Below are 576,716 nucleotides of genomic sequence, written 5' to 3'. Positions count from 1 at the left end.
GCCCTGTAGGAAAACCCTGATTTATTTCCCAAACCCAGCCTGGGGTGGAGAAACCCCCAGGAAGAACTTTTGTTCCTGGCTAGGCTCCCATCTATTATAAGATCCCTGTGGTATAAAACATTTCTTCTTGCACCGAATATGGCTCCTGTAGTTAGTATCTCTTTTTCCTGAATTTTTCAAGGCCAATGAGAATACTCTCTCTGGGCCAGGATCACAAGGACAAGATATGGGGGCAGAAATCCACAGGAACCCACACTGCATGAAGAAAAAGCTTCCAGGAGGTGTTCTGAAGGGGAACATCTATTTCTACTAGTAGGAAGCAGAGTAAAAGACGATGGTTTGGCACAGATGTGTATGTATATGTATGAGGTGCCTCTCGCCTGCAGGGACTGTGCATAAGGTGTTCTGTCCTAGGTCTTGAGACTAGAGCAGAGTACAGTTGTTTCCCTCTCATAGGGCCATGGGAATCCACCCTGACAGAGCCCTACGGAGAAAAGCAAGGCTCCTTATGTCTTCCTGTGAGAGTAAGGAGAACAGTCTCTCTTACACAAATCTTTATGAATCACTACCAGCGATCTCTTAGTATTTTGGCATATGTTACCTTTTTTGGTTCCTCACAGCAGAGACAGTGGAAAAACACACCGAGGGGTTATTTTCTTTTTTCTACAGCTCCAGAAGCCCAGGTTCAGGAGGGGGTAGGTCACATAGGTATTCAGTGAGTGGCAGGAGCTGGACTAGAACCTAGGTCTCTTTCCTCCCAGCTCAGAGCTCTCTCCACCACATTATACTCCAAACTGACAAACAGGCCACTCAGACAAGGTCCTTAGAAGAAGTACTTCCCCTCTTCTATGAAGCTATTATAGGACAGTTGTCCCTGTGTCCAGTGAACTGGCATGCTGACATGATGGAGCCCCCACAGCTCTAGCCTTGGACTCCTACTTTTTGCGTGCATACTAAGTCACTTCAGTTGTGTCCAACTCTGTGCGACCTATGGACTGTAGCCCGCCAGGCTCCTCTGTCCAAGGGATTTTACAGGTGAGAATACTGGAATGGGTTGCCATTTCCTTCTCCAGGGGATCTTTCTGACCCAGGGATTGAACCCAGGTCTCTTATGTCTCCTGCATTAGCAGGCAGGTTCTTTACCACTAGCTCCACCTGGGAAGTCCCTCCTGCTCTTTACTTCCTCTCTTTATCCTTGATGCAGGAGACTCAGGTTTGATCCCTGGGATGGAAGATCCCCTGAAGGAGAGCATGGCAGCCCACTCCAGTATTCTTGCCTGGAGAATCCCGTGGACAGAGGAGCCTGGCGGGCTACCGTCCATAAGGGTCCCAAAGAGTCCGTCACTAACTGAAGTGGGGCGTCCCTGGTGGCTCAGCAACAAAGAAACTGCCTGCAATACAGAAGGCAATGGTTCAATCTCTGGGTCAGGAAGACCTCCTGGATAAGGGAATGGAAACTTACTCCAGTATTCTCACCTGTAAAATCCCATGGACAGAGGAGCCTGGTGGGCCCCAGTCCATAGGGTCGCAAAGAGTGAGACACGACTAGAGAAACTTAGCATGCACAGCAGAGTGGCTAATGTTTATCTCTTACTGTGTGCCAGGCACATGGTAGGTGTTTTATGTGGATAAACTCATTTAAACCCCACAATAATCCTATGAAACAGGTACAATTGTTAGTAGCCACATGATGAAGAGGAAAGCAGCAAGGCTCAGAATGGCTTAATAACCTGTCCCAGAATTCACAGTAAGCCATGGGGCCGGAGTTTGACATTAGGGCCCCTGACTCCAGACCCTACATGCATACTCACCATAATGTACTGCTTCTTGCACTTACCATTATCAGATATAGATATCAATGTTGCTAGAGATGATGTGGGCATCATCTATGTCTTAGGTAAGCCCTAGCCAAGCCCCCTGATAATGAATCTGGATCTCTGGTTTGCTTTCTGGGAACTGCTCCAGCTAGCTCCAGAGGAGTGGATAACCTGTCTCTTTGAAATTCTATAGTCGTCTCTTCCACTCACTAGTAAGTTTTATGAGGCTAAGACTCATGTCTGATTCATCTTGGCATCGCCTACCAGGTCATGTTGTTCAGAGGCCACCCACCTGTGCCCAGGGAGGGATACCTACCCATGCTGGAGTGCCATGCGCACAAAGCCCTTGCGCTTCTGGAGGATGAGCCTGGTGGTGTTGGGCACACTCTGCAGGGCCTCTCCCACTCCTCCAACTACAATGCCCACAAGGTTGCCAGTGTCATGGCTCAGCAGGTACTCAATAGCTGGCTGACTCACGGAGCACACACCTGAGGAGAGCCAAGGAGCAGAGAGAGTAGCAAAAGGATCAAGAGAGGGGAGAATGGCTGAGGGGGAATACCCTCTGCTTGACTCACTGGCTTGTGTGCCCTCCTTTCCCATGGGACCCAGAAGGAGAATCAATGAATGGAACAAAGGGTGTGGAGAAAAGAGGGTTAAGACAAGCAAATGCAACACATTTCACTTTGAGGCAATATTTCCAAGTTCACAGGAGGCACTGGGTCAAAACTATAGTAGGAAGGTTTTCAGTGGGAAAAAAAACAGAAAGACTTTCTAAATCCCCAACTGTAATTCTACCTTTTTCTTTTCCTGGATTGCCACTAATAGCAACAGCTATTATTTATGAAGCACATACTCTTTGGCAGGTGCTATCTTGGGTGTTTTAGTTGTATTGTCTCATTTAATCATCACGCCACATCTGAGGTCAGACTATTATCATCAGCAACCACTTTACAAATGAGGAAACAGACCAATGGAGCTTCAGTAGCTTGCCAAAACCACACAGTAAGTGGCATAGCCAGGATTCGACCCCAGGCAGTTTGCTCTACAACATATGCTTTTTACCTACTGTAATATGATGGCAGGAGGCTGAGAAGGAGGGGTGGGGCCTAAAAAGGTGTATTTCCAAGTGGGGAGATGAGCCAGAAACTCTAGTAAGTATGGTCAGAAGCACCTTTGGCCATGAGGTAGTCCCTAATAAAGGGGATCTTGAAGAACCAGGACAGCGTGGCCAGATGGGGAGTGATGCCTGGAAAGATCTTCGAGAAGCCTGTGGCCTCAGTGCAGAAGTTACAGAAGGCGCCGAAGGTCAAGAGGCCGTGGGGGTGAACTCCCATGAGATAGTTGTGCTCAGGTGACAGATCTTTAGTCTTCAGGATCTGCAGCCACAGAGAGAAATGTCAAAGGTGACGAAATGAGATCACACGAGAAAGCAAGGGTGAAGATGCCTTAGAGGGTTCAGGGAGCTCTCTAAAGCAGAACTTTTTAACAGAGGCCAGGAGTGGCGTTGAGGGGGTCAAGATATCTGACTCCTCGCCCTCTGGGAGGCCAGTAGGATCGGGGGCACCTACAACTGCTGGGCTCCTTGCCTGTGGCCGGAAAGCAGTCTCCGCCCTTTAGGCATGGGATCATTTTCTGTGAATGCTGTCATATGAAAAAGGTTGGCTAAAATCTTGACAGTATCTCTTATCTACTCCAAAGAGTGCACAGAGGAGCAGCATAGTAGTACATTTCTACAACCTCTTCCTGGTATTTTCTCCCCGATCTCCCTACCAGTGCTAGTTTACTGAGCTTTGAAAACCAGCTTAGACATCACTTTGTTTATGAAGCCTTTCCTTACACCTCATCTGAACTACTTATGTACCATGTACCAAACCATGAATATGTACTCATCTGTCCTCCCCATTGGACATGAACTTTTTTAATGGCCGAGGACTGCATCCTACTCACTTCTCTTTACCCCAAACTATGTGGTACAGAGTAGGTTTTCAATCAGTGTTAAACTGATCTGAACTGTACTTGTGATTCTGCCTGCATCATCTGGTAGGTAGGTCATGCCTACCAGGACATTCAAAGTATATTAGCAGTGTAGCAAATGCCCTGTAGCAATGTTGGACCCTGAAGTCTGTCTAGCGTGCACTGAGACTTCTCTGAGATGCTCACTTTCCTTATGGACAGCCCTAGTCATTTAGCATCAATGCCTAGTATTTGGGGAACTGTGAGGGATGCTGGGGAAGAGACACTTACGGAAATGGGAAAATAGTCCCTGATGTGGGTCCAGGCACACCAGTTCCTTACCCAGGCCGATCGCCTGCCACCTGAGATAGAAATGTCAGTAGGGGATGTGTCTGTAGGATGTGTGCCAAGCCCAGCCCTCTCACTCACCCAGAACTTCCAGAGCAGCCAGGAAGGACTATGGCTCTGCTAAGGAAGTGGAAAAGTTAGAGACCCCAGGATGGTCCTGGCTGGCCCAGCCCCTCTCTGAGAGGAGCCAGCTCCTGGCTCCGAGAACTTGTATGAGAGTCCTGTGGCATGGTAAGTGGAACTCCTTTGTTACAGGTTGAGATGGAACATTCCTAAATCCTGTTATTTCTAGGTCCATGAGTCTTACCTTGCTCTGGGGTCTTCCAGTCCAGGAGAAACCAGGCAAAGTAAAGGGCTGGTAGTGGCCACCAGGATGTAAACAGTAGGTAAATGGCCAATGGCTGCAAGATCCAAACTGATGAGGGAGCAGATCAGACCAAATTTGTGTTGCCAGCAGAACTTGACCATGTCCAGCTCTGTTAAGAGCCCTCCAAACTCTCCAAGCCCCTGGTCCTGGCCTTCTGCACAATCCAGCTCCTGCCTGTCCATCAGCCACATCCACCTGTCCTTCAAACTTTCCCTCTTTCATCTACCGTACACACCAGCCCTATTTCTTTGTTTACCTCTCATCTCTGTCCACCTGCCTGCTCACTGTCCCCCTACACCTGCTCCCTGTCTGCTACCAGCTTTTCACCCACTGCTTCCATTAATACACAGTCTTCCCCCTCGTCTCCTATTTCCTTCCCTATTCCTCACCCTTGAATGCTTGTTAAACCACTAGCTCACCCTCCCTTGCCCATATAGTGTCGATATCTCTCCATACTCCTTGCATACAGCATCTGCAGCCCTCTATTCTTGCCCGTTCACCATTCCTTCCATTATCTCTGTCTCCCCTTCCACTCCAACCATGCTACTAACACTCCCCTCCCAGAATGGAAAATCCAAGGGTTCAAACACAGGTTATACTTCTCTGTCTTTAATGCTAATGCTTCTGCTCCACTCCCCATGCTACCTTGAGATTACGGATGTATCATTTCATTCCATGGGCCTCATTTTTCCTCTCCAAATAGTGAGGGTTAGGGAGGGGCTGAAATTAGCTAGATCTGCTCAGAAGTATCATGACTCTGTTCTACCTCCCCCGACCTGTCTTTACTGCCTGCAAGGTTCTATCTTTTCCTTCTCAGGGTACTTAGGGAGCTCAAGACTCCTTGACCAGAGATGAGACTTCCCATGAGCATAAAAATTGCCCCAGATCTGGTCCTGGCCTCTGATTATGGCTTCTTGCCATGCTCTCTTGGATCAGTACTCACATATGCCAAGGTAGCTCAGGGGCCAGTGCAGAAGTAGCAGACTCTGGAAGTGCTTAGGCTGCTTGAAACAAGGCATTGTGCCTAGGAGCCTGAAGGAAATGAAGATCCCAGAATGGTGTTCCAACCCAAGGTGCCACTAGCCTCTGGAAGCTCGCTCAGTAGCGAACATATATGATTATGAGGATTTTCACCTGCCCTATCCGTTCTTTGTCCTGCCCCACACCTACCACCCACTGAAGGGGGCAGGCCTTGGAGTATAAGGACAGTCTTAACAGATGTGAGCCAGCCCTGGGCCCTTCCCATTTGCCGTTTGATTCTTTTTCCTGGGATTATTAGGACATCAGGATGGAGAAAAGGTGAGAAGGGCTGTTATCCAGTCCTAGTGACCCAAAGGTCCAGAGAAGGAAAACATCCCTTATATCACAGGTTACTCTGAGATTGTAGGTATTGTGACCTCAGAGACATGGCTAGTGGGAAGGGAGCACTGCGGGTTTGTGGAGTTGGGGAACATCTAGAGCTAGGTGTCTGTTGAAGCTGTTGCCCTGAGACAGCCTGGTTTGGGGATGTCCCTCTTTTACAATTTTCTATTATAAAGATTTCCATGTACACACAAAACTAGAGAATGCAAGAAATTTCCATCTTTGTATTCATGTTTCATGTTCATCTTCAACAACTATTAACATTTTGTCATACTTGTTTCATCTATCTCCCCACTTTTTTTCTTGGAGTATTTTAAAGCAACTCTAAGACATCGTGTCATTTCACCCCTAAATTTCACTATGCATCTACAGAAATTTGGATGTTTTCTTCAATAAGAAATACCATTATCACCATTAAAAAAATTAATACTCCTCTATTAATATCTATCATCCAGTCTATATTCAAATGTCTTTTTCAGTTCAGTTCAGTTCAGTCACTCAGTCGTGTCCGACTCTTTGCAACCCCATGAATCACAACACGCCAGGCCTCCCTGTCCATCACCAACTCCCGGAGTTCACTCAGACTCACGTCCATCGAGTCAGTGATGCCATCCAGCCATCTCATCCTCTGTCGTCCCCTTCTCCTCCTGCTTTCAATCTTTCCCAGCATAAGGGTCTTTTCAAATGAGTCAGCTCTTCACATCAGGTGGCCAAAGTATTAGAGTTTCAGCTTTAGCATCATTCCTTCCAAAGAAATCCCAGGGCCGATCTTCAGAATGGACTGGTTGGGTCTCCTTGCAGTCCAAGGGACTCTCAAGAGTCTTCTCCAACACCACAGTTGAAAAGCATCAATACTTTGGCACTCAGCCTTCTTCACAGTCCAACTCTCACATTCATACCTTGCCAACTCTCACAACCATAGCCTTGACTAGACGGACCTTAGTCGGCAAAGTAATGTCTCTGCTTTTGAATATGCTATCTAGGTTGGTCATAACTTTTCTTCCAAGGAGTAAGCGTCTTTTAATTTCATGGCTGCAGTCACCATCTGCAGTGATTTTGGAGCCCAGAAAAATAAAGCCTGACACTGTTTCCACCGTTTCCCCATCTATTTGCCATGAAGTGATGGGACCGGATGCCATGATCTTAGTTTTCTGAATGTTGAGCTTTAAGCCAACTTTTTCACTCTCCTCTTTCACTTTGATCAAGAGGCTTTGTAGTTCCTCTTCACTTTCTGCCATAAGGGAGGTGGTATCTGCATATCTGAGGTTATTGATATTTCTCCTGGCAATCTTGATTCCAGCTTGTGTTTCTTCCAGCCCAGCGTTTCTCATGATGTACTCTGCATAGAAGTTAAATAAGCAGGGTGACAATATACAGCCTTGATGTACTCCTTTTCCTATTTGGAACCAGTCTGTTGTTCCATGTCCAGTTCTAACTGTTGCTTCTTGACCTGCATATGGATTTCTCAAGAGGCAGGTCACAGGTAGTTAATTTGAATCAGGATCTAAACAAGGTCCACTGATTATATTTGGATGTTATGTCTCTCTAAATTTTCGTTGTTAAAAAAAGAACCTGGATACAGATACCCAGATGTCTTAGAATTGCTTTTAAAATACTCCAAGAAAAAAATGAGGTAGATTAAACGAGTATGACAAAATGTTAATAGTGGTTGAAGATGACCATGAAACATGAACACAAAGATGAAAATTTCTTGCATTCTAAAACAAATGCATGACTTAATGAATTATTATAAGACAAGTACCTTGCAACCACCATTAAGTCAAGAAATAGATGTTTTTCACCCACCCAAGAAGCCTCTCACATGCCCCGTTACAATCACAACCCTCTTCCTCCTCCCAAAGTAACCATTATCTTTGACATTTAGAAAAATCTTTCCCTTGCCTTTCCATGGTTTTATTACTCAAACACACTTCCCTAATTACCATAGTTTAGTCCTGTCCATTACAAAAATTATTATGTACCTTAGGTTCTCTCTTTTTAAAACTTTTTATTTGGGAATAATTTTAGATTGATAGAGTTGCAAAGTTCCCTATGCCCTTTACCCATCTTCCTCTTATGTAACCATCTTATGTATAGTAATCAGAGCTAGGAAACCAATACTGGAACGTTATTGTTAACTCCAGACTTTATTCGAATTGCACTAGTTTTTTCTACTAATGTCCATTTCTGTTTCAGGGTGTCATCAGGTCCCATGTTGTATTTAGTCATCATGTCTCTCTAGTCTTCTCCAATCTATGATGGTTTCTTGGTCTTTCCTTGTCTTTTACGACTTTGGCATTTTGTAAGAATTTAAGTCTGTTTTAGTTTCCAGTTTCCCCATCCATCTATTTCTTTTCCTGACCATTTTGACCTAGAGAATCTCCCACAGTCTAGACTCTGCCTGTTGTGTGTCTGTATTTCCCCCAGATTGGCAGCTGGATTCGAACACTGGATCAGACTCAGGTTTGAGCCCTTCAGCAAGATCATTTATTTTTAATACAGAACAATCCTACTTCCTATTTTCCTTTACCCCCTGCCATTGACCCGTCGAAGACTATTTCCCTTGGAGTAAGCCAGTCTTCAGACCTCAGAATCAGCTCTCAGAAGCAGGAATGAGGGTGTAAAGCCTGTTGCATAAGTGATCACCACATACAGGCCAAAGTGAGGGGGGCAGCAAAGCCCTCATTCTTCTTTGTGATTTTCATCTCTTGCCTTGTTATAATTTCATGTCTGCTGAAACAAATTGAACTGTTGGTGTTTTGTTTTCATTTGATGTTCACTCTTAGAGTTGGTATGCTTCTAAAGGGGTAGGGACCAAATCTTATTTTTTAGTGCATCTGCCCATAATGCCTGGAAAGTCTTAGGCCCTCAGTATTAAATGAACAGTGAATGAGTATTTTAGTTTGAGGTCTGTGATTTCTTATGGGTAATGAGGTCATAGGAATCCTGTGGAGGAGTGTGTCCTGGGTAATGAGTTGGGGAGACAAAAGGTTATATAGAAATAGAGGACAAGGGACACGTTGCAAAATAAGAATGAGAGGAAGGAAGGCAAGTGCTGACCTTTGAGTTAGTTTGGCAAAAGACAGAGTTCTACATACTTTGCCTTCTCTGCACCTGGAGGGCTGTTCCCACTTCAGCTCTTCCTGCTAATTGAACATCAACCTTGCCGGGAGCAAGCTGAGCATTCAGGTATTGCAGCATCTCCTGCAATCCTAGTTGACATCCCTGTACTTGGGGGTGAGGACTAGCCCCTGGCAACATAGGGGAGATTAGCGTTCTGTCTTTCCAGAACAGAATTTTCTAGGCCAACATCAACTCCCTGTCCATGCCTTTTCGTCCTTGTAAATTATCTTTTTCAGGACTCTTCCTGGATTAACTTCTAATAATTTGTGCATTTTTAGTTTTTCTCTTTTATCCTCCCACCAAAAGGAGGTAAGTTGTTGAGAAGACTCTCAAGCTACAGAGAGTATATGTGTACATATATTTTTCCTTTTAGTAGCTGATCACATCCTTTATTTTCCTATTTTAATGTTTACAATATCATAGACTTCCACAACTATTAAAAATAGTTGTATTTTTAACATCCGTTGATTGAGATATATAGATAGATAGATAAAACAAATGACAGCACTATGGCTATATATCATGACAGTATACATCAGGACATTTGAAAAAAACATATGTGTAAGCATATTGCCGGCGGCCAGCGTGAGGAACTCTGCCCATGGCAAAGGTCATGAGGAAGGAGGCTTGGCATACGCAAAGGCGTGATCAAGCCTCAGGAAACCCCCTGTTCCCGAGCATCTACCCCCAAAACCAGAGTCTGTTTTATGCTCTCACCTACACCTCTGACTTTACGGGGGGCTCTCCCCCATCACCATTTCTCTCGGAGAAGGAGTTAATTTGCAGCTCCAAGTCAATAAAAATTCCTGGGCATGACAAGAGTGTTTCAGCTTACGGACTCCTCTGAAGGTTATGTAGCCCGCCTGTATAGGTTCGTCCGGCCACATGTGATTGTTTACAGCCTCCCAACCTGAGAGGCACGAGATGTTTTAGACTTACTAAAGGCAAATTCTTTCAGGAAGTTAGAAATTATTAGTATAGTGGGTTGGTTAGGAATCATATTGGTGAAGGGTTTTTTCATTTGTTGTGCCAATAATTGCTGCTAATTCCCTGCACTGGGTGTGACAAGGATGTCTCAGGTCAAACCTCTCTGCTGACAGACTAGCTTGTGTGACAGGATTATCCATACTCCTGCCACTACACACATGATTGTTTACTACCTCTCAACCATAAACAGCACAGAGAGTTTTGGAGTATTTTGAGAGTCTTAATTAGCATAGGGCTTTTCTCATTGTTGAGTCAATGATTGCTGCCAGGCCTCCATATCCTTAGGCACCTGGGAATATATTAATCAATGTATTTGGAATATAGAAAAGGAAATACAGTAGTTTTTAAGGTTAGCAATACTAGACTTTTTGAGTTAATGAATTTTCTCTTTTGTAATAGATCACTGTACTTTGTTATAAATCACTGTGTCTTTGCTATGTAAAAATGTAACTTTATCACTATCTTAAGACTAAATAGATCTTAAGGGGAACATTGGTGAAAGGATTTTCATTTGTGAGGTTGATGTTTGCTGCTAAATCTCCATGTTCCCTGCCCTTATAATGAATATAACTAGCATATAGGAGAAATAAGCATTAACCTTTAAAGCATATAGGAGAAATAAGTATTAACCTTTAAGATTAATCATGTTAACCTTGGGTTAAATAAATTCCTTTCTTGATCGTAACTCACTACACCCTCACCCTATAGGAATGCAACTTTATTTGGAGGGTGGTGCCTGGTTTAGGAAAAAACACCCTTGGAAAAAATAAGTTTTTTGGTTATCAGAAAGAAAGGATCATAAAATGTCAGCAGGTCTCATGGCCAGAAGATGATGTAAAATCCCTAAGACCTTTTTATGTGAAGCACCTGATTTTGATAAAGGTCAGGAGTGCTGACCCCCGGGTGACTCTGTATTCATCCCTATGTGTAACAAAAGGTATATAAGCAAACCCCAAAATAAAGAAATCGGATCAGTTTCCGGAAAGACTGATACCCCCATGTCGTTCTTTCTTGCTTCCCGTTTATCTGGCTGAATTCCCATGTGGAGCATGGATGCTATTCCACGTAAACCAAGTTATTCAGCCTCTTTTTCTCCACTAATTTTCCTACCTCACTATCCGTTTCTAATCTCTCTATATATCTGTAATTAAATATGTATTTTTCCAAGGACGCTGACTCCGTCCCCACCTTCGAATCACCCTGGATCCACCGGGGCTGAACCCCGGCAGCATATTTTTTATTCATTCTAGACAGTGCTTGGGCCATATAAGAATTTCCAGAACCCTTGTAATAATAAGTTAGTCCCCCCACCCTCACCTACCCACAGTGGTTTGCTGCTTACAGGTTAGAAACAATGGTTTATTTGCTTTTTTTTTCAAAATGGAAATTGATTTATTATTTTCCCTGATTATAAAAATAATCCATGTAATTACTAAAAATTTCACACTATACAAGAAAACATAAGGGAAACAAAAGTCACTCATAACCTCACAATCCAGAAATAACAACTGTTAACTGTTCTTATCCTGGTATCTCTCTTTCTTGACTTTTTCCTGTATGAATATAGAGATAAATATTGTGTCACTGTGAAGAGTTTAGGCTCTTGAGTCCAACATATCCAGGTCTGTATCTCAGCTCTGCCACTTAAGGGAACTATGACCAATTACTTAACTGCTTAGTGCCTCAGTTTCCTCATCTGTAAAAGGTGAGTATAATACCTACTTATACTGTTGATTTGTCATGAGGGTAAGTAATTAATGTAAAGCATTTTCTTCAGTTCCTTGTTTATTTATATGGTCATATTTAAAGCTCAATAAATGTTAGTTATTATGTATAATTTCTTAATCAAAAGAGAATCATAGTCTCTGTACTATTTTTTTTAATTAATTTATTTTTGGTTGGGGTGGATCTTTGTTGCTGTATGTGGGCTTTCTCTAGTTGCAGTCAGTGAGGGAAACTCTTTGTTGCAGTGCTTGGGCTTCTCATTGCAGTGGCTTCTCTTGTTGCAGAGCACGGGCTGTAGGTGCGAGGTCTTCAGTAGTTGCAGCTCCCAGACCCTGGAGCATAGGCTCAGAATTTGTGGCACATAGGCTTAGTTGTTCCACAGCATGTGGACTCTTCTTTCTGCATTGGCAAGCAGATTCTTATCCACTGCTCCACCAGAGAAGACCCTTTATACTGGGTTTAATCTGCTTTTTCACCTACAGTATATTATGGACATTTTTCATGTCAGTTTTCTTCTATAACTTCATCATTTCATTGTATGGCTATGCTGTGATTTGTTTAACCAATACCCTATTATTGAGGAAGCAGTCATTTTTAGATATGCCTCTTTTACTAATCTGGTCAGACTTCTAGGTCTTTTAATGGTAGGTGAAAAGTCACTGGTCAGAAACACTCACTTACCCACAGCCCTTTCAGTGGGCACTGCTCAGTTTCCGCCCTCCCAGTTTTTAGGATTTACTGGTGCAAAAAATGGGCCACTTCCTCAAGCCTCAGTTAACCTGGGTAAGGTCCAGGGACCAGGTAATGTGGTCAGCAGAATCAGCCTCTCTCTCTCCAAAGAGACAGCTAAGTCTAAAGAAAGGGCTTGACCCTCTTCTCCAAACGGCTCAGGAAACAGGTTTCTTGAAGGCTCCCAATGTACTAGACCTAGAAGGGCTGCTGATTAGTTTCACTTCCGCTCAAACTCAGGAATGTTTAAACACAAGCCAAGTCCAGGGCTGAGGTGAAACCTGAAAAAATGGGTGTTGAAGGCTGTGGATCACTGAGATCAGCCTAAACTTAGGAAAGATCAGGGAAAGAAATCTGCCGTGTCAACACGTTGTTTTCTTTGCTTTCGTATTGTTTTCTTTTTGAGGAAAAAAAAATCATCTAGTCTTACCTGAACTGAGGAGAGTGATTGCAATTCCCTAGGCTGGGGACTTTCTTGGTATATAGGTGGTCCTGGCCACTATGAATTGTATCAGAGAAAATGAAGTATGGACAAAAGAAATTAGGAAACCTGGGAATGTGAGACGTGACTGTTAGTAAATATACTGATCCTTTCTTTTCTACTCCCACCCTTTTTTAAACATTACCTCACAGAATTGTACTAATTAAAATTCTTGGTTGGTTAGACATTCTCACTGTTTACGGATGTCCCCCTTCCCTAATTATCCACTTACCTATGTACGTATGTATGTATGTATGTATGTACCCACCTTTGCAGTAGGAATTGCCCTCTTGAGCACTACACATGAGAAGTACTATCTTGCCTCTGGGTCACAATTTAGCAACTAATTAGCTGCTCTTGCCCTTCACTTCCTTCTCATATGTCCAAAGGTATTTTCGTCCTTTTTAGTTTATTTTTTTGAAGTATAGTTGATTTACAGTGTTTTGCCAATTTCTGCTATGCAGCAAAGTGAGTCAATCATTCATGTATATTTTTTCATGTTCCTTTCCATTATGGTTTATCACAGGATATTGTTCCTGTGATAGTCCCTGTGCTACACAGTAGGAGCTTCTTGTTTATCCATTCTATATATTGAAGATATCTTCTTGATACTACAGCTTTGGTAATAGAACTCCTCTTTTCCATATCTTCAGTCCCTGGCCTAGTAAGGTTTCATGACAGCAGCATCAAATCCTTAAGTGAGCTCTCTCACAATAGGAAGTGGACAGCATATAGCCAAAGCAGGTCAAGGGGAAAGATGGACAGGCGTCAATAGTCCCCAAAGCTAAGCCTGGTCCTACGGAGAGCTGGATAACAGAAACAAGTTGAAGTGTTAAGATCTGGAAAGTCAACAAGGTGTGGAGGTCAAAGCAAGAATAAACCAAGAGAGAAGTCCATTCCATAAGGTAACATGGCCAGTAGAAACCACCCAGGTCTAGGGCTAGGTCAGAGGTGAGTGGAGGTCAGAAGTTCAAATGATCTCCATCTTTCTTTTCATGTGATAAGAACAATCAGACTGCAGCCTTGTGCTTTCCCTACCTTCTTTTGCATTCAGTGCCACCAGTCAGCCTCAGTTTATTCCCCAAGTGACCCTGCCTGCCTCTGGCTATCTGCCTAGTCCTTTATAAGCCTATTTGCATGCTAAACAATTGGATGTATTCATGCTGTGTGGTGTGTGCAGAAATAGGCAAGCTGGGGGTGGTAGGAATCAAGGGTTTGTTTAGTGCAGTGTGAGTGCTGCGGGAGTGAAAACCAGTTTGCAAAGAAACAACCTGTCATATCACCAAATATGGCTGGGCAGATGCTAACTGGGAAGCTGCTTCAGTTTTCCCGGTGCCACTAGACTCTGTGGGGCTAAAAACTGATCAGTCTGAAGAAGAATAGTTTATTGGCTGCAGATTCTCTGATGCCTAAGTACCTTCAAGGGATTTTAACTCACAAGTCAAGGCAGAGGTTACAGGCAATTATCTCATACTTTATATTCCTGATACAATCGTTAACCTCACGGGCCCCTTGATGTTGCTGGAAAATTTTCCTTTCCCATCCTTTTCACCTTTGATGCCAGAAAGTCATATAGACTCATTGATTTCTTCCTCTTATCTTCTAGGAGAAACTAGCTGGCATGGCTAGACTTTTTCAAGGCCCCACCTTTATCTCATAAGGTGTAGTGCACTTGCTGAAATTTTTATAACTGCTGGGAGGAGGGTGAAGAGGACTTCCCTTCCTATTGCAGGGTAGTGGGGAATTACATTAGCTTGTATTGTCCTCTCCTAAAAACCAAACTTCACATATGGTTTGTTCAGCCTGTGGGAATGGCCAGACCAGCCATGTACATGCAGGAGACAAGGAGATGCAAGAGGGACCAAGACCTACAAGCTGAACTACCAGTTGCAAACTCAAATGTCTCTAGGTACCAGATGTACTAGAAATGAGGGAACAGGCTAAAGAGTTATAATAGAGAATGGTGCGAATTATGGTGAATTAGAGAAAGCATGTTTCTTCTAAAGGACTTCAAAGTTAGTTTTTCCAGTTAAAAAAATTCAAGCATACAGGACAGTTGAAAGAATAGTATAATACACATTTGTATATCATCTATCTCTTCAAGTCAGTAGTTGTCAGTATTTTGCATGTTTATTCTGTCTCTCTCTATAGGAATATATAGGGCTTTCCTGGTTGCTCAGATGGTTAAGAGTCCGCCTGCAATGCAGGAGACCTGGGTTCGATCTCTGGGTTAGGAAGATCCCCTGGAGAAGGGAATGGTAACACACCCCAATATTCTTGCCTGGAGAATTCCATGGACAGAGGAGCCTGGTGGGCTACAATTCATGGGGTCACAAAGAGTTGGACACTACTGAGCACTCACAGACTTTTGTGTATACACACACACACACACACACACACACACACACTTATATATGGTATTTCTCTCTAACTTGACTGTTTCCACTCAACCACTAAGATTTTGAGTTTCATCTTTGTTGACATATGTAGCTCTGCTTTTTTGTATTCTATTCTATGAATATGGATGGATGTACTGTGGTTTATTTATCCATGGTCTTATTTGATGGACATTTGGTTTGTTTCCAGCTTATTTTTGCTATCATAAACCTTGTTTCTAGGACATTCTTATCCATGTTTTGTAGTGCTCATGTGTAAAAGTTTCTCTAGGGCATATGCGTAGGAGTGGTACTGCTGAATCATAGGTTTGGGGCAGATTCTGTTTTACTAGGACATGCTAGATTGTTTCCCAAAGTGATTACATCATATGCTTTCAGCAGGGTGTGGGTTCACGTTGCTCCATATCCTAACACTTGGCTTTAACTTTAAAGTTTTTGCCAATTTAGTGTCACATGCTACCTTTTGCAGTTTGAGTTTTTATTTCCCTATTTACTAAAGAGGTTGAGTGTTGGTTCTTAAACTTATGGGTCACATTTCTTCTGGAAACTCCTTGTTTACATCTTTTACTCATTTTCCTAATAGTTATCTTTTACTTGTTGATATGTAGGATCTCTTGATAAATTAGTATTTACCAATACTAATCCTTTGTCAGTTGGGTGCTGTGAATGTCAATATAGTCTTTGGAACCAGATTAGGTTCAACTCCCAGCTCCTCCCTTCAATAACTGTGTGATCTCTGGCAGTAAATCTCTGTGCTACAGTTTCCTTAACCTCTTTGATCTACATTTTTCTCATCTGTGGAGTACTTAACTCATAGACTTGTCATAGACACACATATACATGTGTGTGTGCCAATTAAAGGAGTTAATATATATATAAAGTACTTAGGATAGTACCTGGGCCCTTTTGCTCAACATATTATGCATTTCAATAGAATGCTCCTTAAAGGCAGAAATTTTGTTTTGACTTGTCTACTAATTTATCCTAAGGACCATTACTGTCCTGTTATTGGTGCTCAATAATATCTGTTGAATGGATGATCTTTATCCTTGTTTGTAGACTGTCTTTTCTCTTTTTTAAGAGATTTTTTAAAGTTCTTAATTTTAATGTGAATGTATCCATCCTTTCCTTTAAGGTTTGCATGTTTGAGTGTTGTTTTAATAAAAATTTCCCTGAGATTATGAAGAATTTTTTTCTATACTTTATTCCAAAATTTGAAAACTTTGTTGTTTTTAAAAAATTTTTATACCTTTGGGAAAAAGAAATGCAAAAATGACAGGTTTAGTTAGTTACAGAAAACATTAAAATCACCACAAATTTGATTTGAGTGCTTTTCAGTCTATAATTGGGATTGAGCTAAGCTTCTTAGCTCCTTTTCAAGCTCATTCTTCCATGCTCTTCGCCTCAGGGCTGACCATTCCATCCTAGGCCTTCCCTCCTCACCTTTTTTTTTTTTTTAAGAAATTAATTTTTACTGGAGTATTCCTCCCTGCAAAATCCCATGGACAGAGGAGCCTGGCAGGCCACGGTCCGTGATGTCACAAAGAGTCAGACATGACTAAGTATACACACACATGCATATAGCTGCTTTACAATGTTGTGTTAGTTTCTGCTATACAGCAAAGGGAATCAGCCACACGTATGCATATATCCCCCCTCTTTTTTGGATTTCCTTCACATTTAGGTCACCATAGAGCACTGGCCTTCCTCACCTCTTTTGCCTCATGTTTTCTCTAAAAATTTTTAAAGTCAGTTACTAGTATAAGGGCTTAAGTAAGTCTATTTTACTTAATCTCATTAATTCATTCATTCAACAAATATTTATTGTGTGCCAACTATTGTATGCAGTGTTCTATGTACTGGGGTTTCAGCACTAAACTAAACAAGTTCCTTGTCCACATGATGCTTGTATTCTAGGGAGGGATGACAACAACAAAGGAATATATAATGCCAGATTGTGAAGGGAGATGGGACAGGGGTGCCATTTTAGGTAGATTGGTCAGGGAATGTGTATAGATATCAAAGGGAAGAGCCATTCTAGACAGAGGGATCAATAAGCACAAAGGCCCTGAAATAGGAGCATATTTGTTCAAGGAATTTATTTCAGTTCAGTTCAGTTCAGTTCAGTTGCTCAGTTGTGTCCGACTCTTTGCAGCCCCGTGAATCGCAGCACACCAGGCCTCCCTGTCCATCACCAACTCCCAGAGTTCACTCAGACTCATGTCCATCGAGTCAGTGATGCCATCCAGCCATCTCATCCTCTGTTGCTCCCTTCTCCTCCTGCCCCCAATCCCTCCCAGCATCAGAGTCTTTTCCAATGAGTCAACTCTTCTCATGAGGTGGCCAAAGTACTGGAGTTTCAGCTTCAGCATCATTCATTCCAAAGAAATCCCAGGGCTGATCTCCTTCAGAATGGACTGGTTGGATCTCCTTGCAGTCCAAGGGACTCTCAAGAGTCTTCTCCAACACCACAGTTCAAAAGCATCAATTCTTTGGTGCTCAGCCTTCTTCACAGTCCAGCTCTCACATACATACATGACCAATGGAAAAACCATAGCCTTGACCAGACAGACCTTAGTCGGCAAAGTAATGTCTCTGCTTTCGAATATGCTATCTAGGTTGGTCATAACTTTTCTTGAAAGGAGTAAGCATCTTTTAATTTCATGGCTGCAATCACCATCTGCAGTGATTTTGGAGCCCCCAAAAATAAAGACTGACACTGTTTCCACAGTTCAGTTCAGTCGCTGGAAAAAACATAGCTTTGACTATGCCACATTTGTTGGCAAAGTAATGTCTCTGCTCTTTAATATGCTGTCTAGGTGCGTCATAGGTTTTCTTCCAAGGTGCAAGCATCTTTTAATTTCATGGCTGCAGTCACCATCTGCAGTGCTTTTGGAGCCCAAGAAAATGAAGTCTGTCACTGTTTCCATTGTTTCCCCATCTATTTCCCATGAAGTGATGGGACCAGATGCCATGATCTTAGTTTTCTGAATGTTGAGCTTTAAGCCAACTTTTTCACTCTCCTCTTTCACTTTCATCAAGAGGCTTCTTAGCTCCTCTTCACTTTCTGCCATAAGTGTGGTGTCATCTTCATATCTGAGGCTATTAATATTTCTCCCAGCGATCTTGATTCCATCTTGTGTTTCATCTAGCCCGGCATTTTGCATGATGTACTCTGCATATAAGTTAAATAAGCAGGGTGACGATATACAGCCTTGATGTACTCCTTTCCTGATTTGGAACCAGTCCCTTGTTCCATGTCCAGTTCTAACTGTTGCTTCTTGACCTGCATACAGATTTCTCAGGAGGCAGGTAATGTGGTCTGGCATTCACATCTCTTGAAGAATTTTCCACAGTTTGTTGGGATCTACACAGTCAAAGGCTTTGGTGTAGTCAATAAAGCAGAAGTAGATGTTTTTCTGGAACTCTCTTGCTTTTTCTATGATCCAATGAATGTTGGCAATTTGATCTCTGTTTCTTCCACCTTTTCTAAATCCAACTTGAACATCTGGAAATTCATGGTTCACATACTGTTGAAGCCTGGCTTGGAGAATTTTGAGAATTACTTTACTAGAGTGTGAGATGAGTGCAATTGTGCAGTAGTTTGAACAGTCTTTGGCATTGCCCTTCTTTGGGACTGCAGTGAAAACTGACCTTTTCCAGTCCTGTGGCCACTGCTGAGTTTTCCAAATTTGCTGGCATACTGAGTATAGCACTTTCACAGCATCATCTTTTAGGATTTGAAATAGCTCAACTGGAATTCTATCACCTCCACTAGCTTTGTTCATAGTGATGCTTCCTAAGGCCCACTTGACTTCGCATTCTAGGATGTCTGGCTCTAGGTGAGTGATCACACCGTCGTGGTTATCTGGGTCATGAAAGTCTTTTTTGTATAGTTCTTCTGTGTATTCTTGCCACCTCTTCTTACTATCTTCTGCTTCTGTTAGGTCCATACTGTTTCTGGCCTTTATTGTGCCCATCTTTGCATGAAATGTTATGCAAAGATACCTTGGTACCTCAATTTTCTTGAAGAGATCTCTAGTCTTTCCCATTCTATTGTTTTCCTCTATTTCTTTGCATTGGTTGCTGAGGAAGTCTTTCTTTTCTCTCCTTGCTATTCTTTGGAACCCTGCATTCAAATGGGTATATCTTTTCTTTTCTCCTTTGCTTTTCCCTTCTCTTCTTTTCATAGCTCTTTGTAAGGTCTCCTCAGGCAAACATTTTGCCTTTTTGCATTTCTTTTTCTTGGGGAAAAAGAAATTATACTGCCTCCTATACAATGTCACGAACCTCCATCCATAGTTCTTCAGGCACTCTATCAGATCTAATCCCTTGAATCTGTTTGTCACTTCCACTGTATAATCGTAAGGGATTTGATTTAGGTCATACCTGAATGGTCTAGTGGTTTTTCCCTACTTTCTTCAATTTAAGTCTGAATTTGGCAATAAAGAGTTCATGATCTGAGCCACAGTCAGCTCCCGGTCTTGTTTTTGCTGACTGTTTGGAGCTTCTCCATCTTTGGCTGCAGAGAATATAATCAATCTGTATTATTATACTCAATCTGTATTTTTGGTATTGACCATCTGGTGATGTCCATGAATAGAGTCTTCTCTTGTCTTGTTGGAAGAGGGTGTTTGGTATGACCAGTGCGTTCTCTTGGCAAAACTCTGTTAGCCTTTGCCCTGCTTCATTCTGTACACCAAGGCCAAATTTGCCTGTTACTCCAGGTATCTCTTGACTTCCTACTTTTGGATTCCAGTCCCCTATAATGTAAAGGACATCTTTTTTGGGTATTAGTTCTAGAAGGTCTTGTAGGTCTTCATAGAACCATTTGGCTTCAGCTTCTTCAGCATTACTGGTTGGGCATAGACTTGGATTACTGTGATATTGAATGGAACTCCATAAGCATTTGTTAAGATAGTAAAAGAATAGTGTTGTGATAGCTTGAGTGCCCTGAGTGATGCAGCACAGATAGCAATTCATGCTGACACATTTGCTGAACTGCTGATCCTCTAGAAACAGTGTGTCCTGTGATGCTCTGTATATGTCATATGGTGGGAGAGATCTTGGGGATAAGGAGTGAGGCAGCTCCCAGACTCTGCATATCCTCAGGGAGGACGTTTTTGCACAGATGCTTTGGGGCTGTGTCTCCAGACTGTTGGGTTTGTCAAGGGGGTGGAGTTCCCCTCCAGCTAGCTATAGGCGTGACTGCTCTGTCTTCAGAGAATGCAATGGCACCCCACTCCAGTACTCTTGCCTGGAAAATCCCATGGACGGAGGAACGTGGTAGGCTGCAGTTCATGTGGTCGTGAAGAGTGAGCAACTTCACTTTCACTTTTCACTTTCATGCATTGGACAAGGAAATGGCAACCCACTCCAGTGTTCTTGCCTGGAGAATCCCAGGGATGGGGGAGCCGGGTGGGCTGCCGTCTATGGGGTCACACAGAGTCGGACACGACTGAAGCGACTTAGCAGTAGCAGCAGCAGCTCTGTCTTCCGACTCACCAGTTCCCAGTCCTGGGCCATCCCTAAACTCAGTTTTCTGTCAGTTACTGGGGTGGGGGTGGATAGTAGGGGGTGGAAATCAAACTGGTTATTGAAAAGCAATATTGGAAAGCAAACTGGTTATTGAAAGTTTGGAAAGCAAACTGGTTATCAGGTCATCAGAGCCAGAGATTAAGCTCTAAAAACTTCTTAGTTTTTCCTCAGACATTATGCCTTGAGACTGTGGTGGTTTCTATGTGTGTATGTGTGGGTGCTCAGTCATGGAGGGTAGCCCACCAGGTTCCTCTGTTCATGGGATTCTCCAGGCAAGAATTCTGGAGTGGGCTGCCATTTTCTTCTCCAGGGGCTTTTCCCAACCCAGTGGTCAAACCTGTGTCTGCTGTGTCTCCTGCACTGGCAGGTGGATTCTTTTCCACTAGCACCACCTGGGAAAGTGGTGGCTTCTGTGTGTGTTCAGTTCAGTTCAGTTGCTCAGTTGTGTCTGACTCTTTGCAACCCCATGGACTGCAGTACGCCAGGCTTCCCTGTCCATCACCAACTCCTGGAGCCTGCTCAAACTCGTGTCCATTGAGTCGGTAATGTCATCCAACCATCTCATCCTCTGTTGCCCCCTTCTCCTCACACCTTCCATCTTTCCCAGCATCAGGGTCTTTTCAAATGAATCAGTTCTTCGCACCAGGTGGCCAAAGTATTGGAGTTTCAGCATCAGTCCTTCCAATGAATATTCAGGAGTGATCTCCTTGAGGATGGACTGGTTGGATCTCCTTGCAGTCCACGGGACTCTCCAGAGTCTTCTCCAACACCACAGTTGAAACATCAATTCTCCAGCCCTCAGCTTTCTTTATAGTTCAGCTCTTACATTCATATAAGACTACTGGAAAAATCATAGCTTTGACTAGATGGACTTTGTTGACAAAGTAATGTCCCTGCTTTTTAATATGCTGTCTAGGTTGGTCATAACTTTTCTTCCAAGGAGCAAACTTTTAGTTTCATGGCTACAGCCACCATCTGCAGTGCTTTTGGAGCCCAAGAAAATGAAGTCTCTCACTGTTTCCATTGTTTCCCCATCTATTTGCCATGAAGTGATGAGACCAGATGCCATGATCTTAGTTTTCTGAATGTTGAGTTTTAAGCCAACTTTTTCACTCTCCTCTTTCACTTTCATCAAGAGGCTCTTTAGTTCTTCTTTGCTTTCTGCCATAAGGGTGGTGTCATCTGTGTGTGTGTGTGCGGGTGGGGGGGGGTTGTCTAAAAAAGGGGGGTTTCCCTGTGACAGCCTTGGACCTGGGGGTAGCAGTGAGTCTGAAGATCTCTTCCAACCCCTAACAAGGCACTGTCCTCCTCATCTGTATCCCTTCAGACCTCTTTGCTTTGTTCCTCTTGATACCCTCTTGTTAAGCAGCCATTGTAAAGAAATGAGTGAGGGCCTGTGGCACACTTGAGCAAAGCCTTTTCAGAGATGTCTGTGCACAGATCCTATTCAATTCTTCAGTTGAACAAGTTCTGAGGGACCTTGGGCACTAATTTTGCTGTGCACTCAGATAATACTGTTGTGCTATTGGGTTGAGGTCCTGTTTTGGTCTAGAAAACACCAGGGTCAAGGATAAATCTTTGTAGGTGCTGAGGAAGCCCTCTCCATTTTCTCCAGAGGGAAGAATCCATAAAGGAACTGTAAGCAGAGAGACTCAATCCTGTCAAAAGCTGAAATTCAACTGAGTTAATTTGAAAATCTAATTTGCTTTATTTACTAGACAATTCATTATTCAGTCAGCATTCCACCTAACAACTAGAAGGACCCTCCCAGTAGCAGTACAAAATGGAAGGTTTTTAAAGAAAGTTGGGGAGAGGAAGTTATTAGCAAAATAAAAGTAAGGGTTATTTTAGGCCAAGACATCTTTTTATGGGAAAGGGAATTAGGAGATTGCCTCTTCCTACTCTTAGGGAGGAGAAGTGGGCAAATAGAGCAGTCCCAAGTGACAGGTTACCTCCTTGGTACTGACAAAAAATTTCAGATTGGTTGATTAGATCACATTTCTGGGGAAGGTCAAAACTGCTATCTTGGGCTTAGGATTGGCATCATGGGTTTTAGCACAAGTAATGCCATTTTGGCCTCACTTTTTCTCTTTAATATTTCTCATTGGTTATTAATAGTATACAGGAAAATTTGATTTTTGCATATACTATCTTGTATTTAGCCACTTGATTAAACTCTATTATTAAGTCTAACAATTAGTTTATTCTCTTGAGTTTTTATTTTTAAAATTAACTAATTTACTTATGGCTGCATGTGGGCTTTCTCTAGGGTCTACTCTCTAGTTGTGGTGCGGGGGCTTCTCATTGTGGTGGCTTCTCTTGTTACCGACAGAGCACAGGCTCTAGGCACACAGGCTTCATCAGTAGTTGTAGCACATGGACCCTAGAGTGCTCAGGCTTCAGTAGTTGTGGCACATGGGCTTAGTTGCCCGGTGGCATGTGGGATCTTCCCAGACCAGGGGTTGAATCAGTGTTCCCTGCGTAGGCAGGCAGATTCTTTTACTGTCTGAGCCACTAGGGAAGCCCCTGGCAGGCAGATTCTTAACCACTGGACCATCAAAGAAGTCCCTCTCTTGAGTTTTTAAATTAAGCAATCATATTGTTTGCAAATAACTTGTAACCTATTGGTTCCCAAACCAAATTCAGGCATTAAGCTATCATAAGGTAAATTCATATCCTAGTGCAATATAATACATTCTAATTTGTTCCTGAAAACTCATTTGATACTTAAAATACCAAAATTGATATTGAAAATAAATGAACAAGGAAAGAAAATCCAAATATATGCTTTTAAAATATCCTTATTAATTATATAATAAAAATATTAAATAGAAATGCTACAGCATAAATGCTTCTTTTGGGGAGAGGTTATTTTTCCTCATGGGCTGACCTAAGATGACCACTGTGAATATATGAAAGACCACTAAATGGTACACTTTAAAAGGATAATTATGTGGTATGTAAAGTACATCTGAATATTTTTAAAAAGAATAAATATAGTTCTTGAAGTTTGGGATGGCGATGTCATATTTTTTTGCTAAATATTCCTCAAGTGAACATAGGCATTCTTTATTACTCTTAGGACCTTCCAAGTGCCTTTTAAAATAAGATCATCTCTCTGGAAAGTTTTCATTGCCAATGAGCTGAGTATATATTGGTAAATATTTGAAGAGGGATAATTTCTATGGCAACTTGAGTAGTGACCCCTTGCTCTCCTATTTCAATAAAGTCTTCATGGCTGAGTTCCTCTGAGAATCTAACAATCTAACAATTCAACCACCTCTGCTTTATAGCCAGGTCTTGATTTATATTTCTTGACAGCAGAGATTTATGACAACTGTAGATTACAAAAATTCCTGCTTTATTGGTATTAGACACCTGTATGGAAATAGTAACCTTCCTCTTCAATGATTTCAGTTAACTTTTCCAGGAACTCCTTCAATGCTTTTGTGCCAGGACTTGCAGATATTCCCTCCCCCGATTCTGATTTTGTAGCAAAATTTATTTCTCTCTTGAAAAAAAGATGCATCTAGTCAAAGCTATGGTTTTTCCAGTAGTCATGTATGAATGTGAGAGTTGGACTACAAAGAAAGCTGAGCACCGAAGAATTGATGCTTTTGAACTGTAGTGTTGGAGAAGACTCTGGAGAGTCCCTTGGACTGCAAGGAGATCCAACCAGTCCATCCTCAAGGAAATCAGTTCTGAATATTCATTAGAAGGACTGATGCTGAAGCTGAAACTCCAATACTTTGGCCACCTGGTGTGAAGAACTGATTCATTTGAAAAGACCCTGATGCTGGGAAAGATGGAAGGTGGGAGGAGAAGGGGGTGACAGAGGATGAGGTGGTTGGATGGCATCACCAACTCAATGGACATGTGTTTGAGTAAACTCTGGGAGTTGGTGATGGACAGGGAGGCCTGGCGTGCTGCAGTCCATAGGGTCACAAAGAGTCAGACATGACTGAGTGACTGAACTGAACTGAACTGAAACAGAAGTATACTTTCGTCAGGATGAAATGCTTTCTTTTAATCACTCACTCTATTTTTATGTGTCCTTAAGAGAGATAATGTTTTTGTCAAAAATTATTGCTTGGCTCATTATGCATTAATGGAGTCAAAGTATCTTATTTATTTATTTATTTTTGGCTGTGCTATGTGGCTTGCGGAATCTTAGTTCCCCAACCAAGGATTGACCCTGGCCATGGCAGTGGGAGCCCTGAGTCCTGGACCACCAGGTCATTCCCTAAAATATTATTTTTAAGTTATAGTCTTTCTTGATTCTTTATTGATTTGCCATTACTTTTCTCATATATTGGGGAAAGTGAAATTTTTTTTTCAAATTTGAAGAAAACTGATCAAAAAAAGTGACGAGTAAAGGGGATCAGATATTGTCACTTCCTTATTCAAAACTTTTCAGTGCTTTCCCATCTCACTCAGACTAACATCCAAAATATTTACCATGACCTCCAAGACCTTATGTAATTGAATCCTTGCCTAACTCTCCCACTCTGTTTTTATTCTTCTCCTTTTCACTCATACCTCAGCTTATTATCAATTGCTGTTGTTGTTGTTCAGTTGCTAAATCGTGTCTGACTCTGCAAACCCATGGACTGTAGCATGCCAGGCCCCTCTGTCCTTCCCCATCTCCTGGAGTTTGCTCAAACTCATGTCCATTGAGTTGGTGATGCTATCTAACCATTTCATCTTCTGCTGCCCACTTCTTTTGCCTTCAGTTTTTCCTAGCATCAGGGTCTTTTCCAATAAGTCAGTTCTTCGCATCAGGTACTCAAAGTATTGGAGCTTCAGTTTCAGCATCAGTCCTTCCAATAAATATTGGAAGGGTTGATTTCCTTTAGGATTGACTGATTTGATCTTGCAGTCCAAGGGACTCTCAAGAGTCCTCTCCAGCACCACGATTCAAAAGCATCAGTTCTTTGGTGCTCAGCCTTCTTTATGGTCCAACTCTCACATCCGTAAATTACTATTGGAAAAATCATAGCTTTGGGTGCACAAACTTTTGTTTGCAAAGTGATCTCTCCTTTGTCATATTCTGTCTAGGTTTGTCATAGCTTTCCTTCCAAGGAGCAAGCATCTTTTAATTTCATGGCTGCAGTTACCATCCACAGTGATTTTAAAGCCCAAGAAAGAAAATCTGTCACTGTTTCCACTTTTTCCCCATCTATTTGCCATGAAGTGATGGGACCATATGACATGATCTTAGTTTTTTGAATGTTGAGTTTTAAGCTAGCTTTTTCAACACTATTTTTCAACATCATTAGCCATTAGGAAAATTGTAGTGTAAGTGCCTGACAATTAGCTTTTTTATTATAATGTAAATGCCTGTCATCAAGCTTTTGATTACTGAAGTGTCCATTTTAAAAACATTCATCTCGAATAAACACATTGCCAGCTACACAAAGAGATAAAGAGCCAGGCTGTCCCACTCCTGAAGTTCCCCTTTTAGAAAGCTCTGGACGACCTAGATAACTGAAAGCATGAGTGACCCTGTTTTTTCCTTCCTGTACTTTGATCCACACTTTTAAGTTTTAAATTCACCAATAAAGAATGAGCTTGTGAAATCCTGAGTACTCCATCCTCGATCCCAATAAGGGCAGAACTCCAGATTCACATGCTGTCTCCCCATCCTCCACTCCCCATGACCTCTCTGTGTGGCTGTTATGTGCTAGGTACCATCCAGGACTTATGAGTAATGAACCCTGTTTTTCTAAAGTTCCCTGATGGTTCTTGCTAAGATTCATCTTACAATCATAATAAGAACCACAAGAGCTGGTCTAGCCACAACATCAGCTCTGCTTAGGGAAATGTTCTTGTGGGCTCGTCCTCAATAGTAGGGCCTAGGTGAGTGCCCCAAGATATTTTAACTGAAAACATCACCATTGGTGTGCTGAAACTGATCCTCCCAATTTCAAATTAAAACTGCAGTGAGATATCACTACATGTGTATCAGAATGGCTAAGACAAAAACAGTAACAATACCAAATACTGGCTAAGATGGAGAGAAACTTACTCCTTCATATATTGCTGAGGGGAATGTAAAAATTATATAGTCACTTTAGAAAATTGTGTGACAATTTCTTATAAAACTAAATACACAATTACTTATATAGCCCATGATTGCACTCCTAGGCATTTATGACAGAAAAATAAAACATGTTCCCTCAAAAACTTGTACATGGTTGTTTATAGAAAGTTTACTGATAATACCCCAAACTGGAAGCAATCCAAATATTTTTCACTGGGTGACTGGTTAAACTTTTGCACATTCAGACCATGGAATACAACTCAGCAATAAAAAGAAATGAACTGTTGATATATGACACCTTGGATGAATGTTAAGGGCATTGGCTTCAGGACCACTCCCCACTTCATCCCCTTGCAAATATCCAAATCTGCAAATATTTAAGCCCCCTTATGTAAAATGATGTAGTATTTGCATATAACCTATGCATGTGTGTGTGTGTTAATTACTCAGTTGTGTCTGATTCTTTGCAACCCCATGGACTGGAGCCTGCCAGGATCCTCTGTCCATGGAATTCTCCAGGCAAGAATACTGGAGTGGGTTGCCATTCCCTTCTCCAGGGGATCTTCCCAACCTAGGGATCGAACCCAAGTCTCCTATGTTGCAGGCAGATTCTTTACCATCTGAGCCGCCAGGGAAGCCAAACATATGCATATCCTCCTTTATATAGTATTATTTTAAATTTTATTTTATTTATTTTATTGAGGTATAGTTGATTTATAATATTATATTAGTTCCTGGTGTACAACATATTGATTCAAAATTTTTATGGATCATATTATTTTTATAGTTATTATGAAATATTGGCTATATTCCTTGTGATGTACAATATATCCTTGTTTGTTTTTTTTTACTGTGGATGCATTTTATTATTTTTTTATTATAAATTTATTTATTCTAATTGGAGGCTAGTTACTTTACAATATTGTATTGATTTTGCCATACATCAACATGAATCCGCCACGGGTATACACGTGTTCCCCATCCTGAACCCCCCTCCCACCTCCCTCCCCAAACCATCCCTCTATCCTTGTAGTTAATTTATTTTATGCACAGTAATTTGTATCTCTTAATCCTCTACTTCTATCTTTTCCCTCCCCTCTTCTCTCTTCCTATGGTAACCACTAGTTTGTTCTCTATATCTGTGAATCTGTTTCTTTTTGTTATATTCACTAGTCTGTTGTAGTTTTAAGATTCCACATACAGGTGGTAACATACAATGTTTGTCTTTCTCTGTTTATTTCACTAAGCATAATACCCTCCAGGCCCATCCATGTTGTTGTAAATGACAACATTTCATTGTTTTTTATGGCTGAGTAGTATTCCATTGTGTATATATACATATATGCAGGCTTCCCTGGTTGTTCAGTTGGTAAAGAATCCACCTGCAATGTGAAAGATTTGGGTTCAATCCCTGAGTTGGGAAGATCCCCTAGAGGAGGGAATGGCAACCCACCCCAGTATTCTTGCCTGGAGAATCCCCATGAATAGAGGAACCTGGCAGGCTACAGTCCATGGGGCTGCAAAGAGTTGGACATGACTGAACGACTAAGCATAGCACTATTTGCATACACACACACTATATGTTGGACTTCACTGGTGGTTCAGCAGTAAAGAATCTGCCTACCAATGCAGGAAACATGGGTTTGATCTATGGGTTTGTTGGGAAGATCCCCTAAAGGAGGGCATGGCAACCCACTCCAGTATTCTTGCTTGGGAAATCTCATGGACAGAGACTCCTGGAGGTCTACAGTCCCTGGGATTGCAGAGTCTGACAGGACTGAAGCCACTTTGTGTGCATGCACATGGCAGTTCTTTTTTTAGTTTTTTGAGGAAAATTCATACTATTGATACTTTTCCATAGTGTGTTAGTCGCTCAGTTGTGCCCAACTCTTTGCTACCCCATGGACTGCAATCCACCAGGTTCCTCTGTCCATGAGATTTTCCAGGCAAGGATACTGGAGTGGGTTGCCATTTCCTTCTCCAGGGGATCTTCCCAGCCCAGGGATCGAACCCGGGTCTCTTGCACTGCAGGCAAATTCTTTACCGACTGAGCTACAAGGGAAGCCCAAATTACATTCCCAGTAACAGTGTACAAGGATTCCCATTTCTCCACATCTTTGCTGATGTTGGTTATTTGTATTCTTTTTGCGGATAGCCAGAGAGTTGGACTGTGAAGAAGGCTGAGCGCCGAAGAATTGATGCTTTTGAACTGTGGTGTTGGAGAAGACTCTTGAGAGTCCCTTGGACTGCAAGGAGATCCAACCAGTCCATTCTGAAGGAGATCAGCCCTGGGATTTCTTTGGAAGGAATGATGCTAAAACTGAAACTCCAGTACTTTGGCCACCTCATGAGAAGAGTTGACTCATTGGAAAAGACTCTGATGCTGGGAGGGATTGGGGGCAGGAGGAGAAGGGGACAACCAAGGATGAGATGGCTGGATGGCATCACTGACTCAATGGATGTGAGTCTGAGTGAACTCCGGGAGATGGTGATGGACAGGGAGGCCTGACGTGCTGCGATTCATGGGGTCGCAAAGAGTCGGACACGACTGAGCGACTGAACTGAACTGAACTGATACTGACAGGAGTGAGGTGATATCTCATTGTGGTTTTTATTTGCATTTCTCTAATGATTAGCCATGTTGAACACCTTTTCATGCACCTGATACATCAGTTCAGTTCAGTTGCTCAGTCTTGTCTGACTCTTTTGAGACCCCATGACTGCAGCACACCAGGCTTCCCTGTCCATCACCAATTCCCAGAAGTTACTCAAAGTCATGTCCATCGAGTCAGTGATGCCATCCAACCATCTCATCCTCTGTCATCCCCTTCTCCTCCCACCTTCAATCTTTCCCAGCATCAGGGTCTTTTTCAGTGAGTCAGTTCTTTGCATCAGGTGGCCAAAAGATTGGAGTTTCAGCTTCAGCATCAGTCCTTCCAATGAATATTCAGGACTGATTTCCTTGGGGATGGACTGGTTGGATCTCCTTGCAGTCCAAGGGATTCTCCAGAGTCTTCTCCAACACCACAGTTCAAAAGTATCAATTCTTCAGCATTCAGCTTTCTCTACAGTCCAACTCTCACATCCACACATGACTATGGAAAAACTAGCTTTGACTAGACAGACCTTTTGTCAGCAAAGTAATGTCTCTGCTTTCCAGTATGGTGTCTAGGTTGGTCATAACTTTTCTTCCAAGAAGCAAACATCTTTTAGTTTCATGGCTGTAATCACCATCTGCAGTGATTTTGGAGCCCCCACTCCAAATAAAGTCTGTCACGATTTCCATTGTTTCCCCATCTATTTGCCATGAAGTGATGAGACCAGATGCCATGATCTTGGTTTTCTGAATGTTGAGTTTTAAGCAAACTTTTTCACTCTCCTCTTTCACTTTCATCAAGAGGCTTTTTAGTTCTTTGCTTTCCACCATAATAAACCTGATACATAATACCTAATACATAATACCTAATATAATGCCATGTAAGTAGTTTTTTGCTTGTGGCTAATTCAAGTTTTTCCTTTTGGAACTTTCTGGAATTTTTCTCTGACTGTTTCAAATATTTTTGACCTGACAATATTCTTGATCTGTGGTTGAATCTGTGGATGCAGAAATCTTGGATACAGAAGGCTGACTGTAATATCCTTGAAATGACAAAGCAATATAAATGGAGAACAGGTCAGTCATTGCCAAGAGACAGGCATGAAAGTGGAGGTGTGTGATTATACAGGTGTATTATGAGGGAATTCCTCTGTGGTGATGAAGCAGTTCTATATCCTGATGATCATGGGGTTACACAAATGTATATATGGGATCAAATTGTGTAGATACACATACACACACACAAATGAGTATGTATAAAAATTGTGAAAACTGAATAAGGCCTGTAGTCTAACACGTGTGTCAATTTCCTGTTTTGATATTGTCCTACAATTATATAAGATTACCATTGTGGGAGGCTGAGTAAAGGGCTAAATGGACTCTATTTTTTGCAGCTTCCTGTGAATCTACAGTCATTTCAAAATAGTAACTGTTAACATTTTTAACTGTGATTTTGAAACTTTAATACAGCTCATACTTTTCCCCTTAAACTAAAAGGTTACTTTTTTGAGGTATAATTCCTATTACAACCAAGCAGGACTGTGTGAGGCCCTCTTGGGAACAGACCCTCCCTTCTGCCAGTGTCCCCTGCCTGCATCTTGTTTGTAGAAGAAACTTGGCACCTCTGCCTCCATAATGTAACTATGTTTTCTGCTACTTAAATCCCTGAGTCATAAACCTCTGCTTAGCCCTGCATGTAGACATGTTAATCACTAAAGGAATTTTGCTTACAGCTTAGGATTTGTGCAAACATTGTCTTACCTGAAACTTGTCTCTCACAGGGAACTAAGGAAGTATGAACAAAAATTGTCTTATTAAAATTTACAGGAACATCATGACCTGACTCACATCAACCAAAGTCAACTGGCTAAGAGCAAAGAGTTTTCACAACCATCCTTGGACCCTTCTTGGCTCCTGGATGTCACTTATTGATCTTAATCCCCTCTGCGTCCCCTTTCTTGAGAATAAAAAACGTTTGAATTCTACCGTGAATTGAGATGGTTCTTTAAGACATCAATTAGCCACCTTTTTGGTTTGCTAGTTTTCTGAATAAAATAGTTTTTCCTTGCCCCAGCACCTTGTCTCAATTTACTGGCCTGTTGAGTTGTATGTAACTTGGTTATAATATATCATAAAATACACCATTTTAAAGTGTAAAATTTAATGAATTTTAGCATGTTTGCAAGGTTGTGCAGCCATTGTGCATGTGTGCTCAGTCGCTTCAGTCCCGTCCGACTCTGTGACCCTGTGGACTGTGGCCTGCCAGGCTCCTCTTTCCATGGGATTCTCCAGGCAAGAATACTCGAGTGGGTTTCCCGGCTCTCCTCCAGGAGATCTTCCCAACCCAGGGATCGAACCTGAGTCTCTTAGGTCTCCTGCATTGGCAGGCGGATTCTTTACCCAATGAGCCACCTAGGAAGCCCTGTGCAACCATCACTTCTATCTAATTGCACAATATTTTCTTTTTTTTTTAATAATATAGACATTTTTCTTTTTTTTTTCTTCTTCTTCTTTTTTTTTTCCCCCAGAAAAACATCTATTTCTGCTTTATTGACTATGCCAAAGCCTTTGACTGTGTGGATCACAATAAACTGTGGAAAATTTTTCAAGAGATGGAAATACCAGACCACCTGACCTGCCTCTTGAGAAATCTGTATGCAGGTCAGGAAGCAACAGTTAGAACTGGACACGGAACAACAGACTGGTTCCAAATAGGAAAAGGAGTACATCAAGGCTGCATATTGTTACCCTGCTTATTTATCTTTTTTTTTTCGGTTTTTTATTTTTTAAATTTTAATATCTTTAATTCTTACATGCGTTCCCAAACATGAACCCCCCTCCCACCTCCCCTCCCCATAACATCTCTCTGGGTCATCCCCATGCACCAGCCCCAAGCATGCTGCATCCTGCGTCATACATAGACTGGCGATTCAATTCTTACATGATAGTATACATGTTAGAATGTCATTCTCCCAAATCATCCCACCCTCTCCCTCTCCCTCTGAGTCCAAAGGTCTGTTATACACATCTGTGTCTCTTTCCCTGTCTTGCATACAGGGTCGTCATTGCCATCTTCCTAAATTCCATATATATGTGTTAGTATACTGTATTGGTGTTTTTCTTTCTGGCTTACTTCACTCTGTATAATCGGCTCCAGTTTCATCCATCTCATCAGAACTGATTCAAATGAATTCTTTTTAACGGCTGAGTAATACTCCATTGTGTATATGTACCACAGCTTTCTTATCCATTCATCTGCTGATGGACATCTAGGTTGTTTCCATGTCCTGGCTATTATAAACAGTAATTGCACAATATTTTCATTAGCAGTCACTCCCCATCACTTCTTTGTCCAGTCCCTGACTGGACTCTCTGTTTCTCTTTCTGTCTCTCACTGTATCTGTATATTTGCCTACTCTGAACATTTCATGGAAATGGAAATATGCAGTATATAGCTTTATTTTTCTGGCTTCTTTTTCTTAGTATAATGTTTGTAAGGCTCATCTTGTGGCATGTATCAGTACTTCATCCCTTTTATGGCTGAATGATATTTCATTGTATAGCTGTACCACATTTTGTTTCTCCATCCATCAACTAATGAACCTATGTGTTGTTTCCACTTTTTTGCTATTAGAGGCTCATGTTGGAGATGTTGTGGGTTCAGTTCCATACCACTACAATAAAGCAAATGTTGCAATAAGGTAAGTCACATGAATTTTTTGGTTTCCCAGTGCATGTAAAAGTAATGTTACACAATTTATTAAGTGTGAGGTAGCATTATGTCTAAAAAAATGTACATACCTTAATTAAGAAATACTTTATTGATGAAAAAGGTTATTATCTGAGCCTTCAACGAGTTATAGTAGTAACATCAAAGATCACTGACCACAGATCACCATAACAAGCATAATAATGAAGAAAAAGCTTGAGGTATTGCAAGAATTACCAAAATGTGACACAGAGACAGGAGTGAGCAAATACTGTTGGGAAAATTGTGCTGATAGATTTGTTCCACATAGTGTTGCCACAAACTTTCAATTTCTAAAAATTGCATTATCCACAAAGCACAATAAATTGAAACACAATAAAATGAGGCATGCCTGTGTAAATAGTTGTGCTGTAATCATCCATATACAAATGTTTGTGTGACCATGTGTTTTCAGTTCTTTGAGTATATATGTGGGAGTGGAATTGATGGATCATATGATGGACATGAGTTTGAGTAAGCTCCGGGAGTTGGTGATGAGCATGGAAGCCTGATGTGCTGCAGTCCATGGGGTCGCAAAGAGTCAGACACAACTGAGCGACTGAACTGACTGATGATAAATTTGTTTAAATTTTTGACAGACTGCCAAACTGTTTTCCAAAGGGGCTGTACTATTTTATGTTTCTATCAGCAATGCCTTAAAGGCTCCAGTTTCTCCATATCCTCACAAACACTTGTTACTGTCTCTTTTTTTTTTTTTTATTAAAGTCATCCTGACCCTCTTACACTGTTGGTGGGAATGCAAACTAGTACAGCCATTATGGAGAACAGTGTGGAGATTCCTTAAAAACTGGAACTAGAACTGCCATACAACCGAGCAATCCCACTGCTGGGCATACACGTCAAGGAAAACAGAATTGAAAGAGACACACGCACCCCAGTGTTCATCACAGCACTGTTTACAATAGCCAGGACATGGAAGCAACATCGATGTCCATCGGCAGATGAATGGATAAGAAAGCTGTGGTACATATATGGAATGGAATATTACTCAGCCATTAAAAAGAATGCATTTGAATCAGTTCTAATGAGGTGGATGAAACTGGAGCCTATTATACAGAGTGAAGTAAGTCAGAAAGAAAAACACCAATACAGTATACTAATGCATATATATGGAATTTAGGAAGATAGTAATGATAACCCTGTATGTGAGACAGCAAAAGAGACACAGATGTAAAGAACAGTCTTTTGGACTCTGTGGGAGAAGGCGAGGATGGGGTGATTTGAGAGGGCAGTGTTGAAACGTGTATATTATCATTTGTGAAGCAGATCTCTGGTCCAGGTTCGATGCATGAGACAGGGTACTCAGGGCTAGTGCACTGGGATGACCCTGGGGGATGGGATAGGGAAGGAGGTGGGAAGGGGATTCTGGATGGGGAACACATGTACACCCGTGGCTGACTCATGTCGATATATGGCAAAAACCACTACAATATTGTAATTAGCCTCCTATTAAAATAAATAAATTAATTAAAAAAGTAAAGTTACCCTGAAGTAAAGAAGTGAAGTGAAGTGAAGTTGGTTAGTCATATCCGATGAGGATGTGAAATGGTATCTCATTGTGGTTTTGTATTGGCTATGTGAAAGTCATTTAGTCGTGTCCAACTCTTTGCAACCCCATGGACTGTACAGTCCATGGAATTCTCTGGGCCAGAATACTGGAGTGGGTAGCCATTCCTTTCTCCAGGGGATCTTCCCAACCCAGGGATTGAACCCAGATCTCCCACATTGTAGGCAGATTCTTTACTGTCTGAGCCACCAGGGATGCAAAAAGCCCAAGTTTTGTATTACCTGTCTCTAATAGTTATTAATAAGTGAGCATCTTTGTATGGGCTTCCCTGGTGGCTCAGCAAGTAAAGAATCCCCCTACAATGTGGGAGACCTAGGTTAAAGACCTGGGTTCGAGACCTGGGTTCGATCCCTGGGTTGGAAGGATCCCCTGGAAAAGGGAAAGGCTACCCACTCCAGTATTCTGGCCTGGAGAATTCCATGGACTGTATAGTCCATGGGGTCACAAAGAGTCGGACACGACTGAGTGACTTTCACTTCTTTCATTTGTTTATCTTCCTTGGAAGAATATGTCTAGTCAAATACTTTGCCCATTTTTTTCCTTTGCCCATTTTTAATTGGATTGTAATTTGTTGTTGAGTTGTAAGCTATTTACATGTTCTGGATACTAGATTCTCATCAGATACATTATTTGCAAATTTCTCCCATTCTGTGTATTGACTTTTCACTTTCTTGATAGTGTCCTTTGAAGCACAAAAGTGTCCATTTTTATATAATTTTATTTATTTATTTTTGGCTGTGCTGGGCCTTTGTTGCTGTGTGGGCTTTTCTCTAGTTGCAGAGAGTGGGGGCCACTCTCTAGTTGTGGTGCATGGGCTTCTCATTGCTATGGCTTTTCTTGTTGTGAAGCATGGGCATAGGGTGCACAGGCTTCAGTAGTTTGCAGCATGTGGGCTCAATAGTTGTGGCTCCTGGGGTCTAGAGCACACATTCAATAGTTGTGGCACACGGGCTTAGTTGCTCCGAGGCATGTGGGATTTTCCTGGATCAGGGATTGAACCCGTGTCTCCTGCACTGGCAGTTGGATTCTTTACCACTGAGTCACCAGAGAAGCCCTAATTTTAATTCTAATGAAGTTCAACTTATCTGTTTTTTTTTTCTTTTACTGTTTGCGTTTTTCATGTCATATATAAGAAACCATTGCCAAATCCAGGGCAGCAAACTACCCTAGGTTTTCTTCCAAAAGTTACAGTTTAAGCTCTCACTGTAATCCTTTTTGAGTTAATTTTCATATATGGTATGAGGTAGGGTTCCAACTTCATCCTTTTCAATGTGAATATCCAGTTGTACCTGTATCATTTATTAAAAAGACTACTCTCCCTGCACCATTGAATTTTCTTGGCACCCTTGGCAAAAATTGACCATAAATGTAGAGTTTGTTTCTGGACTCTCAATTCCATTCTGTTGTTATAAAAAGTTTATTTAATTAACACATTATTTTCCATGAGGCTTAACCTGGGACCACTTGGAGTAGAATCCATGTCATTTTACCCACACTTATGATCTAATTTAAGTAGGGTGCAGTTCAGTTCAGTTGCTCAGTCGTGTCCGACTCTTTGCAACCCCATGAATCGCAGCACACCAGGCCTCCCTGTACATCACCAACTCCCGGAGTTCACTCAGACTCACATCAATCGAGTCAGTGATGCCATCCAGCCATCTCATCCTCTGTCATCCCCTTCTCCTCCTGCCCCCAATCCCTCCCAGCATCAGAGTCTTTTCCAATGAGTCAACTCTTCGCATGAGGTGGCCAAAGTACTGGAGTTTCAGCTTTAGCATCCAGGGCTGATCTTCAGAATGGACTGGTTGGATCTCCTTGCAGTCCACGGGACTCTCAAGAGTCTTCTCCAACACCACAGTTCAAAAGCATCAATTCTTAGGCACTCAGCCTTCTTCCCAGTCCAACTCTCACATCCATACATGACCACAGGGAAAACCATAGCCTTGACTAGACGGACCTTAGTCGGCAAAGTAATGTCTCTGCTTTTGAATATGCTATCTAGGTTGGTCATAACTTTTCTTGAAAGGAGTAAGCGTCTTTTAATCTCATGGCTGCAGTCACCATCTTCAGTGATTTTGGAGCCCAGAAAATAAAGCCTGACACTGTTTCCACTGTTTCCCCATCTATTTGCCATGAAGTGATGGGACCGGATGCCATGATCTTTGTTTTCTGAATGTTGAGCTTTAAGCCAACTTTTTCACTCTCCTCTTTCACTTTCATCAAGAGGCTTTGTAGTTCCTCTTCACTTTCTGCCATAAGGGTGGTGTCATATGCATATCTGAGGTTATTGATATTTCTCCTGGCAATCTTGATTCCAGCTTGTGTTTCTTCCAGTCCAGTGTTTCTCATGATGTACTCTGCATATAAGTTAAATAAGCAGAGTGACAATATACAGCCTTGATGTACTCCTTTTCCTTTTTGGAACCAATCTGTTGTTCCATGTCCAGTCCTAAATGTTGCCTCTTGGCCTACATATAGGTTTCTCAAGAGGCAGGTCAGGTGGTCTGGTATTCCCAAGTCTTTCAGAATTTTCCACAGTTTATTGTGATCCACACAGTCAAAGGCTTTGGCATAGTCAATAAAGCAGAAATAGATGTTTTTCTGGAACTCTTGCTTTTTTCATGATCCAGCGGATGTTGGCAATTTGATCTCTGGTTCCTCTGCCTTTTCTAAAACCAGCTTGAACATCAGGAAGTTCACGGTTCACGTATTGCTGAATCCTGGCTTGGAGAATTTTGAGCATTACTTAGCATGTGAGATGAGTACAACTGTGTGGTAGTTTGAGCATTCTTTGGCATTGCCTTTCTTTGGGATTGGAAAGAAAACTGACCTTTTCCAGTCCTGTGGCCACTGCTGAGTTCCCCAAATTTGCTGGCATATTGAGTGCAGCACTTTCACAGCATCATCTTTCAGGATTTGAAATAGCTCAAACTGGAATTCCATCACCTCCACTAGCTTTGTTCGTAGTGATGCTTTCTAAGGCCCACTTGATTTCACATTCCAGGATGTCTGGCTCTAGGTGAGTGATCACACCATCGTGATTATCTGGGTCGTGAAGATCTTTTTTGTACAGTTCTTCTGTGTATTCTTGCCACCTTTTCTTAATATCTTCTGCTTCTGTTAGGTCCAGACCATTTCTGTCCTTTATCGAGCCCATCTTTGCATGAAATGTTCCCTTGGCATCTCTAATTTTCTTGAAGAGATCTCTAGTCTTTCCCATTCTGTTCTTTTCCTCTATTTTTTTGCATTGATCACTGAAGAAGGCTTTCTTATCTCTTCTTGCTATTCTTTGGAACTCTGCATTCAGATGCTTATATCTTTCCTTTTCTCCTTTGCTTTTCGCTTCTCTTCTTTTCACAGCTATTTGTAAGGCCTCCCCAGACAGCCATTTTGCTTTTTTGCATTTCTTTTCCATAGGGATGGTCTTGATCCCTGTCTCCTGTACAATGTCACGAACCTCAGTCCATAGTTCATCAGGCACTCTATCTATCAGATCTAGTCCCTTAAATCTATTTCTCACTTCCACTGTATAATCATAAGGGATTTGATTTAGGTCATACATGAATGGTCTAGTGGTTTTCCCTACTTTCTTCAATTTGAGCCTGAATTTGGTAATAAGGAGTTCATGATCTGAGCCACAGTCAGCTCCTGGTCTTGTTTTTGTTGACTGTATAGAGCTTCTCCATCTTTGGCTGCAAAGAATATAATCAATCTGATTTTGGTGTTGACCATCTGGTGATGTCCATGTGTAGAGTCTTCTCTTGTGTTGTTGGAAGAGGGTGTTTGTTATGACCAGTGCATTTTCTTGGCAAAACTCTTTTAGTCTTTGCCCTGCTTCATTCCATATTCCAAGGCTGAATTTGCCTGTTACTCCAGGTGTTTCTTGATTTCCTACTTTTGCATTCCAGTCCCCTATAATGAAAAGGACATCTTTTCTTGGGTGTTAGTTCTAGAAGGTCTTGTAGGTCTTCATAAAACCGTTCAACTACAGCTTCTTCAGCATTACTGGTTGGGGCATAGACTTGGATTACTGTGATATTCAATGGTTTGCCTTGGAGACGAACAGAGATCATTCTGTCATTTTTGAGATTGCATCCAAGTACTGCATTTCAGACTCTTTTGTTGACCATGATGGCTACTCCATTTCTTCTTAGGGATTCCTGCCTGCAGTAGTAGATATAATGGTCATCTGAGTTAAATTCACCCATTCCAGTCCATTGTAGTTCACTGATTCCTAGAATGTCAACGTTCACTCTTGCCATCTCTTGTTTGAATTTGCCTTGATTCATGGACCTGACATTCCCGGTTCCTATGCAATATTGCTCTTTACAGCGTCGGATCTTGCTTCTATCACCGGTCACATCCACAGCTGGGTATTGTTTTTGCTTTGGCTCCATCCCTTCATTCTTTCTGGAGTTATTTCTCCAGTGATCTCCAGTAGCATATTGGGCACCTACTGACCTGGGGAGTTCCTCTTTCAGTATCCTATCATTTTGCCTTTTCATACTGTTCATGGGGTTCTCAAGGCAAGAATACTGAAATGGTTTGCCATTCCCTTCTCCAGTGAACCACATTCTTTCAGACCTCTCCACCATGACCCACCCATCTTGGGTTGCCCTGCGGGCATGGCTTGGTTTCATTGAGTTAGACAAGGCTGTGGTCCTAGTGTGATTAGATTGACTAGTCTTCTGTGAGTATGGTTTCTGTGTGTCTGCCCTCTGATGCCCTCTTGCAACACCTACCACCTGACTTGGGTTTCTCTTACCTTGGGTGTGGGGTATCTCTTCATGGCTGCTCTAGCAAAGCACAGCCGCTGCTCCCTACCTTGGACGAGGGGTATCTCCTTACTGCCGCCCTTCCTGACCTTCAACGTGGGATAGCTCCTCTAGGCCCTCCTGTGTCCCTGCAGCAGATGGGTTGCTGCGGGTTGCTCCTCCCGGCCACTGACCCTGGCCTCGGGAGCAGGGTGGCTCCTCAGGGCCACCGCCCCTGGCCTCGGGCGCAAGGTGGCTTCTCCCGGCCGCCCCTGGCCTCAGACGCAGGGTAGCTCCTCTCGGCAGTTCCTGCACTGTTGTAGCCTGGCACTCTCGGCTGCTGCCCCTGACCTCGAATGTGGGGTAACTCCTCTCGGCTGCGCTTAGTGTGCCAGGTCACGGCCGCCCACACTTAGTGCGCCATACCTAATTTAGTATGAATTTAGAAATGAAGCTGATTGATTAATAGGTCTCCAGGAAATGAGGAATGGGAGGTGTGGTGGGTTTTCTATTAGAAACAGCTTTAGAGTGGCTTTGGGCAAATTACTTCACCTCTAGGAGTTTTGTGTGTGTGTGTGTGAGTCACTCAACCATGTCCAACTCTTTGCGACCCCATGGACTGTGTAGCCCACCAGGCTCCTCTGTCCATGGGATTCTCCAGGCAAGAATACTGGAGTGGATTTCCATTTCCATCTCCAGGGGATCGTCCCAACCCAGGGATTGAACTTGGGTCTCCCACACTGAGGGCAGATTCTCTACTGTCTGAGCCACCTGGGAAGCCCCAGCTACTGTGAAATGGAGATGGTGGCAATCTTGAGGGATGTTAGCATTCAGAGACAGAGGCTGTGAAAATGATGGCATAGTCTCTGGTACATGGTAGGTTCTTTATTATTACTTTTTTTTTTGGCTATGCCACGTGGCTCATGGGATCTTATTTTCCCAACCAGGGATTGAAACTGGGCCCTTGGCAGTGAAAGGGCTGAGTACTAACCACTGGACCACCAAGGAATTCCTCTTAGTAGGTTCTTGACATAAAGTACACTCACAGCTGGTACGTGGTCTTGTAAGTGCCCTCCCTCCTGACCCAGGGTGGTTATGTGGGATCAGGAGAGATGGGCTACTCAGGTTTTCATGGTTCTACCCTGTGTCCTACACTGTACAGCAGTTTTGATTCCATCCCACCACCTTTCTACCGGGTGCAGAATAAAATGCGCTTCCCAGGCAGCGCAGTAGTAAAGAATCCACCTGCCAGTGCAGGAGATGCGAGTGACGCAGTTTCAATCCCTGGGTTGGAAAGATCCCCTGGAGAAGGAAATGGCAACCCACTCCAGTATTCTTGCCTGGAAAATCCCATGCACAGAGGAACCTGGTGGGCTACAGTCCATAGGATCGCCAAGTGTCAGACATGACTGAGTGACTGAGAACATGCACACATACACAAGAGGAAAAGTGTTCTCCACAGACCGGCTTTCTGGTTGGGTTTCAGGAAATCCCAGTAGTGAACCATACACAGTAATTAAGAAATAATTATATCTAGATTTATATATCTAGAGCTTTATTTCATAGAAGAAACAGCATATTTTTTTATTTTAAAATTTATTTTTATTATTTTTTTACCGAGTGGCACAGCACGTAGGATCTTAGTTCCTTAACCAGGGATTGAACCCATGCCCCCTGCATTGGACGCATGGAGTCTTAACCATTGGACTCCCAGGGAAGTTCAAGAAATGGTATAATTTTCAGTAAACTTTTTGCCAGTGTAGAAATGTATCATAGCTGAGGGAATCATGCCTGCTTGGATTAGGAACTCACAGCTCAGGTCACCGGTTTACCTTGTGGTAGCCCCTAAATTGTAAGGAAAGGGCCTAAAAGGAAACAAACCATCCCTGTTCTTAAGAAGGTTTCTCAGTGGATTGCCACAAAATATCATGGAGGACAAATGCAAGTTTCAGAAAAGTATTCTTCATATGATCCCATCATCCTTATTTTAACTAAAACAATGACAAAACTATTGGCATATAAACGTATATGTATATATCTAAAATTCACAGACAAATACAAAATAGCCAAACATAAAAATAGGAAACAAGATTGACAATGATGGGAAAAAGTATTTATTGACATAAATGAGATGGTTTTTAATTAATGAAAATAAAAGTAAAAATCTAAAAAAAAAAAAAAAAAAAAGCTTCTAAGCCTCAACCTAAACAGTGATGGTGTGGTGATATTAAGGCTGAGGAGGAAGAACATGGTATTCTTTGGCTTCTTATTCCTCTGATCAGAGTTGGTTGGAATTAGGAAGCCAAAATAACTGGCACACAGAGACTTACAAGACTCTGTGTACTCACAAGAGACTGCTTGCTAAACTGGGTTGTTGCCCAGTCTTCCCCATAACTCTGGTTCCTTCCTCAGACTGACTCATTAAGTACTTTCTGGCTTGGCTGGCCTCATCATTCAACCCCAAGATCCTCCCCTCTTCCCAGATTCTCCTTTCCTTGTGGCCCTTCTTGGATCCCTCAATGCTTTGGGAGTTCAATAATGGGGAAATCCAACTCCTGTTAGACGATTGTCAGCTCCTGGGTCTCAGACAGACCATATTGAACTTTGTGCTCATCAAACAGCTTCCGAAGGGCATTGATGTAGAGTGCATGGTACTTGTCCACTGTCTCCTTGTTTGGCTTCTTTATCTTGGGAATTGGCAGGGGCTCCCCAACTGTGGGGCAGGAGAAGAGACAAGCATCAGACCTTCCCCCTCAACTCAAGCTACCATCCCTCAGAGGAAGTTACATACTGATACTCGGTATCTTGGTCCCCTCTACCTCCTTTATTCTTTCTCCCTGCTCCAACCCCACCCTGTCCCATGTTCTCCAAATACCTAATCTCATGCATGCTTAAGAGAATGAGAGTAAACTTAGGAGAGTGCTGAAGGCACGTGTGTGAATAATGATGCCCTCATGGCAGCAGTTGAACACTGTCCCTCCTGTCCCTCCTGCCACAACTCTTATCTGCGTAGTTGTCCTCCCTACCCTGCTCTCAACCACAACCACCGGAATTCCCATTGCCCATCCCAGCTGTGTGCCAGGCCCCCTGGGACTTGAGGGCTGGATGGGGGGAATCAAGGACCAGGGTGGTCCAAAGATGCTGGAAAGCTTACCAACTGTGGTAATGGGATGATTGAAAGGCAGGAATCCCCAGGATCCTCGAATGAGGCCCCGGCCATGGAAGGTACAGAAATTTAGTCCCAGGATTTTTTTGAATGTGTTCTGGAAGGTTTTTTGGAAGAACCTTTTCCACGTGCCCTCAGGGAAGGTCTCTTGATTGTGAACTTCATTCTGTCCAAAGGAATAGGAAGGGACAAGGTATGCTCTGCAAAGAGACAGGCAGAAGTGTGAGTTCTTCCAGGAAGCTCCCCACAGTGAAACCCTCTCCAAGGTAGGAAAGCTTTACAATGGCCCCATTATAGGACAAGAGTCCAAGCACCCAAGCATCTCCAGCCTTGTGTATTATCCTTGCTATGCTCCACATCCCTCCAACTGAACATTTTGAGGGGAGTTGCTGCACTTTGTCCTGTGATTGGAGGAAATGAATCACTAATCTCAGGAAATCTAATTGCCTAAATTGTACACATCCAGAGGATCTTCCTAAACTGTGTGTCCGGACATGTCACTCCTCTCTTGAAAACTCTTCCCAGAGCTCCTCACTTTGTACCAGGCACTTAGTGTGGCCTACACGCTCCAGCCTTGCCTACCTGGCTAGCTTCTTCTCTCCCCAACGCTTTGTCACAGTCTGCTTAGCCATACTAAGTGTGCTAAGTTCGCACTCGTCTATGAGTCTTTGTACATACCACTCCCTCTGCCAAAAATGCCTTCCCCCTGTCTTCACGTGGCTTATTCTGTTTCACCCTTCACTACTCAGCTCCAGTTTCATCCCCTTGAACGAGCTCCAGTTCTTTGACCTCCTCCAACTTCTCCCACCCCCAACCCCTGCATCTAGTGCTTGCTTCTTTGCTATACTAACACTACCCCAACTCTGTACTCCTTCCTGGCTGACTCCCAGTAGACAGCAAGCCATTTGAAAATGTCTTATTGATCTCTGAACTCATAGGGCCTGGCATAGTGCCTGACATATTGTCATAGGTCCTTGCTAAATACCAGAGTTATCCCCTTTGGTCAGACTGACAACTCCTACTAATATTTCAATTCACAATTCAGATGTCACCCACTTATGAAACTTCTACTTTGGGTGAAAGGCTTTCCATCAATTGGTGCTCTCATAGTGCTTTGTACATATGTCTATCATGACACATCTTTCATTCAATATTTATTGAGTTCCTTCTATGTGCCAGTGCTTTTTTCAAGCCCTCCGGATACATAAGTGAACACAGTGGATTAAAAAAATAATCTCTGTCATCATGGAACTTATCTTTTATTAAGGGAAGACAGACAATAAATAATAATGAACAAATAAAAAGCCATATATGTAAAGAAATAAAACTGATGACATATGAAAAGATAATACATACAATGGGAAAAAACAGAGCAGCATGATCAGGATAGACTTTATTGAGAATAGACATTTGAGCAAAGACCTGAAGGAGGTAAAAGAATGAGCCAAACAGCTATTTGGAGGAATAATGTCCTAGACAGGGGAAACAGCTGGAGCAAAGACCCTAAGAGAGGAGCATGTGGCTTGTTTGAGGAACAGCAAGGAACAGCTCTAATGGAGGGAGCAAGGGGGATAGCAGTGGGTGAACAGATCAAAGATGTGGCTAAGGACCAGATCATTTAGGGTCTTGCAGGCCCTTTAAAGACTTTGGTTTTGCTCAGAGTGAAATGGGAGCCATCGGAGCACTTGGAGTAGTGACATGATCTCATCTGACTCATGGTGGATAGGATCATGCTGGCCACAGTTGAGAACAGACTCTGGAATGTGAGGGAGGCAAGGATAGAAGCAGGGAGAGCTCTTAGGAGACTTGCAATAATCCAGGGGAGAGACGATGGGGTGGAAAACCAGGGGGTGATAGTTGAGATGCTAAGGGGTTGACTTCTGGATATATTATGTAATTATACATGACTATGTCTGTTTTCCATTGGACCAGGAGACCTTTAGGGCAAGGACCAAGTCTTATTTATTTTTACATCCTCAATGCTTAGTACCATGCCTGACACAAAATAGCTGTTCAATAACTGCCTTCTACTTTTCAAACCAGATTATGTGCTGTTTGGGGGCTGTATCCATATCTTCTGCATCTTTGCAAACCCCACAGCATCAAGTTCAGTGCCTTCCTTCCCCTGGATAGTTTCTCTGGGCCTCACAGTGCATGGGGTGATATAGTCTAAAGTCCCACTTCCCCAGACCCCCAGCCTACCAGGTAATGTGCAGAAGATAAAGGTCTTTTACTGTTCTTTCTCCAACTTCAAGTTTTAACAGAACCCATCAGAATGTGTCTGAAGGCCCAAACACCCTTAAGGCGCAGTGTGAGGGAGTAGAAAGAAGCAATGAGGGTGAAGAGGGAGCCCCTTCTAACACATTTCCAAGAGAGGGCACCATTTTGGAGAGGTGCTACAGAGTACCTAGGATGCCCTGACGATAGGGCACTAGAACCTGGGGACCCACCCTGTCTTCAGTGCCACCTTCACAAAACCTTTACGCTGTTTAAGGAAGACAGTAGAGGCTCCTGGGTGGCACAAGAGGGCTTCAGCAGCTCCACCCACCACAATAACCACAGCATTGCCTGAGCCTTTCTGGGTCAGCAAATACTTCAAGGCCAACTCACTCACTGGGCACACACCTGCAAAACCAAAGAGCCAAATGACATACCGATGTGGTGCTTGAGGAGGGGTAAGGTGTTCCTTGGGGCTCTTTCTGCTCGAAATAGTTCTACTGTCTCCTGGCTGTGATTGTTTCCAATCTTCTGTCTTTGACCTGCCCTCCACATCTTGGGTTAGCCCTAGCCTGAGGTCGGTCCTTAGGGCCAGCTGCTTGCCTTGGGGCTCTGTGCTACTTCAGTGGGAGCTACACTGAGTTCTTCTGCCTGCTTTCTCTTAGTTCTATAGCTTGTAAGCCCATCCTTTCTTCTCTACCCCGGGAACCACAGTGGTCTCCCACTCTCCCCAGGCTGATGTCACTTGAGACTCTAGAGTTCTCTTTCCTGAGGGTAATCAGGAATGGCCACCACCAAACTGCTTCCTTCTTAGAGTAACCTGGTAAAGGTAAGCCATTCCCTGGGGTTTCTAGAGAGTAGGCAGACCCAGGATCCTGTCCAAGCCAAACTGGCATGTAGATGAACTGTGGAATGAGGATGACATCCTGTTGCTCAACAACAGTCACAGAGTCTTTCCTTACCTCTGCTTCCCATCTCTACCCTGTGCTTACTTTCTGTTCTCTCCTGGGATGGCAGACATTGGCTCCAGGCCACAGTCCTTAAGATCCAGATTCATGCCAACCTGAGAGGTGAGCAGAATTATCCCCTGGGACTCCAGTGGTCCCACTTGGCCCCTCCAGATATAAATGTATCTTACCTTTTTGTTTGGCTTCTGTTGTTTCCTGGTGTCCAGAGGATGGATATTCACCCAGAGAGAAGGACATTTGGCACAATACCCTGGCTTGAAGCCTGGCATGAGGAAGTTGCCCTGGATTCTGATGGATGCCTATCCTTTTATCCCTTGATATCTTATACAAATTCAAAGGGGTTCTCAGGAAATAAAGGTCATGGGCCAGGAGGGTACCAGCTAGTGTGAAAGTCTCAAAAATGTTTTTGAGTTGCTCCTGGATGAGACTTGCTATATAAATGACCACCCCAAAGAAGCCAATTGACATCCCAGAAACAGTCTAGCAAAGTATATCTGAGCTGTTCCATTCATGCCTGATTTTCCGTACATTTGGTTTTGATATTTGACTTTTGCCTTTTCCTTTCCACTTTGGCTTTGATCCCGAACCCCAGGCTTCTGCTTCCTCCTCTGAAAGGATTTTTGGCAACTCTTATGAATGCCTATAACTTACCCTCCTACCTAATCAAACCCTGCCTCCCGGATTAAACCTGAGGCTCAGCCACATATTCCTGTCACTGGCCCAGTGTGCTCGGGACTTATTTTCTACTAAGTGTTCTTCCAGCAGGGAGTGAGTACTGGACTGACTGTCAAGGCTTATTAAAGTTGGAGCCCCAAGGTAGGTCAGAGAATGGAATGATCTCTTATACTCACCCATTGACATCACATATTCTCGCACAATTGGGATCCAGAAGATCCCTTCCAAGGTCGCTATATAAGGAGTGATGGCTGGGAAAATCCGAGCAAAGCCAGTGGTCTCAGTGGCAAAGTTGATGAAGATACCATAAGGGAGTATGCCATGGGGGTGGCTGGCAATGATATAGTTTTGTCTGGGAGAGAGGTCATGAGTCTTCACCAGCTGTCAGTGGGAGATTGAGCCAGAGCAGTAGATAGAAGGAAGAGAGGACATATGGACTCAGAGGCCAGCAGGTAGCCTGTGTTTCCCTTGGGGAGCCCCTAATCCCTATTCACTGGGATATTGTCACTCTCATAGAATTGCCAGGGTTATGATGCTCGGTGAGGCTGACCTGAGTTTGCCACTGTGAGGCTAGGTGCTATTCATTCATTTCCCCACCTGCCCATCCATCTTGGGACCATACTCTATATTATGCCTCTGGGCTTTGACCTCCACTGTTGGCCACAAAAGCCTTTGAAAATATGGAGCTGAGTGGGGAGGGAGAATCTGGGTAACAGGGAATGAGGCCCTTCAGAGGAAGGGTCATTACCATTACTGGGAAGTAATTTTGGAAATATTTCCAGATTGTCCAGTTTCGTACCCAAGCTGAACGTCTACCACCTGCAAATACAGAGGGAAGGGAAGAGTGGGTGAGGTCTTGCCAATCCCTCTACTTCTTCTGGAGGTGGAGGGATCTTCCTAATGTCCTCGGGTCAGGAGGGGGTTCCTTCTCACATTTCCATGTTTCTTGGACATAGAGCTATAAGGTCTATCCATGAATCCAATCCCCAAGAAGACACAGGCAGCCCCTGCTCTTCTGGAGCTGCCAGAAAGGTGAGAGAGAAATAGCATGAGGCTGGGAGCACCCGCTCAGAAACCAGCCTCTTAATTCTTCCTGGGCAGCCTGGCCAAGCCCTCTGTTCCTGCTGAGCTTTGCACCCCTGCCTCTCTTCTCTTCTCTGTCTCCTTTGCCCTTCCTCCTCTCTCCCTCACTTCCACTCCCTGCCCTCCTTTCCCTTTCCCCTTCTTTCCTCTCCTCACCTCTTCTCCCCCTGCCTCTCTCACTCTTCCCTTCCACCCTCACTCCGTCCCTGTGGTTCCCTCCTTGACACAGACAGGGATCACTGCTCTTCCCCTGTTTCTTACCTTGACTGTGGGTGTTCCAGTCATAGGCGAGCCAGGCTAAGGCGAGCACAGACACCATCCAGAACTTAGTGAACACCAGAAAGTAGGGTATAAGGATAATAGGAATAGCTCCTGAGGGGACACAAGGGGTTCATGCCCTTTAGTTCCCTTCAAGTTTAATACACATCTCATTACCCCAGTCTCTGCTCTGTAGTGAAGAAGCAGGTCAAGGCCAGTGTGAGACTGTTTTTCCCTCATCTCCCCCACCCCCCATCTCCCTCTTAGCTCTGCTGCAGTCCAGGATGACCTCTGAGTCCCTGAATCTGGGCCCTCTTGATGGCTGCGATCTTAACTGAGGAAATGGCAGAACCATGGCATTCTCAGAGTAGGTCCTCATCTGGGGTCAAAGGACAGCACTACTTGGCAACTGAAAGGAACAGCATCTTGTGCCAATGGCTGACATCCCCATTCTGAGACCTCAAGAAGTCCTCAACCCTCCTTCCTTTGTCACACTGCTCTGTCAGCACATTCCAGTGGAGAGGGGCTGCCTGCACTGTATAGGCTGTTTGATGCTGAGAGGAAAATACATATTAGAAACTGCTTTACTGTGTTCAATTTCATCCCATTCAAAATGGGTCAAAAGTTCAGAAGGGGGAAAAATCATCTCTGTTATCAAAGGGTCACAGCAGATTGTGAAATGTGAATGTGATACATCTTACAGCCGTGAGAGTTGAATTCCATTTTAAAATCTGCATCCATGAGACAGGGGCTCGTACCCATATTGTGAATTTTAAAAAATTCGGCTAAAGGAATCATTTCATTGACCAGATAACCATATCACAGTAGATAAAAAGTTTCAGAGAAGGGGAAGAAACTCAAGAGTTACCAAACAGCAGATATGTCTCTTGCATCTTGGATTCTGATGGAAACAACAAGAAAAAGATGGAATGGGCATTTCAAAAAAAAGTCATGTTGTGGGGTAGAAGAAATCTTAGTGATAGGCTGAATTCCCCTTATAAGATCTGGCTGAGATGGCTGTTGTAAGCATGCTAATTAAATAAGAAATAGTAGGGGGAGGAATTTTATGGGAAGCTTGCCATGGATAAAAATCCTGCTACCTCTGATCCTCATAAAAGATGAGAGTAAATTTGCTGGGTAAGCCTCAGAAGAAAACTCAGATAAAATTAAATATGAATCATTATTAATTAAAGGGAGCCTAAGTATATAAATTTCTCTTCTATCTTACTTCTAATAAATTTAGTTTGTATCACCAGCAATTAGAAGAGTGCTTTGCATGCAGTAAGTATTCATCAAATATCTATAGATTGACTGAAAGATGAAGAAATGTTTTCTCTTTTCAATATTAGGTAAACTTAAATGATTAGTGTTTAGTCAGCATTTGTGTTGTTTAAATCCAATGTTGTTTTGAAAGTATAGATGGGTTAATTTCATGCCTTATATCTAATCATTTTCAGTAATCCATCAGTCCTAAAAGTAGTCTACTGAACTGGTCTATTCCAGTTGAGCTATTTCAAATCCTAAAAGATGATGCTGTGAAAATGCTGCACTCAATATGCTGGCAAATTTGGAAAACTCAGCAGTGGCCACAGGACTAGAAGAGGACTGGAGTTTTCATTCCTATCCCAAAGAAAGGCAATGCCAAAGAATGCTCAAACTATTGCACAATTGCACTCATCTCACATGCTAGTAAAGTAATGCTCAAAATTCTCCAAGCCAGGCTTCAACAGCCTGTGAACTGTGACCTTCCAGATGTTCAAGCAGAGGAACCAGAGATCAAATTGCCAACATCCACTGGATCATCAAAAAAGCAAGAGAGTTCTAGAAAAACATCTACTTCTGCTTGATTTACTATGCCAAAGCCTTTGACTGTGGATCACAACAAACTGTGGAAAATTCTGAAAGACTTGGGAATACCAGACCACCTGACCTGCCTCTTAAGAAATCTGTATGCAGGTCAGGAAGCAAGAGTTAGAACTGAACATGGAACAATAGACTGGTTCCAAATAGGGAAAGAGTACATCAAGGCTGTATATTGTCACCCTGCTTATTTAACTTCTATGCAGAGTACATCATGAGAAATGCTGGGCTGGACGAAGCACAAGCTGGAATCAAGATTGCCAGGAGAAATATCAATAACCTCAGATATGCAGATGACACCACCCTTATGGCAGAAAGCGAAGATCTAAAGAGACTCTTGATGAAAGTGAAAGAGGAGAATGAAAAAGTTGGCTTAAAACTCAACATTCAGAAAACTAAGATCATGGAATCCAGTCCCATCGCTTCATGGCAAATAGATGGGGAAACAGTGGAAACAGTGACAGACTTTATTTTGGGGGCTCCAAAATCACTGGAGATGGTGATTGCAGCCATGAAATTAAAAGACGCTTGCTTCTTGGAAGAAAAGTTATGACCAACCTAGATAGCATATTCAAAAGCAGAGACGTTACTTTGCCAACATAGGTCCATCTAGTCAAGGCTTTAGTTTTTCCAGTAGTCAAGTATGGATATGAGAGTTGGACTATAAAGAAAGCTAAGTGCTGAAGAATTGATGCTTTTGAACTGTGGTGTTGGAGAAGACTCTTGAGAGTTCCTTGGACAGCAAGGAGTTCCAACCAGTCCATCCTCAAGGAAATCAATTGGAAGGCCTGATGCTGAAGCTGAAACTCCAATACTTTGGCTACCTGTTGTGAAGAACTGACTCATTTGAAAAGACCCTGATGCTGGGAAAGATTGAAGGCAAGAGAAGTGGACGACAGAGGATGAGATGGTTGGATGGTATCACAGACTCAATGGATGTGAGTTTGAGTAAACTCTGGGAGTTGGTGATGGACAAGGACGCATGGTGTGCTGCAGTCCATGGGGTCGCAAAGAGTCAGACACGACTGAGCAACTGAACTGAACTGAGAGCCATATCTCAATAAACATCACTCCCCTTGTGAAATCTGTTAGAACTGCAGATGTGGCACCTCAGAGGACCATAAGTGTCCTTTGAGGGCAATCTTGCCAGACCCAACCTGTTTGAATATCATTGGTGTGACTTTTGGTGACAAAAGGGAGATTTAAAGAGATAGGAGAAACACAGGCCAAACATGGAAGGGCTTGACTTTGTGAAACAAGGAGTTCCGTGAAAGAAAGCAAGGGTGTCTGAGGCAAGAATAAAGGACACATTTGTGTATGTGTATGTGTATGTGTGGCACTATCTTAGACATTATGGCCTTGACACAGAGATGCTTCCAACCTCTTATCCATGTTCAAGTGAGTAGTTTTGGAGTGGATTATCAAGGAAGAAGTTCACATAAGGCAGGCTCTTAATTTAGTTTGTACTGAAGATGGCTAAACCAGTCTAATAGATATGTAGCATGGTATCTCATCATTGTTTTTATTTCGTTTCTCTTATACTTAATCATGCTCAACAGTTTTTTATGTGTTTAACTGTCTTTTGTATATCCATTTTGGTGCAGTGTCTATTAAAATATTTGGCTCATTTTTCAACTGGGTTGTTTGTTTTCTTTGTGAGTTTCTTTATACGATCTGGATACAATTTCTTTTGTTTGGATACAAGTCTTTTATCAGATATGTGATTTGCAAACATTTTCTCCAGTTTGTGTTTATCTTAAAATTTTTGTTTGTTTGTTTTTTTGGCCATGCAACAAGGCTTGTGAGATCTTAGTTCCCAGACCAGGGATTGAACTCAGGTCCTCAGTGAAGCACAGAGTCCTAAGCACTGGGATGCCAGGAAATTCCCTGTGTTTATCTTTTTATTCTGTTAACAGAGTCTTTCTTAGAGCAAAAACTTTTAATTTTGATGAAGCCCAATTTATCATTTATTTTTCTTTTACAGATTGTGCTTTTGATATTAAATCTAAGAACACTTTACTTAACCTCAGGTCATGAAGATTTTCTTTTGCGTTTTTACTACAAGTTTTATGTTTTACTTTTTAGATCTGTGATCCATTTTGAGTTAATCTTATAATAAGGTGTGAGGTTTTGGTCAAGATCCATTTACTACATATGGATAACCAATTGTCCCAACATTGTTTGTTGAAAATACTGTCTTTCCTCCGTTTAATTGCTTTTGCATGTTTGTCAAATATCAATTGGCCATGTTTGTGCAGATCTGTCTGGACTCTATTCTTCTTTTTGTGGTTTTTTTTTTCCCTGTTGTGTTTTTTTTTTTTTTTTTGGACTCTGTTCTGTTCCATTGATCCATGTGCTTATCTCTTCACAAATACATCACTGTCTTGATTACTATAGTTTTCCACTAAGTCTAAAAACCAGATAGTGTGATCCTCTAACTATTCTTTTTTCAAAATGGTTTTAGATATTGTAGTTCTTTTGTTTTTCTATATAAATTTTACAATCATCTCATCGATGTTTATAAAAACACTTGATGAGGCTTTTCAAATTAAACTTTTTATTTTGAAAAAGACTTAAATAGAAAATTTGCAAGAATATTTTAATAAAATCCCACATAAGGTTCATCTAGCTCTCTTTATTATTACCATTTTGCATTTGACTTATTCCTAAATATAAGTATATAAATATATGTTTGTATTTATAGTCCATTGCAGAGATCACAGTGCTTTGCTCCTAAGTAACTGTGTATTTTCTAAAAATTAAGGCACTCACAGTGCCATTATCAAATTTGGGATATTTAGTTTTAGTATTTAGGAAAAACTGTTATCAAATGCACTCTGTTGGGATTTTTATTTGAGCTGTGTTACATTTATAGATCAGTTTTGGGAAGAACTGACATCTTTGATGGAGAAGGCAATGGCACCCCACTCCAGTACTCTTGCCTGGAAAATCCCATGGATGGAGGAGCGTGGAAGGCTTAAGTCCATGGGGTTGCTGAGGGTCGGACATGACTGAGTGACTTCACTTTCATTTTTCACTTTCATGCATTGGAGAAGGAAATGGCAACCCACTCCAATATTCTTGCCTGGAGAAGCCCAGGGATGGGGGAGCCTGGTAGGCTGCCGTCTGTGGGGTTGCATAGAGTTGGACACGACTGAAGTGACTTAGCAGCAGCAGCAGACATCTTTGAGTTTTCCAATCCATGAACACAGTACATCTCCATTTAGGTCTTTACTTTTATTAGCTTGTTATAGTTTTCAGCCTACAGATGCTGTATAGGTTTTATTAAATATATTCATAAGTATTTTATTTTTGAAGGCATTTAAATAGTATTGTTTTTAAGTTTTTATTTTCAATCGTTCTCTGCTAGTATATAGAAACATGGTTGACTTTTATGTGAGATCTTGTGACCTGGGACTTTGTTAACCTCATTTGTTAGTTCTTAGAGGTATATATTTTTAGTATATTTTAAAAATAGACTTAGAAATATGTAATCGAATGGGATTTTCTACACAGATGATCATGTCATCTGTTAATTAGTACAGTTTATTTCTTACTTTTCAATCTGTATGCTTTTCTTTCTTTTTCTTTTTGCTTTATTGCTAGGACTTTTAGCATGATGTTGAATACAAATGGTGAGTGTGGACATCCTTGCTTTGCGCCCCATATTAGGGAGAAAGCTTTCAGTTTTTCACCATTAAGTAGCTGCAGGTTTTTTTTTTTTTTTTTATAGATGCTGTTTATCAAGTTGAGAAAGTTGCCTTCTATTCCTAGTTTGCTGGGAGATTTTGTCATGGATTAAAGTTTGTCAAGTGCCTTCTCTTTCTTTTTTGCTTAAATCCAAGATAGCAAATTTTATTAAGAAAAAAATTTTTTTCAAATGCTTTTTCTACAACAATTGATATAATTGTGTATTTTTCTCCCTTAGGTGGTTAATATGGTTAATATTGTTTTTCAAATATTTACTTTTGCATTCCTGGAATAAAGCCTACTTGGTCATGGTATATTACTCTTTGTAATATATTGCTGAATTTGATTTGCTAGTAGTTTGTTGAGGATTTTTGCATCCATATTCATGAGGGATATTGGTCTGTAGTTTTCTTTTTTGTATTGTTTTGTCTGGTTTTGGCATCAGGGTCTGGCCTCATAAATGAGTCATTAAGTGTTCCTCCCTCTTTGATTTTCTGGAAAAGATGATGTAGAATTTGTGATATATCATCTTTAAAATGTTTGGAAGAATATGCCACTGAAACCATCTAGGTCTGAAGATTTCTGTTTTGGAAGTTTACAATGTTCCAAAATTAAAATTTAATTTAATTAGTAGTTATAGGTTACCTGTTTCATTTTGGGTGAGTTTTGGTTGTTTGTAGTTTTCAAATAAGTCATCAAATATAATTGTTAACTTGTTTATTTATTTTTTCAGTTTCAGAAGTTTTCACTTTGAAGCTCCACTGATAGGTACATAGACATTTAGGATAGTTTAAAAAGATAAACATGTGGAGCCTCAAATTACTAATGATTACTAGCTTTGGTTAAAGATGGTTCCAGTATGAATCTAAGTGGGTCCTTTCTTCAAATCATCTCTGATTCACCTTTCTTACTAACTTTCCCATATAGTAACAGCAACATTTATTGTACACTCATTGTGTAAAGCTAAGTATTGTACATGTGTATTTTATTTAATCTTCATAAAGACCCCATCAGGACAATAAGCATTCTCATTTTGTGGACGAGGGACCCAGGTTCAGAGAGGTTCAATAAATACTTAAGGTCACACAGCTAGCTGGTGGGTGAGCCAGAGTTGAGAACTCACACTCTTCCTCCAGAGACTGAGCTCTCCCAAAGGCCTCCATCTCAACACTAAGACCAGGAGACTGTACTCTTAACTACTGAGCTCGAATCATTGCTTTCCTTTAGTCAATTATTACTTTCTGTCAGTTCTGTCCTTCAAACATCTTTCAAATTATTCTGTTCCATACCTCCATGCTGCCACCAGTCCAAGTTACCACCTCTCTTTCTAAGCCAACTGCCAATGTCTTCTAATAGGTTCCCTGCATCCATTTGAGTCATGATGCAACCAGAAGGCTAAATGCAGATCTCTGTCCTTCTACAGCATATAACCAAGAACATGGCTGGCTTGTGAAGGAGACATTTCTGCGGCTCAGTGATTACTTTATGGATCAAAAGTGATGATAAATATGAGAACTGATGGGGTTGGTGGTAATTTAATGATTCAATAACTCACATGGCTTCTAGTGACTCTTAGGATCAAGTCCAATCTTGTAACCTTGGTTCTGAAGGTCCTCTGTGAGGGAGCGCCTGGCCACCCCCTTGCGCTCTGCATGCCACCAAACTGTTCTATTGTAGATTTCTTCTACCTATTCTGTTCTCCAGCCTCCAGGCTTCTGTGCATGTTGTCCCCTTTGCCTGGAAGACTCTTCCCTCAGCTTTTTGCCTGGCTAGTTCTTATTCATATTTCAGGCCTCAGGATAAATGTCAGTTTCAACATTTTGGAGATATCTTCAACTTCTCTCCCTTTCCAAAACAAAAAAAAAAAAAAAGAAAAAGAAAATCTCTCCCATTCATCCTTCTGCCTCTGTCTCCATTGCTACTGCTGTGGTCCAGAACTTGATCTCCTCTGGTCTAGACTGCAGTCTTTTGTCTATTCTTGCCTGCTGATCTCTCCCCCCTACTCTGTTTTCCATGCTTCTGCCAGATTTATTTTTAACTAAGCACAGTTGTAGTGTTGTTTGCCTCCTATGAAACCTTCAGTACTGTCCCACTGCTAACAGGATAAAGTCTGAACATGTTAGTCAGGCATTTAAGGCCCTCCATGGACCGGCCCCACTCACCTTCCTAGCCTCATCTCTCAGTACCAGGACTCATACCCCATATGATCTAGCATGTGGTCCCCAAACAACTGTAGGGACATGGGGTGATCTGAAGTGGTTCATAGATGGAAAGTTATTTTAATATGTAGTGAATCAAAGTGAGTTCATGGTAGTGGTATAAAGTTTCCTATTAAAATATATTAATTTAGGTTATAGGAGTGAATCAGTTTGGGGAAAATGTTAAGTAATAATAGGATAGGTGGTACTCAGCTGTGGAAAGAACCAGAAGGTGGGATGCAAATGACTGAAGAATGGGAAACAGAGGTTCAACCACCTTAGTCTACTCTCCATTCCCTCAACCCACCATGCAATTTCACATCTCCATGTCTTTGGTGATGCTGTTCCTTGTTTCATTTGCTATTTGTTTGGTTAGCAACTTACCACACAGTAGGCCCTCTGCCTACTAGACAGTAAGCTTTTTGAAAACAGCCTTTAGCACCGTGCCAAGCACAGGGAGATGACTCATGATAAATATATTTGTAACATTCTATTGAAGTGCACAGAAGTTTGATTTCAAAATTCTCCTAGTAGCAAGTGAATGTTAACCGGGAGAGAAACCACCAGTGCCCTTGTTCTAAATTAGGAAAGGAGCTTCTGATGTTCCAGGGTGTGCGTGAGTGTGTAAGGTTATGGAAGCCTGTCATTTCCAGAATAAAATGAAAACTAAGATTTTTAATCAGTTGGCTCAAAGCCTTCAGAAATCCAAGAACATGACTGGTTTGTCAAAGACGAATTCTGTGGCTTTACAATTATTATATTGGATTTGTATAAGAACCAACGGGAGTGAAAAAGATAACTTGATTCAACACACATAGACTGAGCACACATCACATGAAATCCCTGTGCTAGAAGCAGTGGGGGCAGGGTTGAGGCACTGAAGGAGGAGGATGGAGCATACGGAAGTGATGAAAAGAATGTCAGTATGATCACCGATGCCTTGTATGGAGGGAGCATTTATTGTCAACAAGCACTCTGTTTAGCACCTAATGTGTGTTATTTCATTTAATACTCTCACGACCCTGAGAAGTAGATAATTTTATTATCTCCATTTTACATATGAAGAAACTGAGGCTCAGAGAGGTCATGTATCTTCACTCCATGCTTTGGGAGAAAAAATAGGTAGTATTTGTTGAGTCTTTAAGAACCAAAAACTATTTTAAGCACTTTAAATATGCTTGATTAATTTTAAGTCATATTAAAACATAAAAATAAGGTTCCTGCCTTCCAGAAACTCATAGTCTAGAGGGGAAAATTGATACCATAAATAACAGATATATCCCAGAGGGTGAGAATGATACAGTCAGGGTTCAAATGTCATTATATGAGAACCATTCTTTACTACAACCTAGAAAGGTTTATGGGCAATCTAGAAAAGTTTCTTGCAGAAGGTACGACTTAAATTGAATCTTGAAGGAAAAGTAGGATTTTGACAGATGGATTAGTGGCAAAAGGGCCTTCCACAAGCAAAGAAGAGCTCCAACAAAGGCCTAGATAGGGAAGAGTTCAAGGTCTGTGAGTAACATCATAACTTGCAAAAGTACAGGGAGTATGGGAAACCATGAAATAGCAGATGATGCTGGGAAAGAAGCAGAGGAGCTCAGGTCTGATGCTTAAGGGAATGAGAACCCAGATTCTCATCAAAGAAAGAGCATGATCATATTTGTCCGTCAGAAAGATTGTTTGAAGTGACTTTGGGAGCAGGAGAAACTGAGGGAGGGAGGTCAGCTAAGAGCTGCAGTGTCTTAGATGAGAGATAGTGAGAACCTGAAATAGGCTACTATTTCTGAAATCAATTTGAAAGATACTACGGAGGCAGAATTTTCAGGGTTTGGCAGTTGATTGTATGCAGGGGAGTGAAGAAGAGGTAGTAGGGAGTGATGCCTTGAAGGGGCCTGTTTAAATGCTGGGAAGGTATCAAAATTTCTATTTGCCTCATTTTCTAGGATCTGGTTACTCATTATTCTTCTTGAAGGTGCAATGAAATCAGAGTCTAGGGTGCTTGTCTGAGAAGTGGTAGTCACTCTTCTATTGATCAGATTGATACATGGCAGAAACCAATACAATATTATAAAGCAATTATCCTTCTATTAAAAATAAATACATTTTAAAATGACCAATAAATGCATAAAAACATTAAAAAATGTCTTATGAGGTGGAGTAGTTGAGCTGCAAGTAATGTCAATTCCTATAAACCCCCAAAATAAAATGAACACCTGTTGAGGGTTTTCTTTGATTATCAGAGTGGTCTTGGGAGCTCTGTTCTACAGTGGTGGAGGGTAAATAACTTACTTGCACAAGGTCACATAATAAGTAAAAGGCAGACTTAGTCTGTTTGACTCCCAAGACTATGTTCTATTTTTTGTAGTATCAGCAACCAGAGAAAGGAGGCAGGTCCATGAAAAAAAGGATTTCCAGCAGAGGGAGAAAAGAATAAGAGGTAGACTTGTTTTACTGAGGAGAGGTCTTTACTGAGGAGAAGAAATGTGGAAGAATCAACTGTGTCAAGCCTGGTCTTGCAAGAAATATAATATTGACAAGGCATGACTCCTGTTTTCATGAAGCCTATTGGGTAGAGGAGACAAAGGGTGTAAAGGCTGCTGCTGCTGCTGCTGCTGCTGCTGCTAAGTCACTTCAGTCGTGTCCGACTCTGTGTGACCCCATAGACGGCAGCCCACCAGGTTCCTCCGTCCCTGGGATTCTCCAGGCAAGAACACTGGAGTGGGTTGCCATTTCCTTCTCCAATGCATGAAAGTGAAGGCTGCTACTCAACCAATTTTTACAAAGTGCAGAGATTTTCAGAGACAATGTAGTCTCAGGTTACCAGGAAAGGGTTGCAGAGAAGGTATGACTTGAGCAATATTTCAAAGAAGGGATTGTCCATAGATAGTCCAGGAAGGGTGATCAGGAAATTTTTTAAGTGGAGGAAATAGAGCAAAAGTAAAGAAGTGGGAGAGTAAGTATCCTTCCCATTTGTTCTGGGAAAAAGATACCTGGAATGCAAGCTTCAAATAGGGGGATGAGCTGGCAAAGAGTTAAAACCAGAGAGTGGAGGAGGTCCTCAAATGCCCCGGATGACACATTTTTACTTCATCAAGTAGGCAAGGGAAAATCAGTGACTATTTTTGAGCAGTAGAGGGCTGTAATCAAAGACACATTTGAAGGACTCTTCTGGATGTAAGCAGTGGAATATATTGGAAAGGATGGAGAGTAGAGGGCCAGGAAAGAGGATATTGCAATAGTTTAGATAGCTGGTGATACAAGCCCAGAAAAAGAGAGACAGATGGAGAGCCATCCTTTAACTGGAAGCTGGGCCTCAGAGAGGCTCTCAGGAGCATTGCTGAGTTCCAAAGGTCATAAACATTTGTTTTCCCCCAAACCATCTTTTTTTTTTTAAATTTTTATTTTTACTTTATTTTGCTTTACAATACTGTATTGGTTTGCCATACATTGACATGAATCAGCCACAGGTGTACATGAGTTCCCAATCCTGAACCCCCCTCCCACCTCCCACCCCATATCATCTCTCTGGATCATCCCCGTGCACCAGCCCCAAGCATCCTGTATCCTGTATTGAACCTAGACTGGCGATTCGTTTCTTACATGATAGTATACATGTTTCAATGCCATTCTCCCAAATCATCCCACCCTCTCCCTCTCCCACAGAGTCCAAAAGTCCGTTCTATACATCTGTCTCTTTTGCTGTCTCGCATACAGGGTCATCATTACCATCTTTCTAAATTCCATATAATACAGTCTACTAACACAGACCATCTTTTCATTCCTCTCTTCTCACTTCTTTCCTCCTTCTTGTCCCTCTGCCTTTTCTCGTTCTCTCTTCCCTACTTCCTCCCCCACCCCACTGCCAGTCATCAGTCACGATTCTGACCATCATTCAGGAAGGAGGAGAAGTGCTGAGGACGACTCTGAGCAAGACAGAAAGAATGAAGGAAAGAGTGAGAAGGAGAAGACAGAAGGGAATTAGGAAGGAAGAAGGGAGGGAGGAAGGAAGGACACTTTTTTTGTATGGAGCGTTTATTGTGAACCAGCCTTGAGAGGATGGGGATATGGAGGCTTAGAAGGGTTATAGTACGTGTCTAAATTCACACAGCTAGTTGTTAACCAAGTTTGACAAACTGCAGAACCCATGTCCTGTTTACTGTGACATTGCTGCCCTTTCCTGCCTTCCCTGATCCTGTTAACCTTGTGTAATATTCTCTAGTGGCTTCATTGTGTCTGTTCATTTCACTTAACACACTCAATCTTACAGTGTAATGATTCACTTATGTATTCAGCACTGACACCTGGAATGGTAGAATGGTGGAACGAATGATTATTTTCTCTTTGTTACCACATAGAAAGAGCCTATACTGGACTCATTGTTGTAGTGTCACAAGGACAGCCAAAACCTTATACTTTGTAATTGCTCTGTAACTGTTGGACAGATTTGACTGTCTTAGGCATCTCTGTGGGTATCATACACTGTTACATGTTTTAGCTACCTTGATAACCTCCAAGATCCAGGATTTGTGTTGTAATTTCTAGCATAATCACTAGAAGAAGGGAAAGAGGATGTATAGTAACCTAAACTAACAGAAGACAAGTGGAATGATAATCGATGTAAAAGAAGTCAAGACAAATGGCCACTGAGTACATGAAAAGATGCTAAAGTTCACTAGTCATTATGGAAATACAAATCAAAACCACAATGAGATATCATCTCATTTCATTAGGACGACTACCAAAAAAATAGACAATAAAGTAGTGTTGGTGAGGATGTGGAAAAACTGAAACTCATGCACACTGTCGATGGAAATGTGAAATGATGTAGCTGCTATGGAAAACAGTGTGACAATTCCACAACAATTTAAAAAATGGAATTACCATATGACCCAGCAATTCTACTTCTGGGTATATAGCCAAAAGAATTGAAAGCAGGCTCTCAAGGAGATATTTGAACACCCATGTTCATAGAGCATTATTCACAATAGCCAGGAGGTAGGAAAAACCAGAGTCCATTAATGGATAATGAATAAACAAAAAAATGGTATATACATATAATACAATATTATTCAGCTTTAAAAAGGGAGGAAATTCTGCCACAACATGGATGAATGTTGAAAACACTGTGTTAAGTGAAAGAAGGCAATCACAAAAGGACAAATAGTACATGATTCCACTCATATGAAATGGGACAGAGAGTTTTTCATTCAAGACACATAGGTGCCATAGCTCTTCTAGGATGGCTGGAAGCTGGTGAGATTGGAGGAAGGGGGTGTTACCAGGAGGCTAGTCCTTATCGTCGTGGATCTTTATGTATTTAGTGCTGAACATACCCTTTATCCTAGCTCATGTCCTTTGAGAGGGGAAAAGGAAGAAGGAGAAAAAATACTCAAGAAATGTGATTTTCTGGGAGAAAAATGAACATTATATTGAGAAGCTCTCTCCAGAAGAGCCAGAACAATCTAGGCACTTGTGTTCAAATACCATACAGAGGTTTTCCAGGATGGGACTGATCCTACACCTAAAAGGCTCAGCTCATACAGCTCTTCTCTGGGCCTCTTTTCCTTGCTCTCTCTGCCCATCTTTGCCCACTCTTTTTGGGGTCCAGACTTGAAATGACAGATGCCACCACGATGTCAAGTCTCTTAGGACATTCCAGTGGCCCCCAGTTTCCTAACTAAGGGCTGGAACTTGTTAAGGGGTCTTTTTGAGGAAGTTAAACATAGATGCAAAGGACAGCAACAATAAAAAATGAAACACTAGAAACATAAATTTATAGAAAAATCACTTCCTTCTCTTAATGCAACTAGAATCAAGTTATTGATAGGCTAAGGGCTTAGCATGATTTGATTTCAATAAGGCTCACTAAGTCTTTATCTTTGGGTGGCCATGGATTCCTTTGTTAGTCTGGTGAAACCTATAGATCACTTTTCTGAATATTATTTTTAAATGCACAAAACAAAATACACAGACTCACAAAGGAAACTCATCATAGTAAAACACAGTTATCGAAATATTGCAAAAAATGTGGTACAGTAACATGAATTCTTGATTTATGCAGTAGATAACCACACCTAATGGTAGTTCCAATAACTATTGGAATTCAGAAGTGGTAACAAGCATAAATGAACTTTTGAGATGCCTGCAACAACTGGCATGTGAAATTTAAATCTCTATGATGTCTGTTACCAACAAATTGTTGTTTGCTGCCTACATTCATCTATTCAATATGAAGTTAGTGAAAATAAAGAGGTAATTTTTTCCTTCCAAATTCAACATTGTCCCTCCCCATCTCATTCTATGTCTATGTGCATGCTAAATTGCTTCAACTGTGTCCGGCTCTTTGCAACCCCGTGGACTATAGCCTGCCAGGTTCCTCTGTCCATAGGATTCTCCAGGCAAGAATACTGGAGTGGTTGCCATTTCCTTCTCCAGGGGATCTTCCTGACCCAGGGATCGAACCCGTGTCTCTTAACTCTCCTGCATTGGCAGGTGGGTTCTTTACCACTAGTGCGACCTGGAAGGCACTAGTGTCTGTAGGTCTCTATTTAAGAACCTCTGCTCTACAGGGACATATATCCTCCCATAAATTGGACTGGTCAGCCTCCTATCCTGTCCCATCCTTCAGGATGAAATTTTTCCATGCCCAGTTTCCAAACTTGGCCCCATAATCGGCTGCCCACAAAGACCTGGTTTCTGACTGGGAAGGGCTTGGAACTCTCAGCCCATTTGCCCAGCACTGATGACTGTGATTTTTTGTCTGTTGAAGAACTGGCCCCTTCTCAAAATTCCATCTAATGAGTCACTCAGGCAGCCCCCAGCTTTTCCATAATTCTCTCATCGTAATAAAGAAAATCACCTTACATCTGCCCAGTACCAATTCTGCCCCTGTCCCCAAACAAGACTCTTTTCAGCTAGTTCACAGAGGGGCTGTCCTGAGAGAAGGCTGGGGTGGACTTTAAACCAGAACAACTGCAGCTTCACTCCTGGCCTTCGTGTTCCTCGGTTGGGAGGAGAGATACCTAGTGAACTCAACAATGGCCGTCTCTCTGGGTGGAGAGGCACAGTCCTTCCCAGAGAGAGGAGACCGACCAAATGATCTCTTTAGAACCCTCTCAATCATCTGGAGATTCCTGCTCTCTTTCTTCATCTGTTCTCTGTGCTCTCAAGGCCCTAGGGTTCACTCACCTAAAAAGATGTAGACTGGCACCCACTGCAAAACAGAGAGGGTCTGGAGGATTTCCTGAAGGTTCAGCCGGGAGAGGAAGGCCATGGCCATAGTGCTGTTCTGTTGTGGCAGGAAGCCCAAACAGAAGGCCAGTGCCTCTAAAGCTGAGCTGATTACAGGTGCTTTGCTTTAATCTCATTACTGAGTCCTTTTATCTGCTGGAGGTTTTAGTCTTGACCTAACCTTTTCTCCAGTCTTCCCTGTTCTCAGCCCCACCCTGATATCCTTACACACACATTCATCTCCCTAACATGCATCCTTTCCCCATCTCCCTAACATGCATCCTTTCCCCACGGGTACTCAATTGCCTCGCCTTGGGGTGGTTCTAGCTCTGTGTGTGTGGGAGGGGTTCCCCGATAAATTAGTGCAGGAAAAGGGAATGGCTTAGGCCTCAGACAGGATCTCTGAAAAGGAGTCTGCTACTTTTCCCTGCTTAAGGAAAAGCACCTGGTGATCACACTTGTTTCTGCCCTGGTGGATGTGCTTTGACTCTGCCTGGCTTCCGCTGAGAGCTACCTAGTTGACTAGAGCCTTTTTCTGAGTGAATATCTAGACTTCTCAGATTCCTCCTTGTGCCTCTGTTCCCAGGGTCTCTGTACCAGCGATCAGTGGGAGAAACACTGCACAGAATGCAGACCTGGCTTCCAGTCCAGGTTCCACCAAGTTCCTCCCAAGACACTAGGGGGAATCACGCCATCTCTCTGTTGTTGGAAGGCAACCCAGCAGTTAAGGGCATGGACTTTAGAGCCAGATTGTTGGCGTTCAGGTCTCAGCTCTTCCACTTATAAGTTGGCGAACCTCCGTGCTTCGGTTTCCCTACCTGTAAAATGGGGATAATAACAGTACCTACTTCATCAGGTTGTTCTGAGGATTGAGTGAGTGAATGTAAAGCACTTAGCACAGGGCCTGGCACACGATAAGTACTATTATGTTTCCTGTTATTAATATTCTCATTAAATTAATGTCTATTAAATATCTATTATGTTTCAGGCTAAAAGAGTTAGTTAGAATTAAAGATTGTCTCCAGATCCCAGATCCGTGGATCATTTTTTTTTTTGGTAACTTAAGTGATTATTGTTTGCCAGGTGCTGTTCTATGTGTTGAGGATTCAGTGTGGAAGAAGATGGGCATCATTCCTGCCTTTATGGAACTCACAGTCTAGTGGAGGAAACACATTAAAAAATCATGAAACTGTCTATACACTTGAATTTGTGATAAGTGTCCTACTGGAAAAGGCCAGTAATTCTCAACAGGAGGCTTTGAATGTAGGCTCTCAAAAATATCTTTGAATGTAATCAAAAAGGTTACTAGGAATACCAAATACAAAGATAGTATCAAGTGTCCTATTAGTGCAAGAAAATGTTAATTCCTTAGCCTTGTCCAGAAAGGTTAGTGAAACTGTGTCTCCTTCCCCATATCCCACTCTGGTTTGGGGTCCTTGATTAGACTGACTAATATCAATCTTCAGAGTTGGGCTTAGGGAATGTCTTTGATGCACTGTGGGATGCACTGGCCTTTCCCAATGTACTCTCTATGGCCATGTACCCCAATGTACCCTCTATACCCCTCCTCCTCTTTCTCATTCTTTTTTCCCTCTCTGTCTAGCTGAGGTTTTCAAGCTGCTTCTTGGGGCTATTAATACTTGGCCACATACAGAGTGAGATGTGTTAGAGCACATCTGCTCAGAATTTGTAGGGGAGGAGGGAGCAAGGTACAATGTGGGGCTGGGCTCTTCTGGGGGAAAGCACAAATGTGGGGAAGGTGAGAGCAACCTGTATAGATGAGTTCTCAATGTTGACAGATAAGGCTGCTTACAAATCAGGTCTCTACCTCGCTTTACTTTCAGATGGGCAAATGAAAGAGACCTAGAAAAGGCTCACATGAGGTGCTAGAGGTAGGGCAAGGACACACAATTTCCATCTCTGTCTCTCTAATGTCTGGCTCAGGGCCTGGTACCATGTAGTCATTCAAGTAAACACTCTTGGAACAAATAATGAGGTCTAGTCTCTTGGTTTCCTAGGCAAGATGGACTGGCAGGGCTGGGGCATGACCTTGATTGGCTACACTTTCCCCCACAAAACAAAGAGCATAGTGTCTGAGCTGGAACCTTCTGAGCCAAATGGATAAGCACAACATAAACACCAGTGTATGTAGTAAAAGCAAGAAGAGGAGAAGTAGGTGAGTGACAAATCTTGAACAACAAGCACTCATGATTTCCCAATGACAATCCAACCAACCAACAAGCAAAACCTTAGCTGTCTTGGAGTAAGCAAAGGAGAGGCAGCTGAGAAGCACAAAATGGCCCATAAATTTCATTCATAAACATTTAGGGCTGATATGATTCTAACCATCAAGAAACACACAGTCCAGCATGTGAGGTGGGCGTAATCACAGACACCTATATGGGGTGCTGTGGGGTATGCGAATGCAGGTGAGGGAAGCATCCAGCAGCCTGAGGAGGGCAGGGAAGGCTCTGTGGAAGCGATGGTGGTGGGATTGTTGCAGTGAGGAGAAAGGGCAAAAAAGGCATGGGGAAGGGTAGTCCAGCAAAGACTGCAGTTAGTGTGCCAAACCAGAAGCTAAGAAGCTTTGTAGGAACAACAGGAAAACAAAGCAGACTGGAAGGAAAAGAAGACCAAGGGGACCAGGTAGCTCAGAAGGGGAGGAGTGGAAGCCAGGGAATCTCTGAGAAAGAAGCAACAGCTCTAGGATTCTTCTTCCTGATTTCTGAAGTTTCACCCTCAGCCTTCAGAATGACTCATTTCTAGAAAGCTTTGGACAGCTGAGGTTTTGTCATAACAGGCTCTCTTCTGATTGCTTCCCTTCAGTCACGCCCTCATTTGGTGTGGTCCTGCAATTTCAGCAATATCGGAATTGCTGTTTGGTCACTCAGTCAGTCTGAGTCTTTGCGACCCCATGGACTGCAGTACGCCAAGCTTCCCTGTCCTTCACCATCTCCTGGAGCTTGCTCAAACTCATGTCCATTGAGTCGGTGATACCATCCAACCACCTCATCCTTTGTCGTCCCCTTCTCCTCCTGCCCTCAATCTTTCCCAGTATCAGGGTCTTTTCCAATGATCTGGCTCTTTGCATCAGGTGGCCAAAGTATTAGAGCTTTAGCGTCAGCATCAGTCCTTCCAATGAATATTCAAGACTGATTTCCTTTAGGATTGGCCGGCTTGATCTCTTTGCAGTCCAAAGGACTCTCCAGAGTCTTCTCTAGCACCACAGTTCGAAAGCATCAGTTCTTCAGTGCTCAGGCTTTATGGTCCAACTCTCACATGTGTACATGACTACTGGAAAAACCATGGCTACGACTATCATGCACCCATGTTGGCCATGTGATGTCTCTGCTTTTATCTATGATGTCTAGGTTTGTCATAGCTTTCCTTCTGAAGAGCATCTTTTAATTTCGTGGGGGCAGTCACCCACCATCTGCAGTGATTTTGGAGCCCCCCAAAATAAAGTCTGTCACTGTTTCCATTGTTTCCCCATCTATTTGCCATGAAGTGATGGGACTGGATGCCATGATCTTAGTTTTTTGATGTTGAACACTAAGCCAGCTTTTTCATTCTCCTCTTTTACCCTCATCAAGAGGCTCTTTATGTCAGCTTCCAAAATGTTTACTGATTTTTATATTTCTATTATTATTTTAAAATTTTGAACAACTTTTGGTTCTGCATTTTCTATACCTTATGATTTTTATTTTATGGATGTGATAGCTTTGCACATATCTTTGAGTATAGTATTTATAATTTTTTGATTCTTCTATTCTTGATATCCTTGCAATTATTTCTGCATTGTAATATGTGTTTACTTTGGTTATTGCTTTTCATAATGAAAATTTTACAAAAATATCTGGTGATGAGTATTTTGATTTCATAAAGACTTCATAAAATTCTTATTACAAAAAAAAAAAAAGAGGCTCTTTAGTTCCTCTTTGCTTTCTGCCACTAGAGTGGTATCATCTGCATATCTGAAGTTGTTGATATTTCTCTTGATTTCAGCTTGCGATTCATCCAGCCCAGCATTTCGCATGATGTACTTTCATATAAGTTAAATAAGCAGGGTGATAATATATAGCATTGACATATTCCTTTCCCAATTTTAAGCCAGTCTGTTGTTCCACTTCCAGTTCTAACTGTTGCTTCATGACCTGCATACAGGTTTCTTAGGAAACAGGTAAGGTGATATGGTATTCCCATCTCTTGAAGAGTTTTCCACATTTTTTTGTGATCCACACGGTCAAACTTCATTTAGTGTAGTCAATGAAGCTGAAATAGATGTTTTTCTGGAATTCTCTTGCTTTTTCTTTGCTGAATAGGAGATCCTATCTAATACCAGGCATTGTGTTAGGTACTACACAAGGGACATATCGATACATAGTCCCTTCTTTCACCAACTTTTTATTGGGGTTCTACTACAAGCGTGGAATTGTTCTAGGTTGACAGTTGTGTGTCTGGTGGGTCATGGGGCTGGCAGGGTGTGAGAGAAATGCACACAGCATCAATACAAGGATTAGGGCCATCAGAGAACTATGAAGAAGACAGAGGGGAAGGCTAGTAGCTGTGTGACCCTGGACAAGACATTTCCCCTCTCTGAGTCTCCTCTGGAAAAAGGGACTAATCATATTTATTTGCTGTGAGGACTAGTGGTAATGTTTGAAAAGTTCTCAGGCAGTGTGTGACACCCAGGAGCTGCTTCATGGTACTGGCATTCAGCTATGGAGAGGTGCTCTGACAAGCAGAGATTCATGTTGATGTATGGCAAAACCAATACAATATTGTAAAGTAATTAGCTTCCAATTAAATAAATTTAAATTAAAAAAATAAAAATAAACTCTGCCCAATCAAGCAGAGAAGCAGAGAGCATGATCTGTCTTGAGGTGGCCTGGGAGACCAAGAAGTCTGCAGCTTTGCTTTGGCACAGGGACTACTTTCATTTGGTGGGAGCCTCAGGTTTGTGGAGGGGAACAGAAGGACAGAAGACTGGACTTTGGTGAATGGGGATGTTTTCCTTATAAATCACTTTATGTCTGGAGATCAGCAGCTCTAGAAAGAACCTATATGTGTGTTGGTCGCTCAATTGTATCCAACTCCTCCTGACCCCATGGACTATGGCCCACCAGGCTCCTCTGTCCATAGGATTCTCCAGGCAAGAATACTGGAGTGGGTTGCCATTCCCTTCTCCAGGGATCTTCCTGACCCAGGAATCAAACTGGGGTCTCCTGCACTGTGGGTAGATCCTTTACCATCTGAGCCACCTGGGAAGCCCAGAAAGAACCTACTGAAAGTAAATGAACCCAAGAGTAGTGGCTGGAGAAGGGGACAGAGGGGGCCAGAAATTGATATTTCAAAATGTCTTGGAAGTCGTGAGATCATTTCTCAGAGCAGGCAGGCTGGGGAGAATGCAGTATCTAGTGTCTTGATTCAGGCTAGAATGACCTAACATGTCTATTTGCCAGAGACTGAGGGGTTGCCCAGGACACAGGACCTTCAGTGCTAAAACAAAGGCTCACTGGGACAGCTGGTCTCCTACATAAGGCCTTGGTCACTGTCTCCTGGACTTCAGCAGGCTGCTCCCTGCTGCCCTCCTTTCCTTTGATCCTTTGCTGCCAGAGGATTGCTGTCAAACAGAGCTCTTACCCTCTGCCCTATTTCCAACCCTCCAAAGGCTCCCATGGCCTCTGCGATCAAGTTTGAACCCCAAAGCCTGGCCTCCAGAGCTCTTTCTACAATGGTTTCTGCCCTCCTTGAAAGACTCATTTCCCATAACTTTCACAACACACCGGATACAGTCTCTTTTTCCCAACCAGGAAGTGCCCTTTGCTATTCTGGGCCTTGGCCCATGGTGGTCTATTTATTAGCCTAACTCTTACCCATGCTTCAAGGTTCAGTGAAAATGTCATTGTCTGAAATTCTCCACCCTGTTCTCTCCTCTGGATTCCCAAGGTACATTATACATATTTTTAGGAGAACACATATTAGGAAGTTAGTGTAGATTCCAGTGCTGTATCAAGCTTCTAGTGGGATGCTCCATGTACAGTAAGTTTTTGGCATATATATCTTGGATTATCAGCATATTCACATGATTCAAAAATTAAAAGCGCCTATTGGAAAATTCAATGAAAAGTCTCCTTCCCACTCCTGGCCTCTAACAACCCCACATCCCTCCTCCTCCAGGGATATTTTGTGTGAATCCAAGCAAATAAGGTAATTTGCTTTGTTAAATGAATAAAGGAAATAGCATGAGAAACCTGGAAACAATCCAAATGTTCAAAATCTGGGCCTGGCTAAGTAAGCTATTATATAGCAATCTTATAGACTAATCAGCAGTCATTAAAATTATTATAAGGCAGACTCTATAGTATATGATACACTAAGATTTCAAAGTCAAGTATAAAGCAGACCTCTTCACTGATTATACTTTGTGAAAATGTGGTCCCTTCAGTGATAGGATGAAAGTAGGTCTGAGAGAGAAATGATTGCTGCTTTAAGGTGAAGGGATACTAGGTTTTCTTTTATGGAAAGTTGTTTGAATATGAAAAGAAAGAGGCTGCATTATGGTGAATCTGCCTGACAAAGAAGCATGATTCATGATGGGATTCATTCATTCAGCAATTCATTCTGCAGACACTGAATGCCGGCTTTGTGAAGGGGAGAAGGCCAGACACAGTGCCGAGCTTCTCAGGAAGAGAACTAAATAGGCAAAGGGGCCCTAAGAAGCTCTAATGGAGCCAGAAGGGTGGGGAATGAGGAGTGGAATGAGTTCATTGCCAGGCTGTTGAATTTGCATTTTTGTTCATCAAGAGGCACTGTGTGGTAGATGATAGGATATAGGTCAGGGAGCTTAGCAGAAAGATCAGGGCCATCAGCACACATGTGGTCAGTCACGGAGGGTGGAGGCGGGGTGAGCTCACCTAGACAGAAGGTAGACAAGGAAAGGAAAAGACAGGTTCCATAAAGCTGGTGATGAGCCTTTCTGCCAATCTCTCAATGTCTGAGCCCAGGACAAGGGCAGCAGGATAGCAGACGTGCTATCTATCGCTGAGTGTGGAAGGGCCTCAGAATTTAGGCAGAAATCTGCCCTCCCGGCCCCTGGCTGAAAAGTCATGTGCTCATGGCCTGGGACTGGTCTCAGTTGTCCAGGAGGGCCTGGTAGATCAAGAAGGGGAGAGGGCTTTGACTGGCTTAGAAAATATGTAGGAACCCCTAGGTGAGGGTGGAACAGAGGTTTTGAAAGATTTACTTGTACCAACATCAGTTAGGGCTGGGAGGGGAGAGCAGGTGGGCCTGGCCTTGGGAGCAGGAATATTCTACAGGCTGAGGGATGTGGGGCCCCAGGAAGGGGAGATTTATGAGTCAGGGATGTTCCCTTGGTGTGCAGGTCTCAGATGCACCCTTGAAGGGCCTGGCAGGCAAAACTGATGGAATTGTTGCTCAAAATTTAGAGAGAGGAGGGGAGTGGTTATCACTAGAGCAGGGTGTCTCACCCACCTTCATATGTCCTCCTTGCTTTGTACTTCCTAGGGAGCATGGTGGACTGGAAGGATGTGGCCTGTGGAGTCAGGCCCACCTGGAATCCAGGCCCAGCTCAACTCTGAGGACCAAGTGATCTTTGAGAAATCCCGTCTCTGAGCTTCAAGTTCCTCATTTACAGACTGAGGCAATAATATGATCTACCATGGGCTTTTGTTGTATTAACTCCTTGTATACAGTAGGTACTCAATACATGGCAGTTATTTTTATTCATGCTCCCACACAGGAATAGGCTAGCCTAAATCATTGCCATGTTGTACTCTCTTGGAGGGACTTATTGCCAGGTGGAACAAGAAACTGAAATTAAGACTTTGTTTACCATCCTTTCACATACATTTGTCAAGGGTGACCTGGTGGGCAGATAAGCAAAATCCAGTTCTCAATTTCTACTGCATGTAACAATTCTTTCCTATGCTGGTCATCTCCAGCCACAAAGAAAAGCATGTCACAAACCTTTTCGCTGGTGGTGATATATGTGTGCTCTGTCGCTCAGTCATGTCCAACTCTTTGTGGCCCCATGGACCATAGCCCACAAGGCTCCTCTGTCCATGGGATTTCCCAGGCAAGAATACTGGAGTGGGTTGCCATTTCCTCCTCCAGGGTATCTTCCCGACCCAGGGATCGAAACTGCATCTCCTGTGGCTCCTGAATTAGCAGGCTTCCCTTGTGGCTCAGCTGGTAAAGAATCTGCCTGCAATGTGGGAGACCTGGGTTCGATCCCTGGAGAAGGGACAGGCTACCCACTCCAGAATTCTGGCCTGAAGAACCCCATGGACTTATAGTCCATTGGGTTGCAAAGAGTTGGACACGACTGAGTGACTTTCACTTTACTTCACTTCACTTTACTTCTTTACCACTGAGCCACCTGGGGAACCCCAAAGCAATGGGGGCATAGGGGTTATAGTTGTGAAACACTGAATCAAAAAAAATACATCCCCTCCTCTGGCTTCCAAACTTACAAATAATTGTGCCGTGTTTTATAATTGTTCAAAGTGCTTTTCCATATTTGATTTCATTAACTCCTCATTCTGGCCTGTGAGGTAAGTAGGCCAGATACTGTTAGCATCTGACAAAACACACATCTCCTTTCTATGGAGTGTGAGGGAACTGAGCCAAGGTTAAACTGTACCTTGGATGAATGGGTGAAAAGTAATATGAGGAAACGACATGCAGGTGTAGGAAGGGGCTGTTTTGCAAGGAGGCAACGGTCACAGTGCTATCTTGGGTGTCCGACAGAACCAGGTGGCAGTGTGTCTATTGTGCTGATGAGCAAACTGGAGGCCCACAGCAAGCAGAGGAGGATTTTGGCTTTCAGAAGACACAGAGAGGTGGATCAAGTTTCAAAAGCTTTATCCTTTACATGTTGTTTTAAATGACAGCAGTGACCCTGGTGACCTGGGTGGCCTGGGTCACCTGGCTAGGGAGCAGCAGAGCCCAGAGGATAGACTCTAACTCAGAACACTTAACTCCAGTTTCTTGAGCTTGGAATCTGCTCACTCAGTCCCCTGCCCTGTATTTCTTACAGGGATGTTGAAAAGAATGAGTGGAAAGGACAAATCACCACATAATGGCTTTAAAAGAAATAGTGCTCAGTATTCACCTTTTCTAAATAATTGTCCTCCATGTGAGAGCTACAGAGGGCAGATACTTTGGCTGCACTGATATTTGCACAGTCCATGTATTTATTTAGCTGTGTTACTGAACTAAGTCACTCACTGTATTTCCCCACGCTGGTTTCCCTCCCTGTAAAATGAAGGCATCATCTCCTGCCCGACAGACTGTGAGAATGAAATAAGCAGCATAGATGAAATAAACATAGTGCAACCTACTATTATTAATATCTGTGGAATGCTTTGAGTCCTGGCTTCCTGAAGTGCACCAAACAGAACTCACTCTAGGACCCTGAAATGCCTTGTTATGGTGAGAAGGTGTTTTTTGTTTGTTTGTTTTTAGCAACCCGGTTGGCAGGAGCAGAGGACTGGGGAGGAAAATGGAGGTAGATGGGTTTGCTCACCGCCTCTGTCTTCTTATCCTCCATCTGAGGGGGAAATGGCAGGGGGGAGGCAGGCTGGCATAACCTTTTGTTTGGTGAGTCAGCTAAAAAGGAATTTCTAGAGTTCCAATAACGTGTAAGTGGTGGTTTGGGCTTGAATTTTTAAAGCTGCTCCCTTTTTAAGCCCTTTTAAGATGCATAACAAAAGCACAAGCAATTGGGAAGCACATGGAAAATGATAGAAGCAGAGCTTCTTACTCATGTGAACTTGAAGAGATCATTCAGCTTCTCTGGGCTTGTTTTCTCACCTGTAAAATGGGGACAATGCCACCTATTTTGCAAGGTCACTGAGTGTTAATAGCATGTGAAAGTGCTGGCTCCAGTACCTGGCACAGAACAGAGCTCCCCATATTTATCTGTCCATTTCCTTTCCCGTCCTAGTGGACAGACTGTAGTCACTGGGCTCAGATGAAAACACTTCAGTCTGTTATACATTGAACTCTTACAACAATCCCATGAAACAGCTCACCTGCAAATGTAAGAAAACAGAGGAGCAGTTCAGAGATTATATTGCCCAAGGTCACACAGCTTTCAACTTTAAAGCCAGAATTCAAAACCACCTTGTCTAGTTTGCCTCTTAGATATCAGAATGTGAGGGGGCTTAATCAAGCTGATCTTCTGAAAAGACCATCTTTAAATAGACTCGGACCAAGGGGAAAACCCTAACCTGGCCCATTTGGGGAATGAGCTCAGGGTGGAGTTTGGAGGGCAGGAAATAGGCCATTGCTAGAGGCAGCCTGGCAATAATTGGAAGAGAACTAAAAAAATGAATGTTTGCTTCCCACATCCTTGGAGAAGTTAATCTGTGCTCCACCAGTTTCAGGAGCTTATGTTGTGAGGGTGACATGAACCCTTTATTAAGCAATTTACAAATGTATTATTGGTAGTTTTCTGTCATCTGCCACTAAACACAACCTCCTACTCATCGCCTGACAGCACTCCACATAACACCCTGCAAAGGAAAGGGAACTAAGTCTCCTTTTCAAACCCCTCTCCTAAGCTAGACTGCAGGAGCTAGAATAGGAAGGCTGAGTCATCTTCTTAACAGAAAATCTAAGTGTACCAAAGCCACATAGAACAAAAGTATGTTTTCTATACAGATCATTTGTTTCAACACATGGTTGCTGTTCTAGGGTATCAACTCAGGAGCTGAGGGTGTCTTCTCTTTACTGCAGAAAGCAGGTACTTTTCCTTGTCATCGTTGCCGTCCCCTCTTGTCCACTCCGTTATTGGCATGACTGCAGGCACCTTATTACCAGCAAAATGACCACCACAGCACACTGACTGCTTGGGACCATGCCAGGTATGCATAGAACAGGCAAAGAGGGCCAAAATGATCTTCTTGCAGCCCGCTTAAGAGTTAGGCTATAGCCTCAACTATTCTTTACCCTAAGGGTTTCAGATAATTCTAGAGTAAAGGCCCCAGTCTCAGATGCACACACAAGGATGGCTCTCATAGTGCTTTATGTTTCCTCATTTCTCATGGCTGAGGCAAGGAAGACTGGGTAGATAGGATTATTGTGATCAGTTCGTTTATAGCTAAAATTCCTGAAAACAGGGTCATATGACAGGAAAAGTCCTGGCTTTTGTGCTCATTCCTATAAAGCAAGTGTTGGGTTAGTTCACAGTACCAGGGCAGGAAGGAGAAAGCAAGCTCCAGCTAGCCTGGGCAGCTCTGATGCTGGGTAACTCACGGCCTATGTCGAAGAGAGATGACCAGGATCTTGCCATAAGCACAGGGACCCACAGCTGACCCCCTTCCCCCAAGTCTCCCAAAAAAGCAGCTGATACCATTATTTCTGCACAGGTGCATGTGATAGAAGGGAACCTTTATTTTATTATTTTTTTTCAAGATAATTCATACAGTCTTGATTGATTATACAGAGTCATTTCTCAGTCTTTTCTTTCCACTTAAGAAAATTAAAATATACCATGATGAGAATGATTAATGCCAAAACAAGATTTCTGGCTTATCATTTAGGGTACAAATACACACTTCATTGCTTGACATTTTATTGAACACTAAGCAAGACTAAGCATCTCTGCCTTCGTTGTACACAGCTGAAGCAGAAGACCAGGGATGGGGAGACGGCATAGTTGTCCTTGGCAGGCAAGATGTAAGCCCCTGTTGTCCTGTCTTGTTGTGGGGAGGCTAACCCATGTTCTGCCGGTTGCCATAACCTCTAGGATGGGTGTCCTTCCAGTCATCCCACTCTCGAGCTTTGCGGACTGCCTGATCATCCTCTTCCTCCTCATGCTCCTGATCTTCTTGTTGCTGAGCTGCTCTTTTAAACTCTGCCCAATCAAAAATGAGAAAGCAGGGGTGAGGAAAGGAGGGACTGTCATGGGCCCCAGCTCCACTCTGAATGCGACCACATAACATGAAGACAAGGAAAATATAGCTAGCTGTCTACCCTGGGACAAGCAGAATTGGGGACAGTACTTAATATTACTTAACAGGTGACATGTAAGACAAAATTCTCTGAGCTGTTTTCATAAGAAGGCAAACGCATAAAAGTTGCCCCTCAAAATGAATTATATTTTGGGAAAGAATTGCTAAAATGGCTAAGCCCTCACAACAGAAAACAAATGCCAACTGACCAACAAAACCCCAGCAAACCAAAAACACTGAAGTATTTCCATAGTATAGTGGTTATCCCACTAGCATTACAAAACATTAAAGTAAAAAATATTTGATTTTATGATTTGTGATTTGACTATAGGTGACTGCTCCTCCTCCTTCCATTTCCTTTATTACAGTTCAAGAATTTTATGTGTAAAACTGGGTATCACAGGGCAGTTGAACCCACCAGAAATTAATGTATGTTATTTTGCACATGTTTGGAACAGGGTGTGAGGTCCAAATGGCACTTGTCATGCAGTGTACACTCAAAAGAAATGAAACTAAATGCTCCATTTCTCTTTTGCACTGAATTTTTCTTTCTGCTGTGAGGTAAGGGGAACATTTCCTAGCTACCTTGAATTTGCCCATGAGAAATACTCTCATCACTATGATAAAGAATGAAATATGTAGGGAACCTGATCTCTTTTAATAGCTTAAGAGTCTTGTGTTCTATTTAACCCTTTTATTGTAAAATAAAAGATACTGGAAATCACACAAAAATACATATAACTTAAACTTTCATAAGGAGGCTATACCTTTATAGCCTCCTCTTGGGTCAAGAAATAGATTTTCTGTACCCATCCACAAGGCTTCTCTATGAGCATCCAAATCATATCCTCGCCCTCCAAAGGTAACCACTATATTACCTTTTATAGTAATAAGTGTTTCGAGTTTATTATCCAAGCATGCATCCCTAGACCCCAGAGTTGTCCATTTCTACATTGATTTTTTACTCAAAGATCTTTAGTACAGAGTTGTGCAACCATCACTACAATCCAATTTAAAAAATTTTTACCACCCCAGGACTTTCCTGGTGGTCCAGAAGCTAAGACTCCATGCTCCCAGTGCAGGGAGCCCAGGTTCGGTCCCTGGTCAGAGAACTAGATCTCACATGCTTCAATTAAGACCCAACACAGCCAAATAAATATTAAAAATTGCTGTCTCAAAGAAATTTTCTATCACCCCTAAAAGATTCCTTGTACTCATTTGCAGTTAATTCTCATTACTTCCTTCCCTGGAAATCATTAATCTACCTTCTATCTCTACAGATTTGCTTATTCTGAAGATTTCACATAAATGGAATCAAGTAACATGTGGTCTTTTGTGTCTGACTTCTCTCACTTAGCATTATGTTTCTGAGGTTAGTTTTACCCATTTAAAAATATTTTGATATATATATTTTTTTCTAATAGTTATTTTTATTTTTATTTTTTTATTTTTATTTTTTCATATTTCTTTTCTTTTTTTTTATTTTTAGTTTTTTATTTTTTACATTTTCTTCAATCCCTTTCTTTCTTTACAAGTTATCTATCGAAGAGGCTGGAGCATTTGACCTGTAGTTTCTGAAAACATCTGGATTTTGCTGACTACATAGTAGTGATGGAGTCCAACATGTTCTTCTGTATTTGTGCAGATTGGCAAGTGGTCACAGAGCTTGATGTGACTCAGGGTTGATTCCTTCCACATGAAAATAGGTGGTGTTGGCACACAGTATTTGTGCCTCACATGCTGTGATGTTAGCAGCTGTTGATGCTCAATGTCTATATTCATTAATTTTCCTGGGGTTTCAAAAAGGTGATACTCTTAACTTTAACATTTTTTTTTTTTTTTACTAAGTAGAATGCTTTTATAAAGACAGGCTTCCCCTCATCTACTACTATTTAGTCACCCAGAAAAAAAGGACAAGATAAATGCCTGATTCTTTCACTTTAATTTACCATTTCTCAAGGCACTAAATTAGCTCCTTACCATCCTTTGAAATTGAACAATTATTCTTTTTAAATACAGTTATGGACTCATGGATTTGGTGGGACTCATATTTGGTGGGTTTCAATGAATTGCAATGACTTCTAAAAGATGTTCCAACTTTTAAATTTTAGAATAGTTTTAATTTACAGAAAAATTGTGATAGTACAGAGTTCTTATACATCTGTACCCCATTTCCCTTTATTGTTAACATCTTACAGTACTATGGTTTGTGTGTCATAACTAATGAACCAATACTGATACATACATAATTAACAACTAAAGCTCATACTTTATTCAGATTTCCTTAGGTTTCACCTAATGTCCTATTTTTTTTTTCTCTTGGTTCCAGGATTGCATCAAATATTCCATATTACATTTAGTCCCCTGTCTCCTTAGTCTGCTCTTGGCTGTGACAATTTCCCCCTTTCCTAGTTTTTGATGACTTGGATAGTTTTGAGGTATACTCAGGTATTTTGCAGAATGTTCCTCAACCTGGCACTGCCTGATGTTTTTCTCATAATTAGACTAGGGGTTATGACTTGGAGGAGAATAACACAGAGAGGCTCCCTCCTCATCACAGCAAATCCAGGCTATATACCTTATTACATGACTTATTACTGCTGATGTTAACTAGGATCACTTAAGGTAGTGTTTGTAGGGTTCCCAACTGTGAAGTTACTGCTCCTCCCTTCTTCTACATTATAGTCTTTGGAAGCAAGTAACTAAACACAGCCTACTTACAAAGTGAGGAGTTATGCTTCACCTCCTTGAGACAGGTGTAGACAGATGTATACACACAAATTTTGAATTTTTCTGTACAGTTTAGTCATTTATTTCTATCACTATACACTCATGGATACTTGTTTTATAATTTTTGTTATAATCCAATACTGTTATTTTCCTGCTCACATTCTTCCAGTTTTGGCCAGTGACAGTTCTTTCAGCAGGCTCTGTGTCACATTAACACCTCAATAGTTTGTTTGCTCTTATTTTTTCAGAGTTTCTTCATTTTCTAGAGTACAAGATATTTCAGGTTCATCTTTTACATTCCCTGCTCCAATACTAGAATTACCCATTTCTCTAAAGAGCCCTTGGTTCCTTTAATTGTACCCAAGTTTTGGGTACTAGATGTACTCGTTGCTACTGGCAATTATCCTTTTGGAAGCCAAACTGTCTGGCCTGTGGAAACATCTTCAAATTGGCTTCTGAGACTTTTTGATATGACTGTGGTAGTCTTTTAAAGCTTCTTTCCTATCTTCTATGACAAGATGTTCCAAGTTAATCTTATTTCCAGACCTGGAATTAGCTATCTCTCTAATACATCCTGGTTTCTTTGAATGGGATGGTATTTCAAGAACACAAACTGAGTTACTAGGTGTGCTCACTGCTTCTGGGCTATTCATTATTTCTAAGTCTTTTCAGTGGATAAAGCAGAAGTGTGTCTGTGTATGTTTACTTTTAAATAAAATTCCTCATGAGTTCATATTCAAGACTACAGGGCTGTTTTGTTTCTAACTTAAATTCTTTTGAAGTACATCTGTATTCTTCCACACTAAAAGTCTTAGCCCTCAAAAGACAGACGATAATGGAATTTGAATAATTACCCATAATTACTCAGTTGTATTATCTCACAATACACAGTCTTGGAATAACAATAATACTGCTACCAATATAACTGCTGAGAATAGTTCATTTTTTTTCGCATGTGCTTTCCCCATTTCTTCATTAAAAAAAGTTATGCTATGTTATCAGAGCCCAGGGTATACAGGTATTAATACTCTACTCCCTCCCTTTTAAATCTCATTTAGTCTTAGTTCTATATGTAACTATTTATTTAATGTTAACCACCAGTCCTGATATCAGTGTCTTTTATTTCGGTTGTCTTATGTTCATTCTTCAGCAAATTTCTCAGTAAGGGATTATGGAACCAATATTTCCTGAGTTCTAGCAGCATGTTGATAAATACCTGTGCCATTTATACCTAAAAGTCATTTTTACCAGATATAATGTCCTTGACTTACATTTTTTCCCCTTGAATATCTTAAATGTTACTCCATTTTCTCCTAGTACAAAGTATTGGTGTCAAAAAGTTTGAAGATGATCTAATTTTCCTTCCTTTACAAACTACCTATTGTTTTTGCTGAAGTATCCAAGACATTTCTTCTGTTTAAAAAGAAAAATCTAGTAATTTTATTAGAATGTGAATTTTGTTGTTGGTCATTCTGGGTCAAAATTCTCAGGTATTGTGCTTTTTAAAATCAAATGTTTTTTTTTTTAGTTCCAGGAAAGTTTCCTCAATATTACTTTTAAGCATTTATTTCCTTTCCTTGCTTTAGTTTTCTTTTTCAGATAATCTTATTCCATATGCTTCTGCTAACTTTTCATGTTTCACTTTTTCTAGAATTCTGTTTATCGTTGTTTCTTTTTGATTTAAAAGTTTCTTACTTTAGAAAGGTATTTTCTGTTGTGTTCACTCACTCGTTTTGTTTCTTTTTTCTTATTCAAATTGAAGTATAGGTGATTTACAATATTATATTAGTTTCAGGAGTTTAGTTCAATCACTCAGTTGTGTCTGACTCTTTTTGATCCCATGGACTACAGCACGCCAGGCCTCCCTGTCCATCACCAACTCCCGGAGTTTACTCAAACTCATGTCCATTGAGTTGGTGATGCCATTCAACCATCTCATTCTCTGTCATCCCCTTCTCTTGCTTTCAATCTTTCCCAGTATCAGGGTCTTTTCAAATGAGTCAGTTTCAGGAGTACAAAATAGTAATTCAGTATTTTATAGATTATACTCTATTTATAGTTTAAAAATATTGGCTGTATTTCCTGTGCTATGCAATATATTCCTATAGCTTATTTGTTTTATCCATAGTAGCTTGTACCTCTTAATCCCCTACCACCTTGCCCTTCCCTCCCTTTCCTCTCCTCACTTGTTACTACCTGTTTGTTCTCTATATCTCTGACTCTAGTTCTCATAGATATATTTATTATTGGATTATTTATGTTATTAGATTATTTATTAATATATATTTAGATTCCACATATAAGTGATATCATACAGTATTTGTCTTTCTCGACTTTTTTCACCAAGCATATTACCCTCTAGGGGCCATCCATGTTGTTGCAAATGGCAATATTTCATTCTTCTTAATGGCATTGCATATATATATATATAGCATATATATATCACATCTAATTGCATATAAGATATAATACATTGCATATATATACCACATCTTATCTATTCACTTATTGAGACTTTAGGTTGCTTCCATATATTGGGCAATGTAAACAATGCTGCTATGAACATTGGGGTGCAAGTATTTTTTTGAATTAGTGTTTTCATTTTCTATGGATTAAAAATCCAGGAGTGGTAGCCATAAAAAGGAATGAATCTGAGTCAGTTCTCATGAGCTCGATGAACTGAGAGCCTGTTACACAGAGTGAAGTCAGAAAGAGAGAAACAAATATCATATATTAATGTAGATATATGGAATCTAGAAAAACGGTACTGATTAACCTATTTGCAAGGCAGGAATAGAGACGCAGACATAGAGAACTGACTTGTGGACACAGTCGGGGAAGGAGAGGGTGGGACGAATTGAGAATAGCACTGAAACATATATATTACTGTATGTAAAAACATATGTAAAACAGCTAGCTAGTCTGAAAGAGATGGGCATACCAGAGCACTTGACCTGCCTCTTGAGAAACCTGTATGCAGGTCAGGAAGCAAGTTAGATCTGGACGTGGAACAACAGACTCGTTCCAAATAGGAAAAGGAGTACGTCAAGGCTGTATCTTGTCACCCTGCTTATTTAACTTATATGCAGAGTACATCATGAGAAACGCTGGGCTGGAGAAAGCACAAGCTGGAATCAAGATTGCCGGGAGAAATATCAATAACCTCAGACATGCAGATGACACCACCCTTGTGGCAAAGTGAAGAGAAACTAAAAAGCCTCTTGATGAGAGTGAAAGTGAAAAAGTTGGCTTAAAGCTCAACATTCAGAAAACTAAGATCACGGCACCTGGTCCCATCACTTCATGGCAAACAGATGCGGAAACAGTGGCTGACTATTTTTCTGGGCTCCAAAATCACTGCAGGCAGTGATTGCAGCCATGAAATTAAAAGACACTTACTCCTTGGAAGGAAAGTTATGACCAACCTAGACAGCATATTCAAAAGCAGAGACATTACTTTGCCAACAAAGGTCCTTCTAGTCAAAGCTATTGTTTTTCCAGTGGTCATGTATGGATGTGAGAGTTGGACTATAAAGAAAGGTGAGCACTGAAGAATTGATGCTTTTGAACTGTGGTGTTGGAGAAGACTCTTGAGAGTCCCTTGGACTGCAAGGAGATCCAACCAGTCCACCCGAAAGGAAATCAGTCCTGGGTGTTCATTGGAAGGACTGATTTTGAAGCTGAAACTCCAATACTGTGGCCACCTGATGCAAAGAGCTGACTCATTGGAAAAGACCCTGATGCTAGGAGGGATTGAGGGCAGGAGAAGGGGACGACAGAGGATGAGATGGTTGGATGGCATCACTGACTCGATGGACATGGGTTTGGGTGGACTCCGGGAGTTGGTGATGGACAGCGAGGCCTGGTGTGCTTCGGTTCATGGGGTCGCAAAGAGTCGTACACGACTGAGCAACTGAACTGAACTGAGTGGGAAGTTGCTGTACAACCCAGGGAGCTCAACCTGGTGCTCTGTAACAACCTAGAGGGATGGGATGGGGTGGAGGTAGAGTAGGAGGGAGGTTCAAGAGGGAGGGGACATAGATATATACTTATGGCTGATTCATACTGCTGTGTGGCAGAAACCAAAACAATGTAAAGCAATTATCCTCCAGTTTAAAAAAAATGAAATTAAAAATCCAGGAGTGGAATTGCTGTATCATATGGTAGTTCTACTTTAATTTTTGAGGAACCACTACACTGCCTTCCATAATAGCTGCACCGATTTATATTCTTACCAACAGTGTACTGGGCTTCCCTGATGGCTCAGCAGTAAAGAACCTGCCTGTAGTGCAGGAGAACGGGGTTTGATCCCTGGGTTGGGAAGATCCCCTGGAGGAGGGCAGGGCAACCCACCCCAGTATTCTTGCCTGGAGAATCCTATGGACAGAGAAGCCTGGCAGGCTGTAGTCCATAGGGTCTCACAGAGTCAGATACGACTGAACCAACTAAGCAGCAGTAGCAACAGTATACTAGAGTTCCCACTTCTACACATCCTTACCAACACTTGTTATTTGTAGACTTCTTGATGATAGGCATTCTGACAAGTGTGAGAGGGTATTTCATTATGGTTTTGACTTGCCTTTCTCAGACGATTAGCAATGCTGAGCATCTTCTCATGTACCTGTTTGTTAACTGTATATCTTCTTTGGAAAAATGTCTCAGGTCTTCTGTCCATTTTTTTTAACAGGCAGATAATTGCTTTAGTGTTGTATTGATTTCTGCCATACAGCTATGTGAATCAGCCATAAGTATATATATATCCCCTCCCTCTTGAACTTCCCTCCCACTTCCCATGCCAGCCCACCCCTCTAGGCCATCACAGTGCCGGGCTGAGCTCCCTGTGTTACACAGCAGGGAGCTGTCTATTTTACACATGGGGGTGTATATATGTCAGTGCCACTCTCTCAACTAGCCCTATCCTCTCCCTCCCCTGCTGTTTCCCCAAGTCAGTTCTCTACATCCGCGTCTCTATTCCTGTCTTGTAAATAGGTTCATCAGTACCATTTTTCTATATTCTGGAACTATGGGTTAATATAAATATTTGTTTTTCCCCTTCCGACTTGCCTCTGTATAGTTCCTTACTTCTTTTTTTAAAATTTATTTAATTGGAGGATAATTGACTTATAATATTGTGTTGGTTTCCGCCATCCATCAACATGAATCAGCCATAGGTACACATGTCTCCTCCCTCTTGAACCTCCCTCCCACCTCCCACCCCTCTAAGTTGTCACAGAGCACTGGGTTTGAGCTCCTTGCATCTTCTGTCTATTCTTAAATTATTTTTTCCATATCGATTATATGAGCTGTCTATGTAGCCTGGATATTAACCCCTTATTGGGCATATCATTTACAAGTATTTTCTCCCATTCTGTAGGCTGTTTTTTCATTTTGTTGTTGGTTTCCTTTGTGGTGCAGAAGTCTTTAAATTTAAATCAGTTTCGTTTGTTTATTTCTGCTTTTGTTTCCTCTGCCTGAGGAGACAGAGCTTTAAAAATATTGCTATGATTTATGTCAGAGAGTGTGCTGCCTTAGCCTTCATTTCTGAAATGATTCTTTCCTCTTATTGCCCCAAGTTGTCACTACATTTCTGAATTTTTCTAATCCTGCTACATATTGTTCTTCTATGTCTTCTTTAATTTTATTAATGTCTTCGAACTAATTTTTAAACAGTATATTTTAGATTTGTTGTTCTTTGAATGTGTCTTTCTGGAATGCTTTTTTTCCCTTTTTAAAAAATTGAAATATAGTTGATTAACAAAATTGTTAGTTTTAGGTGTACAGCAAAGTGATTCATTTACATATATCTGTATTTTTTCAGATTATATTCCTTTATATAACTTACATGTGGAATCTAAAAAATACAAATGAATCTACATACAGACAGAAACTGACTTACAGACAGAAAACAAACTTATGGTTACCAAAGGGGAGAGGGAGGGAGGGACAAATGAGGAGTATGGGATTAACATATACATACTACTTACATAAAACAGATAAGCAACATGGAATGCTTTTCATTCTTTTTTCTCCTTATAATAATTTTGTGTGGCATTTGATCTTGGTAATCTCCCATTCATTTTTCCTACAGCTTTCTTGAGATATTATTCACATACCATAAAATTCACCCATTTAAAGTACACAATTCAGTGGTTTTTAGTATATTCAGAGTTGTGCAACCATTATCACAATCTGTTGCTCATTCTTCAGTGTGCTAAGCTTTCCTGAACTTTCAGAAAGAAGTATGGTTCAGAGTGGCTTTTCTAACTTCACAGAGGCACACTTTCTGTTTTGAATGTATGTTAAAGGAATATAATGACTTACTTGATTAGAGTCTTGGTTGTGGTCCTCTCTCCCATTCTCAGACCTTCTCTTTCCTCCTCCTTTATTGTCCCTGTTCTGCTCATCTGAATTCTATTCTCAACAATTTCTCCTCAGTGTGGGACTGTGTGAGTAGGGAGATCCGGTGCCTCATTTTCAAGAGTTCATTAAAGGTTAGACAGCTCCATCCCTTTCAGACCTTCTGACAAGAGATTCCTTGTATTCATTCAGTTTTTATTGGAAGGTAAAACCCCTCCCATTTCAATTACTGTTCTTAAAATGAACTGCCACACTTATTTTTTTTTAATTAAAATTTTTTAATTCAAGTATAGGTGACTTACAATATTTGTTTCAGATGTACAACACAGTGATTCTATATCTGTACAGGTTATGCATTATACAAAGGTATTATAATATTATTGACTATATTCTTGGTACCATAAGTTACATCCTTGTGCCTTATTTATTTTATAACTGGTAAATTGTATCTTTTAATCCCCTTCACCTATTGCACTCTTCCTCCCATTCTTCTCCCTTCTGGCAACCACTAGTTTGTTCTCTGTATCTCTGAGTCTGTTTCTGGGTTTTGGGGTGCTCATTTTTTTATATTTTTTAGATTCCACATATAAGTGAAAACATACAGTATTCATCTTTCTTGACTTATTTCACTTAGCATAATACCCTCCAGATCCACCCATACTGTCACAAATTGCAAGATTTCATTCTTTTTTATGGCTAAGTGGTGTTAGGAAAACAAGATAGCTATATGTAAAATAAAACTAGACCATTTTTTCACATCGTTTACAAAAATAAAGTCAAAATGAATTAAAGACTTAAATATAAGACCTAAAACCATAAAACATCTAGAAGAAAACATAGGCAGTATGTTCTTTGAAGTCAGTCTTAGCAATATTTTCTTTTTTGATAAATCTCCTCAGGCAAGGACAACAAAAGCAAAAGTAAACAAATGGGACCATATGAAACTAAAAAGCTTTTGCACAGCAAAGGAAACCATCAGCAAAACAAAAAACTACTGAATGGGAGAAGATATTGGCAAATGATATGTCTGATAAGGGGTTAATATCCAAAATATATTAAGAACTCAGACAACTCAATACAATTTGATTACAAAATAGGCAGAAGATCTAAACAGACATTTTCCAAAGAAGACAAACAGATGACCAACAGGCCCATGAAAAGATGCTCAACATCACTAATCATGAGGGAAATGCGAATCAAAACCACCTCAAATGCAATGAAACAGCACCTGTCAGAATGCCACACTTATTAGCGAATACTGTTTGCTGTTTTGGAATTCTCCCGTTTTCAGGTCTTTCAGATGGTCAACTCTTTCTGCTTACACAGATGCCCGTTACTAGTTGATCTTGTGGTTATGATGCTCTTCCCTTACCTGTTTTTGAATTTCATGGGAACACACTGTCACTTAGTCTTGTTATAAATATTATCTATGAATTTTTTCTTTTGTGTTTTTATTGAAGTATAACAACATACATGCAGAAAAATACACAAACACAGGATAGCTAAATCAGTTTTCACATCTGAACATATCCATATAATCAGTGCCCAAATTAAGATACAAAACATTACTAACTCCTCAGAAGTTGCCCTCAGGTCCAATTTCACTCATAATCTCCCACTAAGAGTGAACATCATACTGGCTTTTAACCAGCATACACAAGTTTCACCTGGGTCTGAACTCTATGCTCTTCTGTGTTTTTTTTCCCCCTCAAATTATGTTTGTAAAATTTAACACATTAATATTTGTTATTACTTATAACTGAAGAACTATAGTCTGTTTAACCTTATTGTTAACAGTATTTCACTGTGCAGATATGCCAAAATTTATTTATCCATTCTATAATGTATGGGCATTTAGAGTAGTGTTCACTCTGGGGTATTACAAATAATGGTGCTATGAGCATTCCTGTACAAACCTTTTGAAGACAGAAGGCTCTCATCCCTCTTAGGTATATACTTGGGAGTGAAACTGTCATGGGAGTATATATATGTTCAACTTTTGTACAATACTACTATCACCAACCCTGACCCCCAGGCTGTCTTTATTGTTTCCTTTCTTTTATATACTTTAGGCTTATTTTGTTCTTATTTTCTCCAACTTCTTAAGGTAGTATCTTAGTAACTGATTTTACCTTTCTTTTTTCTAATATAACTACTGAAAGTTATACACTTCCCTCTCAGCACTGCTTCAGTTGTACCTCACAAGTTTTCATGTATTTCACTATTATTCAGTTACAAATACTTCCTAATTTTCTTTGTGATTTCTTCTTTGATGGGTTATTTAGAAGTATGTTGTTTAACTTTAAAAAATTTAGGGACTTCCTAGGTACGTTGTTGTTGTTTAGTCACTAAGTTGTGTCCGACTCTTATGACCCCATGGACTGTAGCCCACCAGGCTCCTCTGCTCATGGGATTTCCCAGGCAAGAATACTGGGGTGGGTTGCCATTTCCTTCTCCAGGGGATCTTTCTGACCCTTGGATTGCACCCATGCCTCCTGCTTGGCAGGTGAATTCTTTATCACTGAGCTAGCTACCTGGGAAGCCTGGTTTAGTCGCTAAGTTGTGTCTGACTCTCCCGCAACACCACAGACCATAGCCTGCCAGGCTCCTCTGTCTATGGGATTTCCCAGGCGAGAATACTGGAGTGGGCTGCCATTTTTTTCTCCAGGGGAATCTTCCCGACTCAGGGATTGAACCTGCATCTCCTGCATTGGCAGGTAGATTCTTTACCACTCCAAGGAAGTCCCAGGTATGCTGTTATTGACTGCTAATTAAATTAGATTGTAGTCAGAGAACACAGTGTAATTTCTATCTTTGAAAATTTATGGACACTTATTCGGTTGCCTACAGCATAGTCTAAGTTGGTGAACATACCATGTGCACTTGAAAAAAAGTGTATCTTGTAGTTATTGGATATATTTTTCTGTAAATGTCAAAGAGGTTAAGGTGGCTGCCAGTGCTGTCCAGATCTATGTCCTTACTGATTTTCTGTCCAGAAATTTTTCAGTTACTGAAAGAAAAGTATGAAAATCTCCAACTATGGTTGTAGATTTGTCTATTTCTCCATTCTGTCAATTTTTCCTTCATATAATTTGAAAGTTGTTATTAGACACAAACACATTTAGGATTCCTGTGTCTTCCAGATAAACTGACCCTTTTATTAGCTCTAAATGTCCTTTTGAAAGTCCAGTAACACCTTTCGTCTTGAAGTCTACCTTATCTGGCATTACTATAGCTATTGCAACTTTCTTATGTCTATTGTTAGCATGGTATTATTTTTTTAATCATTTTATGTTTGACCAATCTGTACCTTTATATTTAAAATGTATCTCTTGATAGGAGATCAAGAGGGTGGAGAAAGATGTGGAGCTCACCTTTCCCCATGAAAACATCAAAAATAAATCTACACGTGGAACAATTCTCACTAAAAACTGGAAATTGGCAGAAAGATTCCTGTACAATCAAGGTTGTAAGAAAAGAAAAGGAAGTCCATAGAGAAGCCTGGGCTCCACTCATGAGTAGAGGATAGGTGGACTTCCCCCAGGCAGGACAGAGAAAAGTTTGGCTTAGGCTACTGCTTTCCTGCAACACACTGTGCACAGCCATGCTATGCTCTCCAGCCAGAGCTGAAAGAATGCTCCAGCCCTGTTCACTTCATGCCACAAGTGTGGTACTGGAACTAGGGTGGCCAGGATCTGGGAAAAACTTGACCTTGAGATGGAGAGGTGACCTGGTCCTGAGGCAGAGCCCAGGCTGGGCAGCAGTGGCAGGATTTACTCAAGAGGCATCCCAGAAGCACCCTTGACTTCTGATGGCAACATAGCTGCTGGGTTGCCCACAACCACTTTGCCGCATGGGTGCCCCACTCCAAGCTGAGAGAATGCTCTGGCCATGCCCACTCCATGTCACAGTGTGGCACTAGCCCTAGGGTAGCCACAACTGGGGAAAAGACACAACCATTGGCTGCATCTTAGGGAAGCTGCAGACCTCTACAAAGGCAGAGCATTGGATCTCTGTAGGCACACAAGCCCTACTTGGCTCGGCATTCTCCTCCTCTATGGCAACGGTCCCAAGTATGGGGAGCAGGGAAAACACAAACTTAATGGGAATGGAGCCAGCTCAAGCTCATCCCTCAGGACTTCCACTCCCGTAACTTGGGATCAGACTCAGTCCCTGACAGGGTGGTGACAGACACTGAGCAGAGAGGAAGTCCCACTTCCCACCCTGTGCTAGCACCTCCATCTCCAGCCACACCCTCTATCAAGGTGATAGCTGTGAGCACACCCTGAGGAAAGACATGACTGGTGTCCACATCAAATCCATCTCTCATGAAAGGCACTGGGCATACACAGTCTGCAAAGGGATGCTCCCACATAGGAATACCCCTTCCAGACCATAAGAAGTACCTGTTTATCTAAATTCAGAGGCACAGAAAGTTAGGTAAAATGAAAAGGCAGAATAATTGCTCTCAATTGAAAGAGGAAGAGAAAATCCCCAAATAAATAGTGAAATAGAAACAATTTACCAGAAAAAGAATTTGAAACATTGGCAATAAAAAATATTAACTGAAATAGGGCAAATAACTGATCTGAACACTGATCATTTTAACAAGGAATGATCATATATTAATGATCACAGATTATATTTAAAAGATTCAATCAAAAAACAGATAATTTCATATCTGAAATAAAAACACTACAAGGAATGAATATCAGACTAAGTGATACACAAGAAAGCACAAAGGATCTGGAAGACAGAATAATGGAAATCACCCAATCAGAAGAGCAGAAACACAAATGAAAAAAAAAAAGAAATGTAAGGAATCTATAAGATCTTTGGGATAACACTAAGCTCACCAATATTCACATTATAGGAGTTCAAGAAAGAGAGGAGAGAGAAGGGGATCAAAAATGTACTTGAAGAAAAGTATGGCTGAAAATGTCCCCAACCTGAAAAAGGAAACATATTCAGGTACAGGAAGCAGAGAAGGTCCCCCCTACAATGAAACCATATAGACCCACACCAAGACATATCATAATTAAAACAGCAAAAGTTAAAGATAAAGCAAGAATTTTAAAGGCAGCAGCAAGAGAATAATAGAGTCACATACAAGGGAATCCCCAAAAGGCTATCAACTGATTTTTCCACAGAAGCTTTGCAAACCAGCAGGGAATGGCATTATATATTCTAAGCCTTGAAAGGGAAAAAACTGCAACCTAGGACACCCTACCCAGCAAGATTATTCCACTTATAATTATTCCATTTACAAGGAGAAAGAACTTTTTAGACAAGTAGAAACTTAAAAGAATTCATCAATATTAAACCTACCCTAAAAGAAACAGTGAAAGGTCTCTCTAAATGGAAAAGAAGAATCTATAGGAAAGAGAAAACCCCACTAGGAAAGACAATATATAGTAAAGATCAAAGATAATGAGCCAGTATGTAGATTAAAAGACAAAAAAATTGTAAAAGCAACTACAATAAACAGATAAGTATGAAGATGAAAAATATGACATCAAAACCACAAAAGGTGAGGGAGGACAGTAGAAATGTAGATCTTTAAGAATGCATTTAAACTTAAATGACTACCAGTTTAAAACATGTAGATATAATTACATGTTAACTAACATATATGGTAATCACAAATAAAAAATCTACAACAGATACACAGAAACCAAAAAGAAGAAGGAACCCAAGCATACTACAAAAGAAATTGAAACCACAACAGTAGAAACAAAAAGAAGAAATGAATAGAGAACTACCAAAAAAAAAAAAAACAAAACCCTGGAAAATAAGTAATAAAATGGCAATGAAGTACATACCATAATCATAGGACTAAATGCTCCTACCAAAAGACATAGGCTGACTGGTTAAAAAAACAAGACATTTCAATATGCTCCATGTGAGAGACTCACTTCAGGGCTAAATACATACATAGACAGAAAGTGAGGGGATGGAAATAGATACTTCATGTGAATGGAAATGATAAGAGGGAAGCAAGACTCATTTCAGACAAAATAGACTTTAAAATAAAGCTATACCAAAAGAGAAATAGCAGCATTATAAAATGCTAAAGGGATTAATAAAAGAAGCTATTACACTCATTAACATATATGCACCCAAAACAGAAGCACCTATACATATGAAGCAAATACTAACAGACATAAAGGAAGAAAATAACAATAATACAGTAATAGTAAGAGACTTTCACAACCCACTCACATCAAATAGACAGAGCATCCAGACAGAAAATCAACAGGGAAACGGTAGTTTTAAATGACACAATATACCAGTTAAACTTAATAGATATCTATAGGACATTATATCCAAAATCAGTAGAATATACATTCAAATACACATGGAATGTCCTCCAGGAGAGATCACATACAAGGAGAGGTCACAAAACAAGTTTCAACAAATTGAAGAGGACAGGGGACTTCTCTGGTGGTCCAGCAGTTAAGAATCCACCTTCCAATGCAGGGGGTGCAGGTTTGATTCCTGGTCAGGGAACTAAGATCCCACATGCTGCAGGGCAACTAAGCCTACATGCTGCAATTACTGAGCCTGCCGCATGCCACAACTACTGAGCCCACACACTACAGGGCCTATGTGCCACAACTAGAAAGAAGTCCATGCCCCACAACAAAGGGTCCATGAGCCACAAAGAGCCTTCGTGCCGCAATGAAAGATCCTGTGTGCTGCAACAAAAGATCCCACATGTTGGAACTAAGATCTGATGCAGCCAAATAAATAAATATGTTTTAAAATTTAAGAGGACAGAAATTAAATCAACCATTTCTTTCATCACTACAGTATGAAAACCAGAATCAATCACAGAAAGAAAAATGGGAAGAGAACAAATACGTGGAGGCTAAACAACATACTACTAAAAAAAAAAATGGGTCAACGATGAAATCAAAGTGGAAATCATAAAATACTTTGAGGCAAATAAAAATGGAAACACAACTTTTCAAAATCTATGTGATATAGCAAAAGCAGTTCCAAGAGGGATATTTAAAGCTATACAGGTCTTCCTCAAGAATAAGAAAAATCTCAAACAACCTAACCTATGACCTGAAAGAATTAGAAAAAGAAGAATAAAGCCCAAAGTCAGCAAAAGGAAGGAACTGATAAAGATCAGAAAGGAAATATATAAAACAGAGACCAAAAGAGCAGAAAAGATCAATGAAACCAAGAGCTAGTTTTCTAAAAAGATAAAACTGATAAAACTTTAGCCAGGCTCATTAAGAAGAAAAGAGAAAGGACCCAAAAAAAAACCAAAATAAGAAAACAGGAGAAATGAAAACCAAAACCACATATATACCAAAAGTCTTAAGAGGATACTGTGAACAGTTAAATGCCAACAAATTGGACAACTGACAAGAAATGAACAAATTTCTAGAAACTCTACACCTGCCAAAACTGAAACAAGAAGAAACAGGCAATCTGAACAGACCTATCATGAGACGTGAAGTTGAATCTATAATTTAAAAACTCCCAGCAAGCAAAAGTCCAGGACCAGATGACTTCATGGGGGAATTCTACTGAACATAAGGAAGAACTAATACCTGTCCTCAAACTTTTCAAGAAATTGAAAAGGAAGGAACACTCTCAAATTCATTCTACGAGGCTACCAACACCCTGATACCAAAACCAAAGACACTACAGAAAAAGGCCACAGGCCAGTATATTTGATGAAAATAAATGTAAAAATCTTCAACAAAATATTAGCAAATCAAATCTAAAAATATATAAAAAGGATCATACACCATGGTCAAGTTGAATTTATTCCACGATCACAAGGATAATTCAATATATGCAAATTAATATGATATACCACATTAACAAAAGGAAGGCTAAAAATCACATGATCATCTCAATAGATGCAGAAAAGCCATTTGACAAAACTTAACATTAATAATAATAACTCTGAAAGTGGGTATCAAGGAAACATATCTCAACATAATAAAGGCCATTTAAGACAAACTCACAACCAATGTCATACTCAGTGGTGAAAAGGTGGAAGCTTTCCCACTAAATTCTGGATCAGGACAAGTATACCCATTCTTGCCACTTCCGTTCAACATAGTATTGGAAGTCCTAGTCACACCAATCAGACAAGAAAAATTTTTAAAAAGTATCCAAGTTGGAAGGGAAGAAGTAAAATTGTCACTATTTGCAGATGACATATCATATCTAGAAAACCCTAAAGTCTTCACCCATTAGAACTAATAAAACTATTAGAACTAATAAAGGAATTCAACAAGGTTGTCAGATACAAGATCAATATACAGAAATCTTTTGTATTTCTATACACTAATAATAAAATATCATAAAGAGAAAGCAAAAAAAAATACTGTTTAAAATTGCATCAAAATGAATAAAATATCAAGGAGTAAACTTAACTTAAAAGGGATAAGCTACCCACTCCAGTATTCTTGGGCTTCCCTGGTGGCTCAGATGGTAAAGAATCTGCCTGCAAAGCAGGTCTGGGTTTGATCCCTGGGTTGGAAAGGTCCCCTGGAGGAGGGCATGGCAACCCATTCCAGTATTCTTGCCTGGAGAATCCCATGGACACAGAAGCCTGACGGGCTACAGTCCATGAGTTGCAAAGAGTTGGATATGACTAAGCACAGCACACAAATTTAACCAAGAAGGGGGAAACATACTATACTCTGGAAACTACAAAACATTTATGAGGGAAACTGCTGGGAGCCAGCGTGAGGAACTCCACCCATAGCAAAGGTCATGAGGAAGGAGGCTTCGGCATACACAAAGGCGTGATCAAGCCTCAAAAAACCCCCTGTTCCCGAGCATCTACCCCCAAAACCAGAGTCTACCTACTTTACTCTTTCATGCTCTCACCTATACCTCTGACTTTACAGGGGGCTGACCCCCATTACCTCTCTTGGAGAAGAAGTTAACTTACAGCTCCAAGTCAATAAAAATTCCTGAGCATAACAAGAGTGTTTCAACTTATGAACTCCTCTGAAGGTTATCTAGCCTGCCTGTACAGGTTCATCTGGCCACGTGATTGTTTACAGCCTCCCAACCGTGAGAGGCACAAGATGTTTTAGACTTACTAAGCAGAGACACTACTTTGCTGACTAAGGTCCGTCTAGTCAAGGCTATGGTTTTTCCTGTGGTCATGTATGGATGTGAGAGTTGGACTGTGAAGAAGGCTGAGCGCCGAAGAATTGATGCTTTTGAACTGTGGTGTTGGAGAAGACTCTTGAGAGTCCCTTGGTCTGCAAGGAGATCCAACCAGTCCACTCTGAAGGAGATCAGCCCTGGGATTTCTTTGGAAGGAATGATGCTGAAGCTGAAACTCCAGTACTTTGGCAATCTCATGAGAAGAGTTAACTCATTGGAAAAGACCCTGATGCTGGGAGGGATTGGGGGCAGGAGGAGAAGGGGATGACAGAGGATGAGATGGCTGGATGGCATCACGGACTCGATGGACATGAGTCTGAGTGAACTCCGGGAGTTGGTGATGGACAGGGAGGCCTGGCGTGCTGTAATTCAAGGGGTTGCAAAGAGTCGGACACGACTGAGCGACTGAACTGAACTGAAAGGCAGATTCTTTTGGGAAGTTGGAAATTGTTAGTATAGTGGGTTGGTTAGGAATTATATTGGTGAAGAGTTTTTCATTTGTTGTGCCAATAATTGCTAATTCCCTGCCCTGGGTGTGACAAGAATGTCTCAGGTCAAACCTCTCTGCTGACAGACTAGCTTGTATGACAACCTCTCAACCATAAACAGCACAGAGAGCTTGGAGTATTTTGAAAATCTTAATTAGCATAGGGCTTTTTCTCATTGTTGAGTCAATGATTGCCGCCAGGCCTCCATATCCTTAGGCACCTGGGAATATATTAATCAATGTATTTGGAATATAGAAAAATAAATATAGTGGTTTTTGATGTTAGCAATACTAGATTTTGAGTTAATGAATTTTCTCTTTTATAATAGATCACTGTACTTTGTTATAAATCACTGTGTCCTTGCTATGCAAAAATGTAATTTTATCAGTATCTTAAGACTAAATAGATCTTAAGGGGAACATTGGTGAAGGGTTTTCATTTGTTGGGCTGATGTTTGCTGCTAAATCTCCATATTCCCTGCCCTTATAATGAATATAACTAGCATATAGGAGAAATAAGTATTAACCTTTAAGCATATAGGAGAAATAAGTATTAACCTTTAAGATTAATCATGTTAACCTTGGGTTAAATAAATTCCTTTCTTGATTGTAACTCACTACACCCTCACCCTATAGGAATGCAACTTTATTTGGAGGGCGGTGCCTGGTTTAAGAAAAAATACCCTTGGAAAAAATAAGTTTTTTGGTTATCAGAAAGAAAGGATCATGGAGTGTCAGCAGGCCTCATGGCCAGAAGATGATGTGGAATCCCTAAGACCTTTTTTTATACATTGATGTGAAGCACCTGATTTTGATAAAGGTCAGGAGTGCTGACCCCTGGGTGACTCTGTATTCATCCCTATGTGTAACAAAAGGTATATAAGCAAACCTAAAAATAAATAAATCAGATCAGTTTTTGGAAAGACTGATTCCCTCATGTCGCTTCTGTCTTGCTCTCCGTTTTTCTGGTTGAATTCCCATCTGGAGCGTGGGTGCCCGCCACGTCTGCTTACTTGCCCGGTTTTTAAGTTCCATACGAGAAGGAGCCCAAGGAGGGGCACCTTCCGATATTCAAGTGGCACCGGTGGCCCAATGTAGATGGTGCAAATTCCTTGTCTTGGAATTTTATTGGTATCCCACGTAAACCAAGTTATTCAGCCTCTTTTTCTCTCCTACTATTTTCTGGCCGAATTCCCATCTGGTACATGGGTACTCACCAAGCCTACTAATTTTGCCTGGGCTTCTAAGATCGGACCAGGGAGGCCTCACTACCTCCTCTCCTTTGGGAGAACGGAAAGACGCCTGTGGCCTACGTAGGTGGTGATTGGTATTCCATGTAAACCAAGTTATTCAGCCTCTTTTTCTCCGCTAATTTTCTAATCTCTCTCTATCTGTAATTAAATAAGTTTTTTCCTAGGACGCTGATTCTGTCCCCACCTTCGAATTACCCTGGATCCACTGGGGAAGGACCTCGGCAAGTGGCGCCTGAACAGGGCTGTTTTAAGAATTAAAAAAGGGGGAGATGCCGGGAGCCAGTGTGAGGAATTCTGCCCATGGCAAAGGTCATGAGGAAGAAGGCTTCGGCATATGCAAAGGCATGACCAAGCCTCAGGAAACCCCCTGCTCCGAGCAGGAAACTAAAGATGATACAAAGAAAGGGAAAGATATCCCATGCTTGTGGATTGGATGAATTGTCAAAATGGCCATACTATTCAAAACAATCTACAGATTTAATGAAATCCCTATCAAAGTACTCAGGGCTTCCCCAGAATGGCTCAGTGGTAAAGAATCTGTCTGCAATGCAGGAGATGTGGGTTCGACCCCTGCTCCAGGAAGATCCTCTGGAGGAGGAAATGGCAACCCACACCAGTATTCTTGCTGGGAAAATCCCATGGACAGAGGAGCCTGGCAGGCTATAGTCCATAGGGTCACAAAGTGTCAGACACGACTGCCTGAGTGAGCACACAAATCAAAATACCCATGTTTTCACAGAATTAGAATAAACAACCCTTAAATTCATATGGAACCACACAAGACCCTGAATTACCAAAGAAATCTTGAGAATGAAGAACAAAGCCAGAAGTATAACCCTCCCAGACTTCAGACTATACTACAAAGCTATAGTAATCAAAACAGGGTGGTACTGACACAAAAACTGACAAATAGATAGATTAAATAGAATAGAGAGCAGAGAAATAGACCCATTCACCTATGTTCAAATAATCTATGACAAAAAAGGCCAGAATGCACAATGAAGAAAAGACAGTCTCTTCAATAAGTGGTGGTTGGAAAATTGGACAGCTACATATAAAATAATGAGATTAGAACATACCCTCACACCATATACAAAAATGAACTCAAAATAGATTAGAGATGTAAATTTAAGACCTGAAACAATAAACCTCCTAGAAGAGAATATAGGCAGAACACTCTGGCATAAAAATTGTGGCAATATTTTTTTTGATCTGTCTCCTAAGTAAAAAGAAATAAAAGCAAAACTAAACAAATGGGATGTAATTAAACTTAAAAGCTTTTGCAAGGCAAAGGAAAATATTGACAAAACAAGAAGACAACCTACAGAATGGGAGAAAATATTTACAAATGAGGTGACCTATAAGGGGTTATTATCCAAAATATATAAACAGCTCATATAATTCTTCATCAAAAAACAAACAACCCAATGGAAAAACGGGCAGAGACCTGAATAGACAATTGTCCAAAGACATACAGACAGCTAAGAGGCACATAAGATGCTCAACATCATTAATTATTAGAAAAATGCAAATCAAAATCACAATGAGATATCATCTCCCACCAGTGAGAATGGCTATCATAAAAAAGTCTACAAATAACAAATGCTGGAGACAATGTTGAGAAAAGGGAACCCTCATATACTGCTGATAGGCATGTAAATGATACAGCCACTGTGTAAAACAGCATGGAGGTTCCTAAAAAACTAAAAATAGAACTACCATATGATCTAGCAATACCACTCCTAGGTATATATCTAGAAAAAATGAAAACACTAAATCAAAAAGATACATGCAACCCAATGTTCATAGCAGCACAATTTTCAATAGCCAATTATACAGAAGCAACTCAAGTACCCATCAACAGACGAATGGATAAAGAAGATGTGGTATATAGATACACATACACAATGGACCAGCTATAAAAAAAGAATGAAATTCTGCAATTTGCAGCAACACGGATGTACCTAGGGGGTATTATGCTTAGTAAAATAAGACAGAGAATGACAAATAATGTATATCGCTCATATGTGGAATCTAAACAATAATACAAATGCATGGATATGTAAAATAGAAACAGACTCATGGATATATAAAGCAGAGGGACAGGGGGCAGAGGGAAGTGGGGAGGGACAAATTAGGGTTATGGGATTAACAGATACCACCTACTATGTATAATATAAATAACCAATAAGGATATACTATATAGCATAGGGAACAAAACTCATTATCTTGTAATAACTTATAATGGAGCATAATTTAATTAGGGTTATGGGATTAACAGATACCACCTACTATGTATAATATAAATAACCAATAAGGATATACTATATAACATAGGGAACAAAACTCATTATCTTGTAATAACTTATAATGGAGCATAATTTACAAAAATGATGAATACTGTACACCTGAAAATAATATAATATCAACTATAATTAAAAAAAGAAAATGTACCTCTTGTAGACAGTATACAGGTGAGTCTGATAATCTGATTTCTAATTTGAAGGTTTATTCCATTGATATTTAATATAATTACTGATCAGCTGGATTAGAATCTACCATTCTATTGGTTTTCTGTTCATTTCCTATATTTTTTGTTGCTTTGTTCATTCTTTCTTGCCTTCTTCCCTTTTAATTTCTCCATTGACTTTATCTCTTTGTCTCTTTGCATTATTTTTCTTTTAAATAGACCTTATTTTTAGAGCAATTTTATTTTTTTTTCTTGGTCATGCTGTGCAGCTTGTGGGATCTTAGTTTCCCAACCAGGGATCAAAACTGTGCCCCTGCAATGGAAGCACAGAGCCCTAACCACTGGACTGCCAGGGAATTTAAAGCAGTTTAAGGGGCTTCTGTTTCAAGATGGCAAATAGAAGGACATGTACTCATCTCCTGTGAGAGCACCAAAATTGCAACTACCTGCTAAACAACCACTGACAGGCAGACACTGGAACCCACCAAAACAAGATACCCCACATCCAAAGACAAAGAAGAAGCCACAGTGAGACAGTAGGAGGGGCATGATCATGATAAAATCAAATCCCATACCTGCTGAGTAGGTGACCCACAAACTGCAGAAGAATAATAACAAAGTTCTCCCACTGTTGTGATCGTTCTAAACCCCACGTCAGGCTCCCCAGCCTGGGGATCCAACAAAGGGACTGGGAATCCCCAGGGAATCTGGCCTTGAAGACCAGTGGGATTTGATTACAGGACTTCCACAGGACTGGGGAAACAGAGACTACAGTCTTTGAGGGTACAAACGAAATCTTGTGTGCTCCAAGACCTAAGGGAAAGGACCAGTGACCCCACAAGAGACTGAACCAAAACTACCTGCTAATGTTGAAGGGCCTCCTGTGGAGGCATGGTTTGGCAAGGGATCACCACAGGGACAGGGGCAATGGCAGCAGCAGGCTGGGAAAGTCCTGCTTGGTGTACACCCTCTTGGAGGTCACCATTAACTCTACCATAGAGCCCACAGACCCCAGGGCTGGGTCACCTCAGGCCAAACAACTAACAGGGAGAGAGCTCAACCTCACCCATCAGCAGATAATTGGATTAAAGCTTTACTAAGCAAGGCCCTGCCCACCAGAGCAAGAAAAACTTGGGAGTTTTTCCCATTGCTAGTCCTTCCCATCAGGAAGCTTACATAAGCCTCTTAGCTTCATCCACCAGAGAGCCGACAGAAGAAGCAGTCTTACAGCAGCTACAACCAAAACCATATTATAGAAGGTTAATCATGATGAAAGAGCAGAAAATTATGGCCCAGATGAAGGGACAAGATAAAACCCCAGAAAAACAACTAAATGAAGTGAAGATAGGCAACCTTCCAGAAAAAGAATTCAGAACGGTAGTGAAGATGATCAAGGATCTCAGGAAAACAATGAAGATGCAAGAAATGTTTACCAAAGACCTACAAGAACTAAAGAACAAACAAATGGAGATGAACAATACACTAGAAGTAATCAATAGCAGAATAACTGAGGCAGAAGAATGGATAAATGACCTGGAGGACAGAATGGTGGAAATCACTGCTGTAGAACAGAATATAGAAAAAAGAATGAAAAAGAATGAAGACGCCTAACAGATCTCTGGGACATTAAACACATCAACATTCATGTTATAGGGGTCCCAGAAAGAGAATAGAGAAAGGACCTGAGAAAATACTTGAATAATAGCCGAAAACTTCCATAACATGAGAAAGGAAATAGTCAACCAAGTCCAGGAAGCACAGTGTGTCCTAGACAGGATAAACCCGAGGAGGAACACACCGAGACACATAGTAATCAAACCGACAAAAATTAGAGACAAAGATAAAATATTAAAGGCAACAAGGGAAAAATGACAAACAACATAGAAGGGAACTCCCATCAGGCTATCAGCTGATTTCTCAATAGAAACTCTACAAGTCATAAGGGAATGCACAATATATTTTAAGTGATGAAAAGGAAGAACCTACAACCAAGAATACTCTACCCAGCAAGACTCTCCTTCAGATTTGATGGAGAAATCAAAAGATTTCCAGATAAGCAAAAGTTAAAGATAATTCAACACCACCAAACCAGCTTGACAACAAATGCTAAAGGAACTTCTCTAGGCAGGACACACAAGAGAAGGAAAAGATCTACAGAAAATAAACCCAAAACACTTAAGAAAATGGTAATAGGATCATATATATCAATAATTACCTTTAAATGTAAATGGATTAAATGCACCAACCAAAAGACACAGACTGGGTGGGTGGATGAAAACATGTGCATGTACACACTTCCACTTGCCACATCCCTTGGCTTGACCCCCCTCAAATTCTATGTAATTATTTTATATAGTTAAGTTAATCATGTTCCCATTATGGTGTGCAATTGTAATTACCTTTTATTTTTTGGTCTGGCTACTGATGTGAAACTGATAAGTATCTTTTACTATTGTGATTATTTAACTATTACTCACTTAATACCATTGTATCATGATTGGTCAACAGAAAAATAGAACTCTGTATCACCAGAACTACAATTTAATGGAAAAACCTGTAATCACTTTTTAAAAGCCATGCAATGCATATCAGAATTATCTTGAATTTTTTTTGAAAAATACAAATGCCCAGGTATTGCTTTTTTTCTCCAGAGCTCCAGATATGTTTCTAATGAGTAGTCATGCTTAAAAACAACTGAACTATATGATGATCTTTTACTTTTATCTAGTTTTACTTTTTCTATTTCATTGAATATGAAATATTGCTCCCATTTCATTTAGTTTATGTTTTCCAATTTCTCCATCTTTTTGATGTTCTTTCTCAAGTGTTTATCTAGTAGAAAAGCTTTTGTATACATAAATATGTAAAATATATACATTTTATAAAACTTATGAATTTTTGCCTAATTAAAAAATTATGACATTTTGATTCCACTTGTTTGACTTAGCATGAATAGAATGCTAGATTTCTATTTTAAAAAATAGATATGAAACACGCAACAAAGGTTTACTGCATAGCATAGGGAACTATAGTCAATATGGTTCCTGGTGGCTCAAATGGTAAAGAAACTGCCTGCAATGCAGAAGACCCAGGTTCAATCCCTGGGTCAGGAAGATCCCCTGGAGAAGGAAATGGCAACCCTCTCTAATATTCTTGCCATGGACAGAGGAGTCTGGTGGGTTACAGTCCATGGGGTCACAAAGAGTTGGATACAAGTAAGTTACTTTCACTTTTCACATGATGGAAAATAATTTCAAAAATAATGTATGTGTGCATGTATAACTAAATCACCTTGCTATGTACCTGAAAAACATTATAAGTTAACTATATTTCAATAAAATATATATATTAAGAAAAAGAATAAAGCAGTTTAAGTACACAGTAAAACTGAATGCAAAGTACACAGTGGCTGTGTACCCTGTCCCACACAGGCACAGCCTCCCCAGAATATCAAGCATCACAGTGGTACATTTGTTATAATCAATGAACCCACAATGATGCATCATTATCATGCAAAGTCCATAGTATACATTAGGGTTCACTCTTCATGTTGTATAATCTATGGTTTTGGGCAAATGTATAATGGCATGTATTCACCATTACGGTATCATTCTGAATAGTTTCTCTGCCTTAAAAATCCTGTGTTCTGCCTATTCATCCCTCCTTTCTTTTAATCCCTGTCAACCACTAATCCTTTTACTGTCTCCATAAGTTTTGCCTTCTCTAGAATGTCATACAGCTGGAATCATACAGTATGTAGACTTTTCAAATTAGCTTCTTTCACTTAGTAATATGCATTTAAGATTCCTCCATGTCTTTTTAGGTCTTGATAGTTCATTTCTTTTTAGCAATGAGTATTATTCCATTGTTTGTATATACCACAGCCTATCCATTTGCCTACTGAAGGCATCTTGGTTACTTCCAATTTTTGGCAATTATAAATAAAGCTGCTATAAACACTTGTGTGAAATTTTTGTGTGGACCAATTAATAACTTTTCAACCCATCTGGGTAAAAAGGAGCATGATTGCTGGATTGCAGGATAGGAGAATGTTTCTGACAAACTGTCTTCCAAAGTGTCTGTACCACTTTACATTCCCATCAGCAATGAAGTTCCTAACACTCCATTATCCATGCCAGCATTTGGTGTTGTCAGTGTTCTGGATTTTGGCCATTCTTTTAGGGGTGTAGTGGGGTTATTGTTGCTTTAATGTGCAATATCCTAATCACATATGATTTTAACATGATTGTGCCCCTCCTACTATCTCCTTGTGGCTTCTCCTTTGTCCTTGGATATGGGGAGATGCTCTACACAGTAAGCAAAAACAAGACCTGGAACCAACTGTGGCTCAGATCATGAGCTCCTTATTCCAAAATTCAGACTTAAATTGAAGAAAGTAGGGAAAACCACTAGGCCATTCAGGTATGACCTAAATCAAATTCCTTATGATTATACAGTGGGAGTGACAAATAGATTCAAGGGATTAGATCTGATAGAGTATCTGAAGAACCATGGATGGAGATTTGTAACATTGCACAGGAGGCGGTGACCAAAATTATCCCAAAGAAAAAGAAATGCAAGAAGGCAAACTGGTTGCCTGAGAAGGTCTTACAAATAGCTGAGAAAAGAAGCAAAAGGCAAAGGAGAAAGGGAAAGACAGACCCAACTGAATGCAGAGTTCCAAAGAATAGCAAGGAGACAGAGGAAAGCCTTCTTAAGTAAACAGTGCAAAGAAATAGAAGAAAACACTAGAATGGGAAAGACTAGAGATCTCTTCAAGAAAATCAGAGATACCAGTGGAACATTTCATGCAAAAATGAGCATGATAAAAGACAGAAATGGCAAGTACCTAACAGAAGCAGAAGAGATTCAGAAGAGGTGGCAAGAATACAAAGAACTATACAAAAAAGGTCTTAATGATCCAGACACCACAATGGTGTGGTCACTCACCTAGAGCCAGACACTCTGGAGTGTGAAGTCAAGTGAGCCTTTGAAAGCATTACTACAAAGTTAGTGGAGGTGATGGAATTCCAGGTGAGTTATTTCAAATCCTAAAAGATTATGCTGTTAAAGTGCTGTACTCAATATGTCAGTAAATTTGGAAAACTCAACAATGGCCACAGGACTGGAAAAGGTCAGTTTTCATTTCAGTCCCAAAGAAGGACAATGCCAAAGAATGTTCAAACTACCACACAATTGCGCTCATTTCACATGCTTATAAGGTAATGCTCAAAATTCTTCAAGCTTGGCTTCAACAGTATGTGAACCAAGAGCTTCTAGATGTACAAGCTGGATTTAGAAAAGGCAGAGGAACCAGAGGTCAAATTGCCAACATCTGTTAGATCACAGAAAAAGGAAGAGAATTCCAGAAAAACACCTACTTCTGCTTCATTGACTATGTAAAAGCCTTTGACTGTGTGGATCACAACAAACTATGGAAAATTCTAGAGATGAGAATATCAAACCACTTTACCTGCCTTCTGAAAAACCTGTATGCAGGTCAAGAAGCAACAGTTAGAACTGGATATGGAACAATGGACTGGTTCAAACTGGGAAAGGAGTATGTCAAGGCTTTATACTGTCACCCTCCTTATTTAACTTATATGCAGAGTACATCATGCAAAATGCAGAGCTGGATGAATCATAAGCTGGAATCAAGACTGCCAGGAGAAATATCAGCAACCTCAGATATGCAGATGATACCACTCGAATGGCAGAAAGCAAAGAGGAACTGTTGATGAGGGTGAAAGAGGAGAGTGAAAAAGCTGGCTTAAAACTCAACATTCAAAAAACTAAGATCATGGCATCTGGTCCCATTACTTCATGGCAAATAGATGGGAAAAAAATGGGAACAGTGGCAGACTTTATTTTGGGGGGCTCCAAAATCACTGTGGATGATGACTGCAGCCATGAAATTAAAAGATGCTTGCTTCTGGAAGAAAAGCTATGTCAAACCTAGACAGCATATTAAAAAGCAGAGACATCACTTGGCTGACAAAGGTCCATATAGTCAAAGCTATGTTTTTTCCAGTAGTCTTGTACAGATGTGAGAGTTGGACTATAAAAAAAGGCTGAGTGCCAAGTGATGCTTTTGAATTGTGGTGCTGGAGAAGACTCTCGAGAGTCCTTTGGACAGCAAGGAGAGCATACCAGTCAATCCTAAAAGAAATCAACCCTGAATATTCACTGGAAGGACTATGCTGAAGCTGAAGCTCCAAAACTCTTGCCATCTGATGTGAAGAGCTGACTCATTGGAAAAGACTCTGATGCTGGGAAAGATTGAGGGCAGAAAAAGTGGGTGAAAGAGGATGAGATGGTTGGATGGCATCACCGTCTCAATGGACATGAGTTTGAACAAACTCTGGGAGATAGTGAAGGACAGGGAAGCCTGGTGTGCTGCAGTTCATGGGTCACGGTCAGACATGACTTAGCAACTGAACAACAAATGGCATACGATGTTGAGCATCTTTTCATATGCTTATTTGCCATCTGTATAATCTTCTTTGGTGAGGTGCCTGTTAAGGTCTTTTGCTCATTTTTAAATTGAGGTGTTTAATTGAGGCAGTAGTTCTGGAACCCACTGTTCCAAATGGGAAGGTAACAACAAGTCATATCATTGCTCTTCTATGTGTAATATGTACTTTATCTCTGACCGCTTTCAAAATTTTACTTTTGTTTCAGCAGTCTGACTACTACATGCCTATGTGTGGTTTGCATTGTATTCAACGTGCTTGCTTGGGGCTTACTGAAATTTCTGAATCTCTCAATTTGTCTTTCACAGATTTGGGGAAAATTTCAGCCATTATTTCTTAAAAAATTTTTTTATGTCCCCTTATCTCTGTTTCTCCTCTCTTACTAGTATTCCAAATGTACACATGGTAAACCTTTTTACATTTTTCCACAAGTCATTGAGACTCTTCGTTTTTTTCTAATCTTTTGATTTTCAGATTGGCTAATTTTTATTGATCTATCTTCAATTTAACCATTTCTTCTGTCATTGCCAATATGCTACTGTTGTTTAGTTGCTTAGTCCTATCTGAATCTTTTTCAACCCAATGGACAGTAGCCCATCAGACTCTACTGTCCATGGGATTTCCCAGGCAAGAATACTGGAGTGGGTTGCCATTTCCCTATCCAGAATTTGCTATTACGCTTATTCAAATTTTAAAAAACTGAAATATAGTTGACATACAATATGTTAGTTTCAGGTGCATTACGGTGGTTTGACATTTGCATATATTATAAAATGATCACCATAAGTCTGGTAACCATCTGTCCCCACAAAGTTATGATATTATTGACCACATTCCTTATTCTGTATATTACATCCCTGTGGCTTATTTATTTTATAATTAGAGGTTTGTAGCTCTTCTTTTTTTAAGATTAATTATCTGATTGTAGATTATTTGTGAATTTTTTTTTTTACTATCTCTAGTTTCCAAATTTTATACAAGGAAGAATGCCCTTTTCTGCAATGAGAAAAAAAGAATATTAATTAAACATCTCTCTTATCCCGTAGGGTAAGTTTGACCTTTTAGACTATAAGATTATGGAGTTGGTAAGTCCATCTGTATGACAAAATTATTTACAGAGTCTTAGCTAAGACACAGACCTTACACCTATCACAAGATTTAACTTAAAATGGATCATAGACATAAATATAAAATATAAAACTATTGAAGGTAACATAGGATAAAATCTATATGACCTTGGTTTCCCTCCAGTAGGTAATGAAGACCATAGAAATTTGCTGCCAAGTGAGAGTCACGCTCAGACTGGTGTTGTGTAGAAGTTGCCTGGACAGACTGGCATAAGCAAAAATGGCCCAAGATCATGCAAGGGGCAGTCTCTGCAATCTTTTCTCTATGTGTGTGCACATGTGAGGTTTGTAGCTCTTATCCCCTTCACCTATTTCACCTCTGCAACCTCCCTCTCCTATGGCAACCACCCATTTCCCCCTTTGTATCTATGAGTCTGTTTTAATTTTTAAACTTCAGACATTATATTTTTCAGTTCTAGAATCTTTGGTGTATAGTTTCTACTTCTTTGAGATTTATTACCTTTTCATTCATTACAAGCATATTTTCCCCTATGCCCTTGAGCATAAAAATAAGCTGCTTTAAAGTCCTTGTCTGCTGATTTCAACATCAGAATCACCTTGGGGTTGGTCTCCACTGACTGCTTTTCCTCTTGAGCATAAGTCACATTTTCTTTTTCCATATAGTAGTTTAGAATTGAATCCCAAACTTTCTGAATGATATGTTAGAGATTCCAAATTCTGTAAAAAGTACTGATTTTTTATTTAGCTATTTCTCAATTTCTCTAGAATGAAAATTCCAAGTTCTCTATCTCTGTATTGGGTAAAGCTGGATTATCCATTCATTATTTTAGACTTACTGAGGGTGCTTGGAATCAATCCTATGCATGCATAGTTTAGCAGTCTGCCAGAGATTTGGGAAGGGTTTATATAGAGAATTAGGGCTCCTCCTCAGTGGTTTCTCTCCTGGGATATCTCCTCAGTTTTCAGAGGCTATAATCATCCTGAATCTGTTCTCTCATTCCTCAAACTATAAGACTGCAGGTTTCTATCCAAGTTTTATTTATGTCCATATTACAGCAACTGCAGCCTGCCCATGGATGAAAAGCTATAAAAACACAGAAAACCCTTTCAAATGAGCACTTTTCTCTGTGCTATAGTGGAAACGGCATTAGAACTGGGAATTTTAGGGCCTGTATTAAAATTCTAGCTTGGCCACTTTCTAGCTATGTTTACTTTGGGTCACTTCTCAGATACCATTTCCTCATTCTAAAATGGGAATAAGAATGTTTGCTTCATGGGGTTGTTAAGAATATAAAGTCAGTTAATACATGAGATATGGAAAATAGGCTCAGAGGGGCTATGATTGTCCTATTAAATGGTAGGAGTCATTGGTTACTCCAGATCTGACCATGCTTTTTCTGGACTATCATACTGCTTCCATCTAATAACTACCAACTCTACCTTTCCCTCCTAAAGACACCTGCAAGTACCTAGTATGATCTAATTACCAAGGTGAGCTCAAAGAACACAGTAAGCTAAAGTTCTTACCCACAAGAAGATCCAAGTACCATTACCTTCTCATTGGTGACTGCCCTGCCGTCTGTGTCTCCTTTTGGTCACTCTCAGGGCCTCCAGATAGCTGTTTTGTTATATTCTGCTCAGTCTGTAACTGTTATCTATAGGAGGGGTTGGCCTGATAACAACCTACTCTGCTCTTACCAGAAGCAGAACTGCTAACTGTGGATTTTTGGCTTTGCTATCTATCTGTTCAGTCTGTTTTTATGCCATGATATATGGAAAAATTAAAAAAACTATGCTGCTTCACTGCCTCCATCTTCCCAGAATCACATGCTATTTACTTTAATAATAAATGAAATAAAATACTCACTAGAATCTGTTACTCAGAATCTTTGTCCAGATTTCTTTTGCTCTAAAGGGCAATGATACGTGGTCTGAATTTAACTGCTAGAGAGTTAGGGACCAGTAGTGTAGTAGTATAACTACTTGCCTCCCACCCCTTCATACCTGACGTTGTCTTGGCTATTCCCTGATCTGGTAATGCTCCAAATTTCCGATGCTGTTCATACCAGTCATTCACTGTCATAGATGCCAGACTTGGATAACCAGCTCCAAATACTCTGTAAGAATCACACTACATTTAGAAAAGTAAACATAAATAGCACTATTAATAAGCCTCTTCTGTTTAGTGGTAAAGCTTGTATCTGTTTCCTCCTTGCTCCCTTATCCAGCTATCCTCTGAGGAGTTGTGTAAATTCCTGTGAGGACAGTGAAGAGAGACATCCAGGGAGGAGAATTAAAGGCAAGAGCTTTCACAAGAAGATAAAGGCCCAGAGTTATCTCCCAATAAGCAATCTCAGAGGCTAATGCCCCACAGAATGATGATATAATGGAAGAAGTATTTATTCTTGGTGGGTCTAAAAGATACACAGAGGAAGGAGATTCTTCTGCAACCTTATGGAAGAGGTTCATCTTTAATCTCAGAATTAAAACCTAGATAGGCAAACATGACCATTTGAGAATTGCAGCTGAAGGAAACAATGGGAAACAACTTTAAGGGCTACAATTCTTCTTTAGTTTCTTTTTTCCTTCTTTCTGTATTTAATTCATTCATTATTTATTTTTGTTGGCTTCCTTTTGAGCCTGGTTTTAAGCTCAAGTTTGTAAGGGAAATGTCTGATGATGAGAGCTACAGAGAAAGTATTGGAAGAGATAATATTCCTCTGATGGAAGAACAGTTACCCCAGGTGAAGCCATGACCTTTATTTAACAATGCCCATTCTGTTACTCATGCACTGTAAATGAACCATAAAAATAGGGGGCTTGCAAAGGCAACCCACTTTTTAATACCACCTACTTGGCTTGGGCCATGTTCCGAGTGAGAACAAACGGTTTCATTGGAGGCCTGTCCTGACGAGATGACTGCGAAGTTGATGCCTAAAAAGGAAATTAATTATCATAAGTGTATTTGTCATTGTGCCCACCCCACTATGCAGGTTCTTAAGTCTTTAGGTGCTTGAAAAACCCTGTTTATCAGACTCTAGGATATATTAGCAGAATACCAATGGTGGAGGATGGTTAGCTCTCCTGAGATGGCCCAAGTATCATGCTGGAAAGGGAGGAAGAGAAAGCTCTTCCAGGAATCATTTCACAAGTGAAAAATTACTTGACTTTAAAACTCTCCCCTCCAAAGAGGCAGATTCCAAAGCTTTCTTCCATGTTCCACCTAAACCTCTTGAGCTGAATTTGAAGCCCCTTTCCTCAGCCTGGCTTTCAGGGCCAAAGCTGAATTATGAAGACCTTTCTGCTAAAACCCTGTCCAATGTAATTATGCTATTAAATGTCAAGAGCTCCCTAGGGTGTTTTAGAAGTGGATGTTCCTAAATGCAAGAGGGGGAGGAGGAATGGGTTAGTATCTTTCATATACAGGTGTACAGAAATGTTTCAAGGAATCTTGGCTGTTCAGGGGCATACCAAAACAAACTATGGTCTAAGAAAAAATGTTCACTTTGTAACATCACTTACATAGCCAATCCCAATACCAAATGAGAGAGAATAAAAACAAAAAACAAAGAAGGAGACAGGAGGATCCAGAATAGTCCAGCCTCATAGTAATGGGTTTGAAACCCATTCATCTAGATATAGTCAAGGGGCCTTAAAGCTTTAGAATATTAATTGTTCGTTCTTTGATCCCTTAACAGAAGGAACTAGGTTGATGTTACCCTGAGGCAAAAGCTCCTGGGCTAATTAGTACAAATCAAATTAGCAAGAGTTCTCTGAGGACTTAAATGGCTGCAGCTAGTTGATTAATACAACTCAATTCATGTTATACCCTGAGCCAAAAAGTAACCGGTAGCAGAGCCAGATTTTTTTTTTCTTTTCTATAATTCTTCCCTTTTTTTTTTAAAAAAAACAAACCCTTGTGTTGAGGGCTGACTTTCAATAGATCACAGTGAGGCAGCTGCTCTGCTATGTACGAAACCCCAACACAGAGCCCAACATTTTGAAAAATCAGCTCCAAAACACAGTTATGGTCTTCAGGTACAGCCAAAGTGGTATTATACCAAGTTTTCTTTACCATTATGCCTAACAGTTTGTGCATAGGGGTCCTTGCTGTTTCATACTTGGGTGACCTATGGTGTCAGTATATCACTGTGTAAGGTTAACTTTTGATTTCTCCCCCAAACAAAACATATTTCATGTCTTTTATCTTCTTTTTAAGTTTTTTCTCTCTCTTCTCCAGTCCCACTTTTCTTCTTCATTCCCATCCTATCCCTCTTCCTGTTTATTACAGTCAAGCACAGATTTTCAAGGCACACCTCCCTATGCCTTCCTTCAGCAGTCATGATTGCGTGTGTGCTAAGTCACTTCAATCATTTCTGACTCTTTCTGACTTTATGGACTCTGGCCTGCCAGGCTCCTCTGTCCATGGGATTCTCCAGGCAAGAATACAGGAGTGAGTTGCCATGCCCTCCTCCAGAGGATCTTCCTGACCCACAGGTCAAACCTGCATCTCTTATGGCTCCTGCACTGGCAGGCAGGTTCTTTACCATTAGCGCCACCTGGGAAGCCCCCACAGTCATGACTGCTCACAGCCAAAAGCAGTTTTCACTTCAGAGAAGACTCCCCCTCTCCTGGCATGTCACAAAATTACAGAAGACTAGAACTGTGTTACAGTCAGAAAGCACTAGGGAACACTACTATAAACTAGAGAGAAAGCTATCCTAGAGAACCTTCAGCCTTCCTCCACTAAGGTTAATAAAAACAGTGATTTCATGGAAACATGAAAGGATTTTAATTTGATTACTCTCCTGTAGAAGATTCAAATCTCTGACAGTAGCTTTTTGAGCTGGTTAGGCAGTGACCAGGCTTACCTCTTTTGCAGAGTCTTTTTCTCTCAAGATCTTTATCTCCTGGTCAATGCTCTCAATCTCTTCTAAGCTGATACCAATCCACCTTCGAAGGTGAAGGAGGTAATATTCACGAACATGCTCATCATCTGCTTGACCACTTTCCACAGCAGATTTCAGTGCAGACAACCTATGCTCCACCTCCTTCTTCTGCTTGTATCTGTTCCACAGAAAAGTATTTCCCATGAACTTAAAAATAAAGAAGTGCTCCTTGAAAAGAAGGCCAAAATATGATTTTACCTTTGCAAATGATCAGGTCGTAAGGATGATGATTTTCACTTTGGCAAAAATAATGATTTTATACCTCAGAATTTGCCATCAAGGCCATTCTCACAAGACTACAAGGCGAGGAAGGGATCAGTAGAGGCGGAGAAATACATTCTAAAGCCAGAGAAATATAGAGGAAACCTGATCTGAGCAACTCTTCCCATCATCTTTCGAGATGGGAGTACTTTAGTAATTTTATGACATCAACCTTTATTAGGTCAGGTGCTTAGTATCATACAATGTCCATTTGGGAATTATAGCTTCAAATAATCATAGACTTTTTATTTACCTGCCATTGATGCAGGAATTCCTAAAAAATGGTCATCTCTTCTTTTCTTCTGGGCAAAATGTTTCCAGCTCTTCTGACTCATCCTGTATAATTTAAAGACTCATATCCACCCTGCCTGCCTTTTCCAAGATGCATTCTAGTATGTCATCTATCACTCACTGGACAACTATTTACTGAGTACTTATTATGTGACATGCACTGTTCTCAGTGCTTGAGCCACAACAGTACTTACAAAAGAGTCCTTGCTCTCCTGAGGCTTTCATTCTAGTGTGAGCAGTCAAAAAGAAATAGATGTCAGGTGGTGATAAGTCCTCTGAACAAGCCCCCCCCCCAAAAAAAAAGGCAAGGTAAACTGGATAGAATGATGGTGTGAAAGTAGGGGTGTTCAGGAGAGACTTCTCTAAAGAGGTGACACTTGAGCAAAGACTTCAAGGAAATAAGTACAGAAACCATGACAGGATCTGGAAGAGTGTTCTAAGGGGGAAAAGCAAATATGAAGGTCCTTGGGTGGGAGAGTGCTGCCCTGACATGTTTGAGGAATAGCAAGGAGGCCAGTGTGGTTGGCATGGAAGATGATACGAAATGAGGTCAGAGAGATAGCCAGGGCCATATAGAACCCAATAGGCTAATAAGACATGAAATATCAGATGTCAAAATGTTTTGAATGAGAAGAGAAAGTCACTGGAAGCTTTAAAATAGAATACATGATGTGAAAACTTTTTTAACAGACTACTCTGACTGGACTGTGAGAGGCTGGAAGGCAAGGGTGGAAGCAGGAAAATCAATTTAAGAGGGTACTGCCATAATCCAGGTTGAGAGTGACCTGAAATAGGGAGGTGGTAAGATCCAGATGTAATTAAAATATAAAGCAGTATTTGTTGATTTATTGGATGTAAGGGCTTGAGGGAAAGAGGAATAAAGGAAAAACTCCACAGTTTCCAAGAGAAGTATCTTGAAATACCTATGTCTAGAACTCCACTCCAGACCTCCGGGATCAGATGCTTCTCTGCAAGTGTTCACTCAAATCTGGAATTCTTAACTTGACTTCAATGGACAGAATTTGGGGAGGAAGGGTGTCTTTGAACTCCCTCCAATTTTGTATAGAACTCTATTTATACGCTTTTTTTTTTTTTTTTTTTTTTTGCTGAGAAGACGTTAAAGGAGGTCCATGACCCACAAAAAGTCAAGAACCACTGCTCTGGAAACATCCTTTATTATAAAAACTTTTAGGCTCTTCTATTCCTTTTAATTAACAAGTGGGTACTTTATGCAACGTTACAAATAAATGTCACAGCACCATCATAGGTGGCCTTCTGAGTAAAACACTACACAGGTCAATCCTAGTTCATGAATGCTATTACAGACATCGCTTGAGAACATTAAACTCTGATGCCACTCCTACCCCACCCTCTTTCCTGATGTACCTAAGTCAGGAAAAAAAAGAATACCAGGACCTTAAATGTATATAACCTGGGGTAAATTCTGTGTTAGTCTGCTGGGCCTCTGAACAAGGTTCTTATGCTTCCTTTCCTACCCTCCACATATATGCAGTCTAATCACACTCTCTGGTCTTTCTTCTCTACTTCCTTTGCTCCTATGACTTTGTTCCTAGTCATCTTTGGGACTTCTAAGCTCCTGAATACCTGATCTTTGAGGCCAGTGTTTTTTAAACCTTTCTTAGCAGAAGAATCCTTGCTTCTTATGAGAGCTTATTTTGAACGCCAATAAGCAATAAGAGATAAAACTACCTTGGTTAAATCAGAGAAAGGCTCCCAACATCTCTCCTACCCAAGCACTGTGACGAAATCCTAGGGCTCCAGGAACAGACTAAAACACTGTCCTAGACTTCATCACTGTTCTAGATTCCCCATGGTGAGCCATTACATGCAAACAATCTTTATCACCCAGTGCCTGTCACCCTTCTGACTCTGGGCAACTTTCATCATTCCCCTTTCTGTTCCCAAGCTGCTGAAGAGAGCTAACCATTTAAAAATTTGTTGTCAAATGAGTCAATGACAAATTTGTATGATTAAACTTCAGTGCAATGGTCACTCTTGTTCAGTTATCATCTTCTTCATCTTTTGTGAAATCCATGCCACCATCATGCTAATCAGATGACCAGTCAATGGAGAAATTCAATTTCCCTTTTTACCTTCAAATCTTTATAGTGTCAGCTTTCCTCCTCTTCTCTCGCCTTTAAGGAGGCACTGTTGTCTTTACCAAGGAAATGTCTTTACCATTCCACTGTCAATCCAGTCCCCATCCACATTCCTCCAGGCCTCACTCAATCAACTATCCTCTCTGTCATTTGCAGTTACAATTTTTCACTCTACCAGTGCCTTTCCCCTAACCTGTTCTGTCTTTTCAAATGACCACTCTTCTCTCTGTTCTAAACAACACTAGAATTGGTAATTTGAAGACCTGACTTTAAATCCTAGCCTGACCACTTACTAGCCATGTAACTTTGGACAAGTCAATACTGAGAGCCCATTTCCTTATTTCTAAAATGGGATAATATCTGCTTCATGGCACTGTTAAGAGGATCAGATGACCAATACTCATGAAAGTGCTTTGTAAGCAGCAATATAAATATCGTTAGCAGATGAGAAAAATTAAAAGTTGAGAGGGGCTAGATGATGCCCCATCTATTAGGTGGCAGAAATTGGATGGGTCACCCCAGGTCTGACTCAAAAGCCCAGGATATTTCTGCTACACCATATTGCTTCCATCTTTCTGATGACCACTCTGTCCTTCCCAAAGATACCTCAAGTACCTACCATGATCCAAGTACTGGGTTGGGTACCAAGGATATACAATGACATAATTACAATACTAAGGATACAATTAGTCATGGTCTCTGACCTTTAGAAGTTCCAAGTCTAGAGAATAACAGATAGTTATGCCCAGATAAGTAACAAAAACTAAATGCTATAGTATCTGGGAGGGGAGACAGGTAGGGAGAAACTTCAAAGAAGACATGACATTTGTTCTCTATCTTCCCCGGGCTTCTTTCTATAAGTACTCCCATCTGTACCTTGTTGAGTCTCTTATCTCTGACTGCCCTTTTCTTTCTCATCCTTCTTCTTTAATTTGCCCCAAGGTTTTATCCTTGGGTTTTTTCTCTCTGCATGTTTTTTTTTCCATCTAGTCAAGGCTATGGTTTTTCCAGTGGTCATGTATGGACGTGAGAGTTGGACTGTGAAGAAGGCTGAGCACCGAAGAATTGATGCTTTTGAACTGTGGTGTTGGAGAAGACTCTTGAGAGTCCCTTGGACTGCAAGGAGATCCAACCAGTCCATTCTGAAGGAGATCAACCCTGGGATTTCTATGGAAGGAATGATGCTAAAGCTGAAGCTCCAGTACTTTGGCCACCTCATGCGAAGAGTTGACTCACTGGAAAAGACTCTGATGCTGGGAGGGATTGGAGGCAGGAGGAGAAGGGGACGACAGAGGATGAGATGGCTGGATGGCATCACTGACTCGATGGACATGAGTCTGAGTGAACTCTGGGAGTTGGTGATGGACAGGGAGGCCTGGCGTGCTGCGATTCATGGGGTCGCAAAGAGTTGGACACGACTGAGTGACTGAACTGAACTGATCCATATCCATCGATGCTCCTGAATTTTTATCACTAGCTGCAAAACAGTCTCATAAGTTTTAGTTACACATTTCCATCTGTTTATGGACACAGCTGTCCAGTTGTCACATCATGACCTAAATTCAGTAAGTCCTAAACTAGACTCATTATTTATCCAGCTTCTACTTCTCCACTTCTGTCAAAAGAATGTAGGTTCAATTAATCAACAAGACTTACACTTACTCCTCAAAGATGGGAATTAAGAGTAGAGAAGATACGTCAAGAAACATGCTTTGAGAGAGACAGAGAGGACATACTACTTAGGTGTTTTATGTAGGATGACCTCAGTGTGTAAATGAGGCAGAGGATGGAGGACTTACAGAAATTGAATAAGGATTTAAACAATTTGTTTTCTAATCATATAAATGCTTCTTGCAAAAGTAGTATCTGACGGTTGTAACTTCATTATCATCTCTTCCCAGTTGGAGTACTATTATAACATGTTAACTTGTCTTTCTGCATCCCTCTTCCTTTTCAGTGTTCTATACACATCACTTCCCTAGAGTCCTCTGACCATACTACTTTTAGCTTCTGCCAAACCAGACTCTTCTCCATTTCCTGTACATACCTCAAACTACCTTGCCTTAGGCTTGTTTTGCTCATGCTGTCCCCACATGCCGCTTGTCAACAAGACATGTTTTTTGAGCACCTTCTATATGCCAGGCCCTGTGCTAGACACATCACAGAGAACAAGAGAGAAATGGCTACTGCTCTCATGGAATATACATTTTAGTAGTGAAAAAAGACAAAGCCCAGAAAGACATAAATGAAGAGCATTTCCCCCAAAGAGAACAACACATACAAAGATTCTGTAGAAGGAAAGAGCTGGGTCTGTTCAGAACTGAAAGAAGGCTATTATGGCAGGAGTCCAGTGAACAGGGGGAGTACAATATATGATGAGACCAGAGAGACAGATGCAGATCATCCACATCTTTATAGCTAACAGCTTGGATATTTTAGATAAGACATGCTGCTGGCCTAAGTGAAGGTATGACTGTGGAGAAAGAGATAAGCAGAAGGACATTAGGTATATTTTGTAGCTGGAATTGGTAGGCCTTGTTGATGGACTGGATGCGGCAATCCAGAAGGGAGGAACTGAAGCCAACTCCTAGGTTTCTAGCTTAAAACAACTGGGTGAATGGCAGTCTCTTTATTGAGATCCTTAGGACTTGAGTGTGAGGGTACATTTGGGGATTAAAAAGCCAACAATTCAATTTATGGCAAGTTAAGTTTGAGGTGGCTGTGAAACATCCACAAACAGTGCTGGAAGCACAAGTCTGAAGGTCAGGGAAGGCCTGAGCTAGTATATAAATATAGGAGCCATTAACAAAAACATAATGTTGATATCTCCTCTGTTGGGCATTAAAAAAAAAAGTTCAAAGATCAAGCTTTTAACCAAAGAAATACAAATCAAAACAGTGCGGGGTGGGGGTGGGGAGGGATATACTTTGAAACTTTGTTACTATGGAAAGCAATACTGTTACCATCAAGAGTCTTAAAATATTCAAACCCTTTAATCTAGGCACTTACTGGTCCTTCTAGAAATCAATTCTAAGGAAACAGTGAGAGATACATTTATTTTCTTTGTAGCATTACTTAGAATAACAAAATCAAATAAAAACCTCTACCCATTAACAGTCTAAGCATTTGACAATAAAAGATTAGCTTAAATAATTATAAGACTGATACTATTTAACCATTAAATATCTTGGCTTCAAAAGACAAAGGAAATCACAACAGGATGTCAGGTTTTAAAATAGAAAAAATGGCATTCCTCCAAATGTATTAACTAAAATAACTATATATCTGAAAGGAAAGACATCAGGAAGTTAACGAAGATCATCTCAGTGCTAAGATGAAAGCTTATTTTTAATTAAAAAAAATTATGTTTTCCAACTTTCATGAGTATTAATTACTTTTACATTCAGGCAAACCTGTAATTTACATTTTTAACCAAGCTTCTCCTCTCATCTCAAATGCTACTACATTGTGAAATCTTTCCCTTATCCCTCCAACCAGATATGATCACTCCCTGGTCATTCTCTAAAACACCATTTGTATCTCTCTATTGCGTTTAGTTGTTTGTTTTCTTTTTTTTTTTTTGATACATTGCAATTATTTGGATGCCAAATTCACTGTTTAAACTGGTATAAGCCAACAGACTACCTCTACCTTCTTACAGAGGACATGACACTAAATTCCACTTCATATCAGTCTATCCCATTTCCTCAAAAATCATTCTGTTGCTCACTAGCTCTTAACCATACTTTATAATTTAAAGCCCTTACCACTAAAGTCACATTTTTATTTACTAGTTACTGTCTGTCTCCTCCACCAAAATAAGAACTCCATGAGGGCATGGACTCTGGTTCTCCATTACCTAGAACAGTTCCTGGTACACAGTAAAGGCTCAATAAATATGTTAAATGAATCAATCAATTTTCAGCTCTCTAGACCAGGCCTCTCCAGAGTTTCATGCTAGAGATACCTCTACTTGGATGTCTTCTAGGCATCTTAAATGAAACACGTCTCAATACAGAATTCATACTCTCCCCTATCTACTCTTCCTCTTCTATTCCCCATCTCAATGAGTTCCACAGTCTTCCAACTACATCAGAAACATAGACATCTCCCATGCTGCTTCCTTCTACCGTACCTGCCAAAACAAACTGATCACCAGGTTTTCTGCAGATTCAATCCTATAAATAAATATATCCCACCATCCCTTCTGCCATTGGGATAGTAAGGCCTCCATTACCTCTGTGACCTAATTGGATCTAATCTTCTCCCTCGGAATGCTTCCTAATTGCTGCCAGATTATGCAAGTTAAAGTGCAAATATGACCTTGCTACTCTTTGTGGTGGGATGGGGAGGGGGGGGGACCTCCAGTGGATCCCAAGTCACCAACCAAAGTTCAAGCTCTTTAGCATGGCCTAATAGTAGGTAACATAGAATATTTACTATGTGCCAGATACTGTGCCAGCTGTTTTACATGGTTTATTTTATTAATGCCTCTTAACCCTATGAGATAGCTACCATTGTTACTTATACTTCACATATGAGGTAACCTGAGGCTCAGGCAGGTTACACAAGTTACCCAAAGTTCAATGGCTTATAAGTAGAACTGAGTCTCAAACCCAGGTTTCTGACTCCACCACCTGTACTTTGCTACAAAGATCTAACAATAGCTGACTGAGTGCTTACTGTATCAGACACTGCTGAGTTTTTAAAATTCATTTCTCTTCTAACTACTTTATAGGACCTGTTATCATCCAGTGTTACACCTGGGGAAATTAAGGCAGTGAGAGGCTAAGCAATTTACCCAAAATCAGAATGATTAAATGCTGGAGCTGGGATTCAAACCTCCTTCCCAAGTTCCCAGAACAAAGTTGTTCCTTCACCTTCCTCACACCCCAAGCTCTCCCTGGTTTGAACCCTACAACATTTTTCGGTATTCTTTCCCCCTCTTCACCACCCACTTTGTGTTCCAGCATCACCTAACTGTTTACAGTTGTTCTTCACCCCAACACTGTGGTCTTTAATGCCCCTGTAGCTGTTCTACTGCTATTATCTCTGCTGGCTAAAGCCATCCTTTCCTCTTCCTCTAGATAATACTCTTATGCATCCTTTAGCAACTCACCACAGGAGTCACCTCTGCCAGGAAGCCTTCTCTTCTCTCCTGCTCCCTCTTTGGTTAGGTGCCCTTTTTCTCTGCTCTCCCAATACTTTACACATTTTCTTATCACATCATTCTATAATTTATATCATTTCTATGCTTCTTTTCCTCACCAGATTGTATGCTCTTCCAAGGAAGAGACCACCCACATTCATACAAATGCCCATACCCAATTTGAATCCCCACTGCCTAGCACAGCTCCTAAACACTGTGAGCACTTTCACATGATGAAGCTATGCCAGTATTAAGATTAGTTCAGGATGTTACACACCTGATCCAGTATTGTTAGAACAGAGCTTCTCAATCAATGGACCAAAAATGGACTATAGTTATAAGATATCTGTGCCTTTCAAAGATACTTACCCCACTGCGAAGTGAAGTGAAAGTTGCTCAGTCGTGTCCGACTCTGCGACCCCATGGACTGTACAGTCCATGGGGTGCCCGACTGTACCGTGTGAATATTGCTATGCTGTGATGTGGGAGAGATTGGGAAACACTGCTAAAACTATATTGTTGCTGATGGCAACCATAAGGTGCTAGAAGTCTGGCAGGGATGATCATTTCAACCAAGACAGAGGCTTCTTGAAAAACTGAGAGTTTGCTCTTACCAGGGCCTATGCTCAATAAGAACCCAAAGAATACATACACCATTGTTTCCCACCCCCCAGGAAAAAACATGCACCCTTCCCCAATAGCACTGCCATTAGGCAGTCCTCAAATGACCCACCTCTCTATTTTAGCCTGTCTGTGAGATGCCATAGCAACGATGCTAGGATAGGCCATGGAGGAATTAGCAGTGTTATTTTCAGCTGAGTTGGTCTTGGTTTTGGGCAGCTCAAACTCTGCCACATGATAGTACTGGCACTGCGTTAAGTAGTTTAAAAAGTGTTCTCGAGCCCACTGCAAATGATCTAGACGCTTGCTGGGATTGACTTGTTTCAGGGCGAACGCTCCTTGAAATGCTGGCACCATCAGGTACTTCAGGTCGGTGGACGCGATTTCCTCCAAATCTTCATTTTGGCTGCAAAGAGCAGAGCAGGCTGTGAAGTCTGGCTAGGCATTCCAACTGCGGCCCTTGCTTCCTGGGGGAGGGGAGGGCTGGGATCGGGGTGGGACAAAGGGAGGCGGCACCTGGAACAGCTGCCGGCTTTCTTCAATGAAAGTGGCTGAGCACTCACATCCAATGCCTCTGCAAATAACCGAAACTAAGGAGGAGAGTCGTCGGAAATTAACTATCTTGGAAGAGAGGTAGAGAATGCAAGCAATGTACACAAGATCGCAGGGGGAGGTAGGATAGAAAGGCTCCCAGTTTCAAAGGTCTCCTCCACCCAGGCTCAATGGCTCCACCTTTGGTGATCATCATTACATACGTTCTCTGCCTTTGGTTACTACCCTCTCGCCCATACCTGAACAACTCGAGCTGCGACAACATTTCTGCAGCCTTCTTCAGGAGATCCAGTCCTTTGAACACCTTATCTTGGATTATTCGGGAGCCGGTGGGTTCAGTTGAGATTTCCACTTCGTCCAAAAGCTGCTTGCTGGTTTCGAACAGCTCGGGGAGCCGCGGTAACAGTAACTCGTCTTCGACTGCTGCCATTTTAGGGAGGGAGGAACCCGGAAAACCTCACTTCCGGGGTCAAAGGCAACCCTGGGAAAGCTGAGCTAGGCGAGAGACGAAGAAACCGGAAGGGGCGCCGCATTGGTCCAGCAGCTCCATTGTTACCTAAGCGTCTGAAAATTTCCGTAGGCTGCTGTTAACTCAGCCTAGCAACCGTTTCCATGGACTCATTTTGTTATGCTGCTTATTACAAGTAGTAGACATCTGTTACTGAAACACACACGCAAATAAAAAAGCAAACCCCAGGCGCTGCTTTTCGCGTGACTCCTCGTCGCCGACCCGGCCCTGGACTGTGTCATCGGCTCTGAGGACCGGGTGTGACGAGGCTGAATTCGGAGCCAGGGCGGGCGCGAGAAGGCAGGAGCAGGAGCACTCCAGGAGCCGGCCAGGCGAGCGCCTTACCTCGTGAGGCGCTCCCTGGCCACAAGGGCCAGGGCGGTCAGGGGCTCCGAACTCCGCGCAGCTTGCCGGGTTCGCAGGTCTGCGCGCGTGAGAGCGAAGGGCAAGTAGCGCCCCCCTCCGGCTTCCGGCAACCCAGCAGCTCGAGCTTTGGGTTCCTACCTGCCAATCCTCGCCCTTCCTCTTCCCCGTGACGTCACCCCTCTTACACACACACACACACACACACACACACACACACACACACACACACACACCAGTTACTGTCACCCCTTTACACACATACACAATCAAAAATCACCCCTCCTATACACACACACACACGTTTTCAAAAGTCACTTGCTCTGAAAACTTCCTTGAGCCCCTTTCTCCTGCCAAATGAAAATTTTTGGTGCATCTCTATCAGAACACCTACCACATATTACAGCTAGTGATTTACAAATCTATCTCCCTTACCTGTATGAGTCTGATTAATCTTTGCGCTCCTCTGCTAGCCCAGTGCCTGGTACTTATTACGTGCCCAATGTCATCATAGGAATAGAAAAATAAGTGTTCGGTTTGGAAAGCAGATCTATTATGCAGAACGGCGCTGTTCAATACGGTAGCCACTTGCCACATGGGGCTATTGGGCCCTTGAATGTGGCTATTTGAATTGAGATGTGCTGTCAATGTAAAATATGCACCGGATTTTGAAAAAAAATTATGAAAAAATAATACAAAATATCTCAATTATTTTTACACTGACTACATGTTGAAATGCTAATATTTTGTGTATATATTGGGTTAAGTATATCATTAAAATTAATTTCACTTGTCTTCGCTTTTTAACTATGCCTACTAGAAAACTTAGAATTACATATCAAGTTCACGTTTGTGACTCACATAATTTTTTTAATTTTAAAATTTATTTATTTTTAATGGAAGGATAATTGCTTTACAATATTGTGTTGATTTCTGCCATACATCAACATGAATCAGCCATAGGTATACATATGTCCCCTCCCTCTTGAACCTCCCTCCCACCTCCCACCCCTTCCCATTCTACTGCACTGATGTAAAAATATAATTCCAGGACTTTGAGAGAAGAGATCTCATTGCTTTGAACAAATCAATAAAATATATTCTGATTACCTTAGGATTTCCTTGGTAGCTCAGCTGGTAAAGAATCTGCCTGCAATGCAGGAGACCCCGCTTTGATTCCTGGGTCAGGAAGATGCCCTGGAGAAGGGATAGGCTACCCACTCCAGTTTTCTTGGGCTTCCCTCATGGCTCAGCTGATAAAGAATCTACCTGCAATGCAGGAAACCTGGGTTGGGAAGATCCCCTGGAGAAGGGAACAGCTACCCACTCCAGTATTCTGGCCTGGAGAATTCCATGGACTGTATAGTCCATGGGGTCACAAAGAGTTGGACATGACTGGAGACTTTCACTTCACTTCACTTCACTTCACCTTAGGACACACCCTGAGTTGTCCTAGGAGATTTAAGTTAATTAAAATGCATATTGCCTGCCATGGAAAATAAGATTTTTAACTAAATATAGCTTAAACTGTCATTGAGAAGAAAAATTTTTCATGTAAAAACAACTAGAGGGCAATATAGGACAGTATATAACCAGGGGATATGTTGTATTGCCCAGATTGTTGGAAACCCAAAAAATGACAAATCATTCTATGCTAGGAGTAGTCTGAAAGCTCCTTTGACATGACATGCAGTCATAGAATTTCAAAGTTGGAAGGGAATCTCAAAAATTAGAGGAAAAAAACCTTGAGATCAGATAAGTTAAGTGACTTGCCCAACCAGTTGTGACAAAGCCAGTGTCTTCTAAGTTCAGGTGTCTTTACTCCATCTACCTTAAATTGAGTAAGAGTTTAGAAGATGGAGAGATCTTTTATGTGGGACAGAATGAAGCCCCAAGCTAAACCAGTGCTGCTGCTGCTGCTAAGTCGCTTCAGTGTCCGACTCTGTGCGATCCCATAGATGGCAGCCCACCAGGCTCCCCCGTCCCTGGGATTCTCCAGGCAAAAGCACTGGAGTGGGTTGCCATTTCCTTCTCCGATGCATGAAAGTGAAAAGTGAAAGTGAAGTCGCTCAGTCGTATCTGACTCTTCGTGACCCCATGGACTGCAGCCTACTAGGCTCCTCCATCCATGGGATTTTCCAGGCAAGAGTACTGGTTCAGTTCAGTTCAGTCGCTCAGTCGTGTCCGACTTTTTGCGACCCCATGAATCGCAGCACGCCAGGCCTCCCTGTCCATCACCAACTCCCGGAGTTCACTCAGACTCACGTCCATCGAGTCCGTGATGCCATCCAGCCATCTCATCCTCTGTCGTCCCCTTCTCCTCCTGTCCCCAATCCTTTCCAGCATCAGAGTCTTTTCCAATGAGTCAACTCTTCGCATGAGGTGGCCAAAGTACTGGAGTTTCAACTTTAGCATCATTCCTTCCATAGAAATCCCAGGGCTGATCTCCTTCAGAATGGATTGGTTGGATCTCCTTGCAGTCCAAGGGACCCTCAAGAGTCTTCTCCAACACCACAGTTCAAAAGCAGCAATTCTTCGGCACTCAGCCTTCTTCACAGTCCAACTCTCACATCCATACATGACCACAGGAAAAACCATAGCCTTGACTAGACGGACCTTTGTTGGCAAAGTAATGTCTCTGCTTTTGAATATGCTATCTAGGTTGGTCATAACTTTTCTTCCAAGGAGTACTGGAGTGAGGTGCTATTTCCTTCTCCAGTGAGTACTTGGCAAGAAGGAGAAGGGCATGTGTGGGTTGAAAAATCTCGCCAGGTGATTCTAATAAGCCTCCCCTTGCAACACTTTAGAAGCTGAGGAGGAAAGGAAGCTCTGGTGAATTACCAGTCTGATTTGTCTGGCACTTCTAATGAGTCTGGTAAACCGAACTTTCAGGGTCTGCCTTGACAAAGAATACAAAGAAGAAAGATACTGTACTTGCGAAGGAGACTTAGACACAGTAATTGTGAGGCTAAAGATAATTCATTCCTGCACATTTGTTTGAATTAAGACATAGATTTACTGTTGCCTAAGAGAAAAAAAAATATACAGAATTTGAATTTGGTCTTGAGCTTTTTGTAAGCCATTTTTCTATGGCTTTCAACATACAGTCTTCATGAGAATTGCCAATCACTTTCAAAGTGCATATGATATATTCACATCATCATGTTAAGTATTGCATTGCATCTTATTTTGAGATACTACCAAGATTAAAAAGTGGTTAGAAAAAAGTAATACTAAAAATGAGCTGTTTATTGTGTTTCTGTGTGTAAACATTTTATCACATTAAATCCCTGTTGTGTATGGGAAATTTTTAAAAAAAATCCCAGTTTAGGGGATCTATAAGGGCCCTTAGAAATCTTATAAATGTAATATTAAACTTTGTGTAGTAGCAGAACTTTTTCCAAATCGAATTTTAGAGAGGACCATAATTTCTAAAAGGGCTGCTGTATTTGAGGTGGATACCCAGAAGCCTGCCAACTTAACCCATCTTTCCCCCAGCTTCTGCAGTGGCACCCAAGGCACCAAAGCACCTCTGAGGGACTCAAGTGCATGTGTGTGTGCTAAGTCGCTTCAGTTGTGTCCGACTCCATGTGACTCTACGGATGGTAGCTCCCCAGGCTCCTCTGACCATGTGACTCTCCAGGCAAGAAGACTGGAGTGGGTTGCCATGCCCTCCTCCAGGGGATCTTCCTGACCCAGGGATCGAACCCACGCCTCTTACGTCTACCTGCATTGGCAGGTGGGTTCTTTACCACTAGAGCCACCTGGGAAGCCTGAGGGACTAATCTACTAATAGCATAGCCCCCTCATTTAGCAGATGAAGAAACCGAGACTCTGAGAAGTTAGGTAACTTGCCCAAAGTCACAGAGCTAAGATGACTAACTGGGCAACAGTATATAGAGTAAGTTGAAATCGAGAGAAACTAGAATCCAGGAAAATAGTAGGAAGCATTTGAAGTAATCTATGCATGAATATAGAAAAGAGATGAACTTTTTAAGTATTCCCAGTTGTGACTCCCTGTTTGAAATGATGGATATTCATTTGTCATGTTTGAATCAACACAGATTTGTTATCTTAGATAAAATTTGTGAGTCATGAGAGAAGTGTTGTAGTCGGCCTTTTCCTGCCTGTCTGAATTGGGGCACTTGGCAATTTGTATCTTTGACCTATGCTGTTTTGTCTTGAGTGAAGAATAGTCCACTGATATTCGTACCTGTAATGCCCACAGTAACACTAGATGAGATCAAATTGTGAGCGGCATAAAGCCAAGAGTAGGTTGTAATTCGCCAAAAATTATTTACGGAATAATGACTTAATCCTTAGTTTTCAAACTATCTTCACTAAGTATTTCTGAGGTCTGACTTTGCCTGACTAGTAGCAAGATGTTCATTGAGCCATGAAAGGAAGAACTCCAGTATGATGAAGACATAATTAAATGAAAGGGTGAAATCCGTACTTTTATATCCAACTCTGAGGAATGTGGTACAGCAGTTAAAAACACCCTGGAGACCGATATTTGAGACCTACCTCTGTGACTGAGTAGCTGTGTGACCTTGTAGAAGTCCCTTCCTTCCTTCTTTCCACATGTGTTATGTGCAACCTGAATCCTGTGTACATGTGTGTATGTTAGTCGTTCAGTCATATCCAACTGTTTGTGACCCCATGGACTGTAGCCTACCAGGCTCTTCTGTCCATGGGATTTCCCAGGCAAGAATACTGGAGTGGGTTGCCATTCCCTTCTCCAGAGCATCTTCCTGACCCAGGGATCAAACCTTGGTCTCCCACATTGCAGGCAGTTTTTTTTTTTTTTTTTTTTAGATTTATCACAATTTTATTACCAGTAGTCAGTGAGGGGGAAAAAAAAAAAGCTTCAGGTTGTTATTTCTGCTTTTTCTGTGTCTTAGTTCGTCTACTTTATTTCTGTCCTTGCTTTTTCTTCTTCATGAGAACAGCTTTTTCTCCAATAAACAAACCTTTAGAATTCTGTGCACTTTTTGAAGCAAGGTTAAGTCCATACTTAGGTTTACTGACATTCTTCAAACTAGGAATTGAATTTTGTTTTAACTTTTCTTTATGGACAGAATGCATGACTCTGAGTCATGCGGGCAGATTTTTTACCATCTGAGCCACCAGAGAAGCCCACCTGAACTCTAGACACTGAGAATTCAAAGAACAAGACACTGGTTTTGAGCCCTTAAGGGATCCATAGTTCAGTGAAAAAGACCAGTAAACAAACAATCAAATAGGAATTTGGTAAGAATGTAAGGAATAACTTTAGCTCGGTTGGGGGGGGGGGGGGGGCACATCCTGTTAAAGGGCAAACTCCATCCCTGACTTCCTGATATCTCTGCTGCTGATATCCTTTTCATTCTGTTCACCCATGGATCCTAAGCTCCACCTTCAGCAGACCCTCATAGTTCTCTAAAACGATCGTGTCCTCTTAGGCCTTCATGTATTTGCATGGTGGTGCCTTCTGCCGGCAGCGTCCTTCTCTCCCTTGTCTGCCTGGCAAATTTTTATTTAGTACTGACAACTTAAATGAAGGAAGCATTTCTTGATCTTTCACCTGCAGGTGAGGTGCCCTTCTCTTATTCATCTCCCTATGATAGTGCTGGACTCTGGTTTTCTTTATCCACAGTCGTGTTTCACTAGCCTGAGGTCAGGGAGAGGGTCTCATTCAACTTTGTTTGCCTCAGCACAGCACCTGATACCTGTTAAGTAGGGACTCAATGTTAAATGAATTACAAAACAATAAAAACCTTACCTTCTCTGAGTGCTCATTTACTGTCAGGTGACTGTGCTGAGTGTTTTATATGCATTTTCTCAATGAATCCTTACAACTGCCATAAGAAATAGGTGTTGCTATATCCTTATTTTACAGATGAAGAAATTGTGGCTCAGAGAGATTAAAATAACTGGCTCAATAGTGTTCCTTTATCATGGGATTTGAACCCAACTCCACTGAATCCAGATCCTATCTCAGAGCCCATGTTTTTAACCACTATCCTACACTACAAAAGAAGGGGGAAATTACATCCCTAGAGAAGAAGGAAAGGGGGAATGGACATGTAACAGACTGTGCTAAAAAGTAAAAGGAAGTAAGGTTGCATCAGTAGGCTGACCCACATTATGGAGGATGCAGAGTCAGCCAGAAGTGCGTAGAACTTGATGTGCTGTAAGCAATAGGGAGGCATTCGGTTTACTTCAATACTTATTAAGGACCTATTATGTGCCAGCCACTGTGCTAGCAGCTGGGATATCAGTATGTGTAGTCTTTGTTCCTGGGGTACTAACTGCTAGGTGAAGGAGAGAGACAATCAGTTCAGTTCAGTTGCTCAGTCGTGTTCGACTCTTTGCGACCCCATGAATTGCAGCACGCCAGGCCTCCCTGTCCATCACCAATTCCCGGAGTTCACTCAAACTCATGTCCATCGAGTCAGTGATGCCATCCAGCCATCTCGTCCTCTGTCGTCCCCTTCTCCTCCTGCCCCCAATCCCTCCCAGCATCAGGGTCTTTTCCAATGAGTCAGCTCTTCGCATGAGGTGGCCAAAGTATTGGAGTTTCAGCTTCAACATCAGTCCTTCCAATGAAGACCTAGGAATGGTCTCCTTTAGGATGGACTGGTTGGATCTCCTTGCAGTCCAGGGGACTCTCAAGAGTCTTCTCCAACACCACAGTTCAAAAGCATCAATTCTTTGGCGCTCAGTTTTCTTCACATTCCAACTCTCACATCCATACATGACCACTGGAAAAACCATAGCCTTGACTAGACGGACCTTTGTTGGCAAAGATTGCTTTTGAATATGCTATCTAGGTTGGTCATAACTTTCCTTCCAAGGAGTAAGCATCTTTTAATTTCATGGCTTTAATCACCATCTGCAGTGATTTTGGAGCCCCCCAAAATAAAGTCTGACACTGTTTCCACTGTCTCAGTGTAAAGTGGTATATGATTTTATAGTGATACATGGTAGGTATGACAGAAACACCAAGAAGGGAAACTTATTCAAAGGCTTCATAGACTCTCAAAAGAGATGATGCTTGAGTCTTGAATAGGGACAGGATGTATAGGGAACTTGAAGTTTTTCAATATTATTGGAACTTACAGTTGGAGGCAACAAGAGGTAGGTAATTAATTCATTCAACATGCATTCATTGGATGTGTGGATGTGCAAGACACTGTTCTAGGTGCTGGAACGAATGAAACAGACAAAACCCCTGCTTCCATGGATTGCAAGGCAAGCAGGAGCTATTGCATGCCCATTTGTAAGGCACTTATTTCCAAAAAACTTAGATAATGTCTTAGCTGCCCCCCATACAGTAGCTCTGAAGGAGACTACAGTAGGTATACTAGTCAGTCTTTCCAACGTGTGAGGCATACTGGTGATATGAGAGATGAATTTAGGTGCTATATGGAGAAACATTTAAAACATTTAAATAGCTCTAAGTGAACTCCTAGCAGCTTTCTAGCATGATAGAAAGCTTTACCACCTGCTGTTCCCTGGGTGACTCCACCCCTTCCCCATCTGTTGCCATGGAGATGAGTGGCTTCATTTCTCTAATTCCCCTACCTCCATCCCTAGATGAGGCTCAGAGTGTCCCCACCCCATCTCCATGGAAAGAACTCTATACTCCCTAACCTTTCTTCCAGATCACATCCTGCTTTCAGGCAGTCACCATAGAAACAGAAATCTTGTCCCCATCCTTCCAGGCATCTCCATGGTGACCCTCAACCCTACCCCCAGGACATAACCAGAATCAATCCCTACTAGAGGTCTAGAAATCAGGGTGAACTGGAAGGAAGGTAAGGGTGACTCCCTGCTGTGGCTGTAATCTTTGTCTCTTTCCCTCTGGCTCTGAATGAAGGTATGGTGGCCCCCCTCTCAACAAAGGGAGTAAGGAAACTACAGTATTTTCAGTTTATAAAATACCAGTTAGGTGCCAGGCACTGGGCTAGGCACTTTACATACTCAAATCAGCCATTTTAAGTTAGAGTTTAAGGAAGAGAGGCCCACAGAGAGGGAGGCACTTGACCTTGTTTCCCCTGCTGAGCCTCTTATCATCCTCTCTAAAACCGGGAACCAAGAGGATTTAATTCTATCCTTCTTCTCTGCTGTATGACCTTGGCAAATAGCCTCCTGTCTCTGAGCCTCATTTCCCCCATCTGTAAAGTAAGAGTATTAGACTAAGCATCATCTTGACTATCCCCTTATTAATGTCAGAATATAAGTAGTTCTGATCTTTTCTTGAGGAACTGACTTTTTTGGGTATCAATGCTATTAAATCTGTTAAGGTGTTTTTGGTTTTTTTAAAAAACTGACATAGTGGAGATCTTCAAACTTTTTTGATCAAATACTCTGAGTTTATTGTTTAGAATCTTGAATGGTTTCTTCTAAGATTTTTGTTTGTTTTGCGATCTCTGTTTTAAAGTAATTCACAGGAAGCTGCAAGGAGGTCTTGTACATCCTTTACCCCACCTCTGCCAGTGTTGGCATCCTCTCTATCTACAATACAGTATCAAAACCAGTTAATGGACACTGATACAATCCACAGAGCTTATTCAGATTTCACCAGTTTCACATGAACTCATCTGTGTGTGTGTGTAGTTCTAATGCAATTTTATCAAATGTGGAGATTCATGTATCCACAGCGTGGGTCAAGACACAGAGGTGTTCAATCATCGCAAGGAATTCCTTGTGTTGTCCTTTTATAACCTACTTCCTTCCCTTCATTCTTAGTCCCTGGCGATCATAAATCTGTTCTCCATGTCTATAATTTTGTTATTTCAAGAATTTTATAAAATGGAATCACATAGTATATAGCCTTTTAGAATTGGCTTTTCTCACTCAGCATAATTCTCTGGAGGTTCATCCAAGTTGTTAGCTATATCAAGAGTTCATTCTTTTTACTGCTGAATAATAAGTATCCCATGGTATGGATGTATCAGTTTGTTTAACCATTCACCTGATGAAGGACATCTGGATTGTTTCAGGTTTTGGCTGCTATGAATATTCATGTCTCTTTGTGTGAATCAAACATGTCTTCCACATAGCAAAATGTTTAATTTTGATGAGGTCCAATTTATCATTTTTTACTTTTATGGATTGTGCTTTTATTGTCAAGCCTAAAAACTCTTTGCCTAGAGTCAAAAACGTTTGGTTCCAAACATGTTTGAGTCCTAAAGATGTTCTCCTATTTTTTCTAAGAGTTCTATAATTTTATGTTATACATTTAAGTCTGCAATCCATTTTTTTGTAATTCATTTTTTTATAAAGTTGGGATTTATTTTTTTCCCCTATGGTTGTTCAATTGCTCTACTACCATTTGTTGGAAAGACTATCCTTCCTCCATTGAGTTGCTTTGTACCTTTGTCAAAACTCAGTTGGAAAGATATGTGTGGGTCTATTTCTGGGTTCTTTTTTCCCACTGCTCTATGTGTCTATCCTTGTCAGTACTGCAGAGCACCGGCTTTCAAGACAGAATGCCTAGTGCCACTTGCTAGCTTGGGTGATCCTGGGCAACTTACCCTTCCAGTCTCCCACCATCTCACTCAGTAGGTATGTAAAACAGGTCTTCAGAGCCCCACCGGATCTAACCCCGCCTCCCTCTCCATCAGTGAGTATGTGAGTAAGTGAAAGTTGCTCAGTCGTGTCCGACTCTTTGCTACCCCATGGATTCTCCAGACCAGAATACTGGAGTGGGTAGCCTTTCCCTTCTCCAGGGGATCTTCCCAACCCAGGGATCAAACCCAGGTCTCCCACATTGCAGGCAGATTCTTTGCCTCTCCATGTTTATCTCCTATTAGTGGTGGTGGTTTACTCACTAAGTCATGTCTGACTTTTGTGACCCCCATGGACTGTAGCCCACCAGGTGCCTCTGCCCATGGGATTTCCCAGGCAAGAATACTGGAGTGGGTAGCCATTCTCTTCTCCAGGGGAATCTTCCTGACCTGACCGAGGGATTGAACCCACGTCTCCTGCATTGCAGGTGGATTTTTTATCACTGAGCCACCAGTGAAACCCCTTATCTCCTATTACTCCTCCCCTTATTCACTCTGCTCCAGCCACTGTGATTGCCCCTCAGTCACATCACATATGCTCCTACCTTAGAATCTTTCCTCGGAGAAGGCAATGGCACTCCACTCCAGTACTCTTGCCTGGAAAATCCTGTGGACAGAGGAGCCTGGTAGGCTGCAGTCCATGGGGTCATGAAGAGTTGGACACGACCGAGTGATTTCATTTTCACTTTTCACTTTCATGCATTGGAGAAGGAAATGGCAACCCACTCCAGTGTTCTTGCCTGGAGAATCCCAGGGATGGGGGAGCCTGGTGGGCTGCCATCTATGGGGTCGCACAGAGTCGGACACGACTGAAGCGACTTAGCAGTAGCAGCAGCAGTAGAATCTTTCCTGGGCTGTTTCATTATCTAAAAACCTTCTTTCCACAGACATCTCTATTGCTACCTCCCTTATCTCCTCGAAGTCTTTTCTGAAGTTTCATCTTCTCAGTGAGACTTTATTTAAAATGGCAAAGCCTTTGCCTCTCCCCTTTCCCTGTGTTTTCACCATAGCGTTCATCACCATCCTGGTAGCCCAGCTGGTAAAGAATCCGCCTGCAATGCAGGAGACCCTGCTTTGATTCCTGGGTCAGGAATATCCCCTGGAGAAGGGATAGGCTACCCACTCCAGTTTTCTTGGGCTTCCCTGGTGGCTCAGCTAGTAAAGAATCTGCCTGCAATGAGGGAGACCTGGGTTCGATTCCTGGGTGGGGAAGATTCCCCAGGAGAAGGGAACAGCTACCTACTCCAGTATTCTGGCCTGGAGAATTCCATGGACCGCATAGTCCATGGGGTCGCAAAGAGTCGGACACGACTGAGCAACTTTCACTTTTCCTTTTTCACCACCATCTAATTAATACTCAATGTCATCTACTTATTTATCTTTTGTCTGTCTCCTCCCACTAAACTATGAGCTCAGTGACAGCAGGCATTTTTGTTTTGTTCACTGCTATACTCCCAGTGCCTAAACTGTGCCTGTTGTTGTTGTTTAGTTCCTAAGTCGTGTCTGACTCTTTTGTGACCTCATGGACTGTAGCCTGCCAGGCTCCTCTGTCCTTGAGATTTTCCAGGCAAGAATACTGAAGTGGGTTGCATTTCCTTCTCCAGGGGATCTCCCTGACCCAGGGATCAAAATTACATCTCCTGCATTGGCAGGCTGATTCTTTACCATTGAAGTCATAACATCGCCAACTCAATGGACATGAATTTGAGCAATCTCTGGGAGATAGTGGAGGACAGAGGAGCCTGGTGTGCTGCAGTCCACGGGGTCACAAAGAGTTGGACATGACTTAGCAACTGAAAACCAACAACAAAACTGTGCCTAGTACAAAACACCTTTGTAAAATGAAGAAATGAGTGGATAGATAGATGAATGAATGAGTGAGTGAAAGAATGCTGTGAGCCAGGACCAGCAGTCTTTCTGCCTCGTGGCTTGTGCCAAGACAGAACCCCAGCCAGCCCCATCCATGTATCTCTCTAAGGTGACCACCAGGTGGCAGTTGGAGCCTGAACTCTGGTTTATTTGCTCGCCCCCCCTGCCTCTGCCCCTTGATTTTTCCCTGCTGGCTGTCAGTCTTGCCCAGGACTGTTTGACCTTCTCTGTCAAGTCTGGGCCAGGGGATTTTGTGTGAGCTGTTGAAGCAGGCAGCATTAGCGCCTGAAGCCTTGCATCTTTTTCTCCTAAGAAAGGTACTAGTTTCTTTCCAGAAGCCACAGATACTAGGCGCTGGGCTGCTCCAAGGTCATTGTCTGCAGCCTCTAGGACATCAGGGCATAGGGATCTAAAGATATTTTCTCTCCACTTCTGCCCAGCTTCCACAAGCCTCTGCCTTAAGGGATGTTTAGGGGTAAAGGCTAGGTGCTTTTAGTGCCAGGGTGAAGCCTTTTGAATCAGCCTGGGTTTGGATCTCCACTGTATTAACTCTTATTAGCCCTGTATCCTGGGTGATGTTGGGTAACTGACCCAGATTCTTCAAGCCTTAGTTTTCTCAGCTGTAAAATGAGGATAATAATGGTTCCAAACTCACAGGGTGGTAGGGTGACTTAATGGGATAATGCTGTATGTATACAACATTAGCAGAGTGCCTGGTATGGAAGAAGGCTCCACTGAAGAAAAATCAGGGTCAGGGATGGGGATAAATAAGACTAGACTTGACAAGAACTGACTAGCGAGTGTTAGTAGGGTGCCGCTTAGGTGACTAGAAGACTGAAGCCAAGAGAAGGTGGGAGATCAAGGAAGGCTTCACATAAGAGACCATGTTTCAGCTGTAGCTCATAGGTCAGGTCAAAATATGCCAAGCAATCAAGCTGGAAAGAGAATCCCAGCAAGAAAGAATGGTAGATGCAAATAGACAGAGGCATGAAACAATATGTGTATATCCCAGAGTACCTGTAAGTAAAGTATGACTGAATGTTTTTTTGTGGGGAAGTGACAAGAAATAAAGACAGGGGCCAGATCCCAAAGGGCCTCATGAGAAGGAGAGTGGGACCTAATCCGGCATGCAGTGGGGAGCCATCGAAGAGTTTAAAGCAAGGAAAAGGATGGTTACATTTGCTGGCTTGGTGATCCAGCTACCTTGAAGAAGGACAGAGACTGGAGGGAGGTGAGAGATGAGCTGGGCTCAGATGCGAGAAGTTGCAGTGGGGATGGAGACCAACAGATGAAGAGTATGGATTCTTTTCAGAGGGAGAAATCAATAACCAAGTTTTTCTAAAAGCTTGCCTGAAAAAAGAAGGAGTGCTAGGGCCAGGGAAGGAAATTATGGTACAGGTTGTTGTTGTTTTTAATACAGGTGAGACGAGGCTCCTCATTCCCCACAGCACCTGATACTAATTAACGGAATAACTGGAGGAAGGGCCACCCAGCCCTTTGCCTGCTAAGTGGTAGAGGCTTATCCCTGATTCGGCATGGCTCCCACCCTCTGACTTCCCTCTCATCTTGGAGCCAGAGTCCCATGATACAGGGGCTGAAAGGCTGGTGAATTTACTCAGAGCCTGCATTTCCCTTCCACTTAAGGAGTTTCCCTATAGCAGTCCCCAAGGACTGGAGGGAAACTCATAGGCCAGTCCAGGAAGGTATCCCAGTTTATTTCCTGGCATTCGGAGAGGTTAGGAAAGTCCAGCACTTCTCCTCTGTTTCCTTTTCACTTTCAATCGCCTTCATCCTCTCCTCTGCATTACTTTTACCCAGGGCGTATTGTTGGTTCTTGCTTTTCCTGTCTTTTATCAGCACGTCCTGCCCTGGCATGGGAGTATTTAAAATTACCCAAGGTCCAGCCCAGGTTCACAGTTTGGAGGAAAACTAAAGGAACCCAACTGCAAGGCCCAATTAGGACTCAGACTGCTTCTGGCCTGGCTGTCTCTGCACCTCATGGGCAGTAGTAGAAATTCTGCCCCACTGCCCCAAGGCTATCTTCCCTGTACTGGAGACTTTTGCCTTTCTGGCCCACTCGGGTGAAAATATATGAGTTTGTCGTGGATAAGAAAGGGACAAATGAATACTTATATGTGAGTACTTTGTGTTGAGTGCTTTATAGATGTCATCGCGTTGTATCTCCACAACAACTCTATGAGGGAGGTATTACCATCCCTATTTTATAGATAAGGAAAGTGAGGCTCAAGGCAATGACAGAATTTGCCTACGATTGTTAGGCTAGCTAATGGTAAAATCAGGAATTGGACTCGTGTTTTTACCCCAAGATGAATTTTTATTCACTAAGTTATTTGGGGGAGTAGTGTCATGGGGTGGGGGGGTGGGAGGAGAACTTCCCTGGTTGACCTTTCTCCCAAGACAAAAGGCTAGAAGTAGGTTTTTCCTGTCCTGGATGGGTGCCCCATCCCCATGAAAAGAGTAACCAGGGGAAGGCAGGGTCTATCCGTGTATAAACGGTCTATACACGGATCCATCGTTGCCTCTCCCTCTTCTTTGCCCCTACTTGGTGAGTTCCTGGGGAACAGGGTGAGCGGTCAGATTCAGACTCAGGTTTGCTGTCGGCTTAGACAAACCTGTTCCCGTCTCTGAGCCTTTCATTGTTCCAGCTATAAAATGAGAGTATTGTCAGAGAGAAATAGTCTCGAAGGTCTCTTCCAGCCCTAACATTCAAGGACTGTATTGATTGTATTGTACTGTAGGATCGCCTGATTCATTCATGGATGGAAACAAATTTCCTGTTGCCATAGAGAACAAGGGCTTTTTGAACTAGAAAAAGATATGCTCAAGGAGGCAAGATAAATAGTGGAAAGGGCATAGGTTTTGAGTCAGCCAGACTTGAGTTAAAATCCTGTACACTGGACAGGTCACTTTACTTCTCTGAGCTTCTTTCATTATCTATAAAGTAGGAACAACCACTCCTGTTGCTTGGAGTGGGGTAATGTTATGTCGCAATGCCAAGGGAAATGCTCAAGACCTTGTGTGCCTCTGTGTGTGTGTGTGTGTGTGTGTGTGTGTGTAAATGGGGTTTAGCTCTTTCTCCCCTACTCCACCCGACTCTGTCTATTTCGCAGGATATTCTTTTCTCTCCTCCACCCTGACGGCCAGGCTGAGTGTTTCTTGCCAGGGTCTTGGCTTCCAAACTTTTCTGGCAGGGCTAACATAGAGTGTGGAACAGCTCGACCTCTCTCACAACCTCGTAAAAGTCCTAGAGGGGATGGTGCAACCAAGGCTTGGACCTCAGGGGTAGCCAGCTGGAGCTTCTAGCCTCAGAAGCCCTTGGCCAGCTTTGTCAGCTCAGCTCCCTCACCCTGGCAGCCAGTCTCTTGGACCATAACCATCTGGCTAATGACAGAGCACTCGAGTTCTTGTGTTACCCTCGGGTTCTGGACCTCTCAGTCAATTACCTCATCAGTGGCATGACTGCTTACCAGGTGATCAAACTCAGCTCCCTGGAGAGCCTAAATCTCTCAAACAACCACATGATGTGCCTGGCTCGGGGCACCTTCTCAGATCCCCTTCTCTGTTGGACATCAGCCTGAGCAACAGCTACACTCTGGAAATTTGCTGGCTTGCCCATGGTGTAGTAGCTCACCTCAGCCAAGAATTCTCTTCATTGCATTTCCATCTTCAGCCTCCCAACCTGTGGCAGCTCCACTGGAGCCTGGTGGCCTGCAGTTATCCATAGCTGAGGGCATACAAGTTTCAGGTATAGACTTGGGTCATAAGTGACTGAGTACTTCCTACTTCTACCCATCCAAAACCATCTCCTCTATTTTAACCTGACAACTCCCTGGTCTTTCTAGAATCAAGTCCCCTATCCAAAGCTTAGGGGGTTGCAGTTGGTACAATGATATAATGTTCAACCTGAAAGTATTATCTTGGCATATCACACTTGACCTAAGTAGGCAGCATCCCCCAAGAGATTTCCCTGGTAGGCTTCCTGCCCTTCAGCACCTCATAATAGCCTGGAACCATTTCCAGAATGTGACAACCCATGGCACCACTAGTTCTGAGGCCAGTCCCTACTTCTCCACTGTCCATTTGCCCTTGACAAATCTCTGGACAAATATTATTCATTTAGTCTTCACCCACCTGATTATTTGAGATTATGTGGACTGGAGGAACAAGGGGTTGCACCTGTGTTGGGGGCACAGAAGCCAGAGGGGAGAGCCCCTCAAAAGCCCCCTCCACAAAGTCTTTTCAGGGCAGTCTTCCTAGTGAAGCATCTGGGCCTTCATGGAACAAGCCCAGGATCTCACATTCAGGAGTCTTCCCTCACCACCATTTGCTCCCTGGCTCTCTCAGGCAACATGGAAAGTGAAAGTGTTAGTTTCTCAGTTGTGTCTGACTCTTTGCGACCCCATGAACTGTAGGCTTCTCTGTCCACAGAATTCCATGAAATTCTCTAGGCAAGACAGGCAAGCATACTGGAGTGGGTAGTCGTTTCCTTCTGCAAGGGATCTTCCTGACCTGGGGATTGAACTTGGGTCTCTTGCATTGTAGGCAGATTCTTTACCATCTGAGCCATGTGGGAAGCCCTCAGGTAACATGGTCGGGCAATGTGGGGATGACTTTAACTCCAGGGACCTTCTGAGGCCTGCGCTTCTCTCCATGGAAGCTCTTTCTGAAGGGCATGAAGGACTCCCAGTCACAGCCTCCCTGCCGACAGGAGCTCAGTGCCTTGACTTCTCTAGCTTCAAGCAGAGTAGCCTTCCCAAGCAAGGGGCTTGGCTGCTCTCTTGGCCAGTCTGGACCTTCACTACCAGAGCTTGAAGGCTATGAAAGGGGTGACCCTGAGGGCCATGCCTGACCACCTCACAAGCTTGGCTGCTTCTAGCAATCTTCTTCACTGCCAGATGCTCTGCTTTGGGCCAGACTTAGAGGAAGGCCAAGAGTATTTATCTTGGCAGTCAGAAGAGCACCTGGGTTTGATAAATGGGTGATCACAGTTCACCATGTATGAGGCATAAGGGTCTTTTGGCTATGTGGACCTGGCTTGTGGTGACTGGTCTGTTGGTCATCTGCTACAGTCTGACCCCTGATTGAGAAAAAGTCACTGCTTGACTCTTGGTCTGCAGTTTCCACAGCAAAAATGTCAGCCCAAGGCCTGAGTAGGAAACTATGGGGAAAGACTGTGGTGGTATTCTTTTGCAAGACATGGATGGCCCAGACTCCTTGGGGAGGGGTAAGAGAATTGGGAAATGTGTGAAGGAAGATGAACACAAACACGTCACAGGGGCTTCCTGTGTACAGAGGGAGACACATTTCTCTTTGGTAACAGAAGTGTAGATCCCCAGAGGACTTTAAAAGTATCATGTTTGGATCTTTAAGCCAGTGTGCAGCCAGGAAATGGAGATGTGCAGCCTGCCACAACTACGAGAGCCCTTTAGACACATTCCCCCCTCTTCCCTTCCTGAATGGTCATGCAGCCTCTGCTTAGACATCCCTCTTCCTCCCTGGGAAGCCTGTTCTAGACATGGACCACTCTGACTCCTAAGACAGATTTTCCCCCCTTGTAGTGATTCCAAGTGTGCATTCATTCCTGGGTTCCAGCTCTGCCCTCTGGAGCCACATACGTCTGTTCTCTTGGGCTCGGACAGAAGTCTGAAGACAAGTGACCCACAAATCCTCTCTTCTCCAGGCTAAAGAGCCCTCTTTCAATAAATCTTCATGGTATTAAACTGTCACAAAGTGTAACTTCTCTGGGTTTCTGTTTTCTCACCTGTAAATGGGAACTAAACCAGATAATACATGCAAAAGTCTACAACAGCATTAGCCATATTGGAAGCAGTTGGTGAGTGTGGATTATTATTATTAAACTCATATTTCTAGATTGGATCACTCTTTGAAGGCAAGAAGCTGTGCCTTATTAATCTACGTGCGATACTTAGTCCAGCGTCTGCACAGTAGGTACATAATTTGTGTCAGCTGTGAGATGGTGATATGGCCTCGATTCCCTGTTCCATTCTACTCACTCTTCTCTGGACATAGTCTGGTTTGTTCCCTTTAATGTATGAAGCCCAGAATTTAATACTGTGATTATTTCAGGTTTGAGTTAAGTTACAAGCATAAAATCTTAGAATCTCACATCAGGGATAGATAGACTTTAAAAGTCTGTTATCTACTCCATGAAGTCTAGCTTCATCTCCCAACTCCTCCACCTGATTCTACCAGCCCCAGGAAGTTGTCCAATGCATGAATATCCCAGTTAGCCAGGTTCTGGGAGGACAGCAGTTTCTGTGGCAGCTCAAGCCCTGTGGCCTCAACACATACCAGAAGAAGAGTTAAGGGCTTAACATCCTGACTGGGCAGTATCTGTGCTTTGGGCCACATTCCTTCCTCTTTATTTCTAAGTGAAAAGTGTGGGTTTGTCAAAGGGAAAAAGTGGTGTTTCTGTATCTGGGACTGTGAAGTGAGCAGTGAAGGAAGAGAGACAGAGAAGAGAGAGACAGAGAGAGATGAGAGAGCAAGAATCAGAAAGAGCAGAGAGAGGAGTGAGTGGGGGTGGAAGAGAGGGAGAGAGGAGAGAGACAGACTAAGAGATTGTGATACAGAGAAACCAGAAGAGACACATGTACACACATAGAAAATAAGTGAAAGAGAGAAAAGGACTGAGAAAGAGAGAAAAGAGAGAAAGGAGAAACAGATAGTATCTATATATTAATACACACACACACAGAGTTGGAGATGGGGACTGAACATGAGAGAGACGCACACACAAGCCAGCAAGAGCAAGCGAGCATGAGATTCAGGCTGTGTGTAGAGCCTGGAATCCTCTCCCACCTGAATGATGGTTCTGCAGCCTTTGGGGCAACCCAGAGATCAGCAGCCTAGATTTTTCCACCTGGAAGAACTCCAAAGGTCAGTTGCAGGCCCTCTAACTAGCTAGTTTCTGATCTCCCTACTATTAGGTGGCCCCTGAATGTGGTTCCTTCAGGTCTTGGTCACTGGGCTGGGGATCAGAGAGAGCACTCATATGGCCCTTCTTCCAGCTACCCCATGGTAGAAATATATATACAGGCATCTCAATTGACGCTGACCCACAAGGAGTGTGCCAGTCTCCCAGACCAGAGTGATGTTAAGGTGCTTGGACCCACTGTCCAGACAGAAATCACCTATGCCTACATTCTGGCTGAGCTTGGACTTGCTGCTACATATTGTCCCAGCCACCACCAGATCTGGTCCATGGCTCCCAGCGCTTTCATTCTCAAAGAATCCACTAAACATTTGGGCAGGAGTGGGGATAGGGCCTACGCTGCATGAATGGAATCCAAAGCCAGGCCTAGGCTCACAGAGGGGAACTAGAAAGAAACAGCCGAAAGGCTGCTCCTGTGATTAACCAAGCAAATAGGTAACCAGGGCAGAATGAATAATCGACAAACACATCTACATTATGTATAAGAATAAGGGTAAATGCTTACCTGACAGCAGAGAGCGAGCAGGAGAATAGGCAGGGCAGAGTCAACAATTTGGCCACTCTTCTAACTAATCACAAGAGGCTCTCTGGATAAGGTGGAATTTCAGATTGCTAAGCATGTCTGCCCTCTCTGTAATGTGATTAAAATTGGTTTAGAAATTTGTGCTATATTTCAAGTGAGTGCTGTGCTTAAAGTGTAATTGCATTTGGCCGCGTATTTGACATTCTTGAAATTAGAGCAGCTTGCATGCAATAAGGAAATTTGTCTAGAATGGAATTTGATTTTTAAGCCAACACACAGAAGAGCAGTTACAATCTGAGCCTCTGATGGATGGTTCCTTCAGGGCTGCCTCTCGGCTGGCTCTCTCTGTGCTGAACTTCCTGTTCATTCTGAACTCTTCTCCAGCGCTCAGTGGGAGGGGAGCTTCTTGACCTCTGACTCCAGAAACCACATTTCTCCTGGCAGTCACAGTCTGAGCTATCATGACTCCCCAATCTAGGCCTCTCCTACACATCTGCCAGCCTGGGACTGTACACCAGGCGGGGCAATTAAGGACTTTATCTTTGTTTCCCAGGACTTAGGACCTTGATCTGGTATCTGAAACACACAGAGCTGGTGCTATGTTTATCCTGGCTTGCTCTCCTATGTCAGAACCCAAAAGAGCTGTTAGAATCACTGGATAATTCAGCAGAGGCTGAATGGTGATGGTGATGAGAAAGGAGAGACAAAGAGAGAAAGGAGAGAGAAAGAGGGGAGGAGATATTTCAGGGTATCTCAAACCATTCCCAGAATGGACTCTGGCTAGTCTGCCATGGCCTTGCCATTGGGGGTTTACAGGGGAATAGCCTGCCTGTGTGACACTAGAATCCTAAGACTGAGGGGGACTACAGGCATCATCTAGTCAGTCAACAATTATTCTGAGGACATACCATGTGCCAGGTGCTATGCTAGATGCTGAGGTGATAGAGGTGAACAAAACAGGCCCTGTCTCTCCCTCAGGAGCTTCAAGCCTAGCAGGGAAAACAGTCTATATACAGAACTGTGTGATCCTTTCATTACTTGTCGGTGTGCAAAGTGTTCTGGGAAAGTATAGCCTAGTTTGATTGTCTGGAAAGCTTCCCTGCAGAATTAACGTTTAAAGTTGAGGCCAGCAGGAGGGGAGGTTATCTAGGAGAAGGATGGGGAGAGGGGATTTGTACAGGAGCGAGCAAAGTTCAAAGTACATCATGGATTAATTAGCTTCACAAAGAGAAACCGTTCCTCAGGCCAGCAGTCTTGCAAATGACTGCTTCTGATCACAAGAAGAACAGACTGTGACATGCCTGGCATAGAGGTATGACTCCTTCAAACATGCCCATGGACCAAGTGGATCAGCTATGCATTTGGCAGGCAGACAGCAGCTTTACTTAATGTTCTTCTGGTCTTATTTTTGTTTGGGGGGCATGGTATCTAGAGGCCTCCAATTTGATACCAGTCGGAAGGATAGGGTAGGCCTCTGTGTATCTCACCTGTCCTTAGTAAACATGTTCTACCAAACCAAGGGAAGGGAAGAAACACTTATGAGCACAAGCTCTGCGTCAGGTGCTTTTACAAAAAGTGAAAATGTTAATTGTTAAGTCGTGTCCGACTCTTTGTGACCCGTGGACTGTAGCCCGTCAGGCTCCTCTGTCCATGGTATTTCCCAGGCAAGAATACTGGAGGGGGTTGCCATTTCCTTCTCCAAGGGGATCTTTCCAACCTAGGGATCGAACCCAGGTCTTCTGGTGGCTCAGATGGTAAAAAAGGCGCTTTTACAAATACCTCATTAAATCCTCATAGTACACTGAAGTGGTAGGTACTTTTTTGTTTTCACAGATTAGGAAACCGAAGCACAGAGCAGTGAAATAACTTGCTCAAGGTCACAGAGCTAGAAAGTGGGGGAGCCGAATTCCAACCTAATGGGATTGATTTCCAGAGCAAATTTTTCCTGCAATTCAACAGTCTCTCTTCACCAGCTGGATGTTCCGATGAAGCAGGCCACCTGGGAGCAGAAGCACCTGGGTCCTTCTGGTTCTCCATCTTGGGGCTTACCGTCATGACTGGCCACATTCTCATCGCACCTGTGAAGGGCCAGCCTCAGTTCCTTTAAGTTCTCATCAGTCTTGACCCAGCACACAGAGGAGCAATTTAAGGGGGATGGTGTGGAGAGATAGGCCAGTAGAGGTCTCACTTGACACTCCTCAGAGGAGAGGGTCCCCCCACTACCACAGTGTCCAGGGCAAAGTGTGAGACAGATACACCCTGGAGCCTTGGAAGCAGCTTTTCCTCCCCTCAGGGGAGGCAGCTAATTCTCTGAGCCCTTTTCCCTTCTTGGCATCCTTGATGATTCCCATTTGTGGCTCCTTTGGCTCTGTGCCCAGGCTGTGTGCAATGATGGGCTGCCCACTCTTGAAAGTTAGCACCATTCCTTTCCAGGAGGTGCTGGTGCTGCCATTGTGAAAAAGGGCTGGGGCTGTGAGAAAGTGAAGCGCGCTGTCCTGTCTCTTCTGTGGGATAGCTGGACTTGATTCTCCAGTGCTACTTCCCAAGGGACCAAGGGGGTTGAGGGGGGTTTCCTGTCCCTGGTCATAAACCTGGGATTAAGCCTTCTGCCATATTGCCATTTTTCTTACTGGATGGGCCTCTTGTGGAAGAACAATACATCTCACTGAGCATTGTGACTTCTGGCACCTGACCCTGACAGAGAAATCAGGCCGTGAAGTCTTAAAGAGCCCACAGTCCCTGAAGACTAACTTATACTCAAGAACAGTGTTTTTCTGACAGCTAAAATTCTTGCTTAGGGGAGAAAAGTCACTCAGGAAAATAAAGGCTAACCCAAAAACATGCTTAGGGAATAGAGAAGACATTAAGGTGTCGCTGAGTGGGAGGTGGCTGTGGTGAGTGGGATGAAATGGCACTTTGTAAGATCTCCTCCATCTGGGAGATTCAGATCAAAGGCAAATATTCGCAGAGATCATTTGATCTGGCTTGAATGACAGCTTGAGAAATCATTTCCCCTTCCAAGGAGTTTCTCTCCCCAAAACTAGGGACAGAGTGCTCAGCTGAGACTCTGCCGTCAGGCCTTTGCCCAGTTCACCTCTTACCCCTCTGAACTGGGCCCTGTGCTGTAGTCTACTGGCCAAAAATGCCCACAGCAAACCTTTTGTTTAATGTGCATGTAGGAGGGCATAGTGCTAATTAGCACCCAGTGCTTATTGTGTTGAATGAAGAAAAATGAACCCTTTGTTTCGAAGCAAGAAATCTGAGCAAAGTACCAAGGAGGGCTTTACTTCTGCAAGAGAGAGAGGTGCTCTAGGCCCAGGGGGTCTGGAGGCACCTGAAGAGTAACCGATTTAGCTTTTTGTTCCCCCTCAGAACCCCTGGGACCTCCACCAAACTGACATCAAGATTAGAGGCTTCTCACAAAGAATTACACACACATGCAGAGCGGATGTAGACTCCCACAGCTCCTGAACTGGTGGCTGCTAGGTGTCTACCCTCTGTATTTGGTGCTATGTGCCTGCACGCTCAGTCGCTTCAGTTGTGTCCGACTCTTTGTGACCCAGTGGACTGTAGCCTGCCAGGCTCCTCTTCCATGGGATTCTCCAGGCAAGAATGCTGGAGTGGGTTGCCGTGCCCTCCTCCAGGGGACCTTCCTGACCCAGGGATCCAACCCGTGTCTCCTGTGGCTCCTGCACTGCAGGTGGATTCTTTATAGCTGAGCCACTGGGGACACCCTCTATTTGGTGCTATGCTGGGTCTCAATCCAAATAGGTTAGAATTCATTGTTGTATATCTGCCTTCTCTCACCCACTTTTATTAATGCTGATGGGCATTTGAGTTTGCAACCCTTATTACAACTCTGGCACGAAACAATGAATGATAATCGCACTGGTAAATATAACCACAGCAACAACCCTCCTATTTGTATAATGATTTAGATTCATGGACTGGGCTAATCATTAGCACCTGGAAGCTTGTTAGAAATGCAGGATCTCAGGCTTCTGAACAAGAATCTGCATTTTAACAAGATCCCAGGTGATTCGATGCACACTAAACTTTAAGAAACACTTGTTCCGTAGACCATGGACAACAGCCACGGGCACTTGGCCAGAGTTCTTGGGCCTCTGGATTACTTGCCATGATTCTTGTTTTGTCACCTTCCATCACTGACTCTATACCCTAGATCCTGAACAGCCAATGAGTCTGTTGTTGGCCAGCTAACAAGCTGGGAACTAGAGCAGAGTAGCAGACTTTGTAGGCAGTCTGGGAGGGGAGAGATAGAAAGGAGAGACACACGTGGATCCACACAAGGCCTATGAGAAACTCAGAGTGCTCCCCAATAGGTATTCTCTAGTGTATTTCGATGGGCTTCCCTGGTGGCTCAGTGGTAAAGAATCCACCTGCAATACAGGAGCCGTAGGAGACACAGGTTCGATCCCTGGGTCAGGAAGATTTCCTGGAGGAGGGCACGGCAACTCACCAAGAATACAACCCACCAATACAACCCTGTATTCTTACCTGGAGAATCCCATGGACAGAGGAGCTGGCAGGCTACAGTCCCCAAGACTGCACAGAGTTGGACATGACTGAAGTGACTTAGAGTGCACACATGCAGTATATTTAGATATGACCTGGTTACCAGATATTAAAGCAAGGTTAAGCATACCAATGGTTATGGAATGAAACCATGCTGTTGAACAAAAGCACAGAACAAGTGTTTTAGCTATAAAGGTTAACCAGACATTGAAGTGTTCTCTACTATCAAGCTATCATCCAACTTCAGCTTGCACTTCAGTGTCCGGGAGCTCATTACCTCACAAGGTATCTATTTTGATTCATGGATGATCAGTTCTGTTAGAAAGTCAACTCCTTGTGTTGAGCTGAAATATGCTTTCCCACTGTTTCTATCCATTTATAAGCCCTAGCTCTGCCTCTTGGGACTCCCACCCCACCTGCTTTTGCTGTCCTGTAAGAGCCCTTTAGAGATACAGGTACCACACTGCCTTCAGTCTTCTCTTCTCCAAGCTAACAGCTCCTCCTTCAACTGCTTCTTATGGGACCTGGATTCCAGCTCTCTTCCCAGCTGTCTGGGCTCCCCTTAACTAGAAACCTAGCAGGATTAAGTTCAAAGGTGCAGAAAGAGAGACCAAGAGGCTAAGCAGCAGCCTGAACCCATGGCTGGAGGGGTCTGAGTGTATGTCCAAGAGACTTGGCTTAGAATCTAAGGGCAGGCCTTTAGTCAGATAAATAATAAAGGACTTTTCTTCATTTGAGAATATTTTAGAACCTGGTACTTTCCACCAGAGGAAAATCAAGGCAGCTTTTAAGCAGTTAGTCCTTGATGCATCCTGGTTCCTATCCCCCCGGAGAGGGAATGCCAGCACTTCCATCTCTCTGCCCCTCCCATTCCCCCCACTGAGCCTTGCCTCTCTAAATCAGCAGGGTGGAGCTCCAGTGCACTTGGTCAGTGACTGTCTTTGCCAGCCAGGAACCCCAGTAAGGCCAGCCAGGACAGGGAAAAGCCCTCATTCTGCCACCTTTCTCCTTTCTCCTCGTGAGTGCTTCTTTGGTCACAAGACTGTCTTTTTTACTCTCTGGGTGATTTTCATGAATCTGCCTGAACATTCCATTGCCTAAGCTGCTCTTCATAGATCACACTTTCAGCGGCCATGGGCCCTGCAACTATGGTGAATAATAAAAATAGCAACAATAATAGCTATTATTTATTGAGTGTTAAGTGTTTATTATGTTTCAGACATTTTACATACATTAACTTATTTAATCCTTACAACAACCCTCTGAAGTGAATACTATTATTAGTCCCATTTTCCAGATGATTAAATTGAGGCATGGAGAGGTTAACTAACTTTGCCAAAAGTGGCATGAGAGATATATAGTATTAGTTAGACAAGATCGGGCATGTTCAGGGTGGTATGGCCGTAGACTCTAGTACTATTTAGAATCCAGCTCCAAAGCCTACATGCTAGCCACTGTTACTGTAGAGGAAAGATTTCCCAGTATATCCACAGACCACCTCTATCAGAGTCACCTGTAGAGTCTATTAAAAGGTTGCAATTCTAGGGAAAACTATCCCTTCATGTTGTCTTACACGGTGGACCCATCTTTGCTTCATTTCCTGAGGCCTGTGGATTTTATAAGCCAGTATGTCTCTCAAATTCAGGGGCTATCAGAACCTCCTTCGGAGCTTATTAAAAACGTAGGCACTGGGGCTCTGCCTCCAGAGAGTCTGATTCGGCAGGCCTGAGGTGGGATCCAGAAATGAGCAATTGCCATAATTTTCACTGTTATAAACACTGAGTAATCGTCACTGCAGGTTTTCTCCAGCTCTCTTTACCCACTCCTGGCCTCCTTCTGGCCCAGCAAAGGCTCTTGCCATCTCCTGATGTTGGGCTCTCTCGGCTCTTCACTGCGTAGACCTCTCCTTTCTTCAGATCTTAAAAGGTGCCTTTCTCTGGGCAAAACTGTACCAATATGGGTTCTTGATCCATCCCCTCCTGGGCTTCTGGGGAGGATTAAGCACCTTTGCTCTCTTTCCCCTCCTCTCTCTGGCTTCTGACTCCTCAAACCATAAATGCACTCAACTCTGCCTAGACCAACAGAAAAACAAAAAACAAACCTTCCTGCTTCCTACATGAATTACTGTTCTCATTACTATCAACTTCTAGAAAGAGTGAGGCTTCCCTGGTGACTCAGATGGTAAAGAATCTACCTGCAATGCAGGAGATCCAGGTTCAATCCCTGGGTCAGGAAAATCCCCTGGAGAAGGGAATGGCAACCCACTCCAGTATTCTTGCTTGGAGAATTCCAAAGAGTTGGACATGACTGAGCGACTAACACTTTTACTTTTCACTTTCTAGCAAGAGTAGTTTATAACCTCCTTGGACAAGTTACTTAACCCACGCTGTACATTGGCTTTCTCAACTGTAAAATGATGATTATGATAGTGAATACATATAATGAGGATTATGATAGCACATACTTCATAGGGTAAGGAAGGATTTATGTTGATGTATGGCAAAACCAATACAATATTGTAAAGTAATTAACCTCCAATTAAAATAAATAAATTTATATTTTTTTAAAAAAGGAAATATTTAATTTAGTAATGTATGCAAAGTGCTTCAAGTAATTCCTGGCACATGGCAAGTGTTCAATATAATAATTATGAGCCATGTACATGGTAGCTATTATGATTATTCACAATAGCCAACAATCTAGTCTCAGTCCTCATCCTGAAATTCTATGACCTTCAATTCTGTTTGACTTCCCTCTTTTTAATATTATTTACTGAAGAATAATACACATACAGAAAAGTGCCCATTTCATAAGGGTACAACTCCATGAGTTTTTTCAAATGAATATACTTATATTACCAGTGCTCAGATTAAGAAATGGAGTAGTAGTACCATTACACTCAGAAGCCTCCCCCCACTTTTAGTCACTTTTCCCATTGTACAAATTAATTTTTTAACATTTTTTGTTTTAATATAATACCTAAAAATTTAGAACAATTTATTTTCTTGTAAATTATCTATTTACTTATATGGTCTCATTTTACAAATTACTTTGAAGCTTCATTTTTCTGAGTACTTAAAATATGAAGCTACTTTTAGGAAAACACTGAATTTTTTATTTGAATTATTCATTATAATGATTTTCAGTGTTTTAAGAAAGAGTTTAACTTTTAATCATGTTAGCTTTGTGCACAGAGTTAGCACACTATAATACTGAAATTTGTAAAATTTAACAATTAGAGCAAGCCTGTTAGGGAAATTTTTATTCATTGAAAAAAAATCATGGCTGATTGTTTTTTCATTAAAAAAGGAAAGCATTTGCAATTTTAAATGATTTTTTTTCTTAACTGAAAAAAGGTATTTTGTTTGCAGAAAAAATACTACAAAATAGTTTTCATGAGTCTCTTACAGTATTTCTACACTGATTTGTTTTTATTGAAATATAATTTAAAATGAAACTGTAATATATGCTGTAAATAATCTGGAGAAGTTAAACTCCATAATTCCACTGGGAGAAAACCTCTGTTAATACTTTGTGTCTATTCTTACCATGCATATTCTACACAAATGGAACTGTTAGAGAAACAACAGGCTCAAAATGGAATTGCCTGTGCTAAGTTCCATATCAGTAAACCCAGACTTAATACCTACCCAAATTGCAGCTTTAGCCCATCCCAGGAAAGTGACTTTAACCAGCCAGTCTGGAATTTCCTGGCCAGTACTACTGAGATAATTTGCCACATAGACCTCTGCTTTTAAAAACCTTCCATTTTGTACAGTTCTTTGGAGCTCCTCTCTACTTGCTAGATGGGATGCTGCCTGATTTATGAATTGTTGAATAAAGCCAATTGATCTTCAGATTTACTCAGGTGAATTTTGTTTTTTAACAGAATTCTAAGAGGTGCTCCCTGCCATCCTGTCTACCTATCACCCTTCCTACCTCAGCCTCTGGGGACTTCCCTCTATCTTCAAAGATCAGTGAGGGAAATACATCAAGGCTAAAAATTTTTTTCAAAGTAAAAAACAAACAAACAACAAAGCAAAACAAAAAGTTATTAAATTTCAAAGCTTCTGCTGCAATTTCTTCGTGTCACCACAGTTTAGTGGTTCTACTTTTAGACAAGGCATTGTAGTGGGCCTCAGATCTCTGTATGAGTAGAAGCTGAAGAAAGAAATTTTGCTTTGCAAATGATGCAAAACTCAAAACTCATTGTGGGTTTGAAGTCAGGAAGAAATTATATTGCTTTTATAATAGGGAATTCAGACAATTATCTCTGAGAATTCATTGCTTTCCTTGAAAGCAGTGGGATGTACATAGGACAAAGAAAGAGGCTGTGCACTGTGGTCAAATAGTTATCTACTAGAGAACTATAGGAAGAAGGATGCAGAGCCCTCCCTGCATTGTCCTGCTGCAGTTCTTATTATTATCAACTGAAAACTTCCAAGCTTGGTGACAGCACTGTTGGGTGACACACACTTGGCTTGCTACTGCTTTTATTTATTATTATGCAGTTTGTGATATCTTAGTTCCCTGACAAGGGATTGAGCTGGGGCCCTTGGCAGTGGAGCACGAATCACTAAAAGTGTGGAGTACTAAACTAACCACTGAATCACCAGAAATCCTGTACTGCTTTTTAAAATTTTGATTATATATTTAAAATTTTAAACTATACTTGTATTTTGAATAAGCAATGCATTCCCACCCTATTCCCAGCTGCTGAGTTCATCTCCTGGGAGTTTCTTGTGTATCCTTTCTAAGATAGTCTGCTCACTCACACAACTCCTTTCAATTTAGCTCAGAGGTACAAAAAGGAAAACTGGGGACATGCAACTTGATTGGCAATTGAGGAATTTTTAAGGGCCTATCTTAGTGGACCATTTCCTGAGTTACTCCAGCCGGAAACCAGGGAATCACCTCTGTTCTCTCCTTTGTCTTTACCCTCTACATAAATGTTAATTCTACCCCCAGTGTCCATCGCTTTGGTCCCCTGTTCTCTCCCTGCTGTCACAGCCCCAGGCCAGGTCAGTGTCGTCTGTCATGGATTAAAAGAGAGCCTCTCAAATCATCTTCTTGTCTCCAATCTCTGTTCTTACAATCCTTTCTTTCCCCTAAGATTCCTTATCCCCAAAGCAGAGCTCTGATGTCTCATTCCTTCTGAAAAACAACCTTTTAATGGATTCCACTGCCTCTAGTGTAACACTGTGACTCCTCAGCACAAAAGATTTTTTTCAGGAAGGGTGGAGCAAGTGGGGAGCTTCCCAGGCGGTGCTAGTGGTAAAGAAACTGCCTGCCAATGCAGGAGACATAAGAGATAGGGGTTCGATCCCTGGGTCAGGAAGATCCCCTGGAGGAGAGTGTGGCAACCCATTCCAGTATTCTTGCTTGGAGAATCCCTAGGACAGAGGAGCCTGGTAGACTACGGCCCATAGGGTCGCAAAGAGTTGGACACGACTGAAGCGACTGAGCATGCATGCACGCAGCAAGTGGTAGAAATATTCTCTCTTCTCAGGTGTGGCTGGTTACTACATCTGGGCCCTACAGGAAGGCAGCTCATGATCAGAAACTCATGATAAGGATCAGAAACTGGATACTCCTAGGATCCCCCAGTGATACTTGCATTCCTGGGACTGGAGAAATACTAATTCACATCAAACTGCCACAGGTCCCAGAGTTCCCACTTACTCCCTCGAGAAGCTACTTGCCAGGGGTTAGAATACCTTGCGTAGCTCCTTCTTGGTTCCAAGGTAGCCGAGAAATCCAGATAAAACCGCTTCAAGGACATGGGAAAACACTGTTTTGCTACCAATCTCCTTCCTCTTTTCTTTCAACCAAAATTCTGATTGGGATTTTCTAAGAACTTTGAACTTGCCTCCGGTTCCAGGAAGGCCAATCTTATTAGCCTCCTCTAAGAGCTGATCCCGGGGAAGGCAATGGCAACCACTTCAGTACTCTTGCCTGGAAAATCCCATGGATGGAGGAGCCTGGTGGGCTGCAGTCCAGGCGACTTCACTTTCACTTTTCACTTTCATGCATTGGAGAAGGAAATGGCAACCCACTCCAGTGTTCTTGCCTGGAGAATCCCAGGGATGGGGGAGCCTGGTGGGCTGCCGTCTATGGGGTCGCACAGAGTCAGACACGACTGAAACGACTTAGCAGCAGCAGCAGCAGGAGCTGATTCAATTTGGTGATATACCATGGTGGCTTCACCCGAGCCGCCCTGGTCACTGCAGTCCCCCAGCCCCCAACTGAACAGATCTAAGATGGCTGGGGCTCCAGATTTTGTTTCTCACAGGTTCAAAAGTGCATGTGCCCATCAAACAATGGGCTTCACTCTGATTGGACGGGCCCAAGCCATAGATTCACATTGAGCCAATCACTGTGGCCAGGGAGAATCAGTGCTTTGATTGGCAGACCTGAAAGGGGAGAGCCCTAGGGGGTGAACCACTTTCACCCCAAGTGGGTGACAGAGGGATAGCACCCCCAAAAGGAAATTGAAGGCTTTTGTGGGGATGGACGGAAACAGATGTGAACAACCCTTCTTTACTTCGTGCCTTGTCTACTGCCACTTCTGGTATTTGCCTACTGGGATCCTCACAACCTGGGATGCCTTTCCCTGTAGTGCTTTCCCCCTAAATCTGAGCTGAACTTTCAAGGCTCCCGGTTCCTTCTTTTTCCCCACTCCAAGCTGGCCCAGGGCATTCCCATTTCATTTCCTCATCTTCTTGGTGGACCACAGCACTTAAGGGTGGGCTTTGGGTTGGCAGTCACTAGGATTTGTATGGTTCTCATCTCCGAGGCTGTAAGGCCACCTTGGAGAGCACAAACTCACTCTTAATTACTTTGGGGCTCCTCACTTGGCCTTCCTGGGCCCCTACGCAGCCAGCAGTGCCTGCTATTAGAGATACTTAATGCATTTGGTTGAACTGATTAGGATACTTAAACTGTTTTCAAGGCCCCTCAAATATTTCAGAAGCACTATTTACACACTTAAGAATGTATTCCAGTGTTTCTAGGCTATTCGTTAGAACAGGTCCCTTGGGCAACTCTCCAAGCCTGCTGAATCTAGTTTTGCACCTAGGATCATGGGCTAGAGTCAATATTGCCGTTGTAGTGTCTCCACCTTAGGCTCTTCCTGCAGCTACCCAATACTGTTGTGTTCCCAACTCAAGACTGATTAGGGCCTGGAGGAGGGATTAACATTTCTGTGGTTCTAGAAAGAGGACTCAATTGAGTAAAAAAGGCCTAGCAAACCTCCTTCAGCACTCCCCCAGCTCCCAGCCCAGCTGCCCTGGGGGTTCTGTGATTCTCTTCTGGCTCACTCCCTACCTCTAATTAAAAGAAACCTATTTCATTTTCAAATTGCTTAAAGTGGAGATCTTCTAAATTCCCATTAAATGCTTGAATGGCCTGAAAACCTCTGTGAGGTGATGGTTATCCAGCCTGGGCTCACACACCTCCGATAACGGAGAACTCACCACCGTGAGATGATCCTTCATATCTTTGACTAGCTCTGATGATCAAAACTGCTTCCCTATTGGTTCTGCCATGTGGTGTTGCAGGAGTCATATACAATGTTCAGAGACAGGTCCTAAATTTGTGTGTGCATGTGTGTATGTGTGTGTGTGTGTGAGAGAGAGAGAGAGGTGGGGGTGACCAAAACAGACACAGAGGGAACTGGAAGGGCCTATAGAGATCATCTAGGTCTGTGGTTAACGGTTTTTGGCAAGATTAATTCAGGAGCAATAAACATATTTTGGGCTTCCCTGGTGGCTCAGGTGGTAAAGAATCCACCTGCAATGCAGGAGACCTCCTTGCAAAGAGTTGGACGCAACTGAGTGACTAACACACACACACAAACATATTTAGGGGGCACATTTTTCCTATTCAGAGTGAAGTTGGGACTTGATGGTTGAGTAAATGTGCATTTGCACAATCTCCCTAGGAGATACCACTGAAAAAAGAATCAAAATGGGATAAGAAAATGTCTTCTTTTTCAAACTAGGAACAGGCCACAGTCGCACAGGACAACCTTGGTATCTCCATAGGCAAAATAATTTAAACCAAAGTACAAGAACAAAGATACCAGGAAAAAAAGGCACAAGCTACCTGGCTTCTCCCACACCCTCCCCTACCCAATGACAAAAGGCAGTCCACTGTTTATTTCTGTTTCCTTTGTTTTCTATCTGTTGCTCCAAGGGCTAAGTTTTCTCTTTTCTTCTTTTTTTTAATCTTCTAAATGGGAGCATAGGCAATTTACTTTTAGTTTCTACTAGTTATTTTTATGATGGTAAGCACCATGCTTAAGCCTCTAATTCTCAATTTTTCAATTTCAAAAGTGAAATGGTATCTCTGATACCCTCTGAGAGATAATAAAAAGTTCACACTTATTCTTTACCTCCTGATTTTTGTTGTCTAATTTTTGTCCCTATCTATTTTAGATTAATTATGATTGTTTTTTCATCACATAGCTTTTCTTCCAAGGACTGTACTGACTGCCAAAGAGTCTCATTCATAAAAAGGTCCAGGCCTAGTTTCACAAGTGAATGGACTATTTCAAACTTTCAAGAAACAGATAATTCCTATGCTATTTAAATTACTCCAGGACAGAGGAGCCTGGTGGGCTGCAGTCCATGGGGTTGCTAAGAGTCGGACATGACTGGACGACTTCCCTTTCATTTTTCCTTTCAGGCATTGGAGAAGGAAATGGCAACCCACTCTAATGTTCTTGTCTGGAGAATCCCAGGGATGGGGGAGCCTGGTGGGCTGCCATCTATGGGGTTGTACAGAGTCAAACACGACTGAAGCGACTTAGCAGCAGCAGCAGAGGAAGAGGAAGAAAGGAAATAGTGTTTTGAAATCATTTTTTCTATTTTGTAGAGGATACATAGGTAAAAGTTTCTACTTAAAAATTCAGTGATATCATTATAAACAAAATGTGGTATATACCACAATGGAATATTAGCTTTAAAAAGGAAATTCTGACACCTGATACAGTGTCCATAAACCTTGAAGACATTATGCTATGTGAAGTAAGCCAGTAACAAAAGGGCAAATACTGTATGAGTCCACTTATATGAGTTACATAGAGTAGTTAATTTGAGAGACAGAAAGTAGAATGTTGGTTGCCAGGGGCTAGTGGGAGAGAGAATGAGGAGATGTATAGCTTTACAGAAAAAAAATTAAACTATATCGAAGTATATAGTTTAAAAGCACAACACCTTTCTCCTTCTACTCACCCATTTCTTTCCCTCTCCCTAGAGGAAACAATTCATATGGATGATCCAAAATTTACTCAGCTAGTCCTTACTGAGGATATTTAGGCTATATCTAGGTTTTTGCTTTGACAAACAACACTGTAATGAATACCTTGAAATAACTGTTGCACAATATGTATATCTGTAGTATAGATCCCTGGATATAGACTGCTAGGTCAAAAGCTACATGCATTTTATTTAGATTTATTTATGAATTCATATAGTTCAAAACAGTTTAGCTGTTTTACATATTACACAGTGCAAAGCCCCCTCCCATCCTTTTCCCCAGCAACTTGGTTCCCTTCCTCAAAAGCAACCAGTCTTATCATTTAAAATATATTCTGTAGTCATGTACAAGGGAAACAGTATATTTATATCTATGAAATATACATATATATATATATATATGTAGTGGTTTTTCACACTTTATACTTGGTATCTATTGCCAAATTGTCCTCCTGCTTACATATCATCAACAATATTTGAGAATGCCCATTTCTGCATTCTCCCATGAACACAGCATATTATCAAACTTGACTTCTTTGCCAATCTGGCTGATGAAAAATGGTATCTAATTTAATTTGTATTTACTTAATTTGTAATATTATGGGTAAAACTGATGGTTACTAAAGCTGAGAGACCAGCTAGCTTCTCCCTGCAGCCTCTTTTCCACAGCTCCCTTACCTTTCACCTCTATCCTTCAGCTCCAGTGAACGTGAGACACCCTGTTCTGTCACTCCTGCCTCTGGTCTGGCTGTGTTCCCTGTGAGCTGCTCCTAAGCCTCCCTGCAACCCCCAGGTCTGATGAAGTGTCCTTCGTCTGTGCTTCCTTGCATCACAGCACTGGTCACGCTACTTTCTGTTTATTTATATTTTCCTATCTGCCACCTCTACTGGATGGTGAGCACTAGGATTGGATTTTTTATCTCTCTACCTCTATTGTTTATCATCATTCTCCTTAATAAATATGAAGTGAATGGATGAATAGACAGCTGGCAGTTTCAAATGGAGGTCACTGGAATGCAGCTATTCTGTGTGACTGGACTGAAAAGCAATCTACCCTCTCATTAAGAATGGAATATATGTGGAAGGTGGCACTTCAAATCAGTGGTGAAATGGTAGATTGTCAATAAGTGGTTTGGGCTAACTGCTTAATTACTGTAATTGGAGAAAATCAATTTATGTCTTTATCTTATACCCAAATAATTTCCAGGTGGATATGCTAGTATTAAATATAAACAGAAAGCATAAATAACTTGAAAGAAAGTGTATACAAATGTTGATTCAACCTAGGGATGGGGAGGCCCTTTCTAAGCATGATAACAAGACAGAAACCATGAAGAAAAAGATCAATAGACAGACTGCACTACAATTTTAAACTTTAGCATATGCAAAACTGAAAGGTTAATAATATATGGGAAAAATTATTTTTTAAAAATCTGAATGACAAGTGGAAAGACCTATTAAAAGTCCCTAAGAAGAATACAAACTTACTCAGAAAATTACACAAAGGTCAGGAATGAAATATACATGCTAATAAATACTTAGAGGAATATTCCATCTTAGTAGGAATCAGTGAACTAATACAACATTTTTCACCTAACAAATTAGCAAAGATGATAATTTTCAGTGTTCACAACTATAAGGAAAAATAACACTCTCATTTCCTGGGAGTGTAAATTGGTGCACTGTTTCTGGAGGGCAATTTACCAGTATGCATTATAAGCCTCTCCTTTTGATCTAGATCACTTCTAGAAATCTTATCAAAAGAAAATAATCAGAAATATAGACAAGGACTCAGCTACAAGGATATTACAATGACATATTTATAGCAGTGAGAAATTGAAAGCAATCTAAATGTCCAACAATAGAATAGAATAAATAAATCATGGCACATTCACAGGCTAGAATGCAGGCATTAAAACCATCATATTGAAGACTAAGGACAAACTGAAATGCTTGTATTGTATTGTTAGGTAAAAGAAAAAAAAGTAGTTTGAATAGAATGGTACGAGTTTGATTTTTTACAATATGTGTGTCTATGTGTTTGTGTAGAAAAAGCCTGGAAGGAAGATACTGACTGGCCTGAAGAGTCCTTGTATATGGGCCACCCTGTCCCCAAGAGGGCACTTTGGTAAATTCCAGTGGCTTTTGCTTTTACACTGTAGACCAAAGAGCTCTGGCTCCCACTGTGGGACCTGTGGAGAGAAGCTAAGTGGCTCCAAAAGTTACTGTAGACAAAATGAAGGAGCGGTTGCAGCCATACCTGACAGAGTCATGGTCTTAGGCCCCTAGGTAATGATACTAACATTTATTGTACATTTTATGTGTATTTTCATTTAATGTACCTAACATCCCAAGAGATACCTCTAAGACAAGTATTAACAGTCCCACGCCACTGATGAGGAAACTGAAGCCCAGAAAGAGTCAATGACTTATCCAAGTCACAAAAATAGGAAGTGGATAGATGAACTGGGCTTCAAATCCAGTTAGATGTCCTTGTCTGTGGCTCCTAAGGCAAAAAGACATGATAATGAGTGAATGAAGAATAGTAAGTAAGTTAATGAAGTTGCTTCTGGAATTGGATTCCTTTGGGAACAGTACCCCATGGCTTTTGCACACAAAATTGCCCAGAACAATCACTGTCCTTAGTGACTGTGGTCACTGTTACAAAATGGGACAGACTGCAATTCCCTCTGTCCTGCCAGATCCCACAGTGAAAGCCTCTTGTTTTTTGTGCTCTGGGCCTGGGTGGGATCTGGCCTGGGTTTACTCTTCCCTGTCCTTCCAGAAGAAGGCAAATCCAGTGGAGGATGCTGGGACAGACCCAGTAAGATCTTAAGGGTTCCCAAGACAGAAATAGTTATTTCTTTAAGGACAAGCCTGTAAAATGGGACTCTGCTGATTTGTTTGATGCCTTCTGCCAAAGAATTCCTTGGGCAGCACCAGCCCCTCCCCCACCACTCCCAGCAAGGCCCACATTATCCAGACAGTGCCCTCTTCACCAACCTAAGCCCTCTTTTCCACTCAGGGCCTCTTCTCCACCCATGCCCCCTTCCTTGGCCAGTGCACCCTTCCTCCCCCATTTCGACCCAGCCCCTCCCTACTTTATGTGCAGATATCTTCCCTAGCCAGGTGTCACGCCCTAGGCCTTCCTCCAAAAGCCAGGAATCCTTTTTTCATCTTATACCAATTATACCCTATATCAAACAGGCCCCTAGTCCTTGTCACCAGCCTGTTCCTCCTTTCTCACTTCCCAAATGCTGCTCCTCAGTCTACATACCCTTGGAGCCAGCCCCACTGCCCCCTCCAGGTAGTCCCATTTCCCCACATTATGCAGCCTGCTCCAATACATAACCCATCCCCTATCAGAAGCCCATAACCTGCCCGTACTTCAAAATCAGCCAGACCCTCCTCATCCAGGCTCTCTTTGTCCATTGATGCCTTCCACCCCAGCTACCTATGCCTGCTTCCCTGGCCAAGTCTAGCTCTCCAGCCTGGTTTCCTTCTCCTACTAGGCAGGCCTCCGCTATACCCACCTAGATCTTCTCCCCAGCTGAGTCACATTCCCAGCCAGTATCCCCTTTTGCAGCAACCCTACCCAGGCCCTTGCCCCAGAGTGTTACTGCTCCCTTCTCTGAGCCTGTCCCCAGGCTCTCTGACCCAACATGGTTTTCCTTTCCCAGTCTATGTCCCCTTGCCTAGCCAGGACCCTTTTCTCACCCAGACCCTCTTCTTCAGCCTATGCCTCCTTCTTTGGATTTGCCCCTTTCTAAACCAGTCATCTTATTATACTGTGCCCAACTCTCCAGCCTCTAACCACTTACCTGGAAGTTTTCCCACTCTGTGCCGCAGCCCGGCCTCTGTATCATCCTATGGCCCCAGCCTCCCCTCCCCAGACAGGCCTCAATCCAGTCCATCTTCTTCCCCATGTAGGACCTTTCTGCTCATAGGACCCTCACCCAGCCAGGCTCCTCCCCAAATCTGCGACCCTGTTGACAGCCTCCTTAGCCAGGCTACTCTTCCCCAGCCAAGGCCCCTTTTCAAATCTTTGTCCCCTTGCCCTCATGGGACCCCTACCCTAGAAGGGGCCTCCTTCTGACAGCCAGGTCCCTGTGCCTGTCCTTTCCCTTTTCAGCTGGACCACTTTTCTAAGGAGTTCCCCTTCACTGGCCTTTCATAGCCAGTGCCTCCTTTCCCAGGCAGGCATCCCCCTCTCTCAGCTCTCCATCACCAGTGAAGTCCCTCCCTAAACATGTGACCTTTCCCTGCCAGGAACCCTTCACCCACACATGCCCCCAGCTGGCAACTCTTTCCCATCTGGATCCCTCCCCCCAGCCAGGCTCTCTTCACACCAGAACCTACAGCCTCTCTCCAAATTGAAGCTCATTTTCCCAGGCTGGCATCCTTCCCAGGAAGGCCCTCTTCCTCAACTGTTGTACCCCTCCCTCAGCCAAACCCCTTCCCTAGCTTATTCCCTCTCCTCAGCCAGACCTTCCCCCCATCCCCAGCCTGTGCCCTGCACCCTCAGCTAGATCCTTTTCCTCAACCATGTGCCTCCCTCAGCCAGGACCTGTCAGGATACACACCCTTGTTCCCAGGCAGAATCCCTGCCTAGCAGGCTCTCCCCACCTGCTAAGCCCCCTCTCCCAGCCAGGTCCATCAACCCGCCTATATTGCATGCCCAGCCTGTGTCGATCTCAGCATTCAAGCCTCTCACTACCCTCTCATTCCCTAGGCAGATGTCCCCTCCCTCCCAGGCACCACTCCCTTGCCAGAACCCCTCCCCAGGCAGGCCACCTTTCCCTGCCAGGATATTTTCACCTCCTAATCCCCTCATCCCAGCTAGTCTCCTATCCTCAGCTTGTGCCATCCTATCAAGTCTGTGCTCCTTTTCTAAGACAGGCCTCTTTCCCCAGCTTCACTCTGTTCCCCAGCTTAAGCCTACTTTCCTAGCCAGACTTTCCCTGGTCAGGTGCCAGTTCCCAGTCTTTCCCTGCTTTATCAGTCAAGTATTCCTTTCTTATCCTTTGCCCCCTAACTCAACTAGGCCTCTTTCCCTTGATCAGCCACGTCTCCTTCCCTAACCAGTCCCACCCCATTATCCCCTTCCTAGCCTGGCCTCCCTGTGCCAGGTTCCCTTAACTAGCCATCTCCCCTTCTTCTGTCTGTTCTCCTTTCCCCTGCCATGTCCCACTCATCCTCCTAGACTGACCCCTTCCCCAGTTTTCACCCTCCTTCCCAGCCAGGCCCCCTTCTACAGATTATGCCTCCCTTCCTGGCCTATTCTGTCTCCAGCCAGCATTCTCACCCCTATAAAAGGCTCTCTTCTCACAATGCATCCAAATACCTAGTTTTCTCGGGGACTTCCTCTTCTCAGCCAGCTGTCTATATGAAAATGTAACTGATGCACACATTTACACAGTGAGCAATCTGGCAGGATTCCATATTTGTATTTTGAAAACAGGACCCCTGACCCTTAGGAAAAAAAAGCAGTGGTACTTTCCCTCTTGCAACTAGCCCTGGACTGGCAAGTTTTGGAAAGTGGGAGTTCTTTTTCATGCATAGCAATGAGAACACCCTTAACTGAAGCCATTTCATGTTTTCACTGAGTGAAACATCAACTCAGGATAGCCTCAACCATCTTGTTACTGCCTAAATCCTTCCCTGGAAAGCATTCCACTCCAGGCTGCCACCAAGACTGCAGGCCCATTCCTCCTCCCCAAAGCCTCACCTTTTACTGTGTCCTCCCCCTTCACTCCTACTCCCTAACCCTCCAGGCTTCCTTTGCTGAAGTAGATTCTGGGATACAAGCTCTATATGAACTAAGCCAGCTATACAAAAATAGAGAACTAGGTATTTTTAAACTGATTTTATTCTTTAAACGTATCACATACATTTTCTGATGTTATATATTTCATTTTAGAAATTTGCTGTGTACAAACAATTCTTAAATGAATGTAAGTAATCTCACTGAAATACAGGATCTAAAGGTTATTTTTAAATTTATTGAAAATCATTTCACTTTTACTATTTTTTTTGGGCAAATTCAAGATAACAACATGTCTCAAATATCAACAAAAGTATATTGCTCACTTTTTTTTTTGCTTCATAACAGTTGCAGATATAACAAGAATCAACTACTTTAATATTTTTAAAATCTTTTAAAATACTTGTTATTTCTAAGAATTAAGGAAAATTACTAAGTTCAGATTTTTCACACTTCATACTGGTTGTAGATAGAACAAAATAGACCAACTACTTGAATAAAGTTATACCGTCTTATGTCTGAGAATAAAGGAAACTTACTAGTTCAGATCTCACCCCTCACAGGAAGTTAAGGTACCTATCAGTTTGTCTATTTTTACTTCACACCAATTGCAGATATAATAAAATGAATCAACTACTTGAATAAAGTCACATCCTTTCCGTGTCATTAATAAAGGAAATTAAATTGAGATCTTTCACATCTTAGAGCACTTATCAGTTTAGGTAAATCTATTTTCTATACTTAATGGTTACATTTAACTTTTAAATTTAGCAAATGCTATTATTTAGAATTCAGCAAACATCTAAACTACAATTAATTTGCAACCACACAAGGTTTTATGAAAAAACAAAGCAAAATACTAGAGGAGGTCTTGTTTGTAACTTGAGACATCTCCTGAGTAGCCAGGTAAAGGGAAAAGCAACCCCCTCCAACAGCCCACAGTACATTTTTCCCCAAAGAACTAAGCAAAAGTCATTCTCAAAACAAATCATTTTGATCACATCAGCTCCTTTAAATAATTAATACATTCACAGGACAACGGGAAGATTCTGAGCTAAACCGATTCCCCCCCACCAAGGTGAAGACTGCATCAAACCAAGCTGCCATTTTTTGAGCCTCACAGTTATTTGCAACAAGACCAATCCTCACGGTGGGGGCTGGGGAGAGAGACCCTTCAGGGCAAGAAGTGGTGAAAACTTGGCAAACTCACTCCCCTTAGAGAGGACTATACAGATCTCTTTAAGAAGCAACTCGGGGAAGATGGTAGGGGATAGAAGAGCGAGGGGGGTAGGTAGGGGGTGGAGGGCAGAGAGGGAGGGGGTGAGCTCTAAGTGAAATGAAGAAAAAAAGAAAAAACCAAGAAAACCGAAGGAAAAAAGAAAACAGAGCCTACTGAGGAGACGCGGTAGCGGCGGCTTCGGCTCCGGTGGCAACGGCCACAGCGATGGCAAAGGCAGGCCTAGAAGAGACGAGGGGCTGCGCCTCCAGCGGCGCCGGCCTCCTGCGGCTTCACGGAGTTGTAGTGCGCCCCGAAGTTGCAGGTGTAGCGCACGTAGACCAGGATTAGCGGCTTTCTGGTGTACTCCTCTCCAATGACGACGGCTGGCGAGTCAGCCTGGATCACCTCGATGGGGGCCTGCAGGACGTGTGACAGGGCCCTCAGCTCCAGCTGGCCTCCCCACGATGCACTGCCCACGATGTCGTCGCAGTAGCTCAAGAAGTAGTCGCGGCTGTAGGCGTCACCGGGTTCGAGGTCGCTGAAGAAAGGCAAGAAATCATCGACGTGCTTGCGCATGTACTCGGCGGTGCGTCTCCGCAGGCTCTCCACAGTCACGGAGAACACCAGTTGGTCTTGGATGGCACGATACATGCAGTGGCTATCAGTCGGCATATCCTTCATCTCTAGATGCTTGGCCCCCAGGATGGCGCTGAGCTTCTCTTCCTCGTCTTGGCGGAAGCTGGCCAGATACTCCATGTCAACCTCCGCAATCCTCTCCTGGCGTGCTCTCTCGAGGGCTGCCCTTCTTTCGCGCTTTCTCTGTGCCCTGGAGAAGCGCGGAGGCTGGTTCTCGAGATCCATCTTGGCTAGATTTTCAGTGACAGAATCAACGTTGCTGATATCAGGGAAACCTTGGAACTTCTCCAGCTCCTGCTGGTGCTTCTGCTCCATCTCGGCCTCAAGGCGGGCCACGTCGAGATTCAACTGCTTTCTTTTCTTCTTGTCGCTCTTGGGGACCGAACTCTTCATGAGTTGAATACGGGCCTGTAGCTCTTTCTTCTCGCGGTAGTGGCGTCGTAACATCCGCTGTTGTTCACTCCGTGAATCTTCCATGATCTTTAATGGCAGGCGAGAAGTTTGGTGGCAGCTTAAGTACTACTACCGTTTAGTCAATAGTCCAACCGCCAACCTAGCTAGAGTTCTTCAACCTCCCCTGGCCACTGCACTCTGCTCTCATCGAGAGCTGGTAGCGCTCACCCTATTCACGGTCCTCTCTGCCATTGGCCAATGTCTCTCCATGGTTACGCCCCCTGAACACGTCTGGCGCTACGATTGGCTGTTGGGAGACCCTTCATATGCCCTCACTAGACCCCGTAGCAACGGGTGCTTCCGTTCTGAGCTGGGTTCTAATTCCCGCTTAAAAGTCCCACCTTTGTACTGTTATGTGTGACTATTGAATTTGTGGAGAGTTTTCACAGACTCAACTGCCTACTTCACATCCTAGCCTGAACACAAGGCAGACACTGGTCATGCTTGAGAATCATATGACAAATATTGTTAGCTGAGCGTGCTCTGACACTGGACTTCCCATTGCTCCTTGTGTTCTGGAGGCAACTTGTCTCTCTCCAGTTCTTTCGTTCCCTTGACTGATGAACACTTAATTTTGTGTGTTAAAACAAAGACATTTCCTTATGGTCCTGGGAACACAGAGTCCTTTCAGTTTATGCCTCAAATCCACCCTGTCCCATCTCAGTGTGAGAAACAGCCGCTCTCATTCACTCATTCACTACAGTTAAGCAGACTTCCGCTTGTGCCAACAGAATGCACCCATCCTAAATTCCCCTTCTCCTCAGTTCCAAGCTTCCAAAATGGGCTCCTTAGGATGCCCACAAAGCACAACAATTGGCATTTGTCAAGCCATTTACTTACGATTATTCTGAATCTCTAAAAGTTCTAAAAAATAAAATGAAATTAAACCCTTAAACTGTTCAAATATACTCCCATCCTGCCCTACTCTGCTCACCTGTATCTTGAATTCCCAAACCAAAAGGCTCCTGAGACAACCTCCTCCTTGTTGCAAATGAGAGAAGTGGACATTTGTCCAAGTTGTTACATGTATCAAAAACTTAAGTCCTTTTTATTGCTAAGTAGTATTCCATGACATGTATCAAAAACTTAAGTCCTTTTCATTGCTAAGTAGTATTCCATGGCATGTATATATTTCAGCTTTGGGTTGTTACAACCCCTTCTATAAACATCCATATATAGATATTTTTTGTGAGTACAAGTCTTCATTTCTTTGGGGAAAATACCCAGGAATGCAATTTCTGAGTCATATTACAAGTGCATGTTCAGTTTTTTAAGAAGCTATTTTCCAGAGCAGCTATACCATTGTGCATTCTCACCAGCAGTGTATACAGGATCCAGTTTCTCTGCATCCTCACCAGCATTTGATGTTGTCTCAATTTTTTTTTTAAATTTTAGTCATTCTGATATATGTGTAGTGACATCTCACTGTGGTTTTAATTTGTGTTTCCCTGGTGGCTAGTCATGTTCATCTTTTCATGTGCCCATTTGCCATCTGTGCCATATCCTCTTGGGTTAAATCTTTGTTATTTGCCCATTTTATAACTGACCTGTTTTTTTTTTTTTTTTTGACATTGAGTTTTGAAAGTTTTTTTTTTTCCTATATTTTAGATACTTGTTCTTTGTTGGATATGTGCCTTTCAAGTATTTTCTCCCACATTGTAACTTGTCTTTTTATCTCTTGGTGTTTCTCAGGCAAAAGTTTCCAATTTTGATAAAGTTCAACTTACCAAATTTTTCCTCCATAAGTCATGGTTTTGATGTCAAGAACTCTTTGATCCCAAATAAACCTAGATCCCAAATAATTTGCCCTGTTTTTTACTAAAAGTTTTACAACTTTAGGTTTTAGATTTAAATCTGTGGTCTCTTTTGTGTTTATTTTCATGTAAAGTTTGAGGTTTAAGCCAAGGTTCATTCTTTTACCTGTGGTTGTCCAATTGCTCCAGCATCATTTGCTGGAAAGTCTATGCTTCCTCCATTGAACTGGTTTTGCATTTTTGTAGAAAACCACTTAACCATAGTTTTGTACATCTATTTCTTCATTCTCTTTTCTGTTCCATTGATCAATGTGTCTATCCTTCCTCCAACACTATACAGTATTAATTACTATGGAATAAGTCTTGAATATAGTTAGACCCTTTCCTTCAACTTTATTCTTTTTCAAAATTGTTTTAGCTATTCTAAATCCTTTGTGTTTGCATATAAATTTTAGAATAATATTGTCTATATCTACAAAAAATCTTGCTAGGATTTTCATAGGAATCATGTTAGAGCCATTTATCATTTTGAGGAGAAATGACATCTTTACTATGTTTAGTTTTCCAGTCTATGAACACCTGGGTAATATTTATTTAAATTTCATTTATTTTTATGAATATTTTATAATTTTCAACATTTATGTCCTGAACATATTTTGTTAGATTTACACTAAGCATTTCATTTTTTGAGTGACTGTAAATGGTGCTGTATTTTAATTTTGGTGTTCACATGTGCATTGCTAGTATGTAGAAATACAGTTGACTTTTGTATGTTCATCTTGTATTCTATGACCTTGTTCAACTGACTTACAATTTCTAGGTGGGTTTTTTTTTGGGGGGGGGTGGTGCATAGATTCTTTGGAACTCTGTTTGTAGAGGATCATGTCATCTGTGAATAAGGACAGTTTTATTTCTTTGTTTTCAATCTATATCCTTTCATTTCCCCTTTTGCCTTATTGTTGCACTGTTTATAACTTCTAGCACTATATTGAATGAGAGCGGTGAGTGTAGGCAGACTTGCTTTGTTCTGGATCTTGGGCAAAGCATCTCATCTCTCCACATTATGTACGTTATTAGTGGTAGGGTTTTTGCTTTTGTTTTGGTAGATGATCTTTATCAACTTGAGGAAATTACCCTCTGTTTCTATTCTTCTGAGAGTTTTTAAAAATATGAATGGGCATTGAATTTTGTCAAATGTTTTTTTCTGCATCAATTGAACTGTTTGTGTGATTTTTCTTCTTTAGTCTGTTAACATGGTGGATTACGCTGATGGATTGTCAAGTACTGAACCAGTCCTGAATTCCGGGAATAAACTCAACTTGGTCATGGTTTATAGTTCTTTATATACATTACTTAATTTTATTTGCTAATATTTTATTAAAGATTTAAAAACCTACCTTCATGAGAGATATTTTCCTGTAGTTTTCTTGTTCAGTACTGTTTTGTTTAGTTTTGCTATTAGGGTAGTATTAGCTTCATAAAATGAATTTTAAAGTGTTCCCTCCTCTTCTGTTTTTCTAGAAGAGATTATGTAGCCTCAGTGTTAATTATTTCAGTGTTTGGTAGGATTCTTCAGTGAAAACATCTGGGCCAAAAAAATTACTGTTGGGGAAGCATTAAAATTACAAAATTGTTTTCCTTAATAGTTGTGAGGCTAATCAAATTATGTATTTCATATTGGGTGGATTTTGATAGTTTGTGTTTTTTGGAGGCATTGGTCTGTTTCATCTAAATAATCAAATTTATGTGTGTAGAGTTGGTTTCTTTGTATTCCATTATTACGGTTTGATGTGTATAGGATCTGTAGTGCTTTTCCCTGCTTTATTCCTGATGTTAGTAATGTATGTCTTCCCTCTTACATTATTTGTTCTTTGTCAGTCTTTTTAGATATTTGTCAATTTTATTATCTTTTGAAAGAACCAGCTCAGAGTTTCACTGATTTCCCCTATTGCTTTTCTGTTTTCAATTTCACTTATTTCTGCTCTCAGTTTTTCTTCTCTCTGCTTGCTTTGGGTGTAGGTCACTGTTCTTTTTAGGTGGGAGCTTAGATAATTCATTTCAGGCTTTTCCTCTTTTTCTAATGTATATACATTTAGTGCCATAAATCTCCTTCTCAGTACTGCTTTAACTGTATCTCACAAGTTTTGATATATTGATAAAAGCCTATGCTGCTGCTGCTAAGTGCTTCAGTCATGTCTGACTCTGTATGACCCCATAGACATCAGCCCACTGGGCTCCCCCATCCCTGGGATTCTCCAGGCAAGAACACTGGAGTGGGTTGCCATTTCCTTCTCCAATGCATGAAAGTGAAAAGTGAAAGTGAAGTTGCTCAGTCGTGTCCGACTCTTCGCGATCCCATGGACTGCAGCGTACCAGGCTCCTCCGTCCATTGGATTTTTCAGGCAAGAGTACTGGAGTGGGGTGCCATTGCCTACTCTGATTTAACCTTGGGGGATTGTTTATGGCCCAGAATATGTTCTATCTTGACATATATTCAAAAGGCACTTGAAAATAATGTATTTTCTGTTATGGTTGGATGATGTGTTCTATACATGTTGTTTAGATTCCATTGATAGTATTGTTGATTTCTATATCCTTCCTGATTTTCTGTTAAATTCAGAGGTGTTTTGAAGTCTCTAATTGTAATTCTAGTTTTTCTATTTTTCCTTTCATTTTTATCAAGATTTGCTTCACATATTTTGCACCTCTGTTGTAAATCTTACACATTTAGGATTTTTTTTTTTTTGGTGAATTCACCCTTTTATCATTATGCAATGCCTCCTTTGTCTCCAGTAATTTTCTTTGCTCTAAGATCTTTATTTGATATTAATGTAACCATTCTTTATTAATGTTTGCATAATACATATTTTTCTATCCCTTTACTTTCAACTTTCCAATATCATTATATTTGAAGTGATCTTTTTTGTAAAGAGCATGTAGTTGGGTCATGTTTTTTAATCTACTCTGTCACTCTCTATCTTTTAACTAGTGTATATAGATCACTTACATTTAAGGGAATTATTGACATGTTAGGGCTTAAGTCTGACACTAACGTTTTGTTTTCTGTTTGTTCTGTGCTTCTTTGTTTTATTTTCTTCCCTTCCTTTGGATTACTCAAACATTTTTTAGAATTCAATTTTGATTTATCTACAGGTATGCCTCATAGATATTGCAGGTTTCATTCCAGATCACCACAATAAAGTGAATACTGCAATAAAGTGAGTGACACCAATTTTTTGGTTTCTTAGTGCATATAAAAGTTATGTTTACACTATACTGTAGTCTATAGCATAATGTCTGAAAAAACAATGTATGTACATTACTTTTAAAAATACTTCAGTGGTAAAAAATGCTAACCATCGTCTGAGCCTTCATCAAGGTATAATCTTTCTGTAATAATATCAAAGATTACTGATTACAGATCACCATGATCCTGTGAATGTTGACAATTTGAGCTCTGGTTCCTATGCCTTTAAAAAATATATATTTATTTTTTAATTGAAGGATAATTGCTTTATAGACTTTTGTTGTTTTCTGTCAAACCTCAACATGAATCAGCCATAGGTATACATATATCCCCTCCCTTTTGAGCCTCCCTCCCATCTGCCTCCCCATCCCACCCCTCTAGGTTGATACAGAGCACCTGTTTGAGTTTCCTGAGCCATACAGAAAATCCCTGTTGGCTATCTAGTTTACATATGGTAATGTAAGTTTCCATGTTACTCTTTCCATACATCTCACCCTCTCCTCCCCTCTCCCCATGTCCATAAGTCTATTCTCTGTGTCTGTTTCTCCATTGCTGCCCTATAAATAAATTCTTCAGTACCATTTTTCTAGATTCCATATATGTGCATTAGAATACTATATTTATCTTTCTCTTTGACTCACTCCACTCTGTATAGTAGGCTCTAGGTTCATCCACCTTGTTAGAACTGACTCAAATGCATTCCTTTTTATGGCTGAGTAATACTCCGTTGTGTATATGTACCACAACTTCTTTATCCATTCATCTGTCAATGGACATCTAGTTTGCTTCCATGTTCTAGCTATTGTAAATAGCGATGCAATGAACAATGGGATACATGGTCTTTTTCAATTTTGGTTTCCTCAGAGTATATGCCTATGAGTGGGATTGGTGGGTCATATGATGGTTTTATTCCTAGTTTTTTAAGGAATCTCCATACTGTCTTCCATAGTGACTGCATCAATTTACATTCCCAACAACAGCGCAAGAGCGTTCCCTTTTCTCCACACCCTCTCCAGCATTTATTGTTTGTAGACTTTTTGATGAGGGTCATTCTCACTGGTGTGAGGTCAGAAACTACCATTGTAGTTTTGATTTGCATCTCCCCAACAGTGAGCGACGTTGAGCATCTTTTCGTGTGTTTGTTAGTCATCTGTATGTCTTCTTTGGAGAAATGTCTGTTTAAGTCTTTTCCCCACTTTTTGATTGGGTTGTTTGTTTTTCTGGTATTGACTTGTATGAGCTGTTTGTATATTTTGGAAATGAGTCCTTTGTCAGTTGTTTCATTTGATATTATTTTCTCCCATTCTGAGGACTGTCTTTTCACCTTGCTTATAATTTCCTTTGCTGTGCAAAAAGTTTTCAGTTTAATCAGGTCCCACTTGTTTGCTTTTGTTTTCATTTCCATTACTCTAAGAGGTGGGTCATAGAGGATCTTGCTTTGATTTATGTCATCGAGTGTTCTACCTATGTTTTCCTCTAAGAGTTTATAGTTTCTGGTCTTACATTTAGATCTTTAATCCATTTTGAGTTTATCTTTGTGTATGGTGTTAGGAAGTCTTCTAATTTCATTCTTCTACATGTAGCTGTCCAGTTTTCCCAGCAACATTTATTGAAGAGGCTGTCTTTGCCTCATTGTATGTTCTTGCTTCCTTTGTGAAAAGTAAGGTATCCATAGGTGCATGGGTTTATTTTTGGGCTTTCTATCTTGTTCCATTGATCTATATTTCTGTTTTTGTGCCAGTACCATACTGTCTTAATGACTGTAGCTTTGTAGTATAACCTGAAGTCAGGAAGGTTGATTCCTCCAGCTCCATTCTTTCTCAAGACTGCTTTGGTTATTCAGGGTCTTTTATGTTTCCATATGAATTGTGAAATTTTTTGTTTTAGTTCTGTGAAAAATGCCATTGGTAATTTGATAGGGATTGCATTGAATCTGTAGATTGCATTTGGTAGTATAGTCATTTTCACAATATTGATTCTTCCTACCCAGGAACATGGAATATCTCTCCGTTTATGTCATCTTTGATTTCTTTCATTAGTGTCTTATAATTTTCTGTGTACAGTCCTTTTGTCTCCTTAGGTAAGTTTATTCCTAGATACTTAATTCTTTTTGTTGCAATGGTGAATAGGATTGAGTCCTTAATTTCTCTTTCTGATTTTTCATTGTTAGTATGTAGAAATGCAAGTGATTTCTGTGTATCAGTTTTGTATCCTGCAACTTTGCTAAATTCACTGATTAGCTCTAGTAATTTTCTGATAGTATCTTTAGGGTTTTCTATGTACAGCATCATGTCATCTGCAACAGTGAGAGCTTTACTTTTTCTTTTCCAATCTGGATTCCTTTTATTTCTTTTTCTTCTCTGATTGCTGTAGCTAGGACTTCCAGAACTATGTTGAATAATAGTGGGGAATGTGGACACCATTGTCTTGTTCCTGATCTTAGGGGGAATGCTTTCAGTGTTTCACCATTGAGTGTTTGCTGTAGGCTTATCATATTTGGCCTTTACTATGTTGAGGTAAGTTTCTTCTGTGACCATTTTTTGAAGAGTTTTAATCATAAATGGATGCTGAATTTTGTCAAAGGCTCTTTCTGCCTCTATTGAGATTATCATATGGTTTTTATCTTTCAATTTGTTAATATGGTATATCACATTGATTGATTTGCATCCCTGAAATAAACCCAACTTGATCATGGTGTATGAGCTTTTTGATGTGTTGCTGAATTCCTCTGCCTTTTTGAAACCCAGCGTGTACATCTGGAAGTTCTTGGTTCACACACTACTGAAGCCTGGCTTGAAGGATTTTGAGCATAACCTTACTAGCATGTAGCTTGAACATTTTTTGTCATTGTCCTTTCTTGATATTGGAATGAAAACTGACCTTTTCTAGTCCTGTGGCCACTGGTGAGTTTTCCGAATTTGCTGACATATGAGTGCAGCACTTTCACAGCATCATCTTTTAGGATTTGAAATAACACAGCTGGAATTCTATCCCCTCCGCTAGCTTTGTTCATACTGTTGCTTCCTAAGGCCTACTTGACTTCACACTCTATCATGTCTGGCTCTAAGTGAGTGACCATACCATCTTGGTTATCCAGGTCATTAAGACCCTTTTAGCAATGGCAACCCACTCCAGTACTCTTGCCTGGAGAATCCCATGGATGGAGGAGCCTGGTAGGCTACAGTCCAAGGGGTCACTAAGAGTCAGACATGACTAAGCGACTTCACTTTCACTTTTCACTTTCATGCATTGGAGAAGGAAATGGCAACCCACTCCAGTATTCTTGCCTGGAGAATCCCAGGGACAGAGGAGCCTGGTGGGCTGCCATCTATGGGGTTGCACAGAGTTGGACACAACTGAAGTGACTTAGCAGCAGCAGCAACATAGTTCTGCTGTGGTTTCTTGACACCTCTTCTTAATCTTTTCTGCTTCTGTTAGGTCCTTACCATTTCTGTCCTTTATCGTGACCATCCTTGCATGAAATGTTCCCTTGATATCTCCAATTTTCTTGAAGAGACCTCTAGTCTTTCCCATTCTATTGTTTTCCTCTATTTCTTTGCATTGTTCATTTAAGAAGGCCTTCTTATCTCCCCTTGGTATTCTCTGGAACTCTGCATCCAGTTGGGTATATCTTTCCCTTTTCCCCTTGCCTTTCTCTTCTCTTCTTTCCTCAGTATTTGTAAAGCCTTCTCTGACAATCACTCTTTGCCTTCTTGCAGTCCTTTTTCTTGGGGATGGTCTTGGTTACTGCCTCTTGTACAATGTTATGGACCTCTGTCCATAGTTCTTTAGGCACTCTGTCTACCAGATTGAATTCCTCGAATCTATTCACCACTGCCACTGTATAATCATAAGGGATTTGATTTAGGTCATACCTGAATGGCATAGTGGTTTTCCCTACCTTTTTCAATTTAAGCCTGAATTTTGCAATAAGGAGCTTACGATCTGAGCCACAGTCAGCTCCAGGTCTTGTTTTAGCTGACTGTATAGAGTTTTTCCATCTTTGGCTGCAAAGAACATAATCAATCTGATTTCAATATTGGCCATCTGGTGATGTCCATGTGTAGAGTCACTCATCTCTGGTGTTGTTGAACAGAATGTTTGCTATGACCAGTGCGTTCTCTTAACAAAACTCTGTTAGTCATTTTTTCTGCTTCATTTTGTACTCCAAGGCCAACCTTGCCTGTCATTCTGGGTATCTCTTGACTTCCTACTTTTGCATTCAAATCCCCTATGATGAAAAGGATATTTTTTGGTGTTAGTTCTAGAAGATGTTGTATGTCTTCATAGAGCCAGTTCACTTCAGCTTCTTGGGCATCAGTGCCTGGAGCATAGACTTGTATTACTGTGATGTTGAATGATTTGCCTTGGAAACAAACTGAGATCATTCTGCTGTATTTGAGATTGTACCCAAATACTGCATCTTGAACTCTTTTGTTGACTATGAGGGTTACTCCATTTCTTCTTAGGGATTCTTGCCCACAGTAGTAAATATTATGGTCATCTGAATTAAATCTGCCCATTCCCATCCATTTCAGTTCACTGATTCCTAAGATATTGGTGTTCAGTCTTGCCATCTCCTGCCCGACCACATCCAATTTACTTTGATCCATGGACCTAACATTCCAGATTCCTATGCAGTATTGTACTTTACAGCATCGGACTTTACTTTCACCACCAGATACATCCACAACTTATGTCGTTTCTTCTTTGGCTCAGCTGCTTCATTCTTTCTGGAGCTATTAGTAACTGCCGTCCGGTCTTCCCCAGTAGAATGTTGGATGCCTTCTTACCTGAGGGGGCTTATCTTCTGGTGTCATAACTTTGCGTTTTCATACTCTTCATGGGATTCTCTAGGCAAGAACACTGGAGTGGCTTACCATTCCCTTCTCCAGTGAACCACATTTTGTCAGAACTCTTCATTATGACCTGTCTGTCTTGGGTGGCCCTGCAGGGTATGGCTCATAGATTCATTGAGTTACACAAGCTGCTTCACCACAACAAGGTTGTGATCCATGAAGGAGTTTATTTGTCTTTAATTTTCTGATATTTGACAATGAGGTATCTTGTGTGCATTTCTTTGGGTTTGATCCCATTTGGGTTTTGCTCAGCTGCTTGGATCTGTAGATTTATGTGCTAAGTCACTTTAGTCGTGTCTGACTCTGTGTGACCCTATGGACTATAGCCCACCAGGTTCCCCTGTCCATGGGATTCTCCAGGCAAAAATACTGGAGTCAGTTGCCGTGCCCTTCTCTAGGGGTTCTTCCTGACCCAGGGATCAAACCCAGCCTCCCGCGGCTCCTGCATTGCAGGCAGATTCTTACCACTGAGCCACCAGAGAAGCCCCTGTAGGTTTATATCTTACAAAATTCAAGACATTTTCAGCCATACTTTGAGTACTTTTTCAGCCCCATACCTTTTCTACTCTTTTTCTGGGACTCTGCCAGGAACTTTAGATACTTTGTTGTTGTCTCACAGGTCCCTGAATCTCTGTTCAGTTTTTAAAAATTAATAGACTGTGTTTTTTAGAGCAGTTTTAGGTTTACAGCAAAATTGAAAGGAAAATTATATAGTGTTCCTATGTCCTCTGCCCCCCAGTTAATATTCTGCAGCAGAGTGGTACCTTTGTTACAATCAATGAACCTAAACTGATGCATCATTATCACCCCAAATCTGATTGATATTAGCATTCACTTTTGGTGTTGTACATTCCATTCATTTGGTAAAGTGTATAATGACATGTATCCACCGTTAAAGTATCTTACAGAATAGTTTCACTGCCCTAAAAATCTTCTGTGCTTTACCTTTCCAGCCCTCTTTCCCCTCTAACCCTTTGCAACTACTGATCCTTTTACTTCTTCATATTGATCCTTTACTTTTTGCAGAATGTCATATAATTGGAGTCTTACAATGTGAGGCCTTTTCATATTGGCTTCTTTGACTTAACAATATGCACTTATAGTTCCCCCATATTTTTCCATGGCTTGCTAGTTCATTTCTTTTTGGCACTGAATAATATTCCATTGTCTGGATGTACTGCAGTTTGTTTATCCATTACCTACTGAGGTTATCTTGGAGCTTCCAAGTTTGGGGCATTATGAATAAAACAGCTAAAGCCATTCATGTGAGGCTTTTGTGTGTGGATCTAAGTTTTCAACTCCTTTGGGTAAATGCCAAGGAGCATGATTGATGGATTGGATGCTAAGACTATGTTTAGTTTTTTATGAAACCATCAGACTATCTTCCAAAATGTCTATACCATTTTGCACTCCTGCAAGCAATGAATCAGAGTCCCTGTTGCTCCATATCCATGCAAGTATTTGGATGTTTTCAGTATTTTGGATTTTGGTCATTCTAATTTTAATTTGCAATTCCTTAATGACATATGATGTTGAACATCTTTTCATATGTTTACTTGCCCTCTGAATATCTTTTTTGGAGAGATATCTGTTCAGATATTTTGCCCATTCTTAAACTGAGCTGTTCATTTTATTATTCAGTTTTATGATTCTTTTAGTATTTTGGATATCAGCTTTTCATTATGTTTGTGCTTTGCAAATATAGTCTGCCAGCGTGTGACTTGTCTTCTCATTCTTACAATTCATTTTATTTTCAGTTTGTTTTCTCTGCAGTCTGTTGTTCAGGTAGGGTAATTGTTATTATTGTGTCTTCAACTTCAAGATATTTTTTCTTCTGTCCTTTCCATCCCCTATTGAGCCTGCCCATTGAATTAAAAAAATTTTTTTTTGCCCATACCCTGCAACATATGGGATCTCAACCCTTACCCCCTGCTTTGAAAGGTGGAGTCTTAACCATTGGACAGCCTAAGGAAATCCCTCTATTGAGGTTTTAGTATGGGTTATTGTATTTTAGTTCTTAAATTTTCCTTTGGTTCTTCTTTATATCTTCTATTTCTATTTTGAAACTTTCTCTTTTTCTCTTTCCCTTTCTTTGCTGGGATTTTCTCTCTTTTCCCACTTTTTTTTGGGGCACATTTGTTGCTGAAACATTTTTATAATGATCCTTTAAAAGTTTTTTTATCAGATAATTCTAACATCTCTGTCATCTTGGTTTGGGCATCTATCTATTGTCTTTTTTTAAAATTCAGTTTGAGATCATCTGGTTCTTGAGTGTTATTTGTTTGCAATCTGGGCATTTGGGTATTATGTCATTGGGATAAATGAGACTCTGAATCTCACTTAAACTCTCTATTTTAGCTGGCCTTCTCTGACACTGCCACCAGTAAGGAAGAGGGCTGTCACACCATTACTACCAGGTGGAGGTAGAAGTCTAGGTTTCTCACTTAGCCTCGACTGATCCCAAAGGGGGACTCCTCATTACTCCTGGACAGGGTTGAGAGTTTCTGTTCTGCTAGGTTCCCGCCGATAGCTTCCTGCCTGGGAGGGGTCAGAGTGCAGAGTTACTGCTTCTTTTGTTGCTATCTCTTCTGACCCTTGGGATGTGAGGTTGGTCTCTTTACCATTGGGTGATGGTGAAATTCCTGACTCTTGGTTAGATCTTCTCTGACCTTATGTCAGGGGCAGAAGGTGAGGGGCAACTCATTACTGCCAGGTGGGGTGGAATTGTAGGCTCCCCACATTGTCTCTGCTGACGTGGTGCATGTGTGGCCTGTGGAAATAAAAGTCTCTTCTCTGTAATTGGCCTTCTCTGACACCACACCAGCAAGGAGGGGGTTGAGAGTATTGGGACATGTCATTACAGCCTCAGGAGGATGGAAGTGTAACCTGCCCCCTTAGCCTTTGCTAGCCTAGTGTGGGTGGGGTCAGGGCCACAGTTTGTCCTCTGGTTTGGGTTGGAGCAGAGTGGTTAGTGTCTAATAATCTCCCGTCTTGCTAGGTTGATGTTTCCCTAGTCCTTTGGTTAGAGAGAGAAGCCTTTGATTGGGCTCTTTTTGTCTGCACTTGTTGACGTATCTGGGTTACTGGCTTCTTCTGCTCCAAGTATGGGATATATGAAGCAAAGAAGAAAAATCCCATCTTTCCTTTCATCCTAAGGACTAGGTGGCCTGGCTTCTTCTCTCCACCTGTCAGACTCTTCTTATGTTTGTTTTATACATAACGTCCAGGGAATTTAGTTGCAATAGCAAGAGGAATAGGGCAAGGTGCAGCTATTCCATCTTCACCCATCTTATTTTAAATACATAGAAATACTTCACACTCTCCCGTACTGTCATTTGCATGTTTCAAAGAAATTAAATACCGTGACTTAAAATGAATCAAAGCAATGATAATTTTAGAAAACCAGTATTCTGATCGTGAAAGAGGCATCTTTTGGACTTTGATGACATGATAGCAATGGTCACATAGAGTCTGCTTGTTTGCAGCAACCAAAATTGCCTTTTAAGATGCTGCAGAAGGGATGACAGGTCCCTTTGAATGTCAAGCCCCATTATGTGGGTTTGTTTTTATGGCCTGAAGTGCAGAGAAACCAGCTTTGCAAATGTTGAGCTTTACTATCTGTGGTTTGTGTTAAGTAAACCATAGTTATCATAACATGGAACGTGCCTTTTGCAGCTCTGCTTTGAAGCCTACATCCCCTCTATCTCCACCCCTCCTCCACCTTTCTACAATGCACATTCTCCCATCTAGAGATTATGATCCAGCTTCTGGGGCACATGCCCTGCCTTGTAGAGCCATGCATCTCCAGTAGTTGTTGGGCTGCCTGTTTTCAGGCAGCTCTGTATGAATATCATTTCTCACAACCAAGCTTTTGATAAGGATTTGGTGGCAGGGAGTTCAAGGTTATCCTTTCCAATAATAAACACTGGGAATTGCAATAGTCTTCTTGTTGATTAACAGCCTATGCTGTGCCATTTGGTAAGGGGGGAGGGGCAAAAGAATTAATGTCTATCTTGCAGGGGGTTGTGATGATCAAATGCATGTCAGGTACCCAGTTCAGTGCCTGGCACTGAGGAAGGCAGTAATAAATGGCAGTTCCTTTCCTCTACTCAGTTCCTACTTCCTAGCTTCTGCCCCTACTCCATTCTTCCACATCTCTCCCCTTTTCACTTCACTGCCCCCAATCCTCCTCCCCTTCATAGGCTATCAGACAGCAGTTTCCATGGTAATCAGCATCCTTATTAATTCAGAGTTTCAGTTCAGTTCAGTTCAGTTCAGTCGCTCAGTCATGTCCGACTCTTTGCAACCCCATGAACCGCAGCACACCAGGCCTCCCTGTCCATCACCAACTCCCGGAGTTCACCCAAACCTTCATTCTTTCTGGAGTTATTTCTCCACTGATCTCCAGTAGCATATTGGGCACCTACTGACCTGGGGAGTTCATCTTTCAGTGTCCTATCTTTTTGCTTTTTCATACTGTTCATGGGGTTCTCGAGGCAAGAATACTGAAGTGGTTTGCCATTCTCTTCTCCAGGGGACCACATTCTGTCAGACCTCTCCACCATGACCCATCTATCTTGGGTGGCCCCACACGGCATGGCTTAGTTTCACTGAGTAGATAAGGCTGTGGTCCGTGTGATCAGATTGGCTAGTTGTCTGTGATTGTAGTTTCAGTGTGTCTGCCCTCTGATGCCCTCTTGCAACACCTACCATCTTACTTGGGTTTCTCTTACCTTGGACGTTGGGTATCTCTTCATGGCTGCTCCAGAAAAGTGCAGCCAATGCTCTTTACCTTGGACAGTGGGGTAGCTCCTCTCAGCCACCGCCCCTGACCTTGGACATGGGGTAGCTCCTCTCACTTGTATGCCATCACAGTTTAATGGTCTTTAAGTGTCTGTCTGGAATGGATTCCTAACTTAATCAGAGGGAACTTTCCAGTGAGCTCAAGGGCTATTGAGAAATTGTCAAACACAAGCCATTAGATTCAAGTTTTCCTAATTAGAAACAACAGCATACAGTGATATTTTGATGTAAAGGGAGATGTAAGGAAATCATCCCATCCTGTCCAGAGCTCACAGCTCCTAGGCGTCTGGGGAATCATTCTCTCCCCAGCACTCTCAGATGTTGGATTACATTGCTGGGACATAGGTGTTGGAATGTGAGCAAGGAGGCCAAGAGACTGAGCAACAGAGAGCAACTTCATTAAAGGGTATGTCACTGAAGATTTTTTCTTTCCTTCTCTTCCCATCTGTCCCTTCATGGTCTCAGGTCATAAGTGTTTCCTGATCTACTCACGCTGGGTTTCCATACTCACCCTAATCTTGTTCTTGATGGTACTCCTATCTCTCAACTGCTTTGCTCATTCATCAGTCCTATGAGATACCAGGCACTGTGCTAGGCACTGTGGATATAACCATGAACACAATAGACAAAGATCTCTAACCTCAAGAAGCTTACAGTCAAAAAACAAAGAGCTATAGAATGACATGCACAATTGAAACCGAGCTTTGGAACAATCTCACTCTTAACTAAGGCCCCAGACCTTTTTCTCCCTTTGTTCCTTCTTATCAGTGGTCTATATACTCAGTGTAGCTTCTCCTTCCCCACCTGCTAAGGGATCCCATGCATTCACATGGACAGTGTGAAAGTCATTACTATTACCAGTGGCATGAGGTTAGATGTAAGAGTGAGTCTTTTGGGAGAAATGGCCACATGAGCCCCCCAAATCCTGAGGTCCCTTCAGAAATAGAAAAGTTCCCTGTTCACCACCAGGACAGAGGAGAACAGCCATTTACAGTCATCTGGCACCTTCTGGCTGAGTCAGTCTCGGCCTTTCCTGCCCTCTTCATTAACCTTCTGTTTTGGTTTCTTGGTCAGCCTCCATCTCCTGATCATTCTCACTTTGCCAGTTGAGAGAAAAGGAAACTGCACTTGCCCTGCTCAGCAAGTGGAAGAGTTGAACAGGATGGATGTGAGTGTGAGGTGTGCAGGAAGATGCCCCCTGGCATAGTGAAAGAATTTGACTAAACCAGTAAGTGCAGAAGATGGAAACTATCATGATCCCTGGGTCAACTGAGAAATTGGAGGTGACCCCCAGGCCTCCCAAGATCGCTGATTAGGATCTGCTTTCTGAATGTGACAAAGTCAACTACTGACCACATGATCCTGGGACTGAGGGTTGACAAGATTAGCAAATAAAGACACAGGACTCCATTAAGTTTGAGTTTCAGATAAACAATGAACAGAGTTTTAGTATAAGTATATCCCATGCAATAGTTGGCGCATACTTATGCTGAAACATTATTGCTTATGTGAAACTCTGATTTAACTGGCATCCTACATTCTATTTGGTAACCCTATGTAGGTGGGGTAAAATTGCTGTTAGAGAAAGACTAGCTTTTTTGGGTTTGTTTCCAGGGGAATAGAATAGGACCAGCAGAGAGCTGGGCCTGGGTCTGAGAGCAGGAAGAAGGCTTTCATTGGCAGGGCACTTGATGACAGCCATGAGGAACCCTCCTTGGGTAACTTGGAATCAGAAACCTTGGAGAGTCCCTCCAGCTCTGACAGTCTCTGAGTCTCAGAATCTTCAGGGATTTTAAAAGAATGGAGTGGGAAGATGATGGAGAAGGATAAGGCTAAGAATTAGAAGCCTCCAAAGAGCCTTGACCACTTTTTTTTTTTTTTGGTGTTATGACAGTAGGATGCATGCAGATGTGTCAGCTGGGTCCATGGCTTTCTCTGTACAGATTAGAAGTCAAGGCTTCTAGAATATTCCAAAAGTTCATGCTGTCATTGATTCTGCTCTTGAATTTCCGACGCCCATTTTCCAAGATAGCACTGCCTGGAGGGAAGCCCATCCCAGGGCAGGCCCAGTTGAACTTTTTCCTCAGTGCCCATCCCCTCCTCTTAATGACACTGACAGTAGCCACCTACACGTGGACACCATTTCACAGCTCACAGAGTGACTGGCCATTTGTTCCTTGCCTGGATTCTCACAAGTCCGAGAAGGAGTATTCATCACCTGTTTACATTTGAGGAAGACAAACCCAAGAGATTTGCCCAGTGCCAGCCAAACCATTCAGCTCTCCACCCACTCAGGCACTTTTAATGAACAGCAGTGCATGCCTGCTGTGTGGCCCATGTTAGGGGCCAAGTGTATGAGATCCATTACCACCTATTTTCTGCCCCTGAGAGCTCCTGACCAAGGTGGGAGGTGGAGGAGTCAGGGTCTTTGGATGGACAGATGCATGAAGAGGCAGGAATAACAAAATTCAAGTCTGGACTGAGTATGAATGAGGAAGCCCCCTCAGGGCTGGCTCTGTGGAGACCATGACCACTCAGAGGCCACATGTTCTTCCTCTGTGGCAGGCAGCACGTCCTCTTTTTTCAGACTAGCTACAGTCTCCACTTGCTGCCTTAGCTCTGCCCCCTGGAAGTGCCCCTGGACTCTGTACATTTGGTCCTCAGTCCTCCTCGGCCAGGCAGAGGCAGCTTCTCCTGGGAAGGGAACTGCAGATCCTTTCTCTGCTTTGCTTCCCAGGGCCTTGCAAGGCTTCCCCTTCCCTATCCCATTCCATCCTTTTGTTCAGTAGAATCTCTCATGGGATGCCAATTGGATGGAGATTAAAAGAGAGCTGTTGCTCTGTTTCAAGTGGGAGTTGGAAAGCCCAGAGTCATTTGCTCAGCCCCTCACTGCAGCAGCCCCCACAGCAGGTTGCTAGAAGCCCAGGGTCAGCAGAACACACTCTAGAAACCAGCAGCTAGCTTCACATGCCATTGCAGGACCTGCTTGCCCCTCAGATCCCTCTCACAAGAGGTGGCCCCAACCAAGCTTCTAATTTGCTCTATCGGCCTTGTAAGAAGTGCTCATCCTCTTGCGTTTCCTTTCCTGTTATCCACCCAGAGACTGAGTCAGTGGCTCCTGTCACCTACCCCCTCCATAGCAGACACTCAGGCAGGACTGCTGTTTTTTTTTTTTTAATTGAAAAATTTAAAATTGTTATCGAAATATAGTTGGTTTACAATGCTGTGTTAGCTTCAGGTGTACAGCAAAGTGATTCAGTTATATATATATATAAAGCATGCGTGCATGCTCAATCACTTCAGTCGTGTCCGACTCTTTACCATAGTATGGACTGTAGCCCACCAGGCTCCTCTCTCCATGGGATTCTCCAGGTAAGAATACTGGAGAGGGTTGCCATGTTCTCCTCCAGGGAATCTTCCTGATCCAGGGATCAAACTCATCTCTCCTGCATTGGCAGGCGGGTTCTTTACCATTGAGCCACCAGGGAAGCCCATAGAACCCAGGTCTCCCACATTGCAGGCAGACGCTTTAACCTCTGCACCACCAGGGAAGCTTCTATAATACATATATATTATTATATATATATATTTCCAGATTATTTTCCAGTGTTAGTTTTTACAGGATATTGAGCAGCATTCCCTGTGCTATACAGCCGGTCCTTGTTGGTTATCTGTTTTATACATAGTGTGTGTGTTAGTCGCTCAGTCGTGTCTGACTCTTTGCGACCCCATGGACTGTAGCCCACCAGGCTCCTTTGTCTGTGGGATTCTCCAGGCAACACTACTGGAGCGGGTTGCCATTTCCTTCTCCAAAAAGGCCCATGAAAGTGTAGTAGTGTGTATATATTAATCCTAAACTCCTAGCATGACTGTTTCTTTTCTTCCAGAGCTGTCTCTGTCCCTTGCCTCTCACTGGTGTTCAGTGTTTATGGAGCTTTGTTCCCCGATGAGGAATAGTCTCAGAAAGTTTCCCTCACAGGAGCCTGAATAAGGACTGCACTACTCTTACCCCAAACAAAGAAGTCAGTCTAATGAGGTGAAAGATCCAGGCCAGCAGGCTTTTCAGTCCCCATGAGCCCATCCACTTAGATTATGTGGCTTTGGAACTGGTCCTGCAAGAAGGTATTAGAAAGGAAAGGGGGAGGGGAGCCTGTGTGTCAATCATGGGGACAACTAGGTCTTTGGGCCCTGACAGTCACCCTGGGCCTGACAGTTGTCCTTCTGTGACATTTGGCACAAATTACCATCCCTACTCAGAAACTGACGGCACCTCCTCAAGGCCCTCAGTATTAAGCCCAAGCTCCTCATCCCCGTGTCCTAACTCTTTTGGAGATTGGCTCTGCTGCCCTTTTCAGCCTCCCTTTCCAGAAGTCTCTTCACCACAATTCCAGCCAAGCAGGTGAGCGGCACCCAACACCTTCCACACGTTTCCTGCAGGACTGGATGAGATAAATTTGAATGCAGGGAAGGTTCACAGGCCAAGGCTAAGCCCATGGTGGCTGCTCACCAATGGTGCTCCTATGTAGAGGCTTCTGAGCCTCAGAGGGGAGAGTGCTTGCATGGGGCCTCTGCATCAGAGGAAACACCCAGAATCTGACCGTTTCCCACCATCCTGACTCCTGCCAATCTGACCCATCATCATCTCTGCATGGATTATTGCTACAGTCCTTCAAAAGGGTCCTTTATCTTTCCTGACCACAGGACAATCCTTTCCCCTTTCTGCTCAAAACCCCACATTGACTCCCATTTCAGTCGCAGTAGAAGGTCAAGGCTTGATACCCTGTGTCCCTGCTAAGCTCTCTGACTTCACCTCCTCAGCTCCTTTCACTCAGCTCAAGGTTTCTGCTCCTCTGCATCTGACAGGCATATCCCTGCTTAGGGTCTGTGATCTGGCTGTGCCCTCTGCCTGGAACATTCTCAGTCCAGACAGGAGCATTTCTTGCTTCCTCATCTCCTTCAAGTCTTCGCTCAGATGCCACCTTCTTGTTACGGCCGTCCCTGACCACTCCTTTTAAAATTGTAGAGCCTGATCTCCCCACCTAACCCCTCCCCACTTCCTGTACTCTGGCTCCTTACTCTCTTCAATTTATTTTCCCATAGCACTTATCGCTTGACAATGAGCTATATAAGTAGTTAAGCAATTCATTTCTATTATCTGTCTTCCTCTACCAGAGTGTAAACTTCATGAAAGCTTGACTTGTTTTTATAAATTTGTTTTGCTCACTGATATAGCCCAGCTGTCCAGAGCAATCCCTGGTGTATACTATGTCTTCAGTAATTCTGTGCTGCATCAAGAAACCCCTTCAGCCTTTCACACGTGCATTGCCTTGGTCTACAGCACACACCTGACTGGACTTAGTTGTTTTCACATTTATACATCCCCACAGCATACAAACAGATATTGGAGATGACACCTAGTGAAATGGATATATTAACAGCTAGAGAAATATTTAACTGTGTACATACAACACACACACAAAGGCCACATGCGCATATGCCATGCCTGGAGAAATTGTATTTCTAAATTTTATTTTTTCATTGTAGCTTTGAGGGAAAAAATTTTGGCAAAATTTTATTATAAAAATTTTTAAGTCTGCAGAATGGTTGAAAGATTTATAGAGTGAACACCAGCTACCTAGACTGTATGGATAATATTTTGCTATGTTCGATTTCTCACACATCTGTCCATCAATATATCCCTTTCTCTAGCTGTCAATACCTCCTATATGCATTTCAAAATACATTGCAGCCATCAGTTCTCCTCACCCTTAAACACATCAGCATTAAAGAGAGTTCAATATTTGTTTACTTTTAGGTAAAATTTGCAGCATACAGAGAAATGTGTTAGTTGCTCAGTCGTGTCCGACTCTATGTGACCCCATTGACTAAAGCCCACCAGGCTCCTCTCTGTCCATGGAATTCTCCAGGCAAGAATACTGAAGTAGGTCCAATCCTTTCTAGCGGATCTTCCTGACCCAGGGATTTAACCCAAGTCTCCTACATTGCAGGCGAACTCTTTACCACTGAGCCACCAGGGAGTCAGCTTGACCTACAGAGAAATGCACAAGTCTTAATTGTACATTTGCTGAGTTTTGACAAATGAGTATTTTTCTCTTTTATGGAAAGAGAAATGAAAGTATAGTTTGTTTACAATATTGTGTTAGTTTCAGGTATATAGCATGGTGATTCAGTTATATGCATATATATTCAATTTCACACATAGGTTATTAGAGAATATTGAGTAGAGGTCCTGTGCTATAAATAGGTCCTTGTTAGTTATTTTGCATATAGTAGTGTGTATCTGGAGAAGGCAATGGCACCCCACTCCAGTACTCTTGCCTGGAAAATCCCATGGACAGAGGAGCCTGGTAGGCTGCAGTCCATGCGACTTCACTTTCACTTTTCACTTTCATGCATTGGAGAAGGAAATGGAAACCCACTCCAGTGTTCTTGCCTAGAGAATCCCAGGGATGGGGGAGCCTGGTGGGCTGCCGTCTATGGGGTCGCACAGAGTCGGACACGACTGAAGCGACTTAGCAGCAGCAGCAGCAGCAGCAGTGTGTATCTGTTAATCCCAAACTCCTAATTTATCCCTCCCTCACCTTTCCCTTTTGCTAAGCATAGGTTTGTTTTCTGTCTGTGGATCTATTTCTGTTTTGCAAATACATTCATTTGTATCATTTGACAAATGAGTTTTTTTACCTGGGTGACTCAAAGCTCTATCAAGACAGAGAATATTGGACGTCCCTGGTGGTCCAGTGGTTGAGAGTCTGCCTGCCAATGCAAGGCACATGGGTTCGATTCCTGGTCCAGGAAGATTCCACATGCTGTGGGGCGATTGAGTCCTCAAGCCACAACTACGGAAGCCCTTGCCCCCTTAGAGCCCATGCTTTGCAACAAGAGAAACCACTGCAATGAGAAGCCTGAACACAGCAAATAGAGAGTAGCCCCCACCCTCAGCAACTAGGGAAAGCCCACGCACAGCAACAAAAACAGTGCAGCCCAAAATAAATTAAAAAAAAATTTAAAAAAGAATATTGTTGTTACTCCCAAAATGTCCTTTATGCCCCTTCCTGGTCAATCTCCCAGTGGAAGCAGCCACTAAATTTTTTCACCATAGATCAGTTTTGCCTGTTCTAGAATTTCATGAACACAAAACAATGTGATATATGTACTCACATTTGTTTATTCATTTAATAGAAACTTTATTCAGCCCTCACTAAAAGTTCAGAGATACACATCTGATGTTTGTTCATGGGGAGTAATGAATGCTTCTGGACTGAGCAAAAGGCCAAATATATTTCTAGCTGTGACCTGTGACCTTGTCCCCCACAATCACATTGTCACTGAGAGACCATAAACCTTTGGGCCTGACAAACAGAAATGTAGGCTACAGGTGTCACGTGTGCCTTGCATTCTTCCCTGACCCCTCTCACCTATCCACGCTGGCTCTGGAGGCCTCTCAGCAGCCCCACTCCCACCTCCACTCACTTCCCACACCTGAGCTCCATCTACACTTTTCTACACAGGTGTGGAAGAGGGTGTCACAATCTCAGCCCAGGTCTTGCCCAAGTGGGTAAAAGTACAGGTGGGTAGATGGCTGGAAGGAACTGGACAAGCAGAGGCAGCGTGTTGTCTTTGGGTCCTGTCCCGGGTGTAGGGGGCGGAGACTAGGCAGGGACTGAAAAATAAAGCACAAAGGGAGGAAACACCACTGGTCCCTGAGCAATCGGGGCTGGGCAGCTGAACAGCACTTACCTGGACTCACAAGGACCCTGGGCATAATGGTTTTGCCCTCCAAGAAGGACCTCAAGATCTCCCTGGAGGTCTTTTCTGTTTTCCAGTGGGCCCTTAGTGTCCTTGTTATCGGTGAGTCTTCTGCCTTTGGCAGGGTGACCAGATGTCCTGATTTGCCTGGGACTGAGAAGTTATAGGTTTTAGCAGGACTCTGGATGCTGAAACCAGTGTTGTCTCAGGTGAATAAGGACAGTTGGCCATCCCGGCCTCCAGCTTGACACACTTGGACACAGTCCTTGTGGGATCTGCGAGTGTGCATGTGGGTCTGGGTGCACGCTTGTGCAGGAATGTGTGTGCACATGTGTGTGAGCCACACTTGTGGCTGTTGTGTGTGATGAGCCCTCCTGGGTCATCAGTGGGTCCTGGAAGGCATGTTTGGGAAAGACAGGAAGCAGTTCCACTGAGGCCTGCCAAGGAAATGGGCATAGCTGTGACCTCAGGGACCTGAGCAGACCATCGGTGCAAGACAGTTGTCTTGGTTGCAGAGAGAGCTCTGAAAATCTCTTGTCTGAAAGAATTCATCCATTTATCCATCCATTTTTCACTCTACCCACCCTACAAATTCTTTGTGAAAGTTACTTAGTTGCTGGCCATAGTGCTATAGGTGCTGATGCAAACCATCCCTATGGGAAGGGGGCCTGGAACAAAATTCTCATTTTTAGGTGGTTTAGGTGAGTATTGGCTGGAAGCAAGAGGATGAACTAAATGCCCCTACTTGGAAGATATCTGAGAAGGAGGAATGCAGGTGGACCTTGGGAGCTTGGGGATTGCTGGTCAGTAGGGAGAGTGGGCTAAAGAACAGGGACTGGGGGGCTCAGAGGCCTGCCTGGGGTGAGTACCAGGACCCCTGAATGCTAAGAGGAAAAAGAAAGCAGTGTTAACCTAGGAATGATGGGCAATCAGAGATAGAAGAGGCCAGGAGAAAGGAATTCATAGGTACCAGCTACTTACTTAGTGCCAGGCATTTTCATACCTATGGTTTCATTTTAGCTTCCTGCCAGCCTTATAAGGCAGAAGTTATTATCACACATAATACACACTAATAGCTACACACACACATAATGATAGCTTACACTAATATAGGATTAGCTAACATCTGTTGTGTTTTTTACCCCCACACCAGGCACTGTTCTAAGCCCCTAACGTGGCTAATCATCTCCACTGTACAAATACAGAAGCTGAGGTACACGCCATCTAAATGGCCCATCCAAGATTGGACAGCCAGAAAATGGAAGTGCTGGCCTGTGCCTGAGTCCACAAGGGCCTGATTTTGGCCTATGAGCTCCTGTCCCTACCACCTGCATCTCCTTATTTACTGCTGATTGGGAGGCTGGATATGGATGTGGCCGTAGTGTATATGTTATGCCAGAGAGGAAGGAGGAAGCTAGGCCTTCAGTGTATGTACAAATTTCTGACTGAAAGGGGAGAAAAGTCTGCTCCAAATGACCTCTTATTGAGGACCAGAGCCCCAACTGGGCCTCTCAGTCTCCTTCCATGTGACCCAGTCCTTGGGGCCCTTTCCTCAGGAAGGGCTGAGTACCCTTTCTTGAGTTCTTGTCCTATCTCCACAGGCTTGCCTCATTACCACCCCCTCCCCCTACTGCCACCATGTTCCCACGGCCAAGGAGCCACACTATATTAGGGGAAGAAGTATGGCCAGGATGGACAGCCCAGGCCAGGCTAGGGGATGGAACCTCTAGGCTGGTAGCTCCTCTTTCTCAGTCTAGTCCAGGATGTTACTCCTTAGAGGTAACCACTGTTAACAGTTTGTGTGTATGTAGCCAGAAACTGGGGCTTCCCTGGTGGTTCACTTTCTAAAGAATTCACCTGCAATGCGGGAGACCTGGAGTCAATCCCTGGGTTGGGAATATTCCCTGGAGGAGGGCATGGCAACCCACTCCAGTATTCTTGCCTGGATAATCCCCATGAACAGAGGAGCCTACTGGGCTACAGTCCATGGGGTCACAAAGAGTAGGACATGGCTGAGTGTCTAAGCACACAGCCAGAAATTATGGATATATGTGTGTGTGTGTGTGTGTGTGTGTGTGTGTGTGTGTGCAGGGCTTTCCTGGTGGCTCAGCCTGTAAAGAATCCACCTGAAAGGCAGGAGACTGCCTGCAAAGCAGGAGACTTGGGTTCGATCCCTGGGTCGGGAAGATCCCCTGGAGAAGGAAACGGCAACCCACTCCAGTGTTCTTGCCTGGGAAATCCCATGAACAAAGGAGCCTGGTAGTCTACAGTCCATGGGATTTCAAGTCAGACATGATTTAGTGATTAAACTACCACCACCACCATGCCTATACACATACACATATAGCCAAGAGGCAAAACAAAAAACAAAAAACAAAAAACAAAAAACAAAAAAAAACAGGAATGTGAAAAGCACAGTCTCTGAGTCAGACTGCCTGGTTTTGAATCACAGCTCTACTTCTTACTATCTGCGCTCCTTGAGCAGTTTATTGATCTTCTCTGAGTCTTGTTTTCTTCATTTGTAAAATGGGCATGTGAGAGTGGAATAATTGGACTGGCCCATGTATGCTATGGTAACCAACTAATGTGGAAATCTCAGTGGCTTAACTCAACAAATGATTATTTCTTGTTTATGTTAAACACCCAGCCCAGGTTGGTGGGGATCTCTGCTCTCTGTGGATACAAATGTTCAGGCTGATGGAGGCACCTCAAAACTGTGATGCTGAAAAATGTGGCTTCAGAGATGACCACTGAGTGAGCAGGAAAGGGAACAGGCCTCATGCACACTCCTTTCTGCCACCACCAGAGTGACAGGTGTAAACAACAATGAGCCTTATTTTCAACTTTGTCAATTATGAAGTATTCTTATGTATTTATTAGCAATTAGCATTTCTTTCTCTGTTAACAGCTCATTCATGACTTTTGTCCATTTTTCTATTAAATTTGAGTTGACTCTTAGAGGACGTGTAAGAGGTAGATGAAGAAGGAAGAGTGTTCAGGGCAGAGAGTGGGCAATAGCTGAGATGAGGGGAGAGTGTAAAGCATTCAAGAAGCTGCCAGTGGTTAAGCGGAATGAGAGGGTAAGAGCTGCAGAACTGATGCTCAATAAATATTGAATGAAAGGCTGAAAGAGCGGGAGAGGGAAGACAGAGGAGACTGGCAAAAGAGGCAGGGGGACAGATTGTGCAGGGTTTGTCAATCATGGAAGTGTTTGGACTTTTTCCTGAAGGCCATGGAGCCGTGACTGGGTTGGGCACAGGGCAACGGCATCAGATTGGTGGTTTTGAGAGATCACTGCAGCTTTGGGTACCGAACTGATTATAGGAAGAGACTGTCACTCTAACTCAGGTCAGAGATCGTGGTAATTTGGGCCAGAACAGTCTTAATTGTGAAGGGGAGAAGAGGGATTCAAGAAATTGGAGTAGAGTTCATAGGACTTGATGATCAGAAGATGTGGGAGAGAGAAAGGGAGGAGGTGAGACTGAGGGTTCAGGGATCCGTGTGAGCTAGAGAGGGAGCAGGTGGAGCAGAGAAGGAGGAGAGCGGGTGAAAGCAGGTGAGGACAGAGAGCAGCTTCCCAGAGGGCTCTTAATCAGAGCTTGACTTCGGGCTACATGGAGAGTTAGCCTGCGACAGATAGAAGAGTGTCGGGCCTGGGCTCCCAGGAGGTGATGGTTCCAGTGCTTGTCCCTCAAAGCTTTCCCGGCTCTTCACCCTATGAATCTGCAATGGAATCATATCCATTTGGACCCTGATGACCTTGAGACAAGACCATCACACGGAGTCTGTGAGAAAGATAAGGTGGAAGCTGGTGTTGCTATCCCCACTTGGCTAGTGTGAAGCTCAAAGTCTTGTTTGTGGTCATACTCATGCTAAGGGGCAGGATTCATGTCACCACCTGAAGCTGCACTGCCTCCCAAGATATCCCCAACACTGTCTGGGTCAAGCAAAGCCTAAAAGAAACAAATCTCTTCTGGACTAGACCCATGCCTCTCTTTATTTCTTGAGAAAGTCAAATAGTTTTGTAAAGTGAAGTCACTCAATCGTGTCCGACTCTTTGCGACCCCGTGGACTGTAGCCTCCCAGGCTCCTCTGTCCATGGGATCCTCCAGGCAAGACTACTGGAGTGGGTTGCCATTTCCTTCTCCAGGGGGATCTTCCTGAACCCAGGTCTCCTGCACTGCAGGCAGACGCTTTAACCTCTGAGCCACCAGGGAAGCCCTAGTTTTATAAGGAGTGCATCAAAACCTGAAAGTGCTGGCCTTTGCTCCACGCTTAGATATGTTCCCTAGAGGCAGCTATTCTCAACTTTGTTAGCTCTTTTTTTTTCTGGTATTTACCTCCATATGTCTAAACTATACTATTTAAAAATTCTAGATATTACTGTTTTCCAATGTAACGATTTTAGACAATATCACTGACTTCCTAATATGGAACATTAGATTTCAGCTCCATATATGCCTTTTGCCCCATAACCACCCAGGCTGTTTTACTTAAACCCCTGACTATGACTAGCAAATCTTCTCCATAGTTGAGCCTCTTAGTGCACTATGATTATATTTCCTTTCTTGTGAAACTTCTTGTTTTCTCTGGAATTCATAATTGCTTCATTTTATTTTTTACCTCTATTTTTTATTTAAAAAGTTTGTTGGCATATAGATGATTTACTGTGTTTAGTTTCAGGTGTACAGCAAAGTGATTCAGTTATACATATACATATATATGCAGATTCATTTGCACATATAGGCTATTACAGAATATTGAGTAGAGTTCCATGTAGTATTGAGTAGATCCTTGTTGGTTTTCTATTTTATATTTGGTAGTGTATATATTAATCCCAAGGTCCTAATCTATCCATTCCCCCATCCATATTTCTCCTCTGATCACAAGTTTGCTTTTGAAATCTGTGAGTCTGCCTTGTAAATAAATTTATTATACCAGTTTTTGAAAACTTAGGTTCTGCATATGAGTGATGTCATATGGTATTTGTCCTCGTGTGACTGACTTCACTTACTATGTATGATAACCTCTAGATCCTTCCGTGTTGTTACAAATGGTATTATTTCATTCTTTTTATGACTCAGTAATGTTGCATTCTATATATGTACCACATCGTTGTTCTCCGTTCCTCTGTCAATGGACGTTTAGGTTGCTTCCATGTCTTGGCTATTGTAAACAGTGCTGCAATGAACGCTGAGGTGCACATAACCTTTCAGACCATGTGTCTTCAGATGTATGCCCAGGAGTAGGATTGCTGGATCATATGGCAGTTCTATTTTTATTTTTTTAAGGAGCCTCCATACTGTTCTCCATAGTGGTTGCACCAATTTACTTTCCCACCAATAGTGCAAAAGGGTTCCTTTTTCTCTACATCCCCTCTAGTATTTATTGTTCATAGATTTTTTGATGATGGCCATTCTGACTGGTGTGAGATGATACTTCACTGTGGTTTTGATTTGTATTTCTCTAATAATTAGTGATATTAAACATCTTTTCATGTGTTTTTCGGCCATCTGTAAGTCTTCTTTGGAGAAATGTCTAGATATCCTGAACATTTTTTGATTGGGTTAATTGCTTCATTTTAAATTTTAGTTATCTCTTAGTTATCTACCAGTTATCAATAATTCATCCCCAAACTCTCCACAGACACGTCAGGAATCTGCACTTCTCCTCTCCTTCACCACCACGGTTTTTTACTTCTTTGAGGGCCTCACTGGTGGAGCCCAGCATCCTGTTACAGTCCAGTCTCATGCAGCACTGCCGCCTCCAGGACCCGTGAGGCACCCTGGGTGCACAATCTAAGAAGGTGTTCATGCTCAGCGCTGTGCAAGTGTTGGGTCGCTATTTGCCTGGCCCTGAGAGTGAATGTCTCCTTGAATTTTGCCATGCTCTCCTCACTCTATTCCTGGCCCTGCTCACTTCCTTCCTTTGTTGGATTTCTTTTTACCTGGATCCCATGCTATCCTCTGTCTTGCTTTACTCTCTCATTTTTGTGGAGCACATCCTCCAGTAGTTTCCTGAGAAAGAGATGTGGGAAACAAACTCTCTGACTATATGTCTGAAATTGTCTTTATTCTCTCTTCACACTTGATCAATAATTTGGCTGCATATAGAATATCCTAGCTATATCTAGTGCAAGTATCTGAGTCTAGAGTCTCTTTGGTTCATTTTATTTCAGAGAATAATCCTCCCATGGCCCAGCTGTATAGTGAAAGAGAAGAGGTCTGGGGTTTTAACTACTTCTTTGATACATTTGCCATCAAGCCCTGTTACATCTACTTTTTGTAACACCTGGTATTTCCAAATTCTGAGTCTTTCCTAGATTCTCCAGTGCAAACAGGTTTACTCTTGTAGACACTCCCCCTCGCAAGTAACTACATTTCAACTTTCTTGTTCTCAGTCAGTTAATCCCTCCTCTGCTCACTGTCTAGCAGGCAAACATTTTGCTGATAGCTTTCAGTCACCTTTGGCATCTCTCTGATTCTCTTTTTCCTTGCAGAATCTCTCTTTTAAAACATCCTGTGCCAGTACCATACTGTCTTGATGACTGTAGAGCCTGAAGTCAGGCAGGTTGATTCCTTCAGTTCCATTTTTCTTTCTCAAGATTGCTTTCGCTATTGGAGGTTTTTTGTGTTTCCATACAAATTGTGAAATTATTTGTTCTAGCTCTGTGAAAAATACCGTTGGTAGCTTGATAGGGATTGCATTGAATCTATAGATTGCTTGGAGGTTCAGGATGGGGAACATGCGTATACCTGTGGCGGATTCATGTTGATGTATGGCAAAACCAATACAATATTGTAAAATAATTAGCCTCCAATTAAAATAAATAAATTTATATTAAAAAGAAAAAAATAGAAAACCTATATTCTGTAAAAAGGGGAGCATATAAATAAACCATGATTCATTCATATAATGGAAAACCACTTGGCAATAAACAGGAACTATTGATACACCCAACAGTATGGCTGTATCCCAAAACATTATGCTGAATAAAAAAGTTTTACACAAAACAAAACAAAACAAACAAAAAAACATCCTGTAAGAATTTTCATGAGGCTGCAGCAAGGAGTCACGATAAAACCTGTGTTCATTCTGCCATGTTCAATTAGGAGTGTTTCATGTCTTCTCTAACCTTTCTTTTGACCCCCTTTCTCTCGCTGTCTTATTCACAGTCATTTGAAAAAATGAGTCCAGGAAGAATCCTGAGCATGGCTTCCTGTGACTCACCTCCATGAAGTCTGTCCTAACTACTCTAACTTACATTGCTCCTATCTTGTTCGAGCTCAGCATGGTCCACACCGTATTCTGGTGCAGTCTCCTTTGTTTCTTGTTTGCCAGCCTGCATGCTCCCAACCTGGCTGAAGGTTATCATCCTCTTTCTCTGGTATTCTGTTCACCTTCTCAGAGATGATATGGAGAGAAAAATGTGAGCTGGAGGAAGACTATTCCTGGCTCTGTCTTTCCAGGACTCCTAAATTCTGGTGGCCAAATCAGTGAGACCCACCACTGGCTCCCTGCCATTGACTGCAGCCCAGAGTGCTGCTGGCGCAGGCCCTGGGGGGAGAGGGCTGACTGCATGGAGCACAGTGAGGGAGGAAAACACCTTGTCTCCTAGACTCAAAACAAGTTCCCAAGGCTAGGGCAGATGCTGGGGCTCTGGGCACGCAGGCATGTGATGGGGTGAGGAGGTAAGACGGTCATGTGAGCCCGGCTGAGAGTGCTTGTGACCTTGGGGTAGACATAGCCTCAGAGGGAGGGCAAGTGTGAGGCGCTGTTCGCAGTTCATTGACTCTGGCCTGGGCTCCCTCCAGTAATCACCGTGATCGCCGTCAACCTCTACCTGGTGGTGTTCACGCCGTACTGGCCCATTACCGTGCTCATCCTCACCTGGCTGGCTTTTGACTGGAAGACCCCTGAGAGAGGTGAGGGCCCTGGAAGGGCTGTTGCCACTCGCCACGTGCTCTTTCTTCCTCTCCTTATACTCTTGCCAATTCCCTGGCAGCCCTTCAGCCTGACTTTGTCTGGGGTGGAGGTGAGGGAAGGGGTCTCTTCAAGGTGCCAGTGAGGCCAAGGAGGGAACTGGAGTGGGCTCGGGGAGGGGCGGCTAGTACAGCAGAGAGCTAGGGCTGTCCCAAACAGGCCCTGAAGTTCATTCCCAGCCTGGTTGTCGCTTAAGGGGGCAGGAAACAGGAAGGGGTGAGGGCACCCTGAGACAGGCCCTAAAGGGCTCTGAAGAAGACAACAGGGTGGACAAAGCTCAGCTGTATCAGCTTTGTTTTCAGGTGGCCGCCGGTTTACCTGCGTGAGGAAATGGTGCCTGTGGAAACAGTACTGTGATTACTTCCCACTCAAGGTGAGGAGTCCCAGATCCCCACTGGGGCCCCAGGCCCAGCCCTGACTCCCTGTGGCAGCAGCTGGGGCAGGGCGGGGGGCGGGGGCATCATTCACATTGAGGCCCATGTGACTGAAGCTCCCCAGAGTTGTGTGTTACCCCATCTGCACGGCCAGACATGACAGCCCTTTCCTTTCTAGGTCTCTAGCCAAAAGAGAGGACCTCTTCCCTGGCTATATCTCTCTTGACTTCACTTTCCTCCACAGCTTCTGAAGACTCATGATCTCTCCCCAAGCCTCAACTATATCGTCGCCTGCCACCCTCATGGGATCATGTCCCATTCATGGTTTGGCCACTTTGCCACAGAGATGTCAGGCTTCTCCAAGACGTTTCCTGGCATCACTCCTTATATCCTCACAGTGGGGGCCTTTTTCTGGGTGCCTTTCCTCAGAGAATATGTCATGTCTGTAGGTGAGTTGGCTCCTGGGGTTGGAAAGCCGAAGAAATACATGGCTGCCCGAGAAAGTATTGGGTGAATAGGTGAGAACAAGGCCGGCTCTGCAATCCCCTCTGGTCTGAAAAACTACTTTAGGCTCAGCTGCCTAAGAGAGCCCTTCGCTAAGGAGGGTTCTCCCCACCTTAGAAGAAGTAGGGAGGAAAGTTAGCAGGTTTAGCAGGTCACCAATGATCTTTTGGTTTTTCCTGCCTACCAGGGGCCTGCTCTGTGAGCCAATCCTCCATGGACTTCCTGCTTACCCGTAGAGGCACAGGCAACATGCTGATGGTGGTGGTTGGTGGCCTGGCTGAGTGCAAATATGGCCTGCCTGGATCTACCACTCTGTTCCTGAAGAGCCGCACTGGCTTCATACGCATGGCCCTTCGGCATGGGTAAGGACACTTCTGGTCCAGATTGGGGAGAGGGGATCCAAAAGCCCAGCAGGGAAGGAGGAAGAGGTTTTGAGGAAATGTTATTTAAAGAGGGAAGGGTAAAGTCGCTTCTATTGTGGAGTAGAGGCTGGGTCAGGTTCTAGAGGCATTTCTGCTTCTGAAGAAAGGCCAGCAGGCCAGCCTGGAACCTGATCTGCCTCAGACTAGCATCTCATCTGAACCAGTCTCTCTAAAAAGGTGACTGGCTGCAACTGGATGTCAGAGAAAGCCAAAATTCCCATGTGGGTGAAAGGGAAGAAACCAAAAAGAAATGGCCCTTGGCTCCTAGCTTCCAGTGTCTCAGACAATGTGGGTTTACAGGAGGGTCTGGGACTCGCTGGAGCTTCCCTGGTGGCTCAGATGGTAAGAAATCTGCCTATGATACGGGAGACCCAGGTTCGATCCCTGGGTCAGGAAGATCCCCTGAAGAAGGGAATGACAACCCATTCTGGTATTCTTGCCTGGAGAATCCCATGGACAGAGAAGCCTGGTGGGTACAGTCTGCGGGATCACAGAGTTGGACATGACAGAGCGACTAACACACACACAATGGGACTTGCTTCCCTTAGCTTGCAGGCAGCCTGGGGTAGACCACGCATTGCTTCCACTTAGCTTGGACCTGGGCCCAGCTGGGTTAAGGGCTGAAGGAACTTACAAGGAGACCTAGGGAGCACTGGTGGTCAGCCTACATTTCTAACCATTAGAGAATATGCTTTTTGTCTTCAGGGTGGCTCTAATCCCGGCCTACTCCTTTGGGGAGACGGAACTCTACAATCAGCACATTTTCACCCCGGGGGGCTTCATCAATCGCTTCCAGAAGTGGTTGCAGAGCATGGTGCACATCTACCCTTGTGCCTTCTATGGGCGTGGCTTCACTGAGACCTCCCCAGGTCTTCTGCCCTACGCTCAGCCTGTTACCACCATTGGTAAGTGGGCCCTTCAGCTGGCAGCCACGTCTAGGACACAGGACCTGGTTCCAATGCTAGACCTTGGCTCTAGCCGTGGTCAGAGGCAGGGAGGCTGGCCAGGATGTGCATAGGGTGGGGGGAAGCATGGGGGAGAACCTGGGCTGGAGGCCCATTCTGAGGAGTGAGCCACTCTGATGCTTTTCCCTTTAACTTCTCCATCTCCCCTGACAGTTGGGAAGCCTCTACCACTGCCCAAGATTGAGAACCCAAGCAATAAGACGGTGGCTAAATACCACGCAATCTATGTGGATGCCCTGCGCCAACTGTTTGACCAGTACAAGACCAAGTTTGGCTTCTCAGAGGCCCAAGAGCTGGTGGTAACTTGACAGACACCCCTCATGGCCTCTCAGCCTGGTTGGAAGGTGTGGAACATGTGAACAGGAGGACTTTTGTATGACTCTTGCTCCTGACTTGGTCAGTCCTTGGAGTGACAGGTTTGTGTGTGTGGGTGCCTGTTTGGCTGTTTTCTGGATCCCTCTTCCTCCTTCATCTCTCTCCTTCCAGCTCTTCTCTGACTTTACCTTGGGGTTACAAGGAGATGACCCCAAAGGCAGGGAAGGCCCTAGGGAGAGGTGTCCTGAAACCTCCCTCAGAGGCACCCACTCAGCATCAGAACTGAGAAAAACAAGAGACAGAATAAAAAGCCCACCTCTGATACTGTCTGTGCCCCAACCAGCTTATTCCCTAGGATCCCTGCTCTTGTCTTTCTCTTCAGCTCTTAAGCAGCCCCATCTTCTGGCATCAAGGCTTCTCCAGGACTGGAGGCCTTGAGATCCAGTGAATTCAGGCCCTTCCACCTTCAAACCCTATGACTTGAAACAATCAGTCTCCTCTGAGTCTGTTTCCTCATCTGTGAAATGAGATAGTTCCTCTAGTGCTTACTTCAAAGGTTAGTGGGACGATAATACTGAATGTGATTGAACTTTGTATACTGGAGAGCTACACAAACTTATTCTCCAACTATTTTGCCCACTGCTTATCCCTGAGCAAACAATGCCCTAAATGTCATGACATCTCGATGTTTAGAATAAAGTTTATCCAATTAAAAAAATTCTAATCTATTTTTATTGTTATTTTTTCAAGTTTGTCTATTTTATTTTTTGTTTGTTTGCCACTCAGCACGTGGGATCTTAGTTCTCTGACCAGAGATCAAACCTGTGCCCCCTGCAAGTGAGGAGTCTTAACCACTGGACAGCCAGGGAAATTCCTAATTTTTAAAGAAGAAAGTTGACACTATAGGATCTTGTCAACAGTTGTTTGAAAGTTTAAGTAATCTTTCAAATGAGCTTGGGGAGCTACTTTAACTCTTTAATGTTGGTCTCCTCTGCAAAATGAGTGATACATCATGCGGAGCTGGAGGCTGGATCTACCCAAGCTGTTTGGGGCCCAGGCCTGAAGAATGTTGCAGAAGTCAGGGTCTCAAGCTGAGGGTGACTCCCTGCTGTGTCTTCATCTCAGGAAAATGTTCGTTTTTGCAGGACCCCTAGCCTATTGGACATGCAGTTACAGGAAAAGACCCAGGTGATGGGGATAGGTGTATGTGGGCTGGGGCACAGAGAGGATATGGGATGTTCTGACAGGAAACTCAGACCACCTTGCTTCTGCTGCCCCGTCTGAAATGGGTGCCTCAGTTCTTCTCCCAGTTCATGTGTGGTGTCAAAGAAGCATGTAGTGGAATTTCCTGGTGGTCCAGTGGTTAGGATTCCAGGCTTTCAGGAACCTGCTGAGGGTGCAGGTTCAGTCCTGTTCAGGGAACTAAGATCCCACAAGCCGCCCCAACCCCCCCAAAAGGCACCTAGCAGGTAGGAAGTGCTCAAGGTGATTTTAAGAACAAGGGGAAAAAGCTTTATTTGCAAAGAATAAACCATTAATTTACACAAACTTACATCCCGGTTTATATACATTATGTATAGTTTATATACATACACAGTATCTCACACTGGATGCTGATCCCCAAAGCAGCATTGGGCCTGCTCCAGGCCACCCTCACCATGCAGCCCTTCCCCTCTCCCAGCTGGAAGCTTTTGACTAAAGAAATGACATATCCCAACTCCACTTGGAGAGAGCCCTAAAATGGATTACAAGGAAAATATCCAGTTCTTTTTTTGTGCTCACATGGCCTAGGGAAGACTTCAGGCAGGGGGGAGTCCTGAGGCAGCCCCAGGACTCCCTGCAGTTGGGCCTGTCCGGAGGCTTCCATCCTGAGGCAGAAGCTGGGGAAGGGCCCTGGGGAAGGAAGCAGTCTGACAAAGGCTGTGGCCATGCATTCCCTGCCTGGCTAGGCTCCAGAAGAGGGCCAAGCACTTCCAGACTTGAGTCCGCGGGTTGCAGAAAGAAGGGGGCTGTGTGGGACACAGACTGTGCCTCCCTCACCTTGCTGAGTCTGGAGGTTGGGGCCCCCACACCTCAGGAAGGTCGCCTTCCCTCTCTGTTTCCTCAGTTTCCACATGAGTAGGGTAGAAGGTAGGTTGGGCTAGATTACTTCTAAGGGCCTCTCGAGTTCTTAATTTCTCTGAATCTATTTGCATCCACCAGAAGTTACATAAAACACACATATTCACACATGGCTCAAACTTTTTGTTCACCTTCAGGGTTCCTAGCCCTTTATTGCTCATCAAAAAGAAATTTGGCTCAGGATGGATGAAGGGGGTCCCCAACAGCTGCCTTTTGTGCCAGCTTTGGCTGTTGGAGCCGGAGCAGCTGGCAAAGCCCCCACCATGCAATTCTCCTTCAAACCTCTGTCATCCGCTTGCTCACAAATGTCCTCATCCCATCCTCCATGCTAGCCTCAGCTTTCTAAAGCCATGTTGGTGTAATTCCAAGGGGGTGAATCTAGCTCCATATTCTCTTAAGAGTAAATGACTTCAATAACTTTGCAGCAACAGGGCTCCCCAGCTACCTCTTGCTTCCCTCATCACCCCTCTCCCTCCAGAACTGCATCTGAAGAGTCACAATGAATAAGAGTCCTGTGTGAATCCTATTTTCCCTCTAATCCCCTCCATACCTAGAGAAGAGGGTTGGTGTCAGAATGCCCTTTAGTGGCACAATTAGGAAGTCTTTTGCTTCCCTCGTCTCATCCAGACCTCTCTTGGGCTTTCTTTGCATCCCTGAGAGATCCTGGTAATACAGAGGTCTCTGTGGTATGGCAGAAAGAGATAAGGAGTCACTCTAGCTGTGGGAAGTGACCAGCTCCTTTAACTTGCCTGAAGGGCAACCAGAGGAAGCCCTTGTCCACAGGAGGGGCTCTGTGCCCAATGGCTGATTCATTGGTTGGTTCTTTCATTGGATGAAAGAACACAAGGGGCATCTGTTCTGTGGGTACTGGAGGCCTGCTGCTTGGGCATGCTACCAAAACACTTCTTCTGAACACAAAAGCTCTAAGGCTGATGGGAGTTTCCCAAAGAAATGGCCTACTCTTTTGTCCCAGAGCCCTTGGCAGTCAAGAGAAAAGGTGCTACCATCAAGGAACAAAAATGAGCCTCTCTGGGTTTCTCCCTAGATCCCTCAGGGATTTGGGGTCCATATTACCAGTTTGATTGGTTCTCTCTTGGATTCCAAATTCAAAACAATGCTGGGGGGAAGAACAGAAGAGTTTCACAGTCAGACCTGGTTGAAAGCCCCAGGTATGACTTAAATTGGGTGAGATCCTGCTCAAAGCACTCAACCTCTGAGCCTCATCTAAATGATGGGGTTGGTAATATTATCAATGGAGATAGGGAAAATACAAACGTTAAGGAAAGGTTCTCATCAGATTCTGCTGAGGACTGTCTAAGGCACTTTATAGGATCTGGGGTCAAACACATGCCTCAAGCTTGCTTCATCTGGGGTGGGAAGGCTATCATTAGCAACCAGATAATGGTGGAGTAGCTCACTCCCTCTTGCTCTGATCCTTGAAGGGCCAAGCAGCATAGTTTCTTAAAAAACGAAGGCACAGTAGGGAAATGAGTACCAATTGTTCTCGGTGGATTTCAGCTGCCTGAAGGACCTTACTCCCTTTCTCTGCAGAAGGAAATTTATTCCAGGAGTGAAAGTAGCAGATTCTACAAGACTGGCTTTCTCAGGTTTGGGCTACAGACCCAGCACCCAGACTGGGCCCAGACAGTTAGAAATAAGACCCTTGCATGATCCTATCATATGATTCGATGGGAAGCTTGAGGGTGGGGGAAAGGTGTCTTTGGGCCTGACTAGCGGGCACAAGCCTGCCCATTGCCTAGACACTGCCTCCTCTTGAGCCTGGATTCAGGGAAGCAGCACTGGAATTCATGGAGACTCTTCTGTGCTGTGGTTTTATTGAGCCAGAGAGAAGAAAGGGAGTGGTATGTGATTAGTAGGGCATCAGCTGTTGTCCTTTCAGACAAGGTCTATGCTAATGACCACTTGGATTGCAATACACGTGAAGAAAACCCTGTCCTATCCCCAGCTCTTACTCTTTCTGGGTCTGATAAAAAGCTCTGCCTTGCTGATGCCCAGGGTCAGTCTAGGGTTTGGGAATTTTAGTAGGCTAGCTTGGTAGCTGCCTAGGTACTAGAATTTGAAGGCACTTTTGGAGGTCATCCAGTTCAACTCTTTGCCCCCAGACATAACTCGACTAGATGAATATTGCTGCTGCTTAATACATGGATAACTTCCTTTGTGCCCAGGTAATCTAAAGAGTATCTCAGACTCACACAAACACAGGTCCCGGGATAGGCACCAGTCTCAGGCTCTGGCGAGGAAAAAAATGGGAGTTCTCACCAGGCTGGGAAAGGGACAATTGTGCAGGGATCTGGGCAGTTTTCTGAGCTTGGAGCACAGCTGTAAACAAAGTGAAAGACACGTGGCCCCAAGCATGGCCTCTGGCTCTTATACAGGCAGGTGTATGGCCATGCCCTGCAAATGCTTCAAGGAAAAGCAAAGCTTCTCTCCCCAAAGCCCTGCCAACTGCTGGCACACGGATCAGCGAGAGTGGGAAGACCATCTGGTAGGCTTCTCCCCTGGTTTCTGTAACAAGCACCTGCATTTCCCTCCTTGCCCCTCTCCTTAGGCTGCAATGTTACCATCCCACCCTACACGCACCCTTCGAGGTCAAAGGCTTGCCCCACAGTTTGGGCTGTACTGTTGCTACTTCTCGCCTGCTGCCTAAGCCCCTCACTTTAGTGCAACAGAATGACACCAGGGACCTTGAGGTTATAGTCATGCTAGAAGCAGTCAATGGGGAGCCAAGGAGGAAGGTTCTGCTTCACACCAACCCTGGGGCTTCATCAACTGTCCTGTTCACTCCAGGTCAATCTGGAGAGTCAAGTTGGCCTTGTCATCTTGGAATTACTGGGGAATAAATAGCACTGGGAAATTTTTCTCTGCGGCTGTGACACCCACATACCTCATTCCACAGCAGCACTTAGAGGTTCTGGGAGTCCTAGCTCCCTAACCTGGGGTAGGGGCATGGGCAGGGGCAAAACGAGGTTGGAGGGATCTAGGATGCAGGGGCCTCGCCCAGCCTGATGGCCCCGAAGAAGGTGGTGTGCTTGCTCATGTTGATAGAGATGTCAGCGTGCACCATCTTCACGGCGATCTTCTGCCGGGCTTTGAGGAGGCAGACACCTGCTGTATAACAAGTGTTGTAGTTGGTTTTGCCGGTCTCAATACTGCGGGTGCACTGCAGGAAGGGCTTCTCATCCACCACCACCTCATAGCTGGCAAAGTCAGTGAAGTTGATGTAGTATACCTGGGGGAGAGGCAACAAGAAGGGATTGGGGGCGAGCAGAAGGAGAGGGTGGGGCCCTCCCTGGTGACCAGTAGACAGGACCCACTCATGCGAGTTGCCCCTGTGCCTCGTGAAGGGAGCAGTGCCACCTGAAGACACACTAGTCAGACCACAGGACAGGTGGGGCGACAGGCTTATTCACTGTCCTGCCTCCCCTCCATTGGGCTCAGGGAGCTGGAAACCTTCCTTTCAATAGCACATGGCCGGGGAGACTCTGCAAGGTGAATGAGCCAGGCCTCATTCATCACTTTACCTCCCCTAGCTCCCTACCCCGCCGGCTGCTCTCTTTGGCCCCAGTGTGAAGCACAGTTCTCTTCACACACTAGGAGCTCGATCGGTGTTGCAGACACAAATGACTATGAATCAATTTTCAATTTCTAGCCTTAGGAACTATTTGTAGATAAACTTAGAAGTCATTGATTCCCCTAAGAGGGCGCAGGAGCAATTTGTGGGTTCTTCAGTTCTTTCTGCTTATAGCCCCCCTCCCCTGCTGCTGAATTTCTCACTGATCCTCCCAGTGCCCCTTGGTCCTCTCGTCTACTGATAGAAGAACAGGTCCAGAGAGACGGAGAGAGATCCGTCACATAAGAGATAAAGAACGTGGACGGGCAAAACTAACTTTACTTGGTGAACAGAAGGAAGTGCTAAGCTGTGTTCAGTAGCATGACATCCAGGGGATTTGCCCAATTTGCATGGGGTCCAAGGCCTGAGCCCACCCCCCATTCTAACCCAGGGCAGGCCCAGATAATTAATTTTTTTCTTCATCACTACCTTATCCATCACACCCTACCCCAAGCTTTGATCCCCACCCCACATCAAATGGCACTTAGGACAAATGTCCCATAGGACATTGGGATCATACCTCTGGGTTTTGGGACACCCATCTGTCACCCTAAATGACTCTAAGAAAGGTTGCTCCCTTCATAGACCGTTTAGAAGGCAGCAGCACATTCAGGTGTTAGGACTGCCAAAAAATACATAAATTCTACTTTTAAAAAATGAATTAAGAAAAATCTTTGGGTCAGGACCCAAGCTGTGTCAGGATGTTTGGTGGGCTCAGCAAATGCTCGAGGACCCACCTTCTCTGACTACTCTCCTGGGAGACCCTTCTGCTGGCTTTGTCGTCTTTCTGTCCATCTGTCTGCTTGCCCCTCACCCCACAGAAGCCCCAGCCTCAAGGCTCATTCACCTCTAGCTCTGAGGAGACACACTATTGGAGACACAACAGGGTGGAAGTGGATGGGCACTGGCCGACCTGGGAAGTGAGCCCTGGGCCCGGACAAGGACACAAACAGAGGGAGAAAAGTGCTGGGACAGAAAAGAAGCAAGAATAACAGAGAAGCAGAAGGTAGAGAAACAAATGGAAGAAAGAGGAAGGAAAGACAGAAATTTTCCTGAGGTGGAGAGAAGGTCCGGAAGAGCACTCTTCATTATAAAGCCAGTGGTGTGGGGAGGGAGGGGTTCTCAGCAACCCTGGAACTGACTTTTAAAAATATACTGAGACAGAGTTCGGTTTTGGCAGTAGAACCAAGCAGCTCAGCAGGGAAGCTAGGGCCTGGGGCCCTGCAGGAGGGGATCAGATGGCAGGGTGTGGGAGGGGCCTCTTTTCAGTTTTCAATCGTATCTGGCTAAGGAAAAAACCCCAAACAGCCCCTTCTGTCTCTCCTCCTTCCTTTCAACTCCCTCCCCGAGTGGGTCTTCCCTCCAACCTCCCCACCCAGGACTTCAGCCATTGGCTGGTCTGGGCTGGCTCCACAGTGCCCCTCTGTGGCATGCAAAGGATCTGCATTCTGGATATAAGAGTTAGGCCTGAGACCGTACTCACTTCTACCTGACTATAGATGAAGTAGGTGCCGTCCACCAGTACCTCCAACTCCCCGCTGCGGGGGTGTAGTTTAAACACCTTGGGGTTCATGGTGATGCGAGACCAGTCATTGAGTACTCCACCTGAAAGATCTCAGTATGAGAGAACGGCAGTCACTCAGTACATGTCAGAATCATCTGGGCAATAGAAACAACAAATTTCAAGCTGTACACAACCCCCACCCCCATTGAGATATAACCCGGATAGCCCAGGAGGCCAAGCTTTAAGAAGAACATCCAGAAGCAGAGAAAGCGGTCTGTTTGTAAACTGGCAGCCAGGCCTACTTCAGGCCCCTGGGGTCTGTATGTCCTTTCTCTTTCCTTTTCTGACTTCTCTGTCTGGAAGGATCTTTAACCAACACCTTCCAACTAGAATTGGGGGTGGTTGGTAAGAAGAGGGTGGGCATGCTGCCCTATTTTCTTTGTTGTTCTGAGACCTGCACAGGCAAAATCCAGACACTGAGGGGCAGGCTAGGTCTTATTATTCCATTTCATCTCACCAGCCATAGCTCCTGAATCCCTATTTCTTCTTGTCCTTAACAGATTCCTTTTAATAGTTCCTCCACACTCATTTCTTTCTGGAAAGTCTCCATGGGCCCCCAGTAAACCACTTGGCCCAAGGATCTGTCTACTCAGAGAACTTTAGGGATCAGGGTTAAGTCAGACTTCATGGCAGCCAGACAAGGAACCTCCAGTAATAAGGCCATGTAGGGCAGAAGGATCTTTATGAGAGTCAGGGATCAGCTGCCATGCAGCCCTAGAACCAGCCAAATGGATGGAGAGGGTGTCAGAGCATGGAGGCACTGCTGCAAAGCATTTCTCATTAATACCCCATTGCGAGTGGAGAGGCCTGTGAGGCAGGAAGAAGGGCTTCCCTTTCCATTCTGTAGCAAAGGGGATGTTCCTTCCCACCCTAAGAGGAGGGAGTTTAGGCTTGGGAGCCTTTCCCCTTCAAAACCATCCATTCTTAGAGATGCAGACATAGAGAACAGATTTGTGGACGTGGGGGTGTGTGTGCAGGGGGGACGGAGGGGGTGGGATAAATGGAGAGAATATACACTGCCATCTAGCCAGTGGGAATCTGCTGTATGACTCAGGGAACTCAAACCAGGGCTCTGGGACAACTTAGAGGGCTGGGACGGGGTGGGAGGTAGGAGAGAGGTTCAAAAGGAGGGGATATATGTACACCTACGGCTGATTCATGCTGATGTATGACAGAGACCAAAACAATATTGTAAAGCAGTTATCCTTCAATTAAAAATAAATTAAAAAATCCATTCTTCATCCAAGAAAACATGTTTTGAAAGTCCATCCTTGGCTAGTCTCGGGAGGTCTGCCTTTCCGAGGTGTGAGGAAAAGGTGCCCATCTTCCCTTGAGGTGATAAGCAGACGGGATAGAGTTCAGAGGAGACGCTCTGGCTCTGTCCCTCACAGACGACCATTCTGCAGGAAATCTTCTACTCTTGACCCCTCACTCTTGATTCTGCTGGAACTAAAGATCAGCATAGACTACTACTGGGGATTGGCCCAGAGGGGTCGGAACTAGTCTTGTTGTATGATGGGAGCAAAATCAGTAGCTTCTGGCATAACACTGAGGCCACCCAAACAAATCTATTTCCTGACTGTCTCACTCTTCCCTGAATAGATGGTGATCATGGCCTACCCAGTGTCCTGGGTCTCAAGGCACTTGGTCCCAGCAGGACAGTTTGGGTTTTGGTGCCATTATGTTCTTACTTATGTTTCTGAGGCAATGAAGTCAGGCATCCAGGTGGCAGTCCGAGAGGTACCCAAGCCCAGTCACTAAGGAAGCAGAGCACAGCCAGTTTAGGACTGACTGGGTTCTTAGAAGCTGCTGTCCCCAGGCAGCAGGTTTCTGACCCTTCATTTACTGCTTTTGTACTCACAGCCCCTCCCTTCTACTCTAAGCTCTGTAAGCATCTGGCATCTTGGCTGGCTTGCTGCTTCCTGAGGCTTCTGGGGGTTCATGCATTTTAGGCTTTGTATACCCTGGGGACTGGACATTATTTCAAAGCACTGTTCTTTAATGAATGTTCATGTCTCTTTGGGAAGAAATGAAGCTAATCACTCAGTAGAGTATACACACACATCACTGAAGTAGCATAGTACAGTGGAAAGAGTCAGAGAGATGTGGTTTTGAATCCCAGCTCCTACTCTTAATGGAAATCTTGGGCCAGTTAATTAACCTTTCTGAGTTTCAGTTTCTGTCTTCGTAGAAAGGAGCTAATGCCTACCTTTGTTGTGAGGATCAAATCAAATCAAAGACAAAACTCTAAAGAACCATACAACCTTAAGGCAGTAGATTTATTATGGTGTTGTCCAATCTCTCTGGCACTCTTGTTTCCCCACCTTTGAAATGCAGGGATTACATTAAATGTAGGATTTCTAACCTCCTTCAATCCACCCCCTTTTTTTGTAGACACTAGCATCTCATACTTCCTACAGAGTCTAACATGCCCCCCACTTCCCTGAGAGAAATGCCCCTCGACCCTAGACCCATCACACAAGAAGATTTGATTTTATGTATTTCTACTTTCTATAATTTGTATTGTGAAAATGTTGATTAAACTATACATATTCCCAATGGTGACTCTGATTCAGCCTCCACTTTCCAAGAATCCTTGGTTTAGACAATGTCTCAAGTCCCTTTCAGCTTCTTGTTTTTTAAATCTGTGCTTCTAACTGCAATTTGTAGTAACCAGTCTGAGGACAAGCAATTACTTGAAACAGCCAGCAGAGGGCAAAATGGAGTAGAGAATGGCCCGTAGTGTCAAGGGTACCTTCGAGGTCTGGGAGGAACTAAGCTGGGTGGTTATTTGAAGGCTGTGGGTAAAGGTGGTGGCAGGAAAAAACTCTTCTTAGGGAGAGAGCCTACTTTGACTCTTACCATTCTTGACTTGAATCGCTGACCCTTGGCCCTGTAGATGCACCACGGCTGGCTGGGAGGATAAGGACAGAGAAAGTAGTCACTGTGAGAAATGGCTGCTTGCTCAGCCACCAGTTGCCACCTTCTAGTCTTCATTTGTATCCCAATTCTGACCCCTCTCCCCTGTCTTGGGATGCGAGTGGCCACATTTCTACTAGAGGGTAATATGATTTTATAGCTCTGCCAAATGTAATGCCTCTGAGCCTCATTTCCCTGTGAAATGGGGATTCTGAGAATCTCTGTCTGGCTTCTCTACAGAGATGTCTGAAGATCAACTGAGGTGACGAATATAAAATACCCTGCAAGCCATCCAGCACCGTGCAGCTGTGTAGATTGATTGCTGTGGCCAAACAGCTGTAGTGAGAGAAGCCGTGATGAGACAAGGCGAGGCAGTGGAAACTGCCAGTAGAGATGGATCAGGAAGCTCAGAGACTAGGGAGGAGCCCTTCAGGCTGTGAAGGCAGAAGGCCAGGCTGGGCTTGACCTGGAACTGGTTGGCTGATTTTCAAGAACATATTCTTAAACTTCTAAGCTGCTGACATCAGGTGGTTGGAATGCCGACAAGGTGTCTGGTGTAGTTGGGGAGGCCCAGGACCAGGTGAATAGACCTCACTGCCAGCTCATGTCAGCTGACTATTGGGCTTGGCTGTGGTGACCCTCTGTCTCCTAGGGAATGGGGAAAAATAGCCACAGCTCAGTTCTCTTGCTAAAAGCAGGCCCTAGGGCAAAGTTTTTCTATTCATGGGAGGGGGCTGTGAATGAAAAGCCCCCAGAACCTCCAGGGTCTCCTCACAAAAGAAAGCCTCAGCAAACTTAGCAGGGAGCAAACTCAAGGGTGGCCTTCCCTTCTTCCCAGCAAGACAGCAATTCCCAGCCAACCTGGTTTTCTCGAGTTCCAGCTTTATCAGCAGCACCTGCAAAATAGGACAGGCCAGTCAGAGGGCATGCTCTGTCTACTTGCTTCTCTTCATCTAGGCAGCCAATGGCACTGAGCTTTTGCTCCCTGTCTGAGCCAAGCCAGGCTCAGTCTGAGCCTTTTGCCAAGCATCAACTGAGCCTTATTTTCCACAACTCAGAGCTGGAGGGAGTCAGGGTGCGGGGCTCTGGAGTGGGAGATGACACCCCTTTCTTCTCTGACTTGTCCCTGACCTGCATCTTCAATGCGCCCAGCACCCAGCAGGAAACTGGCCCCTCGTCAACAATGGCCCAAGGCAAGTGCCACTGAGCACCCGTGGTGACAGAGGAGAGTGCATTCCTGCCACCGTGGGACCCCAAGACAATGGTACTTGCTTCTTTAGCCTTTTGTTCTCTTTCTATTAATTTTCTCTGTAGAATGCATTGCCATTTGTACACATCTTGCTTCTTTAATTGTCATTCTCCTGTACGACATAAATTCCACCAGTCAATATATCTCTTGCACATAGAAAGTATGCAATGAATATTTGTAGAAAGATGGGATGAAAAAAAATTCCAAACTGCATTTCTTGGGGCCACAATGACACTGATTAGCTCTGTTTGAACTACCAGTCAAAGAATATGAGTCTTGTGGCAGTATTCTTGGACCCAGAGAAATCAGCTGTGAAGAGTCCATTTCTGTAAAAGCCCCAAGATGAGGGGAGCAGGAGAAGGAAACAGCAGCTGACCTAAGCCCCGGCAGTCTGACCCCTGTCAACTCTGACTAGGCAGGTTTGGATCTGCATCTGTGCCTTTGGGATGGCCTTCTGGGCCCAAGGGGAAAGATGCAAAGAGGTTAAATGCTATTCAAATGGGCAACGTGGTAGGGGAAGGATGTAGCACAGTAAGCACTTGATTCCTCAACAGACTGGTCTTGGTGCCTGTGTCTGCTTCTTCCACAGCCTGAGTGACTCATAAGTTTCCAACTCCTTGATTATCAGTGACTACTGGTCTAGCTCTATGGGAAAGGCACTTCAGAGTTCAGGGGATGAGACTACTCTAGGGCTTGTCATTCTGTCCAGCCCCGAACTTTCCTCTCCATGTTGTTGTTATTGTTTAGTCACTAAGTCGTGTCTGACTCTTTGTGACCCCATGGACTGTAGCCCACTGGGCTCCTCTGTCCATGGGATTTCCCAGGCAAGAATACTGGAGTGGGTTACCATTTCCATCTCTAGGGGATCTTCCTGGGCCAGAGATCGAACCTGCATCTCCTGCATTGGCAGATGAGTTCTTTACCTGGGAGCCACTAGGGAAGCCCATTCCTACCCTTTGCCTTTTTCTAATCAAACATCAGTATGTGAGGCTAGATGCTGGAAATCGGGAGACAAAATCCACAGGTCAAGAACAGGTATCTCTTCCTTGACAGGTTGGTATAAATATGAAGTTAGAGCAAGGCAGGCCCTACTGACTTGTTCAATTCCTAGCTCTCCACTGAGCTAGGAGACCACACACCATCAGTCGTGTCTGACTTTTTGCGACCCTAAGGACTGTAGCCCACCAGGCTCCTCTATCCATGGGATTCTCCAGGCAAGAATACTGGAGTGGGTTGCCATGCCCTCTTCCAGGGAATCTTCCTGACCCAGGAATCAAACCAGTGTCTCTTACATCTGCATTGGCAGGCAGATTCTTTACCACTAGCACCTCCTGGGAAGCCCCATAAATAAGAAGTTAGAGCAGGGCAGGTTCTACTGGCTTGTCCAATTCCTAGCTCTCCACTGAGCAAGGAGACCACATACTGTTATTTTAAACTGCTCTTGGGATCACCTGCTCCTGTTCTATTAGAGAACTTTTAAGGAACCTAGGATGGTGGAGAGATGGAGGAACTCACCAGAAGGTCCTTGGAGGCCAGGGGGTCCTTGAGGACCAGGAGGACCTGGAGGGCCGGGTGGTCCCATAACAGTTGTTCCTGGAATCCCAGGAATCCCTGGAATCCCTGGGGGTCCTTGGGGTCCTGGAGGTCCTGGAGGTCCTGGGGGGCCATTGGGTCCAGGAGGTCCTGCCTTCTTTCCTGAAAGATGAGATTCGGTATCACATTTATAATTACTGACTGAGTGTACTGTCGGGAGTTCCACAGCTTTCTCATGACACAAAGTTGGCCCTCCGGGAGTTCCTGCTCTTAAAGAGGTGTATACTGTTATCACACATCACACACACACACTTTGTTTCATGAATCAGCATTTACAGGCTGGGTTTGAAGAAATAATGACCCTCAAGGAATTTGGTCTTGTGTGGAAACAGACACAGTCACAGGACAGTAGAAATGTTGCATTAATTGTAGGGACAAAATGCTGGAGAGGTCAGGAAGCTTAAAAAAGGAGGTTACCGTTTGGCCAAGTCCAAAGGATCAGAATCACCAAGTGGGTAGACCTTAAAAAGTGGGCCACTTTTTACAATTGAGAACTGGGCTACTGTTGCAGAGCGTGGCTCTCATGTTTACTATCCAGGTTGGTGGGCTTGATGTGGATGAGGCTAGCAAGCTCGGAGGCCAGCTTGACCTTAGGATGACTATCAGCTCCAGGAAGGCTTCCTCTAGGAGTCAGGATGTACAGGGACTTGAGCTAGGATGAGGCTGGAAAGTAGAATTGGAAGGAGTCTGGGAAGATGAGAGGTGGTTGGGGGAGGGAGGAGAGAAAGAGCGAGAGAGAAGGCTCAAGTAACATAAGGAAAGAAGGGGTAGTGGAGACCAGAGGGAGCTGAGCTGTGGAGGAAGCAGCAGGCAGGTTTTGCTTTCTCAGCTCACCTCTCTAAACTCTACTTTTAAAGAGCTCTGGGAAAGGAAATTCTGCAGAATCCCTTGGTAACATGTTCCAATGTTTATCACCCCCTCACTGTTAGGAAGCTCTTCTGTATATTGAACTGAAATTCCTCCTGTGGAAGTTTAAGCTCTTATACTATTGTTTGTATAGGTAGAAAAGAATAGTTGCCATCATACAGACAATAACCCTAATGTGCTCAAGGACATTAAGTCACCTATCAACTTCTATTTTTATAGGCTAAATAATCTAGCTTCCCAGAGTCTTCTTTCCTCAGAGGCCCTATTCTTGAATGTATTTATTAATCAAGCCACCAGATCCTCCCCATTTCCTCCTTGCTCTCTTTTCAGAGCAGTCTCAGCCTTCTATTCCACATTCCAGTCCTTCCCATATTCCCACCAGAACTATGTTAACCAGGTTCTAACTGTGGCCTTGAACTGAAAGCTCCAGTCCTTCCTGTTTACCTCCTCTCCTCTGTGCAGTCCAATTCAAGAACTGCAGGTGGTCACAGGAGGGCGGCTGCTTCCTCACTTCCCTGTCTTTTCACAGTCTTGTGGAAGTCCCAGGAATGGGAGCCTTTCCCCAGCCTCCATCGTGGTGTCTTCACTTGTGATATTTCTTCCTTTAAAAATATAGCCCCGTCAAGTCTCACTTAAATGCCTCTTTCCTGACACTGCCTTCTGGCTTCCTGGACTCGCAGACTAGAGAATCCTGTTCTGATTCATCAGGTTCTCTTTTAAGGAGAATGCCACACTCAAGAAACCCAATCCCCATGGCAACGCCACTCAAGAGGTCAGTTGTCCATGTCTAACCACATCTGCATTTACAATGAAACAACAAGGTCATTGTGGGGCCCCTTCCCCAGGGAGGAAAGTAAGGAAAGTACAGAGAGCTTTTCTCCCAGGAAGAGGCAGGAGTTTTAGCATTTTCCCTGCACTTAGCAGCAAAAGATTGAATCTGCCCAGTTACGAGATCTAGCCAATTTTAAGATGCTGAACAGGAAAGCCATCTCCCTTCAGATTTGGGCAGATTCCAAGTCAGGCTTATTCAGTGCCCAAGTTTCAATTCCACCTAGTGTAGTGGAAAAAACAGGGAATCTGTAGTCGGGAGATAAGTCTGTAAGCCTCAGCTCTGCCATGGACATATACTTTGGGCAAATTCCTTCTTCTCCCTGAGCCTTAGTTTCTCCATCAGTGAATAAGGAGCTTGGCTTCGATGATTTCTGTTTCTTGGCAAGACTGAGGTTCCACAAGGAGGACTGACTTGCCCCTGAGACTCAGGAGACCTCCCTAGTTGATTATAAAGGCTGCTTCTCTCATTCTTTTCTGGGTGGCACAGACACATGGGATGGTACATAGTAGGCTGTCTCCTGTCACAGAATTTCTAGGCCTAACAGTGATTTTTGAGCTAGAGGGGGTTCTGCGGGTAGTGTGAACTTCAGTATCAATACTGTGAGTCTCCTGTGATTATTAACGTAATTTTGGAAGAATCAGAGCCAGAAACTCCTCTAGTGAAAGAGAATACTGGTTGAAGTGTAAACCGAGAATGTTCACTTATGAAAATGCTAGAAGGAATCTGGGAAATAGCTCCTTCTGGGATCTAGTTCTACAGCTGGTGGTCTTTGCTTCTCTGCAACCAGGTTTAGGCAAGTGCACTTCTCATCTTTGCATCCTTATAGAAAATTGGCCCAGAGAGAAGCATGCACAAAATGACCCCTGGCCTAAGAGGATGACTTTAGAGTATTGCATTTCTTCTCTGGATTTCCTTACTTTAACAGAGCATTTCATGATTCAAAAGCCCAGAGACTTTTGTACGTATCAAGTTACCCTGTGTAGTGTTAGATGGAAGAATACACACATTTTTTTAGTGACACTCAAATTGTTGACAGAATGAACTAAGAGTGGGGAGAGAGAGTTATGGGAGGGGGAAAATTCCATCAAAGGATGGACATGAAATGAACAAATCAATTTACTTCTTCAGGCACGTGCCTACTCATTGCATCTAAGGAAATCCATATTAAATGGCTTCTAAATCACTTTTAGCCAAGGCAAATATTTAAGGCCCATGTGCATTCTATTCCCAACAATGGCCCACGTACCAGGTAGTAGTGCTGGGCAGCGATTCGAGTCACTACCAGAAGCTTTGGGATCTCCTGAGTTTGTAATTCCAGAGCTTCTCACCTAGACAATTGCCTTCTATTACCACTGTCAAGAGTGTTCTCTCGGGGTCATCCCTTGGCTGACACTGAATTGGGTGCTGTTCCCCACCACACATATGCCCTGTATGTGGGTAAATCACTGGCCTACTTGCTGTTTCCCCAGATATGACGTGTTCTTTCATACCTCTGAGATCTGCCAGTTCTCTTTGCAAGAACATTCTTCCCCTTCTCTTTTCCCCCCTCATCCTTCAAAGTCCAGGTTAGATAATATTTCCTGAGATGTGGTACCTCACCCCCCAGGGAGAACTACTTGTTCTTTCTCTGTGCTCTCCCAAGCACCCTGCTCATGCTTCTGTGATTGAATTTTTAAATACTATAATACAATTATTTGTGTGTTCTTCCATGATTCCAACTACACTGGGAGATTTTGGAGGGCAGAAACCATTCATCTTCATCTCTGTATCTCAGTTGATGCTTATTCACTGTCTAGTGAATGAGTGAGTAGGAAAAAAACCCCTAGTAGCTATCATTACAAAGTACTCTTGAGGCTACCTATTAAGAAAAAAAAGAAGTCACCCCTGGGCTCATGTTAGGAGCAGAGGGTGTCATTGTCCAGGCCAGGGGAGATTTCTAGGTTTGTTAAAGTTTCTGTCTTAAAGGGATCTGACAAGAACAGAAAACTACACACTTGAAAGTCAAATTTACTTTCTTAAAAGACAGAATAGCTCAGTGAATGCCCAGGCCCCACAGAGAAATGTTTCTTCACTGATTCCAGTTCTCTGGCTATTTCCCAATTTTTCTCAGCTCAGGTCCTCAGGGGCCAGGCCACTCCTCAGCCTCTATCCAACAGGGACACAAGTTTCCCATGTGAGCCATGGTACCTCAAGCCACTGGAGCACCCTAGTGCCCAGAGAAGTGTCAGGAGGCAGCTGAAGCCAGTGTTTTTGGGTCTAATCTAGGGTTGATAATATATTCTATAAAGCTCCAGAAATGTTAACAGAATTATTTCACTTAGAATATTTTAATGAAAAAATCATAAATTTCACTCCATTTTCCTCCCAGGTCAGAACACAAAAACAAATAGGTACTTAAAACTGGTTTCAAGGTTGGGTTTCTTAGACCGAAAGAGTGAACCATATTGCCTGGTCCTGTCTTTTGGAACCTATCTGTCGTTGGGTTCTTCTTTTCAAGCAGGCAAGCTCTTGTACAAACTCGTGGGTCATTCCCATTGCAAGTACACTGGAGACTTACAGACCCAGCAATAGTACAATGGATCCGCTCAACTAGAAGCTTCTTGGAAAAGACTAAAAGGTCAGGGTACTACTATAGCCAAGTTTTTCCATCATAAAGAATATACTGAAATGCCAGAGCAAGAAATATCTTCCCTGACTACTTGAGAAATAGGCGAGGGATAGCTTTTAGGCCAAAAAAGAGGGTACTGACATCTCTTAGGACATTCATACCTGGTCATTGATTTGGTAAAGGAGTAGAAAAAAAAGAGAAAAGAGAAGGTCAGGGGAAAGAGTAAGGGAGAATGAAGGAAAGAGAGGTAAAATGAATTGTATGGAAGAGGGAACAAGAAAGAAAAGCAAAAACAACTTTTATAAGTTGCTAAGAAGCAATTCTGTCTTTAATAGATTATCACTGAAAAATGATAGATATTTCTTATTCCCTGGAAGCTATAGTACTCAAGAAGATCACATGTGACTGAGTAAAATAATGGACAAACAGCACTGAAAGAGTATAAAAATCCTTCTCCCTTGATTTTTTTCTTCTAATTTTAGAAAAGACATGACGGCAATTTTATAAAATCAAGAGATTGACTTACCCTTTTTCTTGTTTTTAACAGGACCTATTAAAAGAAAAAAATGGAAATTTGAGTCACTGCAAATTAACAGATAGTGTGTATTCTTCAAGATGTTCACAGGAGGGACCACTAAGAAACTGCAAATTTGAGGGAGCCCCAAGCTGAGGGTCAGGTTATTGGCAAGGCATCTAACAACTAAAGTTACAAGGAAGATTCTTTCCTAGGGAGAAAAATCTTTCAGGCTTAGTCTTTGGAGTGGGGAAATGAGTACTTCTCCATAAAAATGAAATGTCCAGAAATGCAGAACTCAACAACCTTAGGACAGCATTCCATTAGTTGTGCAAGTCCTGAGACACACATTCAGACCAGGAACTGATATGAAATCTCGTGTTGAAGCTTGAACAAAAAAAGGGTCATTTTCATGGAAGGAGCAGAGCAGTAGCAGTTTACTTTTTAGTCCCTTCCTTGCCGTTATTTAAATTGTTAGTTATACAAGTAGTGCAGGCATAATACATTCACATGGGGGCCACATGAACTCCTACTGTAATTCATCAGAAGTTAACAGACACCTTAAAAGAAGTGTCAACAGTTACACCAACAATGAAATCACAAGCATTTTCTGGGGAATTACTTCTAAAGAAAACAATTCTAATCAATTGAGGGCACTCAGAAAACCCAAGGCTTTTCTCATACAGTTAGGTAACAATCACTCCTCAGACATACACAGTTTAGCTGTCTCCAGACGTGCAGGCATGTTTTTCCCTACTGGGGACACAATTCACTTCACTCTGTAGGGGGATTTCGTTTTCTTTAGATGCAGGTATTTGAAATCTGTTCCAAACTCCCATGAAGACTCTAATGGACCACATTAAACCCCTGTCAGTGCCCTCAGGAGCTCACAAGAAGAACATCAAGCATTTGCTGTATATTGTTTTATAGACTATGAAACATATTTCCATCTGTCATCTTATTTTATTCTTGCAACAAGCCTGAATGATCTTTACTAGTAAGAGCTTGCTCTACCAGAGATTCTGTCTAAGCAGACTCAATCAGAAGTCATAGTCTCTAACTTGGAGGGCTGCCAGTGTGGCCATCAGTCCCTTGAAAGCCAATGTCTGTGTAGACTTTCCTGGCAAAATAATTTCACGTGCAACTGTAGGTATTATTACGTGCAGGGAATGTTTATGGTTGGGTTTAGCAACCTGCTGCATTTAAGGTCATGATCCTCCATTCTTCTATCCTCATTTTTTCTCTCTCTCCTCCCAGTTTCTTTACTGCCTATCTTTTATGTTTGTTTTTAACAGCACTGAGACTGTACACAGAGGTTCTGGCAAGGAAGCACAGCTGGACAGATATTACTAAATAAGAGGCAGCTTGAGAAGGGCCACCTTCTTGAATAAGAAAGCTATTTGTGGAAGGATTTACATAGAAAGGCCTAATCCCATCAACCAGCTACCAGCTAACTAGCTGGTTACCTCAGCCTGGGAGACCAGTGAGACGACAGCCATTGCAGACACTGCCCTCATAGACAGACTGTGTTAGCCCTGGCCAAGCTTCGGACCATTTTAGCTGGTTAAAAGGTTACTACTGTTACACTGTGGGCTTCCCTGATAGCTCAGTTGGTAAAGAATCCGCCTGCAATGCAGGAGACCCCAGTATGATTCCTGGGTGGGGAAGAGCCACAGGAGAAGGGATAGGCTACCCACTCCAGTTGTTGGGCTTCCCCTGTGGCTCAGCCAGTAACGAATCTGCCTGCAATGCAGGAGACCTGGGTTCCATCTGGGTTGGGACGATCCCCTGGAGAAGGGAACTGCTACCTACTCCAGTATTCTGGCCTGGAGAATTCCATGGACTGTATAGTCCATGGGGTTGCCAAGAGTTGGACACGACTGAGTGACTTTCACTTCACTGTTACATCAGACATCGAAGAAGGCTTTGAGAAAATTAGATGATCACCAGGCAACCAGTCTTTACTGAGCATGCCAAGGAAGGAAGAACAGTACATAATGAAACAAGTCTATTCTCAGAGAACTTACAGTTGAATGGGAAAGTACTAAAAGGGGGAGACTTAAGGAATTATACTGGTTAGTTGAGGAAAAAAAAAATTCCTGGAGGAAGTTTGACCGTAGAAGGAAAAGGAGGGAAAGGGAAGTTAAGAATTTTTTATTAACTTCTATTATTTTTATACCAGAAATATCTACTTATTACACATATATAAATGCATGCATATATACATACATAGAAAAGAGGAGCAAAAAGGAAAAAGTAGCTTTAAAAAACTACTCACAAACAACCCTTATTAACACTTTATGTATATCTAGAAATTTTCTATGCATATAAGTAGGTATTTTCACAAAATGGGATCTTGTTGCTTGATACCTTTCTTCTATGTCAGTAACTACATTTCTATATTGTTATTTTAAATTTGGATACATCAGCATTACATAGGTAACTCTTTGTATTTTTTCTGGTTCTTTCATGATTTCATTTTTGTATTTAAATCTTTTAATTAATCCGGTATAGATTTGCTATATTGTGTGAGGTAAGTTCAGTTCAGTTCAGTCGCTAAGTTGTGTCTGACTCTTTGTGACCCCCATTGACTGCAGCATGCCTGGCCTCCCTGTCCATTACCAACTCCCGGAATTTACTCAAACTCATGTCCATTAAGTCCGTGATGCTATCCAACCATCTCATCCTCTGTCATCCCCTTCTCCTCCTGCCTTCAATCTTTCCCAGCATCAGGGTGTTTTCAAATGAGTCAGTTCTTCACATCAGGTGGCCAAAGTATTGGAGTTTCAGCTTCAACATCAGCTCTTCCAATGAATATTCAGGACGGATTTCCTTGAGGATAGACTAGTTGGATGTCCTTGCAGTCCAAGGGACTCTCCAGAGTCTTCTCCAACACCACAGTTCAAAAGCATCAATTCTTCAGTGCTCAGCTTTCTTTATAGCCCAACTCTCACATCCATACATGATTACTGGAAAAACCATAGCCTTGACTAGACGGACCTTTGTTGACAAAGTAATGTCTCTGCTTTTTAATATGCTGTCTAGGTTGGTCATAACTTTTCTTCCAAGGAGCAAGCGTCTTTTAATTTCATGGCTGCAGTCACCATCTGCAGTGATTTTGGAGCCCCCCAAAATAAAGTCTGACACTGTTTCCACTGTTTCCCCATCTATTTCCCATGAAGTGATGGATAAAATTTTTATCTTTATTTTCTGAAATGGTCATGGTGTGAAGAGGGCTGAGAGCTACAGGTGCTCAAGGCCCATCTTCCACTTGATTCTATCTGCTCAGTGAACATTTGGCATATCCCTTGAAAAAAATGAGGATGAAAAAGTATAGACAAGATTATCCTTAGATTGTATCACACTTCCCATAGGTGCTAGTGAGTACATCATTTCAACAATATAGGAAGGAGTTCCTTCTTTTTCTAATATAGCTCACCATAGCCAGTAAATAATTCTTATGAGTTTCAGCATGGTCCTATACGTCCTGGTTCATTTTTTTTAATTAAAAAAAAATTAATTGAAGGAAAATTGCTTCACAATGTTGTATTGGTTTCTGACGTACAACAATGAAAATCAGCCTAGTTATACATATATCATCTCCCTCTTAAGCCTCCCCAGAGAAGGCAATGGCACTCCATCCCAGTACTCCTGCCTTAAAAATCCCATGGATGGAGGAGCCTGGTGGGCTGCCGTCTATGGGGTCACATAGAGTTGGACATGACTGAAGTGACTTAGCAGCAGCAGCAGCTTGAGCCTCCCTCCCTTTCCCCCAAGTTCTGGTTCTATATCAACCATTCTCATTTCTTTTGCTCGAGGTCATTGTGGTTTTCCATTCTCTAGAGAGAAAATACCGTTAGATACGAATACCTTGACCTAGAGCAAAAGCAGTAACCTCTGCTGTTCTGTATCTTTTTAGATATGTTGACTTATTTTCTCTATATGCTTCAGAACCTTTTACATGCCTACTCAGAGCACTATTGGTGTCACATGTCTGTTTCCATGGTAACAGGCTAATTTCTCTATCATTCTAATACCCTTTATTTGGAACCATCATGGTTTCTACAGGCAAAATCCACAAATACATCAGAGTAGGACAGACAGGTGTGTAGTCGCTGAGATTGCTTTTATAGGAGTAAATCTGAGATTTGACAGGTTTTGATTAATGTGGGCAAGCTATTTGCTCTGATATTAAGAAAACGGAGTCTTGTAACCGCATCAGGGCCATGGAAGCTGGCAGCAGTCCTAGCCTGAGTCTGGTTCTGACTCAACCACAAACTGATCATAAGGCAAGTGTTCCATTTTATTCTGATTCTTTAACTTCTAAATTAGGGTATACTTTGTACACTTTGTCTCTATTCAAACCTAGGATTCTGATGAAGATAAATGATATTATAATTAAAGTTAACATTTATTGAATATATATGAGCCATGCACTGTGCTAGATGCTTAGCATATCTCATTTAGGTCTTATAACAATCTAGCAAAGTAGGCATTATTATGCTTATTTTATAGATGAAGCGATGGATTAAATTAATTGCACATGGCTTCTACATATTTTCAGGTAAGTTGAAACTTCAAAAAGATTCATGTTTTTCTAGATGTGCTTTGAAATTAAAACATAAACGTATATACTTCCAATTTCTGGTTTCACACATTGAGTTCTTAGAAGCCATCACTCCCATAGTCACAATAAGAAAAAAACTGAACAAACTTAAAATCACTACTTCTTAGATCCATCAGAGAAGTGAGGTCCCCAGGCAAACTGCTGTTCTATAAGATGGAGAGACAGACTAGTGGACACAGAGACTTATAGCCAACTAGGAATAGAAGCTTGTACCCGAAGTCAGTATCAGTAAGAACACTTTAAAACTATAATCAAAAGATTGCTAGATTCTCAGTGTGGACCAAGTAGATCAAGGGATAAGAGTCCTCAGAAGGTTCAGTCTTAGGGGGTTCCCCACACTTTCATGTGTTTTACTTTCAAGAGCACTACCAAGTTCTCACTATGCAACTGGAGAAAAATGCTCTTGTGTCTCTAGTAAGGGGAGAGGAAAGCAGCCATCTTGAAATATATCTGGACCTCTCTATTATCTTTAACAAGGCCTGCCCTCAAGGAAAACTTTTATCAGAGTCTAACTGACTGAGGTTTTACCAGAGGCATACTGACGTGGGGGATAGGAAATGCCCAACTCAGTTCAGTGCAGTTCAGTTGCTCAGTCATGTCTGACTCTTTGGGACCCCATGGACTGCAGCAGGCCAGGCCTCCCTGTCCATCACCAACTCCCGGAGATTGTTCAAACTCATGTTCCTCGAGTCAGTGATGCCATCCAACCATCTCATCCTCTCTGTCATCCCCTTTTTCTCCCACCTTCAATCTTTCCCAGCATCAGAGTCTTTCCCAGTGAGTCAGTTCTTTGCATCAGTGGCCAAAGTATTGGAGCTTCAGCTTCAGCATCAGTCCTTCCAATGAATATTCAGGATTGATTCCCTTTAGGATGTATTGGTTTGATCTCTTTGCAGTCCAAGGGAACTTCAAGAGTCTTCTCCAACACCACAGTTCAAAAGCATCAATTCTTTGGTGCTCAGCTTTCCTTATGGTCTAACTCTCACATCTATACATGACTACTGGAAAAACCATAGCTTTGACTAGATGGACCTTTGTCGGCAAAGTAATGTCTCTGCTTTTAATATGCTCTCTAGGTTGGTCATAGCTTTTCTTCCAAGGACCAAGCATCTTTTAATATCATGGCTGCAGTCACCATCTGCAGTGATTTTGGACCCCCCAAAATAAAGTCTCTCACTGTTTCCATTGTCTCCCCATCTATTTGCCATGAAGTGATGGGACCAGATGCCATGATCTTCGTTTTCTGAATGTTGAGCTTTAAGCCAACTTTTTTACTCTCTTCTTTCACTTCCATCTAGATGCTGTTTAGTTCCTCTTTGCTTTCTGCCATTAAGGTGAAGGTGGTGTCATCTGCATATCTGAGATTATTGATATTTTCCCCAGCAATCTTGATTCCAGCTTGTGCTTCATCCAGCCTGGCATTTTGCATAATGTACTCTGCATATAAGTTAAATAAGCAAGGTGACAATATACAGCCTTGACATACTCCTTTCCCAATTTGGAACTAGTCCGTTGTTCCATGTCCAGTTCTAATGTTGCTTCTTGACCTGCATATAGATTCCTCAGGAGGCAGGTAGGGTGTTCAGGTATTTCCATCTCTTGAAAAAATTTCCACAGGTTGTTGTGATCCACCATCAAAGGCTTTGGCATAGTCAATAATGCAAAAGTAGATGTTTTTCTGGAATTCTCTTGCTTTTTCTATGATCCAATGGATGCTGGCAATTTGATCTCTGGTTCCTCTGCTTTTTCTAAATTCAGCTTGAACATCTACAAGTTCTCTGTTGAAGCCTTGCTTGGACTTACCAAGATGGCAGAATAGAAGGATGTGCACTTATCTTTTCCTGCAAGAACTCCAAAGTTGCAACTTGCTGCTGAACAACCATCTACAGGAGAATGTTGGATCCCACCAAGAAGAGATACCACACTTCGAAGGGCAAAGAAGAAGCCCCAACAAGAAGGTAGGAGGAGCCAAATTGCATTTAGAATCAAACCCCGTATCCACCAGGGATGCTTGGAGGGCTCAAACAAAACCTTGTGTACACCAGGAACCAGAGACCCCACTGAGTCTGAGTCAGACCTGCCTTTGAGTGTTTGAGTGTCTTCTGAGGAGGCATGGGTCAGCAGTGGCCTGCTCCAGGGACAGGGGCTCTGGCTGTAGCAGACCTTGCTCATGCAGTATGTGGCATAGCCCTCTTGGAGGAGGTCACCATTAGCCCCACCATAGAGCTGCCAGGCAGATGACCCACAAACTGCAGAACAATTATACCAAAGAAATTCTTATACTGTTAAGAAAGCTCTAGGACCCACAACAGATTCCCAACCTGGGTATCCAGCAAAGTGACCGAGAACCCCCAGGGAATTTGACTTTGGAGGCCAGTGGGATTTGATTACAGAACATCCACAGGACTGGGGAAACAGACTCTTGCAGGGCACAAACAAAGCCTTGTGTGCACCAGGAGCCAGGAGAGACAGTGTCACCATAAGACACTGAGCCAAACGTGCCTGTGAGTGTTCAGGAGGTCTCCAGTGGAGGTGTGAGTCGACAGTGGCCTGCTGCAGGGTCAGGGACACTGAACACAACAGTGTGTGCACAAATCCTTTTGAAAGAGGTCATTAACCCTACCATAGTTTGCCCTCATCCAAACCACAGGAAGGGAACACAGCCCCGCCCATCAACAGAAAACTGGATTAAAGATTTACTAAGCATGCCCTTAAATGATGCTGTTAAAGTGCTGCACTCAATATGCCAGCAAACTTGGAAAACTCAGCAGGGGCCACAGGACTGGAAAAGGTCAGTTTTCATTCCAATCCAAAAGAAAGGCAATGCCAAAGAATGTTCAAACTACTGCACAGTTGCATTCATCTCATATGCTAGCAAGGTAATGCTTAAATTTCTCCAAGCCAGACTTCAACAGAACAACTTCCAGATGTTCAAACTGGATTTAGAAAAGGCAGAGAGGAACCAGAGATCAAACTGCCAATATCTGATGGATCAAAAAAAAGCAGTTGAGTTCCAGAAAAACATCTACTTCTGCTTTATTGACTATGCCAAAGCCTTTAACTGCGTGGATCACAACAAACTATGGAAAATTCTGAAAGAGATGGGAAAACCAGAGTACCTTACCTGCCTCCTGAGGAATCTGTATGCAGGTCAAGAAGCAACAGTTAGAATCAGACATGGAACAATGGACTGGTTCCAAATTGGGAAAGGAGTATGTCAAGGCTGCTTATTGTCATCTTGGTTATTTAACTTATATGCAGAGTACATCATGCGAAATGCCAGGCTGGAGGAAACACAAGCTGGAATCAAGATTGCTGGGAGAAATATCAATAACCTCAGATATGCAGATGACACCACCTTCACCTTAATGGCAGAAAGCAAAGAGGAACTAAACAGCATCTAGATGAAAGTGAAAGAAGAGAGTGGAAAAGTTGACTTAAAGCTCAACATTCAAAAAACGAAGATCATGGCATCTGGTCCCATCACTTCATGGCAAATAGATGGGGAAACAGTGGAAACAGTGAGAGACTTTATTTTGGGGGCTCTAAAATCACTGCAGATGGTGACTGAAGGCATGAAATTAAAAGATGTTTACTCCCTGGAAGAAAAGCTATGACCAACCTAGAGAGCATATTAAAAAGCAGAAAAATTACCTTGCCAACAAAGGTCCATCTAGTAAAAGCCATGGTTTTTCCAGTAGTCATGTATGGATGTGGGTGTTTGAACACAAAGAAAGCTGAGTGCCAAAGAATTGATGCTTTTGAACTGTGGTGTTGGAGAAGACTCTTGAGGGTCCCTTTGACTGCAAGGAGATCAAACCAGTCCATCCTAAAGGGAATCAATCCTGAATATTCATTGGAAGGACTGATGCTGAAGCTGAAGCTTCAATACTTTGGCCACCTGATGAGAACTGACTCACTGGGAAAGACTCTGATGCTGGGAAAGATTGAAGGCAGGAGGAGAAGGGGATGACAGAAGATGATATGGTTGAATGGCATCACTGACTTGATGGACATGAGTTTGAGCAAGCTCTGGGAGTTGGTGATGGACAGGGATGCCTGGCGTGCATGGCAGTCCATGGGGTCACAAAGAGTTGGACACAACTGTCAACTGAATTGAACTGAGCATGGCCCCGCCCATCAGAACAAGACCCAGTTTTCCCACAGTCAGTCTCTCCCATCAGGAAGCTTCCATAAGCTTCTTATCATTATCCAGCAGAGGGCAGACAGAATGAAAAGTCAACTCAGGCACACTAAAAGATTGAGACCAAAGACTAAGTCATAAGATTAATGGATGATTCCACTCTACTCACACTTTATCATCACATTAACAGCACTCTTGTATAATAATTGTGGACGGTGACTGTAGCCTGAAATTAAAAGACACTTGCTCCTTGGAAGGAAAGCTATGACAAAACTAGATAGTGTATTAAAAAGCAGAGATATCATTTTACCAACAAAGGGCCATATAGCCAAAGCTGTGGTTTTCCAGTAGTCATGTATGGATGTGAGAGTTGGACCATAAAGAAGGCTGAGCACAGAAGAATTGATGCTTTTGAATTGTAGTGCTGGAGAAGACTCTTGAGTCCCTTGGACTGCAAGAATATCAAACCAATTAATCCTAAAGGAAATCAACCCTGAATATTCATTGGAAGCACTGATGCTGAGGTTCCAATACTTTGGCCACCTGATGCTAAGAGCTGACTCATTGGAAAAGACGTTGATGCTGGGAAAGATTGAAGGCAAAAGGAGAAGGGGGCAGCAAAGGATGAGATGGTTAGATAGCCACATTGATTCAATGGACATGAGTTTGAGCAAATTCCAGGAAATAGCGGAGGACAGGGGAGCTTGGCATGCTGCAGTCCATGGGGTTGCAAAGAGTCAGATGTGACTTAGTAACTGAACAACAACAACTAAAAACATTGGAAATCTTAGACCCTAGTTCAGAAGTTTCTATGGATAATCAAAGACCACATGAAGAGACTAATATAAGAACAATGAGACAACATTAGCCTCTGACACCACAGCTACATCAAAGAGTAAACACAGACTAACTCTTGTTGCTGTTGTTGTTTAGTTGCTAAATCCTGTCTGACTCTTTTCAACTCCATGAACTGGAGCCTGCCAGGTTCCTCTGTCTATGGGATTTCCCAGGCAAGAATACTAGAATGGGTTGCAATTTAAAGTGCTCTTAAAGATCTCCAGGGGATCTTCCTGACGCAGGGATTGAAACTTTGTCTCCTGCTTGGCAAGCGGATTCTTTACCATTGAGCCACCTAGGAAGCCCAGATTAACTCTTAGTTGAACATAAAACCTTTACACTACTGGCCTACCTACCTCAGTTTCTTTTATCCAGTAAATCATGTCTGGTTTTCAGTCAAAAATTACAAGGCATAGTAAAGGTTAAAATCATAGTCTGGAGTGATAAACCAAGCATTAGAACCAGACTCAGAAAGGAAAGAAGAGATATTACAACTGCTATCACAGAAATACAAGGAGCATGCCTGTGTACACGCATGTTAATTCGCTTCAGTTATGTCTGATTCTTTGCAACACTGTGGATTGTAGCCTACCAGGCTCCTCTGTCCAGGGGATTCTCCCTGCAATACTAGAGTGGGTTGCCATGCCCTCCTCCAGGGAATCTCCTTGACCCAGGGTTTGAACCCACGTTTCCTACATTGGCAGGCGGGTTCTTTACCACTGAGCCACCAGTGAAGCCAATGGAATATTACTTGGTCATAAAAAAGAATGGACAACAACACAGATGACCTTGAGGGCATTATTCTAAGTGAAATAAGTCAGACAGAGAAGGTCAAATACCATATGATCTCTCTTATATGTAGAATTAAAAAATAGATAAGATAAACAAACAAACAAATAAACCAAGCTCATAGATACAGAGAACAGATTGGTGGCTGCCAGAGGTGAAGTTTGGGGGAGGGGTAGCAGAAATGGGTGAACATTTTTTTAAGTTTAAATAAATTGAATTAAAAAATAAAATTGGCTATCCAAAACAACAACAACAATAACTCACTATTAGTGAGGTAGTGAACTTGAAGATGTCAATAGAACCTTCATACATGAAATGCAAAGATAAAAAAGGAATGAAAAAGACAGAATAGCATATCCAAAGAGTGTGGTATAATTACAAATGGGGTATATATACATAATAGGGCTACCAGAAGAGAGAGAGAGGAGGGAACAGAGCAAACATTTGAAGTAATATCAAATAAGACTTTTCTAAAAGTAGTAAGAGACACCAAACCTTAGATCCAGAAAACTCAGAGAATATCAAGCAGGACAAATTCCAAAATGCTGACCACTAGGCATATCATATTCAAACTGTAGAAAATAAAAAAAAAACAAAGAGACAATCTTTAAAGAAGGCAGAGGGTTAAAAAAAAAAATACATTGGCTTCTCTTCAGAAACTATTCAAGCAAGAGAGTGCAGTGAAATATTTAAAGTGTTTAAAGAAAAAAAAAAGCTAGAATTCTGTATCCAGCAAAATTGTTCTTCAAAAATGAACCTGAAATAAAGACTTTCTCAAACAAAAATTGATTGAATTTGTTGCCAGGAGACATGTCTTATAAGAAATGTTAAAAGAAGTTCTTCAGAAAAGGAAAATTATATAGGTCAGAAACTTGGATCTACATAAAGAAAGAATATTAGAGAAGGACTTCATAAAAGTAAAAGAAAATCTTTTATTTATTTTACTTATTCTTAATTGATTTAATAGATAATAGTTCACTCAAAGCAATAATAGCAAAGATGTATTCAGTGATTATAGCTTATGAATAAGTGAAACAAATAACAGCTATGCTATAAAGGATGCAGGGAGGAACTGGAAATGCTTTGCTATAAGGTACTTGTACTGCCTGCAAAGTGGTATAATAGTATTTGAAAGTAACCTTGGATAAGTCATCAATATATATTTCAAACTCTAGGGTAACCATTAAACTTTTTTAAAAGTATAATTGATATGAAAGAGGAAAGAAAATGGAATCATAGCAATATGAAATGTTTGATTAAAACCAGAGAAGGCAGAAAAAGGATGGAAGACAGAAAAAGAAACAAAGAAGTGGTCAATGAATACAAAAAGTTACAAACATAATATATATTAATGAGCTATATCAATAATCAATTAACAACACATTTCTTCAGTTCTCTCCTATTATTTACTTATTTATTTGGCTGCACTGGGTCTTAGCTGCAGTACCTGAGGTCTTCAGTCTTCACTGCGCCATGATCTTTTTTTGCAGAATGCAGCATCTTTAGTTGCAGCATGCAAACTCAGCTGCAGCATGTCAGATCTACTTCCCTGAATAGGGATCGAACCTAAGCCCACTGCATTGGGAGCCCAAAGTCTTATTCACTGGACCACCAGGGAAGTCCTTCAATAATCACCTTGAATGGAATAAATATATCAGTTAACAGATAGAAACTGTCAAAGTAGATAAAAAACCAATAACCAACTATTTCTGTAAGAAATACACTTTAAATATAAGACAAAGGCAGATTAAAAGTAAACGGATGGTGAAAGATATGTGATGCTAACATTAATCAAAAGCAAGCTAATTTCAGACAAAGTTGACGTCAAAGGAAGGGAAATTATAAGGAATGAATGGAAATTATCAGGAATTATATAGTGATAGAGAGGTCAATTTTCCGTGACATAAGATCCTTTAATCTTATGGCAAAATCTGATGACTCCACTATTATAGTTGGAGACTTCACCATCCCTTGATCAGTAACTGAAATACCCAGCAGGATAAAATTGGTAAGGATATACTGAGCTGAATAGCACATTAATCAACTAGTAACTAACTGACATTTATAGAATACTTCATCCAACAATAGCAGGATATACAGTCTTCTCAAGTTCACATGGAACATTCACTGAGATAAACATTATGTGTCATAAAACATACCTTAGCAAATTTAAAAGCATAGATATCATATTAATTGTACTCTCATATTACAATGGAATTAAACTAGAGATCAGTAACAGAAGGTAGCTGGAAAATTACATGGATTACAATAGGAAAAAAGATCTAAACGATTTTGGAAAATATTTAATGTAAGATTCCACCTCAGGAAACTGGAAAAAGAAGAGCAAATTAAATTCAAGTAAGCCCAAGAGAAGAAAAATAAAAATCAAAGTAAAAGAAATGAAATTGAGAATAAGAAAGCAATGAAATAAAAGATCAATGAAACCAAAAGCTGGTTCTTTGAAAAGATGAATAATATTGATAAACCCTTACCTAAGCTAACCAAGAAAGGGAGAGAAAAAACACAAATTATTAATATCAGAAAGGAAAGAAGGGCCATTACTACTGATCTAATGTACATTAAAAGGATAATAAAATAATACCATGAACGAACTGCTCACAAATTTGATAACTTAGATGAAACTGGCTAATTATTTGAAAGATACAATCTATCAAGACTCATATAAGGAGAAATATATAATCTGAAAATATAATTTATAAATGATAACACATCTATATATTAAAGAAATTGACAATATAATCTGAATAGGCCTATATATATTAAAGAAATTGAATCAACAATTAATAACCTTTTAAAACAGAAAGTACCAGGCCCAGATGGTTTCACTGGTGAATTTTACCATTTAGGGAAGAAATTATAACAATTCTCTACAACCTCTTGCAGAAAATAGAACCAGATGGAACATTTTCTAGCTCATTCCATGAAGACAGAATTATCCTAATACCAAAGTCAAATATATTAAAAGAAAGGAAAACTACAGACCAAAATCTCATTGAAAATAGTTGCAAAAATCCTCAACAAAATATTAGCAAGTCAAAATCAACAATGTTACAAAAATTATACAGCACAACTAAGTGGTATTTAACCTGGTACACAAGGCTGATTTAATATTAAAAAACTAACTTAATCCATCATACAGTGACATGCTTAAGAAAAACCATATGATCATTATCAATAGATGCAGAAAAATCATTTGATAAAATCCAAGATCCATTCATGATAAGAGCTCTTATCAAATTAGGAGAAGAGAGAAACTTGATCAATTTGATTAAAAAAATCTACAAAAATCTATAGCTAATATCATACTTACGCTGAGAAACTAGATGATTTCACTCTAAGACTGAGAATGAGGCAAGGATGTCCTGTCTGACCACTCCTATTTGACATCACACTGGAGCTCCCAGTTAATGCAATAAGGTAAGACAAGAAAGAAAATGCATACAACAGGTACATGAAAACATGCTGGACATCGCTAATTATTCAGTTCACTTCAGTCCCTCAGTCGTGTCCAACTCTTTGCGGCCCCATGAATCGCAGCACGCCAGGCCTCCCTGTCTGCACCAACTCCCGGAGTCCACCCAAACCCATGTCCATTGTGTCAGTTATGCCATCGAACCATCTCATCCTCTGTCGTCCCCTTCTCCTCCTGCCCTCAATCTTTCCCAGCATCAGGGTCTTTTCCAATGAGTCAGTTCTTCACATCAGGTGGCCGAAGTATTGGAATTAATGAACACCTAGGACTGATCTCCTTTAGGATGGACTGGTTGGGTCTCCTTGTAGTCCAAGGGACTCTCAAGAGTCTTCTCCAACATCACAGTTCAAAAGCATCAATTCTTTTGCACTCAGCTTTATTTATAGTCCAACTCTCACATCCATATATGAGTACTGGAAAAACCATAGCCTTGACTAGACGGACCTTTGCTGGCAAAGCAATGTCTCTGCTTTTTAATATGCTGTCTAGGTTGGTCATAACTTTTCTTCCAAGGAGTAAGCGTCTTTTAATTTCAAGGCTGCAATCACCATCTGCAGTGATTTTGGAGCCCAGAAAAATAAAGTCAGCCACTGTTTCCACTATTTCCCCATCTATTTGCCATAAAGTGATGGGACCAGATGCCATGATCTTCGTTTTCTGAATGTTGAGCTTTAAGCCAACTTTTTCACTCTCCTCTTTCACTTTCATCAAGAGGCTCTTTAGTTCCTCTTCACTTTCTGCCATAAGGGTGGTGTCATCTGCATATGTGAGGTTATTGATATTTCTCTCAGCAATCTTGATTCCAGCTTGTGCTTCCTCCAGCCCAGCGTTTCTCATATACTCTGCATATAAGTTAAATAAGCAGGGTGACAATATACAGCCTTGACATACTCCTTTTCCTATTTGGAACCAGTCTGTTGTTCCATGTCCAGTTCTAACTGTTGCTTCTTGTCCTGCATACAGGTTTCTCAAGAGGCAGGTCAGGTGGTCTGGTATTCCCATCTCTTTCAGAATTTTCCACAGTTTATTGTGATCTACACAGTCAAAGGCTTTGGCATTGTCAATAAAGCAGAAATAGATGTTTTTCTAGAATTCTCTTGCTTTTTTGATGATCCAGTGGATGTTGGAAATTTGATTTCTGGTTGCTCTGCCTTTTCTAAAACCAGCTTGAACATCTGGAAGTTCACGGTTCACGTATTGCTGAAGCCTGGCTTGGAGAATTTTGAGCATTACTTTACTAGCATGTGAGATGAGTGCAACTGTGTAGTAGTTTGAGCATTGTTTGGCATTGCCTTTCTTTGGTTTTGGAATGAAAACGGACCTTTTCCAGTCCTGTGGCCACTGCTGAGTTTCCCAAATTTGCTAACATACTGAGTGCAGCACTTTCACAGCATCAGCTTTTAGAATTTGAAATAGCTCAACTGGAATTCCATCTCCTCCACTAGCTTTGTTCATTGCGATACTTCCTAAGGCCCACCTGACTTCATATTCCACGATGTCTGGCTCTAGGTGAGTGGGGGTGTTCACACCTTCATGATTATCTGGGTTGTAAAGATCTTTTTTGTACAGTTCTTCTGTGTATTCTTGTCACCTCTTAATATCTTCTGCTTCTGTAAGGTCCCTACAATTTCTGTCCTTTATTGAGCCCGTCTTTGCATAAAATGTTCCCTTGGTATCTCTACTTTTCTTGAAGAGATCCCTAGTCTTTCCCATTCTATTGTTTTCCTCTCTTTCTCTGCATTGATCTCTGAGGAAGGCTTTCTATTTTTTGGAACTCTGCATTCAAATGGGTATATCTTTCCTTTTCTCCATTGCTTTTCACTTCTCTTTTCACAGCTATTTGTAAGGCCTCCCCAGACAGCCATTTTGCTTTTTTGCATTTCTTTTCCATGGGGATGGTCTTGATCCCTGTCTCCTGTACAATGTCACAAACCTCATTCCATAGTTCAACAGGCACTCTATCTATCAGATCTAGTCCCTTAAATCTATTTCTCACTTCCACTGTATAATCATAAGGGATTTGATTTAGGTCATACCTGAATGGTCTAGTGGTTTTCCCTACTTTCTTCAATTTCAGTCTGAATTTGGCAATAAGGAGTTCATGATCTGAGCCACAGTCAGCTCTCGGTCTTGTTTTTGCTGACTGTATAGCGCTTCTCCATCTTTGGCTGCAAAGGATATAATAAGTCTGATTTTGGTGTTGACCATCTGGTGATGTCCATGTGTAGAGTCTTCTCCTGTGTTGTTGGAAGAGGGTGTTTGCTATGACCAGTGTGTTGTCTTGGCAGAACTGTGTTAGCCTTTGCCCTCCCTGCCTCATTCTGTACTCCAAGGCCAAATTTGCCTGTTACCCCAGATGTTTCTTGACTTCCTACTTTTGCATTCCAGTCCCCTATAATGAAAAGGACATCTTTTTTGGGTGTTAGTTCTAGCAGGTCTTGTAGGTCTTCATAGAACTGTTCAACTTTGGCTTCTTCTGCCTTACTGGTTGGGGCATAGACTTAGATTACCGTGATATTGAATGGTTTGCCTTGGAAACAAACAGAGATCATTCTGTCGTTTTTGAGATTGCATCCAAGTATTCAATTATTAAAGAAATGCAAATCAAAACTAAGAGACATCACCTCACACCAGTCCAAATGTCTATCATAAAAAATGTCCACAAACAATAAATGCTGGAGAGGGTGTGAAGAGAAGGAAACCCTCCTATAGTGTTGGTGGGAATGTAAATTGGTACAGCCACTATGGAGAACAGGAGGTTCCTTAAAAAACTAAAAATACAGCTATTACAAGACTCTGCAATCCCACTCCTGGGCATGTATCTGGAGAAAACCATAATTCAAAAAGACACATGCACCCCAGTGTTCACTGCAGCACTGTTTACAATAGCCAAGACATGGAAGCAACCTAAATATCCACTGACAAAGAAATGGATAAAGAAGACGTGATACACGTATACCATGGAATAATAACTCAGCCATTGAAAAGAATGAAATAATACCTCTTGCACCAACATGGACAGACCTAGAGATTGTCTTACTAAGTGAAGTCAGGCAGAGAAGGAGAAATATATGACATCTCTTACATGCAGAATCTAAAGGGAAATTATAAAAATGAACTTACTTACTAATCAAAGCTATGGTTTTTCCAGTCGTCATGTATAGTTTTGAGAGTTGGACTATAAAGAATGTTGAGCACTGAAGAATTGATGCTTTTGAATGTGGTGCTGGAGAAGACTCTTGAGAGTCCCTTGGACTGCAAGGATATCAAACCAGTCAATCCTAAAGGAAATCAGTCCTGAATATTCACTGGAAGGACTGATGCTGAAGCTGAAACTCTGGTACTTTGGCCACCTGATGCAAAGAACTAACTTATTGGGAAACACCTTGATGCTGGGAAAGATTGAAGGTAGGAGGAGAGAGGGACGATGGAGGATGAGATGGTTGGATGGCATCACCGACTCTATGCACATGAGTTTGGGCAAGCTCCAGGAGTTGGAGATGGACAGGGAAGCCTGGCGTGCTGCAGTCCATGGGGTCTCAAAGAGTCGGACATGACTGAGTGACTGAACTGAACTGAACTTACAAAACAGAAACAGAATCACAGACTTAGAGAAAGAACTTATGGTTTTCAGAGGGGAAGGGTGGGGGGAATGGATACATGTTTATGTATGGCTGAGTCCCTTTGTTGTTCCACCTAAAACTACCACAACATTGTTAATTACCTATACTCCAACATAAAATTAATAGTTAAAAATAAGAAAAGAGAAGGCACACAGATTGGGAAGAAAGAAATAATATTGTCTTTTGTTTGCAGATGATATGATTTTCTATGTAAAATAATCCGAGTGCATTGACAAAAAAATGCTCCTGGAATTAATAAGCAAGTATAATAAAGCTGTGAGATACAAACCCAATAATCAAAAGTTAATTGTTTTCCTATACTAACAATGAACAACTGGAATTTGGAAAAAAAAAAAAAACACTTTAGTACCAAAAAAGAAGAAATACGTATGCACAAATCAAACAGAATAAAACTCTGATGAAAGAACCAAAAGCCTAAATAAATGGAAAGATATTCCATGTTCATGGACAGGAAGACTCGATACTGTTAAGATGCCATTTCTTTTCAACTTATCTATGGACTCAAGGCAATCCCAGGCAAAATCCCAGCAAATTATTTTGTGGATATAAAAAACCCTGACTTTGTATTTTATGCACAAAGGAAAAAGACTCACAATATTCAAGTAAAATAACAAAGTTGGAGGGCCAAAACGACAAACTTTAGCATAAAGATATGGTAATCATGATTGTGTTAGTACTGGTGGAACAATAGACATACAGGTTAATGGGCTAGAATAGAGAGCACAGAAGTTGACCCCAATAAATATAGTCAACTGATTTTTGACAAAGGAACAAAGCAATCCAATGGAGAAAGAATAGGTTTTAAAACAAATGGGAAAAAAAATAAATAAAACAAAACAAATGGTGCTGGAACAACTGGACAGCTCATGCAAAAGAAAAAAAAGAAAAAGCATCCAGACACTGTCCTTATACCTTCCTCAAAAACAAACTCAAAATGGATCATAGAACTAAGTGTAAAACATAGAACTCTAAAACTCCTGGAAGTTCCCTGGCTTCCAGCATCCCAGCATGTGAACCCTAGCTCTTCACAGTCAGCCTCCAGCCAGTTTTGCTTTCTGCTCTGGCCTTTTGCCCCATAGCCCCCAGCTCCTGGGGCCCAATACTTGGACCCGCATGCAACAGATCCATGGCCGAAAGCAGGGAACTTGACGCGACAGGTGCCAAACAGAACACCAGAATGTGGCTGGTCAGAGCTCTTTGATATCTGTCACTGCAATGGACTAAGGCCCCTGAAAGAAGTGAAGCTGGAAAACTGTGGATTTCCAAAAATCAAGGAAGGACCAACGTGTCATTTACTTTGAATGAGGATCTTGCAAATACTTATGATATTGGCAGAAAAATAGCTTCAGTCAGTGCTCCTAGAGAACATGCATTTATCTTGCAAAGTGTTGGAGGACAGACATTAACGGGGTTTACTCAGAGCTCATCAGATAAGCTTTCACTGCAAGGTATAGTGGTACAAAGAGCTGAATGCTGACCCACTGCCAGTGAAAACTACCAGCGATTCAAGAGATTACAAATAGAACAATCTTCCAATCCTGTAAGGCTACCACAAAGTTGTGACACCCAATTACAATCCTGTTGCTATCATCAATACAATATAGAATACAAAAGGAAAAAAGAAAGAAGATGGAAAACAAGTTTGAACTGATAAACAACATATTTTAGACAAGCTGATTTCGGGTTTTGAGAAACATCAATATTATAATCTTAAGGAGTTGGTGGACATCACAAAACAGCCTGTGTTGTACCTGAAGAAAATCTTAAAAGAAATTGGTATTCAAAACGTAAAAGGAATCCACAAAGACACATGGGAACTGAAACCAGAGTACAGACATTCTCAAGGAGAAGAAAAGAGTGATTAAGAAGACTCAAAGCCCACCTGCTAACAGAACAACTAAAGGGTGATGCACTAAGGAAACAACCTTGATGTGAATCCTTGAGCACCATCTGTGTTAGGGGGAAAATGGTACTTTAATTTCTCTAGGTAAATTTTTTAAACAATTATTCTTGTAAAGTTGCTTAAGTGATTTTTGAGGAAAAAGAACACATTTATTTATAAACTTAACTTGTATTAAATAAAATTATTCATAATGGGGTTAGCAGTTGGGGGTTGAAGAAGGGTTTTATTTTTAAATATTAACTTTAAAAATGTAAAATTAGGAAATGTTTTCTAAATGAGGACTGCCTGTCTTTGTTTCTCTCTGAGGAGTTGAGGTAATACAGATTCAAAGTGAGTGGCACAGCAGGAAAAAGGCAATCAACTACAGAAACTCTCAAAAGTTTCTTATTCTGAAACAAAACAAAACAAATCTCCTAGAAAATAACATATGAAAAAGTCTACTTGACCTTGGGTTTGGCAGTGGATTTTTAGGCAGTGCTATAAAAGCACAATCCATGAAAGAAACAAATTATGAAGTTGGACTTAATTAAAATTAAAAACTTCTACTCTGAGAAAGACCCTCAAGTTAATCAAAAGATAAGCCACAGACTGGGAGAAAATATTTGCAAAACACATATCTGGTAAAGGACTGGTACTCAGTATATAAAAAGAACACTTAAAACAACAATCAGAAAATAATCCAATTAAGAAATTGGTAAAAGATTGAAACAGACACCTCACCAAAAAAGATATATAGATTACAAATAAGCATATGATCTTAACAGCAAAAGTCATTAAGGAAATGCAAATCAGGCCAATGAGCTAGCACTGCACATCTACTAGAATTGCTAAAATACAAAACACTGACAATACTAAATACTGACAAGGATGTAGGGCAACAGGAATCCCATTCGGTGCAGGTGGGAATGCAAAACAGTATAGGTACCCTAAAAGAAAGTTTGCCAATTTCTTACAAAGTTAAAATAGTCTTACCACACAATCCAGTGGGGCTTCCCTGGTGGCTCGGATAGTAAAGAATCTGCCTGCAATGCAGGAGACCAAAGTTCGATCCCTGGGTTGGGAAGATCCCTTGAAAAAGGAAATGGCTATCCACTCCAGTATTCTTGCCTGGAGAATCCTATGGATAGAGGAGCCTGGCGGGCTACAGTCCATAGTCTTGCAAAGAGTCGGATACAACTGAGCAAGTTAACATTTTCACACAACCCAGTAACCACACTTCTAGGTTTGCTCAAAATTGTTGAAACTTATATTCAAACAAAACCTGCATATGAATGTTTATAGCAGCTTTATTCATGACTGCCAAAAATGGGAAACAACTAAAATATCATTTAATAGGTGAACAGATAAACAAACTGTGGTCTGTCCATACAGTGGAATATTATTTAGCAGTAAAAAGAAATAAGCTATAAAGCCACACAAAGACAAGGAGGAACTTTAAGTGCACATTGCTAAGTGAAAGAGGCCAGTCTGAAAAAGCTACCTACTGCATGATTCCAATTGTATGACATTCTGGAAAAGACAAAATTGTGGCGACAATTAATTAAAAGATAAGTGGTTGCCAAGGGTTGGGGGAAAGAGAGTATATGGGAACTGTTTCTGCTAAATGTTCTTATAAACCTAAAACTGCTCTAAAACATAGTCTATTAACTACAAAACATGTTATAAAATATCCACAAGTTTAAAAGCAACACTAAACTGCACGTAGTTCAACATGGATCTTCAAGCCCTGGCTCTATGACCTCTGTACTACTCCCCTTCCCTCTTGTCTCTGTACCTTCCTTCATGCCATACCTACTGCACTTCTTCAGTTCACCTTTTTCTCAAAGTCTGCTCATTCGTTAAGACTCAGCTCAGGCCACAAATTCTTTGTGTTCCCATAATAAACTATTACATCTATCAAATTATAGTTTTCTGATCATGTGATTGTTTAACTTACTAAATTGTTAACTCCTTGAGGGAAAGGGCTATGTGTTATTCATCTCTGTATCTCCAGTACCTAATGAATTTTATAGTAGGTGCTCAGTACAATGTTTGTTGAATGAATAAATGGATGACTATAGGAAAAGGTAAACTTGGGATGTGAACAAAGATTCCTCCCAGACCATACATTAAAATGTTAGATGAAACCAGAAATGGTTATTATAGTAACTCTACTGTTTATGCTTCCCAACCAAGTAAGATGTGCATTTGTTCATTGTATTTTTTACTGAATCATAGGGTGCTAAGTATACCAATAACAACATGAAAAATTGCCAATCAATTTACACAGTTGTTTTGCAACCTAAATAAGTGAAAATGATGTGCTCATTATAGGTTCTCAATAAATGTTAATTTAATTTCACTTATTCTTTGGTTATATAGGTAGTAGGCTCCCCACTTTCGTTCTTCTCTCACTTTATATAGAGAGTTATATAAGACAACTGGACATGGCCAACAGTTCTTCAGTGATAAGCAATAAAGAGGAAAGTAAGGATAATGGCTGGCAGATGAGGATTGGAAATTTTTATTAAGAAAAAAAAAAAGAAAGAAAAACAACCTTCAACATAGTCTGTATCTTAAAATCTTATAACCTTAAGAGTTTACCTCATGTTCTATCTCACACCATAAGAATTGTAAACAGAGAGAATGCCCAAATACGTGTGGGAAGTTCAATACATTTGAAGAAGATGGAAGCCATTAGCTTCACAGAAGAGTGAGAATTTTGAATGAGAACCACATGGAATGCCCATGTTCAGAGCCCAAATTTCAATTTCAACATCTGCTCTAAGCATGACAAAAAGGCAAGAAAAGGTAGAGCTGTGCAAGTTGATTCCCACCCCACCCCATCACATCCCAATCTCTAAAGTATTTCCGATGTGAGAAGGCTTACATTCTTCATCCAAGGATTTCCTCTTTAGCCCTTGCAGCAGGGGCTCATGCCTGGGGCCTCAGGCTCCACAAACATGACTTAAGTTATGATCAACTATGAAACTTTTCTGGCTCAGTTCTGGTTTGGTTTAGGAAAGACTTGAAAATATTGTCAAAAATATGAAAATATTACTGTAGTCAGGCAACACAAAAACAGTCCCACTAACTGCTGACATTTCAGACTCTTAATGGTCTCTCAAGCTCCATGAAGTATAGGTTCCTTCATGTCACCAGAGATATTCCCAAAGTGACAAGCGTGTGTTCTTGCTAAAGAAATATTTTGCAGCATCAAGTCTTTGGTCACTTTAGTGGTTAGGATGAAAAACCCAGGCCTAAGAGCAAAAAGTCTCTGAAGAGAATTAGAAAGATGAATGGAATGAAATGTGTTCTAGTGCAGTTTTTTACACTACATTTCAGGCAGTGCCAGGTCCTGTGTGACATTAACAGATGTTCTTAGAAAAAGGATTTTTTAGACAAAAAGAGTTTGGGAAACATAGGGTCAAGGAAAAATAAACAGGTTTCTTCACTGAAGAGTTCTTACATCTTTGAATACACAAATGAGAAGTATGGCTCTCCAAAATGGGATATGCAACGCAGCATTTGGCCACAGAACTTTTTCTGAAAATACCTATCTCTTGTTGAATTAATGTTCTGGATTATAGTGTTTGGTAAATACTAAGGTTGTGGAAAAAGCTTGAGCTTTGTTATTCTTTCAGAACTGGGTTGGAATTTTAGTTCTAACGTTCACTACCTGTGTGACCTTGAGTAAGTTACTCCTCTTTTGAATGTTTTCATTTATGAAAACTGGAGCTATAATATATACCTCAAAAAAAATGTAAGGAGGATTAAGTGAGATAATGCACAGTACTTAGCACAATGCCTGGAACATATAGGTACTCAAGAGATAGCAGCTATAATCATCACATTCATTTCTTATCACCATTATTATCTAGTCACATCTGTGTCTGACAGGCCTGCCAAAACAGATTCAAACTAGGTCTGGCCTGAGGATTCAAATGGCTATATTTTGGACTGCTTTAGGAACCGAGTATAAGAAAAAAACTGGACTAGTTGTCCAGAGATATAGCTCTACGACTTATTAGCTGTCTGACCTTGGGCAAAGCACTTCACCTGTCTGTGTTTCTCTCTCCTTCTGCCAAATATAGGCAAGGACTAGGTGACCTCTTACTCTAAAATTTTGTGAACCTCAGCTCTAAAATGCGGTATAAGAAATTTATAAATTTATTGCTGAAGAAATCTGTGATACAGGTTAAATCCAAATATAAAGGATAGTCCTGTATAAAAAAGCTATTTTTATGATCCAGCAGATGCCTGGCAGAAACAGTGCTTTGCCAATCTGGTTACAATGAACTCTGTATAGTGAATAATACTAACAATTGCTTACTCTGGTCCTTGACCCCATAATCGTCACTCTGTAACATTGCTCTAATCAACCAAAGAACTTGATTATGTGTTGTTTTCATTGTAGACATAAAGAAGTAAGCTGAGTTAAGCTAAGTTATAGACTTTCTAGCTAAGACGTTTGTATCCAATTTCATTATTTTAGAGTTGAGGAAATAGGACAGGAGAGGTTAAGTAACTTGTCAGGGGTAACACAGTCAGCAAATAGCAGAGCTTTGAATGGGTGTTTGGACTAAATGATTCATCATCTGAGAACTTAGACATTTCACTGCAAAATCTCACCCAGACCATACATAAAAATGTTAAATGAAACCAGAAATGGTTATTATAGTAACTCTACTGTTTATGCTTCCCAACCAAGTAAGATATCCATTTGTCATTACCCTTTATCCCTGTGTTCAAACCCTCTTCATAGGATGGTCCCTCTAATTGTACGGTGCATGTTGACACAACTTAAAGCATGATAACCTTTGCTGCAGAGCTTCAATTAAAGGGTTTTTTTTTTTTCAGTGTCTAAGTACATTATACCTTTAGGTCCTTTTAGATACATACACAGTTCCCTCCACAGAGGCCTCTAACAGTCAATTTTTTTTTTTCATTGTGAAACCATGTGCCCTTTGTAAAATTTTAAGCTATGTTAACAGAAATCTTACTATGAATATCAAGGTTAGTCTTTATGCTCTTGCTTTTCTCTACTTATATCCTCTCTCACAAGTATATTTATTTCTAGGGCTTCAAGCCTTATGGAGAATCATACTTTATAAGTCACAGCCCATGTCTCCAACTATCTTGTGACATTGCCTCTTGAATACATTTCCTGTTTCCTGAAACCTACATGCTTCAGATTGAATTCATCTTCTATGTTATGCTAAGTCATAACTTCTATGCTAAGTCACTTCACTCATGTCTGACTCTTTGTGACCCCATGGACTGGGGACATGACATAAATCATCAGAGCTATCCTAGCCTCCTGTGGGCAGATCAATCCAATCAATAGCACAGATGGTTATTCCCAGAAGTAATTTTCTCAGCCGTGCTAAGGGTGTGTGGGTGGTCCTCTGGTTCCCCTTCACTGGGGAGGAATGCAGCCATCACAGTTGACCAGGTAAACCACAGAGAGCAGTTACATTGAGAACCACACCTATGCAACATGACTTTCAACTGGGTCCCAGAATAGTCCAAGATGGCGATCTATTCTACTGCTGTGCTTATGGTGTCTTTAATCTGAGATAGAGCTCAACCGAGTCGCATTGGATTCTTCTTATAATAAGACAAACTGGGGACTTCCAATGCTCAGTTTGTGTGCACTTTGGTCGTTTATGTTAGAACCTGTCTAGGATGAAAGTGTTGTTCAATATTTTAATTTACGAAGAGCTAACCCAATTTCATGCAAAGATGGGCTCAATAAAAGACAGAAATGGTAGGGACCTAACAGAAGCAGAAGATATTAAGAAGAGATGGCAAGAATACACAGAAGAACTATACAAAAAAGATCTTCATGACCCAGATCATCATGATGTGTGATCACTCACCTAGAGCCAGACATGCTGGAATGTGAAGTCAAGTGGGCCTTGGGAAGCATCCTACGAACAAAGCTAGTGGAGGTGATGGAATTCCAGTTGAGCTATTTCAAATCCTGAAAGATGATGCTGTGAAAATGCTACACTCACTATGCCAGCAAATTTGGAAAACAGCAGTGGCCACAGGACTGGAAAAGGTCCGTTTTCATTCCAATCTCAAAGAAAGGCAATGCCAAAGAATGCTCAAACTACTGCACAATTGCACTCATCTCACATGCTAGTAAAGTAATGCTCAAAATTCTCCAAGCCAGGCTTCAGCAATACGTGAACCGTGAACTTCCAGATGTTCAAGCTGGTTTTAGAAAAGGCAGGGGAACCAGAGATCAAATTTCCAAAATCCGCTAGATCATCAAAAAAGTAAGAGAGTTCTAGAAAAACATCTATTTCTGCTTTATTGACTATGCCAAAGCCTTTGACTGTGTGGATCACAATAAACTGTGGAAAATTCTGAAAGAGATGGGCATACCAGTCCACCTGATCTGCCTCTTGAGAAACCTGTATGCAGGTCAGGAAACAACAGTTAGAACTGGACATGGAACAACAGACTGGTTCTAAATAGGAAAACGAGTACATCAAGACTGTATATTGTCACCCTGCTTATTTAACTTCTATGTAGAGTACATCATGAGAAATGCTGGGCTGGAGGAAGCACAAGCTGGAATCAAGATTGCTGGGGGAAATATCAATAACCTCAGATATGCATTCAAGCCCCAGTTCTACCACTTACTAAGTGTTGTTTGACACTGAGAAAATTGCTTTATCTCCCTGGCTGTATCCTCAAAATGAAGATACTACTACTTGCTTTAGAGAGTTGTAAGGATTATAAAAGATAATACAAAAGTATATGCAAGATATTCCTTAGGCGCTCAAGAGATGTAAGTTCTCTGCAAAATTTCATAAGCATATAAATTTAATTCATCCCCAAACCAAGCAAACAGAAAGTTCAAATAACTAAGACCTTTAATCTAATAAGAATTGATGTTCAGAATGACAATACTAAGGCATAGCAACATTCTGAAATGGTCTTGAAGGATACAGCTTCCTGTAGAAATTTTTTCTTTTCAGTTAATTCTTTCAATTATATTCAACTCATAAGTGTTGTTTGAACACAAGATGTTTAACACTACATTTGTACTACATGAAATAGGTAATGTAAGACCTGGGCACCTTGTCATATTTTTTTAGTCAACTATTTTGGGTTTTCTAGCTATAGAATTATTTCTGTAAAAATAATGAGAGTCTGTATAATTGTTCAATAGTTAACATTTCTTATTTCAGTTTCTTGCCTCATTGCACTGGCTAGCACTTCAACAATAACGTTGAAGGAAACTCCCTGGTGTTCTAGTGGTTAGGATTCCATGGTTCCACTGCAGGGAACCCAGATTCAATACCTGGCTGGGAACTAAGATCCTGCAAGCTGTGTGGTACAGCTAGATTTTAAAAAAAAAAGTTAAAAATAGAACTAAAAAAAATAATGTTGAACATCAGCAGTTACAATGAGTATCTTTGAGTTGATTTGATTTTGGCAAGAAAGCCTCTAATATATTTGCCCTTAAGTACTATGCTACTTCCCCAATGACTCAGAAGTAAAGAATCTACCTGCAATGCAGGAGATGCAGGAGATGTGGGTTAGAAACCAGGGTTGGGAAGATCCCTTGGAGGAAGGCATTGCAACCCACTCCAGTATTCTTGCCTGGAGAACCCCATGGATAGAGGAGCATGGTGGTGTATAGTCCATAGGGATGCAAAGAGTCGGACATGACTGAATCAACTGAGCACGCACTCATGCATGCATTATGCTATTTATTAGGCCAATAAATTCTTTATTGTATTAAATAATACTCTTTTATTTTATTCCTAGTTTACTAAAAATTATCAGCAAAAGGTATTAAATTTTTATCTAATGCTATATGAGCTGATCATCCTATGAGTTGATAATGTAATGTGATATTAAGAGATTTTGTACTATTGAACTATCTATGCTTTCCTAGGACAAATCCTATTTCATCATGACAAGTTATACTTTATTTTGCAGGGTTTGATTTGGCAGTAGTTTACGTAGGATTTTTCGGAGAAGGCAATGGCATCCTACTCCAGTACTCTTGCCTGGAAAATCCCATGGACGGAGGAGACTGGTAGGCTGCAGTCCATGGGGTCGCAAAGAGTCGGACATGACTGAGTGACTTCTCTTTCACTTTTCACTTTGATGCACTGGAGAAGGAAATGGCAACCCACTCCAGTGCTCTTGCTTGGAGAATCCCAGGGACGGGGGAGCCTGGTGGGCTGCCATCTTATGGGGTCGCACAGAGTCGGACACGACTGAAGCAACTTAGCAGTAGCTGTAGCAGTACATAGGATTTTTAATGTGAGACATCTTTAGTTTACATTTGTTACTGTGTTTTAGAAGGATTTGTTATCAAAGTTATACCAATTTCATTAAATGTATTGATAAGTATTCCTTCTACTTTTTCACTTTGTAGGTTTACAGATCATGGCATCTAGACCCATCACTTCATGGCAAATAGATAGGGAAAAAGTGGAAACGGTGACAGATTTTATTTTCTTGGGCTCCAAAATCACTGCGGATGGTGATTGCAGGCATGAAAATAAAAGATGCTTGCTCCCTAGAAGGAAAGCTATGATAAACTTAGACACTGTATTAAAAAGCAGAAACATTACTTTGCTGACAAAGGTTCATATAGTCAGAACTACAGTTTTTCCAGTGGTCATGCATGGATGTCAGAGTTGGGCCATAAAGAAGGCTAAGCAGTGAAGAACTGATGCTTTCGAACTGTGGTGTTGGAGAGGACTCTTGAGAGTCCCTTGGACAGCAAGGAGATCAAACCAGTCAATCCTAAAGGAAATTAATCCTGAGTATTCATTGGAAGGACTTTCACTGAAGCTCCAATACTTTGCCCACCTGATGTGAAGAGCCAACTCATTGGAAAAAACCTTGATGTTGGGAAAGATTGAAGGCATGAGAAGGATGAGATGGTTGGATGGCATCACTGACTCAATGGACATGAGTTTGAACTAACCTCAGGAGATGGTGAAGGACAAGAAAACCTGGTGTGCTGCAGTCTATGGAGTCAAAATGAGTCGGACACGACTTAGCGACTGAACAACAACAAGAACATGGGAAATATTTGTTTTCTAATATCTTGATTTAGCCCTAACTCCTTTTTCCCCCTAGGATGTCTTTTGGTGGTTTTTCTCCCTGGAGGAAAAAAAATGTACAAGAGTCTTCATTTAAAACATTTCCAGCTAGTCCTGCTTTGTAGCACTTCCTTGAGGACAACTGATGCACAGTCCCATTTTTTGGTAAGAGTTTATACAACCATGCTAACTTAGGAAAAAGTCCATTGATCTCTTCTTATTTGTTTTCTGTGTATTTTCATCTAAGGTACCAATGTCATTGCCTCCAGAAGGAAGGATGAGAGATGAGGTGTGGAGGGAGGAAGGGGATATATGGGCTCAAGGAGCATGAAGAATGAAGTCAGGGAGGTTTGCCCTGGAAAGATTTGCTTTATGGTGGTTATGTGTTTAAATTGATCTTTGGGAGAGTATTATTAGCTGCCAGTCAAAGCAACTACTGTAGGAGCTGGAGAAAGAAATATAATTTCAGTGTGTTTCACCATCAATTAATATTACAGAACTATTGGCATACCTTCACTTCTTAACATACAACTGTAACTGAAACATGGCAGGAAGCAAAGAGGAACTGAAGAGCCTCTGGAAGAAAGTGAAAGAGGAGACTGAAAAAGCTGGCTTAAAACTCAAATTCAGAAAACTAAGATCGTGGCATCCTGTCCCATCACTTCATGGCAAATAGATGGGGAAACAATGGAAACAGTGACAGACTTTATTGGGATCCAAAATCACTGCAGATGGTGACTGCAGCCATGAAATTAAAAGATGCTTGCTTCTTGGAGGAAAAGCTATGACCAACCTGGTGGTGGTTCAGTTGCTAAGTTGTGTCCGACTCTTTTGACCACATGTACTGTAGCCCACCAGGCTCCTCTGTCCATGGGATTTTCCAGGCAAGAATACTGGAGTGGGTTATCATTTCCTTCTCCAGGGGATCTTCCCCACCCAGGTCTCCTGCATTGCAGGCAGATTCTTTACCGACTGAGCTATAAGGGAAGGCCAACGACCAATCTAGACAACAATTAAAAAGCAAAGACATTACTTGTCCAACAAAGGTCTGTCTAGTCAAAGCTATGGTTTTTCCTGTAATCATGTATGGATGTGAAAGATGAACCATAAAGAAAGCTGAATGCCAAAGAATTGATGCTTTTGAACTGTGGTGTTGGAGAAGACTCTTGAGACTCCCTTGGACAGCAAGGAGATCAGACCAGTCAATCATAAAGGAAATCAGTCCTGAATACTCATTGGAAGTATGAGTATTGGAAGTATGATGCTGAAGCTGAAGCTCCCATACTTTGGCCACATGATGCGAAGAACTGACTCTTTGGAAAAAACCCTGATGCTGGGAAGGACTGAAGACAGGAGGAGAAAGGGATGACAGAGGATGAGATGGTTGGATGGCATCACTGACTCAATGGACACGAGTTTGAGTAAACTCTGGGAGTTGGTGATGGACAGGGAAACCTGGTGTGCTGCAGTCCATGGGGTTGCAAAGAGTCAAACATGACGGAGTGACTGAACTGAACTGTAACTGAAACGGACGTCTTATGGGAATGCAGTGATTAAACTTACAAATTACAGATACTGAACTCAGATGATAAGTATCTTATATTTCCTTATGATGCTGTCTATGGAAAAAGTTTTGCTTTTTTTCTAGGAAATGTGCTGTTTGGATCTTTTCCCCTTAGGATGCTCATTTTCTGCATAGATACAAACAGAAGCCAGGAACACACTAGAACATGTGGGCTGTGACTATAAGACCTGGTTATAGGTTGTCAGAGAGTGCAGGATATCATAGATTCCAGTTATTCCTAATAATTTTTAAAGTCAGTGCTCAGGAACTGCCCTATATCTAGAATAGGAATAACCTGGAAAGCCCAACCTCCTGGGCAAGTTTGGATTGCTTCAAACTGCATCTTTCTAATTGGTCCACTCTTTTTCTCTACCTTTCCTTCTCTAGCAATGTTCCCACTTGCCTAATTTGCTGAGAGCATCTGGGTCAGTAACTTTCCTTGGGCACTTAAGTTTATTTCCTCTTAGCTCCAGGGCTGTTATAAAATGCTTGCTGAAATCTAGGCTGTGATTCAGTGGGGTCTGATACAGAGCCTAGATTTAGCATCTGGAAAAGCCCAAGTTTCACCCTTTTATACACAAATATGTCACACTATTTGTGAAGGAATATTATATTCACACTATATTGGAGAAGGAAATGGCAACCCACTCCAGTGTTCTTGCCTGGAGAATCCCAGGGACGGAGGAGCCTGGTGGGCTGCCGTCTATGGAGTTGCACAGAGTTGGACACTACTGAAGCGACTTAGCAGCAGCAGCAGCACACACAAATATGTCACACTATAACAACTGGACAGAAGTGTCTGTGCTCTGTGAGGACTCTGTTTCTTCTGGCCTAGTAGTTGACCCTTCTGCATTTGAGGACTAAGTCTAACAAAAAACTAGCAACAAATTAGATTTGCCTTTTTATAGAAATTCATAAAAAGTTGAACACATTATTTAAGAAAACTATTTTTAAACAAAGCCCTTCCCTCCACATTATCCCAACAGTCTAGTGCTGGCTCTTCCATTCCAATGAATGAGGTCATGCTTTATGGGAGACATCTGCTTCTGAGGATATTACTGCCCTGAGCACAGAACATGACTTCATTAGAGGGAACAGTGGACCAGAGAGATTCAACAGGAGACTTACATATGTGAAAGCAAAAATAAAAAGAGCCAATTAAGATTCTTCTCAAGTCTCTAGCCTTCAGGATAGGCTGAAGATCTGGTGATTTCACTCTCATATGACTTTCTTTTGCTTTAAAATAATGAACTATGCATGAAAACGTCCAGAAAACTGTAACTCATAGCAACACCACCTGTATTTATAAATAGAAAAGCTGTCTTCTCTCAAAGGATTGGATGGATTACATTCCGAGTAGAGGCCAGGTGTTTGAAACTGGGGTTGCTACTGAATGCATACCCATGCAGAGTAAGCTCTGTTTCAAAGAAGCATTGTTTGAAGCAGTGTGGCAGATGTATACAATGTCATCTTTCAGTTCTGAAGAGCAAATTCAGAACATTAGCAGGGATTTTGGCTTTCCAAGGAAGATGATTTCCAGAGCAGTTTTATAGGATTTTTGACATATGTTGTTTATAATCTTAATTTTTAAAATGAGCAAGTCCAGTAAATCTGTTACCTACTAACCAAACTCTGGTCTAGTTTCATCTGTTCCCATTTTATTTGATACTGTGAAGATGTTTCAATAGATAGCTAAATATTTTAGGGTTATTCATAATCTTATATCCCTACTGAATAAGACTTTTCAAAGAAAACTCTTAAAATCATCAGCATTTTAAAAGGCAAGAATTGCCAGTTTAATTTACTAGACTTTGCTTGTAAGGACTCATGATGTAGCTGGAATCACAGAAGTGGAAGAGAATGATAAGAGATCATGTAGGTAGGTCCCCTTTGACCTAGGAGGGGTAAGAGTATGAAACATTATGGACGGCCAGTTTGCAATCTGTTGCTATAATCTGTTTTAACCCTGAATTCCACCCAGGGTCAAGAAATTCTTCCTGGCATATAATGGAAGTTTCTCTTGCTATCATATATACTGTCCATTGTTTAGTTCATTTCACAAATGGAGAACAACTTGTCTGAGTCTTCAAAATAACCCATGGTAGAATAAAAAATAGCCACGAAATGTCCCCTTTTCTTTGGTCTCATATATTCCAGCTCCTTTCTTCTCTATCCCAAGGTCCAATTTTCTAACCTTTTAGTCATATGTATTTCTTTTCCAGAATCTCTATAATTTAATAACCATTTCCCAAATGTCTGCCATATGCAAGGTATGGGGCTGTTTCAGACAAAGTGGATCTTCTAACTGGCTGTATCTGAAGAACTGTCTGGAGAGAATTTAAAAAATCTAGGCCTTATCTCAGATCTACTAAATATAATCTGGGGTTAGAGTGAGGGAATCTGTTTTTAAAAAGCAAGCTGTAAAAAAAAAAAAAAAAAAAAGCAAGCTGTAGATGATTCTTATGTAGTTAGCCTGGCACCAGTCCAAGGATTAGAATTTAAGAACAAGGGTTTTAAAGGTTGGCACAATACGGTCATCTAGTGGGGTGCTCATGGTACAGATACAACAATAACAGAAATGTTTACAGAGAACAGCAGATAAGTAAGAAAACTGCCATTCCATTTCCATATCATTCTATAAAGTGAATTTGGAATTATTTTTTCACTTAATCTTTACATTAACTGTGGGTGGGTGGGTGGTAGTATGTCCATTTTACAAAGAATGCAACAGAAGCTCAAGGAAGAGAAGATCATTTATGTAGTATCCCACAGTCAGTGGCAGAATTAAGACACAAACTCAGGTTACTTGATTCCAAATTGTTCATTTTTGCTACTTGTTACAACTTCACAATAGTCTTGGAAAACAATAGATATTGGATTTAAAGGAGGGAAAATGATAGTTCAATAAGAAACAAACATTCAGTGGTGGCAATATGATAAAATCACACAAAGTCTGACATCATATCAGCATTACATTAGAGGTCTTTAATATATAAAATCCATTCCTGTACAAAATGTCTTTTGTCCCTCCAATGAGAGGCAGAAGATGAACCAGGCTCAAGAATTCCTAAACGTCTGCCCACTGGCAAACACCCATAAAGAACCTGTATTTCCTGGTACTGTGTGTGTGTGTGTGCTCAGTCATGTCTGACTCTTTGTGACTGCATGGACTGTAGCCCGCCAGGCTCCTCTGTCCATGGGGTTTTCCAGGCAAGAACACTGGATTGGGTTGCCATTTCCTCCTCCAGGGGATCTCCCTGACTCAGGGATCGAACCCATGTCTCCTTTGTATCCTGCATTGGCAAGCAGATTCTCTACCACTGAACTACCTGATGAAGCCTGGTACTCTACCTAGCAGCATAAAGCAGCCCAGTTAGGTTATTCCTTCCTCTGTAGATATGAGGAGAGTTTACCAGTGCTGGTTGTTCAGGAAATAGGCAAGGGAAAACACTCTTTGTCATATAGTTCTGGCATTCCCGGTCTTCTACCTAATGACACTGAGTGGGTCATGGAAGCAGCCTGTACTCCCACAGGTGGCACCAGCAGAGATTAAGCAGAAGCTAAAATAGAGCCAGATCATGAAGACGACCAGAGTAGCACTGTAAGGCTTTAGAAAATGAAATTGTTGTTTAAAGGTATTGTAAAGCAAAATAAAGTAAAAATAAAAATTAAAAAAAAGAAAAAAGAAAAAAACAACAACAACAAAATTATAGCTCAAAAAGTAGGCCAAATTGAACACACTACACCTAACCAGATATGCTACCTGCTTAAACAGAAGATTTAAATTAAATAAGACCAAGAGCTTTCTCATATAATAAAATAACTCATCATCCCCAAACCATAAAATTCACAAGGTGAATGAGAAAAGAAAATCAATTGATGTGATACTAGATGTACAAGCTGAGTTTCAAAGAGGCAGAGGAAGCAGAGATCAAATTGCCAACATTTGTTGAATCATGTAGAACACAAGGAAGTTTCAGAAAAACATCTACTTTTGCTTCGTTGACTATGTTAAAGCCTTTGACTATGTGGATCACAACGAACTATGGAAAATCCATAAAGAGATGGGGTACCACACTACCTTATCTGTCTCCTGAGAAACTTGTATGCGGGTCAAGAAGCAACAGTTAGAACAGGACATGGAACAACTGACTAGTTCAAAATTGGGAAAGGTGTCTGACAAGACTGTATATTGTCACCCTGCTTATTTAACTTATATGCAGAATACATCATGGGAAATGCCAGGCTGGAAATCACAAGCTGGAATCAAGATTGCCAGAAGTATCAACAACCTCAGATACACAGGTGATACCATTCTAAAGGCAGAAAGTGAATAGGAACTAAAGAGCTTCTTGATGAGGGTAAAAGAGGAGTATGAAAAAGCTGGCTTGAGACTCAATGGTAAAAAAGTAAGACCATGGCATCTGGTCACATCACTTCATGGCAAATAAATGAGGAATAATTGGAAGCTGTGACAGATTTTCCTGGGCTCCAGAATCACGGGGGAAGGTGACTGCAGCTATGAAATTAAGAGACTTTTGTTCCTTGAAAGAAAATCTATGATAAAACTAGACAACATATTAAAAAGCAGAGATATCACTTTACTGACAAAGGTCCATATAATCAAAGCTATGGTTTTTCCAGTAGATATGTACAGATGTGAGAGTGGGACCAAAAAGAAAGCTGAACACTGAAGAACTGATGCTTTGGAATTGTGGTGTTGGAGAAGACTCTTGAGAGTCCCTTGTACTGCAAGGAGATCCAACCAGTCAATACTAAAGGAAATCAACCCTGAATATTCATTGGAAGGACTGATGCTGAACCTGAAGCTCTAATAATTTGGCTACCTGATGTGAAGAACTGACTTATTGGAAAAGACCTTGATCCTGGGAAAAGACTGAAGGCAAAAAGAGAAGGAGTCAGCGGAGGATGAGATGGTTAGATAGCATCACCAATTCAATGGATATGAATGTGAGCAAACTCCAGGAGATAGTGGAGGACAGAGGAGCCTGGAGGACTGAAGTTCATGATGTTGCAGAGTCAGACATGACTTAGCGAGTGAAAAAAAAACAACATAATATAATAAGGTTTCAGTACTTAATTCAAAATGATAAATTGTTAATATGTGTAGACTGTGGTAAGTTAAACACACACATTAATATCCAGAGCAACCTCTGAGAAAATTATGTTAAGCAACATATGACATACTAAAACCTGTATGAGTAAAACTATGAGATTCTAAAATGGGCAAAATATCCACTGAAAGAAAAAAAGAAACAGGAAACAAAAATAAATTGTAAATAAATAGCATACTCAAATCCTAACATAGAAGAGGTTTAAATATGTCAATTAAGACAGATGCAGGCAGAGTGGGCTAAAAATGACCATGACCTAGTTATACGCAGTTAACAAATAATTCAAACACAATGACATAGATTAAAAGGATGAAAAGAGACATCATGGTAATATTAATCAGAAAAGGAGGAATGGCTAAATTATTATGAGTTAAAGTAGACTTTAGAAAAAAAATTCCCAGAGACAGAGAGGGACAATATATAATGATAAAGAAATAGATATGCCAAGAAGACATAGCAATCCTAAATGTGTATATACCAAACCATAGTGTTTCAAAATACCTGAAACAAAAACAGAATTGAAAAGACAGAGAGAAAAATCCAAATTATACTGAGGGACTTTAATACCTTACTCCCAGCAATAGATAGACTTACTAGACAGATAATTAGCAAAGATATAAAGAACTGAGCATTAGAATCATCCATCAAGGTCTAATTTCCAATTATGTAACACTCCCCCCACAACAGCAGAATACACAGTCTTTTCCCCTAGTGCCTTGGAACATTCACAAAGACATTTCATATCCTGGGTCAAAAAACAAACTGCAACAAATCTAGAAGTATTGAAAGAATACAGAGTATATTCTCAGAGTAAGAGAATATCAGATTATAAATAGGAATAAAAGAAAATATGAAAATGTAGTAACACTCATAAACTAAAAAACACATTTCAAACAACCATGAGTAAGACAAGTCTCAAAGGAAACAAAAGCTCACACAGGATGGAATGAAAATGAAAACACGACATCTAAAAATTTATGGGGTGCATCCATCCTTGTCTTATTCCTGATCTTAGAGGAAATGCCTTCAGCTTTCACCATTGAGTACAATGTTAGCTGCGGGTTTGTCATGCTGCTAAGTCACTTCAGTTGTGTCTGACTCTGTGCGACCCCATAGATGGCAGCCCACCAGGCTCCCCGGTCCCTGGGACTCTCCAGGCAAGAACACTGGAGTGGGTTGCCATTTCCTTCTCCAATGCATGAAGGTGAAAAGTGAAAGTGAAGTCACTCAGTCGTATCCGACTCTTTGCGACCCCATGGACTGCAGCCTACCAGGCTCCTCCATCCATGGGATTTTCCAGTCAAGAGTACTGGAGTGGGGTATCATTGCCTTCATATATGATCTTTATTCCTTTTTTTTTTTTTAGTATTCATTTTCATTTATTTATTTATTTTGTTGTGCTGGGTCGAAGTTGCAGCACTTCAATCTTTGTTGCAGCACGTGGGATCTTTAGTTGTGGAATACAAAGTCTTAGTTACAGCATGTGGGATCCAGTTTCCTGAGTGGGAATTGAACCTGAGCCCCCTGAACTGGAAGCACAGACTCCCAGCCACTGGATCACCAGGGAAGTTCCTATGGCGTTTATGATGTTGATATATGTTCTCCTGTAAAGGGGCTTACCTGGTGGCTCAGTGGTAAAGAATCTGCCTGCCAATGCAGGAGACGCAGGTTGGATCCCTGGGTTGAAAAGATCCCCTGGAGAAGGAAGTGATAACCCACTCCAGTATTCTTGCCAGAGAAATCCCATGGACAGAGGAGCCTCACAGGCTCCACGAGGTTGCAAAGAGTTGGACACAGCTTAGTGACTAAACAACAACAATGTTCCCTCTAAAAGCACTTTTTTGAGAGTTCTTATGATAAATGGATGTTGGATTTTGTCAAAAGGTTTTTCTGCATCTATCACATTGATTGGTTTGTAGTTACTGAACCTTTTAGCATCCCTGGGATAAATTCAGTTTGCTAGTATTTTTTTTTTTTCATCTATGTTCAACAGTGATACTGGAGTGTAATTATCTTTTTTGTGATATCTTTGTCTGAGTTTGGTATCAGGGTTATGCTGGCCTTGTAGAGTGAGTTTAGAAGCATTCCTTCATTGTACTTCCTTGGAATAGTTTGAGAAAGACTGGTATTAATTCTTTGCTAAATGCTTAGTAGAATTCACCTGTGCAGCCATCTGCTCCTAAACCCTTGTTTTCAGAAAGTTGTTTTATTATTGATTCAGTTTCATTACTGGAAATTGACATGTTTTCTGTTTTTTCCTCATTCAGCCTTGGGAGATTGTACTTTTCCAGGAATTTGTTTATTTCTTCTAGGTTGTTCATTTTATTGATGTGTAACTGTTTGTAGTAACTTCTTATGATCCTTTGCATTTCTGTGATGTGGGTTGTAACTCCTTTTTCGTTTCTGATTGTACTGATCTGGGCACTTTCTTTTTTTCTTGATGAATCTGAATAAGGGTTTACCAATTTTTATTTTCATTGCTCTTTTATATTTCTTTTTTAGTTTCTATTTCATCTATTTCTGTTCTGACCCTTATGATTTGTTTCCTTCTACTAACTTTGGGTTTTCTTTGTTCTTCTTTTTAAATTCCTTCAGGTATAAAGTTAGGCTGTTTGAGATTTTCCTGTTTCCCGAGGTATGCTTGTATCACTATGAATTTACCTCTTAGAACTGCTTTTACTGTGTCACAGTTGGACTGTTGTGCTTTCATTTTTATTTGTCTCCAAATATACTGTTTTCTTTATTGATTTCTGCAGTGATCCATTGGTTGTTTAGCAGCACATTGTTTAGGTTCCAAGTGCTTGTGTTTTCAGTCGTTTTTTCTTGCAGGTGATTTCTAGTCTCATAGTGTTGTGGTGGGAAAAGATGCTTGATATGATTTCAGTTTTCTTAAACTTACTGGGACTGGTTTTGTATCATATGATCTATCCTGGAGAATGTTCCATGTATACTTGAAAAGAATGTGTATTCTGCTATTTTCAGATGGAATGTTTTATATATATATATATATATAGCTATTAATTCCATTGGTATAATGTGTCATTTAAGGCCAGCATTTCCTTATCTATTTTCTGTCTGGATATCTGCCCAGTGATGCTACAGGTATATTAAAGTCCCTTACTATTGGAAAGAGTGATGCTAAAGCTGAAACTCCAGTACTTTGGCCACCTCATGCAAAGGGTTGACTCATTGGAAAAGACTCTGATGCTGGGAGGGATTGGGGGCAGGAGGAGAAGGGGACGACAGAGGATGAGGTGGCTGGATGGCATCACCGACTCAATGGACGTGAGTCTGAGTGAACTCTGGACAGGGAGGCCTGGTGTGCTGCAATTCATGGGGTTGCAAAGAGTTGGACATGACCAAACGACTGAACTGAACTGAAGTGAACTGAATTATTATATTACTGTCAATTCTCCTTTTATGTCTGTTAATATTTACTTTCTGTATTTAGGTGTGCCTATGTTGGGTACATGTATATTTACAATTGGTATATCTTCTTGGATTGATCCCTTGATCACAATGTAAGGTTTCTCTCTGTCTCCTGATACAGTATTTGTTGTAAAGTCTATTTTGTCTGATATCAATATTGCTACCCTGGCTTTCTTTCCATTGCTACTTGCATGAAGTACCTTTTCCCATCTTCTCACTTTCAGTCTGTGTGTGTCTTTTGCTCTTCAGAGAGTCTCTTTTGGAGATAGCAAATGAGTAGGTCTTGTTTGTATATCCATTTAGCCACTCTAATGTCCTTTGATTACAGCATTTAGTTCATTTAAAGTAATTGATAGATATATACTAATTGCCATTTTGTTAATAGTTTTGGGGTTGTTTTTCGAGCTGTTTTATTCCATTTTCTTCTTTTGCTGTCTTCCCTGTTGATTAGATGACTATTTTTAGTATTTGGATTTCTTTCTTTTTTGTGTATGTCTATGATAGATGTTTGATTTGTGGTTATCATGAGGTTTATATATAGCAACCTACATGTATAGGTGATTTAAAAATTTTTTATTGGAATGTAGTTGATTTCAGTGCTGTGTTAGTTTCAGGTATACAGCGAAGTGAATTGGTTATACACTGGTGGCTCAGACGTTAAAGCTTCTGCCTCCAATGTGGAAGACTGGGGTTCAATCCCTGGGTCAGGAAGATCCCCTGGAGAAGGAAATGACAACCCACTCCAGTATTCTTGCCTGGAGAATCCCATGGATGGAGGAGCCTGGTAGGCTACAGTCCATGGGGTTGCAGAGTCAGACACAACTGAGTGACTTCACTTTCTTTCTTTCTTATACATATATTCATTTTTTAAAGATCCTTTTCCCATATTGGCCATTATAGAATATTGAGTAGAGTTCCCTGTGCTATAAGGCAGGTCCTTATTAGTAATCTATTTTATATATAGTAATGTATATATGTCAATCCCAATCTCGAAATTTATCCCTTCCCACCTTATCTCCTGGTAACTACAAGTTTGTCTACATCCGTGACTCTATTTCTGTTTGGTAAGTAAGTTCATTTGTAACCTTTTATTTAGATTCCACATACAAGCAATATTTATATGGTATTTGTCTTTTTCTGTCTGACTTCACCTAAGTAGGACAATCTTTAGGTCCATCCATATTGCTGCAAATGGCATTATTTTGTTCATTTTTATGGCAGAGTAATATTCCATTGTATATATGTTCCACATCTTTATCCAGTCCTCTGCTGATGGACATTTAGGTTACTTCCATGTCCTAGCTATTGTAAACAGTGCTACAATGAACACTGGAGTGTATATATCTTTTTAAATTATGTTTTTTCTCTGATATATGTGATTAAGTTGCTGATCTCAAGTTCAAATACCTTTTTTACTCTTCTCATCTGTTTATTGTTTTTGACATCACATTTTACATCTTTTTGTTTTGTGTATTCCATAACTACATATTGGGGATATAGATAATTTTACTACTTTTGTCTTATAACCTTCTTAGTGGCTTCATATATGGTTGATTCAGTACTTTACTGTATATATGCCTTTACTCATGAGATTTTTATTCTTGTAATTTTCATATTTCTAGTTATGGCCTTTTATTTATCAATTAAAGAAGTCCCTTTAACATTTCTTATAAAGATAGTTTGGTTGCTGCTGAAGTCTTTTAGCTTTTGCTTATCTAAAAAGCTTTTGATCTTTCCATCAAATCTGAATGAAAGCCTTGCCAGATTATTCTTGGTTGTAGGTTTTTACCTTCATCAGTTTAAATATGTTGTGCTACCCACTTGTGGTCTGCTGAAAAGTTAGCTGTTAGCCTTATGGGAGCTTCCTTGTATGTAACTTTTTTGCTTTCCCCTTGTTGTTTTCAATATTCTCCCTTTAATTTTGGCCACTTTAATTATAATGTGTCTTCATGTGGACCTCTTTGGGTTCTTACTGTATGGGACTTTCTGTGTTTCTTGGATGCGTATTTCCTTTCCCAGGTTAGGGAAGATTTCAGTTAATATTTCTTCAGATATGTTCTCAGTCTCTCTGTCTCTCTCTCTCTCTCTTCTCCTTCTGGAACCCTTATAATGAGAATATTAGTATGCTTGATGTTGTACCAGAGGTCTCTTAATCTGTCCCTGTTTTTTTTTTTTTCCTGTTCAGCTTCTGTGATTTCCACTACTCTATCTTCCAGGTCTCTGATCTGTTCCTCTGTATCATCTAGTCTAATGTTGATTCCTCCCAGTTTATTCTTTATTTCCATTATTGTAGTCTTCATCTCTGTTTGGTCCTTTATACATTCTAAGTGTGTTATAATCTTCAACTTGCTGTATTCATCCAGCTTTCTCCTGAATTCTTTAAACATCTTTACAATCATTACCTTAAACACATTATTGCATATATTGCTTATCTCTACTTCACTTTGGAGAAGGAAATGGCAACCCACTCCAATATTTTTGCCTGGAGAATCCCATGGACAGAGGAGCCTGGTAGGCTACAGTCCATGGCGTCACAAAGAGTTGGACATGACTGAGTGATTAAACCACCACTTCACTTAGTACTTCTTTTGGAATTTTATCTTGCTCCTTCTTTTGGAACGTATCCCTCTGTTGCTTCATTTAGTCTAGTTTGCTGTTTTTATTTCTATGTATTCAGTATGTTGATTACATTTCTCAGCCTTGGAGAAATGGCCCTGTATAGATGTCCTTTGTGTCCCAGCAGTATACCCCCTGCTCTCTTCACCAGAACTATCTGCTCTGGGGGCATTTCCTATGTAGGCTGCATGGGTCCTTCTTTTGTGGTAGGCTGACTACTGTGGGTGTCTGGTAGATGTGGCTGGCATCCAGTCCCTGTCTTTCTCAGAGGCTGCTGGTAGCTTAGGTTATGAGTTCTATAGTTAGTGCTGACCCATCAGTGGGGGGAACCTGGGTCTGGGGTGAGTAGTTGTGGAGCTAGGGGTCTCATATGTAGTGCCAGCTTGGTGGTGGGTGGGGCTGGTTCCTGACAGGACAGCCTGTGGAGTCTGAGGTATCCCAAAGTGAGTAGTGGCCACTTTTATTCAACATAGTTTTGGAAGTCCTATTCATAGCATTCAGAAAAGCAGAAGAAATAAAAGGAATCCAAATTAGAAAGGGAGAAGAAAAACTGTCACTATTTGAAGACCACATAATACTATACACAGAAAATCCTACAGACACCATCAAAAACTACTAGAACTTATCAATTAATTCAGTAAAGTTGCACAATACAAAATTAATATACAGAAATCTGTCATTTCTGTACATTAACAATGAACTATTAAAAGGTGAATTAAGAAACTCTGTGGGAGAGAGCGAGGGTGGGATGATTTGGGAGAATGGCATTGAAACATGTATAATATCATATGTGAAACAAATTGCCAGTCCAGGTTTGATGCATGATACAGGATGCTCGGGGCTGGTGCACTGGGATGACCCAGAGGGATGGTATGGTGAGGGAGGTGGGAGAGGGAACAAGTGTAGACCCGTGGCGAATTCATGTTGATGTATGGCAAAACCAATATAATATTGTAAAGTAATTAGCCTCTAATTAAAATAAATAAATTTATATTTTTTAAAAAAGAAACTCACTTCAAATATGATAAGAATACACAAAAATGTAATTGAATTTTCCATTCAATGTAATTGATATTGTATCCTGAGACTTTTCTGAAGTCATACATTAGTCCTAAGATTTTTTGGGTAGATAACCTAGGATTTTCTAAATAACTATATCACCTGCAAATAGAAATAGATTAATTCATTCTTTCTGATCAGTATGCCTTTTTGGCAAGGGAAAAACCCTTTCAACATTATGTTGAATAAGAATGGTAAGAATAATATATATATTCTTATCTTGCTCTAATTTAGGAGGCAAAAATTCATCCATAAAGCCACGATTTTACCTATAGGTTTTTTGGTGGATGTTTTTTATCAATTTGAGGAAGCTCCCTAGCTTCCTAGTTTGCAGAGGGTTTGAATCATGAATGCATGTTGGATTTTGTCAAGTGTTTTTTTTTGTGTGTCAATTGATATGATCATATAATTTTTCTTCTTTAGCCTGTTGGCATGTGGGGCTAAATTTACTGATTTCCAAATGTTGAATCAGCCTTAAAGACTGGAACAAATCCCACTTAGTCATGATTCTTTGCTGTTTTGTACATTATCGCATTCAATTTGCTAATATTTTGTTGAGGATATTTCCATTTAATCTGATGAGAGATTTAGTTTTAGTATTTAGTTTTCCTTTTTACTGCTGTTTTGTCTGATTTTGGTATCAGGGTGATCCTGGGCTCCTCAACTAAGTTCGGACATCTTCCCATCTCTCCTATTTTCTGAAAGAGGTTGTGTAAAATTGGTGCTAATTCTTAAAATATGTGATAGAGTTATTCAGTGAAACCATCTGGGCTTAGAGATTTCTTGATGGGGAGATCTTAATTACATTGAACTCTATGTATTTTCTGTTTCCTTTGAGACTCTTTCTTAGACCTGTCCATGATTTTGAGGCATCTTATTTAATCTCTAAGTGTTTGGAGAGTTTTTTTTCCCCCCATTATTGATTTCTAGTTTGATTTCATTATGACCTGAGAACATACTCAATTATTACAATTCTCTTATTATATTTGATGAGGCTTGTTCCATGACTCAGAATCAATTTTTATCTTGATAAGTGTTCCATGGGTGCTTAAAAAAATGTATACTTTGGTAGTGTTTGGAGGATTGTTCTATATATGTCAAATAGATCTTTTTGGGTTCATTGCGTTGTTCAGTTCTTCTATATCCTTGTTGATTTTCCATCCAGTAGTCTTATCAATTGTTGCAAGATGTTAAGTCTCCAACTATATTTGTGGATTTTTCTATTTCTTCTTTGCTTCATGTACTTTGAGGGTCTGTTGTTCAGTGTGTACACATTTAGGATCATTAGGTCATCCTGATGGATTGTTCCTTTATTGTATCCATGTCCCTTCTGTCTCTAGTTAATTTTCTTTGCTTGGAATTGCACACTATCTTATATTCATATACCACTCTTGGTTTTTTTTCATTAATTTTGCACAGGACATCTTTTTCCATCCTTACTTTTGACCTACCTATTTTGTTGTATTGGAAATGAGTTTTTCTGTAGCTAGCTTATAGTTGGGTAATATTTTATAATCCACTCTGTTAATCTCTGTCTTTTAATTAGTATATTTATATCATTTACATTTAAGGTAATTATTGATACGTTTGTGCTTAAGTCTGCTACTTAATACTTTGTTTTCTGTTTCCTCTGCTTATGATTTCTTTTTTCTCTTTCCTGCTTTATTGTCAGTAATTTGAACATTTTAAAAGGATTCTGTCCTTATGTTTTTGAGAATTGCATTCAGTATAGTGGTTCTTAGTGGTTACTCTAGGTTTTACAATACATACATAACTTATGACAAACTACTGGTATCAACGATTTAGCACTTCAAGCAAAGTATAGAAACTCTGCTTCCCTTTAGGTCCACTTACATGCCTCAGTTTTTTTAAGAACAATAATAGTTCTATGGAGATGTAATTCATATACACTATATCCATTTAATATGTACAATTCAATGGCTCTTAGAATTCTACAAACATTACCACAATCAATTTTAGAACATTTTCATTATCCCAAAAAGAGACCCTGTACCCTTTAGCAATTGACTTCTAATTTCTGTCAAACTTTGCCCACTCCTAAAAATCCACTAATTTCCTTTCTGTCTGTATGGATATACCTATTCTGGGCATGTCTTATAAACTGAATCAAAAGATATGTTACTGGCTTCTTTCACTTAGCATCATGTTTTCAGGATTCATCCATGTTTTACCACATAGTATTAGTATTACTAAATAATGCTCCATTGTATTAATATACTATAGTTTACTTATCCACCCAGTAACTGATGGATACTTGGGTTGTTTCCAGTTTTTGTCCATTATAAATAATGCTACTATGAACATTCATGTACAGGGCTTTTACATCTGTTTGAATGTTTTGGTTATATACTTGGGAGCAGAAGTGTTGGGTCCTCTGGTAAACGTTTAGTATTTTCATGAACAGTCAGACTGGTGGTTTTTTTTCCCATAAAAGGGCCACATCATTTTACATTTTCACCAGCAGTGTATGATAGTTCCAATTTCTCCACATCCTTGTCTACTCTTGTTGTCTTATCTATTTTGTTGATTATAGTCATCCTTGTGGGTGTGAAATTGTATCTCATTGTGGTTTTGAGTTACATATCACTAATTGCTAATAATGTTGAGTACCCTCCTCACTTTTTCAATAAGTATGTCTTAATTGTCTTAAGTATTTCATGTACATACAGGAAATTGGGCACTACATCAGATGGTGTTTTAATTTTTGCTTCAACTATTAGAAATGATTTAAGAAACTCATGAGAATGAACTTGGCCTATTGTATTTATTGCAGTTTTCACCACTGTGGTGTAGTTCTTTCTTTCCTGAGGTTCCAAGCCTTCACCTAATACAATTTCTATTTATTAACCTTCTTTTAGCCCATCATTAAGTGTAGGTTTGGTAGCAACAACAAATATTCTTCAAGTGAAAATTCCTTTGCTTTCCCCTAATTACTGAAGGGATTCTCTTGATATAGGTCTGTGGTTAACATTTTTTTTCAGCATGTGAAAAATATACCATTTTCTCCTGGCCTCTATGCTTTCAAATATGAAATCTGTTGACAGTTGAATTGGTGTTTCCCTAAAAGTATACATTGTTTAGTTTTTCCTGGATGCTCTGAAGATTATTAAATTACCTTTAGTTTTCATAAATTTAATTATGTTGTATCTTGGCATGGATTTATTTGGATTTATTATATTTGGATTTCACTCAGCTTCTTGAATTTGTAGCTTTATTTTGTCAAATTTGGGAAGTTTTCAGCCATCATTTCTTTTTTTCAATTAAAAAAATTGTAGTAAAATACACATAAAATTTACCATCTTAACCATTTTTAGTTTATAGCTCAGTAGTGTTAAATATATTCACACTGTTGTGAACTCAGTCTCCAAAATTCTTCCCATCTTGTAAAATCAGAACTCTATACCTATGAAACAATAATTATCCATTTCTTCTAACCCCAACTTCTGTCAGTCATCATTGTACTTTTTCTATGAATTTCACCACTGTAAATATCTCATATAAGTGGAATCATACAGTATTTGTCTTTTTGTGACTGGCTTGTTTCACTTAGTATAATGTCCTCAAGAGTCATCCCTGTTGCAGCATATATCAGAATTTCTTTCCTTTTTAAGTTAGCCATTATTTGAATCCTCTTCTTGAGAGTACTTCTGTCTCTCTGCTTTCCTTTTGGACACTGATGATATGAATGCTGGATCTTTTGTTACTGTCCCACAGATCCCGAGACTTTGTTCTTTTTTATCCAGTCTATTTTCTCTCTGTTGTTCAGACTGAGTAAATTCTACTACTCTGACCTCAAGTTCACTGATTCTATCTTCTGTTATCTTCACTCTACTATTGAGCCCATCCACCAAGTTTATTTCAGTTACTGTATTTTTCAGTTCTATAATTTCTATTTCCTTCTTTTTTGATACAACTTCTTTATCTTTGCTAAGATTTTATTTGTCTTTGTTTGTTTTGAGAGAGTTTGTAATTATTTGTTGGATAATTTTTATTATAGATGCTTTATTATCCTTGTCAGATAAAATCTGACTTATTTCAGTGTGCCTGTCTGTTCTTATTCATGAATGATTTTTGGCTATAAACTGAAGATTTTTATATGCTACATTATGAGATGCTGGAATCTATTTATTCATCTTTTTAAAGCAAGCAGTCCCTGTATTGTTATATACTGTGAGGGCTGGATACTTGTTCTTGCTGCATCACACTGCTGTGACCCTGGCAACAGCGGGGCATTGACTCCCATTCCCTTAATACAAATGGGGAGAGTGGAAGTTTAGTGGAAGTTCAGATAGTATCAGGCTCTGCTGCTACTATCCCAGTGAAAGTGGTGCATTTAACTACAGGGCTCTGGCTTCTCTTATCTTTAAATAGAAGTATAAGTTCAGTTCCCTGGTAGGCCATGCTGACAACAGGGGAAGGGGGAAGTAGCAAAGAACCAACTAGCTCTGCCTTTTTACCACCTTGATAAGCCTCACTGATGCTGACTGTGGGTGTAGGCTCAGTTCCACACCATACTTCACTGATACCAGGGGAGGGGGATAGGTGTGCTGACTAACCCTTTATGACACTGCCTCTTTCAGTCTCATTGCTGCCAGGTGTGGGTAGAGGTTCAGCTTCCCATTGGGACTCGCTGACACCAGGGTTGGAGGAAAAGTGGAGTGCTTACTATGCCTGACATGTATCCTTCTGTTCAGTTCTTTTGGTGTGGAGGGACTAGAAGCTCAGCCTCCCTGTTGTCCCCCATTGACATAAAGGTAAAGTCTCCATTGCAACAAGTTGTTAACTCTTCTTGCTTCTGGGTGAATGTGGCAGCTTAGGTTGCTACTGTGCTGGATTGACACTACTCTGGAAGGAGAAAAGGAGCACTGTCTCCTGCCAAATGAGGGATTAGGATTGCCTGCTCAGTTCTGCCAACACTACCCCAGCAGTAGAATAGCAGCATACCATTTTTCATGTTTTGGAAGGGGCAGAGTGGAACATCAACTTCTCACTAGGCTCCACTGAGGCTGTGGGACAGTGGAGAGGATGCATTCCCCCCGACCCCAATAATGTTTGGCTGGAGTAGGGCAGGTATTGGCAAAAAGGTTTTCTGCTGTCAGGGGACCCTTTCTCCATTTTCTATAGATAGGAGCTTCAGGCTTTATTTAGAACTTTCTTTTTGTCTGTGCCTATTGGCAGTCATCAGTGGAAGTGACAAATAGATTCAAGGGACTAGAGCTGATAATAGACAGAGTGCCTGAAGAACTATGGACGGAGATTCATAACACTGTACAGGAGGCCATGATGACTACCATCACCAAGTAAAAGAATTGCAAAAAGGCAAAATGGTTGTGTGAGGAGGCCTTACAAATAGCTGAGAAAAGAAGACAAGACAAGCTAAAGGTAAAGGAGAAAAGGAAAGATACATCCATCTGAATGCAGAGTTCCAAAGAATAGCAAGGAGAGGTAAGAAAGCCTTCCTAAGTGAACAATGCAAAGAAATAGAGGAAAACAATAGAATGGGAAAGACTAGAGATCTCCTCAAGAAAATGAGAGATACCAAGGGAGTATTTCATAGAAAAATGAGCATAATAAAGGACAGAAATGGTATGGGCCTAACAGAAGCAGAAGATATTAAGAAGAGGTGGCAAGAATACACAGAAGAACTGTACAAAAAAGATCTTCATGACCCAGATAACCACAATGGTGTGATCACCCACGCAGAGTCAGACATCCTGGAGTACGAAGTCAAGTGGGCTTTAGGAAGTATCGCTACGAACAAAGCTAGTGGAGGTGATGGAATTTCAGCTGAGCTATTTCAAATCTTAAAAGATGATGCTGTTAAAGTGCTACACTCAATATGCCAGCAAATTTGGAAAACTCAGCAGTGGCCATAGCACTGGAAAAGGTCAGTTTTCATTCCAATCCCAAAGAAAGGCAATGCCAAAGAATGCTCAAACTATTGTAAAATTGCATTCCTCTCATACATTAGCAAAGTAATGCTCAAAATTCTCCAAGTCAGGCCCAATAGTACGTGAACCATGAACTTCCAGATGTTCAAGCTGGATTTAGAAAAGGCAGAGGAACCAGAGATCACATTGTCAACATCCACTGGATCATAGAAAAAGCAAGAGAATCCCAGAAAAACAACAACTTCTGTTTCATTGACTATGCTAAGGCCTTTGACTGTGTGGATCACAACAAATTGTGAAAAATTCTTGAAGCGATGGGGACACCAGACCACCTGACCTGCCTCCTGAGAAATCTGAATGCTGGTCAAGAAGCAACAGTTTGAACTGGACATGGAACAACAGACTTGTTCCAATTTGGGAAATGACTATGTCAAGGCTGTACATTGTCACCCTGCTTATTTAACTTATATGACCAATCTAGACAGTACTTTAAAAAACAGAGAAATTATGTTGCCAACAAAGGTCCATCTAGTCAAAACTATGGTTTTTCCGGCAGTCATATATGGATGTGAGAGCTGGACCATAAAGAAGGCTGAGTGCCAAAGAAATGATGATTTTGAACTGTGGTGTTGGAGAAGAGTCTTGGGAGTACCTTGGACAGCAAAGAGATCAAACCAGACAACCCTAAAGGAAATCACTCCTGAATATTGGAAGAACTGATGCTGAAGCTGAAGCTCCAATACTTTGCCCATCTGATGCAAAGAACTGACTCATTGGAAAAGACGCTGATGCTGGGAAAGACTAAAGGCAGGGAAAGAAGGGGAGGACAGAGCATGAGATGGTTGGATGGCATCTCTGAGTTGATGGACATGAGTTTGAGCAAGGTCTGGGTGATGGTGATAGACAGCAAAGCCTGGTATGCTGCAGTCCATCGGGTTGCAAGGAGTCAGACATGACCGAGTAACTGAACTGAACTGATTGGCAGTTATGGTTGGAGGCTTCCGTAGTGCCTTGTCTTGGATATATGGGAGACAAAAAGGAAACCAAGGGAGCCCACTGATGTATTGTTCCTTAGGTCTCAGGCAGTCTGTCTTGTTCTTTCCACCTTTCAGAATCTTGTTTGTTGTGTTATGTTCCGAAGTTTTTGGTTGAAAAAGGGAAGACCTAGAAGAAATGGAGTTTCTCCATCCTAGCAAAAAATGTAAATCCCTTGAATTTATTTTTTACAGAAAAAATAAGTAGAGCACATAATATTCTCAAAAATGGATTTTTTTAATATCTAAGGGGATTTCTGACAGTAATGATTAAGGAATTAAACATAGTGAAAAGAATGAGTATCCGGAAAAACTTAAAGAGGTGGAGATTTACTAGGTTTGGAAAACCATGCAAAATACCTTTCCTAATTTCACTGGAAATTTATGGAATGTTAAACTGATCATACTTGGTATGGCCCAAGTTCTCTTTCTATACAATGCTCCATTATGGGTTTGTAAAGTTCCTTGGGTTTTTTAGGAGAAAAGATGTGAAGTGAAGTGAATTCGCTCAGTCGTGTCTGACTCTTTGTGACCCCATGGACAGTAGCCTACCAGGCTCCTTCATACATGGAATTTTCTAGGCACAAGCACTGGAGTGGGTTGCCATTTCCTTCTCCAGAGGATCTTCCCAATCCAGGGATCGAACCTGGGTGTCCCGCATTGTGGGCAGACGCTTTACTGTCTGAGCCACCAGGGAATCCAGGGAAAGATGTGAGTGGCAATGAATCTTTGACTTATTGTGTATAAAAGATTTGAGATTCACAGTTTCTGTTAAGTAAAATTAAGACTGGTGGAAACAGAGTCCCCTAGGGGGTTACTATAGCAGCCGCTTTAAGTCTCAAAAGGTTTCCTGGTGGCTCAGATGGTAAAAGCGATTGCCTGCAATGTGGGAGAGCTGGGTTGGATAGCAGGGTTGGGAAGATCCTCTGAAGAAGGAAATGGCAACCCATTAAAGTACTCCTGCCTGTAAAATCCAGTGGATGAAGGAGTCTGGTAGGCTACAGTCCATGGGGTTGCAAAGAGTCAGACATGATTGAGTGACTTCAATTTCAGTTTAAGTCTCAAAAGTAATAGCAGTAACATTTTTCAATACTCACATTTTCAACTCTAAGTACTAGTGACTTGTTGGGATTCTTGTAAAGGATATTTATTTTTAAAGTTTATTTATTTTAATTGGAGGTTAATTACTTTACAATACTGTATTGGTTTTGCCATACATCAACATGAATCCACCACAGGTATACACATCCTGAACCCCTCTCCCTCCTCCCTCCCCGTACCATCCCTCTGGGTCGTCCCAGTGCACCAGCCCCAAGCATCCAGTATCATGCATCGAACCTGGACTGGTGATTTGTTTCATATATGATATTATACATGTTTCAATGCCATTCTCCCAAATCATCCCACCCTCACCCTCTCCCACAAAGTCCAAAAGACTGTTCTATGCATCTGTGTCTCTTTTGCTGTCTCGCATACAGGGTTATTCTTACCATCTTTCTAAATTCCATATATATGTGTTAGTATACTGTATTGGTGTTTTTCTTTCTGGCTTACTTCACTCTGTATAATCGGCTCCAGTTTCATCCACCTCATTAGAACTGATTCAAGTATATTCTTTTTAACGGCTGAGTAATACTCCATTGAGTATATGTACCGCCGCTTTCTTATCCATTCGTCTGCTGATGGACATCCAGATTGCTTCCATGTCCTGGCTATTGTAAACAGTGTTGTGATGAACATTGGGGTACACGTGTCTCTTTCAATTCTGGTTTCCTTGGTGTGTATGCCTAGCAGTGGGACTGCTGGGTCATAAGGCAGTTCTATTTCCAGTTTTTAAGGAATCTCCACACTGTTCTCCATAGTGGCTGTACAAGTTTGCATTCCCACCAACAGTGTAAGAGGGTTCCCTTTTCTCCACACCCTCTCTAGCCCACACTTCTTGCTCTGTCTGAACACTTTTGGATCTCAGCCATTCTGACTGGCCTGAAATGGTACCTCATTGTGGTTTTGATTTGCATTTCTCTGATAATGAATGGCGTTGAGCATCTTTTCATATGTTTGTTAGTCATCTGTATGTCTTCTTTGGAGAAATGTCCACTTAGTTCTTTGGCCCATTTTTTGATTGGGTCATTTATTTTTCTGGAATTGAGCTGCAGGACTTGCTTGTATATTTTTGAGATTAATTGTTTGTCAATTGCTTCATTTGCTATTATTTTCTCCCATTCTGAAGGCTTCTTTTCACCTTGCTTATAGTTTCCTTTGTTGTGCAGAAGCTTTTACGTTTAATTAGGTCCCATTTGTTTATTTTTGCTTTTATTTCCAATATTCTGGGAGGTGGGTCATAGAGGATCCTGCTGTGATTTATGTCGGAGAGTGTTTTGCCTATGTTCTCCTCTAGGAGTTTTATAGTTTCTGGTTTTACGTTTAGGATACAATTTAAAATTCATCGTTTCAGAAGAGGCCCACATCGTTACTTTACAACTCCTAGTTCAGATGCCATTATCTGGTTCTTAAACTCTCCTCTTCCCCCCAAATCAGTATGATTCAGATTGTAATATTACTAGTACTAGGCTGATTACAGTATCGGGTATTATAAGGAAAAAGCAAGTATCTGACCATGCTAAATCACTTGGAGGCAGCATAGTTGAAAGAAATTTGAAGTCAAAAAGACCTTGGAGATCAATCCTTGCACTTCCCATTAACTAGCTGTATGACTTTGGGCAAAAATTACTTAATCTTTTTGAACTACAGTTTGCTCATCTGTAAAATGGGAAATTGAATTTATAGGATTGTTGTGAGAATTCAGTGACATAAAGCACATATACTGAGGGCCCAAAGTTGGTGCTGAACAATTTTTCAGCTTCTAGAGAACATGACTAATCTCTAACAGTAATATCTCTATTCATCTAATATTTCTCCTGTTTGATAATTTAATGTCTGTTTCCTACTTCTCCTATGCTTTAAATTCAATCTCTGCTTACATATAATATATAATAGCTTATGGGACAAAGAGCCATAATTTACTTCGAACAGGAAAAGATTGGTATGTATGCTCATCTTATCCTGATATTTATGAGTACTTAATATGTCTAGTTTTCAGAGTAGAAGCTCAAGATACTCAAAGAAAGGAAAAAAAAGCAAAAGCTTAAATTTTAGCACAAACTAAATATTTCACGCTCAGTTCTCTTCTGTTTTATAGTATAGTTTTGTTTCTATAGTACAAGATTGTTCTTCTGGTGTAGAAATAGGGGATGGAACCTAAATTCTAAGTTTTAATGTTGTATTAATGATACTGCACATCACTGGCAATAATGTTCAAGGTTCTATCCAACTAACCTGAAAAGATTTAGTGGTAAAGAGAGATGGACATCACCAAGAAAGCAGTTTGTTGGTGGGTCTGTCTTGTGGCTTTATTAAGATTGTAAACTTTCATTCAGAAAATTCACTTTTAGTTCTTTCCACCCAGAGACAGTAAGGCAAGCTGATGCCCTTTAACCTCAGTAGAATGCTTATGGCTAGAAAAAGCTTCCAACCAATCATCTCTAAAGAAAGCCCAGCCTGCCCAAGATTCAGGCAAAAGAAGATCAATATGAATATTATAAGGTTAAGATTAGGTCTAGAAGCATAAAAGCATAAAAGGACACCTGCCCAGAGGGGCAAACTAAGACAAGGAAGACTTTATTTTTGTTCTTATCTTTACTCACGACCTGTACCTTCTGGTCAAATTATTTAACCTCCCTGAGGTTGATGTAAAATATGCATGTAAAATGAAAATAAACTCTATTTAATGTGCAAGGATGATGTGAGAATTAGAGTGCCTAGTACAAGGCCTGTAAGATAGTGAGTATACAATAATTTTTATGTAATAATCAACTTTGCCTAAAATTAATATAATTTCATAGCTGAAAGGAACCCTAGAGGTCATCCACATTATTTTCTTGTAAATGTGTAAGAGTTTTATTTTGGCAGAAATATGATCTCATAGAGAAAACAGTTCAGACAAATTCTTTTGCTGAGCTTTTCTGTAACTAAATTCCTCTGAAAAAGCATATATTTTAACAAATAACATCACAGTTAAGTGTTATAGGATACATACTATAGTAGGTTTTTGTAGGCAAAATTCAATCAATTATTGAGACAAATATAGGTTGGTTAGATGTTAAGGCACATATTTATGTATATGACTATAATCTCACTCTATTTCTGCCAACAAGACAGGAAGCATCAGTCCTTACTGAAGGGTGAGAGAAAAGAAATACTGACTCCTTGTTACCTGGTTTAGACAACCAGTCTTCAGAAAAACAAAGATGGTAAAGGTAGACTACTATTGCAAAGAAGCTATAAAAACCTAAAATCCCTAAAGTCATAGTAAAAACAGAGTTAATTGTAATGTGACCAAATATGAAAATACATGGGGAGTAGAAACATATCCTAGATTTTTCAATTCAAAGTTGTAACAGAAGCAGCAAAAAGATGAAGAACACAAATCACAAAAGAAAAAAATAAATTGGACTTCATAAAAATTAAAAAAAATTCTGCCTGTGATACCAACAAGAAAGTAAAAAGACTACCCACAGAATGAGAGAAAATATTTGCAAATCATATACCTTGTGATAATTGAAACTAGAATACACAAAAAATTAATAATAAAAAACAAACCCACTTGAAAAATGGGCAAAGGATCTGCATAAACATTTATGCAAAAATGATATACAAACAGTTGATAAGCACATGAAAAGATGGTAAACATTCTTCATTATTGTAGAAATGCAAATCAAAACCACAATGACATATCATCTCACACTGGCCAGAAGGACTATCATCACAAAGTCTACAGATAATAAATGCTGAAGAGGGTGTGGAGAAAGGGAACCCTCCTACTCTATTGGTGGGAATGTAAATTGGTTCAGCCATTAGGGAAAACAGCATCAGTTCAGTTTGGTTCAGTCGCTCAGTCGTGTCCGACTCTTTGCGATCCCATGAACCACAGCACGCCAGGCCTCCCTGTCAAACACCAGCTTCCGGAGTTTACCCAAACTCATGTCCATCGAGTCGGTGATGCCATCCAGCCATCTCATCCTCTATCGTCCCCTTCTCCTCCTGCCCCCAATCCCTCCCCGCATCTGAGTCTTTTCCAATGAGTCAACTCTTTGCATGAAGTGGCCAAAGTACTGGAGTTTCAGCTTCAATATCACTCCTTCAAATGAACATTCAGGACTGATCTCCTTAAGGATGGACTGGTTAGATCTCCTTGCAGTCCAAGGGACTCTCAAGAGTCTTCTCCAACACCACAGTTCAAAAGCATCAGTTCTTTGGCGCTCAGCTTTCTTCATAGTCCAACTCTCACATCCATACATGACCACTGGAAAAACCATAGCCTTGACTAGACGGACCTTTGTTGGCAAAGTAATGTCTCTGCTTTTTAATATGCTGTCTAGGTTGGTCATAACTTTCCTTCCAAGGAGCAAGCATCTTTTAATTTCATGGCTGCAATCACCATCTGCAGTGATTTTGCTACTGCTAAGTCACTTCAGTCGTGTCTGACTCTCTGCGACCCCATAGATAGCAGCACACCAGGCTCCCCCGTCCCTGGGATTCTTCAGGCAAGAACATTGGAGTGGGTTGCCATTTCCTTCTCCAGTGATTTTGGAGCCCCCCAAAATAAAGTCTGACACCATTTCCACTGTTTCCCCATCTATTTCCCAGGAAGTGATGGGACCAGATGCCATGATCTTAGTCTTCTGAATGTTGAGCTTTAAGCCAACTTTTTCACTCTCCTCTTTCACTTTCATCAAGAGGCTTTTAGTTCCTCTTCACTTTCTGCCATAAGGGTGGTATCATCTGCATATCTGAGCTTATTGTTATTTCTCCTGGCAATCTTGATTCCAGCTTGTGTTTCTTCCAGCCCAGCCTTTCTCATGATGTACTCTGCATATAAGTTAAATAAGCAGGGTGACAATATACACCTAGAGCCAGACATCCTGGAATGTCAAGTAAAGTGGGCCTTAGGATGCATCACTACGAACAAAGCTAGTGGAGGTGATGGAATTCCAGTTGAGCTATTTCAAATCCTAAAAGATGATGCTGTGAAAGTGCTGCACTCAATATGCCAGCAAATTTGGAAAACTCAGCAGTGGCCACAGGACTGGAAAAGGTCAGTTTTCATTCCAATCCCAAAGAAAGGCAATGCCAAAGAATGCTCAAACTACCGTACATTTGCACTCATCTCAAACGCTAATGAAGTAATGCTCAAAATTCTACAAGACAGGCTTCAGCAATACATGAACTGTGAACTTCCAGATGTTCAAGCTGGTTTTAGAAAAGGCAGGGGAACCAGAGATCAAATTGCCAACATCTGCTGGATCATCGAAAAAGCAAGAGAGTTCCAGAAAAACATCTGTTTCTGCTTGATTGACTATGCCAAAGCCTTTGACTTTGTGGATGACAATAAACTGTGGAAAATTCTGAAGGAGATGGGAATACCAGACCACCTGACCTGCCTCTTGACAAACCTGTATGCAGGACAGGAAGAAACAGTTAGAACTGGACATGGAACAACAGACTGGTTCCAAATAGGAAAAGGAGTACATCAAGGAAAACGGCATAGAGGTTCTTTAGAAAACTAAAATTAGAGCTACCATATGACTCAGAAATCCGATTCCTGGTTATACATCAGAAAAAAAATGAAAACTCTGATTGAAAAAGATACAGGTACCTCAATGTTCATAGCAACTCAATTTACAAGAGCAAAGAAATTTCCAATAGCCACAAAAAACTACAATAGCCAAGACATGGAAACAACTCAACTGCCCATCAATGGTTGATTAGCTTAAGATGTGACACACACGCACATCGAATATTACTCAGCCATAAAAAAGAATGGAGTATTGCCATTTGCAGCAACACGGATGGACCTAGACAATATTAGACTTGGTAAAGTAAGTCAGACAGAGAAAGGCAAATATTATATGATATCACTTATATGTGGAATCTGAAAAATAATACAAATGAATCTATGTAGAAAATACAAACAGATTCACAGTTATAGAAAACAAACATGGGTAACAAATGGGAAAGGGCAGGGGGAGGAATAAATTAGAAATATGAGATGAGATTAACAAACTACTATATATAAGATGGATAAGGAACAAGGATTTTCTATGTAGCATAGCGACTTCCTTGGTATTTCAGTGGATAAGACTCCATGTTTCCACTGCAGGGGGTACAGGTTCAATCCCTGGTCAGGGAACTAAGATCCTGCACACAGAGAAAACTATATTGAAAATCTTTTAATAACTTATAATGGAAAATAATTTGAAAAAATATATAACTGAATCATGTTGCTATACACCTGAAACTAACACAATATTGTAAATCAACTATACTTAATGAACAATGACAGACCACTTCACATCCACTATAGATGGCTCTAAAGAAAAAGACAGATAATAACAAGTGTTGACGATGGTATACAGAAACTGGAGCCCTCATATACTCTAGTGGGAGCATAAAATGACACAGCTACTTTGGAAAACAGTCTGGAAGTTCTTAAATGTTAAAACACTGAGTTATCACTTGACCCAGAATTTCTACTTCTGGATATATACTTCTGCTCTGCTCTGCTAAGTCAATTCAGTCGTGCCCGACTCTGTGCGACCCCAGAGGGCAGCCCACCAGGCTCCCCCATCCCTGGGATTTTCCAGGCAAGAACACTGGAGTGGGTTGCCATTTCCTTCTCCAATGCAGGAAAGTGAAAAGTGAAAGTGAAGTCACTCAGTCGAGCCCGACCCTCAGCAACCCCATGGACTGCAGCCTTCCAGGCTCCTCTGTCCATGGGATTTTCCAGGCAAGAGTACTGGAGTGGGGTGCCATTGCCTTCTCTGGGATATATACTTAAGAAAGATGAAAACACATTTTCATTGAAGACATGTGCATGCATGTTCATAGCAGCATTATTCATGACAACCCAGAGAGTAAACAACTCAAATGTCCATCAGCTGATGAATGGATAAAATATGGTATAGCCACACAATGGAATATTATTCATCCATAAAAGAATGAAGTATGGATTCATGCTTCAACATGGATCAACACTGAAGTCACTATGCTAACTGAAACAAACCAGATTCATAAGGACAAATATTCCACTTATATGAGGTACCTGGAGTTGTCAAATTCATAGACACAGAAAGTAGAATAGTGGTTACCATGAACAGGTGGGAGTGGAGAGTGGGAAGTAATAGTTTAATAAATACAGTTTCTCTTTGAGAGGATGAAAAGGTTTTGATAACATAGAATTATAATGGTTGCACAATGTTGTAAGTGTACTTTTGCCACTGAATTGTATTCTTAAAAATGGTTAAAATGGTAAATTTCCTGTTATATATATTTTGCTACAATGAAAAAGGAATGAACCTTTATACATGCTACAAAAATGGATAAACTTTTGAAAACATTACGCTAAGAGAAGGAAGTCAGACACAAAAGACCATATATCGTATGAGTTCACTGATACGATATGTCCATAATACGTATATCTGTTGAGATTAGTGGTTGCCTAGGGTTAGGAACTAAAAAGCATCTTGATGAAAGTGAAAGTGGAGAGTGAAAAAGTTGGCTTAAAGCTCCACATTCAGAAAACGAAGATCATGGCATCTGGAACCATCACTTCATGGGAAATAGATGGGGAAAAAGTGGAAACAGTGTCAGACTTTATTTCTTTGGGCTCCAAATTCAATGCAGATGGTGACTGCAGCCATGAAATTAAAAGACGCTTACTCCTTGGAAGAAAAGTTATGACCAACCTAGATAGCATATTGAAAAGCAGAGACATTACTTTGCCAACAAAGGTCCGTCTAGTCAAGGCTATGGTTTTTCCAGTGGTCATGTATGGATGTGAGTGTTGGACTGTGAAGAAAGCTAAGTGCCGAAGAATTGATGCATTTGAACTGTGGTGTTGGAGAAGAGTCTTGAGAGTCCCTTGGACTGCAAGGAGATCCAACCAGTCCATTCTGAAGGAGATCAACCCTGGGATTTCTTTGGAGGGAATGATGTTGAAGCTGAAACTCCAGTACTTTGGCCACCTCATGCGAAGAGTTGACTCATTGGAAAAGACTCTGATGCTGGGAGGGATTGGGGGCAGGAGGAGAAGGGGACGACAGAGGATGAGATGGCTGGATGGCATCACAGACTCGATGGACATGAGTCTGAGTGAACTCCAGGTGTTGGTGATGGACAAGGAGGCCTGGCGTGCTGCGATTCATGGGGTCGCAGAGTCGGACATGACTGAGCGACTGAACTGAACTGAACTGAACTGAGGGTTAGGAGAGGTAATGGAGGAGTTCGGAAATGACAGCTAAAGGGTTTCTTTCTGTGGTGTTAAAAATATTCTAAAATTGATTTTGCTGGTTGTCATGCAACTCTGTGAACATTCTAAAAACTACCTAGTTGTACCTATTAAATGGGTGAATTACGTAGTATGTGACTTTTATCTCAATTTAAGCTGCTCTTTAAAAAATGAGGATTACAACAGTAAATGGTAAGTGAGCAATATATTACTTAGGTACTTTGGGGTTTTGCTGTGTATGTTATCATATTAACATATTTTTATTACTATGTTTAGCCATTTTAATAACATGTTCTATTTTAATTTTTTAGGAAGATAAAAGCTATCTAATATTTTCTCAAATAAACTACATTTGTGTCTAAAGCCTGGCATGTTTTATTATATTGACAAAGGCCAAAGTACCTTGATACTATATCCACAAACTACAAAAGAAGCCAATAGGAAATGAATGTTCTTCTGCAGGTTGGAACTGTAAATAAAATCACATCTTAAGAACCTCATATTTATATAGCACTTAATTTACAAAGCACTTTCTGATATATTTCTGATGTACTGATCCTGTTAATCTTCTTGTGAGGTGATCAGGATGGGTGTTAGACCATCACCTTCCCTTGCCCAAGAAATTAAATAAATGTTTGATCCACCTAAGTCCCACAGCTGAAGTGGACCTGAATTATTAATCTATTGTCAACCAATGCTCTATCTAGCCTATCATTCTATTCAATAAATTAGATCACACTGTGCTGCATAAACAGGACACATGTCTATATAGCAAGAGCAAAACTAAAAATGTGAAAAATATATAAATAAGGCTTTAACATAAAGAAGTCTCACAAACTGTCGATTTGTGTTTTGAACTTCAGTTCATCTTTTTGTGATCTCTAAACAAGTACACAATTTTATGTGCACATATGGCTTTTAAATAAGGCATAAATAGCATAAGACATACTTGGACAAGGCTTGGGGCACATGGGTTCTAGGTAATAATTTTTTTAAGTATTTTCTGAACATGTGCATTGTATTACTTTGGAATTAAATCTAGACATGGTCTCTTATTTCAACGAACTGTCAATCTAATGGGAAGAGGAGGAGGCAAGACAAAAATAGGTGACCAATAAAGAAATTTGGATTGAGAAGTAAAGAGAGTCAGGTTAGAAGAAAAATGATAATGAACTGGAGGGTAGATAGGATGCCTCTGAACAATGACAGAGTTTCAGGAAAGTCTTGGAATGCCTAGTTCAGATCTGACATTTCACAGTAAGAGAGAGGAAAGAGAACCTAATAGCACAACAGTAACAGGGCAGTTTATATTTTTCTCCACACAGGTCTCAAAAAATGTAAAAACTACAATCATACTGAATATGATTTAAAAATTAATTGGCATGTTTCTTAACAATATGAAGTTGAATGAATTTATTTCATTGAATGGACAACAAGGAAAAATGTCAAATTATTTGATATTTTTTCTAAGAAATGGGCTTCTCAGGTGGCGCTAGAGGTGAAGAACCTACCTGCCAATGCAGGAGACATAAGAGGCACGAATTCCATCCCTGGATCAGTTGGGAAGATGCCCTGGAGGAGGGCATGGCAACCTTCCCCAGAATTATTGCCTGGAGAATCCCATGGACAGAGGAACCTGGCGGGATCCATAGGGTGTCAAAGAGTCGGACAGTCCATAGGGTCACAAAGAGTTGGACGTGACTGAAGCAACTTAGTATGTACACATGCCAAGAAACACATCCAAACTCTTTGAACTTATTAATCAATAATGTGAACAAAGAAAATAGTTTCTGTAATCTCCATGGCAATTAGCCCACCTAGGGGGGAAAAAAAGCTTATTTCTTGATCAATGCTTTTTATATAGAGTCTCAGGCAATTTGGAAAGAACATTTTCAAGAGCACACACATAATCCAACCATCTCTGACCTTTGGATTCCTTTTCCCCCTTACAAATACATCCATTAAACTGCTTCCTCAGAGTAGAGAGAAATCTATGACTAAAGGAAATGGATGCAGATTATTTTCTACAGATTGTTACGCTTCCACCAGAGTCCTGCTTCATTCCCACTGAAAGAAATGATCAGGTACTCTGTTGAGATCGATACACTGAAACAGTGATTCTTAGTTCTGGTTTAACAATATCCCACAGGGACTCTTTGTTTTCCTTCCAGGAGTATGTGTAAATTCTTGAAACATTAATTTCAGTTCACTTTAGCTTTTAGTAATAATATATGCCAAATGGCACTTCTTTAGGGGAGGAGAAGGAATCTTGGCAAGGAAAAGAAATACAAAATCCAGCTAACAATAGAGTATTGTGACCCCAGGGATGGGAATAGAAGATTTAGTTGTTTGACACGCACATCAAGACATGACCTTCCATTGCTTCTCTGATGTCAGAGAAAGGGAGAAAGAGGGACAATTTTGATGTTCACATTTTAAAACCTTAAAAACACATATATCTAGAAATTCTACTTAATTGTCAATAGTGGCTATGTCTGGGACCTGAGGCTGTGGTGTTACTTTCCCTGTGCTACATCATAAATTTCTGTAATGCTTAACTTTGTTTTAGAAGGAGCATGTATTGCTCTTGTATTCACTGAAACTTTCAACTGAGGATTTAGAAGCCAAAAATAAAACGAATCAGAATTATTAAGTCTAAAGAGACAAACTAAATAGCTATAAGCCTGAAAACATCTGGTTATAGTGTTAAGTGGAGAAGGAAAAGGCAATTCACTCCAATATTCTTGCCTGGAGAATCCCATGGACGGAGGATCCTGGCGGCTACAGTACATGGAGTCACAAAAGTCAGACATGACTAAGTGACTAATATAGACACACACATAGTGTAGGACTAATGCTATAGAATTTGTATACCACCACAGTCCAATAGAAACGTAAGCCACACAATTGAGCCATATATGTAATTTAAAATTTTCTATTAGTCATTATAAAAGCAAAAGAACAATCAGGTGAAATTAATGTTACACTTTAACTCAATATACCCAAAATATTGCCTTTTTTAGATACTAAGTCTTTGAAATCTGCTACATATTTTACATTTATGACATATCTTATTTCACATTGGCTCATATCAAAAAGCAGAGACATTTGCCAACAAAGCTCCATCTAGTCAAAGCTATGGTTTTTCCAGTAGTCACGGATGGGTGTGAGAGTTGGAACATGAAGAAAGCTGAGAGCCGAAGAATTGATACTTTTGAACTGTGGTGTTGGAGAAGACTCTTGAAAGTCCTTGAACTGCTAGGAGATCCAACCAATCAAATGTAAAGGAAATCAACCCTGAATATTCATTGGAAGGACTGATGCTGAAGCTGAAACTCCAATACTTTGGCCACCTGATGCAAAGAACTGACTCACTAGAAAAGACCCTGATGCTGGGAAAGATTGAAGGCAGGAAGAGAAGGGGACGACAGAGCATGAGAGGGTTGGATGACATCACCGACTCAATTGACATGAGTTTGAGCAGGCTCAAACATACATATATACGTTACATAATACATACATAGGCTTTCCTTATTCCCCCAGTTTTATCAAGGTGTAATTGACATATAACATTGTATTCAGTTAAGGTGTACAACAGAATGACTTGATATATGTATAAAGTATGAAATATTTCCCACAATGTTTTAGGTTAACATCCATCACCACACATAATTATAATTATGTTTCTTGTGAGGAAAACCTGTAAGATCTACTAGTAGCAATTTTCAGATATACAATACAACATTGTTAACTATAGCCACTATGGTGCACATTACACCCCCAGGATTTCTGAATCTTGTAACTGGAAGTTCATACTTCTTGACCACCTTTGCCCATTTCCCCAATTACCTACCCTTGGCATCTGGCAACCGCTAATCTGTTCTGTCTCTTTGAATATGTTTTTTTTTAGATGCCATATATGAGTGACATTATATAATACTTGTCTTTCTCTGTCTAGTTTTTTCCACTTAGCATAACACCCTCAAAGTCCATCATGTTGCAAAATGGCAAGATTTCCTTCTATTTTATGGCTCAATAATATTCCATTTTATTATTGGGGTACCCAGGAGGCTCAGAGGGTGAAGAATCTGCCTGCAAAGCAGGAGATGCAGGAGAAGTGGATTCAATCCCCGGGTCAGGAAAATCCCCTGGAGAAGGGCATGGCAACCCACTCCAGTATTTTTGCCTGGAGAATCCCAAGGACAGAGGAACCTCGTGGGCTACAGTCCATAGAATCTCAAGGAGTTGGATACAACTGAAACGACTGAGCATGCACATATACATATGCACCACATATACACCACATTTTCTTTATCCATTCATCTATTGAATGAGACTTATGCTGTTTCTATGTTTTGGCTATTGTAAATAGTGCTGCAGTGAATATAGGAGTACAGATATCTCTTCACAATAGTACTGTAGTTTCCTTTGGATATATACCTAGAACATACATAGGTTTTTTTGTGACAACTTAAACATAGGAGACTTCCTTTTTATAAGCTTAAATATATTGGTAAAATTCATCCTACTACTAAGTGTTGCTACAGTTCATTGTACTTCACTGTATGACTATATTACAGTTTATTCATACACTGTTCTGCTGATGGACAGCTAGGTTATTATATTTTTGTTTGTATATTCTTGTCTAAATTTACTATTTTATACACATAACAGTTTCTTTTTGGTAGAGATCTAAGAATTCACAATTCTCACCCAAATGAAACAATTCTATATCAGGTGAGGGAGAAGGCAGGTAGCGATCACGTAGAGAGAGTTTTAGTATGAGTTCGAATGAGCAGGACGAGCAACTGGTAGGGATGGTGTTGCTTGAGGAGGCCCCCAAAACATTGTGAGTTGCAGTTGGTCTTAGTTTTTCTGTCATATTTTCCTCTACTGGGCTGCACCATAGGCAGTTAAAGCTTGGAACAGTAGCAGTGAGTAAAGCCAGGCCCTACTGATGAAGATCAGAAAAATTTTGGCAATGCCAACATATCTACAGAACTAGGGCCCCGTCTTCTCAAACGTGCCACCCCTGTCTGGTGCTTCGAGGTCAATCCCTTTCCTCTGCATCTCATAAATCATCTTTCTGTACTGGGCTATGTGCAGGTATATACTGGAGGCGCTGGCAGGGCAAAACAAGAATTTGACTTTTGGTATATATTTAAGCATTCTCTGAGAGTGGGGGAAAGATGGAAAATTCTAAAACAGAGAGTTGTTTTTCTGTCCTAGCCTATACTAAGTTCATCACTATGAGCACAGTAAAAATAACCTCTAGGAGTTGGAGCTTAGCATAGCTGGTTCTAATGAAAAAGCACAAATCTCAGATTGTTAGCTAGATCAGCTATGAGGGACTGATTCTGATTTAAGAGAGGTTGATGAATTTATATAAAGGTAGGACAGAGAAAGAGCAATAGGAAGTTCAGGGTCTAAACCAAGAGCCTGGCAATGATGAAAGCGAGAATTACACAGGTGCATGTAATTATACAGGGCATCCAGAACTTAGATTTGCCAAGGGCTTTACATTTTGCAAAGTGCTTTTCAAAGCACACTATATTTAATCCCCACAGTAACCCAGTGAAGTAGGTATTACCATTATTGCCACTTTATAGGAACTGAGGCCGAATGATTAATAAGCATGCTCATAGAGTTTCACAGCAAGGAAGCAACAGACCACCAACTTGAACCCAGGTCCCTAAACGCAAAATGAACGACTGTTTTATTGCCCCAGTGATTTACAACTGAGGTATTAAAGTGTGTTGCTAATACTTTGCTGCTAATAATGATTTATGTATATAAAAACTGGAATAGATTTAATAGTGTTTCTGTAATAGCACCACTCATTTGCATCCTGATAAGGTTTCTTGAGCATGAAAGAAAGGAACCTAGTTATAGCCAGCATGTTAAAAAAAAATGCATAGAAACTCCAAGAACCTCAGGAAGGCAGACCAGGTACCCCAAGGAGGGAGTCCTGAATATGAAGTCTACCCAAGCTGTGTATTATGCTGATACACAAGATCTGCCACACTACATATCATAGTAGTCAGAGAAGTAACTACATTTGGTAAATTAAAGGTAAAATAACAATTATAGGCAATGTAATTTTTATTTCTTCATTTGTATTTTTATGTGAGAATGGAACATTGGTACATTGCCTGAAATAGCCCTTTGAATAGTTGTCTGGGCTGGAATAGAACTGGAAAGGACCCACAAGTTGCTCCCTCATGCACAAATATTTATTACAGCTCCTTCCTTCAATCTCTCAATGACTTACCAAGTATTTGCTTTTATACACAATTCCTGTGGCTTCACAGATATTTGCATCATTCACTATTTGTCTCTTAAGATCTTCCAAATGCAGCTTTCTCACTTAAAAGAGGGGAATATGCCTATTATACAGAGCGAAGTAAGATAGAAAGAAAAACACCAATACAGTATATTAACACATATATATGGAATTTACAAAGATGGTAACGATGATCCTATATGCAAGACAGCAAAAGAGACACAGATGTAAAGAACAGATTGTTGGACTCTGTGGGAGAAGGCGAGGGTGGGATGATTTGAGAGAATAGCATTGAAAAATGTATACTATCATATGTGAAACAGATCGCCAGTCGAGGTTCGATGCATGAGACAGGGTGCTCAGGGCTGGGGCACTGGGATGACCCTGAGGGATGGGATGGAGAGGGAGGTGGGAGGGAGGTTCTGGAAGGGGAACACATGTACACCCATGGCTGATTCATGTGAATGTATGGCAAAAACCACCACAATATTGTAAAGTAATTAGCCTCCAATTTAAAAAAAAAAAAAGAGGGGAATAGCTTAGCATGGACCTGTAGCAAGTTTTCTTTGAATCTGGAAAGATTCATTAACCACTTGACTGTTTGCTTGTCCTAGCTAGTTGTTGTGCTGAGGTAAAAGGAATCTCTAACTTCTTGTGACTTATCATCTAGCTAGGAAGATGTGAGATGTACATGAAAGAGATCTACCAAATGTGTTTCAAACATGTACAAAGAAGAAAGTAAACTAAGAAGATGAGGGAGAGAACAAGATGACAGAGGAGTAGGTGGTCGTGGAGAATATCTCTCTCCATGGATACATCAGGAATACACCTTCAGGCACAGAAGTGCATGCAGAACACCAGTTGAGAGCAGTCAGGCAAAATGTCTTGCATCTATGCACACAGGGTTGCTTTGAAAAAAAAAAAAGGGTTGCTTTGATCATGTCTAACTCTTAGTGACCCTGTGGACTGTGACCCTGCCAGGCTTCTCTGTCAGGGGGGGTTCTCCAGGTGAGAATACTGGAGTGTGTTGGCTAATACTCATTGCCATACCCTTCTAGAGGCACTAGCCAAATCTCCTGAATACCTGCTGCTGCCAGAACCCCTGTGACCCAAGCAGGTGCACCAACTCCACACCTGGCCCTCACAGGGGCAATCCAAGCCCTCCAGGGCCGCCTCAGGAACTAACCCCAGGGACGACCTACATGCAGAGGTGGAAATAAATCCACAATTAAAACCCAGGGGCAGTATGGCTAAAGAAGAAAACCCAAAACCTTTCCACCAGCTGTACAAGCTCTATGGAATATATAAAAGGCCATTGAGAGCTCCCACAAAAGAAAATGTACTAGTTCTGATAGCTGCGGACACTGGAGATGAGAACACAGAGGTGTATGACCAGATTAGAATCTGAGCTGCCCCCACAGCAGGTCCAGAGACCAGCAAAGTGTGGAAGGGCATCTAGCTTTACAACAAATGTTAAAGGGACTTATATAGTCAAGAAATACAAGAGAAGAAAAAAAATCTACAAAATGAGTTCAGTTCATTCACTCAGTTGTGCCCAACTCTTTGTGACACCATGGACTGCAGTATGCCAGGCCGCCCTGTTCATCACCAACTCCCAGAGTTTACTCCAAACAAAATTAAGAAAATGGCAATAGGAATATATATACATCTATAATTACTTTAAATGTAAATGGTTTAAATGTTCCAACCAAAAGACACAGACTGGGTGAATGGATACAAAAACAAGACCCATATATATGCTGTCTACAAGAAACCCAATTCAGATCTAAAGACACATATAGACTGAAAGTAAGAGGATAGAAAAAAATATTCCATACAAAATGGGAAGCAAAAGAAAGCAGGAGTAGCAATCCTCATATCAGACAAAATAGGCCTTAAAATAAAGAAGATTACAAGAGCTAAGGAAGGACACTACATACTGATTAAGGGATCAATCCAAGAGGAAGACATAACAATTGTAAATATCTATGAACCCAACATAGGAGCACCTCAATACATAAGGCAAACACTAACAGACCTAAAAGGAGAAATTGACACTAACACAATAATAGTAGGAGACTTTAACACCCCACTCATACCAATGGACAGATCATCAAAGCAGAAAAATTAATAAGGAAACACAAGTCTTAAATGATGATATGGAGCTCATTGATATCTTCAGGACATTCAATCAAAAGGCAAAAGAATAGACCTTCTTCTCAAGTGCACATGGAGCATTCTCCAGGATAGAGCACATCCTGGGTCATAAATCAAACCTCAGTAAATTTAAGAAAATTGAGATCCTATCAAGCATCTTCTCCAACCACAATGCTATGAGACTAGATACCAATTACAAGAAAAAAACTGTAACAAAATTAGAACTGAAAAAGGAGAGGTTACAACAGACAATTCAGAAATACAAAGGATTATAAGAGACTATCATGAACAACTATATGACAATAGACAGCCTGGAAGAAATGGACAGATTCTTAGAGTAGTTCAATCTTACAAGACTGAACCAGGAAGAAATAGAAATTATGAACAACCCAATCACAAGCACTGAAATTCAAGCTGTGATCAAAAATCTCCCAAAAAACAAAAGCTCAGGAGCAGATGTCTTCACAGGAGAATGATATCAAACATTTAGAGAAGAGCTAATGCCTATCCTTCTAAAACTCTTTCCAAAAATTGCAGAGGAAGGAACACTTCCAAACTCATTCTATGAGGCTGCCATCACCTTGATACCCAAACTAGACAAAGACAGCACAAAAAAAGAAAACTACAGGCCAATATCACTGATGAACATAGATGCAAAAATCCTCAACAAAATTTTAGCGAACAGAATTCAGCAACACACTGAAAAGCTCACACACCGTGATCAAGTTGGGTTTATTCCAGGAATGCTAGTCTTCTTCAATATATACAAAACAATCAATGCGATACACCATATTAACAAACTGTAAGATAAAAACCATATGATAATCTCAATAGAGGCATAAAAAACCTTTGACAAAATTCAGCACTCATTTATGATTAAAACTATTCCAAAAATGGGTATAGAAGGAACATACTTCAACATAGTAAAGGCCATATATGATAACCTATGGCAAACATTATTCTCAGTGGTGAAACACTGAAAGCATTCCCCCTAAGATCAGGAACAAGACAAGGGTGTCCACGTTCCCTACTATTATTCAACATAGTTCTGGAAGTCTTAGCTACAGAAATCAGAGAAGACAAAGAAATGAAAGGAATCCAGATCAGTAAAGAAGAAATAAAGCTCTCACTGTTTGCAGATGACATGATACTGTACTTAAAAAACCCTAAAGATACTATTAGAAAATTACTAGAGTTAATCAGTGAATTTAGCAAAGTTGCAGGATACAAAATCAACACAGAAATCACTCGCATTTCTATATATTAACAATGAAAAATCAGAAAGAGAAATTAAGGAATCAATCCCATTCACCATTGCAACAAAAAGAATTAAATTCTAAGAATAAACCTACCAAAGGAGACAAAAGAACTGTACACAGTAAATTATAAGACACTAATGAAAGAAATCAAAGATGACATAAACGGATGGAGAGAGATTCCATGTTCCTGGGTAGGAAGAATCAACATTGTGAAAATGACTATACTCCCAAATGCAATCAACAGATTCAATACGATCCTTATTAAATTACCAATGGCATTTGCCAAAGAACTAGAACAAAAGATTTCACAGTTCATATGGAAACCCAAAAGACCCTGAATACCAAAGCAGTCTTGAGAAAGAAGAATGGAGCTGGAGGAATTAACCTTCCTGACTTCAGATTATAGTACAAAGCTATAGTCATCAAGACTGTATAGTACCAGAACAAAAACAGAAATATAGACCAATGGAACAAGATAGAAAGCCCAGAAAAAAACCCATGCACCTATGGGTACCTTATTTTTGACAAAGGAGGCAAAATATACAGAAGGGCAAAGACAGCCTCTTCAATAAATGGTGCTGGGAAAACTGGACAGCTACATGTAAAAGAATAAATTAGAACACTTCCTAACACCATACACAAAGATAAACTCAAAATGGATTAAAAACCTGCATGTAAGACCAGAAACTATAAAACTTTTAGAGGAAAACATAGGCAGAACACTTAATGACATAAATCAAAGCAAGATCCTCTATGACACACCTCCTAGAGTAACAGCATAAAAACAAAAGTAAACAAGTGGAACCTGATTAAACTGAAAACTTTTTGCACAGCAAAGGAAACTATAAGCAAGGTGAAAAGACAACCCTCAGAATGGGAGAAAATAATATCAAATGAAACAACTGACAAAGGATTAATTTCCAAAATAAACAAGCAGCTCATACAACTCAATACCAGAAAATCAAATAACCCAATCAAAAAGTGGGAAAAAGATCTAAACAGGCATTTCTCCAAAGAAGACATACAGATGGCTAACAAACAAATGAAAATATGTTCAATATTGCTCATAATTAGAGAAATGCAAATCAAAACTACAATGAGATATCACCTCACCCTGGTCAGAATGGCCATCATCAAAAGTTATACAAACAATAAATGATGGAGAAGGTGTGGAGAAAAGGGAACGCTCTTGCACTGTCGGTGGGAATGTAAATTGATACAGCCACTATGGAAGAAGATATGGAGATTCCTTAAAAAACTAGGAAAGAAACCACCATATGACCCAGCAATCCCACTCCTAGGCATATAACCTAAGGAAACCAAAATTGAAAAAGACACACGTATGACAATGTTCACTGCAGCACTATTAAGCAACCTAAATGTCCATCAACAGATGAAATATCAATAACTTCAGATATGTAGATGACAAACCTGTATGCAAGTCAAGAAGCAACAGTGAGAACCGGGCATGGAACAATGGACTGGTCCAAAATTGGGAAAGGAGTACATCAAGGTTGTATATTGTCACCCTGCTTATTTAACTTATATGCAGAGTACATCACACAAAATGCCAGGCTGGATGAAGCACGAGCTGGAATCAAGGTTGCTGGGATAAATATCTATAATCTCAGATAAGCAGATGACACCAACCTAATAGCAGAAAGGGAGGTAGAATTAAAGAGTTTCTTGATGAAGGTGAAAGGAGAGTGAAAAAGCCGGCTTAAAATTCAACATTCAAAAAAATAAAGATCATGGCATCTAGTCCCATGACTTCATGGCATATAAAAGGGTAAACAATGGAAACAGTGAACGACTTTATATTCTTGGGCTCCAAAATCATTGTGGACAGTGACTAAAGGCATGAAATTAAAAGAAGCTTGCTCCTTGGAAGAAAAGCTATGACAAACCTAGACAGCAATTAAAAAGCAGAGACATTACTTTTCTGACAAAGGTCTGTCTAGTTAAAGCTTGGTTTGTCCACTAGTCACATATGGATGTGAGAGTTGGATCATAAAGAAGGCTGAGCACCAGAGAATTGACACTTTTGAACTGTGATGTGGAGAAGACTCTTGAGAGTCCCTTAGATTGCAAGGAGATCAAACCAGTCAATCCTAAAGGAAATCAATCCTGAATATTCATTCCAAGGACTGATGCTCAAGCAGAAGCTCCTGTACTTTGGCCAGGTGATGCAAAGAACTGTCTCATTGGAAAAGACCCTGATGCTGGGAAATATTGAAGCAACAGGAGATGGGGATGACGGGGGATGAGATGGTTGGATGCCATCACCGACTCGATGGACATGACTTTAAGCAAGCTGTGGGAGATGGTGAAGGACAGGGAAGCCTGGGGTGCTCTAGTCCATGGGGTCACAAAGAGGTGGACATGACTGAGTGACTGAACAACAAACCAAAAGGCTTAGTGAGGTTGGTGCTAGCCTTCTCTTACATGTGTAGAGTAAGAAGCCTCAGTGGATTGAGATTTTATTCCTCAATCATTGGGTTTTATTCTCCCCCTTTTTGTGGTTTTGGGTTATGTTCTGTGTTGGAGACTGCTAAATAAAAGAGCTCTGAACTAATCAGGGTATATTGAGAATAATCATATTTTGTTTATGAAACTCTTTTTGTGTATATTTCTCCAAGATGGACAAAAATATATGCAACAAACTATCAATAGCAATAGCAGTTTGTAATATCCAATTTTAAATTCTTTAATTCTTAATTAATTGGTGGGATAAGAAAAAGAGAATTCTTAAGACAAACCTTATTTAAAATAAATACTCCACCTGAATCTTTAAGACCAATTTATATCTTTCTAAGTACTTTAGCATGTATTATCTTTTTGATCATCACATTCCTGTGAGATATGCAAGATAGCTTCTTTTCTCAAATATAAAAGTGGTGATCAGATTATAATATTTGACAAAAAGTATTCTCATTTATTCTATCCATAACCTGAGAAATAGACAGGTTAGTACTATTCTCATTTTATTTTTTTAATGAAACAAGTAAAGTATTTATTAAGAGGGAAAAAAAAAGTATAGTACATTTGGATAGACAGGTGGGTAGACTCAGGGATAATCATGATGATGTGATCACTAATCTAGAGCCAGACATCTTGGAATATGAAGTCAAGTGGGCCTTAGAAAGCATCACTACAAACAAAGCTAGTGGAGGTGATGGAATTCCAGTGGAGCTGTTTCAAATCCTGAAAGATGATGCTGTGAAAGTGCTGCATTCAATATGCCAGCAAGCTTGGAAAACTCAACAGTGGCCACAGGACTGGAAAAGGTCAGTTTTCATTCCAATTCCAAAGAAAGGCAATGCCAAAGAATGCTCAAACTACTGCACAATCGCACTCATCTCACATGCTAGTAAAGTAATGCTCAAAATTCTCCAAGCCAGGCTTCAGCAATACGTGAACCGTGAACTCCCTGATGTTCAAGCTGGTTTTAGAAAAGGCAGAGGAACCAGAGATCAAATTGCCGACATCTGCTTGATCATGGAAAAAGCAAGAGAGTTCCAGAAAAACATGTACTTCTGCTTTATTGACTATGCCAAAGCCTTTGACTGTGTGGATCACAATAAACTGTGGAAAATTCTGAAAGAGATGGGAATACCAGAGCACTTAACCTGCCCCTTGAGAAATCTGTATGCAGGTCAGGAAGCAACAGTTAGAACTGGACATGGAGCAACAGACGGGTTCCAAATAGGAAAAGGAGTACATCAAGGCTGTATAGTGTCACCCTGCTTCTTTAACTTATATGCAGAGTACATCATGAGAAACGCTGGACTGGAAGAAACACAAGCTGGAATCAAGATTGCCGGGAGAAATATCAATAACCTCAGATATGCAGATGACACCACCCTTATGGCAGAAAGTGAAGAGGAACTAAAAGCCTCTTGATGAAAGTGAAAGAGGAGAGTGGAAAAGTTGGCTTAAAGCTCAATATTCAGAAAACGAAGATCATGGCATCTGGTCCCATCACTTCATGGGAAATAGATGGGGAAACAGTGGAAACAGTGTCAGACTTTATTTTTTGGGTCTCCAAAATCACTGCAGATGGTGACTGCAGCCATGAAATTAAAAGACGCTTACTCCTTGGAAGAAAAGTTATGACCAACCTAGATAGCATATTGAAAAGCAGAGACATTACTTTGCCAACAAAGGTCCATCTAGTCAAGGCTATGGTTTTTCCTGTGGTCATGTATGGATGTGAGAGTTGGACTGTGAAGAAGGCTGAGTGCCGAAGAATTGATGCATTTGAACTGTGATGTTGGAGAAGACTCTTGAGGGTCCCTTGGACTGCAAGGAGATCCAACCAGTCCATTCTAAAGGAGATCAACCCTGGGATTTCTTTGGAAGGAATGATGCTAAGGCTGAAGCTCGAGTACTTTGGACACCTCATGCAAAGAGTTGACTCATTGGAAAAGACTCTGATGCTGGGAGAGATTGGGGGCAGGAGGAGAAGGGGACGACTGAGGATGAGATGGCTGGATGGCATCACGGACTTGATGGACATGAGTCTGAGTGAACTCCGGGAGATGGTGATGGACAGGGAGGCCTGGCGTGCTGCGATTCATGGGGTTGCAGAGAGTCGGACACAACTGAGAGACTGAACTAAACTGAACTGGAGTCAGGGAGAGAGAGTTACTAAGTCGTGCCCTGGGGGCAGTTTGAATTACATTTAAGGGTTATTTCTTCTGGCTTTTCTTTGACAATCATTTTGATTTGCCTGGTTCACAGTCCATATTTGGTATAATCTCAGAATCCTCCCATGTGTGCACACATATCTATTAGCGCAGATGGATTTTACAGAAAAGGCAGCTGGGTAAAACATTCTTTGACATTGCTTCCCCTTTGACTTGCAAGGAGGCTTTTCTGCACATGTGTGGTCAGGGAGGTCTCCTGACTTCAACAATGAGAAATATGTGGTCTGGGCAGGGCTCAGCCTTCTGCCTTAATTGTCTTGATATTCTTGTCTTGGGGTTTCAGTCCATAGATAATGAATCTCCAATTGTTGTACCCTGGGTTGGGGGGCCACCTGCCTCTTGCCTCAAATCCCCCCTGAGAGATGTAAACCCCAAAAAACTTTATTGGGAAGATGAAAGGGGAAGGTCTGTCTTCTGTAATTTTTTGAGGCTGACAATGGACTTGTAGACCCTACCTAGCTGGAGTCATGGAGTTCTCATCCTGTCTCATTAAAGGGGCCCAAGGGTGACTTCTGCTAATGTTTTTGCAACATCTGCTATGGAGAGTGGCTGGCGTCCCTGCATCACCACTGTCCTGTGATGCCCTAGAGAAAAGAAACTAAAAATTAGATTAGAGGAGGGGAAAGTTATAAGAAAATAGAAACCTCCAATTGCTATGGCCTATGATGGACTTGGGGTAAAAACAAATCCAGCATTGTGTCAAGTGAGTGGAGGGAGCAAAAGTTTATGCAATGCAAACCACAGAGTTGTCTGTCCTTCGTGTAGATAAGGGAGATAGTACTATTCTCATTTGATACTAATAATTACCAATTACTGAGAACCTGTAAGTGCCAGAATTGAGTTAGGCATTTTACTTTATCTTTAATTCTTGTAATACTAAAAGGAAGTACCGTTACTATATTTAGGTCATGAGAAAAATTACGCTAAGAGAGGATATATGACTTGGCCAAGGCCACAAAGCTGGAAGTAATTTTAAATTTTAAATCAGGTCTATGTGGCTTTAAATTCTATGTTCTTTCCTTACCCCAAGCTATTTGAGAGAGAAACCAAAAGTCTGGAAGGTTGTTTATTGATATCAACAGAGTTTTTCTTTCTTGTATGTATTATTTCTTCCAGGGACCCAGAGCTTGACTGTACTAAATTTGAGTTTTGTTTCTGATAGCTTATGGATTTTGCATACTATGCTGTTGGGTTGGAGAGAACAAATTATATTCAAACTGCTGATCTGAAATTTGAAAACAACCTCTGAAATAAAATGTTTGTACCACAAATATACTCTTCTCCTTTACATAGGTGATAATGTAAACCTACGCTTTTAAAGAGCTTGGCGGTGACTTATAAAGATAATGTGCTACACAAATTAATGACCTCATGACTCAGGTAAGAAATCTTTTGTTTCTTTTGAACAAAATAGAGATTTAAATACGTGACATGTAATATAAAATTTAATCATTGGAAGCATGTAATTCATACTTCAAAATTTGATCTTTTCAGTGTAGTTTTTTTTTTTTTAAGAGTACTGAAGTATGTCTGAAATTTGAGGAGACAATCAAAATGCTGTATTTACAATATCTGAATATACTCTCAGGAGATATCATGAAGTAATCAGGAAAAACACATTCTTTTTCCATTTCCTTTTTAAGAAATCATATTTCTAAACAGATTAGAATCAAAACATAGCAAATTAACAAGTCAATCTTCCTGCTCTTCTGTCACAGTATAAGATAATGATGTGCCGAGTTTCATCTATAAAGATGACACTACTAACTTTCTGGCAGCAGGCCAAATCCATGAGTTGTTTTGCTACAGGGAGAATATTTGCACAAAGCCATCTTTCCCCCAGTAAACCATTTGACAAATAGCACAGATTGGTTAGATCCCCCTCATTAGGGTATAAAGAAACACCGAGAGGTTAGACCCTAAACAACTGAACTAATGCACCACATTACTAGGTTCATTAAAGGGATGCATACAGGAAGAAGTGGTAAAACGCAAGCAAGATTCATAAGCTCACACCAAAGCATCCCTCTTACTTCCCCATCTCAAAAATAGCTTTTTCTATATTTCTGAACATGTTAATGACATAGGATCTGTCTTCTAATTCAGTTTGGAGTCCTCAACAAGAGAGAAGGTAGGGTTAATCACTATTTCTAAATTACCCTGTGGGTCTAAATGGTGTTACTCTGCACCAGAGAGATGAGTAAGAAGATCAAGAAAATTAAGTTAAGAATCATTGTACATGGCTCAAGTTTGTAAACAAGGAAGAATTACATTTGCCATGTTAATATTTATTTGCCAAGTGTTTGGAGAGTAGGGGAGAGATGTAGTGAGATGGGGGAAGATGCCAAGAGAATTTGCGATTAAAATACTATTGATCAAATGCTTGAGTGAGCATTTGAAAGCCCTGAGGTGGTTCTGGGCTTGAGTCAGACTTTCTCTGCCCAAAGGTTCTGGCTTCCGCTCAGTCCTTCCTTTAAGTCTCCTATATTACATATCAGGATTCCTAGACCAAGAAGAGAGTCAAAAAACCTAGGGGATTAGCTAGGCTTTGCACTTGCTATTCCCTTTGTCAGAAATGCATCTTCTACTTTTCTTCATCGAAGTCCCATTCATCCTCCAAAATCTAATTCAAATGTCAACTTATTCATTCAAATACACATGCCTAGTATGTGCTAGCTATTTCCTTGGAGATATACTTAATATTTGACTGGCCTTTCTGTGGTTCTTTCCTCTGTGCTTCCACTGCAATCTTATCATACTTCCATATAAGTACTTACCATCTCTGGGAAGTACTTATATGATTCTCTCTTATGCACTTACAGAACTAAGGAACCTTATCTTACCCATTTTTTGTATCTCTGGATGTAATATAATACAGTGCCTTGTCCACAGTAGAGTAGATGGTTAATAAACCTCTAGCTATTCTCCCACTCCCTTTCATTTATATTTTATATTTTCTACCTACTTATATGACTTGATTCTCAGTCTTTCTGTCCCTATTACTTTACTCAAACTGCTCTGACCATACTTTTTACTGAATTCAATGGATGGACGAGACACACTTCTATCGGATTTGCTAAATTGGTAAAATATATGCTTAGAGCTGCTCTCAGCTATTTCTGCCACCTTATAGGGAGAAATTGTCTGAAGAAAGAGGCTAATACAAAGGGAAGCAGAATTGAGAAAGTCCTGATGACATAATTTTTTTTTTTGGTTGCACTGGATCTTTGTTACTGGGCATAGGCTTTCTCTAGTTGCAGTGAGTGGGGGGCTACTCTTCATTTGTGTGAATGGGCTTCTCCTCACGGAGGCTTCTCTTGTTGTGAAGCACAGGCTCTAGGCACAGGGGTTTCTGTGGTTGCAGCACACAGGCTAAGTTGCGGCACACAGGTTAGCTGTCTCATGGCATGTGGAATCTTCCTGGACCAGGGATCGAATCTGTGTTCCTTGCATTGGCAGGAGGATTCCTATCCACTGTACCACCAGGGAAGTCCCTTATGACATTATTTGAGCCTCAAGAATCAGCCAGGTTTTCAGCCAGGTTTGTCAGAGACTTTACAGTTAGAAATAAGCCAATAAAATCCTTGTTGTTGATGTTGCTTAGTCACTAAGTCATGACTGACTCTCGTGACCCCATGGACTGTGGCCCATCAGGCTCCTCCATCCATGGGTTTTCCCAGGCAAGAAATACTGGAGTGGGTTGCCATGCTCTTCTTCAAGGAATCTTCCCGACCCAGGGATTGAATCTGCGTCTCTTGCACTGGCAGTTGAATTCTTTACCACTGAGCCACCAGGGAAGCCCCAATAAACCCTACACCCTCTTAAAAACAAAACAAAACAAACGTTAATCCCATTTAGGTCAGCTATCTCTCACTTATAACTGAGAAACTCCTAACATAGTTAATCATCTCCATATCTATATTTCCAGTCCAGATATTTTTCCTGGGCTTCAGATACATATATCCAAATATTTATAGGTTTTCTCCTCTTGAATTTCCCATAGATACCTGTCTAAAACAACACATCTTCACACTCTGATAATTTTTGCAGTAAATAGTACATCACCTTTCCAGAAACCTTGACGGTTTCCTTGGCTCCTCTCCCCACCCCGTTACATTACCAAGTCTTTTGCTCTTTACTTCTCAATATTATACTAATATAATCTTTGAAGATTAAAAAAAATATATATATATATATTGGATTGCACAATAAGTTTGATGTAGGCACAAAGTGAGCAGCATCTAATGACTGATGAGAGTATGAGGTCAGGAGGAAATTAGATGAGAAGTGCTAAAAATTAATAAGAGACTTTGCCCTTCAACAGACGGGAAAAACTATTTTGTTTCAAAACAGTATAAAGACTTCAAAGAAGATCAGTTGCAAACAATCTGATGGCCAGGTCCAGATAAAGTGGTTTGGGAGAGAGGACGAAGTTGCCTTCTTTATGAGAAAACTGGGAAAGTCAGATGTAGAGGTAAACTTTAAAAGCCACTGGACTGTAAAAGCCTCTGGGGAGAGGAAGGGAAGACCATGCCCACGACAGAAGGTGATATTGTTCTTACCACCTCTCTTCTCGCTTCTGTAGCAATCAGGGAATATGAAAAATTTGGTGGTACTGGGTGTGGTTCAGAGGAAGAATTGAAGGTGGAAAGATCTACATACATCACAGAATAAGATAATGAGAGAAAAGTGACCTTGATTCTTAGTTCTCAGTTTATATATAGGTTTCCCTGGTAGAAGAGCTGGTAAAGAATCCGCCTGCAATGCAGGAGACCCTGGTTTGATTCCAAGGTCAGGAAGATCCCCCAGAGAAGGGATAGGCTACCCATTCCTGTATTCTTGGGCTTTTCTGGTGGCTCAGCTAGTAAAGAATCTGCCTGCAATACAGGAGACCTGGGTTTGATCCCTGGATTGGGAAGATCCCCTGGGGAAGGGAAAGGCTACCCACTCCAGTATTCTGAGCTGGAGAATTCCATGTAAGAGTCAGACATGGCTGAGTGACTTTCGCTTTCCAAAGACTTCCAGGAAACTGGCGAAAAACAGATGTCAATAATGGGTGACTCTTACTTCATGGACCACATTTCCTAGGTTCAAACTTGGTTATTAATTATATATAAAATATCTGCTCTAGAGAACAGCCCCACTGGTTCAGTTCTCAGTTGAAGGGCTCAAATCTGTTGCCACCTCCATTGACTAGAAACACGTGTGTGTGTGTGTGTGTGTGTGTGTGTGTGTGTATTCAGTTGCTCAGCTGTGTGTGTGTGTGTGTGTGTGTGTGTGTATTCAGTTGTTATCGACTCTTCATGACCCTTTGGACTATAGCCCACCAGGCTCCTCTGTCCATGGGGTTTTCAGGCAAGAATGCTGGAGTGGGTTGCTATTTCCCCCTCCAGAGGATCTTTCCAACCCAGTGTTTAAATCTGTGTCTCCTGCATTGCAGGGGGATTTCTTACCCCTGAGACTTCAGTGATGCTCAAGAAACACCCTACTTACCTTATTTCTGACTTTTGTTTTTATTACAGGTTGTTGTTCTGAGCTCTTTTTCAGTCTTCATCCAGCTTTACCTCTTCTTGTCCCAAGTGACAAACTCTTGGCCCCATTGCATTAATTGCTCATGCCATCTAGAACTGCTTCCATCATTGTAACATTTTTACACTGACAAATGTCAGCTTTAAAAAATCTCATTTTCACTTTCATAAAGTCATATTGCTTTGTAACCCCCTAGAATATATATCTTTGGAAGATTCTGTCAGACATGTGCTGTCTTTGAATCTAGATGGCTTTACAATAGCCCAGAGCTATGCGTTCTACAAACTCATATGCCAAAGAGGTATCATTCTATCAATTGACAGAAAGATATTAAAATAGATCAGTTCAAAGACCCTGCCCAGGAACTAGCTCAACATTTTGTTATGCCCCACAAAATGCATTGCTAGTTAATATGAAACTGCTTCACCTTCAATACAGATGGTTTTCATGCCAAATCATAACTTAGCTAATGGGGCAATCAACATCATTGATTTATATTACAAACACCAACAACTTGCTAGATACTAGACTGGATTTGGGGGCTTTACAAAGAGAAATGAATCTCTGTAGTCGAGGAATGTACAGATGAATTCTAGAGGTCTGGTGGTCGTGGTTTAGTTGCTAAGTTGTGTCTGACTCTTATGACCCCATCAACTGTAGCCTTCCAGGCTCCTCTGTTCATGGGATTCTCTAGGCAAGAATACTGGAGTTGGTTGTCATTTCCTTTTCCAGGGGGATCTTCCTGACCCAAGGATTGAACCTGGGTCTCCTGCATTGCAGGGAAATTCTTTACTGACTGTGCTACGAGGGAAGCCCCAGAGGCATGGTAACTGATACCAATGAAGACATAATTATCATTGGATTTAACATATCATGTAAGTGATACCATGGCACAATACTCTGTCAATTTCAAAAATAGGACTGAATCCTCTTGATGGTCTTAGTAGATATAGGATGTCCCTAGGAGAGATGAGGTCTTTATGAGGGTGATCTTGAGAGGTCCAAATGCCATCATGGCTCTCAGATACACTAAAGGCTCTCAGATACACTGAAAGGACTAAAGGTATCTGGGGTTGGAGGAGGCAGGATCTTTGTATAGGCAGATTAGGTAGGTTAGGCTGGGAAAATCTTCTGCAACCTTGATTCTATGGATCATATATGAGACGGTGAAGCATACTTGAAAAAGTAGTTTTTAGAATGGTATTGCCAGATATATGATAAAGGATCACCCAAGCAGACCTACCATCTGCTCCTTCACTGCTTTTGCTTCTTTTATTGCGGCGAACACGCCTACTTTCCTCTTCAGAGTATGACTTTTCTTTAGGGATGAAGAAATTCACAAGGGCCATCTGAAAAATAACGAGTAGATTAGTTAAAGTTGAGCCACTCAACTATTTTTGTTGTGGTTTAGTCACTAAGTCATATCCAACTCTTTTGCGACCCATGGACTGCAGCCCACCAGGTTCCTCTGTCCATGGAATTTTCCTGGCAAGAATACTGGAATGGGTTACCATGTCCTTCTCCAGGGGCTCTTCCCAACAGGATCAAATACATGTCTCCTGCATTGGCAGGTAAATTCTTTACCACTGAGCCACCAGGGAAGCCCCAGTCAACAATAGCCAACAGAAAAAACTGGCTTTCTGTAGACAGTCTGCCTTCACTTTAAATTCAGAGTGTCTAAGATGAATAGATAAAGATGTGGTACACACACACACATATATATAGATATAGATATAGATAGATATAGATAGATATGGAATGGAATATACAATGGAGTATTAGTTATAAAAAAGAATGAAACATTGCCACTTGCAGAAACAAGGATGGACCTACAGATTATCATATTAAATGAAGTAAGACAAAGACAAAATCATCTGATATTGCTAATACGTGGAATCTTAAAAACAGATACAAATGAGCTTATTTACAAAGCAGAACTAGAACCACAGATATAGAAAACAAACTTATGGTTAAGAAAGGGGAAAGAGGGGGAGGAATAAATTAGGAGTTTGGGATTAATGTATACTCACTACTATATATAGAATAGATAACAACAAGCACCTACTGTATAGCACAATGAGCTACAAATATTTTGTAATAACATTTAAGTGAAAAACCTTGAAATATATATATATATATATATATATATTCATCTGAACAACTGTGCTGTACATCTGAAACTAACACAACATTGTAAACCAACTATACTTCCAAAAAACAATTCAGAGTGTCTAAAGCTCACCCTCCCTTCCACTGTACAAATTTTCATTTTTGATACCATTATTATTTTAATAATGTAGGCATAAAATTTTGGTTAATATCTTCTGCCCCTCTGCCATCTGCACCAAATATCTAATGGGTAATCCTTCAGTCCTACTGGTCAGTATAGTTCTAGGGTTCAGAGATCCCAGTCATAGATTTCCAATTCCCCTCACATACTACTGATGTCTTCCCAGAACTAGACTTCAGCTTGTTACTCCTTCTTGGACCGCATTATTATACAGCCATTACTTTTCCACATTCCTATCTATGCTGAACTTTCGGGTTCTTCCCAGAATGGTGTGCATCCAATTATGATAGGATGGTATCGTTTATGTTAACACTCTTCTGGGAGTTAGTAATGACAAAGTGCACAATTATTTTTTCCCTTTCTTACTCCAATAGAACTCCTATAGAACTTGTGGTCTATAAGATTCATTTCAGTACTTGGTCCTCTACTGTCTTATGATGATCTCTCATAATAGTACAATGTATTTCATATGTGAATGGGCCTGGTATCACTAATGATAATCACAGCTTAAATATATACTTGACTGAATTAATCATAATTTCTCAGCATGAATGCTTATTTGTGGCTAAAGAAAATGTGCTCGAGGAAAACAGTGGACCGAGTATTACAAAATAGGATTGAAAGTGATTCCAAACCCAACTCTTCCACTTATAGTTGTGTAAATTTGGGCAAGGTCCTTAAGTTTTAATTTCCTCATTTATAAATAGGGGCAATAATTGTACTTTGTTCATTAAGTAGTTATTGTGTTAGCAAGTACACAGTATCTAATATGCATTTAATAAATGAGAGATATGATTATAATTGAAATTAGTATTAAAATAGACTTGTTAGATAGTTTAGAGGCTAAAAGGAAGAAATCCTAGTGTTGGTTAAAAAAATAAACAATTCCAGAATAAACTCATTTCTGCTGCATCTTTGATTAATTGGAAAAAAGATGGGTAGAACTCAAGAAAGCCTTAACATTCTACATAAACTTTCTAGAAAGCATGTGATTTACTGTTTACATAGACAAACTGCAGCCAATAGCCTTAATATACAAGATTAGCGTTTTGCAGAATATATACATGTATTAAATACATAATTGATACATGAATATACAGGCAATCTCCAACTTGCCTTAGGGTTTATTTAAAAATATTTAGGTTGAATCATATGAAATTGCCATTTCCGTATGTCAAAAATGGTTAAATATCAGCAATTTCACACAGTTCAACTGAGCAGTGTTTTTGTCACTTCTTTCTTGTTGTTCAGTCACTAAGTTGTGTCCAACTCTCTGCAACCTCATGAACTGCAGCATGACAGGCTTCCCTGTGTTTCAATATCTCCTGGAGTTGGCGCAAACTCACGTCCATTGAGTCAGTGATGCTATCCAATCATCTCATCCTCTATTGCCCTCTTCTCACTTGTCTGGAATGTAAAATGCATTTTCTCATAGAATCAACATAATAAAGTCTGGCTAGGTTTCCAGATAAAGCCCAAATAAAGTTACTTAACCCACAACATAAATCAGTTCAGTTCAGTTCAGTAGCTCAGTTGTGTCTGACTCTTTGTGACCCTATGGACTGCAGCACACCATGCCTCCTTGTCCATCACAAACTCCCTGGAGTTTACTCAAACTCATGTCCATTGAGTCAGTGATGCCAACATAAATAACGTATCACAATAATAATGATATAATCCCAAACTGCTATTTACACTAAAATCTCAATTATTTTAGTGTAGAACAAGTAATTCTAGATAGAAGAGTGTTCTTAATAACTTGTGCTGAAGTGCTGAAACTCCAACTATTTTGACTACAACATGATTTAACTCTGTGTTTACTGAGTATGTAGAAAACTATTTGCCTGTACATTAAATGGAACCAGCCCACTATGGTTTTAAGTGTTTGTTTGTTTGTTTGTTTGAAGTTACAACTACATTACAGAGTGATACATGCTTTGTTAAGTAAAGAGAAGCATAAAGTTCTCTGGGAGCAAGAGGAAAAGTATCTAATACAGACTGGGAGTGGACAAGGCTTCTTGCAGGAGGTGCTACTTCTATGAATCCTGTAGGATGTTGGAGAATTTAGTGAGGAATGGGAAAATGAAAAGGAATTCAAGGCAAAAGGACCATTATGCTTCAAGGTTCAGAGGAAAGAGAGAGAAAAGCTATTTTTGGAAATAAAAGTACCTTAAAATAAGTGGTAGGAGGTGGGAAGGAATGGTAAGAAATGAGGCAAGAGATATTAAACAAAGACCAGATTATGTTAAGGAATTAAAATTTTATCCTATAGCAAGGAGATCCTTGGAATAATTTTTCCTTTTACATATTTTGTTCTTTTATGAAAGTTTTAGCTATAATTTATATACAATTAAAGGGCTTCTGGGGTGGGGCTAGTGGTAAAGAATCTGCCTCCCAGTGCAGGAGACCAAGAGATGTGGGTTCAATCCCTGGGTTGGGAATACCCCCTAGAGAAGAAAATCGCAGCACACTCCAGTATTCGTGCCTGAAAAATTCCATGGACAGAGGAGCCTGGCGGGCTACAGTCCATGGGGCTTCAGAGTCAGACATGACTGAGTGGCTGAGCACACAAACATACAATACAGTGCACATATTTTAAGCATACAGTCTGAAAAATACACACATTTGTAACCACCATTGAGAGCAAGATGTGGAACATTTCCATCACCCCAGAATTTCCCCTTGTGGCCCTTCCAATCATTCTTCAGTGCTACCCCAAATCCAGGAACCACTGTTCTGATTCTATCACATACCTTAGTTTTTCCCATTCTAGCAGTTTAGATAAATGGAATCATACAACATGATTATATGATTTTGTGTTGTTTCTTTCTCTCAGCAAAATATCTGTGAGACTCATCCACATTATTGAATATTGGTAGTTCATTCCTTTCTCTTCCTGAGTAGTACTTAATTGTATGGATATACTATAGCTTTTTAACACATCTGCCTTTTGAGGGACATTTTGGTTATTTCCAGTATGGGGATATTATGAATAAAGCTGATATGAGTATGAGTAGGGCATATGTTTTCATTTTTCTTGGGTCAACACCTAAGGGTGGAATCTTAGGGATATATGGTAAGTATTTACTATAAGGAACTATCAAACTATTTTCCAGAGACTGTACCATTGTATTAATATATTCCCACTGGCAATGTAAGAGAGTTCCAGTGTTCTGCATCTTCACTACGCTTGATAATATCAATTTTTAATTGTAGCCATGCTTGTGGATGCAAAGGGATTTTTCACTGTGGTTGGGTATTGAATTCTTAACTTCTTATTAACGCTTTTTTTGGTCTCTTACCTGGCTGTCAACTATCAGATTTCACTCCACCTAGTTGTAACATCTTTTCCAGTCTCTTCAAATTTGCTGCTTATAATCTTCTATAGGCTTGTCACCTCATTAAAACTAATTAAAATCATGTAAAAACAGAGAAACAGGCAGGCAGTGTGTTTTTGAATGGTTTTTGCATAAAGTAAGATGCATATTCTCTGGTGGCTTAGAAGTCATTTGTTTACTGCTTATTTCTGGCTGTGGTCTGGATAAGTGAATCTGTCAGACAACTGAGTTTTACAAAGGTATGTTATTACAGTATAATGCTATTTCTAGGGGAAAGGGATTTTGAAGCACAAATGGAGAACCTTCCCACCATCACCAGCCAGAATTCTAGAATTTTCTTTATACTCTTTGTGTTCCCTCATGGGTTCAGCTCCTATGAGGATTCTGGCAGGGTCTTCAATCAGCTTCTTATGTCCTGATGGCAGCAGTGGGAGAATGTGATCACATATTAATTGTTTCAAAGGGTCTGATGGGAGCCTGTGAGAACTGAGGCTTCCAGAGAAGGAGAGCTGAGGGAGAAACCAGCTCCTACAGATAGCAGAAACAAGTCCAGTTTCCACGGGTAGTAGGAGTAGCTTAAAGTCCCTTCAGAGAGGCTGTTGGCAGTTGGGGCTGGTGCACTGGGATGACCCAGAGGGATGGTACAGGGAGGGAGGAGAGAGGGGAGTTCAGGATTCGGGAACACATGTATACCTGTGGCGGATTCATGTTGATGTATGGCAAAACCAATACAATATTGTAAAGTAAAAAAAATAAATAAATAAATAAAATGAGGAAAAGAAAAAAAAAGTAAAGTGTTCAATAGATGGGGACTGCCTGTATATGAAAATGCTTTGAACAGAACATAGTTTCCGTTTTCTCAATGAAAGCAACACAGAACAATGGTTAGACTGAAAGAGGATTCCTATTCACAGTGACCTTATTTGAGTCTCAATTAGAGGTAAGAGGGAAAACCATCCTCTGTGTAGTATAATGGTAAAGACAAAAATCAGTGGCTGCTCATACAAAGTCTAGAATTCTAGCTTGAGTTTTGCATTCATTAGGATGGTCTCCAGAGGCAAGTTGTAGAATATGAACAAAATAGTCTTCTCTCTTCAAATATTTCTTTACTGTTGCACAAGGGAGGAGGCATCAGGAATGTTGGCCACAGCCAGGCAATTTGTTCAAGGGGAAAAAATCTAATTCTTTACACTTTATTAACTGATTACACCCTTGTTTCCTATGGTAAAATACATGTTAAACAGCACCTGCAGATGACAGGGATCTCAGCTGGAAAAAATTCGTTAATGCTGAGACATGAGGGATAAATTCATTATTGCTAGTGACTCTCCAGATATTGCTCTGAACACTTTTTCTCTAGTATCTCAACCCTCAAAATTATTGGGTACCTTTTTATTTTTTTACCAATATTGACATAGAATAAATTTGATTCATTTTATACTTCATGGCAATATATGTGATTGTATTAATAGTTTACTGATTCATAGGAAATTACTCATATGCTTCTTGAGGGCAGAGACCTCATTTTGTCCATTTTGGTAACCCTATTGCCTAGCTCTGGACCTGGCACATAGTAGGCCCCTAATTAGTGTCTCTCTGTCAAAAGAATAATAGAACTATCAGTAATCCATTCTATAAAGCCAGCATTTTATTTGACATGAATGAGACCACATTTCTTAAGATCAACCATGGTGCAGTAGCCTAAGGACACATTATACTATTGGCAGTTAGCAAACCAAATGGATCTTAAGAGTGAGAGAGAAGAAACAAGGATACTCAACATTGATCACAGCATCCCATGGGAGCTGCCACCAGCAGGGTCAGGGTAGAGGTAGCAGTCATCAGTCCAAATACCAAAGGAAATTGGCACCCTGGACACCTCTGATGTGAGTGCTGGGGACTATCCACTTTTTAAAAAATATATATGATAATGACTGAAATTATGTAGTAAATTAAACATGGAAATTAAAGAGAACCAAAATTTTTCACATAGAGCTAAAAGCAGTTACTGAATTCTGCTCTCTAGGCAGTTTGACTTAAAAATCACTGCCCCATAATGCAAGTGACTACAAAGTAGAAAATAAAAAAGAATAGTACCTTTATTTGAGGAGATTACCATAGTGTGGCATTGGCAAGAAATTATACTATAGACCAGCTCAGTCTCTGCCTTTTCTTACCTCCTATTTTGGGGCTCTAGAGATCATTTACAGATAAGGCAATGACACCCCACTCCGGTACTGCTGCCTGGAAAACCCCATGGATGGAGGAGCCTGGTAGGCTGCAGTCCATGGGGTTGCTAAGAGTCAGACATGACTGAACGACTTCACTTTCACTTTTCACTTTCATGCATTGGAGAAAGAAATGGCAACTCACTCCAGGGTTCTTGCCTGGAGAATCCCAGGGACAGAGGAGCCTGGTGGGCTGCCATCTATGAGGTCACACAGAGTCAGACATGACTGAAGCTACTTAATAGCAGCATGAACAGCAGATATCATTTAAGACATCAAATAATGCCAAATATTTTTAATATGAAAATTTCTTCTCTTCTATTGATAGTAAACTCCTAAAAGGTTACTTGTAGGTTTTGAACCTGTGTGGTCTTGTCCTTTGGTTAAGGGGAAATCTGTTTAAGATGCGTGTTATAGGGAAAGGTGAGTTATTTTAAATACACACCTACTAACACAAAGGGGGAAAATAGATTTCTCCTCTGATCATGTTTCTTAGGTTTGGCCCTATTCCTACCATCCAGAACAGTACTGAAGAACAATTATGGAACTGATTCTCATAAATGGACAATGAAAGTTGTCTGTAGCTTTTTATGACTTTGAAATTCATACCTACCAAAGATGGCACATTTACCTTGCTGAATGATTTTACTGTTGGAGTCATGTTTAATGTGAAATGGCAGGAGAGGTCCACCCCTACTGAGATTCTGGAAGTCAGCTGGTCTGAGAGCATTGAAACAATGCTCACAGCTGACATGTGCAGAGAGGCAATGACAGAAGAATACCCAAGCATCTTCAGTATGGTGAGCTTTATGGCATAACCATAAGCAGAAGGGGAATAAGAAATACTCTAAAGGATACACTTAAGCATAGTTTCAAATAACATGACATAGTTGTGGGCTGCTTGGGAAAATAGCAACCGTGACCAGCTTGGAATGCAATAGTACAGAATTTGGAAACATTCTGAGCAAAGGCTCTTTTTTAGCTGACCGCAAGTTGAACACAGAAATACAGACACTGACAGGCTCTACAAATAGCAGTTGCAGCCACAAATTAAAAAAACAGTGTATATGTGTGTCATATAGAAAGAAAAGACTTTTGGTTGAAGATTTAGTCTTTGATCCCTAGAAGTATGGGTGAAGTTGGTAGTGACAACTTTGAATAAAAAGAAGGGCAGCAAAATATGTTAGACATGACTGCCTTCTCTTGGGAGAATCTGCTCATGTAATAAATAATTTCCCATACCCTAAAGTAAAAGACACTTTGACACTTTGATAAGGAGAAAGACATGTACTTCTTGTAATACCTGGAAATCACTTAAGGGTACCATTTGTGAATAGAATCACTTTATATATCAGAATGTACCTGTAGAACTTATAAGTGCCAGGATAAAACCATCTCAGCCAATACTCATCTTGGTATTCAGAAAATATTAGCTTAAATACATTCTCTTAATTATGAATTCTTAAGTGGTTTTTGACAATTTTATAATAATGTTGCAGTTTATCTTTACAAAGCTGGACCAGTGCAGGTTAGAGGGGCATTATGACCGAAAGGAGATTGCCTATGCAAGTTTAAACAAGGATTTTTTCCTTGTCCAAAGTTTCACTATGAAATCCCTTCTGGTTCCCAGTGGAGACCTAAATCTCATAAACTACTTCTAAATCATGTTGTCTACAGGAACATTCAAGATCAAGAAAGGTAAGAGTGAGGTAGCTAGTGAAAAGAGAGTTGCAACAGTCTGAACTTGAAGGGGAGGGGAATAGGACTTAGGTAAGAAGCAAATTATGAAACAGATTGCTATCGATTCTAAGAGGGCAAAACCATTCAAAACACTGTAGAAAAATTAAGTAGTCAGAAGGATTTTAAGAAAAGATGAGTCTTGAAAGTGAAAGTGTTAGTTGCTCAGTTGTGCAACCCCATGGACTGTAGCCCACCAGGCTCCTCTGTCCATGAGATTCTCCAGGCAAGAATACTGGAGTTAAGTTGCCATTCCCTTCATACCCACAGGGATGGGTGGATACCAAGGATGTGAACATAGATATGTGGCCAGTGGGGCTTCCCTAGTGGCTCAGACAGTAAAGAATCCACCTATAATGTGGGAGACCTGGGTTCAATCCCAGGTTTGAGAAGATTCCCTGGAGGAGGGCATGGTGACCCACTCCAGTATTCTTGCCTGGAGAATCCCCATGGAGAGAGGAGTCTTGTGGGCTACAGTTTGTGAGGTTGCAAAGAGTTGGACACAACTGAGTGACTAAGCACACACCCACATGTGTGTGGACCATCAATCTAGGACTGGCTCACAGAAATGTGAGTATAGAAAGTGAATCTCAAAGGGAAAGGTCAGGCAGGATAGGGTGTAAGTACTGCAAAATTGAATTCAATACAAGTATCTTAGGAGCAGGGAGGTAATCATGGTGATAAAATCAGCAGAGACTCAAACTGCAATAAATACCTGTGAGGCACAAACCTGAGTGTTGAGGGGAAAAGGAAAGGACTGAGATACAAACCCAGAACTTTAACACTTACACTACAATCATAAAGGGCAGAAAAGGACTGGTAATAAAGCTGCAAGTCCAGGAAGACTGTTGCACTGTGAGATTAATCGAATATTGTAATTTTGTCTTTAGATAACTTGTCATTTTAGTGTCTCTTGTATCTAAGCGTGCCCAGGGCCTCACTTGAAGTAAATACAGAACAACTGGTCATCTCACATAAGGCAGACCAATACTGTTTCAGTAGCTATAGAACAGAGAAAAGACAATTTTTTAAAGACATGGCTGTTGATTAGGATTCACCATTAGGGTGTTTCTATGGAAATCTTTTCCCAGAGAAAAATTCCTGACTCTTGTTTATGATCAGAACAGTGAGCAAAGGAAGTCTAATGCTAAGTATTGTCTCATAAATCTTTTCTTTAACATTTCAACAGAGGTACTCACTCAAAAAGAAAGTAGGATAAAATAAAAACAAATGAAATGATGAATAGCAAAATATTCATTAAAGTCAGTTCTATGCATATCCATTGTTTGATTGTTAGTTTAGGGACTAAAGTCATCTTTCCATGGAGCAATGGAGAATTAGATTTCTTTGTGGTCTACTGATCTCTTTCACCAAGCTTTAACCCCAATGAATTCTCTAATTTCTATTAATGAGTAAACAATATAGGTTTGCTCAGTTTATTGCTCCTAGTTACAAGCATCCCTTACAAATCATTAAAAGCTTATAAAGTTTAAAATTTGACAAGCATATGGACATCTGGATCAAGGTGGCTGACTGACCAAACAATTTTAGCTCCACTTTTTATTATTAAGAAAGTTTTTAAATAAGATTTAATGGAAAGACTAACAGAGGAAATTAGCAGTACAGAGATTTCAGTATGTTTCTGAAAGACAGAAAGTGGATAGGGTAAAGAACGGCTGAGAAAGAAACAGAGAGGGCTTACAGCCTAGAGGATGCTGGTCTGCTCCTGTAGGACCCCAGAGAAGTTTGAAACTTGGAAATGCCAAGTAAGGGAGAGGGTGAGAATAGAATGTGAAAAATTCACTGAAAGCCTGTGTATTGAATAATCATCTCCTGCTCCAGAGTATAGACACCCTAGTATTCAGGCATTTATTCTCAAGGCCCAAACAAACAAACCCAAAACATTATCCTCTAAAAAGACTGTAATCTAAGAACAATCTGAAGTACCTACTGTGGGCATTAGTGCCCCAGAGGAAAGAAATACACATTCAGGCATTTAGAGGTTCCCCCACAGCATAATGGCTCTTTGCACATGGGTGGGACTTACAGGCCTCATATTTGGGGTATTCAGCCACTTTTCTCAACCCCTATATACATTGTTTCAGAACATCAAAGATTAAAAAAAAAAAGATCCTGAAAACTTTCAGAGATGAAAAACATTAATAGTTAAAATAAGAATTAGAATAGATTGGTTAACTCATCAGCAATATTAGGTGTTAGAGAAAACAATGGAGAAATGCCTTCAGAGTTCGTAGGAAAACTTATTTTGAACCTACTGTTTTATTTTTATCCAACTATAAATTAAGTTTGATGGTTAAAAAAAAAATTTCCAGATTGCAAAGATTCAAATTTCACCTCTCACCCCTATCTTAGAAAGTTCCTTAGGAATATACTCCAGCAAAATGATAAAGAAATATGAGTAAAGAAAGAGGGACATGCGGGATTCTGTAAAGGGTGAACATAAAACTAGAGACTAATAAAAGTTAAGTCCAAGGATGACAGCTACACAACAGGTCTAAGAAGCGTTCAGTCAGAATGGAAGGAAGGAGGGTTCCAGGAAGAAGCCTGAAAATAAGAGAAGGGTGCTCAAGATTCTACTCACCTTTAAGGAATTAGAGAAACTGTGGATACTGCAGATAATATGAGGAAAAAAATACAGGCAATTAGAAAATTCAGAAAAAAAAAACACATATAGACTAGGAAATGTTAAATCTCTCATAATCCTTAACAAAAGAGAGGAAATTTTTAAATAGCCACAAGAGTATAAACACTGAATACTGATTTTTGACTTTCACAAATAACCAATTACAAAAGCACAGGCTAACTTAATTATAGAGATACTTAATTATAGATAAAACACAAAACATAAATGTGATACCCAAATGACAAGAGGTACTAGGTAGAAGAGATGAGAGATAAAGGGAAGAACTAGTGGCTTCATCTTACAAAAAAGAGTTATGAGATACTGCCCAGATTATGGAAGAAGAAATAAAGGCCTAAGTATACTTCTCTAATAAACAGACAGACTAAAAGGCATGATAACCACATTAGGATGAGAGGTAGAATAATTGAGGTAAAGATTCATCACAGTAGAAAATTAATTAAGTCTAAAAGATAAATCAAGTAATAGCAGTATCTATGGAAGCAATCACAGAAGAACTAGAGAAACAGTTAATAGAGTTAAAAGTAGTTAAAAGTAATAATCTCAGAGGATTAGAACTGGGAGTAGAGACGGTTAGAACCATGAAATATTGTTTACATTATAATCCTTTATGTACATAGTTCATATTTTTAAAAACCACATGCATGTACTACTTGGCTACTCCAAAACCAACCAGGAACTTTGAAACAGGAATCTTTTGCCCCTACTAAACTCAAACCAGCCTCCAAGAATCCTCACCTGAAAAAGAACGCTGGCACAGGGCCATCTATCTAAGCATAGCTCCTGTCTCTCATTCCGACTGTCTTTTTCCTCCAATCCCTGCCCCAAAGCCTATGTCCTTTCTCTTAACATGAACTATGGATTAATTTACAACCAGCTTTATCCTCAGCCATGAAGATTACTTGTAATGGTTGAACACGGATACAATAATTGTACACATTTAAGGGTACAAGTAAAGTTTTGACATACATATGTACAGCTAGCTGTGAAAGCATCATCATGATCAAAAGAACAAAGATATCCATCTCCCTCCCAAATTTTCCTCATACTCCTTGGTACTCCTTTCCAACTAATCCACATGTCCAGTGCCCTCTGCATTCCCAGGCAACCACTGATCTGCTTGAGGTCATTACTGACTAGTTTCATCATCTAGAATTTCATATAAATACAATTATACAATGTATAATTAAACATTGTATAAAAATACAATTATATATAAAAATACAATACAGTTATACTTTTGGGGGGGTCTGATTTCTTTCACTCAGCTTAATTATTTTGAGATGCATCCATGTTGTAACATGTATCAGCAGTTTGTTCCTTTTTATTGATAAGTAGCATTCCAATGTTATGGATGTAACAGAATTTGTTTATCCATTCACCTGTTCATGGACAAAATGGGCCGTTTCCAGTTTTTAGTTTAGATGTGTACTACTCTCTCAGGGTGGTTTTAATTTGCTTATCCCTAATGACTAATGATGTTGGGCATGTTTTCATATATCTTCTTTGAAGTATCTCTATATATTTCACCCATTAAAAAAAATTGAGTTGTTGTTCTTTGCCTGATAGCTCTACAATTTACATTTAAGTCTATGATCTATTTTGAGTTATTTTTTTGTAGAATGTGAGCTATTAATCAAGGTTTTTACAAAAATAATGATGTCCAAAAGTTCCAACATGATTATTATTAGATAGACTATGCTTTCTCCATTGAATTCCTTTACGCTTTTCTTAAAGATCAATTGACCACATATGTGTGGGACTACTCGTTGACCTACCATCTATTGTCATATTAAAAACACTGTATCTTGATTACTGTTGCTTTCTTATGAACTTTGAGATCAGGTAGCCCTCCAATTTTTTTTTCAGAGTTGTTTTATTTCAAAGTACTTTGTCTTTCCAGATAAATTTTAGAATTGATTTGTCAATTTCTACAAAAAGAGTTAGGATAGATCAAGTTGGGGAAAAACGACATCTTAACATTATTTCATGTATTTGAATGCATTATGAAATACATATTTTTAAATGTCAATATTTTTGATTGTTAATTGCTGCTATATATGAATAGAATTTATTTTTAAATAGAGAGTTTGTGTCCTGTGAACTTGTTATATTCACTTACCAGTTTTTAGTGGTTGTTTTGTAGATTTTGTATGATTTTCTACAAAGATGATCACATTGTCTGCATATAAAGACAGTTGAATTTTCTTTCAAAACTGATTATTGCTGTTCAGTTGCTCAGTTATGTCGGACTTTTTGCGACTCCATGAACTGCAGCACGCCAGGTTTGCCTGTCATTCACTATCTCCCAGAGCTTGCTAAAACTCATGTCCATCCAGTTGGTGATGCCATCCAACCATCTTGTCCTCTGTTGTCCACTTCTCCTCCTTGCTTTGAATCTTTCCCAGAATCATCAAAGTCTTTTCTAATGAGTCAATTCTTCACATTAGCTGATCAAAGTATTGGAGCTTCAGCTTCATCATCAGTCTTTGTAATGAATATTCAGGACTGGTCTCCTTTAGTACTGACACCATTATTGCCATTATGCCTACCATAGTTTGGCCTCAGTCCAAACTACAGGGAGGGAACACAGCCATACCCATCAGCAGAAAATTGGTCAGAACTGGTAACTTGTAATTTTTATTTTCGTTCCTTATGGCACTAGTTAGAACCTTCCTCACAAAGCTGACAAGAAATGATGTCAGAGACATTCTTACCTTGTTCTTCATCTAAGAAGGAAAACATTCAGTATTCACCATAAAGTACAATGTTAGCTATGGGGTTTTTGAAGAAGTTCCCCTCTACTCCTTGTCTTTTGAGAAAATTGTATCATGGGTTTGTATTGGATTTTGTTAGTCACTTTGTCTGCATGGATTGACATGAACATATGATTGTCCTTCCTGAGTCTTTTAATAGGATTAATCACATAGATTATTTCCCCACTTAAAAAATAGTAAAAGTGTAACTGACACACAAATTTAAAAAACCCAGTGAAAATCTATGTCTATATTCAGAGGCCTTGACTAAAATATTAGGAGAAGAACTCAAAACCTTTTTCAGGTGGGCAGACATTCATGAATGGACATTTCCCTGTCTGTCCTATCATCCATCCATCCATCCTTCCATTGACTCATGTATCTATCCATTCACTGTTTGCTAGGCACTTGCTCTAGTCAAGTAGTGTGCAAGGCACTGAGGGTATAAAGAATTTTGTAGACCTTGTTATTCTGAGTTTTACAATCTGTCTAGTGAGGAGATAAACAACTAATCCCATTGATATGATGAATGCCATAGTAAGGTCTTGGAGGAAAGTCAATGAAATCATAGAGGAGGAAGTTATCTGCTTGAGGTAAGGAAGTTGGGGTGGATGACTTTTGAGTGGGCATTTGAAAAGTAAGCAGAAGATTTCTAAACAGATGAGAAAGGCATTTCCAGAGAAGTGGCTATAACTTAGAGCTGCTGCTGCTGCTAAGTCGCTTCAGTCATATCCGACTCTGTGCGACCCCATAGACGGCAGCCCACCAGGCTCCCCAATCCCTGGGATTCTCCAGGCAAGAACACTGGAGTGGGTTGCCATTTCCTTTGCTTTAGAAATTTCCCCATACTTCCAATGCCTTCTCTACTCATTTTAGAGAAATTCTGCACTCTACTACTACTACTACTACTACACACACACACACACACACACACACATGCATACACACATATGGGCTTCCCAGGTAGCGCTAGCGGTAAAGAATCCTCCTGCCAATGCAGGAGAAATAAGAGATATGGGTTTGATCCCTGGGTAGGGAAGATCCCCTGGAGGAGGGCATGGCAACTCACTCCAGTATTTTTACATGGAGAACCCCATAGACAGAGGAGACTGGCAGGCTAGAGTCCATGGGGTCGCAAATAGTCAGACATGACTGAATCAACTTAGCACACACACATACACATACACACACACACTTATTGTTTAAATATAATGAAGTGCTTTTCTATAACCCAGAATAGAATCTAACCTCTAGGAAGAAACATGTTGGACCCTGGCAGACCACTGCCAGTTTGTGTGGCACAGCTCTGTGTGAAGGAACAGACGGCCACTGGTAAAAAATGAGAAACTAGGAGCAGCTTCTTGAGGGTAGTTGTCTAACCTCAGAATCATGTCAATCAAGCATTAGGCATGCAATTAGAAATATTCCAGCTTCAAAGCTTGTATGTTAGCCTAAGGACCTAAATTACCATTTGCTCACTCTCTGATTACCCCAGCTCCATGACGAGCCAAGTTCTACCTAGCATTGCCAAAAAACAACAAGAATTCTTTTAATTGCTTTAAACAAGTTTTCAAATTTCTTTGGCAAATCAAGTCAGCTGTACAGTATCTTCCTGGGGTCTTCAGTTCACATTGAACTGGGACTGTGCAGAGCCCAGTTCTAAGAAATAAATAATGTTGCGAATTATGTTAATACTGACATTCCCAAGTGTGAGCACTTGCCAGTCACAATTTCTGACCTGTGCTAATAGTATCTGTTGAGATAGTAATCAGAAATCTCATCTCTTATCAGTTGATATCTAGTTGTGTGGAAAGTGTTGCCATGTCTGCTAGAGAGTTGATTAGAAAAGTTTTGCATTACTTCTTGCCCATAAAGGTCAAATTCTGTTAAAATACACACCTTTAATATAAAATGGAAGGTTTTGTAGAATGAAGAAACTACTACATGTAAGTTGGTGGCACATATATTTCCAGCAAAATTCAGTACCACAGAGTGCAAGGTATTCAAAGGATTAGAGTCACCAAGGAGTTTATTTTTTGTAAAGAATATCACGCTACCAAAATTTTTCTGAGTTCCCACTGCAGTGTTTTTCAACTATTTAAAAATTTAATCTGTGCCTGCTTTAGTAAGTGTTTAACTCTTTATGTCATTCCTATTTCTGACGGCAACCTGTTTCCCAAGGAAGTATCCCTGATTTACAATTATCTGCTGTGTATTCACACCAGCTAAATACTTAATCAGACTACTTTTAACAGTTTGTATTATGAGAACAGTAGATATTTTTTTTTGTGCTTTCTTGTAAACAAAAATGATAAGCATTCTCTTCATTCCAGAAATCATTGCCTCATTGCTTACATGGGTTTCATTCATACTTATCACCACCTTTTATTTCAACTACTCCCCAAAGATTTAGCAGTTATCTGAAGAAATTTGCTCAAATGGCTCTAAATTTACTCATCAAGTGCAACGCAAAAAATGTCTACACTTCCATAAAACCCCAATCATTCATTTAATAAACATTTATTGCTAAAATACTGTGGAATGTAAGATATTATGCAATGTAATAGGGATACAAATAAAGTGAGATGTGGCCTTTGCCCTCCACATAGTCACTGTTTAGCATGATGGATCTTAACCAGGGCCAAGTATCAGAATTACTTGGAGAGTCTTGACAAAATTGACACAGAAACTGCTGAGATCACCACTTGAGGAAGTAAAGCTTGAAGCAGTTTATAAAGCTTTAGTAGCTTGATAAATAGAGATAGAACTTAAGGGACATCATAGGTAGAGGGAATACCATGTACAAATGTATTAAAGCATGCTACTTAGCTCTAAATTTTCTTATCTATAAAATGGGAATTATAATCACCTTACAGTGTTATGGGAATGAAATGAGAACATGTATGAAAGTGCCTGGTGTTTTGTAGATGTCCAATCAAAGTTGTGTTCTTTGTCCTAACAGTCAAGGTAACATTGATTTAAGAAATAAATTTTCTCCACCTAGTGTGACCCTGAAGAAATGAAATATAGAATGGATAAGATGTAATCGGTATTAAAGGGGGAAAGACAAGTTTGTGGCTTGGAAGAGATAGCAGTGCTGGGCATACACGAAAGGGAGAACCTAAGTTAGGGTTATAAGACAATCAAAATCAGATTTTGAAGAAGAGTTTTAGAAGAAATTGTATATCTGCAAGTTATATGGTGGTGGGAAAAGGAATTAAAAGTCACTCTGGTTATCCGATCCTAAAGTGAGAAGAAATCATGCTACATGTATATTCTGAGTACATTTTAGTTTTTCTTGATACTATTTCCATTTTCAGGAGGCAAGGATAAAAAATAGGATGTTTTGTGTGTGTGTGCATGCGTGTGTGTGTGTGTGTGTGTGTGTGTGTGTGTGTGTGTGTGTGTGTGGTGATGGTAGGGAGGGAGAGGAGAATAAAGAGAAGCTCTGGATACATCCAGAAAAACAGCCATCTTACTTACCAATAAAAAAGCTCCCTCTACTTTCTGCACAAAAATCTCACTGAACTGATTCTCTATGACAGTGACTTAACATTCACTTTAGCAGCTACCTCCTTTGCCTATGTTGTAGCTAATTAATACAGAAATATAAAATCTACACATTTATAAAATGGTAGTAGCTTGAATTTTAGACCCTTTTCCTCAAAATAAATGGAGCCTGACATTTTATAAGCATTTGTTCCCTTAATTCCAATAAAGGGAGAATTGGTTAGTAAAACAAAAACTATTGTTTAAAACATTCATAGATTGTAACAAAAAGTGAGTAAGATTGTCACTAGTGAAATGCAAATTAAATCAACTATAAGGTACCACTACACATTCATTAGAAAGGATAAAATTTTAACAAAGACTGACAATACCAATTGCTGGCCAGGATGCAAAGCAATATGACCTCTTATTTATTGCCAGTGAGAATGCAAAATGGTACAGCCATTTTAGAAGACAGTTTATAAGTTTCTTACAAAGTCCAACATACAATGCAGCAATTACACTCCTAAATATTTACCCAATTAATCTGAAATTCATTTACACACAAAAAGTAGCAGGCAAATATTTATAGCAATTTTGTTCATAATCACAAAATGCTAGAAACAATCAAGATTCTCTTCAATAGATACAGGGATAAACTTTATACATATATATAGTGGAATGATCAGTAATAAGGAATAACCTATTAGCCCACACAAAGATGTGGACGAATCTAAAATATATACTGCTAAGTGAAAGAAACCAGTTGGAAATGCTACATACTGCAAGACAAAACTATAGAAATGGTAGGTAAACAGATGATTGGTGGTTGCCAGAGGTTTGAGGAGGAGGAGGAAAGGCTGAGTACATGGAGCACAGGGCTGCCTTTGTAAAAGGGTGGTGAGACTATTTTTTATGACATTGCAATTGTAAATACATAACAAACACTATGCATTTTTTAAAAACCCATAGAACCTTACATCACAAAGAGTAAATATTATGTATGCAAAGTTTAAAAAGTCATTTAAGAAGTCATCAAGAAATAGATCGCAGGATGGAATGCAGAATGTGACAGAAATTCTTATTACATATATATGAAATAACCTCACTGAAGCAGGTGGGGGGAAAAGAGCTGACCTAAGTAACTTTGGAAATCAGTAGAGTTTGTCAGACTAAAGACAAAAGATACTATAGATAAGTATGTATTCTATTTGATAAAGTCTCCCCTGTGGAGGTGTGAGTTAACAATTCTGAAAACACTGTTAGGTGTTACATTTGGATGATGAAGTGGATGGTGCGTAGGAGTGGGAGGTTATAGGCAAGCAGGAGAGAAGGCTAGAATGATCCATATGGTAATGGATTAGAGTTGAAGACATCAGTATGAACTCCTGTTTAGCTTCATATAGATAAAAATGGTTACATATAAGAATATATATAGATATGCATGTAAATATTGGCTAGGATATAAATATGTTTTTTCCCCTCTGTCAGCTGAGAAGGCTTAGAAGTAATGATGTGTCAGTAGGATCAAGCACTCAGGTCAAGGTTTTTAATAATATTTTCCAGTAAGAAGAACCAGGGATCCTTGGAGAATTGGTTCATGATAGGACTGCTGGAAGCAGGAAATAAACATGTTAGCCGATAGCATGTTGTAGTGCCATAAAGAAGTATTAGTAAAAGTCCACATGGATGGTGGTATGTCAAATGACACAGGGGCCAAATGAAAGAGCTCCCAATAGCCAAAGCTTGAACAATTAGAGTAATAAAATAAAGTAGTATTAGATTATAATCCAAAGTATTAAACACATATCCTTGTGTCTATATTTATATAAACAAATCATTAAGCAAACAAACAAATAGCCAGGTGACAAATCAACAATACAGGAGAATCCCAAACAATTTATGTAGCTATTTCACCCTCAAGAAGGTGGAGCATAACTCTCTACTCCTTAAACTGCACTGCACACCATAACTTTCAAAGTGTACAGCGTGACAAGGGGGAAATTAATAATTTTGCACTGGAGAAACCCAAAGAACACTAGCTAGCTAGGTGATCAAGATTAAGTAAAAATAATAGCATCTACCTTTAATATGATGAGTTGAGAATGGCATTTTATCTCTGTGGTCTTCTTCCCTCAAAACTTATAACCCCAATCTAATGAAAAAAACATTATACAAATTCCAATTGTGGGAGATTCTACAAAATAGCTGACCAGCACCCCTCAAAAGTGTTAAGGTCCATTGAAAACAAGGAAAGTCTGAGAAATTGCCATTGTCAAGAGAAGACTCACAATGGACATTATGGGATCCTGTGTGGGACCTTGTAAGAGAAAAAGGACATTAGATAGAAACTAAGGAATTGTGAATAAACTATGAGTTTTAGTTAATATATCGATATTAGTTCCTTTTATGTGGCAAATGTACCACTCTAATGTAACAGGGGCTACTGGCATAGAGTGTATAGGAACTCTACAATCTTTGAGCTTTTCTGTAAATCAAAAGCTATTTTAAAGTAAAAAGTTTATTTTAAAAACTTTATATTTTAAATATTGCATTAAGATCTTATTTGTCTAGGAAAAACTGGACAAATATATAAGCTAAAATAAAACCAGAAAAACTTGTCAAAGCAGTGGTGAAGGAAAAGAAAAAGATATTTCCAGAGTGGGATCACTCTATGAAGATTCCCAGCACAAAGGAAAAGGAGAAAAGTATGCATAGAAAAAAAGCTGCTTTCACTGCAGTGACATGCAAAATCTTATCTGGCAAGGTTAAATAGCAGTGTTCTGGAATGTCATGATAGCACAATAGGAATTAGCCAAATAACTTAGCCTGCAGTTACCCACAGACTAATTGGTTTTCTGAAGAACCACATTCCAAAGTTTACACAAATAATGAGGCCTACAAAGATTTATTTTTAATATCTTTTTTCTTTCAGATAATGCTAAAATTGAATTTTTTTAGACATGAAATACAATTTGAAACTTCATTATTGGATATTCCAAATGTAAAAACTGACTTCTGGTTTTTTTTTACAATCCCAAGCAGAATCCAAGATTTTCTCATCTGCAGATTTGGTCTTTATAAGCGAATTCATAGTATGTCCAAAATGAAGGGCTCATCTGTGACCACTATTAGAATTGAACTTTGAAAGAAACACTAGTACCAATAATGACAAAATTGTGTAGACCCATGTACGAGACTGGACTTGAAGTAGCCATAATATAAGATAAAAGTCAAGGCCACTGGAGAGAGCAGGGGGAGGCAAGGGCTCAATGGCAGCAGATGATTATTTCACATCACATGTATTTGTTAATCTGCATGAGACTTGGGTTGTGTCTATGTCTCCTTGAGAAACAAGTTGGCGGTCTTATGGTTCTGAGTTTGCCTGACATATTTATTCTGTTTTTCCTTTGGGTAATTATAGCTTATTAGCCCTAGTTATATTCTCATGTTGCATAGTAAATTATTCTCCTCTCTCCTTGGTGTTTACACCCTTCAGACAGTGTGTCCCCACCCCCTTCCCCTTTAGTCATCACTTACCTAAATTGAATAGACAAAATTCTTTTAATCTTTGCTCATAAATCAATCCCGCTGGCCCCTTAATCATTTTTTGTTACTCTTCTCTGAACTCTCTCCAATTAATCTATATCTTTTCAGTTAATGAGTTCTGAGAAGCTGAATAGTCCAGGTGTGATCCTAGTTATGTTTGGTGTCTATGTACTTGCAAATGCACCCAAGGGTCTTTTGTAATATGGACAGAAAATGTAATAAATTAACAGTGGCTTTTCTGCCTATTTTATAGCACTCAAAATGGTTAATTATCCTTCAGCTATGGGTTTTCATCACTGGCCATTTCTCAAGTTCAACTTCTGTTAGATTTCAAAATCTATTATAGTCCTGCTGTTAACCAGTCAGAAATACTTCAAGTATCTGTCAAAAATAAATCTATTGAGATTCAATCTAACCAGTTGTTTTCAAAAGAACTTTATGTTTAATTCTTCCAGATATTTTTTTTCAAGCCAGTCTGTGTATACAGACACCACCAAAGTTGACTGCCTTCACTGGAGAAACTAAGATGAAGTTTAGAAATGGTTTTTAAAAAACTGAAAGGAAATTAACTCACTTGACTGTTAAAGGAATGAAGGTTCTTTTTGCAGGGAAAAAGGTAATACATTTTTAGAGAAATGTCACTTCATGGTAAAGGCAGACTATTTCAGAATAATGATTTCTTTCCAAAGAGTTCAACTTCCCTTTCACTTTCAATAGATATTCAGCTCCCTTTAGGAGAAGTGATGGGTTAGTCTACTCTTAATTTCAGGAAATACGTCAGTTTGGGGATAATTCATCCCCATGAATACTTATCATCATTAATTCCCTTCCATTTCCTTCCTCCTGACATTTCTTTGCCTTTATTAGTGTACTTACACCCACAAGAAGGTATACGGTTAGTTAACAGATGGTTACTAAGCATCTACATTGTGCAAAAATTGTACCACAGGTTACAGAAAAGAACATATATGAGAAGAGAACCTCAAAATACATTTCATATTTGAATAGGAGGGTTTTGAGGGTAGTAAAACACAAAGCATATAAAAACCTGACAAGGACTTAAAACATATTGAATTAAAAAATGCTATTATTAAAAAATAGAAAACTTAAGTGGGGCAGGGGAATTTGGAGTAAAGGAGTTATTAGCATAAAATAGAGTTAAGCTGGGATGACTTGATGGAGAAAATGAAAGGTGAAAGTAGTCAATTTTCCTCCTCTGGCATGTAGTTTCTGATGAGAAAATGTGCTCAAAGAATAGCTAAAGAAAGGTTTGAGGAATATCTGTGGATTATATTTATCCATGATACCTTTGCCTATTAGCACAAGCACTAGGAACTGGGCTTTATAAGCTTATTGTGATTCTGAAATATTCTTGTAGTTTTGAGTTCAAACACCTTAATCTATATGACATCAAATATACAAATAGAAATATAGCCCAGTGGGGAAAAGGCAACAACATTTCTGTAAGTAGAAATCATATCTTGATTCATTTACAAGAGTTCTTTGAGGAGATAAAAAAGGATGTGGTGTTGGGGCCAGTGTGAGGAAAGCAGGAGAGATTCCATCTTGAAGCCTGTCATCTGTCTTAAAGACTGGATGTGAACTGGCCTGAACCCTGTCCCAGAGTAAGGAAACCATTGCTAGTGAAAACTAGGTCTCCTGAAGACTTCCCTCCCTACAGATAACAAATGGAGACTGTAGTTGAAGTCAGGCTGCCCCTGTTAGATTAACCATGGAGATATCCCCACTAGATGAAAAATCATTGTCTCTGCCCCCCACCACCCGCGCCGCCTTTAACCTTAATTGTTTGTTCTTCTAGCACCTACTTGTTGTAAAACTCAATCATATACAACAAAGAGGTTGCTAACATGTAACCAGTCATGTGGTGGGGGGTATAAAACGGGGCCTCTTGGAACCATCAGGGTCCTTGTTGGGAACTAATTCCCCTTGGACCTGCTGGCATAATAAACTGTACTCCATTGTCTGGAGGCTTGTTTTGCAACTCCGGATTCCACAACAGTGGCGATTGGGAAACCACTGGATGCCATTTATTTGGGTTTTCAATACTATTTTTTAAAATTACACACTAAAGATTGCTTAAAAATAAAAATGAGTTCATGTAGAAGTTGGGGGAGACAATTTTAAGGATAGTAAACAAAGCTGACTGCAAAAATATGTAAATAATGAGCACTGATTGACACCGAAAAACATGATATATTGCATTCCTATCATGCACTAGGCAGCACCAGCAGCATCATGCACTAGGCACCATTCTAGATATTTTTGCAAAGTGATTCTTAAAATTTTTCTATGCAAGTAGCCTTAAGAACAGAAGAGATTAATATTACTAATGCCTAGAATTCTTTTGGTTTATCTTATATATTCACATAAACATTGCATTCTACTTCATAATAAATATTTTACCGTAAAAATGATGCTTTAAACTATTTACTATTAAGTAAAACAGTCACAGAAGGAAAATGCTACATGTTTATCCTATAACCTTTCTGTACTCCCAGCCTTGTATGTCATTTAATTCTCACATTAGCACTCTGAAGTAGTTATTATTCCCATTTTGTAGTTGTGGAACTTGGGGCTCAGAAAGATTATCAAACTGCCTTCAAAGTTGATCATGTATCACTTGAGACAGAAGAATTAACTAATTAGAAAAGATGTTGAAAACTGTTAATACCTTGCCCATGAACTTCATTTTACTCATAGGAAAACTGAGGCCAAAAGGGGATATATGACAAGGAAGCCACACTAGTTAAAACAGATCAGAATATTCACTTTATCTACTCTCTCTCATACCAGACAGGTAAGGTACTACTATTATGAGCTCCCATAGCACCCATCACATCCACATTTAATTTTCCTTCGATTACTGCTTAGTAAGTTGTCTGACTCCCCTACTAGACTTTAAAAGCCCTAGGAGGGCAAAGACTATGTTGGTTTTGCTCATTATCATATCTCCAGCACTTAGCAAAGTGACAACTGCAGAGTAAGCACTCAGAACATGGTTTCTACATCTATGTACATCTGCTGCAATACTTTTTTTTTTAATTTTAAAATCTTTAATTCTTACATGCGTTCCCAAACATGAACCCCCCTCCCACCTCCCACCCCATAACATCTCTGTGGTTCAATACTTTTTTAAATTCATTATACCGTGCAGTCTATTTTAACATTTTGCTAATGATCTGAAAGACTGTGGGTTTAAGACTGTTAGATGACACAAGTTCTCTCCATATAAGATGCTTTAACAACAAGGAAATATTACAATAAAAATCAAATAAGACTCATGAGAGAGTTAAAGAGGTAAAATTTCCTATTAGAGTGAGTAGGGTAACATTTCTAGGAGGAAGAATAACTGAAATCATGTAAGATGACAGTCTCTGAGCTTCTACTTTTAACACAGAAATGATATTTAAGAACCCTGTAAACTATTCCCTGAAGACATTGCTAGGACACCATTCAGAAAGGACACTAGAAAGAAAGGCAAAAGTAACTTTCTGTCTCTTATGCAATGAAACCTACTGGGGAAATATGGTAGGAACCTAAAGGAGATTAGTAGGAAGTTGGAAAATGTTTAATGGACAACTACAGGGAAAAACTAATGAAGGTGATGGGAATATTAGGTATTATATAAGAAGAGACAAGATAGGATTCACCCATCTGGGAGGAATAGTATTCAGACAGACAGACAGTCACTATGTCCAACTCACTGTGATGCCATCGACTCTAGCCCACCAGGCTCCTCTGTCCATGGGATTTCCCAGGTAAGAATACTGGAGCAGGATTGCCATTTCCTTCTCCAGGGGATCTTCCCAACTCAGAGATTGAACCTGGGTCTCTTACCTTGGTAGGCATATTCTTTACCACTTGAGCCACCAGGGAAGCCCAGAACAGTATTACTGATGTTCAAAAGAGACATATAGAGATGTTCTGGATTTGGATCAAAAAAATCTATATTTAATCTGTAGCTCTATTACTTTCTAGCCAAGTAATGTTGGGAAGGTCAATTATCCTTTCTGAATCTCAGTCTCCTCTTCTAAAATGTCTGAGTAGATGCACTGCAGGATGGTTCCACTTCTGGTAATAACCAAGTAAGCTCCTGTCAAACCAATCATTCTGCAGATAACAAGTGTAAACTCTGGGTAAAATAGAAAAACAAAATTACCTGAAGGACCTAGAGAGTAAAACAAAAGCAGGTAGATGACAGTAGTGGGCAGAATTGATATTTTAAGAAAAGAGAAATGGAGTGAGTTTCCCACTGTGAAAAATGATTTTTAGCACCTCATGGGGTAGCTACAACTCATATATTAATCTGTGGTCTCACTTCCTTGAAGAACTAGAGGACCAAGTTCAAGGGCAATCACAGCCATTGGGAAGTAAGAAGAAATCCTACAAAGGAGAGAGACAGAGGGGTATCTCATATTCTGCCTGTAAATTCTGTCTGAATCTCTTACAGACCCCTGAATTGTATACAAACAGGGTAGACTACAAGCAGCCCAGCTAAACCTAAAAGTATGCAACTTTCTGATTTGAGCTATATCCCATTGCAGAGGAGATAGGGTTTACAGTGTGAATTCAGCCAAATTAAATGCTTACTTCAAAAAAATACTCTTTAAAGGAATATAACAAAGCCTCTATAATCTTCTCTAATATCCAGGATAAATTTCAAAATTATTTAACCTATTTTTAAAAAAACTAGAAAATGCGATTCATTCGCAAGAGAAAAAAAAAAATCAACAGAGAGCAATTCTGAAATTTTTAAAGCAGCTATCTTAACTATGCGCTGGGATATAAAGGAAAATATACTTGTTATAAATAAAAAGATAGAAAATCTCAACAAAGAAACAGTAACTTATATAAAAAATAAATAAATGAAAATTTCAAAACAGAAAAATCCAATACCTGAAAAGGAAAATTTTACTCTATTCATTTAACAGCAGCAGTCCATGAAATGACAAATAGTGAATTTGATGGATAGACTCATAGAAATTGTCCAATCTTAACACTATAGACAAAAAAGAATGGAAAAAAATAAGCAGAGCTTCAAAGACCCGAGAGATGAAGCAGAGCCTCAGAGACCTGTGAGATACCAAATGGTCTCTGAGTGTGTGTACTCAGTTGCATCAGTTGTGTCAGGACACTTTGCAGTCCCATGGACTGTAGCCTGCCAGGCTCCTCTGTCCATGGGATTCTCCAGGCAAGACTACTGGAGTCCATTGCCATGCCCTCCTCCCGGGGATCTTCCCGATCCAGGATTGAACCCGTGTCTCTCATGTCCCCTGCATTAGCTCCACATAGGAAGCCCCATCTACTTCATAAGCACTTTCAAAAAGGAACCAAGATAGTGCGTATTTAACTGCCTCACACATAGAAAATATCTAGCAGATAGCTCAATACTTTTGAAGTATCTATGAGAGATATGCAACAATAACTAAACATTTGTGCCAAAGAAGATACATCCAACTTTACCCTTGTGAATTTATCACTACTATACTAAAAATGATTTACATTAATAATAGAAATAAGTTTTAAAAAGGTTTAAGAGAAGTTATAGACATTTATAGATAAGAGGTAAATCCATAGTACCTTAATAGGGGATTCTATAAGGCTTGCACTATATACTTAATCTTTTAAGGTAATATTCTAAATTACAAAAAAGTGCTTGGTACATCTCTAAAGCAGAATACTTCACTGTGTCAATGGTGAAGATACTTCTACAAAATAATTATGAACTTATTCCTTTAAAAATTAGTTCTGAATTCCAAAAGACACATGCACCCCAATATTCATTGCAGCACTATTTACAATAGACAGGACATGGAAGCAACCTAGATGTCCATTGACAGATGAATGGATAAATAAGTTGTGGTACATATATACAATGGAATACTACTCAGTCATAAAAAGGAACAAATCTGAGTCAGTTGTAGTGAGGTGGATAAACCTAGAGCCTATTATACATAGTGAAGTAAGTTAGAGAGAGAAAAATAAATACCTATATTGACACATACATATGGAATCTAAAGAATAGTACCAATGAACCTATTTACAGAGAAGAAATGGAAACACAGACATAGAGAATGGTCTTGTGGACACAGTGGGGGAAGGAGAGGGTTGACAAGTTGAGAAAGTACAACTGACATATATACAGTATCATGTGTGAAATAAATAACTAGCGAGAAGCTGCTGTATAACACAGGGAGCCCAGCCTGGCGCTCTGTGATGACCTAGAGGGATGGAATGGGAGTGGGGAAGGGAGTCTCAAGAGGGAGGGGATATATATATATATATATATATATATATATATATGATTATGACTGATTCACGTTGATTCATGGCAGAGACCACCAAAACGTTGTAAAGCAATTATCCTCCAATTTAAAAAAATGTAGTTGTGAGCATTTTTTATTTCTCAAACACATACATACTAAAGAAAAGAGTAAGCACATTTATTATTTGTTCTGATGGCACAATCTGTTGTACAAATATGCAGGGTACTGATCATTACCACTATGAGTGTGTTATTCGTTTAGTATATCTTTAAATGGGTATATAGGGAGGAAAGATATGAGAAGAGGGAACATATTCAGGGAAAAATGTTTTATAGTGATCTGTAACATGGCTTTTGGAATTACTGAGTTTCCCCTTATAAATTATGATAGAAGCAGTTGTTTACAAAGAAAAGTATTAATACAGGTAGTATCATAGGACCTCAGAGTTAGAAGGGATTTTACAACTCATCTTGGCTAAATTTCCTTCTAATGACAGAATAATCTTAACAGTCCAAAACACACATATTTAGTTTCTGCTTCAATTACTCTATTGATACAGAAGGAGCTCACTACCTTACTATACAGACCACTGCAATGTTAAACAGCTAAAACTGTTAGAAAGTTTGTCTTAAGCTAAAGTATTCCTTCCTATACTTCATCCATTGATCTCATTTCTTCCCTCATTGTTCAGATTTCTCTTACATATGACAGTTTTTCAAATATTTAAAGACCACTACCACTTCCCTGGTGGCTCAGACGGTAAAGTGTCTGCCTACAATGAGGGAGACCCGGGTTCAAACCCTGGGTCGGGAAGATCTCAGGGAGAAGGAAATGGTAACCAACTCCAGTATTCTTGCTTGGAAAATCCCATGGACCAAGAAGCCTCACAGGCTACAGGCCATGGGGTCCCAAAGTGTCAGACATGACTGAGTGACTTCACTTTCACTTTCACCATGTCCTACTAAAATCTCTTATTCTCTAGCCTGAAAAATGAAACATTCTTCATTGGACATGTTTGCCACTCTCTAAGTAAATCATCCTCCAGATGCAATGTTTTCCAATGATTCTGGAAGTATGCTACCCAGCCTTGGTTAATACCAGACTAGCCAATGAAGAATACAGTTGACCCTTGAGCAACATAGGTTTGAACTGCATAGGTCCACTTGTACATGGGATTTTTATTTTTTCAATAAATGCATACTATGGTACTTCACCACCCATGGTTGGTTGAATCTACATGTGTGGAACTGCAGATAAAAAGGGCCAACTGTAAAGTTATATGGCTCCAGGAAGGGTCGGCATCCCTAATCTATGTACTGTTCAAGGGTCAACTGTGCATGGCAACTGTGACTTTAATCTTGTTGGTTATAATTCAAGCCTTTCTTAATCCTCTAAGTCCTGATTTTTTTATGCATGTGTTAGCTGTTGTCTTTCCTTTAAAGTCTAATTTTGTAATACTGTCAAGAAGAAACTAAGTAAGTAAGTGTTAGTCGCTCAGTCATGCCTGCCTCTGCAACCCTATGAACTGCAGCCCACCAGGCTCCTCTGTCCATGAGATTTTCCAGGCAAGGATATTGGAGTGGGTCACCATTTCCTTCTCCAGGGGATCTTCCCAACCCAGGGATCGAACCCAGGTCTCCTGCACTGCAGGCAGATTCTTTACTGACTAAGCTAAATGCCACATAAATATTATTTTCTTAGTGAATCAACTTGAAGATCTTGATGACCAATATTTCTTTAATGGATGTCTGATAAGCTTCAAAGTTTAATAAACTATCTGATTAAAAATCAACTTTAGAATTATGCTGGGAATAATTGTTAAATTTCCAGATGCATAGTTTCAACAATCACTCCTACTACCACAACCCCCCCCCCCTTTTGAGAAAATCAGAGCATTTATTTTTATCCATTTTTAGTCTTATGGAACGTGCCCTCTATGATGCCTCAAAAGCTGATAATAATAGTTTTGTTGTTACTTTTGCAGCTTTATTCACTGCCTTTAGATACAGTTTTTCTAGGGCTAGAGACCTAAAATACTCAAAGGGAATAGATAAATGTCTTTTAATTTCTTATTTACTTTCAGATTCAAATTCCTTCTTATCCATGTTTCATCCACCCTTTTTCTGTTTGAACATCCTTCCCATTGACAGAGAAACCTCAGTGAATAGTTCTGTCAGCTGTCACTTTTCCTAGAATGCCAAGCAGGCCTACCTCTTTCTTGCTCTTGCTCTCAACAGAACTAAATACATGCACACATTTAGTGGTCCTTCCTTTCTGACACTTTTCTTAAAACTGTTTTTCTCTGTTAATGTATACTTGGATCTATGCTCTTCCAATTATCGTGTCACTCCTGAGCTTATCAAAGAACTTCCTTCATACTGTTTTCCACAGTAACTGCACCAATTTACATTCTCCTAACAGTGCACAAGGGTTCCCATCCTTCTACATCCACACCAACATTTGTTCAACGATGTATTGTAGAACATGGGGAATATAGGCAATATTTTGTAATAACTGTGAACTGAAAGTAACCTTTAAAAATTGTATCAAAATTTTCAAGAAAGAACTTTCTGTGTCATCACACAGGTGATGTTTAGGAACTATGGAAGGGGGAATGCCCTTTTGAGTGGAGTTTCAAACTACAGGCTGGCTTCTGTGTCCACAGTTTCCACATCCACAGATTTAACCAACCAAGGATAAAAATTATATACAAAAAAAAAAAAAATCCAGAGAGTTCAAAAAAATAAAACATGAATTTTCCATCTGCTGGCAACTACATGGCATTTACATTGTATTAGGTATTATATGTAATCTAGAGATGACCTGAAGCATATAGGAGGATGTGCATATGTATATAGAAATACCAAGGCATTTTATATAAGAGATGTGAGTACCATGGATTTTGCTGTTGGAGGGTGTCCTAAAACCAATCCTCTGTGGATCCTGAGGGATGACTCTACACATTCTTCTCTACAAATTACGATATGTGTTTTTGCAGCTTCTGGACTGAGCACTGTTACTAAGTATATGTCATGTCCCTTCTGGTGTGTGTCCTTTTTGTTGCAATGGGGCGTGATGAAGCTTGAGTGTGACTGTTTTAATTATTACTTTCTCTTCTTTATTGACCAGAAATTTGGAGTTCTTGATTTTGAGAATCTCTAATCATTTAAAAAATGTAGAATGTCAGAACAATAGGGACATATTTATCTTTCATTCCCCTGATTTTTGAAATATGCTTTTATAAAGTCTATAATAGATGTGGGGCCATAAACAAAATTTCTTTCCTTTATTACTACAAACTCTAAGATGAGAAATTCCAAGATTCCTATCACCACTATGTTACCAATCAGCTCTTTCTTCTTGTTTAGAATTAGGATCCCAGTAAATTCTTGCTTGAATTATTCTACAACCTGAGAAATAAAATTATCAAGGCAACAATTTTAACTTTGTCATATACTTACTGAATAACTTCTATGTTCCCAGCTATGTGTTGCAATACAGAGGTGACAAGACATAATCTTTAGCTAAAAGTATTTCTTTTTTCTTCTACATAATGCTGTAGAACTCAAAGTCTAACAATCTGTGGAATTTTTTTTTTTTAACCAACAAGCCTGACTTTAGAGTACCACTGTCAATTTGCAATGATGATTGGGAATACAGACAGAACCACTGTAATATCATCCCATCATCCTGGCTCTCAGGAGGGAACAACAGAAAGACATAGTGAAAGCCACAGCATTCCTTCTCACCACTCTCACTTTTTAAAGATTCGCAAAATCCAATTCGAATGGCAGATGTGTCAGTATGATATCCAGAGAAGAGGATGGCAGACCCTTGCAAGTTTAACTTCACAAAAGTACTTTCACACCATCACCTCAATGTGATTATTTTAAAAATTGCTTTAAAAGAACGGAATTACCCAGCTTCTTTGTATCCCTGGACTCAAAAGACCCTCCTCACTGTTTGTGACTTGGGGTAGCCCTTCTTCAGGGTAGAAAGGAGGAGGCCCTTATTGTGCAAATAAGAGTGTAAATGTGCATTTGTGCTCTGTAGGAGAGTAAGCAGGAGACTGCCTGAGGATGGCACACTGCATGAAATGTTTTGCACCCAGGCAATCTTCAAAACAGCACATAATATAAAAGAGGAAAGGATGAGTCAAAAGGAAAGATGGTGGTTAGTTAAGAGAGAAATTTGTTGTGAGAAGAGGCCACTTGAAGAGTTGCAGGAGTAGGTGATCAGAGAAATATTGCCATTAGAAGTAGGAAGGTAATTGAGGGTTGCTGGGGTGTAGTCTATACTCAAGGTAAACAGAGAGTCATAAACGACCTTGTTTCATCAATAACTAGGCAGAGGTCAGTCAGAAGACTGTATCTAGGCTGGTGGTAGAAGTAAATACAAGAACCTCTTTGTTTACTCAGTAAATATTTATTGAGTGTTCTGTGTGCCATGTATTACATCAGGCATATGAGATATACAGATTTATAGCAGTGACTCGGACAGACTGATATAGTTTACCCATCTGGTGAACTCAAGAGTAGAAAAAAAAAAAAACAAAAAAAACAAAACACTTGGGCTGGGAAGGGTTAAGACAGGTGAACATTAGCAGAAAGAGGTGGACTCAGTAAAACTGATCAAGGCAAGAACAGGTTCTAACATTATGATGTTGTACATATAATTTTCCAACTACCATAGTACATATTCTGAAATTCTCCACATGGTAGCAGTCTCTTCAACTGTCAAGACTGAGTGCTAGCTATTGAAAAGGAATGTCAAGAAAAATATAGTCCAGAGTTACAATCATAAAGTCACAGACCAAAGAAAACTGACCTCAAGCCCAGTGAAGTGGCTAGTAGAAAATGTTGTGAGGGTCATTGGGCAGTTTCTGGATATTAGGTTGTTTATTTTTTTGATTTCAGAGGAGGGACCAGACAGTTGAATTAGCACTTGGTTCAGTTTCTCAAAAAAAGGTTGTTGATAGTGTAAGTATAAAAGTTTAAGTATAAGGTCTTATATTCCTAGTGTTTGGAAGAGAGGATAAAGGCAGGAAAACATAATGGATAGCTGAATAATATACCTAGTTGCTTCAGTCTACTTTTCCCCAACCATCCGACCTAGTGATCCCCTTGTCAATAAGCTGGCTGGGTCTTTCATTTAAACTTGGATTATCCCTGACAAGTCAAAGTGAAAGTCACTCAGTCGTGTCCGACTCTTAGCAACCCCATGGACTATACAGTCCATGGAATTCTCTAGGACAGAATAGTGGAGTGGGTAGCCTTTCCCTTCTCCAGGGGATCTTCCCAACCCAGGGATTGAACCCAGGTCTCCTGCATTGCAGGTGGATTCTTTACCAACTAAGCTACAAAGGAAGCCCATCCCTGACAAGAGTAACTGGCAAAAGGAAGCCTCTACTGGCAGTGCTGCTTCAAAGCAGAAAAATCATTTTTGCCATGCTTTGCAACATGTGGGGTCTTACTTCTCAAATCAGGGATCGAACCTGCACCCCCTGCATTGGAAGCATGAAGTCTTAACCACTGTATTGCCAGGGAAGTACCTGAAAAATAAATGTTTAGGATATTGGTTTTTATCACCTCAAAATGTATGCTGTGAGGTGGGTGGGTGGTAGTAGTGGTGGTGGTGAGGGAGTGGAAAGAATGTTTAGAAGAGAAAATGTAAAAGTCAATATGCTGTATATCGGTACCATTGGTTTTAGCATGTAGGCTACAAAACTACAAGAACCATGTCTTCTGAAGCAAATTTACTTTAGACTACGTTCATCATGTAAGCATTTAATAAACATTTATTAATGGGAAAAATTCAAAGGATATAATAAAAGAGCAAAGATATGAGCTCAACCAGCCCTCTTTTATTAATGAAAACAAGTTAAGACATTTACAGGGGGTTAGATTAGATGACAACAGAAGACCCTTTCGTCTTCAAATATAAGTAGTCTGGTTCAGAGAATTCAAATGACTAGATGCACAAAAGTAAGTAGCATGCCAACACAGCATTCTATTAGGTCTTGGAAGAATATGAATAGACAAAAGTGAAATAATACCCTGACACTGCTGCTGCTAAGTCATTTCAGTTGTGTCCGACTCTGTGCGACCCTGTAGACGGCAGCCGACCAGGCTCCCCTGTCCTTGGGATTCTCCAGGCAAGAACAATGGAATGGGTTGCCATTTCCTTCTCCAATGCATGAAAGTGAAAAGTGAAAGTGAAGTCGCTCAGTCATGTTCGACCCTCAGCGACCCCATGGACCACAGCTTCCCAGGCTCCTCCATCCATGGGATTTTCCAGGCAAGAGTACTGGAGCAGGGGGCTGTTGCCTTCTCTGAAGTAATACCCTATGAGATTCTAAATTCAATAAGTCTTTCTGGTAAGTACATATTAAAATTGTACATTTATCTGAGTTAAGAGGGACTTAAAAAAAACAGTAACACCCAGATTAGAATGACCTCAATCTCTTCCAAAGGAACACAAAAAGCTGACCTTGGAGGTACAACACCTATGGAAAATTGACTCAGACAAAGACAATAAAAATAGGAATTAAATTTAACTAAGGAGGTGAAAGACCTCAATTCTGAAAACCACAGGACGGTGATGAAAGAAATCAAAGACACAAATAAATGGAAAGATATCCTGCATAGATGGATTGGAATAACTAATATTGCTGAAATAGCAATACTACTAAAAGTCATCTATAGATTCAGTGCAATCCCTATCAAGATTATGATGGCATTTTTTACAAAAATTAAAAAAAAAAACTCCTAAAATTTATATGGAGCCAAATAAGACCCCAATTAGCCAAAGAACTCATGAGAAAGAAAAAACAAAGTAGAGGTATCACACTTTCTGACTGCAAGCTAAACTATACACCAGTAGTCATCAAAACAGTATGGTACTGGCATAAAAATAGAAAAATAGACAGATGGAACAGAATAGAGAGTCTAAAATAAACCCAAGTATATACAATCAACTTTTTTTTTTTTTTTTTAATAATGGAGCCAAGAAGACTCAATGGGGAAAAGACAGTCTTCAATAGATGGCGTTGGGATAATTAGATATTCATATGTAAAAGGATGAAACTGGAGCCATATCTTATTAACAGTCACAAAATTAAACTCAAAATGGGTTCGAGACTTTATGACATGAAACCATGAAATTCCTAGAAAACAGGAATAAAGACCTTTCATATGGGTCTTGGTAATGATTCTTCACAAGATGGGAATACAGACCACCTGACCTGCCTCTTGAGAAATCTATATGCAGGTCAGGAAGCAACAGTTAGAACTGGACACGGAACAACAGACTGGTTCCAAATAGGAAAAAGGAGTACGTCAAGGCTGTATATTGTCACCCTGCTTATTTAACTTATATGCAGAGTACATCATGAGAAACGCTGGACTGGAAGAAGCACAAGCTGGAATCAAGATTGCTGGGAGAAATATCAATAACCTCAGATATGCAGATGACACCACCCTTATGGCACCCTTATGGCAGAAAGTGAAGAGGAACTAAAAAGCCTCTTGGTGAAAGTGAAAGAGGAGAGTGAAAACAGTTGGCTTAAAAACGAAGATCATGGCATCTGGTCCTATCACTTCATGGCAAATAGATGGGGAAACAGTGGAAACAGTGTTAGACTTTATTTTTTTGGGCTCCAAAATCAATGCAGATGGTGACTGCAGCCATGAAATTAAAAGACACTTACTCCTTGGAAGGAAAGTTATGACCAATTTAGATAGCATATTTAAAAGGAGAGATGTTACCTTGCCAACAAAGGTCCGGCTATGGTTTTTCCAGTGGTTATGTATGGATGTGAGAGTTGGACTATGAAGAAAGCTGAGCACCTAAGAATTGATGCTTTTGAACTGTGGTGTTGGAAAAGACTCTTGAGAGTCCCTTGGATTACAAGGAGATCCAACCAGTCCATCCTAAAGGAGATCAGTCCTGGGTGTTCTTTGGAAGAACTGATGCTAAAGCTGAAGCTCCAGTACTTTGGACACCTCATGCGAAGAGTTGACTCATTGGAAAAGACCCTGATGCAGGGAGGGACTGGGGGCAGGAGGAGAAGGGGATGACAGAGGATGAGATGGCTGGATGGCATCACCGACTTGATGGACGTGAGTTTGAGTGAACTCCAGGAGTTGGTGATGGACAGGGAGGCCTGGCGTGCTGTGATTTATGGGGTCGTAAAGATTCGGACATGACTGAGAGACTGAACTGAACTGAATGAGGTAGATGACTATAGAGCCTATTATAGATAATGAAGCAAGTCCGAAAGAGAAGAACAAATATCACATATTAATGCATATATATACATATATATATATATACATATATATATATTCCATATATATATATATATATATGGAATCTAGAAGAACAGTATTGATGAACTTTTTGCAGAGTAGCAATGGTGTTGCAGAAATAAAGAACAGACTGATGGACAAGGGTGGGGGAGGAGAGGGAGAGGGTGAGATGAATGGAGAGAGTAGCCTGGAAACATTTACACTAATATATGTAAGTTGATAGCTGATAGGAATTTGCTGTAAGACTTTGTGAACTCAAACTGGGGAGCTGTAATAACCTGGAGGGGTGGAAATGGGTAGGAAGTGGGAGGGAGATTGAAGAGGGAGGGGACATATGTACACCGATGGTTAATTCATGTTGGTGTATGACAGAAATCAAACCAATATTGTAAGCAATCATTAAACAATTAAAAATAAAGAAACCCAATTTAAAAATTGGCAAAGGATCTAAATAGATATTTCTCCAAAGAAGATATATGAAAGATTAATAGGCATATAAAAAGATGTTCAACATCTCTATGATGTTGGAAATGCAAAATAAAACCACAATGCGATATTACCTTGCACCTGTTAGAATAACTGTCCTCAAAAAAAAAAAAAAGAAAAAGAAAAAGAAAACTCACAGACATAGAGAGTAGACTTGTAGTTGTCAAGGGGAGGTGGTGGGAGAGGGAGTTTGGGATTAGTAGATGCAAACTATTATATAGATATTGGATAAACAACAAGGTCCTACTGTATAGCTCAGGCAACTATAATCAATATCCTGTGATAAACCATCACAGAAAAGAATATGAAAAAGAGTGTGTATATATATATATATATATGTATATGTATAAATGAATCACTTTGCTGTATAGCAGAATTTAATACAACACTGTAAATCAACTATTTCAATAAAATAACTTAAAAAAAAAACAGATAACAAATGCTGGTGTGGATGTGTACACTGTTAATGGGACTGTAAATTAGTACAGCAACTGTGGAAAACAGTATTGAGCATCCGCAAAAAACTAAAAATAGAACTGCCATATGATCCAGCAATTCCATATCCTGGAATATATCTACAGGAAACAAAAATATAAACTTAAAAAGATATCTGCACCCTCATGTTCACAGCAGCATTATCTGCAATAGCCAACACATGGAAACAACCTAAATCAATCAATAAATGAAGGTATAAAGAAGTTGTGGTGTATATATACAATGGAATATTAGCTATAAAAACAAGGAAATCCTACCATTTGCGACAACATGGATGGACCTTGAAGGTATTATGCTAAGTGAAATAAGTCAGACAGACAAAGACAAATACTGTGTGTGGGATCTAAAGCAAAGTCCAAAGGGATGTAATGTACAGCATTATGACTATAGGTAACACTGCTGTATGATATATAGGAAAGCTGTTAAGAGAGTAAGTCTTATGAGTTCTCCTCACAAGGAGAAATTTTTTGTTGTTTTTCTTTTTCTTTCTTTTCATTTTATCTGTATGAGAAGATAGACGTTGGCTGAACATACTGTGATAATCATTTCACAATATATGTTAATCAAACCAGCATGCTGTATGCCTTAATCTTAAACAGTGATATATGTCAATTATTTCTCAATAAACTGGGTGAAAACTGATTCAGAACAATAAATGATTGCTAGCCCCATGGGAAGAGATGCCTCCTCAGGAAAAGGGAAACTGCCAAATTTCTCAGCAGAGTCTTAAATTACCAGTTACAGTAATTACTGGATTTTACTCCAAGATCCTGCAATGGTAACTTACTGGGCAAAGTGATGGCTAATATTGACATTCTTTCAGAGTAAAATAAAAATAAACCTAGAAATGTAGATGAAATCCTTTAAAGAAGCAATTAAAACATCAACAGTTGTTAAACTGCCAGATCAAATAACTCTGAATATCAAACAGAATTTTTTTAATGTTATGGCTTTAGAGGAAAAGGAACTCTGCCTTTGCCCCAACATGCAATATTTAAAATTGGGAGCAGCTTGTTGTTTCATTACAAACTGCTCTCTATGGTGCAGCATGTGGCTTTGTCTCTAGCAGGAATGAATCAGGGATGGGTCAGATCAACAAAAGCAAAGAATAAGACAAAGAATCAATAGTCACACCTCTTTGGATCCAGCATGATGCTTTGTGTTCCTGAGGGAAGCTACAAAATGTATATCTCCAAAGAGCTTTGTCAATCAGGTAGCCTCCAAAGCTACAAGAGTGTATAGAAATTCCATTTGCCCAGACTGCTCCAAGGTAGGGAGATGAGAGAAATAAAGAAAGACTGAGTAAAGGTACTATCCATGAAATGGAGAGAACAGAATATGTCTATAGCCAAACAGACATGATTCATGTGTGAATTCTCAATTATCTATTTGGAATACTACAATTCAGAATTCAGCTCTGGGGAATACTGGTATTATTTACCACATGCTAGTTGAGGGTAGAGTTTTACAGCCTTTCAATGCTCTGGTCAAATAACAACCAAATGGTTTCCGCTTTGAGATCACATCTAATTTCATTTCAACATACAACGTGTTCTACACCTTGTCTGTGCTAGCTGTTGTTGGAAGCAGAGGGATGAATAAGAAATCATTTCTTCCTCCAAGAGGTGGTCAAGCAGGGCAGAGAGGATATATATGAAGATCTACAGGAAGAATGTTTGAGTAGAAATATAAAAGGCGCTGGGGTCTCATAGAAAATGTCTCACTTTCTTTCTTTCCATTGGGATCCTATATAGGAGCTGAGCTCCCACTTCTCTTCTTTCATCTTCACAGTGGTTAGTTAACACCACCTTAAACGACCACATATTCTTTCATGGACAAATATCACCCTTTAAATTGTTCTTCCTCTCCCTCTATCTTGCCCAGGTACTTCAAGATAACCTCTCTCTCAGTCAATATGTTTTATTTGTGAACCCCAAATGACGATAATCATGGCTAGATAGTTATAAGAGCACTGTTAGTGAGATACCTGTATCAAGAAAAAGAAAAGCCATCTCTTCTGAAGCGAAAGTTGAAAATGTTAGTTGCTCAGTTGTGTCCGACTCTTTGTGACTCCATGATTGTTGCCTGCCAGGCTCCTCTGTCCATGGAATTCTCTAGGCAAGATTATTGGAGTGGGTATCCATTCCCTTCACCAGGGCATCTTCCTGACCCAGGGACTGAACCCAGGTCTCCTGCATTATAGGCATATTCTTTACCATCTGAGACAACAGAAATTAGATAAAACCTATGCCATCAACTTCCAGAGTCTATTGAAAGTATCCAGAAGTGCTCTTCAGAAACAATCTCCCAAAGCCTCGATCTATTTCCTCAACCTGTAATTAACTGTGCTAGTGTCATGCTTTAGTATTTAAAGTGCTAATTCTCGAGACTCAATTTTATTTTTGCTTTAATTACAAGTGCTTAGCACTCTTGCACATGATTTATGATCTGTGTGTACAATATTTCAGCCCTATCACAGGCTAAATCCAATTTAGTAGGCTAATCTGAGAACTTCTGCACCATAATAAGATTATTTCTATAAGAAAATATAAAATTCCCCAACAGACTATCTAAAAATGATCTTTGAGAATAAAATCATCCCATAAACTGAGAGTTTACTTGTGAAGCTATGCATAGGAACCACTTGAATGCTTAATGAGTGGAGACCAGCAAAGTTACTTCTAAAGCAACTGCTAAGTATATCTCATATTCTTGTTGACTCATAGTATAGTACTGGAAAAAAATCCAAACTAGAAACATTTTTTGTTCCTAAGTATAATGATATCACACTGCCTTCTAGTATAGGCCTGTTCTAGTATAAGCTGGAAACAAAAGCATCACACCTAAGCATGAGAGAGAAAAGAGGGGGACAGGGAAGTTGTTATTTCTTACTCTTGCTAAAATAATTTCTCTAGACTCTGGAATTTCACTTGGAGGCTACTCAGCAATAGAACAAGATCTCCAGTGAATACTCATTTCACTACACCACACTGACTGACCAAAAATAACTTTTATATAACAAATACATTCCTATTGAAAAACTGCCATGACAACCAAACCACTAGCTTGTGTGATTAGACTACAGAGAACTGATGAATTACACATGGCATATATAGTACACAACTGCCAAACACTTTTTGGGGTTGAGTTTGCAGCAAGGATGTTAAGAATAAGGCAAATGTGGGTTCTATGCATTGAGCATTGGTCTAAGTATGTTACATGCATTAACATAGTCATAGTGTGATGAGCATTTTATATAATGTGCGATGAGCATTTTATATAATGAAGAAACTGAGGCACAGAGCATTGAAATAACCTGGCCAAAGCTACAGAGTCAGCAGTGGAGTCTGCATTTGAATCCACGCAGTCTGCATAAAACAAGTGAGATCTTAACCACAATGTTATCCAATAATGTTGTTGCTGCTAATAACAGGGATGATAATAATAAAAGCAATAATAGCATCAAACATTAATGTAACACTGGCTATTCAAATCAGTCTTCCAAATATTTCCATAAGTCAGCTCATTTAATCCTCACAAAAACTCTATGTGTTAGGTACTATTATCACTCCCATTTATTAATAGAGAAAGTTTGACCCAGAGAGGTTTAATGACTTATCCAAGGTCATACCATTAGGAAGTAAATAATCTTCAATTCAGTGCAGGCAGTCTGGCTCTATTATAACACACTGCCTCTGTAACAAAGATAGCTGGGGTAATAGGCAAAAATAGTAGGCTAGGAATTTAGAATTCAAGACCTATTTCTTACCTCTGAAATCTTGCAACAACATATGTTACCTCTCTTTACCTCATTGCTGAAGAATTGATGCTTTTGAACTGTGGTGTTGGAAAAGACTCTTGAGAGTCCCTTGGACTGCCAGAAGATCCAACCAGTCCATTCTAAAGGATATCAGTCCTGAGTGTTCATTGGAAGGACTGATGTTGAAGCTGAAACTCCAATACTATGGTCACCTGATGCGAAGAGCTGACTCATTTGAAAAGACCCTGATGGTGGGAAAGATGGAAGGCGGGAGGAGAAGGGGACAACAGAGGATGACATGGTTGGATGGCATCACCGACTCAATGGATATGAGTTTGAATAAACTCCTGGAGTAGGCGCTGGACAGGGAAGCCTGGCGTGCTGCAGTCCATGGGGTCACAAAGAGTCGGACATGAGTACATGACTGAACTGAACCTCGTTTCTTTTATCTATAAAATAAAGAATAATTTTAAATTCACAGGGATACTGTAAGAATTAAACAAGAATGTATGTGAAACTACTCTGGAGAATGTAAAGTACTATATAATTTTATGGAATTTATGAATAGAGTGTGTAGGAACAGTAAAGAAATTTTATATGTGTATATATGTAAACTGTAATAATTGGAACATCAAATAGTCAGAAATTATGACTTCCCTCCTATTTGCAACATCGTCTCTCAGAATTTTAGTTTGCAGTACTCGAAACGGTGTACTTCTGATAATTTCTCAGGTATGCTAAACAGACCTGAGGTCTGCAGTTAGGCTAAGGACAGTTCATTGCCAAACAAAGACTGCTGTAAAAGGCAAACTGGACCCATGGTAAAGCCAATGGTAAAGCCATGGCTGGTGGCTAGGATTAATATGAACCAGTTGCTGAGGCCATCACAGCAAATATAGCCCACCAGATGTCCCCACATTGTGTGTCTCTCATACAACTAGTTCCCTGTGAATGGGCAGTAGTGTCTCAAACGTCTCCCTTCAGTACATTCCTATGTGGCTTGTTTGATGGTATGATCTCACAAAAGAACCCTCCACTGGAACTCAACACTTCTGTTCCTACTACACAATATCTCTTCTCCAGGACCATACTTCATAATAGAGGAAAACACTTAAAAATTACAGTAAGAGTGGCAGCCACCAAATCACAGAGGTATAAATGTCAGATGAAAGCCTTAGTAATTGCCAAGGAGAAGAAAGCAAGGAAACTCTGTTTCTGTCAGAGCCTGGCTTCAGATACATCAGACAACATAGTAGCACTTGTTATTCTGACTGCTGAAAACAAGAATAGGGAAAGGCTGATGATGCATGTGAATTGTCACTCTGGGAAGGAAACTTATTCAATAAAAAATATTTAAGGATATAACAATACTTATTTTTGTTTTACATACTTAAGATTTTTAATATAAATATATTCACAAATCAGGAAGAAAATCTCTCAAAACGTGAGAACACGTTTTGGAGGATGAACTATTAATCAGAAACTAAAATTTTAAAACATAAATGTGAACTTTGTATTAAATGCTTTTTGAATGATACCCACTTTTCATATAGACCTATGGATATAATGTATATATGTATCTATATATTTAAATATATATATATATATATATATATATATATATAATAGAAATGTCTAGTTGAAATGACTTCAGTAGGGAAAGGATTAGAGGTAGCCAAACCCCACCTCCTAATTGGGACTTTATGTAATGCAGTTTGAAAAAGAAATCACTGCTTTATTATCTCATGTTATCCAAACTGTTTATTAAATAATCCTGTCCTTACTTTCACCCCGACATTCATGTCCAGTCTGAGCAGATGCTAGTCCAATTTAATCTATGTTTCTACCTCCTGAAGAGTCAAAATCATTAAGGCTGTGATACCATACATTATCTACTTGAAGATGAATTTAATTGTTTTCATACCACAATGGCACAAGCATCTATATGCTATTTTAATGCCCCCCAGTGTTTCTGTCTGTATTGAGTAGGTGGGCAATATGATCAAGCTCTGACACATCACAGTAGGGGCAATGAGATGAATCCTACCCTTCTAATCTCTTCACAGGAGATGACTTAACCAGATGAGTTTCTTAGTAATCTGCAGGGTAAGAGAGGGGCAGCATGGGGGCAATGTTATCCAAAGAGACTCAACTGAAGAAAGGCTTTTGTCATTAAACATCTATCTCTCAAGAGGCAAATAACTGGGGATTTAGAGACAGTAAAGATTTCTCTGGTCAACTGATGTAATTAACCAACTGTTGAGAGTAAATAGCTACTGCCAGTAGTTTAAGCAAAAATAAACCCCTCAAGAATTAAATGAAAGAGTACATCTAAATTTAATAAATCTTTGAATGTTCAGATGTTTCACTTTATAACTCAAATTTTCTCCTATTTCTCTCTTGATATATCATTCTTATGGAGAAGGAAATGGCAACCCACTCCAGTATTTTTGCCTGAAAAATTCCAAGGATGGAGGAGCCTGATAGTCTATAGTCCACGGGGTCGCAGACTCGGACATGGCTGAGCGACTTCACTTTCTTTCTTTCTATAGTTCCTTTTGGAGAAGGAAATGGCAGCCCACTCCAGTGCTCTTGCCTGGAGAATCCCATGGATGGAGGGGCCTGGTGGGCTGCCGTCTATGGGGTTGCAAAGAATTGGACACAACTAAGCAACTAACACACACACATGCATATTCTCAGAAGGCAGAGTGGACAAGATTACAAGTGAAGAAAAGGTACATTTGCATTTAGAATTTTCTTTCCCATCAGGTTCCTAGGTTTGAACTTAATTACCTCAGCCTAAAGGAAGAATAATCAGACAGTTTTTACAACACCAGTTCACTGTTGATACTTACTGTCTCATAAGGGGTAGGGGGTGTGAACATGAGTGGAGAAGAGGGATGTATATTAAGGTTTCTAGAAGCCTTGATATCCTGCTGTAAGGAAAGAGGGCAGGTAAAAATAAGGGAGAAGCAGAGATTTATGCTAATCTTCTTTCTCTACCTCAGATCTCAGGAAAGTGGAAAAAACTGAGGTTGCTTTCATTTTAGTCGTTTGTCTAACCAGGCTAGGACAAGTTCATTTACCTTGAATATAATCCAGTTATTTCACAGCAAGGATGAAAAATGTATATATAAAACAGAAAAGTGATAAGAAATTAAGCAGAAAATCCCTTTATTTTCTTTTCTCTTCTAAATGTGAGTTATAGAGAGTAGTAAGTATAGGAAAATAAAAGTAAACATGGTTTTAAACTTTTCCACAGTTTGTTGTGATCCACAAGACAAAAGACTTAGCATAGTCAATGAAGCAGAAGTAGATGCTTTTTCTGGAATTCTCCTGCTTTTACTATGATCTTACAGACTTTGGAAGGTTCCTGATGGGAGAGGCTGACTGAGAGGCAAACTGGGTTCTATTCTATTGGGCTGGGCCATGCTCAGTAAATCTTTAATCCAAAGTCAAGTGGGCCTTAGGAAGCATCACTAAAAACAAAGCTAGTGGAGGTGATGGAATTCAGCTGAGCTATCTCAAATCCTAAAAGATGATGGTATGAAAGTGCTACACTCAATGTGCCAGCAAACAAGGAAAACTCAGCAGTGGCCACAGAACTGGAAATGGTCAGTTTTCCTTCCAATTGCTAAGAAAGGCAATGCCAAAGAATGCTCAAACTACCGCACAATTGCATTCATCTCACAAGCTAGCAAGGTAATGCTGAAAATTCTCCAAGCAAGGCTTCAACAGTACATGAACCATGAAATTCCAGATCTTCAAGCTGGTTTTAGAAAAGACAGAGGAACCAGAGGTCAAATTACCAACATCCGCTGGATCATCAAAAAAACAAGCGAGTTCTAGAAAAACATCTATTTCTGCTTTATTGACTATGGCAAAGCCTTTGACTGTGTGGATCACAACAAGCTGTGGAAAATTCTTTAAAGAGATTGGAATATCAGGCCACCTGACCTGCCTCTAGAGAAATCTGTATGCAGATCAGGGAGCAACACTTGGAACTGGACATGGAACAACAGACTGGTTCCAAATAGGAAAAGGAGTACATCAAGGCTGTATATTGTCACCCTGCTTATTTAACTTATATGCAGAGTACATCATGAGAAAATCCTGGGCTGGATGAAGCACAAACTGGAATCAAGATTGCGAGGAGAAATATAAATAATCTCAGATATGTAGAAACCACCATTATGGCAGAAAGTGAAGAAGAACTAAAGAGCGTCTTGATGAAAGTGAAAGAGAGAGTGAAAAAGTTGGCTTAAAACTCAACATTCAGAAAACTAAGATCATGGCATCTGGTCCCATCACTTCATGGCAAATAGATGAGGAAACCATGGAAACAGTGACAGACTTTAGTTTTTTGGGCTCCAAAATCACTGCAGATGGTGACTGCAGCCATGAAATTAAAAGACGCTTGCTCCTTGGAAGAAAAGTTATGACCAACCTAGAAAGCATATTAAAAAGCAGAGACATTACTTTGCCAACAAAGTCTGTCTAGGCAAAGCTATGGTTTTTCCAGTAGCCATGTATGGATGTGAAAGTTGGACTATAAAGAAAGCTGAACACTGAAGAATTGATGCTTTTGAACTGTGGTGTTGAAGAAGACTCTGGAAAGTCCCTTGGACTGCAAGGAGATCCAACCAGTCCATCCTAAAGGAAATCAGTCCTGAATATTCATTGAAAGGACTGATGCTGAAGCTGAAACTCCAATACTTTGGCTACCTGATGTGAGGAACTGACTCATTGGAGAAGACTCTGATGCTGGGAAAGATTGAAGGCGGGAGGAGAAGGGGAAGACAGAGGATGAGATGGTTGGATGGTATCACTAACTCAATGGACATGAGTTTGAGTGAACTCCGGGAGTTGGTGATGGACAGAGAAGCCTGGTGTGCTACAGTCCATGGGGTCACAAAGAGTCAGACATGACTGAGCGACTGAACTGAACTGAAAGGGTATCAGGGTAGACCAAAATCCAATATGACTGGTGCCCTTATGAAAACAGATTAGGACACAGAGACATGAGGGATGAGTGCACAGAGAAAAGACCATGTGAAAGAGCGTCAAGCAGATGACCATCTCCAAGCCAAGGAAAGAGACATCAAAAAAAACAAACAAAACAAAACAAAACAAAACAAAAAGCAATGTGGCTGACACTCCGATCTTCCAGCCCCTAAAACTGTAAGAAAATTAACCCCCTGTTTTTAAGGAACCGAGTTTGTAGTAATTTGTATTGCAGTCCTAGAAAACTAACACACTGCATCCTTTGAGTAAAAACTCAAATAATTTACACCAAAAGGAATAAACTTGTACATCTCCGATAATGAATTGTACAGAGTGATTTTGCTGGATGTTCAAATTTCCTAGCTCATTTCAGAACTTGTAGGTTTCCCGAAGTAGACAGTGGACAAATTATAATTGCCATTGTGTAAGTTTGTAGCTTATATATTCAGGTGTCAAGGGGACTGAAAGAGCACAGTGAAGAGAAACCAGGGCGAGATCAATTTATGATAACATTTTTACTCTTTTATTGAACTTATATTCAAAATGGTATTTACTTTTCAAGATAGTGTTAATGTGTCAAAAAGCAGGATTTGTTATCTTGGTCTGTCAGTTGGCTTATTCTTTGATAGCTGTACACTGGGACAGGAAGACTACAATACAGCATGTTCATCTGTGTGTGTGTGTGTGTCTGTGTGTGTTTAGGTCAGAGAGGGCTACAAAGAAAGGGTGGGGGAGGATATAGATGGCTCAGTACAACTCCACTTTTACCACTGAGAACTAAACTTAAAGTACCCTCAACAAAACAGGGGTAATGGTAGAATAGATTTTATCTACTGGAAACTACTCTGACAATAGCTTAGTCAGATAGTGACCCGCAAAGTAGCTCACTAACCACATTCAGATTAATTCTACAAAAAATAGAATTCCACAGTAATCAAGTCAATGACTCTGTAATATCTTTGTATGATGGCATATCATAGCTAGACTTACTGTGCTGATCCTTTTGAAATGAATATGTGACTTCTAAAGGTCTCCATTAGGCAAACTAACAAAATTACAATCAAATAAAGCTACAGGCAACATATTATGTCTGTTTATTCTCTATTTATTTGGAAAATAAAGTGAGCAGAAGTGATGGTAGCATATGATGGCAGAAAGGATGTTTTAGACTCCATAAACTAGGGTTCTTGAATCAACTCTGTCTCATAAACTAGTTGCATGATTCTGAATGAGTTACTTAACCTGTCTAGGATTCAGTTTTCTTATCTGTACAGTGGGGAATGTAGTGGTAGCCCCCAAAACAGTCCTAACCCCTTGAATAAGAGAATATTGCCTTATATGGAGAAAGAATCTTACAGATGTAATTAAGAATCTTGAGATTAGATGAATCTTGGATTTGTATGGGCCCCCAAATCCAAGGACAGGTATTTTTATCGAAAAAAGGCAGAGGGGTATTTGAGACAGTCAAACACAGATAAGAAACTGATGTGAAGAAAGAGGCAGAGATTGGAATGATGGATCTACAAGACAAGGAATGCCAAGAATTGACTGTAGCCACCAGAGGTTAAGACAGAGGCATGAAACATAGACCCTCTAGAGCCTCCAGAAAGAGGCAAACACGATAACATCTGATTGCAGACTTGCAGCCACTTGGAGAATGAGAAAAGAAGTTTTTGTTATTTTAAGCCACAGGCTTATGGTAATTTGTTAAGACAGTCATAGGAAAATACACTAGGGTGAGTACAGATCAGGTACAGCAAGAACATAAATGAATGAAGGTCCAGCAAGTAACACAAATGTAATGGGCCTCTACACGAAACACACATGTAAGTGTAATGTGTGTGTGTGTGTGAGAGAGTCGCTCAGTTGTGTCAGACTCTTTGTGACCCCATGGATTGTAGCCTGCCAGGTTCCTCCGCCCATGGGATTCTCCAGGCAAAAATACTGGAGTGGATTGCCATTCCCTTCTCCAGTTAACTGTAATACCTAATAGTAATAATTGTTCATTTGAACAGCATCTCAGTTTCAAAGAAAAAAGAGAGTGATGATCTAAAGAATACATTTCAGTTTCAGCCTATAATTAGCACATGGGAATGCAGATCCCATATTGCCAGAGGATTTGGATTCCAAGGAAAATTTAAAGTTCAATCTTTTATTTTAAATCCTTCTATTTAACAATATGAAGGAAACCAAGTTTAACTTTAAAAATACTGTGTGTCAAACAAACACTTTGAGGGCTAAATATTAGATAATCTTTAATGATCTTTGGTCTAAAATGTTTCAACTGGTTCATCCTAGCTTTGTAATTAGAGGTAGAAAATTTCTTTTGTCACCATCATTGGTGGGACAGTAGGAGCTGTGATCAGAACATAACTGTAATTTTTTTTCAGTTCAAGTCTAAAAGCAAAGTCATGGTAAACACTTCTTTTCATGGACTATTTAAAATTGACAGGTCAGAAACTTTTCCCATTAAAACACACCTCAGGAACTGGGATCTCTAGCTGCTTCATTTCCAATTACTAAAAGTTTTATTGGATATAACAGAGAAATTGAGATAATGTAATATTAATTTCTATTTGGCAAAAGACGTTTACATTTTAATCTATCCTGTTCAGCAGAAAATGCATTTAAAAACTCAGTTAACTTTCTGTATACTCAAATTTAAAAGTATTTATCCAAGAAGCATGTGTGTGTGCATGTACTAAGTCGCTTCAGTCATGTCTGACTCTTTGTGAACCTATGGACTATAGCCTGCCAGGCTCCTCTGTCCATGGGATTCTGCAGGCAAGAAAACTGGAGTGGGTTGCCACGCCCTCCTCCAGAGACTCTTTCCCGACCCATGGATCAAGTCCACGTTTCTTACATATCCTGCTTTAACAGGCGAGTTCTTTACCACTAGTGCCATCTGGGAATCACATCCAAGAATCATACAAGTGGCTTATACTTGCAAATGATAAAGTAAATACATTCTGAAAATATGAAATATACCCTTCAAGACTTTGTTGTGAAACAGAAACAAGTTCATTATCACATTGTACTCAAAAGAAACATGAATATTTAACTAAAAGTTTAGCTTCTGAAAACCACAACCTTACAAATTTTTTTCCCCTATGCTTTTCTAGTGACCCATATAAATTGTACCTCACTTCAAATTACATAAAAGGTAAAAGAATGCCCATACAGATCAATGAGGAATGAACAATCTTTTGAAAAAATGATACTGGGGACTTCCCTGGCAGTCCAAGTCTTAAGACTCTGAGCTTTCACTGCAGGGGGCACAGGTTTGATCCCTGGTCAGGGAACTAAGTTCCCACATGGCCCGTGGCATGGCCAAAAAATAGGGAGGAAAAGGGAAGGATATTTTGATATATGCTGCATTAAAGTACTTTGAAGACAGTATGCTAAGTGAAATATCCAGTCATAAGGTATCATTAATATGAGGTACCTAGAACAGTCAAATATAGAGACACAAAACGTAAAATGGTAATTGTCAAGGACTGAGGTGAAGAACGAAAGAGAATTAGTGTATAACGTGTATAACGTTTTAGTTTGGGAAGGTGAAAAAGTTCTGGAGATGAAGAGTGGTGGTGGGTAGACAACAGTGTGAATTACTTACTTTAAAGTCTCAGAACTGTACACTGTAAAAAGTCTAAAATGATTGCTTTTATGATGCAAATATTTTGCCACAATAAAAAAGACAAGTAAACCAATAAAAAATTGGGCAAAGCATTGGAACAGATGTTTCTTCAAAGATATACAAGGAGCAAATGTGCACATGAAAAGATGTTTAACATCACTAGTCATTAGGAAAATGCAAGTCAAAACCACAAGGAGATATCACTTCACACCCACTAGAATAGCTATAATAGAAAAGAGAGAGAGAAAAAAACAAAGCTTGGTGATGATGTGGAGAAATTGGAATCTTCAAACATTGCTGGTAGGAAGGGAAGATGTTGCAACCACTTTGGAAAACAGCTTGGCAGTTCCTCAAAAAGTTAAACATAGAGTAATCATATAAAGCATAAATTCCAATCCTAGATATATACCAAGAGAATTAAAAACAGATATTCAAATAAAAACTTGTACACAAATGTTCACAGCATCACTGTTTACAAGAGCTAAAAGGTGGAAACAACCCAATGTCCATCACCTGATGAAGGAATGGATAAACAAAATGTGGAATGCATATACACTGGATTATCATTGGGCAATAAAATTGAATAAGTACTGATACATGCTATGACCTGGATGGACCTTAAAGATATTATGCTAAGTGAAAGAAGTCAATCACAGAAGCCAACATTTCATATCATTCCATTTATAGGAAATATCCAGAACAGGCAAATCTGTAGAATAGATTAATGGTTGCCTAGGTTTGGTGGGAGAGGGGTGTGGGGATGTGGAATGACAAATAATAGGCATGGAGTTTCCTGTTGGTGAAATAAAAACATTTTAAAATTAGGCTGTTGTGATGGTTTAATATGTTTAATTCAGCGAACGTATTAAAAACCAATGAACTACATACTTTACATGGGTAAATAATATGTAAAGTGAATTATTTCTCAATTCTGAAAGAGTAAAGAGAAAGTGTAATTGTTTCATGTGTGCATCGACCGACTCAGTTTTTTTTTTTAATGTATTTATTCTGTTTCAAATATTAAGTATAACAGCTAAGGCCACTTTGCAATTAGTTATTCCTCACTACAGCTAGGTTCCCTTGGTGGCTCAATGGTAAAGAATCTGCCTGCTAATGCAGGGAGATGCAGGTTCAATCCCTGGGTTGGGAAGATCCCCTAGGGAAGGAAATGGTGACCTCCTTTAGTATTCTTGCCAGGGAAATCCCATGGACAGAGGAGCTTGCACGGGTTACCCTTCATGGGGTAGCAAATAATTGGACATGACTTAATGAGTGAATAATAACGACAATAATACAGTACCATTATTTTTATCATCATCTCTAAAAATTTACTTTGACACTGCAAGTTCTGTGGTCAAGTTATACTGAAATAAAAGAATTGTAAAATGGTCATACTTCTTTAAGATTAACCAAGCAAAGTACAGAAACATAAGCCTTCAATAGAAGTAGTTTCATATACTTTCATAATACCTGTTGCAACAATTTAATACTGTAATTGCTAAGTGAATAGTGAACATAAAGATGACTATCATTAAAGATGATGATTGGTTATATCACGCTCTATTGCCCTATAGACAAGTCTGCCATCAGTCAGATTATGAGATGCAAATAAACACACACACACATATATAAGAAAACAACCCATTATTAAGAGACAAAACAATTAATAGAATCAGGCTCTAACAGAGAATTTAAAACAAGTGCAATTAATATGTTTATCTAAATATGTCCATCATAAACATCATATGGACAGCATGCAAGGACACATGGGTAATTTCAGCAGAGCAATGGAAACTATAAAAACGAATGATATTGATATGTAAGTTAAAACATAGTCTGTAACATGTGTCCTGTAATATATTAAAATAAATTCCATCTATAAATAGTTTGAAAGTTTTATGATGGAAGGGTGTTAAATTTCGTCACACACTCCCTTTCCATGTATTGAGATGATCATGTGATTTTTATCCTTCATTTTGTCAGTGTGGGGGATCATATTAATTGATTTGGTTATGTTAAATCATCTTTTCATTCCAGGGATAAATCTTATTTGGTCATGGTGTATGATCCTGTTAATGTGCTACAGAATTGGTTTATTAGCATTTTGTTGAGGATTTTTGCTTCTATGATTAAGTTCTAAAGATCTGTGAAACCTGGTACCTATAGTTAATAATATTGTATTGTGCACTTGAAAATTTGTTAAGAGGTAGATCTCTTGGTGAGTGTCTCATAATCAAAAAAGAAATAATTTTTAACGTTTGTAAATTAATCTCTTACCAAATATTAAAATTTTATGTAAAATTCAAAACTTTCTCAGGTATTAAGGAAAAAGCCCAAAGTAACAGTAATGAAGAATGCCTTTAACTGACTCATCAGTGACTTAAAATATAAACCAATAGTAACTGCCAAAAGTGAGAAAAAAGATAAATCAGAACAGAGCATCAAAGAGCTAAGATGAGGAACAATATAAAATGATCATTTATGTATGTAATTGGTATCATATAAGACTAAAAACGAAGAGAATAGGGTTGAAGAAATAATTTCTTTATGAAAATAATTTTAAAAAATAATGGCTGACATTTTTGGAAAAATAATAAAAGACAAATTATCACACGTCCAAGATTTTGGGAAGTGCCAAGCAGGATAAATACCATGTGAAAACACATAAACATATCATGTTAAAACTGTTTAAAATTACAAAATAAAGTAAGAATCTTGAAGGTAGCCAGAGGAAAAAGAAACAATCCTAGGGAAATCAAAGATAATAACTACAGCTTAATTCTCATTTGAAACTATGTAAACCAGAAGTGACATCTTTAAAGTGCTAAAACAAACAAACAAAAACAGAAAACTGTCATCAAGAATTTTATGCTCAACAAAACATATCTTTCAAAATTAAGAAGAAATAATAAACTCAGACAAAAAAATCATAGAGAACTAATTACAAGAAGGCTTGCACTATACTCAGTGTTAAAAAAAATTTCTTCAGGCATAAGTATATGCTCAGACAGAAACCTGAATATATGAAGAAATGAAGATTTTTGAAAATGGTTAAAATGAACAGCAACATAAGGATATAATTTTTCCTATAAGAGATCAACTGTATAAAGCAAAAATAGATGGGTTCTGGTTTCAGATAAAATTGAAAACTATACTCCTCGAGGAATAATTTCAAATAACTTTAAATTCACATTCATGTTTAAGAGTACTTTTCTAAAAACAAGAGATTGGAATACCAGACCACCTGACCTCCCTCTTGAGAAATCAGTATGCAGCTTGGGAAGCAACAGTTAGAACTGGACATGGAACAACAGACTGGTTCCAAATAGGAAAAGGAGTATGTCAAGGCTGTGCATTGTCACCGTGATTATTTAACTTATATGCAGGGTACATCATGAGAAATGCTGGGCTGGATGAAGCACAACCTGGAATCAAGATTGCCTGAAGAAACATCTATAATCTCAAATAGGCAGATGACACCACCCTTATGGCAGAAGGTAAAGAAGAACTAAAGAAGCCCTTGATGAAAGTGAAGGAGGAGAGTGACAAAGTTGGCTTAAAGCTCAACATTCAGAAAACTAAGATCATGGCATCTGTTCCCATCACTTCATGCCAAATAGATGGAGAAACACTGGAAACAGTGGCAGACTTTATTTTTCTGGGCTCCAAAATCACTACAGATGGTGATTGCAGCCATGAAATTAAGACGCTTACTCCTTGGAAGAAAAGTTACGAGCAACCTAGACAGCATATTAAAAGGCAGAGACATTACTTTGCCAACAAATGTCCATCTAGTTAAGGCTATGGTTTATCCAGTAGTCATGTATGGATGTAAGAGTTGGGCTCTAAAGAAAGCTGAGCACTGAAGAACTGATGCTTTTGAACTGCGGTGTTGGAGAAGACTCTTGAGAGTCCCTTGGACAGCAATGAGATCCAACCAGTTCAGCTTAAAGGAAATCAGTCCTGAATATTCATTGGAAGGACGGATGCTGAAGCTGAAACTCCAATACTTTGGCCACCTGATACGAAGAAACCACTCATTTGAAAAGTCCCTGATGCTGGGAAAGATTGAAGGCGGGAAGAGAAGGGGATGACAGAGAATGAGATGGTTGGATGGCATCACCAACTCAATGGACATGGGTTTGAGTAAACTCTGGGAGTTGGTAATGGACTGGGAGTCCTGGTGTGCTGCAGTCCATGGGGTCGCAAAAAGTTGGACACAACTGAGTGCCTGAGCTGAACTGAACAGGTGGTCCAGTGGCAAAGACTGTGCATGCTAAGTGCAGGGGCCTAGGTTTGACCACCAGTCAGGGAACTAGATCCTTCAAGCTGCAGCTAAGACCAAACTCAGCCAAAGAAATAAATATTAAAAAAAAAAAAGGAAAGATATATAGACCAATGGAATAGAATAGAGAGCCCGGAAATAAACTCACATATATGGTCAAAGTGAAGTGAAGTCGCTCAGTCGTGTCCGACTCTTTGCGACCCCGTGGACTGTAGCCCTCCAGGCTCCTCCGTCCATGGGATTCTCCAGGCAAGAATACTGGATTGGGTTGCCTCACCTTCAAAAAGATGCCAAGATTACACAATGGGGAAATGGTGCTGGCACAAGTGAATATCTACATGCAGAAGAATGATATTATACCATACACAAAAATCAACAAAAAATGGACTAAAGACTTAAAGGTAAGATGAGAAACTGCAAAAGTTTTCTAGAAGAAAATAGAGGGGGAAATCTTTAAGACACTGCTCTAAAGCAATGCTTTTGTATACACATGACCAAAAACATAAGGAATGAAAGGAAAGTAGGTAAGTGGGACTATATCAAGATAAATGGCACAATAAGGGAAACAATAGCATGAAAAGCAACCTATGGAATGGAGGAAGGTATCTGCAATCAAATATTTCATAGGGAATTAATCTTCATAATATATACAAAATTTCTACACTGCAACAGCAAACCCACAAAGAACCTAAATTTTAAATGGCAACAGACTTGAATAGATATTTCTTAAAGATGTACAAATGCTCAACAATTATATGAAAAGATACTTGAGGTCACTAGTCATCCGGGAAATGTAAATCACAACCATAGTAAATGTTACCTGACACTTGTTATTATGCCTATTATTAAAAACAACAAGAAATAATAAGTGTTCAAGTTGTGGAGAACCTAGAACTCTGTACATTGTTGGTGGGTATGTAACATGGTGCAGCTGATATGCAGAACAGTATGGAAGTGCCCTTCCTGCCAAATTACAAATGAAACTAACATATGATCCAGTAATCCTACTTCTGGGTAGATATTGAAAAGAATTACAACCAGGATCTTGAAGAGATATTTGCAGCATTATTATATTCAAATGTGGAAACAACCTAAATGTTCATCAACAAAAGGATAAAAAGAAAATACAGTCTACACATGTAATGGAATATTATCCAGCAATAAAAAATACATTCTGCAATATGTGTTAACATGGATAAACCAACAGGGAATAAAATGGCACTGGTTGAGTTCTGGGGGAAGGAAAAAGGAGAGTTGTTTTTAAACAGATATAAAGTTTCCATTAGGCAAGATAACTAAGTTCTAGAATCAGGTTTACAACATTGTCTACAGTTAACAATACTGTTTTATAATTTTGCTAAGAGGGTAGATTTCATATGAAGTGGTCTTACCACAATTCAAAGAAACAGGTAGTCAAAAATACATAGTGAAAGAGTTATAGAAATGTATTGACCTGTTAATGATGCTATATACATATATAATCTTCTGTTTGTATGTGTATGTGTGTGTGTGTGTGTGTGTGTAGCAGTTCCAGTTTTTCAGATGTTTTGGCATCTGCTTCTGAAAATTTATAAATTTTCGTAATTTGTTTTCTCTTTCTAAATATTCACTTTTATACCCCCAAAAGTTTATAATCTAATTGGGTAAGTCAGACATGTAAACGATTAACTCAATAAAGATTTTACAAATGAAAGATGGAAGTATGGAGATTTCCCTGGTAATTCAATGGTTAAAACTCCAAACTTCCACTGCAAGAAGTGTAGATTCAATCCCTGGTTGAGGTACTAAGATTGCACATGCTGTGCAGCGTGGCCAAGAAAAAAAAAAGATGAAGTGTGCATGGGATGAAGTAGGTGTACTGACAACAAAGGAGTGGTCAGGAAAAGCTTCAGCATGGAAATGGTACTTGCATAGAACCTTTATGAGGTAAGATGGCAGGGTAGAGTAGGGCACTGCAATTATAAAGTGCAGGGAGTGCAAAAGCATGGATGTGTGAAACCACATTATCCTTCCAGGAACCTATAATTTAGTGTGGCTAGAGAATAAAAACAGAATCTTCCATAAATAAGGCTCGAAGTTTAGGCAGGGACCAGATAACCAAAGGCTTTGTTTGCCATCCTAGAGACTAAAATTTTTTGAAGTTTAATTATTAATTTGAGGTATACTACATAGTGACTTGCCATTTGAGTACATTATGAAATAAAAACTAGGATGTTTAGTAACCAAAACATCAAAGTTACTAGAATATTCCTGACATATTCGTTATGCTGTACATCACATACCATTTATTATACAACTGAGGCTTTTACCTCTTAATCACCTTCACCTATTTTTCCCAACCACCCTCTCTGGCAACTGCTTGTTTGTTTATCCCTGAATTTATTTTCATTTTGTATTATTTGTAGAGTGCACATATAAGTGAGAGCAGGCAGTATTTCTCTTTGTTATACTTAGCATAATATCCTCCAGATCCATCCATGTTGTTGCAAACTACAAGATTTCATTTTTTAAGGCTGAGTAATATTCCATTATATATATATATATATATATATATATATATACACATATATATATACCACTTCTTTATCCATCTATTGATGGACACATAGGTTCTTAACATAACTGGACTATTGTAAATAATGCTGCAATGAACGTTGTGGTACATATCTTTTCAAATTAGTGTTGTTGTTTTTTTTTTAATTTCGTTGTATATATATTCAGAAGTGGACTCACTGGGTCATGTAGTTCTAAGTTTCTGAGGAACCTCCACACTGTATTCCATTCTGAACACATCAATTTACATTCCCACTAACAGTGAACGAGCATTCTCTTTTCAGTTATCTGTTGTCTTTTTCATGATAGCCATTCAGATAGGTGTGAGATGCTACCTCCTTGTAGGTTTGATTTGCATTTTTCTAACAATTAGAGATATTGAACATCTTTTCATGTGACTGTTAGCCATCTGTATGTCTTTTCAGGAGAAATGTATATTCAGGTCTTCTGCCCATTTTTTAATTGGGTTGTTTGTGTTTGCTTTTTGATATTGAGTTGTATGATTTCCCTGTATGTTTTGGATATACCGTTTAAAAAACAACTTCTATTCAATAGGCTGCCTTTTTGTTTCATGTTTGACACAGTCCTACTTATTTTTGCTTTTGTTTCCCACGCCTGAGGAGAAATATTCCCCCCCAAATATTTCTAAGACTAATATCAAAAAGCATCCTGTCTGCTTTCTTCTAGCAGTTCTGTAGTTTCAATTACCACATTTAAGTCTTTCATCCATTTTGAATTTATTTTTGTATGTGTTGTGAGAGAGTAGTCCAGTGTGATTCTTTTGCTTGTATCTGTCCAGTTTACCACCCTATTTATTGAAAAGGCAATCTTTGCATCACTCACTTATTATATTCTTCAACTCTGTATAGTTCTCCTTTACAGATTCTAACTCTTTTATAAAATTCTCACTGTGTCCATTCTGTCATCTCCTGAGTTTGGTGTTTGGTATTATTTGTAGCATTTATGTTTATGATAATTACCTTAAGCTTTAAAAAGAAAAATGTTTTTTTTTAATGTTGGAGTAGAAGTGATTAACAATGTTGTATTAGTTAAACAGCAAAGTGACTCAGTTACACATATACATGTATCTATTCTTTTTCAAATTATCTTCCCATTTAAGTTGTTATGTAATATTAAGCAGAGTTCTGTGTCCGAAATACGAGGTCCATGTTAGTTACTTAAACTCTTTATCGGGTAGATAGGTTAAACCCAATATGTTTATTTCTTTCTCAGAGGTTTCTTCTTGTTCCTTTGATTAAAATATATTTTTCTGTCTGCTCATTTCACCAAATTCTCTGTTTATATATATATATATATATGGTAGGTAGATTACATTTTAGGATCTTGGAGAATTGGCCTTATGTTGGAGATGTCCTGGCGTCCCAGGTAACGTTAGTGGCAAAGAACCTGCCTGCCAATGCAGGAGACATAAGATATATGGGTTTGACTCCTGACTCTGGAAGATCCTCTTGAGGAGGGCACAGCAACCCACTCCAGTATTCTGGCCTGGAGAATCCCATGGGCAGAGGAGCTGGGGGAAGGGGTAGGGGGCTACAGTCCATAGGGTCACAAAGAGTTGGACATGACTAAAGCGAGTTAGCACAGCACACAGGAAATGTCCTATGGGGCCCAGCAACACACTCCTTTCTGGTCATCAGAGTTATATACTCTATGCATGCTCACTATGTGGGCTGTGAGGCCCCATCTGTTATGATGGGTTCAACTACTGTGGGTATGCTTTTAGGCAGGACTGGTCTCAGACTCAGTTTGCTGCCAGTTTCTGCCTGGGTGCAATGGTGGTTGGCATGCTGATAGGTGGGGATGCATCCCAGCATGGCAGGAATTGTGACCAAGGGTGTCCCCCAAGCTGATGCGGGACTGTGGTGGGTAGAACTGGGTCTCATTGTGGTTTGCTGAGGGACCAATATGTGACAGCTAAAGACTGTTTGATCATTTAAGTGATGAGAGTCGTAAAAACATTTTATGCAGAAAAAACATGATGGCTCCACAATGACAATGTGACAGATGTATCAGAAGGACAGATGAGACTGCTGGAAGAGAAAATGGTAATACTGATAAAATCGGGAACTGAAATCAGCCAGTAAAAGTAAGGTTTGGCATAAGGCATTGCTTTCAGAGATGTCATAGGTCTAGACTACAGAGGAACTGTCATCTGATTGGATTAAGTTAGAGAAAAGGAAGAGGTAAGGGTGACTCTTGGGTTTTTGTGTTGGGTAAGTAGCCTCCAAAGCAAAGAGACTATCAGAAGATAATGCAGATTCAAAACTTTCCTATTACTTTGGACCTTGTAAAAGTACAAAAAGTCCAGTTTCCGAGGTAGCCTTTGAAGCAAATCAATTCTACTAACAAGCCACATCAGTGCTGTGTAAAGTTATCTGGTCCTTGAGAACAGAAGGCCACATCTAATGTGTGTGGAAACAACAGACCAATGCACCAAGCATCCGTTTCTAGAATTGTCTTCACAACTGATGGGACTCATTACATGGTGGATTCAGCCACAGCAATTAATACTGATTAACAAGATAGCACAAATGAGCAGTTTTGTCATGCCTCTCAAGGATCAGTATGCAGGTCAAATATAGATATGGCCTCAATCACACGCTGATAACATTAATCATTATCCACTGCAAATTATGAACTCATTTACAAGCAAGGAATGAAAAATACACACTAAAGTTGTCACGTACCAATAGATTTGCCGATATAAATTTGTTTTTGCACAGGTTGTCTCTTTAAGAAACTGGAATGGCAGCACAATCTACCAGTTCTCACCAACAGGTGTCTTTACAAAGATCAATGTATTCTTAAAACTACCTAACAACTACTTGTTCAATTACAACTACCTAATTCTTCATTCATTCATTTCTTTAGTGCTAGAAAATTATTTCTTAAAAGAAGATCCCTAACATCAAGGAACTTTGGTTAGCTTGCAAAATAAGACACTCATATATGGAAAACTAAACAACGAAAGTCTTAACAGTTCAGTTCAGTTGCTCAGTCATGTCCGACTCTTTGCAACCCCATGGACTGCACCATGGCAGGCCTCCCTGTCCATCACCAACTCCCGGAGTTTACCCAAACCTATGTCATTGAGTTGGTGATACCATCCAACCATCTCATCCTCTGTCATCCTCTTCTCTTCCTGCCTTCAATCTTTCCCAGCATCAGGGTCTTCTCAAATGAGTGATTTCTTTGCATCAGGTGGCCAAAGTATTGGAGTTTCATCTTCAGCATCAGACCTTCCAATGAATATTCAGGACTGATTTCCTTGAGGATGGACTGGATGGATCTCCTTGCAGTCCAAGGGACTCTCCAGAGTCTTCTCCAACACCACAGTTTAAGAGCATCAATTCTTCAGTGTTCAGCTTTCTTTATAGTCCAACTTTCACATCCATACATGACTACTAGAAAAACCATAGCCTTGACTAGACAGACCTTTGTTGGCAAAGTAATGTCTCTGCTTTTTAATGTGCTGTCCAGGTTGGTAATAGCTTTACTTCCAAGCAGCAAGCGCCTTTTAATTTCATGGCTGTAGTCACCATCTGCAGTGATTTTGGAGCACCCCAAAATAGTCTCTCACTGTTACCATTGTTTCCTCATCTATTTGCCATGCAGTGATGGGACCGGATGCCATGGTCTTAGTTTTCTGAATGTTGACTTTTAAGCCAACATTTTCACTCTCCTCTTTCATTTTCATCAAGAGGCTCTTTAGTTCTTCTTTACTTTCTATGATCCAACAGATGATGGCAATTTAATCTCTGGTTCCTGTGCCTTTTCTAATTCCAGCTTGAATATCTGGAAGTTCACGGTTCACATACTGTTGAAGCCTGGCTTGGATAATTTTGAGCATTACTTTGCTAGTGTGTGAGATGAGTGCAATTGTGTGGTAGTTTGAATACTCTTTGGCATTGTGATTCTTTGGGATTGGAATAAAAACTGACTTTTTTCAGTCCTGTGGCCACTGGGGAGTTTCCCCAATTTGCTAGCATATTGAGTGCAGCACTTTAATAGCATTATATTTTAGGATTTGAAACAGCCCAAATGGAATTCCAATTGTACCTAAGGACCATATATGCACCATTTGTTTAAAATGCAGGTTTCCCATCTCCAAGAAGTCTAATTCAGTAAATCCAGAGCAGGGCCCAGAGATCTGCATATTTAACACATGATTCTAATGCAGGTGTTCCTCAGAAAACACATTGAGAAATATTACACAACAGCTTGAAGAATAAATAGAATTTGATTAGAGGCTTTGTAAACTTTTTAGATGACGGATGAAGTGGGGATTCTGTGGGAGTCAGTAAAATATATGAGGTCACTGGAAGCACAGTAATGGGGGGAATATTAGAATATAAAGCTAAAAAGGGTAGTGACGTATCTCATAAGAGAAAATTATGACTTATCTAAATTGTTGTGCCAGAAAGTTTACGAGTGACCTTGTATATGGTGTAGAGTCAATGAAAATTTATCTACTAGGAACTTTTAGTAAGGGGAATTGACTGCACTAATCCATGCATTCTTACACTAAAGTCAATGCCAAAAGAACAATGCTGGATTGCAGGGCTCCCAAAGGCTTCTCAGTAGACCAGTCTGTGATCAAAATCAATTTTCAACTGGCCTGAGGTAAAATGAAAATAATCGAAACAGTGTGGTAACCCCTGCGTCAAGCTGCAATTATTTACTTTTTTTGGTGTTAAAATATCCTCTTATACTTAATTTATTATATGCCCTTTGCAAAATAAAAAGTAGGGGGTTGAGCATATGAAAAGATATTAGCCATTAGGAAAATGCAAAATTAAAATTACTGTGCATATTCAACCACACACCAATAAAAATGGCTAAAATTTTTAAAGTGATAACATAACAAGTGATGGCAAGGATATAGACAAACTGATACTCTCATACATTGCCGATGGAAAACAGTTTGGCACGTAACTACAAACCAAACATACACGAATCATATAACCCAGCAATCATACTCTTAGGTATTTATCCCAGAGAAATGAAAACCTATGTTCACAGAAAAGCTTGTACATGAATGTTTATAGTAGCTCTATTTGTGATTACCAAAAGCCAGGAACAAACCAAACATCCTTTGGTGTGTGAGTGGATAAACAATACCATTCAGGAAAAACTGGAATGAGCTATTGATATAATCAAAAAGTTAGATCAATCCCAAAGGCATTACACTGAATGAAAGAAGCCAGTCTTGGCTATATGCTGTATTTATGTACTTATGTATATATAATATTCTTGAGAAGACAAAACTATATTAACAGAACAGATGTGTGATTTCTAGAGGTAAGTGGAGGGAGATGGATTATGAGTATAAATAAGTAGTATAAAAGTTTTTTTCAGAGATGGAACTGTTCCATATCTTGATTAAAGCAAAGGGCAAAGGAATCTATTAATATATATGTATTAAACTCACTGAAAGTTCCGGCTACTCCCTACAAGAAAATTTTGCTGTATGTCAATTTAAAAAATGTAAATAGCATGCATTCATTCAACAGTTCCCCTAATAAATTTAGCAATAATGCTTGTCCAACTGTCTGGTGTGTCGGGCATAAGCCACTCAGTGGCAGATGTCCTTAAGAGCCTTGGCATTGGTGATAGAAATCTACTTGCACTACTTCTGTACTGGATGTCACAATAAGCACCAATGACTCTTATCACAACCCTGAGCTCCACATCATTCTTTCAAATTCCATACACATGACTTATTCTATAGGGTGATTTTCATATCAATCAAAACTTTGAAGTACCCAGTCCTTTACTCTTACCAACACCTGAACAAGCTACTTTAGTCTCTGACACTGTCACATACTCAAAACTTTCTCCAATCTTCCTTCAATTTTGCAGTAAAGATTATTAGGTTAGTCTGAGGGAGCAATAATGTTTGGGGCTGTATCAATGGGTACCTCAGCACTCTTTTGCATGGAATCTGAAGAGATGAAGATTTCCTTTCAGTACATTCAATGAATAAATTAGACAAATATTTCTGAGGATATCCCAGGTGCCCAGAATCTCCAAAATACTCTTGGGAGTCATATATTTGGTAAAATAGAGACAAACCTCTATTTTTTGTCCTCAACCCTAACAAGTCAAGTGGGGGTGAGGGTCACATTTTTGTTTTATAACATGGCAGTCCCTTTTTGATTTTTCTTAAAATTTCTTAAAATTCTATAACAAACATTAAGAAAAAGTGGAACTTTCATAAATTATATTTCCCTTTGTTGTTGTTATTAGCTGCTAACTCATGTCTGTGATCCCATGGGCTGTAGCCTGCCAGTCTCATCAGCCCATGGAATTTCCTAGGCAGGAATACCGTGATGGGTTGCCATTTCCTTCTCCACAGTATCTTCCCAACCCAGGGAAGATCAGCATCAGCAGAAAGGTGGTTCTTTCCCACTAAGCCACCAAGGAAATTCATGTTTCCCTTTAGTCCTCTGTTTTCAAGAATAACTGCTTGTTTAAAAACTGCTTATTTGAAAATCTCTTCATTGAGCCTGGTTATTACTAAATCAAACCATGTGTGAATTTCACGACCTTGACTTCTCTCTCAGTTACCCACTGCTGTTCAACCAATGATTCCAAAACTTGTGTCCTAGACACAGCAGGGGAATGAGAAGGTAGGACAAATGGAGAAAGTAGCACTAACATATATACACTATCATGTATAAAATAGATGACTAGTGGAAAGCTGCTATCCAACACAAGGAGCCCAGCCTGACATTCTGTGACAACCTAGAGGGTTAGAATTGGGGGTGGGGGGATGGGGAGGGAGGTTCAAGAGAGAGGGGAGATATATATACTAACTTCAGTTGTGTCCAACTCTCTGTGACCCCATGGACTGTAGCCCTCCAGGGTCCTCTGTCTGTGGTATTCTCCAGGAAAGAATACTGGAGTGGGTTGCCATGCCCTCCTCAAGGGGACCTTCCAGACCCAGGGATTAAACCGTGTCTCCTGTGGCTCCTGAATTACAGGCAGATTATTTACCAATGAACAACCAGGGAATCTTGAAAGGAAAGATTCCTTGAAAGGAAATCTTTATTTATATAAATAAATAAATAAATAAATAAATAAATATATAACAAATTTTTATCCTAAAACAACAAGTATTTATTATCACATACAGTTTCTTGGTTCCAAAACTCAGGAAAAAGTTCTGGTCTTAGGCTCTCTTTAAGGTTGCAATTAAGATGTCAGCTGGGAGGAATTCCCTAGTGGTCCAGTGGCTGGACAGCAAGGAGACCAAACCAGTAATCCTAAGGGAAATCAACCCTGAATAGTCACTGGAAAGACTGATGCTTAAACTCTAATATTTTGGCCACCTGATGGAAAGAGCTGACTCATTAGCAAAGACCCTGATGCTGGGAAAGACTGAAGGCAGGGGAAGAACGGGGCAACAGAGGATGAGATGGTTGGATGGCATCACTAACTTAATGGACATGAGTCTGAGCAAACTCAGGGAGATGACGAAGGACAAGGAAGCCTGGTGTGCTGCAGTCCATGGGGTCACAAAAAGTCAGACATGACTTAGTGATTCATACTCTCCCTGTTGAAGGCCTGGTTCAAACCCTAGTCAGGGAACTAGGATCCCATAAATGATGTGGTTTAGCCAAAAAAAAAAAGATGTAAGCTGGGGATACAGTCATCTGAATTCTTAACTGGGCCTGGAGGATTCTTCTAAGATGGTGTACTCACATAGCTATTGGCAAAAGACCTCAGCTATTTGCTGGCTATTCAAAGGAAGCCTGAATTTTAGGCTCTTCATAGAATGCTTGAATACCCTCATTCCTTGTTATTGATTTCCTTCAGTCTAAAAGGGAGCAAGGTGGAAGTCTCAATGTTTTTCATGACCTCCTGTTGAAAGTCATACTCCATCATTTCTAAAGTGCCTTCACAGATCAACTCTATTCACTGTGGGAAGGAACAACAAATGCATTAAAATATCAGGAAAGAAGTATAAATATGGGGCATTTTGAAAGATACCTAATACCACTTCAGACCAAGGAACGAATTTTTTTAACTTCTCAAGCTAATAGGCTTGATCAAGGCCAAAGGCTATCCAATTAACCCGAGCAAAAGAGGACTAACACATATATGAAACCTAAGGTTGCTAATTGCTTTTTCTCATTAGTATGTCAAGTATTTGACAGAAAAAGCTTTGTACAGGTAAGGTTCACTCTATAATTAGGCACTGGGAGACAAAAGCATGTCAAAAAGAAAAGTGAAGAATATATACTCTGAAAATCAACAAATGAGCAGAGACCAATTTGACTGATTTTGCAGTTAGCCAAGTATATGAAAAATATATCAAAAAAACCCAGATACATCTCTGTGTTTAAGAAAAATGAACCAACTATAACAAAACTAGATGTGAAAGGTTATCTGCATTTAAAGTATCATACAAGCAAAGTCTCCATTTCAAATTATAAGTGTATACTGAAAATGTCTTTTCCTGTTCAATTTTGTTTGTACTAGAGCTACTCTTGTGCATGTCTGGATTTTCTAGAAGAATAACTATAGTTGAATACGCTCTGTATGCTACTTTATGAGTCCCATGAAAGCCAAGTTTATGAAGTTACCAACTGGTGATAATTATTTATTTTCCTTTCCCTCATTTCCTTCTTCTCAACTCATCAAGACTTAAATTACACTTTCCACGAGGATCAAATTTAAGCTCGAAGAGGAGAAATGCACTTAAGCTTAGGTCACTCCTGGGAAACAATGAGTTGAACAAGGCTATAGCTGATGCCAACTGGTCAGGTGGTATTGGGAAAGAACTCATTGGTTATCATTATAGCAGCTTTCATCATCCTCATTTCATGTCATTTTCATATAGGATTGAATGAATTGTGTTTGTGAGACTTGGGAGACAAAAGCTGATGTGGCGTGTTCTAAAGGAATGTCTGGAAAGGAAAAACATACGCCAAGTGGTGGCACATGTTTGCACATCCAGCCTAAAACCGCACAGTCGGACATGACTGAAGTGACTTAGCAGCAACAGCAGCAGCAGCAGGAGCATCTCTTTAAATTTTCCTTCTCAACTGGGCCAAAATTAAACAAAAGATCTGTTCTTGGTGCCTAAGAACTATGAAAGACTAGGTTAAAAATTCACCATAAATTACATTTCTTTCTCATTTTATTTTGCTACCCCCTTCATTTTATGAATGTTATTTCATTAATAGTCTGCTTCGGTCTTTTATAATCCCATTCCATATATCTGATGCTTTACAGTTTACAAAGTATTTATCTGAGGTAAGCAGGGCAAATCTCATTCTCCGAATCTTACAAGTAAGGCAACCGATTGACCCAGTTAATGCAGAACAAAGTCAGGAAGGAAATAAATGACCCAGTAACTCCAAATCTAGTGTTCTTTCCACTCTACTGCACTGACTGGGAAACATTTTATATAATAAAATAAAAGATATAGTGAATATCTCTCAAGAGGCAAATGGTCGAATAGACAAGAATAAAGGCAACCTGTTAAAACTCAAGTGTCTGTGAAAGAGTAAAATTAGCAAATTTGGACTGCTGGAGGATTGCCATAATGATTTGTAGGAGATTTTACCTTAATTTCTTAGAGGAAATTATATTCCTTTGTTTATTTTTATCCTTTGCTAATTTATTTTTAAAAGCAAAATTTATTTAATTAAAAAATAAATGAAAAAAAATAAATGAATACAAGTAAAATATATTTAATTTAATTTTATTTATTTTATAATGCTAAAATGTATGTATTTTACTAATCCATAAGTTCATTGAAGGCACTTTTCTCATATGGATCTTTGTATTCCTCAGTTTAAAATCTCTACCTTTTAACAACATAAATGTCTAGTAAAGAAGCTGTTCAAGGATATGAATTCAGCCTATACAGAGAAATTAAAAAGATTTTCTTCTGTCTTACCACAGTCAGAATAACAAGACTGAAAGAACCTGTAGAAAACCTATTCTTTTCATTGCCTTTAGGTGGGACTACACTCAGCAGCAGTCTAGACTAAAAAACAGTCATCTAGGTCTCCTGTTACTTAAGAGCTCTAGTGGGTAGTAGATGCCACTGTATTTTTTGTCACAAATCTATTGCCTTTACAAGTCTCATTTCCAAAAGTTGATTTCTATAATTCTATAATTTACTATAATTTAGATTCCTTACTGCTTATTCAGCTTTCAGTGGAGACAATAAAATAGAATTATTCTACCTGAAAAAAAAAATTAGTTTCTTCAGTGTTTCTCCACGAATACTCTATCATACCTTTCCTAAACCTCTCCCAGTTCTCCATATCCTTCATATATAAAATAGATAGCTAGTTGAAAGTTGCTCTCTAACACAGGGAGCTCAACTTAGTGCTCGGTAACAACCTATAGGAATGGGGTGGGGTGGGGGTAGGAGGGAGGTTCAAGAAGGAGGGGACATATGTATATGGCTGATTCACATTACTGTATGGCAGAAACCAATACAACATTGTAAAACAATTATCCTCCAATTAAAATAGAAAAAAAAAATAAATAAAATGGAAAATATATACAAAAAAATCTTAAGCACAAATCTTGGCACTCTAATAAGAATTTCTGAAATTCCTATTGGTGTTTCTTAGCACTATTTCCTATAGTCACAAGGCTAATCCATTGACATTTCTTTAACTCAACTTGTCTCCTAAGATACATTATTTGTTTTTATTAAGAAAATAATACATACATGTTAAAATAAATATCTGAGCCCACCATCCTCATAGAAAATTCCTTTTCTTGTGAATATATATACATATTTCACTATAGCATACACACTACTGTATTAATCCTTTCACAATTACCTTAGTAAAAATATCTACATTTTGGCATAATATTCGTACTATTAATAATAACAGAAAAAATCTATATTGAATTTAATAACAACTCATGTTATTGTTTTTCCTATTTTTGGACATTTTAGTTTATTTTCTACATGATTTTTGACACTGTTTCACTCACTTTGTTCAATCATTCATTTATTTAACAAATATTTATTGGGCTCCAACCATAGGCCAGGCACAGTTCTAAGTTCTGGACACACTGAGGAAGCAAGATAAGTAGGACTCTTGCTTTCATTCTACTAGGGAAAGATAGAAAATAAGGAAATTAGTTAAGCATGATAATTTCTATGAGGGAAATAAGCAGAAATAAACAGGTGTTCTCATGACCTCTTTGAGGAGGTATTTTATGAGCTAAGACCTATAAGAGGAGTGATCTCTCTTTCCAATCATGTAAAAGCTTGGTAAAGAATTCCTTGCCAGAAGGAAGGAGCCCTTGTGCAAAGCCTGAATTAGATACAAGCTTGGTGAGCTTAAGTAAAAGAAAAGGCCGTTGTGACTGGTGCACAGTTGAATTCAGAGGAGCATAGCACCCAAGGAGAATCTAGAGGCAGATGGGAACCTAGAGTTTGATGCTAGGGAGGCTGAGAATTATTTTAACTGCAGAGATAAGGTACTAAAGAGTTTTAGGCAAGGAATCGATAAGTAAACACAACAAGATTAAATGTTATAACATCTCCCTTGTCTTTTTTTAATTCTACTTATTAACATCCTGCAGCACACTTTGGGAAACATTGGTACAGAGGGTTCGTCCATTCTAACACTGAAATACTAGTTTTAGACTCATAACCAATAAGATCACATGTTGCTCCCCAACTCTAGTTGATAATGACTTTCTTCAACTAATTCATCAACTGACTGATTACCTCTTCTGATACCAGAGTTGGCTTCCACTTCCAACCTTCAACCTCCATGACATACAGTTCTCTTTGCCAGTATAAAATGTGGCTCAGACAGTAGAGAAATTATTTGCAATACAGGAGACCCGGGTTTGATCCCTCGGTCAGGAAGATCCCCAGAGCAACCCACTCCAGTATTCTTGCCTGGAGAATTCCATGGACAGAGGAGTCTGGCAGGCTACAGTCCATCGGGTCGCAGAGTTGGACATAACTGAGGGGTTAACACTTTCACGATCATGAAGAGCATATGGGCAACTGAGTATTGAACAGAATATCTTCAAAAGGAAATAACATGCCATTATTCTCACTGGACAAAGGAATAAATGAATATTTTGACATGACAAGTTAAAGTCAAGTAATATTCTAGTACTTTTAGACAGAGGTATGCAAAGGGTACATGATCTTTGTTTCAATTAGTTAGGTAATGCCAAATGATAAAATGAGCATATAGGATTTCAAGGGCTTCCTAGATGAATGAATGGAAGATGCAGGGGTATTTAGGGTAGTAAGTTCCAAGCCCAAGTTACAGCTTTTGGAAACATTCAATAGTGGATGTAGATTTGAAAAATGAAGGGTATAAATAAATCCATAAATTTCCCTAAGAGGGGAGCATAGGTGATGAATAGAAGCAAAAGGAAAGGAGCATGTCCGAAGTGGCCTGGTGAGTTGCTCTGAAGCCATTTGGACCTAATCTCTATAAACAAAAACTAACTTTTGACCTGTTTGTACCCATACTATGGAAAATAGCTGGATAAAGTTAACAATTCAACAAAATTGATAGAGTCTTTTTAAAAATATAGGCTAGGATATATTTCATTTAAAATGTTGTTGTACAACACAGGGAATATAGGCAACATTTTATATTAATAATAAGAGTAATTGAAGTTTATAGATGTGGTCACTTACCTAGAACCTGATATCCTGGAGTGTGAAGTCAAGTGGGCCTTAGGAAGCAATTCTACAAACAAGGCTAGAGGACATGATGGAATTCCAGCTGAGCTATTTCAAATCCTAAAAGATGATGCTGTTGAAGCGCTGCAGTCAATATATCAGCAAATTTGGAAAACTCAGCAGTGGCTGGAAAAAGTCAGTTTTTGTTTCAGTCCCAAAGAAGGGCATACCAGACTACCTTACCTATCTCCTGAGAAACCTGTGTGAAGGTCAAAAGGTAACAGACCCTCACAGGGAACAATTGACTGGTTCAAAATTGGGAAAGGTGTACAAGAAGACTGTATATCACCACCTTGTTTATTTAACTTATATATGCCAGGCTGGATGAATCATAAGCTGGAATCAAGATTTCCAGGAAAACTATCAACAACCTCAGATATGTAGATGATACCATTCTAATCACAGAAAGTGAAGAGAAACTAAAGAGCCTCTTGATGAAGGTGAAAGAGGAAAATAAAAAAGCTGGCTTAAAACTCAACATTCTAAAAAAGATTATGGCATCTGGTCCCATCACTTCATGGCAAATAGATGGGGAAAAAGTGGAATACGTGACAGATTTTATTTTCTTGGGTTCCAGAATCACTACAGACGGTGACTGCAATACAATGAAAAGACGCTTGCTCCTTGGAAGTAAAGCTATGAAAAACCTAGACAGTGTATTAAAAGCAGAAACATCACTTTGCCAATAAAGGTTTGTATAGTCAAAGCTATGGTTTTTCTAGTAGTCATCTATGGATGTGAGAGTTGGACTATAAAGAAGGCTGAGCACAGAAGAACTGATGCCTTCGAATTGTGGTGCTGGAGAAGACTCTTGAGAGTCCCTTGGACTGCAAGGAGATCAAATGAGTCAATCCTAGAGGAAATCAGCCTTGAATATTCATTGGAAGGACTGATACTGAAGCTGAAGCTCCAATACTTTGGCCACCTGATGGGAAGAGCCAACTCATTGGAAAAGACTCAGATACTGGAAAGATTGATGGCAAGAGGAGATGAGGAGGGCAGAGGATGAGATGGTTAGATATTATCACTGACTCTATGGACATCAATCTGAGCAAACTCTGGGAGATAGTGAAGGACAGGGAAGCCTGGCATGCCGCAGTCCATGGTATTGTAAACAGTCTGACATGACTTAGTGACTGAACAACAACAACCAAATAAATGAAGTATAACCTTTAAAAATTGTGAATCACTATATTGCATACCTGAGACTTTTATAATATTACACATCAACTATACTTCAAAAAAAAGTGTTGATTAGTTGTATTTATAAATTTACATTTTCTAAAGAGTCAGACACGACTGAGCAACTGAACAACAATATCTGTCATAATATGGATAGGAGGGGTTTCTAAATATTTACAATATAGGACATACTTTTTTCATTGCGGATACTCTGAAGCAATTAGATGAAGAAAATGCCATTTTGAAAATGAACAAATCTGGATTGACAAATACTAGAAGCAAATCAGAATTTTGAGAATCTGAAAGTTAGTCTGAAAAGAATCACTTAATGGCCACACATGAATGACAGGCAGTTTTCAGGGAAAATAAGGAGATATATGATGTGAAGATCATTTGGTATTTGATTGGAAAGGTAGCATTCTCTTCAGAGGGTAACTGAAACCTAATGTAAGGAATGTTTGATCATGCAAAGTGCAAGAGCACATCCTTTATTAGACTACATAAAAAAGTTTCACTAAGAGGTTTACTAAAAAGGAAACCTTATCTTTTACCATAAAGTAGACTCTGAAATTCAACATGAGGAGATATCTGACTATCAAAGTTAGAGATATCCGCCTAACAGTGTTGAGATACTACAGCAGGGAAAGCAAATGATTTCAAACAGGGGCCTCAAAGGAATCCAACATTTGGTTAATCTGAATGTGTCACCATTGTTAATTTCTAAAATAGAAAGGTGAGCTTAAACATGAAACAGTAAAATAATACTGGGATCTATTCCTGAGTTTTTATGTCGCCTTGAAAGTTTAATTTGAAGAACAACATATGGAATTCACACAGAACTGGGTTCTACCAAAGCACATTTCAACAGGTTATGGTAAAAGGGACAATTAATTCCATAGGCACTACCAATTCCCTTTGATGATCCCTTTGTTTTCAAAGATCTACATTTCCTGGTATCTCCATGACTATTTACAAATCACAAGGCAGGCACTTTGAATTGAAGGCATTGACTTTCAATTGAGCTACTTGTCACATAGACAACTCTCTATAGCATGTCATAGAGTGAGTAAAAACAGGGAATTATTCCTATGTACCTTGTGGAATAAAAAGAGAAAAATGGTCTTAAAAAAAAAAACAGCTGCTACAATTATAAAAAAATTATTACAGCTCCATGTTAAAAATTGTCTCTATAAGCTGGTTTGAGAGTCTTGTAAGCAGTGCCAGGTGGTTCATCTAGTCTTTGATACAATGAAAAGTCATCATCCCAGGGAACAATGAAAACAAAAGAATCCGAGGCAAAAGCAAGAAGATAGGTTTTGTGGCAGTGACACAAGGTTGTGTTGCAGCACCATGGACTGACTAGAAAAAAGGAATGAATTACTGGAGTGGGCCATAAATCTGACTGTAGTCTTTGCTCCAACTGTGTACTTACCTTTAGACAGTTATCCAGACTTTATTTTTCCAGTTGGCTGATGAAGTATATCAGACAAATTATCAAACTTGCTAAAGAAAAGATGGGCTATGGCAGGTTTCCAACTAGACCATTTAAGAGAATGGCTTATCTAGCCAGTAAATTTTGAAGGGTATCCTAAAATAGAGTTTTCCAAACTGAGGTCTAAGAAAAATTGGTGTCTCTTAAGATACTAATAGTTGATGTATAATAAATAATTCCTCATGAAAGAGGTTTGGAAACAATGGGTAAACTAAGGTAAACAACTAGTATTTTTTTTAATTTTTAATTAATATGTTAATTTTGAGGAATACCACATTAACATATTAATTGAAAATTTAAAAAAAACTCCTTGGCAACCCACTCTAGTATTCTTGCCTGGAGAATCCCATGGACGGAGGAGCCTGGTGGGCTACAGTCCACGGGGTAGCAAAGAGTCAGACACGACTGAGCGACATCACTTTCATGAAAGAGGTTTGGAAACAATGGGTAAACTAAGGTAAACAACGAGTATTTTTTTTTAATTTTTTAATTAATATGTTAATGTGGTATTCCTCTTAATTCTTTGGCTCTAAGATTATCTATTCCTCTCAAGCAAATTATTCATATCTTATATTACACTGCAGTTCAGGATCCCAGTTTGAGTAAAGCTGCTCTACAAAGTATACATTCAAAGCCTCAGAATCTTTCATTAGAGGCTGGCATTTGGGAAACACTCTATTTCACCAAATACCCAGTAAGCCATCTGATCATTTCTGCAACTTTATTTCATATCAAACACTTTACTACTAACAATTTTAAGCAAAATTTCCATGGGATACCCAAAATAAGTACTATCAGTTGTCATACTTTTAATATTTTTAGTGGATAAGAGTCACTTATGACGTTACATAAGTATTAAGCATTGCCTTCTTCGACATAAGCATTACTGTTCCTAAATTATTTTCTTTCTTTCTTTTTGATCTTTGAGGGCAATCTTACATGGTATCTCTGCAAATAATTTTTATGAAAAATAAATATTTGGAGGTTTATGCATAACTTTTTTTCAGCTTCTAGCATTTCTCACACTTGGAGCTCAGAGCCACAATTATAACATATAGAACATGTGGCTAACTTGCATAATAAATCATTATTTCATCAGGAGCCAGTATTCTGGAATTTAGAAGAAAACCATGAATTTTACTAAACACTACTTTGTGTCTTTCAAATGATCAAGAATTCAAGGCTCAGATTAGCAGGTGTGCACATGAACAGATTTTTTCTTTGGGAGGAAACAAGGAGCCATTCTGGCTTTGAATAATTCAGTTAAAATTGCATTAAATCCAAGAAGCTTCAAGTAAATTCTATCTTACTGGTAGAAACCATTTTGTCAATGGCAATTCATGCCACATCTCTCAAGAAAAATGTTTTCAGGATAAATAGAAAAACAAATATTAATGGTGTTGGATCAGTCACTAAGTCATGTTAGACTCTTTTGCGACCCCAAGGACTGAAACCCAGCAGGCTGCTCTGTCCGAGACATTTCCCAGGCACGAATACTGCAGCGGGTTGCCACTTCATTCTCCAGAAAAAGCATATTGGGAAGAAACAAAATGAAAAGACAGAAATAAAGAATACAGAGATAAAAGGAGCAGAAAGTCTAGGACTAATGGAAATACTTTCATGCTACTGGCAGTAAAAAAAAAAAAAAAAAAACTGATCAAAAACACTGGTCATGTTGTCAAATATAGAAAATAAAGTAATGGCAAATTATAACACAGGGTCATTGCAAACTAAAATATTTTGATAAAAGATGTGTTTTTAAAGAATCTGTGAAAAGAGAAATGTGGCTTGATGTTAGGAGCATTCACATATAACATATTTAAACATATTTAATGATATAATGAAATTATCTTCCAAAATCATTAAAATTAAGAGGATAAGAAAACAAAAGAAACAGGACCAGTAAGCACTGAAGTAAGGGACAGTAAAGAAAGTGGGTAGCTTCACTAGACCCTGGGGAAGAAAATGCCATAAAAACGAGTTCCATAGGGGTGTGAGAAGCACGTGCTATTATGTCTCAGGTGTTTCTATTTCTGATTTCATCAGTTAAGTAATTAAGTCAAAGCAAATTACTGGATGAAGGCCAAGGAAGCAAGCTCTCACGTATATCTTTGTGAACAACCATCTGTTATGGTCATCATTTATTCTTAAATACAGCACACAAAATTTTAATTCCAAAACATTCATTCCCATGAATGTTCCAGTTCTTGCATTTATACTTTAGAAAATCTAACATTATTGAAAGCAGTGTAAGAAAATGGATCACTTTTTGATACACAATAAAAATGGAAAAATGATCAACTTTAGACATCCAAGTACCTGATTTTGGGTGGTTAAGAAAGGCAAAATCTCTCTGAGCAAGGACCTTTGAGTCCCAGAATGCCATTAACATAATACAAAATCCAATCTGTGTGAGACAGTTTTCATCCACATGACAAAGATTGACCAAGTTCCTACTTTTTGCAAGGTATGGTGCTGGGAACTAGCGATTTACCTATGAATAAGACAGACAAGGTTCATGCCTTCATGGGGCTTATATTGGAGCAGAGAAAGGTAGAAAAAAGCAAACAAGGGAATTTCAGAGTATAATCAATTCTCCAAAGGAAATATGATAGTAATGGGGGATAGTGATGGAAGGGGTAGAGATGGACTAGTCTAAATAAAGTGAAAGCTTTTGAGCTGAGATATGAGTGATAAAAATGACACTGTTACTTGAACTTCTATCTAGGGAGAGAATATTCTTGGCAGAGCAAACAGAAAGAGCTAAAGAGTACACTGGCTGTCATTGAATAAATGGTACAACGATACAAAAAGTAAATATTTCATTGAGGGGGTAAGAAAAATATAACAGGTAAGACGACTACCATTCATACCTTTTCCATCTTTAACTTAATCACAGAAGGATGTTAGAACTTATTTAGCCTAATGTCCTGCACGATATGGAGAAGGAAATGGCAACCCACTCCAGTACTCTTGCCTGGAAAATCTCATGGACGGAGGAACGTAGTATGCTGCAGTCCATGGGGTCGCAAAGAGTCGGACACGACTGAGCGACTTCACTTCACTTCACTTCCTGGATGATATACTGCACACAGATAGTCATTGCTCTATTGCTTAAACACCTTTACTGTTTAAAAGATCTCACTCAATTGTGAGGCATCTCAGGTAGTAGGAAGTTTTTTCTTTTAATCTGAGCAGAAATTGGCTTTGCGTCAGTCTCTCTCATTGACACCAATTCTGCCGATTCAAATATTCAAAGGCAAGTAGTATATTTTCCCTCAGTATTCAGCTCTAGGACAGAGATCTTTCAATCACTATTTAGAGATTCAAGATGATTTAGATATTATGATTACTCTGGATACACTCTAGTTTTCTTTAAATAGGTATAGTTGATTTTATAAAATTATGGATATGCAACATAATGATGCAATATTTTTATAGATCATATTCCATTTCCCCTGGAGGAGGGCATGGCAACCCACTCCAGTATTCTTGCCTGGAAAATCCCATAGACCGAGGAGCCTGGCAAGCTACAGACCATAGGTCGCAAAGAGTCAGACACGACTGAAGCGACTGAGCACAGCACAGCACAAAATTTGCTTTTCAGTGGCTCAGTCATGTCTGACCCTTTGCGACCTCATGGACTGCAGCCCACCAGGAATCCCTGTCCTTCACCATCTCCTAGAACTTGCTCTAACTCATGTCCATTGAGTCAGTGATGCCATCCAACCATCTCGTCCTCTGTCATTCCCTTCTACTCCTGCCTTCAATCTTTCCCAACACCAGGGTCTTTTCTAATGAATCAGCTCTACGCATCAGGTGGCCAAAGTCAGCATCAGTCCTTCCAATGAATAATCAAGGTTGATTTTGCTTAGGATTGACTGATCTGGGGGACTCTCAAGGGTCTTTTCCAATTGCACAGTTTAAAAGCATCAATTCTAAAAAAAAAATAAAATAAAATAAAAGCATCAATTCTTTGGCACTCAGCCTTCTTTATATTCCAACTCTCACATCCATACATGACCACTGGAAAAAGAATGGTTTTACTTCCTTTTGTTGCTTTGTTTTCTTGCTTACCTACTTTATACTTAGCAGTTTGTGTCTCTTTTTAAAATTTAAATTATTTAAATTGGAGGATGATTACGTTACAATATTGTGATGGTTTTTACCATCCAACAACATGAACTGTCCATGGGTATACATGTGTCCCATCCATCCTGAATGTCCTTCCCACCTCCCACCCCACCCTATCCCTCTGTGTTGTCCCAGAGCACCAGCTTTGGGTGCCCTGCTTCATGATTTATTTCACTAAGCATAATTTCCAGGACCGTCCACATTGTTGCAAGTGGCAGAATTTCATTCTTATTACTGAGAAATATACCACATCTTTGTTATCTATTCACCTGGTGATGAACACTGTTATAAATAATGCTGCTATTAACTTCTCAGGTGGCGCTAAGGATAAAGAATCTACCTGCTAATATAGGAAATGTAAGAGATTTGGGTTTGATCCCTTAGTAGGGAAGATCCCCTGGAGGAGGGCATGGCAACCCACTCCAGTATTCACGCCTGGAGAATCCCATGAACAGAGGACCCTGATGGGCTACAGTCCATGGGGTCGCAAAGAGATGGACACAACCGAAGTGACTTACCATGCACTAACATGTATATTTTCACATTAGTATTTGCATTTTCTTTGGATATATATCAGCCAAGGGACGACAGGGGATGAGATGGTTGGATGGTATCACTGACTCAACTGACATGAGTTTGAACAAGCTCTGGGAGATGGTAAAGGACAGGGAGGCCAAGCATACTGCAGTCCATGGGAACACAAAGAGTCAGACAAGACTCAGCAACTGAACAACAAAATATCAACCAGTAAAATTGTGGAATCATATGGTAGTTATACTGTTAGTTTTATTGATGAAACTTCATACAGTTATCCACAGTGGCTATATCAATTTACAATCCTATCAACAGTGTACTAGGGTTCCCTTTGCTCCACATCCTTGCCAACTTTTGTTATCTGTGTTCCTTTTGATGATAGCCATTTTGATAGGTGTAAAGCAGTATCTCATTGTAGTTTTGAATTGCATTTCTCTAATCATTAGTGATGTTGAGTATTTTGTCATGTGCCTGTTGGCCATCTGTATATCTTCCTTAGAACAATATCTAATCAGGTATTTGGCTCATTTTTTAATCAGGCTGTTTGATTTTTTGATACTGAGTTGTATGGACTGTATATATACCTTGTATATTAACTCCTTATCGGTTATATCACTTACAAATACTTTTCCCCATTCAGGAGGTTGCCTTTTCAATTTGTCTATGGTTTCTTTGTTGTGCAAAGAGTTTAATTAGGCCCCATTTGTTTACTTTTGCTTTTATTTCTTTTGCCTTAGGAGACCGATCCAAAAAATATGGCTACGAGTGATGTCAAAGGGGGTTCTGCTTATGACTCTTCTAGGAGGTTTATGGTTTCAGGTCTTACATTTATGTTGCTCATCCATTTTTTAGTTTATTGTTGTACATGGTGTGAGGGGATGATCTAATGTCCTCTGTTCACATATAGTTGGTCCAGTTTTCCCAGCACCTCTTCTTGAAGAGACTGTGTCTTCTCCATTGTATATTCTTGCCTCCTTTGCACATTGCACATTTTCTGACTCTAATTCTGTGGGTTTATTTCTGGGCTCATGATTCTGTTTAGCTGCCTATACATCTGCTTTTGAGCCAGTACCATGCTGTTTTGATACCAAAATCAGTCAAAGACACTACCAAAAAAATGAAAATCACAGACCAATAACTCTGACAAATATACATGGAACAATCCTCAGCAAAATGTTAGCAAATCAAATTCAACAATATATAAAGAGAATCAAACACCATGAACAAGTAAGACTTATGCCAGGAATACAAAGATCACCATACCACATTCCAGGAATACAAGAATTACTCAATATTTACAAATCAATGCTATCACCACAATAACAAAAGAAAGAATATGGTATTTCAATAGACACAGAAAAAAATATCTGACAAAATTTAACATCCTTTCATGACAAAAACTTTCATCAACAATGGTATAGAAGGAATATATCTCAAAGTAATAAAGGAAATTTATTACAAACCCACACCTAACATCATTGTTGTTGTTTAGTTGCTAGTGAGTGAGTTAGTGAGTGAAGTCGCTCAGAGTCGTGTCCGACACTTTGCGACTCCATGGACTGTAGCCTACCAGGCTCCTCAGGCCACGGAATTTTCCAGGCTAATCTTTTATGATCCCATGGATTGTAGCCTGCCAGACATCTCTGTACATGGGATTTCCTAAGCAAGAATCCTAAAGTGGGTTGCCATTTCCTTCTCCAGAGGATCTTCTCAACTTTAGGATCTCACCTGTGTCTTCCACATTGGCAGGCCGATTCTTTACCACAGAGTCACCAGGGAAACCCCACCTAACATCATACTCAACAGTGAAAAGCCTTTCCACTAAAATCAGGAGCAAGACAAGGTCACCCACTTTTGCCACTTCTACTTAACATAGTATTGGAAGTCCTAGTCAGAGCAATCAGAGAGGAAAAATAAATAAAAGGCATCTAAGTTGGAAAGAAAGAAGTAAAATTGTCACTATTTGCAGATGAAACAATACTACATATAAAACCCTAATGGCTCCATAAAAAAATTATTAGAACTACTAGAATTCTATCAGAATTTAGTAAAGCTGCAGGATACAAGATTAATATACAGACATCTGTTGCTTTTCTATACACTATAATTAACTATCAGAAAGGAAAAGCAAGAAAACAATTTTGTTTAAAATTGCATTAAAAAGAATAATATAATTACCTAGGAATAAACTTAATCAAGGAAGTGTATGAACTATATGCTAAAAACTACCAACATTGAGGAAGGAATTTGAAAATGATACAAAGAAATGGAAAGATATTCCATGCTGCAAAATTGAAAGAATTAATATTGTTAAAATGCCCATACTACCCAAAGCAATCTACAGATTTAATGCTCATGACATTTTTTGTAGAGCTAGAACAAAGAAATTTACATGGAACCATAAAGGACGCCAAATTGCCAAAGCAAATTTAACACACAATACCTTCTTGGTTGTTGTTATTCATTCATTAAGTCCTGTCTAACTCTTTGTGACCTCATGGACTGTATAGCACAACAGGCTCCTCTGTCCTCCTTGAATTTCTCTTTGAGTTTGCTCAAATTCATGACCATTGAGTTGGCGGTGCTATCTAACCTTCTCATCCTCTGCTGCCCCCTTCTCCTTTTCCCTTCAATCTTTCCCAGTATCAGTGTCTTTTCCAATGTGGCAGCTGTTCATGTCAGGTGGCTAAAGTATTGGAGCTTCAGGATCAGTCCTTCCAACAACTATTCAGGTTTATTTCCTGGTTTGATCTTCCTGCAGTGTGAGGGATTCTGAAGAGTCTTCTCCAGCACCACAATTCAAAAGCATCAATTCTTCAGCGCTCAGTCTTCTTTATGGTCCAACTCTCACATCCACACATGCCTACTGAAAATACCATAGCTTTGACTATATGGACCTTTGTTGGCAAAGTGATGTCTTTATTTTTACTATGTTGTCTAGGTTCATCATGGGCTTCCTTTGTGGCTCAGCTGGTAAAGAATCAATCCGCTTGCAATGAGGGAGACGTGGGTTCGATTCCTGGGTTGGGAAGATCTGCTGGATAAGGGAAAGGCTACACACTACAGTATTCTGGCCTGGAGAATTCCATGGACTGTATAGACCATGTGGTCACAAAAATTCAGATGTGACTGAGCGACTTTCACTTTCATTTTCTAGATTTGTCATGGCTTTCCTTCCAAAGAGCAGGGTCTTTCATGGCTGCAGTCACCATCCACAGTAATTTTGGAACCCAAGAAAAAAAAAAAGTCACTGCTTCCACTATTTCTCCTTCTATTTGCCATGAAGTGATGGGACTGGCCTATGTTCAATTTCAAGCCCACCAGGCTCCCCCATCCCTGGGATTCTCCAGGCAAGAACACTGGAGTGGGTTGCCATTTCCTTCTCCAACTCATGAAACTGAAAAGTGAAAGTGAAGTTGCTCAGTCGTGAACAACTCTTAGAGACCTCATGGACTGCAGCCTACCAGGCTCCTCCATCCATGGGATTTTCCAGGCAAGAGTACTTGAGTGGGGTGCCATTGCCTTCTCCGGATGTTACATGCTAGGGAGATTTAAAGGGTGAATTAAAAATATTCTTTCTATAAATAAGCTTGAACTCTTAAGTGCTCTAAAATAAGTATAGATACAATAAAATAAGCACCCAGAAGAAACAATGTATTGCAAATGGTCTTGGCACCACTGTCACGCTACCTAATTTTATTAACCACTTGCTGGAATATCAGACTTCCATCTGTATGCTTATTCCTGTCTTTATATACACACGCAGGTCAGAACTGTGTCACTAAAATTTGAACTATTGTCAATTCTGTACTAACTTTAGTCATGCTAAGTGAAGTGAAGTTGCTCAGTCGTGTCTGACTCTGCGACCCCGTGGACTGTAGCCCACCAGGCTCCTCTGTCCATGGGATTCTCCAGATACTTTATGTTACATTCTGTAATGAAGGAGTAAAATACTGGTTAAATGGTTACTCTCACCAATAACTTAAAAGGAAACTGAATTTATTAATTTAGTTATGCTAATGAAGGATAATTACCAAATTAATAAATTCAGTTTCCTTTTAAGTTATTAGTGAGAGTAACCATTTAACCAGTATTTTACTCCTTCATTACAGAATGTAACATAAAGTATATTGAATGAATCTGGATCACAGCTTTGAAATCTGATATACATGGTCAGTTGAGTTCAGTTCAGCTGCTCAGTCATGTTCGACTCTTTGCAACCCCATGGACTGTAGCATGCCAGGCTTCCCTGTCCATCACCAACTCCCAGAGTTTACCCAAACTCATGTCCATTGAGTCGGTGAATATGTGGGTACACATGTACACACATCTCTGGATCAATCACTTACTGTGTTGTGATGTGGTCTTTTGCAATAAAAGCAATTTTTATGAGCAAAATGTAGCAACAAGCTAATACTTTTTTTTTCTTTTTTTTACTTTCATTGACATGCACAAACAAAAAGAAACTTTATAATTTAGAGGGACAAGTTGTATACATTATCATGTCAAAGCGAGACAATGCAAGGGATATTTGTGGAATACTAATCACCACCAGCCTGCCTGGGGAACTCCTTTAGTAAAGAGCTTCTATTCTCAAGTAACCAGATGTATTTATCCAGGCCTGAAAGCACAGATGGTGTACAGCTGTCAGACAGCTGTCTTTGTTGAAGTTCTTTAAAAGAAGTTTTCAGTATCTATTAAATGGAAAGTAATTTTCCTAGAGGTTGAGAGAAAAGGGAAATAGGAATATACCACTGAAAATGAACTTGAAAGTTGAGAGTAACAAAAAAAGTAGTTTCTCAAAGAAGCTGTCTATTTCTAATATTTATGTTGTTTCCTTCCCTTTCCTCCCTCAATAAATATTTATTGGATATGTTAGTGCTAAGCATTATACTAGGAGCTGGAGATTCAAAGACATATGAGGTAGTACCTGATCTCTAGGACTTCACAGTTTATTAGAGGCAATAGTTAATAAAGGTAAAAAAGTGCAATACTATAAAATATATTCTATAGTAGCAAAAAATATTATATCTAGTGGTGATGCAAAGGAAGGAGTGGCCAGTTATACTTTGGCTGTCAAAGATGGCCTCACAGAATGGAGATTCATGAGCTGAGTCTAAAAAACAATAGATGTTATTTAAGTCTAGTGTTTATTCTAGGCAGCAGACTAGCATGTGCAAAGGTACTTAAAGCAACATGGTTAATTGAAAGATAGATACTGGTGTCTTAGAGAATGAAAGGAGGTGAGACTGATGAGGCTGGCAATGATTATATCAAGGTGAATGCACACAGCAGTGATCATGCAAAAGGTGGTAAAAGTTTGCAGTGGCAGCCACTGCCAACAGGAGAGGGGAATAATTAAGGGTATATACAAGGATTGTTAAATGATGTGCGAAGGGTTCAGTTGCAGTCTTTAGAAACCACAATTTTGTAGTATTAACAGTCTCCACAGTTGTGCCATTTGCTCCAGGAACATTCAGCCATTATGGCAAGAGGAACACACAGTTCCATAATCTGGAGAATAAGACCATTAAAAACAAAAATTGAATCTTAATTAGAAATATATCAAACACTCTCCCAAAGTAATTCAAATTCCAAAAATAATTTTAAGAGTACTGAAAGCTCTCAGTACTTAAGCAAAACGAATAAATTAGACTATAGGAGGCAGGGTGTCTATTTGTGCTTTTGTTTTGCTTTATATAGCCAAAAGTACTTGAATATGATTGTTCTGAATTTATTCCCTTCCTAGTGAGGAAGACAGTAAAGATACATTCCATATAATTATTATTCCCAGCATCATATGCATCCTTTTAACATGGCAATTACCATACCAGATTGCAACTGCCTCACCAGATTGTGAGCTCTTTGCGGGACCAAGTCTCACTCAGCTTTGTACTCTCCGCACCTTGATCAACATCTATCTCACAAAAGACACCTAAAAACCTTTTGTTGGATGGATCAATTTACAGATGAATAACATGAGGCACAGAACAAACAGTTTCCCCAAGACAGCACAGTTAGTTTGTGTTATAATATGCAGTCCACGGATGAAGACAAGAGGTCTCAGTTTCTGTGAGGCAATATTTGGCTTTAAGACAGATAAAGACATGGAAGTAACTTAAATGTCCATTGACAGAGGAATGGGTAAAGAAGATTTGATACACACATACACACACACACACAAAAGAAATAATGCTATTTACGGCAACATGGGCAGAGGAGCCTGGTAGGTTGCAGTCCACGTGGTCGTGAAGAGTCGGACACGACTGAGAGACTTCACTTTCACTTTCATGCACTGGAGAAGGAAATGGCAATCCACTCCAGTGTTCTTGCCTGGAGAATCCCAGGGACGGGGAGTCTGGTGGACTGCCGACTATGGGGTCGCACAGAGTCGGACATGACTGAAGCGACTTAGCAGCAGCAGCACCAGATGGACTCAGAGGTTATCATTCTAAGTGAAGTAAATCAGGCAGAGAAAGACAAATAAATGGTATAACTTACATGTGGAATATAAAAAAAAGATACAAACAAAACTATTTACAAGACAGAAACAGACTCACAGATTCAAAAACAAACTTGTGGTTACCAAAGGGGAAACATTGAGGGGGGGATAAACTGGGAGCTTGGAACTGACATAAACACACTATGACATATAAAATAGATAACTAGCAAGGACCTACTGTGTAGCACAGGAAACTCTACTTAATATTTTGTAATATATATATTTTTTTATATATCCTTTTTTATATTCTTTTTTCCATATAGGTTATTATTAATATGTCAATCCCAAGCTCCTAATTTATCCCTCCCTTCAACATTTGCCCTTTGGTAACCACAAGTTTATTTTTGAAGTCTGTGAGTTTGTTTCTGTCTTGTAAATATGTAAGTGAATCATGATGTTGTACACCTGAAAATAACACAATATTGTAAATCCAGCACACTCCAATAAATTTTTAAAAAGAGAAATCTTTAGATATAAAATCATGTATTTTCAAAATAAAGTATAACATGAGTGTTACATATGACTCCTAAAAATAGAATTATGGAGTGGAAGGGAAATAAATATCACCATTACATTTTAAGTATCAGTATAAGGGGAAAAAGAATGCAGAACAATTAGACAAGAAGAAATCTCAGATTATTAATAACAATATTTTAAAAATACTAGTAGTTAAAAAATTAAACATGTTTTCATTTTCATTCTAGTCTTCTTTATCTGGCAAGCTTCTTTTTTGCCTTCTATTGGTGGCGCTGGAATGTGTTTCTAGACATGATAAACTGTAATAGAGAGTCTAATTCCAATTTTATGTGTAACCAATGATAGATTAAGCCCCACTCCTCTTTTCTTTCTCTTTTTTCCCCACATAAGGGTGAGATGATAAGAAAGGCTTGAACACTCCTTCCCATGGTGCTGACAGGCAAGTACAAACCATGCAAGTCACAGCCAGGGTAGTAAACCCAACCAACTAACCACCCAAAAAACCAAAGCACTTTCCTTTCCCTTCACTCAAGCCATTTCAGACCAGCTTGGGAGCCAGCTCTGCCCTTTCCCAGAAAACCCCATAATGTCAGTAATAAACCGCTTCAAGCCTCTAAGTAAGTGTACGGTATCATCAGACATCAATATTTTCGGTGGGGGAATTGATCCCACCCCTTGAAGGGCAACAACAAAACAATCAGCAATGTGAGTAGGATGTTGAAGCAACAGCTATTACCACCTGGGGGTCTTTCTTCTCTTCTTTTTGCTTTGCTGTCTGTTGGCTAGGGTACACTTTGAGCTGTGCTGCTGCCTGCTGGCCAGCTTGTGCTATGAGTTGTGCTGCACTATACTTTCATCATAGGGGACTGGACTGAAAAAGTAAGAAGTCAAGAGATATCTGGACTAACAAGCAAGTTTGGTCTTGGGGTACAAAATGAAGCAGGGCAAAGGCTAACAAAGCTTTGCCGAGAGAACACACTGGTTATAGCAAACACCCTCTTCCAACAATAAAAGAGATGATTCTACATATGGACATTACCAGATGGTCAATACCAAAATCAGATTGATTATATTCTTTGTAACCGAAGATGGAGAAGTTCTATACAGTCAGTAAAAACAAGACCAGTAGCTGACTGTGGCTCAGATCATGAACTCCTTATTGCCAAATTCAGACTTAAATTGAAGAAAGTATGGAAAACCACTAGGCCATTCAGATATGACCTAAATCAAATTCCTCACAATTATACAGCAAAAGTGAGAAATAGATTCAAAGGATTAGATCTGATAGACAGAGTGCCTGATGAAGTATACATGGAAGTTTGTAACATTGCACAGGAAGTGGTGATCAAAACCATCCTCAAGAAAAAGAAATGCAAAAAGGCAAAGTGGTTGCCTGAGGCAGCCTTACAAATAGCTGAGAAAAGAAGAGAAGCAAAAGGCACGGAGAAAATGAAAGATATACCAATCTGCATGCAGAGTTCCAGAGAATACAAAGGAGAGATAAGAAAACCTTTTTAAGTGAATAATGCAAAGAAATAGAGGAAGACAAAAGAATGGGAAAGACTGCAGATCTCTTCAAGAAAATTAGAGACACCAAGGGAAAATTTCATGCAAAGATGGGCACAATAAAGGACAAAAACGGTATGGACCTAAGAGAAGCAGAAGATCTTAAGAAGAGGTGGCAAGAATACATAGAAGAACTATACAAAAAAGATCTTAATGACCCGGATAACCATGATGGTGTGATCATTCACCTAGAGCCAGACATCCTGGATGCAAAGTCAAGTGGGCCTTAGGAAGCATCACTAGAAACAAAGCTAGTGGAGGTGATAGAGTTCCAGCTAAGCTGTTTCAGTTCCTAAAAGATGCTGCTGCCAAAGTACTGCATTCAATATGTCAGCAAATCTGAAAAACTCAGCAGTGACCACAGGGCTGGAAACAGTTTTCATTCTAATCCCATAGAAGGGCAATGCTAAAGAATGCTCAAACTACCGCACAATTGCAGTCATTTCACATGCTAGCAAAGTAATGCTCAAAGTCCTTCCATCAAGCTAGGCTTCAACAGTACATGAACTGACAAAATATTAAAATTATGCACTCTATCCTATCAACAATTGGCATATATTTTGCTTTCATAGATTTGGTTAATATGTTCAATATCCTCACTGCTATATTTTGTCTTCGCCTTCAAATTGATACAACACATATTATCTGGCTACTCATCGGGCATAACTGAATAGACCTGTTATGAAACATAGTATTTGCCAGCAAGATCTTATCTGCATCCAACTTCTTCCAGAAGTACAGGTATGATATTACATATCTGAGAACCCTAGAGTAGGGGCCGGCCATGCCACAAAGACCAGCCATAACACTTACGATGTGTCCTTTGCGTCATGCAGTATCAGGTGACCTAAAGACTCAGTTCACCCACATAGACAATCAATAAACCAATCATATTTATGTAATCAAGCCTCAATAAAGAGTCTGGACACTAAGACTCAGGTGAACTTCCCGGATTGGCAAGACTTCATGTGTAACTAGAAGGGTTAGTGAGGATAATGGAAGCTTCATGTTCAGAACCCTCTCTGACTCCGCTCTATGGGTCTCTTCCTTTGGTTCATGATAATTTGTATACTTTTCCTATGATAAAGGATATATAATGAATATAAATAAATAAAGAATAAAATTAACTAAATAAGAATAAGAAAAAAGAAGCTAAAATACAAGTCTAAAGTCAGTACAGTTGCTGTTGCTGGTTATGCTGGTTACATAATTTGGTTTGGTGTATTGTGTCACAACAGTGATGCATATTTGTATAAAACTTCATAATTTATGAAGTGTTTTTATTATAAAAAATTTTATTTGTAATCTCATTTACCCTTTATACCTACTCGTAGAGAAAGTATTTTCCTTAGCCCCATTCTATATTTGAGAAAACTTAAGTTCAGAAATAGTGAGTGATTTATTTAAGGTCTCTGGTAGTACCAGGATTGGAAGCGGAGTCTTCTGATTAAAGTTCACATTAATTATACTGACACACTCAGGTCTTCTCCTGCGCTTGCTTCGCTCTTTAAATGATATCTCTCTGAGTATTTCTTTTTAATAATCAGATGGATGGAAACTGATAGCTCTGATCCAGTGTATGACAGCAACATGTATCCCACTCTATCCAATAAAGGAAGTAGATCAGATGGTCTCTAAGGTACTGTAATACTCTGAAAGTGTGTGTTGTTATAAGTAGTTGCTAGGTTGATACACACATGATCTGGTCTAGAAAATAACTCTCCAACTTGTCTTTAGAAGATTTACTATAAACGGGAGAATTGTGATAGCAGAAGCAAAGACTAATAAATCAATTTCTGCTCATCTATGCTCCAAAATCTGAAATTATTATTTGTATTTCTGAGACACAGTAAGAAGCTTCAGCAATATGTGAACTGTGAACTTCCAGGTGTTCAAGCTGGTTTTAGAAAAGGCAGAGGAACCAGAGATCAAATCGCCAACATCCACTGGATCATTGAAAAAGCAAGAGAATTCCAGAAAAACAACTATTTCTGCTTTATTGACTATGCCAAAGCCTTTGTCTGTGTGGATCACAATAAACTGTGGAAAATTCAGAAAGAGATGGGCATACCAGATCACCTGAACCTGCCTCTTGAGAAACCTGTATGCAGGTCAGGAAGCAACAGTTAGAACTGGACATGGAACAACAGACTGGTTCTAAATAGGAAAAGGAGTACGTCAAGGCTGTATATTGTCACCCTGCTTATTTAACTTATATGCAGAGTACATCATGAAAAATGCTGGGCTGGAGGAAGCACAAGCTGGAATCAAGATTGCCGGGAGAAATATCAATAACCTCTGAGGCCTGGCGTGCTGCGGTTCATGGGGTCACAAAGAGTTGGACACAACTGAGCGGCTGTGCTGAACTGAAGAAGTATCTAGTGTGCCCCACTCTACATATCCTGCCCAGTATCCAGGGATGAATTCAATTCTAATTATCTTCATAATGCTTCCCTAGAGCATTCTAGGCCACAGTCATTTCTTCCTTCTCTCACTTCCATTAGAACTTACCTATTCCACTCATTTTAACTCTTACTCATATACAGCATTATTTTTCATACTTAGTAGTATCTCATAAAAGAGCTGGTCAAAAAATACGTATTTCATTTTGCCTACTTAGTGGATTGAATCCTCTTAAGATATTATGTGTCAGTTTTAATTCTCCTTCTCTGTAGAAGTTTCTTCCTAGTTCCCATTCACAACTGCATGTCAGTGACTACTCAGTCATATTTCCAACTATTGCTTACTCTTTGTAACTGGTTGAGGAGTGCATATAAGCATATAACCTCTCTGTAAAAACCATATAACTTCTCTGTACAAATGCTGGGTAAACATAAATAATACAATATAAATTCTATCATTCTCTTCAAAAAACCCAAAGCAAACAGGATTTAACCAGAAGTTAACCAAGCTCTTAACACGGTCTATGAGCCCTGGTATGGTTTACACTCTACCTACCCTTTAAGCTTCCTCTTGCTTCATTCTTTCACTCTTCCTCTCTTTGCTCCAGCTATACTTGAATCCTTTCATCTGTTCAGATTTCCCATGCTCTCGCCACCACAGGCCCTTGTGCATCTCATTTCTTTTGCTTGGAATTCTCTTTCCATTTCCCTACTATATCTATTTAATTCCTACTCTTTCTTCAAATCTATGCCTTATCATCACTTATTCTAGAAATCCTCATTCATTGCATGACTGAGTATCCTATCATATGCTTTCATGCCATCATATTTCTCTTTTTTTATTAATGTTTATTTTAATTGGAGGCTAATTACTTCACAATATTATAGTGGTTTTTGCCATACATTTTTTTTCTTTCTTTTTAAAATCTATTTATTTTAGTTGGAGGTTAATTACTTTATAATATTGTAGTGGTTTTTGCCATACATTGACATGAATCAGCCATGGGTGTACATGTGTTCCCCATTCTGAACCCCCCTCACTCCTCCCTCCCCCTCCCATCCCTCAGGGTCATCCCAGTGCACCAGCCCTGAGAGCCCTGTCTCATGCATCAAACCTGGACTGGAGATCTATTTCACATACGGTAATATACATGTTTCAATCCTAGTCTCTCAAATCATCCAACCCTCGCCTTCTCCCACAGAGACCAAAAGTCTATTCTTTGCATCTGTGTCTCTTTTGCTGTCTCACATATAGGGTCATTGTTACCATCTTTCCAAATTCCATATATATGCATTAACACACTGTATTGGTGTTTTCTCTTTCTGACTTACTTCATTCTGTATAATAGGCTCCAGTTTCATCCACCTCATTAGAACTGATTCAAATACATTCTTTTTAATGGCTGAGTAATATCCCATTCTGTATATGTACCACAGCTTTCTTATTCATTTGTCTACTGACAGACATCTAGGTTGTTTCCATGTCCTAGCTATTTTATATTTCTCTCTTTTGCACCATGTAACACAGTTGTAAAATTTAGATTTATTGGTGATTTCTCATGTTTGTGTGTGTGAGTGTGTGTTAGTTGTCCAGTCACGTCCGACTCTTTGTAACCCCATCAACTATATCCCGCTAGACTCCTCTGTCCATGGAATTCTCCAGGCAAGAATACTGGAATGGGTTTCCATTCCCTTCTACAGGGGATCTTCCTGACCCAGAGATCGAACCTGGCTGTCCCACACTGCAGGCAGAATCTTTACCATCTGAGCCACCAGGGAAGCCTTCTGATGTCTAGCTTTCCCACTAAATCATAAACTCCACAACGGTAGGATTCATTGTCCTTTTGTCTCCCCCGTACCACCTTATCTCCAGTGAATAGCACAGTGCCGTGCATGTTCTAAGTGCTCAACAAATACTTTTTGGATGAATAAATACGTATTTCCAATAAAACACAAATAACTTTGTTGATAATCCCAGTATTAAATCCTCTTTCCTGTTTCATAAAACCAGTCAAGACTATTCATTTAGAAAATATTGTCACCACAGATATGTCCTAACATTAATAAATGATCCTTCTCCATTATACAGAGGAAAATTGAAGTCTAGAGTGATGAGTTCCTCAAGGGAGAACAAGGTTTCAAATTCAGATATCTTGAGCTTATCCAGTATTCCTTCCACTATAACACAAAATATACGATAGTACCATAGGAAAATCATGGATTATCAACTTAGGTAACAATGGGTAAAATACTTAACTTATCCAAGCCTGTTTCTGTCTACATATTGAAGATAATATCTGACATATGGTTTTTTTGTGTGTGTGAGAATGAAAAAAATATAGAGAGCCCCAGCATCATGCCTGACACATGGTAGGTAGTCAATAAAAGGTAGATATGCTGTAACCTAAACTTTAGTTTGTCCATCTTAAAATTCAAGTTTCTGTGTATTGTGTTTCCCTATGTCAGAGCGTATTATAAACAAGGCAAACACATACATGCAAATAATTTAGAACACCTATTTGTCATTTACATAGTTTTTAGTCATTTTACATATACAGCATGTCCTGATCAGTCCTGTCTCAACTAGAGTACAAGCAGGGACCACAGCTGCTTAATTTCAGTCAGTATCTTGGGCATGTGGTTGCTTAATTAAAGCATTTTGTGTTGTGCCGAGTTTAACAGTACAACAAGTTCTTAATTGCTGTACTGAGTTGGACTTTAACCAAAGAGACATATTTACATGGACGCTCCTACCTGGGAAATAGTGAAAAGTTTTAATAGTTTTGTAGCTTTGTCTCACTTTTCTAAGCAAGAGAGGGTAAAAAATCACATTTATCTTGGAAAGGCATTTTGAAAAACAGAAGATAAGATTCACCCAGCTTTAAAAATAGCCAGTGGCTCAGTGTAACAGCATATATCTGGTTGATAATGAATAAAGTTAATTTCATTCATACCTATTCACACAATTAACAGATATTTGAGTACGTTCTGTGCCAAGCACTGCAGATTCAGTAGAGAACAAAAGCAGACATGGATAGTTCCCCTGAGAACAGTAGAGTACATTGACTACACATGACTAACCAGGCCCCTTCAGAGGCAGAAAAGGCCAAAGTGCTTCTTAATTTCAAGGTTGCTGAAGCTTCTACACTTCTTGGAGCTGTGATACAGAACAGAATTTTACATTAAAGTAAGTTAGTTCAGGGCATATCTCAGGAGAATTAGGGTATTTCAGAAAGGCTTGTTCAAGAACTCCTCACCTCCAAGCAATCCCAGAATAGGATAGCCCAAAGTCATTAGTTTGTTGAGATAAAAATCTCTCAACCAAAGGGAGAAATATGGAACTAGGTTCTGGGTTCTAGTCATGTGACACTTTATGAATTTAGGCAAGCTACTTACCTCTGATCCTCAGTTTCCTAATCTATTAGATAATATCTCAGCTCAAACAATAATAACAAGATCAATAACAAAGATTCCATGACAACATTTTAATGAGCAGCAGGGTAGTCTAGATTTTTATGCCAATTTCATACATATTCATTGTAAACTTTTAAACCATTTGATATAATATTAAAAACTACACATTTATTTCGGTAATAGATTTAAATTAAATAATTTTTATATAATCCAAAGTTTGGAAGGCATACTAAGAGACCATTAAGTTACATGAAAATCATTTCCATTAGCCAATCATGCTAGATGATTGCCTATCCTAACTCATGAGGCTCTTCTCAGGAGTGAGATTCAGCCATCTCCCTTGGTTGACTGATAAAACTAATAAATTTCATTATTAAGCATTTCTTCCTTATGTGTAACCTAAAATTCCCAATATAGTTTAAGGGTTTTTCTTTTGGCTTTGTCCTGGCAAGAGAAAGAACTGGTGGTTGACATTCTTTTGTAATAATACTTCATAGATGTGGGGGCAATTTTTAAGTAACAACCTCAGGCTTCTCAGCAAACTAAGTAACTCTTTGCTTCCAAGTCTGATTTCTAGGATCCTTTGAGCTGTACATCTAAAAAAAAAAAATCAGAAATCTGGTCTATTTTATATAAATGAAATATTAGAAAGTAAGGCACATTCTCTATCAGATATAAATTAAAATAGTCATGTTTGAATGTTCACTCTCTCAGTCATGTCCAACTCTTTGTGACCCCATGGATTGTACCCCACCAGGCTTCTATGTCCACAGAATCTCCCAGGCAAGAATACTGGAGTGGGTTACTATTTACTACTCCAGGCGATGTTCCCAACCCTGGGACTGAACCCATGTCTCTTGTATCTCCTGCACTGGCAGGCGAATTCTTTACCACTGTGCACAGTCGGGATTAAGAGCAACGTAATTCAGTGACATCAGGTATCATGCATGATAAGTGAACCATTTTTCTAAAATAAGGTTTTTTTAAATATAAATGTATTTATTTTAATTGGAGGTTAATTACTTTACAATATTGTATTGGTTTTGCCATACATCAGCATGAATCAGTTTTGAAAAAAAGTCATCCTTTGAATAACCTATTTCAAATGATAAAAAGCCAAAATACATTTTAATACAGAGAATGTTCACAGAAAGGTTGGTATGGGTACATCTCAGAAATCTTAGTATCTGTATCATCTATACATAATTATTTCAGTCACCCACAAAAATGTTAACATACAAAAGGAAAAAAACAACTAGTATTGAATCTTTTCTTTGATAACTGAGGTTTGCTTTCTTTGGGTCTGTAAATATAGGTGATTGGTTCTCAATCATGTAGAACCTTATATTTGTAGGCCTAGCATCTTTCTACAAGATATCACAGTAACCAGGCATAGAATAAAGAACTTAAAACAATTAAAACACAGTGTGGTCAGGTAGGTGTTAGACCAAAACCAAGGGTTTTGACATTGCACAGGTTTTCTTTTAGTATTCTGGGCCCTTTCAGCATGATTTTCCTTTTTTATTTATGAATTTAGATGCAACAGAGAAAACCAGCACAGATATTGCCAGACAGTCATTGGCAAGTGTTTGTTACATATAGTCTGACAATGAGTTGAAATAGGCCCAACATTTGCGGTCATAAAAGCTGCCCCAAATGTTTCTGGAAATGACTTGCCTGAGGTCTTACACTTGTTGAGAGGCAAGCTAGAGTGTCTTCCTGACTCTAAATCCAATCTAATACTCTTAACAAAACACTTTTTAATGTTTAAAATTTTTAATACATCACAAAGGATAATACAGTGAATACGCATATCCCTACGACTCAATTTGAGAAACAAAACATTGCCAACACAGCTGAATTTCTATGATGTGCTTCATCTCTGACGACTTCACCCTTCATTGCAGCAAAATTAAATGCCATCTAAAATTTCTTGCTTATCATTTTCATGCCTTTCTATGTACACATCTAAGTGCGTGTGTGCTAAGTCGCTTCAGTCATGTCTGACACTTTGTGACTCTATGGACTGCAGCCCACTAGGATCCTCTGTCCATGGCATTCTCCAGGCAAGAATACTGCAGTGGATTGCCATGCCCTCCACCAGGGGATCTTCTTGACCCAGGTATTGAGCAAACGTCTCTTAAGTCTCCTGCACTGGCAGGTGGATTCTTTACCACTAGCACTACCTGGGAACTGTGGTGTTGGAGAAGGCTCTTCAGAGTCCCTTGTAGTGCAAGGAGATCAAACAAGTCAGTCATAAAGAAAATCAATCCTGAATATTCATTGGAAACACTGATGCTGAAGCTGAAGCTCCAATACTTTGGCCACTTGATGAGAAGGGCTGACTCATTAGAAAAGACCCTGATGCTAGGAAAGACTGAAGGCAGGAGAAGAAGGGGATGACAGAGGATGAGATGGTTGTATGGCATCACCGACTTGAAGAACATGAGTTTGATCAAACTACGGGAGTTGGTGATGGACAGGGAAGCCTGACATGCTGCAGTCCATGGGGTCGCAAAGATTCGGATACGACTGAGCAACTGAACTGAATCACATTTGGGAAGACGTCTAATCTTCCATATATATATAAATATATATATATGTACACACATATACACACACATATAGAGAGAGAGCTATATCTGTATCATCTATATATAATTATTTCAATCACCCACAAAAATGTTAACATACCAAAGGAAAAAAACAACTACTATTGAATCTTCTCTTTGATTACTGAGGTTTGTATTTTGAAGTAATATATCGATTGGGAATTTTTTTAACTTTATATAAACTGTTTCATTGTATACATATATTATTCTGCAGCTTCCTCTTTTTTGTTCAGCACTGTTTGTGATATTCATCTATATTGATTCATGTAGCTCTATTTTATTCCTTTTCCTCTAACGTATATTATTCTACTGTATAAATATACTCTAATTTATTTATCCATTCTCTTGCTCACTGAGATTTAAGCTGTTTCCAGTTTCTGGCTATTATAAACAATGTGCCTTTAAAATACAATTGTCCCCTCTGATTTCAACAAACAAAGATTTTGTAGAAGTATAGTATGTATTTAGTGGGGGGAAAAAAGTGTGTAAATGGACCATGTAGTTCAAAGCCAAGTGTATATTCATGTACATGTCTCCTGACTTATCATGAAAGAATCTCTCTAGGAATTCACCTAGAAGTAGAAGTGCTGGGTCATAGATTATACATACATTCAACTTTAAAAAATATTGCCATACTGTTCTCCAAAAGGGTTGATGTATTTACAGTCTCTCCAGCAGTGTTGAAAATGTCTCAGTGTTTAATATTCTGGCCAAAAATTGGAACTGCCAGATAAGGTAACTTTTGCAAATTTGATGGCATGAAATGTTAACTTGATTTTTAACTTGTATTTTCCTGATTACTAGTAACAATGATCATATAGGTCATCTCTTCTGTAAATTGCCTGTTCAAACCATTTTTTAACTTTTGCTTTAATTTTTTAATTATCACACATTAAAATGGACCTTTTTGATGTAGAGCTTCATAAATTCTAATACACATATAGATTTATGTACCCATCACAATGATCTGATACAGAACAGTTCAATTACTCCCAAAACACTTTCTCAGGCTTCCCATTTGTAGTCACATCTTCCCCCACTGCAATCCTTGGCAACCATTAATCTATTCTCCATCATTATGGTCAAACCATTTTTCTAATGGGTATCTTTTATTTTTAACTGATTTTAGAAATCCTTTATATGTTCTGGGTAACAATCCTTCATCTGTTGCATGTGCTACAAATATCTTCTCTCAGTTTGTAGGTTACCTTTTCACATTATAATGGTGTCTTCTGATGAACAGAAATTCAAAATTTTAATGTGTCAAATTTATCGACTTTTAATGTTATGGTTGATCACTGCTTTATCTCAAGAATTTCCATACTCCAAGGTCATAAATACATTTTCCTATAATTTTACTTAAGCTTTTTAAAGTATTGTTTTAGTACAGCAGTTATTTGTTTCAAGGAATGTACTAAATGCAGGAAACACTCTTCATTCTACTGAGATGTCAGGCTTGTTCTGGGCAGAAAGACAAACATCATAAATGCAGCTAACAAGACACTCCCTGGATCTAATCTGGAATGATGCATGACCTTTTAAGTGATAAAAAAGAGTATCCACAATACTCTTGGGCTTCCCTGGTGGCTCAGAGGTTAAAGTGTCCGCCTGCAATGCGGGAGACCCGGGTTAGATTCCTGGGTTGGGAAGATGCCCTGGAGAAGGAAATGGCAACCCACTCCAGTATTCTTGCCTGGAGAACCCCATGGACGAGGAGCCTGGTGGGCTACAGTCCACGGGGTCACAAAGAGTCGGACACGACTAAGCGGCTTCACTCACTTTCACTACAATACTCTCAGGTGCAATATGGCTCTGACATTGATAAATGTGCAGGGGTCATGGTAAATATGAGACTTTGAGTCTCTTTAAGAGTAACTTCACAAATGTGCTTTGCTTCAAGAAACAGCAAAAGTTTGATAACTGAATGAATCCTAAGAACAAAATTTACTTTGTTAAAAAGTAGAGAAATTTTCTCATATTTTAAGTAAAAAATATGTAGTGGATTAAGATGGTTATTATCATAACATATAAGTGGCGGACAGAACTTGGGACATTGCTTTTCCATTGTGTAGTTTTCTCAGTTCCCTTTCCATTATTGACCAGCCTCCAGGCTCTCTGGAACTTCCTTGGTGGCTCAAATGATAAAGTGTCTGCCTGCAGTGCGGGAGACCCAGGTTCGATCCCTGGGTGGGGAAGGTCCCTTGGAGAAGGAAATGGCAACCCACTCCAATATTCTTGCCTGGAAAATCCCCATGGACAGAGGAGCCTGGTTGGGCTACAGTCCATGGTGTCACAAAGAGTCGGACATGACTCAGCAAATTCATTTTTTCTAGGCTCTCTTAGAACAATGAATTTTTTTTCCATGCCTGGGAACCCACAGATACAACAGAGAGCATCACAAACTTTTTGGATTTGCTATGATGTCTTTTGGTGCTTAACAAAATTATCACAGTCTACCAGAATTTCTTAAGACCTTCCCCATCAAGTACTCTAGCTTAAAAACTGCTAATGAGATATCAAGTTGTTTTTATTGATATAGGGAATAGTAGTAAAAATAAAATCTTCATATTCCTTGGCCGAGAAATTGTACTTACGGGAATTTATCCTTGGTTCAGTTCAGTCACTCAGTCGCGTCTGACTCTTTGCAACCCAATGGACTGCAGCATGCCAGGCCTCCCTGTCCATCACCAACTTCCAGAGTTTACTCAAACTCATGTCCACTGAGTTGGTGATGCCATCCAACCATCTCATCCTCTGTCATCCCCTTCTCCTCCCACCTTTAGTATTTCCCAGCATCAGGGTCTTATCCAATGAGTCAATTCTTTGCATCAGGTGGCCAAACTATTGGAGCTTCAGCTTCAACATCAGTCCTTCCAATGAATATTCAGGACTGATTTCCTTGAGGATGACTGGGTGGATCTCCTTGCAGTCTAAGGGACTCTCAAGAGTCTTCTCCAACACCACAGTTCAAAAGCATCAATTCCTTGGTGTTCAGCTTTCTTTATAGTCCAACTTTCACATGCATACATGACTACTGGAAAAACCATAGCTTTGACTAGATGGACCTTTGTTGGCAAAGTAATGTCTCTGCTCTTTAATATGCTGTCTAGTTTGGTCGTAACTTTTCTTCCAAGGAGAACAGTACAGAAGAATCTCTTAATATGTGTAGCATATCTTATATATTTAGCAAGACTGTTTGGGCCTGAATTTATCCTCAGGAAATAATTATTTGCACCAAGATTTAGCTACAATTAGGTTTATTGTACAATTGTTGGTAAGATGAAAAACATGTAAACAATTCTGATGCCTAACAGGAATGGGTTACTAAATATATCAGAGTACATCCATATAATAGAACACTAATTAGCCCCCTTCTGAGCTTCATAGTTTCACATCCAACTGCCTACTCAACAGGTCCACTGTCTATCCATGGGTGAGCTTCTGATCATCCTTTCTTAAATCTAGTCCTTATCTTAGAGTTGGGTGTTTTGTTACTTGTAGCCAAAGAGATCTTAATTAGATATATGGCAAAACCAATACAATATTGTAAAGTAATTAACCTCCAATTAAAATAAATAAATTTATATTTTAAAAAATAATATGATATGGTAGGATGCAGACTCTAAAATAAAACTTTTATCAGAGGGTTTCTGCCATCTTCATTGGGTTCCCATTCAAACTACAGATATGCTTTTACTTTGTAGACCAAATGTAGCCCTGAAAAATTGAATTAATCAAATTTTTATAAAATTACAGTTTGACTATTGGCACACCTTATAATTTCATACAACACAGTTTTCATTGGTGACTCACCTTCAAATGGATATCATCTTTGTTGTATGCATCTTTTCCTTCTTGTGGTGGTTAAGAAGATAAATTTTTAGCACCTGGTTTCCTAGGATCAAATCCCAGTTCTGTCACTTACAAACTGGGTACCTTAGACATATTACCTTTGTGTAACTCAGATCACCTTTTTAGTTAAAAATTGTAATAATATAGTTCCCACTTGGGAATTCTCTGGCAGTCCAGTTAAGGCTTCACCTTCCAATGTGGGGACTACAGGTTCAATGCTTGGTCGGGGAAGCTAAGATCCCACATACCTTGTGGCCAAAAAACTAAAACATAAAACAGAAGCAGTATTATGACAAATTCAATAAAGACTTTAAAAAATGGTCCACATTAAAAAAAAAAAATTTAAAGTATATAGTGCCCACAAAATGAGGTTTTGTGCAAATAAAGGCTTTAACACAAATAAAGCTCATAAAAAGAGCTTGGTACCAATCAGCATTATATTTTGTTACCATTGTATTATTTTTCCTCCCGAAGTCCCAACTTATCTCTAAGTTCTATCCAGTTCTTAGATGTAAACATAAAATCCATGATTAATTTTGTAAATTGAAACTTTGTTTTTTAAAAATGACCATGGTTTGATAGTTGTTAAAGCTGGGTGATGTATACATATAGGGGGAGGCAATTTACTATTCTATCTGTGTATATGATTGAATTTTCCATAATATAAAGTAAAAAGGCTTAAAGGAGGCACATCTTCCCTGACATAAATTAAGTAAAAGCATATATACACTTCAAAGGGCAATATTTTATTCAAATGAAAATCAAAGTACTATATTTCACTTACTACTCTACTTCAATTGCCTGTTTGGGGGATAATATGAGAAAATAATACAAATTTAGCATATTTTCTAAATAAATAAATAACAAGAAAATTCCTGACTGCAAAATTTATAACTCATCTAAGAAATTACGTGAGGCATCCTGGATTACAGGTGAACAGTTGTCATCAGTGGTATATTTAAATAGTACATTGAAGAGCAGACCACCTAGAAGCGTTGCTCCACTTATTGCAAGAAGAGAGTCACGCACTGATTGATGTTTAACATGTTATTCTATACATATTCTCATACAAAGTTGAGAACAATGACAAATGTTGTTTGCCAAGTGATTCATACTTCATTCTGCTATACTTTCAGGCCCAAACAGTCTTGCTAAATATATAAGATATGCTACACATATTAAGAGATTCTTCGCAGCAAGCTATTTCAGTCATTAAGTTGGTCACACACTGGATTTGCTGTCTTGATTAACATGCTATTAATGAAACTATGATTCAATAAACTATTAATATATAGCTAAGCAGCTTAATGGACAAAAGTAGGATCTAATTTCTCTGTCTCTCTGTCTTTACGTCTCCCTCTCTCTCTTTCACACACACACACACACACACACACACACACACACACACACACACACCTTAACAAAGAGATCTTAAAATGCCTTGTCATGGAACAGGTGTTATTGACCTATTAGATTTCCTTTATATATATCACCAAACTTCTGTGAATACTCCCAAATCAGAGCTCTTAGGGTTTGTGTAGGATTGGATTTAGTAAAGCAACCACAAGACTGATAATCAAAAAGAGTTCAAGTTGCTCAAGATGGGCTAATCAAATAAACCTAGAGAAACATATTCTAAAGGGTTCTAAAATAGGCCTGGGAATCACTAACCTTATGTTCAAGATAGCAACATTAATATGTATTTTAACACCAAATTACAAAGCATCCTTTTGCTTCAATTTCCCCGATTCATTTAGGAAAGCCTTGCCATTAGCCACTTGAGATGTTAAACTATTTTAATAGATCACTTATCTAGTTTCTGAGTTTATGACAAGAGAATGTAATCTGCAACCTGAAGAGCAGATAGTCTTAGAACAAATACAAAAAGGAGGGGGAAAAAGAGGGATACAAATGGAACATTTTTTAAACAGCAGAAGGAAAGCTAGGTTGGAATAGTATCACCAAGATCAAGGAATAGTTTTGAGAAGGTACATAAAATATGGCAGGGACCTCCCTTGTGGTCCAGTGGGTAAGAATCCACCTGCCACTGCAGGGGACATGGGTTCAGTCCCCAGTATGGGAAGATCCCACATGCCATAGAGCAACTAAACCAGTGCACTGCAACTACTGAGCCCAAGCTTTACAAGAGAATCCACTGCAGTGAGAAACCTGGGCACTGCAACTAGAGAAAGCCTTCACACAGCAGTGAAGACCCAGTGCAGTCAAAAATAAATAAATATGTAAAAAAATAAATTTGTTAAAAATACATAGCAAAAAGATCATGAAGAATAAGGATTGAGTAAAGCCCAATGGGTTATGGAATTTAGCCTGGAATTACACTGACTCTGATTTTAATGTAATAATGATAGTGGATGAGTGCTATACTGTAACGTATTAAAGAAGGAGGGTAGAGAGGAAATAGGGGTAGCCAGTCCAGAGCATTCATTTGGAATGAATTTGCCCCCAAGAAATCTGAGATGACTTCTTCACCCAATATCTCTGTTAATTTCATAAATCTTTTTGTTTGGTCGTGCTCCTGCTATCTCTGGTTCTGCTCAGAAATAAGATCAGATTGTGTTCCCCCCGTGGCTCACAAAACATCTTCCTTATTCAGACTGTTCTGATTGTCAACTCATCCAGGAAACCATCCTTATTTCATCCAATGAAAACTATTTCACTGCAACAGTACTGTACTTTCCCCAAGCTCCACTATGTTGAATTTTAGCTGAACTTATTTCTGACACTGATTCCTTATTCTATAATTATTTATTGATCTAGAGATACATTTATACTTCATACCTATCAAAGGAAGACTCAGATTCTGAGGAATATGACCTCTCCTGTGACCTGGTGAATGATCCTCAGAAAATAGTTTGTTAATATGGCCTCAATGCATTCTATATAAGAAGTAATTCTGCAGTACAAGTCAAGGAAGGAGAAAATATCCCATTTGGTCACAAAACCTCTTTTCACATCAAGTGTATGTACATGTTGCACATGCTTCAGTAATAGTTTGAGAGCTCAGACAGGTTATATTTTACATGCTATGTCAAGTCTCCCAGAACTGGGTTGGTTTCAAAGATCTTTTCACCTGTTAATTGACAACAGAGAAGCCAGGCATTGTATGCTTTATTGGCTTGCTCCCTAGCCTAGGCTTGCGATTTCTTATCATATATTTAAACCTCTATCACTGAGACGACTTAATTAACAAATCCTCCAGGAATAATGCTCTTCTACAATGAAATTGGCTCTGTTTAAAGTAAGCACCATTTCATAATCACACAATGCAACACTAGTATTGCCACCCAGACAAACAGTTGCTAAGATACACATTTGTGTGGCCATAGAAGACCAAAATAACTTCTGGGCAAAGCTCCTTACCTTGTCCCCTTCCCTTCAGCCCAAGGCTCCTTAATGGCTATTTACTGTTTTCTATCACATTTAATGTTATTTCTCTATACACAATTGAAAGTAGAGAAAATTGTTCAGAGGCCAAGAAATCAAATTTTCTGTGTGACTGATTCACCTTTCTACTCCCTCGTCATTTTTCCCCCATCTTGGTGTTGCTTCTAATTTACTGTCTTTTTCCCGTTACCAAGAAAAAAAAAAAGGGAAAGATCTTGATAGCAGCTTTCCACATTTCTAGGCACCACAGTCTGTATTCAGTTCTCTTAGTGGAAAACAAACCAGGGAGTGACGTGGCTGTAGCTACTTCTGGGAACAAAATAAGAATTGAGATTTTTCTGATTTAGCACCTGTCTTAACGTCCAGAGTCTGTAAACCATGTCTTTTCCCTGAAAATTCCCTCCCGAAACCATTCCTGTCTTAAAAACTCCTCATTCTATAATACATCAATATATATTTGTTACTTATGTTTTGATACTAAACTTTTCTGGTATTTTTACCATTTATCACAAAGCTTTTGATAATAAACTGTGACAAAAAATTGTCTTCTTTTTAATCATCAAACTTCTATCTAACATATATAATTGGTTATCTTGGATACTGGTATACAGGTATACTTTGTTTTAAGCAACTATAGATTTCTTAGCCCACTTAAGAAAGCCATACAAAGCAATGTACTAGAAATTCCCCTAAATTAGCAAACTTCACTAAAATATTCAAAATATGATCACCTTCATGAGAATACCTCTATAGCAGCAGCTGACAAATTTTTTCTAGAAAAGGCCAGGTGGTAAATATTTGGGCCTTTGAGAGTTATATGGTATCTTTCACATACGGTATGTCATTGCACTGTGAAAGCAGTCATAAACAATTTGTAAATGAGTGAGCATGGTGGTGTTCCAATTAAACCTTATTTACAGACAGATAATAATAAGCATTGGCAAAAGTCGGCAGAAATGGGAGCCCTTGTAAACTACTGATGGTAATATAACATGGTTCAGCTACCTTGGAAAACAATCTGGCAGTTTCTCAAAAGGAGAAACACAGAGTTGACATATGATCCAGGCATTCTATCCTTAAGTAGAATACAAGAGATGTGCTCAGTCACTCCTTGCAACCCCATGGACTGTAGCCTGCCAGGCTCCTCTGTCCATGGAATTTTCCAGGAAAGACTACTGGAGTGACTTGCCATTTCCTTCTCCATATACAAGAGAAGTAAATACTTATAGAAGTCTATATAAGGATTTATACACATATTTTCTTAGAAGCATTATTAATAATGGACCAAAGATGGAAAAACCAAAATATTCATGAATTGATGAGTAGATAAATAAAATGTGATGCTTTCATACAATGGACAGTTCTTCAGCCATAGAAAGAAATGAAGTAGTGAGTGAACTATGTCTCAGTAAAGCAGGTATTAACAAAGCATCAGTTTACAAAAATAAGCAGTGCCTTCATGAATTTACCTCTTTCAGATATTGCATACAAATGGAATAGTAGAATAGTATATGACCTTTTGCTTCTTTCACTTGGCATAATGCTTTGGAGGTTCATTCTGTTTTATGGCTGAATAATATTCCTTTGTATGGATATACCACTGTTTAATTATCCATTCATTCACTGATGGACATTTGGGTTGTTTCCATCCTTTAGCAACTGTGAATAGTAATTCTATTAACATTTGTGTAAAAGTGTTCGGATATCTGTTTTCAATTCTTTTTGCTATATAACTAGGAGTAAAATTGCTGGGTTATACAGTAATCCTATGTTTAACTTTTTAAAGGAACTTTTAAACTGTTTTCCACAGTAGCTGCACCATTTTACACTCTAATCAGCAATATATGAAGGTTCCAATGTCTCCAAATCCTCATTATTTTCCATTCCACTTATTATCTTCTATTTTTCTTAAATTATAGCCATCGTAGCAGGAGAAGGGGAAGACAGAGGATGAGATGGTTGGATGGCATCACTGACTTGACAGACATGAGTTTGAGCAAGCTCTGGGAGTAAGTGATGGACAGGGAAGCCTGGTGTGCTGCAGTCCATGAGGTCACAAAGAGTCGGACATGAACTCAGCGGAACAGAGTAGGGTACAAAATGATTTTGACTTGCATTTGCCTAATGACTAATAATGTTGAACATCTCCTCATGTGCCTGTTGCCCATATATATATACTCTTAGTTGTCGTAAATACAGCTTCATAGGAACACAGCTACATTCATTTATTTATGTATGGTCTGTGCCTACTGAGGTACTGAACAGACATGAGTAGTTGTGACAGAGAACTGATGGCCCACAAAATCAAAATATTTACTATCTAGTTCTTGACAGAAATGTTTACTGACTCTGAGGTAGAAAGTTGGACTACATTCTAAAAGTTCATGATTCATTCATTCCTGGTTTCCTCAGTTTCATCAGTAAGAAAACTTGGAGTGGCAAGATTCAAGCTCACACAGAACATTGCCATAACGGCAATTCAAAAATAAAGGGAGATAGATAGCCAGATCTCTTATACTTTGGTAAACTAATGATTATTGTACTTAACTGCCGGCATAAAAATCCAATGAACCCTTCAATTGTCAAAACCATAGGATGTAATCATGGTTCACCACAGATGTTTTAGAAGGTTTACTTAGCAAGTTCTTCAAGAAAGGAAAATGAAGGGGCACTCAAAAGCCAGAACAGTCTAAATACATAATGGAGGAGACATTTAACAAGTACTTCCTGGCATTCCGACTCCTAAACCTTTAGTGGTATGGGTTTCAGTTATCACTGTTTAGAAGTCTGGCTCACCTCCTGCCTCCAGTTATTTTTTCCTCAATCAATAATACTAGGGACCAATAGAAAAACCATACTTCCTTTCATTTATCTGTAGCTATAAAGATTACAGCTTTACCAGCTTGAATTCAAATGTTCATCAAAGTCCCAACTATATTTAGTGGAGCCTCTACTTATTAGCACTTCTAAAATTCCAGCATATTAACTTTGACTTTTGTATTATACTGCTATAATGAAATGTAACTAAAACTGGGGGAAACTTACACATTCAAGATTATACAAAAGGTTGGAACTAAAAGATAAAGCTCAGAAACTCAACACATAGATCATTATATTGATTTGACAGGAATAGGAATTTAGACTGTTATTAAAATAAAAAAACCCAGCAGTATCTATTATGACTGGAATCATTAATCATGCAAAGAGGAATGAATCTACAAGAATGTTTATTTACTGGAGGCCTATGCAAAATTCACTTCCTAAACAAGAAAAGGTATAAGTTTGTTTTTGTATGCTGTGTATTCAAATATTTACATGTATTTTCAGCAAATTTTTTTCAAATGCTGATTCATCTTCAATGTCATAAGACTATGTTGTATGGAAATGGCTTTCTTAATTTGGGGGCAATTTTACAAAACATCTCTTTCTCCATAAAACTCATATAGCATCCCAAGTGAAATAATGCAGTCTAGCTCAGTTCATGGCTCTGGTCACACCAAATGACATACAAGAAAGTGACAGGCGCCATGTGAAAATCACAGGAAACAGAGGTGAAAAGGGACTATCAACGAGACTGAAGGGAAAATATTGTCAGTACTAATCTAAAGGATATTCAGTTCAGTTCATTCAGTTCAGTTGCTCAGTTGTGTCCGACTCTTTGCGATCCCTTGAATTGGAGCATGCCGGGCTTCCCTGTCCATCACCATCTCCCGGAGATCACTCAAACTCATATCCATCAGGTTGGTGATGCCATCCAGCCATCTCATCCTCTGTCGTCCCCTTCTCCTCCTGCCTCCAATCCCTCGCAGCATCAAAGTCATTTCCAATGAGTCAACTCTTCGCATGAGGTGGCCAAAGTACAGGAGTTTCAGCTTTATCTTCATTCCTTCCAAAGAACCCAGGGCCAATCTCCATTAGAATGGACCAGTTGGATCTCCTTGCCATCAAAGGGACTCTCAAGAGTCTCTCCAGACCACAGTTTAAAAGCATCAATTCTTCGGCACTCAGCTTTCTTCACAGTCCAACTCTCGCATCCATACATGACCACTGGAAAAACCACAGCCTTGATTAGATGGACCTTTGTTGGCAAAGTGATGTCTCTGCTTTTCAATATGCTATCTAGAGTGGTCATAACTTTTCTTCCAAGGAGTAAGCGTCTTTTAATTTCATGGCTGCAGTCACCATCTGCAGTGATTTTGGAGCCAAAAAAAATAAAGTCTGACACTGTTTCCACTGTTTCCCCATCGATTTGCCATGAAGTGATGGGACTAGATGCCATGATCTTCGTTTTCTGAATGTTGAGCTTTAAACCAACTTTTTCACTCTCCACTTTCCCTTTCATCAAGAGACTCTTTAGTTCTTCTTCACTTTCTGCCATAAGGGTGGTATCATCTGCATATCTGAGGTTATTGATATTTCTCCCGGCAATCTTGATTCCAGCTTGTGCTTCATCCAGCCCAGCATTTCTCATGATGTACTCTGCATATAAGTTAAATAAGCAGGGTGACAATATACAGCCTTGACGTACTCCTTTTCCTATTTGGAACCAGTCTGTTGTTCCATGTCCAGTTCTAACTGTTGCTTCCTGACCTGCATACAGGTTTCTCAAGAGGCAGGTCAGGTGGTCTGGTATGCCCATCTCTTTCAGAATTTTCCACAGTTTATTGTGATCCACACAGTCAAAGGCTTTGGCATAGTCAATAAGGCAGAAATAGATGTTTTTCTGGAACTCTCTTGCTTTTTCCATGATCCAACAGATGTTGGCAATTTGATCTCTGGTTCCTCTGCCTTTTCTACAACCAGCTTGAACATCAGGGAGTTCACAGTTCATGTATTGTTGAAGCCTGGCTTGGAGAATTTTGAGCATTACTTTACTAGCATGTGAGATGAGTGCAATTGTGCGGTAGTTTGAGCATTCTTTAGCATTGCCTTTCTTTGGAATTGGAATGAAAATGGACCTTTTCCAGTCCTGTGGCCACTGCTGAGTTTTCCAAATTTGCTGGCATATTGAGTGCAGCACTTTCATAGCATCATCTTTCAGGATTTGAAATAGCTCAACTGGAATTCCATCACCTCCACTAGCTTTGTTCATAGTGATGCTTTCTAAGGCCCACTTTACTTTGCATCCAGGAGGTCTGGCTCTAGGTGAGTGATCACACCATCGTGATTATCTTGGTCTTGAAGATCTTTTTTGTACAGTTCTTTGTATTCTTGCCACCTCTTCTTAATATCTTCTGCTTCTGTTAGGTCCTTACCATTTCTGTCCTTTATCGAGCCCATCTTTGCGTGAAATGTTCCCTTGGTATCTCTAATTTTCTTGAAGAGATCTCTGGTCTTTCTCATTCTGTTTTTTTCCTGTATTTCTTGCATTGATCGCTGAGGAAGGCTTTCTTATCTCTTCTTGCTATTCTTTGGAACTCTGCATTCAAATGCTTGTATCTTTCCTTTTCTCCTTTGCTTTTTGCTTCTCTTCTTTTCACAGCTATTTGTAAAACCTCCACAGACAGTCATGTTGCTTTTTGGCATTTCTTTTCCATGGGGATGGTCTTGAGCCCTGTCTCCTGTACAATGTCAGGAACCTCAGTTCATAGTTCATCAGGCACTCTATCTATCAGATCTAGTCCCTTAAATCTATTTCTCACTTCCACTGTATAATCATAAGGGATTTGATTTAGGTCATACCTGAATGGTCCAGTGGTTTTCCCTACTTTCTTCAATTTAAGTCTGCATTTGGCAATAAGGAGTTCATGATCTGAGCCATAGTCAGCTTCTGGTCTTGTTTTTACTGACTGTAAAGAGCTTCTCCATCTTTGGCTGCAAAGAATATACTCAGTCTGATTTCAGTGTTGACCATCTGGTGATTTCCATGTATAGAGTCTTCTGTTGTGTTGTTGGAAGAGGGTGTGTGCTATGACCAGTGCGTTCTCTTGGCAAAACTCTATTAACATTTGCCCTGCTTCATTCCATATTTCAAGGCCAAATTTGGCTGTTACTCCAGGTGTTTCTTGACCTCCTACTTTTGCATTCCAGTCCCCTATAATGAAAAGGACATTTTTTGGGGGGTGTTAGTTCTAAAAGGTCTTGTAGGTCTTCAGAGAACCATTCAACTTCAGCTTCTTCAGCGTTATTGGTTGGAACATAGACTTGGATTACTGTGATACTGAATGGTTTGCCTTGGAAACTAACAGAGATCATTCTGTCCTTTTTTAGACTGCATCCAAGTACTGCATTTCGGACTCTTTCATTGACCATGATGACTACATTTTCTTCCCTGGTGGCTCAGAGGGTAAAGCCTCTGCCTGCAAAGTGGGAGACCCAGGTTCGATCCCTGGGTCGTGAAGCTCCCCTGGAGAAGGAAATGTCAACCTACTCTGGTACTCTTGCCTGAAAAATCCCATGCATGGAGGAGCCTGGTAGGCTACAGTCCATGGGGTTCCAAGGAATTGGACATGACTGAATAGAGGATATTAGATAGCCTTTTATTCACAAACTGGTGTATAAAACACACAGGTTACTGCTACTGCTGCTGCTAAGTCTCTTCAGTCGTGTCCGTGTCTCTGAGACCCAAGAGACAGCAGCCCACCAGGCTCCCACATCCCTGGGATTTGCCGGGCAAGAGTACTGGAGTGGGTTGCCATTGCCTTCTCCAACATACAGGTTAGATGTACTAAATTCACTGATGGTAACTCATGGCCCCAAAATGACAAACTATATATAATTACATCAATTAGAGTTTCATTCATCCAATATTTTAAAAGAAACACAGGTGAAAAATCAAAATTACCATTTATAAAAGTACAACTTTACCATAGTGTATGGCTATTATACCAAAGGGCTAAGGAGCTGTCAACAAAATACCTACCACCCATCCCCAACATTCATTGGAGATATCTAAAGAACAACAAACCAGTAAGTTTATAAAACCTGTCTAAAAAAATGAAACAGAATGAAAATAAACCATTGCCTTAAGACATTAGAGAAAGGGCTTCTAGATTTTGTAAAGGAAAATAATCCCTGACTAAAAGCATTTGAATTTTTTCAGGAAAAAATAAGTTAGCCAAAGAATAATAATAAATGTTTAGATTTTGAATGGTTTTCAGAGTATATTCCACAGAATTCTTGAATATAGAGGTGCTTTAGGGGTTCTGCCAAAATTTAATATGAAAAGCACTAAAATGTTTTTGGTTATTCTAAAAGCTATAGAAAAAATGTTATATACCAAATCTATGCACCTATGTCGAAGACCACCTATTCTTTCACGTGTTTTAGCAAGTCAACTAGTATCTGTTCAAACTCCAGAATAAATCTTATCTTGTCATTTCTACACATTTATTTAAATTCATCTGCTTAGGTTTACGATTAGGAAGGTCACTCCTTCCTCTTAGGAATATACATTTCTGCTTATCTGCTTTTATTTTATTTTCATTTATTTATTTTTAAAATATTTCATTACACCACACAGCATGTAGAATCGTGGTTCCCTGACCATGGACTGAAAGCATGCCCCATGTACTGGAAGCACAGAGTCTTAAACACTGGACTGCCAGGAAGTCCCTGCTCATATAAAATGTTAATGAAAAATAATATGGCATATATGCCTGGCACATATTGAACTTGCCTGGGATCAATGAGGTGATATACCTCTGTTCAATGTATACCTTTGCCATGTCATAAGAATCTGTTTTAAAATAACAAGTGAAGATATTAATATACTTCATTACCATGTATGCACTTATTTGTAAATTTAGGAATATTTCTCTTATACTTTTACTAAAGGACATGAGCACTTGTCAGAGAGTAAATGATTTAACTTCAAAATAAAAGTTTGCTACTACTCTTTTAGGTTTCAACCAGTTAATTAAATAGTAAACTATGATTGTAAGATGAGCTAATAAATTTTTTGGCATTTAGGGTTATTTATCTGTATGAAGTAGTATTTTATCGATAATATGCATCAAAACCAAAATGAACAAATACAACAAATGTTGAGATAGATATAGGATGTAACTAACCATCTATAACCTCCTTATTTCAAATTTTGGTGTTCATTAAGGCAATGCTATTCTAATTTGTTAACTTCATAGCAAATGATAAAAAATTGAGCTTATGAAATAAATTATACCAATTCGGTGATTTTTATACAGATAATGGGATAAATTCAGTGAACAATGATATAAATAATTACAATATGATGTGTTCTACGTTAACTGTATAAGCCAATACAGAATTCCAGAAGACATGAAATCTATGTGCTGTTAACTCTATGTGATGTGTTTAAAACTTTAAAGAGTTTTTTTTTTAATACTAGGAATTGTGAAGAAAGAAAAAGAAGAATACTATTTTTCTTTGTCATACTATGATATAAATATTTTAGATACAATGTAGGCTAATATAATGTAGCTCTTGGTTTATAAAGAATACAGAAATAATTGAAGGGATTAGTTTGGGTACAGAAGGGAATGTTATTATATGATAATAATAGGTTAAAAGTATGAGTAAGGTCTCTTTAGTTTTGAAAGATGATGACTAAAATGGGATATTATCATAGGCTGACCATAACATGAACAGTAAGGAGGCAGTGAAGCCAAACATGTCTGTCAAAAATACTGGAAAAAATGAATTTCATTTCAAATTTCAGGGATTTGAATTGAGAAAACACACACCAAAAAAAACCCCCAAAACAGAAGAACACTATTCATGGTGGGCAGTAACTTAAGATAACCTCCAAAGATGGTTTAGAATATAAATGATGTTTGTTAAAACTATGATTCATGGATAATGAAGGCATTTTACTGGGAGAACTAGATGCATGGGGCTTATCTTAAACACAGGAGATTGGGGACAGCAGAAGCAATCATGCCGTTCTACAACACATTCCTTAATGCCTCTTTCAGTTCAACATAGAATAATAATTTGAGGGAGTGCTTTGCATAGGGAAAAAAAAATTCCAGTTAGTTGAGTCACCAGGGTTGGAACCAAGATGATTAGATTGATCTCACTATTATATTTTTATATTTAACCTTTCAGGTATGATATGTCTAAAAAACTTGAGTTTGTGCAAGTTCAGAGATGTCTCTGGAGTCAGACATTTCTCTGAGCTAGCAGTAGAAATTTATAATTTAAAACAATATGACATCTTCACGCCTGATCAAGATAAGTGTAACAGCTTGAAACAACCAGAAAAAAAAGCAATACAGTTGTTTTCTTTTTTTTTTTTTTTAAAAAAGACATAATATATAAAACAAAGGTTTACAAGACCCTGGACATCAAGAAAACAAAGGAGAATGATCCCTGAGAGATGAGAAACAAATGAAGTAAGTGCAATGATTGCCCTAGCTTAGTGCTATGAGATAGGAAGAGCCCAGGTAGAGGCTGTCAGACTCTCTGAGTTGAGGAGACAGAACTGAATGTCTGAGAGGAACAAGATATCTTATTCTTAATCACAGGATGGCATAGTAGAGAGTAGAGAGCAGCACACAAAGAAAATCCCAGAGGTGTGAGGAGGTTCCCACTTGAGTATTCAGCAGAGTATTGATCAGAGCCAGCTCAGGAATGTGGAGCAGCTACCCAAGCTGGGGGAAAAAATTCGAATAGACTAGAAGCAATGGCACCCAGTGATCATGCAGAGCCACGAAATAACACCTGCTGGTGGAAAAACCCATATTTCATGAATCATTGGATAGAGTAAGGAGTGGGGAATAATTAGTACTAGGTAGACTGAGCTCTTCTCTATACTCTAACTAATCTTAAAAGCAATACTAAAATGATTTAACTGTTTCCTAAAAATTTTACTGCATCCCAGAACAAGGCTAAAGAACATACAAAACTAAAAACTTCTGTACATCCAAGGACACTGTCAAGGGAATGAAAGGACAGTGCACAGAATAGGGGAAAATATTTGCAAACCATAAAACCAACAAAAGAATATTATGTTGAACATATAAAAAGCTCTCAAGATGTAATGGCTTTAAAAATCCAATTAGAAAATGAAAAAAAAAAAAAAAGACATGAAGAGAGTGACATTTCACCCAAGAGGATATAGAGATGTTAAATAAGCACATTGAAATATGTTCCACCTCAGTAGCTATTAGGAAAATGCAACTTCAAATCACAATATCACTATACACCTATCCAAATGGCAAAAATAAAAACCAGCGATATCACCAAATGCCGGCAAGAATGTGAAAAAGCTGGATAACTTATATATTGCTGGTAAGAATGGAAAATAATACAACCAACTTAGATAACAATTTGGCTGCTTTTTTAAAAATATAAAACAAAACATATAACTACCAGACAATCCAGCAATTGCACTCTTGATCAATTAACACAAAGATATGAAAACATATGGTCATATAAAAACTTCTATAAAAATGTTCATATCAGGTTAATTTATTATAACCCAAACTGGAGAAAGACCAGATGTTCTTCAATATGTGAATGGCTGAACTGTAGCAATTAAAAGAAACTATTGATACATACAACAACTTGGAAATGTGCTAAATGAAAAAAGCCAATGTCAAGGACATACACTTCATGATTCCATTTATATAACATTTTAGAAATGAGAAAATCATAGGCATGGATAATAGACTAGTTGTTTCTATGAACAGGTAACCACTCATGGTGTGGCTAATAAAAGCAATATGAGGGATCCACACGGTAGTGAAACTTTTCTGTATTTTTACCATATCCTGTATTTTTACCATATCAGTGTTAATATCTGGTCATCATACTGTATTATAGTTTTATAAGATGTTACCATGGGGGAAACTGAGTAAATGGTATATAGGATCTCTATGCATTATTTCTTACACGTGCATACCAATCTACTACTACCTCAAAATAAAAAGGTTACAGTATTTTCATTTGTTAAAAGAAGAGGAAATAAAGACTTTCTCAGAGATACAAAAGCTGAAAGAACTCATCATCAGTATACCTACAATACAAGAAATGTTACAGCATATCCTTCAGGAAAAAGTAAAATGACAACAGACAGAAATATACATCTAGTCAAATGAATAAAGAGCAATAGGAATGGTAACTACATGAGTAAAAAAAAAAAGTTTTTTTCTTATTCTGCATAAGCCCTAAAGCAACTACTATAGTAAAAAAAAAAAATTTAAGCTGTTAACAAATATAATAGAATCATAACAATAATCATTGGATTCAAAAAAAGCATAAAAATAAGAAAAAGGGGACAAAAGACAGATGGGAGAAATACAAAACAAATGATAAGATTACAGGTTTAAATCTAAACCTGTAATTTAAATCTAAATCAATGATCATATTGTATCTAAATGGTCTGAACAGCTCAATTAAAAGACACAGACTATGACACTTGATAAAAAAGTAGTGCTGAACTATATGCGGCCTATGACAAATATACTTTAAATACAAAGACACAAATAGGTGCAAGTAAAAGCTTGTGAAAAGAAATACCATGCTTTCACCAATCAAAAGAATGTACAAGTATTTATTTCAACCATACAAATTAGATTTCAGGGCAATGAATATAACCAGAGACAAAGAAAGTCATTTCATAGTGACAAAAGGATCAATTCATAAAGAGGACAGCAATTCAAAATATTTATCCATCTAAAGTCAAAGCTTCACAATATATAAACAAAAACATTAAGTGTAAGGAGAAATTAACAAATACACACGTAAACTCAGAGATTTCATTACTCCCTCTTCAATAATTGACAGAATAAGAAGACAGAAAGTCAGTAATGGAACAAAAGACTTTGCAAACTACTATCAACCAAGATAAATTAATTGATATCTATAGAACACTTCACTAAACAAATGAAGATCACTCATTGTTTTCTCTGCACATGGAACTAAGATGGACTATATTCTTGGCACCAAATAAGTCTCAATAAATCTAAAAGTATCCAAGTCATAAGAAGTATTATCTCACACCAGTGAAATTAAAACAGAAATAACAGCAAATATAAATAGAAAATCATAAAGTGTTTGGAAGTTAAATACTGTACTTCTTAACTATTTCACTTGTCAAGGAAGAAGTCAAGTGGAAAATTAGAAGAAGATTTTGATCTGAATGATGACAAATGTACAATAGATCAGTATCAATAACTTGCAGAAAATTTATAGAACAAATGGTTATATATTAAAATAACAAGAAAGTTCTCAAATTAATGACCTCAGCATGCTACATAGAGTACATACTAAAAGAACATACTAAAATAAAACAATGAATTAATTAAATCTGCAAAGGAAGACATATTTGTAAAAATTACAATTTGATTTGAAAATTTATAAGAAAAGGTAAAGCACTTAGAATAGTTGAAACAATTTTGAAAAAGAACAATGCTGGAAGATTTAACTACTCTGTCTGGGACTTAATATACAGCTAGAGTAATCAAGACAGTATGCATCTCCGTGAAGACAGAAAACCTGGTCAATTAAACATTATACAGTCTAGAAATAGACCTGCCCTTATATTGTCAATACCTGGTCAACAAAGATGCAAAACCAATACATTGAGGGAAAAAACTGCTTATTTAACAGTAGGCAGAAACAAATATATATTAACATGCAAAAACTCAATAATATACCTTGACACCACACACTATTTACAAAATTAACTCATTATGATACATAGAACTAAATGTAAGAGCTAAAACTATAAAACTTCTAGACAAAAATATAAGAAAAACTCTGTGTCCCTGAGTTTGCCAAAGATTTCTATGACATTGAAACCACAAACTTACTATAAAAGGGAAAAATAATTAAATTGGATTTAACCAACAATAAAAATGTTTGTCCCTTCCCGTAAAAATGTTTGTCCTGCAGAAGACACCGGGAAAATGTGCAGGCAAGCCACAGACTGGGGAAAATATATGTAAAACATTTATATGACAGAGGACTTTGAATCTAGAATATATAAGGAACTCTTAGGATTCAATAATAAGATGACAAAGAATTTTCAAAAAAATAGGCAAAATCTTAAACAAACACTTCATTAAGCACATGAAAAGGTGTGCCATCAAAGAAATACATATTGAAACCACAATGAGAATACTATACACTCATTAGAAATTGCTACAATTAAAAAACTTCACTATACCAAGATTTATACTATCACCTTGTTTCTTTAAGGTATATACACAGTACATCATGCACCACTCCAGGCTGGATGAAGCACAAGCTGGAATCAAGATTGCCGGGAGAAATGTCAATAACCTCAGATATACGGATCACAACACCCTAATGGCAGAAAGTGAAGAAGAACTAAAGAGCCTCTTGATGAAAGTGAAAGTGGAGACAGGAAAATACTACTTAAAACTCAACATTCAAAAAACAAAGATCATGGCATCAGTGCCATCACATCATGGTAAATTGATGGGGAAACAATGGACACAGTGACAGATTTTATTTTCTTGGGCTACAAAATCACTGCAGATGGTAACTGCAGCTGTAAAATTAAGAGACAGTTGCTCCTTGGAAAAATAGCTATGACCAAGCTAGACACCATATTAAAAAGTGAGACATTACTTTGCCAAGAAAGGTCCATCTAATCAAAGCTATGGTTTTTCCAGTAATCATGTATGGATGTCAGAGTTGGACTATAAAGAAAGCTGAGTGCCAAAGAATTGATGCTTTTGAACTGTGGTGTGGCAGAAGACTCTTGAGAGTCCCTTGGACTTCAAGGAGAGCAAACCAGTCAATCGAAAAGGAAATCACTCCTGAATATTCAGTGGAAGGACTGATGCTGAAGCTGAAGCTCCAATACTTTGGCCACCTGATGTGCAGAACTGACTCATTGGAAAAGACCCTGATGCTGGGAAAGATTGAAGACAGGAGTAAAAGGGGATGACAGAGGATGACATGCTTGGATGGCCTCATTGACTCAATGGACATGAGTTTGAGCAAGCTCTGGGAGTTGGTGATGGACAGGGAAGCCTGCCATGCTGCAGTCCATGGGGTCTCAAAGAGTGGGACATGACTGAGCAGCTGAATTGAACTGAACTGATACCAAGATTTGCAAAGCATGCATAACAACTGGAACTCATGCTTTGCTGATAGTAGTGAAAAACTTGGACCTTTGGAAGATTTTAGAAAGGTAAATATATTCTATGATGTGTCTCAGAAATTCCACTATCCATTTATCCAAAAGAAATAAAGGCATATATACACACTTGTACCCAAATATTAATAGGCAGCTTTATTTGTAACAGGTAAAAAGTGAAAGCAAGCCAAATATCTATCAATTGAAAGTAAAAACAAACTGTCATATACAATGTAATACTACTCAACAGTAAAAGAAGAATGAACTATTTATAAACACAATGTGGATAAATACAAAAATAATTGGGCTGACTAAAAGAAGTTAGATAAAGAGTTCATATTGTCTGAATCCATAAAGTAAGTTTTAGAATCTACAAACTAATCTGTAGTGACAGGAAGTAAATCAGTAGTTGCCTGGGAGAGGAAGAGATGAATGGAGGGAACACAAAGAGCACCAGGAAATTAAGGGGGGTAATGGATATGTTCATTATCATGATTGTGGTGATGGTTATTTGCATCAAATTGTAAACTTTAAATGTGCTTTAAGTTTAATGTTAGTTGCTCAGTCGAATCTGACTCTTTGCAAGCCCATAGGCTGAAGCCCTCTAGGCTCCTCTGTCCATGGAATTTTCCAAGCAAGAATACTGGAGTGGGTAGCCATTCCCTTCTCCAGGGGATCTTCCTGACCCAGGGATTCATCCCAGGTCCCCTGCATTACACATGGCTTCTTCACCATCGGAGCCACCAGGGAAGCCCTAAATGTACTTTATCATATATCAATTATACCTCAAAAACAGTGTGGAAAATCTATGGCATAGTTAATACAATTATAATTGCTTATATAATTTATAATTATACTATTATTTTTAGGGAATTCTAAGTGTTTAAGATCAAACCCCAAGAAAAGGCAACTCTTTCTCGACAAAGTACAGGACGATGGCAGACCACCAAGACAGAACACTTTTAGACCATTATCTCCTATCCAAACAACAGATAAAATTGTGGCCATAACCCTAACACCATCAACAAAGGCCAAGTAGGAAACCTAGACTTCCACTTTAACCCAACTATAAAAAGTTGTCCCTGCTACCTCCCACTGGGGAGGTGTCCAAAGTGAGAAGTTGGGACACTCATCCCTGCGTGGCAGTAATGAGTTTCCTCCCTGCCCTCTGGTTTCAGTAGAAATCATTTGGTAAATGTTGACTTCAATCAGTACCTTATGGTAAGAAAACTTACCAGTGGCTGCGTGGCGCAGGAGCAGCTGTGCGGTGTGAACAGCTGACAGGAGGTTCCCCACATCCAAGGTCAGGAGTGGCAAATGTGAGCAGACACCCCACGTTCAAGGTAAGAGAAATACAAGCAGACGGTAGGCACTAAGAGAGGGCATCAGAGGGCAGACAAACTGAAACCACTAGCCAATCTGAACACATGGACCACGGCCTTCTCTAACTCAGTGAAACTAAGCCATGCCGTGTAGGGCCACCGAAGATGGCTGGGTCATGGTGGAGAGTTCTGACAGAATGTGGCCCACTGGAGAGGGAATGGCAAACTACTTCAGTATTCTTGCCTTGAGAACCCCATGAACAGTGTGAAAAGGCAAAAGATAGGACACTGAAAGATGAACTTCTCAGGTCAGTAGGTGCCCAATATGCTACTGGAGATCAGTGGAGAAATAACACCAGAAAGAATGAAGGGAAGGAGACAAAGCAAAAACAACACCCAGTTGTGAATGGGACTGATGATAGAAGCAAGGTCTGATGTTGTAAAAAGCAATATTGCCTAGGAACCTGGAATGTTAGGTCCATGAATCAAGGTAAATTGGAAGTGGTCAAACAGGAGATGGCAAGAGTGAACATCAATATTCTAGGAATTAGCAAACTAAAATGGACTGGAATGGGTGAATTTAACTCAGATGACCATTATATCTACTACTGTGGGCAGGAATCCCTTAGAAGAAATGGAGTAGCCATCATGGTCAACAAAAGAGTCTGAAATGCAGTACTTGGATGCAATCTCAAAAACGACAGAATGATTTCTGCTCATTTCCAAGGCAAACCATTCAATACCATGGTAATCGAAGTCTATGCCCGAACAAGTAATGCTGAAGAAGCTTAAGTTGAATGGTTCTATAAAGACCTACAAAATCTTTTAAAACTAACACCCAAAAAAGATGTCATTTTCATTATAGGGGACTGGAATGCAAAAGTAGGAGGTCAAGAAACACCTGGAGTAACAGGCAAATTTTGCCTTGGAATACAGAATGAAGCATGGCAAAGGCTAATAGAGTTCTGCCAAGAGAACACACTGGTATAGCAAACACCCTCTTCCAACAACACAAGAGAAGACTCTACACATGGACATCACCAGATGGTCAACATCGAAATCAGATTGATTATATTCTTTGCAGCCAAAGATGGAGAAGCTCTTTACAGTCAGTAAAAAAAAAAGACCGGGAGATGACTGTGGCTCAGATCATGAACTCCTTATTGCCAAATTCAGACTGAAACTGAAGAAAGTAGGGAAAACCACTAGACCATTCAGATATGACCTAAATCAAATCCCTTATGATTATACAGTGGAAGTGAGAAATAGATTTAAGGGACTAGATCTGATAGAGTGCCAGATGAACTATGGACAGAGGTTTGTGACATTGTACAGGAGACAGGGCTCAAGACCATCTCCACGGAAAAGAAATGCAAAAAATCGAAATGGCTGTCTGAGGAGGCCTTAAATAGCTGTGAAAAGAAGAGAAGCGAAAAGCAAAGGAGAAAAGGAAAGATATATCCATTTGAATGCGGAGTTCCAGAGAATAGCAAAGAGAGATAAGAAAGCCTTCCTCAGTGACCAATGTAAAGAAATAGAGAAAAACAACAGAATGGGAAAGACTAGAGATCTCTTCAAGAAAATTAGAGATACCAAGGGAACATTTCATGCAAAGATGGGCTCGATAAAGGATAGAAATGGTCTGGACCTAACAGAAGCAGAAGATATTAAGAAGAGGTGGCAAGAATACACAGAAGAACTGTACAAAAAAGACCTTTATGTGCCAGATAATCAAGATGGTGTGATCACTCACCTAGAGCCAGACATCCTGGAATGTGAAGTCAAGTGGGCCTTAAAAAGCATCACTACAAACAAAGCTAGTGGAGGTGATGGAATTCCAGTTGAGCTGTTTCAAATCCTGGAAGATGATGCTGTGAAAGTGCTATACTCAATATATGGAAAACTCAGCAGTGGCCACAGGACTGGAAAAGGTCAGTTTTCATTCCAATCCCAAAGAAAGGCAATGCCAAAGAATGCTCAAACTACTGCACAATTGCACTCATCTCACATGCTAGTAAAGTAAGGGTCAAAAGTCTCCAAGCCAGGCTTCAACAATATATGAACCGTGAACTTCCAGATGTCCAAGCTGGTTTTAGAAAAGGCAAAGGAACCAGAGATCAAATTGCCAACATCCACTGGATCATGGAAAAAGCAAGAGAGTTCCAGAAAAACATCTATTTCTGCTTTATTGACTATGCCAAAGCCTTTGACTGTGTGGATCACAATAAACTGTGGAAAATTCTGAAAGAGATGGGAATACCAGAGCACCTGACCTGCCTCTTGAGAAACCTATATGCAAGTCAAGAAGCAACAGTTAGAACTGGACATGTAACAACAGACTGGTTCCAAATTAGGAAAGTAGTACGTCAAGGCTGTATATTGTCACCCTGCTTATTTAACTTATATGCAGAATACATCATGAGAAATGCTGGGCTGGATGAAGCACAAGCTGGAATCAAGATTGCCAGGAGAAATATCAATAACCTCAGATATGCAGATGATACCACCCTTATGGCAGAAAGTGAAGAAGAACTAAAGAGTCTCTTGATGAAAGTGAAAGTGGAGAGTGAAAAAGTTGGTTTAAAGCTCAACATTCAGAAAACGAAGATCATGGCATCTAGTCCCATCACTTCATGGAATATAGATGGGGAAACAGTGGCTGACTTTATTTTTCTGGGCTCCAAAATCACTGCAGATGGTGACTGCAGCCATGAAATTAAAAGACGCTTACTCCTTGGAAGAAAAGTTATGACCAACCTAGATAGCATATTAAAAAGCAGAGACATTAGTTTGTGAACAAAGGTCCGTCTAGTCAAGGCTATGGTGTTTCCAGTAGTCATGTATGGATGTGAGAGTTGGACTGTGAAGAAAGTTGAGCACCAAAGAATTGATGCTTTTGAACTGTGGTGTTGGAGAAGACTCTGTGAGTCCCTTGGACTACAAGGAGACCCAACCATTCCATCCTGAAAGAGATCAGTCCTGGGTGTTCACTGGAAGGACTGATGTAGAAGCTGAAACCCCAATACTTTGGCCACCTGATGTGAAGTGCTGACTCATTTGAAAAGACCCTGATTCTGGAAAAGATTAAGGGCAGGAGGAAAAGGGGACGACAGAGGATGAGATGGTTGGATGGCATGAATTTGGGTGAACTGAGGCTTTGCATGCTGCACTCCATGGGGTGGCAAAGAGACGGACATGCCTGAGCGACTGAACTGAACTGTACTGAATGGTAAGAAGGCAGTCCTCATCTTTCTGCCAGGGTTGTGTCACTGGAGGGCTAGTGGGGAGCATGAACCCCCACCTTCACCTAGCAGTAATGAGGCTTCCTCACCTGTCAAGGAAGATTACCTGGGGAATATAGATATCCACACCCACATGATGGTAACCAGGCAGTGTCCCAGTCTCTCACTGGTGTAATGTCAGAGGAGGCCTGGTAAAACTGGTTTAAATAAGATACAGAACTTAAAGCATTATATCCCGAATGTTAAGGATTCAATTAATAATCACTCATCAAACTAAGAATCAGGGAAAACCTCAACTTGAAAGAGAAAACACAATCAACAAACACCAGTGCTGAGATGAAAGAGATTAGAATGATGTGACCAGTATTTTAAATCAGCTATATCATCTTGCAAATGGTGACTTCAGCCATGAAATTAAAAGACGCTTGCTCCTTGGAAGAACAGCTATGACAAACTTAGACAATTTATTAAAAAGCAGAGCCATTACTTTACCAACAAAGGTCCATATAGTCAAAGCTATGGTTTTTCCAGTAGTAATGTATGGATGCGAGAGTTGGAACATAAAGAAGGCTCAGCACCTAAGAATTGATGCTTATGAACTGCGGTGTTGGAGAAGACTCTTAAGCGTCCCTTGGCATGCAAGGAGATCCAACTAGTCAATATTAAAGGAAATCAACCCTGAATATTCATTGAAAGGACTGATGTTGAAGCTGAAGCTCCAATACTTTGGCCACTGATGCAAAGAACCAACTCATTGGAAAAGACCCTGATGCTGGGAAAGATTGAAGGCAGGAGAAGAAGGGGACGACAGAGGAAGAGATGGTTGGATGGCATCACTGACTCAATGGACATGAGTTTAAGTAAGCTCCTGGAGATGGTGAAGGACAGGGCACTCTGGCATGCTGCAGTCCATGGGGTTGCAAAAAGCTGGACACAACTGAGTGAGTGAACAACATAACTTTCTTCAAGGATCAATTATGAACACAATTGAAACAACTAAAAAAATAGAAAGTCTCAGCAAAGAAAAAGGATATATAAAGAATTGAATGTAAATTTGAGAACTGAGAAATACAATAACTAAATTAAAACTCAATGGTCAGGCTCAACAGCAGAAGTGAGAAAACAGAGCAAAGAATCACTGCCTTGGATATAGGACAATAAAATAGGCAAAATTTCACCAAAGTATGGCACATAAATACGGAATACTACTCAACAAGAAAAAGAAACAAACAAAAACTCAGATGTATATCAAGAGTATTCTGCTCAGTGAAAAAATCATTCTGTAAAGGTTACATTTTATATGTTTTTTAACATAATATGAAAATGACAGCGTTTTAGAGATGGAAAATAGATTAGTGGTTGCCAGGGGTTAAGGATGGTGATGGATGGAAGGGATTGAGTTTGACTTCAAAGAGGTAGGCAACAAGAGGCAGATCTTTGTGGTAGTAGAATAATGCTGTATCTTGACTAGTTATATAAGTCTTCACTGTAGTGAAATGACATAGAGCTATATACACGCACATGATACCCATGTCGCTTTCCTGGTTTTGATACTGCACTCTAGTTATGTAAAATGCACCCATTGGGGAAAACGGGATGAAGTGAAAAATCAGGCCTGTCTTTATTATTTTTGCAACTTCACATGAACTTTTTGAGATAAAAGTTCATTTTGAAAGATTTTAATAATCTATATTGAAATTTATAATAAATTTTATATTAATTTAAAATGTTATATTAAAATTACATCATTAACAAATTATTTTAACACAAAATGTTTAAAAAAATAAAATCTACATTGCAAGCAACTTGAAGCACAATTCAACAAACACAAATGATGTCTATGAATGATGAGCAAGATTCTGCAGGATACAGAGACATTCTAAAGTGTGTAAAAAAAGTACTACATAGTCATCCAAACTACATAGTACCGAATTTTTGGCTACAGAAGGAAAGTATAGCTGAAGTTTACTCTAATTTAACTATCAGTTTACTAACCATTAGAAAATGGACATTTTCAAATCAGGAAACATTATCTTTTGAATGACAAGGTAGATAGAGTAATCATGGTAAGTGGTAGGCTATCAAATATATTTGTTGAATCAATGAATGAGTACTCCAGTTTCCTTCTTATCTATATCACTGTTGTTACAACTCTGACAGCCTTTAAAAACTTTTTTTGAGGGGGGTCTGAAGGGAGAGCAGAGTTTTGGCTATTTGGAGATAAATGATTGTTCCTCTCTTTCAGGTAAAGTATTAGAATTTTATTTCCTTCAGAAATGAAATATTTAAAAAACCATTGCTCCAAAGCACCAAATTCTAATTGTTAGATGATTCCATGCTTATGACAATTTGATTTGGGGATCTTATCCAAATCATTTTTTTAATATTTTTTTAAAAAAATATTTAATTTTTAATTGAAGGATAACTCCCTTACTGAATTTTGTTGTCTTCTGTCAAGTCATTTTAAGTTACAGTGACTTCAAATTAATTTTAGTTTGGGAATTTCATACTATCTATTGATAAGATTATAAATACCTTGGGATGCTATTCTAGATGACAGGATGTCAGAGTGATTGAGATGCCATTCAGAGAATATTATTCCTTGGAAAAACATAATAATCTCAGCTCCAGCCATTTATAACACTTGTCCCTTTATTAAAATATAGGAGAAGAGATCATCTGGTAATTATTTTATTTGGTAGCATCCATACGGCAAGGTAAGGGGGGAAAGAAGTATTTTCCAAAAGTACAAGAAAACAAAAGCAGTTTTTTGGTGTCTTCTTATTATGTAATTAAAATCTTAATAGGGAACTTCCTTTAGAACAGAGGTTCTAGGGGTGGTAGTCATAGAAGAAAGCTAAAATAAAGAAGGATAAGAAAAGAGCTATGAGTACAGCTCAGTATTGGATGAAGGTAGTGGCAGAGAGGAATGCCAAGGAGGGATATAAACTTTCTTTTGGGGTAATCTCATTATCCCCTACTCGGTTTAAAAAATGTCCCTTATGCCTACTTCTCCCTCTCTGACCAGCTCAATGCTTGTCTCTATTATATTTATAAATACTTAACCAAGATTTATTACAGTAGGTAAATGTTAGTCTGTTTTCTAAAGGAAAGTTCAATATGGTTGAAAGATAAAATGCAATTCAAGTCTAAACTCTCGAATCTCATTGGTTTATATTAAATCTTACATCTGATACTTACCCATCATCATATCGTTTTTACTCAGAGGGTGTTAAAGCTAGGTAATGCAGGAGATGTAAGAGACACAGGTTTGATCCCTGGGGTCGGGAAGATCCCCTGGAGGAGGGCAAGGCAACTCACTTCAGTATTCTTGCCTGGAGAAGCCCATTGACAGAGGAGGCGAGGGGCTACAAGTCCATAAAGTTGAAAAGAGACGAACATGACTGAAGCAACATAGTACGCACACACACACACAAAGCATCAGGCAGAGAGCTCCTAATCATGCTGCTCTGGGGAAATTGGCATAACTTCCCTCAAATACCAGGGGCTGACCTCAGTGCTCACAAGTGCTATACTGAGTGAAACTTCTCTAATGCTAGGTCCAAAGATAACACACGAAGCCACATAGCTCAGTTGGTAAAGAATCCGCCTGCAGTGCAGGAGACCCTGGTTTGATTCCTGGGTTGGGAAGATCTGCTGGAGAAGGGATAGGCCACCCACTCCAGTATTCTGGCCTGGAGAATTCCATGGACTGTATAGTCCATGGACTCACAAAGAGTAAGACATGACTGAGCGATTTTCACTCTCACAAGGCTATAAACAATTTACTTTCATTATACTGCCAAAGTTGAGGCCACATAGGGGAGCAGTTGCAGCATTCTATAGCCATTAATTCACAGCATCGATTTAATTTAGATACTTCTGTGGCGCTGTCATACTGATAAACTGAAAAACCTGATTATCTTTAGAGGGCATACCATTTGCTCCCTTCAGAAAACACTTTTCATTTACCAGTAAACATCTCATCAAAGTCCACCAGATGTATATTCCTATAATAGATACTTAGACAAAAAGTATGGGAAAAAAAGGTTGGGGTGGCGGAACACATGTGTCTCCTTCTGAAAGGTGTCTAAAATGGATGTACAGACATGGTCAAATGCAAAGCAGGAAAACTACTAAAGCCCAAAGGCTTCTAAGAAATCTCTTTCACTCTCATTGATGCTTGGATGCCCTATTTCTAGAAATACTTTCATGCCTTAAATGTACTCTTGTAAGAACATCAAGAATTGTATTCTACCAATCATCTTTGTAAATCTTATCTTTGGTCATCAGTTCCAAAGAGCATCAAACCAGACCCTTTCAACAAGATCCCAATTCAGAACCACAGGATGCTAGTATCACAGCTTTATTTTCCATAGACCATAGCTAAACCAAAGTCATTCCTATGTTTCTGGGCATAAAGTGATATGTGGGTACCTCTAGTTAACATAAAAGTAGCTTTTTTTGTCCCAAACTACCTATTCAAAGAAATAAACACTTTCCCTTCCCAATACTACAAAAAATTCAATCTACCTATCAACATTTGAAAGGCCAAGATTGTTAGCTATTGACCTTAATGATTTCTAATGATATCAACTTTTATTAATTTCATCCTTCAGCAAAGTATAAAGGGAAATCACCTTTCCTCTTCTTTCTGTATCATTTCCCCCAAGTTTAGGTGCTTACTAAATGTGCTGCTTAGTGACTGATTATCCATCATCTTAAAAACTCACTTGAAAAGTAGATTTGGCAAAAACATCATTTCACGAAGCCTGAGCTATTCACAGTCCACACATCTGAAGAATGCACACAGTGTACCAAGTGTCACGAAAATGCCTTATTCAGCCAGCTGAAGATTTCAGACTAAGAAGCGCAGGAACAATGCCCCTGTGAATAGTCAATAAACCTTTATTATTAATAAAAGCCTTCCTCACATAGGGGAAAAAGGAGAGACGAGTGAACCAGGGCTGGTTGGTAGTTTCTGTGACCGTTTAGGAGGGAAGACTTATCACAGACAAAAGGGAATGTCTGCAACGTTTCTAGTAGAGGGAGTGGGGACTGACAGAAGGAGTGACAAGTTACTTTGCAATAAAGAGGATTGGGAAGTCATTCCAAACCTTCGGCAACTAGATTGCCATTAATGAAAAATTCACAACCTCCTCTTTGTAAAGCATAATTATATCTCCCTGTTGCCACCAATAGCATTTGTTTTCTAAAAATTAAGGGTCACGGGTTACATACTAAATATACATATTGACACTTCATCTTTTTAGGTAACTTACCCAACACCATCAACGACCCAAAATTATCCAATAACATAGAAGATAGTCAAAAATACACATTCCAAGAATAATCAAGCGTTAAGAGTTATGTTTTTCATTCATAAAAACACAGCATAGAATAAATTAGGATTAGGCTCTCATAAGAGAATTCCCAATGTCTTCATTCAATGTATATTCACTCTTAAAGTTGTATCTAAAAGCAACAAGCATATTTATCTGGTTTCCAAGGGCACCAATGACTAGGAGTAGAGAAGCTGCCAAACACATCAAGTAGTAACAGCTGACAGCAGTGGTAGAGATTAAATAACTATAAAAATCAGATATGAAATTTGAAAAACGCAGCAGTCTGGGGACATTTAGTGTATAGGGCAAAAAGCCCTATTCACATCAAATGTCCCCAGTGGAATAACTATAGTGAAGCAAAGCCAAAAACTGAGATTCATAATGATGGAAAAACTCTAACCTTGTCCTGATTTTGTCATCTGCTACTATTATACCAATAGCTCGAAGCAGAAGGTCTTGAGACAGTGTGACACAGTGGGGGTAAACAAGTCTCCTTCTAGTTACACAGCTTTAGGTGCGTCAGTTAATTATTGAGTCTCAGATATTTTATCTATAAAATGTGGATATGTGGGCTTCCACAATGGCTCAGCAGGTAAAGAATCCACCTGTAATGCAGGAGACACAGGAAATGCCAATTCGATCTCTGAGTCAGGAAAATCCCCTGGAGAAGGACATGGCAACCCACTCCAGTATTCTTGCCTGAAAAAAACCCCATGGACAGAGGAGCCTGGTGGGTTACAATCCAAAGGGTTGCAAAGAGTTGGACGTAACTGAGTGACTAAGCATGCACAAATATACGGTTTCCCTACACACAACATACTGTATGTAAAGCACTTCATCAAATATAAAGTGCTGCATAAATGGTAGCTTTCTATTTTCTTTGCTCTGCTTGCTCTGAAATATGACTATAAAAATCCATGGTGATTATCTTTCCGTTTTCATAATGTTCTGTGCTTTCTTGTTTAACACATCTCTTTTCCCCTTATATTTCCAAGAGATTATGGTACCATCACTCTAGGTGGTCCTGAACCCTGCATGCTTCTTTGATTCCTCTCTTTCCATTCATAGCTCAGCAGTGATCTTCTCACTTTCGTAATCCCTCTTATACCTTTCCCTTCCTTTCCATTCCCTCTGATACCTCTTTGTCCAGACCCATAGAGCTCATCTCTAACTGGTTCTCTTATATCTAGTTTCTCCTCATTCATTTGAGCTTTCCTAGACCTACTCTAAATATAGTTTTCTGTATGTCATTCCCTGGATCAAAAGCTTTCACTGGCTTCCCAGTGCCCTCAGGATAAAATCCAAACTCACCAAACTGGCATCTCTAAAAAACCCATGGGAGGAATTGCTCACAGCTCTCAAGAAAATTGTACTTCTCAGAAATTGGTTCATTTTTACTTTATGGACACCTGAAAATATTTCACTCCTTGATATATCTTCTTACACACTCAGAGTCAAACTTAACAGCAAGGTTATAAAGTCTCCCATGCTGGATACCCTACTCTGGCCTCATTTCAATTTGTTGTATTTATTTTCCCTTTTACTCATTTCTCTGCCAATTTGCTCATCCTGTTATTATATTAATTTCTTGGTAAACCAATCAAATTCTTGTTAGAATGAGGCAGAGTATAAAATGATACTGTGAAACTAAAGAAAATACATGACCATATGAACAGAGGTGGAAAAGAGGCTGGATAGCAAGAAAGGGAACAGGATGAGGATGAGAATCAGGATCTTCACTGACAAGAAGATCAATATTAGTTCAACTGCAAAGAAAATAGAGAAAGCCCTTTGGGGGATGTTTACTATGAGAATTTGTAATGAGCTAACGTGGAAACAAATGAAGCATTTATAATAACAAATCTGTTCCTGAAAACATTTCTGAAAATAGAAAGTTCTATTGCTAATCTTTTGTCTTAAAATATTTTACCCAACAAAAATTTAATGAAGTCAAAGCTAAGCAGAATATTATGATAACTTATATTTATACTGCTTTGCTGCTTACAAAGAAAGCCCTTTCACATACAGTATCTCACTGGAACCACTCTGGACTATTCTTTTCTCTGTTGTAGAAACCATTCACACTAGCAAGAAGCTATTGCAAGCAACATTCTCAATATCCGGTCTTTAAACATATGGTATTTGCTGTAAAAGGCTACCCTGGTGGCTCAGCGGTAAAGAATCCACCTTTCAATGCAGGAGACCAGGGTTTGATCCCTGGGTCAGAAAGATCCCCTGGACAAGGAAATGGCAACCAACTTCAGTATTCTAGTCTGGAAAATCCCATGAACAGAGAGAAGCCTGGTAGGGTACAGTCCATGGGGTCGCAAAGAGTCAGACACGACTGAGCGACTAAATAACAACAACAACAACAACATTTGCAGTAATAGAGATTGGTATGGTATATTGTTTACCCGACTCTTAATTCTTCTCTGCTGGCATTTTACCTTCTTTGCTAAATCACCAGGCTCTACTATGCCAATGTCAGTCTAATCTCTTTACCCATTCTTATGTTGAGCCTCCTTTCAGAAACCTGATCTGACTCTCCTTCCTTCTCCCTACCCTCAGCCCCCAAAGCACAGTCTCCTACTTCTTTGCACGTCTGGGCCACTCCCTCTCCAACCTCCACCTTACCAAGAAGGCACTTGTTTTTGAAGCATTTCAGCTATGAAGACCACCCACCATGGGGTTCAATTATTGCTCTCATTCCATATTGTATGGCACCAACTTGTGTCTTTAGACTGTAAGCTCCTCAGAGAAAGGATTTTCTTTTTTGTTTAGTGCAATCAACCTATTGTAAAGAACTGTGTATACTTGCAGACTATCACTAATGCGGTTCTTCCTGGGTTTCACTGGAATTATCCACCGAGTCATGTGACTTCACCTGGGCATCATTTTCCCCATGAATTATTTGGGGCCCTCTTCCAAATTCTTTAAAGTGAAAAATTAGCACTTTGTGCTTTCAATAGTGCTGTCAGCCACACATTTGAATGTACATGCCTCATTCTGTTCTATTCTATTTCTTACAGATAACAGTATCAAATTAAAAACCTTCCATGAGGCTGCTACAAAGGTAAAGCACAAAGCCACTTTCCTCTTTCCTTCTGACTAATCTACAGATAATCTTACTTACTCCTGCTGTATAGAAAAAAATGACACTGGTCCACTTGGAACTGAGTACATTCTGGCTATCATTAGATGCAGTGCTGTATCAGGGGTAAGATGTTGGCTTTAAAAAAATAATAGTCATTGATTTCCCTGGAACAAGTAGAGGGTAAAGAAACCTTAACGTATACAGAATTACTGAATAATAAAAGCCCATTCTTTAATTAATGCAAAGATTATTTGAAGTAAACTTTAAAAACCATAATGCATTCAAGGATAAACAGATCAGATGGTACATAAATTCTTGTGTGAAACCAAGAATCAAATATCCAAAATTCTAATCTCAGAAATAGGATTCACATGTATAAATATGGAAAAGGGGTTTTTTTATTTATTAGATTTGTCTCTTAAAATTTGTACTTAAAAATTTTCTCAAAAAATATTTGTTGATTATTAATTCTGTTCCTAGGTCTAAGGAACAGTAAAAAGACACAAATGTAGGTAACAGAAGAGGGGGAAGCAAGCACCCTAAAATAATCCATGAACTATGATCGTCAAACCAGTTCTTTCTAAAGATATAGAGGTAACACCTTGACACTGAACCATGTCCATGTTACTGAAGCATTTCTTCCAAGATTCTTATTTTATCCTATTCATGGGCAGTAGTCTGATCCTCTATTGCACTAGAACTTCTGGCGTATGTTCATTTATCTGGATGAATCACAACACCTAACCCTTGCTCTTTGTGTATGCAAAGATGGACATCTTCTATACAGTGTACCTAACATTTGCAAGTAGTCTTAAAGGAAAGTTCCCAAAACAATTATATGGTAATAGTAGAATTGCAAGAATACAAACATGAATTATTCTAGCATCCAAAAGTACATTTCTGTATAAACTCTAGCTGAGTGATAAACAACAAAAATGCAAACAAGTTTCTTAAAAATGCTGACTCCATAGCCAAAAGATAAGTTCTTATCTGTAGCTACATACCGAGTATATTCTAGGACTTCCTTGGTGGTCCAGTGGTTAAGAATCTGCCTACAAATGCAGGGGACATGGGTTTAATTCCTAATATGAGAAGATTCCACATGCCGTGGAGCAACTAAGCCCATGCACAACTACTGAAGCCTGTGTGCTCTAGAGGCTCTGCTATACAAGAGAAGCCACCACAATGAGAAGCTCAAACAACACAACTAGACAGTAGCCTGTGCTTGCTGCCAAAAGAGAAAACCCACTCACAGCAAGAACTAGTGCAGCCAAATAATAAAATAAAATCAATTAATGAAATAACATATTCCATAGAGAGACAGAACCCATACTGAGATCTTTGCACAAAGAATGTTAAAGTTCTTCTTAAACATATCAGGACAAGTAAAGATTCTACCACCACTGCTGCTTAGTGAGGATTTCAGAGGTGTGTGTCTAATAGAAAATAAAATACGATGTGACAGGTGAAGGCAAAATGATCAAAATTGGGATTATTAAAATCATATCTTGACTATGTGTAAGGGCTGTAGTATGAAAGTTCAGCTTTCTGTCACAAAGATTTACAGTATCCTTCCAGGTAGAAATAAATGTGTAGCATTTTCTTCCTTATGAAAACGGTGCTGTTAAGCAGTTAACATAGTAATAGTATTTGGTGGGATAAAGTTATAATACCCGTCTAGTTATAAAGAAAGAGATTTGGACTCTAGTAAGTTTTTAATGTATTTTGTTGTTCAGGAGCTCAGTTGTACATTTCTTTGCAACCACACAGACTGCAGCACACCAGGTTTCCATGTCCTTTACCATCTCCCAGAGCTTGCTCAAACTCATGATCACTGAGTTGGTGATACCATTCAACCATCGCATCCTCTGTTATCCCCTTCTCCTCCTGCTGTCAATCTTCCCTAGCATCAGGGTCTTTCCCAAAGAGTTTCTTCACATCAGGTAGCTTTAGCTCCAGCATCAGTTCTTCTGATTAATTTTAATGACTGATTTCCTTTACAATTGACTGGTTTGGTTTTTCCAGTCATCGTGTATGAATGTGAGAGTTGGACCATAAAGAAAGCTGAGCGCTGAAGAATTGATGCTTTTGAACTGTGGTGTTGGAAAAGACTCTTGAGAATACCTTAAAAATGTAGCTTTGACTATATGGACCTTTGTTGGCAAAGTAATCTCTCTGCTTTTTAATATACTGTCTAGGTTTGTCATAGCTTTTCTTCTAAGGAGCAAGTGTCTTTTAATTTCATGGCCGCAGTTACTATCTTCAGTGGTTTTGGAGCCCAAGAAAATAAAGTCTGTCACTGTTTTCATTGTTTCCCCATCTATTTGCCATGAAGTGATGGGACCGGATGCCATGATCTTAGTTTTCTGAATGTTGAGTTTGAGGCCAGCTTCTCACTCTCCTCTTTCACCTTCATCAAGAGGCTCTTTAATTTCTCTTCACTTCCTGCCAAAAGGGTGGTGTCATCTGCATATCTGAGGTTATTGCTCTTTCTCCTAGCAATCTTGATTCCAGCTTGTGATTCATCCAGCCTGGGATTTTGCATGAAATACTCTGCGTATAAGTTAAATAAGCAGGGTGCCAATATACAGCCTTGACATACTCCTTTCCCAACTTGGAAACAGTCCGTTTTTCCATGTCTGGTTCTGTTGCTTCTTGACCCGCATACAGATTTCTCAGCAGGCAGGTAAGGTGGTCTGGTATTCCCATCTGTTTAAGAATTTTCCAGAGTTTGTTGTGGATCTACATAGTCAAAGGTTTAATCGTATCCAATGAAGCAGAAGTAAATGTTTTTCTGGAATTCTGCTTTTTTCTTATGATATAACAGATGTTGGCAATTTGATCCTCTGCATTTTCTAAATGCAGCCTGAACATCTGAAAGTTCTCGGTTCATGTACTGCTGAAGCCTAGCTTGAAGGATTTTGAGCATTACGTTGCTAGTGTGGGAAAAGAGTACAATTGTGTAGTCGTTTGAACATTCTTTGGCATTGCACTTCTTTGGGATTAGAATGAAAACTGACCTTTTCCAATGCTGCGGGCACTGCTGAGTTCTCAAAATTTGCTGGCATATTGAGTGTAGCACTTTCAAAGCATAATCTTTTACGATTTGAAATAGCTCAGCTGGAATTCCATCACCTCTAGCTTTGTTTGTAGTGATGCTTCCTAAGGCCCACTTGACTTTGCACTCCAGGATGTCTGCTCTAGGTGAGTGATCACACCATTGTGGTTATCTCAGTCATGAAAATCTTTTTTGTACAGTTCTTCTGTGTATTCTTGCCACCTCTTCTTAATATCTTTTAGTTTTGTTAGGTCCATACCATTTCTGTCCTTTACTGTGCCCTTCTTTGCATGAAATATTCCCTTGGTATCTCTAATTTTCTTGAAGAGATCTCTAGTCTTTTCCATTCTGTTGTTTTCCTCTATTTCTTTGCATTGATCACTGAACAAGGCTTTCTTATCCCTCCTTGCTATTCTTTGGAACTCTGCATTCAGACGGATATATTTTTCCTTTTCTCTTAGCCTTTTGCTTCTCTTCTTTTCTCAGCTATTTTTAAGGCCTCGTCAGACAACCATTTTGACTTTTTAAATTTCTTTTTCTTGGAGATGGTTTTGGTCACTGCCTATTGTACAAGGTTATAAACCTCCATCCACAATTCTTTAGGCACTCTATCAGATTTAATCACTGAATCTATTTGTCCCTTCCACTGTATAATTGTAAGGGATTTGATTTAGGTCATACCTGAATGACATAGTGGTTTTCCCTTCTTTCTTGAAATTAAGTCTGAATTTTGCAGTAAGGAGTTCATGATCTGAGCCACAGTCAGCTTCCGGTCTTGTTTTTGCTGACTGTATAGAGCTTCTCCATCTTTGGCTGCAAAGAATATAATCAATCTGATTTTGGGATTGACCATCTGGTGATGTCCATGTGTAGAGCCTTGTGTAGTTGGAAGAGGGTGTTTGCTATGATCAGTTCATTCTCTTGGCAAAACTCTGTTAGCTTTTTATGCTCCATTTTGTACTCCAAGACCCAACCTGCCTGTTACTCAAGGAATCTCTTGACTTCCTGCTTTTGCATTTCAGTCCCCTATGATGAAAAGGATATCTTTTTTGGGGCTTTATTTCTAGAAGGACTTGTAGGTCTTCAGAGAACTGTTCAGGATTAGCTCCTCAACTTTAGTGGTTGGGGCATAGACTTGGATTACTGTGATATTGAGTTCAGTTGATCAGAGATCACTCAGTCATTTGGAAATGAACAGAGATCACTCTGTAGTTTTTGAGACCTCACCTAAGTACTACATTTTGGACTCTTTTGTTGATTTTGAGGGCTACTCCATTTCTTCTAAGGAATTCTTGCCCACAGTAGTAGATATAATGCTCATCGAAAGTAAATTCGCCCATTCTGGTCCATTTTAGTTCACTGATTCTTAAAATGTTGATGTTGAATTTAATGTATACCAGATGATAATCTTTTACTACCTAAAGGAAATATATTGGGTTAAGATGAATTAACATTGAATATTCAGAATCATAAATAAATATTATTTAAAAGAGAGAGAGAGATTTCAGCTAATGCTCAACCTTGGAGTTCAGTTGGCTAAACAAATGTTAACTGTGAGCTATCACACATGACCAATCAAGGTTTTCTTCCTAGTACAGCAGGATCTATGAGGATTTTCTCAGAGACTAAAATCTGAAAAATGTGAAAGTCAAGAGGACCAGTGGACTAACAAGCACTGGGGGAAAAAAAAGTACTCATGTTAAATGCAGGTAAGAGTTCATCACTAATTTATCTTCCCTCAACCGATCCCCCCATTTCTTTGGTTGAGTAGAAATTTGTTTATAATTGGCATATTGCTAGAAATCACATCCCTGATCCATAGAACAAAAATGTAAGAGAGCTAACCTCAAGCTATTTATGATAAATTAGCAAGTGATCACAACATAGCAGTAACAAAAATGTTATAAAAGCAAACCCCTCAACATCTCTTCCCCAGTTTAATTCTCTTCTTCCCTCCACAAAGCAGACACAAAACCAGAGATTTGTATTATAAACTAGCTATTACTGAATCAAGGCCAGAAAAAAATTTGCTTGTATAGATTCATATGGTAGTGTAAGAAAGCACTATTACTATACAGCCTCCAAGTAGAAATATCTTTGTCTTTGTAATAGGGTTTTACTTGAATAAAAAGGTAAAATGTTTTATGAAAGTCCTAAACACAGAAATGACGTAGAAGGAGGTTACAAAATTTCATTCTCAAGGGCCCTTTAAAAATAAGATATTCATCTTTCAAGGAAGGTTTAGTAGAATTCAGCCTAGAGGGAAGAACATGGATGAGACCTCTCCAACTCATGCAGTGCTATAACTCTAAAAGGGGCCTAAAATAAAATAGAGTAAAATAAAATAAACTTCTCCAACCTAAAAGATGAAATTAAAAGGGTCTCAATTTTGCTGCATTCCACAAATGGAATAAGATAAATGTGCCACTTATTACTAACGTGATTTACCTCAGATCCTGACTTTTACCATTTAATGCCACAAAGCACCAGTTGTTAGTTCTAATATATAAAGAATGCAGTTATAAGTCTTTGAGTAGGCAATACTTGGAACAAAATTGGAGGGAGGTTAATAGGAGGGAGGTTTCTTCCTGGTTAATAGAAACAAATTACACAATATACATATAAAATAAAGTCTTTATAGTCAATTTTTCAAAGGAATGATAGACTGTAAGAGAAAGGTATTTTTATGTCATCCATTCTTCTCAATGAAGTGATAGCCCTCTCTCCTTCAAAAAAAAAAAAAAGACGAGAGAGAGAGAAAGAAGGAAAAGAAGGGAGGGAAGAAAGGAAGGAAGGAAGGGATTAAAAAAAAAAAGAAAACAGAAACCTAAGTGAGAGGAATAATATCTAAAAGGACATATAATTTACTTTTGTAAAAACAGTGGTTTGAGAGAGACTAATACCCTATTAGACTTTATGTCAACAGGAAGTTACCTATTTATATTTATTGTATATAATTCAGTGTTCTTAGAGAATCTACAGATTCTTCATTTGTCTTTGGGCCTCAAGAGGTCTTTATCAGTTCCTGTCCTGCAGCCAGGAAAAGACTAATCAAATTATAGCAGGCACCTTGGTTCTACTTCAGAGCCACTCTAAACCTGTGTCTTTCTCTGTCCTGCCTACTCCACCTAATGATGTAATATTCTATGCCAATATTACATTCTTTTATTAGCCTCACATCCAAGTGCTTACTTATTTTAGCTTATATGAGACATTTACAAATAAATAATAGGGGTACTGTTTTAAGCACTTTATGAATATCAATACATTTTATCATCAACACAACCTTATGAGGGTAGTTCTATTATCCTCATTTTATAGATGATAAAAACTTAGACTTGGAGAAGGTTAATTAACCGACCCAAAGATCATGCTACACATAAGCAGTGGAACAGAGATTAGAACCCAGGCAGCTCAAGACACCATGCTCATAACCACCATGCTATGTCATCTTTGGGCTTCCCTAGTAGCTCAGCTAGAGAAGGCAATGGCAACCCACTCCAGTACTCTTGCCTGGAAAATCCCAAGGATGGGGGAGCCTCGTGGGCTGCCAACTATGGTATCTCACAGAGTCAGTGCAGTCCATGAAGTCGCTGAATCAGATATGACTGAGCATCTTCACTTTCAATTTTCACTTTCATGCATTGGAGAAGGAAATGGCAACCCACTCCATTGTTCTTGCCTGGAAAATCCCAGGGACAGGGGAGCCTCGTGGGCTGCCATCCATGGAGTCGCACAGAGTCAGACACGACTGAAGCAACTTAGCAGCAGCAGCAGCAACAACAGTACCTCAGCTGGCAAAGAATCTGCCTGCAATGCAAGAGATCCTGGTTCAATTCTTGGGTCAGGAAGATACCCTGGAGAAGGAATAGGCAACCAACTCTGATATTCCTGGACTTCCATGGTGGCTAAGTTGGTAAAGAATCTCCCTCCAATATGGTAGACCTGGGTTCAATCCATGGGTTGGGAAGATCCTCTGGAGGAGGGCATGACAACTCCAGTTTTCTTGTCTGGAGAATCCCCATGGACAGAGGAGCCTGGCGGGCTGCAGTCCATGAGGTCGCAAAGAGTTGGACACGACTGAGCGACTAAGCACAGTACAGCACGGCACGTGCTATCTTCACAAAGGAGACAGTCCAATGATGGCTGCTGGTTTACCGATTATCTTCAAGATTTACTGCTTTCCTTTTTTTTTCAATGTGCAATAATGTTAAAGCTACCATTATTTTAAGGCAACCATTATTACTATCCCTAACTTTGTTTATATGATGCATACTTATACCATATCTTTGCACACTCTTGGAGATGGGAGGGAACAGAACTTTGCAAATCATCTTATCTCTTGTACCTTTACCTAATCAACTCTCCTTTATAAACAAAGGGGTGTATTTTTCTATTACAGGTTTAACAGGTGTTTCTATTAGCCTGTGGGCTAAAATCAAGGTACCTGGATCACACTGAAGGTAAAAAAAAAAAAAAAAAAAAATCAAGTCCCTCCCTTCAAATCCTAGAAGTTTAGGTTTTCCCCATTTCTCCTGGCCCAGGCAAGATCTCATCTGTATCTGCTAACTGTTCCCCGCAACCACAGGGGTGAACTAAGCAACTTCCTACCTTCAGTCTCCTCCAAGGGGCTATTTCTTACACTGTTGAACTGACTGCTGTTAGTCTGTTGGTTTCAGAGTTCTGCCAGACTAACTTGGGATTCTACTTTTCAATGTCTCTCCTGATAATCCTAACCAACACCGATCTACTTTTTGAGTTACCCAGTTACTAAACCTAGAAAGAGAAGACGGTCTTATTTCTTCGGTTTCCTCTACCTTCAAATAAGTAAGCCCTGTTGATACTATGTTCAGTCATAACCGAAATCCTTCCATTTCTTTCCTTCTCCACTGTTACTATTTTAAGAAGTTTCTCTGCTTCCCCTTGACTTCCTACAATCCTTAGTCTACACTGCAGACAGTAACTCTCTTAAAGCACAATCAGATCTATTGCCCCCCACCCTTAAAATCCTCCAATGGCCTACCATTGTAGTCAAGAATAAAACCAAAATTCCTTACCATTGTCTATAAATCACCCTGAATGATCTGACCTCTGCTGACATCTCACTCCACTCATGTTTTTCCTTTGGTACCTAAGAAAGCCCAAATGCTTCCTAATCTCGAGGCTTCTGAACTCAGTCTTTTCCTTTGCCTGGAACACTGTTTCTCTACTGGCTCTTTTTCTGACTAAATCTATCTCATCTATAAGTCTTAAATACTATCTCCTCAAAGAGGCCTTCTAATCATCCTATCATATGTATCCTTTCCATCATTATTATCTTTATCGTATTAACTCCATTTATTTATTTCTGCATATTTGATAACATTTGACAATCTTTAAGCTATTTTTAAAATTTATTGCCTCTTCCTCCCCAGTACAGCTGTAAGCTCTAAGAGAGTAGAGGCTATTTCTATTCATTACTGTATCTCCAGTGCCTAGATTCTCAGAACAAGTTTTTCAGAGTGGAGAAACAGCTGCCCTTTGCAGTGCAGGGAGGAGCTTCTGCTAGTGTGAGACTTTTTACTAAATCTTGGGCCTTCCTGTGGTCACACTGCAGAAAGCAATAATGGATATATATTTCCTTCCTACTTGGGGCCTCAGCAGTAGCAAGTATTTAACCTCACTCTATTTCTAAAGGCTGGAAAAATATGGTGGCCACACTTCTACCCACCATCCAGAAGCTTGTGCCCCTATTTAACTTTCTTCTGTTGCCAAGACTAAACATTCATGTTTTTCTATCTGAATCTCTTTGCAGAAGTTAAGACTTCCCTCCTCTTACTCCAAAACAGATTTACTTCCACGCAAGCCAGGCTGTATATAGCCAAGAATCCAATTTGTATTCTCTATTCTGATCTGGAAAAGTGTACAATGGAAGTCACAGAGGAAGTTTTTGTGAGCTTGAAAAAAATCAAATTATAATAGAAGTCTCAAGAAATCCATCATTTCCCATAATAAAATCATACCAGGTCTCTAAGACAAAACAGAAGAAAACTATATATATGTAGGAGAACTGAAGTTCAGATTGGTAGGGGTGGTTAAATTTCAGAGAGTTGTAATTTCTATGTAGAAAATCTCCCTAAATCACCAACTTTAGACTATCTGGGTATGATTTCACTAATGGAGCTGGCCAGTTTCCTTAAAAGGACTACGTGCAATATTTCCATGGCAACCTGGAGCAAACATGACTTCTTGCTTAGTGTTTGCATAAAGGAAAGACACCTATAATGCAACTAATAAGAGAGGCAACAAGAGAAAGAGAGACTAGAGAGAGAATGAGAGGGGAGGCAGAGAACTGAAGAGACAGAGAAAATGAGAGAGAACAAGAGAGACAATGAAAGTAAGACAATAAGAAAAACTAGCTAGAATGAGGTGAGGGGAGAAAGGAAGAGAGCGACGAGTAGAGGATCTGGATTTTCAGAATTTAGCTCTTATGGCTGAATGTTTTGGGGACACTCAATATTTTGGAGCACTGATAAGTCAACTCCATTAGTGAGGCTTTTAGTATCTTATTTGTGGGATCTTTTCCTTCTTAATGAGCAAAGTATAGATTGCTTTGATGCTCAAGAGCACAAGAGAGCCAAAGTAAAAAGATTTTGGAGCTCAAAGCCATGTATTTGTATTTTTCCTTTGTGATAATTCTGATTAAAGCTTAGTTAAAGGAAGACAGAAGGCAGAATCATTAGCTGGCAAGATCACCAATCTCAAAGAGTATTAGCAATAAGAGCTGCTGCTCTGATCTATTAATGCAGTGGCTTCCAAACCTTTCTACCGAAGGTACTTTCATTCTGTTTTCCCCCCAAAGGACACTATTTTTGAAAGGTTTAATCGCCTAGACAAAAGGCATTTATTAATTAATCATTCTTAAGACTTTATCAATTGAAAATATATACTACCCATCAGAATTTGTGATCAGTATGAGATGAGTGTTACCACAAGTTGACAAAATTCCAAGGCAAAGCATACAAACTGGACTTGTTAATTACCATGTGAAAACTGCTCAAAAATCCCCATCCATGCCTTTCACAGACTGCAGGTGAATTCAATGTGATCTAAAGAATCCCATTTAGATCCCTGGTGGCTCAGATGGTAAAGAATATACCTACAATGTGGGAGACCTGGGTTCAATCCCTGGGTTGGGAAGATCTCCTGGAGAAGGAAATGGTAACCCATTCCAGTATTCTTGCCTAGAAAATCCCATAGACCGAGAAGCCTGGTAGGTTACAGGTCATGGGATCACAGAGTCGGACACAACTGAGCAACTTTACTTTTAAAGAATCCCGTTAGACTGTTCAGTGGGGGTGGGGGTAGTGATACAGAAATACATCTTTCTTTCTATTGAAAAACAATACAAAATTTGCTAGCTGCAGGGCTGGTGCTATCTGGACAACACTTTAGGCAGACAAGAGAGGTAAAACAAGGGCTCTAGAGAAGGCAGACCTGCGGTAAAGGGTAGGGGAGGTCTGTCAAATTCTACAACAAGAATATAGCAGCTTCTCCTGTGAGAACACCAAAATCGCAACTAGCTATTACATATCCACTGATAGAAGGACACAGGAACCCAGCAAAAACAAACAAACAAAAAAAAAAAACAAAAACATATCCATGCACAAAGGAGAAGCTGCAATGAGATGGTTAGGAGGGGTATAATCACAATAAAATCATATCCCATACCTGCTGGGTGGGTGACCCATTAACTGCAGAACAATAATACCAAAAAAGTTCTCACATTGTTGTGAAGGTTCAGAACCCCATGTTAGGTTTCCCAGCCTAGAGATCCAGCAAATGGACTACAAATACCCAGGGTATCTGACTTTGAAGCCAGTGGGATTGAATTGCAGGACTTCCACAGGACTGAGCGAGACAGAGACTCCCAAACAAAAACTTGTGTGCACCAGGATCCAGAGGAAAGGAGCAGTGACCCTACAGGAAACTGAGCCAGACCTACCTGCTAGAGTTGGAGGGTATGTTGTGGAGGTGCGAGTTGGTGGTAGTTCACCAAGGGAATGGGGAAGGGGGCAAGGTACCAGCTGTCCTGGGAGGTGTCCCTAGGTGTAAGCCCTCTTGGAGGTCCCATTAGTTCTACAATAGAGCCTGTAATATAAAGAAAACTGAGTGCCAAAGAATTGATGCTCTTGAACTGTAGTGTTGGAATAGACTCTTGAGGGCCCCTTGGACTGCAAGGAGATCCAACCAGTCCATCCTAAGGGAAATCAGCCCTGAATATTCATTTGAAGGACTGATGCTGAAGCTGCAACTCCAATACGTTGGAGTTTTGATGCAAAGAACATACTCATTTGAAAGGACCGAGATGCTGGGAAAGATTGAAGGCAGGAGGAAAAGTGGATGACAGAGGATGAGACAGTTGGATGGCAGCACCGAATCGATGGACATGGGTTTGAGTAAACTCTGGGAGTTGGTGATGGATAGGGAGGCCTAGCATGCTGCAGTCCATGGGACTGCAAACAGTCAGACAAGACTGATCAACAGAACTGAACTGAACTGAAAGCAGCTTTACAACAAATGCTAAAAGAACTTATCAAGGCAATTAACACAAGAGAAACAAAAGCCCTACACAAAATAAATCGAAAAAAATTAATAAAATGGTAATAGGATCATACATATTGATAATTACCTTAAATGTAAATGAATTATATGCACTAACCAAAATACATAGAATGGCTGGGAAGACACAAAAACAAAGCCCATATATATTCTGACCCACCTCAAAACTAGGGACACTTACAGAATGAAGCTAAGAGGATAGGGAAAGGTAATCCACACAAATGGAAATCAAAAGAAAGTTGGAGTGACAGCACTCCTATCAGACAAAATAGACTTTAAAACAAAGACTGTTATAAAAGACAAAGAAGAACACTACACAATGATCAAGGGATCAATCCAAGAATAATATAAAACAATTATAAATTTATCAGCACCCAATATAGGAGCTTGGAGAAGGAAATGGCAACCCACTCCAGTGTTCTTGCCTGGTGAATCCCAGGGACGGGGGAGCCTGGTGGGCTGCCATCTATGGGGTCACACAGAGTCGGACACGACTGAAGTGACTTAGCAGCAACAGCAGCAATATAGGAGCACCTGAATATGTAAGGCAGATACAACCTTAAAGGGAGAAACTGACAGTAACACAATAATAGTGGGGGACATTAATAGCCCACTTTAATCAATGGACAGATCATCTGGACAGAAAATTAAAAAGGAAACACAGCCCTTAAATGACACTTTAGATGAGTTGCACTTAACTGATATTTATAGAGCATTCCACCCAAATACAGCAGACTACACATTCTTTTCAAGTGTACAAGGAACTTCTTCAGGCTGGATCACATGCTGAGACACAAGGCCACTCTTGGTAAATTTAAGATAACTGAAATCATGTCAACCATCTTTTCTAATCACAATGCTATGAGATCAGAAATAAATTACAAGGAAAGAAAACTCTAAAAACCACAAACACGTAATGGCTAAACAATATGTTACTAAATGACCAATGGATCACTGAAGAAATCAAAGAGGAAATAAAAAAATACCCAGACACGAATGAAAATGAAACCACAATGATCCAAATGGGATGCAGCAAAAGAAGCTCTATGAAGGAAGTTTACAGCAATATAATCTTAAGACACAAGAAAAATCTCAAATAAACAACTTTACCTTACACCTTAAACAATTAGAGAAAGAAGAACAACCAAAACCTAAAGTTAGTAGAAAGAAACAAATAAAGATCAGAACAGAAATAAAGTAGAGATGATGAAAACAACTGCAAACATCAATGAAACTAAAAGCTGGTTTTTTGAAAAGATAAACAAAATTGATAAACCTTTAGCCAGACTCATCAAGAAAGAAAAGGGAGAGGGCTGAAATCAATACAATTAGCAATGAAAAAGAGGAAGTTAGAACTGACTCCATAGAAATACCAAGAATCAAAAGAGACTACTACGAGGAACTGTATGCCAACAAAATGGACAACCTGGAAGAAATGAACAAATTCTTAGAAAGACATCATTTCCCAAGAAAGAACAGATATTTCTCCAAAGAAGACATACAGATAGCTTTTAAGCACACGAAGAGATGGCCAAGACTGCCTATTATTAGAGAAATGCAAATCAAAACTACAATGAGATATCACCTCACACTGGTCAGAACTGTTGTAGCTCGGTTGCTCAGTGGTGTCTGACACTTTGTGATCCCATTGACCACAGCACCTTTCTGACAGCATGGAGTGCAGCACACCACGTTTCCCTGTTCTTCACTATCTCCCAGAGCTTGCTCAAACTCATGTCCATTGAGTCGGTGATGCCATCCAACCATCTGGTCCTCTATTGCCCTCTTCTCCTGCTTTCAATCTTTCCCAGCATCAGGGTCTTTTCTAATGAGTTGACTCTTCACATCACGTGGCCAAAGTATTGGAGCTTCAGCTTCAGCATCAGTCCTTCCAATGAGTATTCAGAATTGATTTCCTTTAGGACTGACTGGATCTCCATGCAGTCCAAGGGACTCTCAAGAGTCTTCTCTGGCACCACAGGTCAAAAGCATTAATTCTTTAGCACTCAGCCTTCTTTATGGTCCAACTCTCATATCCATACATGACTACTGGAAAAAGTATAGCCTTGACTATATGGATCTTCATTGGCAAAGTACTGTCTCTGCTTTTTAATATGCCATGTTGGTTTGTCATAGCTTTTCTTCCAATGAGCAAGCATGTTTTAATTTCATTAATTGAATTAATCTCAATACTGGAGAGAATGAACATCATCAGAAAATCTACATGCAATAACTGCTGGAGAGGGTGTGGAGAAAAGGGAATTTTCTTGCACTGTTGGTAGGAATGTAAACTGATATATCCACTATGGAAGACAGTATGGAGATTCTTAAAAACCACCATATGGTCCAGCAAAGAAATAGAGGAAAACAATAGAATGAGAAAGACTAGAGATGTCTTCAAGAAAACTAGAGATACCAAGGGAACATGTCATGCAAAGATGGGCACTATAAAGGACAAAATGGTATAGACTTAACAGAAGCAGAAAATATAAAGAAGAGGTGGAAAGAATACACAGAAGAACGATACAAAAAAGATCTTCATGGCCCAGATAATCATGATGATGTGATCACCAATCTAGAGCAAGACATCCTGGGATGTGAAGTCAAGTGGACCCTAGGAAGCATCACTATGAACAAAGCTAGTGGAGGTGATGGAATTCCAGCTGAACTATTTCAAATCATAAAAGATGATGCTGTGAAAGTGCTGCACTCAATATGCCAGCACATTTGGAAAACTCAGCAGTGGCCACAGGACTGGAAAGGGTCAGTTTTCATTCCAATCCCAAAGAAAGGCAATGTCAAAGAATGCTCAGACTACCACACAATTGTACTCATCTCACACGCTAATAAAGTAAGGCTCAAAATTCTCCAAGCCAGGCTTCAACAGTACGTGAACCGTAAACTTCCAGATGTTCAAGATGGATTTAGAAAAGGCAGAAGAACCAGAGATCAAATTTCCAACATCTTTTGGATCACTGAAAAAGCAAGAGAGTTCTAGAAAAACATCTACTTCTGCTTCATTGACTATGCGAAAGCCTTTTTACTGTGTGGACCACAACAAACTCTGGAAAATTCTTAAAGAGATGGGAATACAAGACCATCTGACCTGTCTTTTGAGAAATCTGTATGCAAGTCATGTAGCAACAGTTAGAACTAAACATGGAACAAGAGACTGATCCAAATAGGAAAAGGAGTACATCGAGGCTGTATGTATATTGTCACCCTGCTTATTTAACGTGTATGCAGAGTACATCATGAGAAACACTGGGGTGGATGAAGCACAAGCTGGAATCAAGATTGCTGGGAGAAATATCAATCACCTCAGATATGCAGATGACACGACCCTTATGGCAGAAAGTGAAGAACTAAAGAGCCTCTTGAGCAAAGTGAAAGAGAGTGAAAAAGTTGACTTGAGGTTCAACATTAAGAAAACTAAGATCATGGCATCTGGTCCCATCACTTCTTGGGAAATAGATGGGGAAACAGTACAAACAGTAACACACTTTATCTTGGGGGCTCCAAAATCACTGCGGATGATGTCTGCAGCCATGAAATTAAAAGACACTTGCTCTTTGGAAGAAAAGTTATGACCAACGTAGACAGCAAATTAAAAACAGAGACATTACTTTGCCAACAAAGGTCCATCTAGTTAAGGCTATGGTTTTTCCAGTAGTCATGTATGGATGTGAGAGTTAGACTATAAAGAAAACTGAGCACTGAAGAATTGATGCTTTCGAACTGTGGTGTTGGCAAAGACTCTTGAGAGTCCCTTGGACTGCAAGCACATTCATCCAGTCCATCCTCAAGGAAATCAGTCCTGAATCTTCATTGGAAGGACTCGATGCTGAAGGTGAAACTCCAATACTCTGGCCACCTGATGCAAAGAGCTGACTCATTGGAAAAGACTCTGATGCTGGGCAAGATTGCAGGCGGGAGGAGAAGGGGATGACAGAGGATGAGATGGTTGAATGTCATCAGCAACTCAATGGACATGAGTTTGAGTAAACTCTGGGAGTTGGCGATGGACAGGGAGGCCTGGTGTGCGATAGTCCATGGTGTCGCAAAGAGTCAGACGTGGCTGAAAAACTGAACTGAATCCCACCACTAGGCATATATCCTGAGGAAACTAAGATTGAAAAAGACACATGTACCCCAATGTTCACTGTAGCACTATTTACAATAGCTAGGACATGAATCAACCTAGTTGTCCATGGATGGATGAATGGATAAAGAAGCTGTGATACTGATATACTATGGAATATTACTCAGCCTCACAAAGGAATGCATTTGAGTCGGTTTTAATGACACGGATGAACCTAGAGCCTTTTATACAGAATAAAGTAAGTCAGAAAGAGAAAAACAAATAACATATATTAACAAACATATATGGAATTTAGAAAGACAGCACTGATGAACCTATATGCAGGGCAGCAATGGAGACACAAACAGAGAACAGAATTATAGACACAGTGGTTGAGGGAGGAAGGAGAGGGTGGGGGGAATGAGAGAGTAACATGGAAACAAATACAAATACCAAATGTAAAACAAATAGGCAGTGGGAACTTTCTGTATGACTCAGAGAACTCAAACCAGGACTATGTAACAACCTAGAGGAGTGGGATGGGGTGGGAAGTGGGAGGGAGCTTCAAGAAGGAGGGCACATATGTATACCTATGGCTGATTCATGTTGATGTATTGCAGAAATCAATACAATATTGAAAAGCAATTATCCTTCAATTAAAATAATTAAGAAAAAAAACTCCTAGAAGAAAATTGGCAGAACAATCTCTGACATAAATCACAGCAATATCTTTCTCAATCTGTCTCCCAGAATAATGGAAATAAAAGAAAACTAAACAAATGGGACCTACATAAACTCAAAAGCTTTTGCACAGCAAAGGGAACAATAAACAAAATGAAAAGACAACCCACATATTGGAGAAAATATTTGCAAATGATATGACAGTTAAGGAATTAGTCTCCAAAATTTACAACAGCTCATGATGCTTAACAGCATCAAAACAAACAACCCACTCAAAAAATGGGCAGAAGACCTAAATAGATATTTATCCAAAGAAGACATACAGATGGCCAAGAGGCAAAAGAAAAGACGCATATATATGGAATTTAGAAAGATGGTAATGATAACCCTGTATGTGAGACAGCAAAAGAGACACAGATGTAGAGAACAGTCTTTTGGACTCTGTGGGAGAGGGAGAGGGTGGGATGATTTGGGAGAATGGCATTGAAACATGTATAATATCATATAAGAAACGAATCGCCAGTCCAGGTTCAATACAGGATACAGGATGCTTGGGGCTGGTGCACTGGGATGACCCAGAGGGATGGTATGGGGAGGCAGGTGGGAATGGGGTTCAGGATAGGGAACACGTGTACACCCGTGACCGATTCATGTTGATGTATGGCAAAAACAATACAATACTGTAAAGTAATTAGCCTCCAATTAAAATAAATAAATTTCAATTTAAAAAAATGTTCAACACTGCTAATTATTAGAGAAATGTAGACTGAAACTACAATGAGATATGACCCTCCAATCACACTCTTAGGCATATATCTAGAGAAAAACATGATCAAAAAGATACATAAATCCCAATGTCCATTGCAACACTGTTTACAATAGCAAGGACAAGTAAGCAACATAAATGTCCACAAACAGAGGAATAGATAAAGAAGATAATGCCATTTGCAGCAACATGGATGAATCTAGAGTGTCATACTGAGTGAAGTAGTCAGAGAAGGATAAATATTGTATGTCATCCTTTATATGTGGAATCTAAGAAGAAATGATACAAATGAACTTACAAACCGGAAACAAACGCAGAGAACTCAGGAATGAGCTTATGGTTGCCGGGTGGAAGGCTGGAGGAAAGGAATAGTTAGGAAGATTGGGATGGGCATGTACACACTGTGATATTTAAAATGGATAACCAACAATGACCTTTTGTATAGCACACGGAAATCTGTTCAATGTAGCCTGGATAGGAAGGGGTTTGGGGAAAATGGATACATGTATATGTATGGCTGAGTCCCCTCACTGTTCACCTGAAACTATCACAACATTGTTTGTTGGTTAGCTATACCCCAATACAAAATAAAAAGGTAAACAAAAAAGAATATACCATCTTGTGCCATTAAGCAATTTATTGTTTCAAATTCTTTACCTGAAAATGGGGATGATATCACCCACTTGAATGCACCATTATTAGGATCCAAGAGAAATATATAAACTTCCTAACAACACTACGCCCCTCACCCAACCACCCTTATAACTCTAAACCACAATATTTTTTTGCTTAGCCTCTAACATCCTATTTTCTCAAAGAACCTGCAGGGTGGTAAAAACAATGGGTAGATACCATTCAGGAGTCCAGTCCATAGTAGTTCTTTAGCTTCTTGTATTCTTTCACCAAAGTGTTATCTAACATGAAATCTTTAATTACCTGTTTCCCTTGTTGATCTTCTATGCTAGAGTATATTTATAACATTGTCTTTAAGATTTCATGCTGTAGAGCCATGCATTAGATAACAGTGCTACAACCAAAGATTGCAGAAATGATTCTAATGATAAACCTTATGGGAGGCACAGTGTTTCAGAGTCAGACAACCTGGGTCAGAATTCCCTTTTTACCGTCTTGTTATATAATCTTGGCAAAGATGCTTTTTTTTTTTTTTTTTTTTTTTTAAGCTTCAGTTTCCTCTTCTGTAAAATTGGAATATAATATCTACTTCCTAATGTTTCTGCAAGGATTAAATGAGATAATACATGTGAAGGGTAAAGCACAATGCCTGGCACACAGATGTTCAATAATGGGTTGTCAGTTTTATTATATTATCACCTTGATATGATCAAGAGTATTATATAAAGCACCAATGCACTGGTCTCCTGACAGACTATATCATTCATAGAGTGAAGGCTTGAGGGCTCAAAGCAGGATATCTAAGCTAATAGGAAGTATCCATTTGTTTTCTTCATCAAATATTACTGATACCACACCACTTGTGCCCAGATAAGTAGTTAAAATTCTCTTATTACATCAGAGTTAAGATTCTGGGAACATGATATAACAGTGTCTAAATCTGGTGTCTCATAAAATGTCTCCATCTCATGTAGCATGAAGTTCAAGTTCATTGATTCAGACCAGATGGAAATGCAATACATTTCCAAAATTAGCCACCTTAACCATTGCCAGATCTTTATAAATATAAATAGCCATGGATATTATGCAAATGCCTGGGTGTTGAACAGATCCACCTAGCTAGCCTGAATTACCCTAAGACTTCATGTGAGCAGTTAATGTTAAATTTGGTTATACCTCAATTTCTTAAAATCACACAGTTTTAGAGATTTACTAGCACCATTTTCATTTGGATGGTGGTAAAGAATACACTGGACTTCCCTGATGGCTCAGCTGGTAAAGAATCTGCCTGCAAAACCTGGGTTCAATCCCTGGGTTGGAAAGATCCCCTGAGAAGGGAAAAGCTATCCACTCTAGTATTCTAGCCTGGAGAATTCCATGAACTATACAGTCCATGGGGTCTGTACACATTATATAAAGAAAAGAACACATTATATAAAGAAAAGCCAAGACTACTCAATGATAGAGATTGAGTTGTTATGTAATCCTAGCCCATGGTAATAGCCCTATAGAACTATGCTCATACTCAAATTAACTGACTCAACACAAGCGATGTTTTCCTGCTCTAATAGTCTGATATATTAACTCTGTTGTTGTTCAGTCCCAAGTCATGTCTGCCTCTTTGTGACCCCATGGACTGCAGCACGCCAGGCCTCCTTGTTCCTCACTTAAGTCTGTACATTTATACAAAGAAATGAAAGTTATAATACAAAAATTAATATAAAATGCTATATATAATGGCCTGTATGGGCTTCTCTCAATGCAGGAGACCTGGGTTCGATCCCTGGGTCTGGAAGATCTCTTGGAGAAGGAAATGGCAACTTACTCCAGTATTCTTCCCTGGAAAAACCCATGGACGGAGGAGCCTGATAGGCTACAGTCCATGGGGTCACAAAGAATTGGGACACGACTGAGCAACTAACACTTTCACACTTTTTCACTATATATATTATGGTCCAGTCTTCTATATCCCTACTACATGTAATACCTTAGGAAATTCCAATGATATATGGGAAATGAAGATGTGAGTAGTAGCAACAGCAATGGGGGTAGTGGTGATGCTAGTGCTAGTAATGTTAAAATTTATTTCAACCTCCTTTGGGCTATATCTTTTTATAAATATTTAACAAGCATAAACTCATTTAATCTTTACAACAACACTAAAACTGAGGTATTCATTACCTCCACTTTGTAGAAAAGGAAGATGACCGACGAAAAGTGAAGTGACTTGCCTTAACCACTGAGAATCAGAATTCAAACCTAGATTTTCAGCTCTGAAGTCGTGAAGTTGCTCAGTTGTGTCCAACTCTTCATGACCCCATGGACTGTAGCCCACCAGGCTCCTCCATCCATGGAATTTTCTAGGCAAGAGTACTGGAGTGGGTTGCCATTTCCTTCTCCAAGATTTTCAGCTCTGAATCACTATGCAAAAAGAAAACAGCAAAAGAACAGTAGACGAGAAATTCCTTTTCCAGCCAAGATGGAATAAAGAGGACCAGATTTAGTCCCCTTACTTAAGCAATTGAAAATCGGGGGGGGGGGGGGGGCGCGGCCGCGGGATATAAAACAAGATTTTTATCAGATATTGATAACACAAGTAGAACAGGACTGTGATCCCCCTCAAAATGGAAATGAACAAGATAAGTGCTATTATTGTCCCCATTTACTGTGTGGAGGCAGTTTCCTGGCCATGGTACAAGGACAGGGAATTTAAACAAAGCCCAGTGGACTTACTGAGTTCAAGAGCCAGATATTAGAATACAGACGAACCAATGTGGTTTGAAACTGTGTAGGAGAATAAAGGAGGGAAGGGAGCTACATGGAGTGTGACCTCCAGAGATCTATAAAGAGAGCATTCTTGAGTCTTTGGCTAATTACCAAACTATATATGCATGCGGAGAAGGCAATGGCAACCCACTCCAGTACTCTTGCCTGGAAAATCCCATGGACAGAGGAGCTTGGTAGACTGCAGTCCATGGGGTCACTAAGAGTCGGACACAACTGAGCGACTTCACTTTTCCTTTTCCTTTCATGCATTGGAGGAGGAAATGGCAACCCACTCCAGTGTTCTTGCCTGGAGAATCCCAGGGATGGGGGAGCCTGGTGGGCTGCCGTCTATGGAGTTGCACAGAGTCGGACACAACTGAAGTGACTTAGCAGCAGCAACAGCAGCATATACGCATGAGAGGAAGCTACTCAAAGCTGGGGATCAAACCATCAGAAAAGAATAGAGGGGATAACTTTTAGGACAGTGGTATATGGAGCCTGACAGACTGAATACTCAGCTAAAGAACCTTAATAGGTGAAAATTATAAAAAAGCAACAACCACTAAAACTCTCTGGAAATTGCCCTAAGTGTGCGCTTAGTCATTCAGCCAAGTCCAACTCTTTCTGACTCTTTGGACTATAGGCCATCAGGCTCTTCTGTCCATGGGATTCTCCTGGCAAGAATACTGGAGTGGATTGCCATTTCCATCTCCAGAGGATCTTCCCAACCAAGGGAATGAATCCTCATCTCCTATGTAGCCTGCATTGCAAACAGATTCTTTCCCTGCTGAGCCATTGGAGAAGCCCCAGAAATTGTCCTAATAGCACATAGCAAATGAAGAAAAACGTCTTCCAGAGAAACCTATTGACTTTCATAAGGACAATGAGAATGTGTGGCACATTAGACAAGATACCTTGCTCTCCTCAAGCCCTTGAGTTCCCCAACTCAGTGTGACAGAAACTCTATTCTGGCAGTCAACAAAATGAAACTCTCTCTCCCCTCAGCTCAAAACCTAGAATTACAGTGTCACATGTGGTGGGGGAAAATTACTCATATTAATCATCTCCTAATCCTGTGCTTCAGAAGTTCTAATCTAGGTGGGTATGACTGAAAGGTCTGGAAACCCCTTCCTCCACCGAGGTACCACTCTTAGGACAGAGGCTCTACTCCATGAAGGCAGGCCAAGAATACTGAGCCTCCAATGCCCGCATCTCAGGTAACTTATAAAGTGAGGTTCTACATAAGCCAAGAGGTTCAAAAGCTACTACCCTCATCCAGCACACCATGAGTGAATCAAGGATATAACCAAGACAGAAGCAGGCCACCATCTCAACCTCTTGTTCTAGAGGAATGGTATAGATGTTTTTCCCAGGGGCACAGGAAGGCAGTAGGATAGAGGATTCCATAAATCTCCCTGAGGGAACTGTCTTTATTTGGAATACAGCACAAGTAAGTTTTAGCCTTTAGAGCCCTTGGAAAACAAAGGAGATTTTGATTATGAGCATTTAAGAAGAAGCTGGTTACTCCATTATAGTAAAATTTTTTGCCCCATGACACTGTCAAAAAATAGTAAAACAACCAGATGGCAACTAATAGCAATAATAGCTGATTATGAAACAGATAACAGAAAGATCAGAGAAAGACATTGTCAAATAGGGCCCAGCTATAAAACCACTGCCTCCCATGTTGACTATGCACATACCAAATATCAAACTTCACAGGATGAGGGAAATAAATTTCAATGTACTAGTACAGACAAATCACTAAACAAGTAAACAACAAACAGCAAGACCTGGAAGGGGAAGAACTGTAGTCAGCATTCATATTATTACAATATATCATCTAAAATACCAGTTTTCAACAAAAAATTACAAGACATGCAAAGAAATAGGAAAGAGTGACTCTACACAAGAAAAAAGTAGGCAATGGAAAGTGTCTTTGAAAGGGCTCAGATATTGGACCTAGCAAATAAAGTCTTCAAAGCAGATAGTGTAAATGTTTTTCAAAAACTTAAAAGAAACTATGGTTACAGAAGTAAAGGAAGCTATCATAACAACTCTTCATCAAGTATAGAATCTAATTAAAAATATATAAATTATTTTTTTAAAAGGAGAACATCCAAGCAAAAACTCTAGAGTTGAAAAGTACAATAATTTGAAGTGAAAAATTCACTAGAAGGGCTCAATAGTATTGATAGATTTGATTAACAGAATAATCGGTGAACTTGAGGAAAGATCAACAGATTATGCAATCTAAAGAACAGAGAATGAAGAAAAATGAGCAGAGCCTCAGATTAACACAGGATCCCCTTAAAAACAACAGCACACACATAATGCAGTAACAGATAAGGAGGAGGAGAGAGAAGAGAGAGGCAGAAAAAATATTAGAAGAAATAATGACTGAAAACTTCCCAAGTTTGGTGAAAAACATTAATATCCAGGTACATGAACTTCAAGGAACTCTAAAATAAAGGAGATTCAAACCCAAGAAACAAATCATAGCAAAAAATGCTGAAAGACAACAGAAAAGTTAAAATCTTTTGCTGTAGGAGAAAAACAACTTATCACATCCAAGGGAACCCAGTAAGCTTAACAGCAGAAATTCCATCAAAGACAATGAAGGCCAAAAGGCATTAAGATAGTATTTTCAAAGTAATGAAAGAAAAGAAAAACCATCAACCGAGAACATTTCATCAAGAGAAACTATCTTTCAAAACTAAAGGTAAAATAAAGACATTCCCAGAAAACAAATATTGAAAGAATTCACTGGTAGCAGATCTGTCTTGTGAAACACTAGAAGTTCTTCAGGGTGAAAGAAACTGACCTCTGATGGTGATTTGATCCAACAAAAAACCAGAGCACTAGTAAACAAAATTATACGATTATAAACGACAGTAAAGTATATATATTTTCTCCTTTCTTGTAATTAGTTTGAAACAATATGTGTATTATCCAATTGTTGGGAATATAACATATAGAAATACAATAAATTTGACAATAATAGCACCATAGTGTTAGGCAAGAACTAACTATTGAAATAAGGAAATGGCACCAAAAGGTAACTTTAATCTATAGGAAAAAAGTGAAGAGAACAGAATGGTAGTAGGAAGGTTAATATAATAAATTCTATAAACATATACTTGTTCTCCTCTATTTTGTCCATTTCTAAACAGTGGAAACAGTGACAGACTTTATTACTGGGTATCCAAAATCACTGCAGATGGTGACTGCAGCCATGAAAAAAAAAAAAAAAAAAAAGACACTTATGCCTTAGAAAGAAAGTTATGACCAATCTAGAGAGCATATTAAAAACAGAGACATTACTTTATCAACAAAGGTCCATCTAGTCAAAGCTATGGTTTTTCCAGTGGTCATATATGGATGTGAATGTTGAAAGATAAAGAAAGCTGAGCACCAAAGAATTGATGCTTTTTTTTTTGAATTGATGCTTTTGAACGGTGGTATTGGAGAAGACTCTTCATAGTCCCTTGGACTGCAAGGAGATCCAACCAGTCCATTCTAAAGGAGATCAGTCCTGAATATTCATTGGAAGGACTGATGTTGAAGCTGAAACTCCAATACTTTGGCTACCTGATATGAAGAACTAACACATGTGAAAAGACCCTGATGCTGGGAAAGATTGAAGTCAGGAGGAGAAGGGGAGACAGATGATGAGATGGTTGGATGGCATCACCAACTCAATGGACACAAGTTTGAATAAACTCTGGGAGATGGTGATGGACAGGGAGGCCTGGCGTCCTGTAGTCCATGGGGTCACAAAGAGGCGGACATGACTGAGCGACTGAACTGAACTGAACTTATGGAATATAAATTATATAAGGTAATAAATACAATAATGTGTTGGGTTTGTACCATATACAGATATAGTATGCAAAATAACAATAGCAAAAAAGGGGAGGAGCTATAAACAGGTCAAGTATCTAAATCTCACAGAAATTAAATTAGTAAAAACATGAACTGAATTATGATAAATTAAGATGTATGTGGTAAGCTCCAGAATAAAAAATGGGAAAGGAACTGAAAAATAGTTTTTAAAAAATCATAAAAGTAATTAACTGTTACACTAGAAAATATTCATTCAGTGTAAAAGAAAGCATCAAACACCAACGGAGGGGAGAAAGAGACAAGACACATAGAAAACCAAAACTAAAGTGCTAGGTGTAAATCTATACCAATTATGTTAAATATGAATGCTTTAAACAAGCCAGTCAAAAGTCAGAGATTGTCAGATTTTATTAAAAATAAGATTCAAGAAAATGCTGTTTTGAGAACATATATTTTACATTCAAAGTTTAAGATTAATCAAAAATAAAAGAATGGAAAAAGATATGTCATGGAACCAGCAACTAAAGAAAATCTGGAATGGCTACATTAATATCCAATAAAATAAACTTTAAAATAATAAAATTACATTGCTTAAGGTAATGTAGGGATATTTGCTAGGGATATTATTTAACAACAAAAGGGCCAATCCATCAGGAAGACATAATTATAAACTATCTGTGTACATAAAAACAAGGCCCTCAAATCCATGAAGATTAATCTCACAGATTTAAAGTGAGAATTAGACAATTCAACAATAACAGCCAACTTCAGTACCCCATTGTTAATAGTTATTAAAACAACTAGGCAGAAGATCAACAAGGATATAGAATAATTGACCAAAACCAAGAACCAAATAACTCTTAACAGGCAGTGATAGGACACTACCCAACAAAAGAATATATATTCTACTCAAGAATCCCAGGGACGGCGGAACCTAGTGGACTGTCGGCTATGGGGTCGCACAAAGTCGGACACAACTGAAGTGACTTAGCAGCAGCAAGTGTTATATTAGGCCGTAAAAGATGACTCAACAAATTTAAAAGGACATATACAAAGTATGTTCTCTGAAAAAATTGAAGTGAAATAGAAATCAATAACAAATTAGGGAAAGTCACAAATATGTGTACATTAAAATCACACTTCTTGATAATCCATGAGGCAGTAAAGAAACTACAATGCAAATTACAAAATTATAGAAGAAAAAACAATCTCAAATCAATAACCCTCTACCTTAAAACCCTAGAAAAACATGAAAAAACTAAACCCAAAGCAAGCAGAAGAAAGGAAATGAGGTAGTGAATAGAAACCAATAGAGAAAATCAATAAAACCAAAAGTTGGTTATTTGAAAAGATCTACAAAGTTGAGAAACCTTTAGCTAAACTGACAAAGCAAAGCAAAGACAACAATCAAATTAGTAGAATCCGGAAAGAAAATGGGGACACTATAACTGACTTTATAAAAATGAGAAATAGAATTTCTAGAGATTAAAAATAGTATATCTAAAATGAAAATGCTGGAAGGGATTAACAGATTAGACATTGCAGAAAAAGATATATAAACTCAAAGAATAAGGAAAGAAACAATCCAAATAAAGCACAGAAAGAAAAACTATTAAAAATAAAACAAATGAACAGATCACTGACACCCAGAAGGAGATAAAGGCAAAAAAATACTGGCCAAAAATTTATCATGTATCAAAAATGAAAACCCTGAAAATTAACAAAGATCAATAAATATCAAGCAGGGTAAAACACAAAGAGAACACTAAGGAATCCATAATCTAAGTTATTTAAACTAGTGATAAAGAGAAAATGCGAAAAAGCATTCAAATTAAATGGATATTACATAGAAGAACAAATGTAAGAATGATCACAGACATCTTATCAGAAACTACACTATTCAGAAGACAGCAGAGTGACATTTGTAAAAAGATGAAACAAAAACCTGTCAATTTGGAATTTTTTACCCAGTGAAACTTTCAAAATTGAGTGCTAAATAAAGACTTTCTCAGGAAATTGTAAGCTGAGAGAATTCCTCATCACTAGATCTACTCAATAATTTAAAAAAAAAATTAAATGAAGCTCTTATGGTAGAAGAAAAATGACACCAAAAGCAAACTTTCATTTATATAAACGAATAAAGACTGCCATTAACAGTAAATATAAAAGACTTTTTATCATTGAAAAAGGAAAATTCCTGAAAAGATAAGTGACTCAGTTCAGTTCAGTTCAGTTCAGTTCAGTCGCTAAGCTGTGTCCGACTCTTTGCAACCACATGAACTGCAGCACACCAGGCCTCCCTGTTCATCACCAACTATCGGAGTTCACTCAGACTCACGTCCATCGAGTCAGTGATGCCATCCAGCCATCTCATCCTCTGTCGTCCCCTTCTCCTCCTGCCCCCAATCCCTCCCAGCATCAGAGTCTTTTCCAATGAGTCAACTCTTTGCATGAGGTAGCCAAAGTACTGGAGTTTCAGCTTTAGCATCATTTCTTCCAAAGAAATCCCAGGGCTGATCTCCTTCAGAATGGACTGGTTGGATCTCCTCGCAGTCCAAGGGACTCTCAAGAGTCTACTCCAACACCACAGTTCAAAAGCGTCAATTCTTCAGTGCTCAGCCTTCTTCACAGTCCAACTCTCACATCCATACATGACTACTGGAAAAACCATAGCCTTGACTAGACGGACCTTAGTCGGCAAAGTAATGTCTCTGCTTTTGAATATGCTATCTAGGTTGGTCATAACTTTTCTTCCAAGGAGTAAGCGTCTTTTAATTTCATGGCTGCAGTCACCATCTGCAGTGATTTTGGAGCTCTAAAAAATAAAGTCTGACACTGTTTCCACTGTTTCCCATCTATTTCCCATGAAGTGACTAGCAAAGCAAAAATAATAATGCATTGTGATGTTTATAGCACATTTAGAAGTAAAATGTAATTGAAACTACAAATTATTAGAAGGGAAAAATATTTGTATGGTTCTTATACTACATGTAAAGTAACATAATATTGTTTTGAGGAAGCCTGTAACAGTGCAACCATCAAAAGCAAAAACATATAGCCAATAAGTCAAGAGTACAGATGAAGTGAAATCATAAAAGTTCAACTCCTCCAAAAGAAGGTCAGAACAGATGGAACAAAAACAATACAAATAGCAAAATGGTAGATTCCAACACAAATATAGCCATAATTACAAATATAGATGAAAATTATCTAAACATTCAAATTAAAAGCCTTGCATTGTCAGATTTGATTAAAAAGCAGAAGCAAACTCTTTCCTGTCTTTAAGAAACCTAACTGAACTACAAATGGTTTATAAATTAAAAGACAAGTTCTAATTTTCTGCTTGCCTTGTGGCTCAGCTGGTAAAGAATCTGCTTGTAATGCAGGAGATCTGGGTTTGATCCCTGGGTTGCGAAGATCCCCTAGACAGGGGAAAGGCTACCCACTCTAGTATTCTGGCCTGGAGAATTTCATGGACTGTATAGTCCATGGGGTCGCAAAGAGTCAGACATGACTGAGTAACTTTCACTCACTCACTCTAGTTCTGGCAGAGATAGAGTAAGCACACTATAATTTATCTCTCCAGCAAATGCATCTAAAAATGATGGGAAAAAACACACAAAAATCAAGTGCCTAAACACTAAAAAGTATCCAAAAGCAGGTAGATTATGAAAGAGAGTTAAAACTTAGACTAGTACCTGCATCAAAGTGATATCCCATATTTTCTTTTTCTCTTGCAGATTTTCTGAGGGTGAATCCCAGTTGCTCAACTGCACAGCAAAGCATGGGTTTAATAGGTGAAAATTCCAGCAGAAATTCTGTATTACAGGGCAGAATTGACTGGCAGTGAATTGGCAGTGATGACTGTGTGAACAGCTAAGAAGCCAAGAGATATACCATATTTTTCTGGCCAGAGGAGGTAATAAAGGGAGTATTCATTGCCTCAAGAATGGGCTAATGAAAGATATTTTATACAGGAAAGAGCTGGAGTAAAAGGACCCTCTAATTCTGCAAATGAACTCACATAAGTCCCATTCTCATCTTTAAGCTGTGCAAGTGCAGGAAAGACCCAAAGGATCACAATAAGAGACCCAAAGGATCCAATAAAAGCTTTCAAGAATGAACCCAACTGTGGATGTGACTGGTGATTGACATAAAGTACGATGCTATAAAGAGCAATATTTCATAAGGACCCAGAATGTTAGGTCCACAACTCAACCCAAATTGGCAGTGGTCAAACAGGAAATGGCAGGAGTGAACATCGACATTTTAGCAATCAGTGAACTAAAATGGACTAGAATGGGTAAATTTAACTCAGACGACCATTATATCCATTACTGTGGGCAAAAATCCCTTAGAAGAAATGCAGTAACCATCATAGTCATAGGACAGAATGAACTCTGTTTGTTTCCAATTCAAACCATTCATTATCACAGTAATCCAAGTCTATGCCCCAAACAGTAATGTTGAAGAAGCTGAAGTTGAACGGTTCTATGAAGACCTACAAGACTTTCTAGAACTAACACCCAAAAAAGATGTTCTCTTCATTATAGGAGACTGGAATGCAAAAGTAGATAGTCAAGAGTACCATGGAATAACAAGCAACTTTGGCCTTAGAGTACAAAACAAAGCAGGTCAAAGTTTTGTGAAGAGAATGCACTGGTCATAGCAAATACTCTCTTCCAACAACACAAGAGAACACTCTACATATGGAAATCACCAGATGGTCAATCCCAAAATCAGACTGATTATATTCTTTGCAGCCAAAGATGGAGAAGCTCTATACAGTCAGTAAAAACAAGACCAGGAGCTGACTGTGGCTCAGATCATGAACTCCTTATTACCAAATTCAGACTCAAATTGAAGAAAGTAGGGAAAACCGCTAGACCATTCAGGTATGACCTAAATCAAATCCCTTATGATTATACAGTGGAAATGAGAAATAGATTCAAGGGATTAGATCCAATAGACAAAGTGCTTGAAGAACTATGGACAGAGGTTTGAGACATTGTTCAGGAGACAGGGATCAAGACTATCTGCAAGAAAAAGAAATGCAAAAAGGCAAAATGTCTGAAGAGGCCTTACAAATAGCTGAGAAAAGAAGAGAAGCAAAAGACAAATGAGAAAAGGAAAAAATATACCCATTCTAATGTAGAGCTCCAAAGAATAGCAAGGAGAGATAAGAAAGCATTCCTCAGTGATCAGTGCAAAGAAATAGAGGAAAACAATAGAATGGGAAAGACTAGAGATCTCGTCAAGAAAATTAGAAAAAAAAAAAAAAAGAAAAGAAAATTAGAGATACCAAGGGAGCATTTCAGCAAAGATGAGCACAATAAAGGACAGAAATGGTATGGACCTAACAGAAGCAGAAGATACTAAGAAGAGGTGGCAAAAATACATAGAAGGACTACACAAAAAAGATCTTCATGACCCAGATAATCACAATGGTGTAACCACAATAGAGTAACCATGGTAGTAACCACTATAGAGCCAGATATCCTGGAATGCATAGTAAAGGTGGCTGTAAGAAGCATCACTACAAACAAAGCTAGTGGAGGTGATGGAATTCCAGCTGATCTATTTAAAACCCTAAAAGATGATGCTGTGAAAGTGCTGCACTCAATATGCCAACAAATTTGAAAAACTCAGCAGTGGCCACAGGACTGGAAATGGTCAGCTTTCATTCCAATCCCAAAGAAAGGCAATGCCAAAGAATGCTCAAACTACTGAACAATTGTACCCATCATACACTAGTAAAGTAATGATCAAAATTCTCCAAGCCAGGCTTCAACAGTTCGTAAACTGTGAACTTCCAGATGTTCAAGCTGGATTTAGAAAAGGCAGAGGAACCAGAGATCAAACTGCCAACATCTGCTGAATCATCAAAAAAGCAAGAGAGTTTCAGAAAAATGCCTACTTTTGCTTTATTGTCTATGCCAAAGCCTTTGACTGTGTGGATCACAACAAACTGCGGAAAATTCTGAAAGAGATGGGAATACCAGACCACCTGACCTGCCTCTTGAGAAATCTGTATGCAGGTCAAGAAGCAACAGTTAGAATTGGACATGGAACAACAGACTGGTTCAAAATCAGGAAAGGAGTGTGTCAAGGCTGTATATTGTCACCTTTTTTATTTAACTTCTATGCAGAGTACATCATGCGAAATGCAGGGCTGGATGAAGCACAACCTGGAATTAAGATTGCCAGGAGAAATATCAGTAACCTCAGAGATGCAGATGACACCACACTTATGGCACAAAGTGAAGAAGAACTGAAGAGCCTCTTGAGGAAAGTGAAAGAGGAGAGAGAAAAAGTTGGCATCCGGTCCCATAATCTTCTATCTTTGAGTCCAGACAGGATCTGTAACTTGATTCTAAGGAATAAAGTATGACAAAGATGATGGGATACCAATCCCTCTATTAGATTACTTTCTATGGCAAAAGTAATGAGATGTTGCTTCGATGACTATGTTGTATTAAAGAAGATTCTATCTTAGTGGATAGAGATTCTTTGTGGAAAGAGATTGTTTGTTAACCTTGAAGATACAGGCTGTTATGATGTGAACTACTTATAGAGCGGGCCATGTGTGGGAGAGATCTGCAGGCTGCAAGGAGCTGAAATCTACCAACAACCATGTAACTTGGAAGAGGCCCTCAAACTCCAAATGTGAATGTAGCTCACATGATACCTTGGTTATAACCTTGTGAGATCCTGAACAGTTAGGCCATGCGCAGACTGCTGATCAACAGAAACTGGGAGTGCATGTTGTTTTAAGCTTCAAAATATGTGGCAATTTGTTCTGAAGCAATAGGAAGCTAATACACAAATGTTAAAATTATGCTCCATGGAGTAAAGGAATAGAAAGAAAGTAGTTTCAGCAGAAAAAATTAAAACTATTAACATAAGAAAAAATGCAAATTCTAGAACTGAATAATGTAAGATCTCAAATTTTAAAAAACTAAATGGACTCAACAGTACAATGCAACTGACAGAAGAGTCAACAGACTTTTTAAAAGTATTTTTTTATTTGACTACACTGGGTCTTGGTTTCAGCATGTGGGATCTCCTGTTGTAGCATGCAGGATCTTTATTAGAAGAATGTGAAATCTTAGTTCTAGCATGTGAGATATAATTCCCCACACAGGGATTGAACCTGGGCCCCCTTCATTGGGAATTCAATGAACTAGTCAGTCAGTCAGTGAACTTTAAGATATATCAACAGAAATTATCCAGTAAGAGAGACAGAGAGGGGGAAATGTTGGGGGAAAATTAACAAATGCTCAGAAACCTGTGGAACAACATCTAAAGTTCTAACATTCATGTCATTGGAATTTTAGAAGATGAAGAGAAGGAAATGGGTACAGAAAATACATTTGAAGAAATAATGATAAGAAACTTCTCAAATTTGGTGAGTGAGTGAAGTCATTCAGTCGTGTCTGACTCTTTGCAACCCTGTGGACTGTAGCCCACCAGGCTTCTCCATCCATGGGATCCTCCAGGCAAGAATACCAGAGTGGCTTGCCATTTCCTTCTCCAGGGGATCTTCCCGATCCAGGGATCGAACCCAGGTCTCCCGCACTGCAGGCAGATGCTTTAACCTCTGAGCCACCTTGGTGAAGGCATGTTTAAAAGATTCAAGAAGCTCAGCTACCATTAAACATAATAAACTCAACGAAAATTATGCTTAGGCATATCACAACCAAAATGTTGAAAACAACAGAAATCTTGAAAATCAGTCTTTAATTTAGGGAAGCCCCACCTATTAGATATAGGTGGCCAAAAATTTAAAAAAAAATGGATTTCACATAAAAAGCCATGGGGGTCAGAAGAAAATTATATTTAATGTACTAAACAAATAGAACTGTGAACCAAGACTTCTATATACAGTGAAACCATCTTTAAAACTAAAGGTGAAATAAAGACATTTTCAGATGAATGAAAACTAAGACATTACATCATCACCAGTTGATCTGCTCTAAAGGAAATTCTTCTAGGTGAAGGAAAATGGTATTAGATCTTATAATAATAGAAGAGCAACAGAAATAACAAATACCTGGTAAATATTAAAAATCGTAAGTTCTTTAATCTGTAAGTCTATTAGAAACAACCTCATAATATGGTGTGTGGGATTGTCCACATGCAGATGTAAAATATATAACAATGATAAAAGTGGGCCAGAATAAACAAATTCATATCTATATTATACAAATCCACATGTATAGACATCAATATTATACCTGAAGTGGACAGTCTTAACTCAAAGTGGACGATGCAATATTAGGTATGTGAATTGTCAATAATATCAGTTCAGTTCAGTTGCTCAGTTGTGTCCGACTCTTTGCGACCCCATGAACCACAGCAAGCCAGGCCTCCTTGTCCATCACCAACTCCCAGAGTTTATCCAAACTCATGTCCATTGAGTCAGTGATACCATCCAACCATCTCATGCTCTGTCGTCCCCTTCTAATCCTGCCCTCAATCTTTCCCAGCATCAGGGTCTTTTCAAAGGAATCAGCTCTTCGCATCAGGTGGCCAAAGTATAGGAGTTTCAGTTTCAACATCAGTCCTTCCAATGAATATTCAGGACTGATCTCCTTTAGGATGGACTGGTTGGATCTCCTTGCAGTCCAAGGGACTTGCAAGAGTCTTCTCCAACACCACAGTTCAAAAGCATCAATTCTTCGGTGCTCAGCTTTCTTTATAGTCCACCTCTCACATCCATACATGACTACTGGAAAAACCATATAGCAAGCCCAAAATACAAATATGAGATAAAACAAAAACACCAACAGATAAGTTAAAATAGGTTATTAAAAACACTCTAATTGGGTAAAGAATCTACCTGCAATGCAGGACACAGGAGATGTGGGTTTGATCCTTGGGTTGGGAAGACCTCCTAGGGGAGGAAATGGCAACCCATCCAGTCCAGTATTCTAGCCTGAAAAAATCCCATGGACAGAGGAGGCTGGTGGGTTACAGTCCATGGGGTTACAAAGTGTCAGACATGACTGAGTGACTAAGCACACACACACATGATATTCCAAAAGCAAGTAGAAAATGGGAAATAACAAAGAATAGAGGGAAGCATCAGAAAACAATAAATATAGAAATCCAGCCATGCCAATAATTTCATTGAATGTAAATTGTGTAAACATACCTAATAAAGACAGATTGTCAAACTAAGAAGCTCACTTTAAATGTAAAGACATATTTAAGTTAAAAATAAAAGGAAGGAAAATTATATACTATGTAAACTCTAATTCAAATAAAGCTTAAGTAGCTATATTAAAATAAGAGAAAGTAGACTTCAGAAGAAAGAATATTAGTAGGGATAAATAAAGACATTATGTTGTGATAAAATGATCAATTTACCACCAAGTCATAACAATCCTGAATATGTATGCAGTTAACAACAGAGCTTCTAAATACATGAAGCAAAAAGCAATAAAACTGAACAGGATAAACAGGGGAAATTGACAATTATAGTGGGAGATTTTAACATTCTTTTCTCAGCAATCAATAAAACAGGAAGACAGAAAATCAGTAAGGATACAGAACTGAACAACTCTACTAACCAACTTTACCTAATTGACATTTATAGAACCTTGTATCTAGCAAGACCAGAATACATAGTCTTTTTACAAGTGCACAAGAAGTATGCACCATGTTATGATCCATAAAATGAACCTTAAAAAGTTTTCTTTTTTTTTAATCAGTCTCTTCCAGCCTTTATTTTTTTATTTTTTTAAATATAAATTTATTTATTTTAATTGGAGGTTAATTACTTTATAATTTTGTTAAAAAAATACCACACAGACACAACCTAAAAATTACTATCTTAACTGTTTTAAGTATACAGTTGGGTAGTGTTAAGTATATTCATGTTGTTGTGTAACAGATCTCCAAAACTTTTTCATCTTGCAAATCTGAAATTCTCCCTTTAACAACTTCCCTTTTATCCTCCCCCTCAGCCCCTGGTAATCACTATTGCACTTTCTGTTTCTAGAAATTTAACTTTTGACACATTTCATAAGTGGAATCATACAGTATTTGCCCTTTTATGACAGGTTTAATCCACTTAGTACAATATCCTTAAAGTCTATCAATCCTGTAGCATGTGACAGTAGGATTTACTTGATTTTTCTTTTTTAAGATGATGGCTCAACTAAATCGATTTGTAGTTGCATTACATGATCAGATTCCAAATATATTTGGACAATGAATCAAAATCAGGGAGATTATTAATTAATGTAATACATTAATAATTATTAATAAGCACAAATTACCATGTTTACGTTTCAACAATAATACCACCGACAACACTACCAAAAACAACTATACCAAGAGTTGCCTTTACTGTGTACTAGGTCCTATGCTAATATTTTATATGCTCAGTTTCTTCAACACTACTATAAAACTGGCACTTGATTGCTAGGAACTCTATTTTATAAACATGATGACCAAAGTTTAGAGGGTAATATCTTCAGTGCCATACAGATGATAAATATCTGCACTGAGAGGCAAATCTAGCTGATCTGCTTCCAATGCTAATGCTAATGCTTCTTAGAAAATCAGTTGAACAAATATAGCATGAGGTAATTACAACTTTAAGACCTTTAGTTTACCACCATTTTAATACAAGCATAGGGGCTATAAAACCAACATAACGCTATGTGTCATGGGGTTTTCCTTACTTTTTCAGGTTGAATAATATTCCACTGTATGTATATATCATATTTTGTTTATCCATTCATCCATCAGTGGAAATCTGGGTCACTTCTACCTGTTGGCTATTGTGAATAGTGCTGCTATGAACATTTGGGTGTGCAAATATCTTAAGATCCTTATTTTGGCTGTATATCCAAGAGTGATGATACTGGATCATATGCTAGTTCTATTTTTAATTTTTTGAGGAAACTCCATGCTGTTTTCCATAGTGACTGAACCATTTTACAATACCACCAAAAGTGCACAACAGTTCCAATTACTCCACAGCTTCACCAATACTTATTCTTTTTTGTATAGTAGCCATCCTAACAGGTGTGACAAAAGATTTTTTAGGGATTGAAATCATACAAAGTATGTTCACTAACCACAATGGAATTAAACTAGAAATTAATAACATAAAGATATACATAAAAAATACTCCAAATGTCTGTCTGGAAATCAAACAACAAACATCTAAATAATGAGTCAAAGGAGAATTATCAGAGGACTTCTAAAATATTTTGAACTTAATAAAAATTCAACATATCAAAATTTCTGGGATGTAGTTAAGAACAGTGTGGACAAGGAAAATTACATCATTAAATGCTTATATTAGAAGAGAAGAAAGGACTAAAATTAGTAATCTAAGTGCCCAACATAAATCACTAGAGAAAGAAAGCAAATTAAATCCAAAGCAAAGAGAAGAAATGATATTAATAGAAGCAAAAAGCAGTGAAATTGTCTGTTTATTTTCTGTTTTTAATCAAACCAAACGGTGGTCCTTTGAAAAGGTCAATAAAATTGACAAACTTATAGAAAGACAGATGAAGAAAATACGAGATAAGACACAAATCATCAATATTAGAAATAAAATGGGGCAATCACTACTGACTCCACAAACATTAAGATACTCAACATTCAGAAAACTAAGATCATGGCATCTGGTCCCATTACTTCATGGCAAATAGATGGGGAAACAGTGGAAACAGTGTCAGACTTTATTTTTTAGAGCTCCAAGATCACTGCAGATGGTGACTGCAGCCATGAAATTAAAAGACGCTTACTCCTTGGAAGAAGAGTTATGACCAACCTAGATAGCATATTCAAAAGCAGAAACATTACTTTGCCGACTAAGGTCCATCTAGTCAAGGCTATGGTTTTTCCAGTGGTCATGTATGGATGTGAGAGTTGGACTGTGAAGAAAGCTGAGCGCCGAAGAATTGATGCTTTTGAACTGTGGTATTGGAGAAGACTCTTGAGAGTCCCTTGGACTGCAAGGAGATCTAACCAGCCCATTCTAAAGGAGATCAGTCCTGGGTGTTCATTGGAAGGACTGATGCTAAAGCTGAAACTCCAATACTTTGGCCACCTCATGCGAAGAGTTGACTCATTGGAAAAGAGTCTGATGCTGGGAGGGATTGGGGGCAGGAGGAGAAGGGGACGACAGAGGATGAGATGGCTGGATGGCATCACTGACTCAATGGACGTGAGTCTGAGTGAACTCCGAGAGTTGGTGATGGACAGAGAGGCCTGGCGTTGCAGTTCATGGGGTTGCAAAGAGTCAGACATGACTGAGTGACTGAACTGAACTGAACTGATGGGAATACTAAAAATAACACCATGCATATAAGCTTGACAACTTAGACAAAATAGACAAATTCCTTGAAAAACATAAACTATTAAAGCTCACTGAAGAAAAATAGATAACCCAAATAGGAATACCTTTATTTTAAAAATGATTCTTAAAAAAATCTTTCAACAAGAAACATCTCCAAACCCAAATGTTTCACTGGTTAATTTTACCAAACACTGAAGGAAGAAATAAGACCAATTTCACACAAACTTATAGGAAATACAAAAGAAGGGACAACTTCTCAGATCACTTTATATGAAGTTATTATTATCCTAATACCAAAGCTGAACAAAAACATTATAAACTACAGACAAATAACGTCTTGTGAACACAGATGTAGAAATATTCAATAAAATATTCAAAAATTAATCAACACAATTCATCATAGCAACAGAATAAAAAAGGAAAAGCAGATGATCTTGTCAATAGATTCAAAATATTTTTGACAAAATTTGATATTTATTGTGTTCTTAATTTTTAAATTTTATTTATATTTTGCTATACTAGGTCTCAGCTGCAACATATAGGATCTTCGATCTTCATTGTGACACACAGGATCTTTTAGTTGTGGCATATAAACTCTTAGCTGTGGCATGTCAGATCTATTTCCCCAACCAGGGATCGAACCTGGGTCCCATTCATTGGTAGCTCTAAGTCTTAGCCACTGGACCACGAGAAGTCCTTCAACATCTATTCTTGATGAAAATGTTTAAGCAAACCAGGAATAGAAGAAAATGTCTTCAGTTTAATAAAGAGCACCTATAAAAAAATCTAGAGCTAATAAGATACTTAATGGTGATTTAATATTTTCTTCCTAAAACCAAGAACAGAATAGGACTTTAAAAGCAAGAAGATAATGCTACCATTTCCATTCACAGCTTAGCAGCCATTTCATAGTAGTGATATGTTTGCTGTCTCCCAAACCTCAGAAGATCATTCTTATAGCCTTGTCTTGTAGCACTCATCTTGTCTTGATAAACGACACTGCCTCTTTCTGGAATGCCTTCTTCTTTTTGAAAATCCTCCTCAAGGCTTGCCTCCTCCAGGATGGATACAATGATTGCTTAATTAATTTGCTCAGTCAAAATGTTCAGTACCTAATTACACCTAAGTACTGCAGATATGCCATACACACACAAATCCCCATCCTCAAAGAACAAGCAGAGGTAACCTCACTTTTGTGCTTACATGCATCCCCTATAGCACTCATCTTAATATCAAAAGTATTTAGGTATGGAGCTTCCCCACTAGCTGTTACTCATCTTTGATCAAGTACTTAGCACAGTGCCTGACATATTAACAAATATTTCACAAATGAGTTTATTATATTAAAGAATTGAAGATATTAGAAACAGTGATAAAAGTATAACTAGACAAGTAAAACACAAATAAAAATTCTTTAACCCAAATAACATATATTTCTATGAAGTATTTTAGAAATAGGGAAAAAGAAAACACAAAAGCCTCATCAATCTTAAGCAGATATAATTTTTGACAAAGATAGGGAATTAATACCTGATAGAATAAGGTACAACCCAGTAAACACCCCTCTCTTTCCACCAAGTAGTCACAGCAACAGATGGAATAGGCTTTTACTCTGAAGTATTTTTATGGCAAATCGGTAGATTTCTACTCAGAGTAGCAGAAATGTCCAAGTTACTGTATACACACAACAAAGAACAAATGCTTCCATTGTATGACTTTGTAGTTTATAAAGCATTTTCACATGTATTATCTCATTTAAATCCCACAAAAATCCTGTCAGGTAAGTATTATTGTCTTCCATTTACAGATGAGGAAACTGAGGCTCAAACAATCACTAATCCAAGATAACATAGTAAGAGAGTAAGAGCACAGCTGGGGTTCTAATTCAGGTGTGCTTGAGTATATAAATCTATTGCTCTCTATACAGGCTAAGTGATATAATCATGGTTTCCCAAGAAGTACACTAAAATAAAATCAATAAACTGCTGACATGATTTTTGTATTTTCTGTCTTTTTTTTTTCCCCTTGATTTTTTCCCCCTTGATTCTTCAGTCTATTTTCTACTGACCTATCTTCCAGTCGACCAATCTTCTTCTCTTGGGCTGTGTCTAATTCAGTGTCAAACTGATCTATTAAAATTTTTATTTTAGTCATTATAATGCCCAGTTCCAGAATTTCCTTTCTTTCATATGGTATCTAATTTCTACTGAAATTCTCCATCTTGTCAAGTATTATGAACATATTAAGCATACTTAAGTCTGAGTATCCAAACTCTAAAGCCTTGATCGCATGTCAAGGCCTTTCTATTGTCTGTTTTTCCTCATAGTCCTCTGACCTGATATTAGGTTGAATTGTGTCCCCCAAAATATACATATTGAAGTCCTAATTCCCATTACCTTAGACTTAATGGACATGAGTTTGACCAAACTCTGAGTTAGTGAAGGAGAGAAGTCCATGGGATCACAAAAAGTCAGACATAGCTGAGTGGCTGAACAACAATTACCTTATCTGGAGATAGTCTTTACAGAAATAATAAGCTTAAATGAGGCCATTAGGGTGAGCCTTAATCCAGTACAACTGGTATCCTTTAAAAAGGGAATTTGGAAAAAGAGATACACATAGAGTAAAGACAATATGAAGAGACATTGGGGAAAGATACTCATTTACAAGCCAAAGAGAGAGACCTGGAACAGAGCCCTTTCTCATAGCCTTCTTTCAAAAGGAACCAACCCTGCCAATATCTTGATATTTTACTTCTAGCATACAAAACTATGAAACAAAGAATTTCTGTTGATGAGATACCCAATCTGTGGTACTTTGTTATGGCAGCCCTAGCAAAGTCATACTGGTAAGCCTAGTAATTTTTTTTATTAAATGCCAGACATTGCATGTTAAAAGTTAGAGGAAATCTGGATGATATTATCTTCCTCCAGAGAACATTTATTTTTGTTTCTGCCAGGTGATGAAGGACAAATCGCCTTAATACTGCCTGAGATTGAGCTGATTCAAAGCCATGCTTTAGTCTTTGTGAGGAATGGTATTTTTCTAATTCATCCCTACTCCTGGATCCCCTTTGGGGATCTCAACTGAAAACCTGGGGTAATTATCAGGGTCCCTCCTCTTTGGCAATCTCTAAACTCCAATTTCTGTCTCTCCAGCATTGTGAAATTGCTGAAGGCTCTGCTTAACTACTCAGATTTGTATCTGGCACTTTCTGCTTAACTTCTCAACTTCTTGCCCTGTACCACATTACAAATCAGCAAATGACACAAGAGAAAAAGTAGCATAAAATATGGGACTAAATTTGTTGTACTTTCTTTTTTCTGGCAAGTCCTGATTACTATGGTAGCCCTTTTTTATCTGTACAGCCCTGTGAGACTGTTGAAACCTCTGCTCAGCTTCTCTGTCTTTTGGTTACTATTTCCATTTGGCTTTTCAGGGTCTCTACCCACACCACTTACAGTGGCAAATGCCTTAAAGGGAACTGTAGGTATGCTCAACTGAATGTTGAGCATACCTCAATACCTCTCTCCTCTCTGGGATTTTGATTTCTTCTTGCTTTGATAGCTCTTTGATGCTTTCAAATAAATATATTTTAATTTAATCCAGCTTTTCTAGCTCTTCTTTGGGGATAGTTGGTTTGATTCAACTTAATCTGTCAAAGCCAGAAGCAGAAGTCTCCACAGACATAGTTTATAATTTCACTGACACATTCGCCTTGGTTCATTCATTCTTTCTTTCCAAGATGTGTTGAGCACATGGTATGTGTCAATGACTCTGCAAGACTCTGGGAAAACACAATGTTCTTACCTTTAAGAAACTCACAGTGGAATCAGTGGAGGTGTGTGCATGCGTGCTAAGTCACTTCAGTGTCTGACTCTTTGTGACCCTATGGACTGTGACCCGCCAGGCTCCTCGATCCATGGGATTCTCCAGGCAAGAATACTGAAGTATGTTGCCATGTCCTCTTCCAGGGGATCTTTCTGATCCAGGGATCAAACTTGTGTCTCTTATGTCTCCTGTACTGGCAGGTGAGTTCTTTACCACTAGTGCCACCTGGGAAGCCTGTTTAGTGATGTATCAGTTCAGTTCAGTTCAGTTGCTCAGTTGAGTCCGACTCTTTGCGACCCCATGAATCGCAGCACACCAGGCCTCCCTGCCCATCACCAACTCCCAGAGTTCACTCAGACTCACGTCTATCGCTTGAGTGATGCCTTAGTGGTGTATAGAAGATGTTATATGGGAGAAGTGAAAATAACTATCTTTGTCTGATGCAGAGGTCAAAAAATGATCACAGAATAGAATTCATTTAAGGTAAATCAAGAATATACCAGGTGAATAAGGAGTCAGAGAGAGAGAAGAAAGGCATTTCAAGAGGAGATAACATTATATGAGTAAAGGTATGACAGTAAGCATGAAAAATTATGATTAGTTTGGTACTATTGGAACTACATGAGGGAAAGAATGAGTTCTGATTGTAGAGGGGTCTGTCTCTGTCCTAAAAGTTATTGTTCACATAGTTAATGGGTAATAAATGGCATTCCCAGATAGCAATGTTCAGTAAGATTTGTGGAGAATTTAACAACAGAAATTTAAGACTTCTCCAGCCAATGGCTTGTAAATTCAAAGGCAACATTATCATACTTACCAAACAATATAGTAAGATTGCTAAGCAATAAAGTCAAGCCTTTGAGTCACCTGACTAGTTTATGGGGAAAAGAAATAAAACTTAAAATACTGTGTGGCCAAGGACTGAAATGATTCAAGTGTCATTTCTTAAGCTTATAAGCTCAGTTTACCTATTAGAAAGTTCAACAAGCAACAATCAGTTCTAAATTTTCAGAGGCTATTTGTCCATTTTTGCCCTCAATGACAGTGACATCAAAGAGCAATCTTACTCTGTGACACATATCCATAGGTCTGATAGGATTTCTCCCTTTTGTGGATTTAAAAATCAAAGATGCCAGACAACACAGATAACTATCCCACAAAGATACCAAGAGAGTAGCATAAAAACATTGAACATCTACATAAACTGACAAGAAGTGTTTACATGATCTATGCCTCAGGGAGCTGTCACTTCTGTGACACTCAGGTCAGCAGAGTTTAATGAAGGAGATGAGATTTCTAGCTCTCTCAGGCTGACAACAGAGAAAGGGTTTGGCAGACAAAGGAGAGGGCATTATTCCAGACACAAGGTACAGTGTGGAAGCAGTCTAAGAAAGAGGATCCTTCACAAAGAAGCCAATATACATCTAAGAAAAGCAAAGTTATGAATTGCACTAAAGGAAGAGACAGGAAAGAGCAGTGGGCCATGAAGCCCAGAGAGGGTTCATCTGCAGTTTAGGTACAATGGTTCAATTCCTTATATTTATATTTCTTCTGGTAAGTAACAATTCTATAATTGAATAGTATGCATTCCCAACCACCACGGATCAATCCTTTATTCCTCCAAAGAACTCAAGAACACCCTATAAGCATACAAATAAACCATATCTAGGAATCAACTCACCAACAAAACATCATCGAGAAAGCATAGTACCTAGTTACAGCAAATCACCACTTCATGATACCAAGAAGGAAAAAGCTAAACCTTGTGCCATTTCAGTTAGATTTCTGATGCAGAATCTAAATTATCCCAGTTAGAATTAGGCCATAATACCAATGCTAGCACTCAAACACAATCTAGAACATTCAAACTTTAGCATTATCAAGACCCTAGTTCCAATCATCTCCAAAATATTAGAAACAATTGGATACCTATTCTCCCCAGGGGAGAAGGTGAAGAGATTAAAACAAAACAAAAGAAAACTAGATTGAGGAAAGCATGAAAGGTTGAATCCCTGAAGAAAACTCACATCCTTAAGATTACATAATACTGCCCAGAAGTAACTGAACTACAGCAGAAAAATTTCAAACACATTCCAACACGCCTCTAATTAAGACAGTTTTGGGAGGTTCCAGAATTATAGCTATCAAACATGAAACCTAAAGAATTTACCAAGATTAAAAAGATTACCAACTTTAACTCAGGAAAAACACACTGGAAGAAACAGGGTAGTTAGAACACACTGGTAGTGGTTTGCTGACCTTCAGTCAATTGCTACATCATTTTAGGTATAATTGTCAGTGATAAACACCTGAATGACAGTGGGTTGGACAAAACATAAAATTCGATGTTTCTTGTGCAGAGAGTTCAAGTCAAGCATCTGATAAATTTCATTTTTCATTAGAAAAGTATACTGATGTGCTATAACCATTAACTTATTTTAAAATATAACAAGAAACACTGGTAGGATATATGATAATATGAAATGTCTAACAAGGAAGAATTTTTGTAGCATGTAGAAGCAAGCTGGGTACCCACATGAGTATGTATTTTGAAATATTTATGGATGGTTAACCAGAAAGGCTAATTTAACACCTACACATCAATTGCATGGAGACAGAGCTGTGAAATATTTGCATTTACTACTCAGTAAAAGGACCATCACCAGCACTGGCATAAGAAAGCCAGTTGCAATTAAAGTAGATGAAATTTCACAATTTAAAAGATACGCAATCTCCTTCCCCGAGAACTTTAATTTACATAAGCTGACTGGAAGGTTCTCAAAAATGAAATTCCAACTATAAAATTACAAAAGAGAAAAAGATAGATATCAAAAGAGGTAGCTATAAAAAGTTATCTATAATCTCAGATTTTTAAAAACCGTATAATAACAACATTAATAGCATTTATTGCATACTTACTCTGTGTCAGGAACTATGCTACATGCTTAACATGTATTATCTCATTTAATTTTTATAACAGTCCTATGAAGTTAGTCTTAGTAGCAGTAGCATTGCTTCCACTCTATAGATAAGGAAATGGAAGCTCAGAGGTTAAAATATCAATTCCAAATCACACATCTAGGACAAGGTAGGGGAGAGGTTCAAACACAAGTCTGTCTGACTCTCAAGTTGGTGTACATCACTCTACTGATGTAACAAAAGAGATATAACCAATGATAAGTACAAAAGAATGTCATATACCTGTAAAACATTCAGAATGATTTGAGCCTTAGAAGGAGACATATTCCAAGGATAACAAAGAGGGATTTCAAACTGACATCAACAATAATAAGAAATGTAACATTAGGTTACAAAGAGAAAAAAAACCCAATTCCTACTTTATTTCCATGCATCCTCAGTTAAGAAAAAATTAGAAGGACACAAAAGGGTACAACAAGCATTAGAAAGAAACTGAAAACAGACATAAGAACAGGTCAAGAAGCATTTATCCTAGAATAATCACATTCCAGGATACCGGAAAGACCTTGGGCTGAGATTTCCAAATTGCTGTCTAGACAGAATTGTGACTAATGAGAGAGGGACAGAAGTCTGGAGGGAGGCAAATGCAGTTCTGATTTTCGAAAAGAAGAAAGTAATGTTTGCAAGCTGGTGAATTTAATCTCAATTCTAAGCACTTTATATAGAACACATTATTAAACAGAAAGGAAAACTTCTGGCCTGGGCGGAATGGTGTTTTTCCCTCCTGGGAATGGCATGATAGACAAGTGAAGGAAAAATCTAAACACTGAGCTGTTTCAGGACCCTATAAATGGAGGAACAGCACAACAACAGGATATTTTGTATCCCCACCTCCAACAGAAAAAGGCCACCCAGACTAGGCGTTTCCAGAACCAACACCCTAACAAAAAAGTCGGCCCAGGTAGCCTCATTGCGAGTCAAACGGAAGTCCTTCTAAAAACATCATAAGAGCCCAACATCACTAGTACAGAGGATCAATTGGGAGCTAGAGAGGTGCTGGACCCAATTTCAACATGTAGGGAGAAGGGCTTGTTTCCACACCAAAAATTCTCCAATACCAACAGTTATGCGAGAATTTAATTCAATTCTACCACTATCTACCTGGAGATAGTATCATATTCCACCGATGAAGAGTTCAATCTCACAAACTGCCCCTTCTCGCCCACTTCAGACACCTGCCACACAACCATGTTGTCATCTGTGTTTCTGAATGACCACAAAATAGACTGGAGGCCCCAGTGGCCCTCTCCTTGGGCTGGACTAACTTGCTAGAGTAGCTCACAGAACTCAAGAGAAATTATTTTCCTTACTAGATTACCAGTTTGTTATAAATGGATTTAACTTAGAAAATCCAGATGAAAGAGCTACAGAGGGCAAGGTATGGGGAAAGGGTGCAGAGCTTCTGTACCCTCTGCTGCTGCTGCTGCTGCTGCTGCTACAAGCGTGTAATTCTCTCCAAATCTGCATGTGTTCACCAATCTGGAGGCTCTCTGACCCTCTCCTTTTGGGTTTTTATTGTGGCTTTGTTACAATAGGCATAATTGGTTAAATCATTCACCACTGGTGATTGATTCAAACTCCAGCCCTTCTCCAATACCTACCTGGAAATCTAAGAATGGATGGGATTGAAAGTTTCAACATTTTAAGGTCTAGTTGATGTTGGTTCCCCTGGCAAACAACCCCCATCTTTCCAAAAGTTACCTCATTAACAGAAATACAGTAGTGGTGAAAAAGTTTGTTATGAACTATAAAACACCCATTTCACCTATTGCTCTGAAGTTATTTCAGGAACTGAGGACAAAGACCAAATTTTATAACAAAAGATGCTCCCATTGCTCTTAATCACTCAGGAAATTCCAAAGGAATCATTAGTGTGAGCAAGGAACAATGGGTGAAGACCAAATATATATGAGAAATATATGTTTAGTCCTCTGAATGAGCAAACATATTTATCTTATAAAGCGCAATATCACAGAAGCTTAGTCAAAAATAAGTAGACAGGGAAGGTATTCTCCTTCCCCTTACCTCTCATCATCCCCCCACTCCGAGATCTGAGATGCAGGCAAAGCATATAAGAGAGACCCAACTACAGCAGATAGTCCAGTCTGGGAAGCCTCTTTTTCCCTATGGGCCCCAACTCTCCACCCCTACCCAAAGACAATGGGAAGGACAATGGAACCAGAAATGAGACTCAAGTCACAGGAATCAACCCAGTTTTAGGAAGCTTCTTTATTTTAAAGACCCACATTCTCCTCCCCTGTCCAGAGACATTGGACCAGTGTGGGGGTAGGGGTATACTGATGAAGAATCCCACTGCACTCCTTCACTCAAGAGACATCCAGTGGCAGGCCTGGGGAAATTCTTTCTGCCCATTAAGGCATCAGCAACAGGGACTGCTAGAAGTCCCAGCAGCATCAGAATGGCCAAGAAAACCAGTGTCAACCACAAATTGGCACTAGTCATAGGTGCTTGCCATCTACCTCTACAAGGATTAAATCATATGCTACCACAGTTGCTGATCTCCAACATCCCCTGAAGGAGTTCAGGGTGCAGAGCAGAGATGAGGCACTCTGTGCTCCAGGAAAACTGGCAGGGCAGGTTTTTAGTTAGTTAAATAGTCTCAGGAGCTGATTTTATGAGTCCAATTCTGTACCTTCTCATATCTAGAAAAGTACTAAAATCCTTCATGGTGACGATTGTTTCTCATGACTAGCAGAACCTTCATGAGACAAGCAGAAACTTTCTACAGAAATTATGTGCTTTATTGCATGTATTCCCCCTTTACCAAAATCACATATGTATTGTCATTTCCCCCTACCTCTTTGAAGCAGTTTCTCAGAGCTATCTTAAGTGCTGCCTCCCAGGCTGCAGTTATCAGTTCAGTTCAGATTAATTCAGTCACTCAGTTGTGTCTGAATCTTTGTGACGCCGTGGACTGCAGCACGCCAGGCTTCCCTGTCCATCACCAACTCCCGGAGCTTACGCAAACTCATGTCCATTGAGTTGGTGATGCCATCCAACCAGCTCATCCTGTCATCCCCTTCTCCTCCCTTCTTCAATATTTACCAGCATCAGGGTCTTTTCAAATGAGTCAGTTCTCTCATCAGGTGGCCAAAGTATTAAAGTTTCAGCTTCAGCATCAGTCCTTCCAATGAATATTCAGGACTCATCTCCTTGAGGATGGACTGGTTGGATCTCCTTGATGGACTCTCCAGAGTCTTCTCCAACACCACAGATCAAAAGCATCAATTTTTCGGCACTCAGCTTTCCTTATAGTCCAACTCTCACATCCATACATGATGACTGGAAAAACCATAGCTTTGACTAGATAGACCTTTGTTGGCAAATACTCTCTATGCTTTTAATATGCTGTCTAGGTTGGTCATAACTTTCCTTCCAAATAGCAAGCATCTTTTAATTTCATGGCTGCAGTCACAATCTGCAGTGATTCTGGAGCCCAAAAAACTAAAGTCTGTCACTGTTTCCATGGTTTCCTCATCTACTTGCCATGAAGTGATGGGACCGGATGCCATGATCTTAGTTTTCTAAATGTTGAGTTTTAATCCAACTTTTTCACTCTCCTCTGTCACTTTCATCAATAGGCTCTTTAATTCTTCTTTGCTTTTTGCCATAAGGGTGGTGTCATCTGCATATCTGAGGTTATTGATATTTCTCCCAGCAATCTTATTCCAGTTTGTGCTTCATCCAGCCCAGCATTTCTCATGATGTACTCTGCATATAAGTTAAATAAGCAGGGTTACAACATACAACCTTGAGGCACTCCTTTCCCAATTTGGAACCAGTCTGTTGTTCCAAGTCCAGTTCTGTTGTTTTTTGACCTACATACAGATTTCTCAAGAGGCAGGTCAGGTGGTCTGGTATTCCCATCTCTTTCAGAATGTTACACAGTTTTTTGTGATCCACACAGTCAAAGGCTTTGGCGTAGTCAATGCTTTTCTAGAACTCTCTCGCTTTTCTGATGATCCAGTGGACGCTGGCGATTTGTTCTCTGGTTCCTCTGTCTTTTCTAAATCCAGCTTGAAGTACTGCCCTAAATAAAACTCTCAAATCTCATGTTGTGCATTTTTTAGTTAACACCAAAATAATACCACAAACTCTACTGTCATTGGAACCACAGCCCATATGCTAAACCTAAACAATGTGCTGTCTGCTAAAATAAAAGATTTAAATAGACCCCAGAGTCTCCTAAATTAATAGATACAAATTCATGATACAGTCAAAAATCATCCATCATACCAAGAAACAAGAAAATAACAACTTGAAGGGACAAAGACAATTAACTGAGGCCAGCACAGGGATGAATCAGATGTTGGAATTATTTCACAAGATTTTAAGGCAGCCATTATAAAAATGCTTCAAAAATCAATTATAGGGGACTTCCCTGGTGGTCCAGTGGCTAAGACTCAGAGCTCCTAATGCAGAGGGGCCTGGGTTCAAACCCTGGTCAGGAAACTAGATCCCACATGCTATGACTAAGACCTGGCACAGTCAAATAAATAAATTTTAAAAAAAATCAATTACAAATTCTCTTTAAAAAACAAAATAGAAAAATCTCAGCAAGCAAATAAAAATATCAAGCTGAGTGAATTCCAAACCAGATAAACTTTAAAGAAATGCATTCCTTGAAACATCATACTTAAAATTTTGAAAATTAAAGACCAAAAAAGTCTTGAAAGCAAAAAGTAATGACACATTACCTGCAAAGAGTGTAACAGCATTTGATACTCAAGACAATGGTATTTAAATGTAAGGAAGGTAAAGAGACCTAAATATAAGTGAGATTTTCACTCAAAGTGGTAAAATGTTACCAGTAGACTGTTACACGGAGAAGGCAATGACACCCCACTCCAGTACTCTTGCCTGGAAACTCCCATGGACGGAGGAGCCTGGTGGGCTACAGTCCATGGGGTCGCGAACAGTCAGATACGACTAAGCCACTTCACTTTCACTTTTCAGTTTCCTGCATTGGAAAAGGAACTGGCAACACACTCCAGTGTTCTTGCCTGGAGAACCCCAGGGACGGGGGAGCCTGGTGGGCTGCCGTCTATGGGGTCGCACAGAGCTGGACACGACTGAAGCGACTTAGCAGCAGCAGACTGTTACAAGTCACATGTGTATATGGTAATATTCAGAGCAACTACTAAAAAAAACAGATGCACTAAAAGACACTTTATAATGTCTAACTCAGGTGATTAGACTTTAGTGACTTACCTAAATCAAGATGAAAACGCTCAAGTAACCCATGAGAAGTCAAGAACATAGAAACAGAAGAATGAGAATCACAGATAATAGATGACATGAATAATAATAACATGGTAGCCTTAACTACCATATTTATATATATGTATGTATATAAATATATATATATAATCTTAAATATAAATGGTCTAAATATACCAATCAAAAATAAACAAGCAAACAACCCAATGAAAAAATTGGGAGAAGACCTGAATAGGGATTCTTCCAAAGAAGACATACAGATGGCTAACAGGCACTTGAAAGATGTATAATATCTCTAATTATTAAAGAAATGTAAATCAAAATAACAATGAAATATCACCTTACACATGTCAGAATGACTATCATTAAAATGACCACAAATAACAAACGGTGAGGATGTGGAGAAAAGGGAACCCTTGTGCACTGTTGGTAGAACTATAAATTGATACAGCCACTATAGAAAACAGTTTGCAGGTTTCTTAATAAAACTAAATATAACCGTATAATCCAGCGCTGGGTATATATCCAGAAAAAAATCAAAAACAGCAATTCAAAAAGATACATACATAGCATCACTATTTACAATAGCTGTGGAAGCAACCCAAGTGACCAACAGTAGACAAAGGATAAAGAAATTGTGATACAGATGTATATAATATATAAATACATATACATGGAGAAGGAAATGGCAAACCACTCCAGTATTCTTGCCTGGAAAATTCCACGAACAGAGAAGCCTGGTAGGCTACAGTCCGTGGAGTCACAAAGAGTCGGTCATGACTAAGCAACTTTACTTTCACATTTTATATATATATATATATATATATATATATATATATATATATATATATATTACTCAACCACAAAAAGGATGAAATTCTGTCACTTACAGCAATGTGAATGAATATAGAGAATATTATACTTGGTGAAATAAGTCAGATTTAGAAAAACAAATGCTGTATAATATCTCTCAGTCATGGAATCTAAAAAATAATATAAGCAAATATATACAACAACTAAAAAAAGATGCATGATAAAGAAAACAAATTAGTGGTTCCAGAGGGGAGAGGAAGGTGGGGACAGACAAGTTAAAAGTATGGGATTAAGAGAAACAAACTACTATGTATAAAATAAACAATAAGGATATATTCTAGAGCATAGGGAAGTATAGCCTTTATCTTGCAATAACATTTAATGGAATATAATCTGTAAAAATGTTGATCAGTTGATATGCTGTACAGTTGAGATTAATATAACAGTAATGTTATAATGCTGTACAGTTGAAACTAATATAATATTATAAATCAACTAAGGTTCAATTTTAAAAATTATATCAAAAGATAAAGATATATGGAGTGAATAAAAATACATGACCAAATATATATATTCTTTACCAAAAACCCTCACATTGGACTAAAAAATGTAGGCAAGTTAAAATAAAATTATTGGAAAAAAATATACCATATAACCAGTACCTTTTTTAAAAGAAAGCAAAAATACCTATATTAATATCAGATAAAGTAGACTGAAGAACAAAGAAAATTACTACAAACAAACAGGTATATTACATAATGATAAAGGGTCAATCCACCAGAAATATATAGCAATTATAAATATGTGCACAATTATAAATGTGTGCACAATGAACAACACAACCTCACAACACATGAAACAGAAATTGATAGAACTAAGTGTAGAAACAGAAATATCAAGGATTACAATTAAGGCCTTAAACAGTCTGCCTCCAGAAACTGATAGAACCATAAGAGAAAAATTAACAAGGATAGAAAAGATCAGAAAATACAAACAATTGAATCTAATTTACATATATAAAACTCTCTACTTAACAACAGCAGAATACACATTATTTTTCAAATGCTCAGGGAAGAGCCTGTAACACAAACCTCAAGAAACTTAAAAGAATTAAAATCATATAGTGTGTTATCTGTCCATGGGATTTTCCAAGCAAGAGTACTGGAGTGGGTTGCCATTGCCTTCTCCATATCTGATCATAGTGGAATAAAACAAGAAACTAGTAATAAAACACAACAGGAAATCTCTAAACACATAGAAAGTAGAAAACACAGTTCTACATATTCCATGAGTGAAAGAGGAAGTATCAAAGGAAATAAAAAATATATTATGCAGTGAAAATGAAGATACAACATAGCAAATTGCCTGGGATGCAGCTAAAGTAGTACTGAGAGGCCAACTTGTAGCACTAAAAGCCATCATTAGAAATATGCTCAAAATTCTTCAGAAATATGCTCAAAATAATGCTCAAAATTATTATAAATATGCTCAAAATAATGCTCAAAATTAGAACTATACTCAAAATAATATTTTAGAAATATGCTGAAAACAATATTTTCTAATGAAAATAATTTCATTAGAAATATGCTCAAAATAATGCTAAAATTCTTCAAGTTAGGCTTCAACAGTATGTGAACCAAGAATTTCCAGATGTTCAGGCTAGATTTAGAAAAAGCAGAGGAATCAGGGATTAAATTGCCAACATCTGGTGGATCACAGAAAAAGGAAGAGAATTCCAGAACTTCAGTGACTAGACTAAAGCCTTTGACTGTGTGGATCACAACAAACTGTGTAACATTCTTAAAGAGATGGGAGTACCAGACCACCTTACCTGACTTCTGAGAAACCTGTATGCAGGTCAAGAAACAACAGTTGGAACTGGACATAGAAGAACAAACTGGTTGAAAATTGGGAAAGGAATATGTCAGCGTTGTATATAGTCACCCTGCTTATCTAAATTCTGTGCAGAGTACATCATGGAAAATACTGGGTTAGATGAAGCACAAGCTGGAATCAAGATTACCAGGAGAAATATCAATAACCTCAGATATGCTGATGATACCACTGTTATGGCAGAAAGTGAAGAGGAACTAAAGAGCCTCTTGATGAAAGTGAAAGAGGAGAGTGAAAAAGCTGGCTTAAAACTCAACATTTAGAAAACTAAGATCATGGCATTGGGTCCCATCACTTCATGGCAAATAGATGGGGAAACAATGGAAACAGTGACAGACTTCATTTTCTTGGGCTCCAAAATCACTGCAGATGGTGACTACAGCCATGAAATTAAAAGACGCTTGCTCCTTTTCAGAAAAGGTCTGACCAACCTAGACAGCATATTTAGAAGCAGAGACATTACTTTGCTGACAAAGGTCTGTATAGTCAAAGCTATGGTTTTTCCACTAGTCATGTATAGATATGAGAGTTGGACCATAATGAAGGCTGAGTACCAAAGAATTGATGCTTTTAAGATTTGTTATTGTTCAGTCCCTAAGTTGTTTCCAATTCTTTTGCAACCCCATGAACTGTATAGCCTGCCGGGCTCCTCTGTCCATGGGATTTACCAGGCAAAAATACTGTAGTGAGTTTCCATTTCCTTCTCCAGGGGATCTTTCCAACCCAGGGATCATAACTGTGTCTCCTGCATTGGCAGGCAGATTCTTTACCATTGAACCACCAGGGTAGTCCATACTTTAGATAGAGAGAGGAAAAGAATTCATCTTTTCATACAAGAATCTTATACTAAATATATCTGTCAGGCTATCTAAGTAAAAGATCAATATTTGATAGAAATTATGTCTCTCCGTGTAGTACATGTTAGACTTTAATCTCATTCTGTCTGAAATACTGCTGTCTATCCCGATACATACAAGATGACGTGAATGTGTTCTTTGAAATCATATCTGCATCACAATAGAGCTAATTACAAGCTTCCCATTTTTCTGGACATGGCTAGGAAAATGTTCCTCCATTCCCCATTGACATCAGCCATGTTAGAGGCAGCACTTGTATTCCCAGATGTCTTCAGGAAGCCTATATATACATTCTTTCCTTCCTCATTCCCACTCTGATTATAGAACAGTGAACCTGAGGCTGATTTATTACTGTAAAACCAGTTATTTTTTTCTCAAAACAGATTTAACAAATTTGTTCCACCTGCTCAATTATGCGCCCGATTACTTTCTTGTTTCATTGGCATTTTAATCCATCCCTCAAAGAATATGCTCTACAAATAAACTCTGAAACACTGCCCCATATGTGTTGCTCAAAGAGTAAAGGTTCTGCAGCGGTGACAGAAATGGGGAGCAAGAGAAAGGTGACTGTGTTTGTTGCATCCTCTCGTAAGCAAATTGGCTACCCTCAACCCCTTTCCAATCAAAGGGAAATAGTGATGGGGAGTCAGGGAGGGGAGAAGGTAACAAGTTTGACAATTACTTCTGTTTTCTCCGGCTGCTTAACTATCTTGATTAACAACAGCTCTTCCAGACACATGCCAAAATCAATCAGATCTCCAGAGGATGGTTTAAGTGGTTTGAAGTGAAGTATGGACCAAATGATACACTGTACTAGAAAACACTTTATAAATTAAGTGCTAAACATGATTATCATTAATAATAATAATACAACCTAACTCCTCCCAGTCAAACTATTTTCTTCCACTTCGTCCAACTGACATAATACCTCTAGTTACAACCATCTACTTTATCACAACTTTTTGCTTTTTTCACTGTAATTAAACTTCATGAAGACATAACTAGCAACAACAAATGTTTACTGAATGCTTATACCATTACATTGAAATATACTTCTTCATCAGATCTTTACAAAAATCCCCTGAAATACATACTATAAAATTCACTTTACAGAAGGAGAAACTGAAGCTAAACAAAATTTAAGTAATTTGGCAAAGTTCATATACCTGTTTGATTTCAAAGCACTTGAATTTAGATTTCTTATACTCAGAGCACTCAAGAACTAGAACTAATTTACTAGTAGAGATAAAAACGATGACTTCAGTGCTTTCTAACACTGACAACTGACTTCTCTAGTCATTGATACATTTCCACTTAAATTTTAAACCATCCACATAATTTTTCGTTCCTTGTGTGCTTCCTAACTTGGCTCTTCTATCAAGTATATTTTATTCTCTTTCCTTTGTTTTGCTTATTTCTTTTTAATGCTGCTCCACATGCCTAAATAAATTCTTAATGTTCTATCAGAAGAAGTTGAGACAAAATCATGATTTAAAGAAGGCCTCTAAAATTATTACAATAAACATTTAGGTGTATTAAACATAGAAGTACTAGACCTGGAACTAGTAAAAGAGGATGAAAACTCAGCTAGCCCCTGATGTCAAGAAGATTATAATTTAGTAGGATACATAAGGAGAAGGCAATGGCAACCCACTCCAGTACTCTTGCCTGGAAAATCCCATGGACAGAGGAGCCTGGTAGGCTGCAGTCCATGGGGTCGCTAAGAATCGGGCACCACTGAGCGACTTCACTTTCATGCATTGGAGAAGGAAATGGCAACCCACTCCAATGTTCTTGCCTGGAGAATCCCAGAGACGGGGGAGCCTGATGGACTGCCGTCAATGGGGTCACACAGAGTCAGACATGACTGAAGCGACTTAGCAGCAGCAGCAGGATACATAAAACACATACACAATGTAACCATGACTTATATAATTTATGTTATGTCCAAAGAGCAGTTTAAAGCACTAGGGAAGCTAGGGAGCATTGTTAGTATTCTTATCCTCACTTTATAGAAAAGGAAATCCAGGTATAGATTTAGGGAGCTGAGTATAGACTAGGGGGCTGAGCTTTTTCAAAGGCAAATATCCTCAAATACTTGCAAATGACAGTCCTTCTATATACTACAAGGAGTAAGCATTTGCATCTTAAAAACATCAATGTACCAAAATAATTTTGGTATCATATAAAGTGTAGTAAAAAGAAATTCCATCCTTAGTGCTTCCCTCCTATTCTCCAAGATTTGTCCTTTAAAAGGCTGCCCTGAATCATCCAAGGACTAGTAAAGACGTCTAAATTCCAATAAAAACAGATCCTCTCCTCATTCTGCAATTTCTTCTTCCTTTAACAATATTGTTCCGGTCACTGGTAGGTCGACTACTCTGACTCCTGCAGCCTTTTCCCACAGGCTATGCTGTCCTCTCCTTTCCTCCTAGAGGACGGAGAAAGAATACAGCAGTGAGAAGGCAAGATGCTCTTGGTTTCCAGTTAGGTGATTTTCATTTAACTCAGGAGTATCATTCTTTTTGCTTGGGGAAGAAAGCCTTTCATAACCTAGGCTTCAGGTAAGGATTAGCTTCACAATTCCATTCAGTCAATGGTCTATAAGCTGGTCCATCTAAACAAGATTTGAACAGCAAATGTGGAAAATCTCGGTGCTTATAAATTAACCAAATGTAGCTATATAGGTATAAAAATAAAAGGTTTAATACACAGTTACAAATGCCATTTCATTTGTCCAGTAAATCAGTCTCTAAGCAAACAGATTACTGATGAAACCAGGATGCAGAGATTCAGGGCTGAAGAAAATAATCCTTGAATCAGTGGCTCAGAACTATGATTTTAGAAATGCCTCTTGTCTCAGAAATGGTTTCTTTGATCTGGCCACAAGTTCATGACATGGCTGCTGAAAAGAAAAGCCTAGAGCAATCTTAGTCGATACTGCTGCTGCTACTAAGTTGCTTCAGTTTCTGACTCGGTGCGACCCCATAGACGGCAGCCCACCAGGCTCCCCTGTCCCTGGGATTCTCCAGGCAAGAACACTGGAGTGGGGTGCCATTGCCTTCTCCGTTAGTTGATGCTAGTAGAAGTCTAATGACTGGATTGAAGGAAGGGACAATTCCAGTATACTCTGAGCCAGACAATCTCTAAAGTATAAGGTCCAGTTCTTTCTGCTCCATTTGAAAGGAGCAGTAAGCACCAGAAGTAGGTTCCAAGTAGTGTTTCCAGTATGATTAAAATCCTTCAAATCATTCATACAAGGAAGGAATGAAAAAGCTAGGAATGTTTACTAAAGGTAAAATGAAGAGAAATTATAAAACCTAACTTAAATATTAAAAGTACTGATCTGAAGAATAAGAAAAGAATTATTCTGTCAGGGTCCAGAAGACAACTTTCTGGAAGTTCTGTGAGACTTTGTCCACCTGCCTTCATTAAGCTGAGATTCTCATCTGTAAATTGAAGGGAATGATTGAGACAATCTTTCAGACAATCTTCCTCCTACTCTATGATTTTGTTGTTATAAAGAATCAGATTTTGACTCAACATCTTTCCCACTAAGCCACTAAAATTGTCAAATAATGAAAAGAGCTACCTCAGAAGCATAGTAAACTGAACATCCCTGAAAATATTCAAGCAAAATACAGAATAATCTTCTAGGAATACTCTAGAAGGGTTACATGCAATGCCAGTCAGTTCAGTTGCTCAGTCATGTCTGACCCCATGAACTGCAGCACGCCAGACCTCCCTGTCCATCTCCAACTCGCGGAGTCCACCCAAACCCATATCCATCGAGTCGGTGATGCCACCCAACCATCTCATCCTCTGTCGTCCCCTTCTCCTCCTGCCCTCAATCTTTCCCAGCATCAGGGTCTTTTCAAATGAGTCAGCTCGTCTCATGAGGTGGCCAAAGTATTGGGGTTTCAGCTTCAACATCAGTACTTCCAATGAACACCCAGGACTGATCTCCTTTAGAATGGACTGGTTAGATCTCCTTGCAGTCCAAGGGACTCTCAAGAGTCTTCTCCAACACCACAGTTCAAAAGCATCAATTCTTCAGTGCTCAGCTTTCTTTATAATCCAACTCTCACATCCATACATGAACACAGGAAAAACCATAGCCTTGAATAGATGGACCTGTGTTGACAAAGTGATGTCTCTGCTTTTTAATATGCTGTCTAGGTTGGTCATAACTTTCCTTCCAAAGAGTAAGTGTCTTTTAATTTCATGGCTGCAATCACCATCTGTAGTGATTTTGCAGCCCAAAAAAATAAAGTCAGCCAGTTTCCACTGTTTCCCCATCTACTTGCCATGAAGTGATGGTTCCAGATGCCATGATCTTAGTTTTCTGAATGTTGAGCTTTGAGCCAAATTTTTCACTCTCCTCTTTCACTTTCATCAAGAGGCTTTTTAGTTCCTCTTCACTTTCTGCCATAAGGGTGGTGTCATCTGCATATCTGAGGTTATTGATATTTCTCCCGACAATCTTGATTCCAGCTTTTGCGCTTCCTCCAGCCCAGCGTTTCTCATGATGTACTCTGCATAGAAGTTAAATAAGCAGGGTGACAATATACAGCCTTGATGTACTCCTTTTCCTATATGGAACCATTCTGTTGTTCCATGTCCAGCTCTAACTGTTGTTTCCTGACCTGCATACAGGTTTCTCAAGAGGCAGGTCAAGTGGTCTGGGATTCCCATCTCTTTCAGAATTTTCCACAGTTTATTGTGATCCACACAGTCAAAGGCTTTGGCATAGTCAATAAAGCAGAAATAGATGTTTTCCTGGAACTCTCTTGCTTTTTCCATGATCCAGCGGATGCTGGCAATTTGATCTCTGGTTCCTCTGCCTTTTCTAAAATCAGCTTGAACATCAGGAAGTTCACGGTTCACGTATTGCTGAAGCCTGGCTTGGAGAATTTTGAGCATTACTTTACTAGTGTGTGAGATGAGTGCAATTGTGTGGTAGTTTGAGCATTCTTTGGCATTGCCTTTCTTTGGGATTGGAATGAAAACGGTCCTGTGGCCACTGCTGAGTTTTCCAAATTTGCTGGCATATTGAGTGCAGCACTTTCACAGTGTCATCTTCCAGGATTTGAAATAGCTCAACTGGAATTCCATCACCTCCACTAGCTTTGTTCAAAGTGATGCTTCCTAAGGCCCACTTGACTTCACATTCCAGGATGTCTGGCTCTAGGTGAGTGATCACACCATCGTGATTATCTGGGTCGGAAGATCTTTTTTGTACAGTTCTTCTGAGTATTCTTGCCACTTCTTCCTAATATCCTCTGCTTCTTTTAGGTCCCTACCATTTCTGTCCTTTATTGTGCCCATCTTTGCATGAAATGTTCCCTTTGTATCTCTAATAGGAGAGTCAATAAATAGTGTACTAAAAAATGCAGTTTTGTAATCAGACTTCAGTTTGACATCTGGATCTGTCAATTCTTAGCTATATAAGCCTAGGCAAGTTAATGCCTCTGAATCTGTTTCCTCATTTATAAAAATGTGACAAAAATAGGATACTTCTGGGTTGTTGAAAAGATTAAGTGAAATAATGCGTGTAAGCATTTATCACTGTGTCTGATGTCTGCTATCATGATAACTGAATGGGATTAGAGAATCTTTAAAGTATCTTCCAATTATAAGAGCCTCTGTGTGTATGTGCTCACTTACTCAGTCATTTCTGACTCTTTGCAACCCCATGCAATTTTTGAGGCAAGAATACTAGAGTGGGTTGACCATTTCCTACTCCAGGGGATTTCCTGACCCAGGGATTGAACCAGTGTCTCTTGTGTCTCCTGCATTGGCCTCTTTACCACTGCGTCACCTAATAAACTTCAGTAATATTACCAAACCAGATGTAAATCTCTTGCCTGTTATAATGTAAGAGATTCATCTACTGAGATTCATTTCCTGCCATAACAACAACGTGCCAGCCAACAGGGTATACTTTTCCTGGTAAGACACCATTTGGCCTGACTGAGTCAGGGGCCTGATCCATCCCAGACAAGCAGGGAATACCTGGGACACAGCAGAATTATAAGTCTGTGCTCAGTTGCTTAGTCATATCTGACTCTTTGTGACCCCATAGGCTGTAGCCCGCCAGGCTGCTTGTCCATGGGATTCTCCAGGCAAGAATACTGGAGTGGGTTGCCATTTCCTACTCCAGGGAGAAATTTGGCAGGTGGATTCTTTACCACTAAGCCATCTGGGAAGCCCAGAATTATAAGAGCTGGTAGAAATATATGTTAATATAGGCATAGGATGGACAGAAACCCAAATAAGAGACCAGTGATGGCTGAGCTGAGTTTCAATAACAGGATAGGGTAAACAAACATGGTTTGTTACAATTAGTAACTTAGATTGTATGAATATAAAAAAGTTAAACAATATTTAAGATCAAATAATCCAAAGTGTGGAATCTTAAATGTGGTCAGAGAAAGCTTTAATGAGCCTGTTGCAACACACACACGGGTCACGAGGGAGAAGTTATTTTGACAAGATTCCTTAATATCCTGGGCATTGTGGTAAGTGCTTATACATATTTGCTTATTAAAACTTCCAACAACCCTTTATCACCACCAGCATTTTATGCACATGGAATTGAAGCTCTGAGAAGTCAAATATTTTGCCTAAGATCAATTTAATAGCTGCTAGTGAAGCATATGAGCTAAGGCTTAAAGCCTTAGCTTAAGTTGAATACTTTGCCTAAGATCACATTGCTAGTAAAGCATATGAGCTAGTTCATTCTTAAGAATGAATTCCTCATATCCATTCAGTCTTCACTGTCCATATCTCATAGAGGAAATATGTGTCCTGATTGGAGCTGGAGACCTACTGAGATAAGAGGTTGCTCCTGAGAACTCTACTAACATGGACCTTGGGGAGATGGGATGGAGTGCTTTCCTGTCATCAGTGTTAGAATCATGATTGTTGTGTGACATACTTGTATCGGGCTGAGCCACAGAGATCCTATGATAACCATACCATAAACCCATTGTGCAATTTAATTTTCCCTTCATGTGAAGGCACTATCAATTTTGCCTCACTTCAGAAGAATGGAAAATATGTGGGCCAAACACTGAGCTCTTATATGTGATGATAACATTCAATTCCTATTTCCAAAGGAGTCACTCTTCACTGATGCAAAGTTTATAAGAAAAATACTCTTCTCCAAATTATTAGCAAGTCATGATGTTGCACACCTATGGAGATTAGACCAAAGGATACTCAGGAAAAAGAGAATGTAAATCATAATAACAGGATGTAATAACTTGAAATAAAAAGTAAAATTGGATCAGAGATCTATTTCTTTACCTGAATTACTATATGCCATGATTTGAAAGGAATTTTGATAACTTTTATAACTGTATAAAGTTATCATAAAGATCATAAAAGTTCATTAAAAGATCATAATTGTTGCTCAAACACGTTAGAGTTATCTTGGAGATAGCACTTTCATTCAAGAAGAGAGAAATTACCTCTATGGAGATCTGATAGGAAAATGAAATAACAACTGAGATGAGAAAAAGATGAAAATAATACAGAGCATGATAATTAATTATATAGGATCTCAGTTGTGCTTATAGACTAAGCTATGATTATCTGATGAACTCTGATACCAAGACCAGGCAAAGACATCACAAGAAAGAAAACTATAGACCAATATCTCATTAATACAGGCATAAAATCCCCAACCAAATACTAGCAAACTGAATCAAACAACATTTTGGGAAAGATTATACACCATGCCCAAGTAGGATCTTCTCCCAGAAATTCAGGTTTAACATCAGAAAAATCAATTAATAAAATACACTATATGAATAAAAGGGAAACTAAATATTTCAAAAGACATAAAAACATGTTGACAAAATTCAACACTCTTTCATAATGAAAACATTCAATGAATTATGAATAGAATGGAATTTCTTCAACTAAATAAAGGCCACTGAGGAAAGACCCAGAGTTAATATTGTACTAAATGATGAGACTAGACAAGCCAAGGTTGTCTGCTCTCAATACTTCCTCTCAATATTGTACTAGACACTCTAGCTATGAAATTAGGCAATATTAAGAAATAGAAAGCATCCATATTGAAAATGAAGAAGCAAAACTATCTCTACCTGTAGATGACATAAGGAAAATCCTACGGAATCCACCAAAAATTATTAGAGCTAATATATGAGTTCAGCAATTTTTAGGATGCAAGGTCAATACTAAAAATTAGTCGTCTATACTTATAATAAACAATTGGAAATGAAACTTTTAAATAATTATTTAAAATAGTTAGCATCAAAACCAAAATGAAAATGAATACATCATCCAGTTCAAAACTGGGCAAAGAAACTTAAAAAGACATTTTCTAGAGGAAGATATACAAATGGCCAACAGATACAGGAAAAGGTATACAACATCATTAATCATCAGGAAAATGCAAATAAAAACCACAATGAGATATCCCCTCACTCTTGTTACAAAGGCTATTATCGTTACCAAGGCTACTGCCCCAGAATCATACCCCTGCCTCTCCTCAAATAGAAATCAATTACTCTTAGCTAAGTTTTAGGAGGAAGCTGCAAAGAGAAAACAAAGAAGAACTGGTTAGAACCAACTATCCCCAAGATGGTGGAAGATATGACTTCCAGTAGACTTTGATCCTCAGTATAGGCTCATTGAAATACTTTATCATGCTAAAAGACACACACCAACTGTGCCATGACAATAGACTTATTGCCAGGACAACAATTGGAAATGCCCCTTCAGGGACTGAAAGGGAAAGTTTTATCAGTTCCAGGTCCAAATCAAACCCTTGTTCTCAGATAAGTCATGAATATATTTTACTCCCACTCTTTCCAAGTCCCTCCCTTTTACCTTGACCCTCCTATATATTTGATATCTTCACCCAAACTGGGTCGAGAAGTTGATTTGTGAACTAGGTTCCTGATACTCCATTCTTTGGTCACTGAATAAAGCTTGTGCTGTTCCAATCTCAGCATCAGTTTTGTTATTGGCTGTGTGAATTCAATTGGAAAAAAATCTCTCTGGCTGAGAGAGGGAGTTGTGGCCTGGGCTAGGACCCTGGCATGGGGTCAACCAATTCAGTAGCATTATCAAAAAGACAAAAGAGATAAACCAATGTTGGCGAGGATGTGGAGAAAAGGGAACACTTATGCAATGTTGGTGGGAATATAAATTAGTATACTCACTATGGAAAACAATATGGAGGTTCCTCAAAAAATTGAAACCAGAACTACCATATGATCCAGCAATCTACAGTACCCAAAGGAAATTAAATCACTGTCTCAATTAGATATCTATAACCCCCATGTTCATAGCAGCATTATTCACAATAGCCAAAACATAGAAACAATCTAAACATCTTTCAATGGATGAATGGATAAAGAAAAATTTGATAATTATATGTATTATTCAACCATAAAATAAGAAGGAAATACAGCCATTTGTGACACATACATAAACCTGGAGGGCATGGTCTTAAGTGAATTAAATCAGAGAAAGATAAATACCACATGATCTCACTTATATGGTGAATCTGAAAAAATTCTGAACACACAGAAAGAGTAGATTGGTGGTTGCAAAGGGAGTGGGGAGGGAGAAGGGAGTGGTGGGGAATAGTGGAGATTGTCAGAGTCAAAGGGTAGAAACTTTCAGTTATAAGATGCGTAAGTTCTCGGTATCTACTGAATAGCATAGTGATTCTATTCAATAATACTATATATTGTACATTTGAAACTTGCCAAGAGAATATATCTTAAAAGTCCTTGAAACACATACAAAAAAAAAAAAAAAAGGAAACTGTGAGGTAATAGATGTGTTAACTAATTTTATTATTCTATTTATTTTGTAATATATACATATATCAAATCATACGTTATATATCTTAAATTCACACAATCTTATCTGTCAATTATATTGCAATAAAGCTAGAAAAATATACTCCCTGTGAAAATCCTAGCCAGAATCTTTGCTAACTGACAGGCTAATCTTAACACTCTTACGGAAATTCAAGGGGCATATAACAGCCAAAATAATCTTGAAAAAGAACAAAGAGGACTCACACCTTCTGATTTCAAAACTTACTACAAAGCTACAAGGTAAGCAAGACAGTGTGGTACTGGCATAAGGATAGACATATTTATTTATCAGTGGGACTGGCCTAAGGATAGACATATAGATCAATGGAGGAGAATGGAGAGTCCAGAAATAAATCCTTACATTCACAATCAATTGATTTTTCACAAGGGTACCAAGATAATTCCATTCAATGGGGAAAAATAATAGTCTATAAACAAGTAGTGTTGGGTATGCCTATGTGCAAAAGAAAAAAGTTGGATCCCTTCTTCACAACATATACTAATATTGACTCAAAATGGATCACAATTTTCAGTGTAAGAGCTAAAACTATAAAATCCTTAGAAGAAAATACTGGAGTAAATACTTGTGAACTTGAGTTAGGCAACAGGACAAACAACAAATGAAAAAATAGATAAAGTGGACATTATCAAAATTAAAACTGTTTTATGCTACAAAGGACACCATTAAGAAAGTGATAAAAACTGGCTCACAGAATTGGAGGAAATATTTGCAAGTCATACATATATCTGATAAGAAATTTATCTTCAGATTACATAAAGAACTCCTACAACTCAATAGGCAAAAGATGTGCGCAAACATTTCTCCACAGGACATATATAATTAGCCAGTAAATGCATAAAAGAGATGCTCAGTATCACAAATGTTTAGGGAAATACATCACTTCAGACTTATTAGGATGAATAAAATAAAAAAGATATAATAACAAGTGCCAGGGAGGATGTGGAAAAATTAGAGCTCTCATATATTCCTTCTGGGAACATTACATGGTACAATCACCTTAAAAGAGGTGGTGCTTAGTCATTCAGTCATGTCCGACTCTTTGTGACCCCATGGTCTGTAGCCCACCAGGCTCCTCTGTCCAACAGGTTGGTGACCCCTCAAAAGGTTAAACACAGAGTTATCATATGAACTAGACATTCCACTCCTAGGTATATACTCAAGAGAACTAAAAACAAATGTACAAACAAAAGCATGTAAATAAATGTTCACAGCAGCATTATTCATAATAGTCAAAAAGTGGAAGCAACCCAAATATCCATCTACTAATGAAGGGATAAACAAACTGTAAAAACTGTACAATGGAATATTCTTTATCCATAAAAAGCATGAAATACTGATTCATGCTACAACATGAATGACCTTGAAAATAGGCTAAATTGAAAAGACAATACTTAAAAAAACACATTATGTGATTCCATTTATATGAAATGTCCAGAATAATCCAATCTATAGAGACGGTAAGTAGAATAATAATTCTAGGGATTGGAGGATAGAAAGATTAGGGGGAAATGGGGAAATGACAGGTTGTAGATACAAGGCTATTTTGTGACTCAAAAGTTAATTTTGACAATAGTTGTACTATTCTGTGAATATACTAAAAATCATTGAATTATATACTTTAAGTGAGTGAAGCATATGGTATGGGAATTTTATCTTAATAAAGCTGTTGTTTGACATAAAAACTGTGGTGAGTAAAATTGCTGCCATTTTGGTATGGATTACACAACAAATATATATATATACATACACACATATATATATACATACACACACAGATTATAAAGCAGCCCATACAGCTCAATATCAGAAAAATAAACAGCTTAATCAAAAAATGGGCAGAAGACCTAGACAGATATTTCTTCAAAGAAGACATACTATTGGCCAATAAACACATGAAAAGATATTCAAAATCACCGATTATTAGAGAAATGCAAATCAAAACTACAATGAGGTATCACCAATGGTCATCATCAGAAAATCTACATACCATAAACGCTGGAGAGGATGTGCAGAAAAGGGGAACCTCTTACACTGTCGGTGGGAATGTAAACTGGTAAAGCCATTATGACGAATAGTATGGAGATTCCTTAATAAATTAAGAATAAATATACCACGTGACCCACCAATCCCACTACTAGACATATACCCTGAGAAAACTTATTCTAAAAGGCATATGTACTCCAATATTTATTGCAGTACTATTTACAATAGCCAGTATATGGAAGTAACGTAGATGTTCATCAACAGATGAATGGATAAACAAGATGTGGTACATAGGTACAATGGACTATTACTCAGCCATAAAAAGAATGAATTTGAGTCAGTTCTAGTGAGGTAGATGAACCCCGAGTCTGTTACAGAGTAAAGTCAGTCAGAAAGAGAAAAACAAATATCATATATTAACTCATAAAATAGTGAGCAAATTTGGAAAACTCAGCAATGGCCACAGGATTGGAAAAGGTCAGTTTTCATTCTAATCCCAAAGAAAGGCAATGCCAAAGAATGCTCAAACTACCACACAATTGCACTCTCTCACACACTAGAAAAGTAATGCTTAAAATTCTTCAACAGTACGTGAAGCGTGAACTTCCAGACATTCAAGCTGGATTTAGAAAAGGCAAAGAAACCAGAGATCAAATTTGCCAACATCCATCGGATCATCAAAAAAGCAAGAGAGTTCCAGAAAAACATGTACTTCTGCTTTGTTGACTATGTCAAAGCCTTTGACCGTGTGGATCACAACTAACTGTGGAAAATTCTGAAAGAGATGGAAATACCAGACCACCCTACCTGCCTCCTGAGAAATCTGTATGCAGGTCAAGAAGCAACAGTTAAAACTAGACATGGAACAACACACTGGTTCCAAACTGGGAAATGAGTATGTCAAGGCTGTATGTTGTCACCCTGCTTATTCAACTTATATGCAGCGTACATCATGCGGAATGCAGGGCTGGATGAAGCACAACCTGGAATCAAGATTGCTAGGAGAAATATCAATAACCTCAGATATGCAGATGACACCACCCTTATGGCAGAAAGTGAAGAAGAATTAAAGAGCTTCTTGATGAAGTGAAAGAGGAGAGAGAAAAAGCTGGCTTCAAACTCAACATTCAGAAAACTAAAATCTTGGCATCTGGTCCCATCACATAATGGGAAATAGATGGGAAACAGTGGAAACAGTGGCTGACTTTATATTTCTGGGCTTCAAAATCACTGCAGATGGTGACTGTAGCCATGAAATTAAAAGATGCTTACTCCTTGGAAGGAAAGTTATGACCAACCTAGACAGCATATTAAAAAGCAGAGACATTACTTTGCCAACAAGTCAAGGCAAACAAGCAACAAGCAAGGCATTACTTTGCCGTCGAGTCAAGGCTATAGTAGTCATGAATGGATGTGAGAGTTGGACTATAAAGAAAGCAGAGTGCCGAAGAATTGATCCTTTTGAACTGAGGTGTTGGAGAAGACTCGAGAGTCCCTTGGACTGTAAGGAGATCCAACCAGTCCATCCTAAAGGAGATCAGTCCTGAATATTCATTGGAAGGACTGATACTGAAGCTGAAACTCCAATACTTTGGCCACCTGATGCGAAGAACACTCATTAGAAAAGACCCTGATGCTGCAAAAGATTGAAGGTGGGAGGAGAAGGGGACAACAGAGGATTAGATTGTTGGATGGCATCACCGACTCAATGGACATGAGTTTGAGTAAGCTCCGGGAGTTGGTGATGGACAGGGAAGCCTGGCATGCTGCAGTCCATGGTGTCACAAAGAGTCGGACACAACTGAGCAACTGAACTGAACTCATATAAATGAAATCTAGAAAAATGGTATTGATGAACCTATATGCAGGGAAGGAATAGAGTTGGGATTTATGGACACAGTGAGGTAGGAGAGAGTGGGACTAATGAAGAAAGTGAAAATCCATGGAATTCTCCTGGCCAGAATGCTTGAGTGAGTGTCCATTCCCTTCTCCAGGGGATCTTCCCAACCCAGGACGAAACCCAGGTCTCCTGCATTTCAGGCAGATTATTTACCAGCTGAGCCACCAGGGAAGTAGCATCGAGAAATATACACTATCAAGTGCCAAATAGATCACTGGAAAAGACTCTGATGCTGGGAGGGATTGGGGGCAGGAGGAGAAGGGGACGACAGAGGATGAGATGTTTGGATGGCATCACTGACTCGATGGACTTGAGTCTGAGTGAACTCTGGGAGTTGATGATGGACAGGGAGGCCTGGCGTGCTGTGATTCATGGGGTTGCAAAGAGTCGGACACATCTGACCAACTGAACTGAACTGAACTGAACATCTGACCAACTGAACTGAACTGAACTGAAGAAGTTGCTATATAACACAGGCAGCCCAGCCTAGTGCTCTGTGATGACCTAAAGTGATTGCATGAGGGGAGGGGTAGGAGGCTCAAGAGGAAGGAGATACATCTATAGTTGTATCCAATTCACATTATTGTATGGCAGAAACCAACACTACATTGTAAAGCAATTTTCTTCCAATTAAAAAATAAATTTTAAAAAAATAATGTGTTTTGATGATACTGTGATGAAGCTAGACATTATAGTTATTCTTCATTTAAAATGCTATTTATGTTAATGTGCATTGCATTTATTTTTGTGATTTTTAAATAAATTAATAAACTGTTCAAGTCTATTTATAGAGAGTATAAGAAATCTGTAATGTCACATAAAATATCACATTTATATAACATGCCACATTCTTCTCAACTGACTTTAGTTTGGTTATGTAGCTTGTAGAGGTTATCTACAAGAGGTTATCATCTGCATTGGCAACAATTAAAAATCCTCTTCTGCCTTTCTCAGGAGGGTACAATATACCCAAAAGTATTTGAGTGAGGGTGCTAGAATCCTATTTATTTTATTCTTAAAAATGAGGAAAGTTCTTTCTAAAATATATTGCTATCTATTTTACACATTACAGTACATATTTTTTTTATTTTTTTAACTTAAATTTATTTATTTTAATTGGAGGCTAATTACTTTACAATATTGTACATGCTACTTTCTCCATTTGTCCCACTGTCTCCTTCCCCTACTGTGTCCATAAGTCCATTCTCTTATGGTCTTAATTTTTGAACTCTTTTACACTGTATCTTGAATTGTACAGTATGTTGCAATATAGTCTAAAATGATAGTTCTAGATGTCACAGTTAATAAAAATTTTGAAATGATTCTTCCGAATTATCTAGGTCTCAAATCTATTCATTCAAATATATATTGTACTTGTTTCTATAACATAAAAGCTCAGATTTTATCAACTAATAAAATACAACATTTGAGTGAATGTTCCCATGAAATCATTTGCTGTGATCTTGCTATAACACAAAAGATATTTGTTAACTGGCTCCAAGGGAAAATGAAAAATTGGTTGAATAATTTATTTCAAATAAAAGAGCTGTTTAGGATTGCAGTACTTTTAAAATTAAATCTTAGTTTTCTCCATTATTCAGAAACACATCAGTTGTAAATGGTTCCATTTCAGGAAATTTTGTTGGTTCTCTCTCTCTGTAGCTAGTCACTGAAAAGAATTTTAAGAAGATGCAAATTTCAGGAAAAAAAGCTAATCAAGTAATGAATACTACCAAACTCTTGTTTCTTTGTTCTAGCACCCATATGTAAATGAAATAAGATAAAACCAAGAGGTTTAAAATCGAAAATCTTCTAAAATACATACTTCTTTCCAGCTTTACTGTCCAAGCTAAAAAGTACTAAGTTCTTACCTAGTCTCATTCAAGTTCACATTCTCTGAGCATTCTGATGGGTAAGAGATGTACAGCCATACAACATCTAATAAAACTCCAGGCCACAGTCACTGAATAAATGAGCGAAGCTAAACAAATGGCATTCCTTATCAAATAAACACTAACATGATTGAGCATACAGCATTTCAGTCAGTCAACATCTGTTCTATAATCATATTTCCTATGTTATAAATGTAGTGTGAGTGAACAATTCATTTTTATGGATTTACTGTCCTTGCTGCTTCAACATTGTATTTCAATTCTAGTTAGAGGGAGTTGAACAGGAAAGAATACATTAACGCAGGAAAACCTCTCAGGAATGAGCTATCCAAATTATCTACCTAGTTAAGAGTTTAAACATACTTCAGAAACAAAGTGTTTCATCTGTTGGACAGAAATCTAAACACATACTCACTATTTATCTTTATAAGCATAATAAGGTAGATGGTCACAATTTAATTTTTTTTATAAATTTGGGTCATTTTTGTGAACAACATTTACTGTACAGAATTATAACACACTGATGCCCTCAAGGCTTATTTCAGTAATAAAGGGCTATTAGTCACACACTGTTATCAGTCCTTGGCCTGTGTTATGATTTTTCTGACTCCATACCTATAATCAGCTGTCTTTCCCTCCTACTATCTACTATGAGCCTTTCTAACATTTCTAAACTGCCTCTTCATAGCTGTTGGCTGGCAAATCCGATAATCATGATTTAAGCACAATAATGCATAAATAAATTATGAGTATGGATTTGAAGCACCTGAAGAAATTACCCTGTAAAGTTCATGAGCTTAAGTGTATGGATTTTGTGACACACACTTCATCGATACAAAGCCTTTTTTTCTCTATCCTAGTTCTCAGGTGAAGTTATTAGCCCACTGAATTCCTGCTGTGTGATACCATATTTAATAAAACCTCTCCTTTACCATCAGAACAATTTATGACCTAGTACAAAGTCCTTAGGCAATTAAAACAAAGCTTAATTAAGATAAATTCACCTCAGCAAACACAGATTTTAAAAAAAATTAGTCTTTTAAGCTGGAACATTCAGAATAACCTCAAGAAACAAATTGCATAGAGATTAAATACTTTGGAAGCATGACTTAGAAACCTGAAAATTCATATAAAACTAAGTATATAAATAGGAGAACAAATTCACTTTTAATCAGTAAATGTTTATTGAGCATCTACTATGTTCAAGGCATTATATTAGACACTAAAGAGGATATAATGAGTAATACACAGTCTGTGCTTTCAAAATTTAATGAGAAAGACTGAATACAAATGACTAAGATGAAAGTAAGAGATCTAGGAAAAGCATAAACAAGATACCATGGGAGTTCAAAGAAATGAAAGATTAAGGTTAGTATGCAGAAAAGAATCAGAAAATCACAAAGCATTCCATGGAATAAATGGCATTCATGATGAGCCTTACATGCTAGGCAGAGTCTTAAGAGAGTAGAAGATGCAGCAACAGTAGGCATCTCAGGCTAAGGAAACTGCAATCATTCACTCCACAAATATTTACTGAGAGTTTATCATGTGTCAGGTACTGTTGTAGTTACTGGAGATAGAGCAGTAAACAAAACAGACAAAAATCCCTGCCCTCAAGGAATTGATATCACTTAGGAATGGGGATAAACAAAAATAATAACAACAATAGTAGCTAACAGTTAGCTCACTTAGCATGTCAGGTACTAAATGCCTAATACACAAGTTACTTTTGGCTTCAAAACATCTCTATGAAGTGAATTTCTGTTGTCCCTATTTTACAGATAGAAAACTGAAGGAAGATAAACTACCCAAAAGCACAGGAGAAATGGAACCACGATTCAAACCTGGGGTGTCCAAGTTACAGACTCTGTTCTTAATCATTATGGTATACCAAATAAGCATGATCTATAATGTTAGATGCTGATCTATAACATTACATTCAAGGAGCAGTAGGCCAATTTATATGGAACACAGAAGGGAACAGTGAAGGATAGAGCTACAGAAATAGGTTGGGCTCATACTATGGAGGGCCTCCAGTACAAGACAGGAGTTAGCCTGCTGAATTACATGCAACTAGAAGCCACTGCAGAGAAGGCAATGGCACCCCACTCCAGTACTCTTGCCTGGAAACTCCCATGGACGGAGGAGCCTGGTAGGCTGCAGTCCATGGGATCACTAAGAGTTGGACACGACAGCGACTTCACTTTCACTTTTCACTTTCATGCATTGGAGAAGGAAATGTCAACCCACTCCAGTGTTCTTGCCTGGAGAATCCCAGGGCCAGGGGAGCCTGGTGAGCTGCTATCTCTGGGGTCGCAGAGTCGGACACGACTGAAGCAACTTAGCAGCAGCAGCAGAAGCCACTGAAGACAGCCATATAATTAGTGCCTCACTTTATAAAGGATGAACTGGAGTGAGGAGAGAGGCCAGGAAAAAAGTCAACATTTATTAAGACTACTTCCTGACACAGCTGAAAATTAATTAAGGAATAGAATATAATATGGTATAATACAATATAATACAAAATAATATAACAGAATTTCTAAGAAACAAGAGATAAAACATATAAATAGTAATTTTAAAACTCATTCTTCCCAGTTTAGGGCCAAACTTTCAAGTCATCCTTGAGTCCTCTGTTTCCTTTCACATTCCACATCCAATCAATAGCAAATCCAGAATCCAATAATCTTTCACCACTTTCACTATCACTACCCTACTCCAGGCCATCATCAAATCTTACCTGGCTTACTGCAGAAGTTTCCTTCCCTACTCCCTGCTTCTATCCTTGTCCCACTACAGTCTAGCCTTAATCGAGCTGCCAGAGTTATCCTGATTTTTATTTTTTTTAATACAAATTTATTTATTTTAATTGGAGGCCAATTACTTTACAACATTGTATTGGTTTTGCCATACATTGACATGAATCCGCCACGGGCTTACACGTGTTCCCCATCCTGAACTTCCCTCCCATCTCCCTCCCCATCCCTTCCCTCTGGGTCATCCCAGTGCACCAGCCCTGAGCACCCTGTATCATGCATCAGACCTGGACTGGCGATTCATTTCACATATGATAATATACATGTTTCAATGCCATTCTCCCAAATCATCCCACCCTTGCCCTCTCCCATAGAGTCCAAAAGACTGTTCTATACATCTGTGTCTCTTTTGCTGTCTCGCATGCAGGGTTATCGTTACCATCTTTCTAAATTCCATTATATGCGTTAGTATACTGTATTGGTGTTTTTCTTTCTGGCTTGCTTCACTCTGTATAATAGGCTCCAGTTTCATCCACCTCATTAGAACTGATTCAAATGTATTCTTTTTAATGGCTGAGTAATATTCCACAGCTTTCTTATCCATTCATCTGCTGATGGACATCTGGGTTGCTTCCATGTCCTGGCTATTATAAACAGTGCTGCAGTGAACATTGGGGTACACGTGTCTTTCAATTCTGATTTCCTCGGTATGTATGCCCAGCAGTGGAATTGCTGGGTTGTATGGTCGGACACGACTGAGCAACTTCACTTTCTTTTTTCACTTTCAAAACCCACTCTAGCGCTCTTGCCTGGAGAATCCCAGGGACGGCAGAGCCTGGTGGGCTGCTGTCTGTGGGTTTGCACAGAGTTGGACACGACTGAAGCAACTTAGCAGCTTAGCAGCATGGCAGTTCTAGTTCCAGTTTTTTAAGGAATTGTCACACTATTCTCCATAGTGGCTGTACTAGTTTGCATTCCCACCAACAGCGTAAGAGGGTTCCCTTTTCTCCACACCCTCTCCAGCATTTATTGCTTGTAGACTTTTGGATCGCAGCCATTCTGACTGGTGTGAAATGGTACCTCATTGTGGTTTTGATTTGCATTTCTCTGATAATGAGTGATGTTGAGCATCTTTTCAAAAAAGGCAAGTCAGTTTGTTTCTTTGCTCAAAACCCTCCAATGGCTTCCCATTTCACTCCCAGTAAACAGCCAAAGTTTTTCCAATGGCCTACATAACCCTACATGATTTGGACCTCTCCCCTCATGTCTCTGATCTCACTTCCAACTATTCTTCCTTTTACTCACTCTGCTTCAGTCAGAATGCCACTTTGCTATTTCTGGAGCGTTTATGTTCTCCCCCATCTTAGTATAAAAACTTGGTGATCTTTCTGTCTGTAATGCTCCACTTGTCTCCTCGCTCTCTGCCTGGCTATCTCCTGGAAGTGAAAGTGAAAATCACTCAGTTGTGTCTGATTCTTTGTGACCCCATGGACTATGCAGTCCACAGAATTCTCCAGGCCAGAATTATGGAGTGGGTAGCCATTCCCTTCTCCAGGGGATCTTCCCAACCCAGGGATCTAACCCAGGTCTTCTGCATTGTAGGCAGATTCTTTACTAGCTAAGCCACAGGGAAGCCCACCCAAGAATACTGGAGTGGGTAGCCATTCCCTTCTTCAGGGGATCTTCCCGATCCAGGAATCAAACTAAGGTCTCCTGCATTGCAGGCGGATTCTTTACCAATTGAGCTATCAGAGAAGCCTCTGAACTCTTCAAATGTCACCTTCTAAGTAAGCTTTCCTGGAGTATACCATTTAAAATTGTAAGCACATACACCTCTTGTGACCATATTCCCTATCCAACTTTCCTAATTTTTCTCCATATAACTTTTGTCATCTGAAATTCTATACATTTTACTTATCTGCTTGTATGTCTTCTTCCACTAGAATATCAGCTCCAAGAGGGCCAGGATTTTTGTCCGTTGTGTTCACTGATAAACCCTCAGTGCCTTAGGGCCTGGCACATGGTAGTTCTCAATAAACGTTTATTGAATGAATGAGTAAGTTCAGGAAAAACAAAGGGAGAGAAACAAGGGACAGTGAAGAATTAGAATTTATATAACAGGGCAACTGACAGAATGGATAAAGCAAGGAAGGAAAAAGAACTGTAGTGCTTTCATGGTGTCCAGACTCAAGAAATGGAAGCAGCATTAGCAGAGATAGAATGGTTAGGGAAAACTGATTGGAAAAGTAAAATTAATTCATTTTTAGACATGATGAGTATATTGCCTTGGACACTGATGAGATATCAAGAAATGCAAGCCTGGAACTTAAGAAAGAGGTCAGGGTAAAGACATAGGTTTGGGAATTACTAATATAGAGATAATACTGTTAGAGCAAATAGGAGAGAATCTTGGGAAAAGTTACACTGGGGGGTGGTTTCCAAGGAAGAAAATCAGCCAGGGAGGTAGAAAGAGAATCAAAAATAATGCCATGTCATCAAGCCAAGAGAGGAAAGAGTTGTAAAATGGTGATGAAAAAATAGTGTTAAATATTGAAAGAGAAGTCAAGAACTTTCTTAGAACAAGTAGGTTGATTTGGCCATTAGGAAGCCTTTGGTGACCTTTGTACAATTCTTTGAATAAACTGAACAGATTAAAAAATGCTCATACCCGTTTAATTAGTAATCCCATTCCTTGGAATTTATCTTAAAAGTATTTCAACAAAAGAATAATAGTAAACAAATACATGAATGCAGGAAGATGTACATTTCACTGTTGTCAGTAATCATAAAAATTTGTAAACTATTTGAAATGTCCAAAATAGTTTACTAATATATGATATAGTAAAACAATACTTGTTAAATACATATTTAATAGAAAAAAGTAGAATAAGGTTAAATAGAAAAAAAAATTTATTTGAAATGCACACCATCCATTCATTTGATGTTTAATTATGAAGTCCCTCCTAACATGATATGCACATACTACATATACAGTGGCAGACAAAATAGACAGGACTTGATCTTCATGAGACTTACAGTCTATGTTTAATACTGTGAAAAAAGCTATATATATACACAAACAGAAAACAGTATACCCTCAAAAGACAAAAGCTGTATGTTATTATGACAAGATTATGGCTTTTCTCAATATATTTCAAGAAAAATAGTTCTTTTCAATAAATAAAGTAAAAGTAAATGTTTATAGCAATGAAAGGAAGAAGACAGGGGGCTTGGCTGGGAAGCAAGGTTTGAAGAAATGTTTTCCAGAAGTTGGAACCTGAGTATATACCAAGACAAAGGAGATAGCACAGAGGCAGAAATTGAAAATTCACACATCTTTCTTACTGCAACAGCTAAGTTAACATGTCCATTCTGAGAGCTCTTCAAATTCCTTGGAGAATGGACTTTGAATAACATAGCATAGCTATCCTAGAGCTGATATTTAAACATGTCTCTTGCGAACACCAATAACCCACCCTCCACCTAAAAAAAAGCTTGGTTCAGACAATAAGTTTCATAGTAAAACTACTGAACAGGGAGGAAACAATTATTGAACATTGTTAGCTCTCATGAATTGCCTCAGACTTTAGAATGCATTCAACTCACTGTAATAACTTTGCTTCCAAATGATTTTTTTTAAGTAAAAATTGGCAGGAATGGGGTATATTTAATTACCACTTAAAAGGAAGATTAATTTAATGAAAGTGTGGGATAGCCTAATATGCTGACTTCTCCGTTCCTCAACTTCCTCATCTTCAATGACTCTCCTTCATTCCATGTCAGCCACCTACTCCCTACACCTTGCTATCATTACCCATTAACACTCCTCCAAAATCACTAATTAAAATATGACATTATCTGAAATCTTCCAGGTTTCTGGCTCAACTATTTTCACTATCACCATTTTTTCAGATCATCAAAATCTTCAGTCCACTGATTTCCTCTTCTTTCCTTATCCAGCTTAGGTTCTGAAACTGAGCAGGACTCAGTGGGGCCCTCCTGGGAACAAAGGCTTTACCAGGTCCCCCATTTGTTATTTGCAGTTTAAAGGTCTTAGCCTCCTACAACTTCCCTAAGTACCAAAGGGTAGATTTAAATGCTTGCTCCTTGGAAGAAAAGCTATGACAAATCTAGACAGTGTATTAAAAAGCAGAGACATCACTTTGCCAACAAAGGTCTGTACAGTCAATGCTACGGTTTTTCCAGTAGTCATGTATGGATGTGAGAGTTGAACCATAACGAAGGCTGAGCGCCAAAGAACTGATACTTTCAAACTGCGGTACTGGAAAAGCCTCTTAAGAGTTCCTTGGACCTCAAGGAGATCAAACCAATCAATCCTAAAGGAGATCAACCCTGAATATTCATTGGAAAGACTGATGCTGAAGCTGAAGCCCCAATACTTTGGCCACCTGATGTGGAGAGCTGACTCACTGGAAAAGATCCTGATGCTGGGAAAGACTGAAGGCAGAAGGGGACAACAGAGGTTGAGACGGTTGGATGGCATCACTGATTCAGTGGACATAAGTTTGAGATAGTGAAGGACAGACAGGGAAGCCTAGCATGCTGCAGTCCATGGGGTCACAAAGACTTGGACACTACAAGTTAGCAACTGAACAACAACAACAAGAAGTCTAACTGCTGTGGTAATTAAATTTAGACTTACATGTCAGGACTTATCCAGAGAAAGATTTTCTCGCAAGTGCACAAGCACAGGACTTCCCTTGCAGTCCAGTGGTTAAGAATTCACACTTTCCCTGCAGGGGGCATGGGTTTGATCCCTGATCAGGGGACTAAGATCCTGTATGCCACATGATGTGGACAAAAAAAAAAAAAAAAAAAAAAAGTGCATAAGTAGTAGCCAGGAAATACAATCTTATGCCTGTCTTCTCAGTTGCGGGAGGTATGATAATTCACTATTCTAAAAATATTTACTATTGGCCCTTGAACAACATGGGTTTGAACTGAGTCGTGAGTCAGTCCACTTACATTGGGATTTTTTTCAAAAGTAAATACTACAGTACTACACCATCCTTAGATAGAGAGGGCCAACTATACTCAGATTTTTGACTGAGCAAGGGGTCAGCCCTCCTAATCCCTATGTTGTTCAAGGGTTGACTGTACTAAGTTCATTCTATGTGTACTGATTTACAGGGGAAAATAAAGGCTGTGTAAGACCTAGTCTTTGCCTTTATGGAGTTCTCAGTCTACAAGGGAAGAATGACCTTATATAAATATCTCTATTAGGTGACATGTACAGCTCCTTTACAAAAGACTAGTGATTAATGACCTAGCAATTTTTATTGCTTCCCAATCAACTGTGAAAAACTCTTGATGGCTGTCAAAAAACTGTCACTTCCTAAGATAGGATTTAACAGCATGCATTTCTTCCAAGTCCTGAAAGACACAGGAGTGGGTGAGTAGAGAATTGTGGAGTTAGTCCTGCCTTATTAAAACATTTTTCAAATTTCTAGACACTCTTTACTTTTCAAACTGTTTTTCAATGGAAGACACCTTGGAAACATTTATTAAACTTATCTCTGTACAAATTTTATGGTTAGTGGAATTATTTTAAACATTATCAGCCTACTGAAAAAAAAAAGAGAGAGAGAGAGGAAAAGGAAAAATAGGTACTGACATATCCACGTCTAGGGTTCTAAACTTGGCCACTAGAATCACCTAGGGACTTTTCAAATATACATAGCATTGTCCCCCATCCCTACCCCAGCCCTACTTAGAGTCTCTGGGGTTTGAGACCAGAAATTTTCATGTTCATAACTTCTCAGGAGATTCTTAGGCATTGCCAGGTTTGAGAACCAAGGTTAGATCATTTAGATCCTTCACTACCCCCAACTCCACAGAATAGCAAAATAACATTGATTTATCACTGAAAATAGATTTCTTGAGGCCAGCAGGTTATTTTTTAGTAAAATTTACTACACAATATTTTAAATGACTTATGCACAGTTTATAATGCATTGATGTCCCCTGCATATACAATATTTATTTCCATTTTCTAAGACTTGGTGCATAATTTTAACTACTTTAAATAATTAGATTTATAGTTCCTATTTCTTTGCTTTTATGCCACATTGTTGATTATATGTATGATTTATATGATGAGGAGACTGGTCAGGCACATTATCTCTAATTATAATATTGTTCCTGGAGGATAATATGATCCATTTTATGATGCAGCTTCTAGGAACATCATGGAGGTCAAAAACCAGGGCCTGCCTGTACAAGTGTAGCTCATTTTTCACAAAAGATATGTTCTTGGAAAGTGGTATAAACCGAATTTCTATCAGTCAAATCATTTAGAATCTTCCAAGGGTCTGCTTAACAAAAAGAACTCTGGTAAAGAAAGGAATAATTTTAGAAAATTAAAGTTCATTATTTTATTTGCTCTGAAAATGTCAATTTAATACATGAAGAGATATTAAAACAGGGCACACCACTGTCTGTCCAGGCTACAGCACGAATGGTACTTTTCTTGAATATCAAACTGTAGATCATATACTTTGGACCCCAAAAAGTAACCACAGAATCTCCAGACCAAGGAGGTTATCTTTTTGTGGTGTTGTGCGTTAACCTAGCAAAGAATGTGGATGGCAAGTCTGTTTCTTTGTACTCTAAGATTTAAGCAAATCAAAGCACAAATGCTCACACAATGTTCTTGTGAGTGAGGTATGAGGATCCTCCTTTTTCAAAACCAGAAATACAATCACAGGTTGATCTGTGCAGTGTAAATGGTGACGATTTCTGAACTCCAGACAGATCAACTAAATACTGCTGCTGCTGCTGCTAAGTCACTTCAGTTGTGTCCGACTCTGTGCAACCCCATAGATGGCAGCCCACCAGGCTTCTCCATCCATGGGATTCTCCAGGCAAGAACACTGGAGTGGGTTGCCATTTCCTTCTCCAATGCATGAAAGTGAACAGTGAAAGTGAAGTCGCTCAGTTGTGTCCGACTCTTTACAACCCCATGGACTGCAGCCTACCAGGCTCCTCCGTCCATGGGATTTTTCCAGGCAAGAGTACTGGAGTGGGGTGCCATTGCCTTCTCAGAAACTAAATACTAGAACCAACTGAATAACAAAAATTATTTACTCTAAAGAATGCTCTTCAAACTAGCCATTTCCTAGGACAGATGAGGGAGAGATTGTCAGAAAAAGCCTACCAAAGTACTTTGTAAACTCTTAAATACTATGCAAATATAGGAAGGAAAAATCTCAGTAGAGAGTGAGGATGGGGGTTTAGGGAGAGAGAATGTATGAAAAAATACCTGGAAAAAAGGAGGGAGGAAATGGACTAGGATGGTAACATTAAAGGATCTAACTTTAGCTCTGTAGTCATGAACTTCAAGTGAGACCAAATGTATTCTTTTTAATGCATGATACTGGATGCTTGGGGCTGGTGCACTGAGATGACCCAGAGGGATGGTACGGGGAGGGAGGAGAGAGGGGGGTTCAGGATGGGGAACACGTGTATACCTGTGGTGGATTCATGTTGATGTATGGCAAAACCAATACAATATTGTAAAGTAATTAACTCCAATTAAAATAAATAAATTTACATTAAAAAAATAAAGTGAGACCAAGTCATGTGTTTTTCGCTAGCTTATTTCACTGCATGGGTATAAGCACATAGTAGGCAGAAAGTTACTAGTTTTACAGAAAGATTGTGATTTTACCAAGTGAATAAAAAGAAGTGAGAGGAGGAAAAGGGGTTAAGGGTATATGCATGACAGGGCCCTGAATTAGAGTGGTGGCAATAGAAACAGAAAAGGATAAGACTGAGATATTTCCTGATGATCAGATTGATATGATTTAGCTAAGGAGCATGAGAGATTTAAAAATGCCTCAAAATAGGTTTAAGTAAGGCAATGGCATCTGAACACTCAGCTGTAATCCTAAATTTCCTCAAGTACAGCGGAGCTACCTGAGACGCACAGAAATTCATATACCTGGCAAATATTGGTCTAGGGAAATTAGGAGGGAAAGGCCATAGCAATTTTGCCTAAATTGGCAATAGGTGTGATGGTGGCCTAGAGAGCAGAATTTGCCACCCAAAGACTCTTTGGAATATTCATTATCTTCAGTGGGTTATTTTCTAAGAAACAGTAGACATGAAAAACTGAAAACCAGTAGGAGATGCAGTTTAAAAAAAATTTACATTTGTAAGGAAAATTTCCATTTATAAGGGTATCTCCTTGGCAGTACTGGGAAGAGGATGACCAAATATCTAGAAACTCTCATCAATGGAAAGCAGGACTTATATCTTCATCACAATCACCCTCGTTTGCTGTGCTTTTCCAGGTAACTTCCCATAACTTACTCTCCCCACCTTCAACATTTTCTTTAGCTGAAGATGGTATTTAAGGTAAGGGCTTTGGTCATTTTGGTGAGTTATTCGGTTTGCCTATGGCTTATATGTCGACAGAAAAAAGATGCACAACGTAAAAGTTATGAGTTACGTTTTATTTGAGAACTTTACTGAGTACTGTAAACAGCCTCTCAGAAAGCTCTGAGGAACTGTTCCAAGAAGTAAGGGAGGAGCCAGGATATATAGGAGTTTTTGCTGAAAACAAAAAAATGTAGTTGAACATCAAAAGATGACCGCTAATCACAAAAACCAGACATCTCAAGTAATCATTTTAGTGCTTTTCTGTGTATGGGAAGATGCAAGAGTCTGAGCTCACTGGAATTATTCCTTTGATATGGTTCTTAACTACCTAGGGCTGGTATCCTGTTTTCTCCATCCTGAATTCCCCTCAAGGGGCACCACGGAGTGGGGGAGGGAAGGGGGAGTTGGGGGCACACAGGATACAGTGGCTGCTGGGTTGATGCAGGTAACCTTCATTGTTTGCTGGACTGGCAGGCAACATTTCTTTGTTTACAGAATTGGCAGGCAACAGTTTTTTTTGTCCGCACATGTATATATGTTATTGAACTTTGGTTTTTCTCCTGTGAATATGTCTCATGTCAATTTTAATTCTTAGGTCAGCCAGAAGAACCTAGAAATGTAAAGAAAAATTTATTATTCCCCGGCAGCAGGCAAAGAGATCAGTGGACAATGGAGGAGATTATCACCTAACAATAACATGGAGAGGCAGAATGGGCTCCTAGGTGAAGGACAGAGACGGTGAAGGACAGAGACGGTGAAGGACAGAGACGGTGAAGGACAGAGACGGTGAAGGGCAGAGACGGTGAAGGACAGAGACGGTGAAGGTCAGGGAAGCCTGGCGTGCTGCAGTCCATGAGGTTGCAGAGTCTGACACGACTTAGCAACTCAACAACAACAACAACAACAAAGGACAGGATCAGTAGTAAAGACTGGAATCATGAGAGGGGGAGCAAGTATTTTATTGTGTGTGATGATGCTTTTTTCTTCTCACTCCCCCTAAACTTTGCAGCATAATTTAAATCACAAAGTACAATATATACTCTAGTGATGTAAATAATGGGGAACCTTCTTAAGATATCCCACAGGCATATACACACAACTGGAATGAATTCAGACACATGGGGAAAATATGTGATCAAAAAAATTTCAAATTTAGCCAAAAGTGATCACTAAAGGTAGGTATTATCATGCTATTAAGGAAATAGTGCAGAATAGAAAACAGACAGAACTGGGGGGGGCGGGGGGCGTCTGAAGATCTGGTTGCTAGATCAAGTTGAGTAGTCTGAGTTTCACTTTCATCAGCTAAAAGAGAAAGTAATGATACCCTCCCTACATAATCATAAGGTTTGCACATAGGAAAGTAAGATTGTTGAGGGCAGGGCCTTTACAGTTTTGTTTGATAGTGTATCTCTAGCACTTAACTTGGACTTCCATCATAGTTCAGTCGGTAAAGAATCTGCCTGCAATGCAGGAGACTTGGGTTCAATTCCTGGGTTGGGAAGATCCCCTGGAAAAGGAAATGGAAATCCACTCCAGTATTCTTGCCTGGAAAATCCCATGGACAGAGGAGCCTGGTGGGCTACAGTCCATGGGGTCGCAAGAGTCAGACACGACTTAGCGACTAAACACCACCACGACCAGCACTTAGCTGGGCACATAGCAGGTTCTTGTGAATATTTGTTATGTGAATGAGCATAATGAATGAGTAGAGGAGCATAGTGAATGAGTAGAGGAGTATAAAATAAGTGATTTTATATCTGAGAATTCTACACAAATCTCAAGTATTAATTTTTAACAATAATTCATATGAAATAAAATGTTTCCATGATTATTACAATAGAAATTTCTCTAACATTTTGATATAATATCTTTAAGCACTATATCTTATTTCTTATGAGACAGTTAGCTCATAAGGACAGTTGGAAAGTTTAAGAGGTTAATTCTATAAGTATTTCCTGGACCAACTCCATGGAGGCCAGAGGCAAACGGTCAAAGACAAGAATGAAGAACTTTTTGAACAGTGAAGCCACTTTCTATTAGAATATTTAAGCTGGAAGCCTGTTCTAAAAGGCAAGAGGAAGGATTGTGTAGTGACATAAAATATATTGAGAAGTTTAAAAACTCCTTTTTGTTAGCTGCACCAAAAACATGTGTCCGCTGTCTTCAATGAGCCCCTTGTCTTTTGTACTGCCCTTTACTTCCAATCAATATCATGTACTACAATTTCTGTCTTCTCTGCTCCATCAGTCTTTTACATGTATAGTTATATACTTTATAGTTATATTTAATTTTAATAAATTTTTCACTTAATTCTAATATTTAAACATTTTTCATTTACACTGTATATTTTAACCCCTCAAATTCTTTGTTGAATGAATAAATGGATGAACTTCATAAAGGCTCCAATATATTGAGTCTGTTCTCACCTCTTCTTCTTGTCCCTTCTGATCCAGTATATTCAATGGCCTACCATTATAATCACCTCCTCAACATCCTTTCTTCTCCTGTGTGCTTAGTCGCTCAGACTTGTCTGACTCTTTGCAACCCCATGGTCTGTATGTAGCCCACCAGGCTCCTCTATTCTAGGGATTCTCCAGGCAAGAATACTGGTGTGGGTAAGCCATTCCCTTCTCCACGGGATCTTCCTGACCTAGGGATCAAACCCAGGTGTCCTGCATTGCAGGCAGATTCTTTACCGACTAAGCCTCCAGAGAATTCCCTTTCCTCTCTTACCTGGTCAGTAAACTAGTATGGCAAATTCTTGATCCTGGATAAATTCAATTATTTATCTGCTCTGAATTTACACTTGAGCAGCTGAATGTTTACAGAGGAAATCACACAATCTTGCTGACAGGTTACACTTAAATTCATGATCACAGACCTCAAACAGTACTAAATACTGCCTGTTTAAAATCTATTAACTTTCTCAAGCTTATTTTCCAGAACAATTATTTTATATCTGTTTTTCTCTACTCAAACCTCTCCTACCATTCTCCTCTGCCTTCTACCCAGTGATCTTGCCCTATACTTCATTGAAAAAAGTACCATTAGAGGTGTGCATGTCCCCTCTTCCCACCACTAAATTTATCAGCTGATCTCCATCTGAGCACATTTTCTCCTTTTTCCTGTTTACAGTGGATAAAGTTCTCTCTCTCTCAAAGGCTGAGTCTTCTACTTGTACTATGTATTCCACTCTTCTCCCCATGCCATCTTCAACTTTTTGGTTATCCTGCATCATCAGTCTCTCCTCTGTAGATTAATCTCAGCTACTAACATAAAAAAATCCAAACTACTTGTCCTCACCAAACTCCCATTCTCTAGTCCCATTGGCATCCTCTTGTACCTGAATATGCCAAACTCTTTTCTGTCTTAGAAGTTTGCAGAATTCAAACTCTAGTGCTAACTTTGGCCCAGAAGACATGCATCTTCCTGCCTTTACAACTTCATCTTGCATGACTTTCCACCTTACTATGTCCCGGTCACACTGCTCCTTTTTCAGTTCCTTCAACATTCCAAAATCTTCCTTGCTTCACTATCGCCACACAAGCCATCTAACTATGTGGTATGTTGTTGTTGTTTAGTCGCTAGGTTGTGTCCAACTCTTCTTGCAGCCCTATGGTTTGTAGCCCGCCAGGCTCCTCTGTCTATGGGATTTCCCAGGCAAGAATATTGGAGTGAGTTGCCAATTCCTTTTCCAGGGGATCTTCTCAACCCATATCTCCTGCATTGGCAGGTGGATTCTTTACCACTGAGTCACCAGGGAAGCCCCACTATGTTGTATAGAACCCTCCAATCCTCTTCTTATTCTATATCCCAGTATCAATGCTACCTCCTCAGCGAGGCCTTTTCTGTTCATTCTAATTAAAGCAGGTCCTCCCCTGTTATTTGAGCTTTCAAGATGGCTCAGTGGTAAAGAATCCACCTGCTAATGCAGGAGACACAGGAGAGACGTAAGAGAAGCCGGTTCAACTCCCGAGTTGGGAAGATCCTCTGGAGAAGAAAATGGCAACCCACTCCAGTATTCTTGCCTGGAAAGTTTCATGGACAGAGGAGTCTGGCAGGCTATAGTCTATATACGTTCACAAGTCAGACATGACTTAGCGACTAAACCACCACCATAGGGTCACAAAGAGTCAGACATGACTGAGAGACTGAACACCACTGTTATTCTCTCAGAGCATACTTCATGGTCCTTTGTAAACACAAATTTACTTCTGTACTGATTGTCTCTGCCATAAGGCTATAAGTGAAATCAGGGCCAGGACACTATTTTCTTTACCCAGCATCTAATGCACAATACCTTACACAAACCAGTAACTCAATAATATCTCTGAAAGGAATGAATGAACAAACACTCATCATTTCCTTTTGAACTTGCCAACATCCTATGCAATAAGGAGAGTCACACAGTAGGTAGTAAAATCAAAGTCTTCTTACTCTAAATCCAATGCTCTTGTATTAATATTACACTACTTCATCAAATAGGGAGTGTTCTTTGTTATATGAACACAAATAATATAATAAACTCATTAAGTCACATTTCCCATTAAGATATGGCAACCTCAATACTCCAGTTCTTTGATTTTAAGAATATCTCTCAGATAAGTATTACTCTTTCTTCATCCTCAGGGTGGGAAAAAGACTATATTTCAAGTAATACAAGGAGACAAATGAAATAGGTTTGGGCATTCATTTGCTTATTTCATAGCATGTAATGGGATTCTACTGTAAAGCTTACTGTAAGACAATAAAAGTAAAGAAATAATAGCTCTATCTTATAAATTTGTCAGTAAATAGATTCCCAAGATCTAGTCCCCAGATAGATACTACAATTGCATTGTTTATCAAAGTTAATAGAATTACCAGTTTCCTATTGACCTTGACAATTGGACTAACTAGATATATAATTTACCAAGCCTCACATTTATATGCACTTAAAATGTACTGAAACCATTTCAGAAACTATCATATGCAGTATATAATATTCTACTTCATAAAAATTCAAAATACAATTCTTTGTGGTACCATGTGTTTTGATGCATTTTCTATAAAAAAAAGTAATAGCTATTATTGATACTCATTAGGTCACTTGAGTTGTGTCAGACTCTATGCGACCCCATGGACCCTCCAGACTCCTCCGTCCGTGTGATTCTCCAGGCCAGAATACTGGAGTGGGTTGCTATGCCCTCCTACAGGGGATCTTCTGACCCAGGGATCAAACCCATGTCTCTTAGTCTCCTGCATTGGCAGGAGGGTTCTTACCACTAGTGCCACCTGGGAAGCCCTATTATTTGTTGAGAGCCTAGTATGTACTTGGAGAAGGAAATGGCAACCCACTCCAGTACCCTTGCCTGGAAAATCTCATGGATGGAGAAGCCTTTCTGACCTCTCATACCATGTTCCCACATACGTTCTCTAATCCAGCTACTTAGTCTCTTAAATTAGGGCTGTCAGGCTTAGCAAATAAAGAAACACAAGGCCCAGTTAAATATAAATTTCAGATAAATAACAAATTTTAGTAGAATTACATCCTCAATATTATAGGATATAATTTCTACTAAAAATTATTCTGTTTACCTGAAATTCAAATGTAACTGGGCAGTCAGTATTTTATCTACAATTTTATTTGAATGTGCCATCTCCTTCCTGCCTCAGGGCCTTAGCACATGTTGTTCTGGCTCCCTGAGATGCTCCTTCCTTGGCCACTTACTGACAGAGCTGGTGTAAGGAACACATGAGGCAAGATTTATAAAATGTCTATCACAATACTTAGCACAAAGAAAATACTTAACAAAGAGCATAAATAATAATTCAAAGCTTTCTACTGTTGGTTTATCTTTTACCAGGGGTCCCCAATCCCTGGGATCTAATACCTGATGATCTGAGGGGGAGCTGATATAATAATAACAGAAAATAAAGTGCACAATAAATGTAATGCCCTTGAATCATCCCAAAACCATCCTCCCCATCCCCAATCTGTGGAAATACTGTCTTCCATGAAACCAGTCCCTGGTGCCAAAAAGGTTGGGGACTGCTGTACACTGAATGAATTTTGGCAGCATCCATATCTTTCATTTTAAATAAGTCATTTTCAATGCTCTTGGACTTTTTATAAGAGAGCTGGAAAATAGCAATATAGACACATAACACATAGTATTTCCTTTACAAAGTACTTTAACATATGTGATTTTAATTTGGTCTTCACAAGAATTCTTAGCATAAATAAACGGTAGCAGTATGATTAAAGAATAACCAGGTAACTTCTAAATCACACAGCTAGTAGATAATAAAAGCAGTAATCAAACCTAGGCCTTCTCGTCTCAAAAGGTAAAATTTTGCAGTTACATGGCATTATCTCCCCACCCAGTATCAGTCTGTGGTAGATCTACATTACTACTACAATTGAATACTAGCAGCAGTAATAACAGTAGTCAACAATAACAACCACAACAGCTAACACTGAACACTTTTCTGTGAACTTTTCTAAGGGCTTTGCATGTATCATTTTACTCTTAAAACCACCTTATGAGGTAGATAGCTTGTTATTATTCCCACTTTTCATGTAAGCTTTAAGCCTTAAGTTTCCTTAAGTTACTTGTTCAAGGTCACAAAACAAGTGTCAGAACAAGGATTCAAAAGCCACAAAGTTCAGCTCTGAAGCCTGAGCTCTGGTCCTCTCACAGTCCACACGGAATGCCACCATGGAAGTCCTGCCAAAACTGCTGCTACACCATTATCTATCTAGACACATGCATACATCTGAGCAACAGCCAATCTTTCCAAGAAGATGACACTAATCTCCCAGAAAGATAGCCCTTCATGTCATCTTATGGCAAAGGTAATAACTTTTGATGAGCTAGCTATATTTTCCACCTGTATTATTTTCAACAATAGTATGAGTTTATAAAATTGACTGGTCTGGCTTAGAAAGAAAGTGAAACAAACTTGTCTAAAACCTAGCACAAGAATGATACGATTTTCATTGGGAATTTTAAAGCTATCTTCCTCAATGTCCATTCTGCTGACTCAGTTGTTTCCTACCATTTTTCTGTATTGTCACATAAATATATACACTCTCCCAACCATCACAGATCTTGCCAAATGCACCAGACTACAACTCGCATAATTGCTCCTTCATTTTATAATTGCTACTGCAAGTTTAAAAAAAATACATAGGCTTATAAGTTAGAAAATTTTACATTTCTCAGAAAAACTATTTGCTAGCAGTTTTGGAACCTCCAATTTGTTTCCTTAAACAACATTATAGGACACGGTGACAAGCAAGGGCTTAGCAATTACATATCAGAAAACAGCAACAGAATATAACATTACATGAGTCCAAAAATTTGTATTAGCTGTTCTCATTTACCAGAAGGGTTAGAATTTGAAAAGGAAATGAAATAAAATCTATGTTGCTTCAGATCACAGGTCTTGGAGTTAAAACAGACCTGTGTTTAAATCCCAGGTCTGCTGTTTACTGTCTGTTATTTAATCTCTTGGAGCTTGTTTCCTCATCTGTAAAATGGGGATATCTACTTTGCAGGGAAACTGTGAAGATAGAATTAGAATATATGTACATTTCTTAGTCCAATGGTCAACGCTTAGCACGTGATAGACCCTCAATGATCAAAATCCCTCTAATCCCCCTGACAGGCCTGTTATAGTGCAGAGTGGTTACATACTCATGGCGATACTGATTTCATTCCTCTCAGACCTAAGGAGCTGCCTACCAGATGCCAGCTTCCTCCCTTCCACTTTACTATAAATTCATTTCCTCCTTTTGTTTTCCAGGAACAGCATTATTCTAGCCTTTGTCTCTGGGGTGTCAGATATAAGGGAGCCAGTCTCAACAATTTAGGAGTAGGTTACATGGTTGTGTTTTCTTATGTGTCCGCCTATTGAGGGCCACTCAATTCAAGGTGACACAATACCCACACCAACCTGTGGCTTGTATCTGAAAAGATATTCACCCAATTATAGTATCTGTTTAATAATCATTTAATTTATTCATAGGAGTTATGTAATTAATATAAATATATTAAATAACATTTCTCACACTTTTTTTGTCAGGCAGTATGCTGAATGCTTTACATATATTATTTCATTTAATTCTTAAAAAGCCTTCTGAGGGAAGTTATTGCTCATTCATTCAACAGTGAATATTGTTGATTATAATTAATTGCTGATTGATTGTTCTAAATACTAAGAATACAATAGTAAGCAAAAGGGACAAAAATCTCTGCCCTCATGGAGTTTACTATCTGCTGTGGGGAGATACCAGAATGCTTGAGTAACTCACAGGTTATCACCTAGTAAGTAACAAAGCCAAGATTCAAAAGCAGATCTAAAAATGAAATAGAAGGCCTAGAAATAAATCTGCATATATAGTCAACTGACTTTCGACAAGGGTGCCAAAACCATCTAGTGGGGAAAGACAGCTTTTTTTAACAAACAGTATTGAGAAAACCAGATATCCACATGTAAAAGAAAGAAATACTTACTTTACAGCTTATAGGAAAAAATAACTCAAAATGAAGCAAAAGTCCAAGTGTAAGAGCTAAAACTATAAAACTTTTAGTATAAAACACAGAACAAAAGTTTCATAACATTGGATTTGGCAATGATTTCTTGGATATGACACTGAAAATATTGTCAACAGCAACAAAAAATAGATAAATTAGACTACATCAAAATTTACAACTGTGCATCAAAGGACACTAACAACAGAATAAGCCAAATCACAGAATGAGAAAAATATTTTCAAATCATATATCTGATTAGGAATTAATATCCAAAATACATAAAGAATTCTTATAATTAACCAAAAAAAAAAAAAAAAACCAAATAATCTAATTTAAAAAATGGCCAAAGGACTTGAATAGACATTTTTCTCCAAAGAAGATATACAAATGATCATGAAGCACAAGAGATGATACTCAGTGTGCCACTGGTAATTAAGGAAATGCAAATCAAAACCACAGGGAGATACCACATCACACACATTAGAATAACTATTGCCAAAAAAAGAAAAGAAAAGAAATATTGGCAAAGATATAGAGAAACTGGAAACCCTTGTGTACTGGTGGTAGGAATACAAAATAGTGCAGCTGCTATGGAAAATAGTTTGGTGATTCTCAAAAAATTAAAAATAGAATTACCATATGATTCAGCAATTCCACTTCTGGGTATAGACTCTAAAGAATTAAAGGCAAGTACTCAAATAAATGTTCATACATCCATGTTCATAGCAGCATTATTCACAATAGCTTAAAGATGGAAGCAATCTTAGTGACCATCAATGGATGAATAGATAAAAAACAAATATAGTATATATATATATATATATATATATATATATATATATATATATATACACACACACACTATAGAATATTATTAAGCCTTAAAAAGGAATGAAATTTTGATGCATGCTAGAGGATGAACCTTGAGGACAATATACTAAGTGAAATAAAGTGAAAGTGAAGTCGCTCAGTCGTGTCCAACTCTTTGCGACCCCATGGACTGTAGCCTACCAGGCTCCTCCCTCCATGGGATTCTCCAGGCAAGAGTACTGGAGTGGGTAATAAGCCAGTTACAAAAGGACAAATACTATATGATTCCACGGATATAAGGTGCCTAAAGCAGTCAGACTCACAGAAACAAAGTAGAATGATGGTTGCCTAGGAGGAGGGGACAATGAGGAGCTATTGTTTAATGGGTCCAGAGTTTCAAATTGAGAGGATGAAGACATTCAAGAAGTGAATAGTGATAATGGTTGCACATTCTTAATGCCACGGCAGTGAATACCTAGAAATAGTTAGAGTGGCAAATTTTATGTTATATATATTTTATCACATAAAAAAATTAAAAAGCAGATATATGACTCTTTCACTTTTATCTTATCTACTATAGTACCATACCAAGTAGTTAATGCTTAGACTAGTCCAGAGAAATCTTGGTTTAGTACACTCAGGTTCAAATGTAAAATAGTGAAGCTATAAAAAGCACACAGAGCACTTGGCATCATCACAATGCTATTTGAGAAAATCATTTACTTAGTTATCAAGCTCCAATGCATTACTGAAAACCAATTTTACATGAGCCACGCTAAATAAAAACCCTTACTACAAACAGGAAAATAGCTAACTTGACTGTAAATGAATATCAGGAAGTTGTTTTTAAAACAATTTCCTCAAACTGGGGTTAAAACCTATTACACGAGTTCTTAATCTAGCAAATAGTTAGATTACAAGTATTGAACTATTCTTGAACTTCTCTTGCTTGTAAGCCATGGACCCATCAGATGGAAATACTGGCTATTTCTGGTACAACATGATGGATTTTTCTCCTTTCTTGTTTAATTCATTGACAAAGTATCAACACTTTTTGGTGGTGGGAAGGGAGAGAACTACAGTATTTCTTAAACTAAGAATCAGAAGTAAAATAGTATTCAGCATTTTTTTTGGGGGGGTTGTATTAATATTTGGAAGGAGAGGCAGAGTCTAAAGTATTAAGACAATGGAAACAGTTTTAAGGTAAACCCCATGTGATAACTCTAGCCATCATATAATGGGCTGCTGCTGCTGCTGCTAAGTCGCTTCAGTCGTGTCCGACTCTGTGAGACCCCAGAGACAGCAGCCCACCAGGCTCCCCTGTCCCTGGGATTCTCCAGGCAAGAACCCTGGAGTGGGTTGCCATTTCCTTCTCCAATGCATGAAAGGAAAAGGGAAAGTGAAGTCATTCAGTCATGTCTGACTCTTAGGGACCCCATGGACTGCAGCCTACCAGGCTCCTCTGTCCATGGGACTTTCCAGGCAAGAGTACTGGAGTGGGGTGCCATTGCCTTCTCTGCATATAATGGGCAAATGTTGTCTAATATAGGAAATGTGATAGAATCAAGGTACCCACTTTACACTATTGGTAGCCTATTTTCATTGCAACCATCACCACAATCACCACGACCACCACAACTATCAAACTTCATCTAATCAAGACTAACCAAGATTCCCCCATTTGCTTCTTCACTGTCTCTTCAGTACAGCACAAAAATAATTTAAACAATACTGCAGTAGCTAACATTTAGTGAGCACTTATCATATGTCAAGCACTGTGCTGTAAGGTTCAAATGCATTTTCCCTTTGATTCCCATAAAAACTTTATAGAGTAGATATCTTACTATTTTTTATTTTATACATGAGTGTGGAGAGAGAGCAAATTAGCCAAGATGGCGTGTTCAGGCTCTCTTGCCCCACATTTTGTAAATAATGATTATTTATAGCTGAGCTCATTTGTAGAACTGCATATGCATGTTATGAGGTACCTGCTTGGTCACGGGATACTTTTTGCAGTTTGCCTATATGTGAGCTCCACCTAGAAAGCGTGTCTGCTGCTACGGCTGCTGCATCAGCCAGGAGAGAATAAATGTGTCTGCAGTTCCTAAGGCTCCTCACGTCTTCTTCCAGCCTCTTAGCTTGCACCTTGTCTACTACAGTGTGCACAGTGAGACGACTGGAGTCACGAACAGGATGATCAGCAACACAAAGAGGAAATGGAGAAGAGTAGTAGGAGATTAGTAGTAAATGGCAGAAAGTGAAAGAAAGTGAAAGTGAAGTCGCTCAGTAGTGTCCGACTCTTTGCGACCCCACTACCAGGCTCCTCAGTCCATGGAATTTTCCAGGCAAGAGTACTGGAATGGGTTGCCATTTCCTTCTCCAGGGGATCTTCCCAACCCAGGGATCGAACCCAGGTCTCCCGAACCCAGGTTTCCCGCACGGCATGCAGACGCTTTACCATCTGAGCCACCAGGGATTCCCTAGTAAATGGCAGAGCTGGGATTCAAATCCTTACTTCAGGCTGCCAAGCCCATGAATCTAGGTACCACATAAACTATCTCTGCACAATAGTCCACTTAGAATGAAAACTCTTCTTACAAGAGGATGGTCCAACCTCAATCTTCAGATTGTTTATCAATGACTCTATTACAGAACTCAAGCTCATTAATTAAGCAGCCAGAAGCAGTGTAACTCATCTATTTGATACAGGTCTTTCCCAAGGCAGCTGGCTCACCACTCCTTTAGCCCAGATCCTAGGAGTACCTTGAGTCTTTTTTATTCTCTAACCCCTTCTTTTCTTTGACTCCACACCAGAAAAAGTTTAGTTCTCTGAAGAAGGAAACCTCCCATGCATTAACGGAAAGCAATGAGAAAACAAGGTTCTAAATACAGAGTTGCCCCTTAGTCAATAATTGCCTAATTTATCAGTTCTCTATGTTGAAGTACACATGTAGACTACTTGACAGGGATAATTTTTGTACTTTTTTATACTATATGTTCTTTACTTTTTCTTTCCATCCACATCAAATATCCTTGAGTGACCATCTGTTACAAATGCTTTAGAACTGACTGCTTTAAGGCAGAGGGCCTGGACAAGACAGTCTCTTCAAATTCTCCTCAGTTCTACTATTGTGTGATTTCCAGGGGCAATGTTAAAAAATTGTTGATTGAAAGGTTTGTTTGTCCTATCCTTCCAATCCCTGTCCCGCTTGTAATAATGCCACAACCCTGCAACACCCCACTGAAGCAAAATGGAAAAAGATGGCATGTCTGACAGAGCACAGTCCATCTTCTTTTGTTCACCTCACACAAGCCCAGGTCCACTAAGAACAGAACTCTCTTAATATGTGAATGGCTATGGTAATAAAAAATAGCTATGGTAACACAAAGCCTCAGAAAAAAGTTTCCCTGAGCATTATTCTGCCTAGGGATGAACATTATTTTGCCTAGGAATTCATAATAAAGTACCACACTCTCATTCTTCCCTTCAAAAGTCTGAGAAACAACAACAACACAAGTCTGTGCAACTGTGAGCAACATCATTCTAGGCGTTTGAGATCTTAAGTCATATAAGACCAGGTTTAGTGAGTAAAGGCAGATTGATTAAACAACATTCAGAGTGTAGGGTATATTATAGTTAAGTGCAGTGACAGGAGTAAGCCTAGAATTCTATGAGAATACAAAAGAGCATTTATTTCAGACTTGGCAAAGAGTAGTCAGGGAAAATTTTTTTGAATAGGTGACATTTAAACTGAGGTTCAGAGGGAAAAGGTAGAAGTTAAACAGAAGTGAGGATGGCATTTGAGGCAGTAGGAAATGAGAGGGGAGACTGAAGAATCATTAAAAGGAGATTCTATAGGACTTAGAGATAATGTGGGTGGGGAAGGAGTGAGAGGAGGAATTTAGAACACACATTTCTGGCTTGGATAAGTAAATGGACCATTGTGCTACTCACTGAGAAGGTGAACAGGGGAGGAGGAACAAGTTTGGGATAGAAAGAAGATACATGCAGTTTTGGATAAGTTGATTTTAAACTGCCTATGGGAATAAAAAGGAATTCCAATAGAAATTATACTGGAATTCAGTAGGTATGGAGGAAAAAAAATTTTTTTTAAGAGGTATGGACTGCAACCTTGATTTCGAAGTCATTTCCACTTAGATGGTGGCAATTAAAGCCATAATTTTTAAAAAGGTTATGCTGGGAGAACATATAGAATAACAAGAAAAAAGAGCTAAGAATGGAGACGTAGGGAATGTCAACAAGGATGTTTTAAAGAGGTGAGCAGAAAAGACCTCCTAAAAGAACCTGAGAAGGAACAGCCAGAGACAGCAAACAAACAAGAGAGCCCATTGTCAGAGAAACAAGAAGAGAGTTTAAACTATTTAAGACTATAACACAGAGAATGGGAAGGAATATTTGCAAATCATTATTTCTGAAAAGGGTTCAGTATCTAAAAAACATAAAACATTCCTACAATTTAACAAAGACACATAATGCAATTTAAAATGCCAAAGGGTTTGAATATATTTCTCCAAAGAAGATATGCAAATAACCAATAAGCACTTGAAAAGATGCTCAATATCCTTAGTCTTTATGGAAATGAAAATCAAAATAACAATTAGATACTACTTCATAGCCATTAGCATGGATATAATCAAAAAGACAAGCAATAACAAGTGCTGGTAAGGATGTGAAGAAATTGGAATTCTCATATACTGATAATGAGAATGTAAAATGGTTCAGCAACTGGGTAAAACAGTTTGGTAGTTCCTCAAAAAGTTAAAAGAAAATTATGATGTGACCCAGCAATCTCTCTCCTAGGAAGTGGAGATGTATGGAGAGAGTAACATAGAAATTTACAATACCACATGTAAAATAGATAGCCAATAGGAATCTGCTGTATGACTCAGGGAACTCAAACAGGGGCTCTATAACAGGCTGAAGGGTGGGGTGGAGAGGGAGATGGGAGGGAGGTCTGGGAGGGAGGGGACATGGGTGTACCTGTGGCTGATTCTTGTTGATGTAAGACAGAAAACCACAAAATTCTGTAAAGCAATTATCCTTCAATTAAAAACAAAAAAAGTGAAGACAGGCGTTCAAACAAAAACTTGTACACTATTGTTCATAGAAGCATTATTCACCAAAAGATGGAAAGAATATAAATATCCCTTTGTGGATGAATGGATAAACAAAAGTGTTATGTTCTTATAGTGGAGTATTCAGCCATAAAAAGAAATGAAGCATCAACACAAGCTATATTAAGGATGAACCTTAAAAATATGCCAAATGAAAGAGACCAGATACATATGATTCCATTTATATGAACTATCTAGAATAGGCAAATCCATAGATTAGTGGCTGACAAGGCCCATGGGGAGAGGGAACTGATAATGGGTACAGGGCTTCTTTTGGGGATATAAAATATTCTGGAATTAGAGAGTGGTAATGGCTGCACAGTTCTGTGACTATACTTTAAAACCAATAAACTGTATACCTTAAAAGGGTGAATTTTATGGTATGTGAATTACAAAATTACAAAATCTTATTTTTTAATATAAATTTATTTATTTTAATTGGAGGCTAAGTACTTTACAATATTGTATTGGTTTTGCCATACATTGACATGAATCTGCCATAGGTGTACACGTGTTCCCCATCCTGAACCCCCCCCCCACCTCCCTCCCCATACCATCCCTCTGGGTCATCCCAGTACACCAGCCCCGAGCTTCCTGTATCCTGCATCGAACCTAGACTGGCGATTTGTTTCTGGACAGGCGATTCGTTTCACATACGATAATACACATGTTTCAATGCCATTCTCCCAAATCATCCCACCCTCGCCCTCTCCCACAGAGTCCAAAGACTGTTCTATATACCTGTGTCTCTTTTGCTGTCTCACATACAGGGTTATCATTACCATCTTTCTAAATTCCATATATATGTGTTAGTATACTGTATTGGTGTTTTTCTTTCTGGCTTACTTCACTCTGTATAATAGGCTCCATTGAAACAAAACAAATTTAACATTCAATAAATATTCACTGAGGAACATTAGTAAATGAAATAACTATCTTATCAGCAATAAATTCAAAATGTCAAATGTCTTTCTCTGATTATTAAAAACTTTTTAAAATAGAAAAAGGGGAATAAGGGTTTGGACAATATCAATCATGACAGAAGTGAAATATGATTACAAGAACCCCATCAAACCTGCAATATGGAGATCATTAGTGACCTTTAGGGAAAAAAAGATTCAGTGGAGAAGAGGGCATAGAAACCTAACCATAAGAAAATGAAGTTGTTAGCATGTAGACAGCAAGTTTATTCCATTCCTCTCAGAAGCTTGACTATTAGGAGAAATGAGAATAGAGTAGTTTTGGGAAGATGTTGGGTCAAAGAACGTTCTTCCCTGCCAAGGTGAGATGTGAACATGATTATATGCTAAAAAGAAAAAGACGTTTGAGAGAGTGCAAAAATACAGGAGAGAAAGGAAATGACTGGTATAGAATGTCCCATTTAAAAAGTGGGAGGGGCGAGGATTCAAAGCCCGGGTGAAAGGACTGGTCTTGGACCACCTCTATGGAGGTGGGAACACAAGAGTGGGTACAAATGGAGTTCAACCTGCAGGCATTCCAGTGAATGAGGGAATGGAACACGTACAGTCTGGGGGGCTTTGTCAAGGCAGGGAGAACTGGGGACAAGGAGTCAAGAGACTTGAGGGTGATTTGATTCCAAGAGGGTGATTGGGGTGACAGGTAAAAGGATCTATCTACACAGGTAAGGTAAAAAAAGTCAGTTCCATTCAGTTCAGTTGCTCAGTTGTGTCCAACTCTTTGCGACCCCAACTCTTTGCAGCATGCCAAGCTTCCCTGTCTATCCCCAACTCCCGGAGTTTACTCAAACTCATATCCGTTGAGTCAGTGATGCCATCTAACTATCTCACCCTCTGTCGGCCCCTTCTCCTCCTGCCTTCAATCTTTCCCAGCATCAGTCTTTTCCAATGAGTCAGTTCTTCGCATCAGGTGGCCAAAGTATTGGAGTTTCAGCTTCAGCCTCAGCATCAGTCTTTCCAATGAATATTCATGACTGATTTCCTTTAGGATGGACTGGTTGTATCTCCTTGCAGTCCAAAGGACTCTCATCCTTCTCCAATACCTTCTCCAATACCACAGTTCAAAAGCATCAATTCTTCGGCACTCAGCTTTCTTTATAGTCCAACTCTCACATCCATACATGACTAATGAAACCATAGCTTGGACTAGATGGACTTTTGTTGGCAAAGTAATGTCTCTGCTTTTTAATACGCTGTCTAGGGTGGTCATAACTTTTCTTATAAGGAACAAGAATTTTTTTAATTTCATGGCTGCAGTCACCCTCTGCAGTGATTTTGGAGCCCCAAAAAAGATAGTCTGTCACTGTTTCCATTGTTTCCCCATGTATTTCCCATGAAGTGATTGCCAGGTCCAAAAGAGAATGTAAACTGATTCTCCTATCATGTAGCCACTGCTCTTCGGTTTTATTGGGGTAATAAGAAAAAAGACCAGATCATTTTGGCTTATTTTGAATATAGGCACTGAGATTTGCCGTAACACCACAACTATCCAATAATGGAGACTGATTACTCCAAAAACTGCAACATTATTTGAAAACCGAAATGGAAACTGGGTGGCCAATAAATAACAAATGAACCAGTTTCATATTATATAGCAGCATATTATTTCAAGAACTGTTTTTAGACACTACATAGACCAAATAAGTAAGGTGAATGGGCTCCAAGCTTTTACCCAAACACACCCTCCACCCTACTGTCTCTAAGTCTTTGCTCATGCTGCTCCCTCTGCTCACCATGCTCATCTGCAATTTCAGGTTCTCTCTAATGTTAGGGACTTATTTTATCTTTCTATCTCCTACAATGCCATGTAGAGTATGTGGCATATCATAAATGCTGATTTGAGGTTAGATGAAATAGAAAAAAAAATCACTAAGGGCTAAGAGATCAGAAAAGCCTTCACAGGAAAGTGTGAAAGTTAAACTTGTCCTTAAAGATGAGGAGTATTCTATCGTTGAAAAGAGAATTGTAACAGGAGCAATAACACAAATGACAATGAAGGTAGGAATATGCAGTAAGAAAATCAATCTATATATAACTGTGATTTCTATTATGAACAGTAGATAATGCCGGCAAACCAACATTAATGTGGGTCTTGAATGGCTAGCTAAAGCATTGGGCTATATTTATTATGCCAGTGATTCTCAAGGGGGAGGAACAGGCTAAGAAAAGCGGGGAGGGGGAGCAATGTGGATTCTGTTTAGCTGCAGTGATGAAATTGCTAGTGTTAGAAGAAATCTTATAGGTCACCAACTTCAATTTCCAACATTTTACAGATAAGAAAATTGAGAGCCAGAAAAGTGAAGTGACCTAACTAAGGTGACCCAACTTAACTAGGGGAAAAAAACTAGACTCATAGTTGAGACCAAACCCTTGCCTCACAATTTCCAGTCTAGCTCTCCTTCTACCGCACATGACCAGGCTGAAAGAAACCATTTGCAAATATAAAAAAGAAATACACATAAAAGCATGTAATTCGAAGAAGTGTAATGCCATCATCAATTCCTGCGAATTTTTGTCAACAGATGGGCCAACTACATGGAATATATAAGGTAACAATTGGAATAAAAGTTTTACACAATTAAGGAGACAAAGACATATACCAATAAGCCCTCTAAAAATCAGCTGGATAGTTTTATATATATTTTTACATTTATTTGTTTTTGTTCCTTAGAAAAACACTGTAAAGGAGATAGGGAAGTTATTACCTTTCCCATTTTACAAATAAAGACATCAAAATGTGCTAACTGGCTAAATGAAGAGTCAGAATTCATTCTAGTACTCTTTCCACAAGTTCCTGGACAATGCAAGTCTCCAAAATAGACCAAAACAAGCATGAGGCAAGTCTGGTTTCACATAAAGCAACTCTATATCAAAGGCGGAAGCAGGACTTGACTTTGTGAAAGAATAGATAAAGGTAGGGGCTGAGGAGAAAATGGGTTCATTGAAGGTGTGAAAAAGTAATATATGAAATAGTAGTACTACTTAGACATATTTTTATCCATGAATCATATCTCTCCTACAGATGCTTGGTATATAGTAGGAACCGAGTAATTCTTTGGTTAGTTAAATAATTTAATGGTACAAATGTCAATCTATATATACATTGTCTGTGGTTGATAAATATGCCTTTATCATTATCCTCAGGACACAAAACATGCTTTGTGAGTCCTGCAAAAAGATGGGGAAAACTGAAATTTCTTTTACTGGGACGATGTCAAAAGGCAAAATTATATTACCTACACAGCTGTGATACATAACACATTTCCCAAGGAATAGAATTCTGGTGTTCAATGTTTAAATGTATACATGCACAAACAGAATCAATCTCTCTGTTCTCTCTCTCACACAGACACAAACATACACACTCACAACAGGTGCACACACACCTAACCACAACCCCCATTTTCCCCTAAGCCTTTATTATTTGGAACATTGGCCTATTTCATGTTACACAAGATATGGAAAGCCCTTGACTTAAGGCTTACCCATATTTACACCTTAAATGAGACATTGTTTAAAATACAAACAAGGGTAGGGAATTCTGATATCTGATGGGAAAGGGCCTTTGACTTGAAAGGAAACGAGTATGGAGTCTCCCTGCTGCTGCTGCTAAGCTGCTTAAGTCTCTGTGTGCAATTCTTTGTGACCCTATGGACTGTAGCCCACCAGACTCCTCTGTCCATGGGATTTCCCAGGCAAGAATATTTGGACTGGGTTGCCATGGCCTCCTCCAGGGGATCTTCCTAATGCAGGGATCGAACCCAGGTCTCCTGTGGCTCCTGCACTGCAAGTGGATTTTTTACCACTGAGCCACCAGTGAAGCCCATGGAGCCTCCCATAACCTGGCAAATCAGTTAGAATCAGAAGGCCAAGAAACAGAGGTACCTTTACTAGTCTGCAGGGGAGATTAATTCCAAAGTCATTCTAAATGTAAAAACTTGCTGGGTTGAGGAAATCAAGAAGTACATAGTAGGTCAAAGGAATATGAATTCCTGCTATGTGGAAGGCTTTTAAAGATTTGAAGGAGGGAGAGAAACTGCAGGTAGAGGCTCAAGGGCCCAGTATGTCCTGTGTGAGGGTGTTTAACCTTAAGCTGGGCTCTAAAAGAAAAGAAACCTTAGTGACAGACCCCATTAATAACCACCAGATCCTTAAGGTAGCATGATATTCCCCTCAATAAACGTGTACAACTGTGTTTCAGAGTCCAATATTAGGGAGAATCTTTTAATATGTTAACATTTACTTCCATATTTAACTAAAAAGAATACAAATCAGTATTGTAGAAGCTACAATGAAGTATAATAGTCTCTGCCTTCAAAAACCTTCCTATCTAGTTGACAGAACAAGATAACCTACAACACAATGTAATGTCAAATGAGGGGTTTAGAGAAGCACTTAAATAAATGGGCAAGGAAGAATTCACTTTAGTGCTAAGGTTTAAGTTGAGCTGTGAAGGACCTGAAGGAATCCAAGAGGCAGTTTGGAAGAAAGGACATTCTACTTTGGGGAATGGGTAAACAAAGGCGAGAATGTGAGAGACCTATGAATGGACTTGTCTGGATGGAAACAGGATTTAGATGTAGAGTATAAGAGTGGCAGAGCAGCTCAAGTCTGATTGAAGAGGGGCTTAGAATGCAGAGGGGCTTCCCTGGTGGTTCAGATCATAAAGAATCTGCCTGCAATGCAGGACACAAGGTTCAATCCCTGGGTTGGAAGGATCCCCTGGAGAAGGGAATGGCTACCTACTCCAGTATCCTTGCCTGGAGAATTACATGGAGAGAGAAGCCTGGCAGGCTACAGTCCATGGAGTTGCAGAGTTGGACACGACTGAGCGACTAACACTTTCACTTTCACTTTAGAATGCCAGTTTAAGAAGTTTGAAGAGCGGCAGTGTGGAGACATAAAAGATTTCTGGGGAGGGAGTGACATGAGAAAGTGGCAATTGAAGAAAAATGATCTAGTTGAGGTGTGCATATGAAGTGCAGAATAAAGCAACTTCCAACTGGACAACCACTGCAGGGGAGAGGTAGGTTGGGAGGGACCTTGAACGCCATCTGTGCCAAACACAACCAGAGTAGTAGCAAAGGAACCAGAAAGACAGGGAGTCATGCAAGAGGCATCATGAACACTAAAAATCAACTTCACAAAGTATGAATCAACTCAGCAATTTGGCTGCTAAACACAAGAAGCAAGGGAAAGAAGGAAATGAAAAAAAAAAAGTCTCCAAAGTTTCATGCCTGAGTGACTGAGAAAATGAAAGTGAAAGTGAAGTGAAGTCGCTCAGTCATGTCTGACTCTTTGCACCCCATGGACTGTAGCCTACCAGGCTCCTCCCTCCATGGGATTCGCCAGGCAAGAGTACTGGAATGGGTTGCCGAATGGAGAAGATCCTTCTCCAGGGGATCTTCCCGACCCAGGGATTGAACCCAGGTCTTCCGCATTCCTGGCAGACGCTTTAACCTCTGAGCCACCAGGGAAGCCCTGGTGAGAAAATGAAATTTGGATTTAATTTTGTAAAAGTCAGTGTGCAGGGGGCTGGGGTGGGTATGAAGTGGGGAAGAATGAAGATGATTTCAGTTTAACTTACTGAATTTGAGGAGTCAGCTGGAAATCCAAACAGAAACAAACAGCACTAAAAGGATTTGTCTAACATCATTAACAATGACAAAGGTTTGAATTCCCTAGTGATCCAGTGGTTAAGACTCCATGCTCTCAATTCAGGGGGTGTGGATTCAATTGCTGGATGGGGAAGTAAGATCCCGCATGCCACATGACATGGCCAAAAAAAGAAAGAACAACATAGGTTTGTACTCCTTGGTTGACTCTGTTAGCTAAATGAGCTTTAAGGAATAGAAGCCCCACTAGTAATGTGTCTTGTATATAATACAGTGAAGTGGTGGTTGAGTCAAGGGAACTCCTCAACTCTACTGCTCTTCCTTCTTCTCAGTCTGACTAACCCTGACAAGTGTTAAGAACCTTCTTCCACAAAAGAAAGCCTCAGAGTTTCCCAGACTAAGTATTTAGACTACACAGCAAAAAGCGCATTAGAAGCTTGGAATGTCCCTAGCACAGAGCCATGTGGATTGATCCAAAACCTTACAAATGTTCAAGCTATTGCTGCCCTTGTAGACCATTAATATGGCAGGATGAAACAAGAATAATGATCCACAAACCACAAAATAAAATTCAGAAGTAGTCTTCTGAAAATCAATTTCATTGTGCCTGTTAAGTTTCAACCTATGCTGTATGCATCATTCCAAAAAAATTACTCTTCATCTCTGAAGTGCAGGCCCACTAACAGGTGGATGTGCATGGGGCAGTTTACTCAGCAGCCTATAGTTTTAAAGTATTGGCAACTGAAATTCCTCTCTCCCTCAAAGACAGTTTATCAATAGATTTCCCAAATGGTGTTCTACAGAGAGATGTTCATTAAACACTCACTACCCCCCAAGCTCACAGTCCAGTAGTCAGTCCCAGTATCACAGATGATAAAGACCTAATAATCCATAACAGAACAGCTGAAGTTAGTCACAGGGAACCAAATGTTATCTCCTTTATACTCTTTCCTTCATTTCTTCCTTTAGAGCATTAATTCTCAAATGAAATGAGCATGGTATCACCTGCAAAGTCTTTTCTCCAAACAATAAATGCTCGTGGTACTACTCTAAAAACTCTGATGACATATGTCTGAGTGTGTGGCCAGGGACATATGCATTTTGAAAAGGTTCCCAGGGTAAGACAACTATGTACCCTTGGTTAAGAACCACTGCAATAGATGATCTGCGTAATATATGTTAACCCTACAATTCTGGAAAAGGTTCTTAGTAGGACTTTGGAATAGCTAGCTATTTCAGACAGAATGAGAGTAAAAGAGAAACAGAGAAAGCAGTCATTCGGGGGCCAAGATTCCGTGTTTTTTCTTTTTTTGAGTTTATGGGCCAAGATTCCTGATTACTGTATGTCCACCCTAATACAAGTAGCCATTTGGCCCATATGCACTCTAGCTTCTAACCATACACATGCACAATTCCATGAGTCAAAGATTCTCACCTTAAATACACCAGAATCACCTACGCATGCTTGCTTGCGCGCTAAGTCGCTTCAGTCGTGTCCGACTCTTTGTGACCCTATGGACTGTAGCCCGCCAGGCTCCTCTGTCCATAAATTCTTAAAATTGTGCATGACCAAACCTCAACCCTTGGAGCTTCTTCCTGAGCTGATATTGAGTTGGGGTCCTGGACTTATGGATTAGCAGGAGATAAATTTGAGGGTAATTGGGGTGAACAATTTTGAACATTCTCTTCTAAAAACAGGTATCAAAAACAACCAATACCTCTTACACATTTATTGACCGTATTGTATGTGCCTTACACATTTTAAAATAACAGGCTTATATTCACTTAATCCCCATTTCCTCCACCAGGTATCCACTAACTTTTGTCTCCACATATTTGCCTGTTTTGGACATTTCACATAAATGGAATCATACATTATGTTTTTTATGGCTGGCTTCTTTCACTTCGTGCAATATTTTTGGGGTTCATCTATGTTTTAGCATGTATCTGTACTACATTTCTTTTACAATTGAATAATATTCCATTGTAGAGAATATTATGCCTTGTTTTGCTTACCCATTAGACATTTGGGTTGATTCCACTTTTTGGTTATCATGAATAATGCTGCTAGGAACATTTGTCCATATATTTTCAATTATCTACCTAGGAGTAGAATTGCTGGGTCATAAGGAACTGCCAAGCTGTTTTCCAAAACAGCTACATCATTTTACATTTTCACCGGCAGTGTATGAAGTTTTCTACTTCTCTACGCCTCTGCTCCTTATTTTTTCATTCTAGTGAATGTGAGATGGTAACTACATTGTAGTTTTCAAAAAAAAAACTAAATTGAGTTACAATTGACATACAACATTAGCTTCAGCTGTACAACATGATTTAATATTTGTATATAAATTTGTAAATTGATCACCACAGTAAGTCTAGCTAACATCTATCACTATACATAGTTACAGAATTTTTTTTCTTATGATGAGAACTTTTAAGATCTACTCTCAGCAACTTTCAAACATACAATATAGTATTATAAACTATAGTTGCCATGCTGTACATTACATCTCCCAGGACCTATTCATTTTATAACTAGAGGATTCTTTCTGTTGACTGTCTTCACTCATTTCACCCATACCCACCCCCTGCTTCTGGCACCCACCAATCTGTTCTCAGCACTTTTGAGTTTGTTTTTGTTTTGATTCCACATTTAAGTGAGATTATAAGCTATTTATCTCCACTGTCGTTTTAATTTGCACTTTCCTGACAGATCATGACATTGAGCATCTTTTCATGAAGTTTTTACTTAGCTATTTGAATATCCTCTGTGCTGACATATTTGTTTCCTTTGCCCATTTTGTAAAATTCTGGTGATCTTATTGTTGTAATCCCAAGAGTCCTTTGTAAATCCTGGATATGAATTCTTTATTGAATATTTACGTTGCAAACATTTTCTCCTAGTCTGTTATGTTTATTTACTAATGTTTCTTCTGATAAACAAAAGTTTTTATATTTTGATGAGGTCCAGTTTATTAATTTCTCCTTTTTTTGGACTGTATTTGCAGTGTTCTATCTAAGAAATCCTTGTCCAGTTCAAAATCTGAAAGATTATCTCCTATATTTTCCTCTAAAATTTTTATTCTTTTGGCACTTACATTTGAGCCTATCAGACATTTTGAATTAACTTTGAGATACGGTGAATTATGAGGATCTAAGATTATCTCTTTGCATGTGGATGTCCAAATGTTCCAGCACCATTTGTTGAACAGAGTATTTTTTCCTCCCAATGAAATGTCTGTACATTTGTCAAAAATCAATTGACAATTAATGTAAGGGTTGTTTCCAAACAAATAATTCTATTCCACTGATTTATATGCCTATCTTTTTGCCAGTAACACACTGTCTTGGTAACTACTGTTTTATAGAAACTGAGTTTTCTGTTCCCTGAATATGCTATGTTATCTCTCACCTCCAAGTCTTTGCCCATTTTAATCCTTCTACCTAAAACAGTCTTATCATAGATAATTCTTACTTACTTTCAGGTCTAAGCTCAGAAAATGCTGGGTCAAGAACTCCTCCTTAGTGTTCCAGATCTTATAATTAACCTTATCAATGCATTATCATATTATATTATAATTGCCTGTTCACTTGACCGTAAACACTATGATGGCAATATTCCTCTCTAACAAATTCAACAGTTGCCTCTTCACTGTTTTGTACAGTGCCTGATACATAGGAGATGATCAATATTTGTTGAAGGAATGATTAACTGATTCTGCTTCTAGAAATGTAAGACTAAGTAATTCAGACCAAATTTCCTGCTAGAAACAATAAGAAAAGAGGGATAGAATATAAATTATTATATATATATATGTATATAAAGACATCCAAGTTCTAACAATGCAATGAAGTGTTATGGAGCCAAGATTCAGCATAGAAAGAAAACTCAGAGAGGCTCTATTTCTCCTTAGATAACTGGCTCATCACAAAAGAGTCAGCTTAGAGAAAGCAGAGCTTTGGATAGGCTCATGGCACTAAAATGGCAGAACTAGGAATTCAGGACACATTATGAGAGGCAACCATAGAAAAGTCCTCAGATGTTTGGTTCCAACTGAGAAAGGAAAGATACCTAAAGGAAGTCTAAACTAAAAGGAAAAGTTAAGTCGCTCAGTCGTGTCCGATTCTTTGCAACCCTATGGACAGTAGCCTGCACCAGGCTCCTCCGTCCATGGGATTTTCTAGGCAAGAGTATTAGAGTGGGTCGCCATTTCCTTCTCCAGGGAATCTTCCCAACCCAGGGATCGAACTCAAGTCTCCTGCATTGTAGACAGACGTTTTACCATCTGAGGACAGCTTCAAATTATCTCAGTCTCAGATTGGATTAAGGTGGTAATGGGATTCTTACTGCCCAAAACCACCTGCCAAAAGTGAGCATAAATCCTACTTTCTGAATAAAACTAAAAACAACTGAGGCCTCAAACCATCTCTACTATAGTTTTTCATATACAGTATCTACCACTCAACCAAAAATAATCAGGCATATGAGGAACAAGGAAAAGTGATAAACAATCAACAGAAACAGACAACAGAAATATACCCTAAAGGATTCACATAATGGACTTGCCACATGTAAAATTTCAAATAATTATGCTTAGTAAGTTCAACAGAAGAAAAGACAAAATTATAAGTTATGGCAAAGAAATGAACAGTATTTAAAAAAACAAATGGAAAGTCTAGAAATAAAAAAAATAGGTCAGAAGTAAAATTAAGAGGGTGAATTTAACAGGTTAGACAAAGCTAATGAGAGAAGTCAGAAAAAATATACAGAATGAAATACAAAGAAAAGAAAGGATGGAATTTAGAAAAAAAAATATTTAAGAGACATCAGGGATACAGAGAAAATTTCTTAAAGAGGTTGTAACTCAATCTTAAAAAGGACAAAATAGAATACTGAGAATGTTTCAAAACTGACAAAAATGATGAAGCAACAGATTCAAGTTCTTTGAATTCCAATGAAGATAAACATAAAGAAAGTCACATTTAAGCATATCATGATAAATGACTAAAACCCAAAGATCAGCAGAAACATTAAAAACAGTAAGAGAAAAAGGCACATTACCTTCAAAGAGGTAAATATAAAAATGTCGGCTTATTTCCCAGCACAAATAGTAGCAGCCAGTAAGATGTGACAGCGTAGCTTTGAAACATTGAAAGAAAAATAACTGCTAACGTAGAATTCTATACTCCATAAAAATGTCATTCAAAACTGAAGGTGAAATAAAGACATATTTTCAGATAAACAAAAAAACAAACAAATCATCAGCAGACACACACAAAAAGGAATTTTAAAAGGTATTATTAAGCAGAAGGAAATTATGCCAGACAGAAGCTTGAGAAGAAGGAATAAAGAGCAAAGAAAAGGGTAGACACATGGGGGATCTAAATAAAACAATAACAACAATGTCATGTGCAGTTTAAATTATATAGATAATTAAATTACAAAACAGTAGCATATGGATAGCAGGGGGTAAATGGAGTTAAAATATTATAAAGCCTTTTCACTATATAGGAAGAGGTCAAAGTACTAATTTATATCAGAGTATAATAAGTATGCATGTTGTAATCTTTAGGATATCTACTAAGCCAATGGTAAAAGAATATATATCTATAAAGTTAACAAAATGTTAAAAAATGTTAGTAAAAATATCCAAAAGAATGCAATAAGGAGAAGAAAGGTTCATAGAACAGGTAAGATTAGTAGAATGCAAACAATATATGGCATATTTAAAGGCAATATATAATTAATTACATTAATGAAAATTAATTAAATGTGCCAGTTAAAAGAAACAACCTGAATTTAAAAAGGAAACTATACGTCCCTTTACAAGAGATCAGTCTACAACAAAAAGGTTAAATTTTTCAAAAATGGAAGATATATCATGCAAATGGTGTATGAAAAAAAGTAGGATTAATATCAAGCAGTATAGACTTTAAGGTAAAAAGTATTACTACAGATAGAGAGGGACATTTCATAATAGAAGGTACAATTAAAGAGGAAGTTGTAATAGTACTAAATTTGTCGGTCAGTTCAGTCGCTCAGTTGTGTCCAACTCTTTGTGACCCCATGGACTGCAGCACGCCAGGCTTCCCTGTCTATCACCAACTTGCAGAGCTTGCTCAAACTCACGTCCATCGAATTGGTGATGCCATCCAACCATCTCATCCTCTGTCTTCCTCTTCGCCTCCTGCCTTCAATCTTTCCCAGCACCAGGGTCTTTTCCAATGAGTCAGTTCTTTCCATTAAATGGCCAAAGTATCTGAGTTTCAGCTTCAACATCAGTACTTCCAATGAATATTCAGGCCTGATTTCCTTTAGGATGGACTGGTTGGATCTCCTACAGTCCAAGGAACTTTCAAGAGTCTTCTCTAACACCACAGTTCAAAAGCATCAATTCTTCAGCGCTCAGCCTTCTGTTTAGTCCAACTCTCACATCCATAAATGACTACTGGAAAAAACATAGCTTTGACTAGACGGATCTTCATCAGCAAAGTGATGTCTCTGCTTATTAATACACTATCTAGGTTTGTCATATCGTTTTTTCCAAGAAGCAAGCATCTGTTAATTTCATGGCTGTGGTCACCATCCGCAGTAATTTTGGAGCCCAAGAAAATAAAGTCTGTCACTGTTTTCATTGTTTCCCCATTTGCCATTAACTGATGGGACCAGATGCCAAGATCTTAGTTTTTTGAATGTTGAGTTTTAAGCCAACTTTTTCACTCTCCTCTTTAACCTTCATCAAGAGGCTCTTTAGTTCTTTGCTTTCTGCCATTAGGGTGGTGTCATCTGTATATCTAAAGTTATTGATATTTCTCCCAGCAGCTTGATTTCAGCTTGTGCTTCGTCCAATCCAGCATTTCTCATGATGTACTCTGCAAAGAATTTAGATAAGCAGGGTGACTATATACAGCCCTGACATATTCCTTTCCCAATTTTGAACCAGTTTGTTGTTCCATGTCCAGTCTAACTGTTGCTTCTTGACCTGCATACAGATTTCTCAGGAGGCAAGTAAGGTGGTCTGGTATTCCCATCTCTTTAAGAATTTCCACAGATTTGTTGGGATCCACACACTCAAAGGCTTTAGCATAGTCAGTGAAGCAGAAGTAGATGTTTTTCTGGAACTCTCTTGCTTTTTCTGTGATCCACCGGATGTTGGCAATTTGATCTCTGGTTCCTCTGACTTTTCTAAGTCCAGCTTGTACATCTGGAAGTTTTTGGTTCATGTATTGCTGAAACCTAGCTTGAAGGATTTTGAGCATTACCTTGCTAGCATTTGTGCTAGCAATTGAGTGCAATTGTGCAGTAGTTTTAACATTCTTTGTCACTGCCCCTTTCTGTGATTGGAATGAAAATTGAAATTTTCCAGTCCTGTGGCCACTGCTGAGTTTTCCAAATTTGCTGGCATATTGAGTGCAGCACTTTCACAGCATCATTTTAGGATTTGAAATAGCTCAGCTGAAATTCCATCACCTCCACAAGCTTTGTTCATAGTAATGCTTCCTAAGGCCCACTTGACTTCACACTCCAGAATGTCTGGCTCTAGGTGAGTGATCAAAGCATAGTGGTTAACTGGGCCATTAAGGCCTTCTTTGTACAGTTCTGTGTATGCTTGCACCTCTTCTTAATGTCTTCTGTTTCTCTTAGGTCCATATCATTTCTATCCTTTATTGTGCCCATCTTTGCACGAAATGTTCCCTTGGCATCTCTAATTTTCTTGAAGAGATCGCTAGTCTTTCCCATTCTATTGTTTTCCTCTATTTCTTTGCATTGATCACTGAGGAAGGCTTTCTTATCTTTCATTGCTATTCTTTGGAACTTCGCATCCTTCAGATGGGTATATCTTTTCTTTTCTCCTTTGCATTTCACTTCTTTTCTCCGCTATTTGTAAAGCCTCCTCAGACAACCATTTTATCTTTTTGCATTTCTTTTCCTTGGGGATGGTTTTGGTCAAAGCCTCCTGTTCAAGGTTATGAACTTCTGTCTATAATTCTTCAGGCACTCTATCAGATCTAATCTCTAAATACACAAGTACTTTAAATCATACAGAGATTTTCCCTAACTGCAGAAGGTTAGACATAAAACCAAAACATAAACCAGAAGCAATATTATAACAAATACAATAAAGACTTTAAAAATGGTCCACATAAAAAAAATCATAAAAAAAACCCTTACATGACATGTTAAAACTGTGCTTAGAAATTTATATTCTAAAAATGCAGATTTTAGAAAAGAAGGATGATTTAGGCATCTTCTCAAGAAATTAGATTCTTTTAAAACCAGTAGATTAAAGCCAAAGAAAGTAGAAATAAGAAAATTTTAAAGAGAATAGCAGAAATTAATAAAACAAATCAAATAATCCAGTGTGAATCAACTAAAACACTGATAAATCCTTTGTAAGACTAACTGAAAAAGGAGAGCATACACTTATAATCAATATCAGGAATGAAAAGGGGAAACACTATAGGTCATACAGATTAGAAGTTAAAGATTTAAACACACTATAGTATACAAACTGCTAATAATACATATATCAACTGGCATGGATCTCAAGGGCATTATACTGAGTGAAAAAAATGCCAACCTCAAAATGTTAACATACTGTATAATTTCACTTATATACTATTCCCAAAATGATAAAATTATAGAGATGGAAAAGAGATTAATTGCCAGAGGTTAGAAATAACAGGGAATGGGAGATGTGAATAGAAAGAATAGTACAAGGGATATCCCTGCAGTGATGAAACAATTCTGTATTTGGCAATAGTGGCTACAAAAATCTACATGTAGTAAAATGATAGAACTATACACATACTTTATATCTACATAAAGTTTTCTGGTTTTTATGTTGTACTATAGTTACAAAGCTAGTGGAGGTGATGGAATTCCAGCAGAGCTATTTCAAATCCTGAAAGACGATGCTGTGAAAGTGCTGCACTCAATATGCCAGCAAATTGGGAAGACTCAGCAGTGGCCACAGAACTGGAAAAGGTCAGTTTTCATTCCAATCCCAAAGAAAGGCAATGCCAAAGAGTGCTCAAACTACCGCACAATTGCACTCATCTCACATGCTAGTAAAGTAATGCTCAAAATTCTCCAAGCCAGGCTTCAGCAATACGTGAACTGTGAACTTCCAGATGTTCAAGCTGGATTCAGAAAAGGCAGAGGAACCAGAGATCAAATTGCCAACATCAACTGGATCATCGAAAAAGCAAGAGTGTTCTATTTCTGCTTTATTGACTATGCCAAAGTCTTTGACTGTGTGGATCACAATAAACTGGAAAATTCTGAAAGAGATGAGCATACCAGACCACCTGACCTGCCTCTTGAGAAACCTGCATGCAGGTCAGGAAGCAACAGTTAGAACTGAACATGGAACAGACTGGTTCCAAATAGGAAAAGGAGTACGTCAAGGCTGTATATTGTCACCCTGCTTATTTAACTTCTATGCAGAGTACATCATGAGAAACACTGGGCTGGAGGAAGCACAGGCTGGAATCAAGATTGCTGGGAGAAATACCAATAACCTCAGATATGCAGATGATATTACCCTTATGGCAGAAAGTGAAGAAGAATTAAAGAGCCTCTTGATGAAAGTAAAAGAGGAGAGTGAAAAAGTTGGCTTAAAGCTCAACATTCAGAAAACTAAGATCATGGCATCTGGTCCCATTACTTTATGGCAAGTAGATGGGGAAACAGTGGAAACAGTGGCTGACTTTATTTTTCTGGGCTCCAAAATCACTGCAGATGGTGACTGCAGCCATGAAATTAAAAGACGCTTACTCCTTGGAAGGAAAGTTATGACCAATCTAGATAGCATATTCAAAAGCAGAGACATTACACTTCGTCAACAAAGGTCCATCTAGTCAAGGCTATGATTTTTCCAGTGGTCATGTATGGATGTGAGAGTTGGACTATATAAAGAAAGCTGAATCAGTTCTAATGAGGTGGATGAAACTGGAGCCGATTATACAGAGTGAAGTAAGCCAGAAAGAAAAACACCAATACGGTATACTAACACATATATATGGAATTTAGAAAGATGGTAACAATAACCCTGTATGCGAGACAGCAAAAGAGACACAGATGTATAGTGGGAGAGGGAGGGGGTGGGATGATTTGGGAGAATGGCATTGAAACATGTATAATATCATGTAAGAAACGAATCGCCAGTCTAGGTTCGATGCAGGATACAGGATGCTTGGGGCTGGTACAGTGGGATGACCCAGAGAGATGGTATGGGGAGGGAGGTGGGAGGGGGGTTCAGGATTGGGAACTCATGTACACCTGTGGTGGATTCATGTTGCTGTATGGCAAAACCAATACAGTATTGTAAAGTAAAATAAAGTAAAAGAAAAAAAAAATAGAGAATCATGGAAAATATTTATAAGATTAAAAAAAAAAAAAAAGAAAGCTGAGAGCCAAAGAGTTGATGCTTTTGAACTGTGGTGTTGGAAAAGACTCTTGAGAGTCCCTTGGACTGCAAGGAGATCCAATCAGTTCATCCTAAAGGAGATCAGTGCTGGGCGTTCATTGGAGGGACTGATGCTGAAGCTGAAGCTCCCAATACTTTGGCCATCTGATGCGAAGAGCTGACTCATTTGAAAAGACCCTGATGCTGGGAAAGATTGAGGGCAGGAGGAAAAGGGGATGACAGAGGATGAGATGGTTGGATGGCATCACCGACTCAATGGACATGGGTTTGGGTGGACTCCGCAAGTTGGAGATGGACAGGGAGGCCTGGCGTGCTGCAGTTCATGGGGTTGCAAAGAGTCGGACACAACTGAGCCACTGAACTGAACTGACAGTTACATTCAGTGTAACCAACGGGGAAAACTGGCTAAAAGATCCACATGATCTCTTTGCAACTTCACGGTAAAACTCCTCTGAATCTAAGCTTATTTTTTAAAAAGTTTTGAAACAGCTAGTGATAACCACAATGAGAAAAGACTTCATACCAATTAGGATAGTAATTTTTAAAAATATAAAAAAATAACAAGTGTTGGTGAGGATGTGGAGAAATTGGAACAAGTGTTGTTAGGATGTGAAACTGTGCGTTGCTTGGGGGAATATAAAAAAATACAACCGCTGTGGAAAACAATTTGTCAGTACTTCAAAAAAAAACTAAACGGAATTACCATATAATCCACCAATTTCACACAAAAGAACTAAAAGCAGGGACACACTTACTTGAACGCCAATATTCATAGCAACATTATTCACAAAAGCCAAAAATACAACCACCAAAACGTCCATCAACAAATGAACAGATAAACAAAATATTGTGTACCCACATACACACACCTACAGACACAGTGAAATATTATTTAGCCATTTAAAAAAAGGATAAAATTCTGACACATACTACAATATTGATGAAATAACACAGACACAAAAAAAGAAATATTGTATGATTCCACTTATGTGTGCATGCTCAATCACTTGTGTCTGATCCTTTGTGACCCCATGGACTGTAGATCGCCAAGCTCCTCTGTCCACAGGATTATCTTGGAAAGAACACTGGAGTGGGGTTGCCATGGTCTCCTCCAGGGGATCTTCCTAGCCCAGGGATCGAAACTGCACCTCCCACAGCTCCTGCACTGACAGGTGGATTCTTTACCACTGAGCCCTCCGAGAAGCCCAAACTGAGTTCACTGATATATGAGATAACTAAAACAGGCAAATTCAAAGAAACAGAAAGTATAATGGAGGCTACTGGTGGTCACAGGTAGGGGGAAATAGGGAGTTACTGTTTAATGGGTATGGATTTTCTGTTTGAGAGGACTCAAAGAGTTTTGAAAACAGATAGAGGCAATGGGTACCCACATTCTGAATGTACTCTCTGTCACTGAACCATAAAAATGCTTATAATGATAAGTTTCATGTTACGTATACTTTACCACATCATTAACGAAAGAGTGAGGCAATGGCGACCCACTCCAGTACTTTTGCCTGGAAAATCCCATGGACAGAGAAGCCTGGTAGGCTGCAGTCCATGGGGTCGCGAAGAGTCACACATGATTGAGTGACTTCACTTTCACTTTTTACTTTCATGCACTGGAGAAGGAAATGGCAACCCACTCCAGCGTTCTTGCTTGAAGAATCCCAGGGATGGCGGAGCCTGGTGGGCTGCCGTATCTATGGGGTCGCACAGAGTAGGACATGACTGAAGCAACTTAGCTGCAGCAGTAGCAGAGGATATCATGAAACTGTTTCTGTGAATAAATTGAAATCTTTGCTAAATAAATTTCTAGAATACAAATTTACCAAAAAACTGAATAAAATCTGAAAATCTTATCTCTATTAACATAGCAAATGGGACTTCCCTGGTGGTCCAGTGGCTAAGACTGTGCTCCCAGTGCAGGGGGCCCGGGTTCAATCCTTGGTCAGGAAACTAGATCCTACATGCTGCAACTAAGAGTTCACATGCCGCAACTAAGACCTGGTGCAGCCAAATAAATAAATAAATGTTTTTTTAAGATAGAAAATCTAGAGATTAAAATCTCCCTTTCCCCCACCCAAAAAATTCTAGGCGCAGATGCTTTGCTACATTTGAGGAAGAATTATTACTAATAATACATAAACTCTTACAGACAAAAAGTAGAAATGAAATACTTACAACTAATCTTATGGGAACATTTTAACCTTGTTCAAGACTGATAAGGAAGGAAAACTACATGCTAATCTCAATCATGTACATAGATACAAAGATCCTAAATGAAATTTTAGCAAACCAAATCTAGCAATATATAAAATAAATAATACATCATATTTAGGACAACTGAAGCAAAGTGGGGAAAAAGAAAAACAAACTTGAACACTGAAGCAAACTTAAGTAATCTCTCTTTTGCTCTTTTTTGATGACAGTTTTATGAAGAAAATATTCAGATAATCAGAAATGTATAAAGCTAAATAAAATCAAGAAAAATAAATAATAGTATGTATTTCATATGAAATTACATATCAGTCCTTAGGATGGAGCTAGGGGATATGCTGAATGTAGCAAAAGATAAGAGATAATGTGGACTGTCACACACTGTAAATGTTTGCAAATGGATATTCTTTAAACTAACAGGATTATTACAGGTAATTCTATATGAACATGAAAGCCTTAATTTCTAGGCTTTGCACTTCATATATGAGAAGAAATATGACAATATGAGTTAGTTATACAATAAACCAAAAGTGCTAAATAAAATAGCAAGACTAGGTTTATTCCACAAGCGTAAAATTGTTTTAACACTACATTAAACACTATATTAAATGGGAAAAGTTATATGATTATCTCAATAGATGCAGGAAAACCATTTGATAAAATGCTATTTTCATTTATGATTAAAACAAAACTCTCAGTAAATCAGTACTAAAAAAGAACTTTTGAAGTGATAACTAGAAAAAACTTAAAACTATAACAAACATTATGGAGGTGAAACATTAAATGCTTTTCCCTCTTAGATTGGGAATAGGACAAAGATGCATCTTATTACTATCTCTTTTTTTTCCTTCCCTCTGTCCTGCTATTACTGTTCCTAAACAGCATTATTCTGAAGGTTCAAGACAGTGCAATAAGGTAAGAAAAAAATCTTAAGTATAGATATTGGAAAGGAAGAAATAGAAAGATAAAACATCATTTTTCATAAACGGTGTGATGGTGTACAAAGAAAATCCACAAGACCTTCAGATACTTTGTTAGTACTAATAAATGAGTTCAACACAATTATTTTTTCTGGTATACTTTATATACTGCTGTATACAAAGTCAATATTTAACAGAAACTATATTTCTAGGCATAAGCCAGAAGCAATTTTAAAATGAAGTTTTAAAATTATGTGGTCCTTGTTTGGTTGGTTTTCCTGTTAAGCAGACTCGGTAACATAGTTTATCAAGCACTACTTTTATTGCTTTGGGGGTCAACATATGTATAAGAGGGAAAAAACAATCTCCAAAAGACCCTAGCCAAATTTATAGATAGCTCTGGAGCTAATACGGCCTTTTAAAGGTTTCTGTATTTGGAGAGTGAAGGTCAAGCCTTTCTACCCCCTCATTAATCAGGCACTGGATGCATGATAATGAAAGGAAGCATCTCCTTGGGAGATGAGACAACTGTCCTTGAGACAATTTTCTTCAACCAAGACATGGACTTAGGAAATGGATCACAGAATCAACTGCAGATAACATTTTAAATGGCTTCAAAAATATCAAATATCTTAGAATAAATCTAATGAAAGGTATACAAGCACCATACATAGAAAACTACAAAATATTACCAAGAAAAATTAAAGACCTAAGTAAGTTAGTGGAGATATATACCATATTCATAGATTGGAAGATTCAATATAGTAAAGGAAAGTTCTCCATTAATTCATTTTTAGATTCAATCCAATCAAAACAAAAATTCCAGGAGGGTTTTCTCCCTTAATTTTATTTTACTGTGGTTAGAACTCATAACATGCAACCCACCCTCTTAAAATTTTAAGTGTACAATACATTATTTTTGACTATATATGTTCTATAGCAGATCTCTAGAACTTATATTGGTTAGAAGAAGAAGTGAAGTGAAGTTGCTCAGTCGTGTCCGACTCTTTGCAACCCCATGAACTGTAGCCTACCAGGCTCTTCCATCCATGGGATTTTCCAGGTAAACAGTACTGGAGTGGGTTGCCATTTCCTTCTCCAGGGGATCTTCCCGACCCAGGGACTGAACCCAGGTCTCCCACATTGTAGACAGACACTACCGTCTGAGCCACCAGGGAAGTCCTAATATTGCTTAAGTGAAATTTAATGCCTGCTGATTAGCAACCACATTTTCTCTCCCCACCCTTGGCTCTAGGAAACTACCATTCCACTCTCTGATTCTATAAATTTGACTATTTTAGATACCTCATATAAGTGGAATCATGTACTATTTGCCTTTCTGTGTCTGGCTTATTTCACTTAGCATAGTGTCCTCAAGGTTCATCCATGTTGTCACATGTGGCAGAATCTCTTTTTTAATGTGAAATAGTACCCTATTGTATGTATATACCACATTTTCTATATCTACTTATTTATCAATGGACATTTCTATTGTTTCCACATCTTAGCTATTTTGAATGCTGCAATGAACATGCAAAAGCAAATATTTTGAGATCCAGATCTCACACGCTAGCAAAGTAATGCTCAAAATTCTCCAAGCCAGGCTTCAACAGTACGTGAACTGCGAACTTCCAGGTGTTCAAGCTGGATTAAGAAAAGGCAGAGGAACCAGAGATCAAAATTCCCAACATCCATTGGATCATCAAAAAAGCAAGACGGTTGTAGGAAAAAACATCTACTTCTGATTTATTGACTACACCAAAGCCTTTGACTGTGTGGATCACAACAAACTGGAAAATTCTTCAAGAGATGGGAATACCAGACCACCTGACCTGTCTCCTGAGAAATCGGTATGCAGATCAAGAAGCAACAGTTAGAATTGGACATGGAACAAGAGACTGGTTCCAAATAGAAATAGGGATACATCAAAGCTGTATATTGTCACCCTGCTTGTTTAACTTCTATGCCGAGTACATCATGTGAAATGCTGGACTGGATGAAGCACAAGCTGGAATCAAGACTGCAGAGAGAAATATCAATAACCTCAGATACGCAAATGATACCACACTTATGGCAGAAAGCAAAGAACTAAAGAGCCTCTTGATGAAAGAGAAAGAGGAGACTGAAAAATCTGGCTTAAAACTCAACATTCAGAAAATTAAGATCATGGCATCCAGTCCCATCACTTCATGGCAAGTAGATGGGGAAACAATGGAAACACTGAGAGACTTTATTTTTCTGGGCTCCAAAATCACTGCAGATGGTGACCACAGCCATGAAATAAGACGACACATGCTCTTTGGAAAAGAAGCTATGACTAACCTTGACAGCATATTAAAAAGCGGAGAACAAGATGGCAGAGGAGTAGGTGGACGTGGAGTACATCTTTCTCCATAGATACATCAGGAACACACCTTCAGACACAGAAGTGCATGCAGAACACCAGCTGACAGAGGACAGGAGAACCTGACCAGTGGAAAAGAATATACACAGGCACACAAAACTCGGTAGGATGAAGGAACAAAGGGGGAAAAAACAGGAGTGTTGGTAGTACTGGACCTGCCCTCAGTGGGTGGGTGGACTGAAGCAGGGGTCCAATCCCCACAACAGGGCAATTGTCTGAGTCAGAAGAGAAACATTTAAAGCTGAGAGTGAAACAGCTGATCTGTGGCAGCCTAAATGGAGTGAGAATCAGACAGTCCTTGCTGAAGCGATACATACCTGGGACAGAACACTGGTCTCCTGGAAGGCACAGCAGCTGGGAGCTGGAGTTCAGGGATTTTGGAGCAATCCCAGGGTGGGGGCTGCTGTTGACTGTGGAGAGACGGATCGAGGGGATGTGAGGGAGGAGATTGTGGTGGGAAATGCCTGTGGAGGAAAGCCGGGCAGCCATGGAAGCAAGGCGATACTGCTGAGTCATGCATCGGGGTAGAGCCATCACCATAGCCTCTCTATCCCCACAGGCCAGCATCAGCAGCTGAATAATAGAGAGGCTGGCCCATCAAACACCAGACACACTGAACTACAGAGTGGGACCACACCCAGGGTGCTCCTTCAAGTGCCTGACATACCAATCTACAGAGTAGGAACCCAGCCAGGGTGGCCACTCTATGTGCCTGACACGCCAAACACCACCCTCTAAGTGCTTGAAGGGATGGAGCTATGGAGAAAGACTGGCCAAAGAGGGCTTCAGAAAGACTGGCCAAAGAGGCCTTCTGATCACCAGCTACAAGAAGCTCGGAAAAAAGACTCTGATAGGGCCATAACTCCTGCCATGGAAGCAGTCTATGTCCTTGAACACCTGGCACCGCCAGGGTCCCTTCAAGCCAAGCAGCTGCACCACCTTCATGCTCAACTCTCACTGGGGCAGAAGTACCACAGGCAAAAAAGAGTCTTGCATCTATGCACACAGGGTCACTTTGGTCGTGTCTGACTCTCTGCGACCCTATAGACTGTGGCCTGCCAGGTTTCTCTGTCAGAGAAGGGGTTCTCCGGGCAAGAATACTGGAGCGTATGGGCCAATACTGGTTGCCATACTCTTCTAGAGCACTATATTTCCTGCTGCCCTAGCTGCCCACCCCCAACTACCTGCTGCAGCCAGAACCCCTGTGACCCAAGCAGCTGCACCACCTCCACACCTGGCCCTCACAGGGGCAAGCCCAAGCCCTGCAGGGCAGCCTCAGGAGCTAAACTCCAGTGGATGACCCACGTGTAGAAGTGGAAATAAAACCACAATTGAAACCCATGGGCAGTGTGGCTAAGGAAGAAGACCCAAAACCTTCCTATCAGCTGTACAAGGTGCATATTAAATCCACACGATCAACTAAGCAGACTCTGTGTTGATAGAATATTTAAAAGGCCATTGAGAGCTCCCACAAAAGAAAACACACAAGCTCTGATAGCTGTGGACATTGGAGGCAAGAACACACAGGAGTAGGACCAGATTAGAATCTGAGCTGCCCCCATAGCAGGTCCAGAGATCAGCACAGTGTTGGAGGGCATCCTAGGGAGGTAAGGTGGACTGTGACTCCCAGCGCGGGAAAGGACTCTGACAGCAGTAACTCAAGAAAAACATTATTCTTATTTTTTGACCTGTTCTGTCAATTCTATAGGATTTCCCCCCACTCTGTTGTAGTTGTTGATTTTATTGGCACTAAGAAATCCAATTAAGCTTTTGAGCTTTTATTTTTTTCCTCAGTCACATTTTTTATTGTTGTCATAAACCTATGCCTGAACATTGGGCTTTTGCAGTTCTGTGGAGTTTTCCTCTTTTTCTTTTTTAATTTTAATTTTTAACTTTTAAAACCTATTATTATTATTTCTACATTTATTCCTTTCTTTGCTTTTCCTACTGTTCTTTTCCCCTTGCAGTTATACTTTAACATATGTAAATCTTCTTTATCTACCTTTATTTAACTTTGCATGTCTATTCTTCCTTTTTCTTTCTCTCCTTTCCTCTCAATATATTTGTTAGTTTTATTTTCATTGCTTTCTTCCCCAATTGGCACCTTTCTTTAGTTTTATTTTCTAGCTCATGCTTGAATTAGTTTTGTTCAGGTAGATATAATTTTTGGTTTCCTTTGTTTGCTAAGTCAATCTACTCTATTTTTGTTGGACTGCTTACACTTTGCTCATGAGTGTATATGTATATGTGTATATTCAGTCACACTCTCTATTATTGTTATAAACCTCTGCCTCTACACTGGGCTGTTGCTGTTCTGTGGAGTTTTCCCTTTTTTCTCCCTTTTTTCTTTCTTCTGCTTTTTTCTTTTCTTTTTTATAATTTGCATTTTTAATTTTTAAACCTGATATTTTTCTATATTTATTCCTTTGTTTGCCTTTCCTACTGTTCTTTTCCCCTTACAGTAATCTTTAATGTATATAAATCTTCTTCATCTACCTCTATTTACTTTGCATATCTATTCTTTCTTTCTTTTCTTTCCTCTCAACATATTTGTTAGTTTTCATTTTATTGCTTTATTCCCCACTTGGCTGGCACCTTGCTTTAGTTTTGTTTTTCAGTGTGTGCTTAAGGTAGTTTTGTTCTTAACTGGTAAATATAATTTTTGATTTCCATTGTTCACTGGGTCAGTCTACTGTATTTTTTCCACTTTGCTCATAGGTGTATATGTACATGTGTATAGTCCATCATTTTAATTATTATATGCCTGACTTTGTAACTGCCATTTCTCTGGGGTTCATCTTTGGTTTCTCGTTTTTGGATATTTGTTTTAATCTCACTTAATGCCATAATGAATCACTTGTGGAATCTTCGTTCCTGACCAGAGATCAAACCCTTAGCCTTTGGAGTAGGAGCACTGACTCCAAGATTCTAGACTACTAGAGAACTAACCTTGCTGCTGCTGCTAAGTCGCTTCAGTCGTGTCCGACTCTGTGTGATCCCATAGACGGCAGCCCACCAGGCTCCCCCATCCCTGGGATTCTCCAGGCAAGAACAAAACCTTAAGGAGTATCAAATAGTGAGAACTCACACAAAGAAAACCACTTGAATACAAGACCTTGCAACACCCAACCACCAGTAGCACCCTGTGTAGGACACCTCATCTAAATAACAAAAAAAATAAAAATACAAACCCAATCATTAGCAGACAGGACCACCACTTCACATAGGACCACACAGGACCAGCCTTGCCCATCAGAGAAAACACAAACAACCAAACAATCAAAAACTCAGCGCAAATCTCACCCTATAGAAAACTCACACAAACCACTGGACCAATGTTAGGAGGGCAGAAACCAAAAGGAAGAAAAAATTCAACCTTCTTTAAGGAAAGAATTCAACTTTCCTTGAAGCCTGGGAAAGGAGACCTGAAACACAATAACTTAAAAATAATAATAATAATGAAAAGGCAGAGAAATACTGTACAAATGAAGAAACAAACTAGAAACACAGAAGTCCAAATAAATGAAGAGGAAATAGGTAAACTACCTGAAAAAGAATTGAGAATAATGATAGTAAAGATGATCAAAAACCTTGAAACCAAAATGGAGAAAATGCAAGAATCAATTCACAAAGACCTAGAAGAATTCAAGGATAAACATACAGAGACAAATAACACAATTACTGAAATTAATCAATAACAATATCTGAGGCAGAATCAGTGAGTTGGAAGATAAAATGATGGAAATAACTTCTGGAGAGCAGAATAAAGTAAAAAGAATGAAAAGAGCTGAGGACAGTCTCAGAGACCTGTGGGACCATATCAAACACACCAACATTTGAGTTATACGTGTCCCAGAAGAAGAAGAGAAAAAGAAAGGGTATGAGAATATTTTTGAAGAGATTACAGTTGAAAATTTCCCCAACATGGAAAAGGAAATAGTCAATGAAGTTCAAAAGGCACAAAGAGTCCCATATAGGACAAACCCAAGGAGAAACACATCAAGATACATACTAATCAAACTAACAGAGCCTGAACACAAAGAAAGAATATTAAAAGCAGTAAGGGAGAAGCAACAATTAACATACAAGGGAAACTCCAAACAGCTGATCTTTCAACAGAAACTCTGCAGGGCAGAAGGGAATGGCAAGATATATTTAAAGTACTGAAAAGGAAAAATCTACAACCAAGATTACTGTACCCAGCAAGGATCTCATTCAAAATTGATGAAAAAATCAAAAGCTTTTCAGAAAAGCAAAAGTTAAGAGAATTCAGTACCACCAAACCAGCTTTACAACAAATGTTAAAGTACAAGAAGTACAAGAGAAGGAAAAATATCTACAAAATCAACTGCAAACAACTAAGAAAATGGCAATAGGAAGATATATATCAATAATTACTTTAAATGGAAATGGATTAAATGTTCCAACCAAAAGACACAGACTAACTGAATGGATACAAAACAAGACCCATATATATGCTGTCTACAAGAAACTCACTTCAGACCTAAAGACACATATAGATTGAGAGTGAAAGAATGGAAAAATATATTCCATGAAAATGGGAAGCAAAAGAAAGCTGGAGTCAAAATCCTCATATCAGACAAAATAGACCTTAAAATAAAGAAGATTACAAGAGATAAGGAAGGACACTACATAATGATCAAGGGATCAATCCAAGAGGAAGACATAACAACTATAAATATCTATGCACACAACATAGGAGCACCTCAATACCTAAAACACTAACAGACATAAAAGGAGAAACTGACAGTAACCCAATAATAGTAGGATAATTTAACACCCCACTGCACCAATGGACAGATCATCAAAACAGAAAATTAATATGGAAACACAAGTCTTAAATGATACATTAGATGAGATGGAGCTCATTGATATCTTTAGGACATTACATCCAAGCAGAAATAAATTTAAAAGAAATGAAACAATAGTAAAGATTAATAAAGCTAAAAGCTGGTGCTTTGAGAAGATAAACAAAATTGACAAACCTTTTAGCCAGACTCATCAAGAAAAAAAGAGAGAAGAATCAAATCAACTAAATTAAAAATGAAAAGGGAAAGGTTACAAAAGACAATGGAGAAATACAAAGCATTATAAGAGACTATTATGAACAACTATATGGCAATAAAATGGATAACCTGGAAGAAATGGACAGATTCTTAGAGGAGTTAGGAAGAAATAGAAATTATGAACAACCCAATCACAAGCACTGAAATTCAAGCTGTGATCAAAAATCTCCCAAAAAACAAAAGCCCAGGACCAGATGGCTTCACAGGAGAATTCTTTCAAACATTTAGAGAAGAGCTAAGGCCTATGTTTCTAAAATTCTTTTGAAAAATTGCAGAGGAAAGAACACTTCCAAACTCATTCTATGAGAGGCTACCATCACCCTGATACCAATAGCAAATAAAGACAACACAAAAAAAGAAAACTACAGGCAAATATCACTGATGAACATAGATGTAAAAATCCTCAGCAAAATTTTAGGAAACAGAATTCAGCAACACATCAAAAAGCTCCTATACCATAATCAAGTTGGGGTCATTCCAGGGATGTAGGGATTCTTCAGTATACACAAACCAATCAATGTGGTACACCATATGAAAAAATTTAAAGATAAAAACCATATGATAACCTCAATGGAGGCAGAAAAGAACTTCGACAAAATTCAGCACCCATTTATGACTAAAACTCTTCAAAAAATGGGCACGGAAGGAACTTACCTTAACATAGTAAAGGCCATATATGCTAAGCCTACAGCAAACATTATTCTCAATGGTGAAACACTGAAAGCATTCCCCCTAAGATCAGGAACAAGAAAAGGGTGTCCACTTTCACCACTATTATTCAATATAGTTCTGGAAGTCCTAGCTACAACATTCAGAGAAGAAAAAAAATAAAAGGAATCCAGATCAGAAAAGAATAAAGCTCTCACTGTTTGCAGATGACATGATACTGCACATAGAAAACCCTAAACATAGTATCAGAAAATTTCTAGGGCTAACCAGTGAATTTAGCAAAGTTATAGGATATAAAATCAATACACAGAAATCACTTGCATTTCTATATACTAACAATGAAAAAATCAGAAAGAGAAATTAAGGAATCAGTCCCATTCACCATTACAACAAAAATAATTAAATAACTAGGAATAAACCTACCTAAGGAGACAAAAGAACTGTACACAGAAAATTATAAGACACTAATGAAAGAATCTTTGCAGCCAAAGATGGAGATGCTCTATACAGTCAACAAAAACAAGACCAGGAGCTGACTGTGGCTCGTATCATGAACTCCTTATTGCCAAATTCAGACTTAAATTGAAGAAAGTAGGGAAAACCACTGGACCATTCAGGTATGACCTAAATCAAATCCCTTATGATTATACAGTGGAAGTGAGAAATAGATTTAAGGGACTAGATCTGATAGATAGAGTGCCTGATGAACTATGGACTGAGGTTCATGACATTGTACGGTAGACAGGGATCAAGACCATCTCCATGGAAAAGAAATGCTAAAAAGCAAAATGGCTGTCTGAGGAGGCCTTACAAATAGCTGTGAAAAGAAGAGAAGTGAAAAGCAAAGGAGAAAAGGAAAGATATAAGCATCTGAACGCAGAGTTCCAAAGAATAGCAAGAAGAGATAAGAAAGCCTTCCTCAGTGATCAATGCAAAGAAATAGAGGAAAACAACAGAATGGGAAAGACTAGAGATCTCTTCAAGAAAATTAGAGATACCAAGGGAACATTTCATGCAAAGATGGGCTCGATAAAAGGGAGAAATGGTCTGGACCTAACAGAAGCAGAAGATATTAAGAAGAGGTGGCAAGAATACACAGAAGAACTGTACAAAAAAGATCTTCATGACTCAGATAATCACAATGGTGTGATCACTCACCTAGAGCCAGACAGCCTAGAATGTGAAGTCAAGTGGGCCTTAGAAAGCATAACTACGAACAAAGCTAGTGGAGGTGATGGAATTCCAGTGGAGCTATTTCAAATCCTGAAAGATGATGCTGTGAAAGTTCTGCACTCAATATGCCAGCACATTTGGAAAACTCAGCAGTGGCCACAGGACTGGAAAAGGTCAGTTTTCATTCCAATTCCAAAGAAAGGCAATGCCAAAGAATGCTCAAACTACCACACAATTGCACTCATCTCACGCACCCGTAAAGTAATGCTGAAAATTCTCCAAGCCAGGCTTCAGCAATATGTGAACAGTGAACTTCCAGATGTTCAAGCTGGTTGTAGAAAAGGCAGAGGAACCAGAGATCAAATTGCCAAAGTCCGCTGGATTATGGAAAAAGCAAGAGAGTTCCAGGAAAACATCTATTTCTGTTTTATTGACTATGCCAAAGCCTTTGACTGTGTGGATCACAAACAACTGTGGAAAATTCTTCAAGAGATGGGAATACCAGACCACCTGACCTACCTCTTGAGAAACCTATAAGCAGGTCAGGAAGCAACAGTTAGAACTGGACATGGAACAACAGACTGGTTCCAAATAGGAAAAGGAGTACGTCAAGGCTGTGTATTGTCACCCTGCTTATTTAACTTATATGCAGAGTACATCATGAGGAATGCTGGGCTGGAAGAAGCACAAGCTGGAATCAAGACTGCCAGGAGAAATATCAATAACCTCAGATACGCAGATGACACCACCCTTATGGCAGAAAGTGAAGAGGAACTAAAAAGCCTCTTGACGAAAGTGAAAGAGGAGAGTGAAAAAGTCGGCTTAAAGCGCAACGTTTAGAAAATGAAGATCATGGCATCTGGTCCCATCACTTCATGGGAAATAGATGGGGAAACAGTGGAAACAGTGGCAGACTTTATTTTTTTTTTTTTTCGCTCCAAAATCACTGCAGATGGTGACTGCAGCTATGAAATTAAAAGATGCTTACTCCTTGGAAGAAAGGTTATGACCAACCTAGATACCATATTGAAAAGCAGAGACATTACTTTTCCGACTAAGGTCCATCTAGTCAAGGCTATGGTTTTTCCTGTGGTCATGTATGGATGTGAGAGTTGGACTGTGAAGAGAGCTGAGCACCGAAGAATTGATGTGTTTGAACTGTGGTCTTGGAGAAGACTCTTGAGAGTCCCTTGGACTGCAAGGAGATCCAACCAGTCCATTCTGAAGGAGATCAGCCCTGGGATTTCTTTGGAAGGAATGATGCTAAAGCTGAAGCTCCAGTACTTTGGCCACCTCATGCGAAGAGTTGACTCATTGGAAAAGACTCAGATGCGGGGAGGGATTGGGGGCAAGAGGAGAAGGGGACGACAGAGGATGAGATGGCTGGATGGCATCATTGACTCGACGGACGTGAATCTGAGTGAACTCCGGGAGTTGGTAATGGACAGGGAGGCCTGGCATGCTGCGATTCATGGGGTCGCAGAGTCGGACACAACTGAGCGACTGAACTGAACTGAACTGAATGAAAGAAATCAAAGATGACATAAACAGATGGAGAGATATTCCATGTCCCTGGGTAGGAAGAATCAATATTGTGAAAATGACTATAGTACCAAATGCAATCTACAGATTCAATGCAATCCCTATCAAATTACCAATGGCATTTGTGACAGGACTAGAACAAAAATTTCACAATTCATATAGAAACAATAAAGACCCCGAATAGTCAAAGCAGTCTTGAGAAAGAAAACTGGAGCTGGAAGAATCAACCTTCCTGACTTCAGATTACACTACAAAGCTACAATCATCAAGTATGCTATGGTACTGGCACAAAAACAAAAATATAGACCAACAGAACAAGACAGAAAGCCCAGAAATAAACCCAGGCACCTAAGGGTGCCTTATTTTTGACAAATGAGACAAGAATAACACAATGGGGCAATGATTGTCTCTTCAATAAATGATGCTGGGATTGGACAGGTACATGTAAAAGAATGAAATTGGAACACTTCCTAACACCGTACACAAAGATAAACTCAAAATGGATTAATGACTTAAATGTACAAACAGAAATATAAAACTCTTGGAGGAAAACATAGGCAGAACACTCAATGACATAAATCAAAGCAAGATCTATAACCCACCTGCTAGAGTAATGGAAATAAAAACAAAAGTAGACAAGTGGGACATGATTAAACTTAAAAGCTTTTGCACAGCAAAGGAAACTATAAGCAAGGTAAAAAGACAACCCTCAGAATGGGAGAAAATAACAGCAAATGAAACAACTGACAAAGGATTAATTTCCAAAATATATAAGCAGCTGATACAACTCAATACCAGAAAAACAAATAACCAAATCAAAAAGTGGGAAAAACACCTAAACAGACATTTCTCCAAAGAAGACATACAGATGGCTAATAAACACATGAAAAGATGCTCAGCATCACTCATTATAAGAGAAATGCAAATCAAAACTACAATGAGATATCACCTCACACTGGTCAGAATGGCCATAATCAAAAAGTCTACAAACAATAAATGCTGGAGAGGGTGTGGAGAAAAGGGAAGCCTCTTGCACTGTTGGTGGGAATGTAAATTGACACAGCCACTATGGAAGATGGTATGGACATTCTTTTAAAAAACTAGGAATAACCCACCATAAGACCCAGGAATCTCACTCCTAGGCATATACCCTGAGGAAACCAAAATTGAAAGAGACACATGTATCCCAATGTTCACTGCAGCACTATTTACAATAGCTAAAACATGGAAGCAACCTAGATGTCCAGAGACAGATGAATGGGTAAAGAAGTTGTGGTACATATACACAATGGAATATTGCTCAGCCATAAAAAGAACGCATTTGAATCAGTTCTAATGAGGTGGATGAACCTAGAACCTATTATACAGAGTGAAGTCAGAAAGAGAAAGATAAATAACATATTCTAACATATACATATGAAATCTAGAAAAACGGTACTGAAGAATTTATTTACAGGGCAACAATAGAGAAACAGACATAGAGAACGGATTTATGGACATGGGAAGAGGTGAGGAGAGGGTGAGACATATGGAAAGAGTAACATGGAAACTTACGTTACCATATGAAAAATAGATAGCCAGTGCGAATTTGCTGTATGGCTCAGGAAACTCAAACAGAGGCTCTGTATCAACCTAGAGGGATGGGATTGGGAGGGAGATGGGACGGAGGTTCAGAAGGGAGGGGATATATGTATACCTTTGGCTGACTCATGTTGAGGTTTGACAGAAAACAACAAAATTCTATAAAGCAATCATCCTTCAATAAAAAATAAATTGATTTTTTTAAATCTAAAATTAAAAAAAGAATCCACAAATTTATAAGAACAAACAATCCAATAAAAATGTGCAAGAGACTTGTATAGGCACTTCACAAAAGAAGATAACCAAACATAATAAACATATGAAAAGGAGTACAACTTCATTAATCTTCTGAGAAATGCCAGTTAAAATCACAATGTGGTATTACTACAAACCGACCCACCAGAATGGCTATAATTTAAACAGTGACAATAACAAGTATTAGCAAGGATGTGGAACAACTAGAATTCTCATACATTGCCATACATTGGGAATGCAAATTGGTACAATCACTGAGAAAAGCTGTCGTTATCAATAAATTTGAAAATGCGCATTCCCTATGACCCAGAAATTCCAATCCTAGGTATATACCCCACAGAAATTCAAGTACATATAACCAAAAGACCTGTGTAATAATATTCATAGTACTGTTATTTATACTAACCCCAAACAGTAAACAATCCAAAAATTCATTATCAGTAGAATGAATAAATAACCTGTGGTATTATTCAAACCAGTGAATAATATATAATAATGCAAATAAAAAACTACAGTTGCATGCAACATTACAGACATCAAAAAAGCATGACACCGAGCCAAAAAAGGCCACCCGAGAATATGTACTGCTTGATTTCATTTATATCAAGTTCATAATGGGAAAAAGTAATCTATGATGTTAGACATCAGGATAGTCATTCACTTTGGAGAAGGAAGATGGTATAGTGATAGGGCTGGGGCGTAAGTAAGATGGGGGTTACGAGATGCTACCAATACTTCTATTTCTTGACCTGAGTTCTGGTAACATTAGTGTATTCACTTTATGGTAATTCATCGAGTTGTACAATTATGATTTATGAACTTTTCTGTATGTATACTTCAATGAAAAAAGTAGGGGAAAAAAAGAAGAGCTAAGTGATGAGTATTTATAGACTAGTCAGATGAAAATGACCCTCCAAGAGGGCACCCTGCAGGTAAGGCAAGTAGTTTTCTTGGTAATGTTCTTGGGAATTAAATGGCTTCAGAAGTTCTCTGATATAAAGAGATCTTCCCTGTAAGGTAGTCACAGATAAATTACAAGTTATTTTTCACAAGAGTTAAGAGAAAAAGAAAGAGATAAGACCTAAATGCAAATAAAACAGAACATCAAATGAGACATAGCAGAAAACTTTTTCCACCATCATACAGCTAATGTAGTTAGGCCTCTTCTCAATTTCACTGTCTAATGATTCTAGAAACCAGTGAAATATTACCAGTGGAGCTATCTACACACCTAAGCATAGGTGACAATTCATAGGCTTAGCAAGACCTGAGGAAAATAGGCCTGTTACAAAACTCTTTGTTTTATATGAACATCTCCAAAGGCCCCAAATAATATTTAAGTTGACAAGTATTCAGGTATCCCAACTATAACCAGCACTATAACCAACTATAACCAGTATTGTGGAAAAAGACAGAAAAGAAGGCGCTCTAATATAAAAACACAAAATTTATTAAACACAGAAACGGCAATAACAACTGGGGAATGATTCCAAGACAGAATATGGTGGGCGGGTTGCAGGAGTAGATTAGGAAGAGACAAAAGGGGATAAGTATAATGGAGCCAGTTCATTGAAAGCCTTCAATGTCACACTGAAAAGTTTAAATTTAACCCTATAGAAAATGATTTTATCTGCATCCCATTCCGCTAAAATAATTCTTGGACTTAGTGATTCCTAGTCATTTTCTTGATCAACTGGCCCTAATAATTAGCATCAAATCTAGATACACTAATGTCCTATCCAGTTAAACCAAGAGATGTTTTGTGCAAAGTTAAGGTTAACTTCAATGACATCACCTCAAATCAGTCAGTTCAGTTGTTCAGTTGTGTCTGACTTTTTGCGACCCCATGGACTGCAGCACGCCAGGCTTCCCTATCCATCACCAACTCCCAGAGTTTGCTCAAACTCATGTCCATTGAGTCGGTGATACCATCTATCCATATCATCCTCTGTTGTCCCCTTCTCCTCCTGCCTTCAATCTTTCCCAGCATCCGGGTCTTTTCCAATGAGTCAGTTCCTTGCATCAAGTGGCCAAAGTATTGGAGTTTCAGCTTCAGTGTGAGTCCTTCAAATGAATATTCAGGATTGATTTCCTTTAGGATGGACTGGTTGGAACTCCTTGCAGTCCAAGGGACTCTCAAGAGTCTTCTCCAACACCACAGTTCAAAAGCATCAATTCTTTATCACTCAGCTTTCTTTACAGTCCAAATCTCACATCCATACATGACCACTGGAAAAACCATAGCTTTGACTAGATGGACCTTTGCTGACAAAGTAATGTCTCTGCTTTTTAATGTGCTGTCTAGGTTGGTCATAGCTTTACTTCCAAGGAGTAAGTGCCTTTTCATTTCATGACTGCAGTCACCATCTGCAGTGATTTTGGAGCCGAAAAAACTAGTCCGTCACTGTTTCCACTGTTTGCCCATTTTTTGCCATGAAGTGATGGGAATGGATATCATGATGTTAGTTTTTGAATGTTGAGTTTTAAGCCAACTTTTTCTCTCTCTTCTTTCACTTTCATTAAGAGGCTCTTAATGAAAGGCTCACCTCAAATAATTAGGGACATATTCCAAATATTGCTAACAGTTCTCAATAAACCATTATAAGTATGCACAAACATATTTTTCTAAGCACTTAAACCTTAAGAGTTCCAATTAGAGTATCTCTCAGGAAAACTGTCTGAATGAGATACTACCTTTATTTGCCTACCCCACAAAATAATCTTCCAACCATCTAAATATGCCTAATACCTAATATCTTTTTGCCTTTTCATACTGTTCATGGGGTTCTCAAGGCAAGAAGACTGAAGTGGTTTGCCATTCCCTTCTCCACTGACCATGTCTTGACAGCACTCTCTACCATGACCCGTCCATCTTGGGTGGCCCTACATGGCATGGCTCACAGTTTCATTAAGTTAGACAAGGCTGTGGTCCATGTGATCAGTTTGAATTAGTTTTCTGTGACTGTAGTTTTCATTCTGTCTGCTCTCTGATGGATAAGGATAAGAGGCTTATGGATGCTTCCTGATGGGAGAGACTGAGGGGAAAACTGGGTCCTGTTCTAACAGGCTGAACCATGCTCAGTACCTTTTTAATCCAAGTTTCTGTTGATAGGCGGGGCTGTGTTCCCTCCCTGTTGTTTGACCTGAGACCAAGTATGGTGAAGGTAATAAAGATAATCCTTAGAAGAAATGGAGTAGCCATCATAGTCAAAAAGAGTCCAAAATGCAGTTCTTGGGTGCATTCTCAAAAATGACAGAATGATCTCTGTTCGTTTCTAAGGCAAACCATTCATTATCACAGTAATCCAAGTCTATGCCCCAACCAGTAACACTGAAGAAGCTGAATTTGAATGGTTCTATGAAGACCTACAAGACCGTCTAGAACTAATAACCAAAAAAGATGTCCTTTTCATTACAGAGGACTGGAATGCAAAAGTTGGAAGTCAAGAGTTACCTGGAGTAACAGGCAAATTTGGCCTTGGAGTACAAAATGAATCAGGGCAAAGAATAACAGAGTTTTGCCAAGAGAATGCACTGGTCATAGCAAACACCCTCTTCCAACAACACAAGAGATGACTTGACACATGGACATCACCAGATGGTCAATACCGAAATCAGATTGAGTATATTCTTTGCAGCCAAAGATGGAGAAGCTCTATATAGTCAGCAAAAATAAGACTGAGAGCTTGACAGTGGCTCAGATCATGAACTCCTTATTGAAAAATCCAGACTTAAATTGAAGAAAGGGAAAACCACTAGACCATTCGGGTATGACCTAAATCATATCATTTACTATTATACAGTGGAAGTGACAAACAGATTCAAGGGATTAGATCTGACAGAGTGCCTGAAGAACCTTGAACAGAGGTTCCTAGACATTGTATAGGAGGCAGTATTCAAGACTATCTCCAAGAAAAAGAAATGCAAAAGGCCAAAATGGTTGTGGAGGCCTTACAAATAGCTGTGAAAAGAAGAGAAGCTAAAGGCAAAGGAGAAAAAAAAAGATAAACCCATTTGAATACAGAATAGCAAGGAGAGATAAGAAAGCCTTCCTCAGGGATCAGTGCAAAGAAATAGAGGAAAACAATAGAATGGGAAAGACTAGAGATCTCTTCAAGAAAATTAGAGATACCAAGCACTCAAAATTCTCCTAGCCAGGTTTTAACAGTACATGAAGCATGAACTTCCAGATGTTCAAGTTGGATTTAGAAAAGGCAGAGGAACCAGAGATCAAATTGCCAACATGTGTTGGATCATTGAAAAAGCAAGAGTTCCAGAAAAGCATCTACTTTTGCTTTATTGACTAAGCCAAAGCCTTTGACTGTGTGGATCACAACAAACTGTGGAAAATTCTTCAAGAGATGGGAATATCAGACCACCTTACCTGCCTCCTGAGAAATCTGTATGCAGGTCAAGAAGCAACAGTTAGAACTGAACATGGAAAAACAGACTGGTTCCAAATAGGGAAAGGTGTATGTCAAGGCTGTATATTGTTACCCTGCTTATTTAACTTATATGCAGAGTACATCATGAGACACACTGGGCTGGAGGAAGCACAAGCTGGAATCAAGATTGCCAGGAGAAATATCAATAACCTCAGATACGCAGATGACACCACTCTTATGGCAGAAAGCGAAGAACTAAAGAACCTCTTAATGAAAGAGAAAGAGGAGAGTGAAAAAGTTGGCTCAACTCTCAACATTCAGAAAACTAAGATCATGGCATCTGGTCCCATCATTCCATGGCAAATAGATGGGCAAACAATAGAAACAGTGACAGACTTTAGTTTTTTTGGCTCCAAAATCACTGCAGATGATGGCTGCAGCCATGAAATGAAAAGGCACTTGCTCCTTGGAAGAAAAGCTATGACCAACCTAGTCAGCATATTAAAAAGCAGAGCCATTATTTGCCAACAACGGTCCATCCAGTCAAAGCTATGGTGTTTCCAGTAGTCATTTACAGATACGAGAGGTGGACTAAAAGAAAGCTGAGTGCCAAAGAATTGATGCTTTTGAACTGTGGTGTTGGAGAAGACTCTTGAGAGTCCCTTGGACTGCTAGGAGGTCCAACCAGTCCATCCTAAAGGAAATCAGTCCTGAATATTCATTGGAAGGACTGATGCTGAAGCTGAAACTCCAATACTTTGGCACCTGATGTGAAGGACTGACTCATTGGAAAAGACCCTGATGCTGGGAAGGATTGAAGGCAGGAGGAGAAGGGGATGACAGAGGATGAGATGGTTGGATGGCATCACCAGCTCGATGCACATGAGTTTGAGCAAGCTCCGGGAGTTGGTGATGGACAGAGAAGCCTGCAGTCCATGGAGTTTCAAAGAGTCAGACACGGCTGAGCAACTGAACTGACTGAACTGAACTGAATACCTAATATAGTGGCTGGCTCATAGCAGGCTTTCTATTTATTGAACTATATTGTTAAATTACAGCAGTACATTAACCTTACTCATCTCTCTCATGGTTTAGTATACTTTGATCATATCCTTCTTTCTACAGACTGAAAAAAACAACTAGAAAATCCTTCCAACACTTTGATCAATTTAGGTTGGCTTCTGGGGATTTGTATCAGCTGTTAAGTTTTTCTTGATGAGCAGCCACCAGGATTACCTATATGATTGTGAATGCAAATCCACTTTTCGTCTTTTACAGGGAAATGATAAGAGTTTTGTTTCATCATTGTTTTCAACACTCTTCCTGTTAATGCCCACCATATTCTTGGCTTTTAGGACCACAGTCACAACTGGGCCAACTTCTTCACAGATTCATAAACAGTGATTTTTATTTTACTCTAACAATAATATTGTGTATTATCTGACTCAGAGACTGATGTGATGTATTTATAATAGTTCCTGGGATCATCTCCAGTGAGTATCCAGATAAACCTCCAGATACTCAGCTACTCCAGCTGTAGGAGACTGGCATGATTCCAGAAGGTCCACAGTGACCCTTTCATTTTTTATCACGAACAACTGTCTCCACTCGGGAGGCTTTTCTAATAAGTCCCTAGGAGAATTTTGTTGATCTCTCTGTTATGTATCCTGACTGCCCTAATTTCCTTCTGTATTCTGTTTTTAAAGTCTTAAAATTGAAAGATGGCATACATACATCTTCAGTGACTTCTAGATCCCTTTCTTGAGTCATAACTGAGCCCATCCTCTCATAGCATGGATAGGTTTGCATGACCTTATACAATGACGTACCTGTGACTAGTCTCCCTACTTGGTCTCATGAGATCTTCCTGCAATTTACTCTTATCAGTTTGCCTGCACTCCTTGCAGATAAACTGGTGTGAAACCTGAGTGTTTTGCCCATGGAAGGGTGTATATTTTTATCTTTCTTCCTCTCCATCTAAGAGTTGCTGTAACAGCAGCTGTTTGTGTTGAAAACTGAAATATAAAAATATGACCTACGTGGCCAAATCCCACTAGGCTGTTTACTTCCTTATTTATGAATCAGATTCTGTCAGCACAATTTAGAATCTTGACTGTCAGCAATACTGCGACTGAATGTCCTTGCAAAGCCAGCAGAGGGTGCACCAGGGCACTGCAAATTTTACCCAAGATGTAGCAGTATCAATTTACTAGCCAATCAACATTTCCTTTTTTTTTTTTTTTTGGCTTGGTATACTAAAACTAATATCCTTAAATCTTAAGTTCGTTTTGGGCTAAAATTCCTTCAAAGCATACTCTGATTCTCCTGAAAGTGAAGTTCAGGAAAAATAAGGAATACATGGTTAAACTTAGTCTGGCTAAAATGAAGGTAGAGTAAAAAATGATGCAAACAAAGCTCTATCCAGCTACCTGACAAAAGTCTCCAGAAAGTAGTATATCATGGAATGGGAACTGAACTGGGAGCAAAGAGACCGGCTACCATCCTAATTTTGATCATAGTTGTATGACTTTAGACAAGTCATTTCCCCCATTGGAATTATGTGTTCTCCAAGGTGAGTTATCAAAAGGACTCATGGCTCCTCATAATTCACAAAAACTCTAACCAATTGATGTCAGTAAATGTAAAGAAACAGTATGCTTATTTCTACTCCTCGAAAAGACTAAAACAGAAAGAATAAAGGACAGAAGATAGGGCACTGTATTTAAACCTAGACAGAACTATTTCAAGTACCATGCAAAGGCAACTAAACGTCATTATAGACCATATGAGAATCCGATACCATCACAGAATCCCCAGAATACAGCTGTTCTGCTAGTCTTCAGCCTACAAACAGGTCTGTCAATTCTGAATGCCAAAAAGCCTTGGTCACTATTTGACTAAGGAAGTTCAATCCTTCATCTTTTCACAGAATACCAATGTTCAGCTGCTAAGTATTTCTACTGGGTATAGTCAGGGATGCAGGGTGGATAGATAAAGGGAACCAGAATCCTAGTTAATTATCATGTAGCTGCAGTGTTTAAAGTTTCAAGTACCAGAAGCCTGTCTATTGATTCACTTCCCTGATAAACTGTTATATAAGTTGAAGTGTGCTAGCAAAACATTTTAAGACTCAGGAGAACTTTACAATGTAGAAACTGTGTCAGTCCTAATATTACAGCATTATCATGAATGCAACACCAGCTTTGGATGGGTGGTCAAAGTAGCACAAACAATGTTATACAGTAGGGCAATGACTCTAAATGTGATAGTAAATATAGAAGGCCTGGGTCGCTCACCTCAAGGAGCTTATTTGCACGACTTCCCCTCTTCCTCAAGAGGAACAAATTGACTGTTATTCTTCAACCACCTCAAAAAGATCCTTGGCTGCTTCTCTTAAGTTTACATGAGACAAAATATGGCAAACGAGAATATTTAGTTTAAGTGCACTAAATTTCCCTAAAGAGATTTGCTGTTTCAAAAGTTGTCTAGCAAGACGGTATATTTCCACCAGAATTCTTCAGGGGGTCTGATCCTCACTAAATTACCGAGGACAATTCGTCTCAAATTGCAGGTAAGTGTGAACAAGTCCACGATCTGGTCAGCGCACCAGGACCTCGCGCGGAAAACACGGTTCAAAGTTGTTTCAACGGGCGTGGAGCAATTATTACAGCTGTTTACAGCTCCAACTCCAAACGAGAGTCTGCTAGTGCTGGCATCAGCTCTGGACACGAAAAAACAAGCACAGCGGGCGGAGAATCTCACCGGGAGCAGAACGGCCAGGCTGCTGCCGTTAGTCGGCCAGGGGGGCAGCGCCCGCACCTTCGCGCCGCGGCCCGGCTGGGAGCGCCGCCAACTCTTCCCGAGGCAGCCGGAGCCGGGGGCGGCGGGCGCCGGCCAGAGTTCCCAAGTCCGGGGGTCCTGAGAGACTCAGAGTGAGCTGAGCCAGGGACCGAGGACAACCTGCCCCCAGGCGACCTCTCCCTGGCTCGCCCACCACCTCCCCGGTCCAGCCGTCGAACTCAGCTCGAGGTGGCAGAGTCCTTCCCCGGCCCCCGCCCTGCGCACATGGTGAGGGGGCCCTGCCCCTCCAGAGTGACTCACCTGGTGCCCATCCTGGGAGTCTGGGGGGAGCGTAGTTTCTCCCGGTTCCAGCGGCTGCTGCTGCGGGGACCGCTGCCCGAAGTGGCGGGTGATGGGACCTTTGGGGTCGAGGCCACCGGGGCTGCTCAGGGTGCCCGAGGTGCCAGGGGTACCGGGGCCGCTGAAGCGGGACTCAGCTCCCCGTTCCCGCCGCAACTCGGAGCGCAATTCTAGGTAGCAGCACAACGTCAGCAGGTGGAGGGCCAGGGAGAGGCCAAAGAAACCCAGAAAGAGCCGGCAGCTGTTCCCTTCGCCCGCCCGGGCTGGGGCCCCGCGACAGCCGCAGCCCTGGCTCCCGCGTTCCCGCGGCGCTGCCGCGGGCAGGGGTTCCCTGCGCTCCACCTCGGGGTAGCCCATGGCCTCCGGAGACACCCACTCTCTGAGGCCCGGGAGCCGCCGCGTCTGCCTCAGCCCTTCGCGACCCCTGACAGGCGGCTACTGTCCTGCCATCGGCTGGGGGCTGCAGGGACCCGTTCCTGCGCGACGGAGGCTGGGCGGGACCCAGCAGGGAGCAGCCTCATGTGCAGCTCCTCTCCGAGGGGTGGGAAAGAGAGGAGGAGGGGAGGGAGGGACAGGCGGCTCGGCCCGCCGAGGGAATGAGGGAGGAGGCCCCGGCCGACCCCGCCCCGTGCCTCAAGCGGGTGCTGGTACGCCCAACCACCGGGCCCGCCAAGCCTCGGCGCCCCGCCCCCTACAGTTCCACCCGGGGCCTCCAGCCGCGGGGCGGGGCCTGGGGGCGTGTGGGTTCGCCTCTGTCCCGCGGCCCCACCCAGCTCTTCTAGCTCGCCCGGTTCCAGTTGGTGACTGTGGCTGTCGTTCATCCCTGGACTCCGCCCCAATTTAACCCTAGAGCGCCAGTTCAGCGTTGGGGGGGAAGAGGGGAGAGGAGGAGGCGAGGCGAGGGAGGCTGAGAAGAATTGGGGAACCTTGGAAGGAAACTAGAGCAAAGAAAAGGAGGCGGAAACTAGTATTAATAGAAATGTTTGCAATTAACTGCAGTTGTTAATAACATCATCCAGTACTTATCTGTTTCTTTCAATCTTCAAAGCGTTTAGCAGACGTTAAACTAATTAAAACAGTCCTGGGTTTGGAATGAAACCATGCCTGCTGTGTTTGCAATTCAATGGCCCGCCAAAAGAAAAGGAGACCCAGGAGCCTCAGAGCCAAAGGGAGTGAGAATGGGGTGGGTCAGTCCCACTCCTGGAGTGAGTCTGGGGCCTCGGTCTAAGCGTAAGAAGCCCATCTGTGCCAGGTGGAACGGAAGTGATGCTGCCTCATGCAAGATAAAACAGTCCCTAAGATTTCTTGGTATATTATTTCAACGTATTGATCCCTTTACAGTGTAGAAAGTGCTGTAGGAGAGAATCCACAGCCAGTGTAGTTTTCCTCTCCCACTGCAACAGGAATTTGGAGTGAAGAACAAGTGCCTTCAATAAGCAAATGGGGAAACTGAGGTCCAGAATAAGGTGGATTTTTTTTTACAAGCATGGTCCACAGAATGGCCAGACAGTACTGGCATCTCTACTTGCAGGCAACTGTTCTGGCCTCTCCACCCCTCTCCTCCTCTCCCTGGAGTAGTCCCTGGGGAAGTTCAACGAGTCCGCCGGCCAAGTGTTCCAGATGTACACTGCTGCAACTGCAGTATCTTCAATAGCTGCACCAACCAGAAAAGGGTTCAGAGCAAAACACAAACGGAAAAAACAAATAAAAAAGTAGCAAATTTCAGAATAATAGACCCTAAAATGAAGTATGCAAAGGATTAGTCAAAATTGACAAGAGTCATTGGTCTGTGATTATAGAGAGCCAAATGACCATAGCAGGGGAAGTATGTATGCTTCTTGGTCACTACGTGAGGAATATTCCCATGTGAGGAATAATCAGCAGTTTTATTGACCTGAAAAGGGTAGGCCTAAGACCTGACTCAATGGACATGAGTTTGAGTAAGCTCCAGGAGTTGATGATGGACTGGGAAGCCTGGCATGCTGCAGTCCATGGGGTCACACAGAGCCAGACACGACTGAGCAACTGGACCGAACCGAAGACCTAGTCTGGTAGGAAAGAAGAAAATTAAGGGGAAGTAGGAAAGAATACAGAAGAAAAGAAACAAAAAGAACGAAAGCAAAGCATATGGTGGGGAGGTCAGCCTCAAGATTATAGAAGTCATAAATCTTAAATATATTAGCCACAGCCAATTTTTTCTCTCAGACACTTTATGTATGGCCTCAGTCCTTCAGAAATAATCTTTCTGTCTCCTCATTAGCCCTTATGGATGAAATATAAAGTTTTCAAAGACTAGCATCATAATGAAAATAAAATTAAAAAGGAGCATTTAGCCAATCTCAGGTCCTGCTTATTCAGTCAAGGAATTCTAGATGCTGGCTGGGGGAACTGCCAGGCTGATTTACCTTAATTATTACAGCCCAGAATTATTAGAAAGAATACTAGACTAGAAACCAGTAGACCTGACCCTGACACTGGTTTGCTGGGTCACTCTGAGCAAGTCACTGTTTTGGGGTACCTTAGTTTCTCCAACTATAAAATGAAAGTTTAAACTTAAACAGCTATAATATTGTGTTTTATCTGTGATGTCACTGACATTTTGACTTGGTTGCATACATAAAGGGTTCAAAGTGGCTGCTTCTTCTCCCCCTAAAGTGAAAAAAGAACAAATAACAGCTACTCCTGAGAGTGATTGTTGTGCTCAGGGGTTTTACTGGTCTCAATTTACCATGTTCTACCAGGCTTTCTGAAGCTTGACTGAAACCCTGGGTTGCACCATTGCCTTCAGAAGTCCTGCAAATTGCATTTGATCTAGAACCTCACTTTGGTTCCTCAGAAGAACATATGGCTTCATATGTTCTTATGCAGTAGAAATATTGGAATGGGGCAACCCAGTGAGAAATGTACATGGTTACTTTTTAAAAGTGTTTTGAAGTGTTAACTCTGTTAGTTTCTATGCTTCCATAAGTACCCTATCCCCTACAGCACAGGTCTCAAAATGATAGCCTGCAGGTTACATCCAGTCAACAGATGTGTTGTGTTTGGAGCAGTGTTGGTTAAAACTTTGGATTAAAGAAAAATAATTGCCAGGATACAGAAATCAGGAGATTCACATTTTAAAAAAAACCCTATTTCCTTAAAGCATCCTAACACTGGATCCACATTCCCATATGGCTACAGTCAGCTAGAACTGCCCCCTTGAGATAAGAATGAGCAATCAAGCTCCACACAGTCATTCCCCAACTCCTTCCTTTAGTCTCCATTACTGTGCTTGTCACCCATTTACCTTACCTGTCTGGCCCCATGTACTCCAGAATACAAGATGTCAGCTCCTTAGCATGCCCTTTCCAACCTCATCTTCCTCCATCCTACAAAGAATCCATACTCCTGCAATCCTAAAATCACTGACACATCCCGCACTTGAACAAGCTGGTTTCTTTGCTAGGAATGCCCCTGCCTTAGAAAACTGATATATTTTTCAAGAATCACAACATTTGTTCCCTCTGGTATGGCCCCACAACTCATTCCAAACAGATTTCCATTTTTCCTTTCACTGCACCCTGATGTGATGATATCTCTGACCACATCATATTGTTTTATCCACAGGCTTTCTCACCACTAACCTGTGAACAACTTGATAGTAAAAACCATGTCCTTTCCATTTTGGTAGTCTCCGTACAAAGCATAGCATGTAACACATAGTAGATACCAGTACTGTTTGTCAAATGAATGGAGCATGACATCTGCTATGGTAACCCAGACTGCCTAGAGTTCCGAAAATGAAACTGGGCCAAAGGATGCCTGTCAGTACTACTTATGAAGCTACTACTGTGTACAGAGCTGTATGATACACTATCAAAAGATATAAAGGAAATAGAACCAAATGACATTTGTGCAATTATCCTCTTTATTTGTACCACTGTGTGAATAATCCAGAAATTCAAAAATAATTGGTTTGTAGTACCTGATTGGCTTTCTGTCCCATCAAATTTCTCTTCCTAATTTTATTTACCTGGGCCCAATATTAAAAAGGTCCATATAGTCAAAGGTATGGTTTCTCCAGTAGTCATGTATGGATATGAGAGCTGGACCATAAAGAAGGCTGAGTGCCAAAGAATTGATGCTTTTGAACTGTGGTGCTGGAGAAGACTCTTGAGAGTCCCTTGGACTGCAAGATCAAACCAGTCAATCCTAAAGGAAATCAACCCTGCATATTCATTGGAAGGACTAATGTTGAAGCTGAAGCTCCAATACTTTGGCCACCTGATGCAAAGAGCTGACTCACTGCAAAAGACCCCGATGCTGGGAAAGGTTGAAGGCAGAAGGAGAAGGGGGCAACAGAGGATATGATGGTTGGATGGGATCACTGATTCAACGGATATGAGTTTGAGCAAACTCCAGAAGATAGTGAAATACAGGGATACCTAGTGTGCTGCAGTCCATAGGGTCTCAAAGAGTTGGACATGACTAAGCAACTGAACAACAACAAATATTAAAAAAAAAATATTAGTTGGCAATATCTAAATAGTATTCAAAATAAGTTGACCACCTCTGAACCCTCACCAATTGGGCAGAAGATGCTAAGGAGTTGGACAGGGACTGGTTATTAAATACCTCTTAGCTCTGGTTAATACACAGAACAAATCACTGCCATAGAGATCACAGAGTTGACTCTATGACCCATTCAGTGACAAGCAGATAGACAGTTGGGAAGACTGTGGGCTTAGGTCTTATCCTGATTTGAATCCCAGTGTATTCATTTACCAGCTATGTGACTTAGGACAAGTGATTTTTGCCTGTCTTGCAGAGCTTCAGTTTTCCTATCTGTAAAATGGAGATGACAACCTATACTTAGTAAGATAACTATGCTGAAATGCGATGCTCTATGTCCAAGTGTCTGACACCTAATAAATGCACAATAAATGTTAGTCTCTGCTAAGAGACTTCCAGCAAAAAGAAATGAGAAGGAAAACATTTAACAGTTCTCAAGAATATAGTAGAAATGCAGAAAAGCATCTACATTCTTTGCCCTTGCCAAATGTCTGCCCTCATTTTGTATTCTTGAAGTTTCAGATATTCACACCACCCTCTTACCAACTCTTGACTCCAAATTGTATCCAGCTTCCTCCTCTCTGTTTCCATTTGGATGTCTGTGAAATGAAAAGTGAAAGTGTTAGTCACTCTGTCGTGTCTGACTCTGCAACTCCATAGACTGTAGCCCATCAGGCTCCTCTGTCCATGGAATTCTCCAGGCAAGAATCCTGGAATGGGTAGTCATTCCCTTCTCTAGGGGATTTTCCCAACCCAGGGATCAAACCCGGGTCTCTTGCATTGCAGGCAGATTCTTTACCATCTGAGCCACCATGGAGCCCACTTGGCTATCTAGTAGACATCTTACACTCAGTATGACCAAAAGCAAAACTCTTCTTCTCCCAAATGTGTTTATTCCTTGATTTTCTGTACCTCAGCAAATGGCAGCTCCATCTTCTCATTGCTCAAGACAGAAACTTTGAAGTCATCCTCGAATCCTCTCTTTTTGAATACCCCACATCCAATGTGTCAGTGAATCCTGTAAGTTCTGCCTTTAAAATAGACCCAGAACCTTACCATTTCTTACCATCTTTTGGTTACCACCCCAGTCCAAACACTCATGCTTTCTCACTGGATTACTACTTTAGCCTTCTCTCAGGTCTCCAAGTTTTTACTTTTGTCCTTGCCACTCTACAATCTATTCCTTACCCTATAGTAAGAAACTTTCTGTTAAAATATCAAGTCAGATCCTTTTACCGGCCCAAAATCCTCCAATGGCTCCCTTTCTCTCTCAGAGTCTTTACCTTGGCCTGCAAGGCCCTACATGATCTGATTGCTGGCCATCTCTCCTCCCACTACTATTCTCCTTGCACTCTACTCCAAACACATTGACCCCTTTGCTGTTCCTTGAACTCGAAAAGCATGCCCTCAGTTAAGAGTCTTTTAACCTATATTTCTTTTAGTCTGGAATGCTATTCTCCCAGCTAACTGTATGGCTTCTCCCTCACTTCTCCCATGTCTCTTCTTAGATGTCACCTTGTTAGAGAATCTTTCCCTGGCTCATTTCCCATCACTCTCTGTCGCCTTCCTTGGCTGTGTTTTTCTTCACTGTTTTATCTACCAGACCAAGAGCAATACCTGACACAATAGACTCTCTTCTTCAATAAATATTTATCGAAGAAATGATTGAATTCCTTCCCTGGTTGATTAAGAGGAGAAAGAAAGGAGAACTAGTGAGATGGGTTTGTGGATAGTCAAGGGCATTTCTTCCAGTACAGTAAAGCAGAAAGGAACAGCTCTTTCATTTTACATACGGCAACGCCCCCAGAGAAAAAGAAAGAGCCACACAGCTAATTATAGGAGTGGATCAGGAAGGGAAAGAACACTGGCTGAACCTCTATCTCCTGTGTCAGCCTTTCTCATTAACTTCTATGTGAAGTTGGTATTATGACCTTTCACAGATGAGGAAACTGAGGCCTTTTCCAGACAGTTTAAATGACCAGTCCAAATTAACAAAACAACTAAGTGGCAGTGTCTGAATTTGAATACAGATCTGATTGGTTCAAACATTCCATATTCCATTCTAAACCTTAGCGCTTGCCTACTGGCAGATAGATCCAAAATTCAGCTTTATAGAGACAGACAGGCAGAAACTATGAGATTCCTGGGTGATAGAGTTATAAACCAGATGGAAGTCATTGTTTCTTCTCCCACGAGGCTGGCTGCTGCCACTACCACCCTTTTGCTCCAACTCCAAGGACATTCTGTATACTATGATTAGATGAATGTGCTTAAATTTGGTTTCCAGGGTCCTTCTTCTGTATAGTAAGCCTAAATAGCTTCCCATCAGCTAACTGCAGAACAGTAACAGAATGCCCAACATCCAAAGCCCTTCAATCTGGCCCTAAAGCAGGACTCAGATAGTAAAGAATCTGCCTGCAATGCAGGAGATCTGGGTTCAATCCCTGGGTCTGGAAGATCCTCTGGAGAAGGGAAAGGCAACCCACTCCAGTACTCTTACCTGGAGAATTCCATGGGCAGAGGAGCCTGGTGGGCTACAGTCCATGGGGTCACAAAAAATCAGACATTACTGAGTGACTAACACTACTACCATTCCAGCCATGCTGTTGCTAGGCTTTGACAAAATTCTGTCTGCATAACTGTGTCTCTCATTGTCCGGGAACAAACGTATACATTCCTGCCTCAATGCCTTTTGCTGACATTACTTCCTCTTCCTCCTTCTAATATCCTGTCCCTCCCCTTTGCCTATTCAAAATCAGCACATTTTTCAAGGCCCAGCTCAACTCCACATATCCCCCCCTCGACCCCCCACCTGCCCGCACTGTTCTCAACCAGGAGACTCTGTCTATACAATTCCTCTAGCATTTAGAATATGCCAATCACAATTGCTAATTCTTCCACCATTCTGTATGAGGGTCTCATTTTCCCCAGATTACAGTTGCTGCTCTTCATAGGGCGGGACCTTGTCTCAACCCCTACAGGGCTTACCTTGAGCGAGTGCTTACTCAATCTTTGTTAATGGATTAAAGATTCTGCAGAGATAAATTTTAAGCAGTGTTTTGAAGGCAAAAGTAGTCTCGGTTTGATGGAGACAAGATGACAGTTCTAAATGGAAAGCAAAGTAAAATAAAATGCCAAGCACATTTAGTATTTAGAAAAAAAATTGTAAAACACACACTGAAGAAGGGAAAAAGCAGCAGACCTCTAACTTGCTGGAGGAAATGACTATAGCCATGACTGGCACAGAAATGTTTGCAGAAATCCATGAAGCAGTGATAAGGAGATAAACATGCCTCTTGGTGTAAGAGAGCAAGATGGCACAACATTAACATGGAGTATTCATTTTTGCAATAAAGCCTTTGGCTACTCACAGGGAGGCTGAGCATATGGAGAGCCTCTCACTTCAAGAGAAGAATTTTTCATTCAAAAATAGATCTTGTTGTTGGAAAAATGTCATATGTATCTATATCCCCTGCAATGTGTATCAGTCCCACCATTCAGACCATCAGGTACCCTAGAAATAAACTGCACATTCCACAGAGCTATTGATACATGGCACGTCAGGACCACTATAGTGAGATCACAAATTCAGTTTTTGGCAGAGTAGGGCTTTAAGAAAATCTTTGGCTGTGTCTTTACAGGTTGTCACCTCTTCCAAACAACACTTTGTGGTGAATAGAGTGGCCATTTGCCGTTATTTAAGAGGTGCTTGTGTGCATGCTCAGTTGTGTCTGACTCCTTGTGACCCATGGACTGTAGTCCACCAGGCTTTTCTGCCCATGGAACTTTCCAGGCAAGAATACTGGAGTGTGTTGCCATTTCCTACTTCAGAGGATCTTCCTGACCCAGGGATCGAACCCACATCTCTTGCGTCTCCTGTATTGGCAGGCAGATCCTTTAGCACTAGCACCACCTGAGAAGCCCTTATTTAAGAGGGGAGGAAACTGAAGCCAGTAGAGATAGAATGACTTTTCTAAGATCATATAGTCAGGGTACCTGACTTTTAGCCTGGGGTTCTTACTCTTACTAAACTTTCATATTTGTTCATCACACGTTTGCCTAGTTGATCTGGCCAGAGTTTATTGACTGCCCATAATATATATTTTCTGAGGAAAGAGATTAGGGGAATTCAAATCCTTAAACAGAGCCTCCTGGTGACTCAGTTGGTAAAGAATCTGCCTGCCATGCAGGAGACCCGGGTTTGATTCCTGGGTTGGGAAGATCCCCTGGAGAAGGAAATGGCAACCCACTCCAGTATTCTTGCCTGGAGAATCCCATGGACAGAGGAGCCTGGTGGGCAACAGTCCATGGGGTCGCAAAGAGTCAGACACGACTGAGTGACTAACACCAGACTAGACTAGATCCTTAAATCAGATCTGGGCTCAGGCCCAGAGGGTCAGGCATTTGGGGGAGCAAATCTTGGCTCTGTGATAAACAGTCTGTGATAGGACTTGGAAGACTCTCAAGCTATAATAACTTTCCAAACTTGCCCCAACTCCCCCCAACCCACCCTCCTACCCACTAGATTATATTGAGGGAATACTGTTGGCTTTCAGTGGTTGAACTATCATATTCATTGAACAAATACTCACTGAGTGCCTGCTATGTGCCAGGCATCATTCTAAGTGCTAAGGATACATCAGTAGAAAAAACAATTAATACACACTGCAATTAGTACAGTCTACTATCAACTGAAAAAAAAAACCCCATACAATCTAAAAGTTGTGCATTATGTTTTATTTTGGGAATTTACTGAGCACTATAGACAGCCTCTCAGAGAACTCTGAGGAACTTTTCCAAAGAGGTAAGGGAGGAGCCAGGATGTATAGGTTTTTTTGAAAAATGGGTGTTTTTCAAAATAAGTGTTTGAAAAACAAAACAAAACATGTAGTGGAACTTCAAAGGATGACTGCTAATTGCACAAACCAGACATCTAAAGTTAATGATTTTAGTGTTTTTTCTATGTATGGGAAGAGGTAAGAGTCTGGGCTCATTGAAATTATTCCTTTGATATGCATCTTTAACTATCTAGGGCCAGTATCCAGATTATCTCCATCTTGAATTCCCCTCAGGGTGCACCCTTGGGGCAGGGATTGGCTGCATTGGCTGATGGCTTGATGGCAGGCAACATTCATTGTTTACTGAAATGGCAGGCATCATTTTTTGTCTGCCCTACAATTATTTTTTTGAAAAATAATCACTTTGTTTTTCACAGATGCAATTTAACAGCAAAGTGCCTTTAAATGGCCTTATGCCTCTTCCCACTACACCTCTGAGCTAGGCCAGACTTACGGGTACATTTCTTGGTTTGGGAATGTGCCATGTCTTAAGGGGCTTCCCTGGTGGCTCAGACAGCAAAGAATCTGCCCGCAATGTGGGAGACATAAGAGATGTGGGTTTGATCCCTCTGCCAGAAAGATCCTCTGGAGAAGGAAATGGCAACCAACTCCAGCATTTTTGCCTGGAGAATCCCATGGACAGAGGAGCCTGGTGGGCTCCAGTCTATAGGGTTGCAAAGGGTCAGACACAACTGAGTGAGTTAACACGCACACATGTCTTAAGAGTTTCAGGGTCTGCAAAAGTTGAACAAATATACAAATTACCCCAACTCAAAATCTTCCCTCTAAATAACTCAGGAAAACTAGCAAATGTATCTCTGAACTAAGAAATGCTAAGGAAACAGCCTATTGTTAGAATTTAATCACCCCTTTAACTTGCTTGAGCTTCCCAGGTAGAGAATCCACTCAGTGGTAGAGAACCCGCAAATGCAGGGGATGTGGATCCAATCCCTGGGTCAGGAAGACCCCTGGAGAAGGAAATGGCAACCCACTCCAGTATTCTTGCCTGGAGAATCTCATGGACTGAGGAGCCTGGCAGGCCTTGTGTCCATGAGATAGCAAAAGAGTTGGACATAGCAACTAGAAAAAGAAGAGTGAAAAAGTTGGCTTAAAACTCAACATTCAAAAAACTAAGATCATGGCATCTGGTCCCATCACTCCATGGCAAATAGATGGAGAAACAGTGGGAACAGTGACAGACTTTATTTTCTTGGGCTCCCAAATCACTACAGATGGTGACTGCAGCCATGAAATTAAAAGACGCTTGCTCCTTGGAAGAAAAGCTATGACCAACCTAGACAGTATGTTAAAAAAAGCAGAGACATTACTTTGCCAACAAATGTCCATTAGTCAAAGCTATGGTTTTTCCAGTAGTCATGTATGGATATGAGATTTGGTCTATAAAGAGAGCTGAGCGCCAAAGAATTAACGCTTTTGAACTGTGGTGTTGGAGAAGACTCTTGAGAGTCCCTTGAACTGCAAGGAGATCCAACCAGTCAGTCCTAAAGGAAATCAGTCCTGAATATTCATTGGAAGGACTGATGCTGAAGCTGAAACTCTGATACACTGGCCACCTGATGCAAAGAACTGACTCATCTGAAAAGACTGATACTGGGAAAGATTGAAGGCAGGAGGGAAAGGGGATTACAGAGGATGAGATAGTTGGATGGCATCACCAGCTCAATGGACATGAGTTTGAACAAGCTCCAGGGGTTGGTGATGGACAGGGAAGCCCGGTGTATTGCAGTCCATGGGGTCACAAAGAGTCGAACACGACTGAGTGAACTGAACTGAACTGAACTGACTAGCGACTAAAACAACAACTTACATATTTAGTACTTACTCAATAGAAGTCCAGGAAAGAAATCTTTGGGTAAATAGTCTGGCTTCTGGAAGGACAGGAAGCATGGAAGCTTACATCCAAGGTGAATAGTCAGTGTTGCAGAGATGACCCAATTCTGACCCAATTCTGGTTCTTTGACTTTTTTTCATTGCTTTGTTATTATAATCATACATAATGGCCTGCCTCAAAGGACCCTGCCTCTCTGCCTACTGTTAAACTAAAGTTCCTTTGTTCAGCTCATAATGAGATAACCTGACCCAGTGCAGCTGTGAATGACTACAAAAAAAAAGAAGAGATTAACACACCCCTTTCCAAAGGCTGGCACTGCCCTGAAATGTTTTGCAAGACTTAAGACCCTTTTGGGGGGGCTTCCCAGGTGGTACTAGTGATAAAGAACACACCCGCCAATGCACAAGACTTAAGAGATGCAGGTTCAATCCCCTTGAAGAAAGAAATGGGAACCCACTCCAATATTCTTGCCTGGAGAATCCCATGGACAGAGGTACTCGGAGAGCTACCATCCATAGAGTAGCAGAGTCAGACACAACTAATGTGACTTTACATGCACACTGAGGACCGTTTTAACTTTATTTCTTCACTGCCTCTCCCTCTCTGTTCTGCCTTTTGACTTCAGTTCCTCATTGTTTTTCACTCTCGCTCTGGCTCTATGAAAAAACCTGGCATCCAGACCCTGACAAGATGGTTTTTTGAGATATTAGTTTGCCATCTTCTTGGTAAGCAGGTTTTCCGAATAAAGTTGTTTTCCTTGCCTCAGCACCTCGTCTCTTGGGTTCATTGACCTATCGTGCAGTGAGCAGAACTCTGTAACATCAAGTGCCTAAAGAGAAGCTCTAGCTGAACTTGAGTCTTAGGGCATCAATGTCTGATAGATATTTGTGTGTGTGTGTTTTATATGTATGAAATGAGTAAAAGGAAGTATGGCAGAATACTTTGTAAGATGGAATGTGCTACACAAATGTTAAGATATTAAGATAATAGCTACCTTGTATTGAGTACCTACCATGTGCGAGGCATTAAGCTAGACAAAGTTAGATTTATTTATCTCATTTGATCTTCAGGAATTTTACTGAACCAAACTTGGGTCTGCTCACCCATGCTCAGTAAAGCCTACCTATTGGCATCACATTGTGGTGAAGGAAAGTATGGTGTTTATTGCAGGGCACCAGGCAAGGAAGCCAAGGCAGCTTATGTTTGAAACACCCAAACTCCCCAGTGGGTTTCAGGAAAGCATTTTTAAAGGCAACATGAGGGAGAGAGGGGCACCCTAGGGTATGTGAACAGCTTGCGCACAATTCTCTGATTGGTTAATAGTGAGTTAACCAGGCTGTGCCACAGGAGTTAAATCCTTAGGATCCAGTAGACCTGGGGGGCAATGGTCATTAAGTAGTTAACATCTTCCACTTGGTGCAAGGTTCTTAACATCTGTAAAACAACTCAGGAAATGAGCATCAAATATTTTTATCTAGGGAAGAGTGAAAGCAGAGGATACCAGGGAGGTATCTGTTCCAGGAAGCCAGCATAGTGTTGTGCTCAATTACAGAACAACTTCTTGGGGGAAATTGCTCATTTTCCTACATGTTAAGTGAAGTAATGTGCCTAATATCCCCAGCTAGTAAATGGTAGTGCTAAGATTCAAATCTAGGTCTATCCTAGTTGAAAAGCCCATGTGCCATGGCATATCCATTGTGCCATGATGAATAACTTATTTTTCATACACAGGAACCCAAGAAATAAAGGGTTTTCTGTAATTTTCAAGCTGGAATCTATTAGATGTTAGTGGGTGGTACACTTTCTTCACCCCAATATGATCGTACAGTCTAATGGGAAAGGATAATACCAAAGCCAGATCAAATTAGATCTTGAAAATAGTAAAACTAAATAAGATTCTAGTAGAGGAAAATATAGACCCAGGAGATTATATGAGATAGAGCCAAGGAGAAATAGTAGTATGTGTGGTGGCAGAGATTTTCAAAGCATTATTGAAAGGCATATTCTCAGTGAAAACTTCCCAAAAGGTATTGTATTGATTCTTTCATTTTTCTATTTTTAACTTCATTCATTTATTTCTCCACTTTTCAAGGAGATATTGAGTATTGTCTGTAGGCACACATAGATCACAGAATTTCCATGAGCTGTGGAAACTAAGGAATGAATGCTCAGGAGGCCTAATCCAGCAGGCCATAGGCCTATGGCCATCCTGATCACCAACTTAACCCTTCTCTTCCTACAAGTTCAACTCAGTTAGTGTAGGAATTTTATTTTTCTTATGGGAACCTATTTCCAATTAACTCTAGGAGTATAGGTTTTTGTTTGACAGAAATGTGCTTTATAAACAATGGCTGTGAAGAATAAGCTTCCATAAACTTGCTCTTTTGTGAGGAGTCTGGAAGCTAAGCTTAACCTGGCAATAGAAAGTGGGATCCATAGAAAATGGAGTTGAGACACCAAGCCCATGCTTAAGCGAAAGGAGCTGCCTTTATGAATGTGTCAAACTGCTTCGGAAGAGACTGCTCTCTGACAGGGAATGAGGTGGCAGCCCAGAGAAGTGGCTTAAGTTTCACTATTGCCCGACAGAACTTGGGCACTTGTGTGTGTTACTAAACTGAACTTGAGTCCACTCACCCACCACACAGCAAAGCCAATTTTGTGACACTGGGTTGCAGTGAAGGAAAGTACCACATTTACTACTTTTATGTGCAGAACACCAAGCTCATGCACAAAAGCACCAAGCTCATGCTCAAAAGACTTGAACTCCCCAGTAGGCTTTTCAGGTAAGGATCTTTAAAGGCAACATCTCTGATAAGGGCTGCAGTGTGCATGACTTTCTTTTGATTGGTTGGTAGTGAGGTAACAGGTTGTTCAGGAATCTTAATCAACTGGGGTGCCTGTGACCAGCATGTAGCTGAAACTGTCCAACTCAGCTTGGGACTTAAACCCATGTGCTGTGACTTAAACCCAGCTAAAACCCGAACTGGGACTCAAATCTAAGGTCTTTTTATTTGCCTCACTGTGTGGCATCTTAGTTCCCCTATCAGGGGTTGAATCTGTGCCCCCTGCATTACAAGTGTGGAGTCCCAACCACTGGACTCCCAGGGAAGTTCCAAACCCATGGTCTTTTAATTTAGATCACACACCTGTTCTCAGACTTGAGTGCAGGTTCTTGATGTCTCATCACAGAAAGAATTCAGTGAGGGAAAAAGTGATAAGTAAGGAGTGGATTTATTTAGAGAGAAACACTTTCCGCAGACAGAGGGTGGGCCATCTGAGAAGGTGAGAGGCCCCAAAATATGGCGTGGTTAGTTTATATAGGCTGGGTAATTTCATAGTCTAATGACTAGAGTCTTATTCCAACTATTTTGGGGAAGGGGCAGAGATTTCTAGGAATTCGGCCACCACCCACTTTTTATCCTGTTATGGTTAACCTCAGAACTGTCAATGGTGCTGGTGGATGTGTCATTTAGATGTTAATGTATTTTTTGGTAACTTTTTATTTTGTATTGGAGTATAGCCAATTAGCAAACAATGTTTTGATAGTTTCAGGTGAACAGCAAAGGGAATCAGCCCTACATATAGATGATAATGTATTACAGTGAGTGTATAATGAAGTTCCAGGTCCACTGGAAGTCAAGAATCTTCTACCATCTTGGACCTAGTTGGTTCTAACCAATTTATGTCATATCCTCAAAGACTATTTCATTCTTATAAAAGTTGTGCCTTCACCCCTTCCTTCCTATTTCATGGCCACCCTCCTTCATTTTGGTGAAGGATCTTAGCTTCTGCTAAACAACACAAACATAGGTGTATAATTGTTATGTTCCTCCCTTGAGGAAAAACTAGCTTTCTATTTTATCACTGAACTATTATTATCACTTTTCTTGCTTTACTGCTTTTCCTTTGTTTCTGCATTGTCTCACTTCCCTAATTAATAACTGCATATGCCTGATCTTTGGAACTCAGGGAAGGCCTAGGAGACTAAAGCCTTATTTCTACAAACAAGAAAAACAGGGAACGTGGAGGGTCTTTTGTACTTGAGAAGGTGCTACAGGGTCCTTTTTGGCGATCCCACGGACTGTAGCCTGCCAGGCTCTTCTGTCCATGGGATTTCCCAGGCAACTGAACCTGGGTTTCCTGCATTGCAGGCAGATTTTTTTTACTGTCTGAGCCACCAGGGAAGCCCTTTTTGGTTTCATCCCCTCTTTTCATTGATACTTCTCAATCCTGATGGGTACAAGGGAGGGCAAGAAAGGGAACAAAGTTTTGAAAAGAGAGGCTAATCATAAACTCAGCAGAGGAATTTGGTTTCAGGGGACTTGATTTCAGGCCCAAAGGCCTTAGCCTTGCAAGAATAAGTATGACAGCCTTAGTTTAGCAGAGCTTCACTTTGTTTAACCCCTGGAATTTCTAAAGTCACAGCCATTTTCTTTTCTTAGCTTCTACAGCTGACTCAAGACATCAGAGCTAGAACACCTTTTGGAGACCACCTAGTCCAACCAATCCTTTTTTCAAAAGAAACTGAAGCCCCAAAACCCAACAATCATGCCCATCAAGTTAATGAATTAACTGGACTAGAACCAATTGCCCCTCCTTTCTTTCCCCTCAAGCCACTAGTTTATGTATCTATACCTTAAATCTTAAAACATTTTTGAAACACATAAATTAGTTATATTTTACTTCTTTTGAACTAAAAGAATGAAATAGGAAATTGGCTAGAAATCACTGGACTTGCTTCTGATTCTGATTCTGAGTCTTATTCCCTACAAATACCCAATAATTTTCCTGGTTTGTACTTTGTTTTGAGGTATTCCTCCATTTTCTCATTCCTGTTTTCAACCAGCTGAATGCAAGTGCTAATCTTACCTTGCCTATTTCAGAATCCGGCCACCAAAAGAGGCTTTATGAGACTATCTTTATTATTTAATTAGCAGCATTTATATTTTGAAGAAGCAGTTGTCAAGCTGTCCCTTAAATATATTCTTCAAATTTTGAAATTTGAGAGAGAAATGAGAAGTTTCTAGTATAAATGGTTTCTGTCACAAAATTGCCCTTTTGGAAAGATCAAAACCTACTACAAAGTACCACTTGACTTATGAGAAGCCCCTACATCTGAGGGGGTGATCAGACCTATTCTGGAAAAGCCCAAGGAGCTTCTTTCTGCAGATTCTGATAGGGCCAAAAAATTACTGTCAAAGTAAATTGCTTCTTCCAAAAATGTCTTTTAGGGAAGCTGGAGAACAGAATTCTGAGAAGTGCTGGCTGGAGTTAGCATTGGTTAAAGTTATAACTAATATAGTTGCTGTTTTGAATTCTTCTCCTTAAAAAGAAAAGCTAAATTGAAAATATCATGGTAAACAGAGCTGAATGTGTTTAGTTCAGACAAAACAACCCATTGGGTCATGTAAGCCCCTGTGGAAAGGCAAGATAGTGTTAAAAGAATTTTTTAAAAGATAAAATCATTATTCTCATACAAATATAAAAGGAACATATGTTAAAAATTGTGTTTAACTCATTAATGAGGGATGCAGTAAGATGTTACAGTAAGATGTTACAACCAGTTCAAAGGAGAATTCAAAGGACAGAGACTCCCATAGGTAATTAATTAGGAATGTTGCATTGAATTTTCAAATAGATGCAAAACTGGTCAATACCCATGGGACAATAACCAGTTGCATTACAACAGGCAAAATTCATTTGCATTTCCATGTATAAGAATATTTTGCATTACCTTTAGTTTTTCACAATCTATAGAGTTGTTAAAGAGCTCAAAGCCAATGAAAGGCATGAAACAGAAGAATGCACAAGTCAGGATATCCAATCATCTTTTTTGTCCATTTAAAATCTTTCACAAATTTCCTTGACACTAGAAAGAACTGTTGCAATCAGACTGCTTTAAGGTCAGCGAGCTCCATAACTCTGGGGGCCCAGGTCAGGAGGCAGCCAAGGGGGTGGCCTAAGAAAACTCTTGGAAGTGTAACTTGACACTTAAAAGAGAATTAGCAATGCCCAAGGTGGATTAGATAAACCCAGGGTGGCTTTTCCAAAGCTTCGGGAGCTAGAAAATCTGACAAGCAGAGAGATCCACCCATGAGACTGAAAGCAGCTGGTGATGGCCTGAGAAGGTCTTTGTAAAGGAAAACACATGTCTCTCTTTGCTACTCAATCTTGCAGAGCCCAACTTGGGACATCTGGTTGAAATATAACACCTTGATTCTCGCCTGGCAACAAAGTACAAGTAAATACAATCCCCATGAGCAGGCCCACTGGGAAACTTCAGGAACACATTAGGGAGGATTGTGAAGAATTCTGCCAACTTTTCTAGCCGTTCACATATTGTGTAACTGATTTTCTGTTAAGTGCCTATACACCTTTGGGTTTTATGTATGCCTGAAAATGAGTAGAGGTCCAGAAATTGAAAGCAAGCCAGTTTTTCACTGGTGCTTTTCTCCATTCTTCAGCAGTACTCATCAACTTGCCTTTCTCTTCGCCCCTTCATTGACCATAATGGAGATAACTGGCATCTTGGCCTCCCTTGGGTAATGTGGAAGAGCAATGGCTTTGGATAACCTGAATGCTTTCTTAGTTGCCCCTTTCTCGCTTATCCCTCTCCAGCAACAGCCCACACCACTAGGCAGCTGGAAAAGGCATGAAACAGACAAGTCATACATACACAAAAATAGGGGAGTGGGGGGAACACTGGACTACAATTATAGAGCCACCAAGACCTAATCCCCAATCTAAGATTCCTTCTGGCTCTTAGATGGTGTGATTTAACAACTCCAACCATGCTAGTACTAAAGAATGGTAACCATTTTATACTTATGTCCAACTCTTTGCTATCCTGTGGACTGTAGCCCACCAGGCTCCTCCGTCCATGGGATTCTCCAGGCAAGAATACTAGAGTGGGTTGCCATTTCCTTCTCCAGGGGATCTTCCCGACCCAGGGATCGAACCCAGGTCTCTTGCAATGCAGGCAGACGCTTTAACCTCTGAGCCACCAGGGAAGTCCTTTATACTTACTAAAGTTGCAAATATTATCAAGCACAATGCTGGTTTGGCTTGGAGGGAGAGGATGGAAAGATATCTTCAAACTGTTTTCAGCAGGATAAATTAGGATAGTTCTTTTGAAAGGCAACTTGGCAATACATATCAGAAGTCATAAAAAATACTCATTTTCTTTCACATACTAATTCCACTCCTGGCAATTTGTCATTAAGGTAATCATTCAAAAGCAGGAAAAAACTATGTAGATACAAACAGATTTTACATGCCATTATGTATAATCTACAAATGCTGGTAATAGCTGCTGCTGCTAAGTCGCTTCAGTCGTGTCCAACTCTGTGCGACCCCATAGACGGCAGCCCACCAGGCTCCCCTGTCCCTGGGATTCTCCAGGCAAGAACACTAAAGTGGGTTGCCATTTCCTTCTCCAGTGCATGGAAGTGAAAAGTGAAAGTGAAGTCGCTCAGTGTGTCTGACTCTTAGCGACCCCATGGACTGCAGCCCACCAGGCTCCTCCGTGCATGGGATTTTCCAGGCAAGAGTACTGGAGTGGGTTGCCATTGCCTTCTCTGCTGGTAATAGCTAAATGTCCAATAAAATCAGAGTAGTTAAGTGACTTAAGATACATTTTAAAAGACATGTAGATTGAATTAAATATTATGTGGAAAATAAAAATCAAAATTCTAAGGACTGCAATAATCATAGAAAGGCGTAAATGCAATAACAGATTGAGGCAAGAAACAAACACATAATTGTATAGACATTTTCATTGTAACTCTATAAAAATGTATCCCCAGAAACAATTGTTTGATGATGGGATTACAGATAAAAATAATTTCTTTTTTCCTTTTATGAAGTACAGTTTCTAAAATTAGTCAAAAGTAATGAAAAGCAAAACATAATAAAACAAGTGATGACCAAACACCTGGGAGCTTAATATTAGAATCTCTTCCCTCCCTGAGCTACTCTTTCAGTTCTACAAGCTACTACCATCTGCTTCTAATCCTGGAGAAGGAAAATGGAGAAAGAAGGGATGTCATTAAAGGAGAGGTACCCAAGAAAATGTGCCTGAGACAGTCAGATTTATTGCTACTGAATGCCTCTGCTTACTGTGCTGAAGAAGTTGAGCATTTCAATGGATTAGGTTCCACTCAGTGTCTCGATTTAAACTTATTTAACAATAGAAAACATTTATTTTCAGTAACTGTTAAAATCAATATTTCTTTTCCAGTAAGTTAATAGTTAATTATTTATGCAACATTCATTTGAATAGATGTTATAAGAAAAATAAAGAACATTTAAAAGTTATAACATTTCCATCATGTGAACAATTTCCCTTTCTGAATATTACCTTTGGTGAGCATAAATAACTTTTACATATTGCAATTATGGTATACATACCATTTTGAATTCTATGTATTCTCTTACCATTGTACTGCAAGCATATTTCATTTCTATAGTCTTCACAATGATTGTTTTTAATGACTCCACAGTATTCCTTACTGTTGATGGTTCATCATTTGTCAAACATTGTCCCTAGTGTTGGTCATTCTAAGTTGTTTACAATTTTAGCTAGTCTCTATTTCGTTCTGATGAAAAGGAAAGAAGCTCTTTTGAGGAAGATTGTCTAACTGATTAAGGTAAAAACCATCCAATCTGTTTTTGAAAGCCTGTGCTTAGCTTTCCAATATGCTAGACCAGAGATTGTCCATGAAGATGAGTCTCAGAGAGCAACATAGCCAACACGCAGATTTGGGAGTGTGCTAGCAGCTGGAATAAAGTTGCTGCTGGTTTTGCCCTGTTCTGTCTCTGGCTAAATAGAGGAAAGTCCCTCCCATGGGATAGATCAGAAAGAAATCATTAAGCTTGCAATCCTGGGCTGGACCAGGGTTTCGGTAGGCCTAGGCTTGCATGCCAGCTCTAGCTCTTGCCAGTTGTGAGATTAGCACACTTTCTTTTTTTGCCACACCAAGTGGCTGTGGGATCTTCGTTCCCCAACCAGGGACTGAACGTAGGCCCTTGGCAGTGAGAGCACAGAAGCGTAACCACTGGACCTCCGGGCAATTCCTGGCACATGTCTCTTAAAATGAGCCTCAACCCTTCATGTGTTAATCAGGAACCAGGCTCGATGATGTTGGAGGTCCTGTCTAATTCTGAGGAGAAGGCAATCCTGGAAAATCCCATGGGTGGAGGAGCCTGGTAGGCTGCAGTCCATGGGGTGGTTAAGAGTCGGACCTGACTGAGCGACTTCACTTTCATTTTTCACTTTCATGCATTGGAGAAGGAAATGGCAACCCATTCCAGTGTTCTTGCCTGGAGAATCCCAGGGACGGGGGAGCCTGGTGGTCTGCTGTCTATGGGATCGCATAGAGTAGGACATGACTGAAGCGATTTAGCAGCAGCAGCAGCAGCCTAATTCTGATATACTATGACTAGTTATCCATTGGTCTACTGTGCAATCTTGTTGACTTCCTATTTTAAACAGTCCCAAAGCCTTTGATCCACTTATGTCTCTCCCTCACTCTCAGGCAATAACCTTGACCTTATCTTCTACTTGACTGAGACTCTCTAGTTATCTTCCAGCAGGAACTGCTTCAACTTCTTCCCTTACCCAGTCTCTTCTCTCAAATGTTAGAGAAAAATTTGTCTCATTCCCTGTTTTTAATCCCAACCCCTCCTACTTCTGTAAAGACTGTGCTCCATTAATTATATCCTGTCAACAACATCTTTAATTTCACCCTGTCTTCTGCTTCTTTGCTCTGTCTATAACCATACTCAGTTATTTCTCTAAATACACTTCCTGGAACCAGTCACCACTTCAAAATTTTGTCCTTCTCTGTCACTTTGCCCCCAAAGTAAAAACTGGTATCTCTACACACACTTGTATTTCCTCTTCAAGGTCACCAATAACAGCATAATGGAACTTACTCCCTTAAATTATTCTCCTCTGCTAACTACTACTTCTCTTGGCTTTGCTGGAAACTTTTCTCCCACTTCTAATAGTAGGCTATTTTGAAACATACTATTAAGTGAGGAAATACAATTTAAGATTAAATGCATACTAGTTAAAATATGTGCATGATTCAATGCAATCCTTAGCAAATTACCAATGACAGGTCTCATAGAACTAGAAGAAAAATTTCACAATTTGTAGGGAAACACAAAAGATCCTGAATAGCCAAAGCAATCTTGACAAAGAAAAATGGAGCTGGAGGAATCAAACTTCCTGACTTCAGACTATACTACAAAGCTATAGAAACCAAAATGGTACTGACACATACCTATGGGCACCTTATCTTTGACAAAGGAGGCAAGAATATACAATGGGGAAAAGACAGTCTCTTTAATAAGTGGTGCTGGGAAAAATGGACAGCTACATGTAAAAGAATGAAACTAGAACATTTCCTAACACTGTATACAAAAATAAACTCAAAATGGATTAAATACTTAAATGGAAGGCCAGTAACTATAAAACTCTTAGAGGAAAGCATAGGCAGAACACTCTGTGACATAAATTGTAGCAAGATGCTCTTTGACTCACCTCCTAGAGTAATGGAAATAAAATCAAAAGTAAACAAATGGGATCTAATTAAATTTAAAAGCTGATGCACAGCAAAGGAAACTATAAATAAGTTGAAAAGACAACCCTCAGAATGGGAGGAAATAATTACAAATGAAGCAACTGACAAAGGATTAATCTCTAAAATGTACAAGCAACTCATTCAGCTCAATAAAAAAAAAAAAAAAAAAGAAAATAACCCGGTCAAAAATGGGCAGAAGACCTAAACAGATATTTGTCCCAAGAAGATAGACAGGTGGCCAACAAACACATGAAATATTGCTCAACATCACTCATTATTAAAGAAATGCAAACCAAAACTACAATGAGGTTACTACCTCACACCAGTCAGAATGGCCATCATCAAAAAAACTACAAACAATAAATGCTGGAGAAAATATAGAGAAAAGGGAACCCTCCTACTTTGTTGGTGGTAATGTAAACTGATACAGTCATTATGGAGAATAGTATGGATACTCTTTTAAAAACCAGGAATAAAAGTACCACATGACCCAGCAATTTCACTACTGGGCATATGTCCTGCTGCTGCTGTCGCTTCAGTCATGTCTGACTCTGTGCAGCCCCATAGACGGCAGCCCACCAGGCTCCCCCATCCCTGGGATTCTCCAGGCAAGAACACTGGAGTGGGTTACCATTTCCTTCTCCAATGCATGAAAGTGAAAAGTGAAAGTGAAGTTGCTTAGTCGTGTCTGACTCTTAGCGACCCAATGGACTGCAGCCTACCAGGCTCCTCCACCCATGGATTTTCCAGGCAAAAGTACTGGAGTGGGTTGCCATTGCCTTCTCCATATATCCTGAGAAACCCATAATTCAAAAAGACACATGTACCCCAATGTTCATTGCAGCACTATATATGATAGCCATGACATGGAAGCAACCTAGATGTCCATTGACAGATGAATGGATAAAGAAGCTGTGGTACACATATACAGTGGAATATTACTCAGCCACATAACGGAATAATGTGAGTCAGTTGAACTGAGGTGGATGAACCTAGAGCCTCTTATACAAAATGAAGTAAGTCAGAAAGAGAGAAACCAATATTGTATACTAACACATATATATGGAATCTAGAAATATATATATTTGCAGAGCAGGTATAGAGATGCAGACATAGAGAACAGACTTATAGTCACAGTGGGGGAAGCAGAGGGTGGGCAAGTTGAAAAATTAGCACTGATATATATATATATATACACACTACCATGTGTAGAATAGATAGCTAGTGGGAAGCTACTATATAACACAGGGAACCCAGCACAGCCTGGCATTTTGTGATGACCTAGCAGGGTGGGATGGGGGGTTGGGAGGGAGGATCAAAAGTTAGGGGATATATATATACATATATTCCATAATATATATATATATATATATATATATATGTACTTATGGGTAATTCACATTTTTGTACAGCAGAAATCAGCACAACATTTTAAAGCAATTATTCTCCAATTAAAATTTTTAAAAAGATGTTCATGAAAGCTTAAGAGGAAGAAATACTTCCAAATGATAAAAGGTTGACTTAGATGGTTAGATATTTCTTTTTTCTACTTTCCAAATGTCCTGTGATATGGTTATACTACTTTTGTAATTAAAAGTAGTTTTCATTAAGAACAGAAAATTTATGCTCATGATCCTGTCTGTTCTTTCTTGCCACTCTTTCTTCTTTGGTGATGTCATCTATTCCTATGCA

At 39.8% G+C, this 576,716-nt stretch overlaps 6 protein-coding genes and 1 pseudogene across 11 annotated transcripts in view; 2 read left to right on the top strand and 5 right to left on the bottom strand.

The window, feature by feature from the left end:
* The window catches only part of AWAT1 (acyl-CoA wax alcohol acyltransferase 1), a 6,185-nt gene extending 578 nt beyond the window's left edge, over nt 1–5,607 (bottom strand). The window contains exons 1-6 of the mRNA XM_004022154.5: nt 5,429–5,607; nt 4,426–4,533; nt 4,062–4,132; nt 2,989–3,193; nt 2,134–2,305; nt 1–3 (exon numbers count right to left, since the gene is read on the bottom strand). The exon at nt 1–3 is cut by the window's left edge and continues 197 nt beyond it. Coding sequence (XP_004022203.1) covers nt 1–3; nt 2,134–2,305; nt 2,989–3,193; nt 4,062–4,132; nt 4,426–4,533; nt 5,429–5,504 — 635 coding nt within the window. The 5' untranslated portion in view covers nt 5,505–5,607. The remainder of the gene's footprint in view (nt 4–2,133; nt 2,306–2,988; nt 3,194–4,061; nt 4,133–4,425; nt 4,534–5,428) is intronic.
* Nucleotides 5,608–41,134: 35,527 nt separating this feature from the next.
* Nucleotides 41,135–63,027, bottom strand: DGAT2L6 (diacylglycerol O-acyltransferase 2 like 6). The gene is made up of 7 exons (XM_004022153.5): nt 62,862–63,027; nt 47,926–48,036; nt 47,330–47,400; nt 46,758–46,962; nt 45,172–45,346; nt 42,710–42,921; nt 41,135–42,268 (listed from the first exon to the last, which is right to left on the bottom strand). The coding sequence occupies exons 1-7, from the start codon at nt 62,950–62,952 to the stop codon at nt 42,114–42,116; spliced, it is 1,020 nt and encodes a 339-aa protein (XP_004022202.1). The 5' UTR covers nt 62,953–63,027; the 3' UTR covers nt 41,135–42,113.
* Nucleotides 63,028–74,304: 11,277 nt separating this feature from the next.
* Nucleotides 74,305–119,287, bottom strand: IGBP1 (immunoglobulin binding protein 1). 2 transcript variants are annotated; one of them, XM_004022151.5, is made up of 6 exons: nt 119,078–119,287; nt 118,399–118,692; nt 109,767–109,962; nt 107,750–107,829; nt 106,900–107,012; nt 74,305–74,787 (listed from the first exon to the last, which is right to left on the bottom strand). In XM_004022151.5, exons 1-6 carry the CDS (start codon nt 119,266–119,268, stop codon nt 74,645–74,647), a joined length of 1,017 nt encoding a protein of 338 aa, XP_004022200.1. In that variant the 5' UTR covers nt 119,269–119,287; the 3' UTR covers nt 74,305–74,644. The 2 variants fall into 2 exon arrangements, with proteins under 2 accessions (XP_004022200.1, XP_011962252.1); XM_012106862.5 differs by lacking the exon at nt 74,305–74,787 and adding an exon at nt 84,229–85,343.
* Nucleotides 119,288–159,550: 40,263 nt separating this feature from the next.
* Nucleotides 159,551–160,536, bottom strand: OTUD6A (OTU deubiquitinase 6A). The gene has a single exon (XM_027962844.3). The coding sequence runs from the start codon at nt 160,524–160,526 to the stop codon at nt 159,654–159,656; it is 873 nt and encodes a 290-aa protein (XP_027818645.1). The 5' UTR covers nt 160,527–160,536; the 3' UTR covers nt 159,551–159,653.
* A 22,342-nt stretch (nt 160,537–182,878) lies between these two features.
* On the top strand, nt 182,879–194,223 carry AWAT2 (acyl-CoA wax alcohol acyltransferase 2). The gene is made up of 7 exons (XM_004022623.6): nt 182,879–183,034; nt 190,747–190,857; nt 191,218–191,288; nt 191,534–191,738; nt 191,981–192,155; nt 192,921–193,120; nt 193,334–194,223. The coding sequence occupies exons 1-7, from the start codon at nt 182,950–182,952 to the stop codon at nt 193,486–193,488; spliced, it is 1,002 nt and encodes a 333-aa protein (XP_004022672.1). The 5' UTR covers nt 182,879–182,949; the 3' UTR covers nt 193,489–194,223.
* Nucleotides 194,224–194,984: 761 nt separating this feature from the next.
* EDA (ectodysplasin A) lies at nt 194,985–560,408 on the bottom strand. Of its 5 annotated transcripts, XM_060408156.1 has the most exons (10): nt 560,246–560,408; nt 558,289–558,344; nt 344,388–344,516; nt 291,171–291,276; nt 211,406–211,429; nt 206,495–206,674; nt 204,592–204,626; nt 203,674–203,725; nt 200,737–200,861; nt 194,985–198,866 (listed from the first exon to the last, which is right to left on the bottom strand). In XM_060408156.1, exons 2-10 carry the CDS (start codon nt 558,334–558,336, stop codon nt 198,615–198,617), a joined length of 951 nt encoding a protein of 316 aa, XP_060264139.1. In that variant the 5' UTR covers nt 558,337–558,344; nt 560,246–560,408; the 3' UTR covers nt 194,985–198,614. The 5 variants fall into 5 exon arrangements, with proteins under 5 accessions (XP_060264139.1, XP_027819461.1, XP_027819462.1 ...); XM_027963660.3 differs by lacking the exons at nt 344,388–344,516; nt 558,289–558,344; nt 560,246–560,408 and adding an exon at nt 553,156–553,746 and having other exon boundaries at nt 200,731–200,861; XM_027963661.3 differs by lacking the exons at nt 344,388–344,516; nt 558,289–558,344; nt 560,246–560,408 and adding an exon at nt 553,156–553,746.
* On the top strand, nt 230,054–230,798 carry LOC114111772 (general transcription factor IIF subunit 2-like; annotated as a pseudogene).
* Nucleotides 560,409–576,716: the final 16,308 nt, after the last annotated feature.

This window comes from Ovis aries, chromosome X (genome assembly GCF_016772045.2).
Source record: "Ovis aries strain OAR_USU_Benz2616 breed Rambouillet chromosome X, ARS-UI_Ramb_v3.0, whole genome shotgun sequence".
Taxonomy (NCBI): domain Eukaryota; kingdom Metazoa; phylum Chordata; class Mammalia; order Artiodactyla; family Bovidae; genus Ovis; species Ovis aries.
Note: the sequence above shows the minus strand (reverse complement) of the source record. Positions and strands in the feature narration are given on the sequence as shown.

Coding starts and splice junctions, on each gene's coding strand:
- DGAT2L6 (XM_004022153.5), bottom strand. CDS start 62,952: ATGGCCATGGCCTTCCTCTCCCGGCTGAACCTTCAGGAAATCCTCCAG. Junction 42,922..45,171: donor AAGGTGGCACTGAAGACAGG/GTGGGTCCCCAG, acceptor GTCTCTTTGCAG/AGCATACCTTGTCCCTTCCT. Junction 42,269..42,709: donor TCATCCCATTACCACAGTTG/GTAAGCTTTCCA, acceptor CCTGCCCCACAG/TTGGGGAGCCCCTGCCAATT.
- IGBP1 (XM_004022151.5), bottom strand. CDS start 119,268: ATGGCAGCAGTCGAAGACGAGTTACTGTTACCGCGGCTCCCCGAGCTG. Junction 107,013..107,749: donor CGGAACATGGCCCAAGCCAA/GTAGGTGGTATT, acceptor TGATTCTTACAG/AGTATTTGGAGCTGGTTATC. Junction 74,788..106,899: donor AATAGCCAAGACAACGTCAG/GTATGAAGGGGT, acceptor TTGATTGGGCAG/AGTTTAAAAGAGCAGCTCAG.
- OTUD6A (XM_027962844.3), bottom strand. CDS start 160,526: ATGGAAGATTCACGGAGTGAACAACAGCGGATGTTACGACGCCACTAC.
- AWAT2 (XM_004022623.6), top strand. CDS start 182,950: ATGGTTTTGCCCTCCAAGAAGGACCTCAAGATCTCCCTGGAGGTCTTT. Junction 190,858..191,217: donor CTGGAAGACCCCTGAGAGAG/GTGAGGGCCCTG, acceptor CTTTGTTTTCAG/GTGGCCGCCGGTTTACCTGC. Junction 193,121..193,333: donor TCAGCCTGTTACCACCATTG/GTAAGTGGGCCC, acceptor CTCCCCTGACAG/TTGGGAAGCCTCTACCACTG.
- EDA (XM_027963660.3), bottom strand. CDS start 553,551: ATGGGCTACCCCGAGGTGGAGCGCAGGGAACCCCTGCCCGCGGCAGCG. Junction 200,862..203,673: donor AGCGATTCAAGTCAAGAATG/GTAAGAGTCAAA, acceptor TCTCATACTGAG/ATCTTTCAGGTGGAGTACTC. Junction 198,867..200,730: donor TCATCTATAGTCAGGTAGAA/GTGAGTACGGTC, acceptor CCTCTCCCCCAG/GTATACTACATCAACTTCAC.